The sequence below is a fragment of the Marmota flaviventris genome, chromosome 14, assembly GCF_047511675.1.
Source record: "Marmota flaviventris isolate mMarFla1 chromosome 14, mMarFla1.hap1, whole genome shotgun sequence".
NCBI lineage: Eukaryota > Metazoa > Chordata > Mammalia > Rodentia > Sciuridae > Marmota > Marmota flaviventris.
Window position 1 is genome coordinate 30,540,721 of NC_092511.1, and position 476,612 is coordinate 31,017,332.

Consider the following 476,612-nt stretch of genomic DNA (forward strand, 5'->3'; position numbering starts at 1 on the left):
TTTCTCTGAACTATACCTTGTTAATAGAATCAGTGGGCCTAACATTAGTTTATTTGATCCAAAAAAGAAGTAGCAAATTAAAAGCCACCATAATTTTTGAGCAATGAATTTCATACTTAAAAATGATTATCTCCCTTTAAGTTTTAAGCTACATATTTATTCAACTTAATATTTTTATTCTTCTAAAATTATGTAAACCTCAATATGTGTTCAATTTTTTTTCATGTTAACACATAAAGCTAGTTCAGTTTCTTCATTAATTCTTCCTGCTATCCCTATTCTTTATTTCAATCCACAGGTGCAGGGAAGGGGAGGTGGCCTGATCAGGACAATGATGATGCAATGTTGAAGAATAAGCTGGAGGAGAGAAGTAACAGGCACCATGGAAAAAACCAAAACAAAGCAAGGTCAGATTTCCCCATGTCTTGCTTTAGAGCTCAGGATTCAATAAATGTAGGTTTTAGTCTTGTCATGCTACTGTCTCAAAACCTTGTTTCCCAGTTGGGCACGGTGGCACACACCTGTAATCCCAGGGACTTAGAAGCCTGAAGCAGGAGAATTTCAAGTTCAAGAGCAATCTCAGTGATTTATCAAGACCTTTAGCAACTAAGAAACACCCTGTCTCAAAATTTAAAAATAACCAAAAGGTCTGGGGATGTGACTCAGAGGTAAAGCATCCCTGAGTTCAATCCCCAGAACTGGGAAAAAAAAAAAAAAAAAAACCTAAAAAACAAACATCATTTCCCTGTCATCATATAATGATCATGAATAGTGTAGACTTGCTGGCAAATAGGAAATGTCATCTATATAAAATTTGGCTTAATTTGTTATCTTATTATTATTTTTTTCAGTAGTACCCTTAGGACTGCCTCAGAACAACATGCTCAGTGAGGCCAACATACAGATAACCCAACCCCTTCTTAGCTAGCCTGGAAGCACAAGAACTTTCTCTTTTCTTTTTCTTTTTCTTAGTACTGATGATTGAACCCAAGAGCACTCTATCACCGAGCTTCATCCCAGCCCTTTTTCAAATTTTTTAATTTTGAGACAGGATCTAGCTAAGTTGCTGAGGCTGGCCTCAAACTTGTGATCTTCTTGCCTCAGCCTCCTGAGTTGCTGGGATTACAGACACGCGTGGTGTCCAGCTTGAGTTTTCGCTTTTCATCTTTACCATTTAGGAGCAACCACACAGAAGTTTCTGTTACAATCTCCAATTTATGGATGAGGAAACAGTCATGGAGAAGTCAGGCTGCAACTACAAAATGTCGAGGCTAGGTCTGGGATTCTGGTCTGTGTTCCCAAGTCTTGATTCTTGCTGTTATACCAGGCTGTTGGGTCATAGTATAAAATGAACTAAAAAATTCTTACTCAAGATTATATTGGGAGTTTTTGGTAATCTTAAAATATCTGGATTTCACATGAACTGTTCTGTGTATTGAGTTACATATTATTTATGAACTTAATGTTTTGCATATCTCAGGAGAACAATATGCATATTCAGGCAACCAAATATCTGCAACCAGAGGTTTCATCTATCAACTGCTCAATTCATATATATATTTAACACAACAGAACAGTAGCCAAACAGATGATCAAGGAGCTAAATGTGTCACATAGGTTGTCTTGCCTTATCTTCAGGGAGAACCCATGTGGTTCTGGAAGGTACAATGTAGGCCAATGTTTCTCCTCTGTAGGTTGTAAATTATTTTTGCAACTCATGCCTTCCCCCCTCTTTTTTTTTTTGCCTTGTATTTCCCAGTCTCCACTATTGACAATACTGTTCTATTTCCACCTATATTCTTCACAGACCTTTTCATTGACAATTTCCTTCTATTAGCTCTCTTACCATGCAAGAGAGCGAGATTCTCTTTGCTCATTTTGGCAATGATAGGAGGGCAGAGTTCAGAAGTATGGCAAGGATCAGAGGTAGGAGAAGCAAGGGACATTTATATAGTTCTCCTGAAACTAGTAAATGACAACTGGACTGGTACCTTCCTGGACAGGAAGAACAGCCTTCTTGGCATTAGAACCATCCCCTCAAGTAAACTTCAGTCAGCTCAAGAATATGAGGGAGACACTTCTTGTGCATTCCTTCTTTTCTACTTAAAGATCACTAAATACTCAGTTTGGCCAAAAACTTCCCCATTGTGGTAGAATATGGTTTTTTTCTACAAGAGTTCTATTAATAGATTTGGTTTGTTTGTTAGGATATAAACAGAAAACACCAGTTATATCCAGCTTATTTTTTGTTCTCGAATCAATGTTATGCAGTCATATATAGAGAATTCTGTAGGATCTCTATTCCCTGTATATATTTATGAGATAGGATAAGGACAAAACAAGTTGTTTTGATTAAACAAAGCTCTTTCTTTCTACAGGAGAGAATGAACATATGCCGGTGAATAGTCCTTCCACACAGATTTACCAGGTAAAGACAAATAGATTGTTTTAAATGCTCCCACATGTGACAGTGGTGACTGTCGGTTGTATGCGGAGATTTTTGGCACTCACAAGTGCTTCCACATACATTTGTTCTCTTCACAAGATTGAGATTGACAGGGCAGAGGGCCTCTCACATTGTACATTTGGGAGAAGCAATTATTGTAGGACAAATTATTCAGTTTATAAAATGTAGCACTACTATCCCATCTCAGCTCTGCTTTTCTCACCTGATGCTACAGTCACATTGGCCCTTACATCATACAATATAACAGTTTCATCAGAGAGGAGGAACAAGAAAGTTCCCTAAGTTCCTTTCTGCTAAATAGTTCCCTATTTTAGCAGAAAGAACTGAGAATTGAAAGGAGCTATCATTGCAAGTGTTCAAATATGGTGATAGAAAAATTTTAAGCTTTTTTTAAAACAATGGGAACAATTTGATTTACAAAGAAGATAAAAAATCTGCAAAAGAGAACTGGGGTTGTAACTCAGTGGTAGAGTGCTTGCCTAGTAGGTGTGAGGCACTGGGTTTGATTCTCAGCACTGTATATAAAATAAAGTCCATTAACAACTAGAAAAAAAAGTCTGCAAAACATCTTTGCAGCAAGAGTGACATCAGGTGCTTTGGCTCTGTCAGCGGAATTTATTTGGCTTCTATCTTTCAAACTGTAAAATTGAAGAAAATTTCTATCTTTAAAAATCATGGAAATTTATTCTGACATAATTTGGAATATATAAGGCTAGGGAAATCCATGTTCCTCTCTAGGCTTAAGACAGTATTTTCTGGAATACATGAGAAAGACGGAGGTATTGACAGATCTTAGCAGAGGTTGAGAGAAAAGTCCTTTTTAAGCTGGTTTTAAGCCCTGGTAACCAGGAAAAGGAGTTGTCAAGATGAAGAATTGGAGTCCAGAGGAACAGATAGTTTAGGAGAAATATTTTTAAATTGGTTGAGTTTAAGTGATAGCAAGAGTGAAAATAGCAACTAGTGCCCAGAAATATCATGCAAGAGTTCAAATGGCATGGGACCACTGAGGGCAAAACAGAACAGGATTATGAAAATATTTTTAAACATATTGTTTCTAGACTTAAATCAGTCCTGGGAAATTGTAGAGAAAGCAGCCTTTAATTTAATTTATAGTTACTGAGTAGTTACTATGTGCAAAGTCTACTATGTAGTCTAACGGGAGGTTAAGCAGATAAAACAAACATTCTCATTGATTTTTAAGTGTCTACAACCTAGAAAACACATATGCTAGATAGTTCTTGCAAGGAAAGTTTTTGAAAAGATTACAGTGGAGGCACTGATTAAATCTACAGGGAGAGATGAATTAGTGTAGACTAAATGATTTGAGGCAGGCATTTAAGGACAAGTTGGTCATTTGACAAGTGGATATGAGAAGGCTAAGTAGGCAGTGAGACCAGCTCAAACGAAGGTCAAGAAGCAGAGTTGGTCTTCACTTGGTGTTGATTTGGTGCCTCACTGATCCAAGGCCTCTCTCTAAATGCTTTCCTTGCCCACTTCTCATCTGTTCTCATCTGACCTGCGTATGGCATTTGAATCAGTGTGAGTACCTATTTAAACTCAAGTATGATTTAAAGTCTATTATAGATTTTATGTAGGTCATTCCCTGGATGTTGGCTAAATATAGCTGCAGTGGGGGTGGCCTCATTAGCTTATCATATCACAAACCCAAATACATCTGTTCACAGTGGAATATACAAAGCAGTAAAAGTGAAGTTGATCTAGGTGACCCCTGTGACACTATTATAATCCCATCCTTGTTTTAAAAGAACTTTTCCTAAGTCTGTTTACTACGAGCAACTTTTAACCAAAAAGAAGTAAAGAAGAAGAGGAAAGAGGGATGTGGGAAGGAGTTATCTATAAGAGAATACTTATTACAAGGGAAACTATCTGAAGTAAAATGTGAAATTTCAGCAATTCTGTATCTCCATATTTTATTTTCTTGATAGATCTCTTCTCTTCTTGACATTATTGGATGTAGTAACTTTCTTTTTAAAAATTGTCTCTCCTCATCTAGAATGTAAGCTCTAAGGGCAGGGATTTAGTCCATTTTGCTCTTTGTTGTATTCTCAGCATAAAGCACAGTGCTTGGGATATAATGCATATTTGATAAATATTAGTTGAATGAATTAATTAATGAATATATGCAAGATGTGTATATTGCTTTGAGACAAAAGGTCTGATGTAGTCATTGTCTGGTGTCAGTGTTGGGAAAACTGATTCTTTGGGGAAAAAAAGAAGAGATCCTCACTTCATACTCTAATCAAAACAATCTCCAAAAGGTTTGTCAAAAAGGTTAAGTATAAAAACCAAATCAAAAGTTTTAAAATAAGTATTTTGTTTCTGTATGTAAAGTGTCTTTTTATGTTAAAAAAAAACGTTGACAGAAATCACAAAGAAAAGGGTTTGAGAGTTTATTCACATCTTAATTCACAACTTTGTCAACATAAAAACATCTTAAACAAATTAAAAAACAAATAACTAAATGCTTTCAACAACTATTGCAAAGGCTTAATGATATAGAAATAGCTCATGAAAATGGATTATTCCAAGACCCAAATAGAAAATGGGCGAAGAAAACAAATAATTTTCCAAAGTAAAGTTATAGATAATCTAGTTAATAAACAAGAAAAAGTTGACGCTCAAAAAAGTAATGATTAAAATAAGAAGCATTATTTTTTATTATCTACTTTAGCAAATAATAAAATAATATTTAGTTCTCGTGTATAAATTTGTAGAAACTTTAAGAAAAATTATTAGTTAAAATGCAGGAAATGTGTTCAAGTGTTCAATCCATCACCGGCTCCCTGTCCTGTAACTATTGGATAGATTTGACCTCCTTGGTGACAGTAAGATACAGTAATCCACATCAGGTCCCAGAAGTCAAAAGGAGAATGAGTACTACTATCTCCCAGTGCATTCCAGGTAGAATTACCTCCAGAACATCAATCAGTGTGAATATACAATTACCCGTTGGGTTTTTAGGCTCAGGATATTCTCCTTTATTCCATTCCAAGTGTATTTTTTCTCTCATCCTGAATTCCTGGTACATATACCTTTCAAAGTCATTGAATGAGATCTCTTTTCCAGAGTCAGGTGATGGTGTTTCATCCCTGATGACTTCATTTTGCATATGGATTTTTTCAAATTATAGTCCATTAAAACAAAAAGGGGGTTGGTGTGGTAACTGCAAAACTTAATTCCAGCCAACCCTCACACCAATGACTGGTACTCCAAGGGTGTTTTTTTTTTTTTTTTTTGGCTCACTTGTAGTTTTAGGAATGTAAACATTGTGGCTTCCACCAATTCTATTGTTTACACTTCATATATCTTATTATACAAGACACAGTTTCCTAAATCCACAAATTTAGGACTTTATATCCCATACAGAATGCTTCCAAGAATATGCAACCATAATATTATAAATTTTCAAACCGACTGGCCAAATATATTTTATAGAACTATTAATTAATTGAATATTTGCCTCCCTATAATGTAGTAGATTTTTCCCTTTGGGTCAGATCTTACCTAATATCTTTGACTCATAGTAATTTCATATTTCAGAATTTATCCTATTGGCAATATAAACAAAACATATGCAAGGCTTTAAATAAAAAGCAGGATATGACAGCATTATTTATAATCTTAAAAAATAACAAATAAATTTTCACCAAGAGTAAATGAATAGGTAAACTCTGGCATATTTTATATGATAAAATAGTATGTAGCCATTAAAAACTAGACATATAGAAAACATTTTGAAGGCTATGGGAGAGGGCTTATAAGAATCAAAGGGCAAAAAAAAGAGGGGAAGATATCTCTAGTGTGATCTCAACCATATAAATGTCTGTATTTCTATACATATAATGAAATGGGAAAAAAATGAATAAATTGAAATGATGAGATTTAGGGTGATTCTTATTTTTCTTCTTTTTCTCTATAATTAAAATAATTGAAGAAAATAACTTAGGTGCCAAAAGGACCTCTAACTGAAAAATTATGGGAACCAGTCCTACAGTAATAAGTTTCATCATCCAAACTGCCATTGAATTTTTTCTAGGATTTGTAAGTCTTGGCTGAGCCTCAGGGTTTGTTTTTTTTTTTTTTTTGCCATTGAGGAATGTTCTAACCCCAGAGAAGTTAAACTCTTCTAGGCCTGTAGTGTATCCAGGGATGAATAAGACAACTTTCTAACACAGCAGCCTTCGCCTCAGCATCAACATCGTCTTGAAAGGATGATTTCTGCAGGAGAGTAGAGCCGTAGATTAGGAAACAGCTGTTGATGTTCAAATTAATTAACTATCCACTTAGTGCTTTAAATCATTGCATTTCTGGGGGATCAATAAAGAGGCCTAAATAAAATTGGAAGATGGAAGCTGGCAGAGAGAACAAGTTTCTTCTGCAGTGACTCTGGTTCAGGGGGAAACCAAAGCAACCACCCCAGCATCCTTGCCTTTATGTGCTACTCCAAAACACTTGACCTTTTGCCCTCGTGAAGTCCAGTGTGGTAGGAATTTGACATGCCTTGTGGAGTTTTCCTAAACCTCGACATTACGACTTTGCAGAGTTCCCAAGGCATAGGCACAGTCTCTTGAATTTACCTCTTGGTAGCCTCCTGACCTTGGTCATGTGGCAGAAAGGAATGGGAAGTTTATGTAAAAACAAAACAAGCTGGAATTCATGAGAAATTTAGTTTGAGGCCTGACAGATCTTTGGTGGAAACCAAATTGGAAGACACTGATTAAAAATCATCTTCAGAAGAGTTCAGAAGCCAAGAAGGGAAAGAAAATTGAGAAGCAGAAATTAACAGCAGGAAATAGGAGGAATTCCGACTCCTCTCCCCCATTTCTTTGAGCCTAAGCTGCCCTCTGTGGAACCCTAGGCTTTGAAGTTCAAGTCTTCCCTGAACCTACCTCCAGTGGGAGCCTGCCCCCAGCGGCAGAATGGAGGGATCATAACCTCTCTAGAGCAGCTTCATGAAAAAATCAACGGGATGAGGAACGTGTTCAACTCGCTGGAGAACAAGGTAGACACCTGTTTCTAATCCTTGGGGTGGGCAGTGGGCTGTCAGATGAGAATGTTGAAGAGAGAGCAGAGAAAAGATGTTAAGACACTCATCTTCTGGTTCCTTTTTATTCCCAAGGCTGTGAATGGTCAGGTTGGTATGAACAACCAATCTGTCCCAGCTAAAGATAGTAAGAGCCCTGTGTTGTCTCAGGTGTGTGATTATGCCCATAATGGCATCCCCTTCCTGGCTTGTCACTGGTTGTGAAGCTGTTTATAAAGTAGTAGTGTTACTTTTCTGGAAGAAATAAAGGGAGGAAGTAGACTGACACTCAGAACAGTTTTAGCATTCCCTGGTTGTTAGGAACCTTCCAATGGTTTTAAATTACTTTAGAGCTGAGTTTCTACAAATGAGAAAAATCTTTTTCCCTAAGACTCTGCTGTTGCCTTTTGGCTTCTAGAAAAACTCCACATATCCACTTTTAGGAGCAGTGATAATGAAACCTATTTCTGTTGGGATAGTGGTTCCCTTTTGTTTGATTCAAGTAGGAAACCTAAGCTTTCCTTCTTTCAGTTTTAAAACTTACATACTTTTTGCTCTGACGTTTATATAGCAATCAATTTTATTTTACACACAGAAGATGAGTTTATATGATAAAAATTAGCAGATCAGAAAGTAATTGATCTGGTGATTTAATCCATCATAATGGTTTAGTACACATGCTAAGATCAATCATAAAGATTAGTTTTAATTAAAAATTTTTGGAATCAAACTCAGATTGCTCATGTTGTTTCTAAGTCTTTGAGCCCCAAACACTTAATAAGTTCTGATTTTTTTTTTCCTAAAAATGATTTCTTTTCCTCTTATTTTTCCCTATTTCCAGTCCTAGAAAGAAACCATTTGTGAAACACACTTAAACAACAACAACAACAAATCCTGGTTTTTAAAACACAGGGTAGGATACTGATTCATTTTATAGTAGAATGTGTGGATTCAAATTGAAACCATTTGGATGACTTGATTCTGAAAATGTATAGAAGTACACATATAAAGACACTTTCTTGGTGAATATTTTAAATTATAGAAAAAACCTTCGAGACCATTATGTCTTGAAGAAAGATGGGAAGAATTTCTCTACTTAGCTGGGTATAAGGTCATATGTGTCAAGAAAGTAATGTCATTGTCTGGCTATCCTGTATTATCTTAATTTATTGTTTGTTGAAAATTCATTTTTTATTGTTCAGAAAATAAAACTGGACCTTTAGAAGTGCTCCATTTTCTCCACTTTTCTGTTTGTATTTAACTTTTTGATTTGTCACATAAAGAGGAAATAATTAATTTTTAAAAATACCTGTGTACTAAGCATATGACATAGTAGGTGCCTTACCCATATTTACTCATTTAGTTTTCAAAACATCCCTGTGAAATAAACATTATTATAATTATCTTAAAGATAAGGAAACTGCTGCAAAAGAGCTCTCTAGGAGAGAGCTAGGATTGTACCCAACCTAATTCTGAAATTATTACCTCACCACAGTGGGGAACATGACAATAGAAGTCCAATGTGGGCAGTCCTTTGACAGACTGGACTGCTGAAGATGATTCACATCACCATCAACATGCCACACTTCTGCCATTACAGATACTTCTGTGCCTTCCTTATGGATTAAAGCTGTTGTCATGGAAAATGCCCAAGAATAGAAAGAAGAGAAAGAAAGAAAGAAAGAAAGAAAGAAAGAAAGAAAGAAAGAAAGAAAGAAAGAAAGAAAGAAAGAAAGACATTTCTTTTTCTCTTTCAAAGAAATTATCATTATTTCTAGATATTATTGTTCTTATTCTTTAACTTTTTAAGGAAAAAAATACCCTGAATTTCTTTATCCTCTCTTAATAACCAAGAGGAATGTGACCTATCCATTCTTTCACAGAATTCAGAGTAGCTGTATTAAGATTGTCTTTTTCACATACTTACATGGCTTTTTAAGTAGACTGCATTTTAATCAAAAGCTGTGAAATGAAAGTAGTTTGCAGGGGCATGCATAAACTTAATTGAGTGTTTTATTGCCAAGCTTCAACATATTCTGTATAAAGAAGACAAATGGGGCCAAGTTTCCCTTAAGTTGTCCAAATTTAGTAAATGAAGTCTGTAGATTGTCAAGAGCCTGGTTTTTTTCTCTCTCTTTTTCCTTATTATTATTATTATTATTATTATTATTTGTGGTGCTTGGGTTTGAACCAAGGGCCTTGTTACATGCCAGGTAAGCACACTACCAACTGAGCTATATTCCTAGCCCAAGAGCCTGGTTTCTTGAGAAAAGAAAAAAAAAAAAAAGAAGAAGAAGAAGAAGAAAATAGAGGAAGAAATCAAGGATCCAGTGGTGCCATTTATAATAATTTACAGCAAATTGAGTTCATTTTTCATGCATTATTTAGTTGCAGGCCTTAGCCTCTGAACTGAAAACTGGATTCACAGAAGCAATGCAGGAACTGTCAAGAATCCAACATGGAGAATATGCTTTGGAAGAAAAGGTTAAGAGCTGTAGGTGTTCCATGGAAGAAAAAGTTACTGAGATGAAGAATTCATTAAACTATTTCAAGGTAGGTGCATCTTTTGTTTTCCTGCTGAAAAGAGTATGTTGGGGCTTTTCCCATAGCAGCCAGATATAAGAATTTTCCTCCTGGTGCATGGTGGCACACATCTGTGATCCCATCAACCGAGGAGACTGAGGCAGGAGGATTGTGAATTCAAAGCCAGCCTCAGCAACTCAATGAGGCCCTAAGCTACTTGACAAGACCCTGTCTCAAAATAAAAAGGCTTGGGAATGTGGCTCAATTGTTAAGCACATATGGGTTCAATCCTTGGTACCAAAAAAAAAAAAAAAAAAAAAAAAATCCAAACCAAAACAAACAAACAAAAAAGATTTTCTTTCTGAGCCACTCACTAGTTATCATGAAAAAAAATATATATTTCCTGTTTTTCTTTTTGGAGCTCTGTGTCAAAATTAGGGGCCACAATAGATTCATTCATTCATTCATTCAATAAATATGTACTAAAAACTTATGGAGTGCTGCATATTATGTTCTATGCTTTTACCCTACGTACCAGTTTGAAATATAGCAACGCTTATTTTTTAGGAAGAGCTGAGCAATGCCATGTCAATGATCCAGGCCATCACTTCCAAACAAGAAGAAATGCAACAGAAAATTGAACAGCTTCAACAGGAGAAGAGAAGAGAATCTCGAAAAGTTAAAGCCAAGTGAGTATTTTTAAGCTATTTACTAAAAAGAACTTTAAGAAAGAAAATGCCTATTAAAACAATAATCAGTTTCTTAAAGTGATCATATAATATGCTGGTGAGCATGTGGAACAACTGGAGCTCACACACTGTTGGTAGGAAGTAGTACAATCATTTTTGGAAAACAATTTCCAAATTTCTGAAGGTTTCTTTAATTTATTTAAAGATTATAAAATTTTTAAGAAATTTACTATACAAAGAATATTACTATAATAAATATTTGTAAATAAAGGAAATTAAATTCTTCTTTAAAAATATTTACCAGGAGCTGGGGTTGTGGCTTAGAGGTAGAACGCTCACCTACCATGCATGAGGCACTGGGTTCAATCCTCAGCACCACATAAAAATAAAATAAAGATATTAAAAAAATATTTACTAAAGGCAAACTCATAGCAAGATCTTATAGAAAGGCACTGAGAGTACCTTGCCCTCTATTAATAATATAGCTAGCTGGCCACTGAGCTCTGCCAGTCTGCATATGATGGCAGGTATATAGCCAGAAAAGTTGGTTAATATAAAAATGAATGATAACTATTAAATATAAAAATTCATTTAATATAATATGATATGATATGAAAATGATATGAAATGGCATGTATATGTTGATTACAACCGTAAAAATATGTGAAATAATCAGAAAGATATTTTTTTAAAATAATAATTGTTGTGCTAAGACTGTGGGGCCACCAGTGATTTTCTTTTTTCTTTTTAAATTAATTTTCTAAAGTTTCTCTAATGCTGCTATTATTTGACTCATATGATTGAAAGTAAATTGACATTCAACACTGTCTCAACTAAATTGAGTCAAGTAAAGTTTCACCATTATGCATACATAATCTTCATTGTTAAGTTTTTGATGTTATTGAATTTAAGACAGAAATATGGGGATAATATTTGTGTGACCAGGTAGAATAGATTATGGTGTTCAGTTGAAGATCTACAGCTTTCAGGTACCTTTGAATTGCTTGGTTAAGCAAACGTGAATCATCCCAAGCAAATAGTCACTACTGCTAACTTTATAGATCCTGGTGACAGGGAACCAGTAACAGAAAAATAAGAATGAAAGAATTACATTTAGAAGTAATTTGTAGATATCTGAAGTCTTGCTTGGTTTTAGGTGATGAATTAAGGTGAACTGTACAAATTGCTAGTATTGGACTTTTTAATTTACAAAAATAGCAATTTATACAATTCAACTTAATAAATTGGACATTTTCTTAAGCTGTTCTGAATTGGATTTCCTCCTAATCTATCAAGTATTAAGAACCAAAGTGACCTTGGGGTTGTTTTCCTTTCCTAGAAAAACTCAAAAAGAAGAACATGGCACACAGGCTGGGCCTGCTCAACAAGCCCAAGGAAGCCCTTTCCGCTCCATTAACATCCCTGAACCTGTTCTGCCAAGTGAAGAATTCACAAATATTTTGCCATCTCAGGCCTATGAGAAAGGTATAGTTTGCAGACCACCATGGTGAACTAAACAAGTATTTCCCCCCTTATTTCTAGGTCTTAAATAATAGCAAAAGTGGGCTCACAAGTTCTCCTTCTTTATTAAAGGAAAATCATGCATTGCTCAGAATTTTTCTTCTTTTCTGGAATTTAGAAGAGTCTAGAGAACCAAAGAGATCCTGAGAGTCTGCCCAACTTTAAAGATCTTATTTTTTGAGAAAATACTAACCTGGATTCTTCTAAATTCCAATTGGATTAAAAATGATTTATTGCACAATCAATATTGTACCAACCATATGAGAGAAATGCTTTTAAAAAATTCACTCTAAAAAATCATTTTGTTGGTGGTGTAACTCCGTATCCATCTTTGTCTGGAAAATGAGAGCTAGTGCTGTCTGTAGACTGAAATGGTCACCAACTACATATCTGCTCTTAGGGATGTGAGAACAGATGTTACAAAATGGTACACTGGCAATACCAGCTTTCCAAGGGATGTGGTTACTGACCTGTGTTCAATTCAGGAAAACAAAAATACATAAAACAAAAAAACATTTGCTACATTTTTGTATCCTTGACAAAATCTAGCAAAACATCTATACAGAAAAATGAATGCAGAAATTAACATTGATTTGATGACCCCTCCCCTTTTTTTTTGGTCTCATGTAGAAAGTCCTAAAAAGTATAAGTTCCTCAAAGATAGGATTTGGTGGTTTTCTATCCCTACAGCTTATGGAACAGTTTGGTTTATGTATTCATAGACAATATGTGTGGTTTGAATAACTGAATTTAAAAATATGAATCAAGTGCTTTTTACCTGATGTACTTCTAAGAAAATATTTACTTCATTACTCTTATTTTTCTTACTCAGGTGAGTGTTTACTTTAGAGGCTGATAGGTACAGCCTGGGAAAACTCACTTGATCCATCTGGGAGTGGGTCCACAAGCGGTTCTGTTTTCTTTGTTCCATGACGTGGACTGCAAGACATGAAGGGATGATCCTTATTGAGAAACAGTTTAGGATTGTCTTAGAAAGTAGAAGTCAGATCAATGCCAGGTCTGGGGCAGCTGAACATGTTCACAAGATAAAATATTAAAGGTTTTATTTGCAAAACACATCTTTAGAGAATATGTACCAGCCCCCAGCGAAAGGAATAATCATAGGGCTTGTTTAATCCATTGAAAACAGCTGATATAAATGATTTCAGAGTTGACACAGATTTAAATTAACTGTTTAATGGCAACTCCTTCCTTCCCTGCTAGGTAGATATGGTCATAGTTTATTCTACTAAGTTACTGCAGAAATTTGGGGCTAATGTGCTATAACAAAATATACTGGATACAATTGGTGGTGGCTTATGTTAAAACTTAGGGTTAAAGAACCAAACTTTCTCAATGTGTTGGTTTACCCATTCCTAACGATAAAATGATATGACTGTTAACTATTGTCCTAAAATTCACGGAGTCAGGAGTTGGTGCAGTTTAATTGGGTGCCACTGGCTCCAGGTCTGTCACAAGGCTACAATCAAGGTGTTGGCCATAGCTATAACGTCATGTGATTTCTCTACTCAGGAAGCATCTCTTTCCAAACTTATTCACATGGTTGTTGGCAGGCTCTGGTTCTATGATATTGGCCTCTCCAAGTTGCTGCCTTACAATAAGGCAACCAGCTTCCCCCATGGCAAATGATCTGAGAGAATGCTCAGGACAAATGCCACAGTCATTTTATAACCTAATTTTGGAGATAGGATTCCATCCTTTCTGCCATATTCTATTTTTTAGAAGCAAATTACTAAATTCAGCTTCTAGTTAAAGGATTACATAAGGACATGAATGCACAGGGATGAAGATAATTGGGAGCCATCTTAAAGGTTGCTTACCACAATGACTAGCCCTCTGTTTGAAAAGGCAGCCTCTTTTTATGTGGGTCCTCTGATGTGAAAGCTTCATTCATATACCTTATATTTATACATAACTGATAGTCTGAAAATGTCATTTTACAGGACTAATTATACCTTTTCTTTCTTTCCCTCTCCTGCCCAAGAAGGCTTCAAGAAAAAAAAATATGTACACATACAAATATACACATGTATGTGTGTATGTGTGTGTGTGTGTGTGTGTGTGTATAATTAGTCTCCTCATATCCTCACCTTCTACCTATTCTTGTTCAGGACAATTGAAAGAGAACTTATTTTTTTGTTGTTTGCTTTTTGCAAGACCCTATCTCAAAATAAAAAATTTAAAAGGCTGGGAATGCAGCTCAGTGGTAGAGTGCCCATGTGTTAAATTCTCAGTACCAAATAATAATAATAGCAATACTAAGTAAAATATGTTTTGTATTAAATGATGGTAAGTTAAGGAGAAAATAAGTAGAATAGGATTGCAATTTTAGATAGGGTGCTTGGTAAAGATCTGAAGGAAGGAAGAAAATTAACCTATGAATCTGGAGGGGAAGAAAGGGCACAGCTAGTGCCAAGGTCTTGGTGGGAACAGAACTGACGTGCCCAAAGAATAGCAAGAAGAGTATTGAGGCTAAAGGAGAGTGGATGAGGGAGAGAATGGGAAATATGATAAGAAGAAAGAAAGAAAGAGAGAGAGTGAGAGAGAGAGAAAGAAAGAAAGAAAGAAAAAGAAAGAAAGAAAGGGAAGGAGGGAGGGTGGGAGAAAGGAGGGAGGGAGGGAGGGAGGGAGAAAGGAAGGAGAGACAGAGAAAAGAAATCAAACAAGCAACAGAGAGCAAATATTCTAGGGCTGTATGATGATTATGAGGACTTGGTCTTCTTACACTGAAATGGGAAGCCATTGAAAGGCTATGCAGAGGAGTCTGACTTACATTTTAACAGTATCATTCACCTCTCATTTTTATTATCATCATGGTTAAACAATAATTTTGCTCTTACAGTATTCCAGGTACTACTTTAAGTAGTTTACATACATTAACCTACTTAATTCTTATGGCAATCATTTGAGGTAAGTACCATTGTCACATATATTTTGCAGCTGAGAAATAGCACTTGCCACATCATACTATAATTTTCTTCCTTTTGGCTGCTTTTTGTCTTTCCCAACAAAGTATAAAATCCATGAGTCTTTCAGTGCCTGGTTCATAGAAGGTTCTTAGTGCATTGGCGGAATGAATGCTGAATAAGAACTTTCGTTTCTCTGCAGCCCAAGAGTCCAGATCTGTTCATGTAGGAGAGAGTAATGTGAAGGGAATGATGGGTCCTGGTAAGTGGCTCTTCTGTTGGTTCTTTTTTTCTTCCATCCATTCCACTTTTTCCCTCTTACATCTTTCCTGCCTCTACTCCCTCAGTCCCAAAACAGGGATGAAAGAGCTCAGCATTGCTGTTACTAAGATCCTAGGATGTGTGCTAGAGTGGGTCAGTGACTTGTTTAATCCCAGGGATGGTGAAGGCCTGGGGAATAATCTTCATTTTTTTTTCCTGGCTCCTTTCAATTACTAATGAATTAACATCTGCTGAAATCTCACAGGTGAGTGTTTCATGATGTAAGTTTCCCATGGACCACAGACGTATGGTTTAATTCAGGTTATTTACTGAATTGACAATTTACCAGAATTTCATATATTATTGCATCTTCCCTTTCCCTTCCTTTTTCCAATGTACATCATCAGGGTGAAGGGGATAGCAAAAGAAGACGTTGTCTTTGGCATCCTTCTTCCTCCTCATTCTGTTCTTTCTTCCCTACAATGTTGCTGACACCTGGTATGCTCACCTGAGAGGAGGCTAACATGAGGAGTCAGTACATGCTACTCTAAATTAGCTACAAGTTTGTTTATTTATTTCTCTATTATTATTATTATTATGTGTGTGGTGCTGGAGATTGAACCTGGAACTTTGCATATTCTACCACTGAGCAATACTCCTAGCCCCATACTTTTATTTTAAAAACTCTATTTATTAGAGCCTATGTAAAAAGAGTAGAGGATTTGTCTAGAAGCAGAGAGAGGTAACACCTTGCAGTTGGTGAAACTTTTGATCCTTAATTGACATATTTAATCCTTGAAGGATAGTTGTATGCATATTATGAACACTATTTTTTTTTTTTTCATTTCTTTTGTTAGGACATTTTATTGGTTGTTTTTAGTTATACATGACAGTAGAGTTCATTTAAATATAAATATACAAGCATGGAAAGTTATGTCAGATTCATTTTTCTGTCTTTCCTTTTCCTATCTCCTTTTCCTTCCCTTCATTCCCCTTTGTCTAATCCTCTGAGCTTCTATTCTCCTTTCCCCTTTATTGTGGGTTAGCTTCCACATATCAGAGAAAACCTTTGATCTTTGGTTTTGGGGAATTGGCTTATTTCACTTAGCATGATAGGCTCCAGATACTATTTTTTTTTTTTTAAAGAAAGATCTTGACAGCAGGTGTTATTTTTCAGGAGTGAACCCAACAACTCCAGAAGCAGATGAAAACCTCAAGTCTTGTCTCTCAGCTGATATCCAGCCTAAAGGCCACCTCTCATCTGGTGTATGGAGGCAGCCAAAGGATGGCAAAGAATGGGGCGAAGAATATGTCACAAAAGACCACCCAGATAAACTCAAGGAAGCTGGCCAGGGTAGACACAGCTCCCTGGAGAATGTTTTATGTGAAACCTCTTTAGCTGGTAAGTTTCACAGGGAATGCAGGTTAAAATTTTAAAGTATAAGGTATACCAGGGCTTGGAACCAAAGGGCTAGAATCCTGGCAATGTAGATCCAGTGGACAAATGTGACACCTAGTCTCTGGGTTCTTTTTCAGATGAAGCAATCAAAGGCCACAGAGGTAAAGGGACTCACCAGAGGTCACATGGCCTGTTGGGTGTTAACCTAGATTTTGCATGTTCATGACATTTAGCAATATAGTGCTTTGGAGATAAAAACCAACATAAGGTTGGTGGAGAAGAAGGCAAAACTTCATGAACTATTTAGTGATGTGGAATCTTCAAAGTATAAATCTTTTATTAATAGTTCTCTACCAAAATACCAATCACTGGAACAGGTTCTCTCCTCCCTCCCTCTTTCCTTCCTGCCATAATCATTACTGAACACTTAACTATGTTCAAACAATGGCATTTCCTACAATGGAGGGTAATTTTTTAAACTAATTTATTTTTATTATCAAATACATTAAAAATTAAATAGTACTAAAAGGTTTGTTATAAAAAAAAACAGCAGCAACCACTTTGAGCTCTTTTGGCAGTTTCTTCTGGTACTTGCTTCCAGCTTTTTATAAAATGTCTGTGCTACTATTTTGCAAACAGTACTTTATTAAAGGTTAATTTCTAGCTAGAGAGTAAAATTCACAGAGTGTATATTTTAGCTTCTTGACTTTTTACATATATATATCCACAGCGATCATCACTCAGATCAACATATACAATATTTTTACTACCCCAGAAAGTTCTCATACACCTTCCAATCAATATCTAACCAAAAAACTTCTACTATGTCTTCTACTACCATAAATTACTTTTGTCAGTTTTCAAACTTCATATGAATGGAACTGTATGGTATGTGCTTTTTTGGTGTCTGGCTTCTTTCTCTCAATATAATGTTTTTTTGAGATTCACTTATATTATGAGGGTATTAATTCCATTTTATTAATCACACTAAATGAATATACTACATTTTAAAAAAATTCATTCTTCGATAATGAGCATTTGTACTGCTACCAGTTTTGGGACTATTACTAATTAAACTGCTATGAATATTCTTGTACAAATGTTTTAAGTATATACCCTATTTATCTTGGGTTTACACCTACAAGTGGAATCTCTGTTGTAGAGGCTAAGATTATATTTAAAAGAAATGACAAACAGTTTTCTGAAGTGGTTGGATAATTTTATACTCCCACCACCAATTAATGAGAACTCCAGTTGCTTCACATTCTTGCCATTAGTCAGCATGAACAGTCTTTTTAATTCTAGCCATTCTCATGAGTTGGTACTTGTAGTACCATACTATACTTTAAATTTGTACGTCTCTGATGATATTGATATTGAACATCTTTTTCTCATATGCTTATTGGTTCTCCATAGATCTTCTTTTACAAAGTACCTGTTTAAGTCCTTTTTAAATGGATTATTTTTTGTCTAGAAATTTAAAACATATCTGGCTATGAGGCTATGTATGTGATGAGAATACTTTATTCCAGTCTATGGTCTGCCTTTTCACTTTTAGTCATTTAGTCAAATAAAAGTTTTAAATTTTGATGAAATCCTATTTGCCAATTTTAAATTCTTTTAATAGCTTGTGACTTTTGTGTGCTTCCAAGAAGTCTCTGCCTATCTCAAGGTTGCAAAGTTATTCTCATGTGTTTCTTCTAAAATATTTATAATTTTAGCTTTCACATTTAGGCCTATCACTTATTTAGAATAAATTTTGACATATGGTGTGAGAAAGGGGTCCAAATTCATTTTTCCCCCAGATGATTATATAGTTACTTCGGTGCTAGTTACTGAAAATACCCCCATTAATTTACACAAGGGAAAGTCAAGTGATCTTATATGGGTGAGTTTAATTCTAGAATTTATATTTTTATTCAAATTATCAGAGAATTGATACCTTGGTGGTATAAAGTCTTCTATTTGAATAACAGGGTATTTATGTTCTTCCTATCTTCTTATATTTTTCAATTTATAAAGATCTTCTTGAATTTTTCTAGCAATATTAAGAGAAACTCTACCTTTTTTTTTTTTTTTTTCTTTAAAGCATCTGCCCAGGGAACCTCGGTCATCCTAGCCTACTCTGGCCCATTACATTGTATTCTCCTGGGACTTCAGTCTTCCTAGGAATTTCCTTCATATTTCTCCCATGCTAGATTCCTGCTTGGTTATTGTGTTAGCCAGCTTTTTGATGCTGTAACCGAAATACCTGACAAAAACAACTTAGTGGAGAAAAGTTTATTTTGCTCAAAGTTTCAGAGGTTCAGTCCATGGTTAGTCGACTCTTGCTTTTGGCCCAAAGGGAGGCAGAAGGTCTTGGTGGAAATTGTGGTGAAAATGAAAGTTGCTCAGCACATGGCAGCCAGGCAGGAGAGAGAGAGAAAAAAAGGGGGGGGGGGTAGGAGAGAGAGCTCAAGCGCAAGGAGTTGGGGACAGATATAGTCCCCAAGGCCACTCCCAGAGTGACCTACTTTTTCCAGCCACATTGACCAGTCAACAAATACCATCCAGTAGTCTATTCGGCTATCAATGAATTAATCTATTTGCTGGATTAATTCACTGATGAGATCAGAACCTTAATCATTGCCTAAAAGGCCCACTTCTGAACCTTGTTGCATTGGGGATCATGTCTTCAAAACATGAGATTTGGGGGACATCCCAGATCCAAACCATAAATTTATGGTCACTTATTATGGGTTTTCATCTTGAATGTTCTTGGTATCTTGGTTTACTCCTTATTTTGATGAAACACATCATCTAGTAGTTTTCACATACATGACTGATAATTTGGCTTAATATAAAACCATTTTCCCTCATCAGTTTGAAGCAATTGTTCTATTGTCTTCTAGTTTCTAATGTTGCTATTGGAGAGTTCAATACCATTGTGAACCCCAGTCCCTTGAATGTTACCCTATTTTTCTACCTGGTAACGTTGAGTCTCCTTCTCTTTATCCTTGGTGTGCTTAAGTTTCCATGGTAATGTGCTGTGCCTTCCAATGATTTGAGAGTCTTTTTGTTTAATTACGCAGAATACAATGGTCCCTTTCCTTTGGGAATACACGGCCTGGATTTTTTTTTTTTCTACTATTACTTTGGTAATATCCTTCCACCCATTTTTTTTTTTCATTTTCTCTGAAGCTTCTAATAATTTGAATTTGAATCTCTTAGACTGAATTGTTCAACTGCCATATTTTCTCTCCTATTTTTCTTCAATATCCTCTTTCTTCTTGTTTTTATCTGGGGGAGATTTCATTGACTTTATCTTCTACCCTTTTTATTTCTGCTGTTTTAAAAAAAATGCCCAAAAGTTTCTTTTTAAAAGCGTTCTGTCTTTTAAAAAATAGCATCTTATAATTGCTAAATGGCTGGAATATTTTTCTCATATCTCTGATAATATTAACTATATAATTTTAGAAAGTTTTCATTATATCTTACATTGTCTCTGCTTCTTCAGTCTCCCCCACCTTAAATAAATGCACATATACATTTTTTCCTCTTTTATGGTATACACTTATTCAAATGCCTGAGTATCTTCAAGAGATTCTTAAAAAAAAAACTGGAAATTTTGTGTTATCTAAGCTTGTCATTAAACAGGCTTCATTACAGATGGTGAATCAGGTAGCAAATGAACTTTTTTGGCAGGTAGCCTCTTCATGTCAATTTCTGAGGGCCTTTTTTCCTTGGGAAGTTCACCTTATCAAGTGGAAGACTCTCCCCCTTGCCTGGAGTGATAAAGCCTGGCTAGTGGCATTCTGGGTCCTGCAGGGGAAGGGGACCCAGGGGAATCTCACTGTTCAGAATGCAGGTGGCCTTCTGTGAGTGCCCTTGTTTTCATGTTAGCATCTCAACCCTGCCCTCTGCGTCTGGAGTTGTTAGCCCAGATCCCAGAGAAAGGGCTTCCCTAGTTTCACTTTTCCCATTTCCCAAGGGATGGAAGTGAGGAAGCCAGTGAGAATCTGTGTGTTCAACGCACCTACGTAGACTTTTGGCCATTTCACTTGTTAACAATGGCCCTTACTTGCACTTTCTTGGTGTATCCAGTCCTTGAGTCTTTCTGCTGCTTCTCAGTGGATTCTCTATCTGCAGACAGGAGCAAGAAGATTATGTGTCCTTTGCTCTGCTGAATGAATTATATCTTATATCTCCATTCTGTTTTCCGTCTTCCAAAAATTTGCTGTCTTTTTTACTGCTTTTGATATCTTTTTTATTGCTTTCTGTCATTTTGTAGGATTTGGGAAAGAATGATTAACAAAAATTTCCTCTTTGGTTTGTTTTTAAAGCCAAAAGACAAACTGTGGCTCTAGAACTGCTTGAATCTGAAAGAAAATATGTTATTAACATCTCTCTGATCCTGAAGATAAAGGCAACATTCCAGGGGTCAGATGGAAAGAGGAATTCCAAAGAGAGAAGGTATCCATGTATTCATTGCCTTTGCTTTTCAGATTGATTAGGATTTAAGGTAAGTTGTTCACCATTTCCACCTTGGGAATTCTGGGGCCTACAATGAGTTCTAGAAATAATCTTTGAAAAAAGAATAAGCAATGATAGCAGGTAACTCCTGGAAAATCTGAAACTTAGATTCTAAGCAGGTAAGAAAATGAGTATAGTCTCCAGGGCCTGTAGTGTCTCTGATATGGTGGTTAAGAACTTAAAGGGCCTATTTCAGTGACACAGCCATGTCAATGTTTAGAGAAGCTCAATTGACAATAGCCAAGCTATAGAATCAATCTAGGTTGCCTTATAACAGATGAATGGATAACAGATGCCTTATAACAGATAATGGATATTCTACTGTGTAAATATATATACACAGTAGAATATTACTCAGCCATAAAGAAGAATGAAATTATGGCATTTGCTGGTAAATGGATGGAACTGGAGAATATCGTGCTAAGTGGAATAAGCCAGTCCTAAAAAGCCAAAGGCAGAATGTTCTCTCTGATGTGTAGATGCTAACCCACAACAAGGGAGGGGAAGAATAGAAGTTCATTGGATTAGACAAAGGGGAACAAAGGGAAGAGAGTGGGCATGGAATAGGAAAGACTGTGGAATGAATCAGACATAACATTCCTGTCCTTATATATGAATACATGAGCAATATATCTCCACATCATGTACAGCCACAATAATGGGATCCTAACTGGAACAAGTTATATTTATTCTATGTGTGTATACTGTGTCAAAATATACTCTACTGTCACGTATATCTAGAAGAACGAATTAAAAAAAAAAAAAAAGAACTTAAAGAGAGGCATTGCTCCCTGTTGCCATGGATCACAGGTCTCAAAGAGGTACAAGGAAATGGATATGGTGGGTCTGAAGCATTAAGTAGCCATTGGATAAATGACACTGGAATGATATAACTCTTCAGGTGTTCCCACAATACCAGGTCACTTCTAAGATTGCGTGTGTGTGTGTGTGTGTGTGTGCTCGCGCGTGCATGCACGCTCACACACCTGTGTTGTGGGGCAGTGCTCTAAAGTGTAGGTAAAGTATTGTAACAGTTACTATCCCTAATGTTACACACCTCAATCTATACCTGTTCATAGCGTAGATTTTCTCGTTCACTCTCTGTTCAGAGAAAGCAGGAAGGAAAAAAGTAAGAATTGGTGAAGAAGACTAATGTAATAAAGATGAAATGATCCAGAACAATTGAGGCAGGCAAAGGCCAATCCAAATGAATGGATGGGGAGCCCCTAATTATATTTTTCTGCTCCCTACCATGCCCCTGATTTTGCTTGACTTTGCAGCTCCCAGCAATACACCATGTCACCAGAACATAATGCTCCTCCTATCTAAATGACCAAAGTGAGGAAATATTCCCCGACAAACTCACAAGTGCCTTGACTATTTTCAAGGAACATATTACTGTAAAACTGAGGTGAACAAAATTTAAAGTAGTAATGAACAGAAAAGATAATGTGACACATTTAAAGCTGTGACCAATAGAGATTCTGGGCTGGGCTTCACCTTCTCTCAGTGGCCACCTGGATTCTCACAGTTCCTTCCCATCCCCTCTGACCATTGATTTTTCCCTTCTAGATACCAATACAGCTTATCTAACCCTCCCACCTCTCATTCAGGGTTCTGGGAAGTTTCTAGCCTCTAGGGTTTTGTTTTGGTTGGCTATTGCTAAATACCTGCTCAGTTTACATTAATCAAATCTAAAGGTGAGGCTACCTTTTGGTGTGGCTTTGCTTCCATGTCTGAGAATCCTAACCAGCAGAGTCTCTTCCTAGTTTCTGTCAATTTGGGAAACTAGGACAAGAATGGGAAAAGAGAAGAAGAGAATTGTTTGCAGGTCCTATGCTAGGCACTTGATTTTAACTTCATGAAATCTTCACCAGACTTGGGGCTGGTGATGTCAGTGGTGGAGTGCTCGTCTAGCATGTGTGAGGCTCTGGGTTCCATTCCCAGGACCACAAAAACAAACAAATAATAAAACACAAAATGCTGTGATTTCTACCTTATGGATGAAGAACCTAAGATCTAGAGAAGTTTAAAGGCACATAGACAATTAGTGCCAGAATTCAAATGCAGATCTGTATGACCTGGAACCTTGTACTCTTTCCATGTCACACAGTTTCTCTCTAAGGACCTTGTGGTTTCAAGGACACCACTTCAACTAACAGGAATAGGAAACATTTCTCCAAAAGCAAGAGGCACAAATTTATCTCTTCCTATTTCAAAACTCAGGCTTTTCTCTTGAACAACCCAAAAGTTCTTACTTCGGATCTCAATTGACCTGCCAAATAGAGATGCTAAATATATTTGTAGCTGTCAGAATAGTAGAGTTTTTTTTTTTTTTTTTTACTTGCTGTCACTTCCTATTTTTCTGACATTCTCTCATGATCTATCACTGAGTAAGAAGAAGTAGATTCCTCTCCCAAACTTTGAGATTAAAAAAATTAAAGCTGTCATATAATCCTCAACAAAAGATAGTTATTTCATATATCCATGATAATGCTATTCATATTAGTTATTTACCAAGCTAGCCCTCTTTTCTTTTTGTAAACAAAGCAGAGAAAAAGCATCAACTCACTGGGGATGTGGCTCAAGTGGTAGCGCGTTCACCTAGCATGCGTGGGGCACTGGGTTCGATTCTCAGCACCACATAAAAACAAAATGAAGATATTGTGTCCACCTAAAAAACTAAAAAAATAAATATTAAAAAAAGAAAAAGCATCAACTCCATATTCTTGATACTCAAAATGAATCTCTGAGCCAGCCGTGTTGGTGCACACCTGTAATCCCAGTGGCTTGGGAAGCTGAGACAGGAGGATCATGAGTTCAAAGCCAGCCTCAGCAAAAAGCGAGGTGCTAAGTAACTCAGTGAGACCCTGTCTCTAATAAAATACCAAAGAGGGCTGGGGATATGGCTCAGTGGTCAAGTGTCTCTGAGTTCAATCCCTGGTACCAAAAAAAAAAAAAAAAAAAAAAAAAAGAATCTCTGGTTCTGAGTGTGGCAGTGTTGCCATTTATCTACCCTAGAATTAGATTTTCATTATCCTTCTTTTTCCTAAGCTTTTCTGAAACCTCTGTGTACTTTAAATGGACCTATTGGTATTCTCCATGCAAAGGTGAAAATAAATTTATTAACATTTACTGCCTTTTCCATCACAAACTGCAAGCCTTTGACACTTTCTACCCTATTGGAAAGTAACCTGGGTTGAAAATAAAAACCACAACTACAACTTGACACTCAAACCTGACATTGCCACATCTCAAACTAAAATAAAGCTTTAGGTTTTCCCTGGGAGGGAAAAGAAGTGAATTGCTCAAGAGCTGCCTCAGCCTGTCTCGAGGCAGCCTGTGCCTGATGGAATGGGCTGGAAGCTGCAAACACATGCTCCCAGCTGAAGCTTGGGCAGATCTTGTTGGAAGATCCCAAAAGTTAGAGTTCTGGCCTCCTTTTTGGTCTGACTCACCTAGATAGGGCCACGACCTTAACATTAAACACCTGTCTGAATACTTATGGGGAGGATTGCCATTTAGCCTGATAAGCTAAACTCCAGTTGCCACATCCACCCAGAACTGAACCAGCTCTGTGCTATAGATAGCCACCAGGTGGCACATATTTAATTATTCATGCCCATCCAATATGGTTGTAGTGTTCTGTACCTGAAGCCCAGAAGTTATTTTAGCCTACTACTGGACTGGCAAGAGAAAATTTATTAACTTAAAATTATAGCCTCTGGGTAGGCAAAAATGTTTTTGCATCTAGACTTTTGCTGATACAAGTGTTTTACTCTGTCAGCACCATCAGTTGTGCTTTCCTCCATCAGGTTTATGGTCTTTTCCCAGTCTTTCTGCATGGCTTCTAGCAACCCCTCCAAATTCCTCTCTGGTCTAGACAGGGATTACTAAGACCTTCCAAGTCCACCATTCTATCTGTACAGCTCAGATCGAGAGGTCTCTCATCTGATATTTAGGATCAGCAAACTTTGCATATGTGGAGACTCATTGTACAGAAGATGGAGGGAATGGAATGGAAGATTTCCTTGTTTATTAGTCAGGATTCTCTAGAGGAACAATCAACAGGATCTATCTATCTTATTATGAAAAGAGGATTTATTAGATTGGATTACAGGATCAGAAGCCGAATAGTCCCCATTGGTCAACTGTTGAATGGAGGACTGGAGAAACTAGTAGCTGCTCAGTCCAACAAGCCGGAGTCTAAGAAGAGGAGAAACCTATGATTCAGTCCCAGTTCACAACTAGAGGCTGGACACTCCCTGGAGACTGGTCAGAGTCTGCTTTGGAAGAGGGAAGGAGCTGAAATCCAGTGTCCTCAGGTGATCTCAGCAGCCGTCTAAGCAGCTGCTCAAGAAGAATAAGTTTTAATCTACATTGATTTTCTCCTTCTTCCATCTTTTTTCCATCCAGGTCCCCAGCCTTTTGGACTAAACCATCTACATTCAGGAAGGTCTCACCCTTTGGTTTGCTCTTCCACATAATAATTATCTCTGGAAACACCCTCGTCGATGTACCCAAAAGTCTCTTAACTTTATGCATTTCTTAATCCAATCAAATTGGTAATCCCGGTTAACCATCATAGTTTGTATCTTTCATAGGGGAGCTTGGTACCTTATTCTGGTTTGTCTTCGCTGAGTTACAGCCACAGGGAAGTCTTTGGAAATGAGTTGAAAAATCTAACCCATTCTTCTCAATATGATATCATTTCTACTTTCCCAGCAGAGTTCTGCTTGTTGGCAAATTACCCCAGTTGTCCACTAATTTGCTCCCATTAGAACCTGAGGAAGTATTTAAATAAGTTCAGCACTCAGTGACAAGTAGGCCATCACGTTCATCTTTCTTAAATTTGTTGTGTTGAAAGCACAGGGAACCTACTTTCAATTTACTTCTATCTCTCTTTTCCACTGCACCCTTCTCTGACTTCTCTCTTCCTCCCTTCATTTCCTCTGGGGAAAAAATGATGCATATTGAGAGGAAGAGGAAAGAGATTTGAGGATGGGAAAGAGATTCTGTGAAACTCCAAGGAGTACCAGGACAGCCCTGGTCTCTAGCCTCTGCAGGCAAGACTTTGTCTTTGCCTAGTTTGCCTCTTAGGAATTGAAAGAAAGGGGAAAAGAGACCCTCTCATTGCCCCCCAACTCCCTGAGCTTTTAGTTACTAGCTTTAAACAAATTTTCCTACTTACCTAAATAGCAGTCTGCTAGCCAAGAATAACTAAGTGCCACATTAGATGCTGTCATCTACAGCACAAATTAGAATAGATTATTTGCATATTAAATTGGAATAAGTTTAAAATATTATAAAAAAGGCTTCTCTTAGAATTTCCACTCTTAGGTATGATAAATAAGAGTGTACCAGGTGAACTTTAAAAAGGTCAATTGAGTGATAGGCTCTTACTATTTGATCAATACACATTTGTATAGGGGCCATCAGTAATGGGGTCTTTTTACAGTGTGAAGGTATCAGCTAAGGTCTATGACAATTTTTTTTTAATCTTAAATGCAGACCTGTAACTCACAGTATTTCAGAGGACTGTGAAAATGTGACCTGCTATATTTATCCCTACCCCTGCCCCCATGCTAGGGGTTTCATCCAGGGCCTCATGCATGCCAGGGGACCACTTACCACGGAGCCACATCCCCAGGCCCTGCGTTTATGCTTGTAGGATCTTTTCTTCTCTACACCTGGCATGTGTTTCTTTCTGTGCTCTGTTTCAAGCCTCTTCCCTGGGTCTTTACGGTACATTGTCCAGCAGCACCTGGATTTGCTTCATGCACTGCAGGAAAGGGTCCTGAAATGGCCACGCCAAGGAGTTCTTGGAGATTTATTCCTTAAACTAACAAATGATGAGGTAAGCCATTTTAAAATCCTCCTCTACAACTTTAATTATATCGATCTGTGTTTCCCTCATCTGCTTCTCTTAACGGAGAATCTAAAAAGAGTGATTTGCAGAGGAACTACTACTAACTTCCTTATTCTACAATTACTGAATAAGATTCAGAGAGATTTTAAAGGCTTTTCTGAAATCACCCAGCTTGCTGGGTAATGAGATATCTGTGTGACTGGAAACATGGTTCATAACTTTATATAGAACTATAACTGACTTCACTGAAAATGCAAGTATATATGATTATATGTGTTTATGTTCATATACTCATGCTCATAAATATGCATACATACCTGTAAAATAAGCGTATAAGTATATATGTGTGTATTTTCACACATAATTTTCATTCTTTAGAGATTTTTTTAAAGTATGGCTATTTGTCCTGAATATCTTTTGTTTTCACTTCCTTGGAGAAAGGAAAGGGTGCTAAGTTTTGAAAATCTATATAATGTTTTACATAGAAAATATGATCCAGACCAAGGCTACAAATTCAAATGTCTGCAGGGCCAGATAGTGACATAAATGAGAGATGTGGGTTAAATGTAATACAATATGGACTGGTGGGAATTACACTGAATTGCACATATATTTTACTATAAAAATAGCTCACAGTTTTATCCAGTTATTATTCAGGAAAATGGACTAGAGTTGCCATACTTCTATTTTAAGAGAAGTGAACAATCCACAATTTTGTGTAATTTTTTCTTATTTTTAAAATACTGTGTGGGCTACTTACAATTGGTCTGAAAATCAGTTTTTGCCTGTAATCAACCTCTGTATAATGATTCTCAAATGCAGGTAACAACACAAAGTTTACAAATTAGTTGTAGAGAAAAGTAAGTATAACGCTACCTCTCTAATAACCCTTTCACTTGTTTGTAGTCACTGTGATTTCTGGGGCTAAGAATTGTTATATCTGTGAGGATATCACTTTGGAAACTATGTTTTTCTAAAGGGAAATTGCATAGGTAAATATGCACTTAGTTGAAAGATGCAGGTAGTTGAAAACACTGAGAACCACTGGTCCAGATAATACGAGAAGGGTTGGCCAGAGTTTTTATTTGGATGTAGATAATTAAAATGAAAATTAATTACAAAAACAAAATAAGCATCTTTATCATTTAACAATTTAAAAATACTTTTTCAACTTTAAGACTTTCATTCTGCCCTTAGTTTATTATTTCATGTCATTGAGGTAGGGCCATTGAGTTTTCGTTTCCAAATTGTAGTGATGTTTACATTAAAACCAAAAAGATTTATTAAAAAGATAACACAAACCTCCAAAATACATTAAAGAACACATTAATTGAATGATTAAGATAATCTCTGCCAAGCATTCCTTTTCAATATACATAGCTTTATAAATATATTGTCATTCCTGTTTCCAGGTTCTTACCTTGCATTTTTTGTGTTTCTTTTAAAGAATAACTTCTTGGATTATTATGTTGCCTATTTGAGGGATTTGCCAGAATGCATCTCATTGGTTCATGTTGTTGTTCTGAAGGAGGTAAGTTAATTCTATGTGTGTGCTGTCTTTTATTGGCATATCATTTATGCCATGTTGCTGATCTACCCAGTCAGTACAGCATGTACACTCTGAGCCTGTTTTCAGGTTAAGGGATTGCCTGAATAGAGCCACTGACACCTTTCCTAGGGCTTTAGGAGCCTACTCAAGATCACATCTGTTGCTTTGATCCTTGCCCTGCTTTATTGGTCCTCTGTTCTACTTCAATGAAATTATAGGCAAAGTAAATAGGTGTTCTAACCAGAACTCTTCAGGTTGCAGCTTTTATGCTGTGTGTGTGTGTGTGTGTTTCAGGTTTGGAAGACATGAATCTCAATATTCAAATCATCTTTTGTCAGTTTATATGATCATAAAGTGGCTGTAGTCATGTTGCTTTAAGAGCTACTGCTGTGGTGATATATTAGGTAATCAATAAGTATGTATACATCTATAACACTTCTATTTATTTTAGGTCAGTAGGAAAAAACAGTGTCAGAAGCCCCAAAGCTGCAAATTAATCAAGTCTCATAAGAGATAAGAGGCTCTGTCTTGCTTTCTACTTCAAACTCTCACCCCTACTCCCAATCTAGTATAATGCCTATAAGTTAGCATTCAGCAAATGTTTGGGAAGCAGGAAGGGGAAATGGAGGAAAAGAAAGGCACATAGAGAAAGCCCAACATGTTTTCTGCTTCCAGGCCAAACAACCAATTTCTAATGACATTTCCCTCCAACTCTGATGAAACTCTAAGCCATCCTTAGAGCCTGTTAGTAAACCATCATAATGATTACTTGCTGGAGAACTTTAATTAATTAATTGAATTCAAATATAATTTAAGTGCCCATTTCTCTTTTTTAAAAATATTGTTTGGTTGTCAAAGGATCTTTATTTTATTTATTTATATGTGGTGCTGAGAATCAAACCCAGGGCCTCACACATGCTAGGCAAGCGCTCTACCACTGAGCCACAACTTAAATGCCCATCTCTATTTAGCTCTGTACTAAGATGCAAAGTGGGGAAGGAAAGTGTAGTTTGGAAATTTAAGTGGATTCAAAAGACATATATGATACGCTCCTTGCTAAAGAAGAGTTACCTCCTTGGTCATGTCCCTGCACATGTGAAAGATCAATGCTTCATGGTGATCTTTGGAAAGAGAATGCTCTGGGCATAAATCCTTTCTTCTCTGGTGCAGCTGACTCCGGGGTTCTGCTGCCAGAGCTGGAGGAACACTGAAAAGTGACTCCACCTTTCTTTCATTCAGGGTGATGAAGAGATTAAATCTGACATCTATACACTGTTTTTTCACATAGTCCAGCGGATCCCTGAATATTTGATACATCTGCAGGTAAGCATGGCGAGGCAAGCCATCAAACTTATTCTCATATTGAAATATTATTTTTGGCTTCTGACTTCTACTGTAAAGGTTCAAGGAATCATTAATATTTCTAAGTGTTTACATGGCTTATATTATTATGACTACCCCATACCTCATCATACTCTGTGGGATAAACTAAAAATCTCTTATCTCCAAAAATCTTTTTTTTTTTTTTTGTACCAAGGATTGAACTTATGGGCAGTTGACCACTGAGTCACATCCCCAGAACTATTTTGTATTTTATTCACAGACAGGGCCTCACTGAGGTGCTTAGCACCTCGCTTTAGCTGAGGCTGGCTTTCAACTCGCGATCTTCCTGCTTCAGCCTCCAGAGTCACTGGTATTACAGGAGTGTACCAAGTGCTTGGCTCCAAAAATATCTTGATTTATGATGCCTGACTTTGAGTTTTATCTTTATTTACGAGCCATGTCCCCCTCTGGTGGTCCAGGATTGAAGCACTTTATTTAGTGCCATCTACTTTGGCTCTACAGTCATCTAAATGTCAGCTCTTGGTGTCTAAATTTCTATTTAACCTGCCCACTTAATTGCTATTTCACTTGGCTCAAGTCAAAGTTTTTACTTTACAATGCTTATACTTATACAGAAGAGTCATGAAGAAGCTGATGAGCAGATCTCTTCACACCATTTTTCCACAGGGTTTGAGGCATATTGAAGGGAGTAGAGCCAAGAGATTCATCAATCTCTTACTAGTCCCTCTTCTTCCAATCACCCACCTGTTCTGCTTTAACTACTGACTGGTCTTTGAAGTAATTCAGCAAAAACATCTTAGGAATACTTGTGATTAATCTTAGATGGAGGCAGTCCAATGTCAATATTGAGGTTTTCTAAATTTTGTATGGCTTTAAGGCCTAATAGCATTTTCTCATGATAATTATATTATTACTTAATATAATTCCTTTCAAAAATCCCATAAGATAGGAATCATTGTTACCACTTTTTAGATGAGAATATGAAGGGCCAAAGAAACAAGTAATATGCCTAAGTTCTTATCTAGTGGTGAAAAACTAGGACTGAAGTCCAGGTCTTGCAAGTATTAGAATATGGTAAATAAGCCCTGGTTCTACCTTGTGATTTAAGTTCAAAGCCTTCCTCCATTACTTACTAGATATGTGATTTAGTAAAGATCTCTTAATTTCTCTGTACCCCCAATTTTCTTATTTGCTAAAGAGAGATAATAATTATACCTGTCTAACTAGGTTGTGGTAAAAATTAAATGGGGTAATATATGTAAATGGCTCAGTTCCTGACAAGAAGTATTAAACTAATGTTAGCTTTACCAAAGTCCAGTCACATACATCTACCATAGTACAGTAGATATTAGTCCATTTTGGTGTTACTATACCAAAATATCGGAGGCTAGGAACTTTATAAAGGAAAGAGGTTTATTTGGGCTCATGGTTCTGGAGGCCCAAGAGCACTGTGCTGACATTACCTTCTGATGTGGGCCTCATAGCAGATAGTGTCACATGGTGGGAGCACATACAAGAATGATGGGTCCCATGATATGTGAGAGGAGGCAAGATGGGGGGAGGGTCCAGGCTTACTTATTTATAACAACTCACTCTCATGAGAACTAACCATCTTCATAAGACCAGCATTAATCCCTTCAAGAGTGTGGTCAGTCACCTAATCATATCTCACTAAGCCCCACCTCTCAAAGGTCCTACCAACTTTCAATACCACTATATCGTATGCAAGCTTCGAGCACATGAACCCATAGGGAACAAACCATATCCAAACCAAATGTAATAGGAGGGGTCACCAGGCCAGGTTTGATGATAATCACCATCCACCAACCACCCCTACCTGCCTGCCTTGATGCCTGACATTCTCATCAGTAGTCTGACTCATTTGAATTAAGATTTAATTATAGTAATTGTTAGAATGCCTCTGCTATTCAGAGATCTAATTCATAGATCCTTCTAACTTTCTAGTTGGAACTGTAATGACTTATTTTCCCTTGGAATGGTGGAAAGAGAACAGCAAATTTGACATTCCAGCTTATTAGATGGGTCATATGTATTGTTGTTTTGACTAAAAGGCTATCAAACTTAAAAAAATAGATCCAGGTAAGATGCAAAAGAGACAAAACAACTTTTCCTTCTTCTTATATAATGCTTCCTTTTTCCCTCTATGCAGAATGTCCTGAAGTTCACAGAGCAAGAACATCCTGACTATTACCTACTACTGGTGTGCGTTCAGCGTCTCCGAGTATTTATCTCACACTATACCCTGCTGTTTCAGTGCAATGAGGATTTGCTTATTCAGAAACGAAAAAAGCTCAAGAAGTAAGTTTCTGATGAATTCAATTGGGAAGGTCTGTCAAAGGGTTCTGAGAATAAGTTACACAGACCAGTCAATGTAGGTATCTGTCACAAGTAACCACATTGTGGTTATGTGGCTGAGATGCAGTGGTGGGAGGTAGGAGAGAGTAGGAGAGGTGCCCAGACAGTACAGGAGGGAGACACCTATAACCTGGTGAAATTACTTTAGAGAAAGAGCATTTTCACTCTAATGCCCTCTCATGTTAACTACCTCAAAAATAGTTCAGTTTCCCTAAACTTATCAGGTACAAAATCAGTTTAAGGGCCAGAAGATCATTTCCTTCATCAATCTAATGAACATTTATTGAGCCCCTGTTCTATTATTCTATACACTGAATACATTGCAATGAACAAAATGGTCAGAAACCCCTGCCACATGGAGCTTATTTTTCATAGTTGGACAGTGAACAAATAAGTTAGATGTTAATAAGTGCTATGTATAAAAGTAAAACAAATGATGTGGGGAAGAGTTTGAAGAAAGAGAAGGTTAGGAAACTTCTGAGCTCCAAAGGGAACAGACGCAACCCATAGCAGAGCTTCCTGATGACCTGGATTTCCTTCAACCTTATCCCAACCCACTTGATGGAAAATAGAATTATTTCTGTCACGGCTTCAGACCAGAAAAGATGCTCTCTCAAGTCAGGGCTCTTCTAATAGCATGCATCTCTCAATACTACCCCCTACCCCCAATCTCTTGTCAGCCAGTTAATCAGCATCCATACTTGTAACCAGGTTGCTTACATTATGAAAAGTTGCTTACATTATGTAAGCAACCTGATGTTAGACCGCCCTGGAGAAAGAGAAAAGCTCACAACAAGGGTCATCTGAGAGATAATTCTTTCTTAGCATAATCTGTGCATTTAGAGAGCCACTTTCCCCATGTACAACCTGAGAATCTTTACTTCTATCCTGTTAGGTCATCAATGGCAAAGCTATACAAAGGGCTGGCTTCCCAGTGTGCAAATGCTGGCCAAGATGCTTCCCCCACTGCAGGCCCTGAGGCTGTCCGAGACGGTGGGATCCACTCAGAAGAGATTCTGCAACCCTACTCATCTGCTCCCAGTTCTGGCCCCACTGTCACGTAAGCACTATTGCTATGGAAAGGCTGATGGCAATGCCCTTAGTCCCAGGCAGTTTGTGTGGGTTAGTAGGCTGATCTGGAAAGGAGTATGATCTACAGAACTCTTCCTCTTTACCCCATCAGGCCTATCTGTGACAGCTAAGCAGTTGACCAGTTGCTTTGATCCAAGAGAAAGACACTAATTTTGAGGGACTGGCCTACAGTGGGAATAGAGGCAGAAAGTGGAAGTTTACTTTGTGGATTACTCCAACTCTTGAGACAGTAATAAAGCCTTTTATCTTCCTTGAAGTGCAACAAACAGAGCTCCAAAATAAAATCTCTAGCATTTTATAGCAGACTGAACAACATGGCTATCATAACACTCGTGCAAAGAAAATAAAATTCAATAACAATCTTCAAAGGTAGAAGAGTCAGATCAAGATTTCATTTCACTATTTCTTTTCACATCTATAAATGTAAGACCTAATTTTCATTTTAGGATCACCAAAGTAAGATACTCTGGTGTTAGCTTTTACATTTTTATATATTTCTGAGGTAAGAATTTAAATATGAATAAATTAGAACACTACTTTGAATCAGTGTGGAGTTGTCCATTTACATCTGTCTGGCAGCTGAAGCAAAACTGGAAAGTCCCATCTGATGGGTATGCTATACATTGTAACCTATGTAAATTATTCACTATTCATGATCCCTCCCCAAACGAACAAAACCTTCCATGATATTGGGCATATTCAGAGCGGAAACTCTTAAAACAGTATTAATGCTTTGTGGGTGGAAGTTTGGGGTTACTTAGCATCATTATAGCCATAGTTTTTAATTATGAAAAATTTAAATTTACCCAAGTACAATGAACCCCACATGCCACCATTCAGATTCAACAGTTATCAAGACATGCACATTTATTTCATCTAGGAATATACTTGTTTTTAAGTGTGAAGATCCATGGGTGGAACAAAAGTTGAATTTCCATTATTTTGTGTCAACCAGAGCAAGAAAGAGCAGTTTTAAGAGATGCCTTGGAACACTGTGACTGATGGTGGAAAGGTCAGAGCTTACACAAAGGGGAATGAAAATGGTCCTGGTGCCATTGAGGGGCTCAGGCATCCACTTCCTCCCGGCCATTTCTACTCTTCCACCTGGGGACAGAGGTTCCTGGGAACTATTCAGTAGAAGTTTGTGGAGCTTGGCAGGCACCTGGGACGGGAAGGGCGAGCCATTATCATTAAGAGGTTAGTACTAATAAACAATAAGCACACCTCTTCTGTATTGTTTCCCCTTTAAAGACACCTGATGCCCCCAGTGAAGAAAGGCCAACAGCAGCAAAGCATGATGGAGAGCATGCAGCCCGGGAAGCCCAGTGACTGGGAGATGGAGGGCAGAAAGCACGAGAGGCCCGAGAGCCTGCTGGCGCCGGCACAGTTCTGTGCGGCCGAGCAGGACGTGAAGGCGCTCGCCGGGCCCCTGCAGGCCATCCCCGAGATGGACTTCGAGCCCTCTCCCGCCGAGCAGCTGGGCAACGTGGAGCGCTCCCTGCGCGCCCCGGCCGAGCTGCTGCCCGACGCCCGCGGCTTCGTGCCGGCGGGCTACGAGGAGTTCGAATACGGCGGCGAGATCTTCGCGCTGCCTGCGCCTTACGACGAGGAGCCCTTCCAGGCCCCGGCCCTCTTCGAGAACTGCTCGCCGGCCTCTTCCGAGTCCAGCCTGGACATCTGTTTCCTGCGGCCCGTCAGCTTCGCCATGGAGGCCGAGCGGCCCGAGCACGCGCTGCAGCCGCTGCCTAAGAGCGCCACGTCGCCGGCGAGCAGCAGCGGCGCCTACAAGCTGGAGGCAGCGGCGCAGGCGCAGGCGCACGGCAAGACCAAGCCGCTGAGCCGCTCGCTCAAGGAGTTCCCGCGCACGCCGCCCGCCGAGGGCGTGGCCCCGCGCCTCTACAGCACGCGTAGCAGCAGCGGCGGCCGCGCGCCGCTCAAGGCCGAGCGCGCGGAGCGCGCGGAGCGCGCCGCGCAGCCCCACGGCTCGGCCGGCGGCGCTGCCGTACCCCGCGGCGCGCCGCGGACCTTCTTCCCCCAACAGAGGTCCCAAAGCGAAAAACAGACCTATTTGGAAGTAAGGAGGGTAAAGTAAAACCGAACCGAAACCCACAACGCCGGCGGCCCCGGGCCTAGAGCTGCAGGGCCAGCCCGACGCCCCCTAGCGAGGAGGGGAGTGGGATGAGGCCAGGCTAGGGACCCAGAAGTCGCCTGCCCCAGTAAAAGGCTCGTGCCTCGGTGGCCTTGAAGGCGAGTGGCAGCTCGGCAGCTCCCGTACAGGACACAGAGCAGGTCACACAAGTACATGTGTGAGGGCAGAGAAGACCCTCGACTCATTTTAGATCTGCGTTGTCTCCATGTTCATACTCATTCTCTCTCCCTTGCCCCTCCTCTCCAACCTCTCCCTTCTCTCCTCTCTGTGAAAGCGTTCTCTTCCCTTCTCCCCTTTCTCCTCTCGCTCTGAGAGGATTAGGAGTGATGTCATTCTCCTTCAGCTTGTGGCACCTTAGAGTTGAACTTGTTTCAAAGCGTTGCACGCAACTCTCTGGCTTGGCTTTCTCCCCTTGCCTGTTAGGAACCCCTCCTTGTTTAAACGTTTAAGACTGTGTGACAGCTACCCTACTCCCTGCCCCCACTGTCCTTGCTTGTAGCTAGGGATGAAGCAAGTTGCCCTGTTTTTAGTGTGGGCTTTGAGAAGTTGGCTGCAAAGCTAACTTTCATTTCTGCTTGCTTTCTTTTTGATTAGAAAAGGATGTCACATTAATTTATATTGGATGAGACAAGGACATCCCATGGTAGAGAAGAATTGACTCAAAAAACACCTTCTTTGGTCTCAGTGAACGTTGATACATTTTGATGCCTATCCTTAGTGTTTTCAAGCCTTGAGTCCTTAAAAAGGGTGATTAAACACATGTCCATGAAAGGGCCAGTAGTTCCTAAGCAAATACTTAAGTTCTTAATGTGATTGAAACAGACAATTTCTGATTAGGCAGAAAGTAACACAACTTTCACCTGTACCACAACCCTTCCATTCCACTTATTCTCATCTCCGAGGAGTGGGGACAGATTGATGATCACTGATTCCTTTAATTAATTTTCCAACAAACAAAATTAAGTGCCTGCCTTGTTCTAATTTCTATGCTCATTGCTGAGGATTTAGAAATAAACAACATCTAATTTCTGTACTCCAGGATTACTAGCTTAGTATAGGAGTAAGGCACAAAAACACAGAACTATAATAAACTGTAGGAGCCCACAGAGGATTATCTAAAATTTCTTGGTATGATGGTGGTCAGAAAAGCCTTCCTAAATACAGAAAGTATTTGGGAAGTATTGGGTGTCTGAATTAGATTTGAAAATTTGCCTAGAAGTTAGCTGAGGGAAATCTGAGGTAGACAGGCATGAAAAAAAGTGTAATTAATATAGTTTATGCTGTTAAAAATGCTTTCATTTCACATGTTCATAAAAATGTTTTTCCCTAATTGATGTGTGAAAATTTAGGGGTTCAACAATTGCCAGGTAAAAACCATTAATCAGAAATAACAAGTAATATATCTGAGAAACAATGAGTAATATATTTGTGACTGTTTAACAGACATATGAAAGAACAATATGTTAGAAACTGTTAATCACACAAATTGGGCAACAAATTTCCTCCCCTAACATTGTAAGACAGAAGTCAAGTCAGTTTAAGAAGAGACACCAAAGAAGTATCAAATGAAATCTGTTTTAAAAAGATCTTTTCTCTAGCAGTACATGTCAGTAAAATTTTCAAATATGCAAAAGTTCCCATTGCTTATTTCTGGTTTTGGACAAATTATTCTTTGTAAAAACTCAGAAGGCCTAGATTACTAGAATTCTTAGAGAGAGTTGGGTGCAGAGTGCAGGTGGACAGAGGTTGTGTATGAGTATTAAAGTTGGTGCAAATGTGTATGTGCATGCATGTATGTTTGTATGTGTATATTGGTGAGTGCATGTATATATGAATAAGTGTATATGAGGTGGGGGCAGGATGGGGAATTTTGTTGCAAAATATAACCCTACAACTCTCCCCACTTTTGGTGGTACTGGGGATTGGATTCAGGGGTCCTCTAACCCTGAGGTACATCCCCAGCCCTTTTAATTTTTTCTTTTGAGACAGAGTCTCATTAAGTTGCCCAGGCTGGCCTGGAACTTGCAGTCCTTCTGTCTCAGACTCCTGAGTTGCTGGGATTACAGGCATGTGCCACCATACCTCACCTTATCTTACTTGGCTATTGAGATGTGGAAAACTTCTGTTCTATCTCTATATACTCTGCATCTCCTACGTCTGCCCAGGAGAGCCAACTGAAGCCTAGTCCTTAGTGTCCTCTCTCAAAGTCAAGAAAGAAGACAGTGTGTTTTAATGCAAAGAGCATCTGATTGGGTGTCAGGAGCTCTAGGTTCTAATTCTGGCTCTATGCTAAATAGCTGTGTGCTTTTAGACAATTCACTTGGCTTCTCTATGTTTTCAGCTTTCTTACCTATAAAAACAAGGCAATATTTACCTTACTTATGTCACAGGTTTGTTGTGAAGATCAGGCCAAAAAAGATAAAATTTGTCAATATGCTTTGTAAAGTATGGGATGCTATACAGATATAAAATGTTATTAAGCTTATGGTTCTACAGAAAGATTTTTTTCCTTAAACAGTTAATAGATTTAGTTTCCCCAAATGAATGATTTGATGAGGGTCCTAGTTAAAAATCACTTTAATAGAGTTTCCATACTCAACTGGAGGCAAAAATAAGCTATTTCCTTCTGTAGTCCTGAATTCCAAGTCCTTGTGTGAAACATCACCCACCAGGCATTTTCGCCAACACTGTAGCCTGGTTGTGGTCCCTAAAAGCCCATTTCTCAAAATATAATTGTCAAGCTAGTGGTGAGTGTATTGCCTAGGAATTTGTTATATCCAGAATTTATAGCCTGACCTACTGAATTAGAAACTGCAATTTAGGATTCATACCTAGGTGATTCATGTAAACATGAAGAGAAGATGAGAAGAAACATGCCTTAAATCACTGATTTTCATGTGCAAGTGTGCTTAAGGATTATCCAGGCTTCACTTCAGAGATTCTGATTAAGAAAGTTGGGTGGGGCTCAGGTGTTTTTGAGATGGGGTCTTGCTATGTTGTCTAGGCTTGTCTCAAACTCCTGACACAAACAATCCTCCTGTCTCCACCTCTGAGTTACTGGTAATACCAGTGTGTGCCACCATGAAAGGCAAAAATCTACATTTTAAATAGAGGCCTCAGCTGATCTTATAGTCCCAGGACCACACATCTGAGAAACACTTTACTAAGCTATCAGGATATTGATCTCCATAGTCTAGTTATGAATCTTAGCAGAATCTCAGATAATTTCAGATCTGTGACTACAACCCCAACTTAATTTCTCTAAGTCAAACCTGTATGTTTCCTGAAAAAAAAAATCATTCTCATGTTTTGCTCTTCTATCAGCAGTCACCCATCCAATTCATATGACTTACAGGGCATTCTCAATGTTTCTTTGCCTTGACTTCTTGGATACTTTTAAGGTTATTCAAAATCCAGAAACTATTTTTAGATTAATTTTAAATTAGTTAACTCAAGATATAATATATATGTATATGCACATCTAGCTTATATACAGATGAATACATATGCACATCTATTAGTTGACACATTTCACATTTAAAAAATGAGAGTTCACAAAAGATACATCCTTATTTCTATTTTATTTTATATTCCAATATCATGGATTCTGAATTGTAAAAACTGTTAAAGGCTTATTTTCAGTTTGGGGATAGTAGATGATCTTACTTCTAAACAGTTCTGACCTCTCAAAAACTCCTTCCCGCATTTATGCCTAAAATGGAGAATTAGAAACATGAGTTTAAAACTCATATTACAATTAAGGAGATTTCTTATTTTTTTAGAAAGAAATATATTCAGAGATATAAAGGGGCTTAGTACTGGGTTTCCAGCAAGACAGTGTCAGTGCCAGAATAAGCATTTACTTTCTATACTTTTTAAGCATTCGCTATGTTCCTATCCTAGATTATTTACCTTGATATATAGGAAATACTACACTCAGCAGAAAATTTTCTCCTTTCCACTTCATGATTTCTTTATTAGCCTAAGTGTGCTTTAGTTGGGATTGGGTATTCACTGATAGTCTTTTGGGGTAGGTGAGGAAAGTGACAAAATAAAAAAAACTGACCCATAGTCAGGATAGATATTTTTGGAAAAGAGTAAAAAACAGTACCTCTTTTGTGTTTTCAGGAGATGCATTTAGAAGACACCACCCGATTCTGTCCAAAGGAAGAAAGAGAAAGTGAACAAACATCTTTCAGCGATCAAAATCCCAGGCAAGACCAGAAAGGGGGCTTTCGCAGCTCCTTCCGCAAGCTCTTTAAAAAGAAGTGAGTAGCCATAGACAAGACAGCATTGTAACTCATTTCCCTTTGGGCTAAGTCTCGAGGTTTTAACATTAATAATTATCAAGTAGTCTGGTCTCGCATAGCTTCAAGTTTAGTGCTTGCTCCCAGTGGCCACAATTTCTGCAGGGTGAAGATATTTCTCATTGTAATCTCCCAGAGTAGAAGCACACTCAACTCTCTCTCCTGCTACTTCTTTTATCCCTTCTTTCTTGTTCCCAAAGTCACCTGCCCTGAGAGGAGTGAGCAGAGGAGGTTTTTCTGGGAGTGGGATCCTCTATTGAAGTTGAGTTTAATGGGTATTCCATCAGAATCTCCTCCACACTTGGGGAAAGTTTTTTTTTTTTTCTTTTTTAATATTGTTGTTGGATGGGGTATCAAATCCAGGGCCTCACACATGCTACTGGGAGGTTTTCTAAGGGCATCACAGCACTTCTGCTTTTACGGGCCTATAGTTGTCAGGGATACTACATGTTTATTGGGACTTCTGCTAGTGTTTTCCCTGAATGGATGGATTTGGCCTGGGTTCTAGTTAAAAATCACTTTAATGAAGTGTCCATGCTCCTCACAAGGCAAAAAAGCATTTCCCTCTGTGGTTCTTCTAATATTCTAGGTCTTTGTTGTTGTATGAAACACCACCCACCAGGCATTTTGTCCAGCACTCAGCTACAGTCTAGGAGACAGGGCCAAACCCTAGCATAAATATAAGGGGGAGATGAGCATTAACATTTGAATACTGAGAGATTTGCCTGTCCAGCCATTGCCTGTCTGAGTAACTGCTGTTTGTATCTCTACTGTTCCTTAGGTCTGCCTCTCTTTCCTTTAGGGAGATCTCCCTGCTATTTATTTTCTCTTGGTAGAAATTTTTTGCATTCACTTTTAATAGCAAGTCTTCATATTTTGTTGTTTGAAAAGTTAAACAGAGGTGTTGTTGTTGCCTTTGGAGAATTGCTGGAAAATCATTTTTTCCTTGAAGATAGAGGTTATTGGCTGATTTAGATCATGGTCTTAGATGGAGAAGAGGGGCAGACATTGAGTATGGATTTTTTTTTATGGTTTGCTTAATTTCACAAAGGGAGGATAGTACTAAGATCAGTGGGTCTCCAATTGTTGGTCTTTGCCTATTGTTACTAGATGAAAGAGGAAGAGGAAGAACAGTTCTGCAGTTAACCACAGCCCTACAGTCCCTTTTCAGTTTTGTTAAGGCAGCCCAATGTGTGCATGACTGCTGCTGGATCCTCAAGACACTTTATTCAGGGGTTGAAACGTCAAGAATTGTATATTCTTTCTAGGATAATAGACTTAGATCTTTCTTGGCCTAATGCCTGCTTCTGTCAAGTTTGATAGCTTTCCAGTCTGAACTTGGGATTAAGGGACTCCAGATTCCTAAAGGCACTTCTTGAGCCTATTCTTTTTCTTTTTTTTCAAACCATGGTATTCCTGAAACAGTCACTTTTTGCTCACTACCATTTATACTGACTGGTTACTGTCTTAGAAAACAATGAGAAATAGATTCACCACTGGTTCCTTTTCAAATTTCTGTTTATCAGAGAAATATAAAAATATGCTCTTCTGGTTACATGAGACAAAGGGAGTGGACTTGACCTCTTTGTATCCAGAGGGCAGGAATAGCAGCCGTGGGTGAAAAGGAGAGATTCCTAAAATGTACCTATAACTGGAGCTGGTGACCTCATGAAAGAGTGGATTCTCTTAAGTAGAAGCAGGGTGACTGCTCAGGGATACTATGAAAGGACTCCCTGCACTGGGTAGGAGATTGCTCAGGAAATCACCAGTCCTTTCTAGTTTGGTTTGACTTTGTTGTAGCTCAGTCTGAGTAATCACATCATTTTGTCACCAGAAACAAGAAGTGAATGTGGCCTTGAACTTATAATTCTAATCTTAAAACTTTAATTTTAAAGATCCATCACATAGAAGGCCAGGTTTTATCTTTTTTGTAGCTCCTCCCCCATAGACATTTATATAATGTTGAGGACTTGCTTTGGGCTCTCTAAATTCATGTTAGCTAATTGCTTTTAGTTCTCTTGCAGCTTTTTGGGATTCTCTTTAGATATGGCCAATATATTCCCTTAATCTTCTTTCCCTTTCTCATAGATCAGCCTGTATCAGTCATATTACTGTCAACAATACTGGAACTGTCATTTATATTTAAATCTTGAGTGTTATATGAGAGGAAGTAAAGGTGGAGCCATACAGATAACTCTTCTGGCAGGCTTTACTGGCTTGGTAGCTCTGGACTAGGACAGTCAGCACCATCAGGTGATGCCGGCATGGCCTTGTGCTTAGGGTGCCATGGTGGGCACTTTGGTGACTTGGCATGGGATAAAGAAGCAACTTAAGTAGCTTCTCCTGAGTGTTTTCATCTGAGAACCATGGAATGTCCATTATGGACCATGCTAAAATATGATACTATAGAAAGAAGGGGCAGGGAGACCCCAGCATAGCACAGAAGTGCTAGTACCTTTTAACTCAGATGAGAACACAGCATCTTCTATGCCTGCACTATTCCAGACATTTGTATAGGATCTTGAATGACATGATCCCAGCCAATTGCATAGGAACTTGTACTCTGAACTCAGGCATGTGGACAGGTACTGGAAGGAACTAGGAAGAGACATTTAGCCCAGTCACCACTTATGTGTCAGGAAATCAGACTGGCAGCAAGTCCAGTGACTTTAAGAAGGTAGCTAAGCCTGGTACTGGAACCACTCCAGAGTTTGGTCTCATAGGTCCACATGGGCCAGGGCCAGTGAAGCTGCTGTGTCATTTCTGGGGCTCATTGCCTTCCTCTCCTACAGCCCTTTGGAGGCTCATTCTTGTCTACACTGACACACTTTTTGTTCCATAGGGGCTTGTTTGGCTGGTGGCCCCACACACCCAGAATGCTGCTTCGGGATGAAGCTAGGCATGGAGCCAGATGCAGCAGAAAACCTGAGAAAGGGTTCTCTTCCCTCTGAGACTCATACCCACAAGGATTCAAAAGGGAAAGTCAAGTTGACATCATAAAAAAAATCTTGAAAAATGCCCACGATAACTGGGGACAAGGATGACCCTCTGATTGTTTCCATCTCAGGCATATTTGTCCTGGGTAGATACCAGGTCACATGTCCCTGAAAGCTGTCCAGAATTGATCAAAATAAATCTATATATCTTAAAGTTTGAAAATATTAAGTGACTTTAAACATTTTAAAATGAAGATTCTTAGAAGCCTAATGTGAAAGGCTGATGCTGGACTGAACACTTCTTCCCCTGCCTTTAAGCAGGACAGAAGGCAAACTATCACTTCTAGAAGGATCTAATGAAGACTGTCAAAGACTTTAACCTAGCTTATTGTGAAGGCTCAGGCAAATGCTACTTCATCTTTATATGTAAATCTTGCAGTTAGGTAAACAGTATTCTTGGTTGGGAGTGTGGCAGTGGGAAGAGAATTATGTAAGACAGTTCAGGGGTAAGAAATGTAGATGGTACTTTATCTTTTTATCTTCAAATGTGGGTGGGAAAATGGAATACAGCATCCAAATAATTAATTCTATTTCCTCCCCCATTCTCTTCCTTTTTAGCACTTTATAACTTACATGCTTTAGAGTCATTACTATTTTTCTATCAATCATATCAAAAATCTATTTTTCCCTCTTTTTCTTTCTTCCCCCACCCTACCCAGTACTGGGGACCAAATCTGGGGCCTTGTACATGCTAAGCAAGTGCTCTATCACTGAGATATATCCCCAGCCCTCTATTTTCTTAATCATACACTGGGAGAGAACTTCTACAGGGTCCTGTATAACTGAATATCAGTGAATTCTTTTCTTCTGTCATCTTTTCAACTGTTTTTATATATGCTCAGCTTTAGCTGAGGAACAGATCATGTAATAGAAATCAGGACTGTCAAAGAATCAATTTATCATTTTATCTTCATTTTCTTCTCTACCTCCTTAAAGCTCACCACAATTCCCACACCCATTGTTACCCACTTCAAGATTCTTATATCTCATTTCATCTCCTATATAATTTTAAAATTGAAGGGGATGGTTGAAGGGATATACATTTGATACTACTTAATCCTGATAATAAATATTTTTTTCAATAAGTCATTTGAAATCCATTATTAAATTAAGGATCTTAAGTATACTAGGTTTTGTCCAGTACAAAAGAAGTAAAAGAAATAGTTCCTGCCCATTAGGAACTTAAAGTTCAATATAAAGGTAATCTAGCTTCAAGTTAATAAGTGTTATTGGCACTTAATAAGCACTCAAAAATATTCATTACTCTCATAGTGTCCCATGCCAGAACAAACTGTGCCCTGAACCATTTCTGGCCCTCTGTGCCTGTAGGCTGTTGGCACTGAAGAAGGTTGCATAGTGGGAAAACAACAACAACTAACAACGTGAATGCTCATTTGATACCTTCTTGATTATCAGGGATGACCGATTTGTCCAATAGGATAGGTGCTCCCCCACCAGTCCCCCTGCATTCTTCTCCCTATACATGTCTCCTGAAACTTTTAGGAAGAATAGTCTTTCCAATCAGAGAATCAATCTCTTCTAAAGTCTGAGGTTCTATGTCATAGAACCACTCCTCTCCCTTCCCCAAACCAAATAAGCTTTCCAGATTTACCTGTAGCAAATCTATACTTACTGATCTACCTGACTTGTGCTTTTCTTTGTCTCTGTAACTTGAATGGAAGGAAAGTTACCAATGAGTCTCTTCTGTTTCCTCTTTCTACCAAATGCTTGAATTGGCTATGTGATGTATTGGGAGCCATTTCCCTTCCCTAGCAAGTCTTTGCTCAGATCTGTTCTGCTGTTAGCCAAGACAGCTCCAGAAGCTCAAAAGCCATTTCTATGTTTTACAGAGAAAGAAAATAAAAGTAGATATATTGACTCTTTCTCCTAAACTCTGAAGGTCATTTCCTAGTACTTTAGGTGTACATTACTTCAGAGTCTAATAGTGACGCCTTTGGAAGAGTACAGGTGTTCTTATAGCACATATTAAGCATCTTTAAGAGGGCAGTTAAAATTATCTGTAAAAAAGATGAAAATGAGTTTCTAGTCATGGCTACATTAGAATATCAGATTTTGAAAAGGATTAGTAAGTTAGCCTTTAGTTAATGGTTAGTTAGTTAGTATAAGAAATGCAAAGACATTCAGGTACTAGAGACCCAGGGAAGCTACAATTTGTGAGAAGAGTAGTTAAAAAAAAAAAAAAAAAAAAAAAAAACAACTAAGCTGAGTTTGTGGACTTTAAAAACTAGACAGGGCGATTTTGGCATTTGTTTCAGAAATGGGAACTCAACTGGTGAAGATTTCTGTGGTCCTTGGGGCTGGTGGTGACATCAAAGCTTTCCCATTTCCAGGTAAACACTAAACAGTTGCATGTTGGAACATCAAAGTGTGACATGTTGGGTTTTGGAGAGATCAGATATAGATAAGGGGAAATGTGAGGTGAAGATTTTGTTTTGATTAATAACTTTCTGCTGAGAAAGTGTGATGGGGGAGGTGGGAACAATTTAGAAGAAACAGCAGCACACGCCTGCCTATAATCCCAGAAGCTCAGGAGGCTAAGGCATGAGGATCGCAAGTTCAAAACCAGCCTCAGCAACTTAACAAGGCCCTAAGCAACTTAACAAGGCCTTAAGCAACTTAGTGAGATACTGTCTTTAAATAAAAAACTTGTAGGCTCGGGTTGTAGCTCAGTGGTTAAATGCTCCTGAGTTCAATCCCTGATACCAAAAAAAGAAACAACAGCCCAATTCAAATCCCACCTTCCTACCGCTGAATTCCTAGTGTTCTAAACAACAGAAGATATATAGGGAAATAATGAAATGGTTAAAAACATATTTTCCTAACTTTTGGGGTCTAGCTATACTAATCAGGGATGATTTGAACTGGGCGTAGGCAGGAGTTCTGATAAGGACTGGAGTTTTAGGGAAAGGCATGTGACGTCTGTTTTATGGGAGAGTTCAGTGGGGATGCCTGAAAAAGAGAACTTCACCCAGTAAGAATCATTTTATTTGATAAACATCCAGATATACTGGAATTGATAGAATAGTTTTTTTCTTTCTTTGCTGGGATGCAGTGGAAAAGTGTTCCTTACCAGATAGAAGTAAGAGGAGCTGTGGCTTCATCTGTGATACCAAATATCAAGGTGAAAATATCTAGTCAGTTATCAGGTTTCTAGGCATCAGGATTTTAGTCTGTGTCAATCCAACTTCTTTCCTTGAATAATGTAAAGGGATAGAATTCTTCCCAATTCAGGAAATAATAATAGAGTCATAATTAACTTACCTAATAACAACAATAAGGACCCAACAATAACATACCAATGATAGTGAAAGAACTTGGAGGCCAGTTGTCCTTCTTAGTGGATAGTGGAAGCAACCTGACTGAGCATCAGCATATGGAGAACTTGTTCAGTTGTATAGGCGCTTTGCACAAAGAACTTCACGTCTAGCATCACTTTCATGCATCCTGCTTATTGTCTTTGGTATTAGCTCTTTGTTACTGGGCTAGTGTCACCCATCAGAGTTTAAGCTAGTGAGAGGGCCTCATCTATCTTATCAGAGGTTATTTCCAGAAAGCCTCCTCCCTGCAGGGACTTCTGACATGAACAAACTGGAGAAGGTACAGAGCTGGAATGGATTGCCCAACTGGCTTACCCAAGATAAAAGGAAGAATGCACCCTCGACTGGGGACTCAAATGGACTGATTTGAGTTGTTGACTATTGATTGGCCTTGGTCTCCTTTGTGGTGGTTGAGATTATAGTATTTTCTTAATTTGATTACTGTACTTATTTATGGATTCTACCAAATGTAGCATATATGTGTGGTTGGCTTCAATAAATCTTTTATTTAAAAATGAAAACCAGCAAAAGCAAGAGTTTGTAATGTAATGCCCAGACTCAGTAAAGGCCCTTGATAAACTTTGTTGAGAACGATGAGTTCTGTCCATTTTAATTTCGAGGCCTTGGTAATTTGTGGAGTAGTTACCTCGATGAATCAAAAATAGGATTTTTTTCAATTCTCTGAGCCCTATTATAATGTTATTACATGGTATCTTACATGGACATATACAGATGTCACAATTGTTCCCTAAAGCTATTAGAAAGATATTATCTTTTTTATGTTTGCTGCAAATTTTAGATCACATATCCTGAGTCTTGAAATTCAGTGGAGTAAAAATTTTTCCAGATCTAGGAGACAATTGTTTTACAAATGCAAAACAATTTGGATAGATAAAATATTTGAAAACAATTTAAACCAAATCAACCTGTACTTTATCTGTGTGCTGAGATTTTAGGTCCAGTGGATCAGAATACAGGGAAAAAACTAATGAGAATCCCTCAATGGATCCTTCACCCACCAAACAAGATTTCTTCAGAAACCGACTTGCTCTTGCAAATGACCTTGACCAAGGAACAGCTGTGTAAAACATATTTAAAGTTGTATTGTCAAGTGGTAAGATGAGGATAAAAAGCTTGTATATATCTGTGTAGGAATATATATATATATATATATATACATAAAATATATATATCAATGTATAAATCCCTGAGGAAAACCAATATAAATACTTACATATGAAACTAACAACATACAAGACATTGAAGAGATGAAGATTAGTGTATGGTTAAGACCTGGCTTTTTGAAACTCAATACTTGGGAAAAGGGAATGAAGACTTTTCATATCATTACAGAAAAACACAATCAATTTGGAGGAAAATAAATGTTTGTAAGAACAAAACCTTGCACCTTGAAGTCATTCCCCAAGTATAACATTGAGCATGTTCATATTTCACAGGGATGTGAATTTTGTGTTTCCTAGGCATTTAGCTTATTAATGCATCCTAGTGTGCTTAGATTAATATACACTGCTAGGGGCCAACTGTGTCTTGCCATATGTCTTCAGAACCCCTAAGGCAATAGGTAACAGCCCTTAAAACAAAGCAGGTTAATTAACACAACTATATTTTACATATTGCAAATCTGAGTTATGAAGAATTTGTGCTTAAGCCATGATACAAAAAAGTTCAAAGGTTAAAGACACTTGATCTTCAAACTTGTTTGGTGGTAATGGAAAACAGTAATGGGAACAATGTAGACACTGGGTAGCTGGGGAACAAAAAAAAAGCCCCACATTTTTCCCTTGTATGGATTGTACTGAGGTTGGGAATAATCCAGAGTCTTTGTATTGTTGAGTACTCAGTATTCCAGATCCACCTGTGATCCTAAGTGTCGCACACACTCATGATCAGATGGATTAGGAAAAGAGCACTGATTTAGCCACATCCTTTAAAAAAGACTTTCTTCAGTCTGGACAGAAGGTGGCAACAGCAATAGTACTTTAACAGTAGACACATAGTGGTTACTACAAACACCAGGTCATAATGAAAACTCAGGGATGCAGTACCTAACTTTTGCAGAAGCTGTAAAGACACAAAGCTCTTATAGATCAGATAAAGGAATCATAATGCAATGAATGTCTTCCTGGTTCTGGGGTAGTAAAATGTGCTGTTTCCTTATGGACATGGCCCAAATGACTGGTGTCCTTGATATGCCCATGATAATAAAAAAATAGATTTAAAATATTTGTCTCCATTCCTAGTCAGTTACCTATAAAAAATTAGGAGTATTTGACTTATGTACATTCAGAATCTTAGTACTCAACCTGACTTCTTCAACCATGTTCCTCTGTGAATGCACTGTTTGATAAAATAGGGGATGTTTTATTTCTAAGTATTACAACTTTACTTCTCTTTGGCAATTAATTAGCAACATTAGTAGCTTGAACAGTAGGTTTCTGGAACATGTTAAGAATCACTGCCAAGTTTTTGAAGTTTGCAACATTAAATTTAAGTCAACCTGGTCATTAAGGCACACACCTGTAATTCTAACTACTCAGGAGGTTGAGGCAGGAAGATATCAAGTTCAAGGCCAGTCTGGGCAAATTAGTGAGTTCTTGTCTAAAATTAAAAAGGGCTCGAGATGTAGCAGTGGTAGAGCACATGACTAAAATGTGTGAGGCCCTGGGTTTGATCCGCAGCATAGCCGAAGAAAAAAATAAATTAATGGATTAATTTGAAATTATTAGGCCAAACTGTTTTGAGGCAGTGCTTGAAAAGCACAATGCCAGATCAACTGGACATGAAAATAGAAGTCATGACCTCTTAAATAAAATGTAATTAATAGTAAAATGCCTTTCCCTTTTATATCCTGTTTTCTCATCAAAATGGTCAGTTACTAGGAAGGTTTAAAAAAAATCACACCCATCTCAAATTTCATTTGATAGCATCCTCTGAAAAATCTTGATTTACATTTATAGCACAGCTCAATTTAGTTGTATTTTATGAAGTCAACCAATGAAACTAGTAATAATTATGCTATTTTAGGTCTCTGTCTCCTGAAATTTGCATTTTGGGGGGTAGTTTTCTAATTGCATACAAGCACTCTGCCCCCACTCCTATGTTTCTAACACACTAAATATTCTGAAATACTGCTCAATGTGAAACTCTTTGACTGTTCTTGTATTATCAACTAAACTCCTTGACTTGACATTTAAGTTTGTCTCTCTATAGTATGGCTGCTAGTTTTCTTTCTCACTGTCATCTCATACTTTGCTGTTCTGGGTAAACTAAGTTATCTTAACTGGGCTTCTATTGTTTTCAGTAAACCATGTACGTTGCCCAGGCTCACTCTTGCTTCATACCTTTTCTCTAGCTGCTGTTTCTCTGTTAATCTTAAAATCCAATTTAAGCCCCCTCATCTTTTTGTGACCTCTTGTGGTGTGACTAGTTTATCTTTTGATGTATTTGTATTATCTTCCCATTAGGAATGCAAGTTCTTTCAAGGGACTATGCCATATCTTTTTTTTTTTTTTTTTTAATTCTCCTCCACTCCTAGAAAAGTACATAGTAGGTGCTCAATAAATGCTTGATGCCAACTTTCATGGTGGTCCTATAATAGGTAGAGTGATACAGAAAATAAATAGTACTCTTGATTTGACAAAGAGCCTCAGGGTTCATACTTTATCTTTGGCCTTTTACTTTTTTAAAGGAAAAAAAGTCACAAATAAAATATAGTTGTCTTCAGAAGCAGTTAAAGACACTGCTGCTGTTTTCACAGCACCTAGCATTAGAAAACATCTCTCCAATTAAAAAAAACTTTGCTATTTTTTTTGTTGTTCTAACTTATTTTATATAATCTTTCTAGGTAGTACTATAAATTGAGGAGACAGGATGATTAGTGATAGTAATGATATATAATGTAATATGGCATTAGGGATGAAAGTCAGTATGGGAGTTTGACAGTTGTTAATCTGTGAACTCCAGTCCTCTGGAGAAATGCAGTTTACACATGAGACCACAGATATCTTTGGGAAGTGTTTGGGTTGATGAACAGAAAGAAGCACTCCACCAAAAGATGGAAATTTTTACACAGGCAAGGGAGTTATGATAGGTCTCTTCTGTAACCTTGCAGGATCTACATGCAGATCCAAGCAAGACCGTCTTGTTTCTCTGACTTCAGAATTAGAACCTTTGAGAAGCACGGATTTGTGTACTCCTAAGGTTCTCTCTAGTGGGCTATTCTGTATATAACAGATATATTAAACTAATCTAAGACTTGAAACTAGAATGTCAGGGAAGCACTTTGAAGGGCATTTTCTGTAATACCCCATGTTTCATCCCTTCACCTCCTTCAAGACTTTACTCATGTTACCTTCTCCATGAGAGCCCTTGTAAAATATAGACTCCTGGGCACTATTTTAGTCCCATTTTATTAGGAACATTTGAGGACCGGGCCCAGGAATCTGCACTTTATTTATTTTTGTGGTGCTGGGAATCAAACCCAGGGCTTCATCAACATTAGGCAAGTGCTGTACCACTGACCTAGTCTCAGTCCCAGGAATCTGCATTTTAAATGAACTCTAACATGTTATTTTCTTTGGTCCACTGAAATTTTAGAGCCACTACTTCTTAGTCCAGTAAATTGAATGATCTGATATGCAAATGTCAGGATTCTTGTCATAGATTGAATTTTAGGACAGGAGGTTGGTTAGACCTGAGGCACAAAAAACTAATAAGTTTGTTGAAACCCAGGTGAGTATTTTTGCATTCTTAAATTTATCAGCTGTAGCCCCCCCCCCACTTTTTTTTAGTATTTTAGCTATAGATGGACATAGTACTATTTATTTATTTATTTTTATGTGGTGCTGAGGATTGAACCTAGGGCCTCACACATGCTAGGCAAATGCTCTACCACTGAGCCCAACCCCAGCCCCATCAGCTGTAACCTTTACCATCCTATACAGCAAGATTTTTATTTAAAAAAAAAAAAAATACATATATATATATATATATATATATATATATATACACACACACACACACACACACACACACACACACATGGTGAGTGTATTTTATGAAGTGGTAAAATTGAAGTGTATTTTATGAAGTGGCATATTACAGAGAACTGATTGCACGCACTTAAAATGACAAATGTCTTTGAGTTGTATAATAAAATTGTCTAGTTTTCAGACTAAACTTTTTCTTGAAACATCACCATTAATAACTTCCCTCCTGAGTATTAAAAAAACCCATGGCTTTCAGGACAGTTGGAATTCTTATATTGTGAAAGATGATTTAAAGATGTGAATGCAGCACTCTTGGCCACTAAGCATCTTGATATTTATGGCATATAGGCCAGCAAGTCACATGGTGGGGAGGGACTGAGAGAAAAGGAAGGATGAGATAGCAAAAGAGACATGGGTTAAAATTAGGTAGAGAAAACTGATGGAGACCTATATGTTTTAAGGGGAAAAAATAGAAATTAATGTGTCATGATACTACACTTGTGTTTTGAAAATATAGAAAAGATATGAATTTAGATAATGCTAAAAATAACTTTTTGAGAAGTTGTTAGATGTTCAAAATAGTCAATTTTGGGGGGTGGGGTATTGGGAACCGAACTCAGGGGCACTCCACCACTGAGCCACATCCCCAGCCCTATGTTTTGTATTTTATTTAGAGACAGGGTCTCATCAAGTTGCTTAGCGCCTCGCAGTTGCTGAGGTGGCTTTGAATTTGAGATTCTCCTGCCTCAGCCTCCCAAGTGGCTGGGATTACAGGCGGGTGCCACCATGCCGGGCTAAAATAGTTAATATTTTAATCCTCAAATCACATAACTTTTTTTCTATAGAGCTTAGTGCATAATCCTTAAGTCATCTAAACTTGTTCCTTATCTGTAAAATAGAGATATTTTTATCATCTTGCCTTCATTCCCTTCAGACACAGTAATATTAAATACTCTTAATTCTAGCAGGAAAACAATGTGTTGTGTTTCTTTCTCATGTACATAAACCTATGCACCTGAAGACAGTAGAATCTACTGTAAAGCACTGTTGGAGGATACCATCTGTGCTTTTGAGTTGTTTCCATTTCCTAGCCTCATTATCACGTTTTCCTCTATCTGGGGCAAGTCCATTTGCATACAAACCTGTTTTCTCTGGACTATTCTAGCTTCATTCCAGTTCACTGCTTTTCTTTATTGTAAAACTTGAAAGCAGCAGCTACTTCAGTTGTGCTCCTGTGCTATTAAACTTTCTAGGCCCAGGCTTTTGCCCACGTCATTGGGCCAGCTCCTTATGTCAAGATCACTGACAACTTCTACATGGCCAAACACTGTCCATCCTCAGTCATCTTACTTTCCTTAGCAAGTAACATTTGATCACTTTTTCCTTCTGAAATAATTTCTTTATTAGGCCCTAAAGATACAACATACTCTTGATTTTCATCTTCATTCTTTGGTGCTGCTTCCTCTTCCCCTTTTGATGCAAGAGTACCCCCAGGGCTCTCTTTTGCTTAGTGCTCTTCCTTTGCCAGTTTATTCTCTCTTGCTTTGTGATCTTATCCATTCTGCTTGCTTTAAAATATGGTCTTTATTAAAGTCACTGCCAGTTTTATCTTTAGCCTAGATCTCTTTTCCAAGCTCCATGGTAACATCTCTAAGTGCCTTCTTGACTTAAGATTTCTGATCTATTCATTGAACTTAATGTGTCCAATCCTTTTTGTTTAACCATATCTTTTTCACCTCAGTTAATAATAACTTTATCCTTCCAGTTGTTCTGGCCAAAAACCTTGAAGTTATCCTTGACAGTTCTTTTATCCCACAATCAGTCTAGCAGCAAACTGGCTGTTTTCCAAATATAACCAAACTCTGACCTCTTCTTACCACCTCCACTGCTGTCACTGTTCCAAATCATGTTCTGTTGAGCTGGACTCCCTATTCCAGCTTTTAATCTCTAATTATTCTCAACACAACATCCAGAGTAAATCAAATCACATTACTCCTCTGCTCAAACCCCATAAGGACTTTGTTTCTCTAAACAGAAGTCGAAGTCATGATAAGGGCTTTTAAAGCTTTAAGTGACTGGGACCTGCTTAAACCTCTGATGGCAACTTCTTCTAGACCATCCATAGTCATTTCTCTCCTGACAAAAGCAGCCTCACTGATTCTCAAGATATATCAAGTATGCTTCTGCCTCTGGCCTCTTGAACTGGCTGATCCTTGTGTATATTCTTCTCTCAGATACTCATTCCTTTACCTCCTTCAAGTCTTTATTTATGTCATGTTCTCTGTGAGGCAGACTCTGACCATCCCATTTAAATTTCACCTTCCTTGTCTCCCACATTCCCAGTCACCTTATTCCTCTTCCTTCTTGTTGTTGATAACAGTTATAACATTCTAATATGTAATATAACCTATTTATTATGCTTATTATCTGTATCTTCTCATTAGATTATAAATCCCATGGTGAAATGGATTTTTGTTCATGGCTGTATTCTTAACATCTGAACTGTACCTGGAACAATAAATGTTTGTTGACTATTGAATAGTTTACATGATCCCTTATCAAATACTTATTAAGGTCATTCAAAACCCATTTAAATGAAGACAAACAGCAAAGGAAGCTATAAAGAGTCAAAGCATAGACACTTTAGGATAAACCATCAACCTTTTAAAAGTTATTTAAAAGCAGACAAACTTTTTTTTTTTAAACAAAGAGAGAGAGAGAGAGAGAGAGAGGGAATTTTAATATTTATTTTTCAGTTATCAGCGGACACAACATCTTTGTTTGTATGTGGTGTTGAGGATTGAACCTGGACCACACGCATGCCTGGTGAGCGCGCTACCGCTTGAGCCACATCCCCAGCCCAAGCAGACAAACTTTTAAAAAAGTCTCTCATAACTTTAGTTACTATTTATTAAGCACCTGCTATGTGAAAAGCATTGTGTTTTCAAGTTACCTCATAAAAGTCCTAAATAAGTCTATCACCTTCCCCAGCCTACCCGCCCCCTTTTTTTTGGTGCTGAGGATCAAACCCAGGGCTTTATACATGCCAGGCAAGCACTTTACCAAAACCCCCACCCACCCTATTGACAAAAAATAGATTAAATAAGGTCTTCAAAGTCACTCATATAGTAAGTAATGGAAACAGTGTCAGAAGGTAGGATTTCAATGTTACCTGCTTACTCTACCACATCGATTCTTACCTTTATTGAGTTATTAGAGACACTAGCTTCTAAATAGTCTATCATTTTTTTTGCCCTCAGTAAGTATCAAGCTAAAATGTTAGAACTGTGGGCTGGGGCTTTAGCTCAGTGCCAGAACACTTACCTAGCACATGTGAGGCATGGGTTCGAGCCTTAGCACCACATAAAAATAAACAATTAAAATAAAGGCATGCTGTCTATCTACAACTATAAAAAAATTAAGAAAAAAACAATAAAATGTTAGAATGGCCATAAAATGGAATTTTTTTGGAATTGAACTCTTATGAAATCTGCGAAAAGACAGGCTCAGCTATGGTGCTGGCTTTTCTTGAAACTTGGGTGCCCTTAATCTGTGATAGGTTAACATGACTAAAATAAATAAAAAAGCAAATCACCTGATTAAAGCTCAAAAGTAACATTTCAGGAGAAAATTCAGAATCTAGTTTGACTAATATCAATGTTAACATTTGCCTATGGCTATTATGTTGATTACCTATAATGTATTTAGTACATGCCTGAATTTCAATTTATTTTAACAAATGAATCTGTTAAAATAAATGATTTTGTGCCTTTAAACTGGGGAGGGGGGGAATCAATTAATTTTAAGTATTCTTGAAAAAGCAGCCATCCAAATACCAGGAATCAACATCAAATCAAATGATCTCAAATACTAATTGCCACATGAACATTTCACCAGGGCACACTTATCCCAATTTTTAAATAAGTAGTCTGAATCTCTAAGAATTCATTAATTTTTTTACATTATGTAGTCCACCTTGAATGATCTCATGTTTGCACAATTTTTTAGTTAAAACCTTAAATCCTATCTTTTCATGCCAAACCTAGAAAGAATTCTGAGAAGTCAAGCTGCCTCATTCCAGCAGATCCCAGCTAAAGCTGCCTGTCAGGGAATTGTGCTGGTTTTAAACTTCTTTTAGGAGTACAATTGCCTTAGTCCTGTGAAACTTCACCTAGGTATACCAAGGTCACTTTACTAATTTTCATCCCAAAGCCCTCCCACTCTCTATATCGTAGGATTTGACACAGAATGAAACATGGAACCTAAAGGTGTCCCCAACATGATAAAATACAAAATATTTCTATGTGGAAAGTATAATAAGCTAAATGACCATTGCCAATAACTTTAAACATTCTTTCCTCTAAAATAAATATGTGCAAAAACAATACACTTGTGGGCTATGTAAGGCATTTTTCTTTATTATTTTTCGGTTTATCTTAGTAATGCCAGAAAAATAACAGCCATTATTTTCACTTTAAACGCAAACCAAATACTGCTGCACACAAGAGTACAAAGATTACCTACGAACATAGTTAGGTACAAAGGCCATATTAGATATATAGACCACACTTTGTTCTTACATCATAGTAAGACTGACAGAGCATTTTTGACAATTATTTTAGCAAATAACCGTGCTACTAAACAAAGGTAAATACACATATATATACACAGACACATCTCAACTAAAATTATACATGTCACTTTGACAAACAAATTCTCTGGTTGGTTCACCAGATATTTGTACCCCAAAGACCCCTGCCCTAATCCCACCCCCAAATGCTGACTTGATCTGAAGAAAAAAATTAGAGATGTTCTTAATTAAAGGCACATTTGGCAGCTACTGAAAGTGGCATGCATCTGGCATAGGTGCGCTCTAAGCCACACCACATGTAACTTCCATCTCTTTCGCATCTTGACTCTTTGAGTGGTAATCCAACGTGACCCACCTTTAGCTAACTTGCTTTAAAATTTTGCAGCAATTGGCTACTTAATGCACTATTTTCATTAAAGGCAAAAGGGAAATTTGCTCACAGTTGACAAAAAAATGCACTTTACGGTGTCAAAAATGGGAAATAAGGCATGAAATTTACAAAAGAAGTTACAAGTGCTTTTGTTCTTTAGATCTGTTATGTAGACTTCATGCTTCTTAACTAGAGCTCAGCATATTTCACTGGCTCATGTATAAAGGATTAGGAAATGATTTTTAAAAAGTTAGTAATGAGATGTTTCAAGAGAAAAAATGTCAAATAAAGTCATCATTTTCCCTTATAAATAATTTTACTGCTTAATTCTCTCAGCCAAACTGATATGAACCTTGTGATGTTTTTTTACTGGTAAAGATTAATGTGCAATACAACAGGACCTACACACTTGTACAACAGTCACACAATATAGTTGAAAACAGTAAGTAAACCTATCCACAGCAGCAGAATACCAAGAAATTAACTGTTAAATTGTTTCTGAATCTGAAGGAAAAAAGGTTTTCAATATGTACAGCAGTAATTAATCAGGACAACTCCCCCCCCCCTTTGTTTTGCTGAGTGCTAAAAAAGCAATTTAAATTGTCATATTCAAAAACTATGAAATAAAATATTGAAGCTAGACTTGAGAATTATGACAAGATCACGTTCATAATACCAATTAATTTTTGGTTTGTATAAGGTAATTTTGGCTTATGAAGAAAACAACGTTAAGGAAGAATTCATAACCATAATATAACTCTCAACTGAAACAGTACTTGACTGTTTATTTGATTGTTAGGTGGCTTGCTCTTTTCTCAACTCAGATCCATTAAAATATCCTTGAGTTAAGAGAACAGTAACCTACTAAACACATTATTTGATGTCTGACAATCTTTAATTAAGCAAACTTAAGTCAAACAAACTTCAATGTTTGTATATTTCCTGATCATTTGTAGTCTTAAAAGTACATTTTGAGAACTGGGAAGAATAAATAACCTGTCTTTCAATAAATTTAGAAAGATATACTTCTAATTCATTCCTGTGCTTAGATGTAAGAAGCTTCCCTTCCTATTATACTGGTTTTGAGCCTACTAAGTAAATTCAGCCTTGATCTATTCCCTTCATTTTGTGATTCCCCAAATAACAAAACACTTAGGAATATTTCTACTTCTAAAAGAAATTTTCCACATTTTGGAACATGGTTAACAAAATGTCATGCTGCATTGACTGCCTTGTAATGTCTTGCATTTTTAAAAGTAGAATTTTGTGATGCATTTATCTTCTTCCGCCACTTCTTGTCCCTGATTAAGTATGTTTTAGTTACTATTAAGGATAAATTTGTCAGCTAGTTAATGTTTCACATAAGGTGGTAAGGATACAGTTTTCTCATGTACACCTAAGGGCATCCAATTGGAATTTTTCTAATCAGTTACCACTGCAGAAAATATTTTTACTCAAATGTTATATTTCAGAATAAAAATATCCTCTATCCACAATGCATATAAAACTGTTGCACAGTGAAGTGGTCTCCTTTGGGGAGAAATATGATTAGAACTTCAAATCTGAGTTTTTTCTTTTTGTAGCATCGGGCAGGTCAAAAAGGGGCCATTCATGTTATTAGAGGTTAACACACTGGCCAGGGAGATATGAATGGGTTCTACTGTGACTTTTCTCCGGTTCTCATTTGGAATATACATAGGATAACTAAAAAGAGAAGTGACCAATAAGCCACAAAAATGGAAATCCTAAGGACAGTTAGGCTGGCCCAATAAAAACTCATAGATTCTGGAATGTGTATCACAATTAATTATAGCAGCACTAGTAAGTAGGCTTAGGTAAAGATTTGTTGAATTAATGGTTTTATGGACACTTTGCATCCAAGAGGGAATATGAAGTTAATTTTTAAGACATTTAAAAGAGGAAACATTTTGCAAAGAGAAAAATGGCTACCATAATGGAAATGGTACAGATATTAACCAAAAAGATTCAACCCTTTCAAATAAATAAGAAAGGACATGACTGGATGGACTGCTTAATGGTGATGCAATTAACATACTTTCTGGTCTTAAAGGACTATATACTGTACTATCATGACATATGTTTTATGCTCTAATAAATATCACAGGAAATTATTAAAGTACTAGATTTCCACTGGGGTGCAGCATTTCTTAAAAATGTCTAATGGTGTGGTTAACAGAACTGCTGAAATGCTGCTTCATTATTCAGAGGACACATGCAGATACTGATGAACCGATGTCTCTAAGGATGGAATACTGCACATCTCATAGACCTTATAGTGGAGATTAATAAATAAAAACTTTTTCTCTTCAAACAGTTGCATGCATTTCAGTCAAGTATTGGACTCAGAAGAGCAGTACATATGCTTAATGAATAATCCATAGTAATGGTGCAGGTAGATGTTCTATTATGAATAGTTCAGACAAAGCAGAAGACCTCAAGCAAGCCAGAATGTTCAATATAAACCTTAACAAACTGTATACATGTTGTTTAGGAAATTTAAAAACCTACCAAAGTTCTGCTTAAAAGATATTCATTCTATTCTAACCAAATATTTTCCTACATGCCAAACTGCAACTTTAGGTCATTCTTTAAGATCAATACATATATCCAGAACTTGAAACCAAGACGTACCACAATACTTGCTTTTATGCTTAGTGTTCATGTGTGTTTCAACTGAAAGAAATAAGAATCGACCATTTTCTCCATATAATAATTTAATATATGCCAGCCAAACAAAGTATTTGTATCTTTATTCAATTAAATTAAAACAGACCTGCCAGGTATATTATATAACATTCACTATATACACACGATTTAGGCAATGCAAGGTAATTCTAGGTATGCTGATTACTCGACTATTAGTAAAACATGAATGGTGTCAGTGATGCCCAGCAAGTGCTCCATTTCACATTGAGTGCCTGCATTTCCACAGTTATGATTAGAGGGACAGCCACGAGCCAGGAAATGGATTACCAGTAAACTTTTGTGGGGGATGGGTGGGGGAATGACAATCTAGCATAGATTAACAGTCTCCTAACTGTAAATAGTACTCTTGACAGTTACATTTTAAAAAAAGTTCTTCTGTCATGTTAATGACAAAACTTCTCATGTTTCAAGGCAACACCACCACATTGTGTGTGTGTGTGTGTGTGTGTGTGTGTATGTGTATGTGGAGGGGAGGTGGGGAATGTTCTTAAAATTGGAATAATTATTCTTAAAACAACAACAACAACAAAAAAGTACCTCTTTGGTGAAGCCTCGGTACCCATTCATTTCACTGTAATAATCTGTAAACAGGACTGTGGTACAGTGCTGGGCCTTGATTTCAACAAGGTCAGGTACCACAGCCTTTCCTCACAGTCCTTTGAATGATTTCTAAGAAAATATTCTAAAGTAGAATAGTAAAGCAAAGGAAAACAAAGGAGGATAGTAAGATCCCTGTTTAAGATTTTTTTTTTAAAAGTGCATAACATTTTGAATTACAAAAACTGTCATCTTGTGGGCCTGCTGGACACTAGGCTGTTTTTTCCATCCCTTTAATGATAAAGATCACTTCACAAAGTGAGGACTCATGCTGGGAAAAGTCCCTTCACTCAATTTTCAGGTGCAATCAATTGTCCAGTTTCTCTCATTCGGTCCTTCCATATTCTAAACTGGAATACCATTTTGTTTTATAATTATGTCTAGGTTAAAACTGTCTTATACTGCATCTTGAAGTAGAGTCATTAGTGTTTGGAGTTCTCATTTTAACTCCTCAGTGCTGGCACCTTCAGTGCATCCATTGCCAGCAATGGATTTGGGGCTAAGAAACTGTACATCCCAGTATAGAGAAACTCAGGAAGAATGGGCATTCTCCAACAGTGGTGGTCCATCTCTGTGCATGGATGGGTGTGTATGCTCCCTTTTATAAGTTTTTGGAGGGAGTTTAGGGATATGTTGAGAAGTGCTTTGTCGTGGAGGAACAGGTGGCCCAGCAATGGAATGGAGGTCCACATCTTGTGTCAATGGTGGTGATGGCAGATGCCTTCTTGTGCCGTGAGGAGAAGGGGTTTGAGGAGGAGGTGGTGGTGTAAAAGGAGAAGGGCTGTTTGGGAAGAAGGCATTGCCATGGTCACTCTTTTTGCCCAAAGGGGGAGGCTGAAGATGTAGTGGTGAGCTTGAGAAAACATCAGGTGTCCTCACAGGTTCTCGTGGCGGTAATAAAGGAGGGCTTTCTGGAGGGTCTGACACAGAGGTACGGTCTGATATTGAATATCGAGGTGAATAGGCTTTTGATGTGGGTTGCCTAGGAGGAATGGCTGGGGGACTGTCCAAGTGCTTAGACATAATCTATGAAAAAAGAATAAAACACTTTTATTAATAATTTATGTAGTATCACAAAAATTATATAAGTTGGGGCTTTCAAGCATGCTATTGGTAGAATATTATATGAGGAACAGGGAATTTTGCCATGTTTAAATGAGATGTTCTATCAATTAATAGGAAAAAAAATTAATTTTGCTGATGTTTTTACCTGGATTTGTTCTCAAAATTTTGTTTGCTACTACTTGCCTAGTATGCATACTATTTGCTTATCATGCAATGTATCATAATTTCTGATTTAGCATAAATTACTCATTTATTTTTCAGGTTTAACTTTTGCTATATTAAGATTTCATGAAATTCTGCACAGTGTCTTCAACTAATCCAGGTGCTCTACTCTTTGGACAGCCTTTGGGTCTCTTCCAATCCAGAATTTTCATGAAACCCCCATTTAGAAGCATAACAAAAGGCTCAGATAAGTGATTTTGAGCATATGCTAAAAAGATAATCTCACTTATGTTTCTTTACACAAAACTCAAAATTCTCTTTTTTTCCCCCGTGTATGTGTATTTTTAAAGAACTGCTTCAGATTAAATTACTCTTTCTTTATAAACTAAAACTTGGTTTTTTTCCTTGATAATACTCATAGGTTTATAAGGGTTTTACAAACATACCAAATACCTATCTTTAGAAGAAAAGAAATAAACATTTCATATACTGAATCCATAGTTAATCTTTGGCTAGTAAGCCCAAACACTCTGAAATGTTAACCTATGAGTGAGAAATAAACTAGACATAACCAATGGACTATAATGTAATTAACGATTCCAGTGTCTGGATAACAAGATTTTCTACTTTACCTTAGATGGCGAAGATTCTGCTGGGGCAGATTCTGGTCGTCTTCGTGGAGGAACAGGAGGGGGGATGGGCACTTCATCAGTGCCCTTGGTTAAACTTATAGATGACACTGAAGCAGATCCTGTAGGATGTTACATTTTAAAGAAAATTTATGGGAACTTTATTTCACTTGTTCTTGAAATAGGCTTAGCTGGAAACTGCTTATATTTATTAAAATAAATGTGTAGAAGTATCAAAAGCAGCTTCATAAACCAATACCCAATAGTATTACATTTACTAAAGCAGATTGCTATAACAAAAGCATGCAGAAATTTCTTAGCAGTACTTTTAGAAAAAAACCTGGTTATTTTGCTTCTTGAACAAAATAACATTCCCACTATTAATTTATTATTGGAATATTTAATAGGGTCTGATTCTCAGATTTCTGTTAGAATGGTAATTTGAAAACCTTTGAAATGGTAATTTTGTCAACTGTGTGATGGGCTCATTTTTTTTTTTTTTTTCACCTTTTTAGTATAAAAATTTCCTCCCCTTACTGGGTAGTCCTCAGAAAAAGAGTTTCTGATCTTAACCATTTTCCCCAAATGTCTCTCCCCAGCAGTTCTTTTTACAGGTTGCATAGGAAAAAATCTGGGGAGGATCCCTCTCATTTTGCTTGGGTATAGGCTCTCCTTAGTGTGTGAATAAAATCAGGCTCATCATATATAATCCAAAAAATTTTAACTGTGATGGAACTACTCAGGATAACTAGGGCAGATCTGATAATACAAACAGGACTTACATGAAATCTAGTGAACCCAATTTAAGAATAAGTTGGTGAACTGGCACAAAAGAGGTAAGTAAAGCTTCTAATTGGAACCTATCTTATAGACATATATGGTGACAGGGCATAGTGTCATCATAAGTAATTACCCTTTGAAAGACAACACTTAAGACGAATTGTTAGCTAATTTATAAACACTATTAAAAAGATATGAATGAATACTTAAAGAGACAATCATTCAAAACTATACTTGGCAGGTTCTTTTTATTCCTTTAAGTACTAAAGCTTTTATTTTTTCAATTATAGAACTTAAAGAATACTTTATGTACCGGTATTATTCACATGATCAACATTTTGATCACCTACTTTATAAGAGTTAATTTAGATTATAATTAATGTTTTATTGTATACATTTTGAAATTATATGAAAGGGCAAAAATATTAACCTGTTAGCTTAAACTAATTACAATATTGGAATTCAGTGAACTGTTAATTTGCTTTAAAATTAAACCAAATAGCTACAATGGAAATTTATTTTATCTGTGAATATTTAGGCCTTATAATTTAAATAGTTACAATATAAGATAGTTCTTCTAAAATCAAAAGCAGTTATTTGCCTACAGGGTATACTGTCACAAGGCTAAGTGTATTTTATAATCGAGACACTACATGTAGCTGCCAGCATTCCCATATGCGCATGCATGCTCTTGCTTTTTTTTCCCCAAAGCTGAGCATTAAAATATATTTATAATTCTATAGTTGGAAAAGAGGAATTGTTAAATATGGAAGCCACTTATTTAATATATTCTTCTAAAAGAAAATAGTAGTTTTACAAAAAGCATGAAAAGTATATAAACTTAAGTAAATCATTTATGATCAAAGGATAGCACAAGTGAAGGCCTCACTTCCAAGACAGTGCAAGCAGGTACCAGTGCTGCCAGACCCAAGGAGAGTGTTAGCAGGAAGATGAGACTTGTTTTGATTTTTAAAGCCAAAGCGAGAATTATGAGTCTTAAGCCAAATATACTAACTTGGGCCATGGGGCAGTGTAACTTGGATAAAGACGGTATCGCTGCCTGTGAAAGGAAACAAGAAAAGGTAGATTTTTTTTCTTCCATTGATATATTCAGCTCATCTGTAAAAATTTATTCATGATGAAAATGTTATTCTTGTCATACTAATTTCAAAGAATGCTGTAACAGTTTTAGTAAAAGCTCATTCATATTTACTTTCGAAAGGAAAAATAGGCAAATTGAATTAATATACTGAGAATTTTGAATATTCCTTTTAGACTTACTACTTGATGTCATAATAATTAAATGAGAAACATTAATGAGAGAACTAAACTACCAAGACTTTTAAAAATGTATAAACCCAATTCAAGTGAAGAATTTAGCTGGACTTAGAAAATATGTCCTTTACTAAAGATTAGTTTGGAAATTCAAATTTGTGAAACAAGTAATAAGTAACAAACTTATTTATGTAAATTAAAAAAGAAAAGGGAGCTTCTTACTTATTATAGGCCTCTAAAAACTGTTCTTGAGGCATATTTTCTCCTTACAGAATCTCTACAGCTTTGGATATTAAAACAAGCTTGAGAAGAGTCTTTTTTGTTCTGTTTTGTTGTTGTTATTGTTGTTGCTCTGTTTTCATAAACACTTTTTTAAAAGTTCAATAAACCTCTGGTGCTTGGATACATTTTATATAGGAAACTCCCTGATAAATTTAGAATGTCTAATTTCAACAATTATTTTAACAATTGAAAAGCAAAAGTCAGAGCTCCAAAATCATTAAAGTAGGAAAATTGAGACAGAAAGCTTAGATGACTTGTAATGGTTCTTCACCAGAATAGTTTTTGTTATAATGCTTCATATTACCAACATATGGACTAGATAATATCCAAGACCCTTAAACAATTCTTGTAAAACTAGACTGAAATGGTTTTTTTAAAACTCAGATTTTCCTTTCTCTTGTTTTTTTATTTTTGCATAATATGCAATGACTCAAGTAGTTCCCCACTGTTTATTCAAGCTTATTTGTTCAGAAGGAGGCCAATTTTACATTCCAGGTTCAGCTAACTGGATGACTCCTGGTTGCTTACATAGAAATTGTGGTTTTATTTCCCAGGAAGCCCCAGATTTAAATACTCTGTCCCATTATTTCTTTTCCATATGTACTTATATTTATTTGGGACTAAATATAGCAACCCAGCTTATTTTAATAAGTTCTCTTTCAGAAGATTAATTCATTTTTGGACCAGGGATGTAACTCAGTGTAGAGCACTTGCCTAGCATGTGCAAGGCCCCTGGGCCCAATCCCCAGCACTGCAAAAATAAATAAATAAACAAATAAATATTTTGCTCTGAAATTATAAGAAACAGTTGTTTTATCAATGACTTTCTTCATAATTATGCACCTATGACAAAATAGGGACTGAGGGGATATCCAGTTCCAGTGTTTGCCTACTTATAATTCTTTTCTTGAAAAAGAATAATATACTTCCTGGAGATAAGCTTCAAGAACGTGGTAGTACACCTAGTACAATATAGGTATATTAAAAAAAATACAAAGCTCATGACTGCTACAAACTGCAGTGTTTTTGAAACAATAATTATATATATGCACACAACATGTATATAGATGTAAACTTGTCTTTGATCATATTTATATATAGCACAGGCATAGTTTCACACTTTTGGTAAATTTGGAGCACTTATCTGATTTCTAACTTTAACTGCTTGGTTTCACTGCCTGGAAAATGCTATTAAAAATTCTTTTCAAATTTTACATGCTATAATCAAGAAATATATGCTAGACATTCTTACTGGCCGTATACTGAGCAAATTTGTTGATGATGATTTAGAAATTAAATCTAATTAATTTTTAAAAAGTAGTATTATTAAATTTTTTAAATACAAATTAATTTTTTAAGTACTCAATCTTGGCCGCACATTAGAATCCAATGGGAAGTTTTTTAAAAAAAACTGATGCCCAGTTGCCCAAAATGCCAGTCTAGCATGGGTTGAGCCTAGGTATTTTTTTAAGCTCCCCAAGGGACTGTATTATATAGTCAGGTTGAAACCACTGTTGAAGATACTCCCCAATTTATAAAGGAATCATTCTTGAAAAAGAAACAAGCCTTTAAGGAAAAAGCATGGTATAAATGATGACTAACTTCTTAAATTCATCAAAGCCTGGTAATTGCAAATGTGTTTGAGGTTAAAAACTCATCACCTACAACCATCTTTCGTGAAGAAGAGTCTTGCATTTCAGCTTGGAATGTTTTCAATAGATCTTTTTCTTGTTGAAGCTTCCCCTACTAAGGGATGGTAATAAAGTTCATCTCCAGCACACAGACCAGGTCAGACCTCTGGATCCCTTTCAGTACCAGGCAGTCTTTAAACAGGAAGATACCAAGGGTATTTTACCATTCTCCCCTTTGCAGCAGAAACAAAGCAGTATGTGAGTGGTTTTTCTTCTTTTCCCAGCCACTGTCAGAATCACCTCAAAGGTGGACTTGGTCAGGGCAAGGTGTGGCGTAGGGCTCCAGGTGTCAAGAATAGCTGTGGCAGCACAAAATAGGTTACCAGTTCCCTTCCCTGTCTGCCTTTACCACAAAGCTTTCAATGACCATTTTTGCCCATTCTGAAGTCATTTTTCAGTATGACTGTAAGCTTTTCTAGAGAAGACGTGTAAGTGCTTAGCAAGGAGTGAGATATGCAAAACACTGCAGAAAGAATTAAGTATAGCTTAAAAGTAGATTATTTGGAGAAAAATCTTTAAGAGGAAAAAAAAGTAGTAGTATTATTATAACATAACAAATTCTAGTCAAACTTTGCCTTTCTGACTTTTGAAAACTTTAGCAATGGGACTTTCTGCTACTTTGTATTGAGTGGAATGTGTTCAGATGACATAAGACTGCAGGCAAGCAGCTCTTTCCTTCGAGGCCAAGGGAAAAAAGAAGGAAGATGCTGTCTAGCGGCAACACAGTGGGTAGCAAGTTGAGACTCTGATGATCCCCACAGCAGTAGATCTCTTAGCAGAAGTTGAGTCAAAACCAGGTGAGTACCTTTATTCCACACAGGCTACTGATAAGTTTTAACTAAGGGATAAACGAAGCACATGACCAGTTTCATATTATGTTGGATTATTTGATATCAAAATCACTTATTTTCAATTTTTACTAAGAGCAAAGGGAGTAGTAAGAGGGGTTTTCTTTATCATAGAGAAATTGAGAAAACCCTCAAAGCTAAGGTTACAAAGTCTAATTCCTGGAACAATGTTTTCTCTACTTGTTTAGCTGTTTAAGTCAACATTGTTCCACTGCCACATACAACAAAGCATTGATCCAGAACACTGCATTCTGGAATGACTTCTTCTCTGACTAATGATTTAATGCTAGCAGAGCAATTTAATGTGCCCATCTCCTCGCCAACCCCCACCTCTTCCATTTTTAGTGACTTAAACTAAGAGAAGTAGAATTTGCAGTTGATAGCTTTCGTATGGCTTCAATAATTCATTAGTTTGGGGATCCTTACAATATGGACTTAAAGCTGTTTGCTCTAGGAAAAAAAATATTCTGCAAATAGCTGATGAGTTCAACAAACAATGATTTTTGATCAAGTATACTGAAAGTGCTGGTTTCATTTTATTACTTAATTCAGGGATATGTTGAGTTGATGAGAATAAATGGGATTTTTTTTTAAACCTAGGGTCTATTAGAACTTATAAAAAATATATACCTGATAGCTTCCTATTTATATAACATGACCCCATGATCCTCAGTTGTCCAATAAAGTCAAGACACAGTATTCTCAAGACAAATACACTTTAGATGGTACAAAGACAAGACAGACTGCTGGATAGTTACAAATGCAAGTACACAACAGGAAAAAAACAAATAGCATTCTGGATCAAATCTCAAAAATAACATACCTCCAAAGAATTACTTAAAGTTGATTTTTTAGTTAGATTCTCTGAGCTGAAGAAACCATAAAAAAATCTAGTTTTGCCCTTAAAGGTGCAGAGAAAGTATTTTATCTAAAATCAGAAAGCTTACTAGCAGACTGGAGTGACAAATCAGGGTCAGTACTTCTTGATTTCTGCCTCCATAATAATGTCATGCTGCCCCCAGTATTAGATCTTGTTATGTTAAAAACTAGCATGGAGTCTGATTAGCACATCAAGACAGCCAATGAGAAGAGCTTGTGGAAGTAGTCAAGAGTGGGTTGGAAGTGACTGGATTCAAGTTTTGATTTAATAATGAACAAATAAAAAAAGATGATGTGTTCTTTAAATGAGAAAATTAGTGGCAATCTAGATTAAAAAGATAGCCTCATCTAAGGGCTAGAACTGAGCTGTACAGTTTTGTAGCCACAAGTGATTAATGAACATCTGATTGTGGCTTGTCCAAACAGAGATGTGTTCTCAGTGTAAATATTACTGAATTTTAAAGATTAGGGGGTGGGGTGGGGAGGAATGTAAAATGTCTTAGTAATAAATTTTTATATTTATTTCATATTGGAATGACAATATTTTTGATACACTGGGTCAAATTTATGGTTAAAATTAGTTTCACTTATTACACATGCTCTCATGTTTCTGTTGGACAAGGCTGGTCTACAAATAAGAGGGATAAGCAACAGTATGCAGCTGTTGAGGTTTGAATAGCTGTGCCAAAAAGCACAGGTAGCATACCAGCAGGCACAGCATGTCATCAGGGAACCATCAATAGGCTAAGGAAAGGAAAGGGTAGGTAGGACTTTGAATTTGATACACTGCAAAATTCGAAGCTACTGCAGAATCTGGAGAGGGAATGGTATACTTTGAATAATACTCAACTATAATAATTTTGTAGGTACTAACATTCCTTACAGATTTTTGAAGTGAATTTTGTTTCCTCTTGATAAAAGAGATGCATTTGGAATGCTCAAATAAAGTTTACCAATTTTACCACTAGGCTTTATAGTAAAGTATAATAAATTTAAAGAGGACTATTTTAGCAAGGTTTAAAAAAAAATTTAAGTTGCTGGAGTTTAGAATTTGTTTATTTTTATACTAATTATCTTTTGAAACAGTATTTGACTTGTGTACAAGTTCACACACACAAACACACACACATACACACAAAATCACAGATTCTTTTTTACAACTAGCATCATAATACTAACAATTGCTTTAAAACACTTATAATTTTAGCACCTACTTGAATGAAAAGGGCTCGAATGTTCAGAATCAAACACGCTGCAAACATCTGTGGTACTGGAAGCACCAGAAGCAGGAGGAGGTGTTAGTGGTGTTCTTGGAGAATTTGGTGCAGATGCTGTACTTTCTGTTTCACTTTCAGGGATCCTGCTATAACTGATTTTTCTTGGCTCCTGCTGTAGAGGTGTGGGATGCCTCATGGTACCTGGTCTTGGGTTTGATGGACGAACACCAGGAGATTTTAGGGGGTAGCTGTATTTTTTTGGCTGTAGATATATGAAAAGAAACAATACTTAAAACAGTGTGGTAGAAAGGAAAATTTTTGTACCTGGTAAAATTCAATGAAATAGCTTTGAAAGCCATAAATCACCATTACGGAAATTACATAATGATTCAAATCAAAGAATCCAAGTTAAAGCATTATTCCATTTTGCTGAAACTTTGGTTAACTAAATTGTTAGGAAATGAGTTTCTTTAACTGAGTTAGTCCTATAAATACCAGAATATTTGTTACAAATTTTTCAAAAATATATTGTATATTTTCATGGTTATTTTGAGGTGGGGAGAGTACTGGGGATTGAACCCAGGGGTGCTTACCACTGAGCTACATCTATCTCCACTCCCCCCATTGAATTTTTTTTTTTTTTTAATTTTGAGACAAGGTCTTGCTGAGTTACTTAGGCTGGCCTCAAACTTTCAATCCTCCTGTCTTAACCTCCCGAGTTGCTGCGATTACAGGTACGCACCACCACACCCAGCTTTTCCTTTTTCCTGGTTTTTAAAAGACTGTTTTGAACAAATTGAATCTTGCTGAAAAAGTGAGGATCACCATCATGAACTATAGTATCTTACTATGCTATAATACAGTGATGACATTAAAACAATTTGGGCTATTTATAAATGCATTAAGTTGCTTGAGTTTTTATCTGTGTATATGTTAATTTTAAGGCATTTTGCTTGCAAAGTGATCATTTCTTAGTGATATCACTGTGCCTCAGTGAAGCAGTCTAGATATATATTTCCAATTTGCTGTTTTTAATTCATTTTATTAAAAACTATTTTAGGGCTTGACAAATTTGCCTATGGGCAACTGCAGATGCTTTAGTTCATAAACACTATGAGATTTATCTTGATCACTTAGAAATCACTTATGTTTATTTCCTGATTCTTGACTTTCTTATTATTGGGAGAACATATTCAGATCAGTGAGGTGATGATAATGTACATAAACTTGGCTAGTCACTGATAGTAATACAAAACAGTGGAACTACTGGAAGATGTCTTTAGCTAAACCTGATATTTCTATGTGCTAATGACTCATGGTTTAACCAAAGTCCCAAGTAAATATCTTTCTTATAAGTGAATTAGTATAAATTCATTAAATTTCTGGCACTTAAAATAAATAACATTGTTTTTGGTTAAATCCAAGAATAAGGAAAAAAACTTACATTTATGCTCAATTTCATCATTTATCATATCAGAATTTACTCAAATTAATATTAACATCCATTTATTTGGAACCAAGGGGAATATTCCTGGGTGTATTTAGTAAGAATTTCATTACTTTTCACTATCACATGTCCACTTCACCTCTGAATAATTTTATGGTAAACTAATCTACATAACATATGGTAGTGATGACATCACTAGATGTAGATGACAACTGCAAAAAGTATATAAATATAAAAGAAATGTAGATAGATGAATGCTTACAAATCTTGGAAGAGGCTTAGGGTTCCGTGGTTCTATCTCTAGGGATTTGTTGAAGAGATAATCAGTAAATTCTTTCTCCATGCTATTTCCCATTGGATTCAAGTTTTCAAAGAATCTCTAAAATGAATGCAAAAAGAATTAATATTCAATATATTAAATTAAGTTTGAAATTCATGAATATAATTTAGGAATATAACTTAAGAAAATTTGAATTTTTTTTAGCTTTTATTTCCCTATTTCTCCTCTACAAAATAAACTTGGCTATTTTATCAGGCATTTTATAAATTTAATAAGAATTATATATCCTCATAATTCAACTTACTTTGATATCTGATTCTACTCGTAAACAATAAGGCTGATTTTGGTACTGCTGGATCTCTCCTGTTATTTCTGCTACTTTCCTTCTTTTGCTAAAGTTTATAAGTTCTTTTCCATGTCTTTTTAGGACCTCAGGGTTGCCTTCTTCTGTTTTCAAGATATTAGTGAGATAAATTCCTAGAAGATATAATGAAATTGTTTCAAGGATAAAGAAGGAAAAAAGCAAGTTGTTTCTTTTTTCCCACATTAATTGTGGGCATATACACTGTACTCAGTCATCATAACTAAAGAATCAAGGCTCAGATTTCCATGCTAAGAAAAATAACAAGTTCAGGAAGTATCAAGAGAGTTTTGTAAGTATCAAATTCTTCTATGAAAGACTTAAATTTTATAATGTCCTCGGAAATGGGGAGACCAAGTTCAAGTTTAATAAAAATCAATAGATTTTTCAGGAAGAATAACTAATTTTTCACACTCCTCAAATCATTGTTATTTGATTAAATCACAGTTTGGCTAAAGGAACTTTAAGAATAAGTATGTCATTAATGGCACATATTTTTGGCGAAATGCTATACTCAGAGGATCACATTTTCTGCTTACTCAATTCTTGAGGTCCCATAAGAGCTTGTTAGGATTTGCAATTCAGAGGTAATCCTGTTTGGGTAGGCTTACTTCATGGAAATGTGGAAGGATCTGCAAGCCTATCAAACATAGGACTGATATAACTTATATATATTCTGGTCTTCAGTATTTCCAGATTTAGTGTCAATCTGGTAGTTGAGCTCCTGTTTCCCCATCACTGCAGGTTGTGCACTGGGTGGGGAGGAGAATGAACAAAATAACAGGCACTTTAGCTGTTTTATCCAGTCCTCTGGCACAAGGAGCACTTTAGTTCCTTTCCTGTCTAGTACAAAGGTTCTGGAGCCAGCTCTTCTGCTTTCTACTTGTGTGATATTATGCAAACTGCTTAGTCTCTTTGTAACTCAGTTATCTCATCTGTAAAATGAAGGTAAGAAGGCTACTGTGAGAAATAAATGAGAGAATTTTTATATGGTTTAGAATAGGGCCTGATAAAAGCATTAATTAGCTTCAGTTGTGACTGTTGATGCCATTATTGTATCTTGCCCTATTTTCGTATGTTTCTGCCCTCTCCTCCCAAAGTACTGACTGCTGCTTTGGGCAGAAGACAAGGGTCTGGATATCTGAATTCATTCACTCAAATAAAATGCATCGAGTTTTGGCTGTATGTCAAGTACTGCATTAGGTATTACAGATACAAAGATGAAAAAAAAAAAAAAAACAGTCTCTGATCCCAAGAGAGTCCAGAGCTTTGAATGTGGACCACTAAGATGCAATTTGGTAAGTATATTAATATTAATGCATAAGATGCTACAAGAGAATAAAGGAGGCCTCGCATGCCTTATCCTGCCTTGAGCTAGTGGGATTAGAAAAAGCATTAGAGATGAGGTGATGCTTAGAATAAGTCTCAAAAGCTGAAGAGAAGTTTAATAAGTAGAATAAGATAGAGGGCATTCTAAAGCAAAGTAGTAATGTGTACAATGATTTGCGATGAAGCTTGGAAGACATACTTAAGAGACAGCATGTTGTATGGTATGGCTAGAACACAGGGATTTGGTGTGTGGAGTGGAAGAAGAGTGGCAGGATATGAGGGCAGTGGTTGTAAATGCATCTGTGGTAGAGGCACAATTTAAATATTAGAATTTTTGGCCACATCCTTGAAAAGATTAAATGATGCAAATCAATTCAGAATAAGTCAGCAATAATAATGATTGACATAGATTTTTTTTTTTTTTTGTTTGTGTGTGTGTATGTGTCTGTGGTGCTGAGCTACACCCCCCACCCTTTTTATTTGAGACAGAGTCTCACTAAGTTGTCCAGGGTGGTCCTGAATTTGCAATCCTCCTGCCTCAGTCTTTCTAGTAGCTGGGATTACAGGCATGTGCCACCATGCCCAGCTTTATTTAGTTTTAAAAAGCATTCAGTTTACCAGGCATAGTAGCACACACCTGTAATCCTCTCAGCTTGAGAGGCTGAGATAAGGGGATCCTGAGTTCAAAGCCAACCTCAGCAACTTAGCGAGGCCCTAAGCAACTCAGTGAGACTCTGTCTTTAAATAAAATATAAAAAAAGGGCTGGGATGTAGTTTAATGGTTAAGCGCTCCCTGGGTTCAATCCCTGGTATCAAAAAAGAAGCAGTTATTGAATAAATTAGTTTTTTTTTTTCTTTTTGAGTACTTAGGTCACTCTTCATGATACATTCATTTATGAGACAAAGTTACTGTGTGTTCTAGTAAGAAAAGGCTCTTTAACTTTCAGCCAGTTATAGACTTTATACAAACTACATGATCCATTTTGCTCAATGCTCATTCTGACAAAACATGCATATGCAATGGCAGCCAAAATTAACTTTTCATTTTAGTCACAAACTATGGCCCACCCATGAAGAGTTTGTGCATAGTAGCATCTGGACTTTCGTTTAAAAAGCTTCACTTAGGAGATAAATAGGGAATTATTAGCATCTTTACATTCTAGCTAACATGAGCTGCACTGAAAGCCAAGGAAGAGAAGTTTGCAAGCTATGAACAGTGTTTGTGAGACGATGAGGGCTGCCGTAGGGTCTAAGAAGATATAATAGAGGGGATAAATATTTCATAAGTAGCCCCTGCCCCCTGCACTTATTAACTGGTTTTGGTAAGGGGTGGAGCAGCAGGAAAAAGTTGTCTGAGCTTTGTACTTGGTTGACTGAATGGGTGATACAATGACCACCACTGCAGGAGGGCAAAATAAGTTTATGGAATGTCACAGGTGTTAAAAGTATACTTGAATGAAGTTGTGAATATGCTTACAAGTAGCACTTGGGGAAGAGTTCAAGATAAAATTTGGAAATTATTTTATGCCTAATTGGTGACTCATTTAAAGATGTTGATGATCATCAGTGTTTAAAAAAAATCATATATATAAACATATACATAATTTTTGAATTAAAAATATAAAACCTGTATGTATGTATAATACAGACCTGAATATTACATATAAGGAAGCTTAATTTTTTCTTCTTTTAAAAATATATATAAATAGAGGGTCTAGTTTAGTCCTGTGTTTCAACAGATCATTTTGCATACCCTACTCTGAAGACTGTCTAGCATTGTTCTTCGAGAGGGAAAGAAGAGCTTTGACATAAATAATGAAGAGGGCTGAGGTTTTTGCTTTTTTGCTAATGCCTTTCCCAGCCTTCCCAGGAAAAAGTGGCTGCTCAGACTTTAAAGTTTCCACAGCACTTTGTCTACACTTCAATTTCTATATTTCTACAATACAATGTTATACTTACAACACAATACTATAAATTTATTTTTTCTGCTCTTTCAAGGGAATAGAAACTCTGGGGGCTATGTCCTACTGGTCCATTCTCAGCACCTAGCCCTGAGCCTCACACATATAGGCATTCAACAAATGTTCCTGAGTGAATGAAATAAGTATATTATTTCAGAACAGAAGACAGAGCATTTGGAGACTTAGACTAGTATGTGATAGACATACTGTTGATTGTAAAATAGCAAGAAAGCAACAGTGGAGATGAAACACATTTATAAAAAAACAAAACAAAACAGGAGGACACAGGATCAAAGCTGGGTAAAAATAAAGAGCAAAGCCAAATGTTACAGGCTTGGATATTGGTACACAGATGAGAAACTTGATTAAGGTATGGCCTTTTTCCTCAGAGGAAATGTTTGCTCATGTATTTAGATAGACTAGAAGTTGAGAAATAGACCAGAAGTCTGCCAGAGCTTTTTAAGGAAAAATTGCCCTGTGATTTTTCTGTAAATAGTGGCAGTTCCAACATAAGAGTAAGAATTCTGGTAAGATGACAGAGGTGGTGGGAGTGTTACTACTACCCCTATTTTCCCCCATAGAAGGGGAAAAACTGTATCCAGAATTACATATTAAAACCTGGAAGAAGTTTCTATAAATTTTTATATAGAAAATGGAATTCAGAAACCGCATTAACATCTGGCTCTACCTACCAGATCAAAACCATAAAAGCATGCCTGGATAGTTTCTGAGACTGATAAACTTCAGTATGAAAATAGCAAACATCTTCTTAGAGCAGCAGGACTGACTGGGGATGCTTTCAGATAAACTAGCTAACAGAGCAAAGTCTCAATAACCAGGAAAATGAGCAGAAAGCATAAAAATTTGGCAAGTGGGTCAATATTTTTATCCAGAATTGAGGGTGGCAGAACATCCTTGAAAAAACAGTAGAATTACTGTTTTTGTTTTGTTTTTTTAAGTGACATAAAATCAGCAAAGAATAAGTTTAAGATTGTTTTTGGGAAAAAAAGCAAATCCAAGTAAAAAAAGTAAGTAAAAATAGAAATGGAAAATACATCGATGTAGCAGTGTCCCTGTAGCATGCTCTTTTTAGGTCTTTAGGGAATAGACCGAGAAGGGGAATAGCTGGGTCAAATGGTGGCTCCATTCCCAGCTTTCCAAGAAATCTCCATACTGCTTTCCAAATTGGCTGCACCAATTTGCAGTCCCACCAGCAATGTACAGTATTACTCTGCATTAAAAAATGACAAAATCATAGAATTTACAGGGAAATGGATGGCATTAGAGCAGATTATGCTAAGTGAAACTAGTCAATCCCTAAAAAACAAATGCCAAATGTCTTCTTTGATATAAGGAGAGTAACTAAGAACAGAGTAGGGTCGAAGAGCATGAGAAGAAGATTAACATTAAACAGGGATGAGAGGTTGGAGGGAAAGGGAGAGAGAAGGGAGAATGCATGGAAATGGAAGGAGACCCTCAGAGTTATACAAAAGTACATACAAGAGGAAGTGAGGGGAAGGGGAAAAATAATACAAGGGGGACAAACGAATGTCAGTAGAGGGGGCAGAGAGAGAAGAGGGGAGGGGAGGGGAGGGGAGGGGGGATAGTAGAGGATAGGAAAGGCAGCAGAATACAACAGACACTAGTATGGCAATATGTAAATCAATGGATGTGCAACTGATGTGATCCTGCAATCTGTATATGGGGTAAAAATGGGAGCTCATAACCCACTTGAATCAAATTGTGAAATATGATATGATATATCAAGAACTATGTAATGTTTTGAACAGCCAACAATAAAAAATTAAAAAATAAAAAATAAAAAAAAAAATAAAAAACAAAAAAAAACTAAAAAAAAAAAAAAAGAAAGAAATGGAAAATACACATTGCAAATAGAAACAAAAACAATTTGTTGCAAATATAAGTGAATGCTTCCTATTTTTACTTTTTTCCTCTTGATTCTGGGTATCAAATCCAGGTCCTCACACATGCTAGGCAAACACTACTACTGAGCTATACCCCCAACCTGCTAGTAGTTTTAAAATAATGTAACAATCCTGTAACAAGAAAGATCTTTTCTTAAAATAACAAAAAGCATCCAATTAAGCAAAATTAGATCTTTTCTTGATGAAACTAAGTTTAAAACAGCTGTTTTTTTCAAAAACATTTTTTAACCTCTGGGAAATTAATGACCAATTCTATAATGCATAACAGAGAAAGAAGATTAAAGGAAAAGATACTGGGTCATTAGTTGTTGACATATTAAATATTTAGAAAAGTATTCTTTCCAAATTGATTGTTTCAATTACATTTGGGGGCATTTGCTCTGCCCTGCCCCACCCCACGAAATTTATAAAGTTAATTTGGAAATGTAGAAAGACAAAATTGGCAAAGAAAATACTGAAGTAAGATTAAAGAACCAACTTGATCATATATAAGAACACTATAAAGCAGGGTTTCTCTGCCTTGGCATCACCTTTTGGAGCAGATACTTTTTTATTATGGGAGATTATCCTGTGTGCTGTTGGATATTAGCAACATTCTTGTCCTTTCTTTACTCACTAGATTCCTGCAGCACTTTCCCAATTAGGACAATATAAAATGTCTCTAGATGTCGCTAAATATTTCCTTAGAATCAATAATTATAAAATGATAATCATTACAATTATGGCACTAGTATAAGAAATCAGTGCAACAACAACAAAAGAAACCTAAATGGATTAAGACAAAAAAGAAAAAAAAGAAATCAGTGCAAGACAGTATGTATTAAAGAAGGCCATATATAAATAGGAAAAAATAAGAATTATTCAGTATACCTAGGTGAACAAATAACAATTTGGTAGAGAAATAAATTTAAGTACTTCATGACATCTAAAAGAGACTTCAGTTTCATAAAAGGATTAACAATAATTTAAAAAGCTAAATGATAAAAAGCTAGGTGAAAAAATGATTGAATATTAAAGTACTTTCTATTCAAAGGTTTCTATCCTTAGGGTGGGAAATCATAATGAGAACGATGGATGTATTATTTTGAAACTAATATATGTCAGCTAACACAAACTAAAAGGCAGATTGGTAAGAATATTTTCAGCAGATATGAAAAAGGACACAGACAAGAAGGAACACAAATATTAAGCAAATATATGAAAAAATGTCCACAGTAAACAAGAATGGAAAGTATCACAACAATTAGGTAGTAGTTTTTAATCTGTGAAAATAACTTTAAAAAAGAAGTACTTAAAGTTGGGGAATTATGGAATGACATTTGCTTTGTTGTGCTCTTCTGATACAGCATTAAGTAAATGAGCATAAGCCTCTTAGAAAGCAGCTTGGCAATACATATCAAGAATTAAAAACTGATGCCTCTTAATATCTCAAGAGGATATTTTCACATACAGGAATAAATGAAAATATAACATTATTTAGGAAAGAGAAAAAGCTGAAAACAATGTGTCTGATAATGAGGTAGTGGTTAAATTAATTGTTATATTAACTTAATAGATTATGTGACCATTATAAATGATTATTATGAAGAATATTTAATAAAAATATAATATACCTAGGATATAGTAGATAAAAAGTAAACCATTATATATATGTGTGTGTATGTGTGTGTGTATATATATATATATACACACGTTATGTATCTATACACACACTTACACACACACACACGTCATATAATTACAATTATATACAATGTGCAAAGCAAAAAGTTAAGCCAATATGAAAGTGGTTGGTTCTAAAGCCTAAGAAACAAAATATGAGAAATATGATACTTGAATAAAATATCAGGACATAAAACTGTTTATGTGTAATGTAACTTAAAACTATACAGAAAAAAAATTACAGATGAGGAAAAGACTAGAAGAAAATTTACCACATATTAAATAGACTAAATATAAGAGGTGTGATAGAGATCATAGTTTCTCTAAGGATTCAGAAGAAGGGTCACAGAACACACACACAGGCAGAGAAAAGACGTCAATATCAATATCTTCAATTGAAGATGTGAAATACAGGTAAATCATGAAGACAGAGGGACCTACAGAAAGGAAGTTGATTACAAAAGGATATACAGTCTTAAAAGGAAGAAAAAGGCATATCTTTCCTTTGGTTCAAAAGTGGGGAAAAGAGTCAGTGAAGAAAATAAAATTTTGGTGTGCTGAAGGTATGGGTTCAGAGGCACATGCACTATGATTTTTAGTCATGTGACACTACTTTAAAAAAAATCAGTTATAAATATGGATGAATTTGGTCATGGCTTTTCTGTAGCACAGTTTATTAAATTCAATGGAAAAGGTTTCTATGAATATAAAAAATAAGTAAATATTATATAATATTGAGTGTCCAAGATGAACACAAAAAGAAAGGATTGTGTATTCCTTATATATATAAAATGTTTGGGATCAGAAATGTTTGATTTTGGATTTGGAATATTTGCATATAATAAGATATCTTGGGTATAGGACCCACGTAAAAACATAAAATCATTTATATTTCATATATTCCTTTATAACATAGCCTGAAAGTAATATATACAATATTTCTAAAGTCCACATTTTGACTCTGACCCCTTGTATGAGGTCACATTTGGAATTTTCCCCTTGTGTTATCTCAGAAGATACTGGGCTTCATCTTTAAAAGTCCTAATGAAAAAAAATCTCAAGGGATTCAGGTGCTAAATATTTGTTAGGTAAATATTTTCTGCTGGCATAGTATACATGTCTATAAGACATTTAATGAAATAAGTATTATACATACATACATACACACACACACACACACACACACAATAAAAACTCAGGAAGAAATACTTACCAAAGAAAGGCACACATGGTGGATTAATAGACCTGAGTTTTGCCAAATATTTCTTATAGTGATCTTCACTCAATTCATGAGCTTCTTCTAAAATTTTCTTTTGGCGACTTGGTATTTGCTATAAGGAAAAAAAAAATGAGAAAGCTTAAGTTTATAAAGAGAATTATTGGCCTTGCCAAAAAAATGTCAGGATAACAATAAAGCCCAAACACAACAATATTGATTTTACAACTATCTCTACAGATGCTAGTACAAACTTAGAGGGGAAAGGGTATCTTGGCTATTTCTCACACAATTTTGTGTGCATTTAAAAATTAAGAGAATTTTTTTACCCCTTCTAAGCTGGGACTTGCAAATATATTTTAATGAGAATGCCTCATTTTGAAAGAGTAACCAATTCATTACAAAATTTATAGATAATCCCCAGGCAACGAAAGTTCATTTAAAAACACATGTATAAACCTACCTCAAATGTGTGGTCTAGTCTGTAAACAGGTGATGAGTTCATAGCACTGACAACCTCAAGGACACCATTGAAGTTATTCAGTTCTTGAAAGACTTGGAGAATCTCAATTATTCGACTCACCACAGCTACTCTTTCTTCTAAATTTTCAGTTTCTACAATACATCTATGAGTCAAAATCAACAACAAAAAAAATTAAGAATTAAATATTTAGAGTTTTTCCAAAAATGACATGCTTTAAAAAAGTTTAGTGAATACAAAAATCTAGAGTGTGGTGGGGAGTGGCTATTGTATGACTTCAGAGAAAACATGTTTAAAGTGAAAGGCAGAAGGAGATTGGAAGATAAGGCAGTCCTTCTAGCCAGTCTCACTGAGCTTTTCTGTTCTTTAGACTGCTACTGTCAGCCAAACATTTTTCTAGTGTGCATCCTCTATCAGCATTCAAATGAACTGATGATCTTGTTAAATGTATACAAATCTTTGTAATTTAGGTGTGTCCTAGGGGAATGTAAAATTCAAGAATTCTGTTGCCTCATAAATCTTTAATTGTAAGATATTAGTGATTATTGCTTAATTTCTTTCTTACTAAAAATAAAATAAAAGTTACTTAGAAAGAAAATAGTGCAAGAAAAACTATGAAAACAAAAGTATTTTACATTATTAGTTAGGTGTGGTGGTGCATTCCTATAATCCCAGCAGATCAGGAGGCTGAGACAGGAGGATCACAGATTCGAAGCCAGCCTCAACTATTTAGCGAGGCTATAAGCAACCTAGTGAGACCCTGTCTCAAAATTAAAAATAAAAAGGGCTGGGATATGGCTCAGTGGTTATGTGCCCGTAGGTTCGATCTCTGGTACCACCCCCGAAAAGTATTTTACATTAAAATACTGAGAATCCTTAGTAAGTATATCTATTTGCTTATTATATAATAATATGTATTCAATATTAATATATTATAAAATACATATTATAAAATACATATTATATCTAGTGAATTTACTATATTTTATAAATACACACCCCTCCCAGCATATAGTAAAAAGAAGTGTGCCATGTTCAATAAAATTACTTAGCATTTAACTCTGTATAGTGCTTGAGAGAATTTCTAACTTATTAATCACAGGTAAAGAAAAAACATTTTTAAGTTTAGATTTCAGTAATATTAATAGTTTCTAATCGAAAAGAAATTGATTATATAAATGGGAAAAACTAAATATAAATCAGTATTAAACATTTTTTAAAATATAAAGTTGCAGATTACATTATTCTCTAATGAGTCTGAATTAACACCAAGAAAAATAAACGGTTGTACATGAAATTATCAAAATAAACTTGGCTTATCATCAAATTAAAAATAACATGTTTAAAAACATTTAAAGCTTTAGCTAGATATCTGAAAATATATTCTGGCTAACTAGTGGGCTGGACAATTAAAAAGATATAACACGGGTACAATTTATTTATATCTTTTTAAATATAGCTTCCATTTTACCATTTCAACCAAGATCACCTGTGGAGCTTTTGATTCCAATTCTAATGCATACCCCTGGCTAAGGACCACTGTGGAAAATGAATAAGAACCTCAACATTGAAAGGGCAGGAAATGGCCTTCCTCAAAATAACCTATTTAAAAATAGGACAGAAATGAAAGTGGTCTCTACTCTTATTAATTACAACCCCCCTTTCAGATATGACATTTTAATTACGATGGGAAAGGGGTTCTGGTTACTGAAGTGTAGTATTTAAATTGATAAGAAGTTAAGCAACATTTAGAGAGCAAATTCCAAAGTTTTACGTTTTTAGAAACAAGTTATGTTTAATACAATAAGTAGATGGCAGTTCTAATTTTCAGATGAACTGGAATGCTTATTTCTTTACAGAAATTGTTTTGTAAGTCTTTATCCATTCTTTCCCTTATGTTATTGGCTGCTTGTTCTGATATTCCCAATATAATTTGTGGAAATATCATAATATCTTTACAAAGATTACTCAAATAGTAATATTGTCTTCCCTCAGAATAAATGCAGTCAGTATACAAAACTCTAATCTCTGCCTCCCAATTATAAAATTGCAATGAATTCTGGACTTACAGAATGATAATGCAAGGAGCCTCACTGAACTAATTCAGTGAAACTTACTAAACCAAAACACCTCCTGCCCCATTCAAAAAACCAAAATGGGACCAACAAATACCTCACAGTAGTCTCTGGAAATGGCTCTAACAGTAAATGGCAAATGAAGAAATATTTATTCAGAAAAATCTACAAAAGTTAGGTAAGAGAAAGGAGGGTCTGTGGTATTTATTTTAACAAAGACTGCTCCCTCCCTCCTTCCTTCTAGAATATCCACTCTAAATTGCTCCAGCCAAGAGTACTAGGCTCAAGCTAGGGACCTTTGCTCCCAGAAGGAACAGGACTTCAACATTTTCATGCTGCCTCCAGCTGCCTACTACTGAGGTTAAGTCCAGGTTAAGTGCAGTTAAGTAGTTTTGCCCAGCTCTGACTTATGGAGGGAACACTGAGAAAAGAGCCATTAGTCTGGTTCCTAAAACAGTAGCTCCATATCAAAATAGGGAAGTAAAAGGACCTAAGGCAGCATCCTGCTCCTCAATCCTCCTCCACCTGTGACTTAGCTCTAAGCTGCCAGAGTAAAAAGGTCACTCAGAAGCTTGTCATCTGTTCCACAGACCAGTTTCAAACAGATAGTTCATTTGCAAACAAAATGTGGAAAGTTTAAACCCAAATGTGGTCTCAATAGTAGAAGCTGTGATGAAAGGCAATGGGGAGGAGATTCACAATATATAAAATATAATGAAGGAACAGCCTCCACTGTAGGCCAGCTAGTATGCAAGACAGAACCAGGAAATAAGAGCTAAGAGGAGCCCTCCTCAGGTTAGCACAAATATGGAACAGGGACCTCAGAAACTATCCTTCCAAGAAGCCACAATTTGACTGGATTCTAGTCACTGAATAAGCAAACAAGCAAGCAGCAGCAGTTCCAAGCTCTGAAAGGGAGGGGACAGTACTCAGAGTTGCTACAATCTATTATCTAAAAAATTCAAGTAAACAAAAAAATAAAATAAAAAATTACAAAGCATACAATAGGAAAATATGACCCATACACCAGAATGAAAGTAGGGAATAGAAGTTGCCTGTGAGATGGACCAGATGTTAGATTTAGAAAGATTTCAAAATAGCTATTCTTGAGTATGTTTGCAGAACTAAAGGACAACATGATAAAGTAGTAAAGGAAGGTATGATTAGAATGTGCATCAAGACAGAATATCATTAGAGAGGTAGAAATTATATATATATATAAAAAAAACAAATAGAAATTCTGGAATTGGAAAGTACAGTACAAAATTGGAAGGGCTCAGTAGAAGATTTGGACAGAAGAAAAAATCAATTAACATGAAGATAGAGCCATTGTTCAAAAATGAAGATGAACTATTTTCTCAGATAAACAAAAACTGAGAATTTATTGATAGCTGATCCACTGCACAAGAAACACTAAAGGAAGTTGTTCTCAGGCTCAAAACAAGTAATCCCAGATGGTAATTCAAGTCCACATAAAGAGCCCCAGTAAAGATAACTGTGTAATTATAAGAGATACTATACATGCATATTTTTATTCATTTTTTGTCTTACCTGACTTAAAAAGGAACTATATAAAATAATGTATATGAATATATTGTGTTTATAACACAGAAATATATGTGTAATGTATTGCACATATATGTGTAAAATAACAGCACAAAGGAGGTAGGTAAGAGTAAAGTTGTAGTAGGTTAAGAGGATAAAGGCAAATGGTAAAGTAATAATTGTATCAATGTATTGTTGGATTTACATAATTAATTAGATGTTATATGCATTATAATACCACGAAAAGGGGAGAAAAGGAATAAAGCTATATAGGAATAAGCTACTATAAATCTAAAGCCAATGATAAGATGTATACAGTAAATCATAAGACAACCACTAAAAGAAACTAAAAAAATTAAAATCATTCCTAAAATTAAAATGCTACATTAGAAAAATATTCACTTAATGCAAAATAAAGAAGGAAAGAACAGACATGCAACATATACAAATAAAATGGCACTAAAATTCCTAACACAGCCAACTGCAATACAACAGAAGAATGTCAAGAATACTTACTTCTCAAACCATAGAGTGAGATTAGTGGTATGTCGGATCATTTTCAAAAGATTGGGAGAATTAATTTCTTTGTCTTCTTTTGTCCACACACTTCCAACTAATTCTGATGGCTGTACAGCTCTAAAATCATCACAAAAATGCTACATGATACTTTTCCCTCTAACATAGACAGTGTTTTATTAAGTAAACAAAATAAATAAAAACTAAACTCTTGCTATATAAACTTTTCTCTGTCACAAACAAAAAAGTTTATAAAAACAAGGTCTGACAAAAAGTTATAATTATACATTTTTCTCTATAGATATCTGTATTATTGTTTCAGACAAGGTTGATATTTTTGCATAATCTTTTCCAGCAATTATAAACATTGTTTAATAAATAATGATATATAATAATTAGTGCAAAGAGGGTACAGTAGTCACTAAAATCTATAAATCTTTTCTTTCTTCCTTCTTTCTTTCATTCTTTATAAAGGAACGGAGAGAGAAACCTACCACAAAAAAAGTCCTTGAAAATAGATTCCAACATTATCATTTGGAAAATATGATGATCTTTGGCAGGAGATAAGTTTATCTCCTTTTTTAATTTAGTTATTAAAAAGTAAATAATCTGCATTCAATCCTTGGTACAACAACAACAATTACTTTATATTCTAAATAGAATTTAAAACCATTAACATTTTTTGAGATTGTAGTTATGTCAATGTTGAACAAGAAACTGAAGAAAGCTATAACTGGCCATGACTTTAAGTTTACCAGAGGAGGAGCTATAATTATTGAGCTTTCACTTGACGGTAGACAATGTGCTAATACGCACCGTACATGTATTGACCACATATTAAAAACCTTAAAACAGCCTCAGAAGTAGTACTATCGTTAGCCTCATTTTACTCTGGAGGAAACTAAGAAGCAGAAGGATAAAGGTTACCTAAAGAGGTTAAAGTTGCCAAAGAATACCAAGTCATCAATTGAAAGTCAGGATTTGAACCTAGCTTCACTATGTAGGGGTGACTGCAGAAAGACAGATGGTATAAATTCAAATAGAGCATGGGGGACACCAAGAGAGTAAAAGGATCAGAACTGCCTGCCAAGTCTTATCACTACTAAACATTTCATGTACTACCTCATTTACATCTTATGACAATGCTATAAGATAGGAATAGTATTGCATTTTAATAATTAACTCTTTTGAAATGATTTTTCAGCTGAATGTCAAATTACATACCGGTATAAATCTGATTCAAGTAAAGTGAGTTGTCGAGCAATTTCTATTGGGTGTAAGGTGAGCAGGTCAAAAGTCTCTATGTGCCCGGGTCTGCTTATATGCCACTCAACTGTGGGAGGTGAACTCTGAAATGTAATATTGTGACCTGGCCCATTGTCTCTTGCAATTTTTTTCCTTTGGATTATTTTAGTGATGGATTCAACCCATTTTTTCATTGCTTTACCTGAAATACATTATATTTTAAAATAACATTTACATACTCCTTATTTGATATTTTATCTTTTAAAAAGGTATAAAATCTCACAAATGATACCTGAATACATCTTTGCTATTAAAAGTTCAAATGATAAAAATAAAAACTACAAGTTCCCTCCTCTCAGTCCCCCATTCCAATCTCATTCTTCTCCACATGAATAAACTATTCATAGATTGATATGTATTCTTCTAGATCCTTTCTAAATAAAATTAGGAAGTAATTTATTTGAGAGATTTTTCACCTCTATTGTTCTCAACTTTAGTTCAAAATATTATTTTACAGTATTCTCCCAAAAAGGTATTTCATACAAATTACAAGATTGATAGATTATACACATGCACTGATCTAATTAACATCACATTTTTATAAACCAAACAGTCTCAGAGGACTGAGTCCACACATCATTAAGTATGAATTTTGATGCTATACAATAGAAATAAAAACAAGTTTACTAGGACATCCTGGAGTCATATAGTACCAGATTTTTAAAATAGGAAGGAAAACAATGGAGATCATCAAACCTAGCTCCTCATGTTTCTGACAAGGAAAGTGAAATCTAAAGACTCAAAGTGATGATGTTAAACATAGACTCTAAGAATAATACCTTCTGCCACCTCTCTGATTATCTCTATTCACCTGTAGCCTATCAGACTTCCATTAAGAGGTATTACAATTATAGAATAGTTGCTACATACCTCAGGTACACTTACTTTTAAATAAGTAACTTAGCTTCATTGAGGGTTTTCTAGTCATTTCTAAAAGAATCAGTAAGTTGACTCACCAAATGAAAATACATTTGACTCAACAGAGTGATTACTGGGCAATCTGTAGGTCTAAATGTTGTTTGATGAGAAAATTTTAACTTTTAAAATGGTTGTGCTCTTACTATTATAAACATCTTGGGGACAAGGGATGTAGCTCAGTGGTAGAGCATTTGCTTAGCATGTGTGAGGCCCTGGATTCAATTCCCACCATCACAGAAAAAAAAAAAAAGAAAAAAAAATCAAATCTCTAACAACATTGAGCAATTATGGCATCAATTGACAGTCACCATATTGTAGTTTTATTACATATAAAACAAGGCCTTTAGGGAAAACATACCTCTTACTGTTCCAATAAATTCCTCCATTCGTTGTAAAAGATCTGCATCTCTTTCAAAATCATAAAAGTGGTGCTCTACCCAGTGCCGACATACATTTAACACTCTGTGGTATTAACACAGAACTGAATTACATGGGAACTCAAATAAAAATTTTATCAAAATGAAAGATACCAATAAAACAGACTCATCAATTTAAATAATCTTATCAGTGACTTTCAAAATTCTAAATTATTAAGATATAATAAATTTAAGTCATTTATTTTATTTATTACTTCTTCCTTTGGTCCTTATATATTCCAACTTTGAAACAAAAGTCTGATGAAGACTTGTTTACTTTAGTTATTATTTAATGCTTACCGTAGTTGTACAGGCTGTATATATTCTTTTCTAAATCTTTTTAGTTCTGCACTCAAGGGTTGATCTCCATTCTCTATAGCTATACGATCAGCTTCTGTTGGCTCAGGCTCTGGAATTTCAAACCTGTCATAACACAGAAAAAATTTAATGAAAATATTTCAAATTATGCAATAGAGAAATCCACAAAGCTTTTAGTCAGCACAACTAAGAGATTACTGTTATTACACAATATATACATATACTGAAACATTACATGGTACTTCATTAATATGTACAATTATAAAATTATAAAAATTATAAAAGAAAAAAGAATACTATTCAAAATTACTTAAGGATGTAAACATCTGTGAAAATTAGTGAGGCTTCTATAATGTAAAGGCAAATGATAATATTTTAAAAAAGAGGTTAATACTTGACAATATAGGTAAAACTAACTAGAAACATAATAAATGCATGCAAAAATCTAAAAAATAAATGACTATATAGTTATGGAATTGATGTTCAATCTTGGTTTGTAGAATTACTCTAAATCAGCTGATAACTTTTAAGGGCAACCAATGTTTGAAAAGTAGATTGCTCTTTGGGTAGATTAATACTATCACATTCCTGAATGATAGTATTAAACATATTTACTGACAAGTTACGGTTTACTCAATTTGTGGAATATTTGAAAACTTTTGTTTGAATATCATAAAGAATTGAATATCCAGAGTCTAAATTATATAGCTAGGTGTGGTAGTGCACACCTATAATTCCAGCGGCTCCAGAGGTTGAGCAGGAGGATTGCAAGTTAAAAGCCAGCCTCAGCAACTTAACTGGTTAGCAACTTAGATGACCCCATCTCTAAATAAAAAATAAAAACAGGCTGGGGATATGGGACAGTGGTTAAGCACCCCTGGTTTAATCCTTGGTACCAAGAAAAAAAAAATTAAACAGAAACCAAAAAAACTCAGAGTTTAAATTATACACTTCTATGTAATATTTTAAAGTGGTTAATTCTATAAATGTGAGTTTTCAAATGCTAAATTTCCATTTAAAAATGGCATCTATTTTTTATTTAAATAATCAAAGGTAACATGATGTAAAAATAAATGGATTTATTTTAAAAGTGCTCATGAACTACAATTCATCCAACATATATCTGAAAAACATATAAGATTATTGCTCAATCTCTTTTAAAATAACTTAAACATTTTAAAAAACAGACCTTTCTATTATAAGACTCAGTAGTTCTTGAGGTTTGCAAAAGGATCTGTATGTTGTAAGAAATGTCCGAACAAAATTGGGATCTAAAAAGAAAAAGGAAAAATATTAAAGTATTTGATTCAGAATGTTTAAAACTACTATTTACATTTTTTTAAAGAGATCAAAAGTAAATTTTAAAAGTCCCAAATGTTTCAGCACAGAAAATGTTTTGGATTTTGTAATGTACTACTAGCTTTAGTGTTTTCTAAATCAGTGGTAAAAAAATTGATATTAAAAATTTTTGTCAGCTTATTTCTTGCTCTCTGCACACTGGACAGATGGTCTTACACTTATCATTGGCCACAGGAATGTATAAGGGAAAAAGGCAAAGGCATATTGCTACGAGGATCTCAGCCTATCACCAGTTGGTTTATCTTTTTGGTAAAGAAACAGCAACAATAATCTATTAATTTCTTGGCATACAGATTAGTTTATCTTGGCATCTAGGATCAGTTATTTAGATTTTTTAAAAATCATGTTAACACAGCATACAACTAGAAATTGAATCTTATAAAGTAGATTAAATATTGTTTTTAATTGCCAGAGGCCTTACCTAGAGCTGCTGAAACAACTGTAAGCTGTTACTGTTGAATTACATGGGAACTCAAACACAAATTTTATCTGTTGAAGCTGTTAAAACTAACACAGAGACTAGAATTGTACAAATCAATCATAAGAAGAGTCTCCAACCCTCTTCATGAAAGGTTCTACTTTTCATTCATACCTCCATGAAGTAGAACAGGAGGCCCATCGACTGAGATAACTTCCCCAGATCTGACCTACTCCTGCTTCTTCTTGATAGTATTCTCCCAAGTTGTAGAAAAAGGATGCTGTCATCAGCAAAAGAGAACTGGGCTATGGTCTTTTGCATAAAGGGGGGGGGGGGGGAAGAACCCCACTCACTTCTATAACTCAAATTCCATCAAAGTCTACATTTAGTTATAAGAGTCCTTATAAAGAAGGAGGGGAAAGTTCATTGACTTGAGTCTTTTTCTGGAAGCAGTCTCCTATTTACATTATGGACTGGTAAAGTCTAATTTATGGTAAATTCACTGAGGATAACAAATGCCTTTATTTTTGTTAGGCCACACATTGTGGATCAAAACTTAAAACAAATACATTGTCTTTTATTAGCACAGGACTTAGCAAAATCAGAAGGTATTTGGAAAATTTTTATTTAAGCTGATTCTATCTGATTAAGAACCACTCTAAATTTAAATATTCATAACACTATTACCATTTTACTCTTGCAAAGTCACAGATTCATTATAAAGCAGAAATCTATTTCTAATCTATTGGTATATATGGTCAAAAAGATAATGAATTGAGTTAAATATCAGATAATCCTGGATTTAAAATTACAATACTTTTAAGTTAAAGAAAAGTTCACAGACTCAAAGTACATTGGTTTTAAATACTCCATTTTCCTTTAGCTTCTGAGGCTAGAATGGGTTACTGATAAAAGTAATTTAAATACATATAATCCTTTAATAATTTCATTTCTGTTGGTATTTTATTGTCTTCAGTTACAGAGTTCCTCAGTTAAAGACTAATGTCTCATCCAGAAGAAAAGATTTTAAAACAGAAGGCTGTACAAGATTTTAAAACAGAGATTTTTATCGGTTTCATCACAACCCTCCCTTTCAAGAATCTTCTTCCTGTTCTGCAAATCTATTTGTAAGGTGAGGCTACTTTAAAAAAGCATGTATTTAGGAAGCAACAGCAGTGGCCACAATAGGGACTTTGAGCTGTCACTATTGGAGAGAAAGCCCATACCCTCAGTACAGAGGTCCCAAGTATCCCTGAGCTGTGTTCCAAATTTAGAGTGTCCCCCGCTCCTGCTTTAAAAGTTTATTTTAGTATAAAGATTTAAAATCAACACCCAGATCTATTTCTTCTCAAATGCGAACCAAAATCAGGCTAAAATGTTGTGGGATTATCAAAGGTACTTGTAAGTTGAAAACAGAATAAAAGCAAGATCTAAGTGAATTAAAGTGTGTGCGTACATATATACATATATTTATTTTAGTTGTTGATGAACCTTTATTTTTTATTTACTTATATGCGGTGCTGAGGATCGTACCCAGTGCCTCACACATGCTAGGCAAGTGCTCTACCACTGAGTCCCAGCCTCAGCCCCTAAAGTAGATTTTTATAATAAGAAAACAATGACTATTTTTAAAGGCAAACAAATTTAAAATAGATTTTTCATCCTCTTAACCCAAACCATTTAAAAACAGTCTTTTCATCTTAAACCATTTTAGTACTTTAGTAACTGATGATATGCCTCAGTGCCACACCACTCAGATGGGATCATGGCAATTCCTAATGACTGTTATGTAATGTTCTCAAAGAGTTTTCACCTAATTTATTTCATATGATTTCTATAAGCTCAGTAAGACAGGTGAGAGAAGTAACTAGGATTTATACAAAGTCACACAGTAGAGTGGCAAAACTGAAACCAGAACCTTGGTTATGTGATTCCTGATTTGGTGTTCTTTTCTACCATAATTATGTAAACTATAACTATAAGCCTTCTTCTAGATTTTAGGAAGCAGCAGCTGTACCTTCCTGTACACTGCGTTCAGAAGAGGAGTTTCTTGGGCTGATAGTGAAATAAACACTTCCACAATCATCACTGTTGTAGTAGTTTAAGTGACTCAAGTTTAAGTTGTTTTTAGCTTGATTGGAAGTAAGAGCAAGCAATCTTGTGAATCAGAAAAAAATAGCAGAAACCAAAAATAAACAAAAAAAAATAGCAAAAATTTAAGTACTTTAAATGCTACCTATATTCCCAGGCTTGTGTAATTTAGACTTTATTTTTAGTCTAAAGCAATGAAAAGTCTAATGAATGAAAAATTTATTTGAGAGGCCATGGCCTATATTTGAAACTCTACACGAAAAAGCATACATATTCCAGAAACTATTTTTATTTCTATTGCACTTATTTCTCTATTTCAGTGACTGCATCATATACCACGCCACATTAACTACTAAAGACCTTTATCTTAGTGATGATGTAAAGATCAAAAAATATCCATCAATAAGGACAGATTATATAATTTTTGAAGAAAACAAAGTACCTACTTCCATTCATCAGGCAATGATAAAAGTTAAGGCATATTGCTAGTTGGTTGTGGGGTAGCAGTTATCTACTTATATTCTAAAATGATATTTCAGATACTGATGGAAGGCAAATACATAAAAATACAAAGGCCAACCTGCATTTGGCTTTGAAACATAAGTATGAACAAATATTCATAGAGGAAATAAAAAGCAGCCTATTTTGATATTTTCCTCTGATTATCACTCAGTAGAGACAATTCCACAAATTTCATGCTCAAACATGACCCCTAATGGATTTCAACATAAGCAACAAAAAATAAATTTGTCCATTTTTTTCCTGCCTCATCATCAGTAATACTACTCTTCCACTTGACTTTCAAACCTTGCATTGAGATTTCCATCATGTTCACTAGTTTCTGTGCTTTCCCCTCTCAGTATAACCTCTCTATACATACCTGCCAATTCCACTTTGAAATCCCTGGTCTATATCTAGATAATTTCAAACATAAGCTGCGGTTGTTATTTTCTGCTGGCCTTCTAGCTGTCTTTGTTTTATTTTACTGCACAATTCTTTAAAATCCTACAAACTCAGAATATACCTACATTAGTGTTCAGAACATACACATGAGATTTGAGGTGATAAATCCAATTCTTCTTGTGTACTTATTTTGATTGATATTTGACTTTTATTTGGCAAGGTCAATGTGATTTATGAAATATTTATTACATTAAAAGCTATTTATATGAAGAATACCCCTCCCCCATCCACCATAGCTCAACACTGTTAATCAGGATGTCTGTTCATGTGATAATACTCCCTTTAATACAGCCATTTAAAAGCTACAAGAAACAATAAGCTTCTCAGCAAGGATTTATAAACAATCACTCTTGAATTCCTTAAAAAAGGAAACAGACGCTATGCTGACGCACAAACCCTTAAAAAAAAAAATCAGAGGGCTTAAAAATAGAACACCACTGCCCTATAGATCAAAAATCATTCAAAAGATTTTTAAAAAGTTAAGCACCCAAACTGAGCTTACATAAGACACAAACTCAAAAATCTTCATTAGATTTTTATGTTTAGCACTTTATATATGAATGCATAATATAGCAGTAAATATTAAGTTTTTTAAATCCTATCTTCTGTAAAAGTGAAGTTCACAATGCAAGAGAACACCCTTTTCTCACACTTCAATATGAAAAACTTTTATTTTCCATATAATGTCAGTTCTGAATCACAATGCTTACCTGAAGGTCATCTCATTTTTCTAAAATAGACTACTAAACTGGATATTCCACCACCATCTTTTTCTCTACCCATATTGTTTTAGGTCTCAATAATTAATTCATATTTTACTGTCCACAACAACTCTGTGAAGTGACTCTTCCTAGTTTCCTTTTGTGTTTGCTTATTCTAGGTAAGAAAATAGTCTCTTCATACCATTGTCAGATTGAGAATGATTCACCCCACTGGGTAATTCTTACTCCTATTCCACCCTGCCAGTATTTGGACTGAATCTCAAAGCTCTGATATAGTTAATGATTTACTGTATGTCCAGAAACATTGAGATGAGAGACAAGCTATAAATTAGATTCTGTATCAGATCCTGTTGCAATCCTTTCCATGAATCATACATTTTCTAATTCTCCTAAAGTTTCTTTTTTCAGAAAAATTTCCTTTTACAGAACAAGCTATACCAATAGACTAAAGTCTGACTGGATTTTTTGAAAAAACAGAGTGATGATAATGATCTAACTATACAACTATGCTTTACAATGGCAGTTTGCCTATAGTTAGAACCTATCTTTACCTATTTCAATCAGAAAAAAAGTTACACTGACTGTATCTCCATAGTAGACCCATGTTTGCCCAGAAATGAACAAGCATTTATATCATTAGCATTTCAAACCAAGCAATTCCCTTTATTTTTACTAACACAATCTAATAAAGAAAAACTTAACCTTGTATGAATCTTTGTAATAGGTAGAAAGTATGTTGAGTCAAGAAACCTAATTTTTAGACCTTCTTATGCAATTACCTGATAATATGGTTTCTAGAAAACCATATAACCTTCAGGAGCCATGAGTTTTTGTCTATAAAATGAGGGCTTGGACAACACTCCTTACATTAGTAATCTATAGCTCCCTTTTGTAAATTATTGTTAAAACACTTGAGGAATCAAGTTAGCTAAAGCTATAGTTAAGTCTGAATTAAGCAAGGTTAAATCAATTTCTCTTCTGTTTTTTATGACAATGTCTGACTAAACTATAATAATCTAAAAGATGTCTGTAGGTGGTATCTTATAGAATTAGTTATTAAATTCCTCATGAATTCTATTCAATGTCTTTTTAAATAATTCTATATAATAAAAATATGCAAATTAAATTTTAGCTTTCCTTCAGTGTAAGCCACAATCTGTACTGTGTGTTCACCAATAAAAATACCTATTAGCCAACTAACCAAACCAAAAATCCGTTTTTTTCTTTGGGGAAGCCGAAGAAAGGTAAAAGAAAAGTAGACCAGTTGTTCTTAAGACAAATAACTGGAAAAAAAAGTCCATTTCAGCTAGAAGGGATCTTGAAAATAACTGCTTTCTTATTTTACAAGTTAACTCTCTTAGAAGTACATTCTGGGGGCTAGGGATATAGCTCAGTTGGTAGAGTACTTGCCTCACATGCACAAGGCCCTGGGTTCAATCCCCAGCACACACCAGTAAATAAATAAATAAATAAATAAATAAATAAATAAATAAATAAATAAATAAATAAATAAATAAAACATTAAAAAAAAAAAAAAAAAAAAGAAGTACATTCTGTATCACCAGTAATAAGATCAGTAAACAAGTCTTACAGAATAGCTCAAAAAAGCTAATAATTAACAATAATTGTGTATACTACAACTCATGAAAGCTGCTGGTGGATTCCAGTTACATTAGTAATAACATTTATGACATAAAGCTTTCAATTACATTTCAAAATAAGAATGAAAAAAAAATGTCAAAATTAGCCCCAACACTTCTAAAACTAGCTGACATTTGATTTTTCAAGAAATTGCTGAGAGGAATCTCTCTCTCTCTTTTTTTTTTAATTTAACTGTTTTAAACTTCAATACTTTGGCAAAGTTCTACAAATTTAGAAATTTAAATATAATAAGAAGAAAAACTATGCAAAATATTCGATTCAAAAGCTAAAAATTAATAAAGTAACTAATAACACCATGACAAAAGTGCTATAACCAACAACTTTGGCTAGCATTGTACACATTCAGGAATGAAGACTGACAGAAAAAGTATCAGCTTGTTCAAGTTAAGTTTGCTTTATAGTATGCTCATTCAAAAAATAAAGCACAGTTCCCCATAAAAGAAATATTTAATTGCAGTTCTGCAACTGCTTATGAAATATCAGAAATTAATTCTGTGAAAAAAATCAGTTTAAAGAACAATTTTTATAATTAACAATCAAGTTTTATAGAAACAATTAGATTAGAAAATTTGGAATTTAAAAGTATTTTCCAACCACAATCCCAACCACTGACTTGTGATAAGAAACACCAGGAATGCTTTAGCTGTTTCCACTTATATTGCTTGATAGGAAAACAAATTAAAAATTCTGTCCTTACAGAGAAAAAAAATTAAGTATTAATTTTACTCTAAATAGTCTAAGAATCCCACTCCCCCCAAAAAAAACATTTAGGATAAAATGAATATTTAGTTTAAAAATGTTATTCTGGATCATAAAGTATAATATAAAAGGTTAATGAACATTAACTAATTAGGTAGATCATAATAACTACTGAAAATTGTTACCTCATAACTAATTTTTAATATAAACATTAGGAAACTTGTTTAATTTCCTGTGCTATTAAAATTTTTTAATAAAATTTTTGGATCAGCAAAATGATCCAATGACTACAGAAATTTTTAGGAGAAAAATTACCCAAAAAACTGAAATCCCACACTATTTTTCTCTTACTACATTCAACATATGTCTCAGCTACTGCCTACTACTACCAAATGGTATGTGTTCAGAGAACCCAAACTGCTTATAAAACTAACCTATGGAAAATACTATTATTTTACTATGGAAAAAATTAGCTAAAGGACTACCAGTGAGAGGCCAAATAAAAACTGAAACCAAATCAAGCAAACATTGGCTAATTTATCCCCGAGAGATACGGAGATAATGAACAGATTGTATTTATGAATAAAGTGATTCTGACCACTGATAAAAATATTATTTTAACTTAATTTCACTCCTTGTAATGTGGTTCTGATTGTAGTTAATAAATTGAACAGATTAACATTGTTGAATGCTCTTCATTCATTTGATAAATATAATGGATATATTTAAACGCTTAATTTAACTGGTATTATAATAATTTCCAAAGAGAACTGAGAATCCAATAGGCTAACTTTAAAAATGGAAGAAAAATTTCCCTAGAAACATACATCTAGAAATAGGAAAAAGAAGTTAGAGCACTTGCCTAGCATGTGCCAGGCCCTAGGTTCAATCTCTAGTCTCCATCCCCAACCCCATTACAAGAAGAAATGGGGACGGAAGTTAACTTTAACATTTAACAATTTAAGAATAGCATTTATGTTATTGAGTTACATTTGATTTTAAATCATTTATAATTTATAATAATCACTTTATAATAAAAAGCTTTTGAAAACAGTTTACATTTATATTTTTGCAAAGTTTTCCACATGTGGTATTATTTCATTTACTATTCCCACCAACATACCAAGGTAGCTATTTGATGTTGATTTTTGAGATTAAAAAATCAAGTTTCTGTGACATTAAGGGACTATGAAAAAGTCAAGTTTCCAAGTCTCAGTTCAGTGCTCTAATACTCACAACATACAAAATTTTACAATTATAAAACTTCTTAGTATGTGGAGAAATTGAAGGCTGAAGAACAGATGATCATGTTGTTTCATTAGAAGAAATGAAATTACAAACAATCATTATATATTTATTCCTTACCTCTCAGACATAATATTTGATTCTGCCTATACTAATCTTCCTATTGTTATCTGGGCAGGTTTATCTCTAAGAATTTCCCTGTTAAGATGAAACTGTTTTCTAAAAATAGCATTAGTTATTTTTAAAAAAGGGGGAAAAATGCTGAAAATACTTAAATGGAATTGCTAAATTTAATAGATTTAGGAATGGGAATTATGAAAAAGCAATGCTGGGGATATTTTTACTACTAGCACAGTTCTGGTGATATATGCATATTATAATTTCTACTTATTTTACGCTCAGCAATAGAAGTAATAGAAAGAAAGAAAAAAGAGATAAAGGAATATATAGCTTTTAGACTCCAATGATAATTTATTATTAAGTTTAATGTTTCTTCTGCTTTCTAACTGGATAAGTTTAATTAAGGGACTCATTTTCTCATCTGTAACTCTCTGTAAGGTTTAAAATAATGTATATAAATGTGGTAGAAAATATAAAAATTCAAGGAAATATAAGTGGTGGTTTTAGTCAAAGAAAATGATCTCTGAGAATGCAGAGATTTTAGATCGTTAGTTTGTTTTCTATTTTAGGCACAATAACCTACACAGCAGACAGTCAGCTAGAAGCAGTAAAACAAAATAACAAACAACTTCACATTTCTTACCTGCATACATATGGTATGTAAGTCTCTCTATAAGTTTAATAACAGTTCCTGCTTTAATAATTGGAATTCCAGCCTTAGGTTGCATGTTCTCTTCAAATATAATATTCTCTTCAGAGTCAGGCTCTGCAAATCTATACACATCAGCGCTAGGCAGCCTCATCTGCTCTTCCTTCTCTTCTTGTAGCATTGTTACATCAAGCATCCTTTCCAGTGTACTCCGGTACTGCAAAGATATCAATGCTGCCATCCAATTGTTTTTCTCTTCAGCTGACTTGGCAGAAAATATAACACTATTTTCATCTTTTAGAATTATTTCAAAAGCATGCTTGTATTCACTGGTGTCATCTTTATCATTAATTTGTACCTTTCGCATAAAAAACTTTTCTTTCAGACGATATTCTGCATTGCTAGCACCAGGAAGTCTTGGCTGCCCATGATTTGATTTACAGCAAATCATTAAACCATCAAAGAGAAATATGTGTCTCTCATGTTTGGCTCCTACACGTGTAAGAGTTCCTTCCATTATAAACTCATTGCAACTCTGTCCGATGTCTTTTCCCTCCCAACCATCAATATTCTTCTGAATCTCGTTCATTTTCTTGATTGCTAGTTGTTTTCCCTTCATTTGCTGACTATAAAACCGACATGCAGATTCACTGGGATAAAGGAAAAGACATTATTAGTGCACAGATGACAAAGAATCTACAGTTCATGTAAATAAGGGATAGGGTAAAAGTACATTTTCAAAAGTCACACTGATAAGGTGTTTACTAATTCCTCAAATATATTAGTGGTACACAACTACACAATTTTGGAAACTAAAACAACACAGAAAAAATTTTCAGTGCTCTAAAAAGAACAATGACTATTGACAAAATTCAACCATACAGATTCAGCTACAGTATGATTATTTCTATCTTGGCTACTAAATATTTAGAATGCAAACATTAAAAAGTAGCCCAACATAGTGAAAAAAAAAGTAATTTAAGAGATTAAAATAAATTATTTACAAGTGTTTAAATGGACAAGACCCAAAGTTAGAAACACATAGCACATATTATAATTAGGAAAGTGGAAGTAATGTTATCTGAATTAATGCTTTGAGTTATATAATCCCTAAAATAAAGGGCATTACTAATTTTACTTTGACAGAACAATGATGCTGACATAAATCTACCCAATACATTTTGCTCTATCTCTCCTTTAGCTTACCAGTTGATTTTCAGGAGGTCTTGTCTGGGAGTATGAAAGGAAAATGCACAAATATGAAAGGTTTTTCAAACAATAACAAATTCTCCTGGCTTTGATGTCACTTCCTCTGAAAGACCAAGCTTGTCACTAAAACTATTTTCTTCATTGTTTACTTGAGGAGGGAACTGGGATCCCTGAATTTACACCACAATATTCAGGGTGAAAAGGAGGATACTTTAAAAAGTGAGAATATTCACCTCAGCCTTCGTTTTGCAAGACTTTTAGAACATATTTTTTCCATACCACTTTGAACATTAAGCAAAGCTGTTATTGCTTGTTTCAAACATTCTTTGTCTTCTTGATCTTCACTCTTTTCTTCTAACTGCTGTAAAGCCAAAAAGATAAATCTGAACCAGAACAGTTTTAGACAGAATAATAAAGCCATTTAAGAATTAAAAATAACAATGGCTGGGGATATAGCTCAGTTGGTAGAGTGCTTGCCTCCCATGCACAAGGCCCTGGGTTCAATCCCCACCACCACAAAAAAAAAAAAAAAAAAAAAAAAAGAATTAAAAATAACATTCATTCAATGCTTCCTACCATATATATATATATATATATATATATATATATATATATATTTTTTAATTAGCTAGCACATACTACTACTACTGTAATAATTTGGTATCCACATCCTATTGCTATTGCAGTGAGCTCACATATATTTTTTAAGAAGTGATCTTCTTCACTGTGTATTAGTATCAGAATTAACATGCAACCAAGTTTTCCATATTAAAGCATAAAACAAGGGGACCAATGTTAAAAAATGGATTATTCCTGTGATAAGCAATAATGTGTTTTTTTTTTTTATTGCCCATTACTGAAGAAATAAGGGGCATAAACTGTCTTTTTAACTACTGCAGGACTTAGCACAGCACCCGGCACATAGATGAGGTTTCTTTCTTTCTTTCTTTTTTTTTTTAAGTGTGGAATTTGGACTTAGGTTCTATTCCTATGTTACTGTTGTAGAGTATTACAATGATAATGAAGATGAATACACAGAAGGATGCAGTATAGTGGAGAGGAACTTCAAACACAAAACCTAGAATCAAAACAAAAAAAACTTTTTTTGGAGGAGGTGCCCAGGCTGGCCTTGAACTCCTGGGCTCAAGCAATCCTCCCTCTAAGCAGGATTGGACTACAGGTACACACCACATAAAGTTCCTAGGATCAGATTTTGACTCTATTTCTGTGTGACTTGGGGCACGGTTCTTGATCCTTGAGCCTCATTTTTCTTCTCCCAAATGAGACTTATACAAAGCCTGCTGTGCCTCCTTTATGGGGATAATATTAAAAAATCAAAGCACTTTGCAAACAGTAACACTTAAGTGTAAGTTGATTTCTTTGCAGTTCTACTACAGAATTAGCAACAACTTCATTGTCATAAAAAATCGTTAGTATCAACATTAAGATATTGAGTAAAGCTAGGAATATTTATGAAACTCTATTAGTGGCAAATATCGTATGTATGCCAGAGAGAAACCTTTACTTCTTAAATAACCAATTATCAATACAATAAGGTAGTTTTAACTTAAGCAAGCAATTAACAGAAGTATGAGTGACAATAAGTGATAGTAGTTTAGTAAACTTCTAAACCAGTTTCTGGCTACCAAAAAAGAAAAACTTACATCATCATCATTACTACATCAGCACTTGAAGAATTTTTGTCACAAGGTCAACACATTCCTTTTTGCTTCAATTGATAAAAATTAGTTACATACACATACACACACACTCACACTAATGACTTGTGAAAAGTAAACAGATATCTTAATGTCCCAAATCATTTTTATAGAAGCTTAAAATGTTTTAATGTTATTCACAAGTAATGTTACATAATAATGTTCATCTAGTACAATAATTTTATTATAAAGAGAATGTAGTATCTATGTAATACTGAGCTTTTATTATCCAAATTTCTTATATTCATTAAAAATTTGCCATACTTTCCACCAGAGGCATAATCTGCATTTAAAAACATATTCAGTCATGTTAAAGAAAAATCTATACATGATATTTCCCAATAGAAAAGGGATAATAAAAATATATTTTCCAAAATCAGGTATCTTTTACTTTTACTACTGCTCTTCACTATGGCCAGTTAAAGAAAGCTTGTGGCCAGACGTACATAAAGAAAGATTCTAGGTTTTTACTTAGTGGACATAACTAGTAGGCTGAAGTTTGGATTCTGTGTTATCCTCAAAATAGTTTCCATCCCTATCATTCTAATCTATTTGCCTATTAACATGGCAGAATTTTTGGAAACAAAATGTTAGCATCAACATTATCAAGTTTAGGCTTCAAACACAGTAGGTAATGTAAAAAAAGGCAATTTAATAAAGGCACTACTAAAGAATGAATTATATTATTGAATTAGGAATTTATGCAGTAAAGGCTAGAGATATTCAAGTCAATAAGATATAAGACAATTTTTCAGCCTTAAAGATTTGGCATTAGTAGCAAAATACTGAGCCTTTGATATTTAGTCTTTGATGTTTTTATATTACTCATTTGGGCAGACGTGTCTAATGTCATGCAGAATCCTAATACAAATGAAAAGAATTATGAAAGAAAAATCCATTTAGACATGTGCATTGTTTTCTAAAAAGTCTCAAGTTTCTCAGCCATTTAACTACAGTGGTATCTCAAAAATATTGTTAAACCCAAAGTATATATTCATAAAACCTTTCTATGAATAATTTTAAAATATCATTTTTACTTTCATAACATTAGACAAACATCTAAAATAAATTTTGGTGTAATAAATGACCTTTGTTTAAGCATGTTACTTCTTTTATTTGACAGCTAATTTGAACTGGCCACTCATGCAGAATTCAAACTAACTACCATCAAAGGGGCAGCTTATAGTCGCTACAGAAACAAAGCAATACAATTAGTATGTAAATGAGGCTCAATAAGGCAACATCCTCTTTTACCAAAGTGATACTCAATGCCATGCTTTCCATGGGTGCCCATTTAATAACATTGTGCAATAGCAGCAATTTAATTTTACAAATACAGTTTATTTAGATATTTTTTAAAAATCCAAATTCTAAGATTATATTGCCATACATGAGATTGTATTTAATCTCATCTGCGGAATCATATTCTAAAGTACTATGAACTAATATGTTCTACAGAGATGATAAAAATTATCTTTTCACAGGATAGGAGACACTTTTTACCAGTGACTACTTTTTTTGGCTCCTTAGAAATAAGTAGAGGGTTGTGTACAATATAAACTATAATGTACCAATAAAAAATGTGGGGAAAAAAAGTGCATATCCAGGAAAAAAAAAAGAGTTGGGAGCAGTAATCAATATGGTATAGTGTATGTAGAATAAGCATATTCAATATGCACAGTCTATGTCCCAGGAAACCCTGGAAGATAAATGTTATCAAACTTAAGGAGCTGTTAAAGGAAAAAAAAAAATATTAGCAATGGTATTCAGGAGAAGAATAATACTCAAGACTGTTTCAGACATAAAATAAATTGTTGTAGCTGGGTGAGGTGGCACACGCTAGTAATTGCAGCACCTCAGGAGGCTGAGGCAGGAGGATCACAGGGTCAAAGTAAGCCTCAGCAATTTGGTGAGGCCTAAGTAACTTAGTGAAACCCTATCTCTAAATAAAAAATAAAAATGAGCTGGGATGTAACTCAGTGGTTAAGCACCCCTGGGTTCAATCCCTACCACCCCCTCCCCAAATTGTACCTGATGTATATTATGAATTAAATTCATCAACAAACACAGGATGCCTTCCCTTTGTTTAAAAAATATGCAAATTCATGCTTTTATTTCTAGAAAGTTAGTTTCTAGAAATTAGTTCTAAATTATTTTCAACATGACATTACATAAAATGACACCATTTACTTGATGACATAGACAGGCAAAATTAGAACCCAAGATTCTTAATTTTCAGTCCAAAGACCTTTTCACTATAGTAGTCAAATAACTGAAATGATTTTGAAAAACGTATTTAGAAAATAGAATCTTTGCAGATGTAATCAATTTGCAATGAAGTCATGCTGGAATAGGGTAAGCTCTAAATCCTGTTCTTGATAAAAGAAAGGGAAATTTGGATGCTGACACGGAGAATGTGAGGTTGTAAAGAACTTGTTATAAAGATGGAGACAAAGATTGATTGTTATCTATAAGCCAAGGAATACTGTGGATTTCTGGAATTCACCAGAAGCTAGGAAGAAACAGCATGGATTCTTCCCTAGTTCCTTTAGAACTAGGCCTTGCCCACACTCTGATTTCAGACTTACAGCCTCCAGAACTGTGAAAGAACAAATTTCTGTTGTCTTTAAGCCACTCTGTGATATTTTTCTATGGCAGCCTTAAGAAACTAAGACATTAAAGAATATACAGCAATATAGATTTCAACCTGATTCTCAAAATAAAGAAAACCTACTTTTTTTCTAGGTTATATGGACTCAGCATACTAGAAAAGAATAGGGTAATTCTCTAGGAAATTAATTAGTTCAAAGTCATCTTGGACAGTTTTTTCCTAATGTTTGCCTTGGTATATCTTGGGGAGATAAAAGAAACAACAACAAAAAAATAATTTTGTTGAACCAAATTCTACTGATTTCCTAACCTTCAAAACACAATGTAGTTTTCAAAAATTCATAAAAGAAGTTTTCTGCTTCATAAAATATTAACTTTAATTCTTTCAAACTAATCAAAGAATGAGTCCAAAGTCTTGACCGCTAATTTTAACCACTGAAAGAAAGAGTATTTTCTTTTTCAGTTTCAGTAACATTAAAGTCTTATGCTAATTTTCTTAATTTATTTTTAATAAGGAAAATTGTATATACTTATGAGGTAACAATGTGAAGCTTTGATATGCGTATACATTTAGAACGGCAAAAGCAAGATATTTAACATATGCATTACCAAATATACTTTTATTTGTGATGAGAATACCTAAACCTACTTTCCTCTCTTAACAATATATTGTATACTGTTGAAAACTGCTATTAACTTCAGTCATCATGATATACAACAGATCTTTTAAATTTATTCCTTGAACTAAAATTTCTTGTCCTTGACAAACATCTGAATCCTCTTTCCACCCAGCCTTAGAACTGTTTTACTGTTTATATGAAGTTCAAAAGTCTTATACTGTTAACAGCTAGACTTTATCTTTTGAACTTGTAAAGTTCACTTCCCCAAGTAAAGGTAATTAGATAAATTTTACAGTTAACCTTCTTTTAAAATATAATACATTTATAAGAATTCTAAGAAAAACATATATATTTGCATTCGTTTTTTAACAAGAATTTACTGAAAGTATAAATACCAGACACTGTGCTAGGCATGAGAATTCAAAGATAATAGAGTGTGGTTTCATTCCTCACAGAACACAGTCAGACAACAAACATGGAACAAGTTCTACAAAGAGTTGTGAACAGAGTAAGGAGTTCGGTGAAAGGATTAGCCTAGGGAACCAAGGGAAACTTGATAGAGGAACCAACTCTAGAACTGTTTGAATTTCCCAGATGAAAAAAAAGGTTAGAAGAAGATGAATTACAAGTAAATGAGTGGGAAAGGACATGCAAATGAATGGAACCCTGAACAGATTTGGCATATTTACAGCTGCTAAGTGATTCTTTATGGCTAAAGCAGAAGGTGGGTAGAATAGAGTACTGAGAGATGAAGTTGGAGAGATAGCTGCAACAAAGCTAAATAATTTAGACTTTGTTACAGGTGACAGAGAACCAACAGCATGTTTCAATCTGGGAGTTCCAGGAGGTACAAAGTCCACGTAAGGAAGGTACCACCTTGGTCTAGGCAAGACATGCTGAGGGCTTAATAAGGCATTGTCAGTGAGAAGGTACACAACAGGCTGGATTCCAGGGTCATTTCTGAAGTCAAATCATGAGGATCTGCTAATAAGGAAAAGAGAAAAACCAAGGATGTTGTGTTGGCTTCTGATGAAGGGGCCTGAGCTGATCAACAAAGATAGGAAATAAAGGAAAAAGTATAGATTTGGGAAGACAGGAAAGAACAGACATGGTGAAAGAAAAATGTTAAGTTTAACATATCTTCAGGATAAGAAGAAATAGCACTAGTGATGAAATTACCCTGAAGTATTTTTATGTATATTATTGTGTTTGACAATGAAATAAGCATTTCATAAATAAGGAAAGCAGGACACACACACACACACACACACACACACACAAATGAAGTAACCTGAGTCAAGCCACATAGCTAGTAAGCTACTGAGCTAGAATACAAGAAGAAATATCAGACCTCTATATAGTCTAATAAGCATTCAAAAACCATGTCACTCATAGATAAATTGTGTCTAGTTTCTGTCACTTATATTTTACAGTTTTCCTTCCTCTAGTTGCCTCAATTTTGTGCTATTATTACTGAGTCTAGAATTACCAAGCTCAGACTGACAACTGCAGTATGGCAATTCTGAAAAAGGGATGGGGGAGAACCAGGAAGAATCAGGTAGTTGGAAAAAAATCTTAGAGCTGAAAGGCCTTTAAGTTCATTTGATGGAAAAATCCCCATGATAGTTTCCCTAAGTAACATCCATAAGAGCATCGCATTCTAAAGGGATTGCAAGTGTAACTGACTTGGGAAATGCTGAAAAACAATTAGATTGCTTTACTGTGCAATTTTACAAAGCTTTTACTATTCTAACATACACTGAACATTTCTAGGAGCATAATTAAGGATGCAGTAGTCCCCAAATATTTGACCACTGAACACCCCCTCCCCCACTTTAGAATATCTCATGAGAGGGCTGGGATATGGCTTGGTGGTAGAGCACTTGCCTAGCATATACAAGGCCTGGGTTCAATTCCTAGTACCACAAAGAAAAAGTGGGAAAAAGAATATCTCATGACACTAGCATCCTAGAGAATACACTTAAAAAATACTGCTAAATGAAAATAATTAGTTAAAAAACAAAAACAAATTAAAGAAAAGTATAAACAGCACAATAATGCTGAGAGAATTCAGCATAAAAAAGAATGATCAGAGCCAGGCACAGTGACACATACCTGTAATCCCAGCAGCTCAGGAGGCTGAGGCAAAAGGATCATAAATTCAAAGCCTCAGCAACTTAGCTAGGCCCCAAGTAACTTAGCAAGAACCTATCTCAAAATAAAAAATGGGCTGAGGATGTGGCTCAGTGGTTAAGCACCGCTGATTCAATCTCTGGTATCAAAAATTTTAAAAAATGATCAGCATCTGGATTAGACAAAGTTTCCTGCCCTATATGCTGTTAATTTTGCAATATAACTTTAGGCACTGATATGAATCAGGAATATAAGCCCCTAAGCTAACAGAAATCTTGCAAGTTGCCACAAGTTACAATTAACTGCCTGTATTTGGGGAATAAGTAATATCTTATTAAAATGATTGGGTTTCAGCAGGGCATGTGGTGCATACTTGTAACCCCAGCCCTCGGGAAGTTGAGGCAGGAGGATTAACAGATTCAAAGCCAGCCTGGACAATTTAGGGAGGCCCTAAGGAACTTAGTGAGACCCTGTCTCAAAATAAAGAATAAAAAGGGGCAGGAGGGGCTGTGGCTCAGTGGTAGAGTGTTTGCCTAACATGTGTGAGGTACTGGGTTCAATTCTCAGCACTGCATATAAATAAGTAAAGTCCATTGACAACTAAAAAATTAAAAAAAAAAGGAGCATGTGGTTCAGTGGTTAAGCACCCCTGAGTTCAACAAAAAACAAGAAACAAAAAGATTGGGTTTTATAGACTTCTGAACCTTCATCGAAGCATCTTGTTTTTATTTATAAATTATAACTGCCTTGAGGTTTCATATGGACTTTGCATCCTTCAGAACACCATTACAGGCTCAGGTAAAAATTGCTACCAGAGAAATCATTGCAAGGAAGGATTCTAGGTAATAAAACTACAAGTGTCTCATCATGACTCTGGTTTTCATAATGAATTCTTTATAAAAAATATCTCATACCAAAAGCTTGATTACCTTCTTAGAATAACCACCCTGTATTACAAATGGTAAGAGTTTGCAATCTCAAACAGAGTACTAAGAGCTTTATAATTGTACCTGGTGATTAAATATTACTTTATTGCTCCCTTAACTCTTTCCAAGTTCAAACATTCCTACTTGAAATTTAAGTGGATTAAGTCCAAATTACTATAAGGCAAAGAAACCTAGAAAATGGAAACAAAAGGTAAGGATGAGAGCTCCTCCAGTTTACTAAATTCAGAGATCTTCTATTCATTTAATGATTCATTACAGAAAGCCCATATCATCTGTTCCAGCAAATTATAAATTTCTAGTAGTACATTCTCAACAACAGAATTATAATATATGAGTTTTCTTTGATGAAAGAAATATTTGTTTAAAAGATAAAGAACTAATAATGTCTTTTTCGTATTTTTTATTTCTGACAAAAGTGCATTTCTTTAAAAATGTTTCAGTAAGCAAATGATAACAGTCAACTCTAAATGATTCATGATAGATTTTATTGTGGATCAGATTCTCCTTCCCTCAATGCAGTCATAAAGAAACAGAAATACTACTTATATAAGTGTAGGCCTACCCACTTCAAACATTGTATAAAGCATTATACAAGCAAATAAAATTGATTACATCCTCATTTCTCATTACTAGTACAGTTAATGAAGGTATTCACAGGAACTCCAGTTACATTTCAACTTAAATTTTGAAAATCAAATATAAATACTTTGTGAATGTCAAAACTAAGCTCTTTTAGAGTTTACCAAGTGATGGGGACAAAAACGCTACAGGGTAAATAAATGATTGACTCCGTTCCTATCAGTCTTTTTCTTTTCTTTTTGCAGTCCTGGGGAATGAACCTGGGGCCTCCCACATGCTAGAGAAATGCTCTACCTTTAGCTACACCCCCAGCCCTCTTTAAAAATGTTTAATTTTGAAACAGAGTCTATATATCTAAGTTACCCAGACTAGTCTCCTGTGATCCTCCTGCCTCAGCCTCCTGAGTAGCTGGAGTTAAAGACATGGTACTACCCTGCCTGAACTTACCAATCTTTTCCTAAGTGTCTATCAGTTGGGGCTATCCACAAATAGTAGTGTTAAGATACTTTGAAAGCAACTGATAACTCATCAATCCAGAAAGCAAATACCTATATCCCAATTTAAGGGAATAATAATATTAATGCATATCGGTTTTGTCTTTTGAGGGTTAGGTCATTAAAAGTAAACAGAATATGACTTTGGGCTATAAATTTTAAATTTTACAGACTAAGGTTTTTCTTTTCCTTAATTTCAGGGCATAACAGGAAAAGAAAAAAGAAAACAGACCCTTTCCTTTTGAGCTGTGCTTCTTAATATTTTGAACTCTAATCAAATGGGTGATTTTTACTGGGATTATACAAATTCACTGCTTCTAAAGTATTGATAAGCAGTTTAGAGAGAGAGTTACAAATTTGAACTGAGAAAATTAGGTGAATTAGTCATCACCATTATTTTCAGCCTTATTCACATCTGAGAATATTCCTTTATCTAAGTTCCTGAATCTGCTGAGGTCACCAAATGGAGATTTGGAAGCATAAATCCAAGGTTATTTTCAAAGAATCAGCCACAGAAGCAAAAAGTGCACAAGATAAAAATATTTAACAATTGCTTTAAAATTTACTATAGAAATTGGAGAAAATATGCTACTCTTTTGCAGATTTACTTAACTGGAAAAAGAAAATGGATACACACCAATGTACATGGATGCTCATATAATATCTACAAATAGAATGGGAAAGAATTTATATGACAGGATGGAGACTGTGGCTTAGTAGAGTGCTTGCCTAGCATATGTGAAGCTTTTTCATCACATTTGAAGAGTTTATAAATATCAATTAGAATTTTCTTACCTTCAGAAGTTCAAAGTAATGTAGACAGTGGTAAACAGGGGCTAGAAGTAGCCTGGGTAAAACATATTGAACAGCTTCTTTGAAACCTTCGCCTATTGACTAGAAAAGAAAGTGATTTAATTTTTTTTTCTAAGTTTACTTTTCAGACATTATACATCTTGATTTAAAAATTACTGTACCTGCAAATAAAGTGCTGCCCCAGGCTTTGATAACTGACTAAGGAAACGATCATGAAAACCAGGCCGTAAAATATCTCGAGCATATGATTCGTATGGATCAAATGCCAGTTCCTTAGAAAATAAAGAAGTTAAAACATAAATAATCTTTTTCCAAGGTAAAACATAAATACCCTACCACTATAAATAGAAAATATTAAATTATGAGCTTATCTATGCCAGTACATTATATGTATATATTTTTTAAACCTCTAAATAAAAATTATGACTATTAATTATAATTTTAATAAAATAAATATAATATTTCTGATAAGCAAAGAGGTCCCTCATATGTTGTGGCACCGCTCATTAAAGGATTCCTTACAGTATTAAGAGGGGCAAAAAGTAGGACTTGGTTCTCTGGAAAACAAAGAAAGCTTAGCTTGAACAACAAAGAATACAGATAACAATAACTAGATAAGGCATAAATGTTTACTGATGCCAAAAACTTATTTTTTCATAGTTTTTCTTTGTGTTAGACACAAAGAAAACAGTTTCTATTACCTAAAATATACTGTTATAGCTTTCATTAAACAATTTAACCCACTGCCAAAAAAATTTTACCATTATTTCTAAATTGCTAGTCATCAATAAACTAAATTCTAACAGTTAGGTCTAAAGCGTATCAATGTTTCCTGAGGAAAAAAAGAGAGTAAGAAACTTGATTTTAGCAGCAAATTTCCATCTTCCATTCTATCCACTATTCCAGGTCTAAATCTACTATGAAAATGGTGCTCTAGATTCTCATAAGAGCTCATTTCCACAAAGGGTAATTATAGAAAGAGGAAGAAGAAATAAGTGGAGCAATGTAGTAGAAGGAGGTAGGAGGAAATGGCAAAACAAGCAATGTGTTTATGTATTAATCATCCTTAATGTTGTTTTCCAGATTGCTTTTTGGTTTTTTTTTGTACCAGGGATTGAACCCAGGGTGCTTAACCACTGTGACATATCCCCTTCCCTTTTTTATATTTTATTTAGAACAGAATCTCGCTTAGTTGTCAGGGCCTTGCTAAGTCGCTGAGGGTGGATTTGAACTCATGATCCTCCTGCCTCAGTTTCCCAAGCCACTGGAATTATAGGCATGCACTCCTGCACCCAGCTCAGATTGCTTTTTAAGGAAAAAAAAATTGCTTTTTAAGGAAAGATAGTAATAACAGTAAGTACCAGAATAACACCAGATCAGAAATCAGAAGATTTGTGAAATGCAATATGACATATAAAGTTCCAAGTCATTCTGGATTCCTACAGCAGCATCTTAAGTTCACTTCTTAATTCCTTCAACTAAACATTTCTGTAAAAATACCAGAAACTGCAGTTCATTATATATTTTATAGAAATGTTTAGTAAGGTGTCAACATTAACAGAAAGGAGTTAAAAATGAATAGAGTGGATAGGAACAAGAAATGAAGTTCTGATTAGACCTTGGGTTTCTTTGAACTGCTAGAAATTATGGTATACAATAGTTATGTTTGCCTTCCTTCCCTCTCAATAAAGCCCCATGGTATTACAAAAATTCCCAGTAACTTTATAAACAAAAGAAAGACTTTACATAGTGTAGTGGTTTAAAAACATAAGCTTTGGAGTCATAATGACCTAGGTTCCAATTCTGATTACTTACTAGCTGTGTGTCCTTCAACAAACTATTTACTGTAAGAATGATCCCTCATTGGAAGATGTGGATAATACCAACTTCACAGGGTTGTTTTAAGACTTAAATGAGATATCTATGTAAAGCACTTATACAGTCTTGCACAAAATAAGCTCTGAACTAACGGTAGCCAGGATTATTCTAAAACAGCTAACTGAGCTCAAGAGAGAAAAAAATGGACGAGTCACTAGGAATCCAAACTCTCATCACATATATTCATTCTTAGAGATAAATTTGTAAATCCCTTAGGCTCCCTTTCACAAGTCTACATCCCTCTTTGCTGATCCCCACAAGTATTCACTATCCTGGATTTGATAAACCTTCCCATATAGGTTTTTATATTACAATTACATATGTATCAAGAACGAAAGGAATTATAATTACATATATATTAAGAACAAAAGCAATGAATTATTTTTCAAGCTTTCAAACTTCACATACATATCATAATATATGTTCTTCAGCAAGCTGCTTTCTATACTCAAAGTTATTATCAGGATTTATCCATTCTGATTCATGTACTTCCTTCTAATTAATTTATTTTAAAACTCTATAATATTCTACTTTATGATTACATCACCTTAATCTATTCTCTATTAAAAGTGATTCAAATAATATCCCATTTTTCACAATTATAAATAGTTCTGTAATAAATACTTTAGATATCTTATTATGCTCATATGCATATTTTTAAAGCATATAACTAGAGGGGGAAGTTGCTTTCTAACTAGTAGTATCAACTTATACACTCATCAGTAGTGACTTGACAATTGACCACTTCATTGCCAATATTTGGCACTACCAAATAAACATGATAGTGTAGATGTCCTTCAACATGCTGATTTCATTTCCTTTAGATATTTATCCAGGAATGGAATTGCTGGATCATATAGTTCTATTTTTAATTTTCTGAGGAACCTCCATATTTTTTGCACCCTAATGAAGAGTACTAATTTACATTCCCACCAACAGTGTATTAGGATTCCCTTTTTTCTACCTTCTCCTAGCACTTGTTATATTTTGTCTTTTTGGTAGCAGCCATTCTAGCTGGAATGAGATGATATCTCATTGTGGTTTTGATTTGCATTTCCATGATAATTAGTCATGTTGAACATTTTTTCACATGACTTGTTGGCCATTCATGTGTCTTCTGAGAAAAGTCTATTTGCCAAGTGTCAATTTTTAAAACAGTTTTTTTGACTTTTTTGGGGATGGTGGTGGTTATGAGTTGTTTGAGTTACTTATGTATTTTGGATATTAAGTCCATATCAAATGTATAGCTAGAAATATTTTCTCCCATTTGCCTATTTTTACTTTTGTTTCCTGCACTTTTGAGGTCTTATCCAAAAAATCCTTGCCTGTTTCAATGTCCTGAAGCTGTTCCCTGCATTTCTTTCTGGCACTTTCATAGTTTCAGGTCTTACATGTAAGCCTTTAATCCATTTTTAGTTCAATTTTGTAAGAAGTAGGGATCCAGTTTCATTCTTCTGCATATGGACACCCAATTTTCCCAGCACCACTTATTGAAAAGACTGTTTCTCCCATATATATTCTTAGCACCTTTGTTGAAGATCAATTAGTTATAGATGTGTGGGTTTACTTCTAGGCTCTCTATTCTGTTTCACTGGTGAATGTGTCTGTTTTTATACCAATACCATGCTGTTTTGATTACTATAGTTTTAGGGGGTCCCCTACCACTGGACCCAGTGATGGGGACTGAATCAGGGGCTTTGCACACACTACTCAAAAGTGCTCTAATACTGAGCTGTATCCCCAGCCCTCTGTGTATGTCTTGAAATCAAGTAATGTAATGCTTCCTGCTTTATTCTTTCTGTTCAAGACTGCTTTGTCTATTTGGGGTTGTAAGGGGGGGGGGGGGGCTATATAAATTTTAGCATGGTTTCTTCTAGGTTTGTGAAAAATGTCATTATCATTTTGATAGAGATTGCACTGAATCTATAGATTGCTTTGGGTACTATGGACATTTTAACAATATTGATTCTTCCAATTCATAAACATAGGGATCTTTAATCTATTGAGAACTTTTCTGAGAATGATGTAAGATAAAAAGTGAATATTTTTCCTTAAGGATAAGCAATTTTGACACAGCATCTGTTATTTGTTTGTTCTTTCCCTACCAATTAATGATATCTCTGGCACATATAATGTGCATTTTTTTTTCTAGGACTCTTTATTCTGTTGTCCCACTATCTATATCAGCACCAATATTACACTCTTATTTACTATGGCTTTGTAACAAATCTTAATAAGTGACAGGGCAAGTCCCCTCAACTTGTTGTTCCTCCAAATTAATTTTTTTTATCCCTTCATTATTGAACACAAAGTTTAGGATCAATTTACAGAATTTATAGCTTACTTGAGAGATAATGAGCATCATTACAAATTGAGTCTTTCCATCCATACATATGATATGTGTTTCCATTTATTCAGATATTCCTTATGAACCTAATTATTTTTTTAAACAATGTTGCTGCATATATGTAGTTAGGTTTATTACTGAGTACCTTAGATCATTTAATAAGTGAAATATTTTGCCTTAATGTTATATATTCAATGTATTGTGACTGAGCACAGTGATGCCACCAATTGTTATATGCTGATTTTTTTCTCTAGCCACTACACTGAACTTTCCTACTAGTTCTTATTATTATATATAAATTTTTTGGACTTGTTCTGTAGACAATTATAGTGACTACATATAGGACAACTTTGTCTTGTCTATTTCTTACATTGGTAGCACTGCTAAGAGAATGTTGAATAGTAGAAGTAGTAGTAGTGTTCTTTTCTTGTTTCTGAATTCTTTTTTCGTGGGAGGAGAGGGGGGTGTGCCTTGGATTGAACTCAGGGGTACTTGACCACTGAGCCACATCCCCAGCCTTATTTTGTATTTTATTTAGAGACAGGGTCCCACTGAATTGCTTAGGGCCTTGCTAAGTTACTAAGGCTGGCTTTGAACTTGCAATCCTCCCACTTCAGCCCCCAAGCTGCTGGGATTACAGGTTTGCACTACTGCATCTGACCTGAATTCTTTAATCTAGCCATTAAGTATTATATCTCTTTTTAAAAGTTTCCCCCCATAAGTTCAACACTGTTATAGTAAAAGAGAGTAGATTTTAAAGTGAGGACAGAGCAAGAGATAGAAAACCCAGAATGAATGACTATCAAATGCTCATTTGTTAGAACTCATATATTTTAGCATTTGAAATAGTCCAGGAAAAGGCTACAAAATTTTCTGCCTCACCGTCTCTGAATCATCTAGGCCCTGGACCCAAGTTTCATTCCTGCTCTTCAAAATAATAATGTAGTTACCACACATTGAGTAGCTGACTGTGTTATACTCAATTTCCACAAAAATTTCAAGTTCTTATATTATCATCACCCGTACTTTACAAATATACAGAGGTTTAAAGAAGCAAAATAACTTGCTCACAGTTACACAACTAATAAACAGCAGAACTTGAAGTGGAACACAAGTTATTTAACCCCAGATCCAAGTTCTTCATTGATTCATTGACTTTTCTTGCTTTGAAAGATTTCATAATAGGCCACTGGGTGTCAGCGTTGGCACCTCTCATCTATGGAATCTGCTTTTCTATAATGGGAGACCATTTTTTGTATGTTTGTTGAAATAACAGAAACAAATATTAACAATAACACTATGAAGAAGGGGCAATAACAGGTAAGTAGTCCTAACAGTTAGTATCTAGGACTTTAGCTAGACATAGAATTAAAATTTCCAATTTTAATGCAAAAGTAGGGTTATATACACAATTTTAAGATTTTTTATATATAAAATTGAAGTACTTACCTCTGCCAAGTCTTCAAAGCAGCTTCCTACTAAAGGATGGGGACTGCCTTCATCTGTCATTTCTACAGTGTCTTCTATATGGCCCAGTAACTTTACACTAAGTTCATGTATATCTACTATACGGCTAAATATATTTTCTACATCCTATTGGGGAGGAGAGAAATATATTAATTCAATTAGGCTGTGTAACAATAGATAAATTTTGAGTTTATAAGTCATTTTATAATCACAGAACTTAACATGGAAAATATACTGACAAATACTAATGACTTATAAATTAAAAATACTCAATAATTTGTTTTGCAATTTACAGGTAATAAATACATTTCTCTTGAAAAATGGTTCTCAAACTTTGTCTTAGGACTCTTTCACACTCTCATAAATTATCTAATAAATTACCACACTTTTATAGACTTTTTTTGTATCTATAAATATTTACCATATTAGAAATTAAAACCAACAATGTTTAAACATTTAATTCACTTATAAAAATGAACTCACTACATGATAACATAAGTAACATTTTGTGAAAAGCAACTGTTTTTCTAAAATAACAAAAAGGAAATATTTAGTATAAAATGGTATCACATTACATTTTTGCAAATCTAACAAGTAGTTTAATAGAAGAGAGCAGGATTTTTCTATCATTTCTTGCCATTCAATCTGTTGGGATACATTATTTTGGTTGAAATGCATGAAGAAAATCTAGCTATACAGATACATATTAGGAAAGGGAGAATAATAGTCTACTCAAATAACTGTTAGGTATTCTTTTGTAAAGATTCTTCATAATTTTTTATTGAGATGTACCTCATATACCACAAAATTTACCCTTATGAAACATGCTTATGATATTGACAGTTTTCAGTGTATTTACAGAGTTGTATAATCACATTATCAAATCCTGGAACATTTCATTACCTCAGAGAGACACTGTAAACCTATTAACAATTATTCTCCATTCTGCTCTTTTCCCAGCCCTTGTCAACCTCTATTCTACTTTCTATCTCTATGGATTTGCCTATTCTAGACATTTCCCATAAATAACATCCTTTTATGGCCCTACACCAAAATTTAATGAGTGGTAGTTTTGTTTTGTTTTTTTTTTTTAGTTGTAGATGGACCTTTATTTTATTTATTTCTTTTTATGTGATGCTGAGGATCAAACCCAGCGCCTCACACATGCTAGGCAAATGCTCTACCACTGAACTACAGCCCCAGGCCCCGAATGATAGTTTCTTAAAGGTTAGATGCAATGTGGAATCAATTTTGTATGATTACACTAAAATCCACTGGTTACTATTTTTTGATTATTTTTATCAGTGACTATATTTTGTCAAATTAACTTTGAGATATGACTTATATACAGTAAGATATACCTATTTTAATGTACTTTTTGGTGAGATTTATGTATTCATTCTTATAACTACCATCTTATTCAAGATATGTAACATTTTCATTGCCTTAAGAAGTTTCTGTATTCCTCATTCCCATCAATTTTCACTATTCTCACTCCCAGGGAACCCATAATCTTCTTTTCATCACTAGAAAAGTACCTTTTCTAGAATATGAAATAAATGGAATCATATCTAGTCTTTTATGTCTAGTTTCTTTCTTTTTTTTTTTTAGTTGTTTTGGACCTTTATTTCATTAATTTATATGTGGTGCTGAGAATCAAACCGAGTGCCTCACACATGTTAGGCAAGTGCTTTACCACTGAGCTACAACCCCAGCCCTTATGTCTAATTTCTTTGTTCCACGCTGCTATGTGTATAAGTACTTCATACCTTTTCATTACTGAGCATCATTCCACCACATGGACATGTCACACTTTGTATATCCACTCAACTTATTTATATATTTATTCATTTATTTATTTTGTAGTTATGGATGGACAGCATGCCTTTATTTTGTTTTTATTTTTTATGTGATACTAAGTATCGAACCCAGTGCTCCATACATGCTAGGCAAGCACTCTACTCCTTAGCTACAATGCCAGTCCACTCCATTCAACTCTGATCGACACTTGGGTTGTTTCTAGTTTGGGGCAAAAACAAAACTGCTAGGAACATTTGTGAACAAGTGTTATATGAACATGTTTTTATTTTTTCAGGACAAAACTTAGAAGTAGAATTACTAGATAATATGGGTGGTTTATGCTTATTATTATACAAAACTGTCAAACTTTTTTCCAAAATATTTATACTTATTTACATCTCAAAAGTAATATGGGAACTTTATGTTCCCACAAATAGGTGTGCCACATCCTTTTCAGTATTTGATATTGTCTTTTTTTTTAAGTCTTTCTAATGAGTGTATAGTGGCAGCTCATTGTGTTTTCTTTTGAATATCTTTATTTTGTTTATTTATTTTTATGTGGTGCTGAGGATCAAACCCAGGGTCTCTCACGTGCAAGGCGAGCGCTCTACCACTGAGCCACAACCCCAGCCCCTCATTGTGGTTTTAATGTGCATTTCTTAGATGATTATTGATATTGACCATTTCTAGTTCTTAATGTTTGTGTCCTAAAACATCTTTGCCTTTCCTTTACTGTTATTTTTTAAAACTACTTATTTATTTTTTACTTACAGTACTAGGGATTGAGCCCAAGGGCATTCCACTGAACTATATCCTGGGCCCTTTTTGTTTTTTATTTTTAAATAGGGGCTCACTAAGTTGCTGAGGTTGGCTTTGACCTTGTAATCCTCCTGCCTCAGCTTCTCAAATAGCTGGAATTACAGGTGTGTGCTATTGCATTCCAGCACCTTTACTCATTTTTAAAAGCAACTTTATTGAAAGATAATTTGAATACCATGTAATTCATCCATCTAAAGTGGGTAATTCAATGTGTTTTTTTAAATAATCTACAGATTTGCACAACTAACACTATAACCTATTCCTTATTATTTATTACTATTGTGTGTGTTGCTCAAGATTAAACCCAGGACCTCACACATACTAGGCAAGCACTCTACCACTAAGCTACACCCCCACCCTTGTTCTTTTATTTTTTTTTAATGTTTACTCACAGTTTCCATAGTAAGCACTGTTTCTCCATCAGTCACCTGTGACTGAGTAGCTTTAGGAATTACTAGTATGTAACTCCCTTAGACAACCTCACTTGCTGTCAATCAGCATTTCCTTAGGTCCCAATTAGGTTAGTTTGATTACTATTATAACACCAGCAATGCTTTATCTGAGTGTCAATGTTACTGGTTCCATTTTTTGTGCTCTCAATAATACTGCTGTCACACTTCTATCATAGTTACTACACACTGTATTGCAATTTAATTTTAAATTTACATCTCTGTCTTAACTTGAGGGAACAAACTGTTTCTTATTTATCTTTGAATCTCCACTGCTAAGTATGGTACCTGACAACACAGTTGGTATCAATGAAATATTTATTAAATGACTCAAGTTGGCCAAATAAAGCAAAAATATCTTCTACCTAGACAAGAGGCTTTATTGCTTGGTGTGTATCAAAGATTCTGAATTCATTTTAACTTATATAATCAGTCTGCTTTTTATATTTTCTTTTAATATGTGATATGTGATCTCTTAAAACTTGTAGCATTTTATTTGTGATCATAAATTAAGTCCAACAGCTTAAAAATATTGGCAAATTAGTGTGAACTAGACAAATTCAAATTCAAGGTTGTCATATAATGATAGACATATATATACACAATATACTTACATTAGCTGAAAACAATTTGGAATTGGAGACAAAGGGCTCTCTAAAAACTTTTATAATTAGATTTAGTTCCCTTATATATTGTCGAATTTCTGCCATAAATGCTTTTACCAAATCATAGTAAGTTTGTTCTCCTGAAGTGGAAGGCTCTTCATCAGTTAAAGATAATACATTTATATCTTCTACATCTTGATGAAACATATCCATCAATACCTATATAGTTAGAGATATATAAAGTATAAATGTGAATCTACAGTCAAATTTGAAGGTAAATGCCCTAAAGTTCTGTGAATAAAGTTCTTAAATGACTAAAAAAACAATCTGGTATATAACTGCATCTTTATGGATATATTGCTATAACCCCTCAAAACTTCTCTAAAATAGAATTCTACTAATATTACACATGCCTCCTCCAAGTTCTTTATCAACACTAGTAGCTATCTGTCTCTCATGTTAACCTATCACTTCTGGTTTGTTCCCAAATACTACTTCGAATTTCTCTGATTTGGTGTTTTCTGTTCTATACCCTTGCCATTCTCACCTTATTCCATGGCCTCAATCTCTCATATTTGGCTTATTTTCCTACATTTGGTAGGGATGAATCAAAACAAGCCTTGTTTTCTCCAAGAAGTCTACCATTGTTAGTCTTCCTGAAACTTATCTTTCCCTTCTTGTGAACTTCTACAGTGTCATACAGATCAGATTACCTACATTAGAGAGTATCATAATGACCAGATGAGATAAATCATGTATATGCTCAACTTTCAATAAATGTTTGGTCTTAATATTATTGAAACACTGCACAAGTAGTATTTAAAGAAAACTAAGTGTTGAAATAAAACTTTTAGTACTTTCAAATTTTAAAAAACTGTTTTCAAGTAAATCTATAGCCTTTTAAATCTTCCAATTCAAATTAAATTTTAAGAAATTCACTGTAAGATATTATTACTATAATAAACCCTAGTTGCAGCAATATATAAAAATTGCTACATGTTTAAAAACATCTTAATATTATGTATCTAATATATTTCTAGAAAGTGATATCCTAATTCTTGCTACTAGATTTACTAGAAGTATTCCCCAAAATATAGTACACAAGTTTAAGAAATAAAACATATAGAAGCTCAGTTTCCTACCTTATCAGCACACATTGCCACTTTAATATCTTGTTTTGTAATTTCATAATGCCGTATGTTTCTTACATAATTCCCCACCAGCTTTAAAATGTCTGCAGAAATGTATTCTAATACTGCTACTATGTAAACAGAAACCTGATGGTCAATTTTATAACCTAGGACCTCCTGCAAAATTAAAAGAAAAATGTGTTTAGACACCATATACTAAAAATTGAACACACTTGATTACAAATTTTTAAAAATCATGCACTTTAGCTTAACTTTGAGGCCTGTGATTATCAATGTTTTATTTTATAATTTAAATGGTCCAATTATGAAAAATATATGTATTACAACTGAAAAATGTAAACTAAGACAAGGCAAGGCAAAATCATCCTGGTCATGTAAAACACTTAAGAGCATACATTATTAAATATATAATCCCTAACTTAGGAAGCAAAGTTCAAGTTTGGTATATTTTACTCTTCAGTTATGTTCTTCATTACCCAAGTAAGAATACCTGTAAGTAACTACAACAACGGAGTTTTCTCTTTTATACAAGAGTAAATACATTATTGGCATCTAGAAATATCATATACCTCTATTTTTTCCTAAGGAACCTAGGCTCCCCCAAATCTTAATGGCACATTTCTCTGGCTGTTCCTATGAAAAAAAAAAAAAAAAAAAGTGCTCTGTCCCACTGCACAACGGTAGTTACTAAGAGCACATTAAATAGTTCTATTATTAGACTTCAAAGAGTATGGTCTTTTATAGGTCTTTTGTTCTCCTTGTAGGAGAGCAAATTCCAAACAATCCAATTAAGGGGGAGAAAAACTTTGAAATAAGTCTACTATAAGTTGTGGGCAGGCTGCATTTACCGTTTGGGATATATAAAAACTATTAAATGTATCATGGTAAAGATTTACCAGTAACTTGAAATAATATCCACAATTAGATTACAAAACTCAAAATTTATGATTATTAATAGTATGTACATATCTCAATTTATTGATTCTTTCTGACTATAAGTCAATGTATGGCTGATGAAAATCTTAAAAAAGGAATTACAAAGAAATATGCAATTATTAATAATTTAGTAATTTTCCATGCACATTTCCTCAGTCAAAACAGTCAATAAGACAAAGGCAGCTATTTCTATTCAGCCACCAAAGACAAAAATGCCAATTGACAGTCTTAAATATTATCAAAGTAGTAAGCCTTACATTTATGTATAATATTAAGAAGATCTATTTAACACTATCACTTTGAGTCTTATGGATTTGAACCAGGGAGTTAGATACTTTCTGTTAGAAAGTTAGATACTTTCTCTCATTACAAACTGGAAATAATGACAATAGTTTTCTTGAGTAATAAAACTCAGAGACAATACAAGTAAGCATTAGCATTTTGCCTGTATTATAGTGTATGCAAAATTATTGATATTTAAAAGTATTAAGGTTTTAATTCTTATACTTTTTTTTTATAAGTTAGTCAATAGTTTGTTCATTGTATTAAACAGAACAGAAAGAGAATTATTAGGGTTTGTAGCAGTCATTCTTTCCATTAGTTCTGGAGAGATTAAACTGATGTAAACAGCAAGTTGAATTGGCTAGTTTAGGTGATACTCAGGATTTTTTGTTGTTGTTGTTCAAAGATTAGACAGAGTCTTATTGAAGTCTCACACAATTTCCTGTACAAAATATTAATTTCTAAATTATTTATATGGAAACTTAGCTCTAAACAACAAGAAAGGTGGAATTTTATAAATTTTCTTTGCAGTTCTTATAACACCTGGAAACAAAATCCACAATAATAACTTTTCTTAGTCTTTCAATTTGATTGATAATTACTTTAAGGTATGAAATTACCTTAAATCATGTTGTTCAATTTAGACTTATCATAGCATCCCTCCCCATCACATGAATCCCTGGAAGACTTAAAATGAGAGAATTTTACTCTTCAGTTAAACATTCTTAGTGTTTGAAAATGGTGGTTTTTATTTTGCTTTTCAAAGGGAAGAAGGCAGTGTTTCATCTTTACCTTTAATAAAGGATGAATTTTTTCTACTGGGAGAGATAAAGGGTTTCTTCGCTTCCTCTTTTCTATAGCTGATTGAGCATCAGCTATTGCCCATTTATCAATTGGATGAGGGAAACTTTTTTGAACACGTTCCTTAGAAAATAGGAAAATAACAACTAAGCATCAAATAAACCAAACAGTGACCTTCACTTAAAATTTACTTTTAAAATCAAATAATATCAAAGAATTTTCCACATGTTGTGTAATTTATATTACAAACACACTTAAGCTAAGAAAAAAAACCATAATTGTCAATATATTAGTTTCTTTGTTGACTAAAAAATGGAACATTCTTTCTATTATCTAGGGAAGATAATAATATTCTGAATCCCAACTTAATTGTGATAAAGTTAATTACCAGAATGAGTAGAAGCTGCTTTAAACATAACTTTTATAATTTCAAGCAAGAACAAGACCTAAGCTCAAAAAGCAAATATCTTAAATTAAATTTTCATTTACTTGTCCTTACTTTTCAACACCAATTACAAGCTCAAATAGCATTTTGCAATTGAAGCCTCAAAAATTTTTTTCTTTATCCATCGTGTAAAAGTACTCAACCCTCAAATTATTTACAAATCAAAGAAATCAATGATTTACATTGGTATCTACAATTTTAATACATGGCAGTTTATCTTTAGAGTAAGGTCCTCCATAGGTTATTGATTTTTAGCAAAATACTTCAATTTAAGCTGGGCACATGCCTGTAATCCCAGTGGCTCAGGAGACTGAGGCAGAAGAATTTCAAGTTCAAAGCCAGCCTCAGAAACTTAGTGAGGCCCTGTCTCAGAATAAAAAGCAAAATCAGCTAAGGATATGGCTCAATGGTTAAGCACTCCGGGGTTCAATCTCTGAGACAAATGAACAAACAAACTTCAATTTAATTTCCAGCAGTTATTCAGTTACAACTTCACTGAAAATATAAGAACTCAAAATACTATAATGGCTGAATTCCCTTACCTTAAGAGACAATGTGATTCATACTTCACTTTAAACAGAAAGTACTTTCATTCTAGCAAGTTTTTAAAACCCACTTGCAGGATACCATGATTATAACCAGTAGAGGTCACTATTGCACAACTTTTAACATTTTAAATTCCTAGTACTCAACTAGTATTGGTAGTGTGTGAAAACTGCTGGATGAAATGACTATGATTATAAACCTGAAAAAAAGTCTTATCAGTTGCTGTTAAATGGAAAATAAAAGAAAGATTGCCATGTGATAATCTGGGAGGTGGGGAAGGGGCTGGAAGAAATGACAGGACATAAGCAAATCTTTGTTCAAATTCACAGCCAGCCTTAGGCTAAATCAGTTGCTGAATTGCAAAATGATTATTTATATTCTAATTAATGAAATCAGAAATGTATCTAAAGAAATCACTGTAGTTAAAAATGGAGTTAACAAATTTTCCAACTATGTAGTTGAAAACCTGTTTGCCAGGATGCTAGCCTCATGTAGTAAAGGCCATTCAAAGGTTCAAAATTCTGGTGGAGCAAGGGCAGATGATAAAGGAGAGACTAGGGTAGAAAGGAACATGCAAAACAAAAATTACCTCATTTGTATATAATGTGTCAAAATGCATTCTATTTTGTTAAACAAATAAATGATTTCCTTTGTCCAAGTTAATTCTATGGATTTGTTAATCCCAAAATGACAAGATCAGGTTTTTTGTTTTTGTTTTCCGTTTTTGTTACTAGGTATTCAACCCAGGGTAGGCAAGTATTCTGCCACTGAGCTACATTCCCAGACCATGGATTTCTATTAAGATGTTTACATTGAAAGGTTTATCCCATGGTTAAACCAACTAGGTGTATCTATGGTAGAAACCTAATAATAGTGTGTGACCTTGTGGCTTTCTAACACTTTTTTTTAAAAATTTAATTCAGTGTAAGAAATAAAATGCCCTTACATGTTATACATATTTACTCAACTGAAACAAAGTTTCACAAACAAAATCTGCCCTTTTTATATAAAGTACACTGGTCTTTTCTATTTTTAAAAATGTTGGTTGGGCAATGCTCTAAAGTGATTTTATGACTTATTAATGGGTCATGGGTAGAAAAGCAGTACAAAACAACAGAAGTTGAACTCCAGCTCGAAATTCTGAATAGATTTAATATTTTTTTTGGGGGGGGGGGAGTCACCTTAAATATATTTGAAGAGTTTGCTAAGTTTAGGGACCTTATTACTTTGAATAAGGAAAATGGAAGATTATTTCTTAACAAAAGAATCTAAGACACAATTTGCTAGTTTTGAATGTCTTGTCCCTAACAAATTCATGTTGAAATCTTAATACCCACTGTGGTGGTATTAAAAAGTGGGGCCTTTATAAGGTGACTTGGTTTTAAGGACTCTGTCCTCGTGAATGGAATTAGTTCCTTCATAAAAGAGACTTGAGGAATCCCCCCCAGCCCCTGCCCCATTCACCCATTCACCCATGTAAGGACACATATGTAGAAAACAAGACCATATCATCTGGTGCCTTGATTTTGAACTTCTCAACCTCCAGAACTATGAGTAATAAACTTATGCTATTTTTAAAAATAAACAAAATAAGAAAACATATGCTGTTTATAAATTAGCCAGTCTAAGGTATATTGCTACAGCAGCCTCAACATACTGAGACAGCATTTACTCATTTCTCTATCTCATCTCCACATTTTTTTTTTTCTTTTTTGGAGTGGTGCTGGAGATCATACCTAGGGCCTTGTGCATGGGAGACAAGCACTTTACCAACTGAGCTACATCCCCAGCCCTCATCTCCACATTCTTTATTCTTATCTAAATACCCTTCCAAGGCTGGTACAGGGTATTATACAATTAATATAAAAAAATAATCAATCATTTCTATCTATTCTGAGGGTCAGTTTTCCCAAACATAGTATGAGGAGAACAGTAAATAGCCCACAAGGTTATTGTAAGGACAAAAATTTATTTGACAGTACTTTGAAATTATCAAGCCCAATAGATAACTGATTGGTATTTCTATTACTGTTACACTGTTACAAACACTTAAAAAAAAAAAAAAAAGAAAAGAAAAGGAAAGGAAAGGAAAGAAAAGAAAAGGAAAGAAAGAAAAGAAAACCATCCCTAGCCCTAAAGCCAACTTGCTGGAATTCCATATGGCTACCTCTATTTTAAAGGCTCAGGCAAAGTATTTAAAAATAATAAGGCAAGGAAAAGGATAAATATCTTTGATGTCTCAGAATCTCTAAGAATATTAAAAATCTATGAAATATCTTTTATTCAATCTTGAATCTACATATTGATTAAATCTATACAAGTGGAAGATTGAGAGACTTTTAGTTACTTCTGAAAACCCACAGAGATTTCCTTCAATATTGGCAAATAATGTATTAGTTTCTATGTTAATTAAAAGGATAAAATTGATAAGTATAAATACAATGTCAACAGACTATCAAATGCCTGAAATGTACATCAGGATAATAAACAAGATAATAAACATAAGGATAATAAACAAGATGAGATTTGTATCTCCATTCTAATACATTAGACATTCGGTTGGAAGCTGCATTTTATAAACACTGTGGGGGAACCTAACTAGAATCCAAAAGAGCAGTTGGAATTGTTAATGAGAAGCAGAGTCAGGGAACCAGTTCTATTTAAGATCCATTTTGTGAACCCCAATGTAAACACTTATCCAAAGCCAATTATAAATAAAAGATATACATGATTTGATTTCAATAAAAAAGGGTATAAATTTAATGTAAGAAACCTACCCTGGATTCCCTAAAAATTAAAGTGAATTACTACACTGCAGTACACTACCTTCACTATATCCACAACATCTGTAATTCAATGTTCCTTGATACTTTGTCCCAGTTGAAATCTGGATCCCCTAGGAAGATTTCTAGAGCAGGAACTGCCTTAGCCCCACAGCCTGCATGCAAGATTTCATCAACTGCTTCTGAAACATCATTCTTTCACACTCTTGTACCAGCATCCTGTGCAGCTTTATTGCTTACATTAAGGTCACAGAAAATACTCTTCTGACCTTCTCTCTCTCTCTCTCTCTCTCTTTTTTTTTTTTTTTTGGCGGGGGCAGGAGGGTGAGAGGTTGTACCAGGGATTTAACTCAGGGGCACTCGACCTTTGAGCCATATCCCCAGCCCTATTTTGTATTTTATTTAGAGACAGGGTGTCACTGAGTTGCTTAGGGTCTCACTTTTGTGGAGGGTGGCTGTGAACTCGTTAACCTCCTGCCTCAGCCTCCCAAGCCGTTGGGATTACAGGCGTGCACCACTGTGTGGGGCATGAACTCTTAATTCTTTTAAACAACTCATCTTCACCTTTAGTACAGCCACCACCAAGTGACCATATTCTGTTTTGTAACTATGTTACCATGAAATCGTAAATTCATACAACTCTGTTTCCAATCTATTCTACTACTCTTGTTCAGATATTTTAGTGTTACCAATTCTCTGAGCTCATTACTGAAACTAATGGAAATGTTTTTGAAATGCTAGCTAGCATCACAAAACTGTTTTAGTTGAAAAGTAAAATATGGAATAGTATCACAGCTAAAATATAAAAGCTATCATATACATATACCCAACACAAAGTTTAAAGATATCCAGTCTTGATTTTCATATATATTGAACGTATATTTTCTGGAATTGAAGAGCACATTCTTTTTGCCTTTACTGATATTACAAAAGGCATACACATTCGATATATCTAAAGTAAATATGAGGCTAATTTTGTCATACCTCTACATCTGAAGCACTTCGGGGCTGAGCTTGGCATAGCATATTTAATAACTGCAAGATTAATTCTTCAACATACTGGAGAGCATCATCATTAGACTCAAGAGTCGGATGAACTTGTCCCTGGACCTATTAAACAAAAAGCGAAGTAATTAAGATGTCGGTTTGGTTTATCTAATTAAAACAAAAGAAAAAAATTATATATATATTCTTTTTAATTTAAATGTGAACTAGCCTACAAAGACAAACTGGATATTACTGACCCAAAAGTCAGGCATGCTCAACCTCCATTCTCCCTAGCCACATTTACCATATATGCCAATAACATGCTTTGGAAATCCTGCTACCTAACTGTATAATATCAATGTTTTTACTTATACCACAGTTGCAATGAGATGCAGGAATGAGATGAAGGAGAGACTGAGGTGATGATAAAAGATGCTGTTTGTGATTTTTTTTTTTTTTTTTGTCGGAACCAGAGCATTTATTCAACATTCTGCTTGAGCAAAATTGGCCTCCTGTGGGTCTCTGTCCCTTATTTAACTTTATCTTTCCTACTAAACGATAAAATCCAAGAGGAGATATATATTATGTATATATGTGTGTGTGTGTGTGTTTGTGTATGTATAATCACATCTACTAATTTATCTCCAGTATTTAACACTACACAGAGCTCACACAGTACACCTTTGATAAATATTTGTGAACACAGAGTCACCCTCTATCAAAGGACACAAAATGTACACTTTGACAATTTCGGACTTTGTCCATTCCATGTAGGAAGACTGGTGGCCTAATAATCTTCACTTTCTTTTTATAAAGCTTGCATTTTAATAGCTAGTACAAAGGCCGCCTTTTCTTTATCACTCACTGTGAGCCAAAATAAATAAATGGCAAGAAAAAACAGTCCCTGAGATAAATAATACATGTTTTAAGACATGCTTAATACTTCAGAGGGTGGTAGAGGACTTAATAGAAGAAAGTGCACAATACACACTGGTCAAGGGCATTGAAGATGGTCTGCTGTCTGTACTTCATTAGCTGAAAGGATGACAACCATGGGTAAGGGATAATAGTTATAAGAAGTGTACCATATAAAGAATTTTAAAAAACATGTTAAAATATATACATATGCACTGCACATACTTTTTTAAGGCAAATATTTTGTAGGCAAATAGCAATCTAACAATTCAGAATTGCATGAGGGGGTACTATATAGAGAATGAGGTTTTAAACTATTTTTTAAAATATTTTTATAAACCAACTTGAATCTATTGTATGAAATATGATATGTCAATAGCTTTATAATGTTTTGAACAACCAATAAAAAAAATAAATTTAAAAAAAAATATTTTTATAGGTGAAGAAACTGAGCCCCAAAAGACTTAACTGATTTGCTCAAACATTTTTAATCATATTCAATATAACAGCTACCAATCTGATTATAATTTATCCGTTTACAAATCTCTCTATCCTATTCGATGACTGAATGGTTACACAGTTAAAATAATGAAGAGCTTGGGATTCAAGATTCTGAGTTCAGTCCTTTTCATTCACCATGACAACACATTCTGACTAATGTGACAGGTACTAAATCTCATAAACTTAGCATGATTGAATTACTCTTTAAAAACAAACAAAAAACACCTGGACCTTGACAAAAGTTTCTTAAAGTACTGGGAATTGAACCCAGAGGTACACTATCACTGAGCTACATTCCCAGTCCTTCCTCAAACTCGTGCTCCTCCTGCCTCAATCTCCTGAGCAGATGGGATAACAGGCGTGTGCCACTGTGCCAGACAAACAGAAGTTTTACTCTTATATGTTGAATTGTATGCCCCCAAAGGCCTATACTGTCTTTTCAGATACTCTTTATCTTCATCTAGCTCTAAAGACTAACACCACATGTAGGATTATTTCTATCTGGTGCTTGGTCAGGTTCCTTTCTTTTCTGAAACTCTTTTCTTAATATTAGTGACTCAATCTATTCTAGTTCTCGGATTTCTTTGCTCCTTTTAAAATTTTCTTGTAGAGTTCCATATGTTCCTTCACCCCTCAAATGTGGACTCTCATCTATCTGCTCCCTTCTACTCCTTTCCCCAAGTAATCTCATTTACTTCTACATTTTGAACTAATACTATGCACAGATGACTCCATATTTATCCCTAAGTCCTAACTTCCTGATTCTTAAGATCCATACTTCTAAATACATGCTAAATATTTCCACATATTCTACCAACATCTTAAATTTAACATTAAAAGCTTATAAATTCTGAACATTAATATTTGTCAAACATTAAATCTATCAAATTAGGATTATAATTCATACAAGACCAATAAATTGTTTTACTTCCTTAAAAACAAAACTGGAAAACACAGGCAATGGTAATGTTCAAAAGTCAAGCAGAATATTAATTTCTAAAAATCCATAAACCGATCTTTGTTCTTTCAAGGAAAATGCTATTTCTTTAAAGAGCAAACAGAACTAGTATTATATTTCACATACAGATAGAATAAAAACAATAAGACAGCTAAAGTGCCCCATCCCATCTAAATTGGTATTCAGTCATTTAATGGATCAAATGATCCAAACTGTTCAAGACTACACAGAATAGATTACCCTGCCAAATCTTATGACAACCTCTAGAAGTCATCTATAGCTGATCATTTACTGAGGTGTGTGCATGTGTGTGTTTATCAGCAATTACAATAAGCACTTAGAACTGGGTATAAACTAGATGTGGGTTTTCCCTCAAATGTAGTTTGCAAAAACATTACCTTTTATATTTAGGTTTATTGACAAAGAAAACTTCATTATAGTTCTTTAAATGTAACTAAAGTAATTTAAGTATAATAAATGCAAATACTTCACTAAAGAACTAATGATAATCACGAATAAGAATTTTATGTGATGATGACAACAATTCTTCTTTTAAGATATAATCACCATGTTCAATTAAAAATGTCACTCTTGAATTTCAAACCTTCATTGGGCCCACTTGGCTTCTACCTTGGCAGTTCATTTTGTCTCTTGTAATTCCTAGCAGACTCTGAAGGAACTTTATTGACTATTATTGCCAGATTTTGTGGAATCAAAAAGCAAAGGGATTTGGTCTATATCAATTCCTAGTTGTTTGATACATAAGTCCTCCAAGTGTATTCAGGAACCCCTTGGGTAAACTGTCAGAAAACACTGTGTTGAATTCTGATGAATCTTTAATAGCCTTTTCTAGCTAATGGCTCTCTGAAGAATTAGAAAGGCTTTTAGATTGTATTTTATCATGTCTTAAGCCTAGATCTGCCACTTTATTTATAAATGGAAGAATCTCAAATGAAACTGGTATTCTCAAAACCTTTTCCATACCAAATAATAAAGATTTGATGATTCAAAACTCTTTCACTTTAGGATTGTTTACTCACTCTTTGATGTTTTAGGTGCTCATTTTTCCTAGTTTAAAAATCAAAATTGTTAATAAAGTCAAGAGGCAAATATCAAACAATTCAGAGAACTTATATCTTTCTCAAAAATAAGAATATTTTCTGGGCTAGGAATGTGGCTCAAGTGGTAGCGCGCTTACCTGACATGCGCAGGGCGCTGGGTTCGATCCTCAGCACCACATTAAAAAAAAAATAAAATAAAGATGTTGTGTCCACCGAAAATTTAAAAATAAATATTAAAAAAATTCTCTCTCTTAAAAAAAAAGAATATTTTCTTATTTCTTGGTGTCTGTTAATGTTAATTGGTTCTGATGCCCATGTGTGTTACTATTTATTTCTCTTCCTGAGCTTCTGTTACTTGCCAGGGAAATAAAGATGAATAAAGGATATGAAATCTGTCTTCAAAAAGTCCAGTTAAACCACAGCACAATGTGCTGAGGCAAAAATGGGGTTATGTTTAAGGTACAATGATAACCACCAAATGCTGGGGTGTGGGAGGAGTTTGAGAATTCCCCAGCAGAAAGACGCACTTTGAATAGGGGCATAAAGTATAAAGATGGTGTAGTAACAGCTAATAGAGAGGAAGATAATTTAATAAAAGGGCTAGCACATAAAAAGGCAAAGACGCTGAAAACAAAATGGTATGTTGGAGAAATTTAACTGGGCAAAACAGTACATGTGGGAAAAGCAGAGACTGTAGAGACCAGGCTTGTATATCATGCTAAGGAGTTGGGAAGAGATTAGAGAAGCTTTAAACTAGAATAATAATTGAAAGTTTTAAACTAGAAATTGATGCAATTAGATCTATTTGCTGAAATCAAACCATGTCAGTGAAGGCTGGGTTAAAGCACAGATGAGATTGAAGCAAAACTACTTGGAATGATGCCCAAGCCTCCATAAGGAGAACAAAGACCAAAGAACAAAGTAAGAGGTGGAAAAGAAGGGAGAGTTAAGGTAGAATATTATGGGGGCCTGAAGACAGAAATGAGAGAAAACCACTTATTTAATCAGGACAGGAAATACTAGAAAGTAATACTTTGCAGAAAAGATAAGAAATTCAAAGTCTGACAGTTGAATTTAATGTTCTTATACTACATCTAGTGAATGATAGCAATTTTTTTTCATAAATTTTTTATTTTGGTTGTGAATTATTTGCCATAGTAAATTTCAAATTCTCAAGTAGCAAAAACAACATAATTGTCAGTGCTTTGGTAGAAATAAACTCACTTAATTACCTATAAGCTAATGTAACTACAAAAAGAGGGGCCACGCATTAAAGTGCACACCTTAATCACAAGTTTCAGGCTAGCCTAACAATTTAGTGAAACCCTAAGCAATATAGCTAGAGGGTTAGGAATGTAGCTCGGTGGTAAAGTGCCCCTGGGTTTAATCCCCAGTACAAAAACATAAATTGATTGAAATAAGTAAAAATTGTTTTAAGAGTACCTATCACATTCTTAGCTGTGAGCAAAATATAAATAAAAAATGCGGCACACTGTCCAAGAAGCTTTCGACTACATATGTTAAAAAAAAAACATATTCACAAAATGATAAAAACAACTTCATGAAATTTTTGAGAAAAGAATGATAAGAGTTAACATATAGCAATAAACTTTATAAGAAACGTGATTACTAAAAAATCCTACCCCATATTATCTTAAGAAATTTTTAATTAAAGTAGGATTAATGCACAGTAAATATTTAAAAATATATACACAGAGATTTAAGTGTAGAGCATTTATGCCAGGAACCTTGGAAGCTCTCAAAGATGAACAGAATCTAACACATGAACACACAAATATCATGAAAGAGATTCTTGGCAGCAAAAGATGGGCTAATTTAAAACCAAATCAATTGTAGTTGATTGAAATACAATGAAATTATACAAACTGGTACGGTCAAATGATAATTTAAAACAAAAACTCATTAAATAGCACTGGATATAACTTGGACACTGATTCTAGAATAATTAAATATGTATCATTCTCTTCCTATGCAAGCTATAATTAGAGATAATCAAATAGCCCAAGTTGATAAGGAATTCTTCCTTATAGAAGGATTCTAGATAATACAGAGAGAGTACAGTAACAAAAACCACAATTTGTAACCTGAACCACATAAATTCAGATATCAATCATCAATAAATGAAACTATTATGTGAAGAGTCAATCGTTATAAAGGAGGACTCAGGCTGCCACCTCCTGAAACCCCTAATTTTAGTTACCATAACAAAATTGGGAACAGAATTGATACTGTGAAGTAATGGCACCACCTGTAAAGTACTGCTGCCAAAACAGCTGAATAAATACAATCCAGCATCTAAAGCTTCTATTTAGAGAAACTATAGATATAAGGACAACTGAGATATCATGAGAAAACAGAAAACTTCAGTTGCTACAAGTCAGTTGAGCAAAGAAGGTCTATAGCTAAAAGAAATTTAAGAGACATAGCTCATAACCTTGTTTGGCTCCTGAGTCCAATAAACCAACTGCAAAAATGACAATTCCAAGATAACTGAAGAAACTTGAATTTCAAATGGTATTAGTAGATGCCACAATAAATTATTATTAATTTGGATAGCTATGATAATAGTATTGAAGCTGTGCAAGAAAAGATGCATATTGAAGTGTGCAAGGAGAACAGTGTCTGAGATTTGTTTTAAAGTACTTCAGGGGAAGAAAAAGGAGAGTAAATGAAGCAGATGTGGCAAAATCTAGATAACTCTTGGATGTATTAGTGATAGGCACATAGATTCATTATTCTACTTTACAGTATGTTTTAAAGTTTTCAATAAAACTCTGGAGTGGGTTATGAAAATACTGCATATCACCTAGGGAGCATATCAACAATACAAATCCACTCTATTCTAACAATTCCCTTTGAGAAGTTTGGGGATGGGTCCCAGGATCTGCACATTTAACCATTCATTCTTAAACATTCTTAAAAGTGGTTCTGAGATCACACTTTGAGAAACACTAACACAGAGGAAACTCCTAAGTCCTAAATGTATCTGGATAAGTTAGGGGATGATTCCCAGGAGATTCTTATCTTGAGCTGAATTCTGAAGAATAAATGGAAATTTGCGAGGTGAATCAAATGAGGAGGAAAATCCAGAAGGAATACATGGATAATAAACACACAGAGATCTGAGAGTACCCACTGTAGTTGAGAATTGCAAGGCAGTGTGTATGGTTAGAATGGAAGGAAGCACGAACAAAGAACAGATAGCACGAGATGACATGGGTAAGAGGCAGAACATAAAGGATTCTGTATTGCATGCTAAGAAATCAGACTACATTTAAAATATTGATGCTAAGGCATCTTTTATTATACATTGTAAACAGTTCAATTATAGAACTCTGAAAACATAAACCACCCATATTTTTCAGGATAATCTTTTGTCTTAAAAAGGGTCTTGTTACAAAGGGGAATGAAGGGGAAGAGGGAGGATGGGAACAGAAAAGATAGTAGAATGAACTGGATATAACTTTCCTGTGTTCCTATATGAATACACAACCAGTGAAACTCCACATCATGTACAACTGCAAGAATGGGATCCTAATTAGAATAAGTTATACTCCATGTATGTATGTCATGTATATCTAAAAAAAAATTAATTAAATAAAGAGTCTTATTAGTTTTTAATTCATAAAAGTACACAAATGTAAGATTACTTTCCAACTACACTGTCTACTACCTAAAACTGGGCATTAAAATATGTACTAAAATCAAATATACTTAAGTTAAATGGACAAAAACTGAACAGTATGCTCATGTGATACCATTATGTACATACAGTAGGTATATATGTACATGTATTTATTATATATGTACATGTATTTCTTACTTCTGTCCACTGAGATGGCCTAAAAAACACTGATACCTCTGTCATAATGAGCATACTCAGAGAGCCCAGATCTTGGTTTCTAACGACATTCTTCAATAAGAGAAACCGGAGTTCCATAGAAATTAGATGATCCTAGGTTTGGGGAAAAGAATATACAAATGAGTTTAGAGTAGCATTAATAGAGAAGTGATAAAACAAAGAATGAGAGTATGTCAAAAACACATAGTGGGCAGGGAGAAGAAAGAAAGAAGCGGGGAAAAGACACTGGAACAAATATGAAAAAGTTCCAGTGGTCAAAACTGAAATAATTTGAGGAACAAAATAAGTAATGTAGTACTGGATTATAACCATATCTATATTTCCTAAATAAAAGATATATTTCATGTATACACAAATACATGAAAAGAAGCAAACATAAAATAATAAATTTATATATTTATACAAACAATTATAAATATACATTCATAAACATTTTATATATAAAAGTCATCCTCCTCAAACTTTTCCACATTCTCTGGAAGCAAGCTGGTGGGAGAATTAGTTAATGGACCATAGCTGAAAGGGGTAACATCTACATAACTAAGTGACCAAGGTTAAAGAGAGAAGTTGGGTTGATAGCATATACCTTGATATACCATGATGAAAAACAGAACTCTACCTCTGTATTCTTCTTGCAAAAAATCCATGATTTCAGTATAACCCTGAGGAAAATACTGAACAAAACCAAATTGATAGACATTCTGTAAAAAAATTAACTAGTGCTTCCAAAGGTCAGCAAGGACAAAGACAATCTGAGAACCCAGAATTAGGGAGTTCAGATGAGAAAAAGTAATGTGGTATCCCTGATGAGATCCTGAAGCAGAAAAAGGCACTGGGGGAAAAACTAGAAAATCTGGCCAAGTTTAGTAAATAATAATACACTAATGTTGACTTCTTAGTTGTGACAAATGTACAATGGGGTGAAGGACATAGAGGAGTTCTCTGTACTATCTGTAAAAGTATTCTAAAATTAAAAATAATCTTTAGAAATATGAAACTTGGAGTATGTGCTTAGCACACACACAGGTACCTGGGCTCTATTCCTAGCACAATGATAATAATAATAATGATAATAATAATTATAAAGATAATATGGATTGCAGTCAAAGCAGTACTTAGAAGAAAACTTAGGGTCTTAAAGATTTATATCAGAGGGCTGGGGCTGTAGCTCTGTGGCAGAGAGCTTACGTAGCATGTGTGAGATGCAGGGTTCGATATTTAGCACTGCATTAAAATAAACAAATAAAATAAAGGCATGCTGTCCATGTACAACTACAAATTTTTTTTTAAATAAAAGATGTGTATCAGAAAAAAAGAACAGATGAAAATTCAAGGTTAAACATCTAAACTAAGAAATTGGATGGGGGAAGGGATTAAAACACATCCTAAAGAAGAAATAAAGGAAAGCAAAAGTTAATAAATAAAAAATAAAGTCAAAACTTTGAAAAACACTAATAGAAAAACTTCTAGGAGACTAAACAAGAAAAAGAGAAGGCACAAAAAATATTATAGTTTTTAAAAAGGAGGACATAACTACAGATACGGCAGACTTTAAAAAAGTATGAGAAAATTATGAAAAACTTTAAGGCAAATTTTGAAGCTGTAGGCTAAGTGAATTAACTCCTAAAAAATATAAATTACCAAAACTGACTCAAAAATATTTCTGGTGGTTCTCAATCATTAAAGAAATTGTATCAAAAGCTTGAAACTTCCCATATGCAAAATAATTTTATCTTTCTAGGAATAGAAAATTCCAACCATATATCATGTGTTGTGTATAACTGACAGTAGTCCAGAGTAAGAAAAGAAAAAAGGAAAGTAAAATTACTCATAGGCCAATTCCTAAATTTGATGAAGAATATAAACAAAAATGCTACAGAAAATATCCAGTCCTATACCAAAAGAACTACCTGGGAAAACCAAGGAAAATAAAAGGATGCCTGTTATCATAGATGTCTATTCAAGACGGTGCTGGAGATGCAAATAAAACAATAAAGGATTGGAAATAAAAGAACAAAACTGCTACTATTTGCAGGGAATATAATTGCCCTCACTGAAAAACCTAAAAGAATCTACATAAAAATTACTGGAATTAATAGGTCCGTTTAGAATTACTGAAACGATCTACATAAGATAGTTGCATTGCTATGTAAGCAATGAATAAAAAATAAAATCTGTGTGTGTGTGCATGTATGTGGATGCATTTTTCCCCCAAGTCTTCCAAAGTGAGTACATATTAATTTTACATGTATTTTAAGACTGTTTTTTTAAGCAAGGAGCTGTAACAACACACAAAACAACATTTTCACTACAAAATTTTACTAGTCAAATGTAAATATCTTTCACTTTATTTCTCTTTTTTTAAGCATAGTCTTTAACACAAGAAAATAATCTTATAAAATACATACAAAACGCTTTAGGGAGGAGAAATTATAAAAATTTAATGAATGACATTTTTAACCTTGGGAAATATATATAATTTTTTTAAAATATTTTTTTAGTTGTTAATGGACTTTTATTTTATTTTCTTATTAATATGTGGTGCTGGGAATCGAACTCAGTGCCTCACACGTACGAGGCAAGTGCTCTACCACTGAGCTACAATTCCAGCCCCTATATATAATTTTTTAATGACTAAAAGAAAATAAATTAAAAGGCCTACGTTGGTTATTATGAGTCATTTTTTAATCATCTTCACTAAACTTTTGTCTGATTACCAAATACTCTGTAATGGACATTCATTTTTTTAAAATTTGTTCTTTTTAGATGTACATGACAGTAGAGTGTATTTTGACACATTATACATCTGGCATATAACTTATTCTAATTAGGATCCCATTTTTTTTTCTTGATGCTGGGAATAGAACCCAGAGCCTTATGCATGCAAGGCAAGCACTCTACCAACTGAACTAAATATGACCAACCCCGATCCCGTTCTTGAGGTTTACATGATGTGGAGTTTGACTGGTTGTATATTCATATATGAACATAGGAAAGTATGTCCAATTCATTCTACTGTCTTTCCTATTCCCATTCCCCCTCCCTTCCCTTCATTCCCTTTGTCTAATCTAATGAACTTCTATTCTGCCCCCACACATACTCCCCTTATTGTGTATTAGTATCCACATATCACAGAGAATATTCAGCTTTGGTTTTGGGGGATTGGCTATTTGACTAAGCATGATAGCTTCCCATCCATTTACTGGCAAATACCATAATTTCATTTTTCTTTATGGCTGAGTGATATTCCATAGGATATATATACCACATTTTCTTTATCCAACGTATGATAAATAAAAGGCCTTAAATAGCTGGCCACAGTGGTGTACACCAGTAATCCCAGCAACTTGGTAGGCTGAGGCAAGAGGATCACAAGTTCAAAGCCAGCCTCAGCAAAAAGTGAGGCGCTAAGCAACTCAGTAAGACCCTGTCTCTAAATAAAATACAAAACAGGTCTGGGATATGGCTCAGTGGTCCAGTGCCCCTGAGTTCAATCCCTGGTACCCCCCCACACACAAAAAAGGCCTTAAATGGTATGATATACAATATAATGAAGTCAATTTTCCCATAATCTAAACACCAAAGAGTTATTAAAATTGAAACAATATTTTTCAGAAAAATTGAAATACAGATCCTACATTTACTTAAGAGAGTCAAAAATAACTAAGGCACTCCTAAAGAAAAATCAGACAAAAAATTATTCCTGTTGAGTAATGTGGCACATACCTGTAATCCTAGCTACTCAGGAGGCTAAGCCAGGAGAATCACAGGTTCAAGGCCAGCCTCAGCTAAATTAGTGAGGCCCTGTCTCAAAATAAATAAATAAATGAAAAGAGGTCTGAGGTTGTAGCTCAGAGGTAGAATACTTGCCTTAAGGCACTGGGTTTCATTCTTAGCACTGAATATAAATAAATAAAATAAAAGTCCACTGACAACTAAAAAAAAAAATATATGTTGGAGAAAAAAAGAGCTGAGGAGACTCTCTCTAAATAAAGTACAAAATAGGGCTGGGGATGTGGCTCAGTGGTCGAGTGCCCCTGAGTTCAATCCCTTGTACCAAAGCGGGGAAAAACTGAAAACAAATAAATTACATCATCATGATAAACAAAAGATCTAAAACCCTTTAGTAAGGATATCTTCATAACTTGAGGTACAAAAGAGTTTTAAATGACCAAAAAAGCATGAAATAAAAAAAACATAAAATTTCGTTAAATTAAGAACTACTACTTCTTCAAAATATCACAAAAAGTGCAAAGATAAGTAAAAAGAAATTAAACACATATAACCTGGAAAGGAAAAATAGGATAAAGAACCCAAAGTATTAGTAAAAACAAATACCTCAATATTTTTATCTATTTTTTATATTTTTTAGTTGTAGATGGACACACAATACCTTTATTTTATTTGTTTTTATTTTTATGTAATGCCAGGGATTGAACCCAATGCCTCACATATGCTAGGCAAGTTCTCCACCACTGAGCCACAACCCCAGCCCCTAAATACCTCTATTTTTTATAAAGGGCAGAAGTCATGTTCACACAACTGCCCCATAAATATTACCAAAGTCCTCACCTTCAATCACATTAATTACATTGTACTCAAGTCAGTACAAATAAAAACTACAAGATATTGTTTTAGGGCTGGGGCTCAGCAGTAGTGCACTTGCCTGGCATGTGTGAGGAACTGGATTCAATTCTCAGCACCACGTAAAAATAAATAAAGGTCTATCAACAACTGAAAAAAAAGATATTATTTTATACCTATTTTGACAAAAATAAATCAAGTGATATTTGAGAATATTAAGTGTCTGTAAAGATACAAAGAAATGAGAATTTTCATCCATGACCGGTAGGAACATAAAATAACATAATCTCTTTGGATAAAAGTTTGGGTTACTAGTAAAGTTGAACACATAACACACACACACACACACACACACACACACACACAGCAATTTCATTTCCAAACACATTATAGAAGAACTTACCCATGTACAACAGATGAGCAAGCACAAAAGATAGTAATAGCAATGTTTGAAAAGCAAAACTTGGAACTGACCCAAATGTCCACCAACACTTCAACAATGGATTAATACATTGTAGTCAATTAATAAAATGAAATATTAGCAGTGAAAATGAAAGACCTATAAGCTGAACATAACATAAATAAATCTCAAAAATATAATATTGAACAAAAATAAGTCACCAAACAATATAAATAATTATTCCATTTATATTCAATAAATTTAGAAAAAAAGATAAAACCAAACTATTCATTATTTAGGAATTTATACATGTGATGAAACTACAGGGGGGAAAAAAAAGCACTGATTAACCCAAAATTCTAAGTTGTTACCTCCAGGGGATGGGAGAAAAGAAAACCAACTGGTTAGTTAGAAAAACATCAGGGACTTTTAAGTATTAGGGAAATATTTTATTTCTCAAACTGTGTGTTAGGTACATAGATAATCATTTATTATTATTGAAGCCAAACATACATATGCTATGTGCACTGTTTTAAATGTGCAATATACAAAACACCAAAATATTAAGAGAATACTATGAATAATGCATATTTTTAAAAATATTACTTTTCTAGTTTTGAAAGTTTTAAGTATTTTCTCCAATGTAAGGAGGATGTATTACAAAAATGCCTTGAAAATACAATGTATTATAACTGCCCCATTAATTTTAAACAGTTGAAAAAACTGAGAAAACAGACTACTAAGAGCAATGAGCATTGACTATTCAAGCACAGCTGCCTGGTTTCTTTATCCATAAGTAGCTTATTAAATACTATTAGTCTTGTCATATTTTAAATACAAGCTTCTGCCAATGAGAAATTCTTGACTCTATATTCATGTATAAACATGTTGAAGAGACATGTCCCCAAAACTGAGTTTGAAATTTTCACCCAGAAGCATCCTATTTCTAATGTTAATGCTTGTTAGGAAGCAAAGTTAACTTGTTTTGATTTGATTAAGATCCTGAACACAACTTTCACACTGCCATACCTTCTCATGCTTGTCCTCTCTGCCTTTGTCCTTCCCCCTCATGTCTGCCAACTGAAATCCTAATGATCATTTTAAGATATTACACATCAGCAATTCACTCCATCACCCAGGTACTCACACGTGCTAGGAAAGCATTCTACCACTGAGCTACACCCCTAGTCCTGTTTTTTTTTTTTTTTTTTTTGGTAATAGTTGAACATTGTTTACCTAAAGGAAAGGAAAAAGGTCTGCGGAGACAGGAACTGTTCCTTTTCCACAAATTTTTGTCCATGCTGCATATATACTGGCATCTAATGGATCTTTTATTACTTGGTTTTATTTCTAATAAAAGGGCTGGAATTAGTTCATGTTCCTACCAATCAGAGGGAAAACCCTCTCAACACATGAGAAATCAAGTAAAGATCTCAGGAAAACACTGCTTTAATATAAGACTAAAGATGTTTTGGACAAGCTCTAACAAAACTTAAAACAAGCCTCAAAGGGTTCAGATTTATCCCAAGTAATTTAACTACTTACCATAACAAAGTACAACACTATTTACAGAATTATAACAAAATCCATCACCCAAGAATATAAAATTCAGTTTCCAACAATCAAAAACTACCAGGCACATGAAAGGCAGGAAAATACAACCCAAAGAAGAAAAGTAAATAACTAAAAAAGACCTAGAAAAGATAATATACTTTGAACTAAGCAAAGACATTAAAATGCATCACACAGATATGCTTTGTATTTATATGCTTGAGTATATATATATAAAATTAAAGATAGAATGGATTGAGTTAACAGCAGAAAAGATAGGTGAATTTGGAGACAAAGCAGTATCAACTATCCAAAATGAAACACAGACAGGAAAAGGACTCAAAAAGTAAAAAGGGTCTCAGTGACCTGCAGCTCAACATTAAGCAGTCTATCATATATGTAATTAGAACCCCAAGGAGGGAAGGGATAGGAAAGTAAACTTAAGAAGGAATCGGCATAATTTTGGAGAACCATGTGTGAGTTCCTGCCACTCCCTATCACTTTGACAAGAACTGCATTACAGTAGTTGTCTATGTTTTAATAAGATACTACAAAGATGGTTTGCTTGATCCATTCATGTTTCTAGTTTTTCCTCTATGAATAAAATCTTGACTGCTATTTAAGTAAAAGCCAGGTTTGTATCATATCTATACTTCATTATAAATGCAAGGTCATGCTGGATGCAGTGGCGCTGCCTATAATTCCAGTTACTCAGATGCTAAGGCAGAGGTTCTCAAAGTTTGAGGCCAGGCTTGACAACTTACTGAGATTGTCTCAAAAGAAAAAATAAAAGGGTTGGAATTCGACTCAGTGGTAGAGAGCACCTGGGTTCATTCCCAATCTCTCTCTCTCTCTCTCTCTCTCTCTCTCACACACACACACACACACACACACACACACAGCCATGTTACCTGTTCAGCTCACTCCTTACACCCTTTTCAGAAGACACAGTCCCTAACTACATTAGGAAAAGCACAAGGAGGAAGAGTTCTGTTCACCGAATGTTTATGAAGAGAATGAATGAAAAGCATGCAGTTAAATAGCATCAGTTTTATCACTATGAGTTAAACATGCATAGGGTGGGTTGAAACATAATCACTATAAACTACCTCTTAGGAGAGTGTATTCAATTCCCAAACAATTTATAAATCAATTTTTGAAACTCAACTAATAAGTGGGGCTTTCCAACACATCTAGATGATAATTTAAACTTCTCTTATTAAAATAACTTTTGATAATTCACTAAAGCTTCATATTTTAAAATTTCCCAATACAAACATATATGATCCTCAAATTCAAAAAATAAAAATTAAAAAATGCAAACATAAAATATAAAATGAAATATACTGATAATTTTACTTCTATTAATATTAAGATTAGCAAAAATTAAGATGATTAGTAACATGTATGGTTGACGAAACTGCTAGGAAAACATTATTGTCCTACCTTGCTATTAGAAATGTAAGTGTGAATTTTTTTGAAAAGTCTGGAAACTACTTTTACTATCAAAATTACAAATAAACATACACCACTGATCAGCTAAACCACTTTTGGGAACTTATCCTAAAAATACAGGGGCTGGGTTTGTGGCTCAGTGGTAGAGCACTTGCCTAGCATGTGAAAGGCATTGGATTCAATTCTCAGCACTGCATATAAATGAATGAATGAATAAACAAATAAATAAATAAAGTCCATCATCAACTTAAAAAATATTTTTAAAAATATACACATGAAGATTTCATTTCACCACTGTTCATAGTGACACAGTGTCAAAAAACTTATAAAAATTTATAAATAAATTATAGTTGTGCATCACTTAATGGTGGCAATATGTTCTGAGAAACCCACATTAAGTGATTTCTTTGTTGTGGGAACATCATAGTATACTTACACAAATCTGGTATAACCTTACACACACCTAAACTATATGGTACAAAATTTGTTCCTAGGTTATAAGCCTGGGCAACATGTTACTGTACTGAATATTGTAGGCAATTATAACACACAGGTGAGTATTTGTGTAACTAAACAGAAAAGGCACAGTGAAAATATGGTATAAAAGATTTTTTAAAGTGGTACATCCATATGGAGCTTTCAGTACTGAAGCTGCTCTTGTGTCAGTGGAAGGGAGTAAATGTGAAAGCCTAGAACATCACATTACTATAGACTTATAAACACCATACACTTAGGCTACAATAAGTGTAAAAAAAAAATGGTTTTTCTTCAATAATAAAAGAACCTCAGCCTTCTAAATTTTTTTGTAATTTTTTAAACTTTTAATGTTTTTATTCTTTTCTAACAGCACTCAGCTTAAAACACAAACATACTGCAAAGCTACACCAATTTTTTTTTCTTTATATCCTTATTCTAGACTTTTTCCAATTTTTAGTGTTATTTTTTAAAACTTTGTTGTTGTTAAAAACTAAGACACAAATACACCCATTAGCCTAGGCCTACACATGGGCAAGATCTTCAGTATCACAAGCATGGAGCTGTCATCTTCTATGAGAGCAGAGCAATGCCTTCTCTGGAATCCCTCCTGAAGGATCTACTTGAGGCTCCTCTTGAAGAAGTGTCACTCTTTTCAGAAATATGCTCACGGTGGTTTTTTAATTCATCACAGATTTGCACGTAAGAAGATAGCGCATCATGAACATTACTTTCTATTAATGAAAACATTATGGTAGTAGACAAAACATGTTCTCATGTTTTTAAGGAGCTTGTTGAGAAAGGCAAAGCTTCTGCTAAGCACTTTTTAAAAATATATTTATTTTTTAGTTTTAGGTGGACCCAATATCTTTATTTTATTTTTATGTGGTGCTGAGGATTGAACCCAGTGTCTCACACATGCTAGACGAGCATTCTACCATTTGATCCACAGCCCCAGCCCTCTACTGAACACTTTACTGTGAATTTTCTTAAGAGTTCTTCTTTTATCTTCTGCAGTTTTCTTTCCTCTTGCCTATTCTTTAGATATGCATTCACCAGGCAATAGGAATTTTTCAACTCCACTATAAATCTTTGGGACCACTGTCAACTGCACATATGTCCTTCATTTATCAAAACATCATCATTACTCTGAGGTTGTGGCTCAGAGTAAAGCGCTTGCCTCGTACACATGAGGCACTGGGTTCAAGTCTCAGCACCACATAAAATTAAATAAATAAAATAAATATATTTAAAAATCATTATATAGTTCATTATTATAAATATCCATCAGTAAAGGAACAGTGGAATATGTTCTGGGCTACTACTGTTATGGGCTAAATTGTGTCCCTTCAAAATTCATATGTTGAAGTCCTAAACCCAGTACTCTTTATATAAATGTATTTTGAGATAGGGTGATGAGGTCTTAGTTTAGGCCAAATCCAATTATGACTAGCATGCTTATAAAGAAGAAGAAATTTGGACACAGATATACACAGGGGGAAGACCATGTAAAGACACAGAATGAAGCCAGACACCTATACACCAAGAAGAGAGACTTGACTTTAGGCTTCTGGCCTCCAGAACTGCAAGAAAATAAGTTTCTCTTGGTTAAGCTACTCAGTTAGTGGTACTTTATCCCTAGCAAATAAATACAACTATATATGTTGTTATTTAAAAAGGATAAATTAGAGCCACACGTGATAGTGCATGCCTGTAATCCAAGCAACTTGGGAAGCTGAGGCAGGAGGATTCCAAGTTCCAGGACAACCTCAATAACTTAAAGAAAACCTTTGTCAAAATAAAAATGTTTTGTGTGTTTTTTGTTTTGTTTTGTTTTGAAGTTTTGGGATGTAGTTTTGTGATAAAATATCTCAGAAAAAAATTTTTTAAACTGTGCCATTTGGCAGATTTCTACAAGATATTCATGAAAAAGGAAAGATACAGGAAAAAAATTAAAATACAGTGAATGCTCAAAAAGGCAACACACATGTATATAAAGTATTATATATATAAGTATGTGTGTGTGTGTGTGTATATATATATATATATATATATATATATATATATATATATATGTACATGAACATGACAGCATGGAAAAACATGAAATAATATAACCTAAGTTCTTAACATGGGTTAAAGTGTCCTAGCAGAGCAGGGATATGGAAAGAAGGGAAGAAAATTACGGCAAAGAAAGAAGCAATCAACTGCCCCAAACTGTAATAATTATTGAATGATATTTATACACTTTTATGACATTTTGTATATGTGTGTATATAAAATCAGGTACAAATTAAAGATTTTCACTGGTACATGATTGATTTTTTTCATGTGTACATCCAAGTGAAAGACAATATTTAAAATCCTTTCTTACAGAATGGGTTAGGTAGGGCATAGATCACTGGCTAGATGTAGGCATGTTTACTAAGATGAGGAATACTGAAAAATGAGCAGTTTTTTAATAGGTGGGAAAGAGAACAAAGAAATTAAATGTTCAGTTCTAGACTTTATGCTTGAGAAATCTTTGAGACATGAAATTAGCAAACAAATAGTTTAATATGTTAATAAATAAGCCTGGATTTTATTTTTAATAATTTTATCATATAATGCCTACATTCTATCAAAATAATAGGAAATACTTAAAATCACTGTTAAACGAAAATGCCCAATATCCCACTAATTCCATGAGAGTAAACAGTAAGGATTAAGAGGAATTAGTGTGAAAATCAATGTTAAAAATGCTTTTCTTCCCCCATATCTTTGAACTTCACTTTGATGTCCCTGGCAAAGAAGGGAATTTACTAGCTGGGCACAGTGGCACGACCTGTAATCCCAGTGGTTCAGGAGGTTGAGGCAAGAGGATTGCCCAATCTCAGCAACCTAATGAGGTCCTCAGCAACTTAGCAAGATCCTATCTCAAAATAAAAAATAAAAAGGGCTGTGGATATGGCTCAGGGGTTGAGTGTACCAGATTAAATCCCTAGTACTTCCCCTTCACCAAAAAAGGGGGACTTTACTGACTCAACAGGGGAGCCTTAAATGAAGAGTCATATTTATGAAAATTGAATTATGCACAGTTCCAATGATAGATTTGCTTTAGATTTTATGATAACTGGCATTAATTAATATTTATTAAATATTCACATGGTTATATTTTCTAAAAATACTTCCTACAGAAGTAGGAATAAATATGTTAAGTATAGAGAATAAGTATATTTTAGTATCAATGCTAACATGGCAAGATTAGTAGACCTGTAAAACTGTAAATAAATATTTGCAAAAATAAAGTGATATTAGATCTTATGGTTCATAATTTTACTTTTTTTTTTTTTTTAATATTTATTATTTATTTTTTAGTTATTGGCGGACACATCGTCTTTATTTGTATGTGGTGCTGGGGATCGAACCTGGGCCGCACGCATGCCAGGCGAGCGCGCTACCGCTTGAGCCACATCCCCAGCCCCATAATTTTACCTTTTTTTGTTTTCAGTTTACAAAACAATTAAACCTATGGAATATTTATATTAGCATCAATAACACCTGATGATCTCTTGGAGACTGCTAAGAGGGAAATACAACAGAGTTGTAGTTACAAGACTTATGTTGGAGGTCTGACTTTACTTGTACAATCATAGACACCTCATTAAAGTTTCTCACCTGACAGTGGCAATATCACTACTCATGATACTATGATGATAAAATGAGATCATATATCTGACAACACATTTTTGTTAAGGGAAAAAAATAGTAATGAATTTTTGTGGTTTTTCTTTTTTAAGTGTTTTAAATGGTAGAATGCTAAATAATTGTTGACAATTATTATTCACATTGCCATATGCAAAGTGTAGGACAAATGAGAACAGTTCGGTTAAACATAAAACCTAGATGAAGACTGCTTGAATGCATCAATATAATAAGTTTCTCTTCAAAATAACAGAATGCAGTTCACTCCACTATGTGTTATATAATCCCATATGTCAGTGGTTCTTAACCTAAACCATACATAACAATCACCTTAAAAGTAATTTTTTTAAAATGCAGTTTATGGAGCCCCACTACTTCAGATTCTGATTAAGTAGGACTGGGATGAACCAAGGAATTTGAATTTTTTTCTTTCAACTATAGTAAATAATTTATAACATAAAACCTACCACATACTAATTTTGAAGTATACAATTCAGTGGCATTACATACATTCACACTGTTGTGCGACTATCACCATTATCCATTTCCATATATACTTTTTCAGCATCCCAGTCCAGAACTCTATCCATGAAACAATAACTCCCCACTCCTAGGTGAGGCCCTGGTAACCACCATTCTACTTTCTGTGCCTATCATTTTAATTATTCTAGTTACCACAAATAAGTGGAATCATACGGCATCTGGCTTCTTTCCTTTAACAAAATGTTTTCAAGGTTCATTCACTTTATAGCATACTCTAGAATTACATTTGTTTTTGAAGCCAAATACTATTCCACTGTATGTATATACCATATGTTTGTTTATCCATTCATCTAGCAATGGACATGTGAGTTGTTTCCACCTGTTGGCTATTGTGAATAGTATTTCTATGAACACTATTGTACAAATATCTGTTCAAGTCCCTGCTTTCAATTATTTTGGAAAATAACTGAAATTTCTGTATCATATGGTAATTCTATATGATGTTTTTTGAGGAACTGCCATATTGTTTTCTACAGAGGCTACACCATTTTACACTTCCACATGCAATACACAAGGGTTCCAGTTTCTCTATATCAATGCCAATATTTGTTGTTCTTTATTTTGACAATAACCAACCCAATGGGTATGAGGTGGTATCTCACAATGATTTTCATTTTAATTTCCCTAATGATTATTGATATTGAGTGTACTTTTAAAAAAAACAAAGTCTTATGTAATAGTAATATAAATGGCTGGTCTTAAGACTGTATTTTTCATAAAACATTGATCCAATATCAGGCAGGCCTCAAAAGAGAGGGGGCAAAAGGTTCACTTAAAAAGTAGTTTTCAACAGGAACCAACCTAAAAGAGCTCCTCATGACCAAAGCTGCCACAATCTGCGTACCAAAAAGGGCAATAAATAGTATTGGAATACAACCCAAAGAATAAATGTCCTTGAGTTTCCTATTAGAGAAGAGTAACCATCTCACTTATCTTTATATCCCAGCACTTCTCATGTGTATGGCACTAGCAAATAGTAATTTGCAATCAACTGATAAATTCTGGCTTTTGTTTTCCCAGTTTTCTATGATCCGAATCTCATTCTTTTTATTGAAATAATTTATTTATAAATATTGTGTACATAAACACTAACTGCAGACTATAAAGAGCAAACAACAACATGGAAGTGCCTGGGGCTAGTTTATTTCAGCTCATGTTTAACACTTTTTAATAAACTAATCCAGGGAAATATCTGATCCTACTTTTTTCCCTCTGTTACCATTTTTCCTCTTTTAGAGGTTTGGGGCAGTGACTGAGCTCTCACAGTACTTTCTTTACGACAATTTATATTGCGTGTCACATCTCATTTTGTTTGGTCATGTGCACCAGTGCTTTTCATACTTCAAAATGCGTAGAAATTTTGTTTAAAACACAGATTTGGATTCAGAAGATTTGGGGTTTTATCAAGCTATGAGGTAGGACGACACTACTAGTCTGAGGAATATATTCTGTACTGCAAAGGTCACAACTATCTATTTTGCTAGTTATTTTAGCTCCTTGAGGACAGGGACCACGTCTTACTTTTGTTATTCTAATTTTGGGTACTTGAGTAGGAGCTCAAGTACTGCACTTTCAGCAAGTGAATGAAATTATACTACATGCTGCACTGTGCTCAACTTTTTTTATTTTTTCTGTTTCACCTGTGAATTCAAATGAAGAGTCAACTTTCCCACAGGTATAAGTAATTCCTTATAAACCACTTAAATCTGACTCCTGTTTTCTATTGTTTTACCTGAGAAAATCTTCATTCATTACAAAAAACTGAACTTTGTCACAACTGGATCATCCCCATTGGTATATAAACACATAAAACAGCAACAACAACAACAACAGTTTTCTTTCCTCCAGTCATGGAGTCTCGAATTCATTTTCTTAGCCTTTCAGACAAAGATTCTCCAAAGAAGAGCTCTTCACAGTTACTTTCTCTATACCAGGCTTCTCCACCCAGGTCTCTGATGGTCTCCAAGCACTGACATTCTGTAATGTAGCAGATTCTGTAATCTGTCCTCATTTCATCTGACATCTTGGCAACACAGCACACATGACCACTCTCATTTGCTTGAAATACATTCTTATTTAGTTTCCTAAGTCACCACTCTCTCTTAATGGTCCTTTTCAAATGGACACTCTTAGTTCTCCATCTCTGAAATGTTGTGAGTTCTCCAAAACTTGTCATTGGCACTATTTTTTATCTCATGTACTCCTTCCCTATGTAATTCAGTCCATGACAGTTGTCCAATTTTTATTCCAAGTCTTCACCTCTCCCATGAACTCAGATATCCAACGTCCTATATAACATTTTCACTTGAATGTCTGTAACTCTTTCCAACTCTACAATGAAAACTGAACTCTTGCATCCCACCCAACCCTCAAAATTAACCGCCTTCTCCTTAAATTTTTCCTATTCACTAAGTGGGACCTCCACTCAATCAGCACAGGCCAAAAATATAGCAGTCAACCTCAAATCCTCTCCATTTATTCCTGTACCTTCAACAAATCTATTTCTTTTACTCAAAAATATATCCCAATTCTGACCATTTCTAATGACATACAGCACAAGAATAGCAATATCTACACATAGTAAGCTACTACCATATGATTTTTTGTATTTTGTTTCATTCTTACCCCCACCAAAGTCCTTTTTCTCATATAGTAACCAGAACTAAATTTATAAAACATATTTGAGTATGTCCCCCCACCTTTACTTAAAGTCCTCTAATTATTTTCCATCATTAGGCCTATAAATCCTTACATAAAATGGGTCCTTCTTTTTTCTCATAACTTACCTTCTTTCATTCTTCTTCCTATATGTGATACTCATAATGGTTCTTGATGTTTCTTGTACACTCCAAGTTTTTCACTAATTGCTCTCTTCTAGAATGCTCCTCTACCAGACTTTTTACAAGGCTGGCTACTTCTGAACATTCTGATCTCTTCTCAGATGTCACCTCCTCTGAGAGGCCATCCTTCACCACTATTTTTAAAAGAGCAAACTCCCACTTCCTTGTCTCTCAGACCCTATCTCAGTGTGCTTTATCTTCTTTATGTATTCTTATCTACAACTACTGTATTTATCTATTTCTCTGCTTTCTCCTACTAGAACTTAAACTCCATGAAGATAGAGACTTTATGCTATCACCTGCTATCTCTGGTATCTAAAATACTTCTTGACATTTCTCTTGGATGGTTGAATGAATAAATGAATGAAAAAAAAAACACACTAAGTAAATTTGTAATTAAAATCAAGTCAAAATTTTGAGAAATTAAAGAAAAACAAAAGTTTGATATAAAACTTGGCAATGCAAAATCATTGTCATTAGTCCAAAACTCCTCACAAACATCCAAAAATTCCCATCAGACTCTGAACACAAAACATCTTTATATCCTTCTACAATTAAACCTATTTTTTTCTTGAATATTACTAATAAGTTTGAAAAACCTATCCTTATTTATTATCTCTCCTAATTACTAATGTAATTTCCTACTATTTTCCTATCTTGTAAAGTATTCAATTCTTCTTCTGCATGAGGGGTTAGCATGCTTATGCAGAGCTGGGAGTAACCACCAAGTCTGATATTGAGCTGTTGCCCCAAAACTGCAAATGTTTCCTCTCCTGACACACTCTCTCCCAGCTAACCAGGCCCTTAGTCTGATATCCTAGAATTTCTCCCCCTGCAACTGAAGAGTTAACACCTAACAGAGCAAGATGCCTGTTCAGATCAGACTGTCAATACCTAAGTCACTAGATACTTTGAATATGGTCCTTGTATCACAATATAAAAGCTGCATTTATGAAAACATGCGGGTGGGAGTGGGGTGAGAGGAGGTAACGTGAAATGAACAGCCAACTCAATTTTTTTTCTGTATATCAAAAACTTTCTATATTGTTTCTGTACCTTTTTTTAGTTTTCTAGATTAATATGGCTTCAGCATTCCTACTCCTTCATTTCACACCAGCCATTCAAGATCCAAAGAGGGTTTTAACCTCAGCACTACTGACATTTTGAACAAAATCACTGTCTTTTATGGAGGTTGTCCTATGCACTGTTGGATATTCAGCAGCATACCTGGCCTCTAACCAGCAGATGCTATTAGTACCTTCCCACTAGTTGTGACAACAATAAATGCCAAATATACCCTGGAGGACCAAAATTACAGCTAGGAGAGAACCACTGATCTAAAAGATATATTTCCTTACCTTTTTACACTCAACCATGTGTAACTGGATTCCCTCCCCTATTATATTTTTTTAAATAAATATATAATCTTTAACCCTTCATAACTCTCCAACAAACCTAGGCCTAGCAGACCCCACTGCTCTAAAACTTCACGTATCCTGTCTTACAATATTCTCTTCCTTGTATTTTCGCATGAAGTCAAAATTTATTATATCTCAATATTTAAAAATAGCTAAGTGTACATACTTTTGCACCTCACATATCAATTGACATGTAAATCATACCTTTTTGAAGAGAAGTAGGTGACATTTTAAATTGAAATAAAAAATTTTAAAAAATCAATCAAAATATGCCTCAATAGAGAAGATTTAGAGAATATTTCAAATAAAATCTCTTTAAAAACAAATCAAGCCTGGTAGGGTGGTACATGCAGTAATCCCAGCTACACAGGAGGCTGAAGCAGGAGGATTTCAAGTTCGAGGCCAGCCTAGGCAATTTAGTGAGAACCTGTCTCAAAAGTAAAAAGAGCCAGGCATACAGCTCAGTGGTAGAGCAGCTGGGGGTTCAATCCCCAGTACCAAAATAAGTAAATAAATAAATAATAAAATTAAAAATAAAAGCAAGTCAAATTGAAATTGAAATTTAAGAGTAAAATTTTTTAAGTTTTACTTGAAAACTTATAATTATAAAAGTCTGTAATTATAAAAACAGTCTCTTCAAATTAAGCCAAATTATCTCTTCAAACTGGACATTTATAGAAACTTTATATCCCTTAAATTCTCAAATTAAAGTCATGAGCCAGAGCAATAAAAAACTAATAGAAGGATGTACATTTCTGTGCTCTCTAGCAAAGTACTGGCAATCCAAATGGCTTGATGCCATGTCACTTTCCCAAAAGAGGACAGGGTCAGGGTCTAACATCAAGGTGATGTCATTGCCAAGTATATGCAGTTCTACTCAAGATTCCTATATTCATATTCAAAAACATGTTCTGGGGCTGGGATTGTGGCTCAGTGGTAGAGGACTTGCCTAGCAAGTGTAAGCACTGGGTTCAATCCTCAGCACCACATTAAAAAATAAATAAAGGCATTGTATCCATCTACAACTAAAGAAAAAAAAATTGGAAAAAAAAGATGTTTTGCTAGCAGGATTTTACTAAATAAAAATGATTTAACACACTATCTAATTTATGAAGTCAGAGGGAGTCCAGGAATGTTGCACAGTGGTAGAGTGTGCACCTAGCATACTGGAAGACTTAGGCTGAATCTCCAGCAAGGGAGAGGGAAGGAATTGGGGGAAACTGGAGGTGTAGAGTGCCTGCCTCGAATGTGCCAGACACTGGGTTCTATTCCTGCACTGGGTGTGTGATAGGGGTAGGTGTCAGAGGTACAACAATCACAAAAGCACAGAGGCAGACTGTCCACAGGTACAAACAGCAAGGCAGTCAGTGTGACTACCTTAGACAGCTGAGAGTTGGAGAAGAGGTCAGAAAGATAGCAGAAGGTCAGATCACTTCAGGACTTTGAATCTTCAGTAGAATGGAGTGGCAATTATAGAAAGCCAACGAGAAGGCATTTCCAGACTACAAGATACATTGCTACTTTTACTGCAATGAACAAAAAGTTCATTGCTATGGTTTTAGATTCTACATTGCAGCTAACCTTTTAAACTTGGGTATGTTGTTTAAAAAAAAAAATCTTAAAAAGCTAGTTAAATATCTTTTCCCTTTTCAAATATTTATTTGCATGAGGCTAGACTTAATTCACACATATATTTCAACTAAAAATAACATATCACAACAAATGAGCCCAAAAGCAGGTCCAAGAATATCTGTGCTCCTGTTTTCCTTTCAGAATTGTTCACAATAGCCAAGATATCTCTCCCTCCCTCCTTTCCCTCTTTTTTTCTCTCTCTCCCTCTCCCCTCCCCCCAGCTTACACACACAGAGGGGTGATATTACTTGGCCTTAAAGAGTAGATGCTGTCTTTTGCAATAATATGGATGAATCTGGAGAACATTACACTAAGTGAAAAAAAGCCAGAAAGAAAAAAAAACTTTGGTACAGTATTACCTACACGTGAAATCTTTAAAAAGCTAACTAAATACATAAAAACAAATAATAGTACAGGTTAACATAGACAGAGAGGAGTAGGAAATGAGGAGGTTGAGTCCATAGGCTACAATCTTGTAGTAATATAGAATGAGTAAGTCTATAGACGCTTGATGTTAAAATGAGGACTATAGTTCATATCATTATATTGCATATGGAAAATCTGCAAAGAAAGTAGATTTTAGATGCTCTTACCACATACATACACAAAACTAAGATAGATATGTTAATTTGCTGACCAGTCATTTCACTATATGTGTATGTACACCAAAATGCCATGTTGTAAACTCTAAACATATACAATAAAAAAGGAAATAGAATGTATGACATATTCCTCAATAAAGCTCCTGCCAGAGAGAGAGAGATTGATACACTAAAGAGACATGAAGAAATAATTATGTATTGGTTGAAAAAGTATTTTTATTACTATGTCTAAGTCAACTGTTGAACATTAGATGATTCAGAAAATAAGCTTTATATATAGCATTATATCCATCCTGACAGGCACCCACCCTAAGCATGTTTGAACTACATTTATTTATAACAAACTACTAAAATTTGTTCCAAATGTTGAAACTTCTGACAAAGCATTATTCATCTTAGGTATATAAGGATATTTTTAAAAATAGACATTAAAAAGAATCTAGAAATTTGTTTTGAGACTTCCACATGAAATAAAAAAAAAAAAATTCAAAATAATTCTTGCTCTTAATTACCAGCAACACAAAGAGAAAGAGGGTTTTCAAATTACAAGTGCAGAGCTAAGGACTTCCCAGAGAAACTTCAGGTACTACTGCACAAATGTGAGGAGGCAGCCCGATTCTACTCATTGCTGTGTCAAAAAAAGAGGAAGAAAAAGAAACATTTTGTTGTTGTTGTATCCATCTGTTATCCACACTGGCTTTCATGTAAGATTTTTTTTTAATAGAGAAAATATTACCCAATTTTTTTAAAGGGCGGAGGGCCCTCAAAATTGAGAGGAAATTTAGGCTATATAGATTCTGAGGAGTGAGACTGGTAGAATGCAGGAAGGAAGATACTTCCACTTTTAATTTATATGCATATATATCATTTAAATATTAAATGTTTATTACTATTTAAAAGGAAACAAATTCTCCCAAAGTAAGTTATAAAAGAAATCTCAAATTTGTAAGCTCCCTTTTTTCCCCTTAAGAAAGCCATAAAGCCATTAGGAATATGCCCATAGTTATCAGAATATTGACAATTAAACATTGGCCATTTGAAACTTATATTTTTTTAACTAGAGAATAAGCTTGGATTTTTGCTTTAATAAAAGGTAAAAAATAAGAGTTTAACAGCAAATACATAAGTGAAACAATATAAAGTAGCAATACAATTAGAAACAGATTAGTACACAGTATGAAACAAAGATGTAAATTTGCTAATTAAGTAAATTGTTAAAATGCTTACTTTAAGGTAGAAAAGACCTAATTTAAATTTGTTTTTCTAATTTCACTCATTTTGGAAGTTATCTTTTCAAAATAATTTCAGATTTATAAACTAATTGCTACTTCAAGAGATTATTATTTGCTCAATAAATATTTTCCATAGAAATAATGTTATAAATAGAGATTAAATCCCCAGGATTTCAAAAGTCTATTTAATAAAATTATATAATATAATCTCAGTTCGGCCAGGCGCTGTGGCACACACCTTTAATCCCAGGTTACTTGGGAGGTTAAGGCAGAAGAACCACAAGTCTGAGGCCCAGCCTGGGTGCAATTTAGCAAGATCCTGTCTCAAAATAAAAAATAAATAAAAAGGGCTGGGGATGTAGCTCAGTGGAAAAACCCTGGGTTCCATTTCTAGTACACATACATACCTACATATGAGTTCAGTCTCACAGGCACACACATATGATCTCAGTTCTAAGGCAGCAGTCTAAATTCTAGAAATTGAAACTTAGAAAACATTTGATTCCCCTTACCAATATATACATGTCCTCAGTCAAAATTTATAACCACATAAATTTAATCTTTGACACCAATGTATCACCTTCCCCTTTAAGTCTCTATTTTGGGGATTCCCTGAATTCCCCTGCTGCAACATCCCCACAAAACCCTACCCCTTCCAAATTACATGTTTTTGCATGTGTTTAAGTCACCCTCTGTCCCTCTTTCCACCCACTAAGACTCTTAAGTCTTTCACAAACAGGTATGATCTCAATTTATAACAACTAAGAGAAAGGCATTATAAATACACTGATATACATAAAATATGTAGCTTAAATCTCCCTAGAAGTAACTGTGGTTTCACAAAAGTATATTTATTATTTTATATGAAAGTGTAATTGGTAGAATTTTGGAGAATACAAATAAAGTAAAAATGTTTAAGAAATACAGAAGGTAAAAATATTCTGTTTCTGTTCAGAAGTTCTTTTTTTCCCTAGCCTTTGTGCCCCCAAGTAACCTGTGTATGAGTGTGTGAGTGTAGTACACTGCTAACTCAACCATTCATCTAATGATTAAAAAGATTTACAAGCCAGGCTCCATGGTGCATGGCTTCAGTCCCAGCTACCTGGGAGGCTGAGGTGGGAGGATCATTTGAGATCAGCTTGGGCAAAAACATAGCAAGAACCCCATCCCAAAACACAAAACAAAACCAAAAAAGAAAAAAAAAAAGACACATTTTTACATTTGTATTTCTCAAAACATGTACCATATTAGTCCTTTAAATGATAACAATTTTTGGAACTGACTTAACCTTTACTAGATTATAAACTCCTCTTATGTAAAACCTCTTAATCCCCCTACTTCTCTATGAAGCCAAGTACAAGATTTTGTATATAGCAGCTTCTCAATAAACACCTTTTGAATTTAACCAAGTTCTCTAGTGGAATTCAGGTATCAGGGGTTCTGAGAGCACCTTGTGCTTGGTAAGTCAGGAACTACTTGTGTCTGGTGTGGTAGTGCAAGGCTATAGAGGCTGAAACAGGAGGGTTGTTGGTTCAAAGCCAACTTGGGCAACATAGTGAGACCCTGTCTTTTAGGGGGAAAAGAACTGTTTATTATCTAAGAATTTTAAAATTCAAATACCAAGGCATGATTAATTTAAACTAAGATATAAGCTATTTTCTTATGAAAAGAGTCTTAGAATTGATATGAAAGAACTTTATCTCAGAGTACAGACAAATCTCAGGACACAGATCTGAATTTTACTCTAATTATTAGCATTATATCCTGCTGATACAGTTTTCATAAAGTGCTGGAGGAATATCCCAGCACAGTATAGACTGTAAGAGGGTCTTGACATTTGAGTTTTCTTTTTTTTTTTTTTAGTTCTGTGTGTTCAAGGAAATTTATGTCAAAAACTCTGATGGAACACAAGCTAAAGAACAGAGACTTCAATGACTACATATGCAACAAGGAAAAAAGAAAAGCTTAGAAAAGTCATTTAACAAATGTGCTAGGGCAATTAAAACTAGTGAACTCTTAGAAAAGTGAAAATTCTGATTTTAAGAGTTGCCACATTATAATATTCAAATATCCAGTTTTCAACAATAGTAACAAGAAATCTCAAGGCATACAAAGAAGCAGGGATATTCCCATTCAAATGAACAAATTTAATTAACAGAAACTGTTCCTGAGGAATTCTATATATCACTAGACAAAAACTTTAAAAAAAATCTTGAATATGTTTGAGGAGCTAAGAGAAAAACCACAAAATTAAATCAGAAAACATAAACAAATGATTAAAAGAAATCAGGATCCAAGCATGGTGGTGCACACCTGTAATCCCAGTAATTTAGGAGGCTGAGGCAGGAGGATCACAAATTCAAGGCCAGCCTCAGGATTCAGTGAGGCTCTAAGCCACTTAGTGAGACCCATCTCAAAAACAAACAAACAAATAAATAAATAGGACTGGAGATGTAGTTCAATGTAGAAATGAATGAATACATCAGGAAAATGACATATAAACAAAATGAGAATATCAATAAATAAATTGGAATTACAAAAAGAAATGAAACAAAAATTCTAGAACAAAAAAGTACAGTAAGTGAAATGAAAAAAATCACAAGAAGGGTTCAACAGCAGATTTGAGAAGGCATAAGAAAGAACCACTGGACTTGAAAGATAGGACAACTGAAATTGTTGAGTCTTAAGAACAGAAGAATGAAGAAGAGTGAGTGGAAAAACAACAAATGGACAAACACACATTATAATAATCCCAGAAAGAAAAAGAAAAAAAGGAATAAAAAATTTTTGAAAAAATAATGCCTGAAAATATCTCAAATTTGATGAAAGATACAAATATAAGAAATTCACTGAAATCCTCATAAATTAAATGTTAAGAGACCTACACTGAGACACATTATAGTCAAACTTGAAAACTAAAGACAAAGAGAGAATATTAAAACCAAAGGAAAAGCACCTCTTCATGTATAAAGGATTCTCAATAAATTAACAGCTGATTTCTTATTAGAAACCATCAATGCTAGAGCACAGTCGAGTCACATATATGAAATGCCAAGAGAACAACCACAACGACAACAAAAACTCTGCCAACCAAGACAATACTTCAAATCTGGCAAAACTGTCCTTCAAAATGAAGTACTTTAAAGACATTCTCAGCTCAACAAAAGTTGAGACAGCACATTACAATTACCCAACAAGAAATGCTAAAGAGAGTAGACTGAAATTAAAGAAGACTGAACAGTAATAATTCTAATCCATACAAAGAAAAAAGGACTCCAGTAAGGTAAATACATTGGCAAACCTAAAAGCTAGTATGATTATATATTTGGCTTTTATCCCCCCCCCCATTTATTTATTTATTTATTGCCTACAGGATTTAAAAGCAAATGTATGAGAAACAATTACAAATTCCTTTTACTCATCACACAATGTGGTTTCACTTTCTGCAGTTTCATTTGCCCACCAACACCTCAGTCCATAAATATTACATGGAAAATTTCTAGAAATTAACAAACAAAATTCTGTACTGGCACTGTTCTGACAAACATGATAAAATTTTAGGCTGCCCCCCCTAACCCCAGGACCTGAATAACCATGTCCATACTATCCATACATGCCACCCAACTGTTAGACACTTAATAGCCTTCTCAGTTATTGAATCAATTCCATGCCAAGATTTCTATGGCATTCACTTCACTCCATCTCACCACGGAGACATTGTACCATCTCACATCATCATAAGAAAGTACAACACTATATTTCAGAGATCACAATTACTTAAGCTTTTATTACAGAATATTATTAAAACTGTTCTATTTTATAACTAGTTGTTGTTAATCCCTTACGGAATCTACCATTTAGGGGAAAATATAGTATACACAGGGTTGGGAATATCTATGGTTTGGGGCATCACTGGGAGCCTTGGAACATATCTCCTGTGAGTATGGAGGGACTGCATAAAAAGATATACTTTATGATGACAATAACACAAAGAAGAGGAGAACCAAGCTGTTATGAATGGCAGTTTCACATGCTATTGAAGCTAAGTCAGTACCAATTTGAACTAGATTGCTTTAAGTTTAGAATATTAAATGTAACCCCCACCATTATAGCAATAAAGAAAATATCTTTAAACATATGCACAAAAGGAAATGAGACTGGAATCAAAACAGTTCACTACATAAGCCAACTTTTTTTTTTTTGCAGGGGGGGGTGCACTGGGGATTGAACCCAAGGGGCACTCAACCACTGAGTCACATCCCCAGCCCTATTTTGTATTTTATTTAGAGACAGGGTCTCACTGAGTTGCTTAGGGTGTCACTAAGTTGCTAAGGCTGATTTTGAACTCAAGATCCTCCTGCCTCAGCTCCAGAGCCACAGGGCTTACAGGTGTATACAACTGTGCCTGGCCCCAATTTTTTTTTTAAGGCAAAATATAATGGACAAAGTGAGGAGCAAAAAAGATACAAAACATACAGAAAAAATAGCATTTGTTTTTCCTTAGCAGTTATTCTTTTAATTAAATCAAACATTCTAATCAAAGGCAGCAATTGGTAGAATAGATTAAAATACATGATTTGAGCACATGCTATTTATAAAAGACTCACTTTTTACCTAAAGATACAAGTGGAATAAGGGGACAATCAGGCATGGTTGTACATGCCTGTAATCCCAGTAACTGAGGCTGAGGCAGGAGGATAAGGAATTCAAGGTCAGCCTCAGCAAGTGAGACTCACTGCCCCAAACCAGTGAGACCCTGACTCAAAATAAAAAATAAAAAGGCCTGGGGATGTGGCTCAGTGGTAAAGAGCCTCTGGGGTTCAATTCCCCATACCAAAAAAAAAAAAATCAAAGGGATAGAAAAAGCTAGCATACCATGCAAAAGAGAACTGGAATGGCTCTATTAATGTCAGACAAAATAGGCTATTAGTCAAACACTGTTACCAGAACAAGAAGAGCATTACATGTTCATAAAAGTGTTAATTCATCAGGAAATATAACCATTATAAATATACAGGCAAAAATAACAGAGCCCTAAAATATATAAAGTGAACATTGACCAAAAAGGGAGAAATAGTTCTATAATAATGGCTAGAGACTTGACTATATCAATTTTAATAATAGATCAACCATCCAGAAGATCAATAAGGAAATAGATCTGAACATTATAAACCAACTATACCTAACAGAATATGCATACTTCTCGGATGCACATGGGACATTTTTCCATGATAAATCATAACACAAAATAAAATATCAATAAATTCAAAAAGATTAAAATTAAAGGCCTTTTCGGGCCATAATAAAATGAAATTAGAAGTCATTAACAAAAGAAAAACTAAGAAGTTCATAAATATGCAGAAATTAACTTAAACATAAATATGTAGAAATTGCTTAAACATCCAATGGAAGAAGTCACAAGGAAAATGAGCAAATAACTAGAGACCAATACTTACAGAAAACTGACAATATGCCACAACTTATAGGATGCACATAAGTAGGGCTCAGATATAAATTCATAGATATAAATATTTACTTTTAAAAAGAAAATTATCTTGAATCAATAGTTAATTTTATACCACAGGGTTCTACAAAAAAGTAAACTAAACCCCAAGTTAGAGAAGGAAGGAAATAATCAAAATTATAGAGTTGAAATAAACAAAATAAAAATTTAAAAATAGAATCAATGAAACAAAAAGTTGGCTCTTTGAAGAAAATAGACAAAATTAGCAAATGTTTAGATAGACTGCCTAAGGAAAAAAGAGAAAAGCATACATAACTAAAAGCAGAATAATAGATTATAAAGAAGTACTATATACTGTATATCAACAAACTAGATAACCTAGAATAAGTAGATAAATTCCTGGAAAAATACAAATTAGCTAAGTGGATTCAAGAAAAAACAAAAGTAGCCAGACACAGTGCCACATACCTGTAATCCCAGCAGCTGGGAGGTTGAAACAGGAAGATCACAGGTTCAAAGCCAGTCTCAGCAACTTAATGAAGTTGTAAGCAACCTACTGAGACCCTGTCTCAAAATAAAAGTATAGGTGGGGTGGGGAATGGGGATGGGGTTGTGGCTCAGTGGTAGAGTGCTCTCCTAGTATGCATGAGGCACTGGGTTCTATCCTCCGCACCACATAAATGTAAAATGATATTGTGTCAACCTAAAAATAAATATTTAAAAATAAAATAAAAGTATAAAAAAGGGCTGGGATGTCGCTCAGTAACTAAGTGCCCCTGGGTTCAATTCCTGGTACCAAAAAAAAAAAAAAAAAAAAAACCCTAGCATTTGCAAAGCCTTGGGTTCAATCCCCAGCATGGAAGAGGAAGAGGAAAAATAAATAACTGAATCAGTAATAATAAAAAAAAAAAACCTCCCAACAAACAAAACCTCAGAGCCAGATGGCTTCATTGGTGAATTCTACTAAATAATTAACAGGAATCCTCTCAAACTCTTCCAAAAGAAGAGGAAGAAATATTTCCCAAACTCTTTCTGTGAGGTCAGTATTACCCTAATACCAAAGCCAGATCAAGGCATCACAAGAAAATTACAGACTAATATCCTTTGTGAACATATTTGAAAAAATCCTCAACAAAAAAACTAGCAAATCAAATCCAAAACTCATCAAAAGGATTATACACTTTGACCAAGTGGGGTTTATTCTAGGAATGAAACAACAGTTCAACATTTTAAAAAGTGTAATATACTACATTAATGATTAATTTCTCACTTGACAAAGAAAAGACATTTGACAAAATCCAACACCTTTCATGAGAAAACATGCAGAAACAGAATAAAAGGGAATTCCCTCAACATGATAAAGGGCATATATAAAAATCCCATATCTCGAATCAAATTCAATGGTAAAAGATTGAAAACTTTCCCACTAAGATCAAGAATAAGATAAGGATACTTACTTTTACCATTTCTAGTCAACATTGCATTAACAGTTCTAGCCCAAAGAAGGAAAAGCACTCACACTGAAAAGTAAAACTATTTCTATTTGCCAATAATAAAATCCTATATATCTATGTAAAGCCTAAAGGACACACAAGAAAGTTACTACAGTTAAAAAATGAATTCAGCAAAGTTTCAGGGTACAAGATCAACACATAAAAAACTGCTGTATTTCTAAGCACCTGCAAAGAACAATCTGAAAAGGGAACTAGGAATCCAATTCTATTTATTTTCTAAAAGAATAAAATACCTAGTAATAGATTTAACCAAGGAGGTGAATTGTATCCTAATATTTCAAAATGTTGCTGAAAAAAATTAAACATGACCTGCACTCATGGGTAGGAGGACCTAATGTTGGTTAGATGTTACTATTACCCAAAACAATCTATGGGTTCAATACAATCCCTAACAAAATTCCCATAGCCTTTTTTTTTTTTTTTTTTTTTTGAGAAATGGCAATCCCAATCCTCAAATTCATATGAAATTGAAAGAGCCAAAAAAAATTAATTAATTAATTAAAATAAAATAAAATAATCAAGAAAAATAAACTTGGAAGATTCAAACTTTTTGATTTTAAAACTTACAATTTACAGTAATCAAAACAGTGTAGTATTATCCTAAGAGTAGACAGACCAATTAAAGAGAAGACAGAGTCCAGAAATAAACTCATACATCTATGATCAATTGATCTTTTATTTTTAACAAGGTTACTTTAAGAGCTCTTTATTTTTGAAATCTATTAAGCTTTATTAAGTTATGCCAATTGATCTTTGACAAGAGAACCAAGCCCATTTAGTGGGGAAAGAACAGACTCTTCAACAAATGGTGCTAGGATAACTGGATTTCCACCTTCAAAAGAATGGAGTGAGGCCAGGCACAGTGAGGCCTATTATCCCAGCTACTCAAGAGGTTGAAGAATAAGGATTGCAATTTTGAGGCCAGCCGGGGCAACATATTAAGACTTGGTCTCAAAATTTTAAAAGTGGTTAAGTACTGGGAATGTAGTTCAGTGGCACAGGCCCCTAACTCATACTAAACACAAAAATTAACTCAAAATGCATCAACAACCTAAATACAAAAACTAAAACCATAAACCACTTAGGAGAAAACACAGGGGTAGATCTTCATGGCCTCGAATTTGGCCATGGATTCCTAGCTCTGACACCAAGTCAAGCAATGAATGAAAAAACTGATAAAATGGATTTCATCAAAACTAAACTTTTGTTCACCAGAGGATATTATAAGAAACTAAAAGCCAATATTTTGGTGGCATTTAAGAGAAAATATTTGCAAATCATGTTTAATAAAAATCTATTATCAAGAATATATATATAAGGATTTCCTAAAAACTATAAATAACCAAACTAAAACATGGGCAGTGAACTTGAGTAGACATTTCTCTAAAGACATAAACAATGAAAACTATACATAATCAAATTTACAATGGAATATTACTCAGCCATAAGAAGAATGAAATTATGGCATCATGCTAAGTGAAATAAGCCAATCCCAAAAAACCAAAGGTCAAATGTTCTCTCTGATATTCTCTCAGATACACAGATGGCAACTCACAGTAAGCTGGGGGTGGGGAATAGAATTTCACTGGATTAGACAAAGGGGAATGAAGGGAAAGGAGGGAGATGGGAATAGGAAAGACAGCAGAATGAAGCAGATATAATCTTCCTGTGTTCATATATGAATACAAGACCAGGGTAACTCCACATCATGTAAAAAAAAAAAAAAATGACAAAAATGGGTAGTTATACTCCATGTATGTTTGGTATGTCAAACTACATTCTACTGTTATGTATATCTAAAAATAACAAATAAAAAAATTTTTAATGTAAAAAAAAAAAATGGGAGGCAATGAATCCAAACAGACATTTCTCTAAAGAAGACATATAAATGGCCCACAAGTACATGAAAAAACATCAAATATCATTTAGCTATTAGGAAAATACAAATCAGCACAATGAGATACCATTTCACACCAACCAGAATGGAACCAAAGGGGTGGGGGGGGGGGTGGGGAGTGTAGGCAAATATGTACAGAAACTGACCTTTGTGCATTGCTGATAGGAATATAAGAGTAAAGCCTCTGTGGAAAACAACATGCAGTTCCTCAAAAAGTTAACCAAAGTTACTAATGATCCAGAAATTCTAAAGTACATCCCCCAAAGAACTGAAAACAGGGATTCAAATCAATACTTATATGCCAATGTTCATTAAAGCATTAATCACATTAGCCAAAAGGTAGAAAGTACCCAAATGTCAATCAACAGATGAACTCATAAGCAAAATGTGGTCTATATATACACAACAGATTATTATTCAGCCTTAAAAAGGAATGAAATTCTAGCACATGCTACAACATAGATGGGTCTTGAAAACACTATGCTAATGAAAGAAGTCAGACACAAGTAGATAAATATTTTACTATCTAGAATAGTCAAATCAATAGAGACAGAAAGTACATTAGAGACTACCAGGGTCTGGGAGAGGGGGAAGTGAGAAGTTACTGCTAATGAATAGTTTCTATTTGGAGTGATTAAAATGTAGTAATGTTTATATAACATTATTTTTGGTCTTCTTTTCGTGTGTGTGTGGTGTGTGTGTGTGTACACCAGGGATTGAACCCAGAGGTGTTTTACCAATAAGCTACATTCCCAGCCCTTTTCTTTCTTTTTTTTTTCCTTTGAGACAGGGTCTTACTAAATTGACAGGGTCTTGCTAAATTGCTCAGGGCCTTACAAAGTTGCTGAGGCTGCCTTGAATCCTCTAGCCTCAATCTCTGGAGCCACTGGGATTACAGGTGTGCACCACTGAGCCCAGAACAACATTGTGAATGTAATTAATCATACCAAATTACATATTCAAAAATGGTTAAAATGGAAAATTTAGTGTCATACATATTTTACCATGACAAAAAAATTCAAAGAAATGCCAGGCACACCTGTAATCCCAGCGGCTAAGGAGACTGAGACAGGAGAATTTCGAGGTCAAAGCCATCTTCAGCCAAGAACGAGGCACTAAGCAACTCAGTGAGACCCTGTCTCTAAACAAAATATAAAATAGGGCTGAGGATGTGGCTCAGTGGTCCATTGCCCCTGAGTTCAATCCCCAGTACAAAAAAAAAAAAAAACATAGAAAAAGTTATTAAATCTATGTACAGAAATCAGAATTCCATCTCTGTGTTAAAACAAAATGTAATTATCAATAACTGCACTCCATTACAAATTATTAAGCACTACATAGAAAATAATTGTTTCAGGAATTATAAAAGAATAATTAAAATTTACATTAACTTATTACAAAACATCTATATTGATTAAAATCTCAACTTTTTTTTAATCTCAATACTTGTTTTATTCTTTGATTTTCTTTTAACCCTGAACCAAGCTACTTCTATATACTAGGATTGACCTAATTTGCAAAAGCTGCTTTAACACATTATGGGCAGATTATAGACCTTTTAAATCACAGATATAAGTTTCATCAAAGCGATAACATTTTATTTTTTAATTTTATATCCATAATGCTTGCCATACAATACGTATTCAACTAATTTGATGAATAAAACTAAACAGGTAAAAATCATCATGAAGATATCATTAAAGAAACTCTCAAAATCATCTTAGTACTACAGTTTGAAAGTATCTATTTAAAAAATAACATCTGAATAATTCAGGATCTAAAGCTTTCTTTTCTCCCATGTTTATTCATCCCCACCCCCAACTCTAATAGGGGGTCACCAAAATTTGACTTGAGAGGAATTTCATTGGTATGCTTCTGAAGCAGCCCAACCTGGAAAGGAAAGCCAACAGGAGTGATCTCTGTGGCTGTATGGTTGGACTACTCAGAGTACTTACTGCAGGGATGCTTGAAATATTGGCTCACTAGCTTATACACAATTATATGGATCTCACAGTGTTTCTTTCATCTTAGTGTTTTGTGTTTTTGTTCATTACAGATTTAATTACATAAACATTGAATTATGAAATGCACAATTTATTAGCTATTGAAGTAAATTATATACCATTAATTTTAATAAAAATTAAACTTTTAAGAATTCACCTTAAGACTTCTTTTTAAACTAATATGAAAAGTTGGGGGGAACAAATTACCCACTTTAGGCAGTAAGGTACGGGGGGGGGGGGGGGGGGGACTATAATTCAATTATCCCAAATCAGGCAATTCATAGCTACAGAGATGACCCTAGCTGGCCATGAGAATGAGCCTCTCAGATCTGACTACAGGAAGCATAATTGACTAAGGGCCCCAGCTGCTGCACTCTGAAATCCATCACTGTGTTTGTGCAGTGGCCACGCTTCTAACTGGCTCCTCCCAGCCAATGGATAGAGCATGGCAGGCATACTAAGGCAGACCTATTCCTGAGAGATGTGGAATTCCTGTGATAGGCAACTTTCACTCAAATACTTCCTGAGGCCTTGGCAAACTTTCCTTAGTGTTGCACTGCAATCTGACACTTTTACCTAAAGTTCCTTCTTTCCTTACCTCTCTCCTTCACATGGAGTCAGACTGGCATCACAGTCTGACAAATCCCCCTGACTCCTTCCCCTTTTCCCCTCACAAGCATTTCATTTAATCAATTTCTTACACATTTAATCTCATCTTAACACCTGCTTTTAAAAGGGCCTGGACTAATAATAAAGATAAAAGCTCCCTTTGAAGCATCACTTTATTTTTAATCTAGCCATTTTAAGTGAATTATTTCTAAAATACAGTTTATGCTTCCCTATTTGCTATCAGAATGCAATGAACTTGACAATTTCAATGCCTTTTGACTGACAGATTTCATCTAAGGCCTGTCTAACTCATTAAGTATATTTATGAGGGGACAGATTCAGAATGACATGCAATCAAAAAATATACATAAACACCTACTATATGTGAGAACTATGGTAAGCATTACAGGGAATACAAAGGTACTTCCAACCTACAAAAGGAAAGAAGCCACAGATTCAAACGATCCTTATAAGCCAGATTGTCATGATATGCTAAAACTGAGATATAAGGTACCAAGGATATGAAGAGATCCATACACTGAGAGAATGTGATTTTAGTAGAAAGGCTTTGTGGAGGTAGTATTTGAAATGTACTTTGAAAAACATCATTGGAGCCTTCAGGTTGTACCTGCATAAAATTAAAAGGACAGTTCAACAAAGAAGTCTTCCATGTTTGTCTTTGGTGATAAATCCCTACCACAGTTCTCTCACACACTTTCATTCTCAGATTGCTGATAGTTTTTTAATTTCCCTCCCAATGCACTCCTTTCCTATCTTTTCTCTTTCAAAACCAACATTACTTAGACTCCTAAGAAACCCAGGAACCCTCTTTTGACTTCTTCCTCAATGTCCTGCCCATCATTCACCAATTTACCTCCAAAATCTCCCTAAAATGTATCTACTTTTCTCTATCCCCAAGCTATTATCCTAGTTAAGACCACCATCATCCCTTCCACAAATTGCTGCAAAAATCTAACTGGCCTTCCTAGCTATAGTTCTGATCTCTTTTAATTTAATTCATGCCCCACAGAATAGTGATCCTTCAAAATTCATCTGTCAGAATCCTGCTTAAACCTTTCAGTGGCTCCCTGATGCTCATGAGATAAAATGCAATAATCTGATTTACAAGATCTGGCCCTGCACTCCAAACTCCAGGTACTCAGAACCCCTAAAAAGCTGAGTTTCTTTTGGCCTTCCAAGCTACTACAAATTCTTCAAACTCATTTCCTGCTAATCCTTAGCTAGTTAACTCCCACTTTCATTTAAAATATCACTTCCATCATGCCCAAACATAAGTGTATGGAAGTCTCCTAGCTTCCCATTGTCACCCCAAGACTATTTACTCCCCAGCCCATTCCTTTATGGTATATGCTATTTTCCCATTAAGTAATAACTTCAAAATTCTTACTTTGGGGGCTGGGGGTATAGTTCAGCAGTAAAGCATGTGTTTAGCATACATAAGCCCTAGGTTCAATCCCCAGCATCAAAGGGGTGGGGGAAAAAAAAGAAAAAAACACACAACCTTACTTTTTTAATTCATCAGAACCCCCCCACACAAACACACACACACACCTTCTTTCCAAATGAAATCCTATGCAGCACCTCAACTTATAGTGGGGAGTTTCAAAACCCTCTTCATTCATCTCCCTCTCTTATAAGGCATAAAGCACTTCCTTCTTTAATATCTAAGATTTAGAATTAGAAAACCATTGTGCTGTACAATACTGCCTATTCAAAGAAGGCAATATAGTACAGTGGATAGAGCTGTCTTAGAAACTTTAAACTTAGGTTCAAATTCTGATTCTACTCCTTATTGTTAGATCTTGAGCAACGTGCTTTTCAAGATCCATTTCCTCATCTATAAAACTAGGATATTACCATCTTGAAAAGTAAGTCAATGAATGGGTCAGTGAGAAGTATGCAAACATGGTACCTAGGCACATAAGCAAAAACTCAATAAAATACTATCTGCCATGTTTCATTATCAAGTAATATAAGGTAGTTTTAACATTAAATACAAATCTACAGTAATCAACAAAGAGATCAATGAAATGGGATGGAAATCCTGGAAATAAACTAAAAGATATGTAAACATAAATACAGATATGTTTATTCACATGCAAATGAAATAACTTAATTTTTATGAAAACACTAACAATTCAATTGGGGAAAGAAGATCTCTTCAACAAATAGTTTTGATAAATATCAGCATGAAATAAAAGTGAATCAATTCCTAACTTATATCATACACAATAATTAACTTGAAATAGACTACAAATTATGTAAATAAAGCTTTTAGAATACAACATTAGAATATCTTCATGATTTGGTAGCAGGCAAAAAAAAAATCCTAGAGGGCAATAAGCTTTAAAAACCTGATAAATTTGACTCCAACAATATTAACAGGCAAACCACAGGCTAGAAGAAAATATTCATAAAGCTTGTATCTGAAAAATTGGGACAGTTACCAGAATATATAAAGAACTCTTAAAATTCAATGCTAAATGGAAAATTCAATTTTTTTAATTGATGAAAGATCTGAGCAGACACTACTCAAAAGATGAGTGGTCAACAAGAACATGAAAAAATGCTCAGGATAAGTTATCAGGATAACACAAGCCATACTGAGACATCCACTACATACTCAGCAAAATTACAAAATTAAAGACTGGTAACACCACATATTACCAAAGATGTGAGGCAACTAGAACTCTCATATATTGATGATGGGAATATAAATGGTGCAACTTCTTTGGGAAAATGTCTAGCACTTTCTTATAAACTAGACATCTACCCTACAAGCCATTTCCCTTGGTATTTATACAAGAGAAATGAAAGTATAGGTTTACAAAAGGACTTGTATAAGAACATTATGGTAACTTTATTCATAGAAGCCCAAACTTAAAACATGTATTCCAAGTATCCACTGGATGGATAAAATACGATGTTCATATAATGGAAAAAATGACTGAATTCTTAAAAACACAATCTCAAAAGCCTCACCCAAAATACATACCATTATTCCATTTATATGATGTTCTAGAAGACAGAAAATTAATCTATATTGGAATGATAAAATATCAGAACAGTAGTTGCATCTGGGGGATGGGGCAGGGATTGACTGAGAAGGAGCATGAAGGAAATTTCAAGAATAATGGTAATATTCTGTATCTTAGTAGAGACTTAGATTGCATACATTTGTCAAAACTCATTAAATAGTACAATTCACATTTGTGTATTCCACTGCTCATATCTTTCCTAAAAAATAATTAATTGTCCACTAACAACTAAAAATATCTTATAAAAAATCTTACCCTTTATTTCATAATGAAAACAGAGACTACTAAGCATGAACTCTCTACTCCCCAACATACAAATCCATTTTTACCTCTTTTGCTACCATCTCAGAAGAAAGAAAATCACCACCCTGCCAGAGGTAGTATACCATAGTGTTTAAAATACAGTCTCTAAGGCATGGTAGTGCATGCCTGAAACCCCAGAGGCCCAGAAGGCTGAGGCAAGAGGATTATAAAATCAAGGCCAGCTTCAGCAACTTAGCAAAATCCTAAGACATGTAGCAAGACCCTGTCTTAAAAAACATATATACATATATGTATACATACATATTCCTATACATATATGTAAGTATATATGCATACATATATATACACATGTATATTATATGAATTTTTTTAAAGAGTTGAGGACGTATCCCAGTGGTAAACCACCCCTGGGTTCAATCTCTGGTACCAAACCAATAAAAGAAAAAATTAGAATGCAGGACTGGGGATATAGCTCAGTTGGTAGAGTGCTTGTCTCACATGCACAAGGCCCTGGGTTCAATCCTCAGCACAAACAAATAAACAAACAAATAAATAAATGCAAACCCTGAACACTGAAGAAATTAAAGAAGCCACTAAATGAAAGAGTTCCCATGTACATTGATCAGCAGAATTAATATTGTTAAAATGGCCATATTATAGAAAATGATCTAGAAATGCAGTGCATCAAAATACCTTTGACATTCTTCCAAGAACTAAAAAACCCTAAAATTCATTTAAAAAAAAAAAAAAGTACAAAAGAACACCTGTAATCCCAGAAGCTCAGGAGGCTAAGACAGGAGGATCACAAGTTTGAGGCCAGCTTCAGCAACTTGGCGAAGCCCTAAACAACTTAGTGAGATCCTGTGTCAAGATAAAAAAATAAAAAGGGCTGGGGATGTGATTCAATGTTCAGCATCCCTGGGTTTAATCCTTGGTACACAAGAAAAAAAAATGGGGCTAGGAAAATTGGATATCCATATGTAAAAGATTCATACTACATCACTCTCTCTCACCCTGTAGAAAAATAAATCCAAAATGGACCAAAGCTCTAAGTAAAAGACCTGAAACTTGGAAACTGCTAGAAGAAAATGGGAGAAACACTTGAGATAAGGGTACACATAACAACGGCCTGAATAGAACTCCAACAGCTCAGGAAGTAATAGTAAGAATTGACAAATGGGATAGCATCAAATTAAAAAGCTTCTGCACAGCAAAGGAAACAACTAACAATGAGAAGACAATCTGCAGAATGGGATAAAATCCTTGCCAGCAAATCTTCTGACAGAAGATTAATATCCAGAATATATAAAGAACTCAAAAACCTCAACCCCCAAAATAACCTGATCAATAAATGGGCAAATCAATAAATGAACCAAACAGACAACTTCTCAAAATAAGTTACAAATGGCCAATATTACACACAAAAAAAATATTCAACATCTTTGGCCATCTGACAAATGCAAATCAAAAGTACACTGAGGCTGGGGTTGGTGGCACATGCCTGTAATCAGCTGCTCAGAAGGCAGAGGCAAGAAGATGGTGAATTCAAAACCAGCCTTAGCATCTTAGCAAAGCCCTAAGCAACTCAGTAAGACTCTGTCTCTAAAATATAAAAAAGAGCTAAGGATGTGGCTCAGTGATTAAGTGCCCTTGGGTTCAATCCCTGGTACTAAAAAAACAACAGCAATAACAACAACACTGAGATTCCATCTGATTTCCAGTCAGAATGGGTATCATTAAGACAACAAAAATCAGGGGGCTGGTAGAGCACTTGCCTAGCACATGTGAGGCACTGGGTTTGATCCTCTACACCACATAAAAATAAATAAATAAAAGAAAGGTACTGTGTCCATCTACAACTAGAAAAAAATATTTTTAAAAATTCTGCAATAATGTGCAGACTGGAGACGGAGGTTCTGATTTTACAAAAAAAAAATACAAAAATCAATAAATGCTGGTGAGGATGGGATTTGGTGGAAATGTAATTAGTACAGTCATTAGAGAAGTCAGTATGGAAGTTCCTTAAAAAAGTAAAAATAACCATGTGATCCAATTATACCACACCTGAACATATACCTGAAGGAATTATAGTCAGCAAAAACCAGGCACAGTGGTGCATGCATATATCCCCAGTGACTGGGGAGGTTGAGATTATGGAATTTAGGGACCCATCAATGGATGAATAGATAAAGAACATGGGATATATATACACAATAGAGTATTATTCATCCAAAAAGAACAAAATTGTGTCATTTGCAGAAAAATGGAACTGGAGATCATCATGTTAAGCAAAATAAGCCAGACTCAGAAAAAGTATTGCATTTTTTTTTTCTCATACATAAAATCTAGGGGGTTAAAAAAAGAGTAGGGGAGCAACATGAAAGTAAATGAAGACTATTAGAGAGGAGAAAGGGCATCAGGGGGAGAATCAGGAGAGGAAAGGGGAAGAGTAGGGGGTGAAATGATCAAGGTATGCTAAATGCATATAGTAGTATGCTATAATGAAACCCATTATTCTGTATAATTAATATGCCCTAATAAAATAAAATTAAAAAGCATAAAATTCTTTTGAAAATGATTTTTATTATTGCATATTGCTTTTACTAATTCATTTTAGAAAAAAATTGTGAATTGTATAAAAAGCATAACAACCTTTTGGAGTTACATTATATTCCAGGATTTATTTGAATGAAAATTGGAAATTTATAATACACAATTTTTTTTGTCTTGAAATAAAAGGGTATTTCCATTAAAAGAAGAAGAAGAAGAAAAGAAAGCAGACTCTGTAACCAAATTACTTGGGCAAATCAGCTTTTCCAAATCTCACTTTTCTTCCCTGTGCAATGGAAGAATAACAGTATCTATGAGAATTAAATTGGAGCATATGTGAAGTGTTTAAAGATAGGACCTGACAAACAGTTCAGGGCAAATTCTATTGCTTGTGTTACTGTACTCTTTCCTTGTTCAGTTCCTTCCCCAAAGACTCTTTAACAATTTTGTCACCATCTAGTAAGAAGCAAAAATGTCTTTCCAACCTTGTATTTGAATTCCCTTCTTGCCTAAGCAGTATCTCACTTCTCCTTATTTAAAATTTGGAGGTGGGAGGGCTGGGGCTATTGCTCAGTGGCAGAGCACCTGCCTTGCACATGTGAGGCACTGGGTTCAATCCTCAGCATCACATAAAAATAAATAAACAAAATAAAGATATTGTGTTCATCTATAACTAAAAAATATTTTTTAAAAAATTGGAGGTGGGAGCAGGTCATCTGCATTCTTTTTTCATGCATTTGTTCATCTTCTACCCTTTAAATAAAACTGTTCTGATACAAATGATCGATGACCCCTTAGCTGTGAAGTCTAACACTTGTTAGGCACTGAGTTACAACTGACATACAATAAACTGTAAATATCTAAAACTGGTCAATATGAAAAATTTTAGCATAGCGGCTCAGGAGGTTGAGGCAGGAGGATAAGTTCAAGGCCAGCCTCAGCAACTTAGCAAGGCTCTAAAAAACTTAGTGAGATCTTGTCTCAAAATAAACAAATATTCCCTGAAACCATCAACACAATCAAGATAAGTGAACATATAATCCTCTTTAAAACAAACAATGATCTATATTATTTGCATTTTCTAGAATTTCATATAAATAGAATTTTACAGAATATATGCTTTTGGTTTGGCTTTTTCAGCTAAATTAAGACTCAGCCATGTTGTCAGGTGTATTGGTAGTTTTTTCTTTTATTTTCATTTACAATGTTGGGAAATGAACCCGGGACCTTGAATATGTTGGACAAGTGCTCTACCACCAGCCCTAGTTCATTCCTTCTTATTCTACTATATGGCTATATCATAATTTGTTTATTCATTCTTATAGATGGACATTTGAATTATTTCTAGTTTTTGGCTGAACACAGCTGCCATGAAACATTCATGTGTAAGTCTTTCTATAGATACAGATTTCATCTATAGCTTTATTCCTCCTCCCTCCCCAAGCCACCACCAATACTGAGAAATGAACCCAGGAGTCCTCTTCACTGAGTTATACCCTCAGCCCTACATATTTTCAGACAGGGTCTTATTAAGTTGCCCAAAATGACCTTCATCTTGGGTAACTTAATAATGCCATTCTCTTACCTTGGCTTCTGAGTCACTGGGGTTACAGGTGTGCACCACTATACCTGACTATACTTATAGCTTTACTTACATACCTAGAAGTTTCAACGCTGCTTCATTAGATATCAACAGCCAATTACCAGTTAGAAAAGTACAGCTGGATAACCCAAAGGGACTTTTAAATCAACAAGTTCAAAAATCATTTTATGCCACTCTTCTCTCCAAAGTCCTCTACAATTCTCTATCCAGATCAAAGGCACTCAATTCAGAAACAACTCTTCCTGTTTCCTTAATTTCCCCCATCAGATACTAGACCCCATCAATACTGCCTTTTAAACATCTCTCAACAAAACAGAATCTATCACATTTCCATTCTAGTTCAAATGTAGCCTTAATTCAAATGTATATCATCTCTTATTTGGACTAACAAACTAGCTTTCTAACTTTTCTCCTTGATTCAAGTCTCATTCTTTTCCAACCCATTTTCTTTTCTTTTTTTTTTTTATTTTTTAAATGTTAATGAACTTTTATTTTATTCATTTATTTATATGTGGAGCTGAATTGAACCCAGTGCCTCACACATGCTAGGCAAGCACTCTACCACTGAGCCACAACCGCAGCCCTCCAGCCCATTGTCTATTATGTGTGAAAGGGAATTTTCTAAAATTCAAATTTGGTATTACTTTTCTATTTAAAACTTCTCAGTAGCCAAGTGTGCCACCAGTTCTGTTGTAATGCTAGCAACTTCTGGAGGCAGAGGCAGGAGGATCACAAGTTTGAGGCTAGCCTGGGTAATTTAGAAAGGACCGATTAAAAGTGCTGGGGATTAGCTCATGGAATTCACCTAAGGATTCAATTCCCAGTACAAAAAAGAAATAAGTCCTACCACTAAACAAACAAATGACAATAATCCTCCTATGGCTTCTATCTCTTCAAACTCCAACTTAACAAAAAAGTGTATAACCAATTCTCTCTCCAGACTCACCTCATCATGTTCTAACTTAGTCTTTCTGATTATGTTGTTTACCTCAATATCCTTAGTGCCAAAGGAAATAGTCTGAGGTAGGCATGATATATCTGTGGGATAAGACAGGACTTAAGCTGATAGATGGAAAGAGATACAGTGGGACATTCTGAACATTTCAGGAAAAGTGGCAGTACTATCTGGCTAAATCATAAAGAACAGGAAAGATTATGGGAGGGAATCCAGTCAGAAGATCAGAATGAAGCCAGATCATAAATCACCAACAATTCCATGCTAAAAAACTGCACTTTATCCTACATTAAGCTCAAAAGACATCAAAGGTTCTGAACAAGAGTGTGACATGTTCAGAACTATCCTATAATTTCTGAATTTTGGAAAATAGATAAAGGGCAAGTGAGGAGGCAGTGAACTAAGAGGCTATCACATTAATCTAGGAAAGGAGGTTCAATTAGAGCAGTTAGAGGAAGGAATAGAACAATATCAAAGGGGAAAAAACATACAACCTTAGTCCGAATGTGGTCAGTAATGCACAGAGAAAAGTCAGAGATTACTTCAAAGTCTTGAACCAGTCAAATAAAACACTAAAGCTATTAATCAAAAAAGAAATTTAAAAACTGGCAGATGGAGGAGAAGGTGATAGTTTCAGTTTGGGTATTCCCTGACTCGGTTTATTAAAATTGAATGCCTAACAGATGTCAGGCAGTGTATGTAAGGGGAATAAAATGAGGATACGATATCATCCCTGTTCTCTGAAAGCATTCAATACAGTTGGGGCAAGGGGGACACATAGTAAATTGGAACCAAAATTCACTGCTAAGAGTTAGGATGGGGGCTAAAACAAAACAAAGGAGTAACATCCAATTCAGCCCTGGGGATTTAAGAAAGCTATAGGGTTGAGTCCCAGAGGATGAGAAATGTCAAGTCCAGCATATCAGGACATCCCAGGTGAAGGAAACAGCCTATCCAGAGACCTCAGGTGAGAGAACACAAATGGGGCACAGTAGTCTAATAGTCTGAAGGAAGAGTTCAAGATATGGACATATCCACATGAAATGTCCAGCAGGTATGTGAAAAAATGCAGCTTTTGAGCTACATATTTGACCAAGAAATATATTTTTAACTTTGTCTTTGATATCTCAGAACTGTTGCCAGTGGACATTTAAATTACTGGAAGAATCTTACATATCAAGTAGATGGTGTACATTTCCTCTCCTCCCATTAATTCTTCAATGGAACTCTGCTTAAAGTAAAAACTTGGGTTATGTAAATAAGCAAACATCAAACACCACAAGTAGGAATGTGGAAAACTGGAATACATGTCCTGTCTAAACAGGGAAAACATACTCAACTCCAGCAGTTTATACTGCCTTGCTAGACTGGGGACTCTAAGTGGAGAGATATTCCTATTCAAAAAAACTGAAAATTGAGATTTTGTGTAGTATTCCCATTTTTAAATATTGGCAAATAATTACATTTAAAAATAAAACAACATTGTGCCAGTAAAATAAAATGTATCTATGGACAGATTTAACAAGGGCCACCTATGTGGCAATTAGACCAGGTCTGCTTAGCCCCTACAGTGCTCTTTCCATTCCTACAAAGATCCTCATCTTGTATCTTGGTGATTCCCTCAAGATAGGAGCTGCTTGCTTCCAACAAAATGGCCCCAAACTGGTAATGCTTTAGAGGTTTTGTTTTAAACACATCTTGAAACAAATTTTCATTGTCCCCTTACCCTGTCAGGATACCAGCTTCTAGAGTCACTGACACATGTCTCCCCTTCTATTACAAGCTAATAAGTTTTCAGGTAAAGCAAAAGTAAATAGAATAAAACCTGATGGAATGCTTAATGAATCAAATATAAGATATATAACATCTCTTTGATTTTCTTAGAAATTATCACAGAGATGTTTGCAACTAGTGAAACACTTGAGAGGGAAAGTCATAACATAAATTTGAAAGAGCAAATTCTACTAACAAACCAAATAGTTTCCATTGTCATACATCAAGAGGGAGAGGGGGACAACAGGTCAAAAGGAAAGTAAAAGTTGCTAGCCTTGGAAAAATATCATACCTTTTAAGATATTTATGGTAAAGTATAAATGTTCTGCATCAAAGGTACACCATTATCTCAATTCTCAGGAGGAGCAAAATGATATTTTAACTAGAGAGCCTGACCATTCTTTGAGCAAAAAGAAGAAACAATATAAAAACAATGTCTATTGAAAAGGTAAATGAAGAAAAGGAAACAAAAATAATAATCTGTTTTTAAATTCATTCAAACACACCGATTTCAGATGTTTTAATACTGTATTTACTGTCACAATACTGCTTTAGAAGTTTTTACACTTGCAACGTAACTTTACTTAACAAAGAGGCAAGCTGAAAGTAACATACATAGGTTAAAAATTCTTAATAAACCAAATGACCATACTAAGATTCTCAAACCACCCAAACCCCCGCAAAATCTGAAAATAGTGGCAAGGGCAACAGCCCCTGTAATGGGGGAGCGGGGGTGTCAGCAGACTGTAGAGTTATTACTGAGGACGAGCAGAGCAAAGCAAAGCAGGCCTCGTTCTCGTTGGCAGGCAAGCTCGCAATTACTTAGAGCAAGCATTATGACCAGAGCATTCTTGAGCCAGTAAAAAGAGAGTACTGGACACCTAAAACCGGAGGCTGACAGCAGCTCTGCCATAAGACCCAGAAGGCGGAAAAGTGTCCTGCTTTGACCTCCAATGAAAACTGAAGCTCCTCCAATTGTTGTCTGAATTAAGGGGCAAGGCAACGGAGATTGGATTATTCGGACAAACTGGCTTCCTGCGGCCTTCCCACTCATCGGGTGAATGTCAACACCGAGAGCCAGCCTAGAGTAGGGAAACCTAGTGTGCGCGGTCCTTCCAGGAGAGATGATGAGACAGGGAAGAAAGACTGCCCTGTGCGCCCCGCCTCCCTAGCCCTCGCCCAGCCTGGCGCCCGCGCTGGGGGCTGCAGCCGGGAAGCGGGGTTCCGCGCGCTCCTCACCTTTTTCAGCGCAGGCACCAGCAGCCCCCGCCACTTGGGCGCGTTCTCCTCGCTGAAAAACTCGTAGGGCAGCTGCTGCGCCTGCATGGTGCCCCCAGGGCGCCTCTGGGCGGGGAGAGGGGCGGCTGCGGCGGCGGCCGGGCCGGGGAGCCGCGAGAGGGCGAGCTCGCAGCGCGGAATAGGGCCGGGGCTCCTCCGGACGGCCCGGCCCCCTCCCGGCGCCGCGCGGCCGGGCTAGCCCTGGCGAGGCGGCTGGGGGGCGAGGCCCGCACCCGGCCACCCACCCGACACCAGCACCAGCCGCGGAGAGCGAAAGCAGCCCGCCGGCGGCGGCGGCATCCCGCACCACCGCCCCGGGGCCAGGCCCCCCGCCCCTCCCCGGCCCGCCGGCGCCGCCCCGGGCTGCCCTCCGCCGCGGACGCCGCCCGCCTGCCGGGGCCGCGCTCCCGGGCCCGGCCTGGCCCGCCGAGGAGCGGGCGGCTGGGGGAGGGCGTGTGGAGGGACGCTCCGACCGGGGCGCCCGCTCTGCCCAGCAGACTCCCGAACGCCAGACCCTCCCGGCGCGGCGGGGCTGCGGCTGGGGTCTAGCGGGGGAGGGGACGAGCCCGAGGTCGTTGTTGGGGAATCTGGCTGCCCCGAGCGGCCGCCGCCGACGCCGGTGTAGCGCTGGAGCTTCCTACTAGAACACTGAACCTGCTCACTACTGAGCATGCGCCGCCGGGCTGGGCCGGTTCGCTCCGGGTTTTCCGGCTCCCGGTGGAGGAGGAGGGACGCGCGAGAAAGGGAGGGCGCCCAGCCGGGCAGTGGCTGCGCTCCCCGGGCTGCAGGGGAGGGGCGAAAGGATCCTTGAAGGCGAAGCCGGGCCGAGGGCGGCCCGCGGGGGATGGGGATGTGAGAGCTAAGGCAAAACGTCCCCCATTGTATGGTCCGGCCTCGTCGAATCCCATCCCACTCCTGAAGGCGCGGGGCCTTTCGTTTCGGAGAAGGCCATGTGTGTGTGTACTTTGTTCCCGAGCATGAAGATAAGGACTGCCCAGAACAAGCAATGTATAGTAAACAGACTGCACAAAAGATAGGTTCCCTCTCACGAAAGCTACTGCTCAATATTTACCGGGTAGTGTAAGTGATTGCAGTGTTTTCAATTGGTCTTACCATATCATCGAGAATAAATGTACGTGTAGTATTGATTTTGTGATTAGACTCGATCTGTTCAAACCCACTTCAAATGTGAACTCCAATAAGCACTTACTTCCAATGGAGGTTGAGACCTCTTTTACAGTTCCAGATCCCAGAGCATTTTACTTATGCCCCCCTCAGGATACACACATGCACACCTCCCGCCCGCCCCCCTCCTCCTCTTGGAACTAGATGATAAGCTTCTGGGAGGCATATTTTTCCATCAACGGCTCTACCCAGGATAGGCACTTAGTGCTTATGAAATGCTAAAGAAAGAGCATCTATACATTGTCCTTCCATCCCAGAGATGCAGATGTTTGTTAATAATAGTGGTACTGTGTGGCACAGTGCGGCAACCTTAACACCTCACAGTTTATCATTAAACACTTTCTGAAAATCATCTCATTTAATCATAATTACCTATTGTTTTCACTTCACAGGTGAGAACTAGTCTAGGTTAAAGTTGACACTGTGTTCTGCTGGAGAACAGTAACAAGGATAACATAGATGAGAAATGTTTAAGCCATAGTTATTACTCTTTACTCTGAGAATCTGTATAAAGTCTTAGATTCTTTCATTTTAAAATGTGCACACAATTTACATTTTTAAATTCCCCACACTTTTAAAGTGTTCACAAATCCTCTGGTTAAGACAGTAGAGGAACCATAGCTTGGAGGGGTGTTGGCAAATGAAAGGGGGGTTCAAAGAACATGTCAGTCATATTCAAATGTTTAAAGAGCTGTGATATGGTTTGTGTGGTGCTACATGACTGACCCAAGATCAGTTCTCTGTGGGAAACTATTCCTTGGCTTCACATTTCTCTTTAAACACATTTCAAACTTCTTACCATAGCATCTGGCTCCTATTTACATTCTCAACGTTTTCTCACCATTCTAAACCTTGGCTCTCCACTCTCCAGTTACCCTGGCCTGGTATTCCTAGAAAACACTAATCTCTTTCCTGTTTCAAAGGACTGGAGTTTCTCTCTGGAATTCCTAGTTATTCACTTTGCTGGTTATAAACATCACGCCCTCCCTCTGATCGGTCCAAGTAGTTCCCATCTATATGTTTCTACCATAAGCCTTGCATATTTCCCTGCTAGCACAGGCCTCTCTATTTTTGTCTTTGGCCCCCCCTCGCACTAAAACGTAAACTCCTAGAGAACAGTGTCTTGTTCATCATGGTATCCCCAAGACCTACGGTGCCTGCACAATCGATGGTAACATATATTTCCGAAAGAATGAAAGTTGCATGGACGAAACTTTCAGAGACTCTATCATCAAACTTATCCCCCCCAAAATCACGCAATCTTCGAGGGTGTGCAAGTAAAAACTACTTTCACTCACTCCGGGACGTTAGGAGCGTTCAGTGGTTGGAATTGTTAATCTACAATCTCCCCTTCAATTAGGAAACCTGTATTAATTGCCGAGGGAATCAAGTCCTAGAAACATGAAGTACAGAACGGGCTGGTCACACTTAACGGCCGAAGCAAGTTTTCACTACTAGGGAACTCCGGGAAGCAAAGAGAGCAAGCGCTGGAGGAAAGTTACAGCGAAGACTCCAAGCTTCTCAGCCCAGTAATCTAGGGGGAGTGTCGGGGCTGGCACAGCTAAGGTCAAGGAGCACTCAAGCCCCTCTCAACTGCTTGCCTATATCTCTTGGGACAAAACAGTACTCCTATCGGCACGCAACAAGAGAAGACTGCCACGCCAGACTCAGAAGCTTGTGAGTTTAGATGCAAAACTCCCCGGGTCCGTTCAACTTGAACCGCGGATTGAGGTCCCGTCGCGCATGCGCAGATACTTCAATTTTGACGCCCCTCCTCAGATCTAACGAGCCTCGCGCCCTAGCGGACGTGACGCACGGGGGCGCGTCCAGACGCTGTAGCCGAAGCCCGAGGCGGGGCGCGTCCAGGCTGGGTAGCCGAGTTCCGAGTGCGTCGGAACTGGGGCGGCGAGGGAGGGGGCAGGGAGGACGTTCAGCCCTTAGGTGGGCCCTCTGCAGGTGGAAGTGAAGCGCTCGTGCTTTTCTTGGTGTCGCTGGCCAGGACTGTGACGCCTGATTCCGCTGCCTCCCCGCTGTCAGAATTATCTACCTGAAGCAAACTTTTGTTCAAAAGCTTCCACTGGAGCCCCAGGATAAAGTCCAGAGTCCTTAACCTGATACTCATGGCCTTGCACAATCAAGCCACTGCTCTTTCCTGCGAACTCTCCCACTCAAAATGAACTTACCGTGCCTCCTACAAACCCATCACTTGAATGTTTCCCGTATGTGCTGTTCTGTGTGCCTGGAAGGCCCATAACCTTTTTCTCCAATTCCAGCAACACAGCCCCAACCCAGAACCCAGGTTCTTGCTCTTGGTGGAACTGGCACCCATGCTGCGGGCTCTCAGCTCCAGTGCCACCTTCTCTTTGAACTCCTTCCAAGCTTTCATGCAGGATTCCTTCCTTAGGATTTTAGGGCCTGACAGGCATCACCAACAACTTTCAACCATTAGCCAAGTTAATGTATTCCCTCCTCTACGGCAATATCCACCCTTCATTCTTTTCCTTCATTTAGATCTCTACCTTCAATTCCAGTTGTCCAAATACAATAGCATGTCCCCAGAATATTCATGAGATAAAATAGTGGCTGAGAAAAACGGCTGAATGCCAACCTTTTATTTACCTTTAGCTGATACTTGAGTCTCTTACCCTCGTGCCTCCTTTACTCCCCTGTCCCTCACGAAGATAGTACGAAGCAGGGTAGGTACAATTGGGAGAGATGATCAAGGGATCTTTAAGATACATGGAACTATTCTGTGCACATCTTCTTCAGGATCCCTACAGAGTCCAGCTTTTTGCAAAAGCCTCTCCAACTGATTGAAAGTGTAATAAATTCTCAAAAGGCAACTTTTATTCCCTAGATGTTTCTTCATTAAATGTGATAAACTAAATCTAAAAAGTACATGGAAGAGCATGAAGCTAATTTGCTAATTGCCATTTAAAACGACATGGTAGGAGAATTTGACATAACAGATATGAATATTGATTGCATAGCTAGAGAAATTAAAACAATATGGTGGGCTGGGGATGTAACTCAGTGCTAGAGTGCTTACCTAGTATGCACAAGGTCCTGAATTCAATCCCCAGCATTACAAAACGATGTGGCATCAACACAGGAACTGATAAATAAACCAGTGGATCACTAGTGAGCCAAATATACAGAAACCTCTGATTCATTTATTTTTTTTTTGGGGGGGGGGCTTTCTTCTTTTTTATTTTTTTCAGTACTGGGGATTGAAACCAAGGATATGTTACCAATGACCTACATCCCCTACACCCCCCTTTTCTTTTTGAAACAGGGTCTTACTAAGTTACTGAGGATCTCAATCAGCAAGTGCAACCAAGCTCAGCTAGAAACCTGATTTATGGCAGAGGAGATGTAGCCAATGACTTGGGAAAGGATATACTGTTCATAGACAATTGATAAATACATATAGAAAAAGATGAAATAACATCCTTAACTCCCACCCTACACAAAACAATCCCTTTGGATTAAAGGTTTTAAATGCAAAAGACAAAATTATAAAACTATGAGAAAGAAATAAAGAATACCTTTATGAGCCTAAAGTAGAAAAGTGAAAGGATAAGACAAAATAAGAGCAAGTCATTGCAACTCACATAACCAAAACAGAATTAATATAGAGAATAGGTAGTTTACTTGGAGAAAATGATGATTAGGAATTTATCTCAATAATCAAGGTATTATTCGAAGTGAAATAAGCCAGTCCCCAAAAGCCAAAGGTCAAATGTCTTAGCAGATATATGGAAACTAACCCACAGTGTGGGGAGGGGGTAGAAATTCAATGGATTAGACCAAAGGGAATGAAGGGATGGGAAGGAGAATAGGAAAAGATATATATATATATATATATATATATATATATCTCACAATGAATCCCACCATGGTGTACATCCACAAGAATGGGATCCTAAATAGAATAAGATACATTCCATGCTGTATAATTATATCAAAATGGATTCTACTGTCATGCATAACCTAAAAAGAACCAATTAAAAAAGACCAGGAAAATGCAAGCCAAAATAATAATATTAATAATCAGGGGAATGCAATGAAGTCAGACTTGATGGCACACCCTTGTAATCCCAGATACTCAGGAGACAGCGTTGGAGGATCACTCCAGACCAGGAGTTCAAGACAAACCTGGGCAACATAAGGGACACCTGGTCTCACAAAACAAAAGAAAACAAACAAAAAGACCCCAATGAAATATGATTTTGTGCCTATGTAATTGACAAAAAAAAATTAAAATTGAACAAAACTAAGCTTTGGTAAGGATGTGAAGCAACTGAAATTCTTATCCATTGCTAATAACAAAATAAACAAGTGCAACCATTTTTGGTAACTATTTATCTTTTCTTAAAAGGTAAACATGGATATGTCCTATATAAACTAACATAGGATATATTCACACAACATATATATCCCAAAGAAATTCTTTCACATTTGGACGAGAAAGTTTCTCACTGTATTGTTTGTAATAGCATAAGCAGTAAAATGAATAACTAGATTGTGGGATAGAGTAGCAAAAATTAATAAACCACACCTATATACAGGAACATAAAGTAAAACACAGGCAACTGCCCTCTGTAGTAAAGTTCAAAAAACAAGTAGAATTAAATTGTATGCTATTTAGTGTGGAATCCAGCCTCCAAGATTGTCCAGTGAGCCTTGCCCCCTGGTATCCATGCCTGGTATCTACCCAACTCCCAAAATGAATAAATAACCCTATTCAAGCCAAAGTCCCATTTTGTAGAAATTGTGTGTGTGATGACTGAAGCAGTCTTCAAAGAAGATGTGGCTTTAGTCCTTTTTTATTGGATCCTGCATTCTTGGGGAAGCCCATGGCCATGTTTTAAGGACACTCAGCAACTTTATGCAGAAGGCCATGTGAAATGGAAGGGAGACCTGCTGTCTCCAATCATGTTAACGAACCAACTTAGATGGAGATCCTCCAGCCCCAGTCCAGTCTTTAGATGACTGAAACCTTGTAAGAGATCCTGGCTGGGTGTGGGAGCACATGCCTGTAATCCCAGCGGCTAGGGAGACTGAAGCAAGAGGCTCAAAAGTTCAAAGGCCAGCTTCAGCAACTTAGCAAGGTTCTAAGCAACTTAGTGAGACCCTATCTCAAATAAATAAATAATAAAAAGGGCTGGGGATGTGGCTGAGTGGTTAAGTGTCCCTGGGTTCAATCCCAAGTAAGATCCTGAATCAGAAACACCATAATCCATTTCCAAATTATTATTATTATTATTATTATTATTATTATTATTATTATTTTGGTACAGGGATTGAGCCCAGGGATGCATAACCACTGAGCCACATCCCCAACCCTTTTTAGTTTTTATTTTGTGATAGGGTCTCCCTAAGTTGCTTAAGGCCTCCCTAAGTTGCTGAAGCCGACTTTGAACTTGTGATCCTCCTGAGCCACTGGGAGTAAAGACATGTGCCACCCTGCCTGGCCCACTTCTAAATTTTTTTACTTACAGAAACTCTGAGGTAGTAAATATGTGTAGCATCAGAATACTAATACTTTTATCGGACATATACTGTTAAGTGGTAAAATTTGTATGTCTTCTTTGGAGAAATATCTATTAAGATCATTTGGTCCCCTCTTTAATTGGATTGCCATCTTTATTTTTATTTTTTAATTAATTAATTAATTTTACAGTAGAATGCATTTTGACATATAGTATACAAATGGAGGACAACTTCTCATTCCTCTGGCTATACATGGTTCAGAGTCACTCTACTAGTGTAGTCATACATGTATACACGGTAATAATGTCTGTCTCTTTCTGCTGTCCTTCCCATTCCCCCAACCCCACCTGTCCCCTGATTCCCCTCTACACAAACCTATATTCTTCCCTATCTCCCCACCCCACCCCCTGTCCCACTATGGATCAGTATCTGCTTATCAGAGAAAACATTTGGCTTTTGGTTTTTTGGGATTGGTTTGTTTCACTTAGCATGATATTCTCTAGTTCCATCCATTTACCTGCAAATGCCATAATTTCATTCTTCTTTAAGGCTCAGTAATATCCCATTGTATATATGTACTTTTTCTTTATTAGATTGTTTATCTTTCTGTTATTGAACTGTATATATTTCTACATATTCTGGATATAGGTCTTTTATCAGAGACATGATTTGCAAATATTTTCTTTCATTCTGAAGTTTTTGTTTGCTTTTTTGATAGTGCCTTTTGAAGAAAAAAGTTGTTTTTTTTTATAGAAATTGCTGTCAACAAAAACAGAATAAAATGCTTTAACCATTTCTAAAATCAATATCCATCTTTATTAAGAACATTTTAAAGTAGAGCTGAGAAGAAACATCAGAAATTTTAAAGCAGCAAAATAAGTGATTATGCTAGTAAATTTCACCTTTATTTTTTTTTTTTGTTTTATGAATTATAAAGTTTTTAATTTTTTTTTTTTTTTTTGGGTGGTGCTGGGGATTGAACCCAGGGCCTTGTGCATGAGAGGCAAGCATGCTACTAGCTGAGCTATATCCCCAGGCCCCTTAGTTTTTAATTAAAAAATATATATTTTTTTTAGTTTTAGGTGGACACAATATCTTTATTTTACATTTATGTGGTGCTAAGGATTGAACCCAGTGCCTCATGCATGGTAGGCAAGCACCCTACCACTGAGCCACAACCCCAGCCCCCAAAAGTCTTTAATTTTGATGAAGTCTGATTTGTCTATTTTTTGTTGTGGTCACTTGTGCTTTTGGTGTCACATCTAAGAAGGTCATGAAGATTTATACAGCCCCCCTCCCATATTTTCTTCTAAGAATTTGTAAGTTCAACTCTATAATTAGGTCTATGATTCATTTTGAGCTAACTTTTGTGGGTGGTGCAGACATCCTTTTTAAAAAAAGTTTTTAGTCGTAGATGGACACAATACCTTTATTTATTTATTTTCATTTCAAGTGCCTCATACTTGTGAGGAAAGTGCTCTGCCACTGAGCTACATTCCCAGCCCCATCTTTATCCTTTTGCACAAAGATATACGGTTGTACCAGCACCACTTATTGAAAAGATTATTCTTTTCCAATTGAATTGCCTTAGAATTATTATTAAAAATTAGTTGACTACAAATATCAAGGTTTATTTCTAGACTCTCAGTTGTACTCCATTGTTCTATGTCTGTTCTTATACCATGATTGCTACAGCTTTTAGTATATTTTGAAATAAAAAATATGAATCCTCCAAACTTTGTTTTTTTCCAGAATATTATGGAACTGGGTGCAGCGGCACAGGTTTCTCTAATGCCAGTTATTCTGGAGGCAAATTTAACACCAGCCTGGACAACACAGTGAGAACCAGTCTCAACTTTTTTTAAAATGAGGGCTGGAGATATGGTTTAGTAGTGAAGTGTTTTCCTAGCATGTGCAAAGCTCTGAGTTCAACCCCAGTACTGAAAAGGGGAGGGGGGAAGCATGTTTTGACTGAGTCCCTTGCAATTTCATGTGAATTTTGAAATCTGCTTTTCCACTTCTTCAAAAAAGGCAGCTGAGATTTTGATAGGGATTGCATTGAATCTGTAGATCAGTGTGTGAATATTACCTTCTTAGCAATATTAGATCTATTTATTCTATAAACATGGGCTATCTTTTCCTTATGTAGGTCTTCTTTAATTTTTTTCAATAGTGTTTTGTAGTTTTCACAGTATAAGTTTTGCCTTTCCTTTGTTAGATATACTTCTAAGTGTGTTATTCTTTTTCATCCTCAAATGCACATTCTTTGCTCTGGAGATGCCTTTTGGACTGTCTTTGGCAGATCTGCATCAAGATCCCTTGCCCTTTTTGGCTTCCTGTTTCACCTTTCTTCTCACAAATGTTTTTTTTCTCAGCAATGCAAGCAGCAGTGCATGCCTATGATCCCAGTTACTTGGGAGGCTGAGACAGGAGGATTCCAAGTTCAAGGCCTGCCTGGGCAACTTAGCAAGATCCTGTCTCAAAAAGTGTGAAAGGGCTAGGGATGTAGCACAATGATAAAGCACCCCTGGATTTATTCCTCAGTACCAAAAAATAAAAATAAAAAGAGGCTAGGGAAGTGATTCAGTGTTAGACTGTCCAGTACCAAAGGGGGGGAAAATATCAGAAAGCAAACTGATTTCTTTCTCAAAATATGTGCAGAAACTGTTATGGCTAGGTAAGTAAAGAACTTACAGTGTATTCTATATTAGGCTATGTTTTTTTCTTTACTTTTTTGTGCTTGTTACTTGTACAGAATTCATTATACAGAATGATGGTTTAATTGTAGCATATTCTTACATACATTTAACATATTTTGATCATTTCTGCCCTCCATCTCTTTCTCCCCTCCCTTTCCTCCTATTTCCCTACTCCCAGATCCCCTTCCTCTTCTCTAATAGTCTCCCTTTAATTTTATATTGTCCTTCCCTCCTGATAAACCCCACATCTGAGAGAAAATATGCAACACTTGTCTTTCTGAGTCTGGCTTGTTTTGTTTAACATGATGATCTTCGGTTCCATTTCCCTGAAAATGATGTGATTTTGTTCTTCTTTATGGGTGAATAATATTCCATTATGTATTATCACATTTTCTTTACCCATTCATCCAGTGTTGGCTGATTCCATAACCTGGCTATTGTAAATTTTGCTGCAATCAATATGGATAAGCAGGTATTTCTTTTTTAGAATTTATTTTTTAGTTATACATGGACACAATGTCTTTATTTTATTTATTTTTATGTGGTACTGAGGATTGAACCCAGTGCCTCACACATTCAAGGCAAGCGCTCTGCCACTGCGCCACAGCCCCAGCCCTAAGCAGGTATTCCTATAGTATGCTTACTTTAATTCCTTCAGGCATATGCCCAGAAAGTGGCACAGCTGGGTCACATGGTTGTTCTATTTTTAGTTTTTTAAGAAACATCAATGCTGACTTCTACAGTGGTTTCACTAATTTACATTACCACCAACGGCATATACCCCTATCCTCACCAGCATTTATTTGTTGAGGCTCCTTTGAACTCTCCATCCTCCTGCCTCAGCCTCCAGAGCCGCTGGGATTACAGGCATGTGTCGCCATGCCCAGCTGACGTTTATATTCTTGATGATAGCCATTCTGACTGGGAATCAGATGGAATCTCAGTGTGGGCTTTTGTTTTTTGTTTGTGTTTTGTTTTTTCATTCTGGGGATTGCACTCAGGGGTGCTTTACCATTGAGCCACATCCCAGCACCCACCCCCCAACACACACCTTTTTAAAATTTTTTTTGTTTGTAGATGGATACAATATCTTTTTTTACGTGGTGCTGAGGATGGAACCTAGGGCCTCACACCAGGGAGGCAAGCACTCTACCACTGAGCTACAGCCCCAGCCTCTCCCCAGCCCTTTTTATTTTGAGACAGGGTCTTGCTAAGTTACCCAGGCTGGCCTCAAATTTGTGTTCCTCCTGCCTCAGCCTCCTGGATTGCTGGGATCACAGTTGTGCACCACTGTGCCAGGCCTGTATGTTTCTTAACCAGAGTTTATGATAAATACGACTTAGACATCCATATTTCATCAGATCTATTCTTGACTGTTTCTGACAGAGGCACAGTCTAAATTTTTTTTTCCAACAAACTACCAGTAATTCTTAAAAAAGAAAGAAGAAGAAAACAAATACAAAAAACAACATAACATATCCTATCATCCCTTGTGCAACAGCTCATTTCCCTGAATCTTTGAAAATTACTTATGCATGCATGATTTTGAAGAGAATGCCAGGGACTCAGTTCCATAAGGATCACATTCAAGTTTTCTCTCCCTGAGGCAGAAACATTATTGCCTTAGAATTGTTTTCTTCTTAACTTTGTCTAAAAATGAAAACGTCTGCCTTGATTTGTGGGGTGTGTAGTTTTTGTTTTCTCAACTCGAACATAGAAATTAAAACGAAAATACATAAACTTTGGGTTGGAAAACAGTAACAGCTAAGGAAGAACTGAATTTTAATTTGCTCAGCGGATGAGTCAAAAATAGGCTTTTCTGTTATTGAGACTTCAGTAGCAATAGGTCTCATTAAGGATTTTGTTATGATTTTCCTTATAATTGTTTATTTAGTTAGGTGAACTTACCGCGAAGCTAAAACAAAGGGAAAGAGGACACAAATGGAGGCCGGGTGCTGAGTAGGTCTAGTGTATTTCCTTGAAGTTTATTCTTGGCACTTGACAACTTTTGTTGTTCTTTGGAGTGGGATTTTTAAATTAGTCTTCTACCTTATGATTGTTGGGTTAAAGAAAAGGCATCCATTGTCTTTTGTATGGTTGACTTAAATCTGGCTGCCTTATTCAGCTCCTCTTTTATTTACTCCAGTAGGTTTTTTTTTTTTCTTCAATGCAGTCTCTGGTTCTCCATAAATATAATCATTTTATATGCAAATCCACTGATTCTGCCTCCAGGCTTTCATAAAGGCTGAGAAGTAGGACTGAGGCTGAGGATTCAGGAGCAACTCCTGGACCCATAACCACTCTCCCTTGACCCAAATTGGAAATGAAGCCACCATTAATGCCAAAAGTTGCTGAATCAAGAAATCACCTGCCAATTTTTTTGGGGGGAGGTGTGTACCAGGGATGGAACCCAGGGCACTTTATCCCTGAGCCACATCAGATCTTTTTATTTATTCTTATTTTGAGACAAGGGTCTTGCTAAGTTTCTGAGGCTGGCTACAAACTTGCGATCCTCCTGCCTCGGCCTCCCAAGTAACTGGGATTACAGGTATGTTCCTTCACACCTGGCCTCACCTTCTAAATGAAGAAACGGCTGCAACAGCAGCTGGCTCCAGACCATGACACTTCTGCCATGGTCTGCATCAAGACAACAGCTGCTTTCCACAGCATCTCCCTCCACAGAGGACTCAGTTCCAAGTCCAAGTCTCACATGAGTGCATCTGTTTGGTGGGATACAAATCATGTCTCCAGCTCGGGCCACAAGAGAGTCTGAAAAATGTACTTTTTTTTTTTCAGCTTCTGTCTGTGCATCCTTCTAGATCATACCAATATGCAATATCTGCTATGGCATTCTTTAGTACATCTAGAAATCTTGCTTTTATTTCTTTCTTAAACATTTTTAATAAAATACACATTATATAAAACTTATATCTTAACAATTTTAAGTGTACAGTTCAGTGCTCAGTACATGTTGTACAACCAACTCTTTTCATCTTGCAATCCTGAAAGTCTATATCTATTGAACAACTCCCTCCCCATTTCCCTTCTGCTAGACCCTGGTGACCACCATTCTTTGGTTCTACAAATTTGACGACTCTAGCTACCTTATATAAATAGAAGTTCCAGTAGTCATTTGTCACCTATTTGTCAACAGGGAGAAATGTGTCATTAGGCAACTTTGTCATTATATAAATATCTCGGATTGTATTTTATATAAAGATCACTACAAGATACTAAGATCACTACAACTTTATTGGGTATTATGATCTTATGGGACCACTATCATACAAAGTCTGTTATTGACCAAAATGTTGTCTTATGGTGCATACACGATCGTATTTGTCCTTTTGTGACTGACTTATTTCACTTAGCATCATGTCCTTACAATTCATTCGTTGTAGCATGTGTCAGAATTTCAATCTATTTTAAGGCTAAATAATGGCCCATTATGTGAATATCACATTTTGTTTATTCATTCATCTGTTGATGGATATTTGGATTACTTCCACCTTGTGCCTAGTTGAGCAATGCTACTATGAACTTGATTGTACATATATCTCTTGAAAACCCGCTTTAATTTATTTTGCATACATATCCATCTTTCCCTTTCCTTTGATCCAAGAGCTTTGACCAAGAAAGGGCTGCTGATCATTAAACAATTTTTCAGTATCTCTGACAGATTGTATTTTAAAGATGGCCACAACAGTATTTCCCATTCCACATGCTCAATGCTATTTCCTTTGCTTCTGCCAAAACAACCATCTGTGGACTTGCAGAATGTCTTACCACCCATCATGGTATTCCATATAACATTACTTATGACCTGTGAATTCATTTCACAGAAATGCAGCAATGGTCTTATGTTTATCACTGGTCTTAAAATGTTCCCCACCACTTTGAATTGCTAACTTTGTAGAATACTGGAATAGCCTTCTGGTGACACAGTTACATTGCCAATTGACAATAGCTTGCAGGGCTGAGGTTAGATTCTCCAGGAGGCTACATATGTTCTGAATCAGCATTCAGTATATGATACTCTTTCTCTTATAGCCAGAATTCACAGGTTCATGAACCAAGGCTATTGGCACCACATACAAAGCCTGAGTGATTACTAGAAAAATATTTTCTTCCTGTTTGCAGATTTATGCTCTGTTAGCATACAAGTCTTAGTTCCACAGGGAAGAATCCTTCTACCAGGGGACACATGATAATTCTATTGAAATGGAAGTGAAGACTGCCACCCCACCATTTTAGACCTCTCGTGACTCTGAGTCAACAGGTGAATAGGGGATTTACAATGTTGACTAGGAGGATGGATCCGGACTGTCAAGTTGGCTTATTCCTCCATGATACTAGTAAATATTTCTGGAATATAGGAGGTCCCTTAGGGTGTTGCTTTGCATTATCATTCCTATGATTAAGATCAATAGAAAACTACAACTCAAGACAGGTAGGACTATGGAATGACCCAGACCCTTCAGGAATGAACGTTTGAGTCATCAACATACCAGAGAAGGTCAATTCTCGCAATAAATCCCTTTCTATCTCTCTGTTGTTTAGATATATATCCTATTGGTTCTGTTTCTCTGGATCCTATAGTTTGGTGGAGTCTATACCCTCTCCCCTTTAACTTTGAACCTTGGGAAGGTCTTCATAACAGCCTGGACAAGTAGAGTATGGAAGAAGTGATACTATGTTACTTCTGAGGTTGGTTCATAAAAACACCTTTCACTTCTCTTGGGATGCTGACTCTTGGAATTCATACTAAGAGAAAGCTCAGATTAACCCATGGAGAAGACACCTGAAGACGCCATGTGTAAGTTTTCCATCTGACAGACCAGCTGAGGTCCTGACCAGTAGCATCAAATATCAACCAAGTGAGTGATGACACCTCAAGATGATTCTGCCCTCAGCTATCAAGTCACTCCAGACTTTGAGCCTCCCAAGCTGAGGCTCTAGATATTGTGAAGCAAAGATAAAATTGTCTCTGCTCTGTTCTCTTCTGATTACTGATTCACAAAATGCACAAATACAATACCTCTGTTGGGAACAAAGTTTGGGGGTGGCTTGTTACGCAGCCATAGGTAACTAACAATATCTTGTGATGTGATTGTCTGGTTATTCTTTCATCTTTAAAGTAATATGTAAGCACTCGTGTATTCCTAGAACAAAATGTCCTTGGCTCATGTGGTATTCATTTGTTCATAAACTTCTGAATTTAGTTTGCTAATGTGTTAGAGATAAATTATTATTTTAAAACAAAATGGATCTTAACTGCTCCTGCCTTTGATGGAGGAAGGTACATAATTCACACCAGAGGTGGAATGAACTCTCATGCTGCTTCCTTCCACTTTTAGGACAATCTTCCACTGTCCTTTTTCTTTCCTTACTTAGCTTAAATTCCGTGATTACCACTATTATTACGCCCTTGAAAATATTTCCATTTCCTTGCTTGTCTCCATTTACCACACCTGCCTTGTGTGAAGTCCAGCCTCAGATAACCCCAGCTACCCACTAGTTCTGTGTCTGCACCTGAGCACCTAAGCCTTACCGCAGAACCATCCAATTGCAGGGGCTGGTGTCACCTTAATGTCCCCATTACAAGCCTAAAAAGGACACTAGTCATCAGCCAACAATCTACTGAATTTCTGGTAAACTCTCAATCTTCAGAACTCTTAATTTATACCACCCCCACCCCGTACTAGATATTAAACCTTGGGTCTTGCACATGCTAAGCAAGTGCTCTACCACGGAGCTACACCCCAAATCCCCAAATGTTTAGAATTACTATTTTTATGGTGCTAAGGATCAAACCCAGGGCTTTGGGTGTGCTAGGGAAGTACTCTACCACTGATCTACACGACCTGTCCTCCTTTATTCCTAACACAAAGGCCGCGTTCTATCACCTCACGCTGCCTCTCTCAAAGAACTGACTCTGGCTAGGGGGAGAGGAAACTAACAAGTTTTTCATCATCTTCCACGGTCCAGGTAACTTCCTTGCATTTTGGTTTATGAAGTAGGTATGTATGAATGTCCCCATTTTTCTGCAGAGAAAACTGAGGCTAAGTTAGTTTGTGCACTCTGCCCCACATGACCCAGTGCAAAGCCCTTGGCCTACTCCAAGGTCAGAGCTTGCCTCTCTTCATCCCAGTGGCTTCTCACATCAAAGGCTCTGTGTACGCTACTGTTTCAAGTTTATCTTTTGGAAAATGAGACTATTTAAGAGAGAAAAGTTCCACCAGCTTTGTTCTTTAATCTTTTGAAGGACAACACTCTGAGACTTTTTTCAGGTCCAGCTGGGGCAGATGGCAGGCTGTGACTTGAAGAGGTCCCCTTGCTCAATCCCATTCTTGTTCTTCAGCATTTTGTTTTTAGGAGGTAAGTACAACGAATAGTCACTCTTCAACTCTTACCTTTAAAACAGTATTAGGAAAACAGACTCTAGACTGAAGTTCATAAAATCAAAAACATTTTTTGTTGCTGTTTGTGATATATGGGGGTACCACTCTAAAAAGTAAGATAAGCACAGAGTCTCACAAAATGAGATCCCTTCTAAAGTAACACCATCAGATAAAAAAGACGATTTTAGATATCTTTTAAAATTATGAAAGATTAGGACATTTTCTTCTCTTTTTCTTTTTTTAAAATTTATTTTATTTACTCTAGGGATTGAGCCCAGGGGCACATAACAACTGAGCTATATCCCCAGCCCTTTTGTATTTTTTTTGTTTTGAGACATGGTCTCACTGAGTTGCTTAGGCCCTTGCTAAATTGCTGACGCAATTTGAACTTGTGATCCTCCTGCCTCAGCCTCTCAAGCCACTGGGATTACAGGCATGCACCACTGTGCCCAGCTTAGGACATTTTCTTAAAGCCAAATAAATAAGTGCATTTGCATCTGGGCACTTTGGAATGTCTTTAATTATGTATTTCTGTTGCATGTAATTATCATGGAATGCAGGAGAGCCAAAGGCTGGACACACTGTCCCCACTGAGTTCTCAATCTGGTACATCTGACTTCAGATTGTGGTCTAAAGGCCATGTCCCAACTAGAGTTTGGAACCCCAGGGGAATTCCAGGGGTCTCAGAGATAATAGCTGAGGTGCTGTATATGCAGCGAGAAGAGTCAGTCACAGACCTTTAGGGCTCTGCTTTGCTGTCCTGACTTTACACCCATTGCTATGACAAAAAGGTATTTTGCTGGGATAGAAGAGTGGGAAGTAGGGGGAGGAGGAAGCATTGCTGATTGAGACATAGGATAAAAATATATGAGAATGTTTAGCCCAGAATGGCATCACTTCAGCCTTATCAGCTTTGCTGAAAGTGATATTTATAGTCTACTTGCAACATAAGGAAAAATGAAAGCAAGCCCTGTTTCTGTGGGTCATCCTCTCCCTCCCCACCTGGCTGCCACTGTGATTTCTCTCCCTGAACCTTACCAAGTCCTGTTGCCCTAGTCCCTCATTGGCTTAACACTGAACTCCCATTTCCCTGGAGATTCTGATTTGACTGAAGCCAATGAGGGCATGTCACTTCTGCCTGTGCGGTCTGACCTGCTCTCACCTAGCCAATGGGCTCTTTAGTGATGAGAGTCATATAAATTAGGTAGAGACTGAAAGATGGTCTTTGAGGCACCCTTCAAATGGTGCCCATTGCAATTCCAACTCTTTGGAATGGCCTCAAAATTAGAATGGGGAGTCTGCAAAGGAGAGAAGCCTGGGACATGTCTAACCACAATGAGTGCAAATGAGATGCTTGTTACAGTTAGTTTGTAGCAAAGAAGCAAATATTTTCTGATAAGGTCTCCTTTAATCTACACACAAAGAATTTTACAATAGCAGTTTGTGGTTTTTACATCTAGGAAGAAAGTAATGCTCAGTTCTAAAGAACTGGGTTAATTTATTTCTGCAGAGTAAAATAATTCCTAGTCCTCCATATAAAGCAGTCACTGCAGCAACATTGATTAAAAAAAAAAAACTTGTCTTGAAACATTTATCTTTCACATTCTTTTAAAATCTATATTGCTAAGACAAGCGTCTTTCTTAGAAAAAGAAATCTCTGATGCAATGTCATAAAAATAATTTTCACTAGAGATGATGGCTCTTTATTGCTATTTTCTGATTTCAAAGCTGCAGGATGCAGTAATTTCCAGCCTAATTTCTTAGGGCTTTGGAACCTTCTGCCATTAGCCTCATAGAGAACACTTTAATTCAAGACCCTTATTATTATTTTTTTAAATAAAAGAATAGAACCTAAAGAAAAGCCGAGCACTTACCAGAAGTCAAACAAATCTGTTAATAGTAGAAACAGAATTAGAACCCTCACTTCCAAAGTGCTCTTCAAGTTTAGATCTGATCTTGCCTGACATTTCAGGAAAAGTGGGTCCTTCAGATTCACATGATCCCAGGACAAGAAAACAATATGTGTCATACATGAACTTACTCAAGAAAAGATGGTGGTAATTTCCACCAGTGTTATGTTGATTCATTTTCCCCCCTTCTAAATATTTATTTTGAAAAACCCTTGTGTGAGTGCCTTATTCCTCAACAATCCATTATCCCATTGTTTAGATAAATGGTTTTTAAAGTGTGGTCCCAGAAATGGCATCATTTGGGAACTTAACAGAAAAGCAAAATGATAGGCTCCACCCTGGATCTACTGAGTTACAAACTCTAGGGGTGGCATCCAGTAATCTGATCTTTTTTTTTTTTCTCATTAATGGACCTTTACTTTATTCATTTATTCACATGTGTTGCTGAGAACTGAACCTAGTGCTTCACACATGCTAGGCAAGCACTCTACCACTGGGCCACAAACCCAGCCTCCAGTAATTTGTTTTTAACAAGCCTCTAGGTGATTCTGATGCACATTGATTTTTGAGAACCACTGGTTTAAATAATCCTTGCTTGAACTAACTATAACTTGGGCATTGCAAAATGGTGAATTTCCATCATCCATTGAACAATTATTGGGGGGCATTCTTCTGTACAGAGAAGCTTTCCTTCACTTTGCCCTCCCTTTCTCTTTACCCCCTGCTGGCTTCCATCACTATGAATTCATACTTTGGAAATTCAAAGGAACTCCCTTCAAGCTGCTCACAGTTGCTGAGCATCCTTGCTCTATAATACAAGAATATTTGGTGATTCTGAACTGTTTATTTGCCTGTGTTTATACTGATTCTTGAGGGTGAAAAGAAAGTCTGCAAAAACTTAATATTTCCTTGAGGGGACTTGGTATTTAAGTTTTTAATTAAGTATTTAATGTTTACAGAATAAATCTATTTGAGCAAGGGATGCGTTTGACCGACAGCAAAAGTCTGTCACAATTATATTGAAGTCCTCATGATTCTTAGATTAGGGTGATTCAGGGTTGGTATGAGTTGCAGTGTTTTGTTATGACTTTAGGTTAATTAATACAACTCTGAGATCTGATCCCTGATAGAGATAACAGATGCTTATTCATAATTGGCAAGAGCGAACTAGAGACAGTGTGGTGAGATATTTAGTTTCAGTCATTAACATGTATAGTTTTAGAAGCTATGTAATACAACACACACATTAACTACTTAAAATATCTCAATGTTTATTAGAGTAACCTGAACATAAAAATCACTTTGCGAAGACAATAATACTTTGAACTTTTAAAATGATTACTATGAGCCAAGCACTGTACAAAAGTACTTAACATGTATTAATTTATTTTTGGCTTTCAAAACCCCTCTGAGATAAATGCTCTTATTATTCCTGTCACACAGATAAGTAAACTGAGGCATAGTTACATTTAGTAGCTTACTCCAGGTCATGTAACAAAGTAGTGGTTGTATGTTCCATGGTCTTACCCACCACATTATAACACCTTTCTAAGTTTGTACTTGTAAATATAATTAACTAAGGAGTTTGCTCTATGATTAACTTATTTAGCTTCATAATATTTTCAGGAAAAGCACATAAACAGTGGGATACTGTGGAAAGAGCCCAAGAATTTTGAATGTCAAGACCTGTGTGTGGGTTCCAACTAAAGCTCATGTAGGGTCTTGAGGGAAAAGGTTCTAAGCCTCAGTTTCATATGTAAAATAGGCCTAATAATAGCTTTCCCACCTGCCTCATAGTGTCATATAGAACAACGGGTATGAAAATGCTTGGAAAATTGCAAAGTGATCAATAGAAACGGTTAGACATCTCTTTTATTTTGTTTTTGTGGTGCTGGGGATTGAACCCAGGGCCTTGGGCATGCAAGGAAAGCACTCTACTAACTGAGCTATATCCCCAGCCCCCAGTTAGACATATCTTAACAACACACACATATGTAAAACCACCTTAGATTTTTCTATTTACAAAATGAGTTCTCAACCCAGTTTTAAATATTCTAGATCATTAGACTATCTTTCATACAGTTTATTTTTGACAGTATTTTTCAAACTGGCAGTTTTCTTTCCCCCCATAACTATTTGATTTCCCATTCTGGATTTATTAAAACTTTCATTATATCATCATGCAAACAGTCTTTTACATGCTTTTTCCTTGGGGCAAATTTTAACTTCTTGTCATGTTTCAATTTTATCTGCAATATTCAGGCGACATAATCTGCTGCTCTAGTGGCTCGTGCATTTATGTTTTGCATATTTCATACAAAAAAAAGTAGAGAAAAAAAGAGAAGTCAGCCAGATGGAATTCTCTTTCCAGGCAGAGAACTAGAAAAATTTGCATGGCCACAACCTCTTCTGTAGACAAAGGATGCTTGTTTTCAGGACTGGCAATTGGTCACAGGGTGACAACCCATCCCCAGATTCCTGAGGCAGCCCTAGGTTTACAATCTGAGGTTCTGAAATAGTTCCTAAGATGCAATTATTTCCAAATTTAATCAAACCCCAGAAAATAGCTAATTAAAAAATAATCATGAAACAGCAGGCCCTTTCTCCAAATTTAAACACATGCTTTAGTTTACTGGCTGTTTAGTTCGCCAAGTCTTGCAAAAACCCAGCCACCTGTTAGGGAAGGGGAAGGGGAAGGTGCTAGAGTTCCTAGGAGGTGACTGTTCTTGGCAGCCACCTCCACCCAGTCCTTCCTGGAATCTATCATTGTCAGCTTCTGCTAAGATATGATTTTGTACTTGGTGTGTAAAGATAGGCAAGGAACTTTCTGACCTCTCTTTGAATCCCTTTTTCATATTCATTATATTCATTCGGTGACACAATTATAGTAAACCTCCTTAAAACAGTGTGTGGCACTGAGAAGGGGTTGGACACATGTGAAATTCCCTCCCCATCCATCTTCCCCTTCCTTGGGTTGGCTGGGGCTGCCATATTTCCCCAAGCTCTGCCCCACTACCCAGGAAGCTGGGTGTGGTTCCCAGAAGGCTTGGTTGGGATTTGCATGTTAGTTTGCATTGATGATTTAATCCTTTGTTTGGGCTTTTTCCACCAGAAAACCAACAAGGATATTTTTTGTTGCCAAATTTGTTTTTCTCAAAACTAAATCTTCACTGAAAAGAATGACATGCAGAAAAACTAGCGTGGAGGGATCGTTTTTTTTTCTAAAATTAGGAAATTCTCAAGATCTATAAGGAAGACACTTGGGAAAGCAATACTTTGGAGTTTGAGTAAAGCTCTTTCCTGGTTCATTTTCTAACCTGATTAATGTTGTTGTTATTATTACATTTTTGGTGGGCTTTTTTTTTTTTTTTTTGGTACTGGAGTTAAGCCCCAGGGTGTTCTATACCACTGAACTAAACCCCCAGCCCTTTTTCTTTCTCTTTTCCTTTCTTTCTTTCTTTTTTTTTTTTAACTGTGAGACAAGGTCTCACTAAATTGTAGAAGCTGGCCTTGAACTTTCAATCTTCCTGTCTCAATCTCCTGGGTTTCTGGGATTACAGGCATGTGCCAGCTAATGTTGACTACCTTGATAGCTAAAGCAAACAAACAACAAAAAAAGAAAAAAATGCTTCCCCCCCCCCCCCAGTACTGGCGGTTGAACCCAAGGGATCTAGCATGCTAGGCAAATAGCTACATCACTGAGCCACATCCCCAACTCTGAAAAATTAATTTAAATTCTTCTTGAGAGTTGTGGACTTTTCATGTTGACATTCACTGAGCAGCAAAGAGCTGAGTTTTGGCTACTCAGAAAAACTTAAATTTATTTTTATATTTTTTGGTACCAGGGATTGAACCTAGGGGCACTTAACCTTTGAGCCAAATCTCCAGCCCTTTTTAAAATATTTTATTTAGATTATTTAGAGACAGGGTCTATATGAGTTGCTGAGGCTGGCTTTGAACTTGTGATCCTCCTGCCTCAGCCTCCTGAGGTACTAGGATTACAGGTGTAAGCCCCTGAGTTCGGAGGAAAAACCTAAATTCTTGAAGCAGCATTTTATGGCACCATTTTTAAAATACCTCTATTTTAATTTTTTTATATAAGTTTAATTTAAAAATTTTACTTTTTTTTCATTATATTGCTTTGTCTCTGATTTTAATTGGCATATACTTTACATAGCACATAATGAACAGATACGAGGTGTACAATTACATAAATTTTGATAATCACATACACTACTAACTATAATCACTACTCCAATCAAGATATAGAACATTTTCATCACTTGAGAAAATTCCCTGGTGCCCACTTCCAATTAAACTTACTCATACTAGCCTAACTCCAGGAAACCCCTGTTTTGATTTCTATCACTATAGGTTTGATAGTGTCAAATGAAAATTACAATGAATTCATTTAAATGATCCTGTTGGCTTGTTTTGCAATTCACGCACAAGTTCAGCGTCTCTTCTAAAAATTTGGAAAGGACGCTTCAAAGAGCTGAGTGGAGGAATTAGTCACAGTAGGCAGAAAAGGACTGAAGAAAGTGGAAACCAGGAACAAAAAACAGACTGGTTATTTCAAAGTTACTTTCTTTATTGGGTTAAAACAGATGGAACTTCCTTATCCTGCTAAAACTGGTCTGTTCAGGGATTTGACTATTCTTTCTTTCTCTCCTAGTTTCTGGGAAAGTCAGATAAACAAATTAGTTTTGGTTTGGTGATGCAGAACTTTAACATGAGTGACTCCATTTTGATTTGGTCTGTGGGGGACTGGGGCAGGGGCTCAGTCTAAATCAGTGGACTTCTACAATTTTATTTAATAATAGATCTACCTATTTTGAATTTATATAAGTGAAATTATACATTCTTTTTGTGTCCTGGAGTATTTCATTCAACCTAATTTCTATGGAAAATCTCTCATCCATGTTATTGCATGTACCAATAGTTTGTTCATTTTTTTTCTTTTTATTGTGTTTTTTAAAAAGGAAGAATAATCCAAAAATAATGGATAGACTTTATTTAAAAAATTTTTTTTGGTACCATGGATTGAACCCAGGGATGCTTAACCACTGAGTCACATCCCCAGCCTTTTTTATTTTTTATGTAAAATTTACCCTTCAATCATTTTAAAGTATATAGTTCAGTAACAGTAAGTACTTTCACAGTGTTGTGCAATCATCACTGTTATCCATTCCCAGAACTTATTTTTTATCCCAAATGGAAACTCTGTACCCGTTAAATAGTAATTTTCCATCTCCTTGTGTATACCCCCCAGTCCTTAGTAACAACTACTCTACTGTCTAATCTCTATGAATTTGACTATCCTAAGTGCCTCATATAAGTGGAACCGCACATTATTTGTCCCTTTGTATCTGGCATCTTTCAATTAGCATAATGTTTACAAAGTTCACTCATGTTACAGCATATGTCACAGTTGCCTTCCTTTTTAATAAACCTGTATTATTTGTATATACTACCTTTTGTTTATCCATTCATCCTCGATGGACATTTGGGTTGTTTCCATCTTTCACTATTGTGAATACTACTGCTATATACATTAGTATACATGTATTTATGGGAGTCCTTCACACCCTGCCCCTCACCATGAATATTTCTGGGTATATACCTAGGGGGAAGTTTCTAGCCATGTGGCAACTCCATGTTTTAACTTTTTTAGGAACCACCAAAGTTTTCCACAATGGCTGCAAAGAATGAATATTCCAATTTTCCCATATCTTAGTCAACACTTTTTAAAAAATTTATTGCAGTATTGGGTATCAAAGCCAGGGTCTCTTGCATGCTAGTGCTCTACCACTGAGCTGTACCAGCAACCCAATTTTTCATTTTTTTAAAATTAACAATTGAATGCATATATGAAGTGATATCTCATCATGCTTTTTTTTTTTTTAATTTTGTTGTAGATGGACACAATGTCTTTATTTATTTATTTTTATGTGGTGCCGAGGATCAAACCCAGTGCCTCATACCTGTGAGGCAAGTGCTCTACCACTGAGCTATAACCCCAGGCTTCATTGTGCTTTTTGAATTGTATTTTACTGATAACTAAAGATGTTGAGAATCTTCCAGCACATGTATTTGTTATGTAGCTTTCTGAACATTTTCTCTACATTTCCTTGATCACCTTGCAAGAGGACTTTGAAACAGCAAATTACAATATTTTTTATCTTCACAGAGGGGTTCAATTTTAAAATAATTTGGAGGGATTGATTGATTATATTTTGTTATTGTTGTCGCGAAAGAGCTATTTCTGTTATTTCAAAAAAGACACTTTAGTTTTTTAAAAAGGAAGAATAATCCAAAAATAATGGATAGACTTTATTTAAAAATTTTTTTTGGTACCATGGATTGAACCCAGGGATGCTTAACCACTGAGTCACATCCCCAGCCTTTTTAATTTTTTATTTTGAGACAGGGCCTTGTTATATCACTGAGACTGGCTTTAAACTTGTGATACTCCATGCCTCAGCCTCCTGAGCAGCTGGGATTACAGGCATGTGCCGCCATGCCCAGCAAAGGGGAGCCTTTTGAGTCCACTTAATTTTAGAAAAGTTTATTGTCCATATTTTTCCCATTTGCTATGTTCCAGAAAAGCCAAACAGTTTTGAGGCTCACTAGCCTGGAAAAACCATTTCCAAAGGGAGAAACATGCTCCCAGGGTGCGTACACAAGAAGATCTCATTGAGATAAAATATCAGAACTTCTATTAACTTTTCGCATCTGGAAAATCAGAAAGAAAAGTATCTTAATATTTAACATGCAGCTCAATACTTTTAGCCTCACTCAGCTACATCAGAGAAACAGAGTACATGACATGCATAACTGAGAGTGGGGCTTCCTTTCTTTTCTTCTTCTTTTTTTTTTGGCTTTGAACATGTTGGAGTATTTGTGGAGTACTGTAGTCCCGGTGAACCTAAAAGTACATTTAGTGGAATATTTACAATACTTTGTAATGAGGTGAGAAGTCTGTGGGGAACATCCTTTCCTTTGGGTTAGCCAAACTCTTTAGAACATCCTCTCTACATTTTAATAGTTTTGTAAAATGCAAATCCTATATTCAATATAGAATGTGAAAAACTACATTTCCCAGATTCCTTTGAGCCAGGGTACACTTTGGAGTTGGGTTCCATGTGTGAGGCTCACCTGTGGGACAGACTTTAATTTGGGTCTGAATTTCATGGTGAAGGGGCAGGGTGTGAAACATCCATTTTACTGTCAAGAATAGTGGCAAAAACAGCAAAGTCCTAGATCCAGCAGGTACAGGTGGTAGGTCCCTTGGAGTCAGTTCTAAGTTGGATCTCTAGAAGTTTTCCCAATAATCTGTTTCTTTCTTTTCTTTTCTTTTTAGATATACATGACATTAGAGTCTATTTTGACATATTATACATACATGGGGTATAACTTCCCATTCTTGTGTTTGTACATAGTGTGGAGTTACACTGGTTGTGTATTCATATATGAACAATCTGTTTCTTTAGTCTTTCTAATTATTTTTTTAGTCATCTATATTGTTTCTGTTCAAACTATTGTTTTCTTAATATTTATTTTTTAGTTTTTCGGCGGACACAACATCTTTTGTTTGTATGTGGTGCTGAGGATTGAACCCGGGCCGCACGCATGCCAGGTGAGCGCGCTACCACTTGAGCCACATCCCCAGCCCTCAAACTATTGTTTTCAACCAAGAAAACTTGCCAATTATAGGTGATTTTCTGCTTGGGATGCTATAACAAAATACTTTAGATGGGGTAACTTACAAACAACAGAAATTAATTTTTTCAGTCCTGGAGACTGTGAAGTTCAAGATCAAGTCAGCAGCAGGTTTGATGTTTAGTGAGGACTGGATCTCTGCTTCATAGATGGTGCCTTTGTGCTTCCTTCCTCATGTGGCAGAAGAGGTGAACAACCTCCCCAAAGACTTTTTATAAAGGGCACTGATCACATTTATGAGATTACCTTCATCACCGGAAACCTCCTAAAGGTCCCACCTATTGATAGTATTGTAGTGGGGATTGGATTTCAGTATATGAATTTGGGGTGGGGTAGAAACATTCAGACATAGCAATAGCCATGGAAACAAATGTTTCTTGGTTATCTTGAGGCAAAGTCCTTAAAGGAATCATCAAACTTAATGAAAAAGTCTGGGGATATAGCTCAGTTGGTCAGTTGGTAGAGGGCTTGCCTTGCATGCACAAGGCCCTGGGTTCTAGCACCACACACACATATATACACACACACACCAAAAAATAAATAAATAAATAAATAAAATAATTATGTCTTTTAAAAAAAGGACAAGTATTTCAAATATGTTGACCTTTACATAATGGTAAGAGGCTTTTAGTAATTATAAGCCAGTTGGCAGGTCTTTTTTGGAAAACTAATCAAACCAAGTTTTCAAGACATAGATGATATCTTAACAGTAGGTGATGTAATGACTGCTTTTTGAAAGAAAGCTATACTTTGGGGAATTTATTTTGGAAAAGTATGCTTGGACATGTTTCCATTATTTTGTAATCTCTTAGAAACCTCAAACAATAGAATTAAATCTTTAAAACAAAAACACCTTGTATCTGCACAGGCAAAAAAAATTACAAACAGAATTTTCCAACATTTATTTTGCAGTACTGAGCATTTAACTCAGGGGTGCTTTACCACTGAGTTACATCCTCACTCCTTTTTTATTTTGAGACGAGGTCTCACTAAGTTGCTGAGGTTGACCTCAAACTTGTGATCCTCCTGCCCCAGCCTCCTAAATTGTTGGGATTATAGGTGTCCACCATTTCTCCTACCAAGAGTTTCATTTTATACAAACTTGTTACAGATCTAAGACTTGAATAACTGGCTCAGGGCTGGGTTGTAGCTAGTGGTAGAGCACCTGCTTAGCATGTAGGAGACACCACACTGGGTTCAATCCTCAACACCACATAGAAAATGAAAAATTTCACTAATCAAATTTCAACAAAACATATAATTGTTAGGTAGGATTGAAAAGTAAGAAACTAAATCACAATATTTAGTAATCTTCATCAATACTACAAATATTTTTGAAGTTATTTTTCAGCTTTTACAATCTTTAAAAGAATATGTTGAAAGTCAGACACAGAAGATCAAGAGTCATATGTTTTCTCTCATTTGTGAAAGTTAGGAAAAAAAAGAAGAGAAAAGTGGGGAATGACTTCATGAAAAGCAAGGGAAGATCAGGAAAAAAAGCTAGGGGTAGGAGGAGGGAAGGGAGGGAGAGGTGTTGTGGAGTGATATTGGCCAAATTATATTGTTATATTGTGCATGTACGAATCTATAACAACAAATTTCATTATTATGTACACTATTATGCATTATAGTGGAGGTAAAAAAGAAAGAACATATTGAAAACAACTGAAAATGAAACCTGACCTTTGATTGTTTCATTACAAAGTACTAAATTAAAAATTTCAGTTGTGGGGCTGGGGCTGTGGGTCAGTGGTAGAGCTTTGCCTAGCGTATGTGAGTCACAGGGTTTGATCCTCAGAACCACATAAAAATAAACAAATAAAATACAGGCATGCTATGCTGTTCATCTACCAATTTTTTTAAAAATTCAGTTGTGATGTATTCAATTATATCGCTATCACTAATTATATTGCTATTGTTAATAATGACCTTTTTAATAAGAGCAAAATTTTTGTATCAATAACAACTAAAGTAAATTTTTTTTAATGTACATAATGTTTCAGCTTACTGGCACATATATGTAATTTAGTTAATGTGGATACATTAGGAGTATATACTCAAAACTTTCTTAATCCAAACCAAAATTGTTTCTTTTTTCAACATGTAAGTTATTTAAAAAGTTTCAAATGAAATAGTTCACATTCTTTATCCCCCCCCCCACCACCATAGTTTGTCTTTGAAATTCAGGGCTCATTTTACACCTAAGCGCTGTGTGTGTGTGTTTTCTCATGAATGCCAAGAAGGTGTTCTACCACTGAGTTACACTCCCAGGTCACCTAAGCACATTTTATTCAGACTGGCCATATCTCAAAAGTTCACATGTAGCCAGTGGCTACTGTATTGATAACAGCTCTTTAGAATTTAGTGTGAATTATAATTTAACTTTCTTATTTTCAATGTCATTCCTCAATTTGGTTGTTTCATTTCAGACCAGTTTGTTGAAAACAGGCAAGCTGTGTCAGTCAGCTTTTCATCACTGTGACCGAAATCCCTGATAAGAACAATTTAGAATAGAAAAGATATATTTTGGCTCACAGTTTCAGAGTCTCAGTCCATGGTCAGTTGGCTCCACTGCAGAAACATCATGGCAGAAGAGCATGGTGGAGGAAAGCTGCTCAGCTCTTGGCCGCTGGGAAGGTAGGGGAAACAGGTAGAGGAGAAGATCACCCTTCCAGGGGACGCCCCCAGTGACCTACTTCCTCCAACTAGGTCCCAACTCCCAGGAGTCCATCCAGCTATCAATGGATTAATCCACAGATGAGGTCAGAGACCTCATGATCTAATCACTTTCCCAAAGCCCCAACTCTGAGCATATGGGACTTTAGGAGACATTCTACATCCAAACCGTAACACAAGCATAGTATATTTTCCCAACAACCTTTCAAAATAAGGAAGAAACAATCTGCCAAGAATAGTACATGTGCAGCTCCACATGGGTCTATTGGAATAATTAAATATTTTGGAATATTTGCCTCTAAAAATCCCTTATCTACTTCATAGCTGGAAAGAGTCCATGATGAGATTTTTAAAACAGGTACAGTAACTCCTATCCACCCATTTCTGAAATAAGATTTTAGGGCATTATTTTTAACCAGAATTGTGGTATTTCAGCCCCCACTTTCATTGATGTGCATGGATTTTATCAGGTAAGTGACTGGTGTTTGTTTTAATACTGTCACTGCTTAGGGTTGTATATGGTATTCAAACAATGCAGATATAATTTAATGTACCCTTATTCTCACACTTAAGGAAAATATAGTAGATAATATCTAAAAAAGGCAATTTTGAAGCAAATTTCTATAATTGCAACTGAGTCACATAAAGACCTCAGGAAAGAACTCATTAGCTAAAAGAAGTATAGGTCTGTCCACGGGGATGCAAATTCGGCTATAGATGTATCATTGTTATTTGTTGATTAAGCCTGGAGGAGCAATAGAAAATTTTGGTGTGGGTGTGGGTGTGTGTGTGCATGTGCGCGTTGCGCGTTACTCAGGAGCTAGGCAAGTGCTCTACTACTGAGCTACACACCCAGCTCTTTTTAAAATTCTTTTTTTTTTTTTTTTGAGACAAGAGCTTACTAAATTGCTGAGGCCGGCCTTGAACTTTCGATCCTTCTGCCTCAACCTCCAAGCATGCACCACTGCTCCCAGCCTTTGGTTAGTCACAAACAAGAAACATAGAAAACTGGTTATTATGTGGTGAGTTGGAGCTCTTAGAGGATATCTTGGTCACCTGGACCAGCCCTCCTCATTTTACAGATGAAAAAACCTAGGCCTGTGATGGGAAGCTGGTTCACACCTGGGACTGGGACTGATGCCCAGGGCTTTTGATTTCTTGTCCACTGTTCTCCGTATTAAGCTACCAAAGGTCACTAATAAGCAACATTCAAAAGATAACATATAAATGGCAAAACATAAATAAAAAGCTTACAGTTAAGGATATGCAAATTAAAACCATAACATACCATTTTTCACCTAATGAATTGGCAAATATATAAAAATTATAACAAGTCTGTGGGTGAGATTTTTGGGAAATAGGCACTTAAGTCCTCAGCCAACTGATGCCTAAAGTTTCACAGAGATATGTTTCTTTGGCTTAAAGTTTTCTTCTTCTAAAACATGAAAAAAGAAGTAGAATATTTATACCAGATATTTACACAGGAATGAGTACTTGGGATCCTTTCCTGAGAACCAGGTTTCATTAAGATGAAGGGAGAAAACAAAATGGCCTGGGACACGTGAGTACGAATGTGTTTGAATGAAAGCTGAAGAGACAAAGGGCCCTTCTCACAGTTTTGCTGATGACTGGCTGGGATCATAATTTGAATCTATGATGGGATAGGTTCAGGATGTCAGCATCACTTGAACATAAATTCCCAGAAAAACATTTTTTTTCAGAGTTTATTTATGAGCATTCTTTATTATTTTGCCTTTTTAATCAAATTTACAGAGAGGTTCTGTTTCTTAGAGATGGTCACTTGAAGCTTGCTATGGTTTTGAATGTTCCCACCAGAACACATCGTGAAATTTAGTATGCCCTATGCTGCTTTGGAACATGGCAGAGGGTCCCCACCTCCAAGAGGCCCGCATCATATGTGGCCTCTTAAGCTTGGTCCTTCCCAACCTCCAAACCTGTGAGTCATAAAAGTTTATTCTCCATAAACTATGCAGTCTGTGGCATTCAGTTATAGCAACAGAAAATGGACTAAGACAAAGTTGGAAATGAATGTGGAAGTGATCATTTCTACAATTCCCTCCTCACACTAGATGTAAAGAAAGAAGGCTCTGGAAAGCAGTATGGAGATTCCTCAGAAAACTTGGAATGGAATCGCCATTTGACCCAGCTATCCCACTCCTCAGTTAATACCCAAAGGACTTAGAATCAGCATACTACAGTGACACAGCCACATCAATGTTTATAGCAGCTCAATTCACAATAGCTAAGCTATGGAACCAATCTAGGTGCCCTTCAAAAGATGAATGGATAAAGAAAATGTGGTACATATACACAATGGAATATTACTGAGCCTTAAAGAAGAATGAAATTATGGCATTTGCAGGTAAATGGATGGAGCTCAAGAAAATTATGCTAAACAAAATAAGCCAAACTCCCAAAACCAATGGCCAAATGTTTTCTCTGATAAGCAGATGCTGCTATAATGGGGAGGGGTAGGAAAGAATGAAGGATCTTTGGATTGTGTAGAGAGGAGTGAAGGGAGGGGAGGAGTATAAGGATGGGAAGGACAGTGGAATGAGATGGACATTATTACCCTATATACATGTATGATTCCACTACCAATGTGAGTCTGCACCATGTACAGCCAGAGAAAGGAGAAAGTTGTGCTCTATTTGTGTACAATGTGTCAAAACGTATTCTATTATCATGTACAACTAAGTAGAACAAACTAAAAAAAAAAAGAAAAAAAAGAAAGAGGCTCTTAGAACTAAAGATGATGTAATTAAATGTTGAGTACCATTTGTCAACATAATCAAAAGGCAAAACCTGGGAAAGTACTGAGGCTCATATCTCAATTCCTTTGGACTTCTAGTTCTTGATTAATGTATTTCTACAAATCTTGCCTCATCCCAAAATAGGTCTGATGCAGCATGAACTACTAACTACTAAATGCAACCCACATTCTCACACAGAGAAAACAGTGCCAAAGAACCAGGGATTTTGTAGGCGTTTGTTTGTTTAGATTCCTGCATTATGTTATTTCTTAGCAAGATAAACCAAGAAGGTTTATTATTATTATGGGCAACTTTATATTTGCATACTATTTTAAATTTTTCAAAGGACTTTAAAGTCTGGTTTCATTTTACTCTCCCAACAATTTGGAAAGCTAAGGAGGAAGGGTCTCATCAATTTGCAGATGAGAGACTTGTGATCTCTGAATTGCTAAGTGGCAGGTAGAATTAAGATTTAAAATCAGGCTTCTGATTCCAAGCCCTTGCTCCTTCCACTCTACCACACTGCCTTTTAATAAAAGCAAAGTGAGGGAAAAGACCCTACTGGTCATCAAAATTACAAAGATGAATCTCCACCAACTTTCTTGCATGAAATTATCACCCTTTAAAGTGTTCCCAGCTCTTTCTGAGATTCCCTAAGGAGAGATCTGGAGTAGGTTCGTTGGGATCTTCTGCTCTGGCCAACTTCTCGAGCAGCCACACTACCCCACGACCCCTTTGCTACCACTGCCCCCTGCTGAGCTCACCACTCCATTGGCTACACCATTGGTCTCTGCTGTGACCACTGTAGCCGAGAAAATTTCTGTCCATCAATGTCTGAACACCCACTTTCCCACAGAAAAGAGATGTAGCCAGGGCATGCTTGCCTGGTCAGAGAGGACATGGACCTCCCTTCCTCGCTCCCAGATATGCCAAGTATGAGTACATTCCAACAAGGAGAATATGAGTAAGGCCTGGGTGGGGCTGGGGGGAGTGGTTCCACCTCTCTTACCATATTGATATTCCCACTCACAGAAGGTGGAAACCAATAGTAAATTGTAAGATGTCAGAACATTTCTTGACGTCTGAATTCTTTAGTCTTAAATGACACCTTGGATGAGGCACAAAGAACTGCCACCAAATCTAGTCTAGTTATCTTCCAGTGTCTCTCCTCTAAAAGTTCAAAATATCCTGAGGAACAATCTCACATAAAGCTACCTTGTTACACTTTGCATTGACATTTTTCTTTTTCTGAACTTTGAAAGTACTTAGTTGCATTTTGTGGATGATACAAGACACCCACAGGGATTGTGGGCTTATCATGTATGCTGTGCTATTTTATATTATATTAATTAATTAATTTTTGCCATGTTTTCAGAAGTCATTACACTTTTCTTGGCTTGAGCCCTATCTTAAACCAAGAAATCCAACTATCACTCTCATAACTCCCTGCAAGCACTCTGCAGTTATGTTCCAAATGGATAAAAAGATTTAATACATGTCAATATATTTTAAAATAAAAATAAAGGGTAATACTTATCAGAAATGGATAATGACATCACTTTTCTTTCTAGATGGAGAGGTCACCTCATGAAAAATCCCAGGGCTATTTTACTGTTCCTGCTAATGTTGGACTCATTGATATAATCTTCTAAGAGTTCCCTTCCAGCAGCTGTGCCTTATATCAGCTATTAGATGCTAACTAATCCTCATTAAGAAGTAATGTCATAGTATACTAGTTATCTATTTCTGGGTAACAAATTACCCCAAAACTTAGTGGCTAAGAATAATAATAGACATTCTTCTTCATACCATTTCTGTGAGTCAGGAATTCAGAAATGGCCTGGCTAGGTGGAATTCTTCAGAGACTGTAGTCAAGATGCCAGCTGAGGCTGTGGTTACCTCAAGGCATGGCTGGGGCTGAAAGATCCACTCCCATGGCTGGTAAGCTAGTGCCTTTTGGCAGGAACCTCCGTTCTTTGCCATATCCAAGCCTCACATTTTGGCCTTTTGTAACTCCAGCCAGTTCCTCTTCTGCTTACCCTCAAGGGAAGTAATCAGTTAACAACTCTGCTCACATAGGCAGATTCACGAGGAAAACTCAAAACAGAAGAGATGTGATAGAAACACATGATCTTAGAGGAAAGCAAAAGAGATGGGGAATAAGACAGAAAGAAAGAAGGGGGGATGGAAACAAACTTATACCTAGATTCAGCATGGCAGAAATTCTGAGCATGAAGGATAAAGAAAAGTGTCTTAGAAGCTTTGAGAGAATAGGTAGAACAAACTAGCAAACTACAGTTAAAACAGGCCATCTGTAAGAAACAAGACTCAGATTGACCTCAGATTTCTTACCAGCATGTAGATGCTAGACTATGCCTTCAAAATTATGAGGGAGTGTTTTCAAATTTAGAATTCTATACACATCTAAACTATCAATCAAAGGAGAGTACAAAAAAACCCTACTTTTTTTTGACAAGTAAGACTTAGAAAAAAGAGTGTAATGTAATCATTCTATTCTATTTTCATATAAATAAATAATACTAAGCAGTCCATGGTTCTCTTAGGCCCCCCTCCCCCGTTTAGCTCCCTACCCCCACACCTGTAGAAGATGTGATGGATTAAAAATTGCTACCAACTTTCCCTTTACTTACTCTCTCTCTCTCTCTCTCTTTTCATTTAAGAAATTCTTATTGGAGGGGCTAAGAAGGTGGCCAACATCACTGGGGCTGAGCAAGTGCCAGGGAGGCGGAGCTGAGGACCCAGGTGGGGAGGACTGACAGCAGGGTCTGTAAGTCTGAGTTTTCTAGGGGGTGCCCCACGACCTTGCATGACTGACCCCCAGCCATCCTCTGACGTGTGTCACTCTCCCCCTCGCCCTCTCTGCAGGCGACCTGCCTTCCTCCTTCCTGCGTCCAGCTTTCTCGCTGTTCTTGGGCTTGGATCCTTTCTCATCCAGACAGTCAGAAAGCTTCGGCCTCATTCAGATTTCTTTGCAAATTTTATCTTTTATCCCAGGTTTTTAAAAATATGGAGGTGAGATTCATTTTTGGTAGACTTTAACTATTTTAAAGTGGCCGATTCAGTGGTGTTGAGAAGGTTCACAAAGCCAGGCCGCCACCGCCTCTCCAAACCAAGTTCATGGTGTCTGGCTGCCTGGTCAGAACTCGATTCAGTTCTGTCAGGCTTGCTTTCTCTCTTTTCCCTGCTCCATCTTTCTTCCTGGTATGTACTTGAAGTTTTATTCTGGTTGATTGTCTCTTTCTAACATTGTTCTGTCAGCTTCACAGAGGCGAGGTATTTGGTGTCAAAGTTATGACCTCGGGGCCTCCACAGGGTGGGCTTACCTCAAGGCAAGTCCTCGGCAATATTTGTGGGATGAAAAAGTGAAATGCAAGCTCTTGCTTATTGTGTTTTGAACTTTTGAATCAATCTATAGAGAGGCAAAAAAAAAGTCTAATTATAGAACATAAATATTATAACCTTGATGAAACAAATTATAGTACACAGAAGTTAGCAGGTAGCATGAAGAGAGAAGGGTTCATGGGACAGCTAGGTGCAATGATATCTCCTACCTCACGAACTGGGTATAGTTGACTAGTTGATAAACTATATTATTTGAGGTATAAAGGTATCAAACTAAGAAACTAAATTATGTTATATCTATCTGGGAGAGAGGAAGGTGGGTATGAGAGGTATCGAACATCAAAATTCTCAAATGATAAAATAACAAAAATATTTAGTTTAATATCAAAATTTTAATATTTAATACTACCAGATGGCCAATATTAGCTCTTATTATTCTTTATAAATAGAATTAATGAAGGCACAAATACTACTAATTGTTGTCACTAAAGCATGGTGGTCTCTTTCTCCAAAGATGGCCCCACGCAGCGTGCCTCCTTTTATTTATGATTCTGCACAGTCCCTCTGCCACATTGAACTTGGGCTGCTCTGGGAGTGGCTCAGTAACAGTCTGCCTGTTCTCAGCCTAGGCTTTAAGAAGGCCTGGCGGTTTTTACTTGGGTGTACTTTATAGAGTCCTGAGCAAACATGGAAAAAGCCCTGCTACCCTGCTGGAGGGATTACCCGGAAAGATCAGGTGGATGGATCACATGGAGGTATCGCAGGGAGCAAAGGGCCTGAGAGGGTGAGGGAGAGAGAGGCCCAGCCGCCCCAACACCCAGCTGGGCCTGTCTTCTAGTCGGACTTGCAGGTGAAGCCATCTTGGGTGGTCAGCCCCACTGCTATCTGGATGCAGCCGCACGAGATCCCCCAAATGAGACCGGCAGAAATGCTCATCCTGCTGAGCTCCAGCTAACACAAAGAATCGTGAGAGATAATAACATGGCTGTTGTTTTTAGCCACTAAGTTTTGGGGTGGTTTGTTATGTAGCCAAAGATAACTGAAACAGGCATGTTTAATCTTCTTCTGTCAGGTCACCCACTTCCTGCTCAAAGTCCAGAATATCAATCCCAAAATTCCAGGAAATCAGACATCGAGGGGGTGAGGAGAAGAGATAGGGGGATGAGGAGGAAAGAAAGACAACAAAGGTGTGGTTGTGACATGGGATAAAGTGGGAGCAAAAAGACCCCTGTGGTTGGGGAATGAAAGGACTTTTATAAGGATCAACATTCAAATTTGAAGGTGTGTGTGTGTGTGTGTGTGCGTGTGTGTGCACATGCATGAGCCATTACTAAAATACCTTGCCTTTGTCTCCTTTGTCCTTTTTCTTTCTTTCTGTTATTATTATTATTATTTTTTCAGTACTGGGTACTGAGCCCAGGGTTGCTGACTGCTGAACTACATCCTTGGCCCTTTCTGTTTTAAGATAGGAGCTTGCTAAATTGTTGAGGCCTGTCTTGAGCTTGGAATCTTCCTGCCTTTGCCTACTGAGTGGCTGGGTTACAAGCATGGGCCACTGCACCCAGAGCCTTTGTTTTCTTCCAATCCTTGATAAAGACTACTACCCATAAATTGAGCATAATTTTGTAAAAATTAAGGAACTCAATTTATGGCTGTGCACTTCCTAGAAAAGATTTAGAATGCCAAGAAAATGTCTTATTCAGTCTTTTCTTCCCTGTGGCTAGACTTCACTTGGCCTTGTGCTGTTGATTTACTTTGGGAGACGGACTATAAATGGGTGTGACGTGCACGATTCCTGCACAGCACGTTCCAGAGGCACTGAAAGTTTCCAGTGGGCCCTTTGTTCCTGTGGCCTCTGCCCTGAGAAGGGCACATCCCCTATAGAGTTACTGCTTTAGCCTGAGTCCCTGGACGAGAAGACACATAGACCTGCTCTCAAATTGCATCCTGGAGCATAGCTGCAGCAGCCAAGCCACAGCCACTGACCTGTAACCGGAGCAGGAAATAAATATTTGCTGTTTCGAGCTACGTAAATTTTGAGGTCATTATGCGGCATAATCCAGCAAAACAACTAATATGAGCTTCAAATTCTAAAAGCTTCCACAAGGACAAATCCCACCATTATGTACAATTATAATGATAATTATAATGGAATGATACAACCATTGTGCCCTTTTTCCTGGTGACTTGGCCTTTGTAACCAGGGAAACAGTACCATTCTTGAGCTAAGGAGATATTGGGAAGATAGTTCAGCAAAAGATAACACACAGGGTTATTTTTTTTTTACCATATGAATTATTTTTATTTTTTTTAGTCATACCTGACAGTAGAATGCATTTTGATATATAATACATACATGAAATGTATATACATCAATCATATTGTCTATTCTATTCTGCTGCCCTTCCTATCCTCCCTTCTCCTCCGCTCTTCTCCCATCCTTTCTCTCTATCCAATGTGACACACTTTTTTTTCTTTTTCTCATCACAACTTCATATATGTATTCTGTATAACAATGAGGTTCTCCTTCCATCTTCCGTGAAACTTCCCTTCTCCCTCTTTTTCCCTCCCACCTCTCTTCCCTATTTAGTGGTAGTCTTCTTCTCAGGCTCTTCCTTTCTATCCCATTTTGAGTCACCCCCCCTTATATCAGAGAAGACATTCGGCATTTGTTTTTTAGGGATTGGCTAACTTCACTTAGCATAATCTGCTCTAATGCCATCCATTTCCCTGCAAATGCCATGATCTTGTTATTTTTAGTGCTGAGTAATATTCCATTGTGTATAAATGACACATTTTTTAATCCATTCATCTATTGAAGGGCATCTAGGTTAGTTCCACATTCTAGCTATTGTGAATTGTGCTGCTATAAACATTGATGTGGCTGTGTCCCTGTAGTATGCTCTTTTTAGGTCTTTTGGGTATAGTCAGAGAAGGGGAATAGCTGGGTCAAATGGTGGTTCCATTCCCAGCTTTCCAAGGAATCTCCATACTGCTTTCCAAATTGGCTGCACCAATTTTCAGTCCCACCAGCAATGTATGAGTGTACCTCCCCCCCCCACATCCTTACCAGCACTTATTGTTGTTTGATTTCATAATGGCTGCCATTCTTATTGGAGTGAGATGGTATTTAGAGTAGTTTTAATTTGCATTTCTCTGATTGCTAGAGATGGTGAGCATTTTTTCATGTATTTGTTAATTGATTGTATATCCTCTTCTGAGAAGTTTCTGTTCAAGTCCTTGGCCCATTTGTTGATTGGGTTATTTGCTTTTTTGTTGTTTAACTTTTTGAGTTCTTTGTATACTCTAGAGATTAGAGCTCTATCTGATGTTTGAGGGGAAAAATTTTGTTTCCAGGATGTAGGCTCCCTATTCACCTCACATATTATTTCTCTTGCTGAGAAAAAACTTTTTAGTTTGAATTCGGCCCATTTGTTGATTCTTGGTTTTAACTTTTGTGCTATAGGTGTCTTATTAAGAAATTTGGGGCCTGTCCCCACGAACACACAGGGTTATATTGTTTTTTGGGTACTTGGTGATATTTTTTTTTTTCGGTTTTTGGAATTGAACCAGGGGGGCACTTAGCCACTGAGCCATATCCCCATCCATTATTTATATTTTATTTAGAGATATAGAGTCTTGCTAAGTTGCTTAGGGCCTTGCCAAGTTACTGAGGCTGGCTTCCAATTTGAGATCCTCCTGCCTCAGCCTCCTGAGCTGCTGGGATTACAGGCGTGGGCCACCGTACCTGGCTGTACTTGGTGATCTTAACATGCTTTTCTTTTCCATGCTGAGGTCAACTCAGGGAGGAACTGTACCATCGCTTCCTTTGCTTGCTAATAATAAGAAGCACATCAGAGACATGACTAATTAATATCAAAATCTCAGCTATGACACATGTCAGCTATATTACCAAGGGCCAATATCAGAAGATTTTTAGTCCAACAGAAACCATAGAACCAACCTAGTAGAAAAAAACAGTTGGAGTCCCAGGATCCGGCCCTTGAGATCTTTCTGCTCCTGAGTTCTGCCTTTTTGCATTGTTGACAGGACACTGGGAAGTGAAAAGGGAAGACAAATTCAGGCCCTCCCTGATAGTCTGAAAATCCTATCACAGCTGGGACCTATCTCTGCCATGCATATTTTAATGTTGAAACAATCACCTTTTAAAAAATGAGCATTTGCCAGGTGAGTTGGCGCATGCCTATAGTCTCGGCGGCTGGGAGGCTGAAGCAGGAGGATTACTAGTTCAAGGTCAGCCTCGGCAACTTAGTGAGACGCTGAGCAACTTGGTAAGACCCTATCTCAAAGCAAAAAAATAAACCAAACAGGCTGGGAATCTGGCTCAGTGGTTAAGTGCTCCTGGATTCAATCCCTGGTACAAAAAAAAAATATATATATATATATATAAAATTAGGAGTAATTAGAAACTTACAAAAAAGTTGCACTGATAATTCTTGTATATCCCTCATGCAGTTTTGCCTAATTAATAACATCCTATGTTTCCACAGCACTGAAATAAACATTGGAACTACCGTCAACTCCACATTTTATTTAGATTTCACCAATCCTTCCACAAATGTGCTTTTTCTGACCTAATGTCCAGTCTGGGGTCCCACTTTCATTTCCCCATCATGTCTCCTTAGCCCCCTTCTTATCTGGGATGGTTTCTTGGTCTTTCTTTTCATAACCTGACAGTTTGAAGAGTACTGCTCAGGTATTTTGTAGACTGTCCCTCCATTTGGGTTTGTTTGATGCTCTTTCTCATGGTAATACCGGGGTAAGGGGGTGTGGGAAGAATACCAGAGGTGACGTGCCCTTCTCATCACACCAGATCCAGTACACAACATCAGCATGACTTATCATTGGTAATATTGGCCTGGATCACGTGGCTACCGCGGGATCTGCCCACTCTGGAGTCACCACGCTTTCCCCTTTCCCTGCTCTATTCTTGGGGGAGAGTCACTCAGTCCAACCCATATGCAAAGGGAAGAGAACTGAACTCCACTTCTTGGAGGGGACTGGACTTGGAATTGTTCTGTAAGAAGGGTTTGCCCCTTTCCCCCTCTCTCCACAGAAGTTTATTTATTTATCCAATCATTTATCATAAGCATCCTTTTAAATAAAAAATAATAAATCCTCCTGAGGACAGACCATGACCTATGCTTTTAACAAAGTTGACCATTTTTGTGATACTGAACAAATACCCCTTTAGGGCTCCAAACGGAAACAAGAACAAGGACTCTAAAAATAGGCAAATCTCAGCTGTGCCTCCTATCAGCTATATTACTGGGGGCCACTTTCTTAATTTCTCTACTCAATTTTCCTTTTTTAAAAATGGAGACATTAGGGCTGGGGTTGTGGCTCAGTGGTAGAGCACTTGCCTAGCATGTGTGAGGCACTGGGTTCGATTCTTAGCAATGCATAATAATAAATAAATTAAATAAAGGTATAGTGTCCATCTACAACTAAAAAAAATTTAAAAATGGAGACATTAACACAAAAAATTGGAAGCATTAAACACTAAGAATACTATTATTATATAGAGGTAAAGAGTCAACAAGGTAATTTACTTTAAAGCAATATCACAGGATTTAGCATACAGTAATATTTATATATACTATTAGGTGTTACTTATTACTCACATGACTTAATTTTAGCAAATAAAATATGTGTACATATGCATAAAATATACAGAGAGAGGAAGGGAGAAGGAAAATAAGTGGTTAATAGTGATTTATGTTTTCTTCTCTTATTTTCACATTGTAATTTGCCGATAATAAGGATTTATAATTTTTTAATAAGAGAAAAGTAATAAAAGTTAGTTGCAAGATTAATAACATCTGGCACTATTGAAAGTGTGGAAAATGACCAGTACCTCTTACTACTGCTGGGAAGAAAGCTTGCTAAATCCTTTCTGAAGAGTGTGTTGGCAATAAGTATCATAAGCATTAACATGTTGCAAGCTATCTGACTCAGCAATTCCATTTTTAGTTATTTATTCAGATGAGTATCTTATCTATTATACATGCACAAAGATTTATTATATGGATGTGCAATCTATCAATTATAAAAGCAAAAACTGGTAACAACTGAATGCCTACATATGAATTATGGTCCTGCAGAGCCAAAAGATCACGTTATAGGAAATTAATGTAATTTTCAAAATGTTCACAATGCATTTAAGTGACAAAGGGCAGTTAAAAAATATGGTCAGTATAATTTAATTTCTGTAAAAAAATAAATACACATGTATACACAGAAGAAGATTGTTAAAATATATGTTTTATCTAAACAGCAACAGTTATTATCTCAAGATAGTGAGGTCACAAGTGACTAGAAAATTTTATTTTGGTTTATCTGTATTTTCCAGATTGCCTACCAAAAAACCCTGTATTATTTTTGGAACTAGAAAGCCAATATTATTTTTAACATATTCATCACAGAGAATTTGGGAAATAAAAAAGCAAGCTTCAAGAAACTATTATAGGATGATTATATAAAATATTCATCAAGTACTTAATTTTGCTTATCTCTTAAAACAGGAGATTGTGGGGGAAATATCTGGAATTTTGTTACAATGTGTATATTGTTATTTTCTCTGCAATATAAACAATTATGCAGATTTAAAAATAAATAAAACTTCAATTTTTAAAGGGCTGCACAATGTTTCAATATTCCTCTAAATTCTCTTATTTTGGGACATTTAGGTTATTTCTATCTCTTCGTTTTTATGAATAATGACATGTTATAATGTATACCTTAATTCTCAAAACTTTCTTGAGTTCATTATGTTCTGTGATAAATTTTAAGAAGGGGGATTCCTAGATCAATTTGTGTATGCTAATTTTAAAGCATTTTGCATGAATTTTATGCCTGTATACATAAAGAATAACAGATTTAACTTTCTGGTGTGTGTGTGTGTGTGTGTGTGTGTGTGTGTTTGCTAGCGATTCAACCCAGGGTCTTGTGCATGCAAGACAAGAACTCTGCTAACTGAGCTATTGCCCCAGCCCTACTTTCTGTTTTTCAATAGAAATCAACGTGACCCTGTAGTTTATGGTTTCTAATTTACTCAGAGAATTTCCCAGAAGGAAAATGTATTCTCTTTGGAAATCCATTCCAGAGTCTTATTGGAAACCAATTTCTGAGCCCCAATGGAAACTTCTAAATCTGGCCTAATACCCCACAATAGAGAAATGGAGGCAATTGATTGATATTCTTGATTCATTAAGTTTGTCTGACTTACCAATGATTGTCTAATGTTTTGACTTCAGAATACAGAAGTTATCATTCTATGACTTTATCATCTATTCTATTAAAAATAAATATAGATGTACTTTTTAGAAAATAACAGCTTTATTGAGATTTAATTCATGTACCATAAGATTCACTCTAAGGTATACAATTCAATAGGTGTCTATCTTTTTAGTATACCCACTGATTATATACCATCATCCCTATCTACTTCTGAACATATTCATCATCCTTGCTTTTCAAAATTATTTTTCAGTTATTTTATAATCATTATATATAAAAGTGGTGTCAAATCCACTACCCAATAAGGAGACATAGTTAAATAAATAAACATGTTTTTTTCCACCTACTTAATCTGTTTTAACATTTCTTTGGGTTTTTTAACTTTTTAAAGGTCTCAACTTACTTATCTATAAAATCAAAAATTTGGCATGATCTCACAAAGGATTCTCTTTCTTTTCCTTTTTTTTTTTTTTGTGCTAGAATTTGAACCCAGGGCCTCACACATGCTAAGCACAAGCTCTACACTGAAGTATACTCCCAGCCCCAGTGATCCCTAATTTTAATTATCTTTTATTTATTTATTTATTTTTCTGATGTTGAGGATTGAATCCAGAGCCTTGCACATACTAGGCAAATAGTGATCCATACTCTCAGTCCCACATTATCTTTTTATATAGCATTCATGTGACTGTTCATATTTCATGATAATTTTAACACCATCACCTTGATTAGAGCCAGGCCTTGCACATACAGAAGAATATGTAGATGACTTCATTTACAAATTGATGAGATGCTCACAAAAAAACACCAAACACTTTTACAATTGAGGCTATACATTTAGTTAAGGATGCAGTATTTTTAATTAAGATTACCATAAGAGAAATCACAAATATCAGGATGTAAAGGTTGATCAAAATTTAAAAGTGCCCCTGAGAAAGGAATTTGACTTTAGATAGTTAATGCTTACCAGCTTTACATGCAAATATAAGTGACAAATTTGGTGGAAGATTTCTGAAAGTTTTAAAGCTAGCTCTACTGCTTTCTGCTACCTCTCTGAACCTGAGAATACTCATTTGTAAAATGTGGATACTTACGTTGTCTGAGAGAATACAGGCGAGATTACATAGAAAGCATCCCATACAATATCTGGCATTTAATCAGGGCTTATTACCATTTAGTTTATTATTCTACCAATAACTTACAGTCCATCAGAAAAGAGGTAATGGAACATACATGTTGGGGAAGTGTTGGTCATGGAATACAATGTTTCAGTTGGATAAGAGGAAAAAGTTCCAGAAATCTACTGTACAGCATGGTGACCAGAGTTAATAACAATGTACCATATCCTGGAAAATTGCTGAGAGTAGATTATGTGTTCTCACCACATACACAAAAGATAGTATGTGAGGTAATGCATATGTGGAATGGCTTGATTTTACCATTATATATATATATATATATATATATATATATATATATATATATATATATATATATATATATATATATATATATATATATATTCAACACAGTATATTGCATACAGATGTTTATAATATATTTATTCATCAAATAAAATAGTAATTGCTTGTATATGTAAATACATAATACTTGCACAAATTGGGGAAATTAAAATGAATTGGAAAAGTCATTATTTGTCTCCATAATGCATTAATAATTTGTATTTCAACTTGACAGCTGCTCTATATTTAGAATATTGATTTCAAATATTTCTTTCCTTTTTACTGCATAAGGTTTGAGATTTCTATAATTATTTAATGCTTCTTCCTAGCCTTGATCCTGTCAAATTTCCTAAAATATTGTACTAAATTGGTCAGTATTGTCCCCTTATGGGTAGAGAAATTCTGAAAATAAAAAAAAAAAAAAGCCAACAACAGCAGCAGCAATTACAAAACCACTCTTTTTTTTTTTTTTTGAGTTTGTGTGCATTTAAGGGAACTGGTGCTCAGAAAGATAAAATAAAAATCCAAAATACTGTAAATAATGTTCTGGGATTTTCACATATTGCGAGTGTGCGGGGAAATCTGGTGGTGTTGCTAGATGGAGCCTTCTTGGGATCATAGCCAAGGATTTACTTTAATCTTTAGGAGTTGTGCAATTTGAAATTTGAACTTTGAATGTCACGAATATTTAATAGCTATTCTCTCTACATGTGTGTTTTTCTTTGTCAGTTTTATCAATCAAAGGGCCTGTTGTGTACTCATTGGGCAAGAAAGGCGTTCTTCCTCTTCAGAGTGGGGTCCAGATTGTTGATTTATGGTGTGCCATCACGGATGGCAATGAGGAGTTTGGAGTGTTTACTAAGGAAAAACAAACAACAGCAACAACAAAACAAAAACCCAGCCCAGGGATGAATAATAGAAAACATTTCTAGATCTTTGGTTTGCTTAAAAAATTGAAAGCTGAGCTTTTTCTTGCAAAGTGACTACACCCTTAGGATTTTGTACTTGCCAGTGTGGAGACAGCTCTCTGCAGCAAACAGGAGAATGGAGTAGAATACAGTAGATTAGAAACGTGAAGGAAACTGGCAAACTATGCTTCCTAGCTAGGCCCTCTCTGTGTCCTCACCTCTCCATTCAGTCTGCAACAGACCCGAGGAAAAGACGGTGGAAGAGGACACGGGAAGAGACGATAGATAGATGACAGCTGTTTGTTAATGTCATTTCACAAAACCTCTTACCTGGAAGGGTCCTTAAAATCATCTGGCTTAATTACTCCTCATTACAGACTGGGAGGCCAATGAGAGAAGAGATCATGCCCAACTTTGTGCAGTTAGTAGCAGAATTGGCTCTAGAACCCAGCCAAGGCCTTCCCCTTCCCCTTCTTCACATGGCTTTGATGGATTTCTTTGGAATAAAAGATGGCCAAGGCTGGCATTGGTAAATTTTCCAAGCAGACAAGGATTGCTGTAGGCATATCTTCACTTCAATTTCTCATTTCTTGTGGTGCCCTCTATTCCCAGTTCCCTAAAGAAATACCCAATACCTTCCCGCTATCTATCCTCCGGCTACCTAATAACCTCACCCACCCCAGTTCATACCTCCATTTTTGTTTTTCTTTCTTTACAAAATAAGGGTTTTGTTTGTTTGTTTGGTTTTTTGAATCGGGGATTGAAACTAGAGGTGCCTTACCACTGAGCTACATCCCTAGCCCTTTTTATGTTTTCAGATAGGGTTTCCTAAAGTTGTTGAGGCTGGCCTTGAATTTGCCATCCTCCCATCTCAACCTCCTGAGTTGCTGGGATTATGGGCTTGTGCCTCTGTGCCCAGCGAACAAGGGGATTTATTGAAACAAAAGTAAACTGCCTAAGAGAGGGGCAGTGGGCTCACCTAGTGACGCTAGGAAGCCCACACCTCCATTTTTTTCAGCACACTGATGACAAACAGCTCCTGGTTGTTATTTCTTTAAAGAAATTCATGTAAATATTCTGACTGGTGCTTAATCTCCCTAATCTCTTTTCCTGGTGGGCTTACTTTGGAACCCAGATGAATTTTCAGGTGTTAAATATTTAATACAGGATGCAGAAGGATTTTTTTTTTTATCTCTTCTAGACTAGTCAGCTAGGACGGCAGAATTATGGCTTTATTCATTTTTAAGCCACAAAGAGCTCAATGGGAAGGGAAAAGCAAGCTAGGGATTAGCAGGGCCAGGGGCAGAGATCTTTTGTTCTAGGTTGGAAGTAGTCACAGTAGCAGTCCTGGGTTACAACTGAAAACTGGATTTGAAAATGGAAAAGGAACTTCCAATAGATCCATTTGAAGCTGATTTATGACTTGGAACTCATAATTTAGAGGGAATGTTTGATGAAATCAATTTTTATTTTCTAAATGGGACTACATTTAAGAAATAAGAGGGTATATTACATCCAGAGATGCTGATCTTTAAAATATATTGTGGGAATGATTTATCTTAATTTAATCTAGGATTATGTGGAAATTTATATCAGATAGTGCTGGTATTATTTGGGGAGTTCTTTTTTTTAATATTTATTTTTTAGTTTTCGGCGGACACAACATCTTTTTATGTGGTGCTGAGGATCGAACTCGAGCCGCACGCATGCCAGGCAAGCGTGCTACCACTTGAGCCACATCCCCAGCCCCGGGGAGTTATTATATTAGACAAGATTAAATACAAGATGATTTTCCCTTATCGGAAAATTGCAGGTAATAGATGAAAGAGATTGAAAAATCCAGAAAGAAACTGGATAATGGAGCAGATCTTTGTCACAGCAGAGTGTGGAATGATGAGTGTTTGGTGAAGGATGAAAAGTAATGACGTAGAGTTGGGATTCAAATCCAAGAAAAGTAGATGTTGGCAAGAGAGGAGGGTAATTAGAAAAGAGGATGGAAAAACAGTGGAAAGGAGATCTGGAGATGAAGACTTTTTCAGGACAAGTAACACTCCATGGGTTCCCACCATGTGTGACTTTGCCACAGGCCCAATGCAACCTGTCCAATCAACCATGGAATGAGTCAAAATAAACTTTTTTTCTTTATAAACTGATTTGTCTGAGCTGTTTATTATAGTGATAAAGCTGACTAACATGCAAATCATCCAAAACAATAATGACTGGGCAGTTATTCATTCTGACGAGGGACACTCATTCGGCTATATTGGCTGGTGGCTACACTGAGTCCGAAGGTCCAGGAAGACTCCACTCATGTGTCTGGCCCCTTCCTATTCCACAGGGACCTTTCTCTCCACGTGGTGTCTTGGTAATCAGCCTATTCTCCTTCGCAGCATAGTGGCTGTCTCCCCAGAGAAAGGAAGCAGAAGCTGCCAGGCCTTTTAAGGGCTCAGCCCAGAAACACACAGCCTCTCACCTCTGCTGCATTCTCTGGGCCTCGGGAAGCCACAAAGCCAGGCTGGATTCAAAGTGAGGAGGGATGAAGAAACTTCATCTCTTCACAAAAGGAGTGGCAAAGTGTCATTGCAAAGGGCGTGTGGGATGGGAGGAACTGTTGTAGTCATCATTGGAAAAAACCTTCTACTGTGTTCTTTTAAACACAGGAACCATTAAAAATAATGAAAGCAGATATATTAGTTCAAGAGAAAATAAATGAAGCATATTTAAATAGTGACCTCATTAGTTATTTTACCAATTGTTTTCCTTTCTTTTGATCGTTGGTCTGAGTTTGGTCTTGAGTCCTTTTCATTTTTTTAAAACCCACAACAGAAACTACTGGGAAAGTCTGCAAACGAAGGTGCAAGAAAACTTCACATCCTGTAGCTTAAGTATTGTAAAGGGTCAGAGAAATATTGTGATAAATCGAAATAAAAAAAAAAAAAAACTTACAGCCTCAAAGTAAAGTTGTAAAGATGTTCTCAGGGATAAGCATCTGGCTAATCAGTCTGGAGAACATTTTGTTAGTTTTCCCATTTGTAAGACTCCCAGTCTAAGGCACAAAGAATAGCTTGCATGTCAGCTCTTGAGCTGTTCCAACCAATATGAAATTAAATAACAAGTTGTAGAATTTACATATGAACATGGCAGTTTTTCTCACTTAAATATAAAGAATTAGACAATAGGGCTGGGGATGTGGTTCAGTGGGAGTGCTTGCCTGGCACATGTGAGGCACTGGGTTTGACCCTCAGGACCACGAACAAATTAAAGGTATTGTTTCCATCTAAAAATAAAAAAAAGAATTAGACAATAGACTAAGAGCTGAGTTGAACAGAAATTAGGAGACACATATTTTTAGCTTTTATTAAAATGAGCTAAAGAACAGATTCAGGCTATATATGCAAACATGAAGTCATCAAAGCATCTAATCCTATATGTAAGTTTTCTAAATATTTAAAGCTGTGTTTTTTAAATAGCATGATGTTATGTATATTTAAATAATACAACTAAACTACTTTGCAGTAAATTGGTTCTAATAATTTAAATTATCATTATGCTAATTATCAAATGCTAATTGACAAATAGTTACAATTTCAACTGATTTGCAATATTCCTGCTTCTATACAGTTATGTTCTACAATACTAAGTAGACACGCAGCATCTTCAAAGTGACAATATTTAGTAACATGGTCAATAAGTAGTGCTCACAATAGAAAACATAACGTTAAAAATATGAAACATTTATATGCCTGTTGAGTGGGATTACCAGTTTTCAGCTTGATTAAGTTGTAGGTGTAAATAAATTATTGACTGAGCCCAAGTCCCTACTGCTGAAATAAAATCGTGATAATTTAGACACATGTGTAGAATTCCATTAAGTTATTGTCTAATGAAATTACTAAAAGTTTTTGCTGAAAATAGAAATTTATTAAACATTGTTTGCCTGGATGGATATCTTCACAGCACATGTGTCATTTCTAAGCTAACTGGAGTTAGATTAAAACATCAAAGGATAAGCATATATGACTCCAAATTTTAAGAGCACACATATTTTATTTACATTAATTAAAATCTAGTGAAAGTTAGCTTCAAAATCCACTTTTGTTTATAAAAGCTACCATGTTTAATGGTTGTCTGTCAACTAACGACTGTTGATTTGATGGAAGTAACAGGGTATAGCAGTCTGAATGTTTATGTGAGTGACTGAAAGCAAGCCAGGGAGAGAGAGAGAGAGAGAGAGAGAGAGAGAGAGAGAGAGAGAGAGAGAGAGAGAGAGAGAGATTTCCTGGCTAGATCATACACGCCAAAATTTTATCTTGATATTGTTATTGAAAAACAACCTCTAAAGAGTCTCTTCTAACAGGAGTCATATCTAGAATACAAATGCTATATGCTACAGAGAATCATAGAAGTTTATGATGCAAGGCGCCTAGAAATCATCTAGTTTTTCTACCCTCTTATTTTATGAATAATAAAATAAAGTCCCCCAAAATTTCACATACTTTCAAGACTACACAGAGAGTTGCAGCCAGGCCAAGAACCTGGTTGTCCAAATTCCCAGATTCAATAATGTATTAGTCTCTAACTACAACTTTTTTTTTTTTTTTTTTTTTGCACCAGGGAGTGAACCCAGGGGTGCTTAACCACTGAGCCACATCCCCAACCCTTTTTAAAATTTTTATTTTGAGACAGGATCTTGCTAAGTTGCTTAGGGCCTCTCTAAGTTGCTGAGGCTGGCTTTGAACTTTTGATCCTCCTGTCTCACCCACCCTTATTCCCCCAAGCTGCAGGGATTACAGGGTGTGACAACGTGCCTGATTCAACTACCACATTTATAGACTTCTAGTCTAGTAAAACAAGAATGAAGCTGTTGAGTTAAAAATTTCAATACAGAACAAACATACATACATCCAGAACTTGCAAGTGACATTTATCTTCATGTCCTAACTAAATGCATAAGAAATTTCTGTCTTTACAATTAAACAAATACCTTACAGTAATTCCCCAGTGTTTTCAAGATATTACTGTTTGTGGATCATTTTTGGATCATTTCTCTTCTGATAGTACATTCTAATTTTAAAAACTTGTGCAGGGGGTGGGGTGTGCAGAATTCTGTACCACTCAAGTTGTTCCAAAACCAGGCTTGGAAATCATTAGTGATGACAAATGACAAAGAAAGTGCCAACTTGTTGGAAAATTGTAATTCTATGGCAAGTATGCAAAAGAAGCAAAAACAGCTTCAGAATTTATTTTTTTTCAAGTTAACTTATTAATGTCTTCTTGTTGGAGAAATCTGCAGTGATATATCTAACTCAAAAGAAAGGAGATCTGTTTCCATCCTGCATTCTCTATCTGAAGGCTTTATTTTTACTCTTTTTAATTTTTTTTTTTTAGTTGTATATAGACTGTTGTCAATGCCTTTATTTGTTTTTATATAGTGCTAGGATTGAACCCAGTGCCTCACACTTGCGAGGCAAGTGCTCTACCACTACAACTCCAGTCCTTATTTTTACTCTTTACCAATCATCTCCCCAATCCCAAGGATTTGAAATCACAACTTATTAGTGATTCAGTCTCCTTAATCTTCAAAAAGTGACCTGATAAAAGGATTTGGTGGTCAGGGCAAGTTGGAATGATTACATTCATATATTCCCAAGACTGCATCAGAGACTACAGACAGGCCATGCCCCTTGGCTTCCAGGGCTAAGAGAGTTTAATTAAATGTTCTTTCTTTCCTTTTTTTTTTTTTCTTTTTAATGAAACTCCTCTAAGAGTAAGTAAAGTCTATGGGGTTTCTGTTTTTATTTTTTGTTATTGTTGTTTTGTTTTAAACAGGAGATTGAATCCAGGGTCACTTAAACACTGAGCTATTTTAATTTTTTTATTTTGAGACAGGGTCTCCCTAAGTTGCTGAGGCTGGCCTCAAGCTTGTGATCCTCCAGCTTCAGCCTCTTGAGTTGCTGGGATTTTAGGCCTGCACCACCTTGACTGGCTCAAAGCCTTTAATGGTCAGCAAAGAGCACTTCAAAAAGGTAGTTTGGAGTCTCCCAGATACACATTATGAAGTCTGAGAAAACCTGCAAAGTGAGAAGAGATCATGCAGAGGGGGCATTCAGAGTGACATTCAGGTGGCATCACTCACCATGATGGTACAGGATTGGGACAGTGATAGATTAAAAGGTTGAAATTGGAAGGAATGAGACAAGAACCAGGTAAGCCAGAAATTGTACAATCCTCTAAAGGAAACACATGGTCATAGAATCAAGTGGGCCAATGTGAAGAGCCTGGGGCAAGACTGCTTCCTGAATAGTTTTACAAGAGTCATCACTGAATTTGGGCACAGATACTGAAGTGCAACTGTCTTGCATTGGGCTGAGAAGTGCAATGAAATTTTGTGTGGTTTGGTGGTGAGAGATTTGTACTTGAAACAGAAAAGAGCTTGAGGACTGTGCCCCAGAGTGATACAGGCCTGGGCAGCAATGCTATGTAGCCTGGGTCACCTAGGGACAACCACACTGGCAAATGCAACCAGAAGATTATTTTTCTTCACAGTAATATAACAATATGACTGTATCAGAACATTTTCTAAGGTTAGATGCTTTCTTCTCTCCCTTCCCCAGGGATACCCAGTGATAGATTTGAAGGAAAAAAGAGACAGAGAGATATGATAGTTTGAATTAATTATTTTTTTAAACAGGAAAAAACCACCACAACAAAATGTATTACATTCCTCAGGCATGGGAATATAGGACTCCTGAATTAATTCTTACATGAAAGCAAAAATAAGACAAGACAGTTATCCCACCAATGCCTGCCAAAACTTCATCGTTAAACATACAACTGAAAGCAAAATAGATCATGGAGCCACATACTCCCTGCTCATTCTCTCTCTCTCTCTCTCTCTCTCTCTCTGTATTACATTATAGGTAGACATGCATGCATAATATGTGTATATGTTTGGGAGAGGTGGAGCAGATGAGGAGTTTGGTAATAAAAAGGCTTAAATTAAAAAAAAACAAAACAACTATGATGGCTAAAAAGAAATCTGTCAGTAAAGTTGCCTTTTATCTTTTCTTCCCCATTTTCCCTGAACCTGTGATATCATCCTATTTTAAAATGCAAGAAACACAAATCTGAAGAGGTACACTCTTGACAACAAGATGAAGTAATAAGACACTGACAGCTTATATTTACCCCTGTCAAAGTCCTTCTACTGGACAAGAAATGATTGTTTAGATGCTGTAATTCCTTAGGAAAGTGGATGCTCCTAAATAACTGAATGAGATTTTCTGGAAGTTTACACAGCCATGTTTATAAGTGCAATAGATCTTCAGAGAAGAACATAGGGTGTTCTGTTTCCTTAATAACACTATATGCTTAATTCTTGGAGCCAGACACAAAGAATTTTTGCAATGTAGTATATGTGCAAAATTTGACGACATTTAGGCAAGCATGCCAGCCTAGGAGCATGCTTAATTTTTATTGATGGGAACATCATTGTTTTGTGCCTTCTGCCAGACAGTGATAGACAGCCCTCTACTATTTTACATGAGTTCCATATTAGCAAACTAAAAGTTTTTTCAATCATTCTGCTTCATTTTAGATTTCCAACATAAAGGCATCTACTATGATGGTTCAAAACTTATAAATGTGTGTGTGTGTGTGTGTGTGTGTGTGTGTTGTATTGGGGGATTGTATGTCAAGTTCACTTGGGAAAATATTCTAGCACAATTCTGTCTTACCTATTGAAGTGTTTACCTCATTTTCTTTTTCTTATTTTGATAAGAGACACAAAATGAAATTAACTAAAAGACAACCTTTTTGCTCTTGTATGCATTTACAAACTGGACCTGTTTATGATGCCCTCAACAGTTTTGGGGCAGTACAAGTTTGTAGAAGCTATGGATGCCAATATTTGAAACAAAATATTGGCAGTGAACTGTTCAGATAACACACTTAAGGAGGACTGGTTTAGGTATGAAGATGATTTAATCAGAAAAAAAGAATAGGGCATAATGAGGTACCATCAGAATAAGCAGGCAGTAATTCAAGAGCATTATTATCAGGAGGATAGTGATTCCTTGTTGTTTGTCTATAATTTGCTATGTATGGAATGTGTGTGGAATTTTCTCTAGCTAGCTTTAAAAATAGAATTGTCAATGTCTCATGAGGCAGAGAAAATATAGAGTCTGCTCTGGAATCAAGGAATAAACCTAGATAACCTTTCAAATTTCCCATCCTACACCAATATAAACATGGAATACCAGTTTTGCTCAATAGATATAGTTACAATGAGAGTGAATTAAAATGCAGGAACAAAATGTCATTCCTTAAACAACATATAGGCAGGAGATTTGATAAGATATTATGTGTTAAGCTTTAAGATATTATGGGTTCAGTTGAAGCAGGATGATAAATGAAAATCTTTTTCATAAATTGAAGTATAAGTCCACAAATTCTCAATATAAATTGTCTAAGAGGGACACTCTGATGAAATTGAAAATGTCTCCTCCATATGTGCAGTTTCAGGCCTTATAACATTTAAAGAAAATGTTCTAAAAGATAAAGTTGGCATGTAAAAAGCACAGGGAAAGGAATCAGCAATGATCAGAGCAAAACAATTCTAGAAGGCATCTTAATTTTCATATGGCTCATTTGCATTTGAAACACTGAGAATTCCTATCTCGCTTGTACAAAAATATGTACATATTAAATTACTTTGCACTTGAAAGAACATTTTCCTAAATGTTTGGAAGATGATCAAATTTTAACTGGAGGACTTGTTTTCTTCCATCAGGTGTGGGGGAGATGTGGCTTCCTGGTATGAGAGGCAACAGTTGATTCTAATAGCAGAACAAGACAAAAATAAGAACGTAAATTGAAAACAATTCCTACAGGTACAGTTTGAGTTAAAGGTGGTAAAAAACAAAAAAAAAAAAAAAGGATATGTATGGTACAAAGATGTCAAGAGCATCAATTCAAAAATCATGCTTAGTTACCTTTCCAAAAATGGCAATCTTCTGATACTTGAAAGTTAGGTTCTATTAGTTATTCCAGAATTTTCATGGATGTACTGTTATTTTATTCTGATACACTTATTTCTGAATATTTAGTCAATATTTAAAAGATAGCTCTATACCAGCTATAAAACAATAATTCCAAGGGTTGTCATTTCCCCATTTCACATTTTTAAAAGCTAGGATATTGGTCAAACAGCACGGGCTTCAAACCTCTTTACTACTACCTCTTAGACACTATTTACTTGTAAGGAAGATGTTGGTCATTCACTCAGAGATGTAGAAACCAGAATCTAGATAGAAATTTGAACTTATAAGATGTAATCACACTGAATGAAAAAAATCTTTCTGTAATTTTTAGTTTCTTTTCTGATATAGTAATTTCTAGGAATGTCCTCAGAAAGAGAACCAGAATCTGAATGGCATCCTCTTCCACCCCCTGGCCTTGCTCTCTGGGCCTTCCTAAGCAGAGGGAGCTGTTGAATGTGGTCTCATGGTGGGTGCTGGACCGGCCCACGGTGTGTGGGTGGATAAGATGCCATTTACTAAGGGTACAGAACACATTGTAATCTTTTAAATGAGATTATCTAGTGCACACTGCCTTTGTGTTCCTTTTCCTTCTGTTGACCCGAGTCTTTGGAACCCTTCTGCAAAGTTTCTGCTTGGCATTATTAGTTGGACTCAGACTGTGAAGGAGAAGATGGCATGGCTGTGCACCAGAGCCTTAAAGGGAAAGCAGCACCTCAAGCCCCCAGCCCCCTCAAGGCCAGTGTGATGACAATTCCTCAGGTAGAAAAACAAATAAGGGTGGGGGCAAGAGGCAGGGTGGGCTGTGAGACTGTTGTTCCTCCCAAGCCAGTGGTGCAGAATAGGTGAGATATTTTTAAGGGAGCAATGAGCTTTTTTTACACAATTCACACTATATTTTAGATTGCTGCCTAAAACTTATTTAAACAAACTCTATTTTTTTTTTGTTATATAAGTGTAATAGGCACTGGGCTTGATTTGTGAAAGATTAATAGTGAAGGGTAAATGAAATAAAAAGTTGGATACCCAGATATTTTACATACACAGAAATAATTTAACATTTCATTTTACTAATTAGTTTGATCTTTTTTTTCCTCCCAACAAACTTCTATTTTAACTACTAATAGATGGGGTTTGGGGTGGGGAGACTATCTTTTCCTTTATGGAAGGCATGCTAATGAGAGGATAAATGACCAAAAACTAGATCAAAGATAGAAGATGGAAGATTAAGTAAACACAAAATGTGACAATGGTCAGCCTCTGATAAACTGAAAATTATCATCTTAGTTTATTAGTAAACTATATATGTGTGTGTGTATGTATATATATGTATATATATGCATAAATACTAATATATGTATATATGCATAAATATTAATATATTTATGCATATATATTAGTATTTATTAAATACCTTCCATATGTCAAATATTGTTTTAGGTGCTGGGTTTATAAAGTAAAAAAAAAAAGAAAACCTCTAACCAAAAGAAACCTACTTTCATGAAGTTTCTGTTTTAACTTCAAAGTTATTCTGAGACCAAGTGAAGGACCTAATAAACTGCAAAATTAAGGTTAATCATAACAGTCACCATTTTGTTTTGCAATATTAGCCCAATTTTAAGATATGATTTAATTCCCAGATGTCTGGTTTCATCCCTTTGTTTCTGACAAAGCTTGTCCTTGGTTTCAAGGTAAAGCCTAAAAAAGGCAGACCTAGCTGTCTTCATGGGTGAAAAATGGAAGAGTCAAATTTCTTTTATTGTGCATCTGGAGGCAACAGAAAGGGAACTGGATTCTTTGTAATGGAAGTAAAACTCAGTCCTGTTTAATCAGGGTTTCACTGTATAAAGTTATATTTTATGTACACGATCTGGCAGGTTGCCAATGTAGTAAACGAGTTATGTGATTATTTGAGTGCAAGCTGGCACAGTGGTGTGCACCCATAGTCCCAGTTACTTGGAAGGCTGAGGCAGGACGATTGCTTGAGGCTAGGAGTTGGAGACCAACCTAGGCAACATAGTGAGAGCCCATCTCAAAGAGAAAATAAGTGTAGTTGGAATAAGATTTCACAGCAATCTGAATATTTTCATAGTTTTAGATTTTATTACATCAATCATCAATATTTATTAAGATAAACAAATGCAACTTAACCAGAACAGGAAAAGGTGTTGGCGTCTACCTTGTCTCACTTTGAAAGGTAGAAAAATGGAATAATTTTTAGAGCACATTAACTTTTGAATGGAGGTACCTGCTGACGCCTTCTGTTTCTTCCCTCATTACGTGCTTTTCTTTTCATTTGATCCTCTTGAAAGGAATCAAAGTAGGAGCTCTCTAGGAGTTGGGCACAGGTTAACCTGTCATCTGGATTCATCTTCAAACACCCCTTTGGAAGAATAGAAAAGCAAAGCAGGTATTTGAGGGGCTTATTTTATTACTGTGCCCCAAGCCCTGAACAATAACTTGATGGAGTAAACATTAGTTTAGAAAACCAAGTGTGTTTATTATATTTGAACTGGTGAATGGAGCTGCCCTTTCGCCTGGTGCAGGGCACAAAACTGTAATTCTAGCTACTTGTGAGGCTGAGGCTGCAGGATTGCAAGTTCAAGGCCAGCCTGGAAAACTCATTGAGACCCTTTCTTGAAATAAAAAAATAAAGAGAGCAGGGGATGTAGCTCAGTGGTAAAGTGGTACTTCAATCCCTGGTACCAAACACAAAAACAAACGAAAAAATGGAGCTGCTCTTTTTTTTGCTGCTTCACGATAGAACTATGGATACTCAATGTCTCCGGGAAAGGCCACGTGTAGATGACATGTTCCCCCTAAGACATATTTTCATCACTGGTGAAAGCAAACCATAGGAGTCTTTCGAGTGTTGAACTAGCAACATCAGCATGGCCCCAGGAGCTGGTTAGAATAGTAAATTCTAGGGTCCGACCTGCTGTAGCAAAAGTGCTAGAGCTGGGGCCTAGTATCCTGCACTTAACCAGCCCTTTAGGGTTATTCTGATGCCATATGCTGGAGTCTGAGAACCACCGGTATAAGATGGCTGAGGAAGGGTGAACCTCAGTAATGGGAAAGAACCCAAAACATGGAGAAATGAAATGTATTTTCATACCAGAGGAAGTAAAGGCCTAGGAACTAGGTATTGTGACACTTCATATTCAAGGCTATCAGGAGTCTCTAGGTGCCTCTGGGAGCAGGGAGCAGTGTGACAACAGAGGAACCACTGGCAATCCTGACACAAAAAGGTTTTCCCTGAGAAGCCTGATATTCTCCGGTCAGAGAATGAAGCTTTCCCCCATCTAATAAAGGCAGATTCCAATCCATAAAGAATTGGAGCAGTTTTACAACACCCGGGCACTGATGATGAAATTTCTTGTCTAAGCCCATAAAAGAGAAATGAGGGTCACTGACATAACAATATTGTTCTGAGGCAGTCAGGTATCCAGAAAACTGCATGCCTGATGCTGCCCCCAGCCATGGGCTGCCCTGTGACATCTGCTCCTTCCTAACCCGAGCTGACCTCAGATCTCTGAGACCCCTGTGAATGTTACAGGTCTCTAGGCACTGTCACCTGCCCCTTGGAGCAGTATCTGATTAGTCCTGCTCTTCAAGAAATGACCTTGCTCAGCATAACCAGACTCACCTGTCCCTCTGTGACTATGACTTGCTCCAGGCAGGTCACCCCTAAGTCATGATCCATGCATATATTAGTTCTAGCTGCTATGGGGAGGCAGTCTTCTCAAATCCTATTACTGTCAGGGCTATAACCAGACAGAAAGACTATTTTGAATACAAACTGTGGTAGTCTCTATTTCTTCATCACTTCCCAACTTCTGATTCCATCATTCCACACAAGTGGCTTTTGTTATTAACACCCATAACCTCTATTTCTATATCATAAATCTGATAGTTATTTTCAGTTCTGATCTCAATAGTATTAAATACTACTGACCAGGTCCTCCTCCTTTCCCCTGCCCTCTTGGTACTAGGGATTGAACCCAGGGGTGCTTAACCACTGAGCTACATCCCTAGCCCTTTTTATTGATCTTACTAAATTTCTGAGGCTGACCTTTCACTTGGAATCCTCCTGCCTCAGTCTGCAGAGTTGCTGGGATTATAGGCATGTGCCACGGTGCCCAGCTCAGGTCCTTCTTAAAACTCTCTTCTTGGTCTTTGCTTTTCCTTTCCTTTCCTTCCTCCTATCTCTTGACCACTCTCTTTCAACTAGCCATTGCTAGTGTACTATCTCCATAATGGTTGAATGGAATTCTTCCAGACTCAGTCCTAGCTTCCCCACTTCTCACCTATTCTTAGTTTCTACTGATATCATTAATGCCCATGATTTCAGTTATTAAAGTTTATCAGAGTTTTCCACATCTATAATTCTATTCCAGACCTGTCCTCTGAACTCCAGAACCACATATGTAACTGTCTACTTAATAATACTTCTTAGTCTTGAGAGCACTGTTACTGGTTGAATTGTGTTCCCCACAAAATACATGTTGAATTCCTAACTTGCAGTACCACACAATGTGACCTTGCTTGGAAATGAGGTCTTTGCAGATGTAATTAGTTCAGATGAGGTCATAATTAGTAAGTAGACCCCCCAATTCAGTTATTATTGGTATCCTTATAAGAAAATGAAAGACAGCACAGAGACAGACACATAGAGAATTCACATCTGCGCAATAATAGAGGTGGAGATTGCAGTTATAACATCACAAGCCAAGGAATGCCCAAGTCTCCCAGAAGCTGCAAGAGGCCAAGAAGGATCCTTGCCAAGAGACTTGAAAGGGAGTGTAGATCTGCCAACAGCTGGGAAACAGAGTCAGGCACCTCATCCTTGCCACTCTCTTCTTACTCCCCATGTATAAGTCATAATTAAGTCCTACCAGTTTTCCTTTCAAATATATCTTTAATTTATTCACATATTTTTCTTTCTTTTTTTTTTTTTGTGGTGCTGAGGATTGAACCCAGGGCCATGTGCATGCTCTACCAACTGAGCTATATCCCCAGCACTCATTCACATTCTTATATAGGCTTTTGATCTACTGAAATCTAGTTTTTTCCTCAATAAATACCTTCGAGTGTTTATTTCAAAGTGCATTTTCTGATTCTAAGAAGAAGCTTGGACTGGAACAATGTCCTGCTGATTAATTTTGGAAGCACTGATTTTGATTGGGTGGGAGCTAGGGCTGCTGAGTCCTTGCCTGCCTGGATTAATAACTTTCTGTACATCAAGAAGATGGTGAGTTTTCAGAGGTATACCCTGATAGATGTGCTTCCAATCTGGAAGAGGTCCTAAAGATGAGATATGAGAAATTGGAACTGTAAGTCCAAGTCAGGATCCTTTTCTTAAAAAACAAAACAAAACAAACAAAAACAACAACAACAACAAACAGAAGAAAACAAAAATGATTTTCAAATTTGGCAGAAAGTTCTCTAACAAAATCTCTAGTCATTTACAGTGTTCCTGATGATCATACAAACGGAAACAGTGGTAGGATGGTCAGGACTATGGAGACAAACGAGTAATCAATAATAAAGATTATGGCCATGGACTCATTTTAAACTCAATGAAGAGAACACAAAAGACCTGCCACAGATTGGCTTCTACATGTCACCACTATCCTTGGTACTGTCATTGGCCAACACTTCACCAACTTGAGCACCTTCCTGCATAGGTTATGATCTTGTATCTGGGAAAACTACCTGCTATTGCAAATAGTAGTTATTTGTTGTCAAAGAATTCTTAATTATCATTAATCTAAGATAATTTTATTTTATCTAACATAGGAGTCTAGGAGATAGTCTAGGAGTCTAGGAGATAGGGTGTGATCATGGAATAGCACAAGTCTTGACCACATAGAGAATTCTTGGATCCCTAATCAATACTTAGTGGGTCTAAATCAAAGAGTTGAGTAACAAACCCAGCTTCATCTAATTCTTAGGCAAGCCATCAGGGTGCTTCATCTTTGGAGATGAAGATCAGGAGCTTGTCCTATACCTTAATGTTTCTGTTCCCTAGAGTCGTGCTCTGTGGAGTTTTCAGGTTAACTTGAGGAACAACTACAGGCAGACTCTGTCCTACACCTGAGCATGGGTTGGGCTTTCAGTGTCTGACTGCTTGGAGGTTTTGCTAAATTGCTGGTGGGTCAGAACACTCACCAGAACAAGGGCAGGGAATTGGGCTTCTAAGAACAGGACCTGCAGAGTGTGGGGTGGAGGCAGGTCAGCTGGCAGCTGAAGTCAGGTACAGCAGTGGTTAAGAGCACTGGTAAGAGCAGTGTCAGCTTTGAGGCGTCAGGCTCTGAGCCTCAGGAGGACTCAGACTGAAGAAGTCCAGCACCCTGGATAGCACCACAGCAGACACAAGCACCTAGCACAAATACTAATCTATAAAGTTGACTCTGGGTCATCTAAAAGGCCCACTGGCTAGACCAGATGAATTGCAAACTGAGTTGTATATCATGCCATCTAAGAGAATGTTTAAAGAGAACAAATTTCAAGGTCCTACTCATGGAGATTCTTCTTGTGAACTTAAGGCTAGATACATAAACTGTATTTTACAAACGTCCCAGATCATTCTGCTGAACAGCCACATTTAGAAAGTGCTGCTACAGACAGAACTTAACTGATTGTTAAGGACAGATATCACTTCTGGATCTTCATGCCCATCCCTCAGAGTACTTTCAGCATCCATGATGGATGGGTCACTAGCACCTGCTAGTGTGGCCTCCATTGGCCAAACACAAATGGCAGACATGTCATTGATAAGTTTCTTCAGCTTTGGATCAAAATTTGTTCTTTGTTTGACAATCTCTCTTGGGTCTACTGTATGGGATAGGTCTGCTCTATGGGGTAGGTCTCCTCTATGGGATAGGTCTGCATGGTTCTCTTCTGCCTGGTCTTAGCTACTAATTTTGGTGGATATGTTAGAACTGTTACTGCTTAAGCCACTGATGTCCCTTTAGCTAAAATTATTTTATAGTTCTTATCTTTTTTTTTTTTTGGTGGTAGTGCTAGGGATAGAATCCAGGGCTTCACACTTGCTAGGTAAGGGCATTACAACTGAGCTACCCCATGATAATGATGTTCCTTATCTTTTTTTTTTTTTGAGAGAGAGAGAGAGAGAATATCTTTTTTTTTTTTTTGTAGGTGGACACAACACAATGCCTTTATTTTTATGTGGTCCTGAGAATTGAACCCAGGTCCCGCCTGTGCTAGGCGAGCGCTCTACCACTGAGCCACAATCCCAGCCCTCCTTATCATTTTTAATGACTATATTTCACTTTGGAATTATTTGTCCATTCCTCCCAGAATTATTGGCTTTAGTCATTACAATTTGCAGTCAATAACAGTTATAATTAATTAAATTTTTGGTGCTGGGGATTAAACCCAGGGCTATAAGTATGCTAGGTATACCTGTTACCACTGAGCTATACCCCTAGCCCACTTATAATTAATTCTAAGTACCTTCATGAAATTCAAAGCCACAGGATAAGCATCTGAGAACTTTTCCTCAAGAGTTTCCTGGAAAACAAAATAAAGAATTTCAATGTTATATAACAACAAAGTAACATATATTTCTCATATATGTTAAATATTACAAGTGACATTAAGTACACTTCCCTTAATATGTTAGATAATTCCTTATATAGTTTTTTAAAAATCATGTTTTTACATATTTTATACTGATGCAAAATTCTGAAAGTCATTAAACTGGAGTTATTGTCTTAATTTCAAGAAAGTTGCACTGACTGTCTTGTAACTGGTGTTGGTTATTTTGGAGAGAAGGGGATGGGAAAGCTTCAAATCTGAAGCTAAAAAATATCTGCTTCTGAAATCCTACCATGGTGCTCTAGTATCTGTGCCTGATCTACTTATAAGGATGTTTTGAGCATTCATAAGAATATGTTGAACTACATGTATAAGATTATAGAAATCAACAAAGAGATAAACACAAGGTTCAGAGTAGTAAAGAAAGGAGATGGGGAAGCTCCAAAGACAATAGTAATATTCTATGTCTTTAACTTGGCTGTAGACTCATGTGAGTTTGTTGTATCTTATTTTTTAAACACATGTTTTATAAATATTCTTTGATAATCTTTAATATTATAATTCAACCCATAACCCTGTATTATATTTGTTGAAGATTTTAAGAAATAAAGTGAAAAATTCAGTATGCAAATCAAGGTATTATACCAACTAATTGATTTTAAATGAACAGGGTGTCTAGAGATAGTTGGGACTATTTGAACCTCAGGTTGCTCACACATGCCATAAATCATGATATGGCTTCTCAGACTTTCTCAGACGTTTTCCCATCCCTATGCTGCTCTGATTCCAACACAGCTTGAGTGTGGATGCGTGCCTCTCTTGACATTCCTTTCCTTCCCTAGGCAGATTCTAGACCATATGGAGTTTTAAAGGTCATAGTCTGAACTTGGGTAACACAGACAGGAAATCAATGTCTACAGAGGGCAAGAGAGTCAAATGGTTATTGATACATTCCCAGATAAAGGCAGAGACCATAGCAGGAACACAGAGATGGTGGATAATTTGGAATTTAATGAGTATAAAAAGTTTTTTTTTTTTTTTTTTTTTTTTTAGGGCCAGGACTAAATCCAGGGCCTTCCTTGCATATGCTAGGTAAATATTCTGCAAGTGAGCTAACTCCCCAAAAAGTTTTTTTTTTTTTAAATTGATTTGAACTTTGTTTCATAAGCTGAAAAAACTGAGCATGCATATCTTCAAAATAAGGAAGACTAAGTACTGTTTATGAAGAAATAATTATTTTGGGGAAAATTAACATCAGTGCTTTGACTAAAATGATCAAGGCATTATGTAAGACACTAAATATATTTCAACTTAAACTTAACATTGATCTGTGTTCATATTTAGTATAGAAAATAGAAGCCCAAAGCACAAATATTAAAAAAGAAATAACTACCTTTTTACAGAAAGTAGCAACACAAAAAAATAAAATATCCAAAATAGAGCAGTTTACCATGTCTTCAGGTTCAGGTATACTGATGCCATGGAAAAACTGGTTACTTTTAAAGATGGACTGATGTCTTGGAATTAGTTTTCCTATAAAACACAAACCATGTAGCTCTTGAAAATTTTGGTCAAAAAAAAAAAAAAAACATAAAGCATGTAAATAATGATTAGCTTTCAAGGTCCAGGTATGAAGGAAATATGGTGCCGGCTTATTTTCTCTAGATATGGGAGGAATGGTCCCCTGCAAAAGCACATCTGTGTACTTAAGGCTAATTCTCCCATATAAAGCTCTTTGCTGCATGTGGTTTGGCCTGCCATATAGCCTCTATCAAAAGACCAGGTGAGGTGATGGCGTTAAGGGCTTCACATACTATCTCATTCAATCACAGCAATATTGCTATTTTTAATCTTCACTGTATCAATGAGGAAAATGAGGCTCAGAGAGGTCTAATTACTTGTCCAAGGTCACATGGTAAAGTAAATGACAGACCCAGGATTCAAACTCAGGTCAGTCTTATATCAACCTAATGAATATATAAAACAATCAAACAATATACACTTAAGGTATGGTCTGTGGTCATACTCTGCCCCAAATTTTCAGGCTGAATTCTCTAGGAGAATGTATTGGAACAAACAGGGAAATATCCAGCAGCCATGCTACCAGGAGAGCCTAGGAAAAGTAAACAATACATACTCATTTGGGTGCAAAGGTATGACTTTCTTTGTATCCAGGCTTCTGGAACAAGGCTGCAGCTAATGTTGGGGTTATATTCTCTTCCAACCAGGAAGAGGTAGATGAAAACTCCTGAGCATGCTAACACATTCTGAAAACTTGTGAAAAAAACCCCCATCAGTCCTATTCCTATTCTATACTGGATATATGACTTTAGGCCAATCATGGAGGCTCGCTGAGCCTTACTTTTCTCATTTACAAAACAAAATGGGCACAATTAAAAATGATTTTATTTCCACAACAAGTTTCAGCAAGAAATAACATGTATGAAAGTAATTTGTAAATTCTTGAGTACTATACATATAAATGAGATATGTTAATATTGTTTTAAACTGGCAGTCGCTTCAAACAGAAAATAAAAAACTCTTAAGCTCTAGAGCAGGGGTCTACAAATTAAGGCCCTTAGGCCAAATCTGGACCAGTGCTTGAGATCTAAGAATGGTTTGTAATTTTTAAATGGATTAAAAATAAATAAAAAGAATAGTATTTTGTGCCATGTTAAAACCATGGAAAAGGCAGGGATAGGCTGGATATGGCTGCTTTTGCACTACCAGAGCAGAGTTGAAGAGTTGCAACAGAGACTGTATTGGCTACAAAACCCCAAATTCTTATCACTGGTCTCTGATAGAAAAAAAAAAATTGCTGACCTCTGCTCTTGCATAAATGGGGAAAACCTTTCTTACTGGGAACAGAATAGCATTTGATTCAGTATCTCTTAATTAAGCTCAGCAGACTATATACTTATCCCTACCTTATCCCACGATGGATAGTAAATGTATAGTTTATTCCATGGCTAGTTGTTTTTTCTTGGAAAAGTATCTGAAAACTCACTGAGAGGAGCTACGGCTCTATGTACTGAGAAAAGGACTGGGCTTTGGCCACAACTCAGAACCCATAACCATCATCCTAAGTAGCACTTTGGAGAAACAATAAAACTCTTATCATTACACTAACATAATAATACTATAACACTTTAGGGACACCGTGAGTCATAAAGTACAATTCATACCCAGTGTTCTGATTATCAGATAAAGCTGGTCCACATCTGATTTTCCAGGCCAGAGTGGCTGGCCAGTCAGGAGCTCTGCAAAAACGCAACCAACAGCCCACACATCGACGGAAGAATCGTATTGGGTGTCTCCCACGAGAAGCTCAGGAGCCCTGTACCACCGTGTGGCAACATAATCAGTGTAGATGTCTCCTGGAACTGCAAGGGCATCAAGCAGATCATGTGAGTCATATTCTCCAAAGATGTGAACCTGTGAACTCCTCCCTGGAGCAGGTCTTATATCGAAGTAGGTTTTATAAATCAGAGGCCCTGATCTTGCTAATGGTCAATGAATCGAGGCACTGAGTCACAGTCGCACTGTGCGCTGAGGCGGGCAATTCAACTTTCAAGAGAAGTTTTGCTGATCAATATCCACATCATAGCTGAAGAGGCTAGGGCGGGTGGTGAGGAGGGTGTAACTTCAAGTCTAAACCAACAATTATTTGCTTACACATTATCATCAGCATTTTGCTTGTTGAAAAAATTGTGTCCCCTCAAAAGAGATTTGAAGTCCCAAATGTGTAGCCATGAATGTGACTATATTTGGAAATAGGGTCTACGCAGAGGTCATCAAGTTACAATGAGGTCATATCAGAACACACAGACTTACAGGGAGAGCCCCTGGTGAGTCAGAGGCAGATACTAGAGTAATGTAGCTGTAAGACCCAGAATGCAGTCTTTAGAAGCAGGGGCCTTCAAAGCAGAGCCCTGCTGGCAACTTGATTTTGAACTTTGGGCCTCCAGGACTTTGAAGAAATAAATTTCTGTTTTAAGCACACAGGTTATGATTATTTATGGAGGCCACAAGTAACTAATGCAGTAATGGACAACAGGATTAAACTAATATTTATCCAAATTTGTGACAAACACTTCAATTTGACTCCTTGAACTGAGACACACATAGTATATGACAGGCAGAGGAGAGAGCTAGGTGAGATCTCACTGGCCAGTTCTGTCCCACTGCCCCAGGTGAGGACTGCCTAGGGCCAAGGCACTTGCCTCCCAAGTGGGTAAAAGCCAATTCCATAATTGCTACAATACCCTAAAGGTCCAGGAGCCCCAGTTTTCTCCTTTGAGGTTGAAGAGAATTTGGTAAAATAACTTTTTAATAACTTTTTTTTTTTTGCTTTTAACTGGCAAGAGTCACATATCAGTTCATATATGAACTCTACAAATGCATAAAGGGAAAAACTGGCAAGATGACCAGCTTGCAGAGATGAGGTCATGTGCAATTCTCTTAGAAGAGGCCTCAGGCCAGCAAGACTGCCACAAAAGACAGCTGCAGGTGTCACTGAAGAACAGCCCTCACAGCACTCACCTATTGCTCTTTCATAAAATTATACAAATTTCTGAATGATAAGAATTAATAAATACTATTTAGGACATTTGGAAATGAAAAATAAAGAAAATAACAACCACTGAAAATTCTTATTTTCACAGGTTAAGTTAGGTGTTGTACATTTTTTAAACATCTTTCTCTTATAAAAGTCATATAAGAATATGAAAAATATGATAAACAAAAAGAAGAAAAATAAAATAAATTAAGTTTTATCATACAAAGATACCTTGTGTTAATCTTTTGATGCATCTTATTTTTTGTGATATATATATCAATCAATATATGTGTGTATGTGTATATCTACATATATATATATAATTTTGTGTCCTGCTTTTCACTCCATTCCACATGTTTACTATGCTGTGATAAACTTTATGAACTTGAGTTCAATGGCTGCCTGATAGTTTACCAAGTGCATATGTCATGATTTACTTCATCTTTCCCAAATTTTCTGATATTTTACCTTTATAAATAATCACAGATTGAAAATCTCTAACCCAAGCTTTTTTGGTATTTAGGATTATTTCTTTTTCTTTCTTTTTTTTTTTTTTTTTTTGGTACTAGGAATTGAACACAGGGGTGCTTAACTATTGAGCCACATACCCAACCCTTTTTATATCTTAAGTTAACACCAGGTCTCCCTGAGTTGCTTAGGGCCTTGCTAAATTGCAATCCTCCTGCCTAAGCCTTGGCCTTGAATTTATAACCCTCCTGCTTAAACCTTCCACATCAATGGGATTACAGGCATGCGATACCATGCCCAGTTTAGGATTATTTTAAAAATTAGTTTAAAGAATTACCATCTTTTTTTTTATATTTATTTTTTTAGTTTTTGGCGGACACAACATCTTTGTATGTGGTGTTGAGGATCGAACCCGGGCCCCACACATGCCAGGCGAGCACGCTAATGCTTGAGCCACATCCCCAGCCCAAGAATTACCATCTTGAAAAATATTAACATAATTTATACTTCATATTCTTTGTAGAACACTTGAGAAATGTAAATAAACAAACAAATAAAAATCCCCTACCACCCAGAGAAACCATATTATATTTTGGTACATTTCCTTTCCTTCAGTCTTGTCTTGATTTTGCACACCTAAACATACACATGCAATTGGCAGAGCATGTAAGTAGTTTTGTATTCTTCTTCACCTGGCTCCACATCACAAGCCAAAGCATATTCTGTGTCATTAAAATTCTTCAAAAATAAATATTAATATGTGGTGTTAAGTCAGATACATTCTTTAGTCTTTTCCTTATATCTGAATAGTCAGTTGCCTTTTAATTTTTTCTCGGTAATACCTAGTCCTACAATGAACATCATGATGTACTTTGGGTAGGTAGTATCCTGCGCTGTGAGAGATTCCTAAAAGTGGAATTAAAGGTTCAGAGTCAAAAGTTTTGATATTAACACATTGCTCTTCCAAGGATTTGTTCCAAACTGTTCCCACTAGCAACAATCTTAATAGTTAATGTTTACAAAATTTTATCAGCTTCATTGGTGAAGAGTAGTATTTTAATATGCATTCCTTTGACATCAGTGTGGAGGAAGATTATTCATATTTATTAACTTTTTCCTCCTCTTGTGAATTGTCTACTAATATCTTATTAATTTTTCTTCTCAGAACTTCAGTGGTTTGCCAGGTATGGTGGCACATGCCTGTAATCTCAGTGGCTTGGGAGGCTGAGGATTTTGAGTTCAAAGCCAGCCTCAGCAACAGTGAGGTGCTAAGCAACTCAGTGAGACCCTGTTTCAAAAAAAAAAAAAAAATAGGACTAGGGATGTGGCTCAGTTATTGAGTGCCCCTGAGTTCAATCCTTAGTACCAAAAATAAATTTAAAAAAATTAATTCAGTGGTTTATTTTTTTTTGTCAATTTATATATATATATATATATATATATATATATATATATATATATATATATATATATATATATATTTGTGTGTGTGTGTGTGTGTGTGTGTATGTGTGGTGCTGGGGATTGAACCCAGGGTCTTGTGCATGCTAGGCAAGCACTGTACCAACTGAGATATATCCCAGCTAACATAAGCTTTTTATATCAACTTTAACTATAATATTGAAATATTCTTTCTCTTGAGTTAAAAATTTTATCTCTGTATACCTATATTCTATTATTTATCTATCTGGAGTTTATATTTGTTTTGTGGTAAAATGTACATAAAATTCACCATTTCAACCATTTTTAAGTGAGATTGGTGGCATTAAGTATATTTCCAGTTCATTGTGTAACCATCACTGCTATCCATATCCAGAACTCGTGCATCAGCACAATCTGAAACCTGTACCTAAACAATAATTCCCCATTTACCTCTTCCCAGTCCCTGATAACCACTGTTCTTTTTTCTGTCTCCATCAATTTGACTATTGTTGGTACCCCACATGAGGAGACTCAGACAGCGCATGTCCTTTTGCATCCAGCTTACTTCATATAGCATAATGTTTTCAACATGTATCCACATGGTAGCTCATATCAGAATTTCATTCAGGGCTGAATAACATTCCATTATTTGTGTATGTCACCTTCTGTTGATCCACTCATCTTTGAGGGACATTTGGATTGTCTTCACCTTTTCACTACTGTAAATAATGCTGCTGTGAACATTGGTGTACAAGCATCTCTTCAAATTCCTATTTTCAATACTTTTGGCTACATTACTAAGTGGAATTGTTGGATCATATGGTAATCCTCACCCACACTTACTCTTGTGTGTGTGTGTGTGTGTTGTTTTATAACAGTCACCCTAAAGAGTGTAAAATAGTACCTCATTGTGTTTTTAGTTACATTTCCCTGATGATTAATGGTAGTGCTTATTAGTCATTTGTATATCTTCTTTGAAGAAATATCTATTCAAGTCTTCTGCCCATTCTAAAATAAGTTTTTTGTTGTTGAGTTACAGGAATTCTACATATTCATATTCTAGATATGAATTGTCATATATAAATTTACAAATATTTTCTCCCTTTACATGGGTTGCATTTTCACTGTTTATAGCATCCTTTGAGGCACAAAAGTTTTTGATTTTGATGAAGTCCAACTAATCTATTTTTTTGCTTCTATACTTTTGGTATCACATTCAAGAAATCCCTGTCAGATAAATCTGAGTTCATGAAGCCTTTCCCCTGTTTTCTTCTAAGAGTTTTATAGTTTAAGCTTTTATATACAGGATAGTGATTCATTTTGAGTTAATTTTTGTATACGGTTTAAGGTAAAGGGCCAACCTCATTCTTTTGCATGTGAATATATCCAGTAAGAGCTTAAAAAAATTTTTTTTTAGGTACTTGGGGATTGAACCCAGGGATGCTTTACCACTGAGTTACAACCCTAGTCCATTTTATTTTGAGACAGAATCTCACTAAAGTTGTGAAGTTGGCCTTGAACTTATGATCCTCTTGCCTCAGCCTTCCAAATCCTTGGGATTATAGGCGTGCACCATCAAGTCTGGCAAGAGCTTAAATTTTTATGTAGTTTAGTCTATTTAGTCAAGTATTAGTATTTTAGCACATAATATTATGGACACCCTTCTTCACCTTTCTGATTCTTTATTCAGAGATGGATGTTTGCTACATGAAGACTTAGAAAAAGGCAAGAATACAGGTTCATGAAAAAAATCAAATATGTACATATTTTCAGCAAAGCTGCCCATTTAGGGAGAGAAAAATCCCCCAAAGAACCATTTATAAGGTAACTTTAATATGAAATATTTCTTTTATGGTTTTTGTTTGTTTGTTTTTGGTACTAAGGATTGAACTTAGGGGCCCTCAACCACTGAGCCCCAGCCCCAGCCCTATTTTTTTTGTATTTCATTTAGAGACAGGGTCTCACTGAGTTGCTTAGCACCTCGCTTTTGCTGAGGCAGGCTTTGAACTCTTGATCCTCCTACCTCAGCCTCCCAAGCCACTGGGATTGCAGGCATGTGCCACTGCACCTGGCTCTTTTATATTTTTAATGTTTGTAATGGCATATATATTTTTGTGACCAAATTGGATATTTTTGTAGTAAAGAATGGATTTCCAGGGAAACAAACAAACCGAACATTGCATTTATGGGAAATATATCAGAAGACTCATTCACTTAATTTCCTGAATTGTGGATCATATATATTCCTGTAATTATTTTCTGTGCAGTTGAAATCATACTGCACACATCAGTTAGCTTTTCTTTTTCATTTACTCTGAAAACATCACATCTAATGACTGCCGAGTATTTCATGATTTGGATGTACTATATACTATGTGCAGAGATCATAGCTCCATTTCCCAGTGTTTGTCCTTTTAACCACATGGCACAGGGATCAATTATCCAGTTATCATTAGGGTCCCATTATTTTGTACCACAAAGCACAGCAACCTCAGAAAGTCTTTTTAACAGTTTTTGCCCAACCCTTCCAAATGCATTGTCAGGTCACCTGTATCTGTGTCCTATCAGGATTCTGATTATGCACATACCCATACTGCAAGGTATAAGTTGCTAACACTGTGTGTGTGTGTGTGTGTGCGCGCAAAGTTCCAGATTTGGGGAGAATTAATTATTTGTCCCCTTTCCCTTCACTTCCTGCCTGCCTGGGATGATTTCTTTTTTCTTAGCACTGTCTCTGCATCCTCTCCCTTTAATTCGCAGTTGACACTTCCAGTCTCTCACCAGCTACAAGAAGTTTTTTTCCAACCACTTTAGCCCACATTAACATCTCCCTCCAGGGAACTGTCTGCACCTTCATTTTAGTTCTTTATTGCCAGCCATCTTGTATTATTCTGTTGTTTCTTTTACTTTAGATCATAAGAACATGAAGAGCAGAAATGCACTTATAATTTTTTTCTACTCCTGTGGGGCAAAGTACGTGAAAAAGTCATCCAATAAATTCTAGCTGAATGGAGTAGAGTTGAAATGCCAAATAATGTACTGACTAAAAGGCTAAAGTGAGATTTTTCTTTTCAGAAAAACAACACAACACTTAGCATCCATCCAATATCTCAAGCAAGAATTTAAATTCTATCAGTTTATAATCATCTGAATTGGATAAAGTAGGTTAAAAAAAAAATCGCTACTTACTCAGAATTCGTGCAAACCCAAAGTCACAGATCTTGATTATTCCTTGCTTGGTTATGAGAATGTTTTCAGGTTTTACATCTCGGTGAATACACTGGAAGACAATAGTTGATTATTTTTCTGAGCCATAATAATGATCAAGAATAAATCTTAACTACTAGTATATTGATGAACAAGTAGCCTGTGATATAAAAACAAAGATTCCCTTCATTTTTCTAAAAGAACTTAAATTGACAGCTTTTACTTAAAATCTTATCATATAAAAGAAAAAGAATATCCAAATGTTGCTACATTACTGAAGAAATTTAAATTACAGTTGTATATGAAAACTGTATCCGTTTTTGGGGGGAAAGAAGTGAATACTATACAATTATTTCTTTCACTTTTTATTGCGTCTATTAAAATTGCACTAGGTAAGACCCTAACTGAAACTAGATTCCATGGACCTGTAGTAAGACCTGTGGCCACTTGAGAACAACAAAAGAGGTTGAATAATTATTGTGGATTTGAGAAAATGGAAAGGCATTTAAATTATTTTTTTAAAAGTTCACTTTTTAAAATTTGAGTGAGAGTATTGTTTTTTATCCAAATCAGGATACTTGCAAGTGTAAAGGGAGCTCTGTAAATAACCATGCCAGGAGGACAGGCGCAGACCAGAACTGCCCTGGGTGAACTGTGATGTACAGTCGCCTACTTAGATCAGAGATCCCAATTTCCTCTGCAATGAGCTGACTGGGAATGATGGGGCAGCCCTCCTGAGATGTTGGCACAGTGCCAGGGGAGTCCCTCCCAGGAGGGCAGGACCCCTCTTGTGAGGCATTCTCACCTTGGAGAAGCTCTGCTGTTCTTTTTAAATATGTAGCGACCTTACAAATTTGCTGTAGATCACCCTGACCCTTCCTGCTGAACATGAGAAAGCTAAGCTGGGGACTTGGAGGAGGGCAAGCGAGTGCACACATCATGAACCCAGGAGAGGTCTTCCACATTGCAGAGGTACTGTGGCACATGCCTATAATCCCAGTGACTTGGGAGCCTGAGGCAGGAGGATCTCAAATTCGAGGTCAGCCTCAGCAATTTAGCAAGGCCCTAAGCAACTTAGAACCTGTCTCTAAATAAAATATTTTAGGAAGGGGTTGGGGATATGGCTTGGTGGTTAAGCATCCCTGGGTTCAATCTCCAGATCCAAAAAACAAAGCAAAGCAAAACAGAAACAACTGTGGCCCTACTCTTCAGAACTTCTATCTTTTCAGATCATTTATTTCCCCCAAATAAAAGAGGTAAAAATGATACCACTCTTCTACCACTTGGCCCCCATCCAGAGCTCTGTACTTTTCAAAGCACTTCCACATGAATTATTTCATCCTTGCAATAGTCCTGTGATTGTTGGTAGCCACTGACAGTCCACTGAATAAGTGCCACAATCAACTGTGTCTGCCTCACTTCTCTGCCATGCTGCCAGTCTCTTTAGGTATTTGTGTCAAATTGACAATTCTGAAATCATTTTGCTTCAATAACCACTACCTAGAAAGAGAAAAAGCTAAAGCTTAAATTCATCTTAGGTCACAAAAATGGCAGTGGTGGACCTGAGGTTGTGGCTCAATGGTAGAGCACCTGCCTTGCATGTGAGGCACTGGATTCAATTCTCAGCACCACATAAAAAATAAGTAAATAAATAAAATAAAGGCATTGTGTCCATCTACAACTAAAAAAAAATATTTTAAAAAATGGTAGTTGTAAAAGAAACTTGTTCCTTTGTAATCTTAATTACTGACACTGTTTCATAATGTGTACTTCTAGAAGTTAGAAGAAACATTTTTGATCTCAGGACCGTAGGTATTAATCTTAAAAAAATACATTATTGGACAATAAAATAAAATATTTTTGATATGCCACTTTTTTTTTCTTTTTTTTTTTTTTGGCGGTATTGGGGATTGAACCCAGTGTTGCTCTACCTCTAAACTACATCCCCAGCCTTTTTAAATTTTATTTTGAGGCAAGGTCTCAATAAATTGCTGAGGCTAGCCTCTTGTGATCCTCCTGCCTGAGCCCCTGAGTTGCTGGGATTACAGGCATAGACTAACTTTCTGAGTCAGCAATACTTAAAATAGTTGGTGATTTATAGAACAGGTGTATCCCTCAAATGACTTTATATAGAATTCTGGAGTTTCTAGAGTATGTGTGACATTACAAAGTAAATATAACTTATATTGATATTTGTTTGTTGGCCTATTTACATATTTTTTGGATCTAATGCAGACCATGTTGAAATTTATAGCAAGTATTTTTCAATCAAAAAAAATAAAAGGCAAACAAAATATTAGTGTGTCCCAAAGAAACAGAAACATTTATTTATATAGCCATAGGTAAGAGAAACTACTGATAAAAAGATAGAATATTGAAGAAAGAGAAAAAATAAAAATGTTTGAAACAATAAGAATCTGAAACAGTAAGAATCAGAGCATGGAGGACAGAAACACTCAGACACACAGTTTTCGTCTTCTCTATTGCAAAGCCACACTCTGTACAAGCTCTCTTCAGCCAGCTTTTGTGCAGTGCCTCTTGCAATCAGCTTATTTTCCACCAAACAAGAAGAAACATGCAAGTTTCTTTAACAGAAGAATTTTAATAAACTTGGGTTTCATAGGCATCTTGTGTGTGTGTGTTGCTGAGGATTGAACCCACAGCCTTGTGCATGTGAGGCAAGCACTCTACCAACTGAGCTATATCCCCAGCCCTTTATATGCTCAGGTTGAGTTATTGTTGGTTCACAAGCTGGCAAAAAAGAGGAGTATCATGTTATTTTAAACCTGACATTCAACTCAAAGAATAATTTCTGGAAGCATCCATTCCAGTAACTACTTCTTATATGCCAGATTGAGCAATAAATAATTTTCTATAAACTGAGAAGGTGGTTCTCTATGACCAGGCTGTAGGGGTGGATGGTTATTAGCCATGAGAGAGAAAACAGATGCCTCCTTGCTGACCCACCATGGGTAAAAGCAAGATGCTGATGGATGCTGCAGTTGGGCGCCTCCATGTCTCAGATATCACTGTGGTTTTGCTATCATGAAATAAAGTTCTTCTTCTCTAACCAGTGAATCAGATATAGATCTATGGATTCACAATGAAGTTAAATGGATCACTTCAGCTATCTCACACTGGCAGTATTAGAAAGTAAAACAGAACAAAGTATGTATTTTCTCAAATCCAGCACTTCTCAAAATTTAATATGCACACCAATCATCTGGAGCTCTTGTTAAAATGCATATTCTGAGTCAGCAGATTGGAGTGGGCCTGAAATTCTGCATTTCTGACAAGCTCTCAAGTGATCCCTATGAGCCATTAAGTGGCAAGGCCTCAATTCCCTTACTGCTTTAACCTCCATTGTCTTGCTAAGGATCACGACTCTGGAGATAATAAGGTGCACTCCTTGGGAGTGAAAGCTGGATGTCTTCAGCAATATTACTGGGTCAAATTGCCTTTTCTGTAATTTTGAGAGCATCATTAGAGTGCCTCTAAAAATAAAGACTATAAAGGTTTTAGGTGTATTATGGTAACAGCTTATATATGACTTAAGAATTTTTCTTTCTCTTTTCTTTTGGGTACCAGGAATTGAACTCAGGGACACTCGACAACTGAGATACATCCCCTGTCCTATTTTGTATTTTATTTAGAGAAAGGGTCTTCACTGAGTTGCTTAGCACCTTGCTTTTTGCTGAGGCTGCTTTGAACTCTAGATCCTCCTGTCTCAGCCTCCCAAGTTGCTGGGATTACAGGTGTGTGCCACCATGCCTGGTAAGAGTTTTTCTTTTTTTTTAAATTTTTTTTAAAATATTTATTTTTTTAGTAATCGGCGGACACAACATCTTTGTTGGTATGTGGTGCTGAGGATCGAACCCGGGCCGCACGCATGCCAGGCGAGCGTGCTACCGCTTGAGCCACATCCCCAGCCCAAGAGTTTTTCTTTTGCATGCATTTTAGTTAATAGTTAAAAAGGAAAAGATAGATATACAAAGGCTTACCATTGCATAAGAAAATCCATAATTTCAGAAGTAATTTTCATCTTGGAGGAGGAAAGTTTTGACAAAAACTATCCATTTTTAAAAGAGATCATGGATTATCAATGGGAAGTTTTCAATATTTTAAAGCTTAAGATATAGAATGTATTATTCCAAGCAGAGAAACTATGGCAGTCTCATTGAGCTATAATAATGTTTGGGTCCTCTGGCAATAGTGAGTGACAATCAGACTGATTGAACGACTAATTCATCCATCCATTTATTCAACAAAGTATTCATTGAGTACCTTTTATATAAAAGATCAATGCTAAGCACTAAAGAGACAAAGACAAATCAGCCTCACATGTTGCATTACTCTAGGTCACAGGAAAGTGTCAAGTTATATAGGGAGATATAGCACAACCACTTATAGTGAATAGTATTTTTTTTTTTTTTTTAATTTTAGCTACCCACAAAGTTCCTGCTGCAACCTTAGGTGAACTTGATATCTCCTATAGCACAGTAGAAAGCAACAAAAATATGGATTCAATTCAGTATTTTATTTTATTTGTACTGAGGATTAAACCCAGGATTGCTTTACAACTAAGCTACATCCTCAGCCCCTTTTAAAATTTTTGTTTTGCAACAGGATCTCACTATGTTATTGAGGGTCTCTCTAAATTGCTGAGACTGACTCTGAACTTGTGATCCTCCTGACTTGCTGGGATTACAGCTGTGCCCACTGTGCCTGGCAATTCAGTGACATGTTTATGAAAAATTTGAAAGCACAATTTGCATCATGAAAAACAGGTTTCTGCATGTTGTGAACGCATCTCTCTACACCAATAGGAGGCTTTTGGTTGATTCTAATAAAAACGTCACTGATTTTATTAAAACTAAAGAAAGCTTCCCTAAGTACTGACATTTAATTCCATGATCTTGTATTTTATTTTTCAGCAATCCTCGACTACCATGGTAGACATTCTGCTGGCATCAAAACTGACCATATGGTGCCTTAGCACTCTCTTTGTCTAGGCATTTACTCAAAAGGTCTAGAGATATCTTCTATAAGCTATCATTCTAGCACAGGATCCAATTTGAGTAAGGGCCCAATGGCCTGAGATGGGAAAATTTGAGAATTTAAGAGAACAATGACTACAAAGGATCGGAAACATCAACTATATAAAAATTCATGTTTATAATGATGCCCCACAACCTTGCCCTGAAAGCCTGTCATGGTCCATCATTGGAGATTGCTGAGGTACTTACTCATCACTCTGAATATTGACACATAAAGGAAATCATCACATATCCATATTGCTATATTTTACAATAGCCAGAGTATGTAAGGGTAAGTTATTTTTCATAAATCAATGATAATGCAGAAGGAACAACAGAATTGGAAAATTAACATCTCTTAATATTAATGAAATACTAGATGCAGGCAACAATCATCACTGGATGCTAAACCATCAGGTGAAAAGGCTGACAGGGCAAATGCCAAAAGAATGGATCAAACTCATAACTCCAGAGCCCACTGATCAGTATCAACATTGTCAGAAGCTGGACAACCAGCCACTACATGCCTCATGATGATGCAATAAGAAGTGTACCACGGGCTGGGGCTGGGGCTCAGTGGGAGAGCACTTACCTAGCATGTGTGAGGCACTGGGATCGATCCTCAGCACCACATAAAAATAAATAAATAAATAAAGGTAATGTGTCCTTCTACAACTAAAATAATAATAATAATAATAGAAAGAAAGAAGTGTACCATACCACAAATGTGATATTCTTGTCTAAAAAATACAGAGCCCAAATATGACAAGGCTCTAGATAAAAATACCCACATATAGGAAATACAGGGGGAAAGAACAAATTAAATTGTATGTAGGAAACAGATGGCCAAAATTATTTCTATAACACAGCAGTATCCAAAGTGTGGTTCTCGTACCTGCTGCTTCAGTATCATCTGGGGAAATGTTACAAGTGCACATTCTCAGGCCTACCACAGTTTTCCAGGTCATTCTGATACCTGCTCAAGTTTGAAAACTGTGGTTCTAAAAAATTAATGGCATGGAAAATTAAATTTAAAAAAAAAGGTAGGGGATGGGGAAGTGTTGATGAAAGACTTAAGAGAAATAATAAAAACAAAATTGAGTGCCATGGTGGGTGACATTGCTGACACCCTGACAAATTATTTTAACTCAATTTAAAAGTAATCATGGGAACCATTAGTATTGCAACAAAATGAAACATGAAGTTTATACAAACTTTTAATTCATGAGAAATTAGTCACATGATTCTTAGAGAAATGGAAAAGGGCCATGGATAACGAATCCCTTTTCCTCAGATCTGTAACTTTCATTTGTTTTGCTGTTTTCGTTCTTTCCCTCCATCTTTAGATCTTTGGATAGATCCCTGAGCTGTTTAGAAGAAAAGAGTCATCAAGAAGACATTAATAAATATTTTAGAAAATGTTACTTACATTATGTTTATGACAGAAATTAAGAGCTTGAAGTGTTTGCCATAATACACTTTTGATCACTCCATCAGCAACTCTGGGGGAAAGAATTAAAAAGGAAATGAGAATGCCAGGCATGGGGTTCCAAGAGCAAAGGCTGGGAGTAGAAATGGAATGAATAATTTTCTTTTGTAGTTTGAAATTTTTACATCTGTCAAATGATACATGCTTATCATGAAAATGTATAACTCTAATCTGTTACATGAAAATAGTTGCTGACTCTCTCTGCATTTACTCTTTTTTTTTTTTTTTCCTGGTCCTAGGAATTGAACCCAGGGGTGCTTTCCACTGAGCTACATCCCCAGTCTGTTTTATTTTTTATCTTGAGATAGGTTTTTGCTAAGTTGTTTAGGGCTTTGCTAAGTTGCTGAGGTTGACCTTAAACTTGTGATCCTCCTGCCTCAGCCTCCTGAGTTGCTCAGATTATAGGTTTGCACCACCATGTTCAGCCTGCATTTACTTTTTAATTTTAAATAAAAACATTCAAATGGTTCAAAAATTTTAAAGTACATTCACAAAGTCTTCTGACACCTGCCTAATTACCTATTTATCTTCTGCAATTCCACCCCACTGCCTGGCTTCTTTCAGAAATGAGGTACAAATCTTAACATGTGCGCATATATTTTAGTGGCTGAGGAAGACTCATTTTATGTATTATAATGTACTTATTCCCCATTGATGAGCAGTTAGGTCGAGCCAATTTTTATTTCTAGAAGCACTTCCATGAACATCTGTAATCATCCATCTTGTTGCAGTTGTACAATTATCTTCTTAAAGTAAATTCCAAAATATGGCATTTCTGGAACTAATCATAGGCACATGTAGAGAAGAACTTCAGGCAGACCTGACACCTGGCTTTGCAGAGAAAAAGGTAAATTTGGAAGAGGGACTTTGAATTCACTCAGCTCATTTGGTGATACACACTCAAGCACATGCTGGATTCGTGGTGCAATGGCCAAGCATCTGGTAAGTGGGGTGGTTTACAGCAAGAGAGGCCAGGGAGAGGAAAGATCCCATGAGAATGGGAGGCTGGCAGTGATCATTGCTCTGTGTAGAAAACACTGGAAGATATTACGGGCAGGCGTAATTTCCATGGGGGACTTGGGGATCTGGGAAACCTGTCTACTTCATGTAACCATCTCTACAAATTCTAGCAATTGCATTCACTTTAACTTTTCTGTTGGTGTCTTTCCATGACTCACCATCCCTGTCCTGTGATGATGCCTTCACATTTACACACTGCCAAGCTACCCTCTCTCTAAGGAAGGTTATACCCATTTAAACTCCCACCAAACATCTGTGCAGATAAGTCCCCATTGCCTCATTGTCTTGCCAACATTTAGTTTTGCCAATGTTATGTTTGCCAATCTGTGGTTAAAATAAAATGATATTTCATTTTGGTTTTTATTTGCCTTTCATTAATTTTTAGTGATGAATAAATTTCCTATGATTATTGGATACTACAGTTCTTCTTTTGTTTATTTCCATTTCATGGCCTCTATCACTTTTTGGACTGCTCTGTTTACTCTTTTCTTATTCATTTACAAAGACCCAGTGTAGATCAGTCTATTATATATGCAGTACATATTTTTCTCAGTGTATTGTCTGTTTTTCAACCCTGTTGTTGCAGATGGGGTTGTTGTTTGCTTATTTCAAAAAACCGGAAACACAAGGGTTTCAAAAGAAAACTGTCTACTGTAAGAATTTTTCTAAATTAAAAAAAAACCTTCATAATTATATAATACTTCAATTATATCCCTCACACAGACTTAATATTTCCCCATATTTGGATAGTTAAATCATATATTTAGGTCACTTGTGAATTTATGCAGAGGTAGCTGGTTTTATAGGGTTAGGAGACAGCCTGTGTGTACCTCAGTTACAGCACTAATGACAAGATGCCTTCACATGAGGCTGAAGTATATTTGGAGAAACCAATGTAGGAAGGTGTTTTTCTCAGAGCAATTTCCTTATCTTGGATCACAATTATGGTGGCATGTCCTTGACTCCAGTTCTCCTATTTATTATTCTGAAAGCACTGAATTCTCAGTATTAAACCCCTTTCCACTTGAAATGTCTAGTGCTGTTTCCTCCAATGAATTCTGATATAACTTTATCCTTCTCCCCACTTTACCTATGGCCAAGCCTTAAGCAACATTATTTAAATATTTTGATAGGAGGCAGAAAGGAGAGTATAGCCATTTTGAGCCTGGGAGAGGCTGCCAGAGTTCAAATCCCAGCTGTGCTGCCTCCTCACTTTATAACTTTAGGTAAATTATTGCAGCTTCTGGGTTTTCCCATATGAAAGGGAAATGTCATTCCATAAGTGAATTGAGAAGTCTGTCTTCTAAATATCTGGGCTTAAACACTCACATGGGCCCAGAAGATGAGAATCTGAAAGATGAGGCCAATAAATGAGGCTGAGACTCCTGCAGGAAGACAGAAGAGGCCTGGAAGACAGAAGAGGCCTCGAAGACAGAAGAGGGAGCCTGGGGCAAGCAAGGAGGCCAACTTGGCTGGAGCATGAGTGAGAATGTGCTCAGGTTTCTCAAGTCCTGCAGGCCTCACAGATCTAGAGCTTGGTAAGGAATCTGTATTTTACTTTAAATTCAAAGCCACTGAGGGGAGTCAAGCAAAAATCTAATCCAGGTTGGTGAATGGATTTCCAGGGGCAAAGTGGATACAGGGAGATTAATTAGGAGGCTAATTCAGTAATCCGGTGAGATCTGGTGACTTACATTAGGCTGACAGTGGTAGAGAGGAAGGCAAATGGATTTCAGTTTTAGGGAGGGACTGGCAAGGGTAACCCACGGCCTTATCCGTGTAAAAGACGCTGGGTAGGATCTAAGAGAATACAGGAGGAGGGAACCTGGGGAATAAGGCAGGGCCTAACATTCAGAAGCTGTTATAACCCGGATTTCTAGTGTCAATAATGTGGAATCAAGCATGGATGAATTTGATAGGGAAGCCCTGCGCTGTTGCTATGGCAGGGGTGTTTATAGGCTTCTCACTGGAAGTGTCACAGTGGTCAGTGAGCTCAGATTCCAAGAAGGTAGGCCTCACGACTGGCAAAGCAACATCTCTATGAAGTAACAACTACGCACAACGAACACTGATCTTGCAGAGAGAAGACAGTTATCAAAGGAGTTGAGCTGCACAGCGCTCAGTCCAGGAAGACCACGCTGTGACACCATTCAGCACACACAGCCTTTTCCAAAGTGTTTTGGAGAGAAATAAAACCTCCAGAAGAAATCAATGGATTCCATGTTTAAATATTATGTTTTGGGTGAGTGTGAAAACAATACTAAAAGCAATAATGAAAGCCTTAAAGTGAAAATGAGACATCGCTGTTCAAGACCAAAGTAAAGGCATTGGGAATTCAGCCTGCACAGCCCAGAGACAACTCTCTTAGCCCCTCCGCAGAGATCTAATGCCCACCTCAGAATTCTCTGCATTTGTTTTAGTTTGTTATAATTTTTAAACTTGATTTCATTATCATTACCCCAGATAAACTGGGTTCTCAGTGAACCCCCATTCTCCTGGAATAAATGACAATCTTGTTTTTAGGGGTCCACCAGGCTTTTGATAATTTCACTTTTATTAACCTCCCCAACTTCATTTCCCACCACATCCACACAAATATTCCAGCCAAGCCTGTTAGTTTCTGCTATTCCCTGAATGTGCCAGGCTTGTTACCAGCTCCAACAAAAGTGAACTGTGAATTAATTCACCTTTTAACTGTTTTATAATTTTATTTGAAAGAATATACATGCATTTACTAGAATACTGAGAAAATTCAAAATTAACTTCAATTACACTTACCATTCTGCTCTATTAACTCATTTTTCATAGACCATCTCATGAACATTTCCCCAGGACACCAACTATTCTTCTACATCATTCTTTTTTGCCTTTTTTTTTTTTTTTTTTTTTTTTGAGATAGTCTTTCTTTCTTTCTTTTTTTTTAACGTGGACACAATATCTTTATTTTATGTGGTGCTGAGGATTGAACCCGGTGCCTCACACATGGTAGGCAAGCGCTCTACCTCTGAGCCACAACCCCAGCCCCGAGATAGGTTTTTCAATGTTGTTAAGGCTGGCCTCAAACCCATAATCTTCCTGCTTCAGCCTCTACAGTAATCCTCCTGAAATTACAAGCATGTGCCACTATGCTTGGCATTCAGCATTCTTTCTCACGGGCTAGATGAATAGTGTACCATTGTATGGATATACCAAAATGCATGTAACTAATTCCCCCCACTCCTTTTATTTAGTGTTGGAGGTTGAACTCAGGGCCTTATGCATGTCAGGCAAGCATTCTGCCACTGAGTTCCACCCCCATCTATGACCAATTTTTTTCATGACTTCATTAGTGCATTATAGTTCTACACACTATTAGGGTTCATTTTGACATAATCATACATGCATGAAATATGATCTGCCCCACTGCAGCCTTCAGCTTCCCCTTTCCCTTCCCTCCTTGTCCCCCTCCCTCTACTCTAGTGGTCTTCCTTTTATTTATTTATAGTTTTCTTTAATTAGTGCTCTATGGATATTACATAAAGGTGAAATTCACTGTGGTCTACTTACATATGGACATAGCATGATTTGGCCAATTTCATTGCACTGTTCCTCCCTTTTCCTGTCCCCCCACTCCCTCTTCTTCAATCCCCCTCCTCTGCTCCACTGACCTTCCATCTGTTTTCATGGAATCTCCCCATTGCCTTTTTTCCTAATCAGTTCTTTCAAAAAAAATTTTTTTCTGTAGTTGTAGATGGATAGAATGCCTTTATTTTGTTTATTTTTATGTGGTGCTAAGGATGGAACCCAGTGCCTCACATATGCCTCACAAGTGCTCTGCCACTGAGCAACGGGCGCCCCTCCCCATCAATTCTCTATTAGAAAGCTCAGGGCCAATTTTTATTATACATAATGATATATTGAATATTCATATGTATAATTATTTGTCCCAATATTACTTACTGAATATTTACTTACTGTGTATTTCTCTAAACGGAATTTCTTGATTGGAGGATAAAAACAGTTTAAAAAATTTCAAACACACTTCCAAATTGTTCTCCCAAATAAACTCTCTTGAACTGAGAATGAGAAAGCAGGTTCCCTAATTTCTTTTTTAATATTTATTTTTTAGTTGCAGTTGGACACAATACCTTTGTTTTATTTATTTATATGTGGTGCTGAGGATCGAACCCAGAGCCTCGCATGTGCTAGGTGAGCACTCTAGTGCTGAGCCACAACCCCAGCCCTTCCTAATTGTAGATAATACTGAGTATAATGATTTTTGAAGAATCTTTGCCAAATTTAATAGGTGAGAAATGATCCTTCACCATAAACATTTTAATTTCTTTGATTGATAGGGAGAGTAAACTTTTTTTTTTTTTTTGAGGTGGGGATGTGATGGTCATCCCCTCCTCCTTTTAAAACATATTTTCTTTTCCATGTCTACTAGAATGAAAGCTCCACAAGATTAGGCTACTTTTTTGGTTTGTTTGTTCCTAGCTCTATCTGACAGGTCCACAGTATTCACTAAATCATTTTTGAATGAATATTTTTTTTCTAATTGGGCGTTAATCTTTTCATGTATGAAATTTGTTAATTATGGCAGTTTAACCAATGGCATTTCTTTTTGAGTTTTGCTTATGGTGCTTTTTTGTCAAAGGAAATCTCTAAAATAGTTGTGATTTAATTAGACTGTTAATATTCTATTTTTTCTTCTTTTTAAAATATTTCTTGATTTGGTCTAACTTCTTTAAGTTTCAAAAAAATCCCATTAGAATTCTGATTATAATTTATTTAGTAAATAGATAAATTGGGGAGGCAATATTTTTAAAATAATGAATATTTTTATCTAGAAACTATGTTCATTTAAATAAAATCCTTTATGTACCTTAGTTTTTTTTTTTTAGTTGTAAATGGACACAATACTATTATTTTTTGTATTTATTTTTATGTGCTGCTGAGGATTGAACCCAGGGCGCTCTACCGCTGAGCCACAACCCCAGCCCTCCTTAGTTAAGTTTTATAGTTGTCTTTATGTAAAGTTTAAGCAAATCTTTTTATTCCTAAGCTTTTTGTACTGCTAATATTTGAAAAGGAGTCCTTCTCCACCAGATTTTCTGAAGTGGTATTTAATACGAAAACTGTTAATTTTTGAGTGTGGACTCTCTCGTGGGATAGGGATTCTTTATTGAATTCCCTTAGTTTTAATAACTTTCTGTGACACTCTCAGATTTTGTAACAATATTATGTAAATAGTGAAAATCTTGTCTCATTTCTAAAAGTGATATTTATTTTTCTTATTGCACCCCACTGGCTACAGTTCTCAGAATGTTAAATTATAGTCATGACAACCAACATCCTTGTCTTGTTTCTCAATTTAATGGATATTCCTTTGGTGCTTTACCATTGAATGTAAGATTTGTTTGAAGACGGTTTTCTTTTCTTTCTTTCTTTTTTTTTTTTTTTTTGTGTGTGTGCGTGTGTGCAAAAAAGCATTTTTAATTCTAGTTGCTAAGGTTTTAATTTTTTTAATAATCGAAAAGTGTTGGGGCTAGGGCTGTAGCTCCGAGGTAGAGTGCTTGCCTCACATGTGTGAGAGGCTGGGTTCCATCCTTAGCACCACATAAAAATAAAATAAAGGTACTGTGCCCATCTATAACTAAAAAAAAATATTTAAAAAAGGTGTTGGATTTGTCAACATCTCATATTTTCAAATTTTATAAATCACATGTTTTTTTTTTTATCCTTTAACTTACTAGTGAATTATATAAATAAATTTTATAATTGACCCATGGTTCACTTGCTGAAAATGCATTGTCTCAAAATGCATTGTGATTTATATTTACAGATTCGTCTTCCTAGTTATATTTCCTCTAGGTTGATATCTGATTGCCCTTTGAGCATATCCTGAGAGTGGAGAGGGGCAGCCAGATGCATTTTGTAGAAGGGGTAATAGTGGCTGGGATTTGAAATTGCCCTAATTAATTCCACATAGAATGAAACATGGCTATATAGAACTTCAATTTCTAGAGTACTTACCCATTTGGGTTTCTTTCCAGCTCATTTAAAAGTGTATGATCACAGTATTCAAAAACTAAATGAATTTTCCTTTTTCTCCTGAACACCTCAATGAGGTTCACAAGGTTTGAATGTTTTAATTGCTGCAAAGGAATTGAAATACAAAGTTTAGTGATGGATTTCTAGGAACCGTTTCTCTCCAGACCCCTTTCAATGTTAAGAACACAAGGCCTTTCTAATTATTTTTGTGTGCATCTCTTGTGCAGAAGTTATTATAGATCCTTACAAGAGAAATTGCTCTTAGAATAACAGAAACTCAAAGTAGGAAGAAATAGAAGAATTAGTCTAATGTAACTGTAATTGATGGTAACTAAACTGTTTGACTCCTTCTAGTGATTGCAAATAAATCATATAAGTTAAAATATAAGCAGTAAAATAAAAAATACTTTGTGCATTTTATGGAAACTCTAAATGTCTAAGTCATAAAATAACCTGAATAAACAATTGAGGAAATGGAATTATTGAGTAAAAGACTATAAAAATCATCAGTGACCACTTATACTTTGCCATGGGCTTAATGTAAATAAATATCAGCTGGATTTAAACTCAGTTTTTGGATTCTAGTGTTGGCTCTGAGCAATACTGGATTCCCAATGTTAAATCTGATTAAATTGCCTATTTTAGGGATTTCCAATTAGTCTGTGTTTTAAATTCACTAAATTTCCAGCAATTCCTTGATTCTGTTCTTCATGCTTATACTTAGATGTTTTATGTGTTAATTTTATTCCCAAACGGAAGCATTTCACAAGGCAACCTTTGTTTTTAATATTGTAAACTAAAGGAAAAAGAATGATGAAGTTGGATAATCCAGAGTGAATATAAAACTTATCATCTAATCCAGTATAAAAGTAGAAGCCAGGACTGTCCCACATAAACCAGCATATACGATCACCCTGCCTTTAACTAGGGCAACCATATAATTTAGCATTCTTACTGAGACATTTTTGAAAGGGGATGTTAACAGGACAGGACATTGGGACAAACACCATAAACCAGGACTGTCCTATGTAAACCTGGATATATGATCTCTTCTATTTATAATTTATCTTCCTTGTCATTTTCCCAGTATAGTAGACAAATCAACTTTCCAAACTCTATAGTATTTACCCAGAAAAATATATAAAGAGAACAAGATATTTTGCATATAATAGAAGTTCAATTAATATTTTGCAGGCCCAGTAGAGAATCCTAAGTATGCCTTACATTACAAGCCTTTATGTCTGTATCTCTAAGTATGGCTTGACTAAAAATGAATAAAATAAAATAAAATAACCCTACAATTGTGGGTTTGCTGCTCAACAATCTGCAAAATGAGAATACCTTAGACATTAAAAATGTGCCTAGAGCATATTTTTGCTTTCTATGAGCTCCAGTGCCTAAAAGAGCAGAAGGTCCAAAAACAGTGGAGCCACACCTCACAGGTGAGCCAGCTGATCTGTATTGCAGCAAAACCACAGAATGGAAGTGAAGCGCTTTCCCTGACAGGCGGGCAAGAGGTTCACAGATGAGATGGCTTTTTGCGATGGCCAAGTTGAACCTGGTCAAATCTCTTGTCTCTGGGTAGGTTAGCAATTTATATATTCTTTGCAAAGGAAGTTAATAACCCCAACAAACAGTGATTTGCCCAAAGTAAAACAGGTAGAGGGCTGGGGACATAGCTCAGTTGGTAGAGTGCTTGCCTAGCATGCACAAGGCCCTGGGTTCAATCCCCAGCACCACAAACAACAACAAAACACACACACAAAAAAAACCAAAACCAGGTAGAAAGGAGAAGAAGGAAAATAAAATTTAAATACCAGGAGTATGGGAGGAAAGTAAGGCTCATTTACCATGGAAGAAGTATGTTCAAGGCATGCCTCGGTGCAACATACCAGAGGCAGGAAAAAGTACATTCTGAGACCAAGCTGAGATGAAATCTGGCTTTCACCTTAATGCACATTCTCAAATTGGGGCACTTGTAACTCAGAAGGTACCAGCTGAGCATTGACCTTATTAAGACTTTGGAGGGCATGATATATCAAGGTCATTGTACTGTCATGTGTAACTAATTAAAACAAATAAAAAAAAAGACTTTGGAGGAAGAGGGAGAAGAGTAAAAGCATTATTTTTAATGGAAAACAACACTGCCTGGTTCAGACCCACCCTGCAGCCTGGCCCAGAATTGGGTGCTAGACCTGGCTAGCTCACACTGCCCTCTGCTGGCTAAGTGGCAAGAGTGATCCTTTTTTTTTTTTCCTTCATCATGGTTGTTTTGAAAACTGTGTATTTCAAATTATATTTTAAACAAAACACTATGAAGTATTCGTTGGGGAAACCTGATGCAAGTGATATTTGGAAGGAGGGATAATGTAATTATTATCTCCCCTTTTTAAACTGGGTTTCTGTTTTGTTCAAAACAAAACAGTTCAAAAGTCAAGGCTAATTGTTCTTGAAATCACAGGGTCTCGTTACTTAATGTGTAACCACTGGTGTTGTTGCCAATGCCCACCAACCAGCAGCCTCTCTGTTGTCTGGGAGCTAGTTAGAAAGGCAGTCTCAGGCCCCCTCCTGGATCCCCATCCCCCATTTCAGCAAGATCCCCAAGGGATTCCTTCTACATAACAGAGAAGCACTGTTTTGGCTTTCTAGTTCCCCGAAAGGAAGATTTTTAGGATAGGAAAAATCTTAACACTGAAAACTTGTGAATCTTACATGTCAAATTCTATCAGAGTAAAAACAATAATGACAAAATCCTTTATGTAAAGTGTATGTACTGCTGGGGGTGATATTCAGTATATCTAAGGACCAGGGCAATACAGGCAGGGACCAAGCAACACTAATATCTAAGGGGCACTAGTGCTGTCCCATGGGCCCCTCTGTGCCAGGAGGTGCTCTTTTAGTGGCTGGTTTGTTGGGGACAATGTCCAGAGAGGGGCTGGGGGGAGGAGTAATAGTAGGATAAGGAGTCTTAAGTGGTGTGGATGTTTACCCATTAGAATGGAAGTACTTCAATATTTTAACCACCTACAGCTGTGCTAATATGTATCAGATAAATATCAGAATGGTTAAAGTTCAAGGTGATGATCTACTTATTTCCCAAAGTTGCTGATGCAAAGGAATTTGAGTCCAGTGGAAAAGAAATAATACTTTAAAAATGTTTAGCATACATGTTTCACCTAATGCCTTGAATAGTATGAGAGAGTTAACCTACCTTCAACAAGCGAATTTCTCTCAGTGCTATTTTCTTAACAACAGGATCATCTTCAGATTCCACGAATTTTTTAATAGCAACTACTTGACCAGAGGATTTGTTTCTGCACTTGAACACAACTCCATAAGACCCTTCTCCAATCTTAGCTAATTTTTCATACTTTTCCATTATAGTCAAAGTCACTTATATTATTATATTGATGGAACTGCAGTAAAATGTTGCACCTGGAAAATAAGATTGACTAACCTTAATCAGGTTATAAAGGACAACATTCCTACAGTTAAAAAAACAATTTTCCTGGCATGCCAAAGATTTTTCATTGATTAATTTAAACCCGTTTAAAAATACTTGGATGTCATTTGGACATGTGCTGCTAAAGAGAGACCTGGATGCTGTTTTGTTAGTTTGGTCCTGTGTAGTTCTTGCAGCTATCACAAATATTTTGTGAATTATTTCTGATAATGGGTCAGTTAAATTACATAAATTTGTGGGGAGGAAACTTGTCCAGCCTATTGTTTTCATTGTCTTCAAGTAAATGATTACAATATAATGCTGTAAAATCCAGCTGAAGGAACATTTCATACTCCGATCTGGTGTTTACCTTCTCCTTCCTAATTTACAGGAATGCCTCAATGACTAGGAAGACTTAGGTGACTAGACACGGTACAAAGTGCTAGACTTCCACCTGGTGGAGAGAATGAAAGAGACAATGTGGGCTGCTAACAAAGCAGCTTTAAAAAATAACAAAATCTTTCCAGGGCATCCATCATTTATTGCTCTCAGCTTTTATATGAATGGGGGACTAATCCTTAGTCCCCAAAGAAAATAATGATATTGCACAAAAAAGGAGGTAGACGGATTCTTTCTGAGTGCTTTCATATTCATAGTGATTTCTAGAGAAACACTGTGTTTAACAATTTTTCTATCCTGCATCATCCATTTTTGATTATGTTTGTGACTGAATTAAACATTAAATGACAAATAAAGCCAGTATCATTAAATAAATAAGCCCCCAAATGAAAAATATAAAAAGCTTAATGAATCTTAAAAAATCTCACCCCTTTATCCTGCCAAATCTTGTTAATATAATCTAATAGTAATTATTATAATGGCACTTAAAAAGCATTGTTCTATCTACATATAATCTGCACAAACATTCTACAAAGTGGGTGTTATTTTATCCACTTATGCAGATGAGAAAACTGAAGCACAGAGAAGCTAATGTAAAATTAGAGCCCAGCCAATCAGGTTTCAAAGATCACAATTTGAATCACAACTTACACTGTCTCTCAGTTCCTTCACAAAAATGCACAATTTGAAGAACCATTTTTATCTAGGTCTTGATATTAATATCATCTTAAAGAACTAAACACCTGTAAAATTTCTGTTTCAAATGAATATACATTTTAAAAAATTCTATCATATTGTCTTTTCCATCCATAGATTATCTCAATCATCTACTCTCATTTGCTACCATGAAAATATACAGTAGGGAAAAGTGTTTGGGCAAAGGATTACTAACATACTATTTTACAATTTTTTTAAAAGTATATTCTATTCCCTCTGAAAGGAGAAAATTCAAGCAAACACACACATAAGAAATACATGGTAAATCCATCATGGATTAAGTTCTACAAACCCTATTAATTATACTATATTTTCACTTAGATATTATTATCTTAAAGGTATTTAAATAAAAATATGCATGTATTGTCTTTGGTCTAATAGTAGGTGGTCGAAAGAGAAAAGGAGAAACTACAAATCTGCTTTAGAAAGTTATTGATACAGAACTTCATAAATTTATGACTAACCTATTTGATAAGCATGACAGTTACCATGGAATATGAGGAAACTATGAATATGACACAAGGGTAATTGTGAAGCTTTAGTGTAGCAATCTTTTCTTTCTTGTTCCCTCCCCCCTTCTCTTTCTTTTAAATTTGTGGTACTTGGCTACCCTGAGCTTACATCCCAAGCCCTCTTAATTTTTTATTTTGAAACAGGGTCTTCTTAAGTTGCTGAGGCTGGCCTTGAATTTATGATCATTCTTTCTCAGCCTCTTGAGTAGCCGGGACTACAGGTTTGTGCCATCTGCTTGGCTTTATATGCTTTGTTTTCTCATTCTTCTCTAGGTAGTTATTTGGTCTATTTACCTATTCTTTTCCTTTTTCCCCCAATAGGTTCCATAACGACTAATTCCTCAATTTAATTAGATCTTTCGTCATATCAACCAAACTGCTATTTACAATAAAATAAGCTGCAGAACACAGTACTTCACCTGGTAACCTCTCAATATTATCTACTTAATAAACCTTTACATGGAAGATGAGTTCAAAATGTAAGCAAGAGTTAGACCTAGGCAGGAATTCCACAAAAGAATTTTTGGCTCTAATTCTAGCTTACCAGGACTCTGAGGTTTTATTTTTTAATTTATTAGTTTAAAAAAATTATTTTTTAAAGAGTTTTTAAAAGCAGCAATTCCTAATCTCTTTCCTGTGGTTCAAGCCAACTAACTATTTAACTACTTGATGATCATCTCTGCATGAATGGGCAGAATCACCTCAAAATTGGTACATTCTAGGGGATTGAGGCTAGAATGGTAGTTCAGTGGTAGAGTGCTTGCCTAGCACAGGTGAAGCAATGGGTTCAATCCTCAGCACCACATAAAAATAAATAAATAAAAATTTTAAAAATTGGTACATTCTAAACAAACTATCTAAACAAACTTATCCTCTATTCTTATACAAAGCTCACAAACATGTTCCATATTTCACCTAAATGACTTGCCAAGATACATGTAGAAGGGAACTTGAGATAATGACTGTTGACTCAATTTAATCTCTTCATATATCCACAAAGCTATACAAATAAGATCGACAACAAATAAGATCACATAAATCCAATGCCTTCAACATAACAAGAAGACAGTAGACTTCTACAGATGTAAATAGAAAGGTAAAGCCAAAGTTCTAGAAGAGATGTCTCTTGTGCTCACTGTAAGTCTTTGCATAGAGCTATAGGAGTGGGATTGGATCAGGAAAAGCTGTAAGGAAAAGCAAAGAAAGGAGGCCTAACACAGACTCAAAATCACCCCCTAGGAAAGAAAATGCAGCATAAGGTACAAGTATAGTGAGGTGACATCAGAGTGGCACCATTCTCAGGGCAGAGAAGAATAAGAGGGAAGGAAGAGGCACCTGTTCAAGCATAGAGAGTGAAGGGAAAAGAAGCTAGAGGGAGAAGTTTGGGATCTTGCAAGTCAAAGGAGAACCCTGAATAGAAGGACATGCAAATCGTTCCCTCATGACTAATATATTATCTAAAACGAACAGTGTTTTGGTTTTGCAAATGACCAAAATGAAAGAGAGAAGAGACGGAAGATGATCAGAGGCTCAGAGACTCGTAAGACAAAAATCAATAGTGCCAACATAGATGTAATGAAATGCCCAGAAAGAAAGGGAGATTTAGGGGCAAAGATATTCAAAGAAATAATGGGCAAAACTTAACAAATTTAATGAAAAACATTAATCTACATATTCAAAAAGTCAATAAATTCCAAATAGAATAAACACAGAGATTCATACTCTGACACATCATAGACAAACTGCTGACAACCAGAGAGAATATTCTGAAAACAGCAAAATACAACCATTCACATATAAGGGAACAACAACAAGATGTTATAACTGACCCTCATCAGAAAAATAATAGGAAGAAATAAATAAAACAAAAATTGGTTCTTTGGAAAGATCAATAAAATTGATGAATCTTTAGAATAGATTAAGCAAAAAAAAAAAAAAAAAAGAGGAAACGAAAAAGAGAAATAAAATTTAATCAAAATTAGGATCCTCTAGAGAAATTTTTAAAAATTAAAAGAGTATATTATGAACAATTTTATGCAACTAAATTAGACAGATGGTTGGATAAATGCCTAGAAAGACACAAAATATCAAACTGGACTCAAGAAAAAATAGAAAACCTGGGAATATCCATAACAAGTAAAAAAATAAAATAAGTAATTAAAAAACTATCCACAAAGAAAAGCCCAGTATGAGATGAATTCTACCTATCCAGCCAATATCACTCTGATACGAAGTAGACCAAAAAAAAAAAAATCACATTATTGCAGATCATCATTTTCATGAATATAAACTCAATACTCAACAAAATAATTATCAAAATAAATTCAGAAACATACGATGGTTACATGGAAATGCAAGGCTGGTTTAAAATCTGAAAATCAATGTAAAACATCATGTGACTAGAATAAAAAACAAAATTGTTTGATCATCTCAGTAGACACAGAAAAAGTGACAAAACCAACACTCATAATAAATATCTCAACAAAGTAGAAATACAAGGGAACTTCTTCAAGGGCATTAGTAAAAAGCTTACATTTAACATCATGCTTAATGGGGAAAGACTAAATATTTTACTCCTAAGATTGAGAAAAAGATGTTTGCTTTCATCATTCTAACACTGTATTGTAAATTCTTGCCAGTACAAGAAGGCAATAATAGAAATTAAAAACATAGATTGGAAATGAAAAATGTAAATGACATGATACCGTATATAGAGAATACTCATTAATTTACAAAAAATTAGAACATATGACCAAGTTTGCAACATAACAGGATGAAAAATCAGTATATCATGATAAACTGTATTTCTATCTACTGGCAACTGTATTCCTAGAATACTTCATTTAAGCAAAGATTTCTTAGCTAAGACATCAAAAACATAATCAAAAGGAAAAAAATTGATAAAATGGAATTAATCAAATTTAAAATTCTTTAACTTCTCAGAATTTGCTCCATTAAGAAAAGGAAAATATAAGCCACAGATGGAAGAGAAATATTAGCAAATCATATATACGGTGAAGAATTTATATCCAGATTTTATAAAGCATACTTAAAACTCAACAGGAGGTCAAACAACCCAATTTAGAAATGGATAAAATGCATGAACAGACATTTCACCAAATCAGATACATAAATATCTAATAGCCACATAAAAGGATGCTATTAGTAATTAGGGTAATATAAATTAAAACCATAGTAAGATAGCACTAATCCATTAGAAAGGCTAAAATCAAAAGAATGATAAATTCAAGTATTGATAAGATGTGTATAAATTGGAACTTTCACACATTATTGGTGGGAATGTAAAGTGGCACAGTCCCATTGCAAAAAACTTATGAGTTTAACAAATGTAAACAGTAATTTCACTCCTCAGTATTTATCCTAGGAAAATTAAAAACTATGTCTACACAAAGACAGGTAGACACATGTTTATAGTACTATGATTCACATGAACATCAAACTGAAAACAATCTATCATTTGACGGATGGATAAACAAAATATGGACCATCCATGCAGTAAAATACTCTTCAGTAATATAAAGGAATAAACTATTGTCCATTCCATAATGTGAATGAATATTTTTTAAAATATATATATTTTTTAAAAACCAAAAATGAAATTCTAGAACATAATGCTAAGTGAAAGAAACCAAACACAAAAAACTACATATTATATGATTCCATGTCCAATATATTTCTAGAAAAGGCAAATGTGTCACTGAGAAGGATGTAACATCTTTGTGTTATTTATGACAAAAATGCAAAACCTGAATCAAATTATGAGGAAGCAGTAGACATAACCAGATTGAAGGACATTCAACAGATAACTTACCTGTACTCTTAAAAAAAGGTCAAAGTCATGAAAGACAAAGATCAAAATAGTGTTCCAAATTAAAGAAGACTAAAGATGAAAAGAAATGTGAGATCCTGAATTAATTGGATTCTAGAATGGGGAAAGATAATTATAAATAATAATAATATAGGGATAATTGGCAAAAATACTATCTGTGGTTGGATGTTGAATTTCTTGACTTTGATAATTTGTACTGTGGTTATGTTTTAAAAAAAGGCCTAATTCTTAGGAAATAAATGCTAAAGTGCCACAGTCTGGCTGGGCACAATTCAGGAGCCACTTGTCAAAAGAAACAAACTTTATTTTTAGAACCATACACGCCAAACAAAACAGCTCCTCAGGAAAAACCCTCAGAGCCCAACTGCCACCACCGGCTTCCCACAAGCCTCTCAACCTCCCCCACTCCTCCTGCTCTTGAGGCCGATTGGCTGGGTCACATGGGCGGAGCCAAAAAAGTCCCCCAATGAGCAGCTCCGTGGTCTGAAAGGGCAGGGAAACAGCCCAATGAGCATCACCGCAGAGGAGCCAATCAGCTAGAAGTTGCTGGGGCCGCTGTGAGCCAATCATCAGCTGGCAGTCTGAAAGTTTGCTTGGGCCCCTTCGGCTGTGGTTCTCAACATCTCCCCCTCTCTGTTTAAACAACAAGCATGTGGCTTAGGGACTGTGCCTGCCTTAGGTTGTCCAATAGTACATATGGTCCTTACCCGTTATTGGATGAGCTGACCTCAAGGCATCAGCCTCCTGTCTTAGGTTGGTACCATTGCAATTGGATCTTACCCGTTATTGACTACCGGTTCAGCATACAGCCACACCTGTGGATAGGTCTTTGTACCAGCGAGGGGGGGGGGGTGAGTTCTTTGCCTCACCTCTGTTGGCCCCCAAATTTTAGCTGAATAACCATTACAAGCATAAGGGAGGAGGATACACCAAGCCAATTGATGGCTCCTTTTGGAAAAATTGTACCACCAATGACACCATCAGCAAAAATACCCCAACACTACCACAAGTCACTGCACCAACAGATAGTTCACAATGCACACAGGTGAGTTCACAATGCATTCAAGTGATACATAGTCCAGGCAAGTTATGCAAGCAGTTCAGTGATGGCTATTGCAGAAGCTGTAGATTGGTTTTATCTTTGTCTTCACCAGCACTGGGATGAAGATAGGAATTCTGGCAATAATGGCTAAAGAAAAAATTATGTAACATTCCAGAAGGCACTAAAAGAAAACAATTTTCTTAACAATTTACATTATCTTGAAGAGAATTATTAAATATAGTGAAAAGGAAAGGTGAAAGTAAACAAACAGATCTGTTAACCTCCTTTTTGTTCACATATTAAAAAAATCCTCAACAGTTGTTTACCCAATTTAAATTAAACCATTTAAATCACGTGAATAAAAAAAATATTTGGATCCATTTTTTCATGAGCGCTCATCATATATGATATATGGACATACGTACATACAAACATACAACATAAAACACAAGTGTGCACACAACACAACATAATAGTAAAGGCCTTATAACTTTTTACAGGTGAAATCTCCATTGCAATGTTTAAAAACTCTATAGTCAAAAAATAGAACTGATCAGCAAAACATTAACCTAGGTCTGTATGAGCTAAAAAAAAAAAAATAGAACTTCATGATGTGGGAAAGGGCAATAATAAAATAGACATTGAAAAAAGCATCCTGGTTCTGTCGCAGATGTAAGAATAGCCAAACTGGAGTTCTGGATATCAGCTGTTATGGATTTGAGCCAAATCATCTTCTTTTTGGTCTGTAGAAATCGCTTTAGTTAATCTCTCTGGAATTTAAATCGGCTGCTGCTCTCCCTGTGGAAACACATAAACAGACCTCCGACTCCAGACAATTACTGTTAGAATATCCTTCCAAAGTACCTTGGGCTTATGTACATTTTTTGGACACATATGCCTTTCCGCAGCACTAAGCCCTGATGAATCCAAATTTAAAAAGTTTAGAGTAAAAAGGGTTATTTTAAGTTTATCTTTGGGGAATATATACCCCTTCCCAATTCCTTCTTTTTGCTTTAATAAGTACATTTTAATAGTTTGATGAGCTCTTTCAACTATGCCTTGTCCCTGTGGATTGTATGGGATTCCTGTTATATGAGTAATGCCAAATGTTGAGCAAAATTGTTTAAAAGAGGTAGAAGTATAACCAGGGGCATTATCTGTTTTTAACTGTTTTGGAACACCCACAGTGGCAAAATTTTGTAAGCAATGAGCTATAACATCTTTAGTTTTTTTCTCCGGCATGAAGGGAGCCCATCAAAAATCCGGAAGAAGTATCAACTGTAACATGCAAATATCTTAATTTTCCAAATTCTGGCAAGTGTGTGACGTCCATCTGCCAAATATGGTTAGGTATCAATCCTCTAGGATTGACTCCAAGATTAACTTGTGGTAAAAAGGTCACACAATTTTGACATTGTTTTATTATTTGTCTAGCTTGTTCCTTAGTTATTTTAAAATGCTTTTGTAAAGTATTAGCATTGACATGGAACTTTTTATGAAAATTTATAGCTTCTTCTAGTGTAGAGAAAATATGTATGTCATGTGTAGTTTTATCTGCTAAATCATTGCCCAAACTAAGGGCTCCAGGCAATCCTGTATGTGCCCTGATATGTCCTATAAAGAATGGATCTTTTCTGTCCCAGATTAGACTTTGTATAGTGGAAAGCAAAAAGAAAACAGTAGAGGAAGGGGAAATCCTACCAGCATCTTCAAGGGATACTATAGCATTAACTATATACTGACTATAGGAAAATAAATTAAATACAGAATCTTTAAACATTACAAAAGCTTGTAATACTGCATTAAGTTCTACCTTTTGAGCTGATTGTTTGGGTACTAAAAATGTAAAAGTTTGATCAGGTGTAACTATTGCTGCTGTACCATTATTTGACCCATCAGTGAATATATTTGGAGCATTCATGATAGGTGTTTTTCTTGTCATTTTTGGAAAAATTACAGGATGCAATGACCAAAAAGACAATAAAGGATTAGATGGTAAGTGGTTATCAAATGAAACATTAGATTTGCACATGATTATTGCCCAAGTATTTAACTCATTAGCTAACTCATCAATTTGATTCATAGTATATGGAGTAATAATTTTATTGGGAGAAATTCCAAACACTTCCTTTGCTGCTTTTATTCTTTTGAGTATTAATTGTCCTACAGCCTCAGGATACCTAGTAAGAATAGTGTTAGGAGAATAAGATAAATGTATCCATAATAATGGACCTTCTTGCCAAAATACTCCTGTAGGAATATTTTTTGTTGCTAGTACAATAAATAATAAAGGCAAACTTATATCAATTCTATCCAAATGCATATTTTCCATATATGTTTCAATGATTTTTAATGCCTTTCTTGCTTCAGGTGTTAACATTCGGGGTGAATTTGGATCTGATGGACCTTTTAGGATATCAAATAAAGGTCCCAACTCTCCTGTCGGTATACCTAGATAAGGCCTTATCCAATTTATGTCTCCTAATAACTTTTGAAAGTCGTTAAGTGATTTGAGTTGATCTACTTGTATTTGAAGTTTTGGTGGACGGACCATGGTTGAGGATAATAGAACTCCTAAATAATTAATTGGAAAATTTAATTGTACTTTATCTATTGCTATCTCTAGATTATAATTTTTTAATAAGTTTGTAAGTGTGGCATAACATTCTAGCAATGTGTTTTTATCTTTGTGTGCTAATAATACATCATCCATATAGTGAAATATTTGTAGTTCAGGATTTTGATTTCTAAGTGGCTGGATTACTTTGTTAACATAAATTTGACACATAGTTGGGCTGTTAGCCATCCCTTGAGGGAGTACTTTCCATTCATATCTCTGATCAGGACCTTCATGATTCAGTGCAGGGATAGTAAATGCAAAACGTAGACTATCCTTGGAATGAATTGGAATTGATAAAAAACAATCTTTACTATCTATAGCTAAAACATGCCAGGTTTTTGGCAAAGCAGACAATTGAGGAATCCCTGATTGAGCAGGTCCCATAATAACCATCTCATTATTAATGGCTCTTAAATCTTGCAATAATCTCCATTTACCAGATTTCTTTTTGATGACAAAAATGGGAGTATTATGGGGAGATACAGAAGGTTGTATATGTCCTTCTGCTAATTGTTGTTTGACCAGGTCATGGGCTACTTGTATCTTTTCTTTAGTCAGGGGCCACTGAGGAATCCATACTGGTCTTTCTGATTTCCAAGTAATTTTTATTGTCTCAGTGGCCCTTTCTGAAAATCCAACCCATGTCTGTCTGTTCCTTGATCTATTTATATTGGTGCTGCTATAACTTGTTCTTGTTTTTCTAATCTTTTTCCTTTCCTAAAACCTTGTCTAGTCATAATAGTGGGTGCATTTTGGTTGATGTTATTTGTTAATGTCAAACCTAATTGATCTAGAACATCTCGTCCCCATAAATTTATGGGAAGATGATCCAATACATATGGCTGTATAGTTCCTTCACATCCTTCAGGATCCTTCCAATCTAATACCATTGCACTTCTATGGGGATTAGTCGCCACTCCTAGGCCTCGAAGCGTTTGAGTGGCTTGTTGTAATGGCCAATGTTTTGGCCATTCTTGACGAGATATGATGCTAAGGTCAGCTCCTGTATCCAGTAGCCCATTAAATTCATGTCCTTGAATATTTAGTTTTAGCATGGGGCGAGAATCTAAATTTAAAGAAAGCATAGCCCAATCTACACCTGTGGAGCCTAATCCCTTGGAACCTCTTTCTACAGCACGACTGGAAAATTTATCATGTAGGCTGGGTATTATTAGTAACTGTGCTATTCTATCTCCTGGTGAAATTACTGATATACCCTTTGGAGAACTGGCTATAATTTTTATTTCACCTTCATAATCGGGATCAATTACCCCAGGACTTATCATAAGTCCTTTTAGAGTAGAAGAGCTGCGTCCCAATAATAAGCCTACTGTTCCTTTGGGAAGAGGTCCTTTTACCCCTATGGGAATGATTTGGACTCCCATTTCTGGAGTTAGTACTGATCTGGCGGAGGCACAGATGTCCAACCCTGCGCTCCCTCTGGTTTGTCTGATGAGGGATCTGATGGACAATGTGTCCTGGGCACTACCCTGATGGGGTTGCTGGGTTCCTCCAGTGCTCCGTATATTTGTGGTTTTGGGCCCCGGAGCATTGGGCCCCCCTGTCCATTTTTTGGCAATGGAGCCCGATGCCTTTCTCCACGATATCGTGGATAAACACCTGGACCTTGTTCGTTTTTTGATAATGGAGTACCCTGTATGGTGGTTTGAGAACGGCATTCATTAGCCCAATGTCTCCCTCTACGGCATCGTGGGCAAATACCCGGAATTCTACTCCTTTGATACCTAGTTTTGTTAAACCCTCCTCCTATGGGGCAATTCCTTTTAAAATGTCCTGTTTGTTCACAGTTGTAGCATGTTCTTGGCCTGGCATCTAAAGCCTGTTTTACTGCAGCTGCCACAATTTGCCCTTGTTCATTAATGTCTCTGGCATCTAAAGCCTGTTTTACTGCAGCTGCCACGACTTGCTCTTGTTCATTAATGTCTCTACATAATTTAATATATGTGTTTAAATCTTCATGTTTCCATGGTCTAATGATTTCTCTGCACCAACAATTCGCTTGGTCATAAGCCAGTTGTTTTATTAATGGCATTGCTTGTTCTGTATTCCCAAAAACTCTGGTAGCTGTTTGAATAAGCCTATCTACAAATTCAGCGTAAGATTCATTAGCTCCTTGTATTACCTTAGATAATTGACCTTGTAAACCTCCATGTCCTTGTAAAGTCTTCCATGCCCTAACCGCCTCTGTAGCAATTTGTGCATATACGCTAGGATCATATGCAATTTGTTGCTGCTGATCATTATAAGGTCCCTTTCCTAACAACATATCTAGATTTCTCTGAGGATAACCAGCTGCTGCATTTCACCTAGTCATCTCCTTGCAAAATTCCTCATTGGCAACCTTCTATAACAGGTATTGTCCTCCATTTAGCACAGCTTTACACATATTAGCCCAATCTGCTGGTGTCATGTTCAGGTTGTTAATGGATTCGACCAAGCTTACAGTGAAGGGTGCTTGAGGACCATAGGTTGTTACAGCCTCTTTTAGCTGCTTCACTGTTTTGAAATTTAAAGCATGGTGAATTTGCTGCCCTCCTACCTCAAATACAGGGCATGTTAATATTTGAGATCCTGTCTCAGGATCCCAACTATCAACTGCAGGGGTTGGGAGCCTCCCAGCATATGGAGGTGGTGCTGTCGGTTGGACATTTACGCCCTCTGGTGATAGAAAGGTGTTAGTAGCAGTCTCCTGTAGAGGTGGTGCTGTTGGTTGGACACTTACACCCTCTGGTGATAGAAAGGTGTTAGTAGCAGTCTCCTGTTGTAATTTTTCCCCTGATGGCTTTTTCTGCTCTAAGCTTTCTTCCTTTATCTGACTAGCTCGAAAGACCTTCTCTTTTACTTGAATCTTTTCCTCTTTCTGACTAACTTGAGAGACCTTCTCTTTTACTTGAATCAATATGTCTTCTCCTTCCTCTACCTTTGTCTGAATTGAAGGCTTTGGACTAAGCAAACAAGATACGAACGTCCACAATGGCAATGTGCCAACTGGCAGAGTCCCTGGGCTGTTCTTTTCTATTCTTTTTAAATCTTCACCATGATGGTTCCATTGTGATATATTCAACAACTCCTCCTCAAAAAGCCATGGGCTGGGCTGGGGATGTGGCTCAAGCGGTAGCGCGCTCGCCTGGCATGCGTGCGGCCCGGGTTCGATCCTCAGCACCACATACCAACAAAGATGTTGTGTCCGCCGAAAACTAAAAAATAAAAATATTAAAAAAAAAAAAAAAAAAGCCATGGGCTACATTTTTGTATTGTATCAACGTATGCCCTGACTGCTCTTTATTTTACTGGGATGCCTCCTTCCTCTAACAATTTACTTAACACTCTTTCAGTTTGTTTTTTACTAATTTCTGATCCCATATTTCTACTATATACAACCCAACAAGATGACGCCAAACAAAACCGAGACAGAATGAAATAAAAATGGAACAACAAAAAATCATTATAGCCTTTCTATCCTCCTGAAATGTGCATCCGTCCTTTCTCCCTATCTGTTCCTCAGACGTAAATAGTTTTTCCTCAGATGTGAGCGGTTTTTCTTCCGTCTCACTCATCTCCAGGGACAGGTAACTTAAAACAAAAGTGAAGCAAAACAAAAGAGGAATCTTAAAATGGCTACCCATCCTCTCGCCCTGCCCTCAGGGGCGAGCAGTTTACCTTATCACTTACTCTCAGTCGCTCCCCGTGCGAGCCACCAAATGCCGCAGTCTGGCTGGGCACAATTCAGGAGCCACTTGTCAAAAGAAACAAACTTTATTTTTAGAACCACACATGCCAAACAAAACAGCTCCTCAGGAAAAACCCTCAGAGCCCAACTGCCACCACCGGCTTCCCACAAGCCTCTCAACCTCCCCCACTCCTCCTGCTCTTGAGGCCGATTGGCTGGGTCACATGGGCGGAGCCAAAAAAGTCCCCCAATGAGCAGCTCCGTGGTCTGAAAGGGCAGGGAAACAGCCCAATGAGCATCACTGCAGAGGAGCCAATCAGCTAGAAGTTGCTGGGGCCGCTGTGAGCCAATCATTAGCTGGCAGTCTGAAAGTTTGCTGGGGCCCCTTCGGCTGTGGTTCTCAACACTAAAGTACTTAATAGCGAAAGGGATATGATGACTGCAACTTATTCTCAAATGGTGCAGGAAAATTAATATAGTCAGAAAGAAGAAAGTGAGCAAGGAAGAGAATGGAAGTAAAACAAATGAAGCCAAATGTACACAATTAATGAGCTTCGATGGGAGTTCATTTCCTATTTTTTGTAAGTTTGAAAATCCCTGTTTTAAACTGTCTTTTCTAACTCCTTTTTGTCTGCTTATGTTACAACAAAAAAATCTTTCTCCACATCAAAAGAATCCAGCATCATCCCTCCTCAAAAATATCTAACTCAACGTCTTTTCTGCTTAGTCTTCTGCCATCTCCACTGTCAGCCTTTCTCTGCTCACCTGCTGACTTCCCCCTACTCCTTTTTAAAACATTATGCACCACATTGTTCTTGCACTGTTAGCCCAAGTCTGTCAAATGGTAGCATTGTTTTATTTGCTAAACTTTCTACTGAAGATACAAAATGATTTTGTTTTAAGGAAAGGCAATTAGTACATTGTGATTATTGATACAATTAAATGGTGACATAGATATTATCAAGAAATAGATGCAACTGGTTGAAAATATTGTTTGTAGTTACCAGTGACCTTCAACTGGAGCTATACAGGGTCTCCTGACTTCAACATTTACCAAGTAATGGAGTTCTATGTACAAAGGCCAAGACAGGTATGGTCTTGGACCCACTGGTGATTATGAAGATAAACAGACCCACGGGTAGGTACATACTTGAATGGATCATTAAATTCTTCAGAAATTTTCCTTAAAGATCTGCAAAATGAAATACATAGAAACAAGAAAACACTTGGAGGTCCATTATGTATTGTATAACATTCCCATGATTGTATAACAGATCAAGCCCTGAGGGCTTAAATAAGCCTAAGTATACACCAAGAGAAGTGGAGAATAGGAAAAGAGTGGGGAAAAAAAAATTTCTAAACTAAAATGTTCCAGGAAACTCAACAGAGGCTTTAGGAGTGATGGAAGAAAGGAGAGCTTTTAAAGGTCAGGCGAGACCAGTTAGGGATTCTACAAGCTAAAGTCACAACCTGCTATGTTGTTTTTCTTGTTTCTAATGAAGAAGCCAAACGTGTATTTAAATTTAATACGTTTCTCAGGAAAATGGGCTATCAATCATTCTCACCTGTCTTATAAACATAATACCAAAAGCCGGACGCAGTGCATACATCTGTAGTCCCAGCGGCTTAGGAGGCTGAGGCAGGAGGATCCTGAATTAAAAGCCAGTCTCTGCAATTTAGCGAGACCCTAGGCAACTTAGCAACCTATCTCTACACACACACACACATACACACAAACATATGTATGTATGTATATGTATATAAAGGGCTGGGATGTGGGCGAGTGGTTGAGCACACCTATGTTCAATTCCCAGTGCAAATAATAATAATAATGATAATTATAATAATATATTATTATTAATAAACAACAATACCTTGTCACTGCATTTCAAAAGAACCCATACGAGGATGTATAAAGTTGTCTTGGTGACAATACAATGGGACTAATTACAACTATCCTCAGAAAACCAGAGATCCACAGAACTTACACAATCGACGTAGGGGTTCGCCTCGGCCTTCCTCTGGGGACGCCTCCCGAGAGGGCGGCCACCCGGTCTCCCTCGGCCCGCCCTCCGCGCGCCCTCCCGCAGCCCCTACCCGCAGACCGCACATCCTGGGCCCAGGGACGTCCCCAGCCCCGCACCGGGCCGGTCGTGCGAGGCCGGGAGCCACCTGTCGCTTCCTCCCCTCGATCCCTGCCCTCCACTGGTCTTCCAGAGGCCGGGAAGGGGAAGGCAGCCCGCTCCTCTTCCTCGATCCTCCTCTGGGAGCCTCCACCCAGACCCCACCTCTTTCTCCGCCGGCGACCCAGGTCCCGCCAGCCGCGGGGATCGGCACTTACGGCGTCGGCAGGGCGTCGGCCATGCAGTCGCCCGGACAGCCGGGTCCAGTGCAGGTCGCTCGGAGCAGGCCGCCGGCGGCGCAGCAATCCCCGGCGAGCTGAGCCGCGGCGGCGTCGCCCGGGCAACCACGACGCTCAGGCTGCGTGGGGCGGACGGCTTCCGCAGCTGTTCCCCAGGCGTCCACGGCCGGTCGCCCTCTCCAGGTCTTGGTGGGTAACCTCTGGGCCTCGGGCGCAGGGAGCGGCCAAGAAACGTGTCACAACTTTTGACAGCGAGATCATGCTCAGTCCTGCTCCTTCCCAAAGCACCCAGGCCCCCCAATTAACCTAGGTGAAGGCTTATTACTCCGCTTCCCTGCGTGGGCAGCCACCGGTGGCAAGGCTCTTTGTCATTAGTCATTATCTTCGGTCATACCTTTTGTGGAAATAGCTTTCCAGCAAACTTCCCAGAGGCTTTGATACAAGCAGCTGTTCATTATCTGTGCTTCATTAATGGTATTTTCATAACTCATCAAGCACTGTACTAGTATCTGAATCTGGGGCTGAATTAGAGTAGGGCACCGGGTTTGTCACCCAGAGGGGAAAGCAATCAAGCCAACAAATAACATAAGGGACGAATGCTATATGGAGACAAACACATTAACCTTGGGAAAGAGAATTGTCAAAGCTTACCCATTGTGTTTTCAAGACTAACTCAAAAAGAAACTATGTTAATGAGCTCACATGTACATCAGTAGAATTCCCCCACCCACCATCATGGCCAGATTGAGGCTGTCAAACTTCACTTCTATACTCAAATCTCTATTTTTAGGAAATGTAACCCAGAAACAATCTTTTTCTTCTTTCAAGTCCTTCCACTAAATTTAAGTCTAGTTCTATCCACTCATGTCTAATGGCTCTTGCCTTCATCATATTATAAACGAATTTCTCATCCTGAGGCACCATGTCTATAATCCCAGCGATTTCGGAGGCCCAGGCAGGAGGATTCCAAGTTTGAGATCAACCTCAACAATTTAGATCCTCAGCAACTTAGCAAGATCCTATCTCAAAGTAAAAAATAAAAAGGACTGGGGATGTAACTCATTAGTAAAGTGCCTCTGGGTCCTATACCAGTACAAACAAAACAAAACCTCCTTATGTATGCAATTAATCATACTATGTATGAAAGCCACTGGCCTATTTTCATCTTCATGGTACTTGATCTCTGCAATTTTTGAAATGCTTGATCCCTTGATAATAATGCACTATCTGCTCATGTTTATTTTCCAGCTTCTTGCCTGTAACTCTAATCCAGGTACCCTAAGCTCTACTGCATTTAAGTCACTATTCCTTAAACATGCAACGGTTTTGCATGTATAGGTTACAGCTTCCTACCTGGCCCTCCTACATAATACACACTTTATTTATCCACTACCTGGCTCTATACATTCTTCTGCAGAAAGGTGTTCCTTTTCCCAAAGCAGATTTAGGCTCAGCCTTTTGTACCTCTGTTTACTTCTACTTATTGCCACTAATCTTTATTTTCCAAGTGTGTTCCTTGGATGAGTGAATACTGGCTGGGAATTATGTGTGCCCTTTCCATCTTTTCTCCAATGCTTGTCAACTGTCTGGATACACTGTAAATAACCATGCATTGCCTCACACAAGTAAAAAGAAATCTTTGTTATAATGAGTTTTAACTAGATTTATTTAATAAGCTTCAATTGTAAAGTTAATTTTATTTAAACCCTCTTATTCTTAATACAAAACACCTTGAATAAGAAAAAGGCTACTTGGTAAAAGCAAAAAAATTCATACTCTGTGGTACACAGGGGAAATCATTGCTTGCAATCCAGTTCCTAGAAAAGAAAAATATCTAGTTTCAGAGGGAAAAATGCTAAAGTGTATTTCAGTGGGCAGTAAATATATTTCATGTAAATATTCTAGCATAGCCGTTAAGCAAGTACACTTGACTCCAAGTGCCTAGTTTCAAACCTGCCACTTCCCACTAGAGCCCTGGGCAATTTCTGTGCTTCAGTTTCTTATCTAGAAAATGAATTGAACAACACCTATAGTGTTTACCTATTAGTTTTCTAAGCACATACTTTGACCTTTTTGCCATTAATAGTGAAAACTGATATAACCTATCTGTCCTTTATTTTCTGGTCTCTAATGAAACCAGAGACATACTTACAAGTTGAAAGATGCCAATAAGCCCATAAACAATTGATCTCTTTCTTCTCAAGACCAATATCTATGCAAGTAGCAAATGAGATGGGCAAATTGAATTTCAATCAAGAGGAAATGTTTCCAAACATTTGAGTAGCTCTCTTTCTTTTGAGTGCTTTCTTAGGTGGAGCCTAGAAATTTGCAATTTTAACTGTCATTAAAGATAATTCTCTCTGATCAGTCAGAAACACTAATTTCCACAGATGGTTCTCATGCTGGAGTGTGTTTTCAGGATAATTTGTACAACTTTTTAAAAGTAAAGGTTATTGGGCTTTACTCTCAAAGATTATCATTTCAGTAATTATTTTTTAAAAGCTCATGAGTAATTTACCACCAGTTATATACTTTTATCTTCTGAAAATATTTTTAAGTAATGTCAAGTTAAATGTGACGACCAACATTTTTTGAGATATGATGACCCTTTATATAAGTTATAAGCATTGGAAACTAGGAAAAAGTGACCCAGAAAAAGAATCAAGAACTTTTGTCAGTAAATACTAAGAACAGAATCTCCATTTCTTGAACAATTTTTCCATGAATTTGTTTTTCAGCAAATTGATAGTTACCCTAGTATAAAAATGTATTTTAAAATAGTCATTAATGCCAAGATTATTCATGTGCGTGGGGAAAGCAAGCAATGTATACAATTGTTATGATTATTACCAGCTGTACAATTTTAGACATGGAACTGTTCTAAAAGTAAACAATTCAAGGTCACAGTGATGGGTAGTAGAAGTAGAAATTGCACTTCTTGACTACCCAATCCAGGTCTTCCCACTTAATCTCACCACCTTCCCTTACCTCCAGAGTTGGTAACTCTCTAACACTCTTCTTCTCTTTAATTCAACTTCAGCCAATTACTTTCTGTAAAGGGTCAGAGGGTAAATATTTCAGGCTTTGTGGGCCATAGTTTCTTTAAAACCACTCAATTCTAACAAATGTAGCCAAAGACAACAGGTAAATGAATATGTGGTACTGTATTACAATAAAACTTTATTTTCAGAAGCAGGCAGTGGCTGGTTTGGGCTGAGGTCTGTTGTCTGCCTGTCCCTGCTCTCACCAAAACACTATGAATCTTTGATTGACTTTCCTGATCAGAAGTTTAAGATTCTACAGAAGATGCCCCATTTTCAAAGTGGGATTATTACTGCGCTTCATAGAATTGAGATCAAAGGTTAAATAAAAATCATGATTTAAGTGACCAGATTGGGTACTTTAAGTGTAAAATGAAGTTTTTTCCCTTTAATATATTTTAGTGTTATTATGTATAAAGCCAGATGATGAGCTACTATACAACAGCATGTTAAAAAACATGTTTATTTTACACTATGTACAATCAGGAACATATTTAAAACCATTATCAATTAAAATAAATGAAGACCATAAATCACAATTTAGTTTGTTCTTAGTGTATATCCACAGTAAAATATAAAGAAAGTATACCAAAAAGAGCCCAAAGTGTGCATTTTGCTAAAACTTGGTATATACATATTCCATTGGAAAAAAAGCAATCAAAAATGACTTTAACCAAAACTAAGTTCCTTTGATGTGTAGTAACCATTATATTGTTTGTATGAGGTAGTAACTAAATTATTTTGGCCATGTTGTAATAATCTAAATCAAAAGAAATGAAAGTAATCATAAAATAAGGCCAACAACAGAAAAATTCCACTAGAAATTTGAACCACTTCACTCTATGGAATGTTACAGTTCTTCAGTGTGATTATATGAAATGCCTAGTGTGGACTCTTTAATAATGCTAATTTATTCTTTGTGCATACTGTAATTCAGACAACAACTGCAGTGTTACACCATGGTACCGCTATTCTGTGATTTAAAATTTTTTCAAAGGTCTTTTGAAGCACAGACAAGCAATCTTACCGGATTCTGCTTAAATATAAAAACATCAGTTACTACAACAGGTGGTTAACTGGTTTGTTTCACATAGAAAACAATCCAAATACATTTTTTTTAAAAAGATGTTGTGGAGCCAAATGCATATTGACAATGTCACAGCTTACTTTTGTGACTTAATACATCACATATCAATACTTTGTGCAAATATAAACACCAGTGTACTTGCATTAAAATTAAAAACAAGATTATAAAATGATTACAGCCTCCATTACAATTTTAAAAGTTACAAGATTTATATTCATATTACTAAATTACATATAATAAAAATACAATAGTGTTAAATGTACTGTCATTGCCAGCATCCCATTTTGTAATATAACCACACCCAATATACTAAAGAATTTTTAAAATATTACCCCAACTGCATTTTCATCAACATTTACATCTGTACAGATAAGACAATTACTTGTACATCTCATAAAAGTACATATCTACATAAGTTCTTAGTGTATGTCTTCAGCAATATGAAGTTTCACAGAAAAATACTGCCTATATGTACAAAGATTACATAACAATGAATTAAGCACTTGTGTGGTTCAATATGCTAAATATATCCATACCACTTAAAACAAAAAATTTCCCCATCTTGTCTCATGCCACAATAAATTACGAGTAACTGAAGCCAGGTTACTGCAGCTTTTGTACAGCTTCAAGCATCCATTAATGTTGCAGCGGTAGTGTTCGTTCTTTCTATAGTTTAACTGTCAAAGCACAACACTTCTCAGTAACTGTTTTCATGACCCGCCAGGATGTATAAATTGCTATTTGCTGTGGGGTTATCAGTTGGCCTACTTTCCAAAACCACGACCCTAAAAGTAATGAACAAACAAACAACATATAACAAAACAAAGTTATTCTTGAAAACTAATGTTAACAGAAAAATTTTCCATTGCTTCTCCATTATATGCCTCTATAAATGCTGCTCATTTGATTTGTGGGCAGAAATCATTGCTATTGCTATGATTAAAGGATCAGTTTCAACTCTGGGGCGTAATTTTGCTGCCCACTACCCTCCTACCTTTAAAGAGTTGGGAATGAAGGGTGGTGGGGGGAGGAGAAACATGTCTAGAAATAACTGGAGAAACGTAATTCTTCTTATAAATTCTAAAATAATTTGCAGTTTAAGAATCAAAACTCCAAAATCTTATTTTTCACTAAAAACAAAAAGTTCTGTTTGTTAACATATGGTATTTCTTCTTTCTTCTGCTGTAAATCAGACCAAATATTATGTTTAATGCAAAATGGTACTGATAGATTTATAAATTTCTGTTACCTAGAAGGTCAGGTTTTAAAATAAAGTTTGAAAAATACATAGCTGAACATATTATTGCAGAAATTTCAATTCTCTTGATAAAGAAACCAGTTTCATGCTGGATTTAGAAATGTTTAATACTATGCACTTAATACAAACCATTTTCGTACCTGTCAGATCCAAGCAGCCTGAAAATTCTTGTGCTATCTGAAATTTCCTGTGTTACCTGTTTAATTAAAATATAATTTTAGCTTCTGAAATTAAGAATACAAAATCTCATATGGGCATTTCATTATAACTCAACAGAAAAAAAAACATGATTTCTAGGACTGAAAAATATATCCATGCATGACTTTAGTTATTGTTAGCTTCTGAGTCAAATATATATGTCCAGGAAAAATGTGGCTAATTTGGAATTAATCATAAATATAAGTCCAGGAAAAATACTTGTTAGATTTCTGGGGGAAATTTTAAACAAAAATCACTGCCTTTTAAAAAAAAAAAAAAAAAAATTTCTGTAGTTGTAGATTGACAAAATGCCTTTATTTGTTTATCTTTTTAATGTGGTGCTAAGGACCGAACCCAGTGCCTCACACATGCTAGGCAAGTGCTCTGCCACTGAGCTACAGCCCCAGCCCACCAAATCTTTTTCTTCCTTTATGTTAATGCTAATAGCAAGGCTACTAGCAGCAGTAAGCCACTTAGATCTGGTTATTTTACCTAACAGGCCATGTGTGGTATAACGGGAAGTATTTAAAATCCAGCATGACTTGTGTTTGAATCTTAGTTCTACCACTTACTAGCTGTGACACTATGCAACGTATGCTGTCTACTGGAAACAGTCTTGCCTTCTGCAAAATGGGATCTTACAGTGTTCTTATAAGGAAGAAGTATAAGCCTAGCTAATGAAGTGCTTAATACAAAGTAATTTTCTTTCCTTTTTTTTTTTTTTCTTTTAATGGAACTGGGGACTGAACACATGGGTGCTTTACCACTGAGCCATATCCTTGGCCCTTTTTATTTTTTATATTTTATTTTGAGTCAGGGCCTTGCTAAGTTCCCTAGGATGTTCTTAACTTGTGATCCTCCTGCCTTAGCTTTCTAAGCTGCTGGGAATACAGGTATGCACCACCTCACCTGGCTTCCATTCTCTCGAGATAATATTTTCTAATGAAATATACTCCCCCCATCTTTTTTTGACACAGGAAATTTTTATTGGACATTGCAGAAATAGCCTTGTGTGGTGGGGTTCAAAGTGCATCACACAGAATATTGAATTATGAAAAGAGGGACCTGGGAAAGAGAAAGGAAAACACTTAAGGTCTAAGTTGCCAACAAAAAATAGTGAAAGATTCCTCATGGCCAGACGTGGTGGCGCACACCTGTAATCCCAGTAGCTCGAGAGGCTGAAGTAGGAGGATTTCAAGTTCAAAGTCAAACTCAGCAATGGAGAGGCACTAAGCAACTCAGTGAGACTCTATCTCTAAATAAATAAAATACAAAATAGGGCTGGGGATGTGGCTCAGAGGTTGAGTGCCCCTGAGTTCAATCCCCAGTACCAAAAAAAAAAAAGAAAAAGATTCCTCATGCAAGAAAGATTTTTGCAAATACCATACAAAACAGGCAGCTGCTGTGGTGATGAAATATACCTTTCAAGAAGTCCTAAGTGTGACCAATTACCAGTTGGGGAGTAAGAATAAAGGCTCAAAAGAAACCCAGTATTCACAGCATACTGAAAACAAAATATTTCAAATATAATGGCAGTAACTCCTACTCCCAAATTAGTAGGTTAAAAAAATTAATTTCAAAACTAAATATGTTCCATCAAAACCCCTACAATTAGTGGTTCTGGAGACACTCCTGATGTCTTCACTTCTGGTGCAAACCTCCCTACCCCCCATGTTCACTTTGGTGATAGTGGCTCATCCTATGATTTCGAGTTACCTGTCCATTAAATAGTAGAAGATGATGATGTTTTTGGAGGTGCTGAAGTGCTGCCTGTGCAGTCTCTTAGGTGATTTTTTTTTTTTTTTTTGGACAAAATTCTCTCTCTCTCTCTTTTTTTAAACCACTCTATCCTGCCTATGATGTCTTTCTTTGGCTAGTGTTTACCAGCTCTGGACTATTCTTATCTTCATGCTCCATTCTCTCAGGTGATTCTGAAACAGTTTCCCAAGAAGTAAGCCTGCTCATGGGAATTATTGCTAGAAACATTAGCAGTGACGTTTCTTCAATCCTTATACATGCCAGGCACATTACAAGCTCTATTTCATTTTATCTTAACTCTCAATTCACAGATGAAAAAACACAGTAGAGAGATATTAAGAGATATGTCCTGGTCACTCAGCTACTAACTAGCAGAGGTGAAACTTGAATGTGGGTATTTCAAGTCCAGAATGCATGTTAATGACCACAAAGGTGCTTTTTACTTTGTTAGAAGAAAGACTCTGAACTTACTGCATGACAGGACACAAATGAGCTACTTTCTTGCTCAAGGCACATGAGGTTGTTTTTTTTTTTTTTCCCCTTCCAATAATCAAGTACTATCACTTGATCAGATAATGATCAAGTACATCTACTGAGATTGGCTTGGGGGCACTGGAAGAATATTTGATGATTTTACTTGTCTATAATATTCTAGTGGGCATGTACTATGTCTTTTTTTTTTTAGTTGTAAATGGACAGAATACATCCATTTATTTATTTATTCATTTATTTATTTATATTAACGTGGTGCTGAGGATTGAACCCATTGCCTCACATGTGCTAGGCAAGTGCTCCACCAATGAGCTACAGCCCCAGACCTATACTATGTCTTGTTCATAACCCTGGCACATTCCAACATAAATGCTGAGTTGAATTTAATATGTCACACAGCTTAAATGACTCCTGTAAGGCAGTAAGAACTCATGAGATGTAACTAAAGGCTAATAAAAAAGGGCAAAATACCCTAAATATCAAATGAATAATGATAATAGAAATAAGAGACAACTATATATAAGCAGATATGAAAAATTGTGCTCTATATGTGTAATATGAATTGTACTGCATTCTGCTGTCATATATAATAACCTTATGTTCCCCCCTCCCCAAAAAACCAAACAAATTAGAATAATAATAATAATAATAAAAAAACCAGTAAGAGACAAGCTGGCTTCAAGAGGAATGTAGAATGCTCTCCTCACTGCCTGCATTGATCATTATCAATGAAATACAAGGCTGACAAGGTGTTGCAGGACAGAGTGTGCTGACATCAGCACTTTCTTCCAGATCATGGTCTGGGAAACTGAAAGAAACAGGAGTTGGCTCACTTTTAGCAGGATTAAGGAAGTTCTTGTTCTGAATTTGAGGGTGATTATCTGGAAGTACATCAAATATGCACTAAAGTGGTTTGGCAAGAGAGGTGGCTCTACAGTATGTACTACTGCTCTACCACTAGACTGAATACAGTATGTAATTAATAAAATTAGCAAATCAAGTTATCATTGGCACCATTTAAGAATTTTCCAAAGTTGGGCTGGGGTTGTGGCTCAGTGGTAGAGTGCTTGCCTCACATGCATGAGGCCCTGGGTTCAGTCCCCAGCACCACATAAAAATAAAACAAAGATATTGTGTGTCCATCTACAACTAAAAAAAAAAAAAAAAAAAAAAAAAAAAAAAAAATTAAAAAGAAGAAATTTCCAAAGTTAAAGAAAATTGAAGTAGATTTAATAATGTAACTATTCTAAAAATTTTTATTTTATTTTATTTTTTTTTAAAGAAATAGGATCTCTGTTAGGCTGGCCTCTAACTCCTAGCTCAAGCCATCTTCTTGCCACAGCTTCCAAGTAGCTGGGACTATGGGTACATGCTACTATGCTGGGCTTTTTATGACTATTTAATGGACATAATTTAAATGAAATTACTTACCTCATTAGATCTAAAACTTCTACCTTGCATTCCATGTTTCCAGAAAGCTAGCACACTGTCTTGTAGACAAACTAGCAGGCAAGAACAGCTCAATTACTGTTAATAGTACAAAAGTTTAACTGATAAGCATCATTTTACTTCTGTATCTTATATAGCAATATTTCAATTAATATCTCATAAAAGCAATTGCATATTTATAAGGCATCTTTACATTTGGAACTTAACTATAAAGAACTTACTAATCTTTGTGTGTGTGTGTGTGTATATATATATATATATATATATTTTTTTTTTTTTTTGTGGTACTGGGGATTGAACCTTGGGTATTGTGCATGCCAGGCAAGCATTCCACCACTGAGTTACATCCCCAGTGCCAGAACTTATTAATCTTTTTGGTAAGAAAAAAAAATTCACTCAAGATATTTGTTATGAAAATTTGTTTTGATACCTAAAATTTTAAATAGAAAATACAGAGAATAGCATAAATACACATATGTATCCAATACTTACCGATCAAATCCTAACACTCTATCACATTTGCTTTTTGTTTTAAATGAAAATAAATACAGCTGGCATTCCCTACATATCCATTCTGACCTTCCTTACTCTCTAAGATACGTATTGTTATAAATATGGTATTTATCATTCTCATGAATGTTTATATTATAAGTCTACATTATCAATATAAACTTTATATTGAATGTTTCCAACAGTTACACATTTGGTATGGTGAATATTTCTAGTTTTTATTATTATAAACAATGCAGCAATAAACATTCTTGTACCACTTCTTGAGAACATATAAAAAATCTCTCTATGACTAGAATACCTACAAGTAGAAATACAGGGACATAGGGCATATGCATAAATAAAGCAAATCTGAGTTTTACTTTTTAAATTTATGTTATTTGAAAGGTATGTTCACACACAACAGACAGAAATCTTAATTTGTTTCCCACAGAACCAATGATTTAGGCATCATTTGTTGAGTAGTCCATCATTTCCCCATTGACACATAATATCCTAGGTTTCTATTTACATGTGGTTTTATTTCTGGGCTTACTCTTCCACCATACTTTTACTTATTTATGCCTCTGTTGATATTGCACTGTCTTAAATACTATCATTTTATAGTTATGTTTCAACATAGAGAAGGGAAGTATTTGTCAACATTTATTTTACTATTCTTGGTCTTTGGCTTGTCCATATGAATCTTGTCAAGTGGCTTTTGGGATTTTTGCTGCAAATGCACTGAATTTCTGGATTAATTTGTGAAAAACTGACCTCCTTTTCACATTGAGTCTCTTTTCCATAATTTTGTTTTCTGTTTTTACAGTGCTAGGGTTCAAGCCTAGGGCCTTGTGTTTACTGGGTAGGTGCTCTACCAATGAGCTACACTCCCATTCCCACCCATGAATATGATGTTGGGCTTCATTTGTTCAAATATTCTTCTATGTCTTTAAATAGTAATTTGGGATTACCTACAGAAGGGTCTTGGATGTGTTTTGGTTATATTTACTCCTTTTTCTTTCTTTCTTTTTTCTTCACATGGGCATCTTGCTACATTGTTCAGGCTAGCCTTGACTCCTGGGTGCAAGTGATCCTCTTGCCTCAATCTTCCACTAGAAGGAACTATGGGCATGTGCTACTATGCCTGACTACATTTAGTCTTACATATATATTATTGCCATTGTGAAAGGGATCTTTTCTCCTACTAAAATTTCAAATTGATATCATTGGCAAAAGTATATTTTTACTCTTTTCTTTATAATCTTCATACTTTCCTTTTTTTTGTTTAGTAAAATAATATTGAGATGTGATAGTACAATCAGTCTAATCATGATGTGGTATTTTAATTGGCTAGCTGAAGATCATTTCCTTTTATTAATAATTTGCTAAGTGTTTTTTTAAAGTCATCGATTACTGAAAAGTTTATTGAATATTTTTGTGTATCTACTGAAGAGTCACATGACTTTTCTCTTTTAATCTTTAGTGTAGTGTATTACATAAATACATTTCAAAGACACCATCCTTGTTTTCCGGGGATAAAAATCTACCCTTTGTAATGTGATATTTGCCAGTATTTTATTAAGATCTTTAAAATCTATTTTCATGATTAAAATTTCTGTTTTCCATACTAATCTTGTTTGATTCTAGCAACAGTATTAAAATACTGATTTATTCAGAATTCTTTGTCTACCATCTGAAATAATTTATATAGAGTAGGGATTATCTTTTCCTCTAAGGGTGGGAAAAAAAAATCTATAAAACCATTAGCTTGATTTCCAGGCCCTTCAAGCAAAGAACCTGGCTGAAATTCCTCATTTCCTGTGGGATACTTTCAGTCTTTTTTACCACCTAGCAAAGTCTACTACTATCTGACACTCAGCAGGCTATTGGCTTCAGGCCTGTAATTTCTGCTATTGGCCTTGTTTTTGGACCCTGGCTATGTCTTTTTAAGGATTCCACCTGACCAGATATTCCTTGAAACTCTTATTATCATAATCTTTTTTTTTTTTTTGGGGAGAGGGACTTTTCTAGTTCAGGGAAAGGGGAAAATAGAACCAGGAATAAGACAAATGAACCATCTGCCCTTGGCCTTACCCGCTGCACCATGCATGTATGTATGGGCACATATGCAATGTATGTGGGTATATGTACATATTAATAACTTGATTTTATTGATAAAGGACACTAAATACTAATTATCATTCTTTTTCCCCAGCACCACCCTGTATAATTATTTTCCTTGAATATAATCTGAAATAAGGTAGGCGTGAAATACCCTTAGAAGTAAAACCTTACTATACAAAAACTCCTTAAAGGAAGAGGCAGAATCTTATTCGATCTTGTCTTATCTGTCTGTACATAGGGACATTTCATGAACATTTGGTATATTCAGTAAAATTTGGAAGAACTAAACACAGCTAGTACTAATTCTGTCAGAACTCCTTTTCCAGGAAAACTCGTAACAAGTATAATGTGAGAATGGCAAAAAGAAATTTCATATATTTAAAATTCTCTGACCAGAGATAATGGCAAAAACACAATAGGGTATACAAAGCACTTGATTTTAATGTACCTATGGGAAATTTATAGAAATCTGGAGGAAATGGGAATTTATAACCATGTTATGAGAAATAACATTTAACTATTTCTTTTGAAAATGCCAAATCTATAAGGAAGGTAAACAATTATTTACAATACAATTATTAAACTGTCTTGAGAATGTTTAAAGGTAAAGGCTAATAGTGACCTCATACTCATTATATCCTATATTTTAGAGAAAGTACTTAATAATACATTTATAATTTCATATAATTGTCAAATAAATTAAACAGTTCATAATGGAAAGAAATACAAAATTTCAACTTACCTATTGATTCAATCTGGAAATCAAAGGTGAGCTCTGATGATAATTTTCTACTAGATTTTAATCTTCCTTGGAGATTTACTATTTTTATACAACCTAGAGAAATACAAGTCACTCAGAAACGAAGGTAAAAGGTATCTTCTTAAAATAAGATGTTCATAAATAAAATTTAACTTACAGTCCAAACATACAAGAATGGTATCTCTCTCCAGTTGGGTTACATGAGTAACATTTGTCTGTGGGGTATCTATGAAAAAAAGAAGGCCTGATAAAGTCACAGAAAACTGAAGTAGTTACAGCAGAGCAATTATAAAAAAAAAAAAAGAAAGAATTCTGAGGACTGCTACATTTGAAATGGATATACATCTTTTCTATTAAATGTAGAGTTACTAAACTGGGTTATTTGGGTTCTAATGCTGGTGTCTCAACCTAGTAAATGTCAGTTCCTGGTATCATTTTTATTTATACTTGAAATCAGGAGACTAATTTCCTAAAGGTTGGCTATGACTAGTTCATAAGTTTAAATAGAAGGCTTGGAGCTGTGCTCTTTATATCATTATATGCCTAGTATATGCAAAAAGTATGTACTGAAAGAATGAATCTGAGTGTCAAATTATTTGTATACATATAAGTTTTAAAAGCATTTTAGAAGCAGAAAATGCTACCTAAATGCAAAGAAGTATTATTATTTTTTATTGGTTGTTCAAAACATTACAAAGCTCTTGACATATCATATTTCATACATTTGATTCAAGTGGGTTTTGAACTCCCAATTTTACCCCAAATACAGATTGCAGAATCACATCGGTTACACATCCACATTTTTACATAATGCCCTATTAGTAACTGTTGTATTCTGCTACCTTTCCTATCCTCTACTATCTCCCCTCCCCTCCCCTCCCATCTTCTCTCTCTACCCCATCTACTGTAATTCATTTCTCTCCTTTGTTTATTTTCCCATTCCCCTCACAACCTCTTATATGTAATTTTGTATAACCATGCGGGTCTCCCTCCATTACCATGCAATTTCCCTTTTATCTCCCTTTCCCTCCCACCTCATGTATCTGTTTAATGTTAATCTTTTCTTCCTTCTCTTCCTCCCTGCTTTGTTCTTAGTTGCTCTCATTATATCAAAGAAGACATTTGGTATTTGTTTTTTAGGGATTGGCTAAGACCTTAAAAGAGCGTACTACAGGGATACTGCTACATCAATGTTCATAGCAGCACAATTCACAAGAAGTATTATTTTAATTACAATCATTTATCAAAGTTCCTACAAAGTAAAAATGTTTAAATGACTTGGTTTTCCATGAAGCAAAGACGAATACTGTATATCCAAAGCTTTGTGTGTATATCAAAACTGAATAGCTCAGGGTATGAGTGTCTGTTCCCAGTTTCACATTCCCTGAAAGCATGGGTATGACAGGAAAGACAGCCTACCCTGCTTGTTTTCTGCTTCCCATTGTACTTAGTATTAGGATGTCTAAGCACTGTTGTATTTTGAACTTGGTTACTGCTATAACTAATCAAGGTTAGGAGGATATGGCAAAGCCCTCCTGTAAGTCAGGCTAACTAGATCTCTGTAGCTCTTAAGGAAAACAACAACAACAACAAAAAATAAACTGCTGAAAATTAAGAATCTGAACATGTCTATACCATCTACTTTGGCAGAAGGCAGCCAGACTATCAACACTAGTTAGAAAGCCAGGAAAATGAAGTTTTACTAATTGCTTACAACAATCAGTCCCGAAATACTGAAACTATCTTTAAAAAACACTGATGCCTGGCTACCACCCTCAAGATATTCTGATTTAATTGGAAGTGTGTGACTTGAGGTATCAGAAGTTTTAAGTTTCCCAGGTAAACCTACCATGCAGTAGGGTTTGGAACCACTAATATGTACAATGGTGGTTCTGGGGACTGAACCAGGAGCCTCATGCATACTAGACAGGCACTCTATCACCGAGCTCCACCCTTAGCCCCATCATATTTTTATCTGATGTAAAACCATAGTCATTCCCTCTATCTTATAATTTCAAACAGAGAGATGAGTTATATTTGCCATATTTAACTTTTAATGAAATAAATTTATTAAGGCAAAACCAAGTAATCAAAAGACCCTTGGAAAGAAGCTACCCAAAGCTATATAAAATTCTTCTGTCAGAAAATAAGGCCTTCAGGGTAAAGAGCATTTTGTTTACTTTTATGTTTTCCAATTTATCAGCGACCAAAATTTGTTTTATACAATTTTCAATGAGACAAGGGCAACAATCAGTGTAATTCATGATATTTGTACAAATACCAAAATAAGTATATTGAAATTGTTCATTTGTGGATAAAGCAAAATATACAAATTAAATAAACCTAATGATTGATGATGAGAAGAAAAAAAAAGATAATAAGGCCTTAATCCAACAATGAGAAAGAAAGGATTTAAAAGTAAAATTCTTGAGAGAACTAAGACATTAACCGAAATTCAGTGACAACAACATATTTATCAGAGATACTTCCTTTCTGTTATATAGGGAAGGGGAGACTTGGAAAGGAGGTGTACCAGCTGTCCGAAAGGCAAGATGAGTGGTTAAGGAAGAATGCAGAAGAGAATTTGGGGAGCCAAGGACAAGTCTCATAATGTTGCCAAAGGTTGTCATGCTTTCCTTGAAGAGCTATATTTCAAGTTTAATGTGTTAAAGGAACCATGTATTATGTCTAGGCTTTTGTGTTTTGTTTGTTTGTTTTGCAGTGCTGGGGATCAAACCCAGGGTCTCTGCATCTGAGCTGTATCCTTAGCTCCTATTTTTTCTTTTTATTAATAATCTTCCAGTCTTTCAATAAACTCCTGCCAAATCAATATTTTACTGGCAAATTACTTCCTTAACGTTTCCCTTAGTAGCCAAAGACTGTGACAAACAGCCCTTGTAAGACCTTTAAAAATTGCCGTCTGAAGTGGCCAATGTCTACTGTATAGCAAAACATTCTACTGTATTTTTAAAGGAAAAAAAAAAAAAAAGCAAAATAGGTTTCATGACAAATAGGATGTTTTAAAAACAAAGGTAAGATATTTAAAGGTCATCATTTTCAAGTGAGAGAGTTCAATCCAATTTACCATAACACTCAAGTTTTACTTATTAACTGTTATTTTGTCATAGCTCAATGTGGAAGTTTTAAACTACCATCAATTTTCTATAAAAAGTTTACTACTTGGAGATAATATTTGCTAAAATAGTAGGGTATGTAGTGATAAAGGAAAGTTCTGCTATGTGACTTGGCAATGTAAATCAATATTTAAGAAAACAAATTACATGAGAGAATTATTTTCCAATACCTTCAACAAATACTTTGGAAGTGGCTGTTTAGACTATATGAAGAAACAAACTAACCTTAAAATATTCTAAGGGCTGGGGATTAGTACAGTGATAGAGCACTTGCCTAGCATGTGTGAGGTCCTGGGTTCAACCCCCAGCACTGAAAAAAATAAAGTATAATACTTAGAAAGATATCAGGATAAAACGGATTCAATATGAAGTACAATCTAAACTTAAAGTATTCTAAAATGTCACTTTTGTTTTCTTAAAAATCAGATTTTCTATTAGCCTGAGATTTGTCTATGTGTAGTTCTTAAAGTATAGTCCCCATATTACTAGCACCACCTGGGAATTTATAGAAACACCAGGCCTACTGGATGAAAACTTTGAGGGGGCGGGGCAATAGTATGCTTTAACAAGTTTCCTGGTGTTTCTGATGCAAGCTCAAGTTTGGGAATTACAGATATGTACTAAATACTCACTTGTTCACTAATATCAATATTCCTGGTAAAGTGATGGAATGTGATTCAAAAGGTAAAATCACCTGATGCTTTTTGGGAAGGCAGGGCAACTGAAGTTCTATAATTTGCAAATTTTCAAGTGCATACCACTTACAATTACATTAAATACTTTTAGATTCTCTAAATTATAAAAATATTTTTTGCTTTTTTTTTTTTTGCGGTCTGGGGATTGAACCTAGGGGCCTGATGCATGCCATGCAAGTACTCTACCACTGAGCTATATACCCGGCCCAAGTTACAAAAACGTGAAATGTTCAAGTTTTGTTTTAAATGTTTCCTATATTAATAAGCTTTCATAAAGATTAATCTTTATGTTTGTAAGCAGCATCAAACAACTAAATACATTTAAGATTCTTTAATAATAAATGTGAAAATAGGAATGCAAGTGTTAAAATATTAAAACATTTGAGCATACATGAACTTGTGCTTTGATATTTAATTGGTAATATTAATGAGCTATTTCTAAGTAAAATTAGTTTGGTGCCTAAGCCCAGGGCCTCATGCATGTTAACACATCTGTTCTGAGCTATACCCCTAGCTTACAAATGTGTCCTTAATGGTTACCTATACATAGTGTCCTTGAGAGAAACTGCTATTTACAATGTCCTGGTTTATGTCATACATTTCTTAAACGTTGCAAGATGACCCTGGCATATACCTCATTTTATAGTAAGAGATGTATTGCTGTAAAATTGTTTAATATACACTAATTCAGGCTCTTAAGCATCAGATCCTTACCATATTCATTTCTAATTAAAAAAGCGTATGTGCTTTCAACATACATATGCTTTGCCAATCAAATTATTAGCTATTTTAAAGCAACTTTTCTTCCAGTTTACTTATATAGTTATTTAAGACCAGCTTTATATGCAGTTTTGCTTAATGCAAAACATAGCAAATTTATTACTTATAAAACCAGCACATTCTTTAGCCTTAAAAATTCCATAAAAATTGCAAACCTGATTCTGTGAACCATGAAGAGGTAGAATTTGGATTGACAGTCTCAAATCGAACCACCTGGTTGAAGTCTCGCCCTCTACTGACACCAACACAGACTAACGGGTACTCCTGCTCAGGGACCACCAGCATCTCAAACATCCTGAGTGGGCATGGGATAGGGAAATCGATATGCTAGAGACAGAAACAAAAAACAGAAAAGAAAAACAAAAACCAAATAATCATATGAGAACATTAAGTTTTTAGGTTTACAAAAACATATAAAAAAGCTTTCTACTATAAAGATTGCTTCTTGTCACAGAAATACAGGGTATTAAGAAAAATTATGAAATATCTTTAAATGCAACTAATTTTAATTTTATATACCTCCAAAATTATTTTTATATTGTTACAAAGAGAATGAACAAATTCACATTTTGGAGATTTAGAAAAATAGAGAACACTTAACTTCAGTAATCATCAAGGAATAAAACCACAATGAGACACTACATATACCCACCAGAATGGCTAAAATTAAAAAGAATGACAATAACAAGCATAGAGGAGTTAATAAATGCTTATACACTGATGGTGAGAGAATAGATTGGTCCAGTCATGCTGGTTAATTACATTATTTACCAATGTTGAAGATATGCATCCTTTATGATGCAACAATTACTCCTAAGTATATCTTCTAGAGAGAAAGGGTATGTGTGCACAAAAAATAGGCAAAAATATGTTCATAGCAACACTTAAGAAAAACAAAAATGGGAAATAACCCAAATGCCAATCAACAGTAGAATGGATTAAAATTATGGCATATTCACACACTGGAAAATTACAGATCAATGAAAATGAACAATCTATTGCTATATCCAACAACTACATAAATATAATGTTACACAAAAGAAGCCAGACATAAATGAATATATACTTTCTGATTCCACTTTCATATTGTTGAAAATAAGGTAAAATTAGTTTTAATGTTTATGGATACACTTATCTATGTATATAAAGAGAAAGAAAAGCAACAACTTGCTAGGTTTCCTTTCGGGGGAACTACTTAGAAAACATGGAGTGGCATAGGGAATGATGAGGTGGCTCTTCCCAAAAAAGGTGATTGAAAAAAAATTGGTCTTACACATACTTTATTAAGTTCATTCTAACATATTTTATATTTTTGTTTCTCTTATAAATGGGCTATATTTTCTAAATGGTTATAACTAGTATTTAACAAAGTTACTGGATACGATTTATTTTTTAACCTGGCAACTCATAATTTCTGAAGAAAATAAAAATGTGAAGCAGGGCTGCCTTAACTAATAGTTTTAGAGTGCTGGGAGACATGACACGGTCCTGATGGCTGGAATAGGCAGCTCTGTGTGCACCTGCTCTTCCGTATGGCCCTTTCTTCCCCTGCTGCCAGCTGCTTCCACCCTGTGACTACCAACTCCTAAATCGCCTCTCTAGGAGCTTTCCCATTACCTGGGGCACATGCTTTGAATATCTGTCATACATTTAATGAGGTAAAACAACTGAAATAATTTGCTTTGAAATATGATTAAGAACAATACAGCAGAAAGAAAATAATGCTTGTGTCTTTAATTTTTTTCTTGGCATGTAAGAAAGCCCAACAGATTTTGACTACTTCTATTTAGCTTCCAATAACAGCTAAGCAATGTCTATAAATCACTAACAGAAGGGGATTTCTTTCTCAAGGGTTTAAATCATGGTGCTCTTGGTGACTGACAGCAGACCTTACATCTTATTCTCTCTCTTTTTTTCCCCCTCTTAGCACTATGCCTAGTTTATAGTAAGTACATAATGTTTGCTGTGTGTATCTTTTATTCTTAACTTTAATTTATGATAAAAACATGCCTAAATTAAGCAAAATTTGTTAGAAATGTCACTAAGAGGACGAATATAGGAAGCACAAATTTCTTTTAAAACAAATCTTGATAAAGAGTCCAGTATAGAAACATCATAAAAACTAGTTAAAGTAATGTCAAATATAATAATAAAATATACATTATAAAAATCTTAAAGCCAGAGAGGCACAGAAAGTGAAGTTAAAATTAAGTGAGGCAGGCCAGGCCCCATAGCTCAGTGAGTTGAAGGAAAGAGGAAATGTGAGCAGTCTTGAAGGAGACCTGCAGGTGAACTGCAGTGAGAGTCCACTATCTCAGAATTCGCACCATAGGCCTCCACAGTCAGATCAGGCCAAGCTCCTTGGTATCATCGTTGGGAAAAGAGAAGACAATGGATGGGTTATTTTTAAGCTTTTAATGTCTTCAAAGTATATATTCCCTCCTGCATACTCTTGATATCCAAAATACCTTTAACGGAGAAAAGAGCTTTCATTATATGAGGATAAATGCCTTAACCTATCAGATAATATAAATTCACTTGAGCTAAGGTTTAATCAGTCCATCAGTATATAATATGATGAAACCTTTTCATTTTGAAAGAGGTTAGGAATGAAAGACACAGGAAAAACTTATCTCTAGTAGACTAAGGAAGAAAAGGAAGGACGATAGGACTACAGAAAAATCAAACTGTGTAGACTTTACCATTCCACCTAAGATAAAGTGTCCATGTGCCAAATACGTAAGAACAAAGAGAAGCTGAGAAAAGCAATTTTTGCCATAAATGGGATGTATTCAGTAGCTCTGCTATTAGAAAACTTATAAGGCTATTTCCCCTTAGCTTTTAGTTTAAAGAATTTTTGCTTCTGTGAATTTATTTGTGAAATTACTACACAATAGGTTTTACCTTCTTGAAACTATTTTATCCATCACTTTAGCCCCAGTCGGGCTTGAGGTTAATATTGATGTGAAAACTAAAAATAGATTTCTTAGTCACTTGTAAGATTTTAAGTAACAAAAAGTAAACTAAATATTCTAGTTTGGTATTATAAAAATCTAGGGAGAATCCTACTCTATTGAAGAATCAAATGCTCATGAAAGAGGACCATTTAATCCATACTCAACAGCAAAGAAAACAATTTTAACAAATTCATTTGATATTTCTTTGCTGTAATTGAGCCTGTACTTTATACATTTTAAAAGTTAGTTTTTCCTCAAAATATGTTATAGCTGAGTAACAGTAAACATTTTAATGGTATTCATTAATCTAGAGGAAACTTAAGCAAAAAACCCCAAGCAAAAACTCAAAAAACATCCATGAGAAGAGCTGGGCAAATTAATGAGTAGGTATTAAAACAATTTTGTTAGGTAACCAAAACAAATCATTTTCCCCTCATCAAGGTCATCCCTATCCTCTCAAGTCAAACACTAAGCTGAGTGTTATTTCCCTGCTGTGATGGAGTAGGTCAAAACATTTTACTGATCTTTTAGCATCCTGTTTTGACATCAAACTATCTATGCACATTAAGATACTCTACTTCTAGCTCCCTATTACCAAACCCAAACTATAGTGTCTTTCAGAACTTTCATCAAGCCTAGTTCCTTAAAACTTGGCAAGTTTTTACCACCTGTCACATAATCCAAAATCATTAAAATAATTTGAGAATAAACAGAAAAGTTTAACAATTAAGCTTTCAAGCTAAGAATGTCTTAGGTTGACTTTCATGCTTACCTTAATTAACATAAATTTCTGCATTGGTTCAACCCATTCTAATAGAACAATGCTAGTCTGAAGTGCCCCGCATAGGTATTTATGGCCTGTGTAAGGATTTCTCACTGTCAAGGCAAAAAAGCAGACGTGAGTTCTCTTATAAAATAAAGTCCTTATATTATTAGTTTCAAAAAGTAAAAATAAATCAAAAGCTGGTTGTTTGTTTAATTTTAATTGGACAACAGGGCAAAAAAGAAATACTGTTTCAGGTAATAGCAAGAAATGCTCTCATGACTTACAAGATTTTTTTGGTTTGTACAAATGCAATAGCTAGTCATACAGCTGGGATCTGGAAGAACTTTAGATCTATGGCAGCAGGGAAGTTAACTGAGGTGGCAATATTCTGATGGGTCAAATTAATTTGGGAAGGTGTTAAATGGACAGGACATACATACTCAGGTGGTTCATAGAGTGCTTTTGGTAGTAATGTTCAGAGGCAATGGTGTTTTGGTTCTAAAAACAAAACACTTGTTGCTGGGCATAGTTGTGCATGTCTGTAATCCTAGCTACTTGGTAGGTCCTAAGTTCGAGGACAGACTGCACAAAATAAAATAAAAAGACTGGGAATGTATGTAGCTCAGTGGTAAAGTGCCCCTGAGTTCAATCCCCAGTACATACATACATGCATACATACAAACATATGGAGAAACAAAAAGAAAGGAAGAAGGAAAGGAAGAAAGGAAGGAAGGAAGGAAGGAAGGAAGGAAGGAAGGAAGGAAGGAAGGAAGGAAGCAGCTGACTATTCCTTCCTTTTCTATTAAACTCTTAAGGTCACTAGAAAACATTATAGATATTAATCAAAAGTTTTTTAAAAAAAATCTTATTTCTTTTCAAAAATTTGAGATAGGGTCTCACTAAGTTTCCCAGGTTGGCCTTGAACTTGTGATCCTCACGCCTCAGCCACCTCCATATTAGCTGTGTGGACCCCATTCTCAGCTTCATCAAATTTTATAGTACAAGTTTATAAATAATAAAACTGAATTTCTTCATATTTTGGATTTTTCTTCTACTTAAGATATAAAGTAAATGTATTTGAAATAAAAAAATTAAAAACTATAAAGAGGGCAGCCAGGTACAAGTGGTACATGCCTATAATCTCAAGAGACTTGGGAGGCTAAAGCAGGAGTATTGCAAATTCAAGGTCTTAGCAGTTTTAGCAGAACCCCTGTCTCAAAATAAAAAGGGCTGATATGGTTCATGGTAGAGTGCCCCTGGGCTCAATCCCCAGTGCTGCCAAAACAAAATACAAACCAAAAACAAAAGCAAAAAAAAAAAAAAAAAAGAAAGAAAGGCCCTCTCCAATCATTCACAGTGAAATTCTTTTGAGGCCTTGCCTAAAGACCGTCTTCTTCAGCTGGCCCATGTTAGAGTTCTTTCTGCATTATACTCAGTGGTGCAGTGACTTATGTGCTTGCTTGTCTTTTCTTTTATAGTATTAGTAACTTAAGGGAAGGAAGTCACTTTTTGTTTTTGTTGCATGTAAACAGGAAAATAGTTGTTAGGGGGTAGGGTAGGAATTTAGTCTAGAGGTATGTGAACAGGGAAGCTACAATCTTCACATGACAAGCACAAGTTTCCACATACTAAAGTCATGTGGCTCAATGAATGGAAGGATGCCTTGGGTAGTACTGTTTTATATTGGACTTTAAAAAACTGAGTCTCAAGAAGATTTCTTAGCCACTCTGCAAAACAGGAGAGCTACATGGTACTGGACGCTTTACTTACCAACACAACACTTCTGACACCACTTGGTTTCAGGGATTTTTGCTGATACAGCAAATTTCCTGAATGTAAATGAAAATGAGTATATAATAACATGTAGGCAAACTTAATATATCATAAATGTGCTGTTACAGATCAGTGAAGAGGGCTAGAGATGTAGCTCATTGAAAAAAATGCTTGCATAGCATGTGTAAGGCTCTGGGTTCAATTCACAATACTATAAAAACCAAACCAACTAACCAATCATGAAACAAAAAAGATCAATGAAGAAAGAGTGAGTTAAGAAACGAGTGCTGACAAAACATTTACTAAAAATAAGACTATTGTGGGTTCATTTCCCATGTCCCCCAACCAATTTCAAATGGAATAAGGACTTAACTGTTCTTTAAAAGTCTGTAAAAGTATTTAGAAAATAGAGTAATATGACTTTGGGATTTCCTATAAAACTGCAAAAATAATAAATCCTGTAAAAATAAGGAGTAACACTTTAAACTCCATATATAGCTACTATAGTTCACCAAAGGAAGCTCATAACAACTCTAAATAATCATGTATATATTCAATTAAATTTTATATAAATAACCTATTTTAAGGAGAAAGAAAACCATGCAAATATTTTTATTTGATTTTGATTTTTAAAATATTTTGTGCTCCAAGTAGTGAATTAGTTCTACTATAAACTTAGCAATTGAGAAACACAGATTGTTAAGTTACTTTAAGGTTTTGTTTTACATCATTTGTTTTACAAAAATCTTGTTAAGGGTGTCTATATTAAAAAGTTTGTGTAAAATTCATTTGATACTAGTCTTAGAAACCTTTTAGTCAACAAATGAGGAATAACTATTATAACAAAAGGAAAAGCATAGCATAATTTAAAATTCCTGAAAGTACAAATTGAAACCCTTCAACTTCTAAGTAATTATCTTCAGACATCAAAACATCTATTCAATAAATTATTTTTATTCTAGGTTTAGAAACTGTATATTGAAAAAATTAATTTTGTACATGTAAACACAAATATATCAAAAGCAAAGGCAAGTGTGTAGGGGAAGGGGAAACATTGGGGAATGACACTGACCAAATTATATTGTTATATATTGTGTGCATGTACGAATATGTAACAACAAATTCCACTATTATGTATAGCTATAATGCACTAAGAAAAAAAATGTTGCGGTGGGGGAAGCAAAGGCAATACATGTGATGTAAAATGATAGGAAATAAATTAGTTTTAACTTTGCAGAAAAGACAGATTAAAAATTCAGAGAGGGGCTGGGGTTGTGGCTCAGCAGTAGAGCGCTCACCTAGCATGTGCAAGGCTCTGGGTTTGATCCTCAGCAACACATAAAAATAAATAAGTAAGGGCTGGGTTTGTAGCTCAGTGGTACAGAGCTTGCCTTGCATGCATGAAGCCTTGGGTTCGGACCCCAGCATCACGTAAAAATAATAAACAGATAAAAATAAAGATATAAAAATAAATAAATAAATAAAATAAAGGTGTTCTGTCTAACTACAACTGAAAAAAAATATATATACTTATAAAAAATTCAGAAACAAATATTTAATATAACTGGAAAGTGAAAGTAGAATAATTTTACAGCTACAGTATGATAAATAAGTCCTTGTTAAAATGTATATCTTATGATTTTTTCCTTACACATAATTTCTATTAATCCCAACTGAATTCTCTTTTATTTTCTCTCCTATAAGTACACACTACAATGAATTATTAGTGTATTTCTCCTAATAATGAAAATATAATTAAATATACAGTTACCTTGGCAGTATTCTATCAGGGAGTTTGTGTGCTGGAATAGCAACAGGTAACTTTTGCATTTGTCTTGCATAATCAAAAAGCCCTGGTAAATTATGGGAATAAAGCTGAGAAGCTTTACCTGTAAAGGAAATAAATACAATATAAGAGCTAATAATAAGCTATAACATAACTGTAAGATGTAGAGAAACTAAAAGACTTACCAGATATTGATAGCAAGCAATTGTTCATCACATACAACCATGTACACCTTCGAGGGAATAGCTGATAAAAAAAAACGTAGAAAAAAGTTTACAAAGAATATATATAACCATGTAAACATGTACACATTAACCAGTCAGCTGTCCTATCGATAGGCTCATTATTTAAAAAGTCAAATACTTTTAATAGAAATTCATTTTATAAGTATTTAAAACAAGATAATATACCAGCATAAATATTTACGTGGGACAAAAAATTTGCAATATAATTTCAGTCTAAACATTTCATATTTGAAAATGTTTTATTCCCTGCATAAAAGAATGAGTGCTCTCTATAGCCCCCAAACTATGCAGGGAATAAAACATTTTCAAATATGAGCTATTCCTTCACTTTGGTTCTGGTGTTGAATAATTAACTCTTCTGGGTACTCCCCTTAAAATGTATTTACCTAGGCATATGCATATATTTGGGAGATACAGAAAAAAGGATCATGGTGGGTGTAGTGGAACACAGAGTATGGAAATAGAATGGAAGAGGAAAAAGGTGGAGAAGGGATATGATGAAAACTTATAAATCATACAGGACATACACACGCATACACGCACACATATGGAATTTCTTACTGAAATCTAATATGTAAGAGCAGAGAAGCACTCTGGAAGCTTGAAAATGGCTTGTATTAAGGGCAAAGAAAAAGGAATCAATACACTTCAAAGGGAGAAAATAGATACTCTCATGGAATCATTTCATTGTGAATATCAGTGATTTTCAAAGTGGTCTTTGGATCATCAGCCTGAGCATCAGTTGGGCACATGCTAGAAATGCTGGTTCTCAGACTTCACCCCACACCTACTGAAGCAGAAGTTCTGAAGGTGGGCCCAGAAATATGTTTTAACAAGAACGTCTTGGCAATTCTGATGAAAACAGGCTATATAGCCTCTGATATATGTATTGAGGCATCCTGAGTTAACAAGCGTGATAGCTTAGGTTTGTTCTGGCAATTCCTACAGGTTATTCCAAGATAAGACTGGGAAGAGGACAGGGAACAGGAATTAAGAGAAGAATAATGAAATGTATCAAGGCCTCTAAGGATATTACTTTATGACCCTGAATAGCTAATAGAGAAAAACAATAATAAAAGGAGAGGCAATGACATACTCCAGACCACAGAGCAGTATATTTTACCATAGTGGCATGAAGCTGATTTTTATTTAATTCAGTGTTGAAGTGGGTTTATTTTCATACAAACACGTACTTAAGTATTTCTTTAGTATCAAATCTATGGATTTTTATGAGACTATATGTTTCTAAATATAAGTTGGTTTGCTTATTAAATACAAGGATATATGAAACATCAGGACATGACACAAATTTCATTCATATTATCAACACAGGTAATAATGGAAAGGTTTTTATAAACAGTTTTATTCAAGTGTTAGATTTCATATTGGATTTTTGTTTTTAGCCCAAATTTCAAAAACTCTAAACTTTTTATAGCTCTTTAATGCCTACTTCCTTTAGCAAGGTAGCTCTGGGTGAACTATCTATTTAATAAAAAAATTATCAAGGGCAGATTCAAGACTTGGCCTAGATCCATAAATGTGTTTTCTCCATGACACTGTGACCTTGGGTAATTTACTCAGTTTCTGGTGTCTCAGTGTTTTTATCTGTAAAATGGAGCACCTATATCTCACAAGGCTATTCCTGGTAATACACTAAGAAGAGTGTCTGTTACACAGTGAGTACTCAAGAAATGTTAGTTTTAAGTAGTAAAAGCAGAAAAAAAAAAAATTTAAAATCAGGATCCTATTTTGCTTCATTTTCTCACTTTGTAGTATCATCCCCAAGCTAGAAGACTTATACAACCCAGTTTATTTCCCCCAGAGTATAGAGAAAGTCAACCTAATAATCAATTTCACAATAAGATGAAAAAACTCAGGATTTTACATATTCTCATTCTCTACTCTCAAAGGCGTCCCCTGAAAGGAAAAAAAAGTCTCACCTTGAAGGGCAATGTTTAGCTCAGAAAATTTCAAATGCTAAAGCAATTAAGAAAAGAAGTTATTGTAGACTGGGGCTGGATAGGATTGATGTGTGCTTTCATCTGGGTGTCTTAAATTAGGTGATAAATGTTCTACATGTTACCAATAATTTTGATTATCACTTTATAGTCAATAACAATATTACCACCTTTGAATTACTTATCTACTAATTACTACAAATAACAGAATCCATTTCTTCTCTTTCCCATGGTTCTTATGTACTTTTTAACAAGTTCATTGTATAACAATTCCAGATTAAAAGATTCACAGTACATCATATAGTTTAGGACCCTTTTAGAAAATTTGCTTTAAAAAAAATGTGACAAAAGATGGAAATGCTTTGTAATGAAGAAATTATAATTTACAGATCTCTCTCTGTTTTATTTGTAAAGGAGATATTTATCGATAAAGGAAAATTAGTTACACATCCCACAAGCCCTCAAAATGACATAACCAAATTGATTACACTGTTGTTCTTCTAAAATCAGCCTCTCCCCTGAAAATGACACTGTCATGCACCCAGTCACTCAAGTTGGAAACCTGGAGTTAACTGAGTCCTCTCCTAAGCCTCCATATTGAACTCATCATTCAATTTGGCCAATTCTAGCTCTTTCATCTTTCTCTACAAAGGCTATGGGCTGGGAGAGGCAGTATGGTGAAGTTAAGGACATGGACTCTGAGGCCACCCTGCCTGGGTTAGTTCCCCAGTGCGGCCACTTAGTAGCTATGGGATGCCTGGCAAGTTTAATCCTTTCTGAAACTTAGTTTTTCTCATCTGTGAATTAAGAACTGTAATGGGTTCTCTCAGAGATTCTATAGGGGTTAGATAATATATGTCAAGCAAATAAAATCTGAGGCTGTCACACAGTAAAAAAATTTTATAGTTATTGGTAATATCATCATTATGATTTTTGCAAGCTTCTGGGTGCTAAATGCCAAAAGCTATCCCAACTCATTCTAACAATGAACAATGGCCCCCATACAATTATTCCAAACCCCATATTATTCTCTGCCCTCTTTATCTCCACACCAAACTTCACTCCTTTACCTTTGACCTAGTCTCTAGTTTCATATCCTACCATACAGCAAACACATATTTCTAAAACAGACCTGATCATCAGTGTGGCACACAAAGCTCTGAGGTTTGGCATCTGTCCCCCTACCTAGCTCCAACTACTGTCACTCTTCTGTGCTCCCAATTGTCCAGTCACTGTTTCTCACACTTGCCATGTTATTTCACAACTCAATGCTGACATATTTGTCTTCTTTCTGTTTGGCTGACAAATTTCTATGCATTATCATTTAAGGTCCACCTCAAACACCCCTTTTTCTTCCTCTCCCAGGAAGTACAGAGTGTAGGCCACCTATCTCTTTTGGACTACACTCTGTGTTTGTTCTCAGTGTGACATATAATCTGAGTGTTCTACTTATTGATTTATGTCTGTTTTCCCTGGTATATCACGAGCTTCTCAAATGTAAGGACTAGTCCAGTGACTCTGTCTTAAGTATCTGAAACAGAACATGTTCTGTGAAGGTGTTATGAATAAAAGAGGCACCAAAGCATAAAAGTGAAACTTATTTATAGTCTACTTACAATAACTTGGGGAGAGGGGAAGATGTACCAAATAACATACCTGCTCCATTGATGTCTCATGAAGTTCATTAAGATTAAGGGTATAAATCCCTTCTTCGGCACCAAATATCAAATATTGATCTGTAATAACAAAAGTACTTCACTAACTGATTTCAATAAGATACTTTTATACAGTTTAACTTTCAGTTAAGTATGTGTTAATATAACAAAAAATTACTGTAAATACTTTGAATTTTAATGCAAAGAAGAGGTGAGGCACTCTAGACTATTGAATTGAGTTACATATAAATATAAGGAGGGTATTTGGGAGTGGCCAGCTAGACTTTCACTCATCAGAAGGTACCACTGACTTGAGTCTGCAGCTACTTTTCCTAAAACCCCCTGAAAACAGGAACATGTGCAAATGACTTCAGAATGTAAACCAGGAACAGAGAGAACAGATAAAAAACATTTTTACAGAATATTATTTTTCCAGGTATGATAAGCATTAACATAAAAAAAACAGAATCTGATTGGTATCTATAAAAAAATGTTAACTAAAACCTGGGTTCCTACTAAGGAACTCAATATCTCCTGGAAGATAGCAGAAGCCTGGCCTTGGCCCTACAGGATCTGTTCTTAAGATAAGATAAAAGATCAGGTCAAGAGCTTCTTCAGACCAAACTGAAGTATTTTGAGAGCAATTTAGAATGTCAAGAGAATTCCTAAACTGCCTAGCACTTAGGACTAGAACTGGCAAATTTAATACTATGAAATGTGGGGTCAGACAGAAAGAAGTGGGTTTAAACTGAAGCTCTACCAACTGACTTTGTGAAACAACAAATCTTTTGGAGTCAGTTTGTGTATCCACGAAATAAAAGTACCGACCTTGAACTTTTAGAACACATATGTGTTTTTATACATATACATGCAAAAAGGTTCATATGTTTCTATGTGTATCTTGCATAGACAGGTACTAAGATACAGATACGGCAGGGGAACAGAGTCCTTGCTTACTTCCTAAAAACAACTATTCTGATTATGACCCCTTTTACAGTCAGATCCTCTAAAGTGGTCACTAGCCCCTGGGTTCTCATAGCTAAATTCCTTCAGTAAATGACTGTCTAAAAAATAAACTAAACTAAAAAATGACTGTTTTGTGCCGCAAAAGAAACTTTTCTGAAGGAAATCCAAGCGGTGTAGAATATATTATTACATTGATACAGCGACTCTGGTGAAATTTTAATTTTATGTGCCACCCAAACACTGACAACAGTATGAACAAACTTATGTATCTTAAAATTAAAAAATTATAACCAAATATTTTTCAGAAAAATATTTAGAAAATGAATTAAATCAAATGCTTTCATAGTCCCAGTTGAAAAAAATTAGATAAAAACTCACGGTACTACCTCGTGTATCTGGGTTTATCCAGGATGTTGCACAGTGAATTTTCAAGGGACACCCATTAAAAACCTTTGAAAAACATGCACCCATCTGGAAAAACAAATAACTTCTATGAGACAGTGACAAACAAATGTCCTTAATACAACATGTAAAATGCAATCATTTATTTTAATATGGGAGAACATTCTGAAATTACTACGACCTTCAAACTTACAGAAATAAAATGTGTTGAATCAGTCATCAGCCTAACTTTTTACAGAATATTATTTTTTTCTAGGCTATTATTATAAATTTTTTGGTAGCACAAAGTTTCTAGATGCAACAATGAATTTACTTGAGAGGAAAAGAAAAATTCACTCATATTTTATTGTCTCTTTTCAAGTGAACAAAGCAATAATAGTGAACAATTCTGCCTAATAATTTGCTTATAAGAATATCATTGACATGTTCCATATCAAAAACATTACAATATTCTCTGGTAAGAAGAAAACCATAATTTCCATAAAGATATAAAAATGTCTCATTTGGTTTCATGATAAAACTGGTATCAATCATTACATTTCATATTATAAAAGAGGTGTAGTTGATTTGAAATTCATGCATGTGGTGCTTCAAACTCAAAAACATATAGACTCTTTTGTCTTTGAAAAAAAAAAAAAGAACAATCTGATTATTTCCCTTGGTAAGATTCACTAGAAAGTTTTATTCTTTGATTTTCTTATTAATTTATCAAGTCCACTTAAAAATCTTTCAAATAAATATAATTACACTTGAATTGTACATTATATTCTCAAAGGGCAAAATGTTAAGTTTTGAAATTATCATTTTGATTAAATACATAAGGTTTGCATTTATAACCAACTATTTGAAGAAAAATTAGTACAAAAATATCTGGCCAGAGGAAACTTCTGTATTTGCCAGTCTGTTCTAAATTAACATAACAGCACTTTGTAGCACCTTATCAAATGTGGAGGCAACATGCTCAGAACACTCTGATATCATTAACATAAAATAATCATGACAAAAACCTTAACATTTCCTTTTTAATGACAGAAATGCATCAATCAATATTTTTAAAGATTTAAGTACCAAAAAGAACGACTTGGGTTGGCAATATCATCAGGTGGCCAGTGACCAATGATGTAGGGCTGAAACTGTATCATTTAAGAAAATCAAATTAATACCTTTTAAGAAGACTAACAAAATGTGTATGTTAAGGTACTGCTAACCTCTAGAAATCCAAGTGGCAAGTCAGGACCAAACAATTGGTCCCAACCTTAAGTTAATTTGTATAGTTGGATCTTATCTGTCATTCCACTGTTACCAGCTTTTCCCTGTCAAATTACACACCTGAAGTAAGAGCTTTATCTTATGGCCAAATGGTAAGTTTGCCTATTATATTTCTTTGTTATAAGTATATATATATGCTAGGTAATATAAATGTTATTTAAAAATTATATTTTAATTTATAAATTAGTATTCAAATTATAATTTTAAATATTTAAAATTTAAGTATCATATGTAAAAGTAGAGGTGGGAGGTAAAAAAACTAGAACTAAGGACAGCTAAATTACATGAGGTTTTAGATTATAGATTTTTAGTGATGGAAATATAGCTCTCTCCATACTAATCTAAACTTATACACTGACTTAATATAATTTTAATACTATAAAGGAAGCATGATCATATTATTCAGCACTCCCATTACATGAGATCAGTAATGTTGAAAAGACATCTGCTTCCTTTTGTTTATTGTGGTACTATTCATGACAGCCAAGATAAAGAATCAACCTCAGTGTCTATTAACAGATGGATGGGTAAAGAAAATGTAGTGCATATCCAACATGGAATTCTATTTGGACTTAAAAAAAGAAAATCTTACTATTTATGATATGTGAACCTGGAAGACTGCTAAGTGAAACAGGCTAGAGAAGGACAAGTACTGCATTAACTTCCTTATATCTAGATAGAATATCTAGATAGAAAAAAAGTTAAACTCATAGAAGCAGAAAGCAGAATGATGGTTCTCAGAGGCTGAGGGGGAGAGGAGAGGACTGGGGAGATCTTAGTCAAAAGACTTGAAGTTTTGTTTAAGAGATCTATTGTAATCATGGTGACTACAGTTAACAACAATTTACTTGAAAATTTTATTAAGTGTAGATTTTTGAATACTCACTCCAAAAAATAACATATAACACATATGTAAAACAGCTTGACTTAGCCATTCCACAATGTATACAAATATTAAAATATCATGTTATATACTATAAATATTAAAAAATTTCCTTATTAAAAACAATTTTAAAATATGAGGAAAAATGGACAACCTGGTCTAACTAAAACCAAAAATAAACAAAACCCAACCTAGGCGATGTCAGACATCTAAATTCTAGGGACATCTAAATAGGGTTGGGTGTTTTGTAATCTTAATGACCAGGATCTTTAATGTCATTTTACTCATGGGCAAGATCAAGGACTTAGGTCAGATGCTGCTCCAATATGTCTTCTAATTTAAAATTCTGTTTTTTTTTTTTTTTTTGGTACTAGGGATTTAACCTGGGGTGCTTTATCACTGAGCCACCCTCTTGGTTCTTTTTATTTTTTATTTTGAGACAGGGTTTCACGAAGTTACATAGGGCCTTGTTAAATTGCTGAGGCTGTCCTTAAACTTGTGATCCTCCTGCCGCAGCCTCTCAAAAGCTGCTGGGATCACAGGTGTGTGCCACCACATCCGATTAAAATTCCACATTTTTGATAACTGAAAACATGCTACAAAAATGTCATAACTACTTTGTACTCTCTAGAATATCTATGTGGCTTTTCCACATTTCTTTAAAAGAGCTGCAAATGGGATATCAACAAATTTTGGAATCAAGGAGCTTTAAAATGTCAAATTCATCATAATCTTAGTTTGAAAGACTATTTTTCAGATGCAATCACAAGTAACATTTAAATTAGCAATCTTATAGATAATAATGAGTTTTTTTTTTTTTTTTTTGGTTTGTTTGTTTTTTTGGGTAGTACTAGGGACAAACCCAGGGCCTTCAACATGCTAAGCAAGCGCTCTACTACAAAGCTAAACCTCCAACCCTTTTAAAATTTTGAGACCGGGCTTCCTTAAGTTGCTCTGGCTGGTCTTGAATTTTTGATCCTCCTGCTTCAGCCTCTTGAGTAGCTGTAATTACAGTTGTATGTCACCATGGCTATGAAAGTTCTTTTAATAGGATATAAATCTAACCTAAGATATACTTTTGAGCAATTATTTATCATTGGCTATAGTCTGAAAACAGCTAATGTCATAATTTGTACTTACATGTACTTTAGGTGTTGGGGGAAGACCATTGCTAATAGGCTTCTAGAAAAAGAACACATACATGATTATATACATAGATTTCTTGCTGCTGTTTGGCATAAAACAATCCTATATTTCAAACACATTTATCTAATAAAATACATGAATCTATTCTCTTTGGAAAAGAAATCATTATAGGGATAATGTTTGAGTTTCCTATAATCCCTTCCATAGTCCATTTACTTGTAGTACCTGCCCCCACCAAAACCAGTTTTATGTGTATCCTTTATTTAAGCAATTACATATACTCATGTATTTACACAGCTTTCTAAACCTTTTTTTTTTTTTTCAGTGCTGGGGATCAAACCCAGGACATCATGCATGCTGGGTAAGTGTTCTACCACTGAGCTACAGCCAACTCACTTCTAAACTTTTTGGTGTACATTTACATAAATGTTCCCACATAAAACACCATTTTTCTATGTTTGGACTTGGCCTTAAAATGGTCTTGGAACATAATTTTGCATCACTCATATGGCCTACTTCATTTATTTTAACTACAACATGGTTAACTACAATACTTTATAACTTAATTGTTATTGGATATTTAGGAATTGGATATTTAGGATTTTCAATTTTTTTCTATAAGAATAATGATGAAGTGAACACCTCTACTTAACCTTCTTAGCACTGTGTGATTTTAAAAAAAATTATCAGTCTTTATTTACTGGTAGGAAAACTAGGAAATGTCATGAAATAAGAAATCTACTGTATAATACATAATATAGACAAAGATCTTGAAAAATAATGGATGCCTCAGCTATTATTTCCCACCTTTAATCAGAATATTATTCATTTTTAAAGAAGATGAAAAATTACCCATATTAACCATATAGAAAATAAACCTCATTAACTTAACACTATCTAACCTCTTTGCATTTCATTAACTATTAACTAATTTTATGTACTTCAGAGCATAAAATTTGCTGTTTTTGAATGGTTTCATATTTCCTTAAAATAGTAAATAAAATAATTTTCAATCTGGAAAACATAATAACTAATGCCATTTGGTTTTAAGCAGATCTGTACCTTAGTAATCAAGCTAAAGACACAGCAAGAAAACAATGACATTATTACTTGAAGGTTGTCTCGGTCTACCGTTTACCATCTAGTCAGACACTTGTATTAATTCCAGCAAAAATTCATGGATCAACTTCTAAAGCATATTAAATAAAATGCTAATATATGGGACAGATGGAACAATGGCAGAAGAACATCTTATTTAATAACTTTTGAGCTAATAAAACAATACAGAAGTGGGGCCCCTTGTGACATTTCTTACTTTGGTAACAAGATCATTAATATATCAATTTTATACTCATGGCATACTGTATGGGTAAGAGAATAAAATAAGCAAGAGAGCTCCACAATAAATTTGAAATAAGAAACACTGCATGGTAACTGTCACAGGCACAGAGTTCCATAACTTTCCAGGAAGTTTAGTTGTCCTTCATAATTCATCACTACTACCAGTTAGGTCAGCTTACCAAGAGCACCCTACAAATGGCTCTTACCGTGCCTTTCTTATGATAACTGTTTACGCTGTGAATGTTAACAGGGATAGTATAAAGAAGGCAACTGTGTATTCACTATGTGGTGAATTCCTTGCTTTCCTTCATGGCTTCTTTAGTCTTTTTTTTTCAGTTAAAAAAAAAAAAAGCTTTTCTAAGAAGTCTGAATCTTCGAAGGACAGCTCATCTCCTGGTAAAAGCTGGAGAGTCCCATCAGCAGTTAAAAATGTGAATGGCATATGATTTGCCCAGATTGAGTCAGGAAGATATACACAATTTAAACAGACCAATATCAAGTGAGGAAATAGAAGAAGCCATCAAAAGCCTACCAACCAAGAAAAGCCCAGGACAGGATGGATACACAGCCGAGTTCTACAAGAGCTTTAAAAAAGAACTAATACCAATACTCTTCAATTTATTTCAAGAAATAAAAGAGGCGGTAATTTTAAACTCATTCTATGAGGCCAATATCACCCTGATCCCCAAACCAGGCAAAGACACATCAAAGAAAGAAAACTTCAAACCAATATCTCTAATGAACATAGATGCAAAAATTCTCAATAAAATTTAGGCAAATCGAATACAAAAACATATCAAAAAGATTGTGCTCCATGATCAAGTGGGATTCATCCCAGGGATACAAGGTTGGTTCAACATACGGAAATCAATAAATGTAATTCATCACATCAACAGACCTAAAGATAAGAATCATATGATCGGGCTGGGGATGTGGCTCAAGTGGTAGCGCGCTTGCCTGGCATGCGTGCGACCCGGGTTCGATCCTCCATACCACATACAAACAAAGATGTTGTGTCCGCCGAAAACTGAAACAATAAATAAAAAATTCTCTCTCTCTCTCTTAAAAAAAAAAAAAAAAAAGACTCATATGATCATCTCAATAGATGCAGAAAAAGTATTTGATAAAATACAGCACCCCTTCATGTTCAAAACACTAGAAAAACTAGGGATAACAGGAACATATCTCAATATCATAAAGACTATCTATGCTAAGCCCCAGCCAACATCATTCTAAACAAAAAAATTGAAGGCATTCCCTCTAAAAACTGGAACAAGACAGGGATGCCCTCTTTCACCACTTCTATTTAACACAGTTCTTGAAACACTGGCCAGAGCAATTAGATGAAAGAAATCAAAGGGATATGTATAGGAAAAGAAGAACTTAAATTAGCACTATTTGCTGATGATACGATTCTATACACAGAACACCCAAAAAACTCCACAAGAAAACTTCTAGAACTAGTAAATGAATTCAGCAAAGCAGCATGATATAAAATCAACACCCGTAAGTCAAAGGCATTTCTGTATATCAGTGACAAAGTCTCTGAGAAGGAAATGAGGAAAACTACCCCATACACAATAACCTCAAAAAAAAATAAAATACTTGGCAATCAATTTAACAAAAGAGGTGAAAGATCTATACAGAACCCTAAAGAGAGAAATCAAAGAAGACCTTAGAAGATGGAAAGATCTACCTTGCTCTTGGATAGGCAGAATTAATATTATCAAAATGACCATACTACCAAAAGCACTATACAGATTTAATGCAATTCCAATCAAAATCCCAATGGCATTCCTCATAGAGATAGAAAATGCAATTATGAAATCCATCTGGAAAAATAAGAGACCTAGAATAGCTAAAGCAATCTTTAGCAGGAGGAGAGAAGCAGGTGGCATCGCTAAACCAGACCTTAAACTATATTACAGGGCAATAGTAATAAAACCAGCATGGTATTGGCACCAAAAGAGACTGGTAGACCAATGGTACAGAATAGAGGACACAAAGACTAACCCACAAAATTACAATTATCTTATATTAGATAATGGTGCCAAAAACATGAACTGGAGAAAAGATAGCATCTTCAACAAATGGTGCTAGAAAACTAGAAATCCATATGCAACAAAATGAAATTAAACTCCCATCTCTCACCATGCACAAAATTTAACTCAAGATGGATCAAGGACCCAGGAATTAAACCAGAGACTCTGTGTCTAATAGAAAAAAAAGTAGGCCCTAATCTTAATTATATGGGATTAGGCCCCAACTTCCTTAATAAGACTCCTATAGCACAAGAATTAAAACCAAGAATGAATAAATGGGATGAAATCAAAGTAAAAAATTTCTTCTCAGCAAAACAAACAATCTGTGAGGTGAATGGAGAACCTGCATCCTGGGAGCAAATTTTTACTCCTCACACAACAGATAGAGCACTAATCTCTAGGGTATATAAAGAACTCAAAAAAGATAAGCACCGAAAAAACAATCAACAAATGGGCCAAGGACCCGAACAGACACTTCTCAGAAGATGATATACAATCAATCAACAAATATATGAAAAAATGCTCATCATCTCTAGTAGTTAGAGAAATGCAAATCAAAACTACTCTTAAGATACCATCTCACTCCAGTCAGAATGGAAGCTATTATGAAGACAAACAACAAGTATTGGTGAGAATGTGGGGAAAAAGGTACATTGCTGGTGGGACTGCAGATTGATGCAGCAAATATGGAAAGCAGTATGAAGATTCCTTGGAAATCTGGGAATGGAACCACCATTTGACCCAGCTATCCCTCTCCTCAGACTATACGCAAAGGACTTAAAAACAGCATACTACAGGGACACAGCCACATCAATGTTTATAGCAGCACAATTCACAATAGCTAAACTGTGGAGCCAACCTAGATGTCCTTCAGTGGATGAATGGATAAAAAATGTGGCATATATACACAATGGAATTTTACTCAGCAATAAAAGAGAATAAAATCATGGCATTTGCAGGTAAATGGATGGCGTTGGAGAAGATAATGCTAAGTGAAGTTAGCCAATCTCAAAAAACCAAATGCCAAATGTTTTCTCTGACACAAGGAGGCTGACTATAGTGGGGTAGGGAGGGGGAGGATGGGAGGAATAGATGAATTCTAGATAGGGAAGAAGGATAGGAGGGAAAGAGAGGGGGAAGGGGAATTAGTAAGGATGGTGGAATGTGTTAGACATCATTATCCAAAGTATATGTATGAAGACACGAACTGGGTGTCAACCTACTTTATATACAGAGATATGAAAAATTGTGGTATATATGGTAATAAGAATTGTAATACAAAAAAAAAGTACAGGTGTAGAGACATGAATTGGCATAAACATACTTTATATACAAAGATATGAAAAATTGTGCTTTATATGTGTAATAAGAATTTTAATGCATTCTGCTGTCGTGTATTTAAAAAAATAAAATCAATTAAATAAAAAAAAGTGAATGGCAGCCTCATTCAGTCCCTTCTAATGAACAAAATTTGTGAAAGCCAGATAGAGAGGCAAAGTTTTCAAGTCTTCTTACTTCATAGAATAGTGGAGTGTCAATCAAGTTTCTTTTGATGTTGAATTTTTAGTTGCCTCTGATAGAGATGACCACTGGGCAGCCTACCACCTCAGTCCAGCAGAAGTAGAGAGGCTACGGCTTTGCAGGCAGCAGAGAGAGGCCGAGAAAGTGGCAACTGTAGTGCAGAACCCAGATATGGCAAGTGCAGTCCAGGTATGCACAGAAGTGGGAGGTGGCATAAGTCACTGTGGACATACACATCAGTGAGACAGGGCTCAGGGCTGGCAGGGAGACCCTGGGTCACAACAGCAGCAGCATGCCCACCTCCTCCAAGGGTTCAAGCTTTGTGGATGGCCATGAAGGGATTTTTTAAAAGGGTATTCTGTGAAAATGAAACTCCTGGTACATGGGATCGGTAACTTTTACATTTTAGCTGATCTGATGTCCATATTATATCACACTCATCAGCAATATTCTGAAGACAAGTTAAAAAAAAATGCTTTCTCATTAATTTGGTGTCAACAGTTAAATGGATGGCGTTGGAGAAGATAATGCTAAGTGAAGTTAGCCAATCTCAAAAAACCAAATGCCAAATGTTTTCTCTGATATAAGGAGGCTATTTATAGCAGCACAATTTTTTGTTGTTAATTTATGTTCTCTGATGATAGATGTCTTCCACTGATCAGGATTCAATTTTTTATAAATATTTAAAATTTTTCATGTCTTATGATTCCTAATAAATAATATACATTTTAATAGTAATGCCATAGTGTTTCAATTAACACTTGTGACAGGAACAGCTGTTAAGTCTAATTTCATCATTTCTGAAATGATATCCTCGCTTGCTAAAAAACAATCATAATATTTTCCCTTTGTTAGCTATTGCCTCTGTGTAAAAGCAACTATATCAACTGCATCACCCATTATGTAACCTGTAGTTAGAAATCTGTCCCGGAGTACAACCTATAGCTTTCTTTATGTCCTTATTTTTCATAATTTCTCAGATTATCAAAGGTATTTTCCTTTCCATTTTTGTGGTGCTAGGGATCAAACCCAGGGACTAGTGCATATAAGGTAAGGATTCTATCACTGAACTATAATCCCCAGCCCTGTACACAAAACTTTTTTTTTTGAATATTTATTTTTTAGTTGTAGTTGGACACAATACCTTTATTTTTTTATGTGGTGCTAAGGATCAAACCCAGGGCCTTGCATATGCAGGTGAATGCTCTACCACTGAGCCAAAACCCCAGCCCATGTATGCAAAACTTTTGAGAGTTTTTTTGTGCATAGTCATGAGAATACTTGTATGAAGAACACATTTTAGAATATCTACTTATTATAATAAACATACTAAAATATCAACACAGCAATTATAAAATATACAACTGGTATAGTTTCACTAAGTGTAAGTGTGAAACTAAATAGTGAAAGGGAAACAAGTACAAGAAGAACTTATAAATGCAAATACCCACTGGCACATCTTTCTTCTCTTTCCTGGAAAGGTTTGTGCCTCGATGTTCATTCTGTTGCTGATATAAAGATCCATCTCGTTCACCATTTAACTGGAAGGAGCCCACTCCATTTCCTTCAATAAGATGTTTAAATATATTGATAAACTATTAATTTTCATTAAGAAAATTATCAAGTAGAAAGAAAAGTATTAACTCAGAGAGACAGTTTCATTCTTCATTTGAGATCAATCAGAGTATTTTAGTATTGTAGGAAGAAGTTTTTATATACAATGTTCTTTACTTAAACTTCTATTTGTGGTATATTAGGCAAATTTAAATTCAGGTTGTATCTATAATTTGCTTTAAAAAGGCAAAAATTGAATACTAAATGCATAACTACTTTCACGAAAGGGGCAATTTATATTATGTTATCAAGAAATCTTAGTTGCTCTTTCTTAAATTATTTCTTTTGTATAAGACAGAAGAAAAACAGTGTTAAAAACTTTTTGTGGTGCTGGGGAAAGAAATTGATTATCTTCCTCAAACAACTCTTTCCAGTATTAATGGTATGCAATACCCAGCAAACAAGGATCATCATCTTTATAAAAATGATTAAAGGATATAAAGAAATTAAACAAAGTACCCTCCTCTTTTCTAAAACAGGAGTAGCCCAGAACCCCACCACCACCAAAAAAAAGTTTCCTTGCTTATTCATAGTTTAATTTCTATTGCTTATATACTGTAGATAAATGATGAAAGGGCATAAACCAGGTTCCAAAAAAGGGGCGGCTAAATATGAAATGATAAGTAAGGGGCAAAATATTTCAGGACTAGATGATAGGGAACCCTTTTATTAAAAACACTGAATTATGAAACAAAGATTTTCAAAAAACATCTCCTTTAGCCACTGCTTCTTTTCTCTCCTGCCTCAAAGAAATTCAAAATAATTTCTTAAAATTTTTTTTTTCTTAACATTTTACCACTAGCATGAAAACCTGGTAAACCCTCCTCCATTACCTAAAGCAACGGGCTTTTGTGGCGGTAATCGGGGAGGTGGTGGTCTTGGTGGAACATGGGATGGTTTTGCTGGGCTCCCTGACATGGGACATCTCTTGATTGTTCCTTGATTATCTTCCTCAATAGAATGGGTTTCCTGTGGTATGAAGATGGACTTAGGCTGAAATAACACAGAAAAGAAGACCAATGATTAAATGTGTAATTATTTTCTTGAAGTAAATGTTATATTTCAAATTGTGTTTACCAGATGAGTTGAGGGTACTTAACTATCTGATTCAGGTTACCTTATTGTTTTAAAAATATCCTAAAAATGGACACGAATATGTGTCAAGTTTTGCAGCTGTGCAAAAAAAGGGGGAGGCTCTCTACGTCTTTTTATTAATTCTTTTTTTTTGTGGGGTGGGGACCAGGAATTGAATTGAACCTAGAGCACTTAACCACTTAGCCTCAGCTTCTTGAAGCTACTGGAATTATAGGCATGTGCCACCATGCCTGGCTTCTTATTAATTCTTCAAATCTTAAAAACAGTCCTTTTGATAGCCTCAAATTTAAACAAATCTCTGTATGAGTCTTACAGCTAATGCAAGCTCAGCTCTTCATCAAAGCTAATCTAAATTGTCCCTTAGATGACTCAGTGTCTTTATGTTGATGCTTTTTTTCAGATGAGGGATAGAAGATATATATTAAGGTGCTCTCAAGTTAAAGAAGGCAGCACCACAATAAGGGATACCTGAAAAACTTTTTGTGAAAACAATGGAAAAAACTCCAGTCAGATAAAGGGTTAGAAAATTTATAAACTTTTTAAAATATGCCCATTATTATTATTATTATTAATCATTATTACTTTTTGTGGTGCTGGGGATTGAACCCAAGGGCTCTGTGCATGCAAGGCAAGCACTCTACCAACTGAGCTATATCCCCAGCCTCAACGTGCCCTTTATATAAAGATTGCTCAGCACTTATTTCCTTGAAATTCAGATCTCTATACTTCTGCTAATTTAAAGCTAAACAGGCAAGCACAGCATTATTTACTTGTGTGAATCAAGACGTTCCTCAGAAGTATAAAAAGGAAACAAAATACAGCAATGAATTTGATGCCAAGACTGGTAACAATCCAGCTCTCATTTATAATACCCTGATTTCAAACTTTAAACCAAATTATTTTATAATTAAAATGTGCAATGCATATGAATTTATAAAATAAATTTATAATATCACTATCTTTTTAAAATATTTGTATTTTAGTTGTAGTTGGACACAATACCTTATTTTATTTATTTATTTTTATGTGGTACTGAGGATCAAACCTGGGGCTTTGCCTGTGTTAGATAAGCACTCTTTTATCGATGAGCCACAATACCAGCCCATATATTACCACTATTTATATTAACTGATTTTATCCTGTAAGAAACCTATCAATTGCAGTTATTTTTAGTATTTTATGATTGTGTCTGGCACAGGCTTTTGATGTTAATTTTTTTTTTGAAAGTTACTGTTTTATTTTGTATTTTAAATTTATGATCTTTTCCTGAAAATTAAATATTTGTGAGGATAAATTACCATCCTACTAACTATTTTCAGGGATCAGTTAGTAGACTGCAGATTTTGAGATAAAAAAATACTAGAAAAAACATGCGTTTTTCTAGCCCAAGTGAAATAACATTAATCTATCAACACACTTATTTTCACTGTGAAAATTTCTAAGACGTAGAATGAGTACTAAATGACAAGTTGGGTATTATCTTAGATCACAGTTAGCAACTTCCTAATTTTTCTTTGTGGGTCACAAATAAAAATAATCTAGTGTAACTACAATATTAAAGTGGCAGAACAATAACACACACATACACACACACACAGATTTCAAATTGAGAAATAAACTTGTCTACCTTTGGTGGCAGAGGTGGTGGAACTTTTGCTTTCATGGTTGAACTAAAAACACATAAAGTTTAGAATCAGCACCCTTTATTTTACACATAAATCATCACTAAAATGTAATTATGTTTTCAAATCTATATGGAAGAAAAACCTGCAAAAACAAGTACCATTTTCTAAGATTGTGAGTTTTTACCAAAATATTCTGTGAAATGTTTAAGTTATGTTGAATGAAGTATCACTCAGAAGTAATTGGGTAGATATGCCTCTTGGTTTCAAATACTATAACCCAAACTGGAAAAGGTGAATAAAATTCCAGTTTATTTCAATTAAAGGAAAATAATAAAAGAACATAAGCAGCACCTGGTAGAGGAAAAAAAATGGTATAATATAAATTACATCATAATCTTCATTTGTGTTATTTTGTTTGATATAAAATATCTTTGATGAACCTCATCAAAGGTGATATATGTGGCTCTATGAAATGATAGGCAGAATTTGAATGAAGCTAAGATTCATTAAAACTCAGGATAAGTTTCAGAAACAGAAAAAATTAAAGATATCCAGAAAACACCTCAGATGAGGACCCTGAGGCCCTGAGGTTAAGTGACCTGACTCAGAGTCAGATGATAAGGTGAAGAGGAAAAACCCACGCCCAAAAGCTTGTCAGATGCTCCTCTCTACCTGAAAACTGCATCTTCTTTATCAAACAAAACAAACAAAAATTATTAAATTTAAGGACTAAGAGGTAATACACACATAGTAGTAAAAATATTCCCCTTTAAAAATTCACACATATATCTAAAGTGTTTCTTTGAAACATATTCAATGAAATTGAATCAAGCATAAAATAAGCTTCTTTGTAGTTGTAGTAATTATAGCAGCTAGCAATTACTAACTTCAATAAAAAATTGTTTTTTTCCTAAGTTGTTATTAACTAGTGTGTTATCAACTGAAATTGTGTCTCCCCAAAGTTCACATGTTGAAGTCTTTTTTTTTTTTTTAAAGAGAGAGAGAGGAGAGAGAATTTTTTAATATTTATTTCTTAGTTTTCGGCGGACACAACATCTTTGTTTGTATGTGGTGCTAAGGAACGAACCCAGGCCGCATGCATGCCAGGCGAGCGCGCTACTGCTTGAGCCACATCCCCAGCCCACATGTTGAAGTCTTAATCCCCAATGTGACTGTACTGGAGAAAGGGCTTCTAGGAGGAAACTAAAGGAAGAGATATTGCCCTCCTCCCTCAGATGTGCACACTCTGAGGAAAGGCCAAGTGAAGACATTGCCAGGAGGCGGCCACCACCAAGAACCAAACTGGCTAGTACCTAGACCTTGAACTTTCCAGCTTTTGAAGCTGTGAGAAATAAACTTTTGTTGTTTAAGCTACCCAGCCTAAGGTATTTGTTTGGGGAAGCCCAAGCTGACAATAATAACTGTGATAGAAACAAAGGAAAGCCTGTGGTATGGCCCATGATACTATATTACTAATTATGTTAAAATTATTGTTAGATTTAAGAAATCAGGTCAAATGACCCTTTTTCTTTTTACCAAAGAAGAGAAACAAAACTTACTGTTTGGATTCATCATCATCCCCCTCATCATCTTCTAAGTGTGCCACATGTCCTCTAAAAAAAAAAAAAAAGGATAATGCCACAGTTACTTTACCGAAGAGCTTAAGAAGAAATTCTTGAAAAGACAGGAAGAGCTTCTGCAAGACAGAATTTTATTTCTATTTCTTTACAGGCTAGAGTAAGTTAGAACAGACTTTTCTACATGACAGACCAGGGAGCAAAATGACTTTACTCATCTGTGACATGAAGTATTTAAAGCTTAACTAAAAATTAAATTACCGCTGATGCAATTCTTCTTCAACAGACTTCAGAAGACTCCTTAAAAGGAAAAACAACAAAAAAACTAATGTTAACAAATAAGCAAAGGAATATTATGTATATATTTTTATCATTTTAACCTTACCCATAATTTTTTTAAGATTCACTTTTTTACCATTTACTGATAATTTGCTACAATGATAACCTCTGTACCATAAAACAAATCATAGTTAATGAGACAGCTCTATTTTCTGTGCTAATGTCTTTGTAAATGTTAAATGAACAAATTAAATCCTAATGTTTATTGAAAAATGCCAATTCAAACAGAAGACAACTCACCATGAAATGTCACAACAGTACTGACAAAACAATAATTGCAGGGTCATTGTCAGGGGTTTGTTTCCAGGATCAAATTTTACCTGGAATATTATACCTGACACCTGAAATTATATTTTCCTTTTCTTAAAGTAAGGAAGGTGACACACTCTGAAAAAAGTCATGCTCTCAGGCAATCCTACAAAATGAAGCTCAACATGTTGGATCTCTCTGCAGAAGCATGCATGCATGTGATGTGAATACATGAATGTAGTAGCACTTTGCTTTCACGGAAGACACTCACTTACCTGAAGGTTCTGTTCTCCAGTGGTGCACTGGCAAACACATTTACACTTTTGGGAGACTAAGCCTGTATCAGACCAGGTGTGAGGATTTTACCATTAGGAGCAGTATATAAAATTTTAATTTTCAGGAATGTAAGAAAATTTGAGACATTCCTGAAGTTTTCCTTACTTCTTTTCACTGCAAGTTCATGTAGTAATACCACCTACTTTAGACTCTTTGAGCAAAAAAACTCAATAACCTCCTCAAAGCTACAGTTTCTGAAAAATACTGGGGTAAGAGGGGTTCAGCAGGAAATTTACTCTCTCTAAAAGCTATAAGAGTAGTTTCTAATCATGTTTTCCTCCTAATATATGGAAAAACTATCTGTAGAATTATCAAAACATAAAACTAGAGAAACTGAAAAGCATGGTTATCTACTTCAAACAATGAATAAATAGAACAGCCTTTAGCCATACAATATTTTATTAGGTCAGCTTAATAACAATATAAGTTTTAAAAAACAACAGTTATGAATCTAGAATGGAAAATGACATAGAAAAACTAATTGTAAGTTCTATTTTGTAGACAAAAAAATTGATGAACCACAGTCAATATCATATTTATAAAGCTCTCCCAGGGCCAGCTCTAGGATGGCAAGAGCTTCTGGCTAGAAGCAGTAGAGCAAAATGAGGACAGGTTTTAAACCAAGATCTCCTGAATCTAACCCTGCCCCACCTTTGAGGGCCATGTGGCCTTGGATGCATCACTTTGATTACCTCATGCTTCCGTTTCCTAATACTTTAAATGGGAATTACAATAGTACTTACATCCAAGTATTTAAAGCTAAAATGAATTAATACAGGTAAAAGCTTAAACTTAAAAGAGTCATTTAGGACACAGTAAGTACTTCATTAGTGTTTTATTATTTTTGACTAAGCAACATTTTTTGAACTAAGTCCAGGGATCATGAAGGTCTCTTAGTCTCCTGAAGGGGTTCTACAAAGTTACAACTATTTTTATAATACACACTACCTTTCCTACTCTTAACTTACCATGAAGTCTAAGTTGTATCACGAGAATTAAGCTGTCTTCTATTAAGTCAACGTGGAGATTTGCAAAAAATATAAAACAATGCCACTTTTCCTAATATTACTTTTTTTTTTTTTCAGGAAAAAGTAGCTATTTTTCATTAAAAATGTTAATAATGGGCTTCAACAAAAAGTTTTCTGTATTATACTGACATACATAAAATCCCTTATTGTAATAATTCACTGTAGGTTTCATGTGAGAGCTATCAGTGGAGCTATAAAGGTGGCACTAGAAAGAGGTAGCATTTGAAATGGTTTTTTAGGATGAGAAATTTTTAAAAACATAAAAAATATGTATGTTATTAAGGATGATATATTATTTTAAAATAAATTAATAAGTATCTTGAAAATTCTTTAGTTTAATTTGCAGTACCATAAATACTGACATTCATAATCTATATAAACAAAAGCAATTTGAAGTTCTCAATAATTTTTTGAGAATAATGGAATTCTGAGTCCAAAGATTTGAGAAGTGCTGCTTTAAACTATTTTACCAAATTAAACACTGTGTCTCTGAGCTGTAGAGTGGACTTGTCTATCATTTTAGAAAATGTGAAAAGTATTTTTCTTAAACAGATTTTTTTGAGGTATTTCTTTCACCAGCAGAGAATATTAAGATTTAAAAATAATCACAAACAGAACTTACTGTCCTTTCACTTTCAGTTACCATATATAATTAAATTTCTACGGCACCCTAATCTTTAAATAGAAACTTAAAAAGAAAGGCTGAGTAAAAGGACTTGGAAAGGCAGCTTAGCCATGGCCTACGACTCATGTTTAGTTTTTATTCACTTATTTTAAAATATCTTACTATATGTTAAGATATTTTGTTAATAAATTTATAGAATTCATATACTGGAGAAAAATGCGATATTGATTTATTCACCAAGATTGAGTGCTACACAATAAATAATGTTACTTATTCACTGGTCCACTTGAATTCTTCTATTATGGAACTTTTATGAAGTGAAAAACAAAATAATAATAATAAAATTGAATTACTAAGTCACTCTAATTTCTGATGTAAATTTTGATGAAAAGTTAAAAACGGAACAATGTACAGATTTAGTTCACACAGGAAAGGTGTAAAACCATCAAACTGTTTAACAGATTTAACTAGCTAAGGAATTTATGCTATAGGTTACTAAATTCTTTGAAAATCGCCTAATTGCTCCCAATGTGTATGTAAACTTCTGATTACATTTAAAAACAAGAAACTCCTGATTTCTCTAAAATTGAAGAGTTTTATACATTTATTATTCACTTCCTTACATAATCAATAAGTACTGTAAATAATGACAGCTAGTAAGTGCTTACTAAATGTGCCAAGTACTTTACAATGATTGTGCCACTTCACCCTCAGCACCTTATGAGGCAGGTACTATTATAATTCCCATTTTGCAAGAGATAGTGAAAGTAAATTTCTCAAAGTCCAGTGGTTTACAGGAAAAGCTAATTCTGACTTGGGGCTCAGCATTTACTACTACTATACTCAACTGGACCAGGAATTATATAATTCAATTTATTCTTTTCACTCTTACTTATTAAAAGAGACATCTTTTGTACTTTTGCTCTACATTAAAAACAAAATCAGAAATAAGTGTTTTTTAAAAGAATAATAATTTGTTGATTTTAATTAAATAGACAAGTTGACCCCAGTGAATCAGAATTCAAAAAAAGTGGCAGTAACCCAGTGTTAATTCCTTCTGTTAAAAGGAAACCTCTCTCTGTAACAATTCTAATCAGTTAGTTTCCACATGATTTAAAATAGGTAAAAACCCATCAATGGAAATCTGTCTGCCTGATCACCTATGGAGAATGCAGGAAATCTTGTGAATTTTAAAACACTGCCTAATCACAAGAATAAAGCAGACATATAAATACAGTAATAGAAGTGCTACATCCATGCTCATGTCACATGTATGTATATACCTATACATGAAACACAGCCAAAGGTCAGACTTTTGGCCAACCTACCTTGCCAATGATTCGTTATATAGAATACAGTTCCTTAAGCAGGGATCCAATTAATCAAAAAATGAAGGTTGGGCAAATTATTAACATTTTACCTAGCCAAAGTAACTATATACTATGAAAATGACTAACAATAAAAAATTAGGCAATGGGAATTAAGGAATTCAGAAAAGCATTTAGTGATGGGGCATATTATTTTGTATTTTTCAAGTACATAATTTAAAAATATCTTTTAAATAAACCAAAAAAAGTTAAATAAAATATCGCTTCCAAATTATTTAGTTTCTTAAGACACACCAAAATTTGCTAGGAAGTCATCAAAAATCAATGGTCTCATATTTAGAAAAGATAATTTAAAATACATAAAATATTTTGTTTATTGACTCATAATGAGATAAACTATTCTTTGTTAACTAAATAGGAAATAGTTACTACTTGGGAAAACTTAATTTTCTACCAAGGAAATTTTATAGTTATTTTACATCTTAAGAAACATAAAGGCTAAAAATAACAGAAGCTTAATAACATTATCAAAGCTAATAATACTTCTACATAAACCCTTCCTATTTAACTGAAGATCAGATTGAACCAAAATCAATACATTTCTCTAGGTTGTCATTCAAAGTCTTTGGGAAAAGATAGTATATTTAAGTAAAAAGTAAAATGTTTAGTTTATTTAAAAAAAAAAAACCCATGATTATTTTAAACTAAGCTATTTGTTATTAGTCATTATTTCTCAATTGCTTAACTTAAAATGTGGAAACATATGTCTCAATTCATCGATATAATTGAAATTATACTTTGAATTCCTAAGCTGTTTTGATTACTACAATAAATATCTACATTAATGAAAGACTTCCATTATAAATTAGTTTTTACAATGATAATTAACCATGAATTCAGGAAATGACAAGGGGAAGGGCAGAGGACAGACTCCCATCTGTTAACTCTGGTGTAAACTCAATTTGTAAGCTACCTCTTTACCATTGTGCACCCTATCACTAAGATGGTGCCTTGTACAGAGTAGGCACTGACTGCTAAATGTATTTCTTACATGACCTGATAACTTTTAAGACTTCAAGCATATATTTTAACTACTATCCACTTTTTCAAAGACAATAACAGCTAAAAAGTTAAAAATATACATTTCTTAGTGTGAATAATTCCAGTGTTTTCAGTGGCCAATACATCTGGAGATGTAACAGCAAGTTTTGTGTGGAATAAACAGGTTCATTCTGGAAAGAAATCAATTGCTGAAATACAGATTTATCTTCAGTTGGATTATATTTGGTTTTCTCTAACAAGTAGGATAAGCAGAGTAGCTTGATATAAGAAATTTAAGTTTATCCTCTCCACTATAACAATTATTAACTAAAAGTGACAAGCAGGAAAGCACTAGAAAAAAGTTAAGGGCAAATTATAAAATATATCCACAAGTCCAACATAATTTATTGCCTTAAATATTAAAATATAATATTAAAGGCAATTGAATTATTTGAAATTTAAATTAATTTTTCAAGAACTTTACTTACTTGTTTCCACCTAAAAAGTAACTACCTTGGTGTCCGTGTCCATATTCTAATTGTAGATCCTAGTAGTGCAAAATAAAATACATAGCATCAGAGTATTATATTACATATCATGACACACTGTTATATATCATTTTAAAAAGAGAAGCCCCAGACCCTAAATAAATCTGTATTGCTATATGTTCTTAAAAAAAAAGGTACAGTAGGACTTCCAACAATAAGAGATGTGCTTGTTGTCCTGATTTTAATTATTTGAGTATTTTTCTGGGATTTTTTCTGAATGATATATACGAGTTTCATTTATGGCTATTGCTACTGTTATAAACATTTAAAAATTAGGTCTTTAGAAAGAAAAAAGCTGAAATGAAGTATTTATTCTCAAGTTATAATGAAGCAAAAATCAACAGAAAATAAGCAACAAAATCTTGGTTTGGTTTTGTATACAGCAACTGAAATAATTATGTATATATACACATTCACATATTTCTATTGATGCTTTGGCTGGTAATTAATTTTTTAAAAGATATAAAACTGGGTGTTATTTTTAAAGTAAATCATTTATGCAAAGTAGCACAAGATTTAAACTGCACTGAAGGACTTTTAAAGACTATTTTAAACAGTAAAACAGCAAAATTTCAAGTGGATATTAAGGAAATTCCTTGACTATTTAAACATTTTCACTGAACTTCACTGAATGCCGTGGGCTATAGAGTGTTAAGAATTAAAATTCAAAGGAATGAACAATGTTCCTGCTTTCCTCAAACAACTTCTAGAGAAAAAGAAACATGCTTTCTACCAACCATGGAAAGAATGAGGTAAAGTTACCTTTTCTCCCCTTTTAAAAAAAGACACTATTTCAAGCACCATTTTAACTATAAAATAGGGGAACTATTTTAACAGTTTAAATATATTTTACTCTCATTAGAATATGCCGGATGTACTTAAAAGTGCTTTTTATTTTACAAAGATATCAGTTGCACGATTAGGACTTGATGCAAAGCCAACAATCTCAGAGCAACATTCCAAGGCTAGAGTTATCTGCAGTCTTTTCTATTCCTCCATGGCACTTAAAAACAGATCTCCCCTAGCACTTACACTGCCTTGGAATCTATTTACAAGCCTGTAAAACAGCAGTCAGGCTACAAACTACTCAAAGAGAAAAGGTCAAATCCTCCTGCCTTCACTACAGCCTGTGGTCTAACACAGTATCTGGAAGACACTGTGTCCTGAATAGATGCTTGCTGAAATGCCAATTGTTTATTTTCCTGCACACAGACAACTTCACTCTTAAGATACACAAATATAATTAGATCACAAAATACTAAGCCTAGGAATATGAGGATTCAAAGCAATACTTTGTATTTAAGAGAAAAGCCCTTTAAAATTTAAGTACTCTAAGACCTGTCAAAAAAATATATGATGAAAATCTAAATCAAAATCTTTTAGACAAGGCTCAAGTTTTGTCTTCTTCAATATTTGTGTTCTCCCATTCATATTAATCAATGTTCTTACCAGTGACAGAAAAGGTAACACACATTATAAACAAAGATTAGTTAACTGTCACATTGATACTGCATGGAATTCTAAAAAGAAGGGACATTGTTCTCTTTAATTTATAATGATAAAAATAACTGGTACCACAAGACTGCCTCTCAAGTATTTTGCCACATAATTAAAATGATCATGACTTTATACAGCAATCTTTAAACTTTGGTATTCAGTAAAGAGAAGTACTAGTCTCTATTAATACACTTCTAAGTTCATTTTCTTCAGGGATAACTTAAGCTCTCTACCAGACCACCAATATCTCTAGCCAATATAATCTCTCAAACCTTTAATCAAATGACAGCTTCCAAAACCACACACTGTACACAGTGGACTTGACTTCTGTATAAACACAGATGTGTTGCAATATCCAGCTCAGCTGTGACAATGAGCAGGCAGGCTGATGACAATGGTTAAAAAAATAAAATCAATTGAGATCAGCAGTATACTTGGGAAGGGAAAGAGAAGTATATAAAACAACGAAAGTAATATTTCAATAGAAAACTGAGCATGGACTCATATATAGAATAACATTCGGTCCAAGAGAGATGTACACAGATCCAAGTTTGATGATTAAACATGTCAAGTTTTCAAGTCCTACCAGGAAAAGTTCAAAGGGGCTAGTTCTTTACCAACAATTTCTTCTCCTAAAATCAAGTCATGTTATAGCAACCATGGGGCAAAAACAATGTGCTAGCCATACTATCAAGTAAAGCAGCACACTAAATCCTCCTAGTATGTGTCTAATCTCATTTAATGCAACCATTATTTATTTACCTTACAGCTACTATATGACAGGAATTTGGCCAGTAAATCAGACACAGAAAGTGAGAACAAACAAAAGGAAAGGAATGAAAGTAAAACCAGGGCAGAGTTAGTAGTTATTTACATATCTTTAGGACAGTCTAAGAAAGACTTATCTAAAAGGCTTTTCAAAATGGATTTGAAAGCTATCACATGTTGGAAAAGTACTACCAAAAATATGCTTAGAAAAGCACTCAAAGTAACCCCAGATGATAGTAGTGTTTGTCCATCCTTTTAAGATAAGTAAGAATACATTGGGAGCATGTAAACATAAAAAAAAAAAAAAAAAAAATCAGTAGCATTAACTAGGCATCAACTTATTTATGAATAGCAATGCTTAATTACACAGTGATACCAATAATAACAAAACAGAATGAAAACATGCAACAACCTAGCAGAGATTCAACTTAAAGGCTCAAACAAAAGTTCAAGATGGTTATTGTAGCACAATTAAAGTAAATTTGGGGTTAGAAAATCCTAATGTCAGTGGTTCACTTTAATGAGTGCAGGAGTATTCCTAAACCTAAGATGGAAATTCTAAGAAAATATGGCATGAGAAAGAACTGAAAAAAGAACAAAGGAGATAATGTGGAACACTGGAAAAGGAAACATATGATCAAGAAAATCTTATTGCACTTTAAAAAAAAAGTCCCTTTGGGAGACTGCAAAGTGTATACCTGATGAGAAAACAGCAGGAGTCAATAGAATTGATACAGTTGGGTATAAAAACACAAAAGAAAAAATAATTTAGCAATATATCTTAACCAAGAAAAAAATGAGAACAGGTGAGGAGAATTGTTTTCCTCATCAAACAAACAAAAAAAAAGAGAGAGAAAATTATGGCATGAATAAGGTCGTTAGTGACACCTTTATAATGTGAGAGATGATTTACAGAAATAAAGAGGGAGTGAATTTAGGATAATGCAAAGAAGACGGTTTATTTCTTAAAATGTCAGAAAATCAAGTGGGGTTGGCACATTTACTAGTCATGCAGAAATCTAATAAAAGCAGAGGTCCCCCTTTGGGTCTCAAACAGAATACCTGACTTATACTGCAAATTTGGAAAAATATCAGTAAGTTTATTCTTCAGAGCAATGGTTATTTTATGTTCCTTTATAAAAATTAACAAAGTATTTTATATAAATAACTTTTGATATACTTCAAAATACAAAGTAAAACTAAGCATATTAGAGAAAAAATAACATCAACTGTTGCAGATATGTAATACAATCTCAATCTCAAGATAGTACTTCGTAGGTTAAATAACCCCCCCATTTTGCGGGGGGGGGCTCTGGGCAAAAGTCTTACTACATAATTATCACATTACAGTGAGGTTTGTTGTTTTTTAATTCAGTCATCTTTCAAAATTTAAAGACTTTTCTTACAAATTATCAATTCTAAATATCAAATTCTTTTCTTCTGGCTTCACATATTTTGATTGCCAATTTTTTTCAGGTTGCTTTTTGGTAGCAAGAAAAATTGAGGTATAATGTTTCATGCAAACTACAAAATAAAAATACTTGGCATTTAAAACAACTGGAAATCAATAACAATATGGAACTTTCAAGCAGCAAGTTCTTCAAGGAGGTAAATGTTTCTTCTAGCGCCCAAAAGATTTAGGACCAATCTCTGGTGCCAATTGCCTAGTAAGATAAGAGCCAGACATTTTGGGTTCATCATGTTTTCAGTGGCCAGCAACACATATTTGTAAGAGTTAAAGTTTCCACACCCATAAGAATAGCTACTATCAAAACCAAAACAAAAGAAAAAAGTAAGAAAATAAGAAGTATTGAGGATGTGGAGAAACTGGAACCCTTGGGCACTGCTGGTGGGGAGGTAAAATAGTATAAATAATATGGCAGTTTCTCAAAAAAATTAAATATAAAATCACCATATTATCTAGCAATTCTGCTTTTGGTTATATATCCAAAAATACAGGAACTCAGGCTGATATTTGTACATCTAGCATTATTCACAGTAGTCAAAGGTAAAAACATCTCAAGTCCACAGTGGAGGAACAGAGGACAAAATGTGGCATTTAAATACAACAGAAAATTATCTAACCTTAAAAAAGAGTCTTGCTACAATATGGCCGCTAAAAGATGTTATGACATTATGTTAAGTGAAGTCAGTCAGTCACAGGAGGACAAATATTGTACAATTCCATTTACTAAATGTGCCTAGAGTAGTCAAATTCATAGACAGGGAATGGAATGGCAGCTACCAGGGGATGGGGAAGAAGGAATGGGAATTATTGCTTAATGGGTATGGAGTTTCAGTTTGGGAAGATGAAAACATTCTGGTGATAACTGCACAACAATGTGAACGCAATTAATTCTACTGGACTATACTTCTTTTAAAAAAAAGGTCAAAATGGTAAATTTTATGCTATGCATACTTTATCACCATAAGGGGAAAAAACCCCAATGAGATATTTATGTTGGTTAAATGAGAAAAGCAGGGGTGGGGGCAGACAGACACACCCACATCCTAATTAAAAAAAAAATACAAGAAATCATGAAGATACTGGATAGAGGCAATATAGCACGGGGTTTAGGTTTGGCTAAGCTCTGCTATTCTTAGCTAAAGAATGAATATCAGTTTCTTTGTACTTTAAACCTTTTCATTTGTTAAATAAGGCTAATAATACAGTCATATGTGACTTAATGACTGAGATATTTCTAAGAAATGTGTCTCTAGGCAATTTCAGATAATCATAGTATACTTATACCGATCAAGATGGCTACATCAGAGGGGAAGTGCTGGGGAGTGATACTGACCAATTATGTCCCTATATTATGTGCATGTATGGATATGTAAACAAATCCCAACAATATGTATAGCTATAATGTACCAATAATTAAAAAAAGGTGGAAAGAAAAGATGGCTGTTATCACTAGGCGATAATCTCTTGATATATTCTCTCCTCTCTGCCCTGTCTACTCTTCCTTGTTGACCAAAACTGTATTATGAATACATATTTCAAGGGTTTAGGGTGTCTTTTTGGCACATAAAATCCTTCAAATAATATCAACCTTTGCTATTATTAGAAGTGAGCTTTTTTTTTTTTTTTTAAAGAGAGAATTTTAATATTTATTTTTTAGTTTTCGGCGGACACAACATCTTTGTTTGTATGTGGTGCTGAGGATCGAACTCGGGCCGCACGCATGCCAGGCGAGCGGAGCGTGCTACCGCTTGAGCCACATCCCCAGCCCTAGAAGTGAGCTTTTAAGGTTGATTTTATAAATCCTAGAATTTGATAAATGTTTCTTCCATCCTTCTTTTGCCAGAACTATCCATGAGTCAATTGTTCCTGAGCCCTCTTCTCTAAAAAGACCCCATCGACTGCTCCTCTGAATCATACTCCAGACTACAGGGCAGGGAGGGGTTAAAGGGAAACAGTTATCCTAACTTAGTCAAGTCACCAGGCCAGCTCCACACGTGGTCCAGAAGGGAATGTTTTGCAACTCTAAAGTAGGACCTTTCTGGTTTTGTTGTCTTTTCTGCATGGAGAATATTAATAAATACTAAAGTCAACTTAAACTTGATTCTGTGGTCTTTGATTTCTATAACAAATCAACTAAGTGTCATGCTAGCCTACTTATGTCTAATTCTAAAGAAATTTTCAATCCAGGAGTTTCTTGACAATGTTTTCTTAAGATATTCTATTTTTGACACCTGATTCTCAGTCCTCATACTTTACTACCTTGTGAGGCCATGTGACACATCCCTCCCTCTTTTGAGACAGTGCATCTACTCACTCTATAAGCTTTGTCCCTCCAACGGAGGCTCTAGCTGACTGCTAAACACTGGCATCACCCCTGTGGTAACCAGTTTTCTGCTTTTTCTTCATTTCAAACTATGGGAATGCATGCAATTTTAAGGTTTCACCACTTTTCTTTAATGATTTATAATCACCTCTGAGCTAATTCCATATATCTAGTGCTAGTATAATAGTTTCTTTTTTAAAAAATTTTTTTCTAATATTTATTTATTTATTTTAGTTTTCGGCAGACACAACATCTTTGTTTGTATGTGGTGCTGAGGATCGAACCCGGACCGCACGCATGCCAGGCGAGCGTGTTACCGCTTGAGCCACATCCCCAGCCCAGTATAGTTTCTTAATTTCAACTATTTACTGAACATTTCTTTAAAATGTGGCTGTGCCAATGACTGTTTCCACATTAATCCCCATGAAACACAGGGGGTATCTGTCCATTCCCTTCCTGAAGAATCACTATGACGCCTGCATAATACTGACATCAGTGTTAGTACCTCCCAGAAGCCAGATCTGCCACATTAGCCCCAAAGCACTTTTCCTTCTCTGATACCCATAGTATCTATTATGTCAGTTTGCCCTCATCAACATCTGTCACCTGGTAAAATGTTGGCAAGCCATTATTTATTTTGTTGCATGGCTAAGAGTTTATATGTATATATTTTTTTCCCCAATAAGATAGCAACTTCCTCCCCAAGAGAAATTACATCTAAAATCTCTTTTATGTTCTATAAATGTTGGAGGGTGTAGATTTAGGAACTTATAAAAAGAATCACTTTAGGACTGGGGATATATAGCTCAGTTGGTAGAGTGCTTGCCTTGCATGCACAAGACACTGGGTTCTAATCCCCAGTACCACATTAAAAAAAAAAGAATCACTTAAGCCAACCAAAATTGAAAGAGGTGTGTTATTAATGATGGAGAGAAAGATGAGGAAAAAAAAATTCCACTTAAAATGCAGAAATGTGGAATTTGGGAATAACTATGGGGACAACTTGAGGTTCTGAATAGTCACAGAAATAGAAAAACTCATAACAACTGTTCAATGTACTACTTGAATTTAATATTTACCAGGACTAATTTTCCATTTTCCCTTATTTAAAGATAAAATAGAATTAATATTTATAACTTCAGGGATGCTGTATAATCCAAATATTTCTTGAGAAAACTAGATATGGAACAATGCTGCAAAGTTAAAATTTTATCTGAGAATGATTTCTTTATTAGCTTAGGGTAAATTAATTTTTTAAACATATTATATGTATAATACATAATATGTGAATATATTATATATTAATATATGTAACAAATATATATCATATATGACATGATGTATAAAGTTTTATATATATATATGAATGTATATATATATGTATATATGGATGTTTTTAGTTCATTAAAACTGAATGTACTTATAGGGCATTGTCATTTCTAACAAACTTCGTATTTGAATAAGAAAATTTATTAATGTTTTTCATAAAAAGGAAAAATATTTCTGGTTATTACTATAACATTACATTCGAATATATATATATATTTTATGTAAATTGTTATAGGGAAATTGTTACATTTCTTAATATATGGCAACTTGCTAAATGGCAAGCTTTAGTTTATAACAGAACTAGACAAAATGTTTGATCTTAAAAAGATATCAAGACTAAAACAATGCTGACAAAAAAAAATCAGAAGATGAGAAATACCAGATTAGATCTTGCAGTGTAGTATATTTCTTCTGAACTGTCGAAAAAACCATCACTGTCGGGCTGTTCAGCAGAGACCAAAAAACCCAGGTTATTTACACTTAAACTAAAAGCCACAAATTCACAAAGGGAAACTTTTACAAGTGCAGTAAGTTCCTGCTAACACAATTAAGGCAAATGCTAGGTCAAATTACATTAAGCAGCTTCTAAAAAAGCAACATTGCCACAACGTTGCTTTATAATGCAGTTACTAAATTAGTATAGAATTTAAATACATGCAAGGCCAACTTAAAAAGAAACAGAAAATAAACTCAAACTGCCTTAATAAAATACAATTACCATTTATAAACATCATGACTACTCTCTTTTCTTAACCTTCTCCATTCCTCCACATAAACATCAGGCTTTAGTGTTATTAAGATCAGTTGAAGATGTTTTCTTTAACACTCTCTCTCTTCATGCTGGCACAATGAACTCATCAGATAAAGGCTAATGACTCCCTTTTTACCTTTTAGTCAGGTGGGTTAAAATAAGTATCAAATTTAAGAAGAAAGTTCCCATTTCAGTCCTTTAGTATTTATTAACAATTGTTTCCTTCTCATTAAATAGGAAAGGGAAAAAAAAGTAAAATATACACTAGTCTGGAGCTCTGGAAAAATAATTTCTCTAGGATCAATTTTGTTTGTAACTAAAAATAGTATAATATATCTAGATAGAAGCATATAAAAAACAAAAGAATCATGAGAAGAATATTCATAGAGTTGGCAAGTCTCATTCATTTAATTCAACGTAATCTACTACGGTATGCTTTATATTTCTGAGTTTTAGTGCTCTACATGAATTTGACTCTATTGTAATGTTCTAGGATAAGGCACTTATCCTAGTACACACACACGCCTCTCAAAAACTGGAAAACAATAAAAATGAAAAAATAATAAAGGGCCTGCATTAAAAACATTTAATCAAGAAATGGAAAAACTAGTAATTTTTCCTAAAATAATTTTGAAAATACTCAATCTCAGCAACACAGATTTATTTATTCAGAATTTTAGAATTACTTACCATTTTGTTTCCCCAAATGCTTTTGAAAATACTAATAACTAACTTTTTTAGTCAGTACCAATATACCACAAAGTCAAATTAAAACATTTATTTTCAGTGTTGATATTCCAAGACTATGCTACGTACAAGTTCATGATGTGGTTCTGTCTCCTTCCTTAAGGGTGGATCAAATTTCACTTGGCCAACTGAAAAAGAAAAAAAGTTAAGCCAGATTCATTTTCTGTATCCTTAATGATATAATAATTTTAAAAACCATTCCATGGCAAAACACATTTAATTGTATCATCTACTATATAATGGTCATAATACAAAGATTTAAATAAAGACTCTCTTATTGGATAAAGCCCAAAGAAGTCTTAACTGCTTAAATTAATCTGTTAATCTTGGGTCTTTCCATAGTTAAAAAAAAAAAAAAAAGGTAATGATTAGCAAAATTTTATGTGTGTACAGTTAGGACCTAATTTGCTATTGTTTTGTGACACAATATAAGAGAGACAATTTTATCTTGATATTTAGTTGGGTAGACAAAGTTGACAGAGAAAACAAATAGAAACATGATCCCCAGTGACTTCTGCTGTTCAGTGTTCATTAGTTTGTGTAGTCATTTTCCACAGAGGATCAGAGTTGGTGGATATGACCAAAAGAGGAGACATAAGTAATGGTACATCACTTCCAGATAAGGTTTCTGTCTTGGGCTCTCTCTATTGGATCATTTGCACTGGAGGAAGACCCTGCATGAGCAGCCTGAAGGACAGGACATATGGCAAGGACATGAATCCTTGGCTAAGTCTTGTGAGCTTGGAAGCAACCTCTAGTCAAGTCAAGCCTTCAGAAGGCTGCAGCTGCAGGTAACATTCTGACAACTTCATGAGAGGCCCTGAGCCAGAACCACTCTAAGCTATCCCTAGATTCCTGACCCTAAGAATTTGTGTGGGACAGTATGTTTTTGCAGTTTACGGGTGTTTAAATAATAAACATGCAGCTAAAGTATAAACCAGCTGGAGTAGACATAATTAACTGTAGTACAGTCACCCTTTTCTTTGCTACTCTAATACCAGAATGTTTCACTACCTTTATCTTTAATTTATATATATTATTATCTGTTTTTATAAGCTGGGTCAAATACTCAAGATCACTGAGATAAAATCAGAGGCACAAATACAAACACTGAAAGGAAGACAAAGAGACAAAGTGCATGTATACAGGTGGCATAACGAATCCCATTACTATGTACAACTATAATGCACTGATAAAGATATTAAAAAGAGAAAAAAGAGGAAAAGGAGACAGTCACAGTATTCCACAGTTTGACTAGTAAGGGCTTCAGACAGAAACAGCAACTATCAACCAAAGTGAGTGAATTGAGACAATGTTGTAAATGTTAATAGTAAAGGACACAAGATTTGAATATTTAGCAATAGGCATGAATTAAGAAAAGGTTGAGAAACACATCCCTATAATATCCCCATTATATGTGCATGTGTATATGTGTCCTTTCTGGCTGTTCATGGCTCAGATCTCAAATTCTGGCCTATAAAGATGAGCAGGCTCTTCAAGAGTAAGTCCTTCAGACATGTTCACACAGGAGCAGACACTAAAGATCACAAAATAACTTTTACAAGGTATGAAAACTAACATATACTTCATCTTGATCAAGGCCTACTGAACAGTTCTCATCTACACTTGTCTTCAAACTGGAAAGTGCAATCTGTAGTGAAGTTACATGAGGACAACCTTGTGCATCTGTCCTGTGAATGTGTCTGCTTCTCTTAGTCATCTGTAATAATCCCTGAGTGTGGGGAGGTGTCTTACTAATAGAAATAACTGTAGCAGCAATGCAGAAATACTGCTGTACTCTGCGGATGGAGAATGCATTCCCAGAAAGGGGAGCCAAGTCCCTTGGAGACTCATTCTTCATGCTTTGCAGTCTTCCAGCTACTGTTTAGATAACTGTTGGTCAATCATCCTAGGACACAATGCTGTTTATGTTCTTAATAATGTCAAAACTTCTACCTATCTGTAATTGTCTATTGGTTCTAATCTATTTTTTCTACCACCTCTCTGAACATATGCCATGCTACCCATTGTAAATTTGTTATTTTAATAATCAGGGGAAATTTTTCTGAACATTGTCACTTGCTGACCCTTCAACAGCAAAATTTTTGGGTCAAAATGAATCTTGCTATGGCTAACAAGAAGAGCCTCAGATTGACTTCTTCTTAAGCAAATCCTTGCCTATCATATTTAACTGAAGGCAAGGGACTTCCTAAAAGAGAAAGAGGAACAGTCTTTCTGTAAATGAGTAAGTTTTTACACAGGTTGCCTGAACACCATTTGAAGGAGAACATATCCAGAGGGATGTGATACCCAAACTGGCAAAAAAGACGGGAGGATGCCCATTTACTGTCCCTACCAAAAGGTGGTCATATCAGAACCTCAGAAAAACTGGAGTACAGGTGTTTAGTTTCAGATAGCATAGATATATATGCCCTTGAGAATCACTGACATAAATTATTAAGAGATGTTTCGGAAATAACTTCACTTTGCTATAAGGGACTTGGCAATATAATTTTTACAATAGAAACAGATAAAAATACATTCATATTTTCAAAAGTATTGAGCACAAAGTTTCCTATATTAACTATAAAGACATCTCTAATTACTTTTCAGATATTAAATAAAGAAAAATGCCATGCGCGGTGGTGCAAGCCTGTATTCCCAGCTGTTCAGGAGGCTGGGATAGGAGGATCGCAAGTTCAAAGCCAGCCTTAGCAACGTCAAGGTGCTAAGCAACTCAGTGAGACCCCGTCTCTAAATGAAATACAAAATAGGGCTGGGGATGTGGCTTAGTGGTCGAATGCCCCTGAGTTCCATCCTCGGTACCCCCAACCAAAAAAAAAAAAAAAAGAACAAAGAAATTTTAAAATTACTTTTGTATGTTAAAAATAATACAATGTGTTTTCATGTGCTAAGGTTGTCATTTTCATAAAACTACTTTTGTGGGGAAATTAGCAAATTTCATATATCATGTGGCTTCAGGAGCTTTAGAGACAACTTAATATGATACCACAACCAGTTTTTGGCAAAAAGTTCTAAATCCCACCTCTGAACTTTCTCTGTAACCTGCCACATTTTCTTACAGGAGTTTATTCCTTTCAAGGTGGACTTCCAGTGTGGAGTTCATATAGAGACACTGAGGGGTTCCTGGAATGGAATGGTGTTTCTAAAAGACCACTGGGAGGCTACAGTATAGAGCTGTGTAGCGTGCTGTGTACGACTCCCTCATGGTCAAATCTCTTCATTCCTGCATTACTTTTTTGTTTTCCATCAAATGGTTTTTGACATGAGGAGATAAATTCATCTTAATGAATTAAATTATGAGATTATATTTTTATTATCAAACTAATCTAGACAAAAGTTGAGAACAATTTTTTAACAGTAGTCATTTTAGGTCATTTTGGATTTTAGGTTTCTTAGAATGAATTTTTAATTCACAGAAAACTTTTATCATAAGTCTGATGGCAGAAAATTAGCACTCTAAGTCACAAGGAACAAATGCTTTTAAGGAACAAAAGAGTTAAGGCACTATTGTTCCAGAGATTCTTGCTGGCAGTTTATCATCGATGAGTTGATATGTGAATAAGTGGTTTGTCTCTGTGGGCATATAACTTGGCTGTCTTTACAAATTACCCAGAGCACTATTAAAAAGTGCTCTAGGTAAATTCCTGGGTAAATTCAAGACCTACTTAATTAGGATCTGTGGTAAAGAGAGGCCTGAAATCCATTTTTAAATCTACTGGGTAATTCAGATGCTCAGCCAGTTTGTAGATGTTTCTCTCTCCTTGCTGTCAAAATATGACCTTTGGACCAGTACTATATGTATGGGAGCTTGTTACATCTAAGGAACCTCAGACCCCATTCCCAGATCTACTGAATCCATAGGTATATTCTGGATACTCTTTAGGTGAGTTTTACACACATGTGATTTCTAGATGCACTGCCTGGAATACCTCTAACCCATCAATTCCAGAAATTTTATTTCTCCTTCCAACAGTAACATAAATACACCTCCTTTCTCACCACTACATTTCCAAAGGAATAAGGAAAATGAAACTGACTGCTAACTGGACAATGTTTAACAGTATTCAGTAAGAAAAACTATCAGGAAGAAAGTCAAACAACAATAATTTTAACTAAATTACAATTTGAAATCTTATTTTTCCATCATTAAATTATGAACTATGTATAGTGTACACTTACAGTTTATCTCTGAACGTGTTTTTTCTTCTCTTACATTTCTACTAGTTGAGTGAATTCTATGTGGTACAGCAACAAGAGGCTACAAAAGAACAAAAATCAAGAATATATGGCATTTGATAATCAAGTCATAGTTTTGTCTACAAAATTATATAAATATGAAAGGGTAGTTCACTTTATAAAAGTGAGAGCAAAATATAGAACTTGCAAATATTTTTTTGAAAAGGCAATCTCAATAGCAGTTCAAACTATGAGTGTAGGTAAAAATATATGTTAAATTACCCACTAGATATAAATCATTACCTACGTTAGTGAAAACACATCTGTGTCTAAATACGTATGAAATTACATATAAGCAATAATATATTCTGTTTATTTGTATGTGAAACACTAGGCTTGTCTGGGTCCATTTTATAAGAATGGATCTACTACATAAAGTACTTTAGATCTTTTTTGACATCAAGAAATTCTGAAAGAAAAGCTGGGCAGGCTAGTTTGTGCCTGTGGTCCCAGCTGCTTGGGAGGCCGAGGCAGGAACATTTAAGCATAGGAGTCTGAAGACACCCTGGATAGCACAGAGATGATACATTTAAAAAAAAAATTCTGGTGGGAAAGGAAAGACAACACTAAGGATTACATTTGTATTTATCACTTAATAATGGCTGAGCTTAGACGCTTTTTCTTTTCAAGTTTATTCTTCAATTATTATTCTAAATTATTATTAATAATTTAATAATTTAAAAACAGTATAGAAAAGAGTGAATAATTTGCTTTCCATTTTTTGCCACAATTTGAATTCTAACCTATTTAAGTAAGATTGCTGAAAATTACATGACTTAAAATTGTTACAGCAGATTATGTATTTCAGAAGCTTTTTTTCTTTTTCCATCAAAACAAACAACAAAAACAAAACAAAACAAAAGAAAAAACCCCCTCCTCATTCCATCTATGTTCTTTGGATTTTAGATATGTCACCATTATAATTTCCATGAGCAGAAAATTAAAAAATATTCAATTCTTTTCCTTTAATTCATAAAGAAGTCTCATACCCTATAATTATTTACAGAACCTAACTAGTTAAAAGAGAAAAAAAAGGAATACTAGAAAACTTATAGTCTGGATGTCCTCAATATGAGATGTATATCAAAGGTTCCAATACCAGAAAAGGAACTAATTGAAAAATGTGGTTTAAGAAAACCTTTTGAAAATACAACCAACAGCATATCAGGAACAAAATGGACAACTATTTCAAGAAGTTAAATGAATATGACTATTCAAGTATCCAGAGGTTACTTGAATAGAAGTGAACTAAAAAGACTTGACAGAATTTTTCTTTTGTAAGTACTGATTCAGGTTAAAAAAAAAAAAGCCAATGATAAAAATTATTTATTTCATGTTTGGGAGAAAGGTTTGTGACCAGATTCTTTTTTTTTTTTTTTGGTACCAGGGATTGAACTCAGGAGCACTCAACCACTGAGCCACATCCCCAGCCCTATTTTGTATTTTACTTAGCGAGAGGGTCTCACTGAGTTGTTTAGTGCCCTCTAGTTGCTGAGGCTGGATTTGAACTCACAATTCTCCTGTCTCAGCCTCCCAAGCTAAAGGGATTATAGGCGTGTGCCACCGCGCCTGTTTTGTGACCAGATTCTTTTAAATGAGGTCAGAATAATGAAAGATACCCACCCTGAAATTAAAGTAGGCAGCAGGATATTAGGCATAAGCTACTACAATGGAAAAGAATCTGCTTTTTATTTATTTATTTAATATATATAATATATATTTTAAGTTTTTGATAGACCTTTATTTATTTTATTTTATTTATATGTGATGCTGAGAATCGAACCCAGTGCTTCAGGCATGCCAGGCAAGTGCACTACTGCTGAGCTAGCCCCAGCCCCAAATCTGCTTTTTAATAATGGAAGATTTCACTTAACTTTAAAAAAAATGATATTCCATTTATTAGTATTTCAAATAAACAGAATACATTCTGAAATTGCTCATCTGAACTTTATTATCATTTAATTTGTCAAAGGCCATATAGATACATTTTCAAAAAATTTAATGTAAGATTTAATTTCTAAACATGAACATTCTCACTATATTCTCAATAAATAAGTATAGTGCATATTAGTCATGAAAACCTGCTATGATGAATTTATAATTACACTAACAAATGATATTTGAAGAAACAAACCATTTATAAGGATGCATAGTTTCCAAAGTTCTTTAAAAACAATGCTGTACCTGCCCTAAGACTGAAATTAGTTTTACTACTTCTTGAAAATTATAAGATTCTGCCCTTAAAAACAATTTCATGTTTATTCGAGTTATTAAAATTAGAAATTCTATGATTACTGTATCATCAAATAAAACAAATAATAGGCCTTCTGCATTAAGATACAGACAATATGGTAAACATTAGTTTACATAAGTCAACAGTTTGCCATCAGGACTTTTGTACCTGAGGGGACATTTGGCAATGTTTGAGAACAATTTTAGCTGTCACAACTGGGGACCAAAGACTGCTACTGACAACTAGTAAAAAGAGGCCTGGAATGGTGTTAAACATCCTACAATGCCCAAAGCAGTCAACCCCCAACAAAGGACTTTCCTGCCCAAAATACCAATAATGCTCAGGTTGAGAAACCCTAATATAAGGGGGGAAAAAACACTTGAGTTTCTTCTAGGTCAAGCGTTAGCACACTCTGGCCCATGGACAGTTTCCCCTGCAGTTGGTTTCTAAAGTTTTATTGGAACACAGCCATGCCACTTCACGTATGGCCCTCTACAATGGTAGAGGTTGTAACTGTGACAAGAGACCACGGGGCCCACAAGATCAAATATATTTCAGGCTGGCTTTTTAGGGAAAAAGTTTGTCAACCCCTGTTCTAAGTCAGTGAACTTAGACAAGTGAGTACTATCACTTATGTAGTTTTCTCAAATTTATTTTCCAAGCACATACAATCAAGCTCCCACTTTTAACCACAAATAAAAAAAAAAAAAAATCACAATTATCTTCCTTAAAACAGCTAAGAATTTTGGGAAATATGAAAAGTAAAATCTTTTAAAATTGTTTCTTCACTCCATATATTTTTATTTTTGCTTCTAGAAAGGTAACAGAGTTAATGATAGTAAAAATCCAAGTAAAATATATTCATTTTGTCAAACTTCCTTTAAAGTCCTAATCAATATTCTAGATATTTTACAATGTATTACTTATTGTCAGTTATCATGTAATATAAAAATAATTCATTATTCTAAGATTTAGTGGCTAAGACCCTAACTAAATGGGAAAATAAAGTAATCACTGATAATTACATATATGCTTGTCTTAACTATATTCATTTACATGAATCTTAAGAATAAAGACCGCTCAAACATTGCTAAAATTTATGAAAACATTTAGAAATGAAAGTTGGCTATCATTTTTTAAATGTCTCGATGAGCTTTTAAAAATTACAAGTTTTAATTATTTAAAAGTTTTATTAATTATTATTATTTTTAATTATTATTAAAAGTTTTAATTATTATTTTCATGTTTTAAACTTTCATCCTTCCCTGTACCTTTCTGTAGCCAAACTCCTTTCCAAGGGTATCAATTTCTTTTTTTTTTTTTTTTAGTTGTAGATGGACAAAATACTTTCAATTTATTTATTTATTTTTATATGGTGCTGAGGATTGAATCCAGTGCCTCACATGTACTAGGAAAGTGCTCTATTGCTGAGTTAAAATTGCAGGTGTGATATCAATTTCTTTATAACATTGTCTCTGACTTCCCTAAAACTGGCTATTCTTTTTTCTTACTCTTTCAACTCTGAGTTTCTCACAAGCTTTTCAAGATTAGGGAATACATTTTATCCATAGTGGGTCCATTGAGCAATTCAATAGCTGTTCAAAAGCTGCAACTAACTTTCTCTACTAAAGAGGAGAAAACTGCAATTAAAAAGAAATCTGTTTCAATTTCTTATATCAAAAGGATAAAAGATAAAGGCAATGAAATAATGCTAAAGGCATTAATGATAAATGGTCCTTCTTCTTAGTAAACACAAATTTATTTGTTCTTTGTTTTTCCTTGGAGGAACAGCTCTCTATTGCTTTTTTTTTTCTTTTTAGTTGGACACAATATCTTTATTCTATTTATTTATTTTTATGTGGTGCTGATGATTGAACCCAGGGTCTCCCACATGCTAGGCGAGCGCTCTACCACTGAGCCTCAACCCCAGCTCCCCCTGTATTTCTTTTCTTTTACTTTATTAAAATCATTCTAACTGTATAGCCACCTTCAGAAAGAAATATTATGGGGGTAGGCAGAGTGGAGATGAATTGTCTACTTATTATTAATTCATGGAGATTTCTCAAGCCTTAAGAAGTAAACGAGGCCCTATTTGAAAACCTTTTTGCAGCTCCATTCTATATATTCTGAGGTTTCACTTAGCACAGGATGCCAGCTTCTATTTCATGTTATTGTAACACCCAGTTGTTTGTTTCCTATGTGTGAAACACTACCTTTGAAAGATTATTCTTCTAGACCTATCTTTGTGGAAAAGACCCAGATAGTAAAGTACTAATGACAGTGAAACAGCAGTAAAAGTTATTTCAAAAATTAGGTCATTTAAACTTTACATGTGTATAGTGATTTATTGTTTACAAAGTACTTCCATGAACCTAACCTCATATCCTCAAAATAAACTTGTGAAATAAGCATTAATCTTTATTGTATGGATGAGAACACTGGGACTCAAAACTGAAAGACAGGATGTTCAGTTAGTTAGCCACAGAGCTGAATAAGTCCTGGACTTCTGATCATTAAATATAGTATTAAAAACCAAATAGGTATCATGCAGGTTAGTCACACAGATTGTTCTGAATGGACATGGATGACTGTGAGAATTTTTACTCTACTAGTTTAAATGGTTTAAACATAAATTATATTTTAATATTAATTATATTTATCATGAAGTTTCCCAGTATAGCCTTGAACTTGTGATCCTCCTGCCTCAACTTCCCAAACTGCTGGGATTACAGGCTTGTAAAAAATTTTTAAAGGTCATGGAACAATCACAAATTTTCCAAATGATTATTGAAATTGCTCTGCAGGGTTTCAGCTTAGTCATTTTTTTATAGTCCTGTAACTCTAGTGCAAATCAAGGACTGTTTGTTTACTGAATTAAAGTAGAAGAGTTTATAAAACCTAAGTTTCTTAAAAACAAAACAAAACAAATTTCTTTCTAGTGTAATTATAAGGTCAATAATATTACACATTTATTGTTTTATGTTTCAAAACTCCTTTGCAGATCTTTAACAGAAGCACAGATATTCTATTTATCAGAATTGAATAAAGATGGTGTGCTGGAAAAATGCTTGATTAGAAAGCTTCTGACTGAAGACAATCTGATCATCTTCCTGACCACTGAAGGGTTTCATTTTTTCAGTACTATCTTTGAAACCTGCACCATTTTAAGTGCCTTCTATAAAGCCAGTTGAGATCAAGCCATCCACTTCTAGTACAAACCTGATAAGAGAATTCTGTCATGTCATGTACACCGATTTTATACCTTAGGTACAGAACTATTAACTGTGATAGGTAATATTAAACATGCTAACAAAAGTCAAGCTTCCATTAATAGCAATATTTCCAACCTATCAGCGTTATCTTATTCTTTTAAAAAATATTTTTAGTTGTAGATGAACACAATACCTTTATTTTATCTATTTATTTTTATGTGGTGCTGAGGATCAAACCCAGTGCCTCACATGTGCTAGGCAAATGCTCTACCACTGAGCTATGACCCCAGCCCTTATTCTTTAACAATCATGGGTTCATGTTTATTTCCATAGTGGATCACTAGGGTTTAAGTCACCAACAAAGCCAACCAAACCCTTATGAATCTAATATTTATTAAACATAGTAAGAGAATTCTTTTGAGAAGATAAATGAACAGAAATTACCAGTATATTCTAACACCTTGTTTAGGTGCTCTGCATTTGCTTTCCCCTTTTACAGTGGATGATTTATTAGGAAACTTCATTTAAAACAACTACTTTGAAATAACTATAGTGATTTCAACAAGTGGAGTAAATGATTCTGTCTTTGCCATTTTCAGACAACAGTCATCTGTAAGTAGCAAATAAGAAAAATCTAGCACGTGACTTCCCAGGACAAAGTCAGAGTTAACTGTTCCTCCAAGAGATTTTTTTTTTTTAAATTTAAACTAGTTACAGAAATTTAAAAACCGACACATTCCACCCTACACACACATTATATGCACTACTTAATAAAAACAATTCCTACCTCAGGATCATCATCATCAAAATCATGGTAAGTGGAATGATCTGGATTATTTACTTTATCCAATAGCTCTATTGCTAAAGATCGTGTCAAAGGCTGCGTGACAAAAGGGTGCTGTAAATAAAACAGTACAGAACAGAGAACATTTATTAGAAATTTGACCTAAATACACACACACACACACACACACACACACACGAAAATGTGTATATTTCAGGGCAAAAATAATACCTGTAGTAACTTTTCAGCAGTTGGTCTTTTTTTTGGATTTTTTGTAAGTGCCATCTTCACAAAATGATGGAAACTATTTGACCTAAGAAATTTTGATCAGAAATTAGACTTTTACATTTCAAAATTTTTTGCTCATCTTACTATAAAAGTTAGTAACACAAAAATCCTTACCACTTCAATTTATCCTTTAATTTAGGGGGTTGAAAATTGCTTTTTGTCATTAGAAATAATGCTCTGAAAAAAAAAAATCAAGAAAATATTACACAGTACAACCATATTACTATTTATTCCCAAATAAGGAAAAGCAATTCCAAGAGTCTTATTTGTTCATTATATAATAAGGAAAAAAATGACTCAATTTAAGCATAGGAGTCTTCAACTCTGACATGCTAACCTCATTGGGTGCAGGTCGAACATAGGAGGCTGAAGCTCAGCGAGTTCTATGGCAGTGATCCCTACGGCCCAGAGGTCACAGAGCTGATTATATCCCCCTTTCCTCTCCACAGCAGCAACTTCTGGAGCCATCCTGAAGGAGATATTCCAGAAAGAAAAACTTTGTATTTAGTGTATTTTCCTTTATACTCCCACCAGAAGGACATGAGAATATCACCACCTAAATTAAGGCCTATTTAAGCCTATTTCTGTAAAATAAATATGTAGTATTTACTTAAAAGATCCACTTTTTCCAAGGTTTTGACATCTCATATGACCCACCATTTCAAATCCCCACTGATGTCCTTTGCTACTTTGTTATATTACTTCTTACTACAACAGCATATAAAAATGAACAATTACAAGAGAGCAACACACCCCAAATTTGTCTACGTCCCAATCTCTCATCCCCATATAGGCAAGTTCTATAAAGAAATAACATTTGTGATAAATAAACTGCGATGGGGGAGCGGCTGTACTCTTTTTTATCAATAAATTGCAATCTGGTCACTGTTTTTACTTCAGCAAAATTATTCCTTGGGGCACTAATAATTTTAAAATAGTGTTCAGTTTATTTTACTATAAATTTCTTGGCCTTTTGCAGTTTTATTATAATGATGGAAAAATTATAAAAATGTGTATCTACTTTAAAAACTGTATTCAGAGGAAAGTTACCCAAATTCAGTACTTCTTTGTTCTTTTTACCTCTGCTATATTATCATCATCATCATTGTTCTCTGGTACCAGGGATTGAACCCAGGAGCACTTAACCACTAAGCCACATCCCCAGCCCTTAATTTATTTTAAGACAGGGTATCACTAAGTTCTTGCTAAGTTGCTGAGGCTGGCCTTGAACTTGTGATCCTCCTACCTCAGTCTCTGAGCTGCTGGAATCACAGGTATGTGCCACCACACCCAATTCTACAGTCTTATTATAATTATACCTTGACTAGTTTTACATGATTATTTTTCAAACACAGAAACAAAAGTTTCAAATTCTAAACAATCATTTTGGAAACTATCAAGATAAACATCTCAACTCTTCCAGTTCAAAAGAGCAATTTAAATAGGTGGCCTTACAAATATATATTTGTCTTCCATGTATGATTTTAGGAAAGGTCAGTTACAAGTAAAAAATAATTAAAAACCCTCTAACTTTCCAAACACTTGATCTTAAAATCTTTTAAATCTTAAAATAGCTCTTGGTGAAAATCAAACCGTGGTAGGAAAAGTAAAGTTAGAAGTATGTTGGTATTATGACATTGATGAATTTCCACTCCAGCCAGCCGGTGGAAATGCCCTAGCAAAGTGTGAAATGCCTACAGGCAGTCAACATTGAACCCCACCCACCCCTCCCCAGCCTGTCACTTCAGTTGATGCTATCCATTCCCCTGAAAAGTAAGGGACATTCTGGCTTCTACACTTCTACCAGTGACAATGTGTGTCTACCACAGTCAGTTGGGCTCACCTATGCACCTATATATTTCAGGTATATTTGCTACTATAAACATAGTTTAACTAAATATTATGAAAACTGACTTATTATGAAGTTAAAAAGAACAAACTGTAATAAAAATTAAAGTGAATGTTTTAGAAAAACTTCTTAAAGACAAATTTCAAAAGATAAACCAAGAAGCTTTAGAAAATGAGGTAAGCATATAACAAATGCAAAATATTGTGAAGGCTACAGACTACACAATTTCTTGTGTATGACATTCAAGGAAACAGTAAAACTATAGAGACAGAAATCACATCAGGAGTTATGAGACATGAGAAATAGGGGAGAAAATATACTAAAAAGGGACAAAAGGAAAGGTTCTGGGATGATGAAAATCTGTTTTCTCTTGACTGTTTAACATTCATAGAAATGTACACCTAATAAGAGTAAATTTATACCTAATTAATATCTCAGTAACTAAACAAAAAAGAAAAAGGAAAATGCATCTGATGCATATGAGTGTGGTTGATGTTATTAAGATACACCTAGCAAGTGATCAAAGAAAAGGCTCTATACCCAAAGACTGCCAAACAAATGCACACTTCAAGTCTTCCACTGAGATAAAATGTTGAGGGTATGTATGTGTGTGCATCTGTAGATCTACACTATAACAGACTTTGACTATGTAATTGCCAACCTAATCATTCTAGAAGAGAGGGAGTCTATTTTCTTAGATTTAGGTGGGAAAGACAGGTTAGTACAAGGAGAGATGAAGAGTAGGACTGGTCTATTAATTAACTTTACTCAACTCATAATTTCTTATGTTCCCAAGACACTTCCCACACTACTACAAGAGGAATGACAGTTTTGATCTCTGGACCTGCAGCTGGAAATCAGTCCTCATCAACAAACATTTATTGAGTATATGCACAGAACAGGACTAGACTATAGAGACTCACTGAGAAATTCTCTCCAGATTTTTAAGATCAAATTGAGGAGACAGAAGATTAAATTCAGACTTATTTTACCTAGAACTATCATGCAGAATGATAATAGAGTTCAAAATGCTAAAGCAAATAGGAAGAAGGGGAAAAAAACCTAAGGTGTAGAGGAAAAGAACAACTAGCAATCCAGTGACTTTCAAAGAATCTCTAAAATATTGACAAGTTATGGTTAAATGGTAACAAATGTCAGGGTGAGATTGGTTAAAAATAGAAACTTGACATTGGTAGGGTAGTTCCCCAGATTCCTACTCTCAAACATTGAGCCTCAGCATTTACTCCTTCCCCTTTCCTACCAGATAAAGGTAAAGACAAATAAGAAAGACTTTAGACTCAGGGATACCAGGAATAAAAGAGAGCAAGGGAAAGGACATGATTAAGCAGAGGAACCATAGTCCCCAGCTTCCTTCACCTGTCCACTCTGTAACACTGTATCCAGGATTACACTCCATTTTCCATGTTCACAGTGCTGAGTCAGCTTTTTTCTTTATTGCTTTTGGGTTCAAGAGCTCCTCGGGCCTTAGCCTCCAGAGTAGCTGGGACCCAAGGTGCATGACACTGTGCCCAGCTTTTGAGTCAGCTTCTAGCGCCTTGCTTTTCAAAACGAATCAAATATAAAGATTATGAAACATTTAAGGGCTGCCTACATCATGAACGTATGAGTCTAAAAAGCTGAGGAACTGTTAGATAGTAAAACAACAAAGATTTGGAGAAAATGGATACGTTCAAATGGCTCAAGATATAACTGATGAGTTCCAGAAAGAGGCAGCAGGAAAAAAAATAGAAAAGATGATCAAATAAACAATACAAGTGTATTTCCCAGAACTAAAGACATTAATCTCTGAGTTAAAAAAAGTCAAATGCCAAGTACAGATGAATAATAGTAAAAAACAACAACAACAATAAAAACACATCAAGGAACACCATTAGGTAGAATGTCAAAACACCAGGCATGATTCTGGGGGTGGGGGGTTACATTCAGAGGAGCAAAGCTGGACACGTGAGGTCTCATGCATTTTACTTCCCTTGTATCCTTTGTCAGAAAGGTACGAAAACATGTACTTCACACACACACACACACACACACACACTCTCACAGTCAAATAATGAAGACTTAGAATTCACAGGAAAGGAATTCCCAAGCTAAAAAACTCCAAGGCAAACCTATGCAGAAGAGCTACAGACTAAACAACCAGGAAGAAGAGAAAAGGGGACTCCAGGAAGTTAAAGGAAAACAAATAAAAATCAGGACTGACAAAGATTGACAGGCTTTATGATATAGAAAATTAGATTGAGGCATCTTACAAAACTATAAAATGTGGGAAGGTATAGCAAAGTCTTTACAAGGGATTTTTACAAAAAACTTTGCAATTGAAAGTAAAATTATTAAATTCAAGAAAAAAATTTGAAAAAAAAAAGCGTGATAAGAATTTATCAACTGATTTCACCAAGAACATGCACTCTAAGGATACTAGGTGAGGAATGAAAAGCACTGAACATCTTCACCTACCATGATACATCTAAATAGTGGATGATGCTAGATGCAGAAGACAGGACTAGAAGAGTTTTTGTTACAACCCTTTCTAGCACTGTTTGAATGGGCAGTACAGAGACAGCAGTGCTACACCACTGCTGAGGAGGGAGTGGCCACACGTAAGGTGAAGGTGTGGTAAAAATTCCAGGGCAAGTAATGGTGTATCCAAGACAGTTATACTGTCCACCCTGGTAATCAAAGTGCTTAGAGTCATACCTGGCACCTGGTAAGTGGCCAGGAACTAGTGAACAGGACAGCTTTTATAGACTGGTCAAAGACCACTTAGCAAATAAACATGGCTAGAAAGGAAAGTCTGTGGAGGAAACTACTAGGATTAAGATTAATAAAATGAACAGGCCTGACCATGAAAGACTCCAAAAATGCAGAGAAAGCTGCAATTGATTTTTTTTTTTTTTTGGTAGGGGGAGGGAACTGAACCCAAGGCCTCATATGTGCAGGGCAAGTGCTCTACTATGGAGTTACATCTCCAGCCTCTGTACTTGATCTTGTAGTCAACCAGGATGTGTCAAAAAGTTTTCGGTAAAGGGATATTGTAAATAATGTAATGTTGAAAGATTAATTAGAATATAGAAGTGGAGTAAGATAAAAAGACATCTTTGAAAATACATGTGATGTATATAGGAGCAAGAGTCAGCTGGAAGGTTCCTGAAAACCATATATCAATCTTTTAAGGCTTTCTGTTTGATGAAAAATCACATGGTAGTCATTTTTTGGTCATTTAATCTATCTACAAGTATACATGCCTAAATTATTTTACCTGCTGATGACCTTTTTCATAATCTTAGTCTTAAAAATTCTATTTTTTGAGATATGTTGTATCTAGTAATGACAGGGCAACAACAGCAATAACAACAACAACAAAAAATAAAAAAGTCAATTAAAATAAAATTACCAATATGGTGTACCAATGAAAGACTTCCGTTTGGCAATTGTAGCTGTTATCTGTGCAGATACTCCAAAATCAGCTATTAAAAAAATAAGAAATATTTAGAAAAGAAAAATGAGAGAAAGAAAATAAAACTGTTGAAGGTAACATGAGAAAAAACTTTCAGTAATTACTTTCATTAAGTTAATTTCACAAAAATGAAATATTCTCAAACACCACATTAAAATTTTCTATTTGATGTATAGTATTAAAATATCACAAAGTAGACAGTTTGCATCAAAGCCAAATAGATTCTCAAATATATCAACATAAATCAAAATAATAACAAAGGTCAAGATCAAATAGTTTTGATGTAAAAGAGCTGGGAAAATCTAAACTGTCAGACTTCCTAATTTCTAGGACCTGAAATTCACAGAATATCAATGGAAGACATTTTTAAGTAGCAGTGTATTCCATGTATTCTTTGCCAGACATGATGACTGATAACAAACAGATCAATAATTTCCTGGTAAATCCACCTCACTTGAAAAACACCCAAACATATATTCCCCAAATCCTACCTTATTTTTGGTACCAGTGATTGAACCCAGGGGTGCTTTAACACTCAGCTGTATCCCGAGCTCTTTTTATTTATTTTTTTATTAGTTGCTCAGGGTCTCGCTTAGTTGCTGAGGCTAGTCTTGAATTTGTCATCCTCCTTCTTAGCCTCCCAAGCCACTGAGATTACAGGCATACAGCACTATGCCCAGCCAAATCATACCTTTGTAATACACTCTAATAACAACATCAATCACTACCAGGAATTTGTTATGATTCTTTAAGATAAGTATGTTGAGTTCTTATATGTTCTAGTATATTTAATGATAATTTCTAAATTCTTTGGTAGTATATCTTTAAGTAACATTGTTACAGAATATTAAACTGTTGGCAGAAACTGCTTACCAAGTCATCGGCACAGAATAGGACTTATCTTTTTTTCTTTTCCCATATTTATAGATAAATCATCCAGGAAAACTTTAAAATGTTAATTATTAGATATATATTAATCTGATTAGGACTATATAGTTCAGGTTCGGGGGGAGCTGTGGATTGCTAGGCAAATGCTCTGCACTGAGTTATATCCCCAGCCCTGTTTATATTTTTATAAAATAAACACATACTTTGAATTTTATGTCCTATATAGTTCAAAATAAATTGTTTCCATATTTATTACTAGATATTTCATTTAATACTTAATAGATTTGACTGTTCTAAAACTACTATTTGATTATTATTAATATTTTATATTTTGATATTATTATTAAATAACTATACTGTTCTATTATTATTTCATGTTTAAACAAATCTCCCTTTATAGGGACTTACCATCACTACATCAGCAGTGCTGATGTATGACTACTTTGCAGCTTGGACATTTTTTTTGTCTTTCAAATTACGTCATTATTTAGGTATTGAACTCTGTTTTAATCATGATTTGAATCAAAAGTTACAAAACAAAATATAAGTTACTGTTTGAAACAAAGCAACATTCAGCATCTAAATTACATTTTTATGTAAGTAATATTGTATTTTATTGTAAAAACTTAAGTAAAAAATGTAGACTTCTGAATTTATTTTTGTTTGTCTTATTTTTTGTTTATAAGACAAATTTGTATAGATTTCTTACTATAAGTCATGTTCCTGGTTTAAAGCTGAAAGAATTCCCAAAGAATATCATTTCACAATATCTTTGTGACAAATCTATCTTATGTGAAGGACAGGCTTTATCACTGTTTAAGAGAAGATGAATCAGATATAGAGAGAAGACATGCCCTGCAATAAGATTACCATCTAAAAATACCAAGACGCTGTTCAGGAGAGGGGAAATCTAGTTCTACAAAACAACAAAAACAGACAAACAAAAACCCAAATACAAAGACTTAACTATTTTTTAGAATAGATTTGTTCATCAAAATTCCAAATTTACTTACCCAGTTTCACATGACCATTATCCGTTAATAGAATGTTAGCTCCCTTCAAAGTGAGAATATTTTAGTTAAAGTAGGAAACAGACATTTTATCAGTCAGGACATATAAAAGAATAAATACACATATTTAACAAACAATTTAATAAATAATCAGTTTAAAATTAATAGAAGAATCAGTCTTAGGCCTAGAAATATTTAAAATTTAAAGTGTGCTCAATTCATAGGGAAATTACTGTCCACATCTTAGGCAATTTGATTATCTTTATAAAATGTTCTGCCTTTAAAAATAAGCTGCTAGCAAAATAGCAAAATAGTATGTTAATATAAAATTGATATATATATACTGTTTTCATCTAAGTGTCACTTCCTCTTTATGATAAACCACCACAACACTGAAATACTACTTAACAACAGCAACTGTTGTAAAAGTTTTCAATTGCTTGTACTGAGCTTTAAATTTGACCACTTCTGGGTATGGTGGTACATACCTGTAATCTTGTAACTTGGGAGTCCAACACAGAAGGATCCCAAGTTTGAGGCCAAACTGAGAAACAGTGAGGCCTTGTCTCAGAATTTTTAAAAAATAATAAAAAGCACTAGGGATGTAGCTCAGTAATCAAGTGTCCCTGGATTCAACCTCCAGCAATGCATGCATGCATGCATAAATAAATAAATATTTGATTATTTCTTGTTTAAACAAATCTCCCTTTTTAGGGACTTACCGTCACTACAGCAGTGCTGGTATATGACTACCTTGCAGCTTGGACATGAGGTCAAGTATCCCAATGGGCCACCCAGTACATAAGCAACTAACCATAGACCCACGGAATTAAAATGCACCAGTCTGCAAGACTTGGTAGCATTTTAGCCACTTTTGCTTCTTCTTCTTCTTCTTTTTTTAAGTTGTAGATGGACACAATACCTTTATTTATTTTTCTGTGGTGCTGAGGACTGAACCCAGTGCCTCACACATGCTAGGCTAGCACTGAACCACAACCCCAGCCCTCACTTTTGCTTCTTGACCTAAGCTCGAAGAAGATAATGATGACTATTTTGTTTTCAATAAGCTCAAAGCTGTTGGAAGGAAAGAAATACTGTAACCCAGTATCATAGGCTTTTCTATCCCTTCTTTTCTCCAACTTTTAAATACGCAAGCCAAAGTAGGCACCTCTTTAACCCTGGTGCATTGAAATAGGCTTAGGGAGAAAATTTGTAAGTCTTCCTCCTGTAATCAGTAATAAGAAGCAAGACCTTGGGTGGGGAAGAAAAAAGAAAAGGAAAAAGGAGATTTCCAGATTCCCAAATGTCACTAGTGAAGCGGAACTGCACCCACTGATATTAACATAGCTCTAAGGAATAATGGGAAAAGGGAGAAAAATAAAAGAAAGGAAACTAGAGCAGGAATTTTAACTTATCTATGCATAGCCATTGAGGCTTCTGCCAGCCTTCACTATAGTCTCCCCTGTTTCAGACTAATTTTTGTAAGTTATAATTTACCTCATGCCACATGTACATCATGGCCTTTGATCTTTCCCTTCATCTATCCAGCCCTCTCTCCCTGAGAGGTGTCTAGAGGTATTATTTTAACTTCTGGGCCTATAGTGATGAATAACTTCTAGTTTTTGTGGAATGTACATCCAAATAGGAGGAAGAGAAAATCTACCTATTTATCTATGAATGAATGAATGAACAAGTGATTCAAAGTCAGGCAGAAATAAGCACTCTGAAGACAAAGTAGGGAAAGGAAGCCCTCTCTAATGAAATAAGAGCAAAAATCTTGATGGAGTAAGATACACTGCCATACCCAAATCTGGTACAAGAGCATTGCAGGAAAAGGGAACAACCAATACAAAAACATTGGGCCAGAATGAGCTCCATATATTCCAAGAATAGCAAATTCAGTATGGTTAGAACAGAATGAGTAAAACCAACAGGAATGGACTGTGAAATGGGTTCAGAGAAATAGAAGGACCAGATCATTCATAACCTCATAGGTCATAGTAAAAGAACCTGGATTTTATAGAGTATGATGGAACCAATGGAGGTTTATAAGCAAGAGAATGAAAAACTGATTTTAAAAGATCACTTTGGTCACTCGGTAGAAAAGTGATCAGAGAACCACTCAAGCATTAGCAGTGAGACCAGTTAGAAGGCTACTAGAGAAGTCCAGGAGAGATATAATGTAGCTTAGACAAGAGTAAAGACAGTGGTACCTGTCAGAATCTATCCAAGTCTGGCACAAAAGTCCCTGCATAATGGAGTTTCAAATTCTCTAGCCAGCCTCAACTCCTATTAATTCCATATACTCTCTTCAATAATACGATACTGACTTTATGTTCTCTAAAATGGCCACATACTTTCTAACCTGTATATCTTTGTTCAGATTCTTCTTTTCTCTAGGAATGCATGCCAACATCCATTTTTCACAAAAATCCATCAATCCTTCCAGATCATCTAAGTGCCAATGACATGGCACCTTTCTTAATTTATTCTTCTTCATGTAATCTCTTCTACATTTGAACTCCAGAATTCTTTGTTGTGTCTTTTAAGTGGCTTTTGAAAGATATCTAAAGCATGGAATCTTAGCAGTTGATCTGTAAGTCCAATGAAATTCCATGGAAAATTTGAGGGCGTGAGTATAAGGACATTTTCTGAGGAGAGAGTTTTTGACTTTCACCAGAGACTAAGGAGCAACATCAAAAAAAGTTAAACTCTATGTTATAGAAAAGGGGAAGAAAGAAGTAGGAAGTAGGATGAACAAGGAAAGAGGACAAAAAATAAACAAACAAAAAAAGAAAATATCTATATGAGGAAGATGGCAGTAGCTTTAGAAATACCCCCAGGTAGCCTGCCACTGGGCCTAATTTACCACTGAGCTAACCTCAGCATATCCAGAGTAGCAGATCTCCTCTGCCGGCTGAAGGAAGACCATCAGAAAATACTCAGATTTAATTTATTCATTTTGATACATCAGTAATTATAGTTCCTTACTATTACTGAAGCTCACTAATAAACTTACTAAAAAACTATAGGGCTGGGGATGTGGCTCAAGCAGAAGCGCGCTCACCTGGCATGCGAGGGGCGCTGGGTTCGATCCTCAGCACCAAATAAAAATAAAATAAAGATGTTGTGTCCACCGAAAACTAAAAAATAAATATTAAAAATTCTCTCTCTCTCTCTTAAAAAAAACTATAATTTGATGAAAGTATCTGAATTTTACAAATAAATAACTACAAATAAGCTAACAAGAACTATTAAAACTATTAGTCCACTGAATTATATATCCTTTAAAAGGAGGAATTTTATGGTATGTAAATTGTATCTCAACAAAACTACTATAAAAAATTAAACTCAACAGTATCACTCACTTTTATTATAGTAATGGTATATTTCAGATAACAATCAAACATAAAAAACAATTTTGCTCAATAATTTGATCAGAGTATTTAAAAATGAAGAGCAGGTTATTAGGTTAAAAATAGAATGTATACCTTAATATCTCTGTGCATTTTTCCTTTACTGTGAAGATAATATAATCCCTGGAATTTTGAAAAACAGAAATGTGATCAAGATCTTATCACAGAGTATAATTTTGGATTTTAAGTGATTAAATAAGTAGTAATCTCTGTATATTATTTACTCCTTACAGAAAGTCTACTAGTTATCTTTAACTTATGAAATATCTTAGAAGACATAGAATAAAGAAAACGAGAAAGGTAAATAAAGTTTAACTGGAACCAACGATTTTTCTAAGACAGTTTTCAGTAAACTTTATAAATAATTTGAAATAATTTTCTTAATCCAATTAGCATCAAAATGAATACTGAGTCCCATGGCAGTGCTTACTTTTCAAGCCTTTCTTTAGTACTAGAAGGAAATAAAAAACAACAAATTCATAGTGCTTGAATTTTAGGTTATATCATCACATTTAGGCTTTACAATATTTACTTGAAATATAATAAATTTATCACAATTAAAAAATGTTTTGCCAAACTAGACTATTTCATCCTTACTTTATCAGATGATGCCCAATAAACATTTAAGTTAATGAAGAGTATTCTAATTAGTATCTGATTTACCTGTAGTGTTTCTCTGCTTACATATGCAATCTGTAGTTCTGAGAGAGGGCCAGTTACTGTAACAGAAGAAAATTAATATTAATAAGATTAATCGATACACGTTTTTTCAGTAAGTGACAAAGTCTTACAAATTCCATTGAGCAACAAACTTAATATGCATAAAAGGTGCCAATAAGATGTGAGCTCCATGAAGGCAGAGTTCTTTTTTTTTTTTTTTAGTCTGATTTGCTCGTTGCCGTTCTCCAGTCTTCAGAATAGTGCCTGCACAGAAGAGTGGCTCCCTGTTTATGGAATGAATGGTCACTGAGACTGATCACATTTTCATTGTAATATCTTGTTAATTGAACATCACCTTCTAAATGTTAAAAGAATACCAAGAGGTTTAGCTAGTTTTTATATTAAAAGGTTTTTTTGTTGTTGTTGTAGTTGAGTGCAAAATGTATTATGGTTAATTTTAAATCAATATTTTCCCTAAAAGTGTTAACTTTGTAGTTATAAAATTAATATACGTTCACTATAAGAGTTCCAATCAGTAGAACAGTTTGTAAAGCAAAGGCCTCTTTCTTATCCAAATATTACTCAATAATAAACAATACCAATAAGTTTGGTCTATAACCTACAAGATGATCTTTTTTTCCCCAAAGCTATAAATTGAACCCAGGGCCTCACGCAGGCCAGGAAAGTACTTCTCCACTCAGATTAGCCCCTTGTATTTTTATTTTGAGACAGGGTGGCACTAAGTTGCCTGAGCTGGCACAGAACTTGTGATCTTCCTGCTTCAGCCTCCCAAGGAGCTGAGTTATGTGTGTGCCACTGTGCAGGGCTCCAGATGCTTTTATGCAGAAACATCTTTTTTAAAAAAAAAAAAAAAAAAAAATATATATATATATATATATATATATATATATATATATATATATATTAATTTTTTTTAGTTGTAGTTGAACACAACATCTTTATTTATTTATGTTTATGTGCTGCTGAGGATTGAACCCAGGGCTTCACACATTCGAGGTAAGCGCTCTACCCCTGAGTCACAACCCCAGCCTGAGACATCTTAATAATACATGATCTATAACTTACAAAGGAGTTACATTCTGGTAAACCCATTCTAAGTTGAAAACATCCTAAGTAAAAAATGTATTCAATGCAATTACTTATGAACACCACAGTTTAGTGATACAGTACACAGTGGAGAGCTAGTGGTTTACTCTTGTGATTGCATGGCTAACTGGAAACTGTGGCTCACTACTGCTGCCCACAAAAGCAAGAATATATATAGTACAGTATATATCACTAGTTTGGGAAGAAGTCAAAATTCAACAGTTTTCTCTCAGTGTGTATGGCTTTCTCATCATTGTAAAGTCAAAAAATTGTAAGTCAAATCATTGAAAATCAAGGGTGATCTATATGTGTACATTGCACACATCAGCAAAGATGGAACTGCATTATACACACCATTTTGAAACCTGCCCTTATTTCACTTACCAACATTATCTATGTCTCAAGAATATCTTTTCTATATATATGTATATATGTATGCATGTGTGTGTGCATATATATATGGCCTAATTTTATCATAGTATTTCCTGTGTCTTAATCAGCTATGGTTTAAACATGTGTCCCTTCAAGATTCATGTTGAAATAATCTTCAGTATAAAGGTATTAAGAAATGGGACACTGAAGGTGACTAAGCCACCAGGGTTTCTTGCTTATGAATGGGATTCAAAGCACTGTTCAACCCTTCTTTGCCCTTCTACCTAGACACCTAGACAGTGCCATCTATCAGGGCAAGCCTTCACCAGACATGGAACCTAGTGGCACCTTGATCTTGGATTTCTCAGCCTCTAGGACTATGAGAGAAATAAATTTCTATTGTTTATAAATGATCCACTGTCAGGTATTCTGTTATAGCAGCACAGATGGTATGAGACAGGTGTAGCCAGTGTTGAAGACATTTAGTTAATTTCTCTTTTTTTGCTATTAAAATTACTTTAGAATACAGAAACACATTGGGTGAGAGACACTACTCCAAAAATTGAGTTAAATCCCAATGATGGAACCCTCTGCTAGATGGTTAACTCACATAAATGTAACTTTACAGTTTTATAAACATGTTTAGAATAGCTGTGGTATTTTATAGGAAAGAGAAATCTAGTTCACTTAGATTCTTTTGAGGACACATCTAGGCTTACATGTCTGAAAAAAAATCATATAATTAATTTCTGTGACTTCTATGCTCACTCACATTCAGTAAGAGGCCTCCTTGAGACTTGTTTCTACAATATGACAAACACAATAACCTGAAAATAAAACCCAGAGAAAACTTTCTTTTCTTTTTTCTTTTTTTTTGAGAGAGAGAGAGAGAATTTTAATATTTATTTTTTAGTTTTCGGCGGACACAACATCTTTATGTGTATGTGGTGCTGAGGATAGAACCCGGGCAGCACGCATGCCAGGCGAGCGCACTACAGCTTGAGCCACATCCCCAGCCCCAGAGAAAAACTTTTTAAGATAACCTTTCAAAGGCTTAGCTGAGATCAAGAACGGTAAGAGACTTTTTCAGAAGCCACAAACAAAAAGGAAAAGAAAATTAAGTAAAACTGTGAGAGAATAGTCTAGCTATGACTTCAGGGTCAGCCTGTATTAACTAAATCATTAAACTAATAATTTAGTTTAATCCTCTATCCGGGCACAGAAGACAAGGCAGAGTCATAACAAAAACCCACAAAAAGCCAGGGCCCTCAAAGGACCACATTCTCATTAAAAAAACAGACAAGTACAGGAGATGAGTAGGGATTCTGGCTTTCATGGCAGGGACCTGGATAGGAGGAAAAATGTCATCACAGGCCTATTCACCCACAGGTAAGGTTCAAATATATACTGAAAACAATGAGCTCCTGAGGTCCCAGGAAAAAGCTCTGGAAAGATGTATACTCTCAGAAGTTATACGGAATTCCCACTGAAAAAGTCCACTAAAGATGACTTCAAAATCTAAAATTATAAAATAAGTGAGAAAGCAATTAACTATAAATGATATAACAGAATGGGAGAAAGTTGTTAAAGGACAATATTAAAGAGAAAATAATTCAGCAGAAAAATAGAGAAAGCTTATCATGCTGGAGCACAAAAGGGTCTAATGTTGACTGAAGTTCGCAGAAAAGTTAAAGGAGAGAAGGAGCTTGTGGGGAAGAAAACATAAATTCAAAATATGCACCCTCCCATGATGGTTGAATACAACTCCATGAACTCCTTGACATTTCCTCTTGCAAGAGTTGAAACTTGATTCCTTTCCTGAGCCTGGGCTGCACTTATTTGACTTATTTCTGAAGAACAGAATACAAAGAACAATGCAACAGAAGCAACAGCATTCGACTTCTGAGACTATGTCATAAAAGGCTTTGCAGTCTCCTTCTTGTTCTCCCTATACTCACTTGTCCAGAGGATGCCACATCATGGCCACACAAGTGCTGTGGTAAGATCCACATGGGGAGGAACTGCCTGCCAATAGCCAGCAAGGACTAGAAGCCTCTGCCAATAATCAAGTAAATGCACCATCCTGAAAGAAATCCTCCTGCCCTAGTCAGTCTCATGCGAAACCATGAGTTACAAGCACCCAAATGACCCACAGAAACGTTGTAAAAGCTGTCAAACTTTGGGTCATTTGTCATAAACCAATAGATAACAAAAATACTTTCCCATTTAAGAAGACTTAAATTTTTTAAGAAATTATATGGAATAAAGATAGAATTAAAGGGCAGTAAAATAAAATATAAAAATTGGCTTAGTGCAAAAATAATGTGGCAAAAAAAAAAAAAAAACAGGTTTGAAACCCCCAAAAGGGTTGATCTTTGCAAAATGACAGATTAAAATATGTGTTTTAATTTTGTCTTATACACCTGCAAAAAACCCCAACAAAAACCTCATAAGCACTAGGGTTTTGGAAAGGAAGAAATTTCTCTTATACCAAATACAGAAATCCAGAATATTACACTTCTCCTAATGCAATGAAAATGTGATAAGGAGGAGAGAAGAGATACAGAAACAAATGAAGAAACATGTCCTATGTGACCACATAAATTTACAGCATTATTGACTGCTCATAGAGCAATGCACACTGCTGTGAAGTAATCCCTTGTGGCAATGTATACTACTTTTTGACCAACCCTTTGGTGCAGAACAAAAGAGTGAACACAGAAAAAGAATGTGTGGTTTTGTAAAAGCATGTGAATTCCCAGTATGCATGTTTGAGAATATCCAAGATACCATGAAACTATCATTTTTTCCACTGATCCAGTTGCTGATCAGTGTAAACAAGAGACATAGAAAATGCAATGTGTATCTAACTGAAATTCCAGAAAAAATAGCAGAGACCAGGGGAGAAAATATTTGAAGAGATAATAATTGAAAATTGTCCAGATCTGATGAAAGAGCTAAGTTCTCAGAAGTACATGAAGTCCTAAGTAAAAAAAGTAAAAGTAAACCCACACTTAGACACAAGAAACACTAGAAATGAAGAGAAAAAATTTTAAAAGCAAGAAGAGCAGAGATTTCTGCCAAGGATTAATAATCAGAAACACATAAGGTCCCAAAAGTTAAAGAAGCTAGAAGATAACTGTTTAAAATCTTCAAAAGGCTGAAGGAAAATACTTGCTAATAATAATGTTCATGTCCACTTAAACTATCTGTTGAAAGTTAGGGACTGGGAAGTGCTGGGGAGGCAAATTGGCCAAATAGTATTTTTACATTGTGTGCATGTAACAACAAATCACACCATTATGTACAACTATAATGTATCAATAAAAATATGGGGGTGGGGGAGAGTTGAGGCAAACACTGGAAGAGTTGACCATTAAGATCTTACTGAAAAAAACCTTAAGAAAAAAAAATTAATCAGCAAGTTGGGGAAGCAATAGTAGAGAAATTAATCCACATTAAGACAAAGAAGGGGGAATAGCTTTTTCATTCAGAGTATACGGAAATCACAAGCTTCTAGAAATACTGTTTGTTCTGCAATGTAAATTAATGTCAAATCTCTTTCGATTATCACTAAATCTTTGAAATCAAAATGCCACTCATAAAAAAGAAAAAATGTTCAAACATTTTAAAGAACAATCATAAAAATATAATAAAAATATCCTTAGAAAAGAAATAAATATTTCTTCATAAAGAAGAAACATTCCTGGGCTCTTCAGGCTCCCCATACACACTCCCAGATAAACAAGAGTGCTCTCCCGAGTCACGAGTCACACCTCCCTGTGGCTACACAGTGGTTTCACCCCCCTAGAACACGCTTCCTATTCTTTCTACTCAAAGATTATCTATTGTTTCAGGACCAACTTAAGGCCCATTTTTCTCATGAAGTTTTTGATTTCAGAGAATTCGTCATTTCCTTCTTCCTAGTTCAATTGTGGTTAGTAGTACATTAAGACCCTATTATATAAAAGAGAAAAAAAAAACCATGTACACTATTTTGTCAATCTTTATGTCAAGCAAAACCAACCTACACCAAGAAGACACAGTGAAATAGAAAAATATAAAAAAAATAAACAGTAAAATCCCTATCCAAATGGTCTTTTACCATCTGCATTATTAAAATTAGCCTCTTCAATCACTTAAGAGACCCCACACTGGGAAACATAGGCCCACATTCTATTTGAAAAAAAAGAGATCTTTTTTTCCCCCCAAGATTGCTTGGATTAAGATACTATTTTATTTCACATTAAATCAATAAGTACCCCTTTTTGAATAGAGTAAGTCTACTTCACAGTCTATGACAAGAAACTGACACAATCAGGGTAGAAAAAGACAATAAATGCTGCTTATTTTACTTTACAAGTCTCCTTCATAAATGCCATTAATCTCAATGAAAAATGTTTTAATCACTTTGGAATTTGTCAGACTTTGATCCTAAGAGAATAAACATTTAATTGATGCTACCAAAACACAGGAAAGCCAACACTTATTTATCTATTGGATATTCTACTGGTTTGGTATGTCTCAAGTCTTCTACATTTGTACAAGGCCTGAGTTTAAAATTTTGAACTAAAAATAATGTGCCTTCTTCAAAACTAGAAAATAATTTAAATGCATATAACCTTCCAACTTATAAAGTAAATACTCCTTTCATTCATATATATCTTAAATACCTGTGTATGTGCCCAATCAACATACTGATAAAACATAGCTCTTTCCTTAATACAATATTGATATTTGAATATTGTAACCATCTATGTTAAGACTTCATACCTATAAAAATATAACTTTGGTCTCACCATGATAAATATCCTGTAAAGAACCACCTCCACAAAATTCCATGCAAATCCATAGTTTATCTCGCCTGCAAAGAGAAAAGAGGCATGTGTCAGATCTTCATAATTAAAACTGTCCATGATAATAAGTCTCCAAAAGTTGTAAACCTTGGAAAAATCACATAAATGCAATGTGCTATCTTTAACCTATCTTTAAGATGCAATGTGCTATCTTTAACCTGAGCTAATTAACCTCAATGAGTAAATGATAATGTTGCTATAATTCAACCCACAGTTTTACTTTTAATTTTTTTATTGTTGATGCACCTTTATTTTATTTATTTATATGTGGTATTAAGAATCGAACCCAATACCTCACACATGCTAGGCAAGTGCTCTACCACTAAGCTACAACTCCAGCCCCCAGGGGTTTTAATATTTAAAATACACCTGGATATAAAGCTGTCACCAGGCATATCCACACAAAGAGATTTCCCTTTGGTTAAAAACCTCCCCTCCCCGACAGTCTACATGCATTTACCTACATTCATCATAGAAAATGACAATACATCTTTTTTTTTGGTGGTGCTAGGGATTGAAACCAGGGCCTTGTGAATGCTAGGCAAGCACTCTACCAACTGAGCTATATCCCTAGCCCAAGAAAAATGACAGCATTCTCATCAATAGGCAAAATGTAGTTAACATCACATCCAGATTCAACAATGATCTTCCCAAAATAATCTGTTCAAATTGATCCTTGTCTTTCTATAGCATTTGTCTCTCAGACTCACATTCTAAGTTATAATCATATAGTCATAGGGGAAATAATTAGGATTGATTTATATAGCTTATTCCTTTGTTTCATCACTCTTTACTTAAAATGTTCTTGAAAATGTACCACTTTCAGGGGCAGAGATGGAATAAAAAGTCTCTGAACTCAGCAAGCGCTGTCTAATGCAAAAGAAAGCTTCTACTTTAATAATATATCTGTCTTTCTCTCCAATGCCTTCATGGTGTATAGAATATCCACCAAATGAATATTTTTCCATAAATGAACCAATGCATGAGTGACTGAAAGAATAAACAAATCAATTAGATTAGGAGTCAGCAAAATACCAACAATGGACTAAATCTGGTCTGCTGCCTGATTCTATACAGTTTTGGAACTACGAGTAGTTTGTTTTGGAACTGGGGATTGAACTCAGGGCCACTCAACCACTGAGCCACATCCTCAGCTCCATTTTGTGTTTTTTTTTAGAGACAGGATCTCGCTAAGTTGCTTAGGGCCTCACTTTTGCTGAGGCTGGCTTTGAACCTGCGATCCTCCTGCCTCAGCCTTGAGCTGCTAGGATTACAGGTGTGTGCCATTGTGTCCTACGTTGTATACAACCAGAGAGATATGAAAAATTGTTCTCTATATGTGTAATAAAAATTATAATGCATTCTGCTGTCTCATATAAATTTTAAAAAATAATAAAAAATATTTTTAAATGGTTGGGGAAAAAAATCAAAAGAAGAACATTTCTTGACATGACAATTTTAAGAAATTCACATTTTGGTGCCCACAAACAGTCTAGGCTGCTTTCACAGCAAAACACCAGGAGAGCTATGATGGAGATCAAGTGGCTCATAGAGCCTAAAATATTTACTATATGACTCTTCAGAGAAAAAGTCTGCTGAACTTTGATTTGATTATTGAATAATCTAGGCCTGTATTAAGTACGGTAAAAACCCAAAGATGAAAATACCCAGGAAAATCAAGAGAAGGTTTTGGGAGGAGATTACAATTGGATTGGATCTTGAGAATAAAGTAGGAATTCACCAGAGAATTACAGGGAAGGAATCTATGCAAAAGAATGAAAACTTGAAAGATGTCACAAATAAAAGACTAGATAATTTAATGTGAGTTGAACAAAGGCTGTCAGAAAGGATAAGGGTCAGAAATGAGCTAGAATAGGCTGAGGTCACATTGTGAAATAATGCTTGGTTTGTAGACTCTGCCATATAGTTATCTTCATCTGGATGGTCTCCTATTTGTCAATCTCTCTAAAAATGTGGTACACAGAAACAAGTGCTACTCTCAGTTTTGCATGAACAGTGTATTAAAATCTAGAGTTGCTGAAATGCTTGCAGGGGGTCAGATATGGTGATGAAGTTTGGATTAGCCAGACCTAAGAGGTGACCTAACACGGCTGGGTGTGGTGGTCTATGCAGCATACAGCAAGGGAACACAAAATACATGAGTGCAAAGGTCAGCTAACTGTAGAATGTGGAGTACAAGGTGCCTTGTACCTAGAAGGTAAAGCTGAAGAGATTAAAGCCTAAAAAATATACATCTAAAGTGATATAAGATCTGTAATTCACAGGTGGACCATGTCCAATGAAATGCAGTCATTATAGCTGACATAAAAATTTCTTGTTGGCAGTTTCTAATATGGCAAACATCAAGAGATATGACCCACATAAACATGAGCCGTCTGAAAGGAGGCCTGGTCTTAAGAATGCGAATGGAGGTCTGGGGCTGGCAGACATGTGTTTTATCCAAAAGGAAGAATGTACTTGTGAATAGTGGTTGCTACACTAAAGTTTAAATCCCCCAGACTACCAATTTCGGCTTTATTTGAACACTCTACTTCTATTAACTTGGCTGAAGACTGTCTTCAATTTCTTGAAGCAACTAAACTGAACTGCTGATTTATAGTTTGTAGTTAACTGAAAAATCTTTTCTATATAAACAGCAGTCAGATCAGTTTTCTTTCCAGCTTCTTACTTGTATATCTGCTTCACTGAAACTAAGGATAGGACTTGTCTTTATTTGTTAAAATCTCATCCTATTAAAAAAAGGGGGGGGGGAGAGTTCTGACTCATATCCCTTTGCTTCTGACATGCCTCTTATTAGTTCTAGTAGTATATCACTGAAATATGCTTCGGCACAGACATTGTGATACATGTTTACATCATGTTTGATCCATGCCTTTGTGGCAGTGAGTTAACACTGTTAAGTATCCTAATTGGACACCCCCCCCCCCCCAACACACACACACTATAACTCTCTTACTATGCAGATGACTTCCACTCTGGCAGGCCCATCAACCAATATGCTTTGGGATAATACTCCAGCTCCAAGCTGGTATCTGGAATGCAGTATTCCATAGCCTGGCCTCTTTATTGAATCCTCTCTAGAGTACTGGTTCACGGTGTGGTCTGGGGTACTCTGAGACCCAGGGGAATAGCAAGGTCAAAACTGTTTTATAATGATACTAAGAAATCGTGTTCCCTTTATACTTTCTCTTATGAGAGTGCAGTGGAGTTTCACAGGAGCTGAAGTTGATGATGTCATCCCTGACTGCAGTATGTGCTTATGGATTAAGTTTTAAAATTTTTCTGTCCTAATTTCTAAATATGGTAAATGTCAGAAGATATAATGAACATAAATAAAAGCTCTTTGAGATACTTAAAAAAAGCAGACTGAATGACTGTCTTGGGGTCTGCTCAAGATTATATGAGATAACATGTAAATTACATAGTAAAGAACTTGGAATACTGCATAAATGTAAGTTGCTTTCTATTCCTGCTGTAAGTTATCTTATAGTATACTTATGTAAGTTGTCTTAAATTGCTCCATGAACTCGATGAAGATAAAAATAAATAAAATTATTTTTCTTTTTTAAGAAAAAAGATAAGTGAGATGGGATTGAGCTAACATGATTTTTCATCAAATTCATGCTAATCACTTCTTTCTTATAAGTACTAATTATCTGATTAAAAACTCATCCTAGATGTTGGCTGGGGAATGATGACAGACATCAAATTTGATAGCCTGTAATTTTCTATAAATCACCTTTTCCCCTCCTTTGAAAATTGGTTGCTGCTGATATCTAATCTCTGACACCTCTTCTATTTGTCAAAAGACATTCACTGATAGTGGATGTCACAATCACATTTGCTACAGTTTCAGTATAATGAGATATAATTTTATAAATCTAAAAACTTAAATTCACTTGAAGTGTCTAGTTGTTCTATAATTATCTCTTCACACATCCTATGCTTCAATTCCATCTTAATAATGCTTTCCTACTTTCCAGTTTGAAAACAATTCTCCTTGGTAGAGAAAATGAACACCATAAAGGAGTTTTCTGCTTATTTCTTAAATATTTTACAATTAAATAGTTTTACACTAAAAATTAGTTTCTGTTCTCTCTTCGCTTGCTTAAATATACAGTTTTCTATTCATTCTATGTAAAATAACTTTCCAGCTTACAGAAAGGGGGGAAAATCACAATTACATATTACTACTTACTAGTTTATTTTTTAAGATACTTAAAATATTTTATCTTCATAACATTCTATTTAGTTGAAGTCTGAAAATACTTGAATGATCAGAATCTATTAGAAAGATGACTCCATCTGTTCTAGGAATGTCTCTATTGTGACGATAAGTCTGCTTTTGCATTTGGTCACTCACAAGCCATCTATTTAAACGGGAGAGAACTTTAAGTCAATCGGTCTGTTTTATGCAGGAGAACAAATTATAAAATCTTTGTCCCTCTGTATCTGAATTGGAATAAAATTAACCACTTAGGTAAATTTTCAATGTAACAGTATTAATTTCCTGACCCAACAAATCTCTAGAATTCTTTTTTTTTTTTAGAAAACTTATATCTTTCTTACAAAGAACAGAAAACTAAGTACAGGTATGCAGGGAGGGGAGTCCACTTCTAACCTTTAGTTCCATGTTTCTTAAAGCACACAAGGACCAAACTTCTAATAGCTATCTCACTGATCTAGAAGTCGTATTTCTAAAACACACTTTTTAATTTTCTTACATTGTGTAACTCAATACAGACTTAAAACTGACTGAACAAACTAAACATGATTTGTTAAATTTTCCCTTGAAAACAGCAAAGTTTAAAAAGTAAAACAAACTGACCAAGAACACTAGGAATCAGCAATTGTGTATGTCTGCCAGAAACTGTTACCAAATTCACTTGAAGTGTCTATCTTACACACCGAGTCCCCTGGTCCCTGTCCTATACTGTGTTTTTTCTTGCTGACTAAGGTACTCATCAGTGGCTACTCCACTATATTTACCAAAATAATCCAACTTCTACCTAAACCATCAGTATAAAAAAATAAAAGTTCACTAAGTAACAGATATTTTAACACAGGATTAACTATTTAACTGTGAGCCAAATTTAAAAATGTTTTGGTTCAGCCTGGTAACAAGTGCCTATAACCCCAGTAACTTGGGAGGCTGAGGCAGGAGGATGGCAAATTCGAGGTCAGCCTTAGCAAGTAAGCAAGATCCTGTCCTGAAATTTAAAAAGGGATGAAGATGTAGCTCAGCAGTAGAGTACCCAAGGCTCAGTCCCCAGGACCAAAACAAAAATAAAAACAAAACAAAATGTTTGGTTTATTTCTAAACAGATATATAAAACTTTACTGCATTTCAAAAAGATATAAGTAACGGTGCTTCCCTTCTCTGAGAGAGGCAGCTCTGCCCTTAGTGGATACAAAGTGACCTAATTCTTTGTAATTATACCTAACAACCCTCAATATAGCCTAATAATATTTTTCTAAAGTCCCAATTCTCTCAAAACCTGAAAGAACAGATAGTAGCAGAAAACTGATGAAATACATATATAGTATCTCAGTTTAGCTAGTAGTATTGTGCTGATGTTACTTTCTTGGTTTTGACAAATGGACCTTAGTTGTAGACGTTAATAATAAGGAAAGGTGAATGGTGGATATACACAGAGAACTGTACTATTTCTGCAACTTTTCTGTAAATCTAAAATATTTCAAAATTAAAAATTTCCTTCAAAAAAGGTAACTGAGCCAGGCACAGTGGTGCACATCTGGAACCTCAGTGACTTGCCAGAATTTTGTTTCCTGCATACTCCTGGTATTGATGCTAACAAGTATTGAAATGGCTGACGACCACAGATACAAGGCCAAAAGCCAGTAAGTATTACAACTGAGATGTGAAAGAAGTACAATGAAACATTTCCAGATTAACTCGCAGCTGAAAAACAAGATAAAACCCTTAAAATTAGTTAAATTGCTGAGTCTGTCTGGATTTTCTTACAGTGGAGTTGTTGAAACTCATTCACATTAGGTATTAACATATTACATGTTGACCTATTTATTGCTTTTTGTGCTCAGCCAATGGCCATCATGTAGTTGTAACAGCCCTTAGCATTGCAGTTGTAGGCAAAGAAATAACCCAACTGGACAGGTGTGTTGGCACATATCTGTAATCTCAGTGACTCAGAAGGCCAAGGCAGGAGGATTACAAGTTTGAGGCCAGCCTCAGCAACTTAGTGAGATCCTATCTCAAAATCTAAAAATAAAAAGGGCTGGGTTCAATCCCCAGTACTCCCCAAATTAATTAAAAACAAACAAAAAATGTAGCTGAGTACAAATAATGACTTAACTGTAAACTTCATTTTTATATTTCAAACATTCAAAAGGCAATTATAAACACATTCCAGTTAAGATTCTGCTATTTCCCTTCCCAGTCCTGTCTCTGGTTCTAGGAACAAAACAAACAAACAAAACCACCCAAACCGGGCTATGGTTGTGGCTCAGTGGTAGAGCACTTGCCTGGCATGTGTGAGGCACTGGGTTCGATCCTCAGCACCACATAAAAATAAATAAATAATGCTATCGTGTCGCTAAAAAAAAAAAAAACACCCAAACCTTCTGGTTTTATATAACTCTAGACCACCATCTCTTTCTTGGATTACTATAACAAAGGTACTGTAATAAATTTGACTAAACTCCTATCTCAATCCCTTACCCCAAGTCCAAGTCCATCTTCCATAGAATACATAAACTTCCTGTTAAAATCTTTGAATAAGTTTGCTCAAATCTTCTAGGTCTTTATTAAGGCTTAAAAGGATCCTTTTCACCTAATCTCCCTAGCCTTACCTATTACTGCACCTATACCCACAGGCTCTACTATGAGAATACAAGATGTCTCCTGAATATTTCATAATTTTTTTTCATGCATGCATTTTCTTTGCAAAATTTGTGGTTTTCTACAAACATGAATGCTTACCAATCTTTTTTATTAAAATTTTTTTGACAAACATTTGGGAAGTATTTTATTCACACAGCTTTCTGACTCCTCTACATCGACAAATCAGACACCCTTAGCACTTTCTGTGCTTTACATCAAAATTATTATTGCAACTAACACATTAGTTGCTTGTGTCTACTTCTCCTAGATTACAAACTGCTTATTAGGTTTGGAAGGCCTAGGTTTTACCTATCTTTACAATTTCAGAAACCAATACAGCACTCTATAGACTAAGCAATATGAAACACTTTGTAAATGGTGGTGTAATGGTAATACAATGGCAATATAATATAATGGTAATATAATATAAATGGTGGTTTGCAAATATTATTCTGAGATAAACTGCACATTTAAACTAGTACTCTTCATTTCAAAGGACTAGCATGTCTGATCTATATAAAACCGTACTGTACGGACCTGATTTTAAGGACCATTTGTTGTTTTTTAACTTGAGTTTGAAGAGTTCAAACTTAGGAATGTCTCAATTTTTTTTTTAGCCTATTCTTAAAAGATATAGCTGGCTAAGAAACACTGAGAAGGAACCTAAAATTAAAATCATCTTTACCTTAAAAGCAATAATTAAGCTCTAATGAGAATAAAGACTAGCTCTGTAATGATTTGTTTTAGAAATGTACAAATATTCAAAGACAATATACATCAAATATATGTGACTACTTATTTTAAATTTTAAATCTCCAGGGAAAACCTCTATCTAGTTTACTTTTTGTTTCTTTGGAGATAGAATCTAACTGTGTTGTCCAGACTGGCTTTGAATTTGTGATCCTCCTGTCTCAGCCTCCTGAATACCTGGGATTATAGGTGGAACTATCGTGTCAACACATCCAGCTCTTATTGTACACTATGATAATGACATTGAAGAGCAGAGCAGGCAAGGTCTTATTGAGAAGAATGCCAGGCACTCTATTCTACAGGAGTTCAGTTTCAGAATCTCTTCAAGAAGTAAACATAGCTACTCTGTTATAAAATGGGCCTCTAGAACTTAATTATAAGCTGATTATCTCTTCAGAAAATTCATGGGTAAGTCTGGCTCCCAGAGGGGCAAGTTTATCAGTGGTCAAATCATATTTGACCACTTCTCTTGATTTTCTGTCCAAATTTGTTATAATAAGCTGTAACAGAACAACACAGAAGTGGTAATGAAGAGTATTTGTTTTAAAGTGGTCTGTACCAAGACCCCTTAAAAAAGCTCCTTGCTCTTTGTAAAATCACTGGCAATGAGAAAGAATCCAAGAAATCAGGTTTCCTCTGAGACTAAATCTGGCCTTCCTGGGCTAAGCAATATTAGTTACCAAAAAGACATTTGCAGAACCAGGCCTAAGTCTCAGTGCCAACAATGAATAGTAAGATTGCCTCAAGAAGTCGTTATTTAGCACTCTATTTTTTCATCTATGAAAAGCATGGGCTGTGTGACAAGATCTCTCAGCTCCAACATCTTACAAGTTTAATCATTACTCCAAATTTGGCTGAGTCTGGACTTTAGTTAGAGAATAGGGGAAGACTCTGTACAGAAGAGTTAGAAAAAGGGAAGATTAACTGCTATTCTGTATTATACTATGTTTTGCTTTCCCATCATTTTTTTTAAGTCAGCAATGCCAATTAGAGAATAAAATCATCTATTTAAACCAGCACTTCCTGATCTTAGACTCTACAGCTCAAAAAGAACATGGTTCTATTGAAAATATAATCTTAACTTTGTCTGTTTTACTTTGGTTTCTGGGTGATTTTCCTCTTTTTATACTTTAAGACAATAACATGAACACCACGCAGCATCAGTTACATTCTAAGCTTTCGTGGCACTCCACTTATGTACTTATTCACTGACTTCTTCCAGCTATTCCATCATGTAGATAATATCATCTCCATTTTATAAATGAGGAAATCGCTGGCACAGAGTGATTAAATAACTTGCTACATGTCACACCATTAATAAGTGATGAAGGGATGGAAAGGACTGTAGAATGAAATAGCCATTATTACCTTGTATTCATGTATGATTACAGTACGGGTGTGACTCTGCACCATGTACAGCCAGAGGAATGAGAAGTTGTGCTCTGCTTGTGTATATTGTGTCAAAATGCATTTTAATGTCATATATAACTAAGTAGAACAAATTTAAAAAAAATTTTTTTAAAGTGATGAGTCCTGACCCCAAGATCTTAACTAAAGCTCTTAACTATCATATACCTTATTGTCTTCCTGACAAGAAGACTGTGCTCATTTCATTACACCAAGGGTACCATGTAAATGCATGAGGCTATCCTGAAATAATAGGTGAGGTTTTAGCTGTCTCATAGTACTGGAAGATTCAAATCATGTTTGAGAAATTCGCAGATCAACATCCTTGGGGAAACATAAAAATTCTCTTCAAAAGACCAGCTTACCCCTGGGAATAAACAGTTTATAATGCTTCCCCCAATTAAGTCTAGGTAGGTCATTCTGTTAGGACCAATGGCAATAAAACAAGTGTTTTGAAGTGGTAATTTTAACTATGTTGACAGGAATTAATTATTTGCATAATGAAGTTAAATGATTTTAAAGAGACTGTTTGTTTGAGCTGATGCTGGTTCTTCTGCTCCCTAACATATAAACTGTTAGGATATTGTCCGAACCACTCAACATTAAAGTAGTACTAAATTGGCTTATTAAAGAACCCATCCAAAATGCATAACAGTTATTGACTCATCTCTACATGAAAAGGGCTACTGAATTTCCTAAAGTTTCCAATAAGAGACACTCCCCTCCCCCGTTGCTATTCACACTTGTGTGGACGCGCGAGTGCGCGCGCGCGCGCGCACACACACACACACACACACACACTTTAAGAGTGGTTAGAACCAAGGACTGAACTGTTTGTTAGGGCAGAATTCCCCAGTCTTTCCAACCTGCGTGCTCAGAACAAAAGGAAGAGTGTTTTGCACCTGGTCCTATGAGAATGTGAGCTTGCAGTAAGTTACAACTATAATACACTCCATCAAAGCTGAAGCACTGAAACGTTTTTCGTTTTTGTTAATACATATGAAATACTGCCAATCTTCCTTTTGGAGGGAACTTAAAAATGACTAGATCACAATGTTAAGACTCACAGCTGCATATCAAAGTTAAAACATGATTTAACTCTGAGGGATCCCTTACAGAGTATTGCATGGGAACCTGGCTTAGTCCTGCCAAAGCAATATAATGGCAAATTCATAGTCAGGTAAGTTCACATCAGGACCTAAAAAAATAAGTTGTTGACAGCTACTCAGGAGGATGAGGAAGGAGAATCACAAATTCAAGGCCAGCCTGGGCTCTGTCTCAAAACTGAACAAAAACCTCTGGGTGGACAAAGTTTAGTGGTACAGTGCCCCTGGGTTCAATCTCCAGTGCCATGCACGTGTGCGTGCCCACACAGTAGTTAGTGAAATAATTCTAGTCCCTAGTTCTCTGGACAAAATGAAGGAAAGGAATAAAATAATATTCTTAAAGCCAGAAACACAAAAAACACAAAAATTAAGGTACTGATAAAAATAGGAAGAGATGCTCCTGACTGAATCCTCCTACATCTAGAAGAAAGGGGCAACAGACAGATTCATAGACTAAGCATAAAAGTCAGTTTTTGCCTGTCAACTTCCTCACTGAACTCAAATCTAGAAGTTCCAACTCACATGACTGTAATACTGGTTTTAGAATTAATAGGTCATAAATTAAAATTCCATTCATGTGAAAATATCCTATTTTCAAAGCATAAAGGAAACTACAAATCACGGTATTAGAGCTAAGTTTATTTTGTTAAATTAATTAGGGGATGGAATCATTATTACTTTTCAAAAGGGAAACAAACAATGTACCTGAGATAGCTTCCAAAATAAGCAACAATATTTGGGTGTTTACAGTCTTTCATCATAATAATTTCTTGCTGCACAACTGCAAAATCTTCTCCTGGAATAAAAAAAAACAAACATGTTGAATATTTAGTAGGCAAGAGAAGCTTCGAACTATTCATTTATTTCAAAACATAATATGAAGATAATTATGCATTTAACATAAATAATGAGCTATAAATAAACACAACTCATAAGTTAATGGTATTACTTTTAATGACAATTTCAGTCCTGACTTAAGAGAAAGTATACCACAGTGATTAAACGTATGATCTCCAGTCCCAGACTTTCTAGATTCAAATTCTAGTTCTGTTCCTTCCTATGCTGTGTGAGCTTGGGCAAATTACTTGACTTCTCCATGTCAATTTTCTACTCAGTAAAATAACAATGACCTATCTCCCAGGGCTGTTGTCAATGTTAAATAAATTAATACATATAAAATGCTTAGAATAAGTAGAGTAATTTCTATATAAGCATTGACTTATACTTATTACTATTATGCCTAGGACATAATCATCAGTTGTCATTTATCACATTTTCCTTTATTACTAGATAACAGCTAACACTTGCAAAATAAGGAAGTAATTCCTTTTTTATAAGCAGGACCCCTTATACACTAAGCATGTAGATGTATTTCCACAGGCTCTCTGCAGAGCCCAGCTGCCTACACAGCAGCAGCAACAGGTTACTGGATGGACCCCCACCCCCACAGGCCTGTCTTGTATTCAGTACTTGTTTCCACCACATAAAAATGGCACTATATCTGAGCTTGGTCAGGAGATTAACAAATGATCTCTCCTATTCCCTCCCTGCCCAGATTCTTCAATATGTGATCTGGCAATCCCACAGCAGTGTCACATGCTGTGACTCCTGAATAAACACTTGTCATGGAGAGCAACAGAACTGCAGGGAATGCAAATGTGGTAAACCAGAGACTACAGAAAGAGAACAAATGGAAGTGTTTACACTTAAAACAAAGTGGCCTGGATTACTAATTCAGTTTTCAAGTACTATATTCTATGACTAGCTGGATAAAATGTGTATTAGCGACAAAGTTTAAAAAAAAAATTAAGAGTGCTTTAGTATTTACTGCTCAAATCATAAGTAAGTTGTTGATGGGTAAACCCTGCAATTTCTGGCGTTGGCATTACCCATTGTAAATGTAACCGAAACAAGAACTAAACAAACCACAAATCATTTGAGCCTGATATCAAAATCCACCTCACTGTCCCAGTTACAAGGGAAGAAGTAATAGAGAACAGATGGATGTCAAGTTCTTAATTTCTGTAGTGATGTGAGCACAAAATTAAAAAGAAAAGAACTCCAAAGAAGAGGGGGAAATTTTTACATTCTCAAAAACTCAGAGCTAGGATCCTCTTATGAGTTAGTTTCCCACCTTAAGAATTCCTGATTTTCATCATATAAACAAGAAATCCAAGTTAAAAGTTATAAAGTTATAAGGGACTAACACCAATCACCTGGAAGTTCTAAACTTTTGCTTTTTACCCACCCTGAAATTATACTTTTCTGCAATCTAATGGAAGGGCAATCCACAATCAAGGTTGATCTACTCAGTGATCCCAGGACTTCTGATGGCTAGAGGTTGGGAACTTTTTCTGGGGTAAGCCTCAGAGACTTTATTCATCATCACGTAACCTCAAAGGCACCAACCCAGAAGGACTGATCTTTGGAAAGCACTGAGGAGAGACAGGAAAAGGAGGGCATCTAATGATACAACTGAGCCGCTACAGTAGGCCTCACCTACGCTTGTAATTCTCCGATACACCCATACATGACCCAAAACTCCCTGTATCATTTAAGCCACCATGAGCAGGGGTTTCTCTTTACCTACAAGCATCACAATTTGTACTGTGATCTTTGTACATATCACAGCCCTTACTATGCTCCATCCATGTCTGCTTGTCTACATCCTCACTAGAAGACAAAGCCCTCTAAGACAGGACTGTGCCTGAATTGTCTTTGTATCCTGAGCACCTGATACAAAACAGAAAGAACTGTTGACTGAATGGATCTACATTACACTTCTGTGAGGGCTCTAAAAGGGGAATATCAGCTTTTGGTTTAATTTTATCTAATTATCAGCATGCTTTATACAATTAATAGACTATTTATTACTCCTTTTGATTTCTACTTCAACTTATGAGAGGCTTTAAGGCTTCAAGTACAACTTCTCCCATGAAATGTTGTTGATCCAAAGTGAATAATTTCTTTCTTTATGAAAATGGCTAAATTAATTCAATATTTTTATGGGAGAAAAGTTCACACATTCAATTTTAAAGGTAAGTGAAAAATATAAACTTTGGTAGAAAAAAAAAGAAAGAATTTAATACATTAATGTTGATTTAAAGAACTTTCTTTAAAGCTCATGAGAGACATATTCCAAAGTTGAAAATGAACAAACTTAAGGGGAAAAAAATCCTATCATGCTTAATTGGGACACAAGAGCAAAGATTAAACTAGATAATCTCTAAAAACTTTCCAATTCTAAGAGTATAGAGTTTTTTGATAAAATTTTTAGACTTTAAATAATTCATCTTCCAAAAGATGTTCCCCCTCCCTTAATGAAATGGGAAACACATGCAAGACTACAAGTAGAGGACATAATGAATGAACTAAGAACTAAGGCAGAAAAATATAAACTAATACATGTAATGTTCTTAGAGCATTCATCATTCATAATAAGTGTTAATAAATGTTAACTACTTACAGTTAAGAGAAGGAGGCTGAATAATGATTCCCAAAAGTCTTAATGCCTAAAACCTGTGAATGTTATCTTTCGTGGCAAAGGGAATTCGCAGGTATTAATAAACTGAGGATCCTAGATAGGTAGATTATCCTAAACAACCCAGGTGACAACTGACAGGATTTGCTACACTATAGGCTTTGAAGGGCCAATTAAGGAATGCAGCTCTAGAAATTGAAAGAGGTTAGGGAATACAGCCCTGTTGACACCTTGATCTGAACTCAAGAACTTTAAGAAAATAAATGTGTTGTTTCAAGTTACCAAGTTTGTGGTAACATGCTATAGCAGTCATAAGAAATTAATGTTATTATACAACATCATTATTACTGTGGCAAGAACTGGAGATATAGCTTAGGGTAGACCACTTGCCTAGCATGTGTGAGGCCAAGTTCAATTCCCAGTACTGCAAAAACAAACAAACAAACAAACAAACTTATTATTATTGTGGCAGAGCTGGATAGCCATTCACAAATGATCGGTGTACCCCTCTCCATAGTGTGCAAATTATTGGTAGGAGGCAGTCATCTAGTCAGACACTTCCCAGTCAGTGAGCATGCTCCTGTGCCCAAAAGACTAGTTCTTGCCAAGAGAATTCGAACAAAAGTCATGTGTCCCTTTTTCATTACTTTTCCCCATCATCAGGTTATATAATATTGTGAGTACTCAAGGAAATGCAATCAGCCTGGGTCCCTGAGTTACTAACAGGAAAAAAAAAATCCAACTTGGTTTTACAACTTACTGGATGTATGATCTTGGGCAAATTACTTTCTCTGTATATGTTTCTCAACCTACAATGGCAATTACATAATACAAAATAATATGTTATATATATGTGTGTATAATAAATAGCACATAATAGCAATTACCCACATTCACAACTCCACGCCCCCCTTCCTCTGCTTTCTTTTTCTTATCACATCAAACATATTATATGTTTACTGATTTACTGTATGTCTTTCAATAGGGACATTTGATATGAATGCATTACTGAGTTATCCCAGAAATATTAACCAAATGAAGCCCACAAAAGTAAAAATAAGGTGGGACAAATAGTTGGAACACAAGATGCTCACAATTTATAATACATATTATTGTACCTTGGGAGACAAACACATACCTGAAAAAAAAACTATTAAAAAAAATCTTTTAACACTTTAGAATGCATCCAATTAAATTATATACATAAGAATAAGATTTAAAATGTAAGAGCCCTACACAAGTATTTTAAAAGACAAAAACCCTGGAAAAGAAAAAAAGGAAAACATTTTACTTTTGAGTAAAAGGACTTTGGTAAAAGGAGGCAAATATCTCATGGATATTTGAGTTACTACAACCAAAATACAAGTTGAATCTTGAACATAAAAAAAATTCTATCATATTCATCTGGAAAATTAACATGAAGAAAACAGTTTTATAATAGATTTTACTTCAAAATATTACAGAAAAATAGATATCAGAGTTGATCTATCCAGAATTTTCGTTTCTCTGATTTTTGCTAGTTGAGTATTAAACGTCCTATGGCCAGAGAAAAGAGAATGAAACAAAAGATATCTAAGTTGGGAAGGAAAATGTATATTTACCTCTGTTCACAGATGACATGAAATTACATGTTTAAAACTCTTAAATAGTTTACAAAGAAATTTCTAGAACAAATGAATTCAGCAAACTAGCTGCAGGATAAAAAAAAGTCAACACATACAATCAGTTGCATTTATATCCAATAAGCAATCTGAAAGGGAAATTACAACAATCCCAGTTACAAGAGCATCAAAAGAAATAAAATATTTAGTTATATACTTAACCTTGGAGGCAAAAGACTTGTAGGTGAAAACTACAAAACATTACTGAAAGGAATGAGACATCCTATGTTCATGGACTGAAAGACGATGTAGTCAAGATGTCCATCTAACCCAAAGTAATCTATGGAATCAATGCAATCCCAATCAAAATCTCAAAAACATTTTTTGCAGAAGTAGAAAAGGCAATCCTAAAATTCACATGGAAACACAAAGGATCCCAAATAGCCAAAATAATCTTGAAAAAGAACAAAGCTAGAGATCTCATACTTCCTGATTTTAAAACATTTTACAAAGCTACAGTAACCAAAACAATTATGGTACTGGCGTAAAGACAAACACATGACCAATGCAATAGAATAGCCTAGAAATAAACCCACACATATTCTGTTAAGGCTCTTTTATATGGTGCCAAGATTACACACAAAGTAAGAACATTCTCTTCAACAAATGGTGCTGGGAAAATTGAATATCAACATGTAATGGAATAAAATTGGACACTTCTCTTACATACATAAAAATCAACTCATAATGTTTTAAAAACTTAAGTGCAAGACCTGAAACTATAAAACTCCTTCAGAAAATAAAGGCAAAATAATGCACAACATTGGTCTTGTCAAAAATACAGGCAACAAAAGCAAAAACAGAACAATTGTGACTGCATTAAACTCAAATCTTTGCATAGAAAAAGGAACCATCAGCCAATTGGAAAGGTAACAAACAAATGGAAGAAAATATCTGCAAACACTATATCTGATAAGAGTTTAATATCCAAAATACATGAGGATTTCCTACAACTCAATAGAAGACAACAACCTTAACAATTAAAAATGAACAAAGGATGAGGAATATATTAGTTTGATTTAATCATTTCACAACATATACATATCAAAACATTATGTTGTAATACCCATAAATATATACAACGTACATTTGTCAATTTTACATTAATAATGCTGGGGATTATTTTCTTACTGAAAAAAGAATTTGTCTCTCCAAAAACATTCAAATGGCCAATGTGTATGTGAAAGATGCCAGCATCACTAATCATCAGAGAAATGCAAATCAAAATTATAATGAGAGGGCTGGGACTGTAGCAAAGTGGTAGAGCATTTGTCTAGCACATGTGGGGCACTGGGTTTAATCCTCAGCACCAAATAAAAATGAATAAATAAAATAAAGGTCTTATATCCATCTACAACAAAAATAAATAAATAAATGAGATTATAGTGAGAAGGCTAGAGTTGTAGCTCAGTGGTAGAGTGCTTGTTAGTATGTCTAAGACACCAGAGAATAAACAAAAAGGCAAACAAAAACCATGGTGAAGACTCAGCTCCAACCTGTTAGGATGGCTACTATGAAACAAACAAAAAACAGAAAGCAATAAGTGTTGGTGAAGATGCTGATTAAATTGGAACTCCTATGCACTACTTCTAGGAATGTAAAATCATGCAGTTGCTATGGAAAACAGTATAGAAGTTCCTCCAAAATTTAAAAAAGCTGAGCGAGCACACCTGTAATTCCTACTGCTGTAATCCCAGTGATTTGGGAGGTTGAGACAGGAGAATCACAAGCTCGGGGTCAGCCTTAGCAACTTAGAAAGACCCTGTCTCAAAATAAAAAATAAAAGGGGTTGAGGAAGTGGCTCAGTGGTAAAGCATACCTGGGTTCAATCTCCAGTACCATGATGATGATGATGATGATGATGATGATGAAGAAAAAATAATAATAGCACCATATGATCCAGCAATCCCACTCCTTAGCAGATGCCCAAAAGAACTGTAATCAAAATCTCAAAGAAAGACTGTGCCCTCTTGTTCATTGCAGCATTATTCATAATAGCTGAGAGGCAGAAACAACCCAAATGTCCAACGGTGGATACATGGCTAAAGAATATGTGATACACACACACACAATTATCTCTCTCTCTCTCTCTTTTTCTATGTGTGTGTGTGTGTGTGTGTGTATATATATATATATATATATATATATATATATATATATATATATCTCCACATATGCACACAATGGAATATTATTCTTTCTTAAAAAAGAGGTCTTATCATACGCTGCAACATGAATGGACGTGGAGAATAATATGCTCAATGAAAGGAACCAGTCCTACAAGGACAAATATTGCGTGATTCCACTTATATGAGGTATGTAAAGTAGTCAAACTAACAGAAGAAGAAAGTAGAATGGTCAATGCAGACACAGAGTAGAAGAGGAAACATGGAGTTAGTGTTAAATAAATACAAATTTCAGTAATGAAACATGAAAATGATCTAGAGGTTTACAACATCCATCTTACAGTTAACAACACTGTACTTCAATTTATTAAGATGGTAGGTCTCAAGTTGTATATTTTTACCATGATATTTTTTTTTTAAAAAAATGCCCTATGAATGCTTGCTTTGCATGCACAAAGCCCAGGGTTCAACCCCTAGCACCACAAAACAACAACAACAAAAACAAAAACAAACAAACAAACACAATCCTATGGCCAAAGAGAAAAGTTTTGATTTGGACTATGGAAAACAAATAAGGTTTCTTATGCATATGTTGTGGGTATTTCATTCACAAATCTTCAAACTTCTATATTATTTTAAACATAAAGAAGTGGGAACAAATACCTATACTCTTCTTCTTTTTTTTTCCAGTTGTAGATGGACATAATACCTTTATTTTATTTATTTATTTTTATGTGGTGCTGAGGATTGAACCCAGTGCCTTACATGTGCTAGCAAGTGCTCTGCTGCTGAGCTACACTGCCGGCCCAAATATCCATACTCTTCATAAAGGTATGTTACAACCAGCTTTAATTTTCCATTTGTTAAGTGGCACCGTTATGGTATGGTTATAAGGTATCCCCCTAAATGCTCACATGTTAATGCAGGAATGTTCAAAAGTGAAACAAATAGACCTTAAAAGCTGTAATCTCATCACTGGATCAACCCATCCGATGAATTAATAATCTGAATGGATTACTGGATGGTAACTGAGAGGCAGCTGGGGTGTGGCTGGACGAAGTAGGTCATTGGAGCATCACTTGAGGAATGTCTTCTCTCTCCTTTCCAGCTGCCATAAACAGCAGCTCTCCTTTGCCATGCCCTCTCGCCATGATTTTCTGTCTCACCTCAGGTCCAGAGCTATGAAGTCAGCTGACCACAGACTGAAATCATGAGCCCAAAATAAACTTTTCTTCCTCTAAGTCCTTCTTGTCAGGTATTTTTGGTCATAGCAACAAGAAGTTGATTACCAAAGGTACCATTCAACATAATTTTTGAACTCCACTTCATGCTGTAGAAGCAATAAATGGAATTACCAGCATTTCAGTAATACATGACATGGCTAACATCCCAGAACTTTGATTCTCTCTCTTTTTTTTTGGGGGGGGGGTACTGAGGATTGAATCCAGGGACACCTAAACACTAGCCCCAGCCCCAGCCCTTTTTGTTTTTTATACTGAGGCACTAAGTTGCTTAGAGCCTTGATAAGTTGATGAGGCTGGCCTTGAATTTGTAATCCTTCTGCCTTGGCCTCCCAGATCCTTGGGAATACAGGCATGTGCCACACATCCAGCTGTGATTCTCTAAAAAGAAGCTACCTCAAACTACCAGAGAATACAGGAAATACACTAAATGAAATCCAATTACCACCTTTAAAATATGTAAATAAAATAAAATTCCAGTGGCTTATTTTAAAAAGATGAGAAACTAGCTTAAGTAGTTATAATAACAATTTTCTTCCTAAAACCAAATAACTAACTCTCACTTTTTAGTTTTAGTTTGGGGGATATATACAAAGAAATACAAAGGCAGGGGCACCCTATCACTGAGCTACATCCCCAGCCCTTTTTAAATTTTTGATTTTTAAAAAATGTTGAGAATGGGTCTAAATTGCTTGGGGCCTCACTAAGCTTCTCAGGCTGGTCTTGAACTTGCCATCCTCCAGCCGCTGGGATTACAGGTACATGCTACAGGTAAGGACAGAATAAAAGAACACTAAGGCATGGTGTAGATTTTAAGGGAAGTAATTCTACTGACTTCTATACATACTTCAAAACAAATAAAAAAAATAAATTATAATGATTTCATACCAAAGTAGTTTGTGCCAGATGATTAGGTTTAATATTTGGAAAAAATAATGAAACTGTGATACCAGCTCCAAAAGTCATACTTTAATGCTTGTTTTTCAATCCTGTTTTCTAATAGCTGTCCCCATGAAATTTTATGCCACAAATATTTTGAATATCTATTTATATGTGTGTATGTATATATTTATGCATAAAAAGAATGAGTTTTTTCCCTCTTCTTTTGTGTGGGTGTGAGTGTTTATGAGAACTGAACACAGGTCCCTGAACATGCTGGGCAAGTACTCTATTGCTTAGTCACGGTCCCAAACTGTTTGTTTGTTTTTTTGAGACAGGCTGGTTTTGAACTTGCAATCCTCCTGCCTCAGTCTCCTGTTCATGTGCCACTATGCTGGCGATTCTACCACCTTCTTATTTTAAAGAAATATTTGAGAAAACACTCTCAAATGCAAACAAATTATATCCAGGTTGTGAGGGCAGAATGGCTTAACCTGAGATTACTGACTTAACCTGTGAGATCTCTGTTTCTTACCATGGTCCAGCTCTTCTTTTGAGAGCCAGTTTACCCATGCAGGTCTGATTGAAGACCCCAAAACAAGGAAGGTAATCATAACTTGCTTAGTGAGAAACTTTGTTGTTTAAATCAAACAAACTTTGGGAGTGGCAAAAGAGGCTCTAGAGTTAGACTGCCAGGGTTCAAATTCCAGCTCTCTACTCAATTAGGGCAAAGTACTAAAACTTTCAGTACTTTAGTTTCCTTAACTATAAACCTTTGTAGAATAAATGATGTAATAGCCACTCTGTCCGTGATGGCAATAAACACAGGGTACTGAGCGACCTGTTCAACACTCAAGGGAAATAGGAAAAGGTGCCACATAAGGACATTCCCTAATGACTTGCCACTCTGATGCAAGATAAAGAGGGAGAAAGTGCCTCTTCTACCTTTACGGACAGGAAAACCAACATCAATGTTGACAGGAAAGAAGGTTCATAAAATGCAACTTGAGATTTGTGAAAAAATAGTGGACTGAGGTCTTACTGGTACCTTGTTTTGCTTTTTAAATTTTGCTCTACAATTTAATATGTACTTCTCTCATGAACATACAAAAAAAATATACTATCCTATTTTCCCACTGAATTTCCTTGTTTATCAATCTCAGTATTTTTCATTGTGTTGGAAAAGGAATGAATTTCTGCACTTAGAAGAGTTTCTCCTAAAAAGTTGCTATCTAAAAATTAATCACTTACCTGTCTGCATTTATATTCTATTTTAGCAACTGGTATTGCAAACAATACCACGAATGAGTAATTGTAAGTAACTTTAAAATTCTAACTTGAAATCACTAAAATAAAAAGACAAAAAAAAAAAAAAAAAGAAAGATTTAAGAGACCTATAACAAAACGACAGTTGTTGAAAGCCTAAAAGTACATGAGTTCTACTCTACTAGCCAGCTCTGACACACACTATTCATCTTACTTTATTTTTTAATTTTTGTTCAAAATGGGCCAACAGCTGACAATGTTCTAGCCCAATCCGATTTAAGACTATAGCAACAAACTTGTAATCTCACAAAATCCGGTTTATTGTCCCACTACAATGAGTAAAACTGCACACCAGAGGAACCTACAGTCATCTCACCAAAAAAGGGAAGACTGAATTCAACACAATCTCTTTATGTCAAAGTGAGTGATATTTTCCAGGAAGAGGGGGATGTTTCATTTTTGCTGATATAATTTTATACTGCTAAATCTCTACAGTCTGTGATTTTAAACAACAAAGTTTCTCACTAAGTAAGCAAGCTATATATTCAAAGACACAGTTTGTTACAACACTCTATAGCTACACCATTCTTGGAAGAAACTTCCAAGAAGACGCTTCCTGTGGAGTGTGGGTTTCAACTGTGTTTGTTTGCTCTGATATATAACCAGGAGGATTTTACTGTCAACTTGAGATTTCTGTGACCTAAGAGTCCTGTTCCATTTTATATCAGGGTATGAAGAATAGCTTACTAATTATACTGACTGCATTGTATTCCTTTAAGAGTTTGTTTGCTGGCTTAAAATTTGGCTTATTCTGCATCAATTTCTGCTAAGATATCTAATTTGGGCAAATATACTGATTTTGAAGAATCATGTTTATTTTACCCCAGTGAAGTTCATTTACACATTTAACATACATAACAATCACTAGTTGAAGTGATACACACACACACACACACACACACGTCTGGCTCAATCTGATACAAAGAACTCCCACACCACGGCCAAAATTTGGGAGTGGTGAAAGCGGCTCTAGAGTTAGACTGTCAGGGTTCAAATTCCAGCTCTCCACTCAATTAGGGCAAAGTACTAAAACTTTCAGTACTTTAGTTTCCTTAACTATAAAAAACAGGGACAATGATACAAGGATTAAACAAGTCAACATATGCAAAGCACTTAAAACAGTGCCTGGCACAAATTAAGTTTGAATAAATGTTAAGTTATTCAGTAGGAATACATGGTGAAAACAAATTCATCTCTACCTTATTAGTTGCCAGATTTTCCTCATTAGTTTGATTTATCCAGTAAGTATTTATTGAGTGCCTACCAGGTGCCAGACAATGTGGCAGGCAGTGGGAATCTATATTATAAAGATAAAGGATATAAAGTTTGTCCCCAAGAAATGACAGTCTAGTGAAATCTGCAGCACCACCAGATTCTCAACAACAGCTATTTTTCAATTTTTTAAAGGCTAAAACATGTCTTTATTATTAGGAATAGCTCTTTACAATTTTTTTTAATCAAAGCTGGGAAATTATGCAAAATGAGAAGTGGTCACAACTTACAGTGAATGATGCTAGCAAAGTAAAGTAAATATGACTACATAATAAAAAAAAAAAAAAAAGGGAAACCAAAACTTTACAACTTTACAAGTACTGAATATACATACTCTAAAGAAATACTGTTCCATGGCCAGTTGCCCAGCACCAGTCCTGTCTCTCAGAAATCCACCCTGGGCCTCTGCCTGGTCTCTCTTCCTCCCACTTCCACCAGGTTGCTACTTATGGGATTCAGGCTCCCTCAGGCATGGGAGATTACGCTCAAGATAGCAGTGTTCACTACTGTTCTTCTTCACCCTCACCTGGATCTCAACTCCTACAGCCTGGCTCTCAACTCCTACAGTGCTCCTCTCTACCTGGTATTTTATCATGCACCACTTTTTGAACATCATCTTTTTCTTTTCCTCCTTTTTTTGGGGGAAAGGGGGTTACTGGGGATTGAACTAAAGGGTGCTCTACCACTGAGCTACATTCCCAACCCCTTTTATTTTTTGAAACAAGATCTGGTTTAAGTTTTCCAGGCTGGCCTCAAACTTGTGATCCTCCTATATTATTAGTCTCCTGAGAAGCTGGGATTAGAGATATGTGCCACTGTGTCCAGCAAACATCATTTTTAATTCCTTTTCTACTCTTGCATTTTCATCAAATCTTTCCTACTTACCAGAGGGAAAATGCTGCTTCCTTTCTTTCTGCTAAGAAAGAACTAGTCCTAGTAGTCCTACTAGCAGTATTAACTACCTATACCCATTGAGGACCTATTTAGTAGTCTAAAAATTTGTTTTAAGTATTAATACCACAACAAGCATTATTTTAACAACTTTCGCGAGAAATAATTCACTTAACTTAAAATTATAATCCAATAATTTTTAATATATTCACAGCCATGAACAACCATCACCACGACTAAGACATTTCACAGTCTCATCAGCAGTCACTCGTCATTCCCACCACGCCTTCCCCAGCCCTAGGTAACCACTAATCTACTTTCTATATCCACAAATATGCCTGTTCTGGACATTTCATTTAAACAGAATCACATCATTTGTGACCAGCTTCTTTCTTTTAGCATAATATTTGATCCATATTATATACATATTTATTTTTACTGAATAATAGTAAATGTGGATCTACCATGTTTCATTTTTACACTCAATAGTTTTTATATATTGTTTTCACTTTGGGCTATAATAAACAATGCTATTATGAACATTTGTATACAAGTTCTTATATATACATATGCTTTCATTTCCCTTGAGAATATATCTAACAGTAAAAACGCTGAGTCATATGGTAACTCAATGTTTAACAATTCTGCCAAACGACTTTCCAAAGTGGGTGCACCATTTTATATTACCACCGGCAACATGTAAGGGCTCTAATTACAATCTTACCAACCCTTATTATTGTCTATCTTTATTATAAATATCCAAATTAGTATGAAGGGCATCTCTGGCTTTGAATGCATTTCCTTAATAACTAATGATGTTGAGCAACTTTTCATGTTTATGTTGGCCACCTGTGTTAAGCCTTTGCCCAGTGAGAATGGGTTACTTCTCTCTTTTGAGTTCGAACAATTCTTTATATATTCTGTATTTAGTCTCTTATCAACATAACTTATATTTTCTTTAATTCTGTGCACTCTCTTTAAACTTTATTGATGGTTATCATTCTTCTTGACAAAAAATCTTAATTTTGATGTAATTCAATTTATCTGATTTTTTTGGTCATACCTTTAGAAGTACTGCCTTAACCCAAGATCTCAAAGACATTCTTACATTTTCTTATAGCAGCTTTACAGTTCTAACATGGAGATGTATGATCTGATTTGAATTAATTTCCATATATGCTGTGAAGCACACATCCACCTGCATTTTTTTTCATGTGGATATCCAGTTGTCCACCTCCCACCACTTATTAACTTGTCTTGGCACTGTCTTTTCTCTTGACTTATCTTGGCACTGTTCTCAAAAATCAATTCACCAAAAAGGTCAGGGTAAGTTCCAGACTCTCAAGTCCATTCCACTAATATAGCTATCCTTGTGCCAGTACCACAATGTCTTGATTACCATAGCTCTGTAATAACTTTTAAAATGGTTGGTATAGGGGCTGGGGATGTGGCTCAAGAGGTAGCGCGCTCGCCTGGCATGCGTGTGGCCCGGGTTCAATCCTCAGCACCACATACAAACAAAGATGTTGTGTCTGTCGAAAACTAAAAAATAAATATTAAAATTCTCCAAAAAAAAAAAAAAATGGTTGGTATAAAGAAAGCCTTCCAACAATGTTCTCACATTCAGGGTTATTTGGGCTCTTCTGGATCCCTTACATTTTCACATGAATTTGAAGAACATTTTGTTAATTTCTGCAAAAGACCAAGCTGGGATTTTGATCGTAATTGTGTTCATTCTGTAGATCAGTTTGGAGAGTGCTGTCTTCTTAACTATACTGTCTTCTAGTCTGTTAACTTGGAATGTCTTCACACTTATCTAGATCTTCCATTTATTTTAACAGATTTAGTTTTCAGTGTACAAGTCTTGCATTTTTTTTAAATAAAAGGCATATAGATTGAAAAGGAAGATTATATTTTGCAGATGATATAATCTTATTTGTAGAAAATTCTTAAGAATCCATTAAGAAACTATTACAATGGATAAGTTCAGCAAAGTTGCAAGGTACAGGAACAATATACAAAAATTGTATATTGTATTTCCATCCGTGAACAATGAACATCTGAAAATGAAGTTAATAAAAATAATTCTAATAGCATCTCATTGGATTGGTGTTGGGCAACAGGTCACAGTAATGTTAACTACAAAATGTACAGTAATTTTAATTACAAAAGGAATAAAATACGTAGGTATAAATTTAACAAAACTAATTGAAAACTGCAAAACATAATTCTTGAGAAGAATGTGTACTCTGCTGCCACTGGGTAGAAATGTTCTACAGATGTCTGTTAGATCGAGTTAGTTTATCTCCCACCCTTTCACTTTTTTTGTACTGCTGAGGATTGAACCCAGGACCATCCACATGTTCAAGTACTCTATCACTGAGCTCTATCCTCAGTTTTATATTTATTTCTAGTTCCTTGTTGATCTTCTTCCTAATTCAATCTATTAGTGAAAGTCGGGTTATCAAAATTGCCAACTATTATTGTTGAATGGTTTACTTCTCCCTTCAACATGCCAGTGAAGAAAGTACAGTTTCCTTTCAAGACTACTGTTCTAACAAAATGTATATTTTCTTAATAAAATATTAGTTCCAGGTCTTCACAATGAAATATTAGACCATGTTGTAAATTCTATACATCGTTACAAGAAAGAATAAAATATAATCTTCCACTTAACCACAAAAAAATGGAAGCAAAAACTGACAAATAACTAGATAGGAAATTCACTCATGAGTAGTTTTTAAAACAGCGAAAAGTTTATCTACTTTGGAACAGGGTCTTGTCTAGTTCTCTTACTGACTATTTTTCCTATAATCCTAAAAATTTCTAGAGAAAAGGTCTTTTAATAGGTAAAAATTGATTATATATATTGTTTTAAAGTCATGTTCTAATGACTGCTCTTGAATTGTAAACATGGCTATGTTAATATTCATAATCAAAAATGAGTGATTTCAAACACTGATTAGGTACATAACACTGCACAACAATTCTATTGCTGATAACTAGTTAATTTCTTCTTCCTATTCCCTGCAATGGCTTTTAAAAGTCTGTCTTAGGTCTCTTAGTCTCTCCATCTCCACTGACTTCTTCTTTTCAACCTATAAATATGCTCAAATTACCATTCAAATACTTACAAAAATCTTCAAATTGGCCATTGGGGCATACTACTATGCAAATACCACAAATGGCCAAGTTTCAACAGCAAAAATTTTATAAGAGTGAGGAGGTGCTGTGGAGTGATACCGGTCAAATCATACAGTTATACTGTATGCATGATGAATATGTAACAGCAAATCCTACCATTATATACAACTATAATGCACCAATAAAAATATGAAAAAAAATAAACATAAAAGAAATGTAAAACATATCCACTATTTTCAATGTGTGGACCTTATTTATTAGTAAGAAACTATTATTGTCAACAGTATTATGGTTATACCTTTTTTATTTTTTAAGGCATATTTTAAAATCATGTAGTTTACCCAATCAAGTACATAATTCAACGATGGCATTTTTAGTAAATTCATCAGGTTTTTCAACCCTCACTATAAATCAGTTTTAGAATGGTTTCTATTACCTCTATAAGATTCTATAAGTTCATTTAACTGCTAATCCACTCCTCTGCCTCCAACTCACCAGTCCACAAATCCCCTTTCCAGTTATCCAAATTTGCCTTTTTTGAACATTTCATGTAAGAGAATCACAAAACAGGTGGTCTCTGTGCCCAGCTCCTTTCACTCGGCAAACTGTTTAGTTCATTTATTTCATAGCATGTACTAGAAGTTTTATTTTATCACAAAATAGTCTTCTATTATACATGTATAACATATTTTGTCCATTCATTCACCAGCTGATGGGCAGTCAGGAATGATTCCAAGTTTGAGATATTATGAGTAATGCTGCTATGAACACTCAAGTGTGAAAGTCACTGAGGGGGAAGATACACATGAGAGGAATTGCTGAGTCATTATGCGAAATTTATGTTGAACATTTTAGGAAAGTGCCAAAATGTTTTCCAAAGTGGCATACTTTCCCAAATGCAGTGTGTGGAGTTTCCTGTTTGTGGCCCTGGGTTCATATCCTCTAGCTATATGTAGGGAAATATTAAGGGCCAAAATGATACAATGTTGGGATCTGATTCAAAGTAGAATGTAGATAGTAGATAAAATAAGGTTGGTCACACCTTAATAACTGTATCAGTGGTGGCAGAATTCTCAGCCACCTGACTATGACTACTTGGTACATACTCTGTGTCAGGCATTATTGTTTAAGTGCTTTAGATATTTAAGAGCATTTAATCCTTATAATAACCAGAAGAGGAAGTTACTATTGTTATCCTCATTTCAGAGATGAAAAAACAGAGGTCCAGAAAGCTTAAATAATGTACTCCACTCTGGACTAGAATCAAAATAGCCTGCCTTCAGAGTCTGTACTTCACCAGTGAGCAGAGCTTACCAACAAGAAAACACGTCTCCTAAGATATGAACAAAGTAAAACAGAGAAATTAAATATAAAAATTCAGATGGTTTCTATGAACATAAGTAGAAAATCCAAGGTTGATTTATACATACACACACACACACACAAAAAAAAATATGGTAATAACCCTTTATCTCTTAGTCATACAATATGAATAATTTTATTCATTTTACTTAGTTAAATATTTTACTTTTAATACATGGATCAATATATTGATATTGAACACTTGGCAATGCTCAAGATTGACAGCATCACAACTCAAACATTACATAAATCAGAAAAAAACTGCCTTGATGAACAAATAGATTTTTCAAGTTTGTATGGGGAATTGAATCCAGGGATACTTTACCACTGAGCTATATCTCCAGACATTTTTATTTTGAGACAGAATAGGTCTCACTAAGTTGTTGAGGCTGCTCTTGAACTTGTGATCCTTCTGCCTCTGCCTCAAATAGCTGGGATTTCAGATAAGCACCACCACCATGCCTGACTTTTAAGTTTCTAATTTTCGAGGTAATTTTTTTTTGGGGGGGGGGGGGGGGGGCGGGGTATACTGGGAATTGAACTTAGGGGCACTAGACTGCTAAGTCACACCCCCGACCCTATTTTGTACTTTATTTAGAGACAGGGTCTCACTGAGTTGCTTAGTGTCTCACTGTTGCTGAGGCTGGCTTTGAACTTGTGATCCTCCTGCCTCAGCCTCCTGAGCAGCTGGGATTACAGAAATGCACCACTGTGCCCAGCTTCAAGGTAATTTTAAAATGTACTAACTGAGTTCTAGTGCCAGGCCCTGAGTTCAGTGCTAGTGGCACGAATTTGATTAAAATATGGAAACAAAAAAAGATAAGTCTAGAAGGACAAGATAGCTATTATACATGCTTTAATAGAGTGACTGATTCTTCTAGAGATGTCCGCTTAATCATTCCAGGGGTCAGAGAGGCTTTCTGAAAAAGAAGACACTCTGCTGATATGAGGGGCTGATGTATTTATGTATAAACCACCTCTGATTAGGATCATTTCATCAAATAACACAGCCACTTCTTTTTTTTTTTTTTAAAGAAAGAGTGAGAGAGAGGGAGGGACAGAATTTTAATATTTATTTTTTAGTATTTGGCGGACACGATATCTTTGTCTGTATGTGGTGCTGAGGATCGAACCCGGGCCGCACACATGCCAGGCGAGCACGCTACCGCTTGAGCCACATCCGCAGCCCCACACAGCCACTTCTTAACGAAGAAAAAGAAGGCCATGCTTTAAGTGCCGAATCTTTAATTTCTTTTTATAACCTCAGATTTCAACAAATTCAAATAGCCTTCTTAAGTTTCTAAAAATTAAAGAATAGAAGATTTGGGGGAAATAAAGAAACCTTTTCTTATGATATTAGAATGTAACTAGACTATCCAAGATCTGTAAACACATGTAATGGAAAAAAAAATGTTCTTTACTCACTATATTTCAGTGTGGTGTGAGCACATTCAACAAATCCTTAAATTTTTGTCTTCTTTAAATTTTTAATTTTTGTCTTCCTTAAATTTTTGCCTTAAATTTTTGTACTTCTAAGCAGTTTACTGATGATCTATATCAAGATAGGCAAACAATAAACAGTAGGGGGCCTGGTTTCTAAGAATGATTTTTTTAGCTAAGAATATTTTTTATATTTTGGGAGAGAGGGAAGAGTCCAGGGAGGAAAACGGCCTGCAAAGCCAATAATATTTACCATCTAGCCTTTTGCAGAAAAAACTTGCTAACCCTTCAAAACTCTGAATGGATTTACATTCATATGAAGTTGAATCCTGAAGGCACCCTAACTGCTACGGACCGGTCTGGACACGAGCACAATTACTTGGCTTACAGGAGGAGGTCTGAGAGAAAGCAGAAAGGGATTGAGCTCAGAAAGATGTGGGTTTTAAGAGGGGGGTAAATCCAAAGGGAAAATATAGTTAAAGCAGATAAAATATATGAAATCGTCCTTATGGATTTTATAACATGTCACTCAAGGTGCAAGGTAACTATTAAGATGCTAATGGTACACAGGTTTGAGAGTTGGGTCTACCAAGAAAACAAAGTAAGATACCTAAAGCTCCATGCCCAAGTTCACGTAGCAAATGGACAGGAGACAAAGAACTAGAGTACAACCTCCCAGATCTCAGTTCCCTTCCTCCCACTGCCCCGCCACAGGACAATGTAGCCCTGGAAACGCACTACTATCAACTAACTTCTTACAAGTTAGCTCCACTGGATTCAGAAGGCACTAATCAGGAGAGCTCCCCTCTCACCCCCAAAGCAGACAACCAGTTCTATTTCCCAGAAAGTACTGGGATAGAAGGTAGACCAAACATCATTAAAATAAGCCTTAAGATGGCAAAAGCAATAAGAAACATCAAATGTCAAATAATTTACCTGGTTCCAATTTTATTACTTTAATTGCTGCTAATTCACCGGTGTTAACATTTCGCGCCTAAAGAAAGAAAAAGAAAAGATTATCTTTAGTTTTCACTGAAAAGAAACAAGTGATCTGTATTTACAAAATAAACAGTAGTATATCCATCACAGTGATTTCAGCATTAACTCAAGTATACTTAATATGGCAGTAACAACAGCTAACACTCAAAACCTCAGTACTTGCAAACATTATTCTAAATGTTTTTATGTTAATTCATTAAGTCCTCACAACACTCTTATTAAGATAGGAACTAATGTTATTCCCATGTTGCAAATAAAGAAATGAAAGTATAGAGTAGTTAAAGAACTTGTAAGGCCATATATCTGGTAAGGGACAGTGTTGGAATTCAAACCCAGGCAGTTTGATTCCAGAGCCTAAGCTATTAAGTACTACACTATATAGCTATTCATTCAAAGGTTGGTAAAAGTTTTGAGTTAATGAACTTGCCTTAAATTTTTTCATATAAAACCTACAGAATATGAAAGGTTAATTTAATTATCTAATTAAGAGAACAACCCCCTTACATCCTTTTAAACCTGATGGTAATGTCAAATAATTGTATTCAATATAAACCAAATATATTTTTGCAAGTCTCGTATTAAAAATAAAAGTCACTTTAAAAATCAACTCCTAATATTACATTCCTGGTACTTAAAAGTGTAGTTATATCTAAATAAGCAAAAACTTCCTTTCAACTTGCATAAAATGGCAATAATTCTTTGCAAATTTAAAATACTTTAAAATTAGATATTTAAAACTGTTAACTGAAATGCAGGTAAATTTTCTTATCAACCAAAAGAGAACATATGCAAATACCAGATCACAGGAAGATTCATTCATGTAACCAGGATTATCGATTTGCAATACTCCCTTACTAGTGGATTGGTGGAGATCTGTGAATCACCTGACAAGAACTCACAATAACAAAGGAATCCTTCTAAGAATACTAGGGCATTAAAAATACAGGCAAAGGATCTAGGAAGGTAGACATGAGGCACAGCCATCATTAAAAATACAAAATTTTAGCTAGGCTTGGTGGCACAAGAATGCAGTCCCAAATACTAGGAAGGCTGAAGCAGGAGGACTGCAAGTTTGAGGCCTGCCTCAGTAACTTAGGGAGACCTTGTCTTAAAAGGGAGGGTTGTGGGGGCAGCCTGGGAGTGTGGCTTAGTGGTAGAGAGCCCCTGGGTTCAATCCCCAGTACCAAAATAAAACAACAACAACATAAAAATCTTTTAACTCAAAAGAACAATAAAAGAATTAAAAGGCTCTGCCAACAAATTAAAAATTAAACTGTAATTTGCAAGAAAAAAAATTTTAAATGGCTTCTTCAAACAAAATCCCCGATAAACACCTGAATGCCCACTGCAGTACACACCAGATGAGAATACTTGATTTCAAACTAAACTTAAATTCCCATTAAAAGAGATAAATGTGTCAAATACTGCTGGATAAATATTTGTCTCTTTATCTCTAGGATGAAGATATATAAACGACAAAGCAGAATTCCATTCTGGGAGCATTTGTAAAGGAGGGCGGCATGTACCTGGATAACACACAGGTTATTTCTTTTCAACATCAGTTAGAAAGATTCTAAACTCTACCACAACTTGCCTCTCCTTAAACTTAGATGTCCTTTCTCCTTCCTTCTGCTCTTCAAGTCCCATCATTTTTAGCATCTTCTGCGAATAAGACAAGAAGCTATTCTAATTCTCAGCATTTAAAAATCACACCATGATTTGTTTGTTTATTCAAAAGAAATTTAGGGGTACAAATGTAGGTCAGTGGTACAGCATTTGCCTACCATGCCACGAGGCCCTGGGTTCCATCATCAGAACAAAAAACAAACAAACAAAAAAACCCTAATTAAAGGAAATTCATAGTATGTATTATCGGGTGATTCTATAATGGAACAACAGAGAAATGTGAATTCATACACAGGGTTTATTGTTTACAGCTGAAATTCTGTTTCCAGTGACCACATGAGGGCACACTCTCTTTTGAAGTTACACAGAATCTTTCCAAAATGGTTGCTGTACACAATGTACTCTGCTAAAAATAGATTTACAAACAGTTAACACATCACATATTTAACAGAAAAACCATGACAGTTAACTACTGATGAGTAGTTAACCAGTCAATATTTACTACTGGCTTAAATTATGAATATAATATTTCAAAATGTATTATCAATCCAGAATTTTCAAAGGCTAACAGGTTTTTTAAATATTTATTTTTTTTAGTTATAGGTGGACACAATATCTTTATTTTATATTTATGTGGTGCTGAGGATCAAACCCAGTGCCTCACACATGCCAGGCAAGCACTCTACCTCTGAGCCACAACCGCAGTCCAAGGATAACAGTTTTAAAATTAGGGTTTGTTAGAGTAAATATAAAATCAGATAGTTAAAATGATTAATGTTTTTTTTCCTTCCTATGTTGTCTAAAATATGTTCTAATATGTAACTTATTCTTAAGATACTTCACCAAAAAAAAGATTAATTACTTAAAAAAAACAGAAAACGTCAATTTCTGAGTCTTTGCTCATCAAAATTCGTGTTTACTAGTGAAGACTTTTTAAAGCATTCTGATTCATCAATAACCTTGGTCTTCTGGCTAAAATAAATTACATTTTGCTGTTATCTAATTTGACAGTGGTTATAGTTATACACTAAATTTAAAAAACACCATCTCTAATATCCTGTATCTGCTATTCCTTTTTTCAATCATTGCAAGTAACTTACTTTTAAAAATGAAAGCAAGGTAGATATTGTAAAATACTAACATGTATAAAGTTCAAAGATTTAATTCAGTATTAATAACACAATTTTCATATTTCCTAAGGGCAGAAAACCAAGGATAAATATCCTGAGCATGTAGACCTAGTCATCTGCCACATCACTACCCTTCACAGGCTCCTACCACAAGGTTCTGATCATATCATTCTTGAATTTAAAACTCTTCAGGAATACACACCATTGCTTCAAGACAAAGATTCAAATTCCTTGTCGGCGTATTAAAATTTTTCACTAAACACACCAATTTTATTACAGCTTTACTCTGATAGAATCCACATACCATAAAATTCACCCTTTTACTATATGTGTGTGTATATTCTGTACATATATTACTGTATATGTATTGTATACATTCAACATTTTATATATATACATACATATATACACACACACACACACACATATATATATATATATACACACACACACACACACATATGTGTGTATATAAAATCTTCAATTCTATAACCACTACTATTGAATTTGAGAACATTTTGATCACTTCAAAATAACCCCAGACTCATTAGCCATCACTCCCTACTGCAGCTCTTCTCAGTGCCTGGCAACTGCTAATCCACTTCCCTTCTCAGCAAACCTAACCATTATGAATGGGATCAAATAATATGTGGTCCTCTGTAACTGGTTTCTTCCACTTAGCACAATGTTTTTAGATTCATCCACAATGTGCACTCATCCATGTGTTACTACTGTCAACTATTTTTGTGTGTGTGTATGTGTGTGTGTGTGTGTGTGTGTGTGTGTTGCTGAGAATTGAACTCAGGGCCTTGTGCATGTGAGGCAAGCACTCTACCAACTGAGCTATATCCCCAGCCCCAAGTAATATTCTATTACATGAAAATGTCACATTTTATTTACCCATTCCTCAGCTGAAGGATATATAGAAGGTTTCTACTTTTTAACTGCTGTGAATACTGCTATACACATGAGTATACAAATTTTTGTGTGGACCTGTGTTTTCAATTCTCTTTTGAGTACAGACACCTAAGAGAGGAAATGCTGGGTCATATAGCAATTCTATGTTTAACTTTTTGAAGAACTGCCAAACTGTTTTCCAAAGTAGCTACACTATTTTACATTATCATCAGCAATGAACATAAGGGCTCCAGTTTCTCCACATCCTTGCCTATTTGCTATTGTCTGCTTTCATTTTAGCCAATTTAGTGGACATGGAGTGATCTCTCATTGTGGCCTGATTTACATTTTACTAAAGACTAATGATGTTGAGCATCTTTTTCACAGTAAGCATGGCCATCTGAATAATTTCTTTGTAATTCAACTCTTTGCCCACTTTTAACTGCTGTCTATTTATTGTTGACTTGTAAGAATTCATATATTCTGTATATAAATCCCTTAACAGTTATATGATTTGCAAGTATTTCCTCCCATCCTGTCTTCATTGTCTTGATGGTATCCTTTGAAGCACAAAACTTTTAGTTCTGATGAAGTACAACTTTGTTATGTTTTTTCAGTTGGGTTTTTAGTCTTATAGCTAAGACCTTAAGGCCACTGTTTCTTTCTTGTATTTTCTTCTAATAGTTTCAGACCTCACATTTAGGTCTACGATCCACTTAAGCAAATTTTTATATGGTGTCAGGTGGGGCTTCAATTTCATTTATTTGCATGTGGATTTGTTGCAAGTTGTGAAGTATAGCATTTTAATTATAATACCTTCTATTATTGGGTCCCTGTCTATCTTTCTAGTCATTCCCTAATTTGTACCTTAGACTCTGGCCAAACTAAAAAATTGTCACTCCTTAGTGCTATCCACACTTTTGCCCAACTGTCAGATATTCTTTAAGGCTCAGCTTAGGTTATCCTGGCCTTGGTCTCATACTTTATTCTTGCTTATGCATCCCACACACATGCTTCCACAGAACCTGGGTAACCTTTCTCAAATAGGAGTAGGCCTGGTGAGGAAAATCTTGCTGACCTAGAACAGATGTGTTTATAGGAGTTCTTGGAAATACTACTGAATTTCAGATCTGTTCCAGAACTTCTTTGGTTTGGTGAACCTTTGGAAGCCATTCAAATAACTACTTTGGTAAAGGATTCTTTTGAGATGATTTCACACTGATTGCTGAGTTATCTTCAATTATCAGAAAAGTATTCCTCGAATGTAGACTGAGGCTAAGCAACATCATTAAGAAGCCATCATTAAGAGCCAAAAAAATGCTTGGCGCGGGGGTGCACACCTATAATCCCAGTGACTCTGGAGGCCAAGACAAGAGAATTTCAAGTTCAAAGCCAGCCTTAGCAATTTAGTGAGGTCCTAAGCAACTTAGCAAGACCCTGTCTCGAAATAAACTATAAAAAGGGTTGGGGATGTTGCTCAGTGGTTAAGCACTCTTGGGTTCAATCCCTGGTACAAAAAAAAAAAGGCAAAATAAATGTGCTTGGCACTATATAAAGTGAGTTAAAGGCAATTATTATCAGTAAAAAGTCTGACTACTGAATACTGAGCACCCTCAGCTTTCCAAAGCTTATTATGTAGATGTCCAATGAAACATGAAAGGTTCTGAAATGAGAGTTAAGAAATAAAAATTTAGTCCTGGCTCTACCATTAACAAGCAACAGGATTTGAGCAAGTTATTCCCTTTTGTCCATCCTCTCTTGGACCCCTCCACCCACAACTTAAAAATAATAAGGAGAAAATAAACTATTTATGAGGTTCCAAGTCAATGTTTACATCAAATATTTCACTCTAAACTAACAGATTCTAAATACTGAACCAACTGGCAGGACATATAAAAATCCTATAGGAGTTTAAATACAAAACAACAAACACTGGCACTAATTTTGAATAAACAGATTTAAAATGGCACCCAGGAGGGGTCTGGGGTTGTGGTCAGTGGTAGAGTGCTTGCCTAGCATGCGTGAGGCACTGGGTTCAATCTTTAGCACCACATTAATATGAAATAAAGAAATTGTGTCCACCTACTACTAAATGGGACCCAGGAATGTGTATGTAAGGCCACTGAGGTGCCTGTGATAAACCGCCAAGCCTAAGGACCCGGATGAAAGCACTGTACCACCTGAATTATATAAAATGTTACTAACAACTTCTAGGTCTGAAAAGGGTTTTCAGATGGTTTCACCAAGGTGATACCATTTATGCACAGGTTTGAGACAGGATGGATTACAACATGGAAAAGGATGGGGTGAGGACAGAAAGAAAAGCATGCACAGGGTCTTATGGACAGATTATTTTGAGTATGCCAGAAGGCCAAAGCTTAGAGCCCCTCCCAGACACTGTCACAGGAAACCCACCTCACTACTACTAAAGGTCTAATTTTATGTTTGCTTTCCACAATTGAGCTAGGTACGCATCCACCAAAGGAAACGAGTTCACAGGGAGAATGAGGGAGTGAACGAACAGTGTGCCCAGAACACTCCTAATTTATGTCTACTCTCTCAGCATTATAATAGTGCTCATTCTCACTCTCAAATAAGTAAAATTTTATTTAATCTGAATGCTAAATTATGAGGTCAATTTACCAATAAGTCCTGAGCCAACATGATAAAAGGAGAAAAAGACAATTAATTCCAAAACAGGTGTTTTAGTCAGCTTTTTTGCCCCTTTGACTAAAAGATCTGACCAGAACAACTATAGAAGAGGAAAAGTTTATTTGGGGGCTCAGGGTTTCAGAGGTCCTAATCCATAGACAGTAGACTACATTCCTTGGGGCTCAGGTGAGGCAAACATCATGGAGGAACAGTATGACAGAGAGAGAGAGAGCTTAAATGGTGATCAGGAGGCAGAGAGGCCAGATACAAAATATATAGTCCATAGCCATGCCCCCAGTCAACCACTTCCTTCAGCCACACCCTACTTGCTCCAGTCACCACCAAGTTAATCCCATCAGGCATTAAATCCACTAATTAGGTTAAGGCTATAACCCAATCATTTCTCCTCCAAACCTTCTTGCATTGTTGCACATGTGAGCTTTTGGGGGACACATCACATCTAAACCATAACAACAGGGATCAACAAATATGCTTGTTTCATAAATAAAATTTTACTGTTACAGAGCCATGCTCATTTGTTTAATATTCTTTTTTTTTTTTATACCAGAAACTGAACCAGGTGTCGTTTGGTTTTTGGTGGTTAGATTTATTTCTTTATTGTACTGGGAATTGAACCCAAGAGTGCTTTTCACTGAGCTACATTCACAGCCCTTTTTATTTATTTATTAAAAAAAATTATATATGACTGTGGAATGCATTACAATTCTTATTACACACAGAGCACAATTTTTCATACCTCTGGTTGTATACAAAGTATATTCACATCAATTCGTGTCTTCATTCTTGTACTTTGGATAATAATGACCATCACATTCCACCATCATTAATTACTCCATGATCCTTCCCTTCCCCTCCAACCCCTCTGCCCTATCTAGAGTTCGTCTATTCCTCCCGTGCTCCTTTTCTCCCTATCCTGCTATGAATCAGCCTCCTTATATCAAAGAAAACATTCGGCATTTGGTATTTGTGGATTGGCTAACTTCACTTAGCATTACTTATCTAACTCCATCCATTTATCTGCAAATGCCATGATTTTATTCTCTTTTTATTGCTGAGTAATATTCCACTGTGTATATATGCCACATTTTTTTAATCCATTCATCTATTGAAGGGCATCTAGGTTGGTTCCACAGTTTAGCTATTGTGAATTGTGCTGCTATAAACACTGATGTGGCTGTGTCCCTGCAGTATGCTATTTTTAAGTCCTCTGGGTATAGACCGAGGAGAGGGATAGGTAGGTCAAATGGTGGTTCCATTCCCAATTTTCCAAGACATCTCCGTACTGCTTTCTATATTGGCTGCACCAATTTGCAGTCCCACCAGCAATGTATGAGGTACCTTTTACCCCACATCCTCACTAACTCTTGTTGTTGTCTTCATAATAGCTGCCATTCTGACTGGAGTGAGATGAAATATTAGAGTAGTTTTGACTTGCATTTCTCTAGTTGCTAGCTATGATGAACATTTTTTCATATATTTGTATATCATCTTCTGAGAAGTGTCTGTTCAGGTCCTTGGCCCATTTGTTGATTGGGTTATTTGTTTTTTGGTTTGTTGTTGTTGTTTTGAGTTTAACTTTTTGAATTCTTTATATACCCTAGAGATTACTGCTCTATCTGATGTGTGAAGGGTGAAGACTTGCTCCTAAGTTGTAGGCTCTCTATTCACCTCACAGATCGTTTCTTTTGCTGAGAAGGGACTTTTTAGTTTGAGTCCATCCCATTTATTGATTCTTGATTTTAATTCTTGCACCAAAGGAGTCTTATTAAGAAAGTTGGGACCTAATCCCACATAATGGAGATTTGGGCCTATTTTTTCTTCTATTAGATGCAGAGTCTCTGGTTTTATTCCTAAGTCCTTGATCCACTTTGAGTTGAGTTTTGTGCAAGTTGAGAGATAGGGGTTTAATTTCATTTTTTTTGCAGATGGATTTCCAGTTTCCCCAGCACCATTTGTTGAAGAGGCTATCTTTTCTGCAATGTATATTTTTGGCACCTTTGTCTAATATAAGATAATTGTAATTTTGTGGTTTAGTGTCTGTGTCCTCTACTCTGTACCACTGGTCTACCAGTCTGTTTTGGTGCCAATACCATGCTGTTTTTGTTACTATTGCTATGTAGTATAGTTTAAGGTCTGGTATAGTGATGCCACCTGCTTCACTCTTCCTGCTAAGGATTGCTTTAGCTATTCTGGGTCTGTTATTTTTCCAGATGAATTTCATAATTGCTTTTTATATTTCTATGAGGAATGTCACTGGGATTTTGATCAGAATTGCATTAAATCTGCATAGTGCTTTTGGAAGTATGGGCATTTTGGTAATATTAATTCTGCCTACCCAAAAGCAAGGTACATCTTTCCATCTTTGATTTCTTTCTTTAGGGTTCTGTACTTTTCATTATATAGCTCTTTCAAAACCTCGTTTGTTGATTCCCAAGTATTATTATTATTATTATATTATATATATATATTATATATATTATAATATATTATATATATATATAATATATTATATATATAATATATTATATATATTATATTATTATATTATTATTAATAATATAATATTATTATATTATTTTTTTGAGGCTACTGTAAATGTAGTAGTTTTCCTCGTTTCCCTTTCTGAGGATTTGTCACTGATATATAGAAATGCCTTTAATTTATGGGTGTTGATTTTATATTCTGCTACTTTGCTGAATTTACTAGTTTTCTGGTGGAAATTTTAGGGTCTTCTAGGTATAGAATCATATCATCAGCAAATAGTGCCAATTTGAATTTTTCTTTTCCTATGTGTATTCCTTTAATTTCTTTCATCTAATTGCTCTAGCCAGTGTTTCAAGAACTATGTTAAATAGGAGTGGTGAAAGAAGGCATCCCTGTCTTGTTCCAGTTTTTAGAGGGAATGCCTTCAATTTTTCTCCATTTAGAATGATATTGGCCTGGGGCTTAGCATAGATGGCCTTTATGATGTTGAGATATATTCCTGTTATCCCTAGTTTTTCTAATGTTTTGAACATAAAGAGGTGCTGAATTTTGTTGAATGCTTTTTCTGCATCTATTGAGATGATCATATGATTCTTATCTTTAGGTCTATTGTTGTGATGAATTACATTTACTGATTTCTGTATGTTGAACCAAACTTGCATCCCAGGGATGAATCCCACATGATCGTGGTACACAATCTTTCCCAGTCCTTTTTGAGAAAGGGCTCACTAAATTGCAAGGTCTCTGATTTGCAATCCTTCTGCCTCGGCCTCCTGAGTCGCTGGGATTATAGGCGTGCACCACTGTGCCTGGCTCATTTGTTTTAAGTACCTTTTATGGCTAGTACAGTATGAAGTATCAGGTCCTTTATTGAAAGGGTTTGCCAACCTTGCTCTACATTAACTTTTTTTTTTTTTTTTTTTGGTACTGGGGATTTAACCCAGGGAGTCACACATGCTGGTGAATGCTGATCAAGCATCCTCACTGACAATATCCCCAGCTCTTGCCAATTCTGCTTTAAAACAGCACTGTCCAAAAGAATGTTCTTCACTGACAGAAATGTTATATATCTGTGCTGACATATTTGTTCTATGCCACATGTACCTATCCTATTGATGAAATGAAATGAGGCCAGTACAACTGAAGAGCTGAATTTTGTCCAATCATAAAATATTTATATGTGATAGTTAAAACTGGGGGTTTTAATTCTTAAAAACCATACAAGAAATAGGGTTTTGGGGATATAGTTCTAAGTAGTTTTAACACATATACAGACGTGTGTTACCACCACAATCAGAAAACAGAAAAGTTCCACTGTTGTAAAAACTGTACTAGAATTATATCCTAAGTCCAGACACACTGATTTGTTCTCTGCCACTATCCGTTTGTCCTTAATCATTCATTATGTAACCTCTTGAGACTCCTCCTGCTTTAAATTGTTGCATGTGTCATTAGTTTATTCCTTTTTGTTGCTAAATAGTATTCTACTGCATGGATGTATTACAGTTTATCCATTTACCAGTTAAAGAATATCTGGTTGTTTTCAATCTGGAACAAATATGAACACAGTTCTTATAAACATTTGTGTACAGGTTACATAATACTCAGGAGTGGGACTAGCTCATATCATGGAATATTCATAAGAAAATGTCAAACTATTTCTAGAGTGGCAGTACCATTGTTCATTCCCAACAGCAATGTTTATGCATTCCAGCTGCCCTGCATCGCTGTGATGTGATGAATTACATTTATTGATTTCTGTATGCTGAATGTATAGTTACTACTATATTTTTAATTTAGTCATTCTAGTAGGTATGTAATGGTAGCTCACAGTGGATTTAGTTTGCATTTCTCTAATGGCTAATGACATTGAACAAGTATTTCTGTCCTTATCAGCTTTTTCCTGGTGAAGTGTCTCCCAGTCTTTTGTCCATGCTTTAATTGGGATATTCATTTTCTTATTGAGTTTTGGGAATTCTTATATATTCTATAAATAGAATGTCCTTTATCAGATATATGATTTGCAGTTATTTCCCCCCAGTCTGCAGCTTTTTTGTTTTGTTTTGTTTTCTTAATATGTATTTCACACAACGTAACGTTATGGCTGAATTGTTTTCTTCCAAATTTATATGTTGAAGTCCTAACCCCCAGTACCTTAGAATGCCACAGTATTTGGAGACAGGTTGTTTAATGAGGTAATTAAGGTTAATGAGCTCATAGGAATAGGTCCTAATCCACTGATTGATATCCTTACAAAAGAGGAATAAAGAACACCAAAGAAACACATGCAAAGAGAAAAGGCCATGTGGAGCCACAGCCAAAAGGTAGCCATCTGCAAGCTCAAGAGCAACCAACCCTGCCAGCACCTTGACTTGGGACTTCCAACCTCCAGAATTATAGGAATATAAATTTCTACTGTTTAAGCCACCCACAGTCTGCGGCATTTTGTTAAAGCAGTCCTCTCAAACCAATACACAGAGCAAAAATTTTTATTTGGGGAAGGAGTACTGGGATTTAACCCAGGGGCACTTTACCACCAAGCCTCATCCCCAGCCTTTTTAAAATTTTGAGACAGGGTCACGCTAAGTTGCCAGGGCCTTGCTAATTTGCTAAAAGTGGCCTTGAACTTGCACACAAAGAGAAAAGACCATGTGGTGCAAGCCTGTAATCACAACAATTTGGGAAGCTGAGGCAGGAGGATTTTAAGTTCTTCCTCAGGAACTTAGTGAGACCCTGTCTCAAAATTTAAAAATAAAATAAAATAAAAAGGGCTGTAGATATAGTTCAGTGGCAGAAAACCTTTGGGTTCAATTCCCATTACTGAAATAAAATAAAAATTCTTCCTTCATTGAATGGCCTTTCACCTTTTCCAGAAGTCAATTGGCTTTTTATATGTGTGAGTTTGTTTTTCAACTTATGTTGATCTACATTGACTCATTGATCTTTTGTCTATTCCTTACCAATACTACACAGTCTTGATTATTATAGCTTTTTAGTAAGTCTTAAAAATCAGATACTGTGATTCTTCCAACGTTTTCTTTTTCAAAACAGTTTTGGCTATTCTAGGTCCTTTGCCCTTCCATATGAATTTCAGATTCCACTAACCTACATTTAAAAAAAAAATCCTGTTGGGATTTTAATGGAAAGCACATTTAACATATAGTTCAATTTGAGGGAGAACTAACATCTTTGTGTAGAGTCTTAAAAACCATGAACATTACTGTCAGATCTTTCTGTTTATTTAGGGTTTCTCTGATATCTTTCAGCAGTGTTTTATAGTTATTACCATACAGATCCTACGCATTACTTTAGTTTTGATTTTAATAGCCACATATAGCTAGTAACAGCTGTGTTTTAGATAGCACAGCTATAAGAAGTACTAGGGATTGAACCCAGGATGCTTTACCACTGGGCTACATCCCCAGCCCTTTTTGAGACTGGGTCTTGCTAAGTGGCCCAGGCTGGCCTCAAATTTGTGATCCTATTGTCTCAGCCTTCTGAGCTGCTGAGGCTGCTCAAAGCTGCTCAGGAGTGTGTCACTACATTCAACTCTAAAAAGTTTTAAATTGGAAATACTGAGATATAGTAACATCATGCAATGTAACTCCATGTAAAATGACACTATAAAAATTGTGCCCATATCACACCCAGGACTTTTGAGTGAAGTTTTCAAAAACAGGAAGAAATACAAAAAAGACAATCAATAAAGAGCAGAGAAGAGAACAGATGCACAGAGAAAAATAAGAGATGAGAAAAGAATAGAACTCCAAGCTGCTTCTGACAACTTTCCAGTTCCACATCATGTGTATCTTTGCAAGGTCTCTCTTTTCTTGAATTATGTTAAATGGGTTTTTGTTTCTTGAAACTAGATAATTAAAGATCCAAATTTCTAGGATTCCATGATCCTAATTTCAGAAAAGAGAAAAACAGATTGAGACTATCAGACTAACTTTTAAAAAATGTAGTTAGTAGATAATGATTGCATAGAGACATGGAAACTAATCTGTGAGTGATAAAAAGAGTACAGCCAGTTCCAAAACTCACCAACAAATTCTGTTTCACAGCTTCATTTCGAATTTTGGGATTCTATTAGACTTTGTCCATATCAATAACACTTTTAAATGTTAACTGGCAGATCACAAATGTCAACTAATAAATAGATTTAATTGTGGCACTGAGTTTTGGAAAAATAAAAAGGATCAGGTAACAAAATTCCCATTTCCTACACAGAAGGCAACAGCAGCAGCATCCTCCAATGTGCATTAAAAAACAAAACAAAACAAAAAAAAAAACACAAGGTTTTGTTTTTGGAAATAGATTAAAACTAGATAGGAAAACCCTCCTCCCATTATAAATTACTATATACGTTAGACAAGATACAACAAATACTTTTAAAGAAACTGCTAAACTCAAAAGTCTCACAGGAGGTAAAAACAGAGAATACAGTAATGAGCCAAAAAAAACAAAACCTAGTGACTCAGTGGTATAGTGCTTGCCTGGCATGTGCGAGGCCCTGAATTCAATCCCCAGCACTGCATGTATACATGAATGAATAAGCAAATAAATATGCTGAATGAATTCATTGAATGAAATCAGAGCAGTAAGCAAAAACTAAATCTATGACTTTAGTTAAAACTTGAAATCTAGAGACTTGAATTTTGAGTTTTACTAGATATGGTGAAAGTTGTAATTGAGACTACTGCAATAAAATCTCCACACTGAAGGGCCACAGCCCTCAGTAAATGCTGGTAGGTGAGGGGAAAGGGCTCTATCCATTGACAAGAGAGTAAATAAAAAGCAATCTGTTTGCATCAGGCCTCCACCTCTCTCCTGGAAATTCTTAATTACAAACCTCTCCTAAGTGGGGTATAGGGTTAAAAATTAATACTTTTTGTGAGGTCCAGGAACCTCAAGCCAGGAAATAAATTTAAGTTCTTTCTGAGCATCCACCAGAAACAGAAGCAATTCTTCTGAAGAAAAACATACCTTCACCTTACATTCCAGGAGATTCCTACATGATAGTATTAGCCAAATATATGAACTTAAAATAAAATTATCAAACACATTAGGAGGACTGGGCTGTAGTTAGTTTGGAGCACTTGCCTAGCATGCATGAGACCTTTGGTTCAATCACCAGCACCACACACATACACAAAAGAGCAGGATAGAGCAGGAGGAGCTATGGGAAACCAAATTAAATGTGCATAAGTTAAAATTGTGGATTAAAAGATATACAACATAAAATTACACTTAAAGTATGCTTTAAAAGTTCACAGAACAAGGTAACAAATACATGGGCCAGAAACAAGAGGCTAACAAAAATGACTTGGATGATAGGCAAAACAAAACAGGATTTTTGAAAATAGGAAAAAAAAAAAAAATACAATCCTTCACAGAAAAAAAGAAATACAAAAGAGAAATTAAAGAACATAAAGAATAGGATAAGAAGATTTAAAATACAACTAACTAAAGCTTCCAAAGAATGGAGAACCCATATTTTTTAAGATATAGTGGCTAGAAAATTTCAAAAACAGAAGACAAAACCTCAGTTCCCAGAGACACAAATCTCTAGGAGAATAAAAAAGAAAAGCACATCTAGACACACTATGTGAAACTGTACAATATAGAAGGCCAAGAGGCTATCTTTAAGAGCAGCCAAAGAAAAGGAGTAAGTTTATCCACAAAAGGGGGGGGGGGGGAAGCAATTAGATTTTGCCGCAGTCTGGCTGGGCACCAAATCACGAGCCACTCAAGCAGGAACAAACTTTATTTCTGAAACTCCCGCCAATGCCACGCACGCTCCCAGGAAATATGCCGAACCACACACGTGGTGTTCTCCCAGGCCACACTACACCAACAGGAAAATCCCTCCTCCGGAAATCCCTCCTACTGCATTTCCCCAACCAATGGGAACTCTCTGGGAGTCCCGCTAGAGCTGCTAGAGCTCCAAAGTAGCAGGCCAGCAAGGGTCTAATATCCAATTGAATGCAGATTTTAACTTAATTATATCATCTCAATGGCTTGCTGGCGTCACCTTTCAACCAAAAATGCCATGCGTCATTCCTACTTGGCTATGGCTCTCAGCAAGATTTTTCAGAGGAGCAATAAAAAACAGAAGGACTAAATACAGTGCTTAGAAAAATTATGTCATTCTAGAATTGTATTCTCAAGTAAAACATCAAGAAATTGGGAGAAACAGACATTTTCTAACAAAAACTCAGAGTTTACTTCCAAATGCACAATAATGTCTTCTTTTAAAGAAGTTTAAAAAAAAAAAGACTCAAGTTTCATTAATACTCAAATGAAAGAAATATCAATTTAACAATTGGCAATCTTGGGTAGATATAAACAAATACTGATTACTGTAGCAAACAACAATAATGTCATATTTATTCAATATTTTAAAAAGCTAGAGTCAAATGTTGAACAAAATACCATGGAAAAAGGAAGATGGGATTGCATTAAATCACTCCAAATACCTTGTATTATTTGGGAGTGGGCAGAGTTGTAAATAATGTTGAGTCTTACCATCAAGTCTATGTATGAAGATATAAAGAATAACTCTAGAATAATAAAAGTAGCATATGCTAGAGATTCTTAATTGAGGAGGATATCACCTCCACATAAAGGAAAGGGGGTGTGTTTGGAAATATCAAAAGCTTTTCTGGTTGTACCAATTAGAGGGGATGACAATGCATTTGGATGGGATTACAGATGTCCTTTTCCGCTTACAGAGTGCCACCCAATGACAGGCCTGATCCAAATGCCAACAGCACTGCTATGGCTTGGGTATGTTTCACAGTGTCTCCCAAAAGTCCATGTATTGGATGCTTAGTCCCAGAGTGGTAGTATTGGAAGGAGATATGAAATTTTTAAGAAGGGGACATGATAGGAGGTCCTGAAGTCATTAGGGACCTGCCCTCAAAAGGGATTATGGGAGCCCAGATTCTCTGTATTCCATTCTGGCTATGTGATGTTTGGCTTGCCATTATGCTGTTAAACCTTCGCTAGGTGCTGAACCAATGGAACTACCCAATCTTGGTCTTTCAGCTTCCCAAACTTTCTTCTTTATGAATTAGTCTGCCCCAGGTATTTCATTATAGTAATGAAAAATGGACTAATACAGGTGCCAACAATGAGAAATACTGTATATACCTATAAAAAATGATATTAAACTGAATATAGAAATTAAACAACACAAAAAGAACTATTTGTAGAACTGCTTTAAATTGCAGATTTAAAGATGTGTCGATCTGGAGCTCCATACATACAGATTCTACGTCAGCAGATTTGAGGTGACCCCCATGGCCTATTATTTCAATACCACCTAAATGACTCTGATTCAATCAACAGAGACTACGAATCACACTTTGAAAAAGACTGCAGTCTAAAAAAAAAAAAAAGAAAAAGACTGCAGTCTAATGAGGGTTAGTAAAATGACATAGGAATGGGATTTAAGAGATTATGATTACAAGGGAAGGCTATGGAGAAAGACATGCCCAGGGCCGAGGAGAAATCTGTAGGGATTAAGAATTCATGTGCATATATCAGCAGGGTGTGCACATACCTATAATCCCAGTGGCTCATGATCATGAGTTCAAAGCCTCAGCAATGGTGAGGCACTAAGCAACTCAGTGAGACCCTGTCTCGAAATAAAATATAAACAGGGCTGGAGATGTGGCTCAGTGGTCAAGGGCCCCTGAATTCAATCCCCCCAAAAAAGAAGAATTCATGTGCAAATATCATTAACTGTTCCCAAATCAGAAAATGAAGAATAAAAGAGAATGTTCTTTTTTGTATGCTGGCAAATGTTTAAAAACCAGCTTGAGAAAATGAGAGCAGACCAAGTCTTGAGTTGCAGTGCTTTAGTGATGTAAACACACCACCAGAGCAGATTACAACCTTCCAGCTAAACTGGGATCTCTGAATGCAAACATGGGCATACAGGCTCATTATGTCATTAGTTTAAAAAAAAAAAAAAAAAAGGTGGGTGGAGGGGGCTTCAGGACATCACTGATTAAAATGCTACCATGTAGCTTTTGTTTAATACAAATGCAGGCTAACACCTCCCCACCAGTATCCCTGGAGAATGAAGACTTGTGTTTTCCAGGCAACAGGATAAAATGTTAAATGGAAACAATATTTTAATTTTAAAAATACTGTGTATTTATTAAGTATACGGTATAAAATTTAACATTCCCAGCTACATCAATATTGCCAACTGCATCGATTACCTATTAATTGTCTTGAGGTGATGAACTTAAAGGCTACTGAGGATGTAACGCTATTTGTCTGTACCATAGGTTTTTAACCTGGGGCCCAAGACTGGGCTGCAGCAAGCCCAAGAACCATGTTTACACATGTGAGAAGAAAGACTACAAGCTTCCATTGGATTCCTCAGAGATGTTCCTAACTCATAGGTTAAGAATCACTTCTCTAAATAAGTACAGGCTGTTCTGCTTATTTAATTTGAAAGATTTGAGTTTTCTCCCTGTCTCTTATCAGGTTGTGAGTGGTTAATTCTTACTGTCAGCCTGATGCTTAAATCCACCCTCACCTCCTAATTTGTTCGAAGTTAGAGAAACAATAAGTAAGCATGTTAGAAATGAATTTTAATTAAATCACCGAGGGCTTCACCTATTAATACAGTGAATAAAAACTAAAAGTGTGAAAACTGGAGGCTAATATGTAAAAATAAACTGAATACTTACTTATGTGGACAACTAGAGGTTCAGATTAAGTATAATAGTACTAAAACAAGATATTCTACCCAATAAGATCTTTGTCCCATTAGAAGTCTTCTATTTAAGGTAATTTCAACCTTAACAAAGGAATACCCATACTTCCCCACTTATCCACAGATTCACTTTCAGTGGTTTCAGTTACCTGTAGTCAACTTTGGTGAGAAAATGTTAAATGGAAAATTCTAGAAATAATGAATTTATAAATTTTAACTTTTTTATAGCAGATTGTTGTAACTATTCTATTATGGTTATAGTTGTTAGTCTCTTACTGTACCCAATATATAAATTAAAGCTTATCATAGGTATGTACATTAAGGAAAAACAGTATATATAGGGTTTTCTATGACCCAAGGTTTCAGACATCCACTAGGGATCTAGGAACATATTGCCTGCAAATAAAATCTGGGTTGTTGGGGAGGGAGAAGAGGGATGCCTTAGCACCTATAAATTTCAGAATCCCATTTTTTTGCAATAAGTTATTTCAAAATAAAGTTATATAGCAGCAAATTTCATTTAACTTAAAATCACATTTACATTGGGGATAAAAGAAAAAATTAATGGAACATGTGCCTACACTTCAGGGCTGGATATATATCTTTTATTAAAATCAATGAAATGAGAAGGACATACATATGTTTTTCCATGATATAAAATTCCACAGTAAGTTAAATATATTTATAAGACAGATTAACTTAGCTTCATCATGTCTTTCAGTATCACTGATGAAGCACTACTATGAAAAATATTTTGAAATAGTTTTTTCTGTGTATTAAGTATACGGTATAAAATAAATTTTTTCTACTATTACTTCTTTTTTCACTAAAAATTTACCCATTACAAAAGATCAATATGAATAATACCATTCTTTTTTCATGTTTCTCCTGTTTCCAACATCTTTTAACAGCATCTCATTTGCTTGTTACTGCTGGCCATTTACTTCAATATGTAATCTCAGGGGACGACAACCTGAGGGGCAGGGAAAGGCAGTACAAATTCCAAGGACACACTGATCTAGACTAGGCCTTAGATGAAGACAGCCAGAACCAAAGTAACTGAATGGGGATAGAGAGAAATGGATAAAATTCTATTATTCTAGGTTGTTGTCCTCCAGAGCAAAAATTAACAAGGGCCACAAGTTCTTGCATCAAAATATGATACCTAAAAATAGTCTGCTATCTCCAGTGAGATCAGTTCAAGTTACTGGGTCTCTAACTGCTGCTATGCCTCTCTCATCTTGTCTTTGGCCTCATAAATATGTTCTCCCTATCATATTCTCTGAGCTGATTCTATTTCTTTTCCCAAAATTTGCTCTTTTTTTTCCCCCTCCTGTCCATCTGGCCGGGTTCTTTCATAAGTTATCTGAGAATAAGCGGTCTTAGTACCAGGTGGCCTCCAAGTCCAGCACTGCTGGAGACAAATGGTCCATTCCATTATGGTCCTTCCTTTGAGGACTGTTCTGGACTCCTGAAGTACAGCAGAAATACAGCAATTTAATTAGCAAATACAATGTGGCCCTTGTTAATTTGTCCAGACTATTTCTTGTTAGTATTCCCTTAACAGTACAGTATAACAACCAAATTTTACAACTTATAGACATTATAAGTGACATAGTAATTTTAAGTAATTTAGAGATGATCTAAAGGGTATGTGCATAAGTTTACGCAATTATGAGACTATTTTTGTAAGATATTTGAGAATCTGCAGATTTGAGTATCCATGTTGAATCCCCGAGGTATTAAGAAAAAACTATATGTAAATTAAAAGATTAAGATTTTTCTCTGCTTTACTTAGTCATTCTTTACTTATTCTTTAGAAGCACTTCCTCCCCTGAAATAAATAGGTAAGCAGGCAAGATGGTATACATGTGAACATCAACACATACAAAGGCAATATGTGGTAGTGAGTGTATACTGTTTAAATCCTGCTCCATCATTTATTATGAACACACAATACATGTATTAGATGTATAACAGTGGGCAAATTCCTTATTCACATGCTAGTTCCCTTATACAAACTGGAGATAATGAGGTAAATTACCCCAGAAGGCTGTTATGAAGGCTGAATCAGTCAGTACTTAAAAAGAGCTCAGAATAGTTCAGGCAGATACTAAGTGATCAATAAATTATCAACTATATTTTATTATTAATCATACATAAATGCACAAATTCCCATTTTAAATATGCAGCAAGATAGGTAATGTCTATTATCATTTTAATGTTGTTTCCTAAATAAAGGTAAGTAAATATTTTCATAATCAGAAAAACACTTTTATTTAAAAGTTTAAACAATTTCAGTGTATATCCAAAGCCAAGAGTGAAGGGTGAAACTTTTTTACCTTTTGTTTTCTACCATGGTAACTCAGTAAGTGTGACTCAAAATAGGACATAAACTGGAAAAATATTAAGAAGTCTATATTAATTTGCTTAAAATGTACTATGTGTGTTAAGTAAAAACAATAATTGTATTTTAAAAAAAAAAAGCATCTAAGGGGCTGAGGATGTGGCTCATAGTAAAGAACTGGCCTGACATGCATAAAGCCCTTGGTTCCATCTGTAGCACCTTGGGGAAAAAAAGCAGAATCTTCATCATTGTCTCATAAGATGAAGGTTTATGTAAAACAAATAATAATTTCATAAAAGAAAAAATTAAAATTATATTTTAGAAATATAAACTGATGAATATATAATGTTGTATAGTGCACTTACTTATTTTTGTTCTCAAAAATCAAAAGTGGAAGCCAGAGCTGGGTACAGTGTTGCACCTGTAATCAATCTCAGCAACTCAGGAGGCCAAGGCAGGAAGACTGCCAAGTTCAAAGCCAACCTGGGAAATTTAAGGAAAAAAAAAAAAAAGTCTTGGGACACAGCTTAGTGGTTAAGTGTCTCTAGGTTCAATCCCCAGTGCTGGGAGGGAAAAATTGGAGTAGAGGTTTAGGGTGTCAATAAAGTAACGTCAGAAAGTAAATAAATTTATTTTATCCTTAACTGATAAGTGGTGATGCATAGTCAATAATGGAAAGAAAGAGGAAAGGGGAAGATAAAAAGGAGAAACAAGAGAAAAGAAGCACATAGAGGGTATTTTCTTGGTTAAAAAAAAAAATCAAATTATAAAAGGGTATATGCTCCTCTGGAAGAAGCTACCCCACCCTGAAATAGGAAAGTTGAATAAAATTCAAACTAGGAGAAAAGAAGATGAGAGGGAGGGAGAAAAAGCACCTAAATATCAGAGATTTCTTTCATTTTAATAAAAATTTAATGCTGCTGGTCACACATTTACCAGGAAACAATCAGTTATGGAAATATCCTTATTTTATAATCAATAAAACTATGGAAATATTTATTTGCTATAAATCAAATATTTATTTTCTATAAATCAAACTGTCATCTGACAGTTTTTAAATATAGCTCATTTTTTATGGTTTTCCAAACATGTTTCCACTCCATTTTATATAAACTGAAAGCTTTAAAAATTTTAGTCACAATTGGAAAAGAAAGAAAGAAAGAAAAACTTATAGTTATCCAAGAGAAACAACCAGTGTAATAGCACCAGTTAATTAAGAACATGCTGATCATGTTGACATAGTACATCCTAATACAACATTTAAGTAGACTTAGCAGGAGGGTTAGGGGCAACGGTGACAAAGTACTTTACCTCAAGTGTGCACAACAGAAATACAGTATTATAATAACTATTCAGTAATACCTTACTTGTTAGGAAAACAGACTTTCTGTAAATCTGAGCAAATGAAATGAAATACTAGCTCCAAATGCATGATTTAAAAGATGAGGTTGGTTTGGCATTTGTGAAGTAAACCATAAGCAGCCAACAGCAATGAAGGGACTGAATAATAGGAAACCTAAAATCATGACGCATTATGTCCAGTGAGATCTATAGAAGATTAACTGCTATTCACAAAAGCTGAAAAGCAGAGGCCACAAGCAAATAGAGTGAGTATGCTGGTGGTAGGGGGCCTGGGAGGGCAAGCAGTCAAAAGAGAACAGAGTGGCAGACCTCAAAGGTCAGAGGCAGTGACAGCCCCAGTAAACAGTCTGAGAAGGCTTGGAGTACCTGGGCCTTCAAAGGTGTTATGTTCAGAAACTGCCAAACACAGTTAAAGGTATGATATCTGTCATACAAATTGTAAATATTCTCTAGAAACATGCCAAGAGCATTTTAAAAACATCTGGAAGTGAAAATGTGTGTGATTAACCAAGAAATGCTTCTAAAAAACTGAAAGTCACCAATCATTAGAAAAATGTGTATCTGTTGGAGGAATAGACAAAATGGATCAATGGCATTCAAATTTAGAATATGTAAAAACAGCAACTTAAATCACTGTGAATACACTTTTAGAACACTTAATATGGAGAAAGAAGGGTTAGACTCCTATCTGATGCTACACAAAAAAATTCAGGTGTTATAAGACTTAAATATAAAAGACAATATTAATAAAATATTATAAGAAAATCTGTTGCATTTTGATAATCATTGAGTGAAAGATTTCAACAGAAAAACAGCAACATAATTATAGATTCCCTGTGCCAAAAGAAATAACTAGAAAATGGATAGTCAGGTGTGATAGCACATGCCTGTAAATCCTAAAGCCTCAGGAGGCTGAGGCAGGTGAATCACAAGTTCAAGGCCAGCCTCAGCAACTTAGCAAGACTCTAAGCAACTTCAGTACTGGGGCTATATCTCAGTAGTAGAGTGCCCCTGGGTTCAATGCCTAGTACCAAAAAATACAAGTAAAAGATGACACTAAGTAACAGTTTATATAAGAACTACAAATAAGTTAAAACATTAAAATACATTTTTTGGTGTATTGATCTGACAAACTTCAAATGAATGAAGAACATTAAAGAACAGGAAAATATAAAAAGTGGCTATCTTCATATATTCATGATGGGGATATAAACTAGACCAACAATTATTAAAATATCAATTTTTAGTATCAACACTTTATAAAACAAAATCTTTAACCCAACAGCTTCACTTCTAACAATCTATTCATTCTAAAAAATGTGCAAAAATATGCTTCTGTATTTGCTGCAATAATGTTTATAATAAAAGGAATTTAGGAAAACATCCAAATAAAATTATGATAAATTCATACAAGGAAATACCATATGAAGTACAGCCATGTGTACTAATAAAATGAGATTTCTGTAACATGCTATTAAAGCAAAAGCACAAGTTGCACAATGATATAGCATTAAAAATAACTATATATGTATATATATACACATATATATGTGAGGTATGTAGTATATATAGCATTGAAAATAACTATATATATGTAAATAACTATATATACATACATACACACACACACACACACACACAAACACACACATACAATATGAAAACTCACATAAAAGGATACATACCAGTAACCTGTGGATATATGCAAGTAGTAGGGAAAGGAGAGGTAGAAGGAAGAGACTCCCAGTTTTTTGGTTGTGGATTTTTTGTTTGTTTGTTTGTTTGTTTTGTTTTGTTTGGTACTAGGGATTGCACCCAGAGACACTTAACCACTGAGCCACATCCCCAGCCCTTTTTATTTTTGAGACAGAGTCTCACTAAGTTGCTGAGGCTGGCTTTGAGAATTTTCAATTCTCCTGCTTCAGCCTCCCGAGCCACTGGGATTACAGGCTTGCCACTGCACCAAGTTGGTTGTTTAAATTCTTAAAAGCATGCATTATTAGAGGGAGAAAAAAAAGCAAAATTGTATGAAATTTGTGCTAGTGACTTCTAAAAGCAGTTGCAATTTATGCACAACTGTTGCAATTTATGCTCAACTGAACAGGAGAAACTGATGAGGTAGTTAGTTAATCTACAATTTAAGTTAAATTATTCAAAGTACTGGCAGATTCTGAATCTCTTGAAAGCTGTACAGTGTCATATCAGGCAAAGAACCAAATGAAAGCACAATGACTTCAGTTTTATTGTTTTCCATGAAAACATGTAAGAGAATGCCTAAGACTTCTAATTGAAAAAGGGTAAGATTTATATGAGAACATGCAACTCTGCTAAACCACATGTATTTTACATGTATTTTTCAGTTAGTATTTTTGGCATTTCAAAGTAAGCATATTTAAAGATTCAATATATTAAGGCAAACAACTACTCATATGAGAGTGACAGAATGCTTATGGGACTTTACCAGAACACTCATTTCAGATTAGGGTCTGCCCCTTTGAGAATTCTGCAATGCTGACAACCAGGCTCTTTCAATGATTTTCTTTTTTTCTTTTTCCCATTTCCATTCAAGCAAGAATTCCTAGTGGGAAGTAGATGAAAATCAGCAATCTCCTTTATGGGTATGAACACTGTAGGGGCTTAAAAACATAATATTTAATGATTTCAAAATACTCTACAGCCGGGGCTGGGGATGTGGCTCAAGCGGTAGCACGCTCGCCTGGCATGCGTGCAGCCCGGGTTCGATCCTCAGCACCACATACAAACAAAGATGTTGTGTCCGCCTAAAACTAAAAAATAAAAAATAAAATATTTTTAAAAAAAATACTCTACAGCCTTCAAAAATATCATATTTGCCAATTATCAAGAACTTAGGAGATCCAACATGGCGGCGGGCGCGGAGAGATCAAGTCTCTGACCTGTTCAGCTGCGCGGGCATAGGGAGTCGTAAACCGTCTAAATGCAGTTTGCTCAGGATCACTAGGCAATGCTGACCTGACATGGATCTGGGGCAAACAGTCTGGGCCTCTCAGAAGACACACCAAGCCCGGATCGGCTGAATTCAAGCTCCCGTTCGCCTGCTTCTCGCAGACAATCTGCTATGACTCAACACTAAACGATCCCGCTGAAACAACTGGTAGGCCCTTCTGAACCTACGGAGGTAAATGCCAACCGAGCCTTCACAGGCAGTGGCCACAGGATTGAAACGGGGCTTGGGAGAGCCAGTCAGGACCCACCCATTGCATTGGTCACCCGGCAAACGGAAACGAACTGTCGTCATTTGCATGGGATACCACCATGGCAGAGAACTGACATCACCAGAATGCGGCGGAGGAGATAACTTCATTGAAACCAGCGGCGACAGGTGTGTAACCCCCTAGCCTTCCCTCTCCACACAGCGGGGAAACCTTAAGGGCACCTCCCAGCTCTCCCGTGAGCGCGATAGCCAGACCGAGGGAATCAGGAGTGGCGCAGGACCCGCGGCGCGGAACTCCCGGCTACCGCTCCCACCAGTGCTGACAACTGAGGTCTCTTGCACCAGCTACCGGGGGCATGGCTACCGGAGGGCAAGCAAAATTCGCTGAGGGTTCTCAGCCCTAAGCTCTACAAACTTAGGGTCTGAGGGAATGGCAAACAGGGAGAGTGTGCCCAGTCGTTCATGAAAACAGGGCTCCCGGGAGCAGCAGACCTGGCGTGTAGCCAGTATTGTGGTGAGCATCACCGGTGAGCGGGGCCTGGCTTGAGGAAAAGTGGGGAAGTGACTAGACACAAGAGAAGGCCCTAGGCACTCAGGATTGGAGACCCGCCCCCGTCTGGGAGGAGGAGCTGCTGCACAGTGATTGGTTCCCGTGTATTGAGAGGAGAAGCTTGGCCCGGCGGGCACAGCTCCACCTACTGGAAGAGAAGTTAATCAAACTCTAAGACTGCATTTATTAATTTTTTTTTAATTTGGGGTTTTTTTTTCATTTTCATTTTTTTTGTTGTTTTTTAAATTTTTTTTAATTTTAATTTTTTTTTTAAATTTTGTTTCTTTTTTTATTTTCTATTTTTTTTCTTTTGTATTTTCAATTTTCTTATTCCCCCTTCCTTGAATTCTACCTGCTTACTCTCATTCTCTTTAGTGACTTCTTCCCTTCCCTTCTAATACCTTTCCTCCCAAGCATCAAATAAATTTATAGGAGTAAACAGTAACTCAGCAGTCAAACAGAACAAGAAGCAACATGAGCAGCATGAAAAAGCAAGGAAAAATAGGAGTACAAACAATGCAGGACACCCTAAATATTCAGGAGGACCTAGAGTCATCAGAAAAATGGTCAAATAAAGAACTCAAGGAATACCTTAGACAGATGGAATGGAACCTTAAGGATATGAGACAGCAAATTCAAACAGTGAAAGAACACATTGAAAATGAATTACATAAACAGATAAAAGAAGAAGTTAAGCATCTTTATCAGGAGATAGAGATTATAAAAAAAATCAAACAATAATTCTAGAAATGAAGGAAACTATAAACCAAATTAAAAACTCAAATGAGAGTATCGCTAACAGAGTGGAGCAAGTAGAAGACAGAACGTCAAATAATGAAGACAAAATATATCATCTTGAAAAGAGTCTAACCAACTCAGAAAGGCTGGTAAAAAATCACGAGAAAAACATCCAAGAGATATGGGATAACATAAAAAAAAACAAACTTAAGAGTCATCAGGATAGAGGAAGGTATAGAGATTCAAACCAAGGGAATGAGTAACCTGCTGAATGAAATAATTACAGAAAACTTTCCAGAAATAAAAAAGGAAACGGATATACAAATTGTAGATGCATACAGGACACCGAGCATGCAAAATCACAATAGACCAATGCCAAGACACATTGTTATGAAGATATCCAATATACAGAACAAACAGAAAATATTAAAAGCTACAAGAGAAAGGAGGCAGATTACATTCAGGGGTAAACCAATAAGGTTAACAATGGATTTTTCATCACAGACGCTGAAAGCGAGAAGATCCTGGAACAACTTATTTCAAACACTGAAAGACAATGGATGCCAACCAAGAATTCTGTATCCAGCAAAATTAAGCTTCAGGTACGACAACGAAATAAAAATCTTTCATGATAAACAAAAGTTAAAAGAATTTGCAGCCAGAAAACCAGCATTGCAAAGCTTCTTGAGCAAAACACTACATGAGGAAGAAATGAAAAACAATAACCAAAACCATCAGTGGGAAGTGCCTCAGTAAAGACAGAGGGCAGGGGGAAAGCTAATCATGGAGAAACAAACTAAATTTAAAAAAAAAGATAAATAATCAAACATGGCTGGAAGTACAAACCATATATCAATAGTAACTCTAAACGTTAATGGCTTAAACTCTCCAATAAAGTGACATAGGCTGGTAACATGGATTAAAAAAACAAATCCAACAATATGCTGCCTCCAGGAGACACATCTGATTGGAAAAGACATACACAGGCTGAAGGTGAAAGGTTGGGAAAAAATATACCACGCACACGGTCCTCGTAAGCAAGCAGGGGTGGCCATCCTCATATCGAATAAAATCGACTTCAAGACTAAGTTAATCAAAAGGGATAAGGAAGGACATTATATACTGTTAAAAGGAACCATTCACCAACAAGACATAACAATTATCAATATTTATGCACCAAATAATGGTGCTGCGACGTTCATAAAACAAATTCTCCTCAAGTTCAAGAATCAAATAGACCACAACACAATAATTATGGGTGACTTCAACACATCTCTCTCACAATTGGACAGATCCTCCAAACAAAAGCTGAATAAAGAAACTATAGAACTCAATATCACAATCAACAACCTAGACTTAACTGACATATATAGAATATATCAACCATCATCAAGTGGATATATTTTTTTCTCAGCAGCACATGGATCCTTCTCAAAAATAGACCATATATTATGCCACAGGGCAACCCTCAGTAAATATAAAGGGGTGGAGATAATACCATGCATTTTATCTGATCATAATGGAATGAAACTGGAAATCAATGATAAAAGAAGGAAGGAAAAATCCTACATCACATGGAAAATGAACAATATGTTACTGAATGATCAATGGGTTACAGAAGACATAAAGGAGGAAATCAAAAAATTCTTAGAGATAAATGAAAATACAGACACAACATATCGGAATCTATGGGACACAATGAAAGCAGTTTTAAGAGGGAAATTCATCACCTTGAGGTCATTCCTCAAAAAAAAAAAAAGAAAAAAACAACAAATAAATGAGCTCACACTTCATCTCAAAGCCCTAGAAAAGGAGGAGCAAAACAACAGCAAATGTAGCAGAAGGCAAGAAATAATTAAAATCAGAGCGGAAATCAACGAAATTGAAACAAAAGAAACTATTGAAAAAATTGACAAAACTAAAAGTTGGTTCTTCGAAAAAATAAATAAGATCGGCAGACCCTTAGCCATGCTAACGAAGAGAAGAAGAGAGAGAACTCAAATTACTAACATACGGGATGAAAAAGGCAACATCACAACAGATGCTACAGAAATACAGAAGACAATTAGACATTATTTTGAAAACCTATATTCCAATAAAACAGAAGATAGTGAAGACATCGATAAATTTCTTAAGTCATATGATTTGCCCAGACTGAGTCAGGAGGATACACACAATTTGAACAGACCAATATCAATGGATGAAATAGAAGAAGCAATCAAAAGACTACCAACCAAGAAAAGCCCAGGACCGGATGGGTATACAGCGGAGTTTTACAAAACCTTTAAAGAAGAATTAATACCAATACTTTTCAAGTTATTTCAGGAAATAGAAAAAGAGGGAGCTCTTCCAAATTCATTCTATTAGGCGAACATCACCCTGATTCCGAAACCAGACAAAGACACCTCAAAGAAAGAAAACTATAGACCAATATCTCTAATGAACATAGATGCAAAAATCCTCAATAAAATTCTGGCGAATCGGATACAAAAACACATCAAAAAAATTGTGCACCATGATCAAGTAGGATTCATCCCTGAGATGCAAGGATGGTTCAATATACGGAAATCAATAAATGTTATTCACCACATCAATAGACTTAAAGATAAGAACCATATGATCATCTCAATAGACGCAGAAAAAGCATTCGACAAAGTACAGCACCCCTTTATGTTCAAAACATTAGAAAAACTAGGGATAACAGGAACATACCTCAACATTGTAAAAGCTATCTATGCTAAAACTCAGGCTACCATCATTCTGATGGAGAAAAATTGAAGGCATTCCCTCTAAAATCTGGAACAACACAGGGATGCCCTCTATCACCACTTCTATTCAATATAGTTCTCAAAACACTGGCCAGAGCAATTAGACAGATGAAAGAAATTAAAGGCATAAAAATAGGAAAAGAAGAACTTAAATTATCACTATTTGCGGATGATATGATAATATATCTAACAGACCCAAAAGGGTCTACAAAGAAACTACTAGAGCTAATAAGTGAATTTAGCAAAGTGGCAGGATATAAATTCAACACGCATAAATCAAAGGCATTTCTGTATATCAGCGACAAAACTTCTGAAACGGAAATGAGGAAAAACACTCCATTCACAATATCCTCAAAAAAAAAATAAAATACTTGGGAATCAACCTATCAAAAGAGGTGAAAGATTTATACAATGAAAACTACAGAACCCTAAAGAGAGAAGTAGAAGAAGATCTTAGAAGATGGAAAAATATACCCCGTTCATGGATAGGCAGAACTAACATCATCAAAATGGCGATATTACCAAAAGTTCTCTATAGGGTTTAATGCAATGCCAATCAAAATCCCAACGGCATTTCTTGTAGAAATAGATAAAGCAATCATGAAATTCATTTGGAAAAATAAAAGACCCAGAATAGCAAAAGCAATTCTAAGCAGGAAGTGTGAATCAGGCGGTATAGCGATACCAAACTTCAAACTATATTACAGAGCAATAGTAACAAAAACAGCATGGTACTGGTACCAAAACAGGCGGGTGGACCAATGGTACAGAATAGAGGACACAGAGACTAATCCACAAAGTTACAACTATCTTATATTTGATAAAGAGGCTAAAAGCATGCAATGGAAGAAGGATAGCATCTTCAACAAATGGTGTTGGGAAAACTGGAAATCCATATGCAACAAAATGAAACTGAATCCACTCCTCTCGCCATGCACAAAAGTTAACTCATAATGGATCAAGGAGCTTGATATCAAATCAGAGACTCTGCATCTGATAGAAGAAAAAGTTGGCTCCGATCTACATATTGTGGGGTCGGGCTCCAAATTCCTTAATAGGACACCCATAGCACAAGAGTTAATAACAAGAATCTACAAATGGGACTTACTTAAACTAAAAAGTTTTTTCTCAGCAAGAGAAACAATAAGAGAGGTAAATAGGGAGCCTACATCCTGGGAACAAATTTTTACTCCTCACACTTCAGATAGAGCCCTAATATCCAGAGTATACAAAGAACTCAAAAAATATTAGACAATAAGTTAACAAATAACCCAATCAACAAATGGGCCAAGGACCTGAATAGACACTTCTCAGAGGAGGACATACAATCAATCAACAAGTACATGAAAAAATGCTCACCATCTCTAGCAGTCAGAGAAATGCAAATGAAAACCACCCTAAGATACCATCTCACTCCAGTAAGATTGGCAGCCATTCTGAAGTCAAACAACAAGTGCTGGCGAGGATGTGGGGAAAAGGGTACACTTGTACATTGCTGGTGGGACTGCAAATTGGTGCGGCCAATTTGGAAAGCAGTATGGAGATTCCTTGGAAAGCTGGGAATGGAACCACCATTTGACCCAGCTATTGCCCTTCTCGGACTATTCCCTGAAGACCTTAAAAGAGCATACTACAGGGATACTGCTACATCAATGTTCACAGCAGCACAATTCACAATAGCTAGACTGTGGAACCAACCCAGATGCCCTTCAATAGATGAATGGATAAAAAAAATGTGGCATTTATACACCATGGAGTATTACGCAGCACTAAAAAATGACAAAATCATGGAATTTGCAGGGAAATGGATGGCACTAGAGCAGATTATGCTAAGTGAAGCTAGCCAATCCCTAAAAAACAAATGCCAAATGTCTTCTTTGATATAATGAGAGCAACTAAGAACAGAGCAGGGAGGAAGAGCAGGAGGAAAAGATTAACATTAAACAGAGACATGAGGTGGGAGGGAAAGGGAGAGAAAAGGGATATTGCATGGAAATGGAAGGAGAACCTCATTGTTATACAAAATTACATATAAGAGGTTGTGAGGGGAATGGGAAAATAAACAAGGAGAGAAATGAATTACAGTAGATGGGGTAGAGAGAGAAGATGGGAGGGGAGGGGAGGGGGGATAGTTGAGGATAGGAAAGGTAGCAGAATACAACAGTCACTAATATGGCATTATGTAAAAATGTGGATGTGTAACCGATGTGATTCTGCAATCTGTATTTGGGGTAAAAATGGGAGTTCATAACCCACTTGAATCTAATGTATGAAATATGATATGTCAAGAGCTTTGTAATGTTTGGAACAACCAATAAAAAAAAAACTTATATTCCCTAAACAATGGACTTTTTGTATCTTTAATAAAATATTAATTCATGACCAATAATATATTAAAATGTCTGCCGAAAACTAAAAAATAAATATTAAAAAATTCTCTCTCTTTAAAAAAAAACAAACAAAAAAACACTAACACAATGGGCTATTTTACAAAACTTTGTAATTTCTATCTCTACATATTTTGCCCTTGATTCAACATGTAAACCCTCCAGAATAAAATGATGATAGTGATAACCCCACATCAGTAATAACCACTGAAGAAGCACCTCTTATTGAACACGCATGGTGTGCCAGGCATTGTGCCAGAAACTTTATGTGTGTCTCATCTATTCCACAGTGGCCCCAGGAGGTAGAAACACTATTATTCTGTCTGAGAGATAAAGCATTCAGAGATGTTAAAAAAAATTTTGAACTCAGGCTGTCTTGATTCTAAAACAAAACAAACAAAACCCCCTATGCTTTAAATCACCAAATTACCCACAACCAAAAGATTATTTGAATATATTCATTATGTAGATACCATATATACTTTCTACTGTCTTACATAAAATTTAAGATTTAATTTTGAATTTTACTTGTGCCTACATTTCATTTTTGGAGAAAACATCAGAAGAAGCTTAAAAATTCATCAATTACCTCACGCAACAAATATTTAGCACCAGGCACTGTGCAAGATGTTCTTTATTAATGAGTTCTTGGAGGAAGACAGTCAAATGTGGAAGAAAAACAAATACAGAACTGGAAATTGGTATGTTGCTGTAAGAGGACCTTCTTCAGATACTAGGGAAGTCAGGGAAAGATTTTTCTGAGGACACAACTGACATTACACACAAAATATATTATTTTTAATCAAGATTTTGTGCCCTTGAAATACACACATAAAAATAACATTTTATTTCCTAATTCTTCATATCTGAAACAAAAATAAAAATACTGATTCCACTACAATAGCAATTAGAACCTACCACCATATGAGTTAGTGTTAAGAGTACATATAATACCAGTTCAGATATACATTTATGAAATCAAAAAACTTTCTGGAATTCTTATACTATTTAACATAAACAACCACCACCAAAATGATGGATGCTTCTGTTTCCATTCAAGAAATAATATAAATTTCTAATGGAGAACTAGTATCATACTGGCTGGCTTTGAACTTTCAATCCTCCTGCCTCAGCCTACCTAATCTCTGGTATTATAGGTGTGTGCCACTGTGCCCAGCAGCACTTTAATTTTTGAACACTGTAATAGATCCTTTATTTTAAAAATGTAAATTAATGATTAAATTTGAAAAACAAGGATAAAAAGAAATTGGTGGCTTGTTTAATATTTGGCAACAAAAAATTTACTGGACCATGATGTAACCCTTTTCTGTGATAATTAAAATATTAAAAATACAAGAATAATAACTGTATGAAATATGAACATCATTAGTGAATTATATTTGTCTATATGTTTATACTGAAGTTCCAAGTAATCTATTAAAACTAGAAAAAGTGTTGCTTTTTGAAAATTTAGTTTGAACCATATAATAAAAAGCCTGTTCAAGGTATAATTGTCTTATGTGTCAGTAAGAATTAGGAAGAACACCCCTTGTGACAGGCACTAAATACTTTTGACAATACAGATAAAGGTATTAATAATAGTCCAATGAAGGTCAGGCTAGTACTACCTGAACACTAGATGGCTTGAGGTGGTAAGCAGCAGCCTTAAATCCAATCAAAGGATGAAAGTATAAAAGGAAAGGCTGTTTCCAGTACATGCCACAATGAATTCTCACTAACAATGACAAAAAACAGGGGAACAATCTTGCTTCTATCCTTGGGTTGCCTCGGAGTTTTGTTTAGGCCAAGGAGAGGAGAGAAAAGTCTACATGAGCACACTGACCTAAATGAGAGCAGCTCCTGTTTAAGTAGCTTAGGAACTTAATGAGTTAAATGAAAGGTATTTGGGGCTATGTCCTGCAAAAGACAGCCCCAGCCCCTCACAGCAAGGCCAAACTAGCCTGGCAAGGACTTCTACAGAGTCTAACTCTGGCACAGTCACATTACTCAAAGAAATCTGAGTACTTATGTAAAAACTGTGCCAAAAAGTTAAGAGCTCCTGTTACAAGCATACATTTTAGAATTTATTACAAGAGACTGTTCTCAGTATGACCTCTGTTCTCATATCTAGGATCAAGCTGGATGACTAATATTTATACAGGGGAGGGTTTAATCTGATTTTTCAAAAGGCATTGTATATTTGTGGAAATATTCAAAGGTATGCTCACAAAAAGAAAATAAGCTGGTGAGTTTTAAAATAGGAACCCAATCCTGTGGCAACATATGCAGTCACAATTTACCTAGATTTATCTTACAATCTCCATACCTATATAACCAACTGGATAACGTCACTGGACCCTGTGTTATTCACCCCACCAAAAAAATCCCTCTGCTGTTCCTCAGGTGTAATGCCATGCCACCCCCACCACTTCCAAGTGCCCAAGCCAGAACACCCTCAATTCTTTAGACTTTCACTGCCCATCCTCACCCCTTCTTCATGGAATTCCAAATGTCTGCCCCATCTTTTTATTTCTGTTTCCACCTCCCTCAAGTTCAGGCCACCATCATCTCACCTCTGGAGTACTGCGACAGTCCCCAGTCTTGACTCTACAATTCACACATCCAGGCTTTCATTCTATTAGCATAAATTGCTCATAATATTCCCTAAACAGCTTTTAAATATCTGCTATATTAGTAGGTATGTTCTCTTTTTGTTCCTACTAATAACTATACCTATAAATAATATTTATACCTTCTCTTTTATTTATTAGGTGATCTAGCTGAAGCTTTGTCTTTTCTACATATCTTTTGTATCTCCAGCATTAGGTTTTATTGATTCTCATATTCTTTTTCCTCTGTTTAATTCTTTTCCCTCCTTATTATCTACATGTCCAGAATCTATGAGTTTACTTTTTACTTTTTCTAATTTGCTAGGGTAAATGATTAATCGTTTTATAATCTGTTCACTTATATTTTTTAATCAATGAATTTACAACTATAAGTCTGCTTATCTGTATCCATAGATTTGAAAATTTATCACAGACATAAACACCGGATAATTTTTATTTAATTTCCTCTTTAATGAGTAATACAGTAGGTTTTTAGCTGCCAAAAGTATGGCACCTGGACAAACAGTAGCAAGGACAAGCTTTACCCTTTCACGGGAAGAAACTAAAATAATGAACAAGATATTAAACAGCGGTCCACAGACATTAAACATCAGGTAGTACACTACAATGATCCCTGAAAAGAGAAAAATCCTACTGAGCTCTAGAATTGTCCCAACTTATAACCTAGAGATAGTTTCCAGGTTCAAGGCCAAGCAGGAAAAGCCAAGTGGAGCCTGATGGCCTCCTGGAGTTGAGAAGATGAACCTAGGACTATGGAAAACTAAGGCAGCTGGAGAGCACGACAGAGAATTGCCAGAGGAGAGGAGCTGCAGGTCAGTGAGCTCCCAAGATCTGCAGAGTCCGTCTCCATCTGGTTTCAGCTCCGCACTGATTCCCACAGGCTTGTGAGGTACAGAAGCACCAAGCAGGTGAGAGAGAACAATGCCCAGAGCTCCCTGGGGCTAGGAACAGTTCATGTTCCCACTACCAGAGTAGAAAACCATAATTTAAGAGGAGGAGCCTCAGAAAAATATTGCCTTTGTATTGGGAAAAATTAGCCCTAACCTACAGGCTTCACTGTAGTAACCTAAATAAGCTTCAAAACAATCTCAAAAGGATCTGTTTCCCAAGTAACTTACTGCAATCACAGAACAAAGCTCAAGAATTCTGATAAGAATACAAAAATATCCAACATAAGGTAAAATTCACAATGTCTGGAATCCAATAAAAAAAATTAATGAACTTGTAAAAAAGTAGAAAAATATAGCCCAAAAAATGGACAGAAATGTCTATTAACAAAATAGATCAAATTAAAAAGATTCATTAACTAAAAAAACTAAACAAATGAAATAGGGGAAAAACACTAGGATAAAATGAATAATTAGTTGCAGGATAACTTCGAGAGGCCTAATCAACAGGGAAAAAGAAAAAAGCTTTCTGATTAATTGCCAAAATATTTTCCCAAATTTGATGAAAACTATAAACCCAGAGTTCTAAGCAAGAAATCATGCAACCAGCCTCAATGAGAGGGACATCATAATCAAATTGCTTGAAATAGCGATAGACAGAAAAATATTAAAAGCGAAAGGAGGGAAAAGGCAGGACAGAGGACAAAGAATGAATGACTTATGATTGGAAACAATATAAATCAGAGTACGGTGAAGCAACATTTTAAAATAATTTAAAAATAGTCAAGCTTGAAATACCAACTCACAAACAATTTTTCATAAGGCAAAATACTATCAGACTAACAAATACTGAGAAAATTAATAATTAAAAATGGAGAGGGATTTTCATCAAAACAGTGGAAAGATTAGTAGAGAATGGAACTGATGGAGAGGGAGATGGGATGGGAAAAGGGAAGAACAGTGGAATGAATTTCACCAAACTTCTGTGTACTACTGAATACACAATAGTGGATCCCAACATCAGGTTTATCCACAAGACAATAATTAAAAAAAACAAAACAAAAAAAAAAAAACTATAAATAAACTGCAGAAAGATCAGTAGGTGGAGGGGAACAGGGGAGGGTGGAAGTCCTGAGAATTGAATTAGAGCAGATTATATTTCATGCTTTTGTGATTGTGTCAAAATAAATCCTAATGTTTTATATATATATATATAACTAAAAAGAATAAATATATATATTTTATGTATTATATATATATATATATATATATATATATATATAAAGAATAAAAAAATAATCATCATAGATCTGTACTACAAGAACTACTGAAGGAAATCCTTCAAAAAAGGAAAAATGATCCCTGGCAATACTATGTATTATCACAAAGCACTAAAGAACATCAAAAATGCTAAACATAAGATACTTATTTTTCAAATCTCATCGAGATAACTGACTAAATCAAAGACAACAAGAGTGTATTATGGAGCTTATACTATCTACAAGTATAATGTGTGATGATAAGAGCGCTAAGGACAGAAGAGAGTAACAGAACAGTTGTTAGTTCCATATGCTACATGTGAAATGGTATAAAATCATTTGAAGGATGATAGTGATCAGTTAAAGACATACTATAAGTCCAAAAGCAATCACTAAAAATATAAGAGGTATAGCTATTAAAATCAATAAATGAGATAAAATAGAATTATAAAAAATCCTAAATTCAAAAGAAGATAGAAAAAAAGACGGAAACAAAGAATAGATAAATAGAAAAAAGTAGTAAGACCCAACTACCTATAACTTTTAGTGTAAATAATCTAAACATGCCCATTTAAATGGCAAATAGACTAAAAGGAGAAAAAAGCAGCAGCAAGCCTCAACTATATGCTCCCTACAAAAAGTACACAATAAAGACACAAATAGGCTAAAAAATAAAAGGAAGGAAAAAGACACTAATGCTAACACTAGTCAGAGGAAAAGACACTTGTGCTAACACTAGTCAGAGGAATACTGAAGCAGCTATATTAATATTGGCAAAGCTGATGATTTTAGAACAAAGAATATAACCAGGAATGAAGGTAGTCATTTCACAATGATAAAAAAGGTCAATTAATTTAAAGACATAACATCGTAAACATTTATTCATTGAAAAAAAGCTTGAAATACATGAAGTAAAACCCAGTAGAAATATAAGAACAAACAGGCAAGTGCAATTACATCCAGAGGCTACAACCTTCTTTCTCTACCAGATACAAATTGAAAGAAAACCTGTAAAGATGAACAAGACTTGTACAACACCACTGATGTGACCTGACATTTATTCAGCAATTCAGTTCAACAATAGCATAATATGTACATATTCTTTTCCAGGACACAGAGTATATGGAATACTCTGACAATTCAAAGTTCAGGAGAGGTTATGGGAAAGCTGAAACTCTTATATGCTGCTAAGAAATATGCAAAATGTTGCGAATACTTAGGAAATTCCTTAAAAAACAACAACAACAAAAAAAAACCACTAAACATACACCTAGAAAACAATGCTGTAACTTCATTCTTAAATACCTACCCAAGAACCTAAGAAAGAATTGAATGTGAATTTTCATAACAGTATAATAGCCGCCAACATGCAGAAAAAAAACTGAAGTATTCTTATACTAGTGCTATGGTTTGGATAAATGTCCCGCAAAGGCCCAAGTACTAAATGTTTGGTCCCTAGTCCATGGGCTACTGGGAGATAGTGGAAACTTTAAGAGGTGGCCCTAACGGAAGGAAGCCCAGTCTCTAGGAACAGGCCCTTGGTGAATATACTGGGACTCGAGCCCTTTCCTCTTTCACTTTCCAGGTTCCATGAAATGAGCAGCCTCCTCCACCATGTGTTCCCCCCATGATATTCTGCATTGTCAGGCCAACCAACCAGGGACTGATACCTCCACAACTGTGAATCAAAATAAACCCTTCCTCTTTTTAAGTTAATTATCTCAGTTATTTGTTATGGCAACAGAAAACAAAAGGTGAATAGATAAACACAATATGGTGTATCCATAAAACAGGATACCACTCATCAATGAAAAAATTTATCTATATATGCAACAATATAGATGAATCTCAAAACTTCACGCTACATGAAAACCAAACACAAAAGACTATATATTTTATGATTCCATTTAAATAAAAACAAACTTTTAAATTCTAATTTGTTATAAATGACAGCAGAATGCATTACACTTCATATTATACATATAGAGCACAATTTTTCATATCTATGATTGTATACAAATTAGAGTCACATCATTCATGTCTTCATACATTAGGGTAATGATATCCATCTCATTCCAATGTCCCCTCCCTTCCCTTTGCCCTATCTAGAGTTTGTCTAATCCTCCCATGCTCCACCCCAAACCCCATTATGAATCATCATCCTTATATCAGAGAAAACATTTGGCATTTGATTTTGGGGGGATTGGCTAACTTCACTTAGCATTATATTCTTCAACTCCATCCATTTACCTGCAAATGCCACAATTTTATTCTCTTTTATATGCTGAATAATATTCCATTGTGTATACATACCACATTTTTCTTATCCATTCAACAACCAAAGGGCATCTAGATTGTTTCCACAGTTTGGCTACTGTGAATTGTGCTTCTATAAATACTGATGTGGCTGTGTCCCTGTAGTGTGCCATTTTTAAGTCCTTTGGGTATAGACCGAGGAGAGAGATAGCTGGGTCAAATGGTGGTTCCATTCCCAGTTTTCCAAGAAATCTCCATACTGCTTTCCAGAGTGGTTCCACCAATTTGCAGTCCCACCAGCAATGTATGAGTGTACCTTCTTCTCCACATCCTCGCCAACACTCACTGTTGTTTGTATTCATAATAGCTGCCATTCTGACTGGAGTGAGATGAAATATTAGAGTGGTTTTGACTTGCATTTCTCTAATTGCTAGCCATGATGAACATTTTTTCATATATTTGTTGATTCATTGTATATCATCTTCTGAGAAGTGTCTGTTCAGGTCCTTGGCCCATTTGTTGATTGCGTTATTTGGTGTTTTTTGTTTTGTTTTGTTGGTGTTTAACTTTTTGAGTTCTTTATATACCCTAGAGATTACTGCTCTATCTGATGTGTGAGGGGTAAAGATTTGCTTCCAAGATGTAGGCTCTCTATTCACCTCACAGATAGTTTCTTTTGCTGAGAAGAAACTTTTTAGTTTGAGTCCATCCCATTTATTGATTTTCGATTTTAATTCTTGCACAAAGGAGTCTTATTAAGGAAGTTGAGGCCTAATCCCACATGATGGAGATTTGGGTATCCTTTTTCTTCTATTAGATGCAGGGTCTCTGGTTTTATTCCTAAGTCCTTGATCCATTTTGAGTTGAGTTTTGTGCATGGTAAGAGATAGGAGTTTAATTTTATCTTGTTGCAGATGGATTTCCAGTTTCCCCAGCACCATTTATTGAAGAGGCTATCATTTCTCCAATGTATATTTTTGGCACCTTTGTCTAACATAATTGTAATTTTGTGGGTTAGTGTCTGTGTCCTCTATTCTGTACCATTGGTCTACCCATGCCAATACTATGCTGTTTTTGTTACTATTGCTCTGTAGTATAGCTTAAGGTCTGGTATAGTGATGCCACCTGCTTTACTCTTCTTCCTAAGGACTGCTTTAATTATTCTGGGTCTCTTATTTTCCAAGATGAATTTCATGACTTCTTTTTCTATTCTGGGTCTCTTATTTTCCAAGATGAATTTCATGACTTCTTTTCCTATTTCTTTGAGGAATGATCATTGAGATTTTGATTGAAATTGCATTAAATCTGTATAATGCTTTTGGTAGTACGATCATTTTGACAATATTAATTCTGCCTACCCAAGAACAAGGTAGATCTTTCCATCTTCTAAGGTCTTGCTAGATTTATTTCTTTAGCGTTCTGTAGTTTTCATTGTAGAGGTCTTTCACCTCTTTAGTTAAATTGATTCTAAGTTTCTTTTCTTTTTTTTTCTTTTTTCTTGAGGCTATTGTAAATGAGGTAGTTTTCCTCATTTCCCTTTCAGAGGATTTCTCAATGGTGTACAGAAATGCCTCTGATTTGTGGGTGCTGATTTTATATCCTGTTACTTTGCCGTATCCATTTATTAGATCTAGAAGTTTTCTGGTGGAATTTTTTAGGTCTTCTAGATATAGATTCATATCATCAGCAAATAGTGTAATTTGAGTTATTTTCCTTTCTGTATCCCTTTAATACCTTTCATCTAATTGCTCTGGCTAGTGTTTCAAGAACTAGAAGTGAGGAAAGAGGGCATCCCTGTCTTGTTCCAGTTTTTAGAGTGACTGTTTTCAATTTTTCTCCATTTAGAATGATGTTGGCCTAGGGCTTAGCATAGATAGCTTTTATGTTGAGATATGTTCCTGTTATCCCTAGTTTTCCTAGTGTTTTGAACATAAAGGGGTACTGTATTTTGTCGAATGCTTTTTCTCCATCCATTGAGATGATCATATGATTCTTATCATTAAATTTACTGATGTGATGAATTACATTTATTGATTTCTGTATGTTGAACCAACCCTGGGATGAGCCTGACTTGATCATGGTGCACTATCTTTTTGTTATGTTTTTGTATTTGATTTGCCAGAATTTTATTGAGAATTTTTGCATCTATGTTCATTAGAGATATTAATCTAAAATTTTCTTTCTTTGATGTGTCTTTACCTGGTTTTGGAATCAGGGTGATATTAGCCTCATAGAATGTGTTTGGAAATGCTCCCTCTTTTTCTATTTCCTGAAATAAATTGAAGAGTATTGGTATTAGTTCTTCTTTAAAGGTCTTGTAGAACTCGACTGTGTATCCATCCGGTCCTGGGGTTTTGTTGGTTGGTAGGCTTCTGATGGTGTCTTCTATTTCATTGCTTGAAACTGATCTATTTAAATTGTGTATATCATCCTGATATACAATCTGGACAAATCAAATGACTCTAGAAATTTGTCAATGCCTTTGATATTTTCTATTTTATCGGAGTACAAAATAATTTCTAATTATCTTCTGTATTTCTGTAGTGTCGTTGTGATATTACCTTTTTTATCACATGTTAGTAAATCTGAGTTCTCTCTCTCCTTCTCTTCATTAGCATGGCTAAGGGTTTGTAATTTTATTTATTTTTTTTTTTAAGTTTTTGTTTTGTTAATCTTTTCAATTGTTTCTTTTGTTTCAATTTCATTGATGTGATCTCTGATTTTAATTACTTCCTAAGTTCTACTAAGTTTGGTGTTGATTTGTTCTTCTTTTTCTAGGGTTTTGAGATGTAATGTTAGGTTATTTGTTGACTTTTTCTTCTTTTAAGAAATGAACTCCATGCAATGAACTTTCCTCTTAGAACTGACTTCATAGTGTCCCAGAGATTGATATGTTGTATTTGTGTTCTCATTTATCTCTAAGAATTTTTTAATCTCCTCCTCGATGTCTTTTGCAACCCACTGTTAATTCAGTAGCATATTATTTGGTCTCCAGGTGTTGGAGTAGCTTTTACTTTTTATTTTATCATTGATTTCTAATTTCATTCCATTATGATCTGATAGAATGCAGGGTAATCTCTCTACTTTTTTGTACTTGCTAAGAGTTACTTTGTGGCATAATATGTGGTCTATTTTAGAGAAGAATCCATGTGCTATTGAGAAGAATGTGTATTCACTCATTGAAGGATGAAATATTCTATATATGTCAGTTAAGCCTAAGTTATTGATTGTATTATTAAGTTCGATAGTTTCTTTGTTCAGCTTTTGTTTGGAAGTGGTGCAAGAGGTGTGTTAAAGTCACCCAGAATTATTGTGTTGTGGTCTATTTGATTCTTGAACTTGAGAAGAGTTTATCTGATGAATGCAGATGATCCATTGTTTGGGGCATATATGGTTATACTTGTAATATCCTGTTGGTGTATGGTTCCCTTGAGCAGTATGTACGGTTCTTCTTTAGCCCTTTTGATTAACTTTAGCTTGAAGTCTACTTTATTTGATATGAGGATGGAAACCCCTGCTTGCTTCTGCAGTCCATGTGAGTGGTATGATTTTTACCAACCTTTCACCTTCAGCCTGTGGATGTCTTTTCCTATGAGATGAGTCTCTTGGAGGCAGCATATTGTTGGGTATTTTTTTTTTTTTTTGATCCAATCTGCTAGTCTATGTCTTTTGATTAGTGAGTTTAGGCCATTCACATTCAGAGTTATTACTGAGATATGATTTGTATTCAAAGCAAAACTTTTATTAAAAGGACATTCAACCTTTTGGGATTGGCTTATTTCAGTTAGCATACTCATCTCCAGATCCATCCATTTACTAGCAAAAGTCATAATTTTTATGGCTGAGTAATATTCCACATACCACATTTTCTTATCCATTCATCTATTGAAGGGCACCGAGGTTGGTTCCATAGTCTAGCTACTGCAAATTGAGCTGCTATAAACATTGATGTGGCTGTGTCACTGTGGTATGCTAACTTTAAGTCCTTTAGGTACATATGGAGGAGAGCGATAACTGGGTCAAATGTTGATTCCATTCCAAGTTTTATGGGGAATCTCCATACTGCTTTCCAAAGTGGTTGCAGCAATTTGGAGTCCCACCAGCAGGCAATCTATGAGTATATATACCCTTTCCCCTACATCCTTGACAACATTTATTGTCACTTGTTTTTTGATGTGTTTTTTTTTTTTTTTTTTTTTTTTTTGGTGCCTGGAATTGAACCCAGGGGCACTCAACCACTGAATCACATCCCCAAACCTTTTTATATTTTATTTAGAGACAGGGTCTCAACTGACTTGTTTAGAGCCTTGCTAAATTGCTGAGGTTGGCTTTGAACTCTCAATCCTTTTGCCTCAGCCTCCCAAGCCACTGGAATTACAGGCATGCACCACCACCCAGCTTTTATTTGTATCCTTTTTTTAACCTTTATTTTTTTCATTTATTTATTTTTTATGTGATGTTGAGGATAGAACCCAGTGCCTTACACATGCCAGACAAGCACTCTACCACTAAGCCACAACCCCAACCTATTCATCATGTATAACCACAAGACTGGGATCCTAATTAAAATAAGATATACTCCATGTTTGTATAAATATGCCAAAATATATTCTACTGTCATGTATAACTAAAAAGAACAAATAAAGAAAAAAGATATAAAGGAAACTTCAGGGTGATGAAAGCCTTCTAAAACTAAATTGTAGAGGTGGCCACATTATTACTATGTAAATTTGCTTAAAAAATCATGCTGTAATACAATCATGGTAAATTTATGGTTTACAAACTGTGCCTTAACAAAGCTGAAAAATAAAAATTAAAAAAAAACACTTCTAGAAGAAATCATGGATAATCTTGATGACCCCGAGTTTGGCAAATGTTTACTAAATACAAAACAAAATATGTAAATGAGAATTATGAATGAATAAATATACTGTTATAACACTACAATGTAACAGTATTCTGTAATAAAAAGGAGTAAACTGCTGTTAGATTCACAACATTGATGAATCTCATAATAACTAAGATGAGTAAAAGAAGCCAGGCAAAAGAATACATATCTGTGATTACATTTTTATAAAATGCTAGAAAATGCAAATTCATTTAAACTGACAAAATACATCAGTGGTTGCCTGGGTATTAGGAAGGATCAAGAGGATTACATGGGGACACAAAGAAACTTTTGAGAATACGGACAAGTTTATTATTTTGTGCTATAAGTTTCACAGGTACATCTATATGTCAAAACTTATCAAATCATATAATTTAAATATGTGCAGTTTGCAGTCACATCTCAATGGTGAATTTTTAAAAACTCTTTCTTAAAAGCAAAAAAACTTAAAAGGGCATTTCCACATTGCAATTTTTCTTGGCATCCCCAGAATCTATACACTTATACCACATCACATAACTTAAAATATACTTCTATAGTAAGATAACTATGAACTATGCTTATTCATGTTTCTCCTCCATGTTCAGGATGTCTGCTCCTGGATTGTTATTTAGATTTTATGCCCAGGATGGAGAGTAGTGCTTATACATAATAAATGCTTAATACATGTATAATTCATCAAATTTACATTTAATTTTTAAAACTCAAATTTAGAATCTTAATAAATGAAAGTCAAGGTCTAAAAATAGACTTGGAAGAGACATGGAAGGGAGTCATAGGTAAGTAATACTGCTGCACCTCAATAAAGATCCACGTGAAACTGGATCAGGTTTTTTGGTACAAATGCTCAGCAACTTTGTGAATTTCTGCAGAAAAATTGAGTATGCCAATAGCAGAAATTAAAAGAAAAAGTCAGGCACAGTGGTGCACTCCTATAATCCCAGGAGGATCACAAATTCGAGGCCATTCAGGCAATGTAGGGAATACCCTGTCTGAAAAAATGGATGGGGGACCTGGGGATGTAGCTCAGTGGTAAAGTACCCCCCTCCCCTCCCCCCCTGCCCAAATCAAAACAAAACAAAAATTGAACATGGTAGAAATTGAGAAACAAATATCTATTTTAAAAGTAGGGACAAAGTAACTTAATTGTGGACCAAAAAAACTAAAAATAATTATCCAGATTCAGAATCTGTTTACACTATAGACTACACAGATGTCTATTTATCCAGCACTATAGTAAGTGTCAAGACAGACCTTTAATCCACAGGCACTAAGATGAGAACAACATGGTTAAGGGAAGAAAATATTGAAGAGGGTTATTGGTACTCAGCTCTACAGCTTCTACTGCTAAATCCAACAACTCACTGAGAACAGTGGAAAGGCACCTTCTTCTCACAAACCCAAAGCACAAAACGTTTCATTTGCTTACACCTACATCTGCTTTTCAACATTCTTTTTTTTATTGATTTTTTTAAAAAATAAATGACAGCGGAATGCATTACAATTCTTATTATACATATACAGCACAATTTTTCATGTCTCTGGTTGTATATAAGGTATGTTGACACCAATTTGTGTCTTCATACATGTACTTTGGATAATGATGTCCATCACATTCCATCATCGTTGCTAACCCCCTGCTCCCTCCCTTTCCCTCCTACCCTCTGCCCTATCTAGAGTTTGTCTTTTCCTCCCATGCTCCCCCTCCCTACCCCACTATAAAAAGTTTTTCTTTATTATATAGAGATTACAGCTAATCTCTATGCAATTTCTATTCACACATTGGTCGGGGTGGAGGCATGCTAGTGCAGAATGGTGGAGGAGGGGCTGTAAATCTGCCATTTAAGAGGAAGGCTGATCTCCAGTTCAAGAAGAGGACAACACATTATCTAAGTAAAAGAGGCAACTGAACCCTGACAGATTAGCTGACATGCCACAGTCAGAATAAAGAATTTAGAGTTCCCTGTGTTCATGCAACAACCTGCACTCATTTTAATAGTGCAGACAGAATTTCACAGTTCCAGAATAAACAGTAATATAATCATAACAAAGCAACTGGTAAGATTACAAAGATCTACTGAAAACCTTTACAGTCACTTCACTGAAACAGTCAAGGATCCTACTACATGGTTTTGGAACAAACACAAGTTTGTGAAGAAAAATAGAATTCATCTTCAGGAGACAAACATTATATTACTTATGAAAACAATACTTAAAGAATTATTTTTTAAAAGGTCTTTGAGTAACTGAGGCCAGAGCTTCTAATTTTAATATTCTGAAGTATAAAAACATTTTCAACTTATGAAAACTTCTTAGCTTCTCTAAAGTGACACTTTCTCACCAAAATGTATCAAATAGCCATCCAAATATATAAAAGGCTTTGTGGTATAACGACACCAGAGGTAAACATACATATTATAGCTATTGCCTCTGATATTCTAGAAACATTTTGTATATTATTTTTTCATTAAAATGAAACATGTCCACACCATATAATCTACAAAGGTATCAAATATACCTTTTAGAAATACTAAAATGTGTTTAAAAGAACAGAAGATTTTGATGTCATTATAAATGGACAGAATCCAATGGTCTCTTAAATGCAGGGCAATAATTAAACAGTCTTTTTTAAAAGCAAGATACACTCCATAATTCTACTCCTTAAATCTGACTGGATTACCTGAGAGTGTGGAAACAGACAGCTACCTCAGAGGAATGTTTTTGGCCTCTATTTTTAGTTGAAGCTATTATTTGAGATCCAATTTGAAAGCAGACTACAGAGAGAGGGCCACTTGACATAAATGCAGATGTTTTCCCTACATTTTTCCAATTTAAATCATACTTAAAAATTGTGGTGCATATTCCAGACCAAGTATACAATTTACATCCCCTCTCTAAACAGTGACTCCATTTTATGATATGAGGATGAGGAAAAAGAATGATACATGGTCTCAGAGTCTTGTGTAGTTATTAAACATTTACTGGGAGCTAATTACAACTCAGGTATGGTGGTAGGTGCAGGGACACAAAGCTCTTATATGTTTATGCTTATCTCTCTGTTTTATAGTAAAATTCTGAAATCTACTGATATTCCAAAAATCTACTCCTATGGATGACTACCTGAGATTGATGGAAACAGGACAGAACTAGTAAGCTTTTATTTGACAAGAGAGTTGTCATCCATTTAGTTCCGGATATGTCGATTACCTTCATGAGCACAGGAGTCTATCAGATTTGAAAAACATTTCTAAGGGAAATAACAACTGGAATTATTAGAAATGGAAAAGTGAGCCCAAATTCTTTGGACCAGAAGAAAACAAATTTAAGATCCAGTACAGAAAATAAAGAGGACTTAAACAAGAGATGAGAAAACTATGGCTCTGAACAGTGAGTAACTGAATCATAGTCATTTATCTAATCAATGAAGGAGTCAGGAACAGAGCCACAGATCCCCTCCATGTCTCTTCATCCTTAGCCTCATGCTCTAATGAGGGCTTGATGAAGGCATGCCCTGATGAGATCAAGGCAGAAATCCAGAAACTCCGGAGCAGTCTGGAGGATGGAATGGGTACAGAGAGTGGCTAGATGTTGGCATTATAGAGAAAAACAAGCACAATTACAAAATAAATAAAACCACTTACAGTGGAGAATGGATCACAGCCAGGCACTACAAAGACTGGGATTGACTGTGAGAATTCACTTGTGCACCTGCTATACTTAGAAATACATGCTTTGAGGTGTAAATTTCCAGGAATAGGGACTAAACAGAAAACAAACACAAGAGAAAAAGCCAGAATAAAGGCAAGACCAGGGTACAGGTTTCAGAGCTACTTGCAGAATTCCTGAAACAAGATGCCCAGCTCTACCCCACATGTGCTAAGAAGCTCTTAGGTAAACCAGCTGTGATCACTTTGTCACTCAGGAGGCTTCATCTCCTCTTACACGGAATGTACAAGACTCTGATTTATTCCCAAAGTGCATTATTCTTTTCCCCTCCTACCTGTGTTTAAATCTTTAAGTAACAGCAGACACAGTTATTCACAGATTCCTATTACACTGTCCCAAAGTGACCCAACAGAAGAGTAAATCAAGGAATATCTGCTAGAGAACAATAACAATTATCATGGTAAGCTTCAAAGCACTCTCATAGTTAAACATGCGTTGTTCCTCTCTGAGTATTTTACAATAAGTAACAAGCTCATCATCTCTCCAGAAACAGACAAGTCTGGAAGACTGAATCATGCTGCAACATCTCCATCACAAGCCAAAAACAAAGAAGCAAGGTATGGACAGAAATCTTCTCTGAAGACCGGTGCGCCCAGTTGCAGGAAAAAGCATACTGTTCCTAACCCTGAAATTATATCTTACTGCAAAATCAAAGAGTGTATGGAAATTTCAGAGTTTACCTGAAAATCTACTAGTTTTTGGAAAACATTCTGGAGGAAATAAACAGCAAATAGCAATTAAAAAAAAAAAATCTTAACTTACAATAATGTTAGGCAAATTTTTTAGAACATTTTCTTCTAAAATGTTTCAGTCATACTTTTGAGAAATTGCCCTCCAGCCCACCTCCACTGCCACCTGGTTACAAGTCTCTATTTCCTACTATCTACTATCCTCAATTCTCTTAAGAGTATATATCAATCTGAAAGAGTCTCTAGTGTGACAACGAAGTACTATGTACAGAGTAACTCATTATATAAATGGTAATACATTTATCCAGAATTAAACTAATGACTTCACAGAGAATTTAAATACTGTTGCCAGCAATTTTTTTCCCCCTGGGGGTGGTGAGAATTAAGAAGTTCAAGACACAGCAGGGTGCAAAGGTGCATGCTTGTAATCTCAGCAGCTCAGGAGGCTGAAATAGGAGAATCCCGAGTTCAAAGCCAGCCTCAGCAAGGCCCTAAGCAACCCAATGAGACCCTGTCTCTAAATAAAATACAAAAAAGGGATGGGCATGTGGCCCAGTGGTTAAGTGTCCCTGGTTTCAATCCCCAGTACCAAAACAAAACAAAAAGGCTATAAGTAATTCCATGGGCTGAGCACAACAGACCATAATATGAGTATGGTTTACAACCAGATTTTCTTTTCCCCCTGTAAAATGACAGCCTGGACTATAAAGTCCAAACTCCTTCTAGAAATGAGATGCTATTTGAAAGACAGCTCCAAACCACTCCAAATGTATGGGCATTCTTTTAAATGTGCATAGTATAAATAGACAAGCACCAAAGTTAATAATTTATGTTTCCTTCAGATTTTCTATACTAACTGAACTGGCTGACTTTGTTTAAGCAATTGGAGAAATTTAATATGCCCCATAGTAAAGAAATAGGAATTTCAGCACATGAAAAAAGATCTCTTTGCTTTGCATTTACTGATAGACAATGTGGCAAGACAATCTAGCTTCAACTTAATATGTCTTCAATGAAACAGGCTTATGGATGGGATTAAATGTGCTTAAGAAGGAGAAAAGAAAACAGCCAATAAAGAGAACTGAATGATAATGAAAACAAGACAGTTCTGCACATTTCATTAAAGACCGAGTAAACTAAATCACATTTTGATAATCTCTATGATGTATTTTTACTTCTGCTTTGCTTTTTTTTTTTTTTTTTTTTTGGCAGTGCTAGGAATTAAACCCTTGCACTACCTTGCACATGGTAGTCAAGGGCTATACCACTGAGCCACACCCCAGCCCATAATTTCTATGGTTTTTAGCATCTTTCAATCCTTCAAAATTAATAATGTTAAACAATAATAGTTACTTTTGGTATACATTAATAACAGTTAATATTAAAAAACATAATTATAAATCAATGACAATTGGAAAAATAGAATCCATCTATCACTAGCTTATCCCTGATTTTAAGATTCAAATTTGAATCACACTGATTGTACAACTGATTGAATTATATGGTGAACTATATGGTTTATTGTGGGAAGCCATTCTCACACGTGATTGGGCACCTCCCTGATTGGGTGTGAGGCGTTCTGGCCAAACTGTGTAGGAACTAATCCCCACCTTCTCTAGGTACAAGAGAGCCTGTCCGTGTGGGGGTGTGTCTGACCATTGACCCTGAGACCAATCACTGACCCTGACCTTGGAATGCTGTCCCCCCTTGACCTTCATTGGATGGAATTTTCCCCTGAATTTCTTGTTCCCCAATAAAAGGCCATCCTCACGCATGCTCTCTCTCTCTCTCCTGCTAGTCCTGAGTAAGCCTTGCTGCCCCACCGGGTGGTTCCAGGCAGGAGCCAGAGGGAGGGCCATCTCAGACCTGGTCAAAGAAAAAGGTAATTGAGTCTTGTGTGTTTATTTTGATCTCACTAGTTAACTTCTATGCTACGAACCTCTTGTATGAAGCCAACGTGCTGGTTGCGCAGCAGAGTTTATGACTTATATCTCTATAATGTTGCCCAGAAATAATGGATGCATGAGGAGGGGGAAGTAGTTTGAAAATGAAACTCCAGAATAATTAAGCTTTTCTATGTAAACTAACCAATAAAACCAAATGCTAAACAGACTCTGATAAAACATAAGACATAAGATGTTTCTGGCAGGTTAATAAAGAAATTCCTTCAATTAATTTGGTTCTTGACTTATCAGTAGCCCAAAAAGGCCTTTATAACTGTAATTCTGACCTGTTCCTTTCCTCTGCACAAGAGACATATGTGAAGAGGGTGAGAGCCACATACTTTTACCAGAAGGAAAAAGTAACCTGACAATCGTCAAGGGATGGTTTGAGGGGAATAAATAGTTGTCCACATTTCCATTCCAGAACATTTTCCAAAGCATACACTACTTTCCTCACAATCACAATCACCTCAACCAGAAGAAAACAAACTTACATATTAGTGAGTAGAATGTTGCATTTCTAAATGGGTGTTTTTTTAAGGAAATTAATTCTTTTCTAAGCACTGTTCACAGCCAAAGGGCAATTTGGGGACTTTTCTAAATCACTTCTAAGTTTCCTTTCTGAGAGGGGGGGAGGGGAGGGGAGGAGGGGGGAGGGGAGGAGGGGGAGAGGAGGGGAGGGGAGGGGGAGGGAGGGGGAGGGAGGGGGAGGGGAGGGGGAGGGGATGTCATGTTTTCACACACCACCGTTGGTCAGTATAGCTGACTAGTATGATCTCCAGAGGCAGGTGTCTGGGTTCCCCTGGTGCCTGCTATTAATAGCTTGGGCCCAGGAGCAAATCACTTTTTAAGTTCTCTGTGCTTCTCTATTCTCATCTGTAAATTCCTACATCATAAATACAGATTAAGACTAAAACTGGTTATTACATGGCAAAAGTTCAAAGACCAATACATAGCACATTGTAAATAGTATATAATTATTGTTATTCCAAAAAGCAAATGAGCAACTTAAACATGAAAATGTTTTGGTTTGTAAAGGTGTAAAACTAGTTTTGATGATTCCTTCAGAGCTGTGCAGACATACTGAGATTGAGCAAATATGTAAATAGATGGTGGAAACCAGGTTTCTTCCTACTGAAGGAAATTAGATGAGCAATAGGGGAAGGCTAGAAGGAACCATGTGGTAGTAGATTAAACAAAAAGGCTTTATTACGAACTCCTGTCTAACTTAAAATGGATACAGAAGGATGCAGAAATAATTAGATATGTGTGTATACTTGGATTAATGTTATATGCATATATTTCTAAACTCGTCTACTGAGTGAGGGCCTAGAAGCAATAATACCCCAATAGCAACAAGCACCCAGGCTAGATCTTACTTTCTAATACCATTCTCCAATAAAAACAATCAATGCTCTTTGGAGAAAAGGCTGTTATAAGGTTGGGATAGGGAATTTGTAAGATGAGTCTAAGGCATCTTAAAGCACAAGAAAAGGAAATTAAAAACAAAGTTTCAGAAAGCGTCAAAAACAAAATGATGGAGACACAGCAAAGGGACACAGGAGATCACTTGAAATAGTTCCCAAAGGCTAACCTGGAACAATTTGGACAACAAATCATGTAGTACTGGATTATATACACAAAATGTCCTTAAATCCATACTGATTTAAAATAAAGGAATAAGTCAAAGACAGTGAGGTCAGTGGTAGAAGTACATGCTTAGCAAGTACAGGACCCTGGGTTCAATCCCCAGCACCAACAATAATAAATAAATAGATAGATAGGGGCAAGGATAAATTGCTTCAGAAGAATACCATCTAATTTATGTAGTTACCCATTCCCTCAAAGGGGTAAAACTTAACACAATGTGGTACTGTGTTTAATGAATGACTTTTATCCAAAGAGTACAACGTGGAAAGATGGGAAAATGTAGCTTTAAAGTGAATAAGGCTGATATTTGCTAAAAGTGCCAGATGATCAAGGTTAATATCACCACTGCTAAGTTCATGTTAATAGTATGGATATTTCATCCTCCCTCAAAATCCATGACCCCAGTATAACATTGAGAAAAGCATCAGATAAACATAAATTGAGAAATACTATAAAATATCTGACTAGCACTCCTAGAGAGTGTCAAGGTCAAAGAAAGAGTTGTAAAACTTAGACCAAAAAATTCTGAGGGGGCTGGGGTAAAGCGTTTGCCTAGCACACGTAAGGTACTGGGGTTCAATCCTCAGCACCACATAAAAACACATAAATGAAATAAAGGTATTGTGTCCAACTACAACTAAAAAAAAAAAAAAAGACATGACTGAAGTTAATAATGGTATTCTGGATGTGATCTTGGCATAGAACAAAGAGATTATGGGAAAACTGGATGTGGAGTTTAGTTAATAGTAATGTACCAAAGTTGGTGCTTTGTTACAGCAAATGTACTATGAATATAAGATGTTAACAAAACAGGAAACTAGGTTGAAGAGTTGTGATTTTTTGTAAATCTAAAACTCTTCTAGGATTGCAGGTATAGCACAGTGGTTGAGCATGCTCTGAGCATGCACTTAGCATGTGCTTAGCATCTGCATAGCATGCCCAAGACCCTGGTGGATTCAGGCTCCTGCACCAGAAACAAACAAAAAGCTCTGCTTTAAAAAACAAACAAACCAACAAAAAAGTTGTTTTTCTTTTTTTAAAAATCTTAAACAATTTAATAAAATTATCTAGGCATGGTGATGCAAGCCTATAATCCTGCTACTCCTAAGGATTGCAAGTTCAAGACCAGCCTAGGCAATTAAGTAAACAGAGCTCTTGTCTCAAAACAAAAAATCAAAAATGGTGGGAAAATGACTCAATAGTGGAACGCCCCTGGATTAAATCCCCAATAATAATAAACTAAACAATTTAATGTCTCAATGTTTTTAATTTTAAAAGTTTAAATATTAGTCAAATAAACACAAAGGCATTTCTCTTTTAAAACAGCTGATCTTTCATGTAAGTAGCTAATTTCTAGGGTTGGGGGTGTAACATAGGGTTTGAGCACTTGCCCAGCATGAATGAGGCCGTGGGTTTAATACCCAGCATTAGGGAAAAAAACTTTGCAAAATATGTTAAAAACTTTATTTCCATATAAATAAGTTTAGTTTCCAAACTTTTTCTTAAAGCCTATCAAAACAAGTTAAATTCTATTTTTAAAAATACTTTGCCTAAATTTTTATAAATCAATCTGCTTTTTTTTTTTTTTGGCACTAAGGATTGAACTTAGGGGCACTGGACCACTGAGCCACATCCCCAGCCCTATTTAGAGACAGGGTCTCACTGAGCTGCTCAGTGACTCACCATTCCTCAGGCTGGCTTTGAATTCATGATCCTCCTCTCTCAGCCCCCAATCTTCCTTTTATATCACTTCTTATAAAAGCAATTGTCAGTCATGTTATAAGAAAATTCTAAATTTTAATTCAAATGTTGCACCATAACATGATTAAAAACAGCTAGAGAAACTCAAAACAAACAATACAAACCTGCCATAAAAATAGTAACTCTGCCCAGTAATTAACAGAAACCTCCAATTTTTTTTTTTTTTTTGGGGGGGGGGGGGACTGTCAAACCTTATTTAACCATAGTTTACTAGAAGAAAAAAAAAAAAATCCCAAATCATAACATCTTAAATGATTAGCAGACTCCAGCAGTGTTCACAAATAAACATCCTAGCACAAACCAGAAACAAAAGATCTCAAAAGAGAAGGATCAATAAAATGTCTATGAAATAAAAATGACAGTAACTGCCTTCGTATTTTTCAAGTGAACAGCATTCAAAAAGTAAACAATTGTGGGTGGCCTGTTTCTGCAAAAGGCTTTCTAGTCTATGCTTTATTTTAAATCAGTATGGATTTAAGGATATTTTGTGTGTATAATCCAGTATTACGTGATTTGTTGTCCAAATTGTTCCAGGTTAGCCTTTGGGAACTATTTCAAGTGGTCTCCTGTGTCCCTTTGCTGTGTCTCCATCATTTTGTTTTTGACACTTTCTGGCACTTTATTTTTAATTTCACTTTCTTGTGCTTTACTGATGGGAGAAAGGGTAGTGGTGCACCACCTGGGGACAAGCCAAAAAGCAAGGAATAGAAAGGAGAAAATGAACAAATTTTAATAACCATACATCCCATTGGAGTTTCTATCTGTATCTTCAATGCTTCTTCCTTCCATCTTTTCTACTGCCTGTTAAGAATGACATGGAGGGAGAAGAGTGTGAACCCTCCTGCATAAGGATGGAGGCATACCTTTAAGTCACCCATTCCTCTCAGACACTGAGAGGAATACAGGAAACTAACAAACAAAAAGGATTTAAGGATCACAGGTGTTGAAAGAAAACTCTGACGACAGTTGTGGGTAAACTCTCACTCCATTCTTACCTGTTTCCTCTAGAAAATACTCAGTCACTTACAACACCAAACCTAAAGATCAAACTTCCATCCACATATAAGGTACTTACATCACAGGTCTTTCATATGATATTTCCGTCATTCCCTCAAACTGCAACAGAAACATTTTAATCATGAATAATGAATTCTTTACATGCTAAAAGCGAGGAGGAAATTAGGTAAGACCTTTCCTTCCTTTTAAAATCCAGGTAAAAGATGTCTTCTCTTGACGCTCCCATCACTTAAGAATTCTTGTTCTCATGTGTGCTCTCTCCTTCTACTGTATCTCCCCTTTGGTCCCTTTACATCTGCTAGTCTACCACTTCCCAGGGAGCAGCAAACAGGAACACCTTTCTACTTGAAAATATTACCTCAATCAATCTGTCCAAAATCTAACTCCACATCTTGCTTCATTCAACTTTTCCACCTATCTCGATCATCTATGCCCACCTTCCTGTCATTAACCTAATTCACATCACTATCATTCTCTCTTAGACTAGTGCACCATCTTCTGGATTATCTGAAATTTTAATGTGAAAGATGAGATTAACTGTTACCCTACACTGTACCCACCTATCCCCCCACTCAGGACTAAGAGGGGGTCCTTGCCATCAAGTAGCCACATCTACACTTCTGTTCAAACCCCTTCAATGGTTTCCTTATTTCTATCACACTTAATTCATACCCTGGAGATAGTTTCTCAAAATATATTCTAGACTCATCTATCTCTCTATAGGAAAACCCAGTGACTACAAAGCAGAAGTTCTAGGGTCAAGACTGCCTGAGTTCAAATACTGGTTTCACCACATATTAGATGTCTGACCCTGGGCCTACCCTTGACCTTTCTGTTTGTGCCTCAGTTTCCATATTTGCCAAATGGAAATAAGAACAATGTCTACCCTCATAAGGCCCTGACTTATGAGGACTAAAATGAGAATACCATACACAGGCTATGTCAGATTCATAGTAAATACTCCATATGTAGTACCTGCTATGATTATAATTAGTTTTTATTCAGACCCAATTTCCCCCATTATCCTCCAATATAAGCCACCTGATTCAGTTTGATCTATTCCCTGCATAAGAAACAGGCCAAAAGGGGAGGGACAATATGGTACTGAAAGGAAGCATAAGGACCAAGCTCCTTGACAATCAAACCTACAGAAGATGTCATCACCTCCTCTTATCACATAAAAGGCTTATAATTGGGATTCTCTGCCAACCACTTCAGGGAAATGACTCTTCAGAGGCAGCAATCACATCCTTCCAACCAAACTCAAGAGTCTCCTCCCAGTCCTTATTTCCACTAGTCTTCTGATGTATCTGACTCAAAATTACCACCCCTTTAAAACCTACGTACAATTCTGTATGTTTGGAAATACCCAGTTACAGAGGAAAGACAATATATTAAGACACTGGGAAAAGTCAATCATATACAAACCAAGGAAAGAGACCTCAGGAGAAACCAACCATACTAAGATCTCAATATTAGACTTCCAGCCTCCAGAAATGTGAGAAAATAAATTTCTGTTGATTAAGTCACCAAGTGTGTGGTACTTTGTCATTGGTACTTTGTTTCTGCAGCTCTAGCGAATCAACACAAGAACCCAGAAACAGATCCAAATACAATCAACTGATCTTTCACAATGGAACAAAGACAATACACTGGAAAAAAGGACAGTCTTTTTTGATAAATGGTGCTGAAACTACTAGATATGAAAAAAAAAATCTACACACAGACCTTACACCTTTCACAACAATTAACTCAAAATAGATCACAGGTCTAAATGTAAAATGCAAAACTATAAAGTTTTTAGAAGGTAAAACACCAGAAAAACCAAGTAACTTGGGCTAAGTGTAGCAATGAGCAACGTGTTTTTAGCTACAATCCCAAAGGCACAATCCATGAAAAAAATAATTGGTAAGTTAGACTTCATTAAAATTAAGAACTTTTGCCCCCTGAAACACACAGAATAAAAAGGCAAGCCATAAACAGGGGAAAGTACTGTGAAATACATACCTAATAAAGGACACTTAACAAAAACATATGAAGAACTCTTATAACTTTACAGTAAAGGAAAAAAAATCAATTTTTAAAAGGGCAATAGAGGGCTGGGATTGTGGCTCAGCGGTACAGCACTTGCCTAGCAGAGGCGGGGCCCGGGTTCGATCCTCAGCACTACATAAAAAAATAAAGGCATTGTGTTATGTCCATCTACACCTAAAAAATAAATTTAAAAAATAATCCTACATTCCTTATTAAAAGGGCAATAGATCTCAACGGATCTTACAAAAAGAAATAAAAAAGGCAAACTAGCATTCAAAAAGATGCTCAACATTATATGCTGCTGGAATTTTGCAAATTAGAATAATGAGATACTACTACACCCCTATTAGACTGGCCAAGATCAAAAACCCTGACAATACCAAATGCTGGAGAAGATGTGGAGCAAGAGGAACACTCATTCACTGTTAGTGGGAATGTAAAGTGGTATAGCTACTTTGGGTTACAATTTGGTAGTTTCTTACGAAGCTAAAAATCATTCTTAACATAAAATCCAGCAATTGTACTCCTTAGTATTTACCCAAAAGGGTTGAAAACTTATTTCCACATAAAAATCTGCACATGGATTTTTCATTGCAGCTTTATTCATAATTTCCAAAACTTGGAAGTAACCAAGATATCCTTTAATAGGCAAGTAAGTAAATAAATAAGAAAAACCATTATCATGAACAGAAATAAAAAGATATGAGAATCAAGCCATTAAAATCCACATGGACAAACTTTAAATGTATGTAGCTAAGTGAACAGCACCCATTTTTAAAAAGCAGCCTGAAAATACTACATATTGCATGATTCCCCTATATGACATTGTGGAAAACAAAAAAACTACGGGGGTGGGGGGGCTGGACAGTAATTGCCAGGAATGGATGGGTGGGGGATGATGGGAAAGGAGGGCAAGATGAATAGATGTTAACATGTATTTATAGGGCGGTGAAAACTGTTCGGTGTACTATAATGATGGATACATTTTCAAAACCCACAGAACTGCAACACAATGAGCCCCACTGTACACTAAGGACTTTAGTCATAATAATGTGTCAATATTAATCAATTTTAACAATATATCACACTAATGCAAGATAAAATAGTGAGCAGAGTTGAGGCTTCCACCAGAATATGCAGGGATTAAAGATAAGAGTGGGAAAGATGGGGAGAGGTAGACTTGAGTTTGCATCCCAGATGCTTACATGATTCCAAGTACATTCCAAATACTTAGGATTTTAAAAAAACATTTGGGTACCGGTGAATAGACCTTCACTAAACGGCAAACTGGAACAAAGTCCCCTGAATAATATTATGAATCTGGAAGAGACTATGCCCTCAATAAAACAAAAACAATTTTAAAAACAATTTTTAAAAAATTAAAAATTTTAAAAAATAACCCAAAAGCACAAGAGGATAACAACAAAATCTGACTCTACTTGGGCTCTGAATAGGAGCAATTTGTAGCAATTCCTCTAGGAATTCAGAACCAAGAGCCTGCTGCCTGATAAGAATGACATACAGGGAGAAGAGTGGGGCTCAAATATGCAAAATCCACAAGGTGTGGGAAATTTCAAACTGAGAGTAAACATGAAAATTAATCTCAGACCAAGGGTTCTGGAAGAAGCAAAAGCAAAGGAAGGACACATACACTTTCCCCCAATTTGAGCCACAAAGATTCTTAAAGAAAAAAATTATATGAATTCAAAATTAAAATAAAAATCCACCTTGAGTAAGAGCCCACAATCAACAAATAACAAGATAAATACTCCAAACTTTGAAATTATGACACTTTTAATAAAGAGAATGTAAAAGTTATAAAAGGAGTCAGAACTCCAAACAACAAGAACCCATGCAAAAAGTGTATACTTGAAAAAGAATAAAACAGACCTCTGGAAATCTAATTGTTAAAATGTAAAAAGCAAAGGAAGTTGGGTATAGTGGCACACAGGAGGATCCAGAGTTCAAACCCAGCCTTAGCAATAGCGACGTGCTAAGCAACTAATTGAGACCCTGTCTCTAAAATACAAAATGTGGATCTGGATGTGGCTCAGTAGTTGAGAGCCCCTGAGTTCAAACCCTAGTACCAAAAAAAAAAAAAAAAAAAAAAAAAGAAGGAAAGAAAAAGAATGCAAAGGAATCTGCTACTAGGACTAAACTATGTCTCTTCAAAATTCCTAAACTGAAGCCCTGATTTCCAATGTGATGTTATTTGGAGATAGGGCTTTTGAGAGATAACTGGGTTTAGATGAGGTCATAAAGGTGTGACACTCATAAATGGATTACAGGAAGAGAAGCAGAGAGCTTGCACATGCAGATTCTTTCTCTTTCCCTACGCTAAGAGTGTGAGCATGCTTGTTTTTTTTTATTATTAGTTGTTCAAAACATTACATAGCTCTTGACATATCATATTTCATACATTTGATTCAAGTGGGTTATAAACTCCCATTTTTTTCCCTGTATACAGATTGCAGAATCACATCGGTTACACATCCACGTTTTTACATACTGCCATATTAGTGTCTGTTGTGTTCTGTTGCCTTTCCTATCCTCTACTATCCCTCCTCCCCTCCCCTCCTCTCCCATCTTCTCTCTCTACCCCATCTACTGTAATTCATTTCTCTCCCTTGTTTTTTCCCCCTTTCCCCTCACTTCCTCTTATATGTAATTTTGTATAACGATGAGGGTCTCCTTCCATTTCCATGCAATTTCCCTTCTCTCTCCCTTTCCCTCCCACCTCTCGTCCCTGTTTAATGTTAATCTTCTTCTCATGCTCTTCCTCCCTGCTCTGTTCTAAGTTGCTCTCCTTATATCAAAGAAGACATTTGGCATTTGTTTTTTAGGGATTGGCTAGCTTCACTTAGCATAATCTGCTCTAGTGCCATCCATTTCCCTGCAAATGCCATGATTTTGTCATTTTTTAGTGCTGGGTAATACTCCATTGTGTATAAATGCCACATTTTTTTATCCATTCCTCTATTGAAGGGCATCTAGGTTGGTTCCACAGTCTAGCTATTGTGAATTGTGCTGCTATGAACATCGATGTAGCAGTATCCCTGTAGTACGCTCTTTTAAGTTCTTTAGGGAATAGTCAGAGAAGGGGAATAGCTAGGTCAAATGGTGGTTCCATTCCCAGCTTTCCAAGGAATCTCCATACTGCTTTCCAAATTGGCCGCACCAATTTGCAGTCCCACCAGCAATGTACAAGTGTACCCTTTTCCCCACATCCTCGCCAGCATTTGTTGTTGTTTGACTTCAGAATGGCTGCCAATCTTACTGGAGTGAGATGGTATCTTAGGGTGGTTTTCATTTGCATTTCTCTGACTGCTAGAGATGGTGAGCATTTTTTCATGTACTTGTTGACTGATTGTATGTCCTCCTCTGAGAAGTGTCTGTTCAGGTCCTTGGCCCATTTGTTGATTGGGTTATTTGTTAACTTATTGTCTATTATTTTTTGAGTTCTTTGTATACTCTGGATATTAGGGCTCTATCTGAAGTGTGAGGAGTAAAAATTTGTTCCCAGGATGTAGGCTCCCTATTTACCTCTCTTATTGTTTCTCTTGCTGAGAAAAAACTTTTTAGTTTCAGTAAGTCCCATTTGTTGATTCTTGTTTTTAAGTCTTTGTGCTATGGGTGTCCTATTAAGGAATATGGAGCCTGACCCCACAGTATGTAGATTGGAGCCAACTTTTTCTTCTATCAGACTCAGAGTCTCTGTTTTGATATCAAGCTCTTTGATCCATTCTGAGTTAACTTTTGTGCATGGCGAGAGAAAGGGATTCAGATTCATTTTGTTGCATATGGATTTCCAGTTTTCCCAGCACCATTTGTTGAAGATGCTATCCTTCCTCCATTGCATGCTTTTAGCCCCTTTGTCAAAAATAAGATAGTTGTAATTTTGTGGATTGGTCTCTGTGTCCTCTATTCTGTACCATTGGTCCACCCGCCTATTTTGGTACCAGTACCATGCTGTTTTTATTACAATTGCGTGTGAGCATACTTGTAAAAGACCAGTTGTCTGTGAAACAAGAAGTGAGCCCTCACCAGTAACCAGCCATGGTGGCACCATGATCCTGGAACTTCTAGCCTCCCAAACTATGAGGAAAAACATTTCTGTTGTTTAAGTCACCTAGTCTATCATTCTGTTTGGCAGCCAGAACTAAGAGAATTCGTGTAGCCAATTTTGAATAGTGTGATGATCAAAATAAATGACAGTGATTAAATTAAATCCCAGGAATCCAAAAATAAACAAACAAATTTAGAAGAAAAAAGTCTGCAGAAAAATATCAATCAATGCTTGAAAAAGAAATTAATAGAGTCTGAAAATTATTATTTTGCAAGCATCAAAGTAATAATTTAAGTGAGAATCATCAATGGATGCTAAAATTAGTGGGTACAAATTTAATGGGGACTGAGATATTACGAAATATCAAAGTATCACCCCACAAATTATTAATTACAAAAGGCAAAAATAACTTTATAATAAAGAAACCTGGCATCCCCATTTTAACCAAGCAATCAGTTAACATTAATGATGGGACAAATTAACATCATTTACCTCCTGATATGATTCACTGAGGACACAATACCACATATCAATTTCTGCCAAAACCAAGTAACTTAAAACAAAAGGAAACTCCAGACATACCCAAAATAAGGGTCATTCTATAACAGAAATGGTGATACTCTTTAAATATGTCATTGTCTAGAAAAGAAAAAGGCTAAAAAACTATTCTAAATTAAAAAGGCTAAACAAAAAAGAAAAAAAGAGAGAGGAAAACTGAAGAGTCTTGGAAACTAAAACACAATGTATGATCCTGGTTGGATACTGGACTGGGGGAAAAATGCTATTATGGACATTATTGGGACCACTGAAATGGGAATATTTCTAATGGGCCCCTTAATAAGAATAGTCATCTGTTACATCTTGATGCCCACTTTGGTCCCACAGCAGTATTCTTATCCACATTCACTCTTTTGGAATGACTTCACAAATATAAATAAATACAAACCAAATTTTTCCTTTTTAAGTGCCAGGTTAAGATTTGCTTTCCTAAAAAGTAAGCTTTCTCTTGAATGAAATTTCTATACCATTTATAGTTTTATTGCTCTTTTCTAATTGTTAAAATACTACCTTAGAAATGCTCCTTAGATGTTCTATTTATGCATAATTAGTTCCTATAGATCAGAGCATAAGTTCCTTAAAATCAAAAGAATGTTTTAGGGTCTTACAAACAATCTAGCAGCATTGTTTATTTTTTGCTTAAGGATGAAGCAAAATTTAAGTATATTTTCCTTTCATATGCTAAAAAATAAAAATTTTGCAAAACATACACATACAAATATATACTATATCTCATATATAAATATAATCCAAGTTTATAAGGTCCTTGTTTTTATCTTTGGATACATTCCAAAAGTAGATATCTTTTAAAATAGTCATTTTCCCTGTCTTCTTTTCATTTTTGCCAATTTAAAAGAAGTCCATATGTTGAGGCTAAAAATGAATAAGGTAAGCCAAACAAAGTCAGACATCATTAACATAGTAAGGACCTTAACAGAAATTGAAAATGTGGCTCATATTATCATTACTTTACTACCTTGAAGTATTCTAAAACTCCTGTGTAACAATGTCAAAAAAAAAACAAAAACAGTAGGGATAAAATTTATCAAAATTTTCCTTTATCAAAAAAGGAAAAAATAATGAGTAAAAGGATCGAATGAGTAAGGACCTAAAGAGAGAAATGTATTCATAAATCAGAAGGCTCAATGCTATTAAGATCTTAATTGCTCCACAAATTGGGTTGCAGACCTCACACAATCCATATTAAAATCCCAGCAGGCAATATATGTGATAAAACATCACAAAATTATACACAAATGCATGGAAAATTGGTAAAATATGACTAAGACTTGGTTAACCATACTAATCAATTTCCTGATTTTGTACTATAGTCATGTAAAGGTGTCACCAATGGGGAAAGTTTCCTATTGGGGCCATAAGACCTCTATGTATTCTTTTTGGAAACTCCTATAAGTTTATAATTATTTCTAAATAAAAAGTTAAAATCCCAGGAGGCTTTTATGCTTAACTTGAAAAGCTGATTCTAGAATTCGTATGAAAAGTAAAGGACCTAAAAAAGAAAAACAATTTTGAAAAGTGAAACAAAATTGGGGATTCACAATACCTGATTTCAAGACTTTTTCTATAAAACTATACTAAGCAAGTCAGTGAGGTACTGGTAAAAGTACAGAAGACATACAGCTCATGAAAACAAACAGGGTCTAATATACCCACACATGGACTGTCAATTTTTGTCAAAGGTGCCAAGGCAATTCATTCGTGATTCATTTACATAAAGTTCTAGAAGAGTTGTCACAATGCTAGGTTTGGAACAGTAACCTTGGGTGGAGGTAGGGTGGGGTAGACATGGCAATGGTAGCTGTGACCAACTGGGAAAGAACACAAGGGAATTTTCTGATGTGAAGGAAATGTTTTATCTTTAAAAAGAGACAGGGTTACACAGTTGTATACATTTGTTGAAACTCATCTAACTGAAAACACATAAGATCTGTGCATTTCATTGTAAGTAAACTATCATCTAACTTTAAAAATATATGACAGCAAGCTTACAAATTTTGTAAAATACTTGTCTACAAAAAATGGAAAAAATATATTAAAATATTAAGAGTATCTCTTAATATTTTAATATATTTTAGCTGTTTTCTTATTGTCTACTTTTGGGGGGGGGCAGGGGTGGGATGGGGTATTGTTTACCAGGGATTTAACTCAGGGGCACTGGACCACCAAGCCCCATCCCCAGCCCTATTTTGTGTTTCACAGACAAGGTCTCACTGAGTTGCTTAGCGCTTCACTTTTACTGAGGCTGGTTTTGAACCCACTCGTGATCCTCCTGCCTCAGGTGTGGGCCATCGCACCTGGCTTATTGTTTACTTTTTAAAAGATGTGTATGTTACAATCAGAATAAGAAGCACTTTTAAAATTTATGCCAGAATAAAATATGTAGCCTGTATTTTACGATTCCACTTGCTAATTACTTGTACAAATGACCCTCCAAATCTGCACTATTCTCCACAGGATGTACCTTTTACATAATCCTTCAGTAAGAGCTCAGAGAAAGGCACTGATCCATCAGTTAGTCCTAAAGATACTGCTAAAGAACTTCTGTTTTTCCCAGAAAGATGAAGAAAAACATTATGTACTAGTGTTTCACAGTAACTACAGCAAGAAAATTAAAAATTCCAGATCTCTTTATTTTCTAATAAAATAAATCAAAATCTATCCAAAATAATAAACTACTCAACTTTACTGGTCAGTAATAGACATCATGCTACCACTTTTATGTGAACAAACATTTAGAAAGCACCTACTATGTGTTCCTATCTGTACCAGACTTAAATTCTTAAGTCCTCTTTGAATAATCTTTCTGCTCTCCTGTATTTCTCCACAAAGCCCACTCAAATTTGTCCTCTGGTCTTTCCTTTCCACTCTTTTACTACTATCTTTTCATCTGGTCGTTCCATTCTTTTGCTCCTCTCTGCCTTGTCTGGCCCTCTCATTTACCTCAACCTTTGTTTATTCCATATGATCTTCTAGAACAGTTGCGTAAATCTCTGGGAATCCCTGAGATTGTTTTTGAGGGTCTGAGAGATCAAAACTATTTTCATAACAATACAAAAACAAAATTTGTTCCCTTTTAGCATGCTGACATTTGCACTACAGTGCAAAAACATGGGTCACAGAACTGCTGGTACCTGAGAACAATTAAAGGAGGTGGTCCCACAATGTAACAGCAGTCACTGTGCTCATCATTATCATGCATTCCAAGAGGAGAAATACAGTGTCACTGAAGAATGTCCTTAAACAAAGCATAAATGTGAAGATTTTTATTCAGTTTTGACCCTGGAATACTGGCCACTTTAACATTCCTTGGGATAAAACTGTAAGTGTGCACAAAGAACATTAGCTACAGAGCAGCTGCTCTATGATTGTGAGCTGCAAGTGCAACTGGCTGCTGTTTCACAGAATATCATTTTTACTCAATAGAATGACTAACAAACTGTCATTATTCACAATTAGATACATGACAGATATTTTCCTGAAAGTGAACTAAATCAATGTGTAACTTCAATGAAAACAACTGACAATATCTGTTTCAAATGATGAACCCAGCACTTTTGAGCAGAAATTGGAATCATGGAAAACTTATATCTACCATCAACCCTTTAAAGATTTTTCTGATGAGAGTAGTGATGAGTTTTGATACTATATAATGAAGTGTGGCAACTCTTGAAGATCCTGTGTTACTCAGTGAACCTGTATTTTCCAAATGACCAATGAAGGACATTAAAAAATCATTTATGGATAAAAAAGATTAGTCTAAGTTCAAGAGACAGATGGTTAGCATTTTAACAATGATAGGAAGGTTCACTGAAAAGGTCTCATATTTCATATTACAACTAATCTTTAAGAAGTTATCACTTGTCGCCCAGCATGGTGACCCACACCTATAATCCTAACTATTCAGAAGACTAAAGCAAGAGGATGGCCAGTCTCAGCAATTTAGCAAGATCTTGTCTCAAAATAAAAAATAAAAAAGATTGGGGGATGTGCCTCAGTGGTAAAGTGGCCAAGGGTTTAATCCCCAGTACAGGGGTAGGGGGAAAAAAGTAGCTATCACTTAAACTGTAAGGAAGTATCAGACAAGAATATCACAATTATCTGAAAAGGCTATCCAATACATACATGTTAGACACCATATTTTCTTCACAGATATCAACCAACTGAATGACAAATCAACTGAAATGACAAAGCAGAATTGAGAATCTGTTTTCTATTTATCTAGAGAATAAAGATTTAAAAAATGTATGGTGCCACGCTCCTAATTTAGGGGTTTGAAACATTTCAGTTGGTTTACATTAAAATGTTATTTATGTTAACATATGACAGGCTTATTGTTCACACAGTAATATTTTTAATACCTCAGATATCATTGCAAATATGGCAAATAGTAATAGATATAACATAAGAAGAAAAACACCCTTGGGATTTTTATTAATTTTTAAGAGTGTAAAGGGATTCTGAAACTAGAAAAACTTGAGAATCACAGAATCTATGTAGTGGATGTTGTCCTTCCTCTCTGATCCATTCTCATTATGATTAGTCAGAATAAAACTGACCACTTTCAATATTATTAATCCTATACAGACGCTTTCAGTGCTCCCTACATCCTACTCCTTCATATCTGAATTTCACATGGTTTTCAACAAGTGTGGAAACTGGCCCTATCTTACCTAGGAACCCTTCTCCGTGCTCACAAACACAAGCCTTGCACATTAAGGGAACCTATTTTCTAGTCTCCAATCCTTCACCCACCTGGAATGTCCCCCACTTCCTCCCTGCTTTCTAACAATCTAACTCTTACTTATCCTTACAGACAGGGCAAAAAGGGCAGTGCTCTGAATGTTAGACATTGTCCTGTTGTCTACGGGCAATGAAGAAAAGATCCTTTGAGCAAAAAAAGGTAGACAATCTATACAGGGAAAAAGAATGTTCTGACAATCTCAAATTTCTTAGAGTTTAAACAAAAACAACAAAAATGTTTCATTTGATGAACATACCTAAACTAATGATCAGATCTAAAATGCTACAGAGTTTAAGGACCAAGGTAGTCAGTACATTGCTACATTAGGAATTCAAACCTGTAATCTCAGGTCATGGCAGCTGGAACTCTGAAACATGGCATCTTCCAGATTAAAAAAAAGGCTTTTTAAAAAAGCAAACCTAAAGCAGAAATGAAACATGATTTCATCTCTTGAATCTAAGGCCTCTTTGTATTGGTGAACAAAGTCCTCTTCCTAAAAGCCCAATTTAATCACATTTTCAAAAAGCAACAAATAATAGCCTACTGGCATATTCACTACAGATTGAATATCCCTTATCCGAAGTGCTTGGGACCAAATGTTTTGAGTTTTGGAAGTTTTTTTTAGAATTTTGGAATATTTGTGTATACATAATGAGATATCTTGGGGATAAGACCCAAGTCTAAACATGAAATTCATTTATGTTTCTTATATACCTTATTCACACAGCTTAAATATAATTTCATACAATATTTTTACTGCATCTGTATTTTGTCCATAATCCATCACATGAGATCATGTATAACAGAGTTTTCCATTTGTAGTATCAGTTGAAAGTTTTGGATTTTGGAGCATTTTGGAGTTTGAATTTTGGGATTCTGGATACTCAAACTATAGTTAGTTACTAAAAGCCTTTAGTTTAAAAGGTACTCAAAATAAGCCTATTGATTTAGTATGGGACTAATAATACAAAACATTTAACTCATTCTGTACCACTACTTGAAGAGCGCTGGGTCAAGTCTAACCCCACTGCCTCTATAAAGTCTACTATGATATCTGCCAGCAAGAAACAAGTACTCTAAACCCAAGTAGCCGTGGTTAGTTCCTTTCATGTCAGTTCATTTATTCATTCCATAAGTATTTACTAAGGCCCTAACATGTATAAGGCACTCTTCTAGGGTCTCGGGTTACAGCAATGAACAAAACAAAATACTCTCTAGTAGGAAAAGACAGGTAATAAATAAATACGTTGTAATATGCACCATTATGGAACAGTAAACAAAGAGCAGAGCTTAACTTTCTATGAAGTTAACAACAAAAAAGGCCCCTGCCCTTGCAAGGGCTTCTCTGATTGCTAAAAGTTGCTGGGACAGGTAGAGAGGAGAAGCCAGGTTGCTATCAGGAAGCATTTTATGTGAGCATTTCTGATTAGAAGCCTAAAGAATTCTCAAGAGAAAGGGGCTTGACTCTAAGATGACCATATTTTCTTGGGATATCTTTTCTCATTCTAAATAAATACTCATTTTGTATCAAATTTCTTATTCTAATTTTTTTTGTTTTCTTAATGAGGGCCCCCCAAATTATACAAACTTAAAAAGACAGTAGCCAGGCGCAATGGTGCACACCTGTAATCCCAGAGACTTAGGAGGCTGAGACAGGAGGATCACAAGTTCAAGGCCAGCCTCAGTAACCTATAGAAGCCCTCAGTAGCTTAGAGATCCTATCTCAAAATAAAATAAAAATAAATAAATAAAAAGAGCTGGGATGTAGCTCAGTGGTAAAGCGCATCCCTGGTTTCAATCTTTAGTACCAAAAAAAAAGGGGGGGGGGGGGAGGGCGGAGGAGTACTGTTTAATAAGGAACAGACTTACTAAAAGGCAACATCTAAACTCTCAAACACTGACTATAATGGAAGAATTAGTCTTTGATGATATTAATCTGAACATCTGAGATCTGAGGGAAATGAAGCAGCACATCATACAGATATCAGGAAAGGAAGAGAGAAAAGGAGACTCTAGGAAGAAGTGGAAAAGGGACTTTAGGAAGAAGTGGAGAGTGCAATAACCCTGAGACAGAGCATGAGGAAGAGAGTAGGTACGAAAAACAGCAGCAGGAGAAAAATACAATACTACTACTAAATACTAATAGTGACTGACCATGACTGAGTGTGGTGTGTCAGGCACTGTCCTAAACACTTTCAGTATCTTCATTTTACAGCTGAAGAAATGGAGGCACAGAGAGAGGGATTAAGTAATTGGCCCAAGGTCATGGAGCTGGCAGGTGGTGAAACAAGGCAGTCTGGCTCCAGAACCCTGCTTCTAACTACAGAGAAGTCAGCCATGAAGATTATGGAGCACCCAGGGAATCGTTCAGCTATTAAGACATTCACTGTGACAGAAATGAGGAAACCAGCAAGGTTCTAATCCCAAACTATAATAGCTAAAGCACTTTATGTTCCTAGAAATATCAAGTATCATTTTTACCACTCACAGTCCCTAACATATTTTTCATATTATAGCTGTTCAGTGTAGGATGGTGGTTCAGTGCACTCTCAGAGAACAAACTACTCATCTGCAATACAAAATAATGAATTAGACATGCTTCCACAAATAAATGCACACACAGAACAAGGCTTGGAGGTAAGTATCTCCTTCAGGGCATCAGATCTGTACCAACTCTTGAGTTTCCATCTTAAATAGCTACTCATGCTAAGATATTTCACCTTCAACCTGAAAAGACCTTTCTGAAGTTCAAGACCATTTTCTGTGGCCCCCCTAAACTTCATCCTCCAAAGAAGTAAAAGTGAGCATAACCCCAACTAACCATGTTTAGTTTCAGGTCTTTTCTAAATGCTTAAGGTTTTCAAGTTCCTCACCAGAAGTGAAGATTTTTTAAAAAGTGAATTTTCCAGAAAGGTTTTTACAAATGCTGGCTATGATGAAAGAATTATGTCTTTGATGACATTAATCACAACACCTTGAAAGATGAGAGTTAAAATAAGGCAACATGCAATTTGTAAATGTAAGTTAATTCCTGATACCACTGCTTATTCCTTAATGTTTCTTCAGTAGGCTTTCATAAACTCCAATCTACTTACATGTGAATGCAACCTTGGAGCTTAGCAATATAACAGCCTCTGCTTCAGAGGGAATGGCTTTCCAAACACATGTAGATTAAAAAAAACAAAAACAATATCAACACTTCCAAAGCATGTTCTACAAGACACTAGCACTAAGGATGAGCAATAGGTATTACAGAGAAAAAGAATCCCATAATAAAATTAAGCTTGGAGTTTGCCCCATTAAACAAAGTTTAGCAGGTTTCTTTGCCACAGGAGTTAATGAGTCTTGAAATTCTTATACTGTAACTTTTCCTGAAGCATCCCAACCACACTTTGGAAAATGCTATGTACAGAATGTGGCAAATGTCTATAAGTCCAAGAAGTAAAAGATGACTCTAAGGACTCAAGCCGTCAATATTAGAGCTTTTGACAAAAGTTGATTGATTGGAAAGGCTTACACTGGAGGAAGCTGAAGACTGTGATAAGGTCCCCAGGAGACAATGGGCTAGAGCAAAGAAGAAAGCACAAGGATGAACAAAGAGCTGGGGAAACCATGAGACCACACAGATACTATTTCTAGTAATACAACCAGAACAAGTCAGGACGTGAAGACCTTGAAGGTACGAGTAACATAAATTAAACTGGTACAATGTATGTCAAATCATATTGGATAGTGACATGCTAAGTACAGAACTACCAGATTTCCTAAGAAAACTCTCTAAAATGACAAACCTACAGATCATTTGTTCTCTTTTTTTGGTAGATCAGGGACCTCTTTGAGAATGTAATGAAGGTCATTTACCATCTCTTCAGAAAAACACAAATACACACATTAAGCCTATTAATTTTAGAGAACTTCATGGGTCCCCTGAGGCCCAACCATACAGCTCTAGTTGTTAGCTTCTAGGTCCCTAGGTAATCCTGGCTGCAGATATTTCATGACAGATAATGCCTGCAGGGCACTTCAAAGTAAGTAGTTTGCTTGTTTTTCTTTTTATTTTTTGGTACCAGGATTGAATCCAGGGGCACTTAACCACTGAGCCACATCTCCAGGCCTTTTTTTATATTTTATTTAGAGACAGGGTCTCCCTAGGTTGATTAGAGCCTAGCAAAATTACTGAGGCTAGTTTTGAACTTGCAATCCTCCTGCCTCAGCCTTCCAAGCCTCTGGGATTACAGGTGTGCCCCACCATGCCTGGCCTTCAAGTATTTTAACACTGTGCAAATGAAAAGTATATTTGCAATGATGTACTGCCCCACCCCCCCCCAAAAAAAAAAAAAAACAGTAACTAATTTGTTCAATAAAACTCAACATTTAACACGAAAAGCAGAGCATATGGGCTGGGGATATAACTCAGTTGGTAGAGTGCTTCCCTTGCATGCACAAGGTCCTGGGTTCTAATCCCCAGCACCACCACCACCAAAAAAAAAAAAAAAAAAAAGCAGAGCATATGATGGTAATAATAGTGTCACAAGAAGACACCTCTGAGAAGTAAGCAATTTTGTAAGATTGCATAGCTAATATATCCCAGATATTCCACATACTGGTTTAGTACTTTGTAACTAAACAGCCAACTTAAATACAATAAATATTACAGTGGGTAGGGTACAGTTTTCAAGATAAAAATCCCTTAAAACACCAACTTCCCAAGTATTACTATAGATAATTAGGTATAATTTATTTATTTAATCTGATCTTTCCATTTTTAGTACCTAAACAATGACAAATTAGGAAGCAAATCACATATACTGGCTTTTGAGAACAAACTGCATTCCTCTGGAACTAATCAACAAGATTTGTATAAGTAAGAAAAATGTAAGCAAAGCAAATGTGAAAAATATGTATCTTTATAGCCTGAACTTGAATATAGAAAAAAAAATTCAAATAATTTAAACTCTGGGTTATTTAGCATGCGGGGGGTATAATCCACCCCCCAAAAAATACACACACACACACACACACACACACACACGGAATTTCTCTACTTTGAGTCCTTCTTGGTATTGGAAGAGTCTGGCAGGCAGGGATCAATAATCTATTATCTGAAGTCTACTTGCCAGAGTACAGAAACATTGAGCCTTGGCTGCACAGTAGGAGTTAGGAGTTTTAACTACTACTTAAAGATCCACACTACCCAATGGAGTTTCATTCAGCCACAAAGAAAAATGAATTTATGGGCAATTGCTGGAAAATGGATAGAACTAAAGACCATCATGTTAAGTGAAATAAGTCAAACTCCAAAGGTCAAAGGTTATATGTTTTCTTGCATATGGGGAAGATAGAAAAAGAAAAACAAAGGTGGAGGTGAATTTCCTAAAAATCAAAGGGAGATCAGTACAGGAAAGGGACCACTGGGTGGGAAGTGGGGAGGGAGGGGGAAAGTGATGGGAAGTGACACTGGCCAAATTATATTGTTATATTGTGTGCATGCATGAATATATAAAACAAATCCCATCAAAATGTACAATTATAATGCACCAATAAAAAAGGTAGGAAAAAAGGATCCATACTACCCCAGAAGACTGCTACAACTCAAATGCTAAAATAAATGTGTGCCCCAGTTTCTCTACTGGAAATTCGGATCTATATATCTGCCATGTTCTATCTTTCAAGAATCAGTACTTCCTGTTGGCTGAGAATAGAGTCTCTAATTTGTTCAAGTTTTGGCTTTGCACCTACCAAATTTGGCAAGTTACTTTAACCTCCCTGTGCCTTTGTTTCTTGAACTGCAAAGTAAAATTAATAATAGCATCTTTCTCACAAGGGGGTTGTTAGTGTTCAGTACAAAAAACTTTAAAAAGTGCCTGGAAAATAATAAGCACTGGAAAAATGCTAGCTGACATTGTCATTTTAAAGGGATGACAACATCAATCAATTTATTATACCTATATTGCATTTAGAAGTCCTTAGAAAATTACAGGCTCTAATTCTTTTTTAACTTTTTAATCAAGTGGCTTAACTATCAGTTATTTTCTTAAACACATGGCCAATTATTCCTATAAAGAACTTACTATACAAACTAACACCTAAGACATATACATTTATAAAGTTTTAGTTAACTTTTCAACTAAATATAACTGGTCTCCACTAACCAGCCATCAATCAGCTACCTGCATCCATCCACTTCTAGTTTCACAGTCATCAAAAAATTCCAAAACATCAGGCTGGGGATATAGCTCGGTTGGTAGAGTGCTTGCCTTGTATACAAAGGGACCTGGGTTCAATCCCCAGCACCACAAAAAAAAAAAAAAAAAATGATAACCACTAAGAAGAAAAATAAAAGGAAATTAAAATGGCACATAATGAAAAATCACTAAATGTTAAAAAAAAATCCTTACCAGAATGATCCCAATACCCTCCTAACTGCTCTTCCCCTCCAATCCACTCTTCACACTGCAATAGAGAGAGCTTTTAAAAATCCAAATCTAATCTGACTCCATTTAAAGCCTTGCAATCCCTGGATGTGGTGGTGCAAGCTTGTAATTCCAGCAACTCAGGAAGCTGAGGCAGGAGGATCACAAATTTGAGGCCAGCCTCAGCAACTTAGTGAGACCCTATCTTAGAATAAAAAATTTAAAAATAGCTGAAGATGTACATCAGTGGTAAAGTGTCCCTGGGTTTGATGCCCAGTACCACCAATAACAAGAAAATAATAATAATAATAATAAAAAACTTGCAATGTTTCTCCACTGTACCAAGAAACTCAATCTCCTCACAAGAGTTAAAAGGCCTGCAAGATTTAGAGCCATCCTCTCTCTGGCTGTTCAGGCCATACAGTTCTTTCAAATCCTTACCAGTGTTTCTGACCTCAGAATCATGCTCACTCTATGTGGCATCATCCCCTTTCCCCCTGCTCTAAGCAATGCCTAGTTCTTCCAAATCTCTGCTGAAAGGTGATGATCCTCTGACCCTCCAGACAAAATCAGATCTTCCTGTTCCTTGTCCCTACAACCAGGTTCCCTTTCTCTGCAGCACAAAATAAAACTGCAATTAAAAAAGTAAACAATTGCTTAATGTTGTTCTTGTCCAAAAACTACAAACCAAGTAGGATTTAGGACCATCTACCCAAGTTCTTAGATGCCCAGGATTTTATATATATTTAAGGGGTGGGGGGTACTCAATACACCTGTATTGTCTATGAAGAATAATGATAAGATTCATAAGGGGAGAAAAGCAAATCATTAACAAAACAAGACTAATGCAGAACACTAGCTACACACGGTATTAAATATCTAAGTTACCTTATGCATTTTATTGAAGCAAAAGAAAAAACCAATTGTTTACTTGTGGGCAAAATAAAGTTAAAACTAAACTTTCCAATGTAAGTTAAGTTTATTTGTGCATCCTCAGGTGTTAAGTGAAACTAGAGGAGTTCAACTTCAGTTACCAGTAAGAAGATAGCAACTAAATCAAGACTGCTGCCACATTTGGCACAAGCCTCTGCTCTTCTTGGCAGTCTCTGCGAGGCCAAGAGTTGAGCTGGCCAGGGAAGAGTGATTTATCTTCCCACATTTAGAAGTGATCCCTCTACAACAGGAATGCTGTACTACGAATGGACTTTGAATTCTAACTTTGTCAAACCAGTACCTTCCTTTACTAAGTACTAGATTCGCTTAAAAAAATTTAAGTTTCTATGGGATCACAGTCCAGTACAACTTGGAGAATACAAAGTTGTTCTTTCTTCCAAAAATAAAATAAAAAATACTAATTAGATCTCTTTTACAAAAGAAAGTCATGTCTTAGAAAAATTTAAAGGACCGGACAGGCGAATACTAAGAAGGTAAAGACTGAGGACTGTCGACGGAGGCTGCCCAATGTAATAAGGACCACCAGGCCCGATGGGCAGCAGCTCCCAACCTACAGCAGGCGATCCCAGGTTCGCGAGCAGCACGCAGTTTGACAAACGCCAAGACCCCTGGTCGGGTTCGTCGCACCGACACCGCCAATGCAACAGCCGCCTGGCCCCGCTCAGCACTACCAGGAGAACTGTGGCCCGCTCCCTGGAAATGCGCAGAAGGGAGGTGTCAAAATCCGCATCCAGGAGCGAGCTCAGGTAAGGACTAGGCGGTCTCGGGGTCAAGTATTTGGCTCTTTGTTCCGTCCCAGACAGCGGAGCCCCAGGCGCCCGCTCCTCCTCCTCCGCCGCGGCCCCCAGCGCCAGGCTCCCGAGCACTTGCAGCGCGGACTAGCAGCCCTGGCTCGGCGGCGCCTCCGGCCCTGTCCGCGGCGGATCCGCACCCCGCGGCCCCCGGCGCGCGGCCCCTGCCCGTACCTTGTAGACGTCGCCGTAGGTGCCGCTGCCGATGCGCTGAATCAGCTCGAAGTCTTCCTGCGGGTTCCGGCGGGACAGATCGAAGCCGGGGTTCATGGCGGGCCCCAGGTGCCCCCCGCCTCCCTCCCGGGCAGGGGAGGGGGGGCGCTCAGGGGGCCACACGGAGAGTGGGCGCCGCAGCGGGCCCCCTGCTCCCCCGGCGGTCACAATCGCCCGGCTCCACGCTGCGGCCGCCCTCCCCTCGCGCCGCGGCAGACGACGACGACCTGCCTAACGTCCCCGCCCCCCGCCCTGCGGCTTGCCGCCGCGCCGAACCCGGGTCACACCCACAAGGAGAGGAGAGCGCTCGCAGCCCCTCGCTCCGGGTAAAACTCCAACATGGCTTCCGCCTCCGCCGCTCCTCCCCCTCCCCCTCCCCTTACTCCGGCTGCTCCAACCTCCTCCCCTTTCCCGGCTCCGACCTGACTGCGCAGCCGCAATCCCAGAGGAAGCGCTCCCAGGCTCCGCGCGCACCCGGGTCGCGCGCTCTAGCTCTGCGCGCCAGCCGGACTTGGGGCCGCCAGGACGCACCGAACCTGACCTGCCTTGGGCCGCAACCGCGAGATGCTGAGGACTGCGAGATCAGGGAGAAAGTAGCTTCTTACTCCCCTCACAATAAACTTGGTCATGCTGTATTCCTAAGTAGGCAGTATAGTTTTAATTTGCAAGAAAATGTCACAAACTTCATTTTAGAAGCAGTTAAATGTAGGATTATTAATCCCTTTCTGGGATTGTGGGAAGGCCCAACACACAGGAAAGCCCTGAGGGAAGTGAGCTGTGCTTGCTCTAATTATCCACACTTGGACCCTAGGAGTTAGGCCTGCCAGAGTGCAAAAGAGGGCAGGCCAGGAGGGCAGCCAAGAAAGCATGTGGTGTGGGTAGGGCGTGGGAAGCTCCAGGGAAGACCGGAATTACACAGAGCAGCAGCCCACCATCCCGCGTGGGGGGGCAGAAAGAGGGCAGAACCGAGGCAGCGAGTGACCTTCCTCCCCAGAAGGACCTGGATTATCAAAAACTGTCAGTCAAGCCTGCAAAAGAGAGGTTGTGGAGGTTGGAGCGTGGAACAGATCCATTCCCGCACCTGAAACGTAAATTTGTGATGATCCAGAAACTCCTTAGCTGCTACTTACCTACAAAAGGTCTACCCTTAAGACTCAGATTGCCAGCATTACATTCAAACTTTGTGGATAGCAGCTACAACATGTGGGTAATGGAGGGTAAATTTTCTCTTCTCAGTAATGTGCCCACTAGGCAGTTCCAAAAGCTTTAATCAACTAGGCTATGGCCACTTCGGCAATACCATGTTGGATTTCTGCTTCAGAAATGTTTTCCTGATCCCTGTAGGCACATACCTCCTAACTACTAATATTACTTAATGCCTGGTGGCCCTTGAGAAACTAGGTCTCATCATGCCTGTTAAGGATAATGTGAAGTATAGGCAAGTAATAATCAAGCATACTACTTACTGCTTGAAACATCTTATAGTTTCTCAATCTTTTGTGCTTACAGTAAAATTACACATTTACAAAATTCTCAAAGAAATTATTTGCTCTGAGAATCTATTGACTGAAACATTTGGAAAATGATCATCTCTTTACCTACAAAAATAGCCCTCCAAATTGTCTTTACTTGTTTTAAAACATCAGGAATGTAAGAGAATCACTTAAATTACTGCCTCAGGATTGCATAGCATTGAATTTTTTTTTTTTTTCTAGATAGTTCCACCTTAAGCCTCTGGTATCTTGAGAATTAAACTCCTGACTCTGTTATTCCATGGCTACGGATCTAGTTTTTGCTTGTTTAAGGCACTTGCTAGGGTTACAAAGTGAAGGCCTGTCTTTAGCTTGTCTACTCTTGGAGAATTATTTGTCCTCTTTCGGCCAAACACGGTGATAATTAGCACAGGATTCAGATAAGCAAGCTAACAACTATCCCAAATAAGAACCAGCTCTTTTAATGCCTAAAAGACAGATTCTCAGAACTAGAGCTGCACAGGAAAATTCTAATGGTTTCACGGTTTTGTTTGCTGGGATTATCATCTGTGCAGATAACTTTGCATTTGCATCACTAATAGACTTCTTTCAAAGGGAAAAGACATTTCAGTAGTGTTGGAACAGTCTTTAAACTTTTGTTTGTTCCATTTTGGCAAGGTCAAGCTACTGCTTTTTGAAAAGAGAGATTTTCATATAAGGGCTTCATTTGCCATATGGGTTACACCATAAATAAAAGGGCTTTTGCAATTAACTGCTCACAAGGAATAAAATATTTTGAACTAGAGAGGCACGGTGGTCCATGCTTGTAATCCAAGCAACTCGAGGCTGAAGTAGGATGGAAAGTTTGAGGTTAGTCTCAGCAACTTAGCAAGACCCTCAGAAACTCTGTGAGACCCTGTCTCAAAATAAGAAAAAAAGGACTGTGGATGTAGCTCAATGGTAAAGCACCCATGGGATCAATCCCCAATACCTCCCCCCAAAATAAATTTCTTTCTAATGTACACACACAGCCAAATACAGTGCCTTTTTTCACCTCTTCTAAAACTCCTCTACTTTGCTAGAAGTAACACTAATAATCACACTTCCTTTGAAGGAGAGAAAGAACTTCATCTTCTATGATTAGAAGCATCCTTAGAAGTCATCTAATCTTTTGAATTCGGGAATTCCTTCTACAACATCGCTCCTGAATTACGTTTTGAGTACTTTCAGCAAATGGGAACTCATGCTGTGCAAAGTAATCTACCTCATTGTGAGATAGTGCCAGTGAAAGTTCATAATAACTAACTGAAAAAAAAATAGTAATATCTAATATTACCAAGAACTTACAAGGAACCAGGAACTAAACCAAGTACTTTCCATGAATCATCTCATTTATTTCACACAAAACTCTAATGGCACAGGTCATGTTACCTCCATTTTTACAGAGGCATAGGCAGATTAAAGTACTCAAGTTCAGGCAAAAGACTCAATTTTGAATAGAGGCAGTTTAACACCAAAGGTCAGACTCTTAGCCACTAGCCTATATATGCTGATTATATGCAATATACTTTAAATTTTTTCTTTTATGCTAAGGCAAAATGCCTCCCTGTAATATTTTTATTCTTTTAAAATTTTTAATCCTACTTAAATAGTATGTATTTAGAATCAATGATTACTATGTTCTTGTGGTATAGAACAGCAAAAAAAAAAAAAAGCCCACAGAGCCTGTCCTCAAGGAGTTTGCAGTCTCACAGAATGTGTTGGAGTTCATGAAACAAGGGAGTGTGCCTTCCTGGTACACTCCCAGCCCCTCAAAGCACTCACCCATGTAAAGTATCACACAGCAGGGAACAAAAAAGGCAAAGATGGGCAGTTACCAGCATATATTTACAGATTAAGCTACTCAAGTTCAGACTTATATACCAGCCCCCAGTTACCAGCATATTCAGCCCATCCTTCTGTGAGCCTCTCTCTCTCATTGGCTCCCGGTTTAGGGATTTCATCTTTCTTTCTGATGAGGCAGGGTTTCACTACATTGCAGAGGGCCTCACTAAATTGCTGAGGATGGCTTTGAACTTGAAATTCTCCTTCCTTAGCCTCTGGCTTAGGAATTTCTTGATCCCCAGTACCAGCTCCCAATTTTGCCCCAAGGGCCTCTTATCTGACAAATCAATGGGATCCACTTTGCTTAGAGACTTCTGCCCTCCCCATTTAACATAACCACCATCAAACAAGGGTTAGCTCAGAAGAGATAATATCAGGCTATCCACTGGGGAGGAGACTCAGCCACAGGCACCTATCTGAAATAATATGAAACATTCAGCAGGTAAGTGTGTGCCTATCAAATGTCCTTAAGTATAAGCATACTTCTATTTATTTGTTTGTTTATTTATTTAAAGTTAGGAACTGGCTTGTAAAGAGCCTTTTTGTCAGTTGAGTTATCATGATGCTTAAGCAGCAGAGAATTCCAGGAGGTTATATGACCTAGGCTGCCACTGCTCTGAACCAGTATATGTGGTTTAGATCTTGTCCCTGCCCCTTACTGAATGATGTCAGGACTTCACACAGGGTTGTTAGAGGCAAAAAGAAAATACATGTAAAACTAGTGTCTGACACCACAATAATCCCGCAATGTATTAATTCCTATTATTTTGGGACATATTTAAAGATGCTTTAAAGGGTGACAGCTGTGAGGATAGTGATGGAGATATGACTTGGGAAACAATTACAATATTTAGCAGGGACCCTGAATTAAGGCCAGGAGTGCTGAGGATCAAAAGAAGGGGAAGAACCCAGGTGGTAATTGGAAGACAGAATCCGTAGGTTTGGGGAGGCGATGGAGCAGGAAGAGACATTGGCCACTGGCAGGTTCTGGGCTTAGGCAGTTAAGAGATGGTGCTAGCATTTGCTGTAACAAGGGGAACTGGTGCTACTTGGGGGAGGGTTTCAGCCCTAGATCAAGGTGAATGAATGTATTTTGTACCTGTCAAGTTCGAGGTGCTCAACTGGAAAAATAAGATTAATGATAAATACATGACTCCAAAACAGAAAAGATTTCATGGCTAATTTTTAAATTTGGGATGTCGTCATCCAGAAAAACTTACTGAGCAGTTATCACATGCCAAACACTACATTAGATTCTAATGACACAATCGGACATGGGTTGTACACCTAAGTTGAAAATATGGACAAGTCCTTATCTTATAGTGATGTAGGTGCAGCGGAACAGAGCCAGAAAGATGTAATAGATGGTCTTTGGGCTGTTTCTCAAACCAGTGCATATTACTTATTTTCTTATATTTCCAATATTTTTTAAAACATGTACTCAACATTTATTTATGGGACTGGGGCTCAATGGTAGAGCACATGCCTAGCATGCATGAGGCCCTAGGTTTGATCCCTAGACCTGCAAAAAATCACCCCCCCCCAAACAAAAACTGCGCATTTATTTACAAGGGAGGCAGAGCCCTGCCTGAGAGTAGGTGGAGTTGGAGTCCTCAGATATCAGCTCTCTGCCTCCACTGTTATTCTAAGCTATTTAGCTCAGCTCCCAAATTTACATATATCCTAACACAATGTTTCTCAATAAAGGTTTATTAGCATTTGGGGTGGAACAATTTTTCCTTGTGTGGGATGGTCCCCATGTATTATAAAATCCCTGCCACCCATATCATCATTGCTCCCAGTCAGGCTGATATAATTTTTGACATATGCTTTTCCAATGCCTAGGGTTTGGTGTGTGTGGGTTTGGTGTATGTGTGCCTAGGGTTTGGTGCGGGTGTCTCCAGTGAGACTGTTTGCCTCTTGTGATCCTTGGGAAAACTATTACTCAACACCAACCCATTTATCAAAGTTTCCTTTCTTACATAGTATATTACCTGAGGAAACTTCTGAGGTATAAAATAGTGTTCCTTTATTACATTTCCAATATTTAGCACCCAAATTTGAACTCTATAAATTCACAGCCAAGATTCCACTTACCCTTTATCACACAATTTCTGGGATCACTTAGGAGAGCATTGAATCTGGTTATGAAAATCTTCACAGAGGACCATCTAAACCGAGATTTATAAGGTAATTAGAGAACAAGCCAAGCAGGAAGGGATAGTCCACACAGAGTGCTACAGTTTGGATGTTGTTTTGTTTCCCAAAGATTCATGCTTTGGAGGCTTGGCCCTCAGGGAAGCAATGTGAGAAGTGACAGAACATCAAGAGGTGGGACCTAAAATGAGAAATTATACATACCCCAATGATACAAATGTATGAATTGCCAAGATCATTGTAATGTCATGTGTAGATTAAAAAAAAAAAAGGTGGGACCTAATGGGAAGCCCCTTGGTCATTAGGGTCTGCCCTACAAAAGGATTATCAGACTCTAGTCTCAGTGGCTTCCCTTTTGAGCTGTGAATACTGGGGCTAGGGGTCTGGTTCGGTGGTAGAGTGCTAGCCTTACATGTTCAAGGTTTGGGGTTGATCCTCAGTACTGAAAAAAAAGCGGGGAGAGAGAGAGAGAGAGAGAGAGAGAGAGAGAGAGAGAGAGAGAGAGAGAGAGAGAGAGAGAGAGAGACCTGATTGCTTTCTCCTCTATACACTCACACCTTCTGCCATGGGGCCCTTGCCAGAGCAGAGCTGTGCTATTTAAACTTTCAGCCTCCGTACTATGAGCTAAATAAGCTTCTTTATAAAGTTAGCCTGCTTTGGGTACTTTGTTATACTAATGAAGAGCTAACAAATACACAGAAGGTAAAAAAAGTTTACCTTTTATCTTTTTGGGAAGCCAAGATTTTGAGGGGATACTTTTTGCCCTGCATGGTAGATAACTGATATATTTTGGGAGACAACCAATCCTTGAGGATGCAGGCTGCATTAAAAGTAGGCAATAAAATATTAAGGAAGTACAGACTGAATACAGGCTGCATAAGAGACTGAGAGATGGCTGGGATGATATATTTGATAAAATCAACTATCTGTTGTGCCATGATAGATTAGGGCATGGGATTTCTCTGTTTCCCTAACCTAGAATTCCCTGAAGATACCCCCAGGTAAAGAGTATTGCCTGTACCCTAGTTCCAAAGTGCAGAGTAAGACCAGTGTTGGGTTTAGACCAAAGTGGCCCAAAACAAACATAGCTACAAACATTGTGTTTCCAAAGTAGATTGTCATAGATTGTGCCCAGCATGTTATCCTGCTGGCCTTTTGGGTAGAAATTTGTTGTATGCTGCTATTGAGTTCTCAGGAGGACCCTGGCTCTTGCCAACACACACACAAAACTGCAGTGAAACAAAGCAAGCTGCTCATAGATTTAGAAATAATTTACTCATTCAGTTTAGACATGAGTTGGCATTTTCTTGATCAAAACAGGCAAAAGGTAGAAATAAATTCAATTCAAATACCATGTCAGGAATTTTTGGATGATTTTATAATCCTGATCACAGTGCTAGGTGGATCTCAAAACTGAAGATCTCTACCCCAAGAAACTGAATCACTTGCTGGGTCTGAGCTCATGGCACAGCACATCTGGATGAAGGCATGCCTCTGTATTAGAACCAGACTTTCAGCCTGGGATTAATCCTCTGCTTTCTTAAAGATACTTTATATGTTAAATTGGGACTCATCTGGTAGTGTGAACTTTCTCAGCCAAGCATATGATGCCATCAGAATAGTTTTAACACGTATTGGTAGAATAATTGTTCTCATGATAAAAGGGACAAAAGGAAGGAAACTCATGAAAATTCTCTTGCTACTTTGTATTTTACCTACAAATGGATAAGCTGCTCTATGAAACTTGTGAACAGTCCATCCTAAGCACAAGCATGCCACTGTGCACAGGCAGCCTATATCCATCTCAATGTCTGGAAACATTTCTATGAAATCGTAATGCCTAAAAGTATAATATTCTTACATTACTGAGGCCAATATTTAGGGTTTATGTATCCTCTCACCTAAATAGAGTGTTCTCCTGTTATTCCACATAAACCCAAAATACCATATCTGCAAATCTGAGTGCCATCTGTTTTCTGCTTGGTGGTGTGAGCCTCTTAATTAGTCTCTCCGGCCACATTCTCTTCCCCTTCTGACAATACCATTGTTGGCCAATGAACACACTTCTAAAACGCCAACGATGTAAGGTGGAAGTCCTGAGAGGAAGCTAAATTGGAAATAAATGAAAGTTCACATTTAGGCATGTGGAGTTCTCGGAGATGGTAGGGCATTCAAGGAGAACTTTTGCAAGGAGAGTGACAGATTCAGAGAAAAAGTGCTGGAGGATAATTTTGGTCCTATGAGTAAAGACCGTACATGGAATCACAAACTCTGAGCAAGGCCTGAGAGTGTAGGTAGGGCAATAGTAAGCAACTTTTTTTTTAAATAAAGGCCAATTAAAAGGAATAGAAAAATACCTCATATTTTACATATTCCAAGTACAAATGGTGAGGTCCTGAGTTCAATCTCCAGCACCATCAAAAAGATACACACAGTGAAAATAGTGTCGCTGCATTCCATGACAAAAATGAATGTTGTAGAATGATTTGTTAAGGTATAAATATTTATTCTTTCCCATAGGCAAGCATTTCCCAAATCTTCTTGGTATTTTGTAATATGTAACATAGGGAATAGATGGTGGATATCTGAGCAGAGAAATAAGAAGAGAAGGGAATAATTTAGCAGGAGAGGGACTAAGTCAACCTTTAAAACATTGGGGAAGGGCTGGGATTGTAGCTCAGTGGCCAGGTTTGATCCTTAGCATTGCCTAAAAATAAAATAAAGGTATTGTGTCCTTCTACAACTAAAAAATAAAAAAATAATAATTAAAAAAACATTTGGGGAAAAACGACAAGAGGGAAAATAAACAAAATTCATAAGCTGGGTACTACAGAAGGAGAGTGGGGGTTTATGCTTGAGAACTAGAGAGAACAGAGGAGAATTCAAGTGTGACTCTGCATGGAGAAACTGTTTCTCTGCTGTTCATTGAAAGTTGCAAGTAAAAATTAAAATAATTTTGTTTTGTTTTCAATTGCTATTTATCTTTATTTGTGACCCAGAGCAGAGTTTGAGGTATGTGGGACTCCAGAAGTTATTAGGGTTACAAGAAGACTACCAGTAGGAAACCTGGCAATGGTTTTGAACCATGTTATCTGATCGTACTAAGAAATCACAACACCGAAGCAGCTTTCTTTTGTAACTGAATTTGCATTGCTTTCTAAGAGTTTACAAATGTTTTCCCATTTATATCTCATTTTTATCTCTAGAATAGCCCCTTGAATTATTATCATCCATAATTTACAGATGAGGAAATTGAAGCTTAGAGAAGTGAGAGCCAAAAGCAGACCAGGTTTTATAGTTAGTTTCAGTAAATTGAAAACCTTTTTAACCTCAATTACTGAGTTTCAGGTTGTACTACATACTGGGAGATGCAAAAGTAAATAAAGCGTATACCTAGTCCCCCAGAAGTATGCCATTCCTTTTTTTGCTC

The 476,612-nt window shown here is 35.8% G+C and overlaps 4 protein-coding genes across 13 annotated transcripts; 1 reads left to right on the top strand and 3 right to left on the bottom strand.

The window, feature by feature from the left end:
• The first annotated feature begins 382 nt into the window (after positions 1-382).
• On the top strand, positions 383-48,074 carry Arhgef33 (Rho guanine nucleotide exchange factor 33). Of its 2 annotated transcripts, none has more exons than XM_027934614.2 (16): positions 383-407; positions 2,379-2,428; positions 9,900-10,064; positions 10,602-10,723; positions 12,063-12,208; positions 15,374-15,433; positions 16,610-16,834; positions 21,154-21,283; positions 27,068-27,200; positions 28,660-28,743; positions 30,001-30,084; positions 32,276-32,424; positions 33,377-33,541; positions 34,825-35,656; positions 39,851-39,990; positions 47,320-48,074. In XM_027934614.2, the coding sequence occupies exons 1-16, from the start codon at positions 383-385 to the stop codon at positions 47,447-47,449; spliced, it is 2,640 nt and encodes an 879-aa protein (XP_027790415.1). In that variant the 3' UTR covers positions 47,450-48,074. The 2 variants fall into 2 exon arrangements, with proteins under 2 accessions (XP_027790415.1, XP_027790416.1); XM_027934615.2 differs by lacking the exon at positions 47,320-48,074 and adding an exon at positions 45,302-45,529.
• Positions 6,208-175,539, bottom strand: Sos1 (SOS Ras/Rac guanine nucleotide exchange factor 1). 4 transcript variants are annotated; one of them, XM_071601516.1, is made up of 23 exons: positions 175,272-175,537; positions 124,606-124,731; positions 119,839-119,970; positions 117,820-117,984; positions 116,795-116,896; positions 112,987-113,130; positions 107,474-107,584; positions 107,295-107,393; positions 97,632-97,759; positions 96,184-96,839; positions 87,451-87,532; positions 86,244-86,366; positions 85,886-85,989; positions 84,529-84,751; positions 83,305-83,424; positions 79,151-79,313; positions 78,685-78,802; positions 70,517-70,689; positions 70,195-70,311; positions 68,483-68,747; positions 63,309-63,353; positions 61,517-61,635; positions 55,763-60,683 (listed from the first exon to the last, which is right to left on the bottom strand). In XM_071601516.1, exons 1-23 carry the CDS (start codon positions 175,356-175,358, stop codon positions 60,189-60,191), a joined length of 3,897 nt encoding a protein of 1,298 aa, XP_071457617.1. In that variant the 5' UTR covers positions 175,359-175,537; the 3' UTR covers positions 55,763-60,188. The 4 variants fall into 4 exon arrangements, with proteins under 4 accessions (XP_071457618.1, XP_071457617.1, XP_071457615.1 ...); XM_071601514.1 differs by having other exon boundaries at positions 116,687-116,896; XM_071601517.1 differs by lacking the exons at positions 55,763-60,683; positions 61,517-61,635; positions 63,309-63,353 and adding exons at positions 6,208-6,706; positions 13,125-13,183 and having other exon boundaries at positions 116,687-116,896; positions 175,272-175,539.
• Positions 175,540-229,755: 54,216 nt separating this feature from the next.
• On the bottom strand, positions 229,756-277,648 carry Cdkl4 (cyclin dependent kinase like 4). The gene is made up of 10 exons (XM_071601230.1): positions 277,616-277,648; positions 262,213-262,436; positions 258,984-259,105; positions 251,889-251,961; positions 245,406-245,496; positions 238,954-239,151; positions 237,219-237,301; positions 235,685-235,741; positions 230,454-230,588; positions 229,756-229,926 (listed from the first exon to the last, which is right to left on the bottom strand). The coding sequence occupies exons 2-10, from the start codon at positions 262,378-262,380 to the stop codon at positions 229,756-229,758; spliced, it is 1,098 nt and encodes a 365-aa protein (XP_071457331.1). The 5' UTR covers positions 262,381-262,436; positions 277,616-277,648.
• Positions 277,649-279,975: 2,327 nt separating this feature from the next.
• Map4k3 (mitogen-activated protein kinase kinase kinase kinase 3) lies at positions 279,976-468,000 on the bottom strand. 6 transcript variants are annotated; one of them, XM_071601518.1, is made up of 35 exons: positions 467,631-468,000; positions 394,218-394,275; positions 375,164-375,254; positions 364,256-364,320; positions 357,981-358,036; positions 357,393-357,440; positions 353,905-353,947; positions 351,941-352,013; positions 347,017-347,148; positions 346,794-346,856; positions 346,623-346,704; positions 346,395-346,505; positions 340,106-340,184; positions 335,972-336,030; positions 334,784-334,846; positions 326,960-327,018; positions 321,787-321,825; positions 321,508-321,561; positions 319,951-319,993; positions 318,062-318,221; positions 317,066-317,178; positions 310,705-310,746; positions 307,397-307,481; positions 306,046-306,125; positions 302,372-302,432; positions 302,172-302,289; positions 300,398-300,456; positions 298,634-298,737; positions 295,060-295,231; positions 293,704-293,739; positions 290,453-290,521; positions 290,278-290,370; positions 286,902-286,972; positions 283,163-283,218; positions 279,976-282,549 (listed from the first exon to the last, which is right to left on the bottom strand). In XM_071601518.1, exons 1-35 carry the CDS (start codon positions 467,724-467,726, stop codon positions 282,462-282,464), a joined length of 2,721 nt encoding a protein of 906 aa, XP_071457619.1. In that variant the 5' UTR covers positions 467,727-468,000; the 3' UTR covers positions 279,976-282,461. The 6 variants fall into 6 exon arrangements, 5 of the variants coding, with proteins under 5 accessions (XP_071457619.1, XP_071457621.1, XP_071457620.1 ...); XM_071601520.1 differs by lacking the exon at positions 467,631-468,000 and adding an exon at positions 417,998-418,017; XR_011704329.1 differs by having other exon boundaries at positions 282,517-282,549; positions 286,902-286,997.
• Between the last annotated feature and the right edge of the window lie 8,612 nt (positions 468,001-476,612).

Excerpts from the sequence above, each read along its gene's own strand:
- Sos1 (XM_071601514.1), bottom strand. The coding sequence starts at position 175,358 with ATGCAGGCGCAGCAGCTGCCCTACGAGTTTTTCAGCGAGGAGAACGCG. Across the intron at positions 83,425-84,528 it reads CTTGAATCAGATTTATACCG|AGCTGTACAGCCATCAGAAT; the intron begins GTATGTAATTTG and ends TGATGATTTTAG. Across the intron at positions 68,748-70,194 it reads CTAAGCCTCTTCCAAGATTT|CCAAAAAAATACAGCTACCC; the intron begins GTAAGCATTCAT and ends ATATATCTACAG.
- Arhgef33 (XM_027934614.2), top strand. The coding sequence starts at position 383 with ATGGAAAAAACCAAAACAAAGCAAG. Across the intron at positions 2,429-9,899 it reads CTTCCACACAGATTTACCAG|TTGCAGGCCTTAGCCTCTGA; the intron begins GTAAAGACAAAT and ends TGCATTATTTAG. Across the intron at positions 33,542-34,824 it reads AGTTCTGGCCCCACTGTCAC|ACACCTGATGCCCCCAGTGA; the intron begins GTAAGCACTATT and ends TCCCCTTTAAAG.
- Map4k3 (XM_071601518.1), bottom strand. The coding sequence starts at position 467,726 with ATGAACCCCGGCTTCGATCTGTCCCGCCGGAACCCGCAGGAAGACTTC. Across the intron at positions 310,747-317,065 it reads AAGAGAAGAAAGATGTGCCA|AAGCCTATTAGCAATGGTCT; the intron begins GTGGGTATTTGC and ends TTCTTTTTCTAG. Across the intron at positions 290,522-293,703 it reads CAGGACCTCACACATGCTAG|ATACCCCACAGACAAATGTT; the intron begins GCAAGTGCTCTA and ends TTTTTTTCATAG.
- Cdkl4 (XM_071601230.1), bottom strand. The coding sequence starts at position 262,380 with ATGGAAAAGTATGAAAAATTAGCTAAGATTGGAGAAGGGTCTTATGGA. Across the intron at positions 245,497-251,888 it reads ATTTCTGTCATAAACATAAT|TGTATTCACCGAGATGTAAA; the intron begins GTAAGTAACATT and ends ATTGTCTTCCAG. Across the intron at positions 237,302-238,953 it reads TCTGATAATCAGAACACTGG|GAAAACTAATTCCAAGACAT; the intron begins GTATGAATTGTA and ends TGTGTTTTATAG.